At 45.7% G+C, this 576,716-nt stretch overlaps 1 protein-coding gene and 1 pseudogene across 1 annotated transcript; one reads left to right on the top strand and one right to left on the bottom strand.

Moving 5' to 3' along the window:
- The first annotated feature begins 188,566 nt into the window (after positions 1 to 188,566).
- On the top strand, positions 188,567 to 487,150 carry Ephb1 (EPH receptor B1). The gene is made up of 16 exons (XM_042054742.1): positions 188,567 to 188,636; positions 188,706 to 188,770; positions 215,063 to 215,744; positions 343,856 to 344,011; positions 369,890 to 370,225; positions 397,038 to 397,162; positions 405,351 to 405,513; positions 409,987 to 410,095; positions 410,886 to 410,950; positions 421,672 to 421,794; positions 433,795 to 434,042; positions 442,949 to 443,164; positions 473,635 to 473,784; positions 481,145 to 481,338; positions 482,851 to 483,006; positions 487,042 to 487,150. The coding sequence occupies exons 1-16, from the start codon at positions 188,567 to 188,569 to the stop codon at positions 487,148 to 487,150; spliced, it is 2,967 nt and encodes a 988-aa protein (XP_041910676.1).
- A 52,838-nt stretch (positions 487,151 to 539,988) lies between these two features.
- LOC119810405 lies at positions 539,989 to 540,755 on the bottom strand (annotated as a pseudogene).
- Between the last annotated feature and the right edge of the window lie 35,961 nt (positions 540,756 to 576,716).

Genomic DNA, 576,716 nt, shown 5'->3' with positions numbered 1-576,716 from the left:
CTCTTCCTAAGATTTCTGATGTTTCAAAACAAGATTATTTTGGGAGCGCATCTATTTTAATTCAAAAGATTCTTCTGGAAACACGTTTCATGGCTAGAGAGCCTGTCTCCTTGTTCCCCCCTGGCTTTTTCCACGGAAAGGCAGGGCTCTGGTTTCACACACCTCGTGCCGGCCTCGAGCCTTTTAAAACCTTTCCGGGCAGCACCTGGCTGCTGTGCATATTAGCGAAGGCCTAGCTCTGGGTCAGCCTCAGCGTTCTAATCCCCCAGGATCCTCCTTGTTTACCACTTGACAGCTGGTTTCATTTTTGAACAAGGGCGCTCTGTAACCTGCAGTTTGACATAGATGCACACAGGTGCGCGTGTGTGTATGCACGCGTGTGCGGCCAGAATATACCCTGCTATGATGGGGAAGGCTGCCCCTCCTCCCTTTCCTTCTCCCTCTTCCTTCCTCACCCACTAAGGCCAGGATTTACTGAAGCATTGGCAGGGAGTAAAACTTGACCTGAATGCAAATGCTGGTTAATAAAGGACACTGAACTGTGTTTTGGAGAAAGCTTGGGATCGGGGCCACAGCTGGTCCTGGGCCTTAACAAGATGGCATTTCTTCACCCACAAGACCGAGCTTCCCCGTATCCACGGCTCTGCTACCAAGCCAGATGCTGAAGTCAGGCAGGCAGCTCAGATTCCTGCGGCTCCTGTTGCTCTCACTGGGATTAGCACAGAGACCGGCCTGCTGGAGCGGTGGGTTGGAGTGGCCTTCTCCTCTTCCAGCCTGGCTGCAGTTATGTCTTTGCAAGCACTTACTTTTTAAAAACTACTCTTGCTGTCTTGCAGACTTGCCTTGCTCCCCTCTCTCCCTCCCCCCTCTTTCTCTGCTCTGCCTGCCAGCAGTCCACATGTGCAGAGCAGCCTTCTGTCAAGAAATAAAGGCATTGCTACCATCTTGGAGCTCCCCAAGATGAAGCCCACACTGTAAAAGGAGGGGAATAAGGGCCTGCAGCCCCAGGATTGGCAAAGGAATCCTACTGGAGAGAGGAAGAAGAAGAAACCTAGCTTCCACTCTCAACACGAACGACCATGTAATGAAGATGAATTAAGATTTAACCGTGGTAATGGTGAAGATTTAACAGTGTTAATGTTGTTGAATTATGGGTTTGATTAGAGTAGCTGATCAGTTAGCAAACAACAGGCCTGGGAGACTCACTGCTTGCCTCTTGGCAAGTGCAAACTGACTGTTCTTCTCTTGCCTGTGGATCTGGATGATTTTGACAAGGCCTTGGCCATTCAGCGTCCCAGATGCATAGCTATTGACCTAGGGATCGTGTGCAGGTGGGCTGAAAAAAGGACAAAACCACGTTTTTACGTCAAGAAAGATGCAATGGAACGTGAAGGGATGATGAAGGAGCGGGCTCTGAAACGTTGCACACAAACCTGCCGTCATGGTGCCGACACGCGTTTCTCAGGGAAGTGATTAGGAAACATTGTTTCTTGGCTGTCCGCAAGTGCTACAGTGTCCGAGAATTTCCTCAACTGCTATAGCAAAGAGCACAACAAAACCAGACAGACCAAAACCAATGGCATTAGTATCTGCACATGCGTGGTAAGGAAGAAACAGAGAAAACAAGATTAGTGGCGCAGACCTGTAAAAGCGAGAAGTCCAAGGACTTCCTGGGTTATGCAGGGAGTTCAAGGTCAGGCTAGGCAACTAGGCCAGGCTCTGCTTCCTGGTAGAAACTTTCTAAAGGTTTGGGGTTTTAGTGTGCAGGGCTTTGAGAATCCCAGCACCACCACAGTACTGCTACTACCCTCACCCCTGCTCCCACCACAGCAAAGCCACAGCTGGATTTTGAGTTGTTAGAACTGTCAAAGTTGGGCAATAGAGGCTGCTTTCTGTTGCTCCTGTTGGAAAAATTCCACAATATACATTTCCCCCCCCCAACAACTTAAAACAATTCCTCGGAGACAATTAGGGAAATGGTGCGGTGAAAGACAGTCATGAGACTCAAAACAAGACAGTAATTCAAAAGAAAACATGAAATCTGAGGAAACACGAATAAATGACTCTGCTTCTAGTAAAAAGTAAAGTAATTTCTTAAAATTTGAAAACAACTTGAACCTTCTTATAGTAATCAATTTAAGTGAAAGCAATTGGATTCCCCCTCTTTTCCTATAAAAATTGAACTAACCATTTATACATATTTATGGGGTGCCATATGATATTTGATACATGCATACATTGCTGAGTGTTTAAATGAGATTGAACATATGTGTCTCCTCAGATGTCCACCATTTCTTTGTGGTAAACAAACCAACCAATCAACCAACAAACAAAAACATTCAAAATTCTTTTCTCGCCATTCAGTGGTGGCATACACTTTTAAATCCAGCATTCGAGAGGCAGAGGTGGGTGGATCTCTGAGTTTGAGGCCAGCCTGGTCTACACGGTGAGTTCCAGGACAGCCAGAGCTACACAGAGAAACCCTGTCTTGAAAAATAAAAAATAAAATAGAACAACAACAAAAAATTTCTCCTGGTTTTTTTTGAACACCCAGTAAATACTTTCTGTCTATCGTGACTCTATTGTGCCACAGAGCACCAGAACATATATCTCCTGCGAAACTGCAGTTTGCTGCATGTTGACAGACCACTCTCCACTCTTCTCCCTACCCGCTTAGCCTCTGGTCACTACCATTCTCTCAGTCTGAATGAGATCAGCTAGTTTGGGTGGTACACATGCATTGAGATCCATACCACGCTGTTTGTCTTCCTGGGTCTGGTTTATTGGGTCCTGCCATTTTTGCAGTCAAGGAACGAAGACTAGTGCTTCTGTAGGGAAGTTTTGGTACCCCGGTCCTCCAGTCCATTGCTAAGAGTGCAGGCTGGGACAACATTTTGGAAAGCAAATTAGCAATGTGATTTCAACAACTCCAAGGTTTTTTTCCTATCCAGGGAGCCAGCGATTCCACATCTAGGAATTTTGCCTAAGGAAACCAGTGAAGACTGGCTCAGTGATTGGTGATTTATGCAGACGATGACTTTGCTGACACTATTTAGAGGACTGAGCCGCTGGAGATGACCCAAATGCCAACCAAAAGCTCCGGGTTATGTAATGGTCAGATAATTAGTGTGTTCATTCCATAGTTATCTGTCAAGATCCCTCTGTGTGCCAGACACAGGGAACACAGAGATGCATCAGATAATGTCCCTAACCTCAAGGAGTTGGCAGGGTGTGGGGACATGGACAAATAACAGGTGACAAAGGCTATTTTTATGACGGTGTAGAATGCCGAGGTTAAAATCAACATGGCTTTGCATTAAGGTATATACAGAGCAGCACGCTGAACATATTGACTTATATAAACTGCATGTGTAAAAATTTGAATGATTAATACACAAAAATGCAAAATATGCATAGATACCACTGGTTGATGGGCTAGCAGGTAATGATGATCTCTCGAGGGTTTTTCTCTTACTTTGAATTTTTCTCTAATCAAAAGATATAATTTCAAAATTAGAAAAGATAGCCATAAAAAAGAGAACCAAGTTTCATTTAATCAGTGCTTATGGTACATTTCGTGGAGATTTGTTATTAGTGATGCTCATCAGTACATATAGCATACATCTTATGCATGCAAGCTGATTTATCTCACAACAGTTTAAGGAAGACTACAGTTTTAATTTACACACACACACACACACACACACACACACACACACACACACACATTTTAAAATTTTGAGACAGATCACTCTATGGAGAACTTGCTGGCCTGGAACTCACTATGTAGATTAGGCTGACCTTGAACTTACCAAGATCTGCTTGTCCTACCTCTGGAGTGCTGGGATTAAAAGCATGCTCCACCATACCTGGCTTCATATTTACTTTAAAAAATGTCCATCGTTTAATTTTTATTTCTTCAAAGTGGTTCGAAAATCCATACAATCTAAAATGGTGCGTGACTAAAAATCCTGTCCCCACCCCTGTCTGGACCTCTTCCACCATCTTTGTGCATTTGCACATAAGAGTTAGCCTCCATCACGAAATTCCTTGAGAACAGTTTAAGATAAAGAAACAAAATATAATCTCAGTTATTTTTCCTTGTGCCAAAGGCAACGCCTTACACATACTGCTTAATACCTTCCTTTCTCACTGAATTATACTCTGTCCCTGATAGTTGTGTGGATTAACATGTCTTCTCACTTTAATATCTGAATAATATTCAATACAGGTGCCACAATTTAATTCTGTTGCGGATGCAACCTTTTCCTGCAAACTTTTTTCTATTGTATTCTTAAAAGATAAGATCTGCCTCAAGTATGTACCTTGCTATTTTTCCCCTATTAATTCAGATGATTCCTAGTAGAAAAATGTATTGGAAAGAAGCACTTAGACTCATCATGTTTTACAAATAAAGGCAAGAAATCTTAGAAAAATTCTGAGTTGACTAACGGCACGAAGCTTGTAAAGAATGTTCTAGACCTTAAGGTCAAACTTGGCAGGGTCGGGGCCATTCTTTTTCCGTTAGTGTTGTAGTAAAAGATAAGCTTCTCAGATTTAATGAAGCGTGAACCAAGAACTTAGAATTTGCTCAACACGGGGAATTGTTAGCTTGTTGTAATTAATCTGAGATTGAAGAGGAAGCAATGAAGACCTCTGTATAATTGTGAGCAGGAAGACTCATGGCTAAGGATTAGAGGGGGAAATGATAGAAGCCCCAGGGGACCTCGGCAATGATCCGCATCTGTGTGAGTCAGGATTTTGAACGAGTTAGCAGCTTTTTCTTTAGCTCATGGAGTCATGGAGAAGGTGGTGCCTCCCCATGATCTTCCCTTAGGGGTTTTCCTAGTCTGCTCCAAGTCTAACCTGGGGAAAATGTTTGGTAAGTCAGGGATGGGTTGCATTGGAGTTGCATTTGAGGAGATTCTATTAGCCTGCAAACCATACAGCAATAACTTCTGGATTCTCTTCAGTAAATGCTAAGGAGCCCTTGAGGAAGTTAGAGATGCTGAGTGTGTGTCCAGATGAAGCATACATGCTGACACCTCAGATTTGCTGAGAGAGGTCAGGAGCTTAGAAATTCTACCCCTTAACTAACATAATCGGTGTGGGAGGCTGGCCCACCGGACAGTGCTAGCAGATAAAGTACAGATACTCAGTCACACATGAAGCTTACATAACCAACATGTGACTTTAGTATAAGTAAAATGTGTTAATTATAGAAAGAGTGTGTATATATGTGTGTGTATGTTAGATAAACACAGGTGTAAAAATACATTTAATTGCCAGGCGGTGGTGGCGCACGCCTTTAATCCCAGCACTCGGGAGGCAGAGGCAGGCGGATCTCTGTGAGTTCGAGGCCAGCCTGGTCTACAAGAGCTAGTTCCAGGACAGGCTCTAAAAAAGCTGCAGAGAAACCCTGTCTCGAAAAACAAAAAAACAAACAAAAAAAAATACATTTAATTTTACTTGGCTTTCACAGAGAAAATATTGATGTGTAATTGAGGGAGCTATCACACTGCAGATAAATGTTTTTTGTTAAAAATGAGAGAAATCAAATACATTTTTTATATATTTTATTTTATGCACATGAATATTTGTTTGTATGTTTGAGCACCATGTGCATATTGGATATCTACAGAAGTCAGAAGAGGGGGCATCAGATCCCCTGGAGCTGGAGTTATGGGTGATCGTTAGCCACCACATAGGTACTGGGACTCAACTCAGGTTCTCTGTGAGAGCAACAAGTGCTCTTAACCCTTGAACAATCATCTTTCCATCCCTAAGAGATCAATTTCTTTTTTAAAAAATCCAGGTAAGTTCAGAATAAATAAGAAATGCAAAATAGCATAGAAAAAATCCTACATAAATATATCTATGAAGCAATATAAATATATCAAACTCTAGTTAAAATACAGAACTATCAGGAATTGAAAAAAATATACTATTGGGCAACTATGTCTTAACACATTTTTGAGGGCAATCCATACATATAGTGTTTTCAAGAAGCATGCTAAAGCTAAAGGGTATTACAAGACTGAAGATAAAGTGGTAGAAAAAGAAAGGCCAAAGCAAACTAGCCTAGAAATACTATTATCAGTTTTTAACAATGAAGGTCAGAATGCAATGACGAAGTCTTTAATTTACTAGGATGAAGCAGTTGTCATAAACTTCAATACACCTAGTAAGGAGATGTCAAAGTGTATAAAACAAGATGTGGCAGTCAGACAATGGTGTGGGAGAATTGTCTATATTCTGTCAATCATGTTTTAAGTAAAAGCTGATTGGCCAGGCAGGAAGTATAGGTGGGCCAACCAGACAGGAAGTAGAGGCGGGGCAATGAGAACAGGAGTATTCTAGGAAGCAGGAAGCTCCCTCTGCAGTTCTGCCCAGATCACAGAGCTGCTCCTCTGAGAAAGGTACTGAGCCATGTGGCTAACATAGATAAGAATAATGGGTTAATATAAGCTACAAGAGCTAATAAGTAGCCTGAGCTAATGGGCCAATCAGTTTATAATCCTATGGAGACCTCTGTGTGATTTTCTCTGGGACTAAATGGCTGGGGGACCGGGTGGGACAGAAACCCCAACAAGCCCAGACCTCATGTTACAGGACAAGTTGTAAACTGATAAACACACCTCTACCTGGGAGGTTTTAAATACAGTTCTTTCACTAATTAAAATCACAAGAAGACAACACGTTCTGAAGGCCATTTCCATAATATAAGAAAGTAGATCCAGTGTGTCTCTGTGGAGCATCTTGTATCAAGAAATGGACTACACGTTCTTTGTAGACAAATGGATCATGTATGAAAGTGTTTCAATATGGCCCCTGATGAGCTTTCCCTACAGGATCAGTGAGCTAGACCCATCCACATCAGTCATTAAAAAAAATGTTCCCACAGGCTTGCCTACCAGCCAATCTAGTTGAGGCATGTTCTCAATTGAGGTTCAAATTGACAAAATGTCTAACCAGGACAGGAATAAATAATGTCCCTTATAGATGTGGCAGTAGAAGGAAAAATATGCTGATAAGAGAGGAGAAATACTGACCTAGTGTAAGAAAAGGTTTAAGAAGCACCAGTGCTCCTCATCCCTCTTATGACTATCCACAGAGAAAGTGCACGATGCCAAATCTAAGGAAGAAGGTAACCTTCAACCATCATCCCCAGCGCACAGTGTGCAGGATTGGGGAAGGGTGTAAGCAAGCTAAGTCCACAGAACACTGTTAGTCACAACAGTTGCCATCCAACCAACGCTAAAGACAAAGAAACTTACAATGTGATGTTCTGATGTGTGTTAGAAAGCAGTTGGAGATTATAAAAAAACAAACAGACAAACAAAGGAAAACAACTAGACCCAGAAGTCAAAAGACTAAAACCAGAATTGGATACGACGGGAGACCAGATCTAACAAGACAGAGCTGAGCAAACTTGGGAAAAGATGTGAAGACGCAATAGGATTTCAGAAATGAAGAAGTCCTTACAACATGCTGAAGGGGAAATACACTGAAGTGAAATTTTAAACAGAGGGTTGAAGAAATCTAGAAGTCTTGCCCAAAATAAAACAAAACCAGTCAAAATCATGAAAGCAAAATAAGGAAGTGGAATTGTTCCAAAAGAGAATGATTGACATGAAAGATGAGCCAAGAAGGTTCTGCCTACATATGAATAAAAGAAAACACACACACACACACACACACACACACTAAATATTTCTATCTGAGGAAGCCTTCCTTATATATGTGGAAATTAGTGCTATTAAAAGGGATCTAAAAAAGGGGGTCACATGTTGCCGGGCAGTTGTAGTGAGGAGCTGTGGGCTGCATTCCTGCCGCCCTGCTTTCGGCCTCCTGACTAGCTTATGCCCCAAAATAATTACACGAAAACTGTATTCTTTTAAAGACTGCCTGGCCCATTATTTTCAGCCTCTTACTCACGTCTTGACTAACCCATATCTAATAATCTGTGTAGCACCACAAAGTGGTGCCTTACCAGGAAGTTTCTAGCGTACATCCATCTTGGGCTGGAGCTTCATTGCATCTGGCATCTCTCTCAGGAGAGGCACGGTGGTCTGCCTCACTTAGGAGAGGTGTGGCATCTGACTGATCCTTCTACCTCACTTCCTCTTCCTGTTCTGTCTACTCCACCCACCTAAGGGGCGGTCTATCAAATGGGCCAGGCAGTTTCTTTATTAGCCAATGAAATCAACTCAAACAGAAGACTCTCCCACATCATTCAGTGGTGGCACATGCCTTTAATCCAAGCACTCAGGAGGCAGAGGCAGGAGGATGTCTCTGAGTTTGAGGCCAGCCTGGTCTACAGAGTGAGTTTCAGCCAGGACTGTTACACAAGGAAACCCTATTTTGGAAAAGAAAAATGGGGGGCGGTCACGGCACATGTCAAGAGCTGTGATGGGCCTTATGTGGTTTCCTACTTAGAAGGCATTAGAAGTCATCCACTCAGTTCACCACAGTTTTACAGATGGCAGAATAAGATACAAGATTCCTGGGTTATCGAGAACAAAATGAATAGAGCAAAAGCAGTGCCTGAAGTATTGCCATTTTATACTGCTTCTTTGAATCTCAAGAAACACAGGGGGATGTAGGGAGGGGTAGGTGATGTCTATACACAGAACACCACAGAGAACTAACCTGTGCTTAGGGGATTCAGATCTTTTAGAATAGACAGAAAGACACCCTCCTCTCTCTCCATTATCCCGGGCAGCAAGCTCTGGAGGAAGACACTGACTCACTTAGGGAATGATTGATGGAATAGTATTCTCATGCCTCGTTGCGGTATGCAGGGGAACATGAGCACCCCACGGAGGACTACCTCCTTACACATGTACTTGGAAGATTGTTCCAGAATGATTAAATCTCAAATATGAAATCTATATTAATAAAAATGCAGGCATTGCAGACGAAGAAAAACCCTCAGGGCTCCAGGCAAAACTATCAAATTACTTAAATGTTTAAGAAATTAAGCTTTTGTCAATCTCCTGTAGAGAAAGATAGAAAGGAAGGCAGCAGAGGGATGGCTTTATTTCGTGATGGGTCACTGCAGATTTGGTGAGGTGAGGTCATCCTGCAGAAGGCTGAGCCCTTAATCCCATATGACCAGTGCGCTTAGAAGAAAAGATACAGGCGATGTCATAGTTAGCTTCAGTTGTCTCCTTGACATAGCTGGGAAGAAGAACCTCAGTTGAGAAGTTGGGGGCCTCCTGTGCTTGTCTGTGGGGTAGTTTTTTTGATTTATGGTTATATGGGAGGGCCCAGCTTACAGTTTGTGGTGCCACTCCTGGAATGGTAGTTCTGGGTTGGGTAAGACAGCAGGGCAGAGCAAGCCACAGAGAGTAAGCCAGTAAAGTAAGTAGATTTCTCCATGGCCTCGGCTTCAGTTCCATCAGGTGCTTGCCTTGGGCTCCTGTCCTGGCTTCCTCCATGGACTCTAACCTGTAAGTGGAAATGAACCCTTTCCTCCACAAGTTGGTTTTGGTCAGTGTTTTTTTATAGCCACAAAGAGCAAACTAGGGCATGATCAAGGACACCATGCGACAAAGGATCCAGGAACTGAAGAAATGGAGCCGCTGACTAAGCAATGTTAAGGATCACCAGCAAGGCACCCGCAGGCAGGGAGAGACAGTGACTCTCTCCTGAAGGCTGCCAGGGAGGAAGGTTATGCCTGCACCTTGCTCTCCTGCTTCCAGCCTTCAGGAACATCCTGTTTCTTGAAGCCACAGTTGGTGGTGTTTAGGTCAGCCTTAGGAGACTAATTCAGATAAAGAGATCCTCAACATGCTAATACTTGTAAGCCTCAAACCCAAAGGCTAGCCTCTTACTGGATAGGGAAATTTTGGAGGTCTTCCCACCAAGGCAAAGGTGCCACTGTCTTTAATATGACTAAGCATCATTCTTGATGTACTGGCCAATGTAATTAGATATGAATGGACATTTAGAGCCAGAAGAGTTAAGCAGGGGAAAAACACAAGACTTAAGTAACTCTATGGACACTTATCCTAAGACCCAGAAATTCTACACCTGGGCATTTATACCAGAGAAATGTAAACTCATACACAAACCTGCAGTTGGATGTCAATGGCAGCATTGTTTATAATTTGCCAAAGTATACTGGGGCTACGAAGACAAACTTCCATAGCTTAGTGGCTACTCTTTACAACAAAAATAAGCTCTTGGTACATTAAGTTGAATGGACTATAATGGTGTCTCAATGGGGTATTTTGAGTAAGAAAGCCAATTTTGAGAGGTCAGATACCGGAGAATTGATTGTGTGTGTGTGTGTGTGTGTGTGTGTGTGTGTGTGTGTGTGTGTGCATGCTCCTGTGTGTATACTCTAGCTTACCTATTTATTTTTTAGATTTATTTATCTTGTATATAAATGTTCTGACTAAAATCCTTTCAGTATTACATGGGTGCCTTTGGAGCCCAGAAAAAGGCATCAGCTCCTCTGGAACTGGAGTTAAAGCTGGTTGTGAGCTGCCATGTGGGAACTGGGAGCCAAACCTAGGTCTCATGGAAGAGCACCAAGTAGGCTTAACCATTGGTCTATTCCTCCAGCCCCATTTATGATTTTTTTTTTGAGACAAGGTTTCCTTCTCTTGCCCTGGCTTGCCTGGAACTCCTTATGCATCCGGTCTGACCTTAGACTTCTAGTGAGCTCTAGCTGAAAAGGGTTGAACATTTTCCTACCCTGCATGAAATGAAAATTTTCTTTGGCTTTTAGCTCCCTAACATTGCTGTCAGCCATGCCTTTAAAAACCTCACTTATCATCCCAGGACTTTCCAGATTCAGTTTGTTTTTCTGTAAGATCATCTTTTCTGGTAGACGCTCCTCAGTATTGTCTGGAGAAGCCCTCATCTCAGATCAGTGATTTCATGAAGGTACTGAATTATTGATTCGTTAATGTTGAGCTCACAGCCAACTGCAATTATAACTCAGGCTTGAATTTTGTTGATCTGATGGATATGTGTCCTCTAGAAAGCACACGGCAGCTTGGTTATACTCGGGAGCTCTATGTAGCCCTCCAAGAGTATGCTGGGGAGCATTTTAAACAGGAGACTCACTAACAGAAGCTCCCTGCCCCTAGTGTGAAAGATGTGGCACTGGATAAGGTGTAAAAAAAGATCACAGTTCACAATATGACATCAAAGTGAGGAGGTGGAACATTGCAGTGTGTGACATGGGACATGCGTATTGAATGATTTAGATTTTTTTCATCACTGTGTGCATGTCCACACACAACCACACATGAACCCCAGGGATTTGACTTGGGGATTTTATTCTTTTCCTTGAGTAGGCAAATCTGCAGAGATGGAATTCACAAACAACAATGTTCAATTGTAATTGAATCAGTAATTTAGATTCTGTCAACTGAAACACTCTTAAAAAAATCAAAGAGCATAACCAAGCTCTTTTGTATAGTATCAGCTGCACCAGAGACCAGAGGGAGCATACTCTAACACAGTGCTACCAATTCTACAACACTGGTATTTTCTTAATACGAGGAAAGATGAGGATATGCAAGAAAAGAAAATCATACATCAATTCAAAAAATTTAATCGGAACACTAGAGACTTGAATGTAATAGTCAATAGGAAAAAACACAACATGGTCAAATTAACTTTGTCTCAGTACTGCAGAGCCGATTTAGTGGAATAACAGTGAAATATACAGTGGTTTCAGATGGAAGGAAAGCATATGATCACCAGGAATGTGTTTTCAAAACCCACAGAAATCAGAGACTTTGTATGTGTGCTCAGAGCTCCTATTGGAAACGCTATGCAGTTTGGGGAGATGTTTCGAAGTGATGATTTAAAATGAGAAGGAAGGAGAAGCAAGCCTCCCAGCCACCATGAAATTTTTGGCTCACATGGCAAGACCTAGAAAAAGAAAGAAAAGATAAAATAATTAGAAAGGAAGAAATAGTCAAAGGTACCATCTGGAAGTAATTATCGACATAGAAACATTAAAATCAATATGACCAATGGTTGGTTCTAAGATATAAGGTTGATATACATAGGCAAAATGCATTCCTAGTAACCATCAGTGAATACAATTAAATACAATTAAAAATACTATTTGCATTAGCAACAACAAAAATGTAAGGCACAAAAGAATAAATCTAAGACCAAATGCTCATGATCTTTCCAAAGAAAAATTTTAAACTGCATGGAGAGCTGTTAGGAGGGTCCTGAACGAATGGACTGACAGATCACATCCACAGACAGGAAAGCTCAGTACTACACATGAATTTTTCTCGACAGTAATCTGTAAGTCAAATTCTTCATGGGGTTTACTCTGGAGTTTGCCAACCTGATTCTAAGATTTACATGGCAGAATATTTCTCCCAAATAATAAAATAAGACTAAGCTGAAATGGTTAAAGTAATTTTTAAAAAGAGCAGACAGTGGTGACACACGTGATGGGATAACAACGCTTCTGGAAATGTGATAATAATAGAAATAATCCGTCATTAGTACAGGGCTGAGAAAAGGAACTAGTGGAGCCCAGAAGGAGAGCCATACATGTTTATTTATGTACACAATACCTAACTACTATATCTACACAGATATGACAGAGGTGAACTTATTATCAATGGAGAGGGAAAGACTATTCAATTATCATCCTGGACCAACTGTTGTTTACATGGAAACAAAATAAAATTGAATTCTTGCCTGCTAGTATAAGCAAAGACTATTTCAGATGGATTTAAAACAAAAAGGAAAAAGCACAGCATTAAATATTCCAGAAGAAGACAGAGATAAATGTTTGTGGCCTTAGAATAGGGAGGGGTTTCTGAAACAAAACACTAGGAGCAAAAAATCATGAAACAGGAGATATTGGTGAATCCAACTGTATCATAATTAAAATCTTGCAACTCTCATAAGATTATACAAAGTTGAACAGGAAGCCAGAGACGATAAATTGTGATACACTCAAGCAATAATGGATTCATGTCCATACTGTATAAATAACTTGAGTATAACAAAACCAGAAGGACAATCCGATAAAAAAAATAGTAAAAGATGTAAATAAGTTCCCGAAGAGAAAATTGAATAGGCAGTAAGCCTGTGAAGGGACGTTCAACTGTACTAGTAAAGTCATTCAGTCACCTCACTGCCTAATGAACTACATGAAACTTGGTGGCTTCAGAAACAGAAGCTAAAATACTAAACTGTGGTTCGATGTTTAGTAGCCTAGAAAGTGGGGAGGCACCTAGTGAAGACAGCTTATCTCAGGCCCATGTGGTGCCTGCTGGATCTGGAGGTGCAGTATGGCTTCTGCAGTCCCCATGCTAGCCTTTGGCTCTGGTGGTTAGCCGCGGGGTGCCAGCTGGAATGACTTGAGGTTATGCAACTCTTTGGGCTTGACCCCTCAGTTCTTAGGGCCACTCTTTCTCCGCGTGACCTCTCGCTGTCTCTCTGCGCGGTCTGTGTTGCCCTGTAGTGGAAACCGCGCGTGTTGACCTCAGACTCTCACGTACACTGATAGCTTTTGAGTTTCCTGCCCAGCTCTGGCCCTGCTTCACCGCTGCTGCACTCTGTTGGGCAAAGGCAGTTCACAGAGAGAGTCCAGATTCAGAAAGAGGAGTTGATAGACGTGCTGACATGTATGACTCACTGAAGGACGCCGAGTTAACAGCATAACACGGAGAAGAAATGCAACACAACCCTATGATGAAACCCATACCCCTCAGGTTGGCAAAAATGAAAAGGAACACCAGGAATTAGTGAGGGTGGAGACTCGTGGAACTTGAAGCGTGGTTGCTGCGAGTGTGGCTTGCTGTAGACGCGTTGGCAGGCATGTCTGTGTCAGAGTGGTATGCGCTCTGTGATCCCTCTGTTTAAAACACGGAGCCCTCAGCAACGGGAGTGCTGTTGTAGCGGGAGGCTGGGCACGTTCAAAGTAGCAATCCATTGGTAATGGGAATAATTTACGTCTCTTGACTGAAAAAAAAAAAAAAAACGACAAAACCCCGATAAACTAGTTAGGCCTATCAACAGGAATAAGTCTGTAAACACAAGGTTCAGTAAGAAAGCAAATTGCAGCACACAGGTTCAAATCATCCTAGCACTGTTATTATTTGTTGATACAGTTACTATTATCATGCTGCTTGACACAGTGGAGACGGAGCCCAGGACCCCACAGATGCTAAGCAAATACTTTACCCCAGAGCTACATCTCCAGACCCTTTCTTTACTTTTTATTTTAAAAAAGGGTCTCGCTGAGTTGCCCAGGCTGTCTTTGGATTTCTAAGAAGTTGCATGTCTAGGCTTTTGCTGCTGGATGCTGATGCTACTGTTCAGTTCCTTTTCTCCCTTTTATTCAGCTCACAACCCACCCATGAATTGGTATGGCCACATTAGTGGTGAGTCTCATCTTAATTAGCCCAGCCAAGGAGATTCCCCCAGTGGCAAACCCAGGGGCTCTTTTCCTCGGTCTTGTTAAGTGAACTGCCTCCACATCCATAAACTGGTTGCTTTTGAGGGACCCCAATTCCTGTAGTTTGCTGGGGCTTTTTATATCTCTGCTTTTTTGATCTCTTGGGGTACTCAGGATACCACAATTGTCTAAGTGTGGGTGAGATAGGGATCTGGGTTATAGCTCAGGTAGTGGGGCAAAGGGTGAAGGGTGGTGCAGTTGCTGTGGGCAAGGGGTGGGTCTGTTGGGTTTGAGGTATCTGTTATATGCCCATGTGGCTGTGGAGGCTTGACTGTGCTTATTTGCAACCACAGGAAAGGCCTGGGCTAGAGAACAAGTTCAGCCTCAACTACCCCGTCTGTCCCTTACTATCTTAATGTACTGAAGCTGAGTATATCTCAGGCACTGTTTCCAAATATTCCCTTACTGAATCATCCCAATGACTGTATCACACTATAAAAGAAGGTCCCAGGTTTCCTTGGTCCTTCAAGTGTTTCCCAAACATGGAGATCATGAATCGTTATCATCCCTGTGTGTCTGGCTATGCTCCCAGGAGATCTTGCTCCTCATCTTTCCATGAGGGCTCACATGCATGTTCAGTAGACAGCACTACTTTAGGGTGGACAGAGACATTGGACAAAAGCGTCAAGATGCCCAGAGAAGTAAGAGGAAGTCAGAGAATCAAGAGGAAGTCCTCTTAGGGCTGTCATCCTCCCTGTATGTGGACATTCTGGTGAGAGTCTGTGGGGTGGTAGAGGCTGTATCAGATGTGTCCATCACTCCACCAGCCTGTGCCTGAGGGCAGTGTGCAGCACATACAACCTGGATGTATGAGATATGAATGGTTTCCTATCCAGGAGGGGAGCTGGCAAGAGGGCTGATTGGGCTGGGTATCTCTTAGTCTGAGTCCTGCTCCATCCCCTCTCCCTTCCTCCATCCTTGTACCGCAGTGATGGATGGCAGCCATTTCCTCCTGCAGGTGAAAGGCCCAGGGATGTGCGTGATTATCCACAGAGACAGCATATTCATTTATTCCCCTGAGCAAGAATTAATTACATTCGTGTAAAGAGGACAGGAAGATCAGGGACCACCCTCCTCCAACAGAGTGGACAAAACCAGGACCAGAAAGAGGGCACTGGAATTATAGAAGAAAAACACCTTATGCAGGGAGAAAATGACTCGAGGGCTCATTAATACCATTAAGATTCAGGGCTGACAAGTGAAGGCTGCTTGGTAATTGATTCTGGCCGTGCTGGGGATTCAGCCTTTGAAGCAGCCATGTTCCCTCCTCCTGCCTCTGCCTGCTGATGACCTGCTTTACCACTCCCATCCACTCGTGTTCTGCTGCTGCTGGTGCACAGTGTGGGGCAGGTGGCCAGCAGCCTGGTGGAAATGCAGCTGCTTAGAGGGAAGGGCCTCTGCAGAGTTCAGGCATGTCACACGCAGACAGGCACCTCTGTCGGTCCCCTCTTTCCTCTGTCCTCAGCTGCGGGTGTTTCTGGACATGTACAATCAGTCAGGCCCTCTATCCGGGAGATGCTTACTCCCTGCCCCCTGCCTGTCTGTAGGTCTCTGGTTGACTGGCCCTCTCACGGTCTTGCTAAGTTGACTATACAGACCGTCTCTGCACATTCTCTTCCTGCCTGTCACCGCTTGGTTCAGAGTTTTCTTCCTCTATATTTATCCCCGCTCTCTCCCTCTCATTGTGTGATGTGGTCATGTCTGCCTCCACTGGAATCTATCACTGACTCTTGGACCTTCCTGAGCAAGCAGCAGTTGGGCTTGTAGTGCCTAAACTGTCCCTCATCAGTCCACAGGCCTTCATCCCTTGACACACAGTGGGCTGAGGACCCTCGCTTCACATGGAGCCCTGGAATTGGAAAAGTAACCTGAAGACATCAATAGTTGCCAGGGCCTGTCACTGAGGGCATGAGCCAGTGTCTCCTGGTTCCTAGCACCCCTTGCCACCCAGTTAGCTCTTGGGGATCCACTTGCAGCGGTGCTCAAGGGTCAGGCTCAGATCTTGGGCTTTTGTGGGCTTTTCTCAATTCATCCTCATCAAGTGCCCTGGACATGAATGAGCAAATAAAGGCTCATTCAAATAGGGGAGAATAACTTCCTGAGGACACAGGGCTGGATACAATAACATGCTTGGGTTGGCCTTCCTGGGTCTGTTGCAATGCTACCTTAGGGTGCTGCTGTATGGGAGAAAAATATATGCAAATCACACATCGGTGTGTCTGTGCATCTTGTGGGCATCTGTGAGGCTTGTGTGTGTGTGTGTGTGTGTGTGTGTGTGCATGCATGTGCAGGTATGTGTGTTGGTGCAGTGTTTTCAGGTCTGGTTTCCCTTTATAGGGAATCCCTTTAGGTAACATGAAGTGCCTACTGTTAAGTCTTTCTGGAAAATGTGACCAAATGGTGTCCTTGAGCCCAAAGGACCTACAAAGTGTAAAACAAGGCCTAGTAGGGTGCATATCCCCATCTGCCAGGTCTAACACACACACACACACACACACACACACACACACACACACACACACACACAGCAGTGAGGAGCTTCCAATGTTCTGGATCACAGGGACAAGATTAGGTCTTAGTCCCTAAGCTTCCTTTCTTGTTGTCTTGTGCTCTGAGGTTTCTGTCTGTACCCTCCGCCCAGGATAGCAGTGGGGTACATTATCGGATATTCTCGAGTCCTGGCTGTAGTCTCCAGTGTTTTAGAGGGTGGCACATTTTATCTTGTCACACACTGGCCTTGGTGTGAGGAAGGCCTCTCACTTTCTAGCTCGGGCGCTCCTTTCTCCCTGTGTGCTGATGAAGGCAGCCTGGGCTTTGAGATGATCAAGTCTATAGGATGCTGATCCCTACGACTTTCAAATGCTATCTTGGAGATTCTAGTCTGCTCCAGAGGGACCTCCGTTACCGTCCCTGGAGGTGGAGCAGGTGAGAGGGTATGGGCGATTCAGAGGATGCGGGTCTGTTTTCCCTCCCCCGACCAAGGCATCCTGAGTTTCCATGCTCCACACACTGAAGCTGTAAGAGCCCGGTGCCGACACTCTGGCTTTGCTGAGTTATAAATGTCTCATACCGGCTCGTGCATTTGCACACTTGGTCCAGAGCCAGTGACACTGTTTTCTGAGGACGTGGAACTTTGGGGTGTATGGCCTTGCTAGCAGAGAGGATCATTGGTGGTGACATTAAAAGTGAGATTTGCTTCCAGTTCTTGCCAGAGCCTTCTGCTTGACTCACTAAGATATGCAGGTGGCCTACGGTAAGTCTGAATCTACGTGTGCCACACCGCAATGGACTTACAGCCCCCGGGACTGTGAGCCAGAATAAGCTCTTCTTTGAGCAGCTTCCCTCAGATATTTGGTCACAGTGATGAGAAAAGTAAACGAAATGTCTTGCATTTTTGTTAGTGTTCATGGAAAAGGCCTAGCCTTCTGCCACATTGTCATCGTGACCCTTAGATGTAGGACAAGTGACCATCCAGCTCCTGGGAGCGGTGTTCTAGGAGAAGTGAGCAATTCTCAGATGACTTCCAGATCTCAGCTACAATCTCAGATCCCTCTGCATGGGGGTCTTAGTCAGGACAGGGGGTTCCTGGGCAGTGTAGGGTCAGTGGCTTCTGACCCCAGAGGAAGGGTGCTAGGTGAGTCATGTTGTCTCTGAGAGTTGGTTATGGAGGACCCCGTGGGCTCAGGGGTTGAGGGGGTGGGAGAGCACCATCTTCCACTTGCTCAGGTAGTATCCTTGAGTGCTCCCTACCTGACATTTATATAGCTTCCAGAAGGCTGAGCCGTTTCTGTAGCTCCCAGGAGGACTTGCTGAGCTCTGCCCTCTCTCAGAGCTGACCTCTAGTGGAGTGTCTGTGAATGGCACCCCCTCTTCAAGTGGTCTGCAGTTTTCAGTTCAGCTGAAGACAAGTGGTAGCATTGGACTGAGGACAGCCACAGGGCTGCACTCTGGGCAACTGGGCTTCTGAATGGAATTGACTCCTGCTAAGTCTGGGCTTCTCTGGGGCTGCCTGGGGCTGGGGCCTCCCTGCACAGCAGAGGCGTTCCGCAGTCCTACTCTGTGGCCGCAGTAGCTCCAGTTCTTGTGCCTGCTTTCAGCTTGGCTGCTAGGTGGAGAGAAGATCCCAAGGGAAGCCGCAGTTTTACAGCTTCCCAAGCAGGATACCTGCTGCTGGGTAAGCCTGAGTTGATTGCTCAAGGAGTTTTCTGAGCTTCGGCAACAGTCAGAATGCTGGATGATGCCTGAGGGACTTTGCCCTAGTCTGGAGAAAGGTTCCCACCTCTGGGTCTTGGAGGTATTCTGTCCCTCTAGGGTTTAGCTCCTGTTTGGGGGTACTTGAGCCAGTATGGCTGGAGTTATGTGGGCAGAGGAGCTTGGGACAGACACTGACGGCGCACTTTTAGGAACTTGGCTGGCCCTAGTGGGTGGTTCTCTGCTTCACACTTCAATGGAAGTTTTGAGGATTGTGTGTGTGTGTGTGTCTGTGTGTGTCTGTGTGTGTGTGAGATATATATATATATATATATATATATATATATATATATATATATATATAGAGAGAGAGAGAGAGAGAGAGAGAGAGAGAGACCCGTTGTCATTCTCTGTCACCCTTCTTTGTTTTTGGAGAAAGAATCCCTCATTAAGCCTAGAACTCACCAATTCATCACAGGCTGGCCAATGGACTCCAGATGTCTGCCTGTCTCTGCCCTGTTGGGGCAGCTGGCCCAATCCCTGCGTTCAGGGGCGTGGCTGCTCCAGCGGGGTAGCCATGCCCCTTAAATAGGATTGGGGAGCCGGAAGGCGCCCCGTTCGTTTTGCCCCGCGCTCACTCCGCTGGACCCTTGGTTCTGTAAGTTCTCTTATCTCCCTTTGTATTAAAATTGAATAATTATAAAAGGACTATTTTTGGTTATTTCCAATCTTCGCCGCATCACTGCCCCCACCTCTCCCTGGGGCTGAGATGGCAGATGTACAATACTACGACAGCTTCTGCACTCTGAGCTGAGGATCCAGACTCGGGTCTTTGTGCCTCTGAGCTACCCCTGCAGGCCTGAGCTTCCTAACTTGGATATTGCGGCTTCCATGAACTCAGCTTCAGGTCCCAGGAGACCGTGAAAGCATCCCCATGGGGGCCTTCCACAGACAGCCAAGGGATCCTCGATCTAGTGCTAAACCTTGACTGAGGGTCAGAGCAACCCTACAAGTAGGAAGAGTACCTTATCAGAGTATTTGTTGGAGGAGCCAGGTTTTACTGTGTGCGGGGATGGAGGAATGTGTCCATGATGTATTTCAGAGACAAGGTTGGGGACTGGAAACCACTTCTGTCCTGTAGTCTGAAGGTCTAGTCGGGTCCAGGAAAGAGAAGGCCCTGGAAAGAGAGCACACATCTCTCTGAAGGCCTGTCTCATACCTTGACCTTCCAGCTCGGGAGGCGAGGCCAGGGCTGGTGGGAGAAAAGTGCATACAAGTACTGGGTGTTAACTTGGCAGCAGAGAGTCTGTGCAGCACCTCACAGGCCTGGGCTGCATCCGGGTCTCCAAGTCATACAGGAATTCCAACCCAGTGGGCCCCAGGGTCTATCATCTCTGTGCTGAGCAGGGGCCACCCACGCTTTCCTGTCACATCTTCTGCGCTGAGGACGAGCTGGGTACCCAAGGCAGCTAATGTCTCAGGACCGGGAGGACCAGCTGGATGCAACAGTCTCACTTTTAGATAGAACTGGCTATCTAGAAGTAACCGGCTCAGTTGCTTAGGGCAGATACACTCGGGGTTTTGTTAAAAAACAAAATGCAGGACAAGGAATGGTAGGAGCTGGCAGGGTTTGCCACATACAGCTCGCCTATGCCAAAGCCCCACGTGGCAGCTAATCCAAGAGTTCTGTGCTAAGATACTCCAGTGAGCAGTGCTGAGCTGTTAGGCTGGAACTCAGAGGGCTGGACTCTTGGGACCAGGCTTATTTTTCAGATGAGTAGTATTTCGGGAGAATTTGTGAATTGTGCATAGGACCTGATTTCCGTCAGAATACTAGGGGAAGGTAAGAAGGAAAAATCAAGAATTGTTCTGAAGTTTTCAGTCATTAAAGAGAGAGAGAGAGAATATACTTGACTGGTGACTAAGTTTAAGCTGAATGTATGTATATGTGTGTGCATGTATGTATACTCCCTTCCTCTGTACCTCTGTGTGTGTTAGCACATGTACCTCTATATAGGTAAGCGTGTGTGCTTCTGTCTCTGTCTCTGTCTCTATATCTCTCTCTGTATCTCTCTCTGTCTCTCTCTGTCTCTCTCTCTCTCTCTCTCTCTCTCTGTGTGTGTGTGTGTGTGTGTGTGTGTGTGTGTTGTAGATTATGGAAAGACACGCTGGGGATGTGGGGGTAAAAGACCCTGAAGTGCTGTAAGGAGAACTACAGCCTAACACACAAGCATGCACAGAACACAGCCCCAGGGCTCAATAGAGACCGCGATTCTCTCGCCATAGGAGTTATCAGGTCTGTACAGCACAGAGCTGGAGAGAAAGCAGGGCGAGTGCTGAGCCTTCTGGGACCCTCCATGGAGGCAGGGGAGGTAAGTAGCAAGGAAGAAAGATGGGGAATCAGGACAGCTGGATGGGATACTTCCGTGGACAAGTGTGTCAGCAAAGCCCTATGAGTTCCCAGCCAGGCAGAGAGAAAGGCATTGGGATAACCCTAAGCTGTTGTCGCCCTCTTGAGGGGAGGTGACTCCACAGGACTTCACAAGCAGTCTGTGGTGTGTCATGGGAGTGATTGCTGACATGAAGCTGGCTCTGTGACAGTGAATAGGACAGGCATGTGAGGCTTGGGTGCACCTCTGTGTAGGCCTGAGGGAGACTCAACAGAATGGAGGGTGTTTGGGGTGCAGAAGCAGCAGGACAGTGCAAGGCGACGACCCCAGGGACGCTGATGCAACCCCTTCTCCTCTTAGACCCAGTGACTTTAACATTTTCCAGCCTGCCCCACCTGTCTCCTCCCCAGCTTACTTCTCTCTCTGCTTTCTTCCCCCATCTCCTCTTGGTGTCTTATTGAATCTGGGCAGGTTCCCCCTTCCCATGAAGTCATGGCTTCTGATGACATGCATCAAAAATTTCTTCCAAAAAAGGATAGCGTGTTCTAACCAGAAGGATTTCATCGAGTCAATTTTTCTGCAACCACTTCTTATTCATGCCCTGGGTTAGCTTTATTTTAAGCAGCGCTCGAGTTCTGCACTGAACCTGATCGCTTCTGTCACCTTCTCTACCACTCACGGGTGTCTGGGTGACTCTGGGTAGCATGGTCACATGGTCACACAGAAGCGACAGTAATGCTTCTTGTGTAGAGGAAAAGCACTGGACCGGGAGGAGAAGAGGCTCTGCAGTCATTGATGTATTATTGGCCAGCTGTACACGTGTGTGTGTGTGTGTGTGTGTGTGTGTGTGTGTGTGTGTGTTCCTTATGGGCCCTAAATTCCCCATCTTTAAGGTGAGGTTGGTTAGTGAGTACTGAGAGACCGGTTCCATGCTGAAGAGCCTTGATACGGACATCGCGGGTGCTGAACTAGCCTCTAGCCTCGTTAAGCACTCCGCAGAGGACAGCGACAGCACGTATGCAGGTCTCTCCTATTCTGTTCGGCTCTGCCAGGCTAATCCCTTTGTAGACACACCTTTGTTTCATACATAGGTGCCTGCTGCAGGGCATCTTGCCCTTCCAATACGAGTGTCAATATTTTCACTTCGTTCTATGTCTCTCAAGCCATGGGCCTCCCTAATCAAAGGCAGGCATCTCCATTTCCCTGGAGGTACCACTCACACCCAAGACCAGAGATCCCTGGGATACATAGTGTCTGGACCCCCAAGACTTGTTCCTTCTCGGGGGATGCTCAGGTTCAGCTGTAGGACTCAGGAACTCTTGGGCTTTCTAGGCGGCAAGCCTTTTGGGCCTAAGAAGTCAAGGGAATGCCCACTGTATTGACTTGTTTAATCAGCCACTACAAGCCTAATATCTGTTATCTGAACTATCTGGGATCAAGTGTGTTACAGATTCCAGAGTGTTTCATGTTTTGGAAGAATTGCCTAGGTTCTATTGCTGAGGCAATCTGAGGGCTGAAAATCTGCTAAATGTTCCAAAAATTGAAAATTTTGAGCACTATGTCAGCTTTTCAGAATGTTTCAGATTTCAGAGCATTTTGAATTTTGTGTTTTAGAGTTAGGGGTGTTCAGTCTGAATTTCTATAGTGAGTGGGAAAGTGGCCCCATATGTCCAGGTCTTAACCTCTGTTTAACGTTACCTTTTTTGCTACAAAGGTTCCCCCCCCAATAACCACATTAGGGATGCTTATTTATCCTATATATACATATATATGATTGATATATATCATATATATGTGTGTGTGTTTATGTTACGCATGTATGTGAGAGTGTGAATGGGGTGTCTGCGCATATGTATGAAGAGGCTAGAGAACAGTGTTGGATGTTTTTCTCTACCTCTCTCTGCCTTATTTCTCTGAGACAGGGCTTCTCACTGAGCCACCTAGGTCAGCAAGCTTCCAGGAGCCACCTAGGTTTACCTGCCCCCAATTCTAGGGTCATAGACATAGGCAGCCAGGCCTGGATTTTTATCACATGGGCGCTGGCAATCCAAACACATGCTCATACAGCAAGCACTCTTACCTACCGACCCAGCTCCCTAACTGCTCACCTCAAGGATTCTGAGACGAGGTAGAGTCCCAGGAAGGAGAGGAGAAAGCCCCAGGGAGATGGGAGCCCAGCTTGCGGCTGTGTTGCTCCAGGCAGCTGGAAATGGTGAGGAAGTATTCTCTCTCAGAGTGTGGGTCACAAGGTTAGCCCTGTTCACACGATGGGCTTAGACTTCTAGGCGGAAGAACTGGGAGAGGGCACTTTCTTTCACAGCTAAGTTTGTGGTAGTTCATTACGAGAGCTACAAAAGCGAGGAGAGCTCCCTGAGGGCTGCCCTTGTGCTGGTGCTGCCGCCACTGAATCAAGATGTCTCTGCCATGGAGGAGTTCAGAGTTGACAGGTTACTCCAAGACGAGCGATTTCCTCCATGCAATAAAGATTTCCTGGCACTTCTCCTGCATGCTGTGGGGACAGAGGACTGAGCGAGACAGACCAGGTGCCTGGCCTTCTAGTGCTTACAGCGAGCGTTGATGCGGTCATGGTAGTTAGATTAGGGGGTCTACGATCATGGAGTTTACAAGCCTTGTGTCAACTCTGGTGCAAAAGCAACAGAGGCAGATGGCAGGCACGACGACGATCATGCCTGTGCCCTCAGGTGCACTGCCCTGATTTCAGAAGTGGCAGCAGCTGAATTTGGATGAGCGCTTTGGGGTTCACACGGTGCCGTCACTGAGTTCCCCTCACAAGATGGTTCTGAAAACGATGGGAGGTATATGGGGAACGGGAGTCTCCAATTCGCACCCGAGAGACCTGTGATGGCTAATTTCAATTGCCAGATTGACTGGGTTAGGAAGTGGAGGCACATGGTTGGGTGTGTCTGTGAGGGCGTTTCCAGAGATGGTTACCCGACTGATTAGAAACTGGGGGAAAGAGAGCATTCATCTCTCCCGATGTCCTGTCTACCTGGATGTGAGCAGGCAGCCTCCCATACCTGTAACATACCTTCCTTGCTTTGACGGATTGTGTGTGCCAGTCCATACGCCCCAAACAAGTCCCTGCTCCATTAAGTTGATTTCTGTTGGGCATTTTATTAGAGCAATGAGGAAAGCAGCTAATTCAAAAACCAAGTCAGACTCAGGCGGCACACTCAAGGCTACTAGTCAGTTAACTGAATCTGAGTTCAGGGACATTTTCAAAGCCCCATGTATTGGCCCTGATATAAGTAGGCAACATTTCAAAGTGACATCTCAGGATCTCACCTCGGTGTTCACAGATTGTCCTAGGCAATTGTGGATCTCAGAATTATTCTGTGTGGTGGGCTGGATATAATGGCTCCTTTAAGACCTCATGCCCCTATAAACTCGTGAATGTGTTACCTTCCAGTTGGGAGGGACTTCCCAGGTATGGTAATGAGTGATCCTGAGATGGGGAGATTGTACTAGATTATTCCAGTTAGTTCCTTGTGACTACAGGGGTCTCAGGAGAGAAATGTAAGAAAGTCAGATGACTTTGAGAGAGTAAGAAGAGCAAAGCCAAGGTGAATAAGGGGCCCTCAGAAGCTAGAAGCATCAAGGACATAATTCCTTCTTAGAAATTCCTGAGGAGAGTGGACTTGCCTCCATCCTGATGCAAGGCTTCTGTGTTAGTTACTTTTCTGCCGCTAAGGTGAAATACCCGGATAGGAAGAAAGTTAGGGAAGAAAAGATTCAGTCTGCCTCCTGGTCCTGCATGGCATGGCGCGAAGTCAGAGCAGCAGGAGGCCAGCCTGATAGTCAGGACAGACTAATCATATTAATCTGCACAGGGCAGGAGAGAGCAAAGGGGAGTGATCCAGGCTATGAAGCATCAAAGGTCTTCGACAGTGAGGTCTTTCTGCCAGTAAGGCCCCGCCTCTTAAGACTACACAGCCTTCCTAAGCAACACTGCTGTCTCCAGTTCCACATCTCAGTTCATCACCTCAGGAACTCAGGGCAGAAACTAAGGCAGGAACTGATGCAGAGGCCATGTTTGCTGACTTGCTCATCATGACTTGCTCAACCTGCTTTCTTCTAGAATCCTAGACCAGCAGTTGAAGGATAGCACCACCCACAATACCACCCACAATGGCACCACCCAAAGGTCCTTCCTTTCTGAATCACTAATTAAAAAAATGCACAACAGACCAGTCTTACGGAGGAGGCATTTTCTCAATGGAGAATCCACCTTCCCAATGACTCCAGGTTGTATCAAGTTGGCGTAAAACTAAGCAGTACAACCACCAGCTGGGAACTAACTATTCCAATACATCCTATGGGGGATATTTCTCATTCAGATCATGACAGCTTCTGACCTCCCAAGTGAGGAGATGGTGTTTCTGTGTGGTTCTGCTAGCTAAATCTGCAGGGAACTGTTGTCACAACTGTGGGAACTAAATCAAATGACATCTTTGCTTCTGAAGAGTGGCCCTTTAAGACTGGGACTTCTTAGAAAGTTCCCACACACACCAACTCACCGGTACTGTGGCATGAACCAGTCTCTTGCAGGGCACACATCTTTGCCTTTGGTGCCATCACTCACTGGATTCATCACTTTGTGTTACCAAGGAGAGATACTGGAACAAAAAGCTCCCCGGATAGGAAGGAGACAGGCCCGTGGCACCTGGATTGTCATTTGCCTGGCAGACCTGGAGGGAATCGCTGTGCGCACTGCTATTGATAGTAATGACAACAATGCCTTTTCTAATAAAGGAGAACATCAGAAAATACCTGTGCTGTTGACCATCTGCCACACATGCTATCAGTTTGTAGATTCTTTTAAATCTTTTTAAGAGCCAGTAAGGTGTCTGCTTTGCTTATCCCTGTTCTGGAGCACAGGGAGATAAAGAATTGTTTGGAACACAGAATTAGAACCCACGACCAGACAAGGCTCACCTGAGAACGCACTCTTGAATCAACTGTAAGAATTTTGATTTATGTTATTGTTAATCGCAGCAGGGGGAATACTCGCTTCCACTGCTCAGGTGAGGAAGATAAAGTCAAAAGATCCAAGAAAAAGCCAGACATCCCTGTTAAATGCCTGTGCACGATCTAATAACAGGCATGGTCCTAGCCTGGCATTATGGGGGAGCAAATGTGGCCATAGGAGGAATGGCATGTACGGAATAGTGACTATGTGCCCCCAGGGGTGGTGTTAATCCTGATCATTTGCTTGCTTCATAAATCCCCATAGCAATGACGTGAGTGACAGTGGAGAAGCTATGGAGCTTGTTTTGGGTTCCAAAGCTTGTGAGAGTGGGCAACCATGCCAGGGCAAGAGAGGTTCCAACTCTAGGCCCAAGAGGGTCTCAGAGTTTAGTGTAAATGACTTCCTTGTCACCGCCTGCAGAAGTTCATGAGGTGAAGCTGTTCTAAGGCCTCTGGCTTGGAGGGACCCTATACCTAGTGTCCCAGTGTCTGTGGGGCACTTGCTCCACAGCATCTACTGAATTCTCCTGCCAAGACCCTCCTATGCATTGGAAGCTTTAATTTTCTAGAATAAATAAACTAAATTTTCAAAGAGCTGGTGTTACAAAGAAGAAGAAGAAGCATCAGAAGCAGCAGCTGCAGCAGCTGAGGGGACTTTTTGCAGGGAGTGATAGCTTCTGGGGAACGTGCTTCAGCTCTGCATCTGGGAAAGATCTGGAATAGCTTCTGTTGTTGCTAGGTGACTCTTCTGAACACCTATGTTCTCCACTTCTCCATCACACACTTCCCTCCTGGCCCACAAGCCTCCCTTGGCCAGCTACCAAGCTCTGCCCATTGGTTCTCCCAACACGATCCCCTAATTAAATCTTCAGGGCCCTTAATTATCACAAACATGGATTGGAACATGAAGAAGGCTGGAAGAGGACCAGCTGTATGTAGAAGGGACAGTGAGGACTGGGACTTCCTCCAAGGCGAAGGCGTAGCCCTGGGGCCCTTGAAACTCAAGTTCATGGCATTATACAGCTCTTGGGTTGAGCCACTGGGGAGGCTGGTCTGAGAAGGGGTTCACTAGTTGATTTTAAAGTTGAGCTAAGAAAAACCTTATCCAAAAGACCAGGTGAAACCTCTTACTTTGGCTAAGGCAGGCACCATGGGCAGGCAGACTGTCCACTCTGAGCAGTGAGGAATAAGAATGCCCAGGGACTTTGGCACCCATGCCACACTGGCGACCAGCTCCAACGTGCATACATAGAGACTCAGGACAGAACTGGCTCTCCTCCATTTGATCTCCAAGGAGGAGAGCTCCTGTACCTGTCTCCAAGGCAAGGAAGCTGCTGGGAGGGCTCTCTAAAGCCCCAGGTACTTAATCCAGGGCAAGAGGAGCCTGGGAGGTGGGGGTGGGATTTTTCTGCTTTGCCTTTTACTCAAAACATTTGAGTTTTGTTTAACTCCCTCCTGCTGTTTCTCCTTCCCTCAGGAGTAAAGCCTTCCAGCAGTTCCAAGCCTGAGACTAGCAGTTCGGAGATTTTTCACAGCTTGCTGGGCACAGTGAGAGATGAGAAACCTTACCAAAGAGTCTCAGGTTATATATAGTGCCCAGTGTGAAAAAGGACACACCAGTGTGTCACCTTCAGCACAGGGAAGAGGACCTATCTGATCAGTAGTAAGACAGGCCTGCCGGAGGGAGGGTCCAGATCTTCAAAATATTGGCCACTAAATACAAACAGTGTGAGAAAGAAAACATGTATTTCTTTCAAGGGTGCTTCCCAAGGATGAACACCATATGAAAACTGGAAGCTTCTTATGTCCTGTTGGAAATGGGCCATTTTCTAGCAAAGGTGTGCCAAGCAAATACTGCTTTATCACCTCTATTTTGCAAGAATATATGTGTATAAGGTTGAGGGATGTTTGGGGTTGAATTATGCCCACCCTCATAGTTCATATGCTGAAGTCCCTCCTCCCAGCACTCTAGACTATGACCATAGGGTCATTCATATTCTAGATAGGGTCTTTACAATGGTGATCAAGTTAACATGATGTCATTGAAAGAGTCGCTAATTGAAGATGACTCATGTTTGTGTGAGAAGAGGAAGTACGAGGCCAGGGCAATGGCTCAGTCAATAGTGCGCTTGCCTTAAAACCATTGGAACCTGATTTTGATGCCCAGAACCCATGTGAAAATGCTGGCACATAGCTATTATTCTAGCGCTGAGGTGGCCGAGGTAGGAAGATCCTTTCGGTTTATTTGCTAGCCTGCCTAGAGTGTTCTAGGCCAACTAAGAGACCCTGACTCAAAAACCAAGGCCGACAGCAAGAGAGGGATGATATTCAAGGCTGACCTCTGGCCTCCATATGCAGACTTACACATGTGTACCGTATCTGCTCATAAATGAATACACACGCACACGCACACACACACACACACACACACACACACACACACACACACAGAGAGAGAGAGAGAGAGAGAGAGAGAGAGAGAAAGTGGGAAGTGTAGAAATAGACATGGCAGAGGAAAGACTACATGACAGCATAGGGAGAGGCAGACATTGTAAGCCATAGCAAGACCCCTTTCTCACAGACCCAGGAGAAGCCAGCTGGCCCCACTCTGAGATGGCATCCTGGTTAGTATTTTGTCAAGTTAGCACAAGTTAGAGTCACATGAGAAGATGGAAACCCCAATAGAGGAAATGCCCCTTCCAGATTGGCCTCAGAGCAAGCATGTGGTGTATTCTCTCTCTCTCTCTCTCTCTCTCTCTCTCTCTCTCTCTCTCTCTCTCTCTCTCTCTCTCTCTCTCTCTCTCTGTTTTTCGAGACACAGTTGTCTGTAACTTTGGAGTCTGTCCCAGAACTCGCTCTGTAGATCAGGCTGGCCTCGAACTCATAGAGATCCACCTGTCTCTGCCTCCCGAGTGCTGGGATTAAAGGTGTGTGCCACCACCGCCCAGCTTTGATTAATGGTTGATATGGTTGTGCCCATCCCTCTGTGGATGGTGTCACTGCTGGGCATGTATAAGAAAGCAGGCTGTGCAAGCCAGCAGAAATGAGCAAGCCAGTAAGCAGCACTTCTACACAGTTTCTGCTTCAGTTCCTGACTCTAGGTTCCTGCCCTGACTTCCCTGAGTGATGGATTGTAACCGGAAGTGTAAGCTGAAGTAAACCCTTTCCTCCCCAAATTGCTTTTGGTCCTGGTGTTTGATCCCTGCAATAGAAACCCTAACTAACACACATAGTTTGGGACCTCATTCTTGCAATCCTGATAGAGAGGATTTCTTAAGGCAAAATAAAATAATTCCACAAACAACAAGAGTGAAGCAAACCAAACGAAAACAGGAAACAAAATACCAACCCCATTTCCCCAAGCACGCAAAAATGCTGCCAGACAAAATTTCAGGCCTTAGAGAATAAGCAAGACTTTCCAGAAAGCACCACAAAGCTGCATGGGCCCATGCTGGTGACCTTTCCCGTCGACCTTTCTTCGCACGCAGAAAGCAAAGATAGTTTGCCAAACTCAATTAGAAGACAAGAACAGTTTTTTCCCCATTAATTTTTAAAAGCAATCTACAAGGCTCATTAAAAGCAGTGTCACATCTGTAGTTCAGGGGTGTCTTCTGGAGTCCTGTGCCTGCCTTCCTGATGTGAGAAAGATTCAGACAGGATAAGACCGCATAGTCCACAAGGCACGAAAACCCGGTCCCCCTAGCATTCGTCACTTGTCTATGGAAGGATAACTTCTTTTCTTCTAATTCTCCAAATCATTTTCAATCTGTGGATGTTGATGGTGCTTATGCCCTTGTGTATGTGTACTGTACGTACATGTTGGTGTGTATGTACACATGTGTATACATGCATGCGGAGGTGACGGTTGGGTATCTTCCTTGATTTTTCTCCATCCTTATTTTTGGACACACAACACAATTCTCACTGAACCCGTTGCTCACTGACTCAGTTGGGCTGGCCTGCCAGCAAACCCCAGGTATCCTCCTGTCTCTGCTATGGCCTTCTTGTTGGAATTTCAGAAATTTTCAGAAATAAGCCCTCCCCACACAAGTTCAAGTTGAACTTGAGCTTTCTACAAGCCCAAGGGAGTTCTCGCTTTCTCTAACCTGGGCTTTTGTCCTAACAACAGTAAACTCACCCTCGCCCCCTGCCCAAACCCTGCTGCAGGTCCTCCCCCCCCGCCCCGCCCCCGTGTCAGGTCCTCCTATGCAGACCTGAGGTCCCTGCACTGACTTTCTGCTTTCACTCTCAGACCGTATTTGATTTTCCCACAAAGAAGAGTCTAAGGAATCAGGCTGGGGCAGTGCTCTAATGAGCTGGATCAGAGATCAAAATATCCCCCGCAGCTCAAGTCCTCAAACTGACCTTCAACTCACATAGTGCTCACTGCTGCTTTTCAGCCTTCCTTCAAATTATTCACCAACAGAGGAATTGTCTTCTTCTCGACTGTGTTGGCCAGCAGCCACAGCTCCATCCTTCAAGCTATGGCTGTGTATGTATCATAGCTTGGGGAACAAACTTGGCTGAGTGACTCTGAGAGCACAGGTCCCCAGGAAGAACATCACTCCTGAGCACTCGGAGTGTGCACAGACTGTTGCTTCTGCCAACACCAGAGAGCCTGTAGTGTGAAGCGGCGGGGCTGTGTCCCGCCACCCGGCCCCCGGCTAGCTTTACACCCGAAATAATTACACGGAAACTGTATTCTTTTAAATACTGCCTGGCCCATTATCTGTAGCCTCTTATTGGCTATTTCTCATATCTTGTTTTAACCCATATTTAGTAATCTGGGTAGCACCACGAGGTGTGGCTTACCAGGAGAGATCTTAACCTGCGTCCATCTCGGAGAGGAGCAGCATGGAGACTCCCTATGGCGACTGCCTGAAGCGTCTCCCCAACTCTACTTCCTTGTTCCCACAATTCTGTTCTGTCTACTCCACCTACCTAATTTTCTCTTAAAGGGCCAAGGCAGTTTTCTTTATTAATAATGAAAGTAACACATAAACACTCCTCCATCATTTCCCCTTTTTCTGTTTAAACAAAAAAGAAAGGCTTTAACTTTAACATAGTAAAATTACATGTAACAAAACAGTTATCAAGCAAGAATTACAGTTACAATATTTAAATCTATTTTATCTTTTATCATAACTAAGGAAAACTATAACTATTGAACCATTCTTCAACTCCATCAAAGACTCCAGAAGGATATAAGAATACCTAAGTAAACAAGAAATATGCAGCTTTCAAACTCTAGAAATGAGAGACAACTTGCTGCCTGGACAGTCACCCAAAGTTCCTCTGTACCGTTGGGGCATCCATCTTCAGCCTTCAGGCCCATGGTGTCCAGCAGACATTTCCATGATGCAGGAAATTTTAAAGACAGTTCAGTCACTTTTAGCTGTGTCTTGCAGAATGTCTCGCAGACTCTTTCATGAATCAGGAACCCCAAAAGGCCATCTCACCTTTAGGCAAGTTCAGCAGTCCTCTTTCTGTGGGTTCCTGTGTCCAGTTTATGCAACAGTCCAGGCAAGAGCAGTTCCTTGCCCAAATGGCTAACAAACTCCATAAGTAGCCTCTTCGATGCCCATCTTCCTCTTGAAGTAGATTGGTGCTGCCAGGAGCAGACGTGTCTCATTGTCATGAAAAACCCTAAGTTATTAAAACATTAAAGGCAAGAGCAGTTCCTTGCCCAAATGGCTAACAAACTCCATAAGTAGCCTCTTCGATGCCCATCTTCCTCTTGAAGTAGATTGGTGCTGCCAGGAGCAGACGTGTCTCATTGTCATGAAAAACCCTAAGTTATTAAAACATTAAATGCCATATTTTGCAGTCTTTGAAAGATATGAAGAATGCCTAACTGAAATATATCTATGCACATCTAGAAAATCTAACTAACATGACTACAAGCTTGACTATTAATCGATGATTATCCATTAACAACCTATATTTCCTAATTATACATTACATTCTTTAAAATGAACTACAATCACAATAGCTTAATCAAAATCAGAAATACATATAACAAAATTGACCTTAAAATCTATACCAATGCAAATTCATATCTATATCATCTCCCCCTTTAAATGTAAAAGAACATTTATAAGCAATATTTGGGAAAATGGGCGCAGTTTTTTCTCTCCAAACTGCTTTTTGCTGAATGGGGGCGCTGTTATTTAGGTCTTTTATGGTATAACCTGTCTGTTAGGTTCATCCCAGTCGGCAGTTGAGCGAAGTAATTTTTTGAGGGTGTTCACAGCAACCTTTTAGGAGGGCGTGGTCTATCATACCATACTGGGATAGAAGCAATCCACAGAGTCTCGTCCTCTGTGAAAACAAAAGAAGAAACTCTTTTTCAAAGCATCATGTTTTTAGATCCAAATCCTGAAGTCATACCATTAAGATGTCCATTTTGGTCTAGACTGGCAGCCCATATAATGAAATGTTTCTCTGTATTTAGCTCCTTTACAGTCAAAAAAATCAAAGAAAACACAACAAAATACATAATCCAGACTCTCTGTGAATTTTCCATTTTTACGTGGCTTATTTTTACTCTATCACTTTACTTCTTTTAATCTATAACTATCTGTACTCTGTCTCTTTAAAGACTTTAACCTTTTTTTTTAAGGCATTAACTTTATTCTCTATATTTTCTTTTTTTCTCTTTTAAGCCTACGTGAGCCATTTAAAGGCCTTCTATGTCTGAATCTTTTTTATTGTGAATCTGTAATTTTTTACTATCCAGGAGCATTTCTTAAAAGGTTAACCACTTCTTAAAATAATACGGTACTGCCTGTTTATAGCCAAGTCTAAACCTTAACTGCGCTGTTATCATGGTAATTACGATAGTTCCTGCCTGAGGTCAGCACAATTTAGCATGGTGGAGCAGAGCCAGAGCTGCTACTGCCTCAGTCATTTGGTGTCCCTGAGCTGCACACAGTTACAGGTACACAGCAGTCCACATTGGAGCTGCACTCAGCAGTTTAATTTTGATACTGAGCGTGCAGCACAGAAACTCTTTATCCAAGTTACAGTCAAATCTGACGTGCAGAGCACCGCGCAGTCTGAAAACACCTCTCTCTCTATGGCGGCAGGAATCCGCAAATGCTGTCCTGCTCGCCTAAGCCTGATTCCGCCATCTGCCCAGGTGCAGGCAGGGAGCAGTGAGCCATTGGCATGGTCTCAAAGTACTTTCTTTCCGATCCCAAGCGGGCAAGGTTTTTAAGTGGATTTAGCCCCACGTTGGGCGCCAATCTGTAGTGTGAAGCGGCGGGGCTGTGTCCCGCCACCCGGCCCCCGGCTAGCTTTACACCCGAAATAATTACACGGAAACTGTATTCTTTTAAATACTGCCTGGCCCATTATCTGTAGCCTCTTATTGGCTATTTCTCATATCTTGTTTTAACCCATATTTAGTAATCTGGGTAGCACCACGAGGTGTGGCTTACCAGGAGAGATCTTAACCTGCGTCCATCTCGGAGAGGAGCAGCATGGAGACTCCCTATGGCGACTGCCTGAAGCGTCTCCCCAACTCTACTTCCTTGTTCCCACAATTCTGTTCTGTCTACTCCACCTACCTAATTTTCTCTTAAAGGGCCAAGGCAGTTTTCTTTATTAATAATGAAAGTAACACATAAACACTCCTCCATCAAGAGCCCTTGCCACTTCTGGAATATTCTGAGATTTTTTATCCTCCTATGGGGATGCATTGTTTGGCTATGCAGTGATTCTCAAATGTCCAGGGGCAATAGACTCACATGGAAGGTTTATTAAAACTAAGCTACTCTAGAGCTGTGGGTTGTAGTCTTGTTGTCCTTTGCTTTACATCTAGTATCCATTATGCACGAGTGAGTACATACCCATGTTTGTCTTTCTGGGTATGGGTTACCTCATCCAGGATGATATTTTCTAGTTCCATCCATTTGCTTTAAAATTTCACGATGTCATTACTTTTAACAGCTGAGTAATACTCCATTGTGTAAATGTACTGCACTTTCTTTATCTATTCTTTAGTTGGGGGGCATCTAGGTTGTTTCCAGGTTCTGGCTATTAGGAATAATGCTGTTATGAACATAGTTACCCAAGTGTCCTTGTGGTGTGAGTGAGCATAGAGGGACGCATGGATCACCCTGGGAAGGGGAAATAAATGGGATCTTCTGGGTAAACTGGAGGTGGGGGTGGGGCAGTAGAGGGGAGGAGATGGGGGATGAGAACATGAGGGAATGGGATGGTCGAGCTGGGGGAGGGATGGAGGAGGAAATCAGGGAAAGAGATGTCTTATAGAGAGAACCATTATGGGATTAGAGAGAAGTCTGATGTCAGGGAAACTCTCAGGAACCTACAAGGATGACCCCAGCTAAGACCCCTAGCAATAATGAAGAGAGTGCCTGAACTAACACTGCCCTGTAATCAGATTGGTGACTACCCTGTCATCATAGAGCCTTCATCCAATAACTGATGGAAGCAGATACAGAGACCCATAGCCAAGCACTAGGCTGAGCTCCAGGAGTCCAGTCAAAGAGAGGGAGGAGGGATAATATGACCAACAGGAATCAAGATCAAGATGAGAAAATGCAGAGAGACAGTGGACCCAAGCTCATGGGACCTTACAAACTCTAGACTGACAGCTGGGGAGCTTGTATGGGACTGAGCTAGGCCCTCTGCATGTGGGTGACAGTTGTGTAGCTTGGTCTTTTTGAGGGTCCCCTGGCTGTGATGCATGGACTGGCTTTTTGGAGCATATTTCCTACAGTGGGATGCCTTGCTCAACTTTGATGCAGGGGGAGGGGCTTGGTCCTGCCTCAACTGAATGTAGCAGGCTTTGTAGACTCTCCATGGGAGGCCTTACTCTTTTGGAGGAATGGATGGGTGTGAGTCGGGGTGAGGGGAAGCAGGAAGAGGAATGGGAGAGGGAACTGTGGCTGGTATGTAAAGTGAATAATTTTTTTTTTTAAAAAAAAACTGAGCTGTTGGTTTCACTCTTAGAGTTTCTGACTCAATAGTCTTCAGTCAAGTATGAGACCTCGTATTTTTGGGAGCATTGTAGGTGGTGCTGATGCTGCTGGCCCAAGAATCACATTTTTAGAGACACTGTGGCAATGTAAGCATAAAGTATTAAAAGTATGCCTAATTTCAATCTAGGCTGACATCCCATTAAAACTGACAATTAGGTTCACGATGTTCATTCCTTCAACAAATACTCCCCAGTCACTCAGCGAACACCAAGCCTTGGGGGTTTCATCTCATGCTTAGCTTAGACTTGAAGTCAGTTTTGTCAGGTATGAGTATGGCTTGCTTCTAGATTCCACCTGCTTAGAATATGCTTTTCCACCCATTTCTCTTTCAGTTTGCGCCTGTCTTTGCCTGAGAGCTGTGTTTCTTGCAGGCAGCAAACTGTTAGATATTGCGCCTACATCGATTGGCCAGTCTGCACCTTTAAACTAGAGAATTAGGTCATTTATAACCAAGGCCATAACTGAATGACATGAAGTAATTTCTCCATTTTGATGTAAGAATGCTATTTTCTCCCAGATTCTCCTTTGTTCTTCTGTTCTGGTGGGCTCTTTCTCTTGTGTGTTCTCACGGTTTTGCTCACCTTCCTTTTCTGTGTGCAGGATACCTTTATGTAGCATTTGCATTCCTGTCTTAATGGGCAGAAGATCCTCCAGTCTATGCTTTTCTTGGGAGCTCTTTATTTTTCTTTCAGTTCAGACGGATAACCACTGTAATTTAAGTCGGCTGCTGTTTTCTTCCAGGACTGGAGATACATCATTTCATGACCTCCCTGCTTTCAGAGTCTCCACTGAGAAATCTATTATTCTAATGGATTTGCCATTTTAAGTGAGTTGGCACTTCTCTCTGGCAGTTCTCAACAGATTTCTTTGTACTGTCTTCTTGGCATTTTAACTTAATTTAATGTGAATTTCTGGGCATGCCTGTTTGGGATTCTAAACACCTCCTGCACTTGGTTGTCCAACATTGCTTGAAGAATTGGGAACTTTTCTATTGTTATCTCAATGAATAGATTTTCTAGGTCTTTAATTTGGGCTTTGATATCTTCTTCTGTGCCCAAAGTAAATACATTTGTCCCAGAGACTCATCTATTCTGTACACAATTTTTATTTTTTATTGTGTTATGTGTGTTCTAATTAGCGAACCTTATCCTCAAGCCTCAGAATTCCCTTTTCCACATCATCTGTTTGTGATACTTTAAGCCGAGTTCTTTATCTGACTCCTTTTCACTGCCAAGATTTCCGTGGTTCCTTTTCAAAAAGCGGACTTCTTCATTGAACTTCTTGCTTAGACCCTTTATTATTTCTACTCAATTGTTTCTTGTATTCTCTTTTAATTTATATCTCTTAGAAAGCAATCTCTTGAGTTGCTCATTTGGCATCTCATCCACTTCCATATACTTAAGGTTAGGTATTGAGAATCGTGAACTTTTGGGGGAATCACATTCCTTATTCTTCCATGTTTCTTGTGTTTCTGTGTTGATATCTGAGCATCTGCTTGGATTCATAGCGTTTCCACTTTTATGTCTTAGCTGTTTTAGGAAGCAGCAGTCTCTTGTCAATGTGTTCTAGGCTATCCCGTTGTTTGGAAGTGTTGGAAGCATTGGGTTTTGCTGTGAAGTTTTCCAGTTGTTTCATTGATGGCAATTTGTGTGTTTGGACACAGTCGCAGTACAGCCTGTGTTGGAGCCTGGGGGTTTTTCATTCCCTGTGGGTGTTACAAGAGTGGGCTACGTCTAGGCAATCGGGCAGACGTGTAATAAACAGTGGACTATATGGCATATGCCCTGTGCTTACACACCTACCCTTGCTGACAGTGTGCTGTCTTAGAGCACGCGGGAGTGACCACTGTTATGGTGTGATGGCCACAGCAACTTTCTTTGTTTCTCTCTGCTGTGGCTCTGCGGGGACATGTGCAGGAATAGGTCTTCAGCACCACCCTGCCCCTGCTGGTTCTACTTGGATCCTGATTGGTTGACTGTTTTCTAAAAATTTCTTCTGTTCGTTGAGTTCAGGTACTGCTGAAGCTTGAGTAAGGTGGGCTGTGTGTAGTGCATCTAATAATCTTTGTATGGGCAGAGAGGACAGCTCAGAACAGAGCATCCACACAGCATACTCGCAGTTGTAGTTGATCCCCAGCAACAGGTAGAAAGGAGAAAACAGATAACCGTTAGAAAACTAACGCATAGGAGTGAACACACACAGAAAGAAAATAAAAAAAACCAAGCATGAAGCATACAATCCGTAACTCCGATGGTAACAGGAAGGACGGAACACAAACAACAGAGACACAGTGTTTAAAATATAAGCAAAGGAAGAAAAATGCATGCTGCCAAGCATGATGACCTGGCTTCAGCTCTAAGACTCTCTCAGCAGAAGGAGATAACCGACTCCCACAAATTGTCCTCTGACCTCCTCACACAGATAAATGAATATAGGGAAAGAGTTTAGAGGGGAAAAATTTGAAATACCACTCTAAAGGAAAAAAAGATGATTTCAAGAAGTGAAAAGTGGCATGGGACGTGACGGTCATAACACACGCGAACGGTAGAGAGAACAGAAACTAATCCGACAATTTGGCTAAAGGTAAGAGCAGCAGCAACAATATGTATTTAAATAGACAAGAAATAGAAGCTAGACACAGTCAGCAAGCTTTTGAAAAGGGCCATAGGATCTTAGTAGAAAACATCAACAAAACAAAGCAAGTGTTATTTCATCATTCCAAGAGGGGATAGTCACAGCCTCTGCCAATCTGCATGTGTTCCTGTGTCTCCTCAGGCTGTGTGCCTCCCGGAAAAGGCAAGGACTGGGGACAGTCACCGTGTCATTTTTCTGTATTGCTTGCTGGTAGGTCAGCACTAGTGTTTGGACTGTTGATGACTGTGGTAACTGTCTCTCTGCTCTGCAAGACAGCACGGAACCCAAATCCCTCTGACTGGAGGCTCTACCTACCCATGGGACCAGACTGATAGCTGTCTTCTGCTACAAGATAGGGTGCCAGGAAACCCACACAGAGAGTGGTATGGCAACCCGTTCCATGTGGAGGAGGCAGCAGATCCCACGCTATCCCTGTTATGGTTGGAAGCCCCTTCTATCACAGGACTGCTCAGTTACCTGAAGCTATTTTCTTTCCTGGCTACTGGAGCTGCCATTCCTTAAAGGGAAAGCAAGCAAGCTCCCTCAGTCTATTCTGTGTCACCCACCCTAAACCCACCGTGCAGATTTTTTTCAGCAATTTTTCTTCAGAGGAGCCACATCAGAGCCACTCTGGGTTACAAGGAATGAGGCTGGCTGGGACAGCATGGGAATACTCGTTACGGATTCCAGGGGAAAGGAAAATGTAGGTACTTAGGTTTTCTAAGGCAGCAAGCCCAGGCTCGACCTTCTCAGGGAGGCTTCCTGTCACAGCTCCCGGTTTCTGCATTGAGACATGCACGGCCCCGCTTCAAGCACAGACAGGCCGTGTGGTTCTGTGGCTCCCAGGTCACCTAAGCTAATACCTTTGTTCTTCGTATTTCAATGCCAAGTTCCCCAGATATGCCTCTCCCTCTTTCCCTGTAAGCCCACCCCTCTGCTGCACCATGAAGCTGGTGTTGGCAGGATACCCTTTCTCTGCCTTCTGTTCCAATAACCTGCATCTTTCTGGGTCTCTCCATCTCTGTCTGTCCAATATCGAACTTCTGTATATTTCTTCAGCCTTGGGCTTTGCTGAGAACTGGCTTCTTGATGTTTTGATTGAGAGCCACAGATAAGCCAGAATGCACCGCTTGCTTCTACTCATGGCTGTTCCTGGCCAGTCTAATTTCTTGCCAAAGGGTTTGTGGTTATTCATGAGTAAATGTTTCTGAGTGTCCATGCTGTGAGTTCAGAAAGTCCTTTGATGAGGGCAGAGAGACTGGCACAGAACCCATTCCTCCACACTTAGGGGGTGCCTCCTCCGGCTTAACTGTGGGGAAGAGCTTTCCGGAAGGAGCACCCGAATGGAATGTTGAATAATGGCAGATTAGTGGAGTGAAGAAGACTGGAGAAAGTATTCTAGGTAGAGGACAGCTAGAGTTGAGAACTGAGGTCACAGAGTGTCACCACGTGTTCAGGGAGCAGGAGGCACTTGGGGAGGATGTATGAGACCAGAGTGACTGGAGATAAGGCTGGAGGGACTGTGGATCTGGACCATAAATTCTTTACATATTCAAAAGAAGTAGAATCTTAGACATTATGGTAGTTAATCTTGAGATATATATATTTATATATTATATATATTTAAATTTAGGATTATGTAGGAGATACACCTCTGGCTATGTCTATGAGGGTGTTTCCCCAAAGGTCTAACTGAGGCAAGAGCCAATCGAACTTGGATGGCACTTGGACTGAAATCCTGGACTACATAAAAAGGAGACAGTGAGTTGAACACTAACATTTATTTCTTTCAGCTAACTAACTGCCGGAGCCATGTGACCAGCTGTCGCATGCCCCTGCAGCCGTACCTTTCCATCCTGGTGCATTGCACCCTTTTTTTAATGATGAAGCAAAGTAACCCTTCCCTTCCTTAGCTTGGTTTTCTCAGGCATCTGTCATAGCACACAGGGAAATGCAATGAATATTCACATCCCACAGGAGCTACCGAAGCCTCAGAAATGGGGCTATCGTGAGGTTTGCATTTTCCTCTGGTGGTGGCTCTAGGCAGCGAATCAGGGACAAGTGTCTGCATGATACTTGTAGCAGCACCCATTCATCCCATTGTTAAGTATCACCTTTAGCTGAGGATTAGAAATCACCTGCAACAGTGAAAGATTCTGCAGACCTCTCTTGCTGATTTGGATTTCTCCAGCCCTGCTTTGGAAGGCAACCACAGGCCTGTTAGTCTCCTGAAGTTATTTTATTGACTGGCCGCCTGAGCCGCCATACCTTAAAGGAAAAGCCAAGCAAACTCCTCCACTCTATTCTGTGTTTCCCACCCTAAACCCCTGCAAGGATTTTTCAGTGAGTTTGTTTTGGTGTAGTCAGGTCAGGGCTACTCTGGGCCACAAGGCAGCTGCTCTAATGAAGGCTAATTCCTGGAGCTGTAATTAAGACAACAAAAAGCTTTAACAGTGACCAGAGGCACCTTTTTTTCTCTAGGTCCACAGGACCAGAAGACCCTAAGAACCTTTCTCTAGAACTTCTAGTCAGCATTGGTGCCCCTTCCTAACTCTTAGCCGGCTCAAGTGTGGGAAGCCCCGTGATTGCGATGTCTCGGTGCCTGGGGATGGCATAAGATAGGATATCTTCTCCAAATTTGTGCTTGTTGGAAAGTGCTGCTACCCAGGAAGAGTGCTGTGTTAGGTGGATGCTAACAATGTCCCTCAGAGCTCTGTCTGAAGAGTATGGTGTTAGGTAGGTAGCTAGAGATGTCCCTCAGAATTCTGTCCCCACTTATTCAACCAAAGGCTAACCAAGGCACTGCCATGAGGGCACTCTGAAGATGCAATTAAAGTTGCTAATTAGCTGGCTTCTACACAGGGAGATGAGCCCAGGTTGTCCAGGTGGGCCAAATGGAAGGGCCTGAGGAAGAAGAGATTGCAAGCAGGAAGGTTTGATGTGCTTTTACCTGCCACAAACGAGGACCAGAAAGAAGTTTCTGGAAGTGACGAGCACCCCAGCTCTTAGTAAGAAGACGGAAACCTCAGCTGTACGACCTCAGGCCAACAGCCTGAATAATGGTAGTCAGGACCAACAATGACATCTCTCAAAAGTCTGCACACTGGCTGGGAAGATAGCCAGGTGTTTAGGGGTAACAGTGTTACTGCGGCTGCATGTGGGCACAACAATGTTTTCTCATTTGTTTTTGCAAATTTTTTTCTCATTGATGTGGGTAGTTTTCCTGGATGTGAGCTCTACAAATCCGTTTCTCCTTCCTAAGAATTGGAACGTGAATAGTCACACTTGGCTTTTTACATGGGTGTTCAGATCTGAGCTTAGGCCCCGACGCCTGCCTGGCAAACCCCTTACCACCCAGGCTATCTCCCCAGCCAATGTGCAGACTTTTGAGAGGTGTCATTGTTGGTCCTGGCTACAATTCTTTCTCCAACTACTTGAAAACAAAAACAAACAAACAAGCCAAAAAACCCTCTAGTCTGGCCTAGTTATGTTTATTGGAAAAGGTCAGAGATGAAATACAAGAATAGGAATGTATATTCATAATAACAGTTCCAAGTCTATCTTACATCTGTGATTTCAGTCTTGACTTGTGGAAAGGGAAGAGTATCCTTTCTGAGATGTGGGAATTACATCAGCCAGGTCCTTTTTCACACTACAGAACTTTGTCCATATCATTCTAAGGCTGGAATGATAACTCATCTATTTAGGCTACTTTTCTTGTCTTTAGGGATGCTTTCTGCTTTCAGGTAAGCTGACAGCCACCATGTGACAGGTCCTCACTTTTTAAAATGAAAAGGATAACACAGAGACACCTTAGATCACAAACCTTCAGCTGCTCCACCCCCAAGTCAGGCCATGTCCCTTCCCCCAGTCTCTCACTTAAAGAACTGACAGGTCCCTGCAGAGGCTTGTTAGAACACACAGGTCTCAGTGGAAAGAGGAAGCCAGCGAGCCTGGTGCCTCCTCCTTGCAGCTTGAAGAAAGGTTTATGCTCTGTGCTCCTGGCACGTGGACAAGGTCAGACTAAGTCACGTGGTGTGGAACTTGCCACCACCCTATGAAACCTATGTGAGTAAGGGACTTCCTTCTTTTCCCAAGAACTGATGGGCCTGCTCTACTTTCGGGATCCATGTCATGCTGCACTTGGTGGCTATCTCTTCTGGTGGTCTCCACTCACATCAGTCATAAAACAACTCTGCTTGTGGTTTGAAAAGTAGGGGGTTCTCCCTGCACCCCTCTCTTTTGTTCCCTCTCTCCTCCTTCAAGACCCCTGCTGCTAGACAGGATGGAATGATATTGTGTTGGCTAGCTCTACATCAATTTGACACATGGACCATTAGCCGACTGCACCCAGGTTCGCGAGGAGTGATGTATTGCAAACCAATCCCCCTTATTCATGATGTTTTCAATTTCCTGTTTTAGGCCCATCCCATTCTCGAGTAGTGAAGGAACACTATAAACAATCAATGTGACGTCACAGGCCCATTTCCAAGTCTTCCTCTCGTGCCTGTTTTGCTTGACTCACCGGTCCATATGCTAACTAGTTTCAAAGTCTCTCAAAGTTACAGCTTGTGTTGATGCTAATTTGGAAAACAATGATCAGATTTACACACCAAATACTCCCTCCAATCCCCTTAGCAACCATCTCTAAATTTGATCCCACATTTCAGTCCATGTTGGCCAGAAGGTAAATTTGAAGACTCTGAACAGATGCAAACGAGACCAGGCAGCATCCTCTCTTCTGTTCCTGGCACCGAGCTGCTCTCTGGGGTACAGTCCTCAGGGCAGGACAACCCAGCCTTCTGCTTCCGCTCCATCAACTAAGAACCTTTTCTGTCCCTTCTCCAGTGAGGAGGACCAGACAGAGGACCAGAAAAACAAAAAGCATTTATGTCCCTCTCTACCTGAAGAAAGCACTAACTCCATCAGGAGATTTCCAATTGCAGGTTATTGATTCTTGAGACTTACTAGAACATTCTAAATAGAAATTATAACACTTCACTCATCTGGACCATGGACTTAGAGGGCGCGTTTCCTGGTGTGATGTTACCCGCCAATGTGCTTGTATGTATGTTTAAGCTGCAGGCAGACCTTCGTACTGTATAGCTTATCCAGCCTTGTAGGGTGGAGGGGGTTAAAACTGACACACGTGCCCTAAGCCGGATTATCCCAGCTAGGCATGCCTAAAACAACAGCCTTGACTGCCCCACCACCCTTGGTACCAAGAGAGGTGGTGGATGGGAGGAACTGGACCTTTAATGCCAGATACCAGATGCAATGATGTAGGGCTCCATCTTCCTGCCAGACTCGACTGGCCTCGCACTCTGTTCACAGAGACACTGAGAAGACGAATGCCTCTTAGCTGGCCCTGACGGGAGGACTAGAATGGCTACAAGGGACCCTTGGCTTGTGGACACCCTGTGTCCTTGTGTGGGTGACAGTTGATGGGACAAGGTGCAGACAAAGTTCCATGCTTCACTCTTTTGTCCCCCTTTTCATCTCTAGTTTTGCCCTTTCTATTCTCTATGGCCTCTCTTTAGTCTAGCATGCTGTGTGGGCAGACTCCCGGCTGTGGATGCAGGAGACTTTCCCAGGATGCTCTCTGCTGACTCTGTCGGTGGCACACAGGAGCTGGGCCTCTGCAACACCATGGGGGTGGGGGTGGGGCTTCCAATATTTCTCTAATTACTTCCCAAAATGATTTACAGAAAGGCATAGAGTTTCCTTATAGAGTTTGTCTACTTCCAAGAGAAAGCAAAGAACTTGGCTAACTTAGGGATGGAAGTGTGACTCCCAAAAGCTTGGTTTAACTGTGATGCTATTTATACTTTTGTAGCCTCTCTGGGTAAGGGGTAGGGAACTTGGCTTCCAGGAGGTAGAGCAGGCCCCTAGGCTTGTGTGACAAGGCACATTGTCAGTTAATCCCTCCTGGGAGGTTCCCATTAAACTCCTACAACTCCGCTGGCCAGCCCCAGCCCCGCATCAGCTGCCTGTGGACTCGCAGAGGCAGCAGTGAGAGAAGGCTTCTCCAACTGATTGGGCAAAGAACAATTACAGCTGCTTCCTGGCTCTCCTACCTCATCAGAGGCTCCAAGATCCTGCTTCTGTTCGTTAGCATGAACCTGGAACTGGAGCTCACTTACAAGTGTGCACTCTGTGGGCTCCCACCCCGGAGAAGTAATCCCTCTTGGAGAAGGCTAAACTCAGTTTCAAAGCATTCCTGGGAAGGGCCTTAGACAGTCACTGAAGCCAGTCAGTCCCATGGTGCAAAATAGTACCCAGAGAGATCAAAACTCTTTGGACTATTAAATTCCAGGCAATGCTGTTGCCTGACCATAGGGGAAGGATCAATTGCACATTGCCTTGTTAGGCCCCGAGGGCAGACAGTCTCCATGAACACGGTACTTGAATCAGAACTCAGATTAGAGAGAATTTCTCGTGGCTGAGCCCTGCCATTTCTCCAAGCTCATATCCTTTCCCTTCACTTAGTCTTTCATCTCCACTGTTCTCCTCCCACTTCAAACACTTATTTCTACAACTCCCAACAGAATGCTAACTGCTCCAAGTGGGTAATGTCATGTCCCACTTCCTCAACTGCCACCCTTGTCTCGCAGTCTTGCTTGGTATGGTCTGAAATGCTCTAACTGTGTGTGCTTGCTCCGTTTTCACAGGGAGAGGCTGTCTCTTCCACTAGAATTTAACACCGCAAGAACAGAAAGTCCTGTCTGTTTAGCTTGACACTCTTTCCCCAGTGTCCAGCATGCGACAGATACTCAATAAACAGATGCCGAAGAAATCCACGTCTAGTGGCGGGGACAGCCTTGACTCACCTGCAGATGTTTTGCTAAGGATGATAAGCAGGTCTTTCTCCGTGAAAGAGAAGGAAACAGTTCCTATTGATGCCTTTAGGGCATCATTTAGTTGACCCCCATCCTTGAGGGGGATGCTGTCATTTGGCTCTTGTTCCCTTTCACAGCATCCTTCTGAGTTCTGATAGTGCCGCTCATGTTTGTCCCTTGTATGAAGTCACATCGCCAAGAATCAATGTGCTCTTCAGGGCAGCACACAGGCGTACGACCTGAGTCTCAAGGCAGATGCTTGCAGTCGTGTAGGATAGTCATTCGTCTCCTCCTCGCTGGGGAGGCCTCGTGCCATCCCTCATCCGTGTGGGGGCCATGACACATGCCTGGTTCTTGCTACTCCCTGCTCTCAGAGAACCAGATGCCATTTTCCCCACTTTCCCCATAGCTGATTCCTGTGGTTGTTCTTGTTCAATAGAAATATAACGCAAAGCATATTAGTAACCACACTGAAGTGGTGAAGGTAGGGGATGGAATTCATTTTCACAATACAGTTTAACTCTGTATATTGCAATTGTCATTATTTTAACATGTAGTCAACATAAAAATTACCAGTAACATATTGCAAAACAATGTTTTGATAGAAGAGTAATAGTATATATGATGGTGGTCTCGTAAGATTATCTTTTCTGATGACGTCATGGCCATCTTAGTTTGTGTAAGTGCACTCTCATTTTCTGAGATGGTGAAATAAGCTAACTTTATCTCCATTTTGCTAATGCTTGATTGTATTTATGGTTTTGGCATTATATCCTTTGAAGCTGGTTGTTCATGGTACATGCTGTGTTAACTGACTGCATGCTCTGGATAGCAGCCATGTGCAGTTGGTGGCTACCATACCAGGCAGTTCTAGAATCTCTGCTAGTAAACCTGGTTTTGTTGCAATGGCTTGACCATGAGGTCCAGGTTTTGTGAGGAACCAAGTAGATCCAAGAGCTCCTGCCATTCTTGGTGGGGTGGGGCCGTTGGGTTGGGCCTGAGAACAAAGTTTTCTGATGAAGCTGAAGGGTAAAGATGGGTAGGGATGTCGGAAGCCACGAGGCCCTGACTGAAGAGCATTTTCAATATCTTTGAAACCATCTTTGATACTGGCAGAGATTCGAGAGGATGGACGAGCTGTTTGACCCAGGCTGGTGTTCCCTGGGGACCCAGACCCTTTCTATGATAGCCAGTGGTAGCCATCTGTGGCTTGCTTCTTAATGATTAGAGAAGTTAATTATTTTTAGCTCCAACTTTTAGGCATGAAGATTTCAAAAATTAAGACACGATAAACACAATTTCTGCTGTGTGCTTCTTCCAGAGTTACTGAGCCCTCAGCAACAGTGTGAAGAAAGACACACGTTTCCCAGCGACCTCTGTGAAGAGGACTTGTGGATTTTATGTCGTGTTCCCCTTTGCTTCGCATGCTCTAATTAGTTATGTGATCACCTCACAGTGTTTTGATCTGGACTGTATTTTTGGTTTCAATGACAAGCATTTTGTACCTTAGACTCTTGGTGAAAAGTAAGATAAATTACCTCTGTTTCTTCCCGTTGATCAGCTACACACAGGCTCTGCAAACAAAACGATCGGAGTATTTACCTACAGATGCCAGTACCTGGCTTTTGTACAAAATGCCATCATCACCCACTTTCTTCTCTGATGGGGAAACCAAGGACTTGGACAATTACTGGACTTCTCCAGTTGACTCACTAAAAAAAAAAAAAAAAAAAAAGGAAAACAAAGATGGGGATTCTTTTTTTCTAATAAACATATATTCTTCAATTGAGTACTGTGGTTGCTAAAACTCATTTGTGATTATATTAAGTTTATGAGATGAGCAAATTTTGTAAGGAAGGGACTTGGCTTTTAAGTCAACTGCATTCTATATCCCGAAATGTTATAAGTACTTGTGTTCTGATTTTCATTGCTATGACAAAATACTTGATATTAATGACATAAAAGGGAAAAATTATTTATTTTGGCTAAGTGTTTCAGAGGGTTTGGTCCATAGTCCTGGGTTCTGATGCTTCTGGGCCTAGAGTAAAGCAGAGTATCAAAGTGGCAGTGTGTGACCAGGGCTGCTCATCTTCATGACGTTAGGAAACAGAGAAAGAGGGGAGAGAGAGAGAGAGAGAGAGAGAGAGAGAGAGAGAGAGAGAGAGAGAGAGAGAGAGAGAGAGAGAGAGAGAGAGAGAGAGACAGAGAGAGAGACAGAGAGAGAGACAGAGAGAATGCTGCTCATGTTCACTTTTTCCCTTTCCTGCTTCTAATTCTATCTTGGTCCACAGCCCTTGGGATGGTGCTGCCACATTTAGGGCCTGTCTTTCTCCCCTTAGCGAATCTTTGCAGAGCTCCTCACAGACTCACCCACAAATGCGCTTCCTTCTCAATCCAAGCCGATTAATAATAAAAAGTAATTATAGTAGCACCCAAGAACCACCACCATTGTTGGTGATAACTGTTATCCATTTCCCACACTGGGGACCAATCCTAGGGCCTCACACGCACTAGGCAAGCACTCACTCTGCTTCTGAGTGACATCCCCAGACCTAGAACTATTGAGTGAATGGGTGAGTTGTATCATCTTATCATTTAATTTTATTTGGATGTGAAATTACTTTTGGGGGGTTAAAATATTTTTAAGTTTAATATTTAAAAATAATTTCTCACATTAGGTATTTTAAGACAATAAGCTATTTTGGAGAAAATTCAGAACAAATGCAAATCTCTCTCTCTCTCTCTCTCTCTCTCTCACACACACACACACACACACACACACACACACACACGTACGCACATGCCTACTGCCATTTTCTCTGTAAGTTCCGGAGAGCTACTCAGGCACACATAATCCTCATCCCCCTTTTGTCCTCTTACGTCCTGGCTGGTGACAAGGCTGTGTCATGACGGAGCTGGCCAGTGCCTTCATGGCATCTAGACTCAGCTGGTCTGAGATGTGCGGTAAGGAGTGCCTCTGCCTGCTGCCTTGGAACTTCATCTCTGTTTCTCAAGTTAGATGTGGAGCAGGGAATGTGCAGCTCATAGAAATGTCCAATTTGAGTTAACACTTTGTGAAGTAAAGCCACAATTTACACTTCCCTACCCGTCTGCCCATATCCTTGCCCACGTCGAATATTAATGAACATTTGGTCTTATCAGCCTATTGGGTGAAAATTATAATTATTTTATTTTGGAGAGGTAAACATAATAAATTATTATTGTAAATATATGCAAAATAATGAATATTATACACATATATACACATAATTTGAATACAAATTATAAAACAATGCCCAAGTCCCTAATACCCATTTGCATATTAATATTCTTTTAGAAACATTGTCTGTGGCCTTTCCCAACTGTGTTCCAATAGCTCATTCATTTTGACTCCAGTAAATAGGTATGCCATGATTTATTTTTCTTGACTTTTCTTTTCTTTTTTTTTTGTAATTTTATTATTGCCACAGTGATGAGCATCTGGGTGGTTCTTTCTCTTTCATAATTTGATGATGTGCCCATGATCTTTCTTGTGAATGTGTCCTGGTGCCCAGGCATGGGAGAGTTGCAAGGTATATGAAGCCTTGGGAAGAACTGCATCTCCCCCCAAAAAAGCTGTGAGATCAGAATTACCCAAGTAAGCCAAACTGCTAGCACCAGAAGCGAGATGTGTGAAAAAATAAACTTCTTTACCTCAAAGCCATGTTCTGTTCTTATTCTTGCTATGGCAGCCAGTGCTTCACTGTAATTAAGGCAACGGGAAGCACGTGTTTCCAGAGCCGCCGGGAGTGATGGCCTCCTACCTTCCAGAACAGTTGAACTGACTAACACTCCAGCCCGCGCCTTGTGACAGCTCCCATTGCTGTGGGTCTTACCAGCTCCCGTTATTCCTGAGTTGATTATTTCTGCCTAGCAGCGGGTGAGAAGTATCATCGTGGTGGTGTTGCTTTTATTTACAGACATCTTTCCAGACATTTGTATTTTATCTGAAGTGTCTATCTGAATCTCCTGCTCCCCTTTTAATAGCTTCTTTTTATTGTGGTCACACCTTATAATCGTACGGAATTTGAATGGAAGCCGTTCTGAGTGTAAAATTCAGCACCATTAATTACAGGCGCCGTGTTCCGCAGGCATCACCTCCATCTATTTCTAAAACTCCTTTGTCACCCTGCATAGACACTGTGTAGTCACTAAGCTGTACCTCCCGATCAACGCCGCCCTCCCAAGTCCCTGGCAGTCGGCTCACAGGGGCTCTGAGTTTGCCAACTCGAAATAGCTCGTATCTGTGGAGTCATGCAATATTTGTTCTTTTGGATGTGACTTAAAAATATGGAAGGTGCCACACATGTGCATGATATCTTCGCATGGGAACCTTTCTAGTCTCTACATGGTTTGAATTTTAGTGGGTGGGCTGCCAAGCGAACTGATAGTTCTTATTGGTTCATAGAAATTCTTTATATATTAGAGATGATAACACTTTCTTTCTTTTTTTTTTTTTTTTTTAAAAAAGTAGGGTCTAAATCTTTTCTCCCGCTGTGGGACTGTTTCTGCTGCCTTTCCACCACGTTTCCTTCCCCTAGCTAAGCGGCACTGTACTTTCCTTCACAGCCTGGGCTCGGGGTCGCTGGGAAATCCCCATCCACATCCTTGGCTCATCGGTGTATTCTAGAATATTTTCTTCAAAAGTATTTTAACATGTCACATTTTAAACACACTTATTTTCAATATGCCTGAAGTTGATTATGTTTGCCGTGGGAGAGAAACTCAAGCACAGTTTCTAAATGCTCTCTGCAACATTTATTGGTGGCTTATCTGGCCTTGTTATTTGTAATGCTTTCCTTGAGGGCGAGCTTTCTACGTGTGCATCGGTGGTAAACTGCCCGTGAATTCTGTAGTTTTTAATTATGGGCAATGTAGGTTTTGAAAAACTGGCAGAAGTCTCCCATTCCTGCTTATTTCAGTTTGGTCTGCTGAGTTCTATATTTTGCCTTTGAACTTTATGATTAAATTGCCAAATTCCTCAGAAAAAAATGCAATGAGTATATTCTACACTTGAACTAAATTTCCAGGTAAAATTGGGGAAAGCGGCTATGAGTTCTCTCCCTTTTGAGCCTGGTTCTGCTCCTTGGTTATTTTAAATATATTAACTTTTTTTTTTATCATGGGTCCACATAGGGTCTTGAAGCTTTCTAAAGAAAGCATTCATCTAAAGATGCTTTAGGTTTGTTTCAAAAAAATGTCTGAGCTTTGCAAATTGACATTAAAATACTATATTTTTCAAATAATTTGGTTTTGATGCTGAATAAAATAAAAAGCCAGCAGCTTTGCTGATGTCTTGTGTGGTCTGATGATTTGTCTGTCCAGTCATGTGGGTTTTCTAAGTATCACCTCACTGTCACCGAGGTGGACCCTTTCCTATGTCATCCACTTCTTTTCCATCGTGCCGAGTGGCTAGCAGGTGTCTGCAGTAGAGCGCTGAGTCCTGGTCAAGAGGGGAAACAGCATTCTTTCCACCTGTGGAGGGGACACAGGTGATTCCCGCTGCAATAGGACATTTGATCTGGAGTTTTGTGTGTGTTCTATCCCAAGAAAGCTGCCGTTCAGTCATTTATTGCGATGCTACGAATTGAACCCAGGACTTCATACATGCTAGGCAAGCACCCTACCCTTGAGTATATATTGCCAACATTTTTATTCAATATTTTTAAAGTTCATTCTGAATTTTTATCAAAGTTTGGCCCCAGGCTCTTGAGATGATCCTATGTGTTTTGTCTTTTAGTCAGTCAATGAAGTGAATATAATTTCTCTAAAATTAGACCATTCTTTCTGTCCTGGGACAAACCCAATGACACCACATCTCAATCTCCTGACAAGGTTTGGGAGTCAGACTGTTCAGTGTTCAGAGGGAAACTCACTAGCAAAACATTTAGACTTAATGCTCTTTCCTTTTTCAGAGCCTGGTAGATTTAAATTGCTGATTCAGATTCTTCCATGGTCATCACTCTACCCAACTATTTTCTTTCTTTCTTTCTTTCTTTCTTTCTTTCTTTCTTTCTTTCTTTCTTTCTTTCTATCCTTTTTGTATGTGAATCAGATTTGATATGCTGTATTTTATTCTCAAGGAACATCACTATATCATTCAAGTGGCTGATAGTATTTCAAAGTTTGCTCTGCATGCATATGTTCTTTTTATCTCTAATCCTTATTTTTCTTGTGTCCCGTTAGATACCTGTCCCTGGCAAACCAGCTTAATCCTGTTAGAAAAGTACTGTCCCAAAAATATAATAAAGGGTGTTGGCAGTGAGAAACAGAGTTTTGCCGTGAAGCCCAGTATGGCCTGGAACCCCAAATCTTCCATCCTCTACCCTGAGTGCTGGGATTGAAGTTACAGAGTAGTACGCAGCAGCCCACAGTTTGGAGATTAAAAAAAAAAGTCTTCTCTTCCTTAGCTTGAACTTGGAAACATAAGGCTCTCGTTAGTGATTCATTTCCTAGTCCTGTAATCTTGTGTATTTGTCTTCCCGTTGTTGTTTCCACTCAGCTAATCGCAGCCCTCTTGCCTTTTCTGGGCTCCCCACTGAGCTCTGAGCCTTCCGTTCGCTTTTTCGGATGGTCCAGTGCACACCCAGCGCACACCATGAAATTTTCCTGTCATCACCTCACGCCACCTTTTCAGCTCCCATCACGACTCCTTTGTAGTTTCTTCTGTTATTGATTTCTCATTGGACGGCTTTGAGGTCAAGTGATGCTAACGGGGTGGCAAGTTATTTGGTCTTTATTGCACTTTGTGGCCTCATAGGCAGCCAGTCTTCACAATGTATCAATAACAAAAGGAGGCATGGTAAAATTACTCTCTCTATTAGCAGATCTATCAGCTCCTCCTTGAAAATCTGCTTGTTTGGAAGCCATACCTTAGCTACATAAAAATTCAGGTTCGTGTGTCTTTCTCAAACAATTAGCTCTTTATTATTATGTAGAGATCGTCTTTATTATTCATGACGCCTTTTCCATAGTATTTGTTCTGTTTGGTATTAATCTAGTGGTACCAGCCTTTTAAAAATAATATTTGCCTATTGTATTTTTCTCTTATCCATTTACTTTGAATACATGTGAGTCATTAGGGTGTTGGATCTGTTTTCCTTTCAACGGTGCATAATGGATTTCTTCGTAGCCCGTCTGATGTTCGTCCTTTAGGATGATGAGCTTAGCGTCCTGTATTTGCTCTCATTGCTAGTGTGTTTGGACTTAATTCCACTATCCACTCTCACGCTTTATGTCTACTTTACCTGCCCCCACTTTCCTCCTTTACATGGTATTGATTAACTTTCTCTTTGCTCACACTGTTTATTTGGAAGTGGACACTATTAATCCTTTAGGCATGGCTGGTGAATAGCATAAAATTATTCAAAATTTCTGGATTGTCTCAGAATGGTTCTACTGTTTACAAAATTCTAACTCTTTAACTCTCATATCAAACTGTTCTTTTTAGTGACATCTTACTGTTTACAATTGCAACCCTTTACCCTCTCAATGGATCCTTTGCTCATGTTTCTTTCCTCTGACTTAGCTATTCTTCATTTATTTTATTTTTAAAAATCATGATTTTTTTTAATTTATGTGTGTGGATGTTTTGCCTGCATGTGTGTTTGTGTGTCACATGCGTGCAGTGCTTACAGAGACCAGAAGAAGGCACTGGATCCCTCCATTAGAACTGGAGTTTTGGATGTTGTGAGCCACCATGTGGGTGCTGGGAACTGAACAGGGGTCCTCCGGAAGAGCAGCCAGTGCTCTTGACTGCTGAGCCCTTATCTCTCCAGCCCTTCATTTGTTTTCTCCTTCCTTGAATAGTTGATTGCTGGATCTTGTGCAGACAGGAACTTGGTGGTAAATTTCTTCAGTCTTGTTTGAAAAATCTTCTTATCACTCTTAGTTGGAAATCAAAATTCAAACGGATCTAGGATTTTAGGGCATGCATATTAAAGTGTAAAATTATATATATAATTTTATTTTCTTTCTGCATTTACATTTTGCTGCCGGAAGCCTGTCATTTCTGCATATCTTTTAGTCAAGATTCGATTCATTCACATTTGTTGCTGGAAGTATTTCTGAATCTCTTATAAAATTTCATTGCTCCAATGGAAACTTTCTCTTGGTTTATTTATACTTTTGTTCAGTTCTTCTTTTAACATAAGGGTGACATTTTGCTTTTATTGTCTCCAATATTTCTCTACGGTGTATTTGTAGAGACCTTTTGAAAACCACGTTTAGATTTTAAATAATGTTTACCTTTTTAGACAACTTTGGTGTTTGCCAGATGCTCAAGTGGAAACATTTTTGAGTCCTCCCTGAGTGTGGCAGGACCTCAGATTGCTTGACCAGCGCCTCCTTCTTTTTCTCTCTGGTCTCGAGTTCATGAAATCTGAATACACAGAATTAAGTTTCAGTAATTAGAATTTTAGGAATATATATGTACTTTTTTGCTTTGAGACATTTTATTTCAGTTTAAGAGGACACAAAATCAACACAACAATCAGTTGGTCTTTCTTCACGTCAATAACAACTAGCCTGGAAAATAAATCAAGAAAAGACTCCCATTAACAATTCTAAGAAGAATAAAACACTTGGGAATAAATTTCAACTCTAGAGATGAAAGATCTATGCACTAAAGACTATAAGATGCTAATAAAAGAAACCGAAGAAGACACAAATATGTGGGGAAATAGCCTATATTCACAGATTGAAAGAATGAATAATGCTGCAATATACATAATTCCCAAAGTAATATATAGCTCAGCATTTGCTCTGTCAAGATTCCACCCCAAATTCATCATGGGAAACGGAGGGAAAAAAAGATCTTTAAATGTATATGGAACCACAAGAGGACCCCAGATATCTGAAGCAATCTTTTGTGAAACAGAAGGAAGTCGGAAGCACCATGCTTACTGGTGTCAAACTACCTGACAATGTATAGTGCTGGAAACAGGATGGCTTCGGACTGGCTTGTGATTTAGTGTATTGATACACGCACAGAGACCGACAGAACAGAACAGGAGGAGATCCAGACACAAGCCCATGTGAGTATGGGCTACGCGATGCTGACGGATACACTAAACAAGCACGTGTTTGATTTCTTTAGTAAGTGTTAAGTGATGCCGAGAAAATGGGTTCTGCACATGCAAGAATTTGAATCTGGAACCTTCTTTTACACCACATAAAATTCAGCTTGAAATGAATTACCATCCCAAATGTAGACCTGGAACTCTAAAGAAAACAGGGTTTTTAAAAAAACCCAAACCTCCTTGGCAGTGATGATCTTGGCAATGAATCCCTCAGTCAACTGAAGCAAAAACAAATATCTGGAAAGAGAGCAAACGAAAGAATTTTGCACAGAAAAGGAAACAACAAAAGGCAGCCCAGGGTCTGGAAGAAAAGATTCACAAACTGAGTGTTAATAAAATGGCTACTATTCATGCTATGCAAGGGGCTCCCCCAACTCAGCGGCAAACACACAGGACAAAAAGAAACACCTCAACTACACAAGGGGGCATGCTTTGAGCAATCATTTTCTTCAAAGAAGACGTGAGAATGGCCAGTGAGGACCAGACAGATGGTTCAGTTGGTGAAATGCTTGTTATAAAAGCTTGTTATAAAAGCATTTGATCCACAGGAACCTACATGAAACAAAGAAAGAAACAAACAAAACCCAAAGCAATCAAACCAAACCAACAACAACAACAAAACAGGTCCAGGTGTATGTACCTGTAATGCCAGTCCTGGGAAGGCAGAGAGAAGAGGATCCTTGGAGCTTGGTGGTCAATCCATAAAGATTGTGTGCTCCAGGTTCAATGAGGAACCCTGTGTCTTTCAGAGACACCAAAGGAAACGGTGAAGATTGCCTCTACACAGTTGCACATGTACCCACATAAACATGCTTACTTTCCCTCTTTCCCCATCCCAATTGGCCAGCAAGCATCTGAAAGGATCCTCAAGTTACTAGTAAGGAGATGAGAATCAATCCTTGATGAGATGAGGAGGTATCGGCTCACACAGGAATGGGTGCCATCTAAAAGGAGGACAAGAGACAGCAAGCGATGGCAGGAGCCACAGAAAGGAGATTCCTCAGATGTCTAAAAATAAAGCCACCACATCAGCCAGAATCCCTCTTCCGGTTTATACTCAGGGGAAATGAAAGCTGCACCTTCCAGAGATGTCAGCACTCTGATGTTCACACAGCATTATTCATAATAGGAAAGATATAAAACTACTCGTGTCCATCAACTGATAATAATGAAATTATGTTTATGTGTAATGAATTCTTGCTCAGCCTTGAAAAAGGAGATTTTGCCATTTTTTACAGAATAAATAAACCAAGAGGATATTAAGTGAAAAAAAATTCTATGTGGTAGGGGGAGAATATTGCATGCTCTTGCTTGTATATGGAATAGAAACTTTAAAAACTATATAGAACAGTTAAAATGATGGGGCAAGAAAGACTTAGGTAAAAGAGTATACCACTGAAGTTCTATAGGATAAATGAAAAACTAAAATTAGTGTCAAACAGATTTCTAATGATTTTAATGTACATCAGCAAACTTCATGTCTTTATTAACTGAAATAAATCTTCAGGTGTTACACATTTTCTGACACCTAAAACATAAGTAAAAAGTGTTTTCAGTTGCTTTCAGCTGGGCACACTCTTTCTGTAACACCAATTTTCACGCCTAAAGCTCTACACTAAAACAAATCAACATAGCCCTAATCACCCAAATGCTCTCTTTTCTTTGAATTTAATGCTCTGAAACTATTATTTATGCTACTGTAAGTAATGGACATGCTTTCCTCATTTTCTAAACAATCTGTCTGACTGTGATTGTGTGTGTGCGTGTATGCGTGTGTGTGTGTGTATGTGTGTTCTTGGGTAGGTATAAGATTTCTTTATATCTATATGGAATCTGGGATGCTGGTTCGGAGAGTAAAGGCACTGGCCCTCAAGCTTGACAACCTGAGATCTGTCCCAAGGACATACATGGTGGAAGGAGAGAACTGTCCAAGGCAAGTTGTTCTCTGATCTCCATGTACATGCTGTGACATGTGTTCTCTCCCATAAACAAACAAACAAACAAACAAACAAATAAATAAATAAATGTAGTGAAAATTTTTATCAAGTACTTATGTGGTTCAAAACCATCTGGATGTGACTACCGAATTGTTACTCAGCAAAGGAGAGTTCTATTCTTTTATACCTGGGTCACTTTTCTTTGCTTCGGCATGGGTGAGTGTCTCTTTTAGGAACTTCTAACTGTTCTGGGAATTGCTCCAGCACCCTTGAAGCTCTCCACCTTTTGCAAGCAGCTACTTCAATTGTACATATGTTGGTTCTACATATTTCTGTTCCCGGAGTGTATTTCTCTCCTGATGTTGCCTTTTTCTATCCTCTTTGTGAGCATTCTTAGAAAGGCTTTTCTGTATCACTTAATCAACGCTCAGCGGCAACCCATCTGCTCTTCCTTAGACATCCAAATGGAAATGAGTCTTATCAGTTAAATTCTGTTTCCTTAATACCTTCCTCTATCTCTTGGTCTACCTCTTGGCCAAGGGAAGAGCTTCCTCGCTGGCTAGGTTGTCTTTTCCTGTTTACCTCATTCTCTTGCCTTCGGAGTTTATGTCTTCTGAGTGTCAAGAAGTTCCCTGGAATTTTCCCAAAGAATTTACAGAGCATCTACTTCAGTGGGTGCTCCTACTCGGGTTTTAAGGCACTCTCTTGTGCTCTCATCCTTCCATGGACCGTCCTCACCCCTCTTTCCCTTCTCAAGGAGCAAATCATTACTTTGGAGTAGATTTTGTGAGGCAGGATGAGTGGGTTGACCTCCACTCTTCAGTCTGCCTACTAGCTTGATATAGGCCTATGTAATTGGAGGACCAGCAGTGTTGGCCTATCAGCTCCTTCACAGAGGGGAGTGTGCTATATTGAGCTTCCTCCACCCTCCATCCTACCTCTCTGGTACACTGACCGAACGAACGTGTCTCGCAGGATAAAGCCAGTTAATAATATGGACAATCATTGCTACTGTGTCCACACCAGTCTGTTTTCTGATTCTGAAATGAGCCATGTCTTCCTGAGCTAGTCCACCTGCCCGGCTGTCTCTCTCATTTTAAAGCTTTTTCTTAGAATAAGAAGATACTGAGTATTTTCTATGGATATAACAGTGAGTTATTAGGAGTAAGTTTAAATACTAAGTTCATTTAGCAAATAATTGTAACAAGTTCTTTCCTAGGGCTTATGACCTGTCTAGCTCTAGGTTCTTTGTTGAATAATGGCACCAGTAATATAGGTTTCATCATGTGGAGTGGGACTTAAATCCAAGCAGAAGCAGAGAGTTGTTAGTTACACCCATGATGGTTGTACCACTACTACACCAGTGGTGGGTGACTATAAGAGAACAGTGGCACAGCAAGGTAGCTGCACACACGAACTCACAGCAGTTATTACAGCATTCTCAAAGCCCATGCAAGCCAAAGCTGGACCAAATCCTAGTATAGAAAAGAAAGGTGGGCACAAGGTCTCACCCTTAGCTGTAGGCAGAGACTTCTTGTTCGTTTTCCAGATGCCCAGACCTGAAATAACCACACAACAACTATATTCATTGCAATACTGCTTGGTGTATTAGCTTAGGATTCTTATTAACTAATTATTACATTTAACCCATTTCTATTATTCTATGTATTAACACAAGACTTGTGGTTTACTGGCATCTGTCTCCTTCAGCAGCTACATGGCATCTCTCTGACTCTGCCTTCTTTTCTCCTCTGTCTCTGCTTGGAATTCTCACCTTGCTCTATTCTGCACTGCCATAGGCCCAAAGCAGATTCTTTATTAACCAATGGTAATAAAACATATTCACAGAATACAGAGGGGAATCCCACATCACTTAACAGAAGAACTATTGATAATTTTAACAGCTGCTGAGAGAGAGAGAGAGAGAGAGAGAGAGAGAGAGCCAGCTTACTCTTTTAAGAGTATAGCCCTTAGTAAGTTGACCTTGCTTTAGTTGAAGGTCACATACACAAGACTGTATGGAGAGCATAAACTTGGTTTGATGGTTAATAAAAAACAAATAAATAAATAGACATACAGAGTTGGTGGGTGGGGAAGTCGGGAGCAGGTCTGGAAAGAATTAAGGGAAAGAGGACAAACATGATCAAAATACATTGTATGAAATTCTCAAAAGAACACATACACAACCTTTAAAGCAGCCTGTTTTTTTTTAAAAAGAGAATTTGGCATATGGCATACATGTGCTTGATCATTTTTTTCTCAGTCCCACTTCATCTACCTTGAAAGTGTTGTCAGCTCCTTCCACATCCTGGCGATGCAGTCGCCTGTCAGTGTTTGTTACCTTGTTATGTAAATCCTTCCATGCATCTGGATCTGCGGGAAAATGCCCTGAGACAGAGGAAGCAGATGGTTGAAAGCCCCTATCCAGAGGACATTGTGGCTCAGAAGTCTCAGGGCACACTTTGGTCCATTACCTCTCTTCCCAGGAAGACGGAGGACCCGAGGGATCCTAAAGAAAGAGACTGGGTTCCAGACACCACTGGGTCTCCCCGGCAGTCTACAAGAACCCGGGGTGGAACTGCTGCTGAGCGAATGTAGAAGGAACAAAGGGGGCAGAGGAAATTTTCCTTTATTTGTCTATCATCCACTCAAATGAATCTTAAAGAGTCCGCATGCCTCTCAGAAAAGAATTAATGAAGAATGTGTCTTGCAGCTTAAGAATCTAATTAAAGGTAGCTCGGGTCACAGAGTATGTAATAAAAACACTAATTTATGAGAAGACTGTATTTTAAGAGGAAAAAGACAGGATGTAGGAGAAACAGTGCCTTCTCACATAAAAGCACACAGATGGTCTTCTTCAGGTAGTTAGCTTTGCCCTTCTCTAAGCTAATAGGTAGAATGAAGACAGGGTTGAATGTATTAGGAAAAGGGCATAAATTGGGGCAGATCAGGAACTTTCTAAGCAGGTAGCTTTGTAATGGAGATTATACAATTGCTCTCACCAGAAACACTTTTCCACCATGAAACCCCAAACTGTTTTTAAGCAGTGGACCGGTTGGCTTCCTCCAAGCCTTCTAGCTAGAAGGGCCCCCTGAGTCTCATTGAAAGGCTTCAGTCCCTTCTTGGGTACCCGAAAGCCCTGAGCTCCTGGCCTTGGTAGTACAGATCTGTCACTCTGAAGGAGTGATTCAGTGACATCAAATAGCCCAGTGATTAATCAAGAGAACAAGTGAGCATGTGACATCTGAGAAGGAAAAAAAGAAACAGCCAAGATGCCACAGTGGGATAAAACATGTCCCCCGACTTGGAGTCTCATGCCAGCCAGGCTGTTTGGGGTATAAGTCATTGCAAGAGAAAGAGCAATGCACTCTACAGGAAAATAAACAACAACAAAGAATTATAAAAAAATAAAACGACAATAACAAACAACCCACCAACAGTGATTAACGTGTTCAGGAAATGTCAGTTTCTTGAATTATAAGGAAATTAACAGGCAGCCACAAATGGAGGTTCTAGAAGTCCCAAAAGCTATGCCCACAGTCCTCTGCATTGATACTGTCACCCCTAACAATCCAACCCTCTCATATTACCTGCCCTCACCTTCCTCCTTCCAGCTATAGAATGTTTCCTTCCAATAGGAAGGAGTTTCCAACGCAGGCACCACATATAACAAAACAAAAGGGACGCACATGGAAGCCCTGCCCCTGGGGTACTCTGGTGTATCACCTCCAACCTTTCCCTAGAGAAGGCTCCCGCACAATGTGACACACCTGGGCCAAGCTCCAGTGAGTGGAGGGCAGCAGGGCTATGCGATCATGCTGGAGAGTGTGTTGATCCTCCGTTTCCCCCGCAACTTTAAACTCCACAGCTGGTGTGTGTGTGTGTGGGGGGGTTTGAGGTGGAAGACCAGTGCTTTCTGTGAGCTCAGCTGCTGATTCCGGGACAAAGACCTAGCAGGGTTCTTTTCGGAGGCCTGTACTTGGCCTGCTCCAAGAAGACCTCTGAAGTGTGGCATTTCCCAGGTGGCTAATGCCCAGTTCTATCTGTGGCCAGATCAGGGAGAGGTCCTGTGTACACACGGAGATACAGTTGGGAGATGTGGATGAGAGGGATCACAGAAAAGGCTTCTTGACAGGTAGGGCTTGAGTAGAAAGAGAAAGCTGGAGATTCAACTCAGTTCATTTAGGTTTTGTAAATAAACATCCTACATGGTGCTCAACAAAACCCCGCGCTGTTTCCATCCTGATGGCCCCATAGCAGTTTCCCTGTTGTGCTAATCCTCAAGGCCTCTGGCAGCCCGGCATGCCATTGCCTATTCCTTTATTGTCATCCTCTACTGTTTAATAAGTTCCCTGTCCATCACGTCCCCAGTCTGCTCCAGGGTATGCCTGGTGCATCACAAATACTCAGTAAATATTTCCTGAGTTAGGTGAGCAAATGCGTGACTAGCTGAGGCCCGCTATGGAGGCAATGAAGAATCAAGCATTGCAGGCCCTGGGGGGCCGAGCAGAAACTGGAAGGACAATGCCGGTCTAGGGATCTTGTACTGAGATCTGGAGGCCATGCCAGAGTGGCCCATCTTTCTTCAGGACGCAGTGGGGGGGGGGGCACAGGGTTGATATGTCATGAAAAGATAAGAAAGATCGAGATTAGCTTAGGGAAGAGAAAGATGGCAGCAGCGCTTGCAGGGTTACAGGGGAGAGAAGCCTGGTGGCCTTTCAGAGATTCTTCAGTTGTCCAGAGGAAGGTGGTGTGATTTGGAGCTGAGACAGACGTATGGACTTGAGACAAACATATAAGGAAGAGGAAGTAGGAAAGGGGGGTTTGCTGGGTGTGTTTTGAGGAGTGAAGGGGAGGAGAGAGCCTGAAATTACTCATCCATGCATTCATCATCCACCTGCTGTCATCTACCTACCCATCTACCCACCCATCCATCCACCCATCCATCATCCACCCATCCATCATCCATCCACCCATCATCCATCCACCCATCCACCCATTCACCCACCCATTCATCCATCCATCCATCCATCCATCCACCCATTCACCAACCCACCCATCCATCCATCCATCCATCCATTTATCCATCCATCCATCCACCCATTTATCCATCCACCCATCCATCCACCCACCCATCCACCATCCATCCATCCATCTATCCATCCACCCATCCACCATCCATCCATCCATCTATCCATCCACCATTTATCCATCCATCCATCCGTCCATCCACCCATTCACCCACCCACCCATTTATCCATCTACCCACCCACCCATTTATTCATCCATCCATTCATCCATCTATCCATCCATGATCCATCCATCCATTTGTGATCCATTCATTACCCATCCATAACGATGGCTGCAGGTGGAAGAGCAGGAGAAGCTGTTAAGGAGTTGGTCATGGGTGCAAAGAGGGGAGGCTTCAAGGAAAGAGCGTTAGAGATCCCACTCTTAGGAGCTGAAGAGATGAAGAAGAAAGAGCAAGAAGAAACAGTAAGACAGACAGGCAGTGAAACTGGACTGTGGAAAGTGTTGCAAAGCTGAAGATGACTCAGGAGTCACCCATGCCAGAGGGAGCATCCCATGCTTCTGAGACTTTGAGATGCAACTAGTCCTGTGGAGGGAAAGAGGGCAGCTGAGGTAGCATTAGAGAGATTGAAGAAGTCGGGGTCATTGACATTAAGGTTCTGAGGCTGGGTGGGTGGAGGGGAGGGGAGGACACAGGCAGCCTGGGAAACAAAGACCTGTCAGAATCCGGGGATATGAGTGTGGCTGAGGTTGAGGGGGAGGGGAAGCAGTCCCAGGCTAAATACACAGGGTGGTGAATTGATGTCCCCAAAAGGTCCCCAAAAGAGAGTTGCCAAATGGTTAACCTCTTAACAATTCCTGAAAAAGGTTTGGGGAGAGATCTGAAGTCCCTCCCAGCTGAATCACCCAGGGGCATTCCTAACCCTGTAGGAAGTCTGAGGGTGAGGGAGAAGGCAAGTGTGGGCCCTCAAGAAGTCTATCAACAGACAGCAAAACGGAGCATTGTCATGTGAGCTATCCGTGGGAGAATCACTATTTCCAGAACCCTGTCCTGTGGCTGGAGAACCCAGTCCGTCCCACCCACTTCCAGGCCTGGTCCACAAGATGTCCTTCTCTGGCTTGATACCCTAGGATCCCCATGTTGTCAGACTGCCTGCTGCTGCTTCTTTGTAACTCAAGGTCTTCCCACCAAGACTGTCCTGGGAGGGTGTGCCCTACGCACGCTGCTCAGATACCCACCTGGGAAGAGATTTCTGGAGACATGCAGATAGGGATATAATAGGAAGCCTACCAGGCATCCTGGTTACCCCGGAACGGCTGCCACAAGGGCTCGAAAACCCCTTCGCTCACTCCACAGAAGCATGCCAAGAGTGAACTGTTACGGCAGGAATTCTGAGTAAACAAAACCAGACCGAGAAGAGGCACGCTGCATAGGAGTAGTCAGGAGTGTAGCTCTGGGGTGTCTGTGAAAGTAAGGGACCTCAATTGACTTCTTGGCTGAGCCCCTCCTTTCCAGCCTGGGGAGCTAGAATGCGAGGCTGTAGTTCTCCAATATCACCACAAGGGGGAGCGCGGTCCTCTCCTAGAGCCTTCCCAACCCTCCCGCACAGCATTGCAAGCAAAAGTTTTTCTTAAACTAACAATGCCAGTGTGAGGAGGTGCTCGCGCCTGATTGGATGAGAGAATTTTGCAGGTTTGATTCCTTGATTGGACAGGAGGTGTTAGGGGTGGAGAGAGAGCTGATGGTGGGGGATCCCGCTCCCTCCCCCGTCAGTCTGGCCCGCTCTGTCCTCCCGTAGGCTCCGCTGTAGCTCGCAATGTGACACCAGGACGCACACGCTCTCGCGCGCTCTCCCAGGCTCGCTCTCCCTCATCCTCTCTCACACACGCACGCACACACCCACCTCTCCCATAAACACACACACACACATGCACACCCACATCCACGCGCGCCCGCACCGCCCCACGCGCGCACACTCCCGCCCACGCCCACGCCGCGCTCCGGGGAGTCCGGTCCCGGCCAGAGCGAGAAAGGACACGGAGAAGCCACCCGCCGGGAGCGCAGCGGCGCCCCGGGACGCGGCGCGTCTCGGCTCGGGCTCCGTCTGGGGGACGCTGGCCGGCGATGGCCCTGGATTGCCTGCTGCTGCTCCTCCTGGCATCCGCAGTGGCCGCGATGGAAGGTAACGTACCCTTCGTGGCGCAACTTGGCGGCTGCCAGCTGCCAGTTTTCGGGTGCTGCACGCTTCTCGGAGCTGCTTTGGCTGCTGAGTGTAGCCAGGCACCCTGGTGCCTGAGGGCAAGGATGTCCCAGAGCCTGGGAGGAGACGGGGCACCAAGCTGGGGCGGTACCCACAGGTATGCCCCGGGTCGACTCTGAGCACCCGCCGCTGGTTCGCAGAGTCTCCATGCTCCGCGCCCCGGTGCTCCCAGACAGCACGATCCCCGGACATCTCCGGCTCGGAGAGCCTGGATCCCGCTGCATTGCGGTGCAAGCTCCTTAGCTCCGGGAGAAGCTTGTCTGGGAAAGGATACCTCGGGCCACCGGGCTCCCAGAGTCGGCACCTTGGGTTCTTTCATTCCCAGGCCTGGGTGCGCTGGCGAGCTGTGGCGCGCCTTCTCCCTTTCCCAGCTTGCTCGCAGACTGAGGCTTAGGGACTCTGGGCTCGGCAGGCAAGAGCTGCTTGCTGGGGATCAGAGAAGCTCCAAGCCGGTACCGGGCAAGTGGCTGGCAAACAGGGGGCCAAGTCCACTGACCGCACCCTGGGGGTGGGGGGGATCAGTCTGAGAACCTGCCGGGCTACAATCTTCCAGGGACAGCAAGAGCAAGGTGGACACCTTTTCTGCCTTTTGAGCTTTGTAGTAGGGGTGGTCTGGGGTGAGTGCTGGTCCTGCCTAAACTCATCTGGGGGAGAAGAGACTGCGTGGCTGCGAGCTCCCTTAGCGACACCATCCCTGCTGGCTCAGCGTGGTTGTGCCTCCGGCTGGTGCCAGCCAAACCAGCTAAGCGGACCTCTTGCTCGGCGCACCCGGGAGCCAGGCGCTCAAGGCTCCCGCGAATCCCCGTGGGAAATCCCTGCTTGCCTGCCCGCCTCCCGCCCCCTTCCCCGCCCCCAATCTTCCCAGCGGAACTGCGGTGCTCGCCACCTTCTGGGGGGCATTTTAGGAGGGGAGCAGAGTTAGAGTTAGCTCGAAGGGAGCAACTCTGGGGTGAGATTCTGCCACCTCTGCTCGAAACCCTACTCCACATGGATGTTGCTTGCCAGGCGGATTCCACCCGGACACTCCGGTTGGAAGAGTGGCAGCTCTCAGTTTCCCCTCCTATGTTCCCATCTGAGAGCCGACTCTGCCGCCGGGTTGCGGGTTCCAGGCAAACTGACTCTCTTAGTTGAAACTCCATACCAACATTGGTCCAGTGTGCCTGACCCTTCCTGAAAGCACTGCCCCTTTCCAAGAAAAACGGGCATACCTCACGCCCCACCCTGTCACAGCAACGAAGATAAGACTTAGCCTTGGCAAAGACTATCTTTGCTCTGCCCCGTACCTGTGGTTATAATGAAGAGAGGAGCAGCGACTAATACATAGAAAGCTCCGGTCTTGCTTTTCCCAGCGTGGCTTTTTGTTTGCCCTCGGCCTCCTGCTGCCCTGCCAGGCTGTTGGTCTTCATGGAGTGTGTGTGTGTGTGTGCGTGTGCGTGTGCGTGTGTGTGTGTGTGTGTGTGTGTGTGACTTTTGGAATGTGCAATGTTTAGACTGGCGTGGAGTGTGGTCAGCACCCCAGCGTAGGCTTGAGGTTGACTCATCGGGAGACACGTGCCGAAGCAGTTGAAATAGAAAGCGATAGATACCAACCCGGCAACAAAGCAGGGTGAGAGCAGTTGAATGGTGGGGTAACCTGCAAGAATGTGTGGGCTGGGGTGGTGACTCGTCAGGTCTGTCGCTTTTAGTGCCTCTGCAGGGTCAATGATTAGGTGTCAGAGAGCAGGTAGATGTCCACTTTAGGACGTCTGCTTTTGGTTTTGAGTCTCAAAGGATGAAGGAGGGGACACACACACACACACACACACACACGCATATATATGTGAAATAGTTTGCAAAGCAATGTGTGGGAACAAATCAGGCGCCAGGACACATTCTTCCCTCCGTACTTTTCTTTTTCTCTGACTAGCCCCTTTGCCGTCGCCATGGAGCTGCTCATGGGTACCATTGTGTACATTCAGCCCGGTGTACAGGGCCCTGCCACCCAGGCATGCTGCAAGGGTCCACTTCAGAGCTGAGGCCCTCCTCTCGGTGTAGGGGGTGGGAGAGCTTTACCAGTTCCTTGGCAGGAAAGCCTCATTCTGTGGACTGAAAATCTCTGTAAGGGTTAAAAGAAATACCACATTCAGCAGAATATTAAAGTGGCGCCTTGTCCCTGCTAAACGCATAGGGGTAGCACACACCATTCGCTCCCTCCTTTTCTCAGATAACAACAGGCAGGTTCGTTTTCTCCTCTCCGCACACAGAGCCACCTTCCCACCTGCCTGGCTGTGTTGGGGCCAGCCTCATTTGGTTTGTGATGAGTACGGAATAATTCTCAGAGGAGTGGATCAATGAGCTGCCTACACAGGCAGCAGGGCCCTCCCCAAACTCTGCCTCTGGGGAGGCAGCCTTCTTGGTGATTTCAGCCACTTGTGTGTCTCTCTTCTTCCTGGGAGCTCTGGGGTGGATTTCAGGCAGGTTCTCAGTTTAAGCTGGGGCAGGCACAAAAGGGCTGTGTGTGTCATGTGTGGTCCAGATGGGGAGATGTGGGCCAAGGAAGGCAAGTCCTTATGTGACCTCTGCCTGGGTGATGGAAGGAAGGTAAGAGAGAAAGAAGGGAGAGGGGTGGGTGGGGGCGGAGGGATTCTAAGTCACATGCTACCAGGCAGGAAGCTGGTTGCCCCTTGTGTGGGAAAACCATATCGAAAAAGAGCAGTTATTCCCTCTCCCTCCTGCCTGTCTCCCTTTGTAGCCAGTGGGAGGAGGGTACAGCAGCTCAGGGCAAAGGCTTGCTGGGCTTCTTGAATTGACTTTTAGAGGGGAGGAGGTCGATGGGGAAAGGGAGGTAAATGGGGAAAGCCAGATAGTTGCTGACACCCTCTGTGTTTCTGAACCCTGCCAAACACCCACTTCTCCAAGCCTTTGCCAGGGCATGGCCTCTGGCTTTTTGTCTCTAACTCTGTCACTTGGAAACTATCACCCAGACCACCTGGTCTCAGTGCCTTGCACTATCCAGTGGATTTCGGGCCTGCCGGTTCCTACCTTATGTTCTGAGAACATATTCTGTACTAAAGAGAGATTAGGAAGACACTTGTATATTAAGTTGGAAAAACCATTGATAGCTAGTCTGAAAGAGTTCTCTGTGGCATGAAGACTCAAGAACATCATGTTATTCTAGCATGGGAAAATGTGAGAGACAATTTTTTGGAACTCCAAAGAAGGACAGCCATTGCGAGCAGGGGTTCTAAGGTGTCTGGATGCCTGTGCATGCCTGGGCAACTCGCGGAACTCTCTTGGCTCCGAGTTCAGCAGGTCTGGAAGGGTCTGGACGTTTGCACTTGTGCGGGTTTCCTAGAAGATCCTGGTGCAGTTGCCTCCTGGAAATGCAGGTCCACTTCAGACTGCAGTCTGAAATTTGGGTATTGAGTCTACCCTGACCGAGCTGGAGTGGCCAGGACAGCTGCAGTTTTAGCAAGATGCTTCATGACTGAGAGACAGGCAGCCTGATGCCTACAGTTGGTTTTGAAACCTCTGGTGGGAAGAATTCTGATATCCCTCACCCCTCACTCCGTGTTTACAACACCCTACCAAACAGACCTTATTTTTATCATCAAACCCTGTTCCATTTTATAGATGAGAAGCCTGAGACACAAACAGTTTGATAAAGAATCCCTGCCTGGTAAGTGTTGGAGCCAGGCAGTCAGGTGGTGGTTCGGCTTCTTAGCCGCACTGCCTCCCTCCACCTCGAAGTGTAGGGTGTGCATGCAGGAGGTTCAGCCTGCGTTCATGGGTGGGACGAGCTTGGTGCCAGCCCAGCCAGGGACTGTTGGATTCTTCCCTGACCAGTGGGGATTCCAGGTTTCCGTGGCCTTGGAGAAGTGACCAGTAAGATGATACTGAAGATAAAGAGTTAGTTCCCACAAAGCTCCCCCGTGTCTCTCCTCTTGGAGACCAGTGTCTCCAAGGAGATGGCCCAGGCCCTGACCTGTCACCACATGGCCATCTGGACCATACCCGTCACCCGGATCCTTGGAGAAGCTCCCTGTATTTCTTCCTCGTCTGTCCTAGCCATTTAAGGAACCTGAATATTTCTATTAAATTTGCCTGTCTCCAAAGATGGTGGAGAAACAGAGCATTGGATGTCTGCCCTTCTGAGGAAATTACTATAATAATAAAGTAATGCCTTGGGAGAGATTTCATATTTAAAAGAAAAATTTTGCATGCGAAATGCCTCCCTCTGTCTGCAGATTCCATTTCGGTTGCCGTCGTAGGTGGGTCTTTGGGTTAGAGTTTTCAGCTGCACTGAAAGGGGCTGCTGCCTGAGTGGCTGGCTCACGGACATCCACACCATCGAAAACCCCTGATGATTTAGGGCCATCTTGCTGGTTTGTTGGTCACATCTCTGAGGGTTAGGCACATCTTCCAGGGAGGCCTGGAGAACGGTGAATGGGTCCTTTGTGTATGGGAGTTTTACTTTCCATGGAAGCCATGATCAGGGAGCAGTTGGATGCATCACCATACTCCCCTTTCCCATGCCTCAGTTTCTTCAATGTTGAGTCAAACTGGGAGGGAGGATAGCAGGAATACAGAGCTGGCATACTCTAGGGCCAAAGCAGCAGCTAAAACAGTGCTGGGCAGATTAATAATTGCTAACAAAGTCCTATGAGTGGTAAAGTGACCCCTGTCCCCCGGGAACTGAGGCTAGTGCATGGGTCCTCACAGGCACTTGAGGTGTGGTCATCTCAGGCATTCAATGTCCAGACCTCCTAGACTAATAAGGGAGAGGAACGTGGTCAGTGTTGAGAAGGGCCTTGGCCCAGCACCCCTATGGGGTAGACTGTGCTCAAGGAACCTCCATGGGCCAGCAGCAAGTACAGGCAGTGCAGGCAGTATGGTGGCATGGTCCCCACGGGCACCATGGAGCATTTTCTGCCAGGTGCCTCTCAGTTACATTAGGCGTCTTTGTCTCTTTTTTTGAGTTTTCATCTCCATCCCAGCCCTCAGGTCGGTACCCTCAGCCTATAGTGCCACCTGCATTCATGGTGGGTGTTTCCCCCATGAGTTAATATTCTCTGGAGAAACAAGCGCACACCCCTGTCTCGTCAATCCCTTAGCAAGTCTAATCAAGTTGGCCATGCATTCACCCTCACAGGCACACCCCCATCCTGCTGTCGTGGTCCACTCCCAAAGCATCTGCTTAGCCTGCTCTCTTACCTTCTAGCAAGTGTGGATGGGAGTGTTAGGGCAAGATGCCCTCAGATGGTGATCAGGGGACCTTCACTATACTCTAATGACCCTGCCAGCGACAAGAGCAAGAGGATGGCCGACTCGCTAAAGGGCACAAAAGGGATGGAGGAGCAGGCCCTGCACAGATGTTTCCCCTGGTCAGGCGAAGTCTCTGCAGCTGCCGACAACACCATTAACAACTGTTTAAGGAGGTGGCTGGTAGACGGCTCCCCCAGAGTTCTCCGTGGCAGAACTGGGCCAATGTGAAAACATCTAGATTTCCTGAGAATCACCAGGTCTCATTTCTGCCCACAGACTGCACCTGAGGCCTCTAGTGCCTCATCTCTCCCCTCCTGCTTTCTGGCAGCAAGTGACAAAATGACTGATTTGAATTTAACCTCTTTGCTCTGCTTCTCTGTCCCCTCGTGGGGGTGATAATGAGCAGAGAAACGGGCAGAGGTGGGTGGTTAGGAGGAAAGTGGGCAAGCGAGGGGAGCGGGGGCCTTAACTGTTTTCCAGGGTCTCCGCACTGGAAAGACAGACACACTCCATCGTCTGCTTAAGAGGCTGCTGGAGCTCAAGGGAGCATGCGTAGGTACATCTCCGTTGCAGCCTCAACAGGATGGAAAGAGAACAGGAGACAAGATTTAGGAGGGGGTAGACTGTCTCGGAAGCCCCCAGCCTGGTAGTTCCTGGCTAGAGCCGGAACTGAACTGTGCTCCCCCACCCACCCACTCACGGAGCATGTGGCCCGTGTGAGGATGTGCGTGCCCTCAGCGTCTGGGTGCGGGCGAAGGAGCTGACGCCTCACAGGTTCACTGCCCTCAGCTAAGAGCCAGACTGGTTTGTCAAACTCTCAACTCAGCACTTTTTCTACGTATCATTGCTTCTGTGTGGATTAAATTCGGGAACTTTAACTTCTAAACCATGAACCTTTTAGCCCTTGTCCTGCCCGATGCCGTTTAAGGCGCCAGATGGCCACTCTTTCTGTGTCTGATTTTGGGTCTCTTCTCACCGCGGAGAGCAGCCTCGTCTGTTCTGTAAGCTTAAGGGCAACCTCAAGGTTTGTGTCTCCCATTGCACACTCCTTCCGAGAACCCCACCCTATCTCTGGGGTCACCGATTGGTTGCTTTTGCTACATAGCCTCCAGGTCTTGCCTTTGTTGAGCTCAGGAGCTCAAATGCGGAGTGGAAACTGTACCCATTCCGAGGAGGTAGTCAGGGGCAGTGTGTGTGCACTAGTGGGCATGGGGAAGAGTACTGTTCAGGTCTCCTAGGGCTCCGTCCATAGTCTCCCCTGCCACAAGTAGGGCTTGAGGCAGGCGAGTGCCCCGTTTCTTCCCTAGTGCCCTGCCCATCTCAGCCTGGGCCCTGTGGTTGGTTCCATGACTGTCCAATAACTCAAATGAAGACTCTAGACTGAACCTCAGCGTTGGATGTGGGAAATCCCTCAGCATCTCGCTCTCTGGACAGTGGCTTGCTTTCTGAGGACCATGGCCAGGGACAGGACCAGCAGGGAGATGGGCAGTGGTGACAGAGAACTTGCCTGTCTGAGAGCCACAGCTGGGCGCTGCAGTTGGTTGTTCTCTGCTTTCCCTGTGTGGTGTTGCCAGCACATCTGCTTAAGGCCTTTGCCCTTGTCCCTCTTGCTGATGCCGAGAGAGGCTGGATCCAGGAGGTGAGCTGGGGAAAGAGGGAAGGAGCCTCGTTCTGGGTACCCTCGGACTGTTTCTGCTCCTGAACTCTGCTGCTGCTCCCGGCTCTCTGCTGTTCTCTTCACAGGACTGCAAGCCCCTCCAGGGTTTTCTCCATCTCTGAAGATGAGGGCATTACAGAAATAGGGGTAAGCAGTAAGCTTGGAGGAAAAGACCGGGGTGTCAGGATCACCAGGAAATTCATTAGGTTTGGAGGAAGTACCAAGAGGTCACTGCTGAGAACATACTTCGGATGTCAGACCATGACTTGGTAATCGGGGTCGTCGTGTTCATAGCACATGTGTGACTCCCTTGCTGATTCCCTGGTACTTTCAGGACCAAAGGAAGACCCTTCACCATGCAGACTCTTCCTTTCCTTACTGCCTGCCGTTCCCAGTACTGCCCTCCCCAGCTCCATAAGGGCATACATGGATACACGTGTATTACAGGCTTTGAACGTCTACTGCTCTTTTCCCCGAGAGATCATCTGACCCTGAGCTGTGGCGTGCCTCTGGGGCTTCAGATGCGCTTGTTGAGTTCTTTATGGATTTTTTTCAGGCTGAACCTAAGTTATTCTTCATGATTCACCCCAGTGGACCCCTTTCCTTGAAAGTATGCCTTGGCCCCAGGGTCTTGTTGCAGCCTCCTCTGCCTCCCTCTGCCCATCCCACATGCTTTGTAATTGTGTGTTTGTTTTGCTGTGTGAAGCCTTGATGGTCAAGGCACTAACTCTCAGCTATCTTGATAGCTATAGCATAGGCCACATAGGTGGCTAAATAATGTGAATTAGCTTCATGAAAGAAAGACAAGGCCAACGGAATGTTTAAAACTGAGTCATGAATATTGTATCCATCTGCTGTGGTCATAAAAGATTATAAAGAGCTCCCCCCTCTCTCACACACACCTCATCTGCATGTTTTAAGGATACCTAGGTGTCAGGGAGAAGTCACAGGGATGTCCTAGGCACACCCCTGGCTCAGGTTCCTGCTCATGACCAGCATCAGACGCTGGATATGAATGAGTCTTCAGATGGCTGTCACTCCATCTTTTGAGCCACCACTGGTTTCCTTGAGTGGCCAGGGGGCAGACCTTCTTCATGAGTTTTATATGGACTTCAGGCTCAGGAACAAAGTGAGTGTCACCATTGCTAACAAACGCGGAATTGGATTGACTTATGTGATAACTGGCAACTGGAATTTCTTAGAAGCCCTAGAAGAACAAAAGAGAAATGGTAGAGAAAATAGGAGAGAGAGAGAAAGAGAGAGAGAAGAGAGAGAAGAGAGAAGAGAAGGCTGGGATGGTGGAGAAGATACTGTGTTTCATTCATCCAACATTTAACAAAAATCTGCTCACCTCCCACGGTGTGCCTGGCATTGTGCAGAATGAGGGTGTTCCATGTTCAGGCTACTGGGGCACAGTTGGTCACCAGAAAGATGAATAGCACAAGGTTTAATTCCAGGACAGATATGAAGGGGACAGACAGGATGTGACTGTGAGTGCTGAGAGCAGGCGCTGGCAACTCAATGTTGGAGACAGGAGGCCGTCTTTCTTTCTCTTTGAAGGGCGACATAGCAAGCAGACATGCCGTGCATGGGAGATAAGCATTGATTTGACTGGAATTCTGTCTGGTCCAGCTGAACCAATGTGGCAGAGGCTGCTTTACATGGCAGGTGAAGCGTCTTGTCCTCTGAGTGTCACATAAGGGCTGAACCACTCCCGGATCGGAGAGTCCAGGTTCTGTAAGGGGCAGCATGGAGGGTGAGCTGCAGGGCGAGCGCTTGCCCAGCCATTGCCAGTCTCATCAGTGTTCGCCCGGAACGCATCTGTTGAGTGTCTGTGTGAGAAACGCTACACGGGGAACCCAAACCACCGAGATCAAGAACACAGCCTTTCCTTCCAGGAGCTCACTAGACAGCGGACTGGTGGGGGAGACACAGGCTCGGAAACTACAGGCTGCTTCCAAGAGGACGCTGGAGGGATGCAGGTGGATGTGTGCGTAGTTCCACACCTGTCTCTGGGAGATGAGGGGAGGGTCAGGCCTCAAACCAGGACGGGTTGAAGGAGGAGCGTGTGTGTGTGTGTGTGTGTGTGCATGTAGAGAGAGAGAGTATAAAAGGTATAGACAATATAGGTGTGTATGAGGTAGAAAAGCTGAGAGCACGTGTGAGAAAGATACAGTGTGTGAGAGAGAACATGTGAGCATGAGATAAGAGAAGCAGAGTCTCTGAGAGAGACTGCGTGTGAGAGAGAGTTGTGTGTGAGAGACAGATTGTATTTGTGCGCATGTGTGTGTGAGAGAGAGAGAGGGAGAGGTTGTATGTGTGTTTGAGAGAGAGAAGTTGGGAAAGCCTGCATATGTATGAGATAGAATAGAGACAGGCCAAGTGTGTTGGGGGAGTAAGTTTTCTTGGAAGAAGGGCAGGGTGCTGTCAGAGGTGGGGGTGGGGTGGGTAGAATGAGCGGTCCAGGCTTTTCCAACTCTTTCTCATGAAGGTAGACACCCAGAGTTTCCCACCAAAGGCTTTAGGCTTTACCTACCAGTCGTATGTTCTGCTCAACTCTGGCTGCAGAGAAACAGAACAGTAACACTTGCTATTGCTAGGTTCATTTGAGACTGGAGTCATGACTGTTCTCAGGGACAACATACTGTCTCTGGACTCAGGCTGTTCTTATTCCTCGGTCCTTGTCTGTATAAGCCAGGATCCTGACAGAAAACAGGCAGTAGTGTCGAAGGGTCAGCCTAGGAAACCCTTTCCAGAGATGTGCAGAAAGTTAAGGGACCCGGTGAGGATGGGGTGGAGCCGGGTCAAAGCACACCAGGTCATTGTGTCCCCAGGACTATCGGAATCTGACCAGAGTGTTCCATGGAGGGACTCCTGAGAACATCCAGACACAGATAAGAATGTAGCTCTTGCCCAGACTGTGCAGGATAGGGTTGGAGGCTGGCTGTTTTCTCTCCATTCCTTCTCTACCCCGTCTCTACCAGCTCCTCATTCTGATCAACTGGCAAGAAGCCAGGTGCAGTATGTAAAGTAAAGTGCTCGCTGTCCAAGCGCAGGGGCCTGAGTGTGGATACCCGGCACTGTGTTAAAGACAGGTGCAGTGGCACATATCTGTACGCCAGAGCTGGAGAGGTGGAGAGTCCTGGCCTTCAGCTGCTCTTCCCTCCTAGAACCTTCTAATTGAAGTTACTAAAAGCTGTGCCTCGCTTAGAGGATCAGAGAATGGGATTTTCACCTGTTGGCCATTGACTGCAGTGTATTTAAGCCTACATGGTGCTAATAAAGAAGGGCTTTGGTATTAGTGTTTAAAGGTCTGCGAGTCGGTCTGTCTCTGCTTGTGTTTTCTCAACTTCCAGGCCCTTGCCCGAAACTCGCGAACTGGGGTCTAGCGCATAGAGCGCAGACCGGGGCCGCGGTGCGTGGCAAGTATAGCCAGTCAGTGAGCTAGCCCCAGGTTCAGTGACTTTGTCTCAAAGATTAAAGAGGAGAGCAGATTAGTAAGACACCTAATGTTCCCTGCCTTATACATGCACGCGCGCATACACACGCGCTTGCACGCATTCTCACACGCACACTAAGGCGGAGGATATTGGAGTCCAGTTGATTTAGTTCATGGAGGTTGATCTTTTAAGATATAGACAAGTGTAGAGTGGAGCCAGTGGAGAGAAACTGCAGCCTTTGTGTTGACTCCATCCTCTGGTTACTGTCCTACGTAGTGGTCATGTGGCTATTGGCAGTCTCGAACTCATGGCCTCTTGAGCTATCAATGGCCATATAAATTCCTGCCCTCTGAAGGTCTGTCAAATGCCCCAACTTTTGTCCCATTGGCCTCCATGAGGGCCTGAGCCTTTCAGTGTGAACCAGGCTTTGCCACAGAAGGATGAAATACCATCACTGGTCAGGTTTAGATCACATGACCTAGAACTAGTCAGGGCGGGGCGGTTAGCTCCGGATTCACCTCAGCTGCCTGGCTTGAGGTGTGAAAGGGCAGGTTCCTCACAAAAATGTCAGCATACAGTTGCTGGTAGCAGAAATGGGCATAAGGCTGGCAGCCATGTGCCACACTCGTTCTGTGTTCTGAGTGACTGGATAATGGAGCAGGTGCACAGTAAGGAGAAGGGTATTGCTGTGGAGTCCAGAGAGTGCTGGCTAGGGCTGAGGCAGCCTGCTTGGAGACGAGAGGTGATGAGGGATGAGACAGCCAGGAATGGAAGGCTGGAGGCAGCTGGGCAGCTCCTGTCTTGGTGAGGATGCATTCTCTAGATGCTCTCTCTATAACTGGACACTGATCACACCCAGTGGTGAGGAGGTGGAGCACGTTGGCACTGGGCTAAAGGCAAAGCAGTGTGAAGACTCTGTTGACTCCCTTGGCCCTCAAGGATGAGTGTCCTTACAGTGGAGCTAGGTGTAAAAAAGTGGCCATGGCTTCTTCCTCCTGCAGCACCCGGGTCCCAGAGCAGACACAGGCGCACCTAAACAACCTCACAGGGAAGTTGAATGCTCAGTGGTCGGCAAGAATGGAGGAAAGACACACGTATAGATGGCTGAGATGGTCATTTCTCCTCTGTCCAGCCATTGCCAGTCATGGCTTAGCTACACCCAAGCTTTCTATTTCCCACCAGCAGAGTACTGAGTCACAGTTTTCAACACTCATTTTTGACTCTTATTCCTTCTGGGTTTTGAAATGTGTGCAATATGGCAGGGCCTTAGTGTGCACACGCACATGTGGTGGTGGCCGTGTGCACCTCTTTGAGCACAGAGGCCAGGTGAGGATATTGGGTGTCTTCTTGCTCTATTATGGTCCACCTTCTTACATTGAGACAGGATCCCCATCTGATCCTGGATCAGTGCTGGTGGCTGGCAAGCTTCAGCCATTCTCCTGTCTTTATACACATAGCTAATCCCTTTAAAAAACGTGGGTGCTGGGGATTTGAGCTCAGGTCCTCATGCTTGCACAGAAAAGTGCTCACACGCGCAGTTTAGACCACTTCTTTCATATCTTTAATGACACATTCTTAATGCAAAGAAAAGTATTTAAAGTCTGCCTAGAGCTCATCAGGGGAGAATCTTTGTACTTTCCAGGTTTTAACTTTCCTCTACTCCCAGCCAAGTAGAAAATTTTTTTCTTTCTTTTCTTTTTGGAAACACAGTAACACAATTCTGATGCTTCTCATGAAAACCTGTGGTTTTCCTTTTCCAATCAGGAGAAAGTACATTTCCTTCCACCCACCTGACTAGTCAGAGCATCCCCTCTCCTCCCTGTTCTGGGATCTTGCTGCAGTATTTACCAATTTATTTCCATCTCAATGGTTCCTTAGCAACTACGATGCCCTAGGGATCAGTTACAAAGCTGCTCTCTGACACATCATGCCAGGACACTATTGCTCTCTTTTGTGGTACCCAAGTTCCTTAAACTGAGCCATGCCCAGACTCCAGGTGCATTTCCTCAGAGCATCTCAGGCTTCATTCCCAGCCTTATCTGAACATGCAGAGTCCTGTATCGCATCGAGATGCGCCCAGATAATCCACTGGTTCCAGAAATCTCTTCTCTAAGGTATATCTGCAGTAAGAGAATCTTGTCAATGGGTAGACAGGAATTGTGTCCATTATAGAGATCCATCAACTGAGGCTCAAGAGGTGTGTGTACCTGGAACATGCCTGAGGAACTCTTCTTGAACTTTGGATGATGCTACCAAGTTCTCACTCACAGATGGTGAGCCTCCACTGCCAAGTGTGGAGAATGAATTCAGAATAGTGTGTGTGTTTGTGGTAGTGTGTGTGTGTGTGTGTGTGTGTGCGTATCTGTATTTGTGAGGTACAGTGAACCTGTGCATGCATGGAGGAGGTACATGCATGAAAGATGATGTTGGGTATTCTGCTCTATCCATCTCCACCTTATTCCCCGGAGACAGGGATCTGTCACTGACCCTGAAGCTAGGCAGGTGGCTAGCCTACACCAACAATTCTGTTTCCGTCCCCTACCCCCAAGCACTGAGGCTAAAGTTGCACAAGCGGCCATGCTAGGATTTTTACATGGGTGCTGGGGGATTTAAAGTCAAGTCCTCATGCTTGCACAGCAAGCCCTTATGCCCACTAGTTCATCACCCCAATCTCCAAGTCAGGTTTTAGCCTAGGTTTGAGATGCTCTTCACTGAAAGTCCTAGGATTTCTTTATCACCTACCAGACAGGAGTGTTTTGTTGTCTCAGGAATGAGACAGATGTGTCGGTTACCTGGTTCCTGTGGACTTGAAAGTTGCTATTATTTCATTCCTGGATTTGGAGTGGGTTGCTTGGGAGGGGAGAGAGAGAGAATAATTGTGCCTGTCCATATATACATGTTTCTGTGCATGTGTGTACTTATGTGCACGTGTTCACATGCTTGCCCATGTATGTGCTTATGCAGATGATGTGGCTAGACAGTGGTACAAGACCATTCAGCAGATTAGAACATCCTGCCCTGAGTAGGTGGTGCAGCTTCTTTTAAACAGTACCAGGCCCGGCTTCAGAGGCTCCTGGGCATGGAGCAGCCTGGCAAATGGAAGCCACTATTCAGAAAAGGACAATAAGAACAGCGCTCGTTCTACAGCGCGGCTGACCTCTGTGACTCCCACTTCATGTTGTTATGAAATATCGGAGAAAGACTGAAAGAACAATTACGGCTTTGTCATAATGTATCAGGCACAAAGCAAGCGTTCCAAGAAGGCGCTGGCTCGACTGAGCTTGACAAAGCGGGGACTCAGCTCCAGCGCTTAATTTCTTCTCATTTGGAAGTTGTCTTCATTACTTAACAGCCGCTGGAAACAACGAACGGATATGCTGTGTGTGCCTCTGCCGCCACAGGCTCCAGACAAGGACAGAGAGGTCCAGTAGTGGGGAGGGGACAGCCTGGACTTCCTTCAGTCCTTCTGTGGACACCAGTGTGCTGGCCCAGTCAAAGCCTTCATTCATGTGTAGTCCTCGCTTGGTAAAGGTGTGGACGCCCCGGCCTCTCACCTACATTTCTATTGTAAGGAATACTCTTCTTACAAAACACCCTCCTTACAAAAGCAATCTTAGGAAGAAATGGTTTATGTTAGCTCAGAGTTCAAGATACACCCCAACATGGTGGAATTCATTGTGGCAGAAGCCTGAAACATCTGGTCACGTTATGACCTCGGTTAGAAGTCATACACACAGTGTCTCAACTTATTTTCTTTATTTTAATATGGTCTAGCATCCCAACCAGGATGGTCCCACCCACTGTGGATACATCTTCCCACCCCAATGAATGTAGTCCAGATAGCTCCCCCTTGGGCACCCCAAGAGGTCCATCCCTTAGGATTCTGGATCCTGTCAAGTTGATGACACTAACCATGAGACCAGATAAAGTCTTGTCCCTGCTTATCTAAGGGAGAGAGAGGAACTGACTTTCTCTGGAGGGGTACCCTGTGAGGGAGGACCTTGGGATCCGGTGTGGCTGTATTTCTTTTACACCACACCGAGCTTCCTGTCCATTTTACCACATGGGCGGTGGTGACCCACTGCCTGAGTGGATGCCCATGTGAGAAAGCCTACCATCTGCGCTGGGACTATACACCGCTTTCTTGTTAAGTGAGTTTTGCACATAAACCAGTGTTTCTCATCCTTGTTGTAACTGATTTTTCCAACCTTCTGATCCCTCAAAGGTCTGTTTTTCTTAGGTCCCACGGTGTGAAATGCTAACGTCACAGGTAGCCAGGACACCAGTTTCCACACGGAGGCCTCTGGCAGGCCAAGAATCATTATAAACTTCAAGCCGTCTTTCCTTTCCTTCCCAGTGGAGAATCAGGCTCCTTCTCCATGGAGAATGTGCTGTCTAATGAAGTGGGCCTGGGGGTAGCTTAGCCTGTCTTCCACTGAGTTAGAGTGGGCTATAAACTATTTCTTTTCCTATCACTTGGTGTGGAGCCAAGTCTAACTGGCTCACAAGGTTTCTGTTGAACAGATATTAGCCCGTTAGCTATAAGAGATGTACCAGGGCCCAGAGAAGAAGGGGGACATGGAGCTAACTCAGAGGCTCAAGCAGTAGGAACTGATAGTCAGGTGCAAGTGGCCCTGTGCTGTAACACACTTAATCATGTGCATGCTGAGTGTCAGTCCCAATACTAAGGATGCGAGAATACTTTCTTAAGTCCAGGTCTAGTCTTCGAAAATAGGAGCTTTCTTGAGGTGTAACTCCCAGACAATGAAGTCTTCACTGTGGCGTTCCATGGCTGGCATGTCACCAGCATGTAAACACTACTATTTAGGACAGGCCCACGGCCACTCTTTATCATCATTTTCCATTCTTCATCATGGGCCTCTGGCAACCACTGGTCTGGTTTCTCACTCTGTTGTTTTGCCTTTCCCGGAGCTCATATAACCTGGCACTCTTTCTGTTCTGTTTGGCGTTTTTCACTTAGCAGATACAGCTGGGATTCTTTTATGTTGTGGTATCAATGCCCTTTGTTGCTGAGTACTCTTCCATTGCAGAGATGCATCAAACCCGCCTCATGTGCTTGTCAGGGGGTAGACATTTGTTTCTAGTTTCTAGTGTTCAGCTGTTTATCAGTAAAGCTACTGTGAACAGGGACATGCCTGTGAGATACAGAATGGAAACTGTGTTCATTTCTCTTGGAGAAATACTGAAAAGTAGAAATGTTGAATACTATGGCAAATGTATGTTTAACTTGGTAAGAGACTGTCAATCTGTGCCCCACAGTGACTGTGTCATTGTGCACACACCAGCTGTGTGTGAGACTCCAGTGGCTCCTCATCCCCTCAAACAATTGCTATTGTCAGTCTTTTGAAATGTCGTCATTCTGGTGGGGGTGTGGTGGTGTGACATTGTTGGTTTCCAGGCCCATTTGCCCAGTGACTGGTGATAAGGTTTATGTGTGTTTATCACTATTCATAGACATTCTTTGGTGAGACAGATGTTCAGATCTTTAGTTAGTGCTCCTTAGTTCAGAGGTCCGTTATGGGTACCTTTTCCACATGGGTGACTATTGGAGGCATCAGAATGACTCCACCCACCCACTGCTGGACAAGTAGCATTGCTCAATGGACTTCGGAGACTATCAGTTGTCTCTCTGTAAGACTGTATACTATGCCTTCTGGGCTTCATTCCTAGGAGTAAGTTGGGGATGGGTTGTCAGTTGTTGGGGAAGATATTCATACCTGGGTCGAGGAGGACAGTCAAGACTTGGAGTGGGCTTCTGTCATGGAAGTGTGATCCTCAGCAGAGTCCATAGTGCAGATTACCTGGGATTGTGTTTCTATGGTTATGCCTGTGTCATTTATCACCCCAAGTACCAACCTTTTCTCTACTATAAGCCTGGGCATGTGAGACAGGGGCACACTGCATGGTAGCCTCACTTGCCTGATGGTAGGATCAGGAGGAGGCTGGAGAGGTCTGAAGATGTCTTCATCAGGGTCTTATTCTTTCAGCTATTTTTGATTTATGGCTTGTTCTCCTTCCTTCCTTCCTTCCTTCCTTCCTCCCTCCCTTCCTCCCTCCTTCTCTCCCTTCCTCCCTACTTCCCTCCCTCTCTTCCTTCCTTCTTTCCTTCCTTTCATCTGCAGTGTATGTGTGAGTGTCTTTGTGTGTGTATGAGTATGTGTATGTAGCGCATGTGTGTATTGTGCAGGTAGTTGTGTGTGCAGTTGTATGGTGTGTGTAAGTATGTGTGTGTGCAGTGTGTGTGCATACAGGTGTGTGTTCATGTGTGAAGATATGTGTGTGTGCTGGTGTACGTGAAGTTGTGTGAAGGTATGTGTGTGTATGTGTAGGTGTGCATGCAGGTGTGTGAAGGTATGTGTGGAAGCTGGATGATGACATGGGGAATCTCTTGCTATGACTCCCCACTTTATATTTTTTGAGACAGGATCGCTCACTAAACCCAGAGTTCACCAAATGCCAAGAGCCCCATGAATCTGATCCCCACCCCTAGTGCAAGAGTTAAAGACATGTGTGACCACTCCATACATTGATGTCAAGGATCTAGACTCAGCTGTTTATGCTTATGCTAAGGACACTTTATTGACTGAACCATGGTCCCTGCCCCTCGAGGTTTCTTTTTAATGGAGAAAAGGTATGAGTCCTCTTCACAGGGTGTCTTGTAAAGGGAGCTCACCAGAAGCACCCCCAGGCATACCCCCAGACTCTCCCACCATTGGGCCCATTTGACAGGCTGTTGAATGTTCCAGGATACTCACCACCTTTCTCTTGGCCGCTTGGACTTTGGGGCTCTTGCAGCCATCCTGGCTTGTCATACATTAGGGTCATGGTTTCACTTTTGGTTTGCACCTGAGCTTTACACGGTGGACTCAGGGTTCCACACTTGCCAAAGGTGGAGTGGCTTCACCTGTGTCTGCTGTTACATGATGTTTGGTGATCATGGCAATTGTAGAGGAGGGGACACATTAACAGCGATGTGGAAGTCTTGTGCGTTAATCAGAGTCTGAATGCTTACCTGGGCCCTTTGTCCCCACTTACAAAGATGTGGCTGAGTCTGTGTCACTCCTGACTCAGAGCCTTACAGACACCTCTGCTGTCTGAAATTTATGTATTTATTTTCTTGTTTTTTCTTGTGTCTTACATTCATGTGTGTGTTGTAGGGAAGCAGGGTGTGGTGGTCTGGAACTGATTCTAGAATCTTGCTTGTTTTCCACTTTATTCACTGAGAACAGGGCATCTTAGTTGAACGCACATCTTGCTGGTAGTGCTTCATCTCACTAGGTAGCTTGTTCCAGGAATCCATTCCCCATCCTCCATTCTTCAAGACTGGAGCATGCAGGCTAGCTGCCATGCCCACCTGGAATTCACACCGGTTCTGGGTATCTGAACTCTGGTTCTCTTGTTTACTTGGCACGACTTTAACTGCGGAGCCATCTGCCTAGTCCCCGGTGTCTGATTTTCCTTGAGTCCCCCCAAATCAAGCCTGGGACTTGGCGTAGGCTGGTGTCTGGTAAAACATGGGTGGGTAAATTGCATCTCTGTCACACTGCCCAGGATCACACAGGGGAAGGCTGATGCTAGTGTTTCTATGGTGATAGAACAGGGGACTCAGCTATCAAAATCAGGGGCAGCAAGGGACCTTGGAGAACTAGTTATGGAGATGAGGCCGGCAGTCGTGTAACTGAGTGTGCAAGACCTGGAGAGGGAGCAGATCAGGGACCTAGCACTGAAGGGACCTCTTGTGAGGGGGAGCCTATGGGTGAGCGGAGTGAGGAAGAACAGGGACAGTGGCACAGGGAAAGGGGCAGCTGCCTGGGATAGCAGTGGGTCAAGTGAGCTCCTGGTGGCGAGGCCTGGTGCATAGTCATGCCAGATGTTTGAGAGCATCATCAGAGGGGCAAGGGTAACCAGATGGCTTCTTGGAGGAGACAGTGGGTTTGTGCTATTATCATAGAAGCTTCCTTCTTTAAGGGCATTGCTGTCTCTGGGAGGCAGGGTCAGCCAAGAAGCCCATTTCAGTGACAACTCTCCCTCTGGCTTAGACTCCCTCTGGCTGCCGAGAGTCTGAGGGGTGTCCCTGTGACATATGGCTCACCATGCTTGCTGCACCCTGACTTCCAGATGCCATGGCCTACAGGCTTCATCCAAAGGAAAACAAGATGCCTCTTGCAAGGGTCTAGGTCAGATTTGCACAAAGTCCTTCCTTGGCTACCCCATAAGTGTGTACTGGGAAAACAGGGTGTGCCATTCCCTTGGGAATGTTTTAGAAATTCAGATTCAGGCTCTTCCCACATCATAACTACAGACATTCCAGGTGCCTGGCTCAGGGGTTCCAGGGAAAAGACCAGAGAAATGCTTTTAGCAATTTATCGAACTCAGGCCAAGCTTTAAGGACACTGTTATTGTTATTATTATTGTTACTATTTAAAGAAATGGCCCCAGATTAAAGAAGACCAACGAGATATGACAAGTGACTGTAATGCATTATAAATATGTAATCTTGAGCTAGGAAAAATTTATTCTAGTGCACACTTGGATAGTTGACACATTTGGAATCTGAGCTTCTAAAATTAAAATAGAGTATCTAATTAGATAAAATAAGTGTAACAAAAATATTCAATTCCCCAAATTTGATAATAGCATTGTGGTCAAATGGGAGATATCCTTTTTCTTAAGAAAACAATATTCAGGGCCAGGTGGTGGTGGTGATGCATGCCTTTAATCCCAGCACTTGGGAGGCAGAGGCAGGTGGATCTCTGTGAGTTCAAGGCCAGCCTGATTTACAAAGGGAGTTCCAGGACAGCCAGGACTGACTGTTACACAGAGAAACCCTGTCTCAAAAAACAAACAAACAAAAAACCTAAACAGAAAAAAAAAACAGGGAAAAAAGAAAGAAAGCAATATTGAAGAACTAATCAGCAAAAGACCATGATATACTCAACCAGCTCTCGAAGGAATCATCCAGGAAAGCAAATGTGTGTGTAATATACACTATACATAATGCAAAAGCCATATATGTTATGATATATTTTATTTGTTAAAGTATGTGGAGGGAGGAAGAACGGGCGAACAGATGTGAAAAATAATGTTGGAAATTGGTGGAATCAGGGGAGGAAGGTATTTGGGAGATTGAGTCTTGTAACTTTCCTGTGTGATCAATATCATTTTAAAATAGAAAGTTTAAGGAAAAACTTGGCTTGTTTAAAAGTCTGATGGATGTTGCCAGCTGCCCTCCAAAAAGGCTAAACCAATTTATATTCCCCTGACACGATGAGAAGGTTGGCACAGCTGTTTGATGTAGCTATTTTTATTCTGCTATTTTGATGCCAGGGACTTTTTCTTTTCTTTTCTTTTTTTGATGGGGTCATATATCAGCTTTGACCTCAGGACTTTTTGCTGTTTCCCAATTTATTATGAATATTTCCCAAAGTAAAAAAAAGTCAGCAGTGTAGTACAAAGAACGGCATTCCTACCACTCTGGTCCCCTGGTTCTGTGTCACGTCCATTCATCAGCACACCGGGGGCTGGAAATTGAGTCACAGGAAGGTCATGTAAGTGTCAGAGGTAAGTGATGGAGCCGCAGCCTGTGTTCCTGGCTCTGTGTCCTGCTTCCTCAGCAGGTAGAACAGGATGTCTCTTCTTACACTCTTTGGCAGAGTGAGGGAGACAGACAGACCTGAGTTTGGGTCCCCTGTGGACTGTATGCATCAGCTTATATGGCTGATGACTACTGTGACTGTCAGTCCTTCTGTGTATTGCTTCCCATGTTGGAGAGAATGCTAGTTGCCTCCTCTAGGAAGGCTGGTCCCAGGTCTTTCCCTTGTCTGTGGATAGGAAACCTTGGGTGATCTGTACTCTGTAGTTTGTGTACAATTTCTCTTGTGGGATTAATTAGTATTTCCTTTATTAATTAATTTAGTGCACACATATGTGAAACACCTATATCCCTTTCTCCTTCCCTCCCTCCCTCCCTCCCTTTCTCCCACCCTTTCTCTCTTCCTTCCTTTTATTCCTTACCTTCCAACATTTTAGGACTGTCCTTTTGGACCAGAAGCAAAAAATAGGGCAGGGTATGCTTAGAGGTTACAGTTCAGGGATGGAGGCTGGGCCATTAATCGCAGGCAAAATATATCCAGATTATTCCGTGCAAAGTCAGGCAGCCAGAAAATCTAGTACCCAAGTGACTCTTTACCAGCAAGTTCTTGACTGCCAGGGTTTATTTATTGATGTTTGTCAGAGATGTATGTCCCCATCATCCTCAGCTGCTTCCTCTTTTCCTGGAATCTTCCGCGCTTCCTCCTGACTCAGAGTATTTACACCGCCATTCCCACTTATGAATAAGAACAACAGCAGAACTCAGATGAGCTCTATTGAAGAGGGGAGATTTGTGTTGGGTGGGTCGCTCTGGAGCGACTGTGGGGTTATCCGTCTGTGTGTTAGACAGTTTGCTGTGATGCATAGATGCATGGAACGGCAGAGGCAAGAGGAGGCTCGAGGTCCTCAGTGTGGATTGTAGCACTGGAAACTCGGGAAGACTGAAGTGCAGTCCAGGCTGCTTCCGAAGGCCAGGGAACCCCGGGCTGGAAGTTCAGCTGTGTGCGTTGTCCTCATTCAGTGGGTTGCAGACCTGGAGAGAATATGGAAGTGGATCTTCTCCTGTGCGAGGAGGCGTACTTCTGTGCTGCAGGATGGAAGTCTGCTTTTGATGCTGCAAAGTTCCCAGGCTAATGTCAGTGTGCCTGGGAGCAGTGATACTAGGAGTCTGAGGCAGCTGTGTGCCACAAACCTGCACCCTGTCTTTTTCAACTATTCTTTTTCTAACCCGAGTTTGGTACAAAAGCAAGTGGGGAAGTCAGTGCCTGGGCCTACACACCAAGTGGGTCCCAACAGAGAGACTGTTCCTAGACCGTTGTGTCCCCAGCGTTGGCTAAATATGGAAAGTAGATGGCAGTGTTGAAATAGGGGATGATGGGAGTGAGGTAGAGGGACCCCCTTAGATCCTCTCTGCCTTCTTGAGGATTTGTCTTGGGTACAAAGTGTACCTCGGGAAGCGAACACCCCACTTCTGATTTCACCCTCCTAAATGGTAGCCAGCCTTCCTGGCCTGTGGCTCCTGTCCTCATCTACTATGTTACCACACTGTCGGCTTCAGGTCGCCTCTGTGTTGCTATGAGTGAGTGGTAACTCAGCATGAGTTCCCATAAGCCATATCGCTGCACCGTAGGCTCCAGGATACTCTCTGGGTTGCTATGCTTGAGGAATAACTCAGCACAGGAGGTACGATCAGGCATAGGGCGGACACCCCACACTCAGGACACGGCTGCTGTCAGTGCGGTGAGCTGAGCACTTGATGGGGTGTGTGGAGAGGTGGTGGACACTAGGCAATATATGCACGCTCTTCTTCCATTTCCTTTGCCGAGGAGTTTACTCCCTACGGCCAGGAAGTTGCCTGCATACTTTCCAGGAACGCCTGCGATTTTATTCAATGTGACATTTAGAGTGGCAGAGTATAATCTTTCGCCATTTGTGAGCTGGACGACTCCAGCCTCCCCTTGGAGAGCCTGCTCTCACCAGAGTGCTTTCTGTTTCCATCTTGCCTCGTTCAGCGGAGACACACATCTAAGTTACATCGGAGGCCTTTCAATTTTAAAATAGCCTGCTCCTGCTCTTAAGAAATTTATGGCCAGTTACCTCGGAGGAGGAGGTTTGCGTCCTTCTCTCTCAGAAGAGCTAGGGTGGTTCGTGGGGTCTGAGTAGAAGGTTGTTGCTGTAGATAGACAGAAGCAAGAGTCCTGGGGAGGTCATACCCTTGGTGATTTCCCATCAACACCTGCACCCTTGCCTCGGATCCAGGCTCTAGGGAAGCAGCCACAGTCAACCAAACGAGGACCGCTCACCTTCTTCATTCTTTCCCCAGGCGCTGAGGTTATACTGCCCCCCATTTCCCCTGCACTGAGGTTTGACTGCCCCCCATTTCCCCTGCACCTGTAGCTGCTCCGACAATTGTTTTGAAATAAAAGTTGTTCTGAAGAATGTTTGGATTAGAACAAAGATGTACTTGTCTCTTCATGGCAAGGAGTCAGTTCAGAGAGATGCCCTCCCCAGGCAACGCTGCCTGGCAGGTCCCAGAAGTGGATGATGATGACAGAGAAAGATGGGGAGAGAAGAGGACATCAGTGTGTGGCACACAATCTCTTTAGGTTCTGGAAGTGCAGTAGGAAGGAAGCCTGCCTGTTGAGCACGGGTCTTGTCTCAGGCTCCACAACAGAGGAAATACTTGTGCGCCCCTCACGAGAGCATTAAAAGCTAAACATTATCATCTCCATTTTACAGTGGGGAAACAAAGGCCAAGGTCATATCTGAGTTCTTCTGGGCCCCAGTCAGGATTCTTTCTATTATTCCCACGAGACAGTTTATGATAGAGAACTCAGTAGCTGTCCAGGAAACTAGAATGACTTTCCTTGAGCTTCATATACATGAGGATCTGTGCTGATGTCCTTAATACAAAGACCATTTCCTGCCCAAAGCCGGTATCTGTGGTAGCATCCAGGTCCATGTGAAAGGCTGTGGCATTATAAAGAGATGCCTGAAGTGACAGTGACAAGGAGAAGAGGCATGGGGAACCAAGGAAGGGGGCTTTCAACTGTGATTTACCTATTAGATGCAGAAGGGCTCCCATTCGCTTCTCCCTGCCCACTTTCTGCAAGCCTCGGAGGAAAGCACTGCCATCTGGAGCAGCGGGCTTTGTGAGCGACTGCTTTTTGCAGACTTCCCGAGATAGTAAAAACAAATACGATTTCCCTGGGAGTTTTCTTTGAATGTTTACAGAAGGGTTCACACTTCTAGCTGTTTGAATCCTGGTGTTTACAAGTGCCTAAGTGCTGGGAGGCTTCCTGTGTGTCCAATAAGGTGAGGCTGTTATTTCCAGTTGATGTGAAGGCCAGAATGGAGACGAGAAAGGAGCAGGGCTAGGTGAGAGTCAAGCGTGGGAAGATGCGGAAGTGAGTGCCAGGAAAGAGAGTGTAGGGGGGAGAAAGTAGATGGAGAAATGGTGGTATTTGGTGTACAAAGAGTTTAAAAGACCTAGGCCCAGAGTTCCGGGAAGGAACATGCTGCAGGGCACACTGAAGGATGGTGGTGTTCTTTCTTGGCAGTTCGAATCTTTCTCGTCTTTGTTCCACAATATGGAGTCTGTCAGGTCCTTTGAAGATATTAAAGCAGTGTTCCCATGCAGCCTGCTCTCTGCAGTTCAACCTAGCCAGTGTGGAGTCCCGTTCCCTTGCCTTTGCAACCGAACCGTCCCGATGACTGACAAAGACACTTGATGTTCTGGGAATTTTGAAATTAGAACATGTTCCCCATCTGGCTCGCACTTCCGTCTGTGGAGAGTCTTGCTTTGAGCATGATCTGGAGACCTGGTTACCTTCTGTAAGTTGTCCATGCCCCATGGGGGTGACTATCGTAGATGCTTCAGGTGACAGCCCCGGGTGAGATCCTAGCTGGAAGTCCAGTCATTGCCGGCCACATGAGTGAGCCATGTTGGCAGTGAGCTTAGTGGAAGCTTCATAGAGCCACAGGCCCTGCCAACGTCTGACTGGCACCTTCTGAGTTGCCCAAGTGAGAACTGCCCAGCTGAGTCCATCCAACCTGCAGAATTTTCAGAGATAATAAAACATTATTGCCTCAAACCACTAAATTCTGAGGGCAATTTGTTACTCTCACTAAGCAGAGGTTATACAAACAATCAATTGAATTTGTCATATAGGACAAGACTAGACAGGTGCAGTGTTGGCGGCCACAGTTCTGGCATGTGACTGAGGGTCACCATAACCAGGAAGAGATGGCCAGGACAGGTCTTCCTGTTGGGACTCTATCGCCAATGAAGGCAGGCTGGCGACACTGGGATGGTGTTTCCATCATGCCCAGATGCTTGGCTGCGGGTGTGCAGTCTGGCAGTATCGTTGCCAGTCGACAGATCTACCATAGCTCTGATGGGATGGCTTTGAACCTAAGCGTGCAAAACTGTTCATTTCAGCTGGTTGGTTTTGGCCAAGCAGCCTAGAAGTTGAGATTGAATAAGCATCGCTTTCATGGTTTTATTTAAGCCTTGATAAAGATGCCAAAGAAGGCAGAGCCTGTGATATCCCATGGGAGATGCTGCTTCTGGTGGCCCCTCTTTGGGTACCACAATTCTGCCAGCTATGAATCCATCAATTTGTTCTTGTCCTGGCCCACAGATCTCCATCTGGTCTATCATCCCATCAAGTGTTTCTCTGCGCTCCAGATGCAACATGATCTAGAGACCTGGGTTTTTCCCCAAGAAGCGGAGGGACTGGGTTTGGCAAGGCTCCTCCTCCACTCACAGGTCTTCGGATCTGTTTCCTCTGCACAGTAATACGCTCCAATCTCCAGCTCCTGCTGTAGCTTGGCTCATGGTAGGGAGCGTTTGCTGTATTAATATACTTTTCTTTCTGAAAGATCATGCTCGCCCCTTAGTCATCCTCTTCCATTTCTGAAGATGCGTTTTTTTTTTCAACTACCTGTGTTGAAGAAGGTACATAAACAGGAAATCAGCTTTTAGATGCGCTAAGAGCCAATACATGTTCAAATAGTGCTTTCTGTCGCTCACCACGTGTCCAGTCTACGTCAGCCTAGCTGCAATGTCATTTGTCCCATTAGTTAAAGAAATGCTTTCTTAGCATATAATAATTACATGTAACAATAGATTTCATTATCTGCACGCACGCATGTGCACACACACACACACACACACACACACAGTGTATTTTCATCTTAGTCACCCCGTTACCCTCCTATTCTTACTGATTTCTTTTCTTTTCCCAACTAATCCCATTTCCACTTTATGTCTTCTTTAAGAAGTGAAACAATGAGTTTAATTAGGGTCACTTAACGGGAGCACCGAGAACTTAACAGAGCTACACCACTGAAGAAAACGTTCCTCCCAGTGGCCCATCCCACTTCTCCCCCCCACCCCCACCCCAATTGTATGGATGAAGGCTGCCCCCCTTCTGCAGCAGTGCTCTGCATGTAATGGATGGCTCTTGCTGTGTCCTTCATCTGCCTTCTCTGGTTGTAGATAAATAACTCCAGTCTCCTGCTTGTCTCTTCACCATGCCTGGTTTTCCAAGTCCGCATCTGTTTTATGCCATTCACACTATAAATGATGTTAAAGCTCCTTGGAAATAGAAAGGTTGTCTAAATAATAAATCATCATTTTGGCAAATGATACTGAGGCATTTAGAGAGATAAAATTAATCACCTCCTTATAGCAATATAGCTGCTTTTCCCCCTGGGAGTGCAAAGTAGCTCACAGAACCCAGAGTTAATTCCCCTCCCAATTCCAGGAGGGAGAAGGTGGGGTCATTCATTTGCGTAGCAGGCCCAAAGGCCATGAGGTATAAGTGTCTCCATTTTCACTCCTCTCTCTGTGAGCCCAGCAGTCTCTGGTGTGAATGTCTTCAGTCTCTACTCTTCTGATGCCGGGCCCTGAAATGTGCCACCTCTTTTTCAGCTGGCGAACACACTGCAGTGAATCCCCAGGGCAGGGGTCTATGCCCTGTCCAGTGTGTAAGGCCTGGACTAGAAAATCTGGACCACGTTTTCTTTGGTGTGAATTCTCTGCTTGGGATGCTGCAGTTTCCCACTGCATCCGGTACCATGCAGCAGATCCCTCCAGAATTGAAAGAGCCTGGACACCCTGAACCCTTCAGCTCATGAATTCTTACGTACATTTCATGGTGAGGAAATGGAAGCTTGTGGAAGACAAGTGGCTTCTTCAAGCTCACATAATGGTTCTGTGGGTGAGCCAGAAGCTGAGGCTGTCTCGTTGGATGCTTTTCTTCTCTAGTCTGAACTGTCTGTTATCACTATTGATTTTGAGTGATGATAAACAAAATTGACACACATGTGTGAACACATATCCATGAGAACACATCCATGTGGTTTTGGCCTGTGAGGCTTGGAATGTAGCGTGATGCTGATTCCATACATGGCTGGCATCGGGATGCTATTAGGATTCGGGTCCTCGAGCTTTCATCCTTTTGAGTAGCATCTTGCCCGCATTGCTTCAGCAGGCCCTTTGATCTGACTACAACAGAAACTAGGACATTCATTTACCTGTAGTTGCCAGCAATCCTGAAGGCCATTCCTATTGGTCCCTAGCCCACTTGAGCTCATCACCATGCTCAGAGGCTCACTGATTGTTCTAGGTTTCTTCTTGGGGAGCTCGGATTGGATATCTCGAAAGACAGAGACCGAGAGTGGGAAAAGGTGGATGCAATATGAAAGACGCCTCTCGAGGACAGTTTGGGTAGTGAGGCTGAATGGGTACCGACTGGAAGAAAACAACCATTTTCACAGCCCTTCTCCTGTACCCTGCCCGGCATCCTCTCTCATACTGACTGTCCCTTCTGTCCTCGCATCTCTATGACTGTATTTCTTCCCCCCGAACTTTCTGGTCACACCTTCCGTCTGCATCCTCTCTCATACCCTCTAGCCTCCGTCAAAACCCTGGGGATCAAGAAGAAAGCCTCAAGATCTTCTTCAACATTCCATGAAATGGATTCCTGTTTTGCCTTCTGTGGCTCCCCCGTTGAGAAAAGGCATGTGTTTGGCTCACAGGACAACTTCCAGGAAAAGAGCGTGTGTTCAAGTTGGAATAAATGTGAAAATCTCATGTTGGAGGCATTGTAGGGTTTTGGTTTCTGGTGAAGGGTCAGTGGAAATCATTGTGGCAAAGGCGATAAAACCAGCTGCAAATGAGAGGGAATGAGAAAGATCCCGGGCTCCTAATAGACCCGTGATGAGTCAACCCTGAATACAGTGCCATAAAGAGAGGCCAATGGACCCTCACGTTGCCCAAGTGGGATTGAAACAAATGAAGCCTTTCAGGCTGAAATGTCATCTGGTTCTGTCCCTGGTTTGCAAGAACCTTTCTGGATCATCCTGGTTTCTGGTTTGGGTTGCTGTACTTTAAAATCTGTGTTGATTTACCGTGTCTGGCTCAATTTGGTCACTTTACAACTCAGGAGTGAGAGAGCCTAAGAGGTTGATCGCTTCCTGCAGGAATGTGTATGGTTAGAGGTGTGGCCAGTGGCAGGCATGACCTGGCTTCCTGTTCACTACAGTTTCCCCTTCCTGTGGTTGTCCAAGAGGTCCAGACTTGATAGACAATTTCTCCATAAAAGATGTAAGGGATAAGGTGATGTCTCTAGCCCAAAGGAGGCTGAGGGCTACCGAAGAGGTCTGGCACCCACACTCCTGTGTTCTCAGGGTCCTACCCTAGAGTCTTGGGAGAGGTTAGAGCTGTGTGACACCAGGGCAGGTAGGGCTTCTTCCTGCCCTCTTTGTGTGTGGGGGGGCATCTGCTCACCCCCATGGCCCATTCTTCCTGTAAGTGGAAAAACTGCTGTTGAAACACACACTTTCTCAGACATTATTTCAATAAAAGGAAACTCTCATATGGAGTATGCTATTTTTAAGAGATACTAGTTAAGAAATAAAATTCTGCGAAACACACAATTATTTAGCTGTCTTTGTTTAGCAACATTCTACTAATTAACTACCGCGTGCATCTATTGGGATGCTGGGCAAGCACGGTCGGCTACAAGCTTGTCTCAGAAGGGGAATATTCATATTCTCAAGCAAGGTCACGAGCATCTTCCCTCCAAGGGAAGTCTCTCAGAAGTAGTGCCATTGGGCTGGAGGCTCTGTACTGGAGACAGGAGCACAGATTGGACTGGGGTCTTTGTGCTGATGACATGAGCACTTGAGGAAAAACCACCTCTCTCAGGTATCTACCAAAAGATGCTTGCTGGTGGATCTCTAGACCTCTAGGAGGGGCTCCCCCTCTCAACAATGCCCCCTTTCCCTGGCACACCCTTCCCTCAGTCCTTCCTGGACCTTCATATTATTATCCTAAAAAAATAAACTTCTTAAATTTGAAATAATTTTAGGCTTCCATGACAAGTCTCTAGCAGGAGTCTCTTAAATCTTCCTAAGAGCTGACTAGGGTGGCTGGAGGTCATCTGGATCCGGATCCCACTTTTATAGACCAGCTCCTTGACCCCATAACTGAGTGGGCGTGGAGCTTATACCTCCTACACGTTCCCATTCCCACTTTCTCCAGCTTCCTTTCCCCAAGATCACAACTTGCTCAAGTTCTTTGTTACCCGTTTGACTGAGAAAATATGAGCATCTGAAGCTGGCCTTGTCCCTGATGCCTCTGTCTTTTCATGAGCCGCCTCAAAGTTGGATCTCGGGATCTGCCTGCCCATACTTCCTTAAAGACGTTTTTCACCATTGTGTTGGCTCTTGAGCCTCTTGTTTTCCCAAGTGTCACTTGGAAAACACCAACTTCCTTTGCCACCAGGGCATTGTGTGGCCTGGACCTTTCCCTGACTTCATGTTGTTCATCCTTGATGTCAGACAGATGCTTCTGACATTTTTCTGATTTCCCAAAGAAGAGATTCTGTATTCTTTCTTGGTCCAGCCTATGGAGGGAGAATTGACTTGCTCAAAGGCTACTATGATATGCCCTGGAGAATTTGGGGCTATAAATCTGAAAATATATCAGCTGAGGTTTTTAGAAATTATCTGAATATTCTAATATCTTATGAAAGCAGCATTGATAAGAGTCATGGCATGGTAGAGTGGCGAGATAAAACTTAGGTTACCTAATTAAACCTGAGTTCCAGAGAAGAAGCAATTCTTAAATAGTCCAAAATGCTGCACAGGGCATGCACTGATAAACTGCATGTGATGTTCAGCACAGACTTATACTGCAAGCATTGTGTGTTGTTTATCAGGAATTCAAATGTAACTGGGTGTGTTCGTTGCTTTGCTGAACCTTACAATTCAACAGCAATGTGTGAGATAAGGTTGGGTTTGTTGCTGAGACTTTCATCAGAGCTCAACCAGGGCGAAAGTGAGACCAACTAAATGTTCAAGGGGCCAAAGCTTGGCTCAAGGTAGAACCAAGAAGAAAACTGGAATAGTTCTTGAAACAATGCAACCCCTAAGCTTTCATCTCTCATCATGACACTCCACTAAGGCTTGCTTAAAAGGGACCCTCTTCTGTGTTTCAGTTCCAGCCATAGGAGACTCATTGCTGTGATTTGCTGTTTAGCCACATGGCAACTCTGGTTCTACATACAATGCATGCCTAGCCTGCTCTCCAGCCCTGAGGCTTGAACCCCAGTCTTATGGCTCATCCTTAGCCGAATCCCATAAGCCATCTTGTGGTCTTATGGAACTATCATCCCCCACACCCGTGTATGAACACAGAGGTAAATCTACCTGGCTCCCCTTTCTCGAATTTCCAGGGCCCATACACTGACCTGTGACCCTACAGGTCTTTCACTTCAGTGAGAAAGCCTGCCTATATGACAACATGTTAGATGAATGTCACTATGACAGTGACCCAGGTGAGCTGTCTTTCCAATAGGCTAGGAAGAACTTGGAACACGTTTTCCCCCAAGGAAATGGTGCACTAAAGGATGGTTAGATTTTTATGGCATGATTGGTTCAGGGCAGTAAACTTTCATTGAGCACCTAATATGTCCAAAGATTGTGCTGGGACAAAGAGATGCACAAAGCACTATTTCAGGCTAAACCAAGTTCATTCTCATGGGAGAGGTGGGCAGAGAAGGCGAGATTGCACAGCGCCTGCTTCATGTAAAAGGACGAAAGGAAGCTGAATGGTGTGGGCTCTAGCTAAGGGGCCCAGGATCTCTTGAGCAACTGCGTAGGAAGCTGAGTGTTGAAATATGAGGAGAGATTTAACAAGAGAAAAGGGAGGGTCTGGAACAGTGGTTCTCAACCTTCCCAATGCTTCGGCCCTTTAGTATAGGTCCTCATGTCCCCCAACTATGAAATTAGTTTTGCTTCTACTTCGTATCTGTAATTTTGTTATTGTTATGAATTGTGTTTTCTGATGGTCTTAGATGATTCCTATGAAAGAGTTCTTTGACCCCCGAGGAGGTTGTGATTTACAGGTTGAGGACCATTGGTATAGAACCTAAGATTCTTGACTAACAATAGTGTGGAAGCTTGGCTCTTGATGCTTGCTGAAGTTCTGTTGACTAGTCTCTTGCTAAGGCGCCATGTGCTCTAAAGGGAACGGGGCTGGTGGGTCATGGAGGGGAACGCGCTATAAAAAGTCTCAACTTTCAGCTGGTGTCCATTGAAGGGTTTTGGTCTTATTTAAGGAACTTGTTGTGGGGCTAGGGAGACGGTCCAGTGACTGAAGTTCTGGTCACACAAGTGTGAGGACTTGTGTCCAAATCCTCAGGACCTGGATAAAATCTGGGTGTGACGGAGTCCCTCTGTAACCCTGGTGCTAGGAAGGGACAGGTAGATCTTTGAAGTTCATTGGCCAGCCTAGCTGAATCAGTGAACTTCAGGCTCGGTGAGAATCCCTGTCTCAAAAATAAAGGTGGAGAGTGACTGAGGAACAACACTTGACATTGACATCTGTCCTCCACACACATGTGAGCACGTGTGCATGTGTTCTTGGATGCATCCGTGGACACTACACATGCAGTCTAACAGCCACCACCATCAACAACAAAAATAAAGCTTCGTTGGCACTTTGTGGGTGGTGGCCAGAAGGCTACTGTCCTCAGACTGTTGTTCTTTTCTGCTACTTTATTGAGGTTGGGAAATTTGCACAGATGCTTGTGTAGCTCATAGGTTTGAAGCTCCGGGAGCGTGATGTTGATACCCGCTTTGCCTGAGGATCTCGCCATAGAAGCACAGTGTGAACATCTGGCAGGGAGAGGGAACCAAAGAGCCAATTCTCTTTATAACAGCCCAATCTTGTGATAATTAACTCAGTTTCATGGGGACTACATTAGATGCTTTATGATGGAGGGACTCCCATGGCCCGATTGCCTCCTGAAATTCTCTTCTCTCAGTAATGCTGCATCGGATTAAGTTTCAACAGGAGTTTCGACAGAGACAAACCACATCCACATCTTCACAGCCACCGGAATGGAGAAGATTTGAGTAACAGACTGCTGGATTGTTCCAGAGGCAGAGAATGGGAGACCTAGACCAGAGGCATTGCCGATCTCCCTAGAATACAAGTCCAATAGCAGCAGTGCCCATCCTTTGCTTTGTTCTGACACAACTCAGATGCCTCAGATAGACCTTGGTAAGGGGTGCAGTCTTTTACTGCATAAGAGGGCAGATGGGGGGGTGGAGTCAAATCTTGTAGAGATGGAATGCATATTTGCTTTTTCAGTCTGTCCCCTCTAGTAAATCTCAAGAGCAAATAACCACGCCCCCCCCCCCCCCCCCTTTGCCATAGGAAACAAGCTCTTGACTCCCAGTGGCCTTCTGGAATGTGACTCTTGGTTGTTTGGACCTGGAGTGTCATCCCTGGGGTCACTCTCAGGTCTTCTCTGGAATCTCATGTTGGCCACCTCAACTTCTTCTCACTTGGCCCTTCACAAAGACACGATGGTGTGTTGCCTTTTGCTGGTATTCAGAGCACATCCCTTCTCATAAATGCTTCTCAGGAGTGACCTGCGAGCCTTGTCAGCCCGGAAGTACCAGGTGGTCATCTCAGACCTTCAGTGGAGATTGCCTTGTGATGTGTGAGTTGAGGACACCCAGGCATACCCATCAGAGCATCACCGACTGTCCCCGGTAGAGGAGCATGTGCAACTATCCCATCAACGTCTGTGATTAATAGACATAATCTCCACCAGAGCATTAATTTTGGGCATAATCAAAGTGTGCTGAATTATGTCAGTGTCAGGCCTTGACAGAGAAGTCAGCCTGGGATTAGCATTTTGATTTAAAGTTCAACGGGTGGTATTTATCTTTATTTCTGTCACATACGAGTGATTGACTGTCTGTCCTGGAAAATAAAAACAAATGCTACTTCCCCAGCAAGGTGAACAGGGGGTAATTTAGAGGCACGCTATTCACGGTTGGCTGCCCAGTGGCACCATGGCTTGCAGTGTCTCTTTCTTGGTTTCCCACGGGGTGTCGAGGACTTGGGTTCCCGGTGCTGTCAGCAGCCAGGTGGGAGAAGCAGTGTTAACAATGGAGCAGGTGTGCCGCTCCTGAAGGAATTGCTTAAGTGGAGTGGTGGCCTGGGGTGAGAGCGGCTGCCTTGCAGTGCTGGAGATGGTGGGTGCCCTAGAGAAATGAGGTCCATCCTAGTATAGCTGGGGTCGAAACTTGGAAGACTTCTACCCCCTCTTCGGTGGGACTCATTTAGTGGTGGTGAATTCTGGATTCCAGCCTGTGTATGAGCTACTTTTCAGACCTATAGGGGGTTTGGAATTGAGTAATACACTAATACCCAAGAGATCACAACCTTTATTGGTGCTCATATTTCAGTCAATCACTGTGTTAGGATCTTTTCCTGCTCAGTCTGCAATCATGACCACAAGTCCACTCACCACCACACAGATCAAGACTCTGAAGCCCAGAGAGGCCAGATGAACTTCCTAAGGTCAGTGGAAATGGCAGAAGTCAAGGTTGGGCCACATCAACCAGGAATCAAAGCCTGTGTTCTTTTTGCTCCAGTATCTGACTCATTAGGCCAGGTGGGACAGATGTGGGTGGCTGTGAGGTGACTAACCTGTTCTGTGCTTTGGGGGAACCTCTGTGAAAGAAAGGGCCTGACTAAGGAAGGAGGGTTTGAGGAAAGGGGAAGCATGAAGTGGGAATCAAGATTTCCTGGGTTCTCCAGAGCCTCACAACATCACCCCATGCTGGAGCTCAGAGACACACATTTATCTCCCCTTCTGGATTCTTTTGGCCACAGACTATAGGTTCCAGGCTTGTGTGCTGCTTTGGCCCAAAGGCAGATGGGATATGAGCTCGACCAATAGACAGCGAGGCTCTTCATAATGAGATCCTTGGAAAAGAATGTTTCCACCAGTAGCTTGAACCTTTCATGGACACTTGGTTTGAAGATAGGTGTCAGCAAAGGACATCTGGATGTGGAAGGGGCTGGGCCTTGGGGAACTGTCCCTGGGTACCTGTTGGGCACAAGCTTCCAATTCCCTGTGCTCCAGGGGATACACGGAGTGGCTATCTAAGACACAGTTAGAGTCCTTTCCTCTCAGACTGATTTGACACAAGAGTGGATGCAAGGTATGATTTAAACACCCATTATGCTCGGCTTTCTCAATTAAAAAGTAAATTTTAATAATGGTTTTTATCACCTTGTTTTTCATAAATCAAATACGCATTAGGTTTTAAAAAGTGCATTTAGAAGAATTACCTCATTTATCTTGTTTTAATTTTACATCTAAAAAATAACAGCCCTTTAGGAACTTCAGTTATTAATACAAATTGAAGTAGATACTTGGAAATTAAGAGGTAAGCCATCTCCTGTCTAACAGATATGTGATAGATAATTTGGCAGAAGTTTAAAAAACTGTTCTGTTAGGCGAATAAAGTGCCACAGAAACAGACATCCAGACTATTTTCAGCAAAAGCACATATGTATATATCACAAGTCTTTACATTCAAGAGATGGCGTTTAAGCGAGAGCATGTTCATGCCCCTTTAGTATTGATGCGTGGCTTTAAAAACCAACAAAAATAAATCAGCACGACTATCATCAAGGCAAGAAACGTGAGGTCTTTCAGGGTGGAGCCTCATATTTACTCCCTTCTTTAGTTAATTCGTTGGCCAGAGACAAACTAGAAGCTCTGCAGCTCTTCCGGCTCTCGGGTGATTAATTCAGCATGACTTGGTCTAGAGAAAGGAGATAGTGTTTTCTCCACCCACAGCAAAGGCCACTATCATTAGAAGCCTGGTCGATCATTTTACCATTCTGATAAGTTTGAATAAGTGACTTTAATTGGCTTGGATGATATATTGAAAATTACATGTCAGCAAATACCTGTCTCGAATGTGTTCACCCAAAGCGTTGACAAGCAGAACTGATACTGAAAAAAGATGATGGCTAGATATTAGTGTGGCTGGTTCTGAAGTGTCTGCCTTCTGCAGCGAAAGACAGGCCCCCCCGGCCTAGCTCTGGAGAACAGTGGAAACAGTGCCTTCACTCAGACACCCCATGGCCAGGAGGGATGCATTCTAGGATCTTGCCTTTGACCTTTAGTTCATATTTGGTTAAAAAAAAACCCAAAGCAATATTTTAAAGGTGGAGTTAATTAAAAACTATATTACCTTTTGTTTACATCTATTTATCTATTGTTTATTTGTGTATGTGTGGGTTCTTCTGCCATGGTGCGTATGCGGAGGTCAGAGGAAAACTTGTGGGTATCAATTTTCTCCTTCTACCAAGTGGGTCCTGGGGATCAAACTCAGGTTTTCAGGCTTGGAGGCAAGTGCCTTTTCCTGCTGAGCCATCTTCATGACCTTAAAAACTCAGTCCTCCCCGAGATTACAATATAATTATATCATTTCGTTCCTCCCTTTTCTTTCCTTCAAACCCTTCCATTTATCCCTCCTTGCTCTCTTTCAAATTCATAACTTCTTTATTCTGAATTGGCATTACATGCATATATGTATGTGTATGTGTGTATAATACTGTATGTAATAGCAAGTCATGAATACACACACACACATGTATGTATATATACATAAACATTGCCTGCTCAGTGTGTATAATGTTGCTCATATACATGTTTTCAGAACTGACCATCTATCTCCTTGGCTGTTGTTGCTCTTGATTCACATGAACATGGACACTGTTTATGAAACTTCTAGGATGATAATCTGATGGTTCCCACAGAGACCAAGATGTTTTGTGTACTGACCCTGTTTGTCCCCAGAAATGGAAAGAGGGACAACTACACCAAGATGCAGCAGGGGAGGGTATGGCTGGTAAAATGGGTTGCCTGCAGCACTGGATGTGACCTCAGAGGAGAAAGCCATGCTTTACCAGGGACTTCTTGAGGCTTTGGTAGCTGGCACATATATATATATATATATATATATATATATATATATATATATATATATATATATACACATATACATATATATATATATATATATATAGGCACAGTCTGTCAGGGGAACTGAGTCTCAAAGAAAGTTCTACTTCTGCCCCCAGAGGTTGGGAATTTAGGCAAAGTGTTTGGACTGTTTGGTGAAATTTTCAACAGTTGCCATGCAAAGAAAATTTAAAAATAAAGCGAGGAACATGATAGTCTCATTCTTGCAAATTCTTTTTTGAAGATGTATGCTATACTAGCTAACAGCTGTATCTTGTGTCCTTGGCCCCGTTTCATAGCTGCATAAAGAGAAAAAATTGTACATGGATGGGCTTGAAGCCTGGATGAAGGCTGGAGTATGGAGATCAGGGACAGCGGCATTCCTCAGATGATTTTGGCTTCAAGATTTTTTGGGGGGCTTTAGGGGATCTTTGCTTCCACCCTCCAGTGCCCTTTTGCTCTATAGTCAGTACTTTTTTTGTAGTATGGGGATGGCATAGGTCTTTTGAGATGCTGGTCTAGGCTCCACACAGAAGCTAGGATCAAGGAGATGCAGCAGAAAAACTGTGAAGATTGATGGTGGCCAGATTCCTACAGGGTAAGAATTTACCCTGTAAAGGGGGTATTTTAGCCCCTCCTCCCCTTTAGAGATGCTATATCTGGGGTCCTGGAAAGTATACTGATCTAGCTAGAGTCTTCTGTTGTCTCAGACGTAACATCAAGAAGGAACCCTGGCTTCCTAATTGCCTGCTCTTCCCAAGCCTGTTGACTCTCGGGGACATCTCCCAGGTGTTCTCTCTACAGCATCTTAGCAGTACCAAAGCTTTGCAGCTTGTTTGTGAATTGGCCCTTCCTAGAATCTGTCAGCTGTGATGCACAAATTGAAACCCTCAGCCCCTCGTGCCATGTTCAGAAGTCACAGAGAGTAATTGCTCAGCACCCTCCTCTCAAAGATCCTTCACTTAATAGAACTATAAAATCAATCACACGGAGCCTTTCTTACTCTCTGAAAATTAATATCTGGAAAATTCATGGTTGTGGCTGGATCTAAGACAAATCATGCCTCCCAGTTTGATGATGAGCCCAAAGCAGCCACAGCCATGCGGAGACAGCTTAATGACAGATGCGTGGAAAGAGCTAGAAACAAAGGTGTACTTTCTGTTCCTACGAAAATTTGAATAGGATCACCAGGAGCAAAACATACAGGGGTGGTTCAGGACCTGCCTAAGCAAATGATTTCTTTTCTACGATAGGTCGATACATATGTATTTATCAATTAATAACAGTCAGGTGGAAGAGCATTAATATTTTTGTAGTGCCTACCATGTGCCAAGCATTGTGTATTAAGTCTTTTGTGTTATTTCATTGGACTCTCAGTGTATAACCCAACAATATTGCTCCTATATATAGATGCAGGGAGGCTAACAGGCCAATCTGAAGCTAGGATATGACAATGACTTGACTCTCTTGGCACATTTCTTCCTGTTTCTGGTCATGGTACCAATGCTCTGAAAACATAACCCTGGCTTTACCATGCTTGTCATTGAATAGTGCCTAGTTCTATAAAGCTCACACTGTAGAATCTGAACATCGCCTGGTTTTCTGACTGGTTCCTTTGGTGTCTTTGACTCTGACTGTGTAACTGGTAGGAAGAGAGTGAATACATGGTAAAAGCACAAGTGGTCGGCCAGTTCTCTGGGTTAGGAGGCCTGTCTGTAACTGCCTCTGGTCTTGGGCATCCAGAAGATCACATTATGCCATGACTCATTCTAAGGCCCAGAGAATCCAACCTGGTCCCTGTTTTCTACACGGCTGTTTCTGAGTAGGAAGAGAGAATGGCAGCTTTATGGGAGAGGGGCTGGCACAGGGCAGTGATGTGGGATTCCCCTTTGTATGCTGTGAATGCCATTGGCTAATAAAGAAGCTGCTCTGGGCCTATTGTAGTACAGAGTAGGGCAAGGTAGGAGTTCCAAGCAGATAGAGGAGGAGAGAGTAGGCAGTCAATGAGAAGCCATGTAGCCGCCACAGGAGACAGACGCACCAGAACCTTGCTGGTAAACCATGAGTCTTGTGGTAAAATATAAAATAATAGAAATGGGTTAATTTAATATATAAGAGCTAGATAGAAATACATTTTAGCTATTGGCCAAACAATATTGCAAATAGTATAGTTTCTGTGTGATTATTTTGGGTCTGGGTGGCTGAGAACAAAGGAGCAGCCTCCGCCAACAGGGCAGAGATGGAGAGCAGTGGGAACAGACCCAGAGTCACATCTGTTGACTATATTTCAAGTTCCATCTCCTGAAACTCTCTACAAAATGAGTCTTAACTCCACAGATGGTGTTACCTATTGTGTGTGTGTGTGTGTGTGTGTATGTGTGTGTGTGTGTAGTGGAAACCACTTTATGTGATTCTGCTGTAAATTTTGGGGATGTAACAAGTTAATAGTTCAATGTGCACAGGATGGACAAGGATGGGACCCCCTGGGGTATTCCACTATCTGATTCAGGAGGGGCAGGAACAGAGAGGTGGCATTTTGTTGTCGGACTATATCTGTCCCCTACCTCTTTGCAAGAAATATCTTTCTTCACATTCTACTAATCACCCTTTTTAGTGGCTAAATTGCAGCCTTTGATTTTCCCAGGAAGCGTGTGCCACTGAGATGCAGGCATCAGACCTCACCTACCCTCTCATGGGGCTCAGTTCATAGTGTCATCTGTAGCAGGCTGTGTCCTTATTTGTGGTTGATCTAAAACAGGTGTCATAGACTTATTTATCTACATGGGCATTGCCTAGTGTGGATTTTCCCTGCATAAAACCCACCAATTTAAAATATTGACAAAACTGGCATCTCAGATAGCTTGCATATGCCCCATTCTTCCAGAAGTTTCTCAGAGGAGCTGAAGAGATGGCTAGATTAGTAGGAATTTTCAGAGGACCTGAGTTTGATGTCCAGCACCCAAGTAAAAAGTCTGGGTGTGCTGGTGTGCTTGTAATCCCAGTGCCAAGGAGGCAGACAGGTGAGGACTCCCTGGCCAGCCAGCCTGATCTTGTAGAGCTGCAAGCCAATGAGAGAACCTGTCTTGAGGGTAAGACTGATGGTGTAAGTCATGCTGTGGCTTCCATGCACAGCCATATACACATGTGTACCTATGAGTGCACACACACATGCACACACATGCATGCACATGCACACACACATGCACATACCATGTGAATAGTGTCTTCATGCTCACCCTTAGTTAAATAGTCCTTAGCAATAGCAATAGAGCTCCTGGCTTTCTAAGGAGTGGATAAATATGAGCACCCACTTCATAGGAGGGAAAATTTTATGAAGTTGTTTGAGTCAGAACCATAACAATATCAATAAAATGTATTTTATGAAGTTGGTGAGGACGCTGCAATCTGGGTGCCGTTTTACGGTGTGCGGCCGTGGTGCATGCCATAAATGCAAGGTCCCTGACTGCTGCTCGGCCTGTTCCTAAGTGACAGATGTGGCAGACCTTCCCTTTAAGGGTCCCCTGTGCAGTTTGTAGCACAGGGTAAGATTTAGTGACCCTGGCTGGGAATTGCCAACTGCTTGCTTCCAGAATGGCTTGCTATTCTTGTGGCAATCAGTTACCCATTGTTTCTCGTTCTCTCAATACAAATGTTCATTTGTTTCTTTGAGGCAGGTCTCCATATGTCGTATAGGCTGGCCCTGAACTCACCATCCTCATGCCTCTGCCTCTCAGGTCACAGGGATCCCAGTCAGACCTGTGCCCCCACACTGCCATTAATGCGCATGGTCTTCAAAAGGATAGCTTTTGCACTGAGAGGTCCCGCCCCATTTGGAGGCTTCTTCGAAACCATGTACTCATTCCAGATCCCACCACCCTCAAAATGCTTCCTTTTCTGGCTTCATCTCCCTGCACCCTCTACCTTTAAGAAGCCTGGAGCTGACTGTGTAGCTATGTGGCTGGTAGCTTGTGTCCTTACCTGTCAGGGTTTTTCATGGTTTTTAGAAGGGCTCTGCTGTGGGCGGCAGGCTGTGGCTGAGACATTTTCACATTAGATACTCTGCCTGCTCACCTCTAGAGGAGCAGGGCTTTGGGTACTGGGAGCCTGTTCCACCTGCCCCAACATTTGTCCCCGAGGTGTGTGACCGCAGCAACACAGGAGGTGCAGAGACTGGTCACCACTGAGGAGAACTGGGTAGAGGTATTTTACTCTAGGGAATCTTCCTGGAACAGTGAGATGGCAGTTCTTGACAGAAGGTGGGGTGGGCTAGAACTTCAGGCGTCCTCTGCTCATTTTCTTGTTGTGTTGATGTCACCTCCTGCTCTAAAGGGGACACCCTCATACCCAGACTGCTAACTGGAGTTGTGATAGGAGTCGGGATGTAGAATCCACCTGAGAGCTTGGAAGCCTTGCTGTACACTCTTTGCACTCAAGCTTAAGTTGAGGGGAGCTTGGCATACAGGCACATCAGAGGAGCTGGTGTGGGCTGGGTTAATTTAAATTACCTTATTTCTCTATCTCTGAGTTTTCTGCTACTTATGGTCTTCCTTGTTGCTGTCTGGTTCACTCATAGAGACTTTGAGATCTGCACAGAAAATAAGATATCTTTATGGACATCAGTACATGGCATTACAGTCATACTATGATATTACTGTTAGTGGCCCACCAGAGTTAATAAATTGATATCTTAACAACCAAAAAGAGATGATATTAGTAGGTGGGACCTCTGATAGGTGTCTTTGCTGGGGGGGGGGTGGGGCGGGGGACAACGCCTTGTAAAAGACGCTCCAGAGAGCTTCTTGCCTTATCCATCATGTGAGGATGTAGAGAGAAGATACCATCTGAGTCCACCATGTTTGAGGATGCAGTGAGAAGGTATCATCTAAGAACCAGAAGGCAAGTGTTAACCAGACGCTGAATCTGTTGGAACCTTGATCTTAAAGACTTCAGGACGATGAGAGAAAAATACATTATTCGTAGGCCCAGTTCTGTTGCCTAAATGCCCTGGTATTTTCTCTTTGCTTGGGCAGAAAGTGGTCCTATCTGCTCAGGTCAGTTTTCTGTGAGCTTCTTCTGTTGCCTCCAGCTGACTTTTCCAACCCTAAGCCCAGGTCCTCACCTCTCACCCCTGCTTTTCCACAAGCATGCATTTCCTACGTCTACACTTTCAGCTGTTCTTTCTCTCTGCCCGGAGTGCCTTTCTCACGATGACCTGTTAAATGGCTTCTCTTCTGTGAGGTGTGCCTGGCCCCCTCCTCTGTGCTCCGTGCCACAAACACAGCCACACAGTGTTGTTGTTTATTTTTAAGTCTTCTAATGCAGTCAAGAGGAAATGTTAATTCTCATGTATAATCCCTATATTTACCATTTCTGACTCTTTAATTTCTTTCTTAGTTGCCTTCTGGTGCCGTTTATTTTTATTCTAAATGCCATTTTCAAAGTATTTTTATATTATAAGCAGGTTTGTTAGCAATAGTCTCTTGGTCTTGTTATCCAGGAACATCTTTATTTTGCCCTCATTTTTTATAGAATACTTTGCTGGATGTAGAGTTCTTGGCTGATAGACTTCCTTTTTCTATTTTAAGTTGAGTATTATTCTCTTGCCTTTGGGTCTCCCTTGCCTCAGAAGCCAGGTATACGCCCCCTCCATGTTCCTCTGTATGTGCTGATTGCTTCTCTTGCCTCCTCCCAATGTTCCGGCTTGCCTGTGGTATGCACACGTATGGTGGCTCTTCGTAGGTTGATCTCACAGTGGTTTTGAGCTTCTAAGAGTATACAGACGAAAGTTGAACCTTGATTTTTAAAAAGGTTTTCTCTGTCCCTTTTCTTTTCTCCTTTAGTAATTGTTGTCTCATTTATTTGACACTGTTTGACGTCAGCCAGGATTTCTGTGCTTCTGTCTCTCTTTAACCCTGTTCTGGAGACTTGGTAAGTCCTGTTGCTCCATCTTCGAGTTAACTGGCTCTCCCTTCTTTTCCTGTGGCAAATCCTCTGCTGAGCTCCTCCAGTCGGTCTTCCATTTCAGTCGTTGTATATTTTTCAGCTCTAGAACTTCAGTTTTTGAGAAAGACCTGACTTCCAGCTCCGTAAAGAAGTTTGGTTTCTTCGTTGTTGTTGTATGTTCCTTGATTATTTCCACATGGTTTCCAGTAAATTTTTAATATGTTCACAGTGCCTCTTTGAAGAATGCTAAATTCAGAGTCTCAAAGGTTGTTTCTACTGACTGTTCTCTTTCCTGAGCATGGGTGTACTTTTCTGTTTCTTTGCCTGTATTAGATTTTTGTTGTTGTCATTGAAAATGGAATACATCAGATCATACACAAACACTGTATCTCCTCTGGAGTCTCCTTTCTTTGTGTGTGTGCGTGTGCATGTGTGTGTGTGCATGCGTGTGCATGTATACAAGTGTGCTGGTGGACGCCAGAGATTGCTTCTGTATGTCTTCCTTCATCACACCTACCACCACCTTTGTTTTTAAGACAGGGTCTCTAACCGGACCTGGTTCTCACTGATTTGGTATGGCTGGCATCCAGCAAGCCCCAGAATCATTCTATTCACTGAGACCCGAGCTCATTGGTTAGCTAAGCTAGATGGCTGGATCCACTGGTCTCTTCCACGCCAGTGCTGGGGTTGCCCTTACGTGCTGCGGCCACACTTAGCTTTTACGTGGTTGCTGGGGATACAGACTTGTGGAGCAAGCACTCACCTACTGAACCACCTCCCCGGTTGCCAGAGGTCCTTATTTTCCCATCCCCAGAGGATTTCTCTACTCTTTTGTAATGTAGCTCATCAGGCTAATCAGTGATACGCAGCTGCCCGGCTGTATGTGGGCACCGTTGTTCTCATCTCTGTTTGTCCTTTCAACTCTTGACATTATCGTGAGTATTTGTTAGAATGCCAGCATGTTCACTTAACTTATAAAGAAAAATGGCATTTTCTGGGGGGGGGGGGCTCACAGTTTTGGAGGTTTCAGCCAATGATTGGTTAGCTCTATTGCTTTATAGACCTACAGTGTGGGGTAGCATATTATGGTAGGAGTTCATGGCATGACAAAAATGCTCACCTCATGGATGGGACAGAGAGAGAGAGAGAGAGAGAGAGAGGGGGGGGGGGAGGGAGGGAGGGAGGGAGGGGGGGAGGGGGAGGGGGAGGGGGAGGGGGAGGGGGAGAGGGAAAGGGAGAGGGAGAGAGAGAGGCTTCCAGATGTCCTCTTCAAAGTCATCTCCAGTGACTGGAAGATCTTCCACTAGGCTATCTCTTAATGGTTCATCACCTTCCGATACGACCATGCTGACTGTCATTAACACATGGACTGATGGATGGGGCATTCTTTGTGTGCAGTACAGCACATAGCAACCTGTGTGTGTAGGCTGGAGGTTTCCCTGTCTCAAGCCACTTATTCTTGTCTTCTTCCTTTCTCAATGGAGGGTTTTTATGGGGGGGGGGCTTGATAGGTAGATGAACATCCAAAGATCAGGCCCCTTTGGGACTGACTATGCTTTGGATTTCCAGCAGGACCTTGAAGATCTCTTATGAGGAAGCACACCTAAAAGCTGTGAGGATGAGGCGGGCATCTTGGTCCTCTCTGGCCTTCTTGTGTTATGCATCTAGCCACAGATGAGAAGGTGCTCTCTCCAATCATGCCACAGTCTCCTCTGATGAGTTTGCCCGTGTCTGCTGCAGATGCTGGCACAAGCATCCCAGTCATTCCACATCCAGTGAGTCACGTTTGGTGTCACAGCTCTCATGACCTCATGTTCTTTGCTCTCCCCTGTTAGCAGAGTGGGGTGGTTCAGGCCTAGGCAAGAATGCCACAGATGCTCAGTGTTTTCAATGCAAAGTTCAGTCTTTGAAGCACACATGCTTCTCAAACTGTTGATTTTCTTTGGTCTGCTCCCAGGATGCTGAGATGGGATTCTGTTACTTTGGTACAGCTCTATGGTTGTTGCTGTTTTAAAAAGAGGGTCATCTGTCTATTTCCTTCCTCTGTGCTCACCATAATCTCTTCCAGCTTGCCTGTGTTTTGATGTGATTGTCTTTCTCTTGTATGTGGTCACTGGAGAACTTGTGTTCCTCTGCTAGTGAAAAAGTGTGCCATCTGATGTTGCTATAGGTTTACCTTTAGATTTTTAGTGTGTGCCCAGCAAGTACCCAGCAAACATTTGCTGTACCCATTACCAAAAGATGGTCACTGTAAGAATACGGCATGTTGAGTCCTCCATAGACCTGACTTTGGGGTGCAAACAGAGGACTTTCCCTTTTGTTAAATACCCAAATAAGATTCCTTGAAATAACCATGTAAGTTAAATAGAGTGTAGATAGATCTAGAACAATATCCAGTGTGGAGCAACCCTTGGTGACTTTTAATTTCATCTCTTCCATAAGATGTGTTGTTGATCAAGATAATATGCTTCGAGTAATTCAGCCCATTCATCCATCCATCCATCCATCCATCCATCCATCCATCCATCCATCCATCCAGTCTGCCAGCCATCTTGCTAAAGAAGCTAAGATAAGTGAGACAGGCTGGATGCTCTGGAGAAATGCTTAGTGGGAAAGACAAAGCCATAAAGAATAGTTTACAAAGTTATAGACAAGAACACAAATGGAGAGGTTCAGGTACAGAAAGAGGTTGGAGGGTGTGGCCAACTGATATCCACGAATCTCTGCTGTAGCCTTGGGACTCTTTAGTCAGGGGTATGGGAACATAAGCCACAGAGTCACTTACTCTCCTCCTTCAGGCTGGACTTCTTGTCTGAGAATATGCAGTTGACCTCAGATAACGGCGGTCACACTCTCTTCCTGGGAGGCATGACTTAATTGTTCCTATCAAGACCCGGATCTCCTTTTATCCACTTTTGCCCAGAAGTGCTCATAGGTCATTGTTTTCCAGTGCCATCTGGGGTTACCTCGCAAGGTCCCAACACTCTGTCCTCTGGTGGGTAACTAGAACTACTCTCTCTATGCCCACCTCCCGCTGGCCCCGACATGCTGGTGGTAGAAAAATTTGTGTCCAGGCCAAAGAGAAGAGGTCCTTCTGTGGTTATTTCTTCTCTGCAAAGGGTGTCTTAATGTGTGCCACTCTTTTGAGAAAATAGGGTGTCACCCTTTCAAGGTGATGCCTTTTTAATCCATCTGAGTAGTGTGCCAGGTTTTGGCCATTGCCCACCTCAGAGGCCAAGAGGCAGAAGAGCAAGGGGCAGCCCATGATTTTCCTGGTCTAATTCACCATGTGCCAGGCTCTGGTTGGGTGTGAAGCCAGAAGCAATTTTTCTTTGCAAATCCAGACCCATTTCAGAAGTTGAGTGCTCTGTGGTGGCTGAGCAGAAGCCCATTATGAAGTGGTTCATTGCTTCACATTGCCATCTGCCAGGGCAGGGCTCCGAGGCCCCATTTGGGAGAGCGTTAGTGCAGCCCAGTGGAACTCAGGTTGCCCATAATGCCGCCATCGCCATACCTCCCAAGGCCTGCATTGCTCCCTCCATGAACGTCAACTGGAGCGTGGCCCCGGTGCTCCTCTGCCAGCCCTGAGAACTTTATAGCTCGTGTTTACTATTCATTATTGTTTCCAGAGCACATCTTGTGTGACATCTCGTCAGTGGTAAAATGGCTTCTCCCCCACTCTTCTCCAGAGTTACCACAAAATTTCTTCGCTGGGGGTGGAGAGGGGCTCTTTTTACGAAAGTCTTTGAAGAGAGAGTGAGAGAGCAGGGGAGCCCACTCATCTTTGCAGGAGGTGTTTTAGGGAGGAGCGATGAAGAAGAGTGGAGAGTGGTAGGTGCTGATGAGTCCCACCCCAAACCCCAGCCAGTTTCCCAGGTTGAAACTGAAACCTCTGTGTATTTATCCCACAAAGTCACCTGAGTGAGGAAGGAGGGTCATGTGATGGGAACCCAGGGAAAAACAAAAGAATCCATTTATTATCCTGGCAGGAAATTTGTTCTTTGGGTTCTGTAGCTGCAGACATAATGATTTCATTTCCTTTGGTGGCATGAGATGAATGGCCCTCACCCCTGGGCCTGTGTGCTGAACTGCTTCCTCCATTTCCCCAAGTGTGGTCAGCTTCAATGCCAGTTCCTTCCATTGAGGTCAGAGGGTGGGCACTCCTTCACACTGACTAACAGAATGTGATCTTCCCAATGGAGGCTCTGGGATCCCTGGATATGCTCCAGATTGAAACACACATCGTGGAAAAAAAACCAGCCCCCACAGACAGACTGACATGGGGTCTCTGGGGCACGCAGCAGCAGCAGAGAGGTCTGGCTGGATTCCTGTTTCAGAAGGAGGACCTTGCCTGTGGCCTGAGCCTGTATTGGTGTAGAAGGCAGCTGGTATTAGGGCTGCCGCCAGCCTGTGGTCCTTGTGACTTACTTGGGGTCCTTAATTACACCAAACTTCAGTTTCCCAGTCTGTAATTCCAAGAGTCTGCCCAATTCACGAGGTTCAATACCAAAGAGCTTTAAGCCAAGCTTTCTGTAGGAGTGGTGGCAGTCCCATGGCCTGTCCAGACTCCTGATAGTTATAGGAAGGACAATTTCTGGTCCCTAGTCAGCCTTTGTTTTTGTGTGCCATGCATACACCTACATGTGAATATGTATATGCGCTCTTATGTGTATGAATGCATGTGTCCGTGTTTGGGTATACATGCACATGTATAAATGTGCTTGTGACGGCTAGCAGCAACCTTGGGTATTGTCCCTCAGCCACGGTCTATCATTTTTGAGATAAGATCTCTCACTAGATTGGAACTTAAGAGACTAGGCTAGTGACTCCAGGTATCTAACTGTCCCCATGTCCCCGCACAGGCATGTGCATGACATCACTTCTGACTTTTTTTAAGGTGGGTTATTGGAAGTGAGTTCAGGTCCTCATGCTGATAAGCAAGTCCTTTACTAACAGAACTATTTCCATCATTCTATCAGTCTTGTTCTAAGGATACAGCCAGGTGGCCATGGAGTTGACGATAAGTTAAAATTCCCATTCCATGCTGGAGACGTTAAGTTCAAGAAGGAGGATAGAAACAGAAACTACATGATCTTAGGATGCTTCCCTGGGACTTGTGAGGGACCTTTCCACGTGGGTCCAGGCTTCCATACTTCCTGGACAGACAGCCCATAAGGGGAGTCAGATTCCACGTTTGTATAAGGGTCAGTGTTCAGACTTAGACAGTGTTCTCACTGTGGCTCAAAGCATACATCTGCTGTCCCAACTGGAGTCAGCTTCTGTGGGTGTGGAGGGGTGGTGTCTGCCCCAAGCCTGGTGTAGACCAGGCTCATCACAGCTGCTCATGAACCACCTTTCCTGTTCCAGAGAGTTGTGAATGTGCCTCCTGTGGAGATTTTTTGGTGTTCTCCTATGCCTCAGTTTCCCGGCCTTGTCTTTTCTACCCCAGCCACTCATTAATAATGGGGAAAGGACTCTTCTAGGCTCAAAGATATTTTTAGCTGAGTGAAAAGCAATTAAGCAGGCTTAAGTTGACAGAACATTCGAACACGTGATCAGGACCAGAGTTGTCTGCTTCCAGGGACTTTGGGGACAGGATGAGGATCCCAGCAGGGAGAGGATGATTCATTTGAGAATGAGCAAGACTTTTTGGAGGCCTGGGTGTGACTTAATGAAGCACCACGTCGCTGAAAAAGAAGTTAAATACCGATAACAGAGTAATTTTAATAAACATTTTACTTTTAATATGTTTATAGTGCTGTTAATTATCTCTCTAAGTGGGGAAAATAGAAATCGTAGTACATTGAACAAAGATTGCTGATTAGGATAATAAAATGGAAATTTTAATCAGGACGGTAACTTTAAGTCAGAGGGAATTTTCTCCTAGGCTGCTGGAGCCTTCATCTTTATTCAACACCCCGTTTATCATCACCATTCCATTCATCGCAGGCATTAGATTAATATTGACAATTTAAACTAGAACTAACGTATGCTATTGTGGTGCTGGTACAATAATGGATCCGGAGGAAGCCGTTGAGCCAGCATGCTTGTGGCTGCTGTGGTGGGCCCAGTCCTCCAGATACCCACTCAGGGGATTTTGTTAGGGGGCTTCCCTGTGACACCTCATTCAATAATACGGTCTTCCATTTTCTTTGCGTGCATGTGCATATCTGTGTATGGTGTATGTGTTCATGTGTGTGTGGACACATATATGCAGGTATGTGTACACGTATGCACAGAGTGGCCAGGGGTTGATACCAGATGTTTTCCTAGATTTCTTTTCCACTTTATTTTTTGAGACACAGTCTCTCACTGAACTGAACGGAAGCTCAGTGGTTTGCCTAGACTGGCTAGCCAGGAAGCCCCAGTGATCCATCTGTCTTTACTTCCCCAGCACTGGGTTTATAAGAAAACACTGACATATCCAGCTTTTCATGTATGTGCTGGGGATCCAAACACAGTTACTCATGCTTGAACAGCAAACACTTACTAAGTCATCTTTTCAGCCCTTATGCGAAAGACCTTTGTTGGCTCGCAGCTGTTTCTTCAATGACAGAAGAGTGCTCAGTCTATGTGCCTCACTTCAAGGCTATCGACTGAATTTCTACAAGGTATGTGGATGCTGATAAGGTGGGATCCAAGTGTGCTGTGGAAACCATACTTGTGCACAGTGGGGAACCACAGTATGCTAGAAGTTTGGGGTACGATCCTCAGAGTGTCATGCCCAGACCCACAGTACCAGCATATGTGTAGGTGGTTGACAGTCTTATCCTTATCAAGTGATTCTCAGACATCAGCCTCAGAACCACCCAGTGGGCCAGAGACACGGACTGCTGGGCTGTAGCTCTGGGTGGAACCTAAAGGGCAGCCTTTCGAGCAAGTTCCCAGATCCATCTGCCGCTGTGCAGAGACTCCATTGTGAGTGCCAAGAACATGGGGTCTGGGGGTGGGTGGGGCCAGGGTGAGAAAAGGGGGTGTGCCTGGCTGTGGGTAGAGAGGTGTTTAGCTTGAGAGTAGTCGGCCAGCATCAGTAGCCAGGAGTTGGATGTGCGGCCCTCAGCCCTGTCTCTGGGGAGAGTTGCTGGCTCAGGGAGGGCTGCTGCTAGACCGAGAATCTTGAGTAGTAGTGTAGCTATGGGGCCTTGGGTCAGGTGTTCATGCCAGCAGGAACCTGGCTCATAGGGGCTGCCTTCTGAGATTCAGCTCAGCCTAGACACTATAAAGACCCATTCGAAGGGGCCCATCTTTCCATCCTTGTTGCTTTTGCTGGGGAGAGGAGGGGAGGGGAGGGTGGTAAGCCATGGCAGGGGAGGAGGGGTCGGACATGGATATATGTCTTCTGGGTCTTGTTCAAGAAGCCTTTATAATGGGAGAAAGGGCCATCACCCGCCTCTTGTTACTTCTGTTGGGCCCAGTTTGGGGTCACTTAGCAGCAGAGCTCCGGTGTCTGGTGGCTGTGCTGGGAAGCCGCTTCTGTGGTCCGCACTCTGGGACTCTGGGGAGAGGCAAGGTTGCAGACTCCAGCCTGGAGCTGCCTCCTCTTTGTTACGGCTTCCCTCTTCATTCTTTCTTCCTCCTCTTTGGAGCCTCTTCCCCAATCCTCTGGGGCTCCATAAATGTGCGACATGGTTTCTTAAAAAGGCCTCTTTCTTCTCTGTGATCATAAAATTGCCAAAGAACAATGGCTGTCATTTAAAACAGCAGCTCGAAAGCTCCTTCCCCACCACTCTCTGCCATTGTCATCTGTGTTCAACATCAAAACAGCTGGGAGCTCCCAGGAGGAGCCTGCCTCAGTTCTTCCCTGCACTGCATTGTAAGCTAGCCCGAGGGCACTGCTGCAAGCCAACACCTTGGGGGATCTGAAGGTGACCACCAGCTTTGCCCCTGGGAAGATGGGGCTCCATCTTAACTGGAGGCTGAGAGGGCTCAGGGATGGGGCTAGTCTCCACAACTCTGTCCACTGAACTAGTGGGGGTAGGGGAGTGTGGACAGGAAGAGGCCAGTGTCCCTGGCTTATGGGGAGAGGGGCCATAGGTGGCTAGGGAATGCTTTAGAAACCCTGGCAGCGATCCAGTTTTCCTGAACTGTTCCCCCCGAAACCCTAGAGAGCTTTGGGGTTCTGAAGGAATGAGGAACAGTGACCGTGCTGCTCTTGCAGTGGCTGTGGTTGTTGATTCCTTGACATAACCCACTCTGTTCTTATTCCTTAGAAACCCAGTGGCTACTCAGAGGCACGAGGGGAGTGCAGACAGGGTCTCCACAGAGCAAAATCGGCCGCTGCCACAGATCCTCTGCCTGTTGGGGTAGAGCCAGGAGGGGGTTTATCTGCTCGAACTTGGGGCCAGCACCACAGAGGCAGCTGGAAGGGAAACAACATCACAATGGGAGGATGGGACTTGGCCACCAGCCTGGTCCAGGAGCAGCCTCCCTGCCATTAGGCCGTTGCCTTTCTTCCTTCAGGCTTGACATCTGAGTGTGTTTGGGGAGCATGGAATACAGATTCTGGGTTCCTCTAGTGTCTGAGTCCACTACAGAGAGAAAGGAGGCTTAGGGTCCCCAAGGCCTGTAGACCATGTTTGGAGAAAAGAATGAATTTTGGCTTCAGGGAGACAGAGAAAATCAGGGTGCCTGTGTTTATTTCTTGTGATAGTCCTTGGGGACAAATGTCCCAGGTGGTTAGGTCTCATTCTGTCAGTTTCCTCTGGGGTTTTCTCCACCGACAAGTCCTCCCACGCTTTTCTTCCCACGGTCCCAGGCCCCTTTATTCTGCCCTCCTATCCCCACTCTTCTCTGATCTCCCCGTGGCTTCTCTCTATTGCCCTTTAGCGTCTCCTCTTCCTGTTCCCTCCTCTGTCCCTGGCTTCCCCTGCCTGTTCCCTCCTGTGACTCTGCTTTTGTATGCAGTGTCCCTGACACACTTGGATTTGCTTTCATGGCAGGCGCATGTGTCTGTCTGGGCCCCTACAGGCTTAGTTCACCTGGGGCTTCTGCTAATTTACCACGCGGCAATGCTTTGCACATCCCAACTTCTCCCTGTGTAGTGAAGAAGAGGCATTTCTTACTTTTCATATGCCAAGTCTTTTAAAGAAGGCATTAATAGCAAATCCCCTTTGTCATACAATTACATGGACCGAAAATAATAAAAGAAATTGCAAAATCTTGATGGTCTGGGAAACATATTGTAATATGTTTAATATGTTTACCTTCCTGTATCTCTGTCCGCGATCCACTGTACTGTGGTCATTTGCTAGCCTTTAGAGGTCTGGCATGCTTCCCTGGACCTGCAGATGAGCTCTGGATCTTTAAGCATCTTTTGCTCTAGGTCTGTCTTGAATCTCTGCCCAAAAGTGGATTAGCAGCAGGACCCTAGGGCTACAGAGTCTGTCCAAGTTCAGATTGCATGCCCCGCCTCCCTCTTGATAGTCACTGTGCTCTTGACCCACCTTGGGAGTTTGTTCCTACATGTTTTAAGTGGTCACCACAGGAAAGCCAATGCTATTGTGGTGCTGTTTGCTGGCTGCTCTTCACGCCTCTGTCCACCTCAATGCCACCCTCTTTTCTACTTGTCTACCTTCTGGCACTGTGCCTTGACCCTCAATCTGTAGCCACAGAGTACCCCACCACTCCCACCCTGGCAAGCTGTGTTTTCACAGATGGTTCTGTTAAATCTGGACGGGCTCCGAAGATGTTATTGGATTTCTGCAGCCCTCTTATGCCAAGACCATATGGGGCTGCAGGAGAGGAGGGCAGAGGGTCAGCCATTCCCTCCTGCCTACTCCTGTTTCCTTTGGGATCTTCTGAGTGGCATTTTGGTAAGTCCATTGTAGTGAGGTGATGGGGCTGTGAAGAGGAATTTTGTAGGTGTATTCAGGTAGGGCAGGGACATCAGTCTCACCAGGATGAGACCTGGAGCCCCAGAAGAAACACTGGGAGAGAGTGAAGTCCTATGGCCAAATGCTCTCAACACTTCCTGTTTTCTATTCCAGCCTCACCCATGCTTCCAGGCCCCGTGTTCCTCTCTCTATAGGTGAGGGTTTCCTCCTGGAAGCACTAGGAGCCTCTTCTTGAGAAACCCTGCTTGCTCTGAGGTACCTAGGGCAGGGGACAGTGTGTGTGATAGTTTGTGTGTATGTGGTGGGGGGAGGAGGAGAAAAAACAGTGGGGGAGGAGAAAGAGAGCGAAGGGAAGGAGTGATAGAAACAAAGAACTAGGAAGCTCTAGAAAGACACAGAATTATAGAAGTAGAAGGAGAGAGAGAGACAGAGAGGACACACACACACACACACACAGAGAGAGAGAGAGAGAGAGAGAGAGAGAGAGAGAGAGAGAGAGAGAACACACATACACACACAGAGAACACACACACACACACACAAAGAAAAAGAGAGAGAGAGTTTTATCTAGTCAGATGCATACCCAGCTACTCAAATTATTTATTGGTATTGCACAAACAATGACTATCTTTTATTTTAGCTAACAGAGGGCCACTGTCATAAGGGTCATGGGACTAAGAAAAGTAGAGAAACAGAATTATGAGTGGAAGAAGATTCTGGTCTTGTACATGGGCCCAAGGCCTGATCCCGCTGTCAGCTGTTCTGAGTTGCTTTAGTTCTAAGTGCTGGTCACAAGCCCCTCCTGCATGGTCAGAGAGCAGGTGAGGTCACTGTCAACACTGAATGTCTGTCTATCTGAGGAATAAGAAAGTGGAACTGGGCTAGAGAGGAGGGGAGGGAGGAAGACAGGGAGGGAAGAAGAGATGAGAGATGATAGATAGATAGATAGATAGATAGATAGATGATAGATAGATAGATAGATAGATAGATAGGGCTAGAAACAAGCCAAAGAACTAAAGAGAAGTTGCTGTTTGCTTTATGTCAATTTGATACAAACTAGAGTCACCTGGGAAACCTCAGTTGAGAAAAACACCCCCATTAGACCGGCATGTAGGCAAGTCTGTCATGCATTTGCTTGATTAATGGTTGATATGGAAGGGCCCAGCCCTCTATGGATGGTGTCACCCCTGGGCAAATGGTCCTGAGTTGTATAAGAAAGCAAACTGAGAAAGCCATGAGGAGCAAACCAGTAAGAAGTGTTCCACTGTGATCTCAGCTCCAGTTCCTGCCTCTAGGTTCCTGCCTTAAGTTCCCACCCTGACTTCCCTCAGTGGTAGAGTAGAGAGTGTAAGCTGAGACTCACCCCTTCCTCCCCTCGGTTACCCCTTGATAACGGTGTTTGTGACAGCAATAGAGAGCAAACTAGAACAGTGGGCGGAAACAGAGTAGAAATGAAAACATCAGCGAGGAAGGAAAGGAGAACGGGGGTTGACAGGAATGCCAAAGCTTTCCTGGGGAATGCCGATATCAGAGCAAGGTAAAGGAGGTGCTGGTGTTCCAGCGTGAGCTGTGACTTCCAGCCTACCCTTGGGCTAGCCAGATAAATTGAGAGGCGGTCACAGTGCCTATGAAACTGTCCAGAGCATGACAAGGTATGCTTCCCGTTATGGACCTGAGAAATGGAGGAAAATGGCAGACATGTTTTCGTGATATAGTCAACAGATCTTGGTAATGAGTTGAGCAGGGGAAGAGAAGGAGATTGCCTCCAGATTTCTAGCATTTGTGGGTGATGAGATGGGGCAGTTTGTAACCACCTTGTGCCATGTCTAATGCTGATTGTCTGCTCGATTGGATCTAGAATTCCCTGAGAGACAAGCTTCCAGAATGTCTGTGAGGGATGAACTAGTTTAGGTAAATTGAGGTGGTAAGACCCACATTAATTTGGGGTGCCACTATTTTATGGGCTGGGGTCCTGGACTGAGTGAACAAGTGAAGCACACTGAGCACTGGCCTTGTCACGGCTTCCTGATGGTGGGTGCAGAGCCGGCAGCTCTTACTGGCTGTGATTCTTTCTCCACGATTGGCTAAATCCTAGAACTATGAGCCCGATAAACCCCTTTCCTTTAAGTTGCTTTTGCCAGCCATTTTGTCTTAGAAACAGAAAAAGTTGCTAATGTACCATGTTTGGGACTTTACTGTGTTAACTCAGAAACCCATGAGCCTTCCAAGTGGTTGTTGGTAGGAGACTTGCAAAGTGTGCGGTCTGAAGTCATATGGAAAGCTGGCGTAGTACCCAAAACATCTTGGCCCAGTTTCCATACAGGAAGGGCATCACATTTCCTCTTCAGCCAGAGACCATCCATCGTAGGGTCCTCACTGTGAACCCATTCTCAGCCTTAGCATCCTTCACTCCAGATGCCTACTGCTAACGGTAAGCCTTGGTACGTGACAAGGTTCACCCATTCCTCTCCTACCCTGGGAATTAGCCAGGCTGCCATGTAGAGAAAATGGTGTTGGATTTTTTTATGAGCCCTGGGATGATGGTGGTGGGATGGTGCTAGTGGAGCTGTTTGGGATGTCTAAATGTATGGGTGTCATTGTATGAAAGGGGTACAGCGTGCCTGGTGTGTGTGTGTGTGCATGTGCGTGTTGTGCGTGTGTGCGTGTGTGTGTGTGTATGTGTGTGAATATGTGTGAGATAAGTGAGTAACTGAGGAGGTGTCTGTAGTCTCTTAGGGGCTTAGGATCTTGCTTAATAACTTGGGGGACTAGAGGCTCAGAGTGGTGCGGGAGGAGGTTCCCCGCAGGGAAACCTATGTCCCTGTCTTGATGGTCTGACGTCTGTCTGTGGGTTAAGTTGATGGTAAACCCGGCCATGTGGTTTCCAGTCCATGACAAATTGTTTTTCATTGCACTGCTCCTGAGCGAGATGCTCTTGCCCCATGCTGAAGAGCTTCAGGAAGCAGCCGCCCCACAATGCTCCTGGTGATGTTGACTGTGAGGGTGTAGCTGGCAATGTTCACTGCATTACACAGTGAGCTCTCAGTGGGGACCCAGGGGAGGCGTTGCATTAGGCTTTGATACTAGGAACAGCCAGGCTTTTGTGAGCAATCATTCTGTTTATGTCCTGTGCACCCCGTGACCCGTGTAACTGATCAGATTTTCTTTATCTATTGACTGCTAGAAAATCGAGCTCCAAACGTGTGGTTTGGCCATGGAAAATGAGTTGTTTTAGCTTCACCAGGGGCTTACAATTTATGGCTTTACTCTTGGTTGAGCTTTTTTCTGTCCCAACTCTTTTTCCTTAGAGATATTTTCATTGCTTTTTTTCTTATTATAAAACATATATAGATACTCTATAAAAAGTTTAGAAAATATAGAAAATGTAAAGAAAAAATGAAGTCAGTTATAATTCCCCACCTGTTTCTTGTGACAACCTGTTAAATTTTGTACAACTTGTCTCTCCTATAATACACGAATGTTCAACACACGCCCATGGGCACACAAGTGTACATATGAAAATACACATATTCAGAGAAATTTAACACATTATACATAGTGGTCAATGACTATTTTTCAAATTTAACAATATTCAATGTTACTATTTATTTAATATAGCTTATAGTATCTTTCATAAATCTTATAAACCAGCTTAGACCTTTTAGAATTGAATTGATTATAAATAAAATGTGAGATTTACAACAGAGGCTTCCAGGCAGCACTGGGGATGCAGATTGAGGCAACATTTAGCAGAGATGCCAAAGCTCTGGAATGAAGTAATGGAACATCCCTTAAGATGGCTTCTCTCAGGTCTGTGATGAGATTTCAGACACACTGGAAGGTCAAAGGTGCCCATTGATTTTCTCAGCTAGACTGGAAGAGACTTGCCCACTGAGCCTGTAGAAGAATGGATGAGGAACTATAAGGTGACAAGGTTGCAGGGCGATACATCTAGTGAATTATCACCACTCATCTGAGCAGAGATAGCAGAAGTCACCTCCATGCAACCAGATGGGCAACAGATGTGGCTGCAGCTTGAGTGAGCACACTAAGGATGGTGGGGGTATCTTAGAGACCCCCCCACATCCTCCTGTGTGCTGGTTTCCTTCCCTGTGGCCCTCCCAGTGGTGTCACAGAAGGAGAGATGGCACATACTGAAGAATGGGAACAACAAAAACAAGGAATTAGAGAGGTGTCTGTTTCTCCAAAGAATTTCTATTCCAGAGCCCCAGGTTAGTACCAAGTGCCCCCAGAATAACCTTATGGGATGGGAATGTTAGTATGCCCATTTCCCAGATGATGAAAAGCCAAGTGAGTTAGCCAGGTCATATAGCTACTAATGGCTAAAAATAAGGCTGCCAAGACACTGGCTGTAAACAGCTCCCTAATCTCAAGAGGCATCAGGACCCCCATGGGAGCATGGATATGGGAGCTCTTCTGGTTCCTGGAAGATGGCCAAATGCAGGAAGGGCAGGCGAGGGAAGGACAATGACTGACTCACCGTGACAGCTTCAGAAGAGTGGTGTATGAATCAAGGTCCAAGGTGCTCACCCTTTTCCTACGCTCCACCTCCCTGTCTGAGTTGCTGAGGCTTTGCACGTTCCCATGGTAGCTTCCCCTCCTCTTGGGGGTGTCTGCTTCTCTCTGCGACTTGTCCGGGATCTGTGTTGCTTTCTCCTCACAACCCAGGTACCCACTAATTTCTTTACACTCTGAGGGAATGGTTTCTACTCTTGATATAGGCATTCTGGTTATGATTTGCTCCCTTAGACAAGGGGGATGCGGTGAGCTCGAGACGTTGGACAGGCAGCAAATGTGGGCACTTGGGGAGCACAGGTGCGGGCAGGGACTGATCTGGAGTGGACTGTATCAGGGATGGGGATGGTACAGGATCCGAATGGCCTCCTAGCCTGGACCAGAGGATGCTCCTTGGGTGAGCCCTGCACCATGTGGGTTAGGGTAAGAACAGACAGCACTACTTGTGATCCCACGAGCAGATGGCTAGACTTTCTGGCACCCTGGCTACACCTCAAGGCTGGGGACTGGGGCAAATGAGTCTGAGTAAATCTGCAAAAAGCTTCCTGTAAACTGGAAGAAATGAAATTGCCTTTAACCTCACAGGTTGTTTTTGTCTGCTATCAATGGAGTCGGAGACGGATGAGAGCGAGATCTAATTTGCGGCCTGCTTTATTGAGTAGTGCAGCCTCCCGCCACAGTTTGGTCATCCAGCACTTGAAACGGCAAGCACCGCTGATGATTTAATATGGGAAAAGAATATCCCATCAACTTGATATTCACCACATATTTAAGCTGTGATATTTTAGACATACTGTGATAAAGAAAATAAATCATTTAAATTATTTTCAGCTTAAAAAAATCATAAGTCACTAGGCATGGCGGTATATACCTTTAGTCTCAGTGCTCTGGAGCCAGAGGGGAATGAACTTCTATGACTTTGAGGTCAGCCTCGTCGACATAGAGAGTTCCAGGCCAGCCAGGTTTACAGAGTGAGGTCCTATCTCAAAACACAAACAGAAACAAAATGAAATCCAAACCTGTAATAATGGAGTGGCTAAAGACTTTAATTACCCAAGGGCCTTCCTGCTGCTTCTCTGGGACAGGGCTGTTTTTTTATGAACAAGAGGGTTATGAAGACTGGGAAGGAAGGCTGTGCTTATCTGTACTCATTAAACTTAGAGAATTTCTATAAACCGCATGCGGAGAAGGAACATATCCTCTGGAGGTGTCTGTTATTCAGGCAGCTTCTTGTCATCTTGGGGGTGAAGACCCTCTGGCATGACTAGGAAGCTGTGGTAAGGATAGCAGGTAGCCAGGCACATCTGAAGGAGTCATCTCTAGAAGGCAGAGGTCATCTCTGCCAGGGTGGGTTTGGGCGCAGGGCAGGCCCCACAGCCCGCGTCACCACAGAGCTCCCGTGTCCATCTTCATGTCTGCTCCTCCAGGTTTCTCTCTCAATGTCTCTTGCCTCAGTAGCTTTTTCTTCCCTTCTGGTTCTTCTCAGTGTGTCTCAGTTCTTTTCCAGAGTCTTCCTACTGCCTAGGCTCTTGCTAGTGGCCACATACTCCCAGGGACTGGTTCGTACCCCTGGTGCAGGGTGCAGGTATTTTTGTTGATGTGGTTCACCTTCTCATCCCAGGTCGCACATGAACCACTGATGGCTTAAGGTTGTCGGCCCAGGGTGAGTGTCTACCCATTGGCTATCTTGTGAAGTTTCCCATTTGGTGTGTGCCTCTCTGTACGGGTTCCAGTCAGGATTGGGGTTGCCTGGCCCTGAGGCAGAAGCAAAGGCTTGCAATATCTCTACTCCAGCACCACACAGGGAGCCACTGTCTGTTCACACACCTGCCTGAAACTGAAAGCTGTTACTACCCCAGGAGAGAGGTTATACCAGAGTTCAAGAAAGCCTTATGCTACTGAGTATTGGGATTCCACTATTGCCTTTGTACCCACTAGATAATGGGAGACTGTGTGCAGCTGGTCTGCTAGGATGGGGAGCGTGCCCACAATCCAGCATAGGTATTATATTGTTGGCAAAGTGTTTTATACATCACTCTTTCTGAGGACTGTAAATGTACACCAAATTGTGGGTCTGACCTTGCCCTAAAGTGACTTCATGAAAGACACGGCACTTTTGCTGGAAGTTCTGTCAAGCCTTGTGACCTTAACAGTATTACCAGGCAGGTGGCTGTCACCTTCAGGATGACCCTATTTCAGAAACCCACGCTAGTGAGGTTCTCAGTGTGTCTCTGTTTCCTTGTCTGGGGAGAGTGCACTGTGGTCCTCTGTGTGTGTCCGTTTGAGAGCTGGAGGTGGCACGTGGGAAGGTGGTGAGGCTGCCATCACTGAGTAATTAAACTTGGAAAAAAATGTCTGATGTCCAGGTAATTACTGCCGAACATCTGCTAAATATGGCCTTCCACCGATGGCGGGTGTTGTTAGGCACGGGAGTGATGGTGTGTTTGCACTCGACATGGTAAGGGGTGATTAAAATCTGTTCCTATCAGCAGCCCACAGCAAGGCTCTCAAGCAGATGAAAGAGCCTGGAGCAGATGTAGCAGGAACCAAAAGCCACTTCCAGGAAGAGACAGAGGAGAGCCTGTCTGCTCTAGAATAACAGCATGGGGTGAGAGTCTGGCAAGAGACAGGAGCTCCAAACAACCAGTCTGATTCATTCACTTGCTGCTGAGGAAACTGACGCATGACTGGGAGAGGCAGTGACCACAGAGTGGAGGCAGGGTCAGTGGGACAGTCTCTAACATCCATTCTCGAAGCTCAGATTCCTCTGTCAGCATCCTCTGGGAAGTCCCCTCGGCTTGGGTAACAGGAGTCCCTATGGTGGGGTTGAGTCTGCCCCACAGTCGGTTCTGAGAGACCTGCTCAGACAATGGTCTCATTCCCCACAGGGTGACTGCTCTGACCTGAAAGAGAGGGGTAAATGGCAAGAGGTATTAGTGATGTCTTCTCTGGTGTGGATGGCCTTTCGCTTGTCCTACCGCCTTGGAAGGGTGGAGAAACCCCGACCTTCTCCCCTGTTCCTCATGCCCATCTTCTCACCAACAGTTGGCAGTTGCTAGTAACTAACGGCATTGGACTTTGACCTTGGGTTCTGTGGTACAGTGTCTTCTCTTCTCCCTCTTTCTCGCTTCCTGGTAAATCTCCATTTGTGACAGTCACCAACAAAGAGAGTTCTTCTTTAACACAGCCTCGGGGTGGTGCTAACTAGATGGCTTCAGGGAACTCATCTTGGGAGGGGTGGCATCTTCTTAGCCTGACTATTGTGTAGCAATCGGGACCCTAACCCAAGTCCAGCGGATCTAGACTTGGACCCCCTAGAGGGTCTACCCTAGAGTCCTTCTTTACAGAGCCTGGCATTCCAGGCTCTGGCTGAGACTCACTGAGTTGTCTGTTGGGGCCTGCCATGGCCAGTCGGGGGGGGGGGTGACATAAATAGCATCTTCTGTTGGAGCCTGGAGACCTTTCCTTCTGTCCCGATGATCCTGCCAGCTGCACCACTAGGACTTAGAACTCCTCCTGCCTCAGAGCAATCATTCACCCAACTAGCAAGCATTTATTTTCTAATTCCTTTTCTTTTTAAAATAATGATTTTGGGTAATGCAACCACTAAATTCACATTTTTTTAGTTCCCCTCCATAAATTGTATAAATTCCCCCATGCCTACAGCTTTTCAGATCTGCATTCATAGTTTGGTGTCTTGTTTTTTCCCTCTTCATCGTTTTACTGTTAATATTTCCGTGCTTTACATAATCTCTATAATTTCCCCTTTTGATGGCTTTGTAATAGTCCATCAAGTGGCCATATAATATTTACCCATTTTGTGAAGCTGAAAATAAGGATATTATCTAGTTAGCTTTTTAAAAAGCATATTTCATTGTTTTCTTTGGTAAACTCAGAAGACTTTTTAAAATGGTCATATTTACGTGACCAGAATTCTCTACCAATGCGTACACACACACACACACACACGCACGCACGCACGCACGCACGCACGCACATATACAGAGAATTCTCTACCAACACACACACACACATACACACGCACACACACACACTGGGAAAGGGGTACAGAAACCCCTCAGCCTGTCTTTTTCACTGCCTCCCTTATTCCAGGAGTCTTTCACCACACCTCGTGTGCGCCACACTGGTGTTAAAGTTGTATGGTTTTGTATTCTCTGGCACCTCCGCATTCACCAACTGCTTCATTGGTCCCAAGCCAAAGAAAGAGGCCATCTGTTCCTGGCTGGTCAGACACATGGGAGGGTGACGTGTTGGTCTTCAGCATGGTCCCTTCCTCAGGATTTCAAGTGACATTTTGACTATGTGAATCTTCAAACTTTGTCAGGAGACATAGCCCACAACCCCTCTTTATGCTTTCCAAAAGGGTTGCTTGGCGTCATTGTTCTTGCCTGTTATTGCTCCTCCTGGACACCCAGGCTCAACCCCAGATTTCATAGGTGGAAGGTGGCATCTGAAGGCTCACTGTTTAATTTGAATGCACTTGATGTTCAGCTTCCATGGCCATTTGTGTTTCCCTGTGAAGCCTTTGATAATTGCCTGGTGATGGAAGATCCCGTGATCTTCCTTCTGTGAAGGGATGCTCAGAGAAGGAAGGGTGGATGGCGAAGTCGGGGGCACTAGAAGACCAGAGAGAGGGGTGGTGAAAGGGCGGGGCACAACTACCAAAACAGGGATGCAAAGAGAGAGAGCCCACGCTCCTTGAACTTCTCTCTTGAGTCTAACCTGGCTCTTCGTTTTGGAAGGGGAACACATGAACTGAGCAGCCTCCAGGCAGGCCTGGGTCTGGCTTCTGCTTTGCAAGAACGCCTAGCTTCACCTCACTGTGTCCCTGTACTCCATCACATTTTAGATTCTCCCTCCTGGGCCATAACTGGGAACAGAGGGACTGTGTATCTCACAACCACAGAACCTGGCCTTGGTTTTCCCTTCTCCCGGGGAGCATATGGCCCAGCACTAAGGATGGCGGGAGGTCCATGTATGAAACGCTGGGCCTCCAGCCCTGGATAAGAGCATGGAGAAGCCCACCTTGGTTTCATGGGAGCAGGAGCAATGCTGCAGCGCTGGAGCCCCAGGAGGGTCCATTTGACTTGTGCCAGAGGAGGCCAGAGGTTGTCGAGTGCTGTCCTTAGTCTTCAGGAGGCCCTGGATTCGATTTCACTTTGTTTCAACCATGGTTTTTCTCCCTACCCCTGGGAATTCTGGTCCGTTTGGTCATAGATTTATTTTTGGACAAGCTATTATTCTTCTGTTTCTTCAGACCTTGTAAGGAAAAAAACCCCCACTCAATTAGAATAAAACTTTAATTAAATCGAAACACCAATTAAAATATATCATCAATTAAAATAAAGCACTAATTAAAGTGCTTCCGACAAGCTGCAGCCAATATGGCCCAGGGGCTAGAGGCACCAGCCTTGGTCATGGGGTGGCTTGGAGTGCTCATGGGATATACTGCTTTGTCTGTGAGGGTTGGAGGATCGAGGCTGGAGGCTGGCTTTCAGCCCCGGGAACAGGACACCCCTCTTGCTGTGTCCTCTAGCCTCATGGTGCAGTTGAGGTTCACAATTCTGGAGTTAAAAGTAGCCTAAAGCAGCAGGACTGACAGGGCCTGCTCTGGTGGGAGCTATTGGGAGCACTGTAGTAGATCCCACATGGGTCTTCTTGACAGAGTCCCCTTGACCCAAAGCCACATAAATGCTTGTGTTTTCTTTCTCCTTGGCCCAATTGAACTTGGGCTATTATTGGTGATATGTCTTATCTGAGGACCATTCCAGGAGCGGCTTTGCTCCAGGGGACCCTGGAATGGAACCTTAGATCCTCTGTCCTAGTATTCAAAACCTCATGCCACCTGAGCTGCACACCTATCTTCCTATCTCCCAGCCTGCCTTTGTGTGTGCCACCCCCTATTCCTTCACATCTGTCTCACAGCTTACTTACTTAAATTGCCAGAAGGATAAAGATGTTCCCTTCAAGCTGACTCTTGCCATTCCTCTACCCAAGGCCCTGTTAGGCAAGTTTCCTGTCTCCTCTCTCCAGTCTGTCTGCTGCCTTCAGCTGACCCGCTTCAAAACAAAATGTGTCAACTTACACACCTACACAGCCGCCCGAGTGTCTGTGGACAGAGGAGGGTTTCAGTTAATCAGCAGGACCGATTTCCAGCTGTTTCTCTTTGTAAACGTCCTCCTTTTCAAGGGTAGCAATTGACCTTTCCTTCTTCTTACAACTACCTCAAAACATTTTCAAAACTAACCATCAACTCATCAACTTTAAAATGATATACTTCGCTCCTCTAGGGATGAATTCTGTCTCGACAGGGAGAAGGGTCAGTGCACGGAAGAGCCCCTGTGGTGGTCCATTAACACTTCCCCACCCAGGGAGACTGAGACCAGGGCTTAGCCTACCTGGTCTGAGCTTCCTGTACACACTGAATTCTTGGGAGAGAATCACTGGATTCTGTGCATCTTTGTCTTTTAAACTCGGCATTCCTAAGTGGCTGCTTAGAAATAGGAATAAAGGGAAGAAGAACTACAGAAAAATCGTCCTGCTGCAGCAGCTTCTGGGCAGCTATAGCAGGTGGCTGCTGGAGCAAACCTCTGCAGAGGCCCTTTCTTCTTCTTTCCCTCCCTCCTTTGTTCCCTCTTCTCTTTCTTCCTACTTTTCTGTCTCTCCTCCTCTTTTTCTCTGATCTCTCTGTCTCTTTCCTGCCCTCTTTCCTCCTTTCTCTCTCCTACTCCCTCCTCACTCATTCAGTTTCATTTCTCAGCTAAGTCACAGACTTACAGAGAAAAAAAGAGATCAATGAACTAGAAGGAGGGGATTCTTTTCTCTCCATAAACCTTCCCCTGTCCTCTCACCAGCAGAAGAGCAGCATCAGCAGGAGGGGCCTGACTTCCAGGGCTGCAGAAAGTGGCAGGTGATACGTCAGGGACAAACGTGACCTGCTTCTCTGTCTGCCACCATTGATGTCTTTTGTACATAGACTCTCTGCTAGTTTCTCGGTCACGAGGGCTGGAAATGAGCCCACAGATTTGTCCCCCAGTGGCTTACACCATGGCTCAGCATTCACCCCAAACCAGGACCATCTGGATGGGTCTCCGGAAGACCAGAGAACTGAAATGTGACTGAACTCTGTTGGGTTTCCACAGATTTTCTTAGGTTCTTGAAGGGGCTTAAGAGCTAAGACCGTTGTTCAAAATTCTTTGATCATGACTTTTGATACACCTTGCCTAGCAAGCTAAAGTACCTGAGTTCGATCATTGGAGCCCATATAAAATGCTGGGCATGGTACATGCTTATAATCCCAGACTGGTCAGCCGGGAAGCCTAGACTAGTAATTGGAAGTCCTAGTGAGAGACTCTATCTCAAAAATCAAGGAGATCACGTCTGAAGACTAATGCCTATACATGTATACACACGAATGCACATGCTTCCACATACAAATCATTGACAGCCACCTTATAGTAAAACACTAAATGCTCCTTCACGTACACTGGGCTGTGCCTCAGAAAGCCCGTGGAAGCTTGTAGATACTGATAAAAGCACATTTAACCCTGGGCATGGGCACACCTGTCATCTCAGGATGCAGGAGGCTGACGCAGGAGGATAGGAATCCTTAGCCTCGAATCCATAATGAGTTTGAATCCAGCTTGAACTCTGTCAAACAAACAATCCAACAAATGTACCAGCCAGGAAACACCTGCCTTCAATATACCTGATCCACTAAATATCATTGTTTAGTCCAGGCTACCTTTGGTGATCTTAAAACACGTTAGCTACACTGGCCAAATCAATGCACTCAAAGGTCATTTTATAATAAATGAATATTTCATACAATGTAATGAATACTGTACTTGTGTATGTGTATGAGAGAGAGACAGAAAGAGTGAGTGAGAGAGAGAGAGAGGAAAGAGAGATTTCTGAATATCAAACTTCCAAACAAGAGATCTCCAAATAATACTTATACTTTTATATGCAAATCAGAGTGACGTTTGAATTTTTTTCTACTTTATTCTTGTTTAAGTTTTCATATTTCATTAAAAATACTAACTGTAACTTGCAACTTTGATTTCATGGCCAGCCATGAGTCACTACTTTGGAAAGTGTGGATCTGGAGGAACGTGTACCAGCCAACATCCAGAAGTTCTCATCTGTTACCAGCGGGGTGTAAATTAGCCCAGCTCTTAATTAGAAGTTTTTGGGGAAAAAAACCGACCAAATTTTCAAAAACATCTGCCCATTGACCCCTGATGTTCCATTCATAGGAATTTATCTTACAAATATCCTAATACCTATGAAAATGATGTCCAAGATAGTTCTTCCCATCATTGTTTATGATGGTAAAAGATTGGCAAGAGCCCAAATGTCTATCCTTAAGAAACTGGCTCAGTAGCCAATGGAATATTCATACAATGGAAGAATACTCTAGGGCTGTTAAAAAAAAATTAAAGGGTGGCCTCAGTGACCTGATTTGGAAAGGTTGCCAAGATGTAGCAAGTCCACAAGTAAGATACAAAGTGGATCTTAACTATGCTCCCTTTTGGATACTAAAGGGAAGTAATTAGACTCGGGGCTCATTATTTTCTTGTTTTGGGTTTACCCAAAGAAAGTTGCTCTTTTTAAACATCAGAACGGTTGACTATTGGCAATCCCACTGCTGAGAAGGTTTCTTAGCTGCTTTCCTCATTGCTGGGGTGAAGTGACTGACATAATATAGAAACAAGGGGCTTAATTTGGCTCACAGTTTCAGAGATGTCAGTCCATCATGGTGTGGACCAGATGGTGATATAGACTACCTCCCATCATAGCAGCCACGAATCAGGAAACGGACACTACAGGCGTGGGCCAAAGAAAGAAATAGCTCCCTGGAGACATGCCTGCAGTAACCAGTTCATCCCACAAGGCCCCATTACTTTTTAAAGCTTTTACCACCTCCCCCATAATGCTATCTGATTAGGAATCCATCTAGGAATTAATCCATGCATCAGGCTAACACCCTTAAAACACAATCCTCTTTGAAAATTCCATCACAGACACACCTGGGCATCTTTCAATTAAATCATGGTAATTAGATGAGCAAGGTTATCTGAAAAAGGGACCTGTCTCTGAGCAGTAGCTTATGGGAGAGAAGTGGGTTTCATCCCTGAGTTACAGAAGACCCAAGGACAGCCTCAAGTCAGCATGAAGGCTAAGCAGAGGATATGTGCTTATGTCTTAAAACCCAAGTTCCAGGGGACACCAGCCTCTGACAATGGCTAAGAGACTGGACTAGACGGAGCAGCAGCAAGAATCTGCCTCTGTCGCTTTTGCCTGTCTCTTTGCTAGACGTGGTTTGTCAACCCGACAGTGAGTACTCATATAACTATTAAGAACATCTGGGTTTTATCTGCATTGCTTATGACAAACAAATTTAGCATTACTTGGGTGGGGGGGCTGTTGACTGCTGGAGCTGCTCTAGGTGGGACTATGTGGCTCAGGTCTCTTCCAGGAATACATGGCTCAGGAATGCTGTCCACATCCAGGGCCTACTTGTTTCTTGCTTAGTGCCTGTGGTCTGCTGCCCATGTCTGATGGTCAAAATCTGTGCAGTTCTTAGGGTTCTAGATCCTCTGAGAAAGTCTAGAAGTTAGGCAAAGGTGGAGTTAGGCATAGAGGTGATGGCTGGTCACTCCACAGTAATGCATGTGCTATTTTTTTCTTAGCTTCCTAATGACAGCGTATTTTCTAAACAGCTGGCAGGGAGCTCTTTAAGTCCTCACAGGATTGCATTACCTGGGCATTTTACCAGTGTTAGTGGTCCAACCTAGGAGACTTATATACGTCAGTGTGTAGAGGATAGACTTGCATGTTGCAGAATATCTGTTTAACCATGCAAAGATGTGTTGCATTTGTTTAACTTTGTTTATATAATGATGTGTTTATAATGAATTTTGTTTAAGCTGTATTTGTTCAACTGTGTAATGATGTATTGCTGTTTTACCTTGCCTGCTTAAGGTACCTGATTGGTCTAATAAAAAGCTGAATGGCCAATAGTGAGGGAGGAGTTATAGGCAGAACTTTTGGGTAAGGAAAGTAAGTAGGAGGAGGAATTCAGGCTGAAGAAAGAAAGAAAAAGAGATGCCAAGAAGACAACAGGGTCCAGCCAGCCAGACATGAAGGAAGCAGGAAAGCATGACATACAGAATGAAAGAAATATAAAAAGTCCCAAGGCAAAACGTAGATAAATAGAAACAGGTTAAATTAAGTTAAAAGAGCTACTGGGACAAGCCTAAGCTAAGGCCAAGCATTGATAATTAATAATAAGTCTCCATGTCTTTATTTTGGAGCTGGTTGGGGGTCCAAAGAAAATTCCAGCTCCACCTGCCTGTTCCTGTAGACAGAAAATCATTGATAGGCTCAGCCATACTTGTTCCTTCATTAGGAGCAGAATGGCCCAAAGCAGCAGGAGCCCATATCCTCTGGCGGCGGCTTCTTTCCTTCAGTCAACCCCTTTAGAATGGAGGGATGGAAATGCCAGCATCAAAAGGCATTTAGCAAACAGGAATCTGAGCACTGGTGTGAACCTGCCTGAACCTACCTCTGTCCCTCACTCACACCCAAGTTATACTCCTGAGTGGTCAGCCTGTGACCGTTGCCCCCAGCTCCACTGTATCACTGGTTTCCCAGACTGACTCTTCCCATGGAGAATGGGGGTGCTTCTTGAATTATAAGCACTGTGGAGAAGGACACAGTCACAGACCTCTGAGCTACTTCTTATTCTTTAGATATGGACCAGATCTTCTGTGGAACACTTTCTTTTATTAGTCTTCTAAACAAATACCCTTTAATTCGTGACCACAGATCTTAATTCCCGTCTCCAAATACACCTTGTTGATTAATGTGTGTTGGCACTGTGCATCTTGTTATTTGAGCAGGAAAATTTGATTCTCTAGTAGGGGGAAATATGATGGAAGGAATCTTGGGGAATCTGACTAATGAGGTCAAGATCACTCATTACTATCTGACTCGTTGGTTGCCACATGATTCTTCTATGTCTCCTTCAGACCCCCCATCCCGTTCCTCCCCTCCCCAAGCAGTGAAACTCGAGCTTTGCTCTGACTTCAATGAAATTCAAACTTAAAATTTCATAGATGAAAAATAGTGACTCACTGGCATGAAGGAATAAGTGGGACCATTCTAGAGCGAGAGCTGAGGATGTTGGTGACTGAAGGTCATATCTTTTGGGAATGTTCACTGCGGGATTGCTCTGGAAAGGGAAATAGGCAAGAACTGGAGCCAGCAGAGAATGTATTCTCCAGACCCCAAGTACAGCCCTGCCTCTGAGAAAGAGTTCAGGGGAATTTAAAGGCAGACTGGGCTGCAGTCAGGGCAGGAGACTGGGGTTAGATGAGTCATTGATGGATGGGTTAAGGTTTAATGAAAAGATACCCAATTGTCCTTAAGTTCTTATCTTTCTTGGCCTTTTGTTATTAAATTATGTATTAGAGTTTTGAATATAGACATGATTAATTCTACTTAGGATTTCAATCTTGGCTGCTTTAACGAAGAATTCTATTTTAACTTAAGAAGCATGAGTGAGGGGGGACTTACCCTACCATCTTTCATCAGTTAATTGCTAGTGCATAGGGCTCAGCTGTTTGGATCCTAAGGCAGGGACAGACATGCCCATCAAATGGACACTGCCCTTGTTATCAGTGGAGTAGCTGGGTAAGTAAGCTGTCTTCTGGTGCTGAAGCTGTCTGCATACAAGGAAGGCTACCAGGGGGAAAGCTGGAGAAAGTGAAATGGGAGGAAGAAGTGCCTCATTTTCCAAACACCTTGGGGAGTGTCTGTGAGAAACTGGGAGGGTTCTGGGAGGCTTGAAGAGTAAAATCCTGAGCATGGGATCTGGCATGAATTTTTCAGCACTGTAGCTATTTATTGAGCATGTACTGTTTGTCAACTTCTGGGACTACAAATGGGAGCTAAAACACATTTCTAGTTTTGTGTTGTTTTCTAAATAGCTCCAAACCTAGGTTGGTAAATGCTTGGATGCCATACACTGGTGGCTTATGTAATAGTCGATGTTTGTACAAGGCACAAATGGGACTTCCTGGTGGGAAAATAATGATTCCATGGAGTGTGCCTTGCTGTTGCGCAGTGCTCACAGGTATCTTGTGCTATTGAGAAGCCTCTCTGTGTACTTGGACTGTGAGTCTGCACGGTGTGATAAACGCTCACCCCAGGGATAAGAAGCTGGGTGCAAATCCTACCCCTGCATCTAATAAATTGGGAAGCTTTAAGCAAGTCATTTAATACTTCTACCTCCATGCCTGGTTCCTGGGTTTTATCACAGTGGAACTTGCTTTGCAGGGTTGTTGATATGGATTAGATAGTTTAGTGCCATAATGATGATGATAATGATGATGATGATGATGGTCATGGTGGTGATGGTGATGAATATGATGGTGATGATGGTCATGGTGGTAATGGTGATGCAGACGATGGTGAGGATGGTGGTGATGATGGTGATGATGGTCATGGTGGTAATGGTGATGCAGATGATGGTGAGGATGGTGAGGATGGTGATAATGGTGATGGTGATGATGGTCATGGTGGTGATGGTGATGAAGACGATGGTGATGATGATGGTCTTGGTGGTGATGGTGATGGTGATGATGGTCATGGTGGTGATGGTGATGAAGACGATGGTGATGATGGTGATGATGATGGTCATGGTGATGGTGATGAAGACGATGGTGATGATGGTGATGATGATGATCTTGGTGGTGATGGTGATGATGATGGTCATGGTGATGGTGATGAAGACGATGGTGATGATGGTGATGATGATGATCTTGGTGGTGATGGTGATGATGATAATGGTGATGATGGTGAGGATGATAATGAAGAAGGGGAATGAAGACTAGGAGAATGAGGAAGAGATGATCATCTAGGAAGCAGGACTAATAGGGAGCTCTTAGAGGTGAAGAAGCCAGGTGGATGTGGAAATCCAGATGCAGCCTGACTTAAACAAACAGAATTATTGATGCTAGACCAGGAAGACTAAACGTGGCCGTGGAGTCTCTTTCCTCCTCTGTTGACCATTCTTTCTGAGCTGATGCTACTCTTCAAAGTCATTCTACACAACCACACCAAGATGGCAGCTTGTGGCTCCTAGAACCACACCTTTCCAATGAAATTCAGTAGAAAATATTGGCAAGTTTTTGTTTCTTCATGCCCAGGGACAACCCTTGAATGTTCTCAGAGAGGGAGAAGTTTAGGACTAACCCTGAACCGCTGCCTGAGGTCAAATGGATGTGTCACCTTGGTTTTCAGAGAGCTTGGAGAGATGCTACTCTCGATATCCAAAACACCCACTGCCACTGCATGTAGTAGAGCGAGACCTTGAAGACTCTAAAGCTTTTGAATGAAAAATATGCTGGATTTTAATGACATTTTGTTTCTGCTCTTTTAGCTTTATCTTACCGTATCAAAAAAAGGGACACCGATTTTGTTTTTAGCAACTTCCAGATATTGTATCATTTTAAAACATTCATCTCATTGTAACAGGAACAATAGTTCTTGCTTTTCCTCATGCATACTTCTCTGGCTTATTAATATTTAACTAAGCATGTCTACTAAACACAGCTGGCAAACAGGTGTGAGCAGAATCACAGCACACTCTGGGTGAGCGTTCTTCCTAACTGACGGGGCGTGAGCGCAAGGGATCCTAGGGCCGATGTGGGGTCTCAGCATTTTATAGATTGCGTTATCAGAATAAAGCATATCTTTCAGCTAAATTCATGCAAGAGAATTCCTGCTGCATTGATTTGCTCTTATGAGGTGGGGCATGGCAATAGCTGTCAGGAGTGAGCTGGGTCTCTATTGGGAGAGAAAAGAGTGATCTCTGGTCTCTCTGGGGAGAAAGAATGCAGAGAGGCGTGGGGCACTTTAGTCCATAGACAGACTAGATGAGCAGAGACTATGGACATCAGGTGTGAGAAAGGAAGACACTCAGGACAGAGTCCACGGGGTCAGGGTAGAGATATGGGAAAGCATGGCTCCTTTCTGCCCATTCATGGTGTGTATTTCATTAAGGCAAAAGTATGAGAGGATGTCACTGCCCAGGATGTTTGCCCAGGTAGTAGTAGGCAAAGGAGGGAATAGCACCCCCAGGGTGGGGTATGAGCCAAGAACTGTTTCAAAAGGTCTTGTCCATCAGAAAGTCCAGAAGGGCGCTGACCCTTTCCTCAGGGATGCAGGAAGACACAGCATTCTAACTCCTTCTGGATCTTGCACTGAGTCTGGCATCGTGAAGGGCTGTCCCATTTGTGGCAATGTACTAGGCCAGTGTACTAGGCCTTAGAAAGCCCTAAGCAAAGGCTGACTAGGACTGAAAAGACTAAGTCAAGCCAGAACAGAGCTATCCAACACACATGAAAGTCTAAGGAATAAATCAAGCACGGAACACGGAGTCCCAGAGGAAGTTCCCAGTATCTGCACCTCTTACCCATGGCTCCTTCATTTTCAGTGATGAAGCAGCTTCCTTTGTTTATCCAGCACCAGAGTAGCAGAGCAGAGACCCCACACTTCCTCCTTTCTCCCTGACTCCAGCTGGAGTCATCACGCCAGACAGGCTTGCTGGCTCCTCTAATAGCTTGGGAACCCTGGGATGGGCAGCCTGTGAGCTCTTCACCGTGGTTTACTACATGGTGAGAAAGTCTCCTGTTTAATAATGTAGCGGAGATTAGAAAAGTGCAGGCCAGAGGGAGGCCATAGAAATACCTAGTAGCTAAAACAATATCAGATAATGACCTTTTAAACCAGCTGCAGCTCAGGGAAGCTGTGTGGAGCTGCGTAGTGATTACAGCTCAGGGCCTAACGAGGAGGGCATCACTTATTTATAACATTGCTGCTGTCTTTCCTTTATTGCACGTGGGCCACTGTGTCTAGGCAGGTGGGTGCCTCCCATAATCCGAGCAATAAATGAGTCAATTGAGCTGATTCTATGGGCTGGAGGCGTGGCTGGGACTAGGTGGGGAGGAGTTGGGCAGGTGTGGTCCCAGATGCTGGCAGTAGAGCTGGGGAACAGGTAGCAAGCTCTGAGGCTTGAAGAACCCTTTGTCAGGGTGGATCCAGATCTGACGCAGATGCTGGCTGCTAGCCTGCCATGTACCGCTATAATGGCGCCATATGTAACGATGACCCATGGTCCTTATGGTTTTTGATGTCTACTAGGAGGATGCACGGTGCCTGTGAGTGTGTGGGTGCACACGTGTGTAGTCCCTGTGCATATGCATGAGTATGTTGGGGCCAGAGGCTGGTTGGCTAGCATTCTTGGTCACTGTCCACTTTATTTACTAGGGTAGTGCCTCTTACCTAACTCAGAGTTTGCCAGATCATATAGCGAGCCAGCTTGCCCTGGAGACCCAGTCTCTACCTCCTGAGCACCGGGATTACAAACAGACTACCATTTCCACCTGGATTTGGTGTGGCGGCTGGCACGTCTCATTAGATATCCTCTCTAGCCAAAGCAGACATGAGATGGATCTGTTTCGTCTTCATTCTTCACATCACCCTGCCTGGGAGTATGCCCTACCCCATTGTCCTAGCCCTGAAACCCAGGTCACCTTTAGACCTTGCTTTCTCTTGGGTCCTCATCTAGCCTGCCTATGATACTTTTCATTCTAGGTGCCTCCTCCTGTACCTGTCCACTCCCTACTGTATCCACCTGGTCCCAGACCCCAGCATCTTTGGCCAAGAGGCAAAACCAATAGGTATCCCATTCGCAGTCCTTCTCACCTAGGCTGGGCTTAAATCAGATCCTCTCTTCATTTCCCATCTTCTTAGTGCCTTCCAAGCATGACAAGAACAAAGCTTAAACTTGGGCTCAATACTCTCAGGTCCCCGTGTTTTTTAGCCCATGCTACCTCTGAAACCTCTGTAGCCTCTGTAACCTTAGCCTCCCCATCCTCTGCTCTCAGGGCTCTTCAGGCCTTGGTGGCTGCTTTACTGGCTGCTTATTATACTTTGTTGTGACAATTATTACTCCTAGGCTTCGAGTTGCTTTTTTGGTTGGGTATTCCTGGGGCAGGGTCCTCACCAGTTAGACCCTGCTAATATCAGATGAATAGAGATGTCGCCATTGTCTTATAGATGGGGTGAGACCCCCTTGCCACTCTCTATCCTTTTGTCTTGCTATATTTTCATAGATCACATTGTGATAAATCCTTTGCCTATCTTTTTTTCTAATCCATAGTCTGTATGCACCCAGGACAAGCTTCACTGGTCTACTATAATTAAGGCCAAGAGCTATACCTGGGATATAGTATGCACCCAGCAAATACTTATTTAGTGAATTTATGGTCACATTTACCCCAGCAATCCCCCAACCCATTTTGATAATAGTTGAACAAGTAGGGAGCCATCTGCCTTTTCATTTAGGACTGAGTTCAGTTTAAAGATCTCAGGATCTTACTTAAGGTCATCCAGTCTTGTGTTCAGCAGAGTTCAAGTTCACTTACTTTTGTCTTGTTCTAAAACTCTTTTTGAGCTGGGTGGTGGTGGCGCATGCCTTTAATCCCAGTACTCGGGAGGCAGAGACAGGTGGATCTCTGTGAGTTCGAGACCAGCCTGGTCTATAAGAGCTAGTTCAGGACTTGCTCCAAAGCAACACAGAGAAACCCTGTCTCAAAAAAACCAAACCAAACCAAAACAAAACTCTTTTTGTCCCTAACTATGCTGCTTTCTCAAGACAGACCCTCTGGGTCCTGCTCCCGAGAGCTGAGTAAGAGGGTCCTTTGGGAAAGTCTACTTTATTGGCTCATGGTCATTATTCCCAGATGTCATTGCATGTAGACCCTGGGGTGTGCAGCAATCATAACGTCATAACCATCTCAGCTGTTGCAGGTGACAGGGCAAGTGTGTGCATGTGGTTGAGGTTGGCAAGTGGGGTTGTGGGTGGCCAAAGAAGGCTGGCCTAGAGTCTATCAGAGACCATGCCCTGTAGGTGTGGCTGTGACTGTGAGCAGCTGACCCACCAAGGGGAGTTCATCCACCAAGGGTTAACACATCCAAGGGCAATGTTTGAGAGCAGGAAAGTCTGGAGACGTTGAAGGCTGTGTCCATGTGGTAACACAGGGGTGGCCAAATTATCTTTCTTGTACCTTGTTAACTGCACCTGTTCTGTGCAGGGGGCTCCTTTTCACATAGTCTGTGACTTTCTGCTCTTATCCCATTTGCTGTTTTTGCTTTGGTCCACTCTGTTCCAAGCCTCCCCATGCTTGTGAGTGAGGGTTGATCTGTCACAACAAATCAACAGGGTCAGGGGTAGGTTCAGTAAAACAGACCTGCCTATCTGCGAGTGAACTAACGATCCCACAGTCAGGGGTCCTCGGGCTGTTTCCATAGTAACTTGGAATGGCTAACTCAGACTTTCCGAAGAACCCCTGAAAGTAAATTACCATGCGAGGGAGAAGCCTTTGACTAACAGTGTCTTAGGCCTTTCTTCCATGGCTGCTTCTATTTCTTATAATTTGGGTCTAGTACAATTAATCAGACTGCACAAGAGTCTGGGAACATTAAGCAGAATTTGCCATTTTCATGCAAAGCTGAAAGACATGGCCATTTCACATGTAGCCATTAGACATTTTTATGGCCAGCCTATCACATTACACACCACAGATTCCCAATAAATAAAGCAAAGCTGGACTGGGTGCTGCCAGTTGAGTGACAATTCGAGTAGCAACATCATGGCCAGAACAGTGCTTTCTTGACATCTAATTTACTCAATTACATGAGTAATCATGTCACTCTCTGCTTAGGCTCCTTCAACACCTTTCCATAAATTAAAATAAAGAGTGAGTGCTTGGTACCTCTCTCACCATTATACCCTGGTCACAAGGCACAGTAAGAGAATATTATTTCTGTACTAGCCCAGGCATCCTGCGAGGCAGGGACCACACCCATCTATCCCTTGTTTGGACCACAGCCATTTAGCACAGGGTCTGTCACCCCAAAGGGTATACAGCAGAAATACAATGAATGATGGCATGATTAATTTAAGACACTGTGGTAAGAGAGGACGAACTGGAGAGAGCTCATGAATTTAATATGGCTCATGTTTTAGTCACAGTTCACCAGTGGACATTTCTAGAAATTTGATACACTATCTGGAATGGACTTCTTAGCATAAACTCTTAAAATAGAGCTGGTCACTAAGTTGCAGTCACGCTAGTTTAATTATCTGCCGTGTAACACTGTTTCTAGGGGAAATGTGAACAAATGTCTGTTCACCCCAGGTAGGGACTGACAACAGACCAAAGTGAGGATATCAGCTGTTATGTCATGGGTGTTATCACTATAAAGACACATCATGACCATGGCGACTCTTTTAAGTAAAATGTTTATTTGAAGCTGGCTTACAGTTTCAGAGGTTTGGTCCATTATCATCATGGCAGGAAGCATGGCAGCACCCAGGCAGACATGATGCTGGAGAAGGAGCCAAGAGTTCTACATACAGATTAGCAGGCATCAAGAAGAGAGAGTGACACTGGGCCTGGCTTGAGCTTCTGAAACCTAAGTTCACCCTTAGGGACACACTTCTTTACCGCAAGGCCACACTTCCAAATAGTGCCAGTTCCTGAGGACTTACGGGGGGCATTTTCATTCAGATCACCACACCACCAAAGTCCAACTTGGTGAGCCAGAGTTTGATTGGGGTCACCTAAGGTATCTAGGTGAGTGGTCACTTACAGGAGATAGCTGCCTCTCCAGAAGCCTACTCCAGCATGGATGATGTCTCATGAGAACCAAAACCTGGAGTTCACTGTACAACCTGCAGGTCATTCAACAGGTTGGAGAGTGTCACTTCTGGGCAGTTCAGTGGCTTTGAGCCTCTTGTAGGCATCTGGGCTGCTCTGTGCTTCTTTCCGGCAGCTTTGTTGATCTGCTGCTCCTGGGAAGTACAACTAGTCCCGGAATGTCTCTCAGCAGTCTGGACTGCTTATGCAAGATGGGGGAAGGGGCAGCCTAGTGCATCTGGTCAGTTTAAGGCACTTCCTGAACCTGTTGTGTTGTTTACTTCCTAGTTTTAACAAGCTTCCCTGTACCTCCTCTTAGAACATCCTGAATCTAAAGGAGCCTCCATCCAAGATGGAATGTTTTGTCTCAGAGGAAACTGCTACACAATACTGACCATGCTGTGATAGAGATTGACAAGTCCATGCACAAAGAATAAGGACGGGGGAGAGGAGAAGAAGGAGAGGAGAGAAAACATAATCAGAGAACGGGCTTCAAATTCTTTTATTGATTCCACTGTGGTTCTCCAAAACCCCAAACCCTTTGTTTTCTGCAAACAATTTAGGATTTGTACTTGAGATGGGCTTTGAAGCTATTTACTTCCTTACCTCACGTAAGAGAAGATTCTTCTAGAATATAATGGACACATTTGAGGTACCCAGAAGGTACCTGAATTGATTTGATTTCTAATACCCAGCAACAATCTTTTAGGGAGTCCACATCTCAGCAATAATAGTGTAGGCTTTTTATTGAGGAAATATGGCTGTGGGGACATGATACATGCTGCCGTCCACTTATGAACTGCTGCTCTGAGCTGTTATGCTCCTCAGAGAAGGTCTTCCCTTTCATTTGATTTATCCCCGAGCCCCAGTTGCTGGCCTTCTGGGGCAACCAGACTTGCACAGTGGTGCAATTAACTGGATGACCCTAGACGTGTTCTGAGTCAGTAGGTGTGTGGGCATGCCTGTGGCTCAGTGACTTTAGGAGCAAATGTGGCCAGGCCATACTCACTCTTTAATATGATCTGGAAATCCTGGCTTTCCTCTGAGAGTCTGAATAAACAATAGATAATTCAAATAATAGTGATGTATTTATTATAAGCATTATACTCTTCTCACACCCAAGACTGTGGGCAGCCTTAGTTAGAATCATGGGTCGCTTGGGTCCAGGAAACATCAGGCTGGTGGGACTGCCCTGAGGAGAGACTCCTGTGTGGATTACTCATGGATACCCTGTTTCTCTACCCTTCATTGGAAGGTGTGGGAGTCTCATTTACTGTTCAGATATGTTCCTCGTTTTTTTCTTATGTGAGAATTTTTGGAAGGAACAATTTTAGGGCAGGGACTAGGTTCATGACAGTAGCTGCCCAATGGCTTACATATGAGGTCTCACAGTTGACCTTCTCCCCTGGTCTCTGTGGAAGGCACTTGCATTGATGCCTGTAGCCTCCTTCCACACCTGGAGTCCCTTGTACAGTCTGCTCATCCCCTTCTTCATGGTTGTTGACGTGGGTAGTCAGTAGGCAAAGCCTTTTCACACTTCTGGGGCACTGCCCAGAGCTGGGCTCCTGGCATCCTTAGGAAGTCATCTCCAGTAGATGCAGTGTTGTTCTGATCTCTTCCCATTTGAATCAGCCAAGAACAGCTGACCTGCCCGCCTGTCTCTCACCAGGGCTTTGTGTTGGCGAGAAGCGGGAGCAGAAGACCAGCTGGGAGGGAGAGCTTGGGCAGATGGAGGCACTGTTGGCAATGGAGACAGGTGCATGTGGGCAGTGTCGGGAAGGGGAAGCCAGGGTCTCGTGCAGAAGGCAAGAACACTTGGAGGAAAAAAAAAAAAAGAACACTTGGAGGATTACAGAGGAAGGGGGAGAGGCTGAAAGCTCTGGAGACTCTCAGAGCTGGGACAGCAAAGGCACTGCCTCTGAGTTAGTGGTCAGTGTCGCAGGCAAGCCACTCAGTGTCTCTAGCTGTAGTTTCCAAGACTATAAAACGTGGATAGTAAGTGCCTCTCAAGGCAGTGATGCCCTAATGCTTACAAGCAGGCTACAAACACCGTAGATCTCTACCTAAGTGAGGCGATTATGTTTACCCATTCTTACTCCACCTCTCAAGCATCTATTTTTCCCTCCATTTTTTTTCAAAAGCCAATGTTTAAAAGATAGACCAAATGGATCAGGCCAGGGAAGCAGTCGCTGGCCCTCCTTTGAACCTCTGATATCCTGTAAATGTACAGGACCTCTGCCCCTAAGGCAGGACTCAGCCTCACTCCTCCAAAGCCTCCCTGCCCACTTCCCCTCTCCCCAACCATTTCTTCACAAAGCCTCCAGAGCGGTTTCCTAAGCTTTACACCTTGCTCATATTCTTGCTTTATAAGCTTGACCCTGACTCAGCTTTTGCTGAGGAGATGAACACTCAATTCTGAGAGATGACTAAGAATGGTGGGTGTAGTCCCATTCTCAGGCATGGTGGCTTTGGCCTCCTGAGCTCTCACAGATACAGAATTTCTTATATCCTGACCTGTCCCTGTCTCGTCTTTCTTTGCCTTCTTTACCTGCACTGCTTCTAGATGGTCAATGGCCTTTCTTCTCCTCCTTTATTTGCCAGCTTAACGTCCAGTCATTATGTTTCAGCCTTCGTGAGCTTGTGAGTGATTTAAAAGACAACTCAAACTACCTCATAGGAAAGAAGAACTGGGCAGGAGATATGATTCCGCAGGTAAGACACTTGCCACCTTGCCTGGCCACCTGAGCTTGATCCCCAGCACCCATGGTGGACACTGAGAACCAAGCTCCATTCTCACGTCGGATGGGGAGAAGTGTTTGGAGCAGGATGGGAAGAATATGAGCCTGGCCCAATGTGAGGTAGTATCTTACCAGAATTGAGTCAACGTGCTCTTACAGGAGAGGAGCCCACAATGCCCAGTTGGAAGGCTTGACGCATTCCAGACCACCATCCCGACTTTTCTACCATCCCAAGGAAGTTACATGCTTCCTGCATGACTTGCTATTTGTAGGGCAATGGAATCAAGTTTTGTCTTCCAGTAGTGTCTAAATCCTCACCTCCTGACCCTTTCCTGTGTCTTATGGAATTCAGGCCTATGAACCCACCAAACACAAGTCCAGCCTCAGCCTCATGGGCAGATGCAACCACCCTGAGCAGAGGCTGGGGCCATGTGGCAGACCTAGGGGTTGTAGTCCCTGTGACAGGCATGTACTGTGACTGGATTTACAAGCCCAGATCTCTATAGATCCTGGGGTCTTCTAAGATCTACTATCTTGGGCTACTCTTTTTGACCCGAGAAGCCAGCCCCATAAACAGTATGTCTGGAAGACTGCAATGTTGTTTGGGACTCATAGCCCAGCAAGGATGGCAATGAATAGTTCAACACTGTCTGGTACTTGCATTATGGGAGAAAAGTGAATTCAGAAGCCAGCCACGTGGTCTTTGTGGCATGGTTATCCCTAAAGCTGTGTTAAACATCTCTCCTTGTCCTCCTGTGACGCTTGGGCTCCACCCTGAGCTAACACCACGCCACCCTTACAGATCTGCCCCACACACATAGGACATCAGACACCCCAAAGTCAGACCGCAGAAACAAAGTTACCATTAGTTGGGAGACTGATCCCAAAAAGATTGCTGTTGCTAGCACAGAACACAGGATGTGGAAAGCTTCCTGTTTTGACAAACAATAAAGTTTCAAAGTTACTCCTTGAAACAATGTCTCCTTTAGTTGCTTACTCCTGCTTTGTTCAATGAGGAAGAAGAAGACGGCTTTAGGTAGCAAGGGGAGAGCAGTGTTGTTAAATGTAGCTTTTCATGTCCGAGGTGCAGTCCCTTGCATGAAAAGGCTGTGTCAGGCCTCTCTATGTGGATCACCTAGGTAGGGTAAGGCAGGGCACGTTATTCTTTTTTTAAATATTTATTTATTTATTTATTTATTTACTTACTTATCTATTCATTCATTCATTTATTTATTCATTTATTTACTTATTTATTTACTTATTTATTTACTTATTTATTTATTTATTTATTTATTTATTGTGTATACAGTGTTCTGTCTGCATTTGTGCCCAGAAGAGGGCAGCAGACCCCATTACAGATGGCTGTGAGCCACCATGTGGTTGCCGGGAATTGAACTCAGGACCTTTGGAAGAGCAGGCAATGCTCTTAACCGCTGAGCCATCTCTCCAGCCCCAGGGCATGTTATTCTTGACCTTCAGCCATAGGCGTCCGTCTGAACCCTCAGTACCAATGGTGCTGTCTGTCTGGCTTCTGGGTAAAGTTGAAGTGAATTTCCTGCAGCCCCAGGAGAGGAGCTGGAATGTAGGGCTGCTTCTGCTCTGCCGGTCTGCCTGGGCTCCCTTTTCCAGACTGCCCTTTGCCGGCCTTGTTGGCAGTGGAAGGTGTTCCATGTACAAGTTCATCCTGGATGGATTCGATGTCAGCTTTGGGTGGCTGGTCTAGAAATCCTAGGAGAATTCTCTGGACTCAGTCTTCACTGAGCTTTCAATACACTATATGTCTATACTGAATCAAGAATTTTTCTGATTATTTAAAAAATAAATGTATTAGTGAAATGGCTCAGTTAAAATGAATTAATCTGAATAATTCACTGCTTGCTTTTCAACTTAATTTACCCCCTCCCTTAGAAGAGGAACCAACTGTGGGGCAGGGAACCAAATGTGGAGGGTATGAGTGAGTGGGGCTCGTGCACAGAAGAGCATGTGAACTGTGCCTGGCGATGGTTAGAGAGACTAGTGGAGTTGAGGACAGGGCTCAGTTATTCCTGAGGGACCGAAATCAAGAAGTCGCTGTCCAACCTGGAAAGCCAACCTTCATTTTAAAGCACAGCTGGAATCGTTTGCCGAAGATTCCTCCAAGAAATCAAGGGGCCGGTGGGAGTGGTTCAACTCTGTATGCCTTAGAAGAGAATTTAGTTTGGCAAAGTTCAGACAGAGTGGGGGTGAATCTGCAGAGTTCCTGTAGAAGGCTCTATAGCTAAATCTAACATGATGTCATCAGAATAGAAACATTAAAAAGAGTGCTGGTTGGACCAGTCTTGAAATTTCTGAGAGCCGGAGAATTGTTATAAATGAAGCCACAAATATAAGCACAGTGCACTCCAGAGGGTGCCCAGGAATAGAAAAGCTAACCATGTGGTGCGCTGGGGCTTCTGGGGGTCTCAATCCCTCAGATCTGTGCTGAGTTCTGCACTTTGAGGACCGCCCCGAACCCACGATTCCCACTTTTTTTTCTTAGCAACTGCCCTTTGCTTAGAGGTTCGGGGTGGGGATAGGACACATCTGGACTAGTCTGAAGTGGCCCACGTGTGACTGGCAATATGTCACCAAAGGGTGGCAAGACAGACGCTGCTCTTTCCTTGAAGTGCCTGCCCACAAGAAAACTGAGGGTTTAGTTCTGACAGGCTAGGGTATTGGGGGGATATTCCATCCCACTGTGAACCCTGAGTTTGCATTTTCATTAATTAATCGAATTAACTTTGGGTCTGGAGTCTGCATTTGTAAGTAATTAACAGCAAGCAATCATAGAGCACCAGAAGGCTTCCAGGAGAGATAGAGAGACACAGGAAGTAGTAGGGCGGGGTTTGAAGTGGCTGCAGCTTTGTGTGGTTTGGCAAAGCAGAAGCATGGGTCTTGGTCTTCCATGGATGCCAGCAAGGAGAGAGGATTAGTTAGTTGCCTTTCAGTCTCTCTGAGCTCACCCCAGCCTTTGAATCTTGATTCTTATTCATAATTAGAACAATAAAGGAGATATGTGATTGATGGGATGGGCGTGAAAATGCGTGTGTGTGAACAGAGGCAGGGGACTAGCAGAAATGAGAATTTACCCAGAAGCTGGAGTCATCCCTAGGGTCGCTTGACATAAAGGTCCCATGAGGCTAAATCTTCACTGTCTTGAGCTGGATTTTCAGTCCCTGAGGGGGTCACACTTTGGGGGTATCGTCAAGGTGTTTATAGAGTTTAACTGAATGTGGTAAATACACCCAGTGGGTTGAAAAGATGAAAGAGGGCGAGGCATACAGCTGAGGAGGTAAGGTGCTTGTGTACAAGTGTGAGGACCTGAGTTAGATCCCCAACACACAGACACACTCATACACACATACACACACCCATACACACTCATACACACTCACACATACACACACTCACACACAGACACACTCATACACACACTCACACAATACATACACACACATACACACATTCATACACACATACACACACTCACACATGTACACATTCATACACACACATACATACATACACACATACTCACACATACACACACTCACACAGACACACACCGATACACACTCACACATGTACACATTCATACACACACATACATACATACACACACACTCACACATACACACACGCTCACACACATACAGACACACTCATACACACACCCACACACACTCATACACACACACTCACACATACATACACACATACACACATTCATACACACATACACACACTCACACATATACACATTCATACACACACATACACACACACATATACACATTCATACACACACATACACACACACATACACATGCTCACACACATACAGACACACTCATACACACATACACACACCCATACACACACACTCACATACATACATACACACATACACACATTCATACACACATACACACACACATATACACATTCATACACACACATACAAACACACATACACATGCTCACACACATACAGACACACTCATACACACATACACACACCCATACACACACACTCACATACATACATACACACATACACACATTCATACACACATACACACACATATACACATTCATACACACACACATACATACATACACACACACATACACACAGAGAGAGCTCATTGTGGCAGAATACACTGTAATCTCTGTGTTGGGAGGCAGACTCAGGACAGTTCCTAGGGTTCACTGGCAAACCACCTTTGTAGCCAAATTGGTGAGCCCCAGGTCTTGGTGAAAGAAAGATCTGTTCCTGAAAGACAAAGTGGATTGCTCCTGATCTCCGACCTTTTATATAGGCATGCATGCATACATGCACCTTTGTGCACACATCCACCCACACATCCGCTCATGCACACACACACACACACACACATACACACACACACACACAAAAAAAAAAACAGGAAAAGAGAAAGCTAGTTACGTGCCAGCACGTCTCTTTCCTTGCTTCCTACTCAGTCCGAGTAAAGTTATGAGCGAACTCCTGCCACCTCTGCCTCAAGCCATTCCTGTCCCTATGCCTTCCCCACCTTGGTGATTATACCTTCAAACTGTGAGCCCCCCCCAAAATCCTTTTTCCTTTAAAATGCTTCCATTAGGAATTTTGTCACAACCATGAGAAAAGTAACTAGTACCAGGATCTAGGCTGATGCCTGCTGGGTGAGCTGAACCTCATTACAGGGGAGTTTTACTGGCACCCCACCTGGTCGCAGGCTGAGTCATGAAGAGCAATGACAAATGCTTCATTATGTGTGGAGCTGGGTCAGGAAGGGCTCTGTTCTGAAGGGACCTTTCTTTATGAAAAGGTGAGAACTGTAGGAGAAACCGTCCTGGCCAAAGAGGTCTTGATTGGCTTGTGTCCTTCAGCAGAGCTGCCCAGCCTGCTCCGACCAACATCCCTACCAGCATGGCAAACAAATGTATTATTGAAAGCAGAAAGTAGCTGCCAAGGCGCAACCGTGGATCTTCCTTTCAGTTCGTCAAATTCTGACTTTGGAGAGAGAGTTCAACTTGGCAGGCAGCAGGAGAAAGTGTGTGAGTGACTGCTGCTACATCTGACCATGGCTTGGCGCCACTTCCATCTAGAGATGGTTGAGCAAATGGAAATAAGGGTTCACGGAGGGTTAATAAAGCTTTATTGCAAAAACCAAACAGAATTCATGGAATGAAATGATAACGGGGAGCTGTCCAACAATATTCTTTGGGATGTATCCAAGACTGTAATCAGTGGCAAGCTAATTCAGCCCTAATTCCAGGGAAAAAGATGGAGAAAAATGGATAATTAGAAAAGAAAATGGAAACACTAGAGGAATCATACAAACATAAATTAGATCCCAAAATACTGACACAGTTAATCACAGCGAGGGGTGAATCAGACCTCATCCGACCAAGAGTTGAGTATTTTAAGAAATACACAAAAGAGGGATGGAACCAGAGGCAATAACCAGCCACAACTAACAGACCACAAACACTTGTCAGAAATTAATACCAAAAATGTAAGATAGAAAAAACATTGTCATTAACCAGTGGGGATGAAAAATAGACTTGGAAAATGTAACAAAATATACACACGGATCTCGAAGCCTGATCGCCTCCTGTTGAAATTACAGCCATAACTTTAAAAAGATTTCTTTATATTTCCCTCTCTCAGGATCAGAATGATTCATTGTATGTAAGAAGAGAAGAGAACATAGGAAATAATTAAAGCTATAAAAAATTCCCAATTATAAAACACTGGAGTTCAGACGGCTATACCACAGATTTGCCATGAAGAATCAACTTGGGACTAGAGGGAATCTCGTCTGAAATGATCGAGACAGAGACGCGTGTGGTAATGACCCCATCTTCCCTTTTCTTTTTAACATGGGAAAGGGCCTTACAAGGTCCCCTACTTCACTTGTCCCAGTGGTTGGCGCTCCACCTCCGTGAGATGAGCCACCATCTGTTCAGAGGAGACACCAGGATAGTGTGCCAGGCACATAGCTGAAGAAATGAAGGTAGGCTGTAGACCTGAGCAGTGGTTCCCAACCTTCCTAATGCTCTGACCCTTTAATACAGTTCCTCATTGTGTGGCAAGCCCCCAACCATAAAATTATTTCATCACTACTTCGTAACTGTACTTTTGTTACTGTTATGGATCATAATACAGAGATCTGTGTTTTCCAATGGTCTTAGGTAACCCCTAATCATAATGTAAATATCTGATATGTAGGGTATCTGATATGCAACTCCTGTGAAAAGGTTGTTCGACCCTAAAAGGATCAGGACCCACAGGTTGAGCACTGCTGTCTTAGAGGCCGGTGTGATCTTCATAAGAAAGAGGGCTCCCAACTGCAGAGTTTATATTGCATCTCACTTTGGGACTCAGGCTATCTGGAAATACAACATCCTACCATTGGTGGCTAGTAGGTGCTCTATCCACAAAGAGGTCATATGGTCTCCTAGAAGAAATGTTGAAGATGATTAAAGCATTTGAAATTCCCCCACTTAATCCTTATATTTTGATAATTTGGAGATTGCAAGCATGATCAAATATAATCCTTTCCAGAAAGAATGAAGTAATGTATTTAATTTTTTTGGAGGAGGAGCTAGCTTTTTTAAAAATTACCCTTCATAGTTTGCACTTCAACAATCAGAATTTAATCAGAGTGTGGGGAGTGTGGGGCTGGCCAAAGGCTCGCTGCCTCTTTTGAGATTAGGCTTTCATATGTAGCCTGTGGTTATTGGGAAGCCCATGGAACAGCTCCGAGTAATGAGAGAGCTGGAGATCAAGTGGCACCCACCTCAGAGGTGAGAGGTGGAGGAATGGTCAGGGGGTGTCCCAAAGGGACCCCCAGGGAGCTTGGCTCAGTACTAAGTGCAGTCCTTGCAATGCTTCATGGCAACTCTATGAATCATGAGCCGTATCTCTGATTTGCAAAGGTGCAGAAATGTAGTCACATTGCTGCACAGGTGGCAGGGGGAAATGTTAGGTGAATGCAGATCCATCCGTGCTAGAGCTGGTGACAGTGCCCTAGGCCACCCTTAGCCCCATATCACTGGCCATCCATCAGACAGACTGTCATGTGGAGATGCTGAAACTCCGGGGCCCAATTCCAGTGTAGGCTGTGTCACCTACCACTTTGCAGTATATCCAGAGAGCAGCCATGTTGTGGACGGAGGTGGGGATTGGCAAGTTCCCTGTTGGGTAACCAAAACTGGAAGGATTCTGAGTCCATGAAAGATCACAATTTCATTACTTCATTAAGCCTCCAAGAAGCCTTTTTATGTTCATATGCTTGTTATACATAAATGAGCTCCAGCTTTCTCCTAACTCTTTGAAAATATCTGCTTGAAGCCACAGCTGCCGTTCCCCGACTGCCATTCCCTGGATGGAGGAGTTCATTTGATCAGAAGGTAGTGTCTTCTTCTTGGAGAGACGCTGGGTTTTAATTAGTCGGGCTTCAAAGACTGAGGAGCATCAGACCCAATTCTGTTAGTTAACAAAATATCAAAAATCAGCAGACACAAGCAACAGAATATGATGTCATAATGCCATGTCCTTTCAAAAGACCTTAATGGTCCAGATCATCTTTCCTTGAGCCAATCTGAATGCTTGCATTTTAAAAGGCTAAGGTTCATGGCACTGTGGGAAAACTATTGGAAATCTCTCTGTTTGCTCCATTGCATGGGTTGAACCTCTTCCTACTCACACCTGGCACATGTGGACACCAGGGAAGCATCCCACCAATAAACTGAATTTGAGCAATTTCCCTAGCTAGACCCAATCTGAACACCTAGGGTCAGCCAAATCAGCAAGCAATTATGGAAGCCTTATGTGAAGGCAGGCATGATGGAGCCATTATCAGCCCCCCAGAGAGGAAACTCCCATGCTTTACTGTGAGTCCTGGGGAGGTGGCACTGCTTGGAGTTCTCGGATAACTGGAACAGAAAGTCTTGGATTCTGACTGTGTCGAGTGATTCCTGTTTTACAAGAGGGTTGAATGCGAACACGTGAAGGGGACACAGCAGACCCACAAACGATATCTAAATAGAACATCTCGAAATGGACACGAGAAATGCCCTACCTCGTCAGGATCAGCAAGGCCACAAAGCAAAGCTGACGGAGATTGAAGACACAGCAAGCAAACCAACTCCAAAAGAAAACAGAGGGGCATATAAGGCGACAGAGTAATGGACAGAGGATCGGCCAGTTGTTGACACTAAGAACAGCAGCAAAACCATCTGAGTGTGATATCAGGAAATTCAAACAGCAGGCGACATGTTGACATTAAAAAATAACAGGAAAGCAGTTGGAGAATAATACCAATGAGAGCATCAGAGGCGTCGGGCTCTTTTCTGGGGCTGTGTTCACATTGCTTCCCCCAGTGGTTTTCCCTGGTGCTACCTTCTGTGTTTTCTTTTAGGCAACTAGTAGCCCCTGCTGTGAGAGGTGGGCAGCCCCATGCTCAGGCAGGGCTCTGGCTGCAGAGGGCACACAGTTTGTTTTTTATAGTTCTTAACTCTGGGGCTCCTAACCTGAGTTTCCTTCCCCAGGAACACAACTGATACTATGAGAAAGAAGGGTCGTATGGCTCAGGAAGTCTTGGAAATCTTGGGGGCAGGGAAACCATGTTATTGATGTCACCTCAGATCTGATTCTGGTGAAGAAAAGTCAAGGAGACTCTCTAAGGGCAGGTGGGTGTCATCCCGGGTGGGTGTCATCCCCCTGCTCCTTCCATGCCCCTATCCCCACAGGCGATCCATTGGGAGATGTTAGCTAAAGTTCCCTGGTCAGGGTGGTAGTGGGAAGCCTGGCCAGGTCTGCTGAGGTGTGTGTGGGGGGTGCTGAGGGAGACCCCTACTTGGGTCACTCTGGGATTCTGTGTGCACCAGCATGGAAGCGCCTGGGGCTTCAGGCATGGTTAAAGAGCTAGTTAATTAAAACTAGAGGATCCCTGGGGGAGGAGGTGACTCAACAGAAGTTAAGAAAAAATGAAACATGAATCACAAAGAAGTAGGATCTACCCCTGGGGTTCAGGAGAAACAGAAAGGCTGGGGGTTTCATCCCCTCAGATGCAGGAGGCACGCTGTCAGAGAGCCTCCTGCTTTATTTCCTGTGTGGTCCTGTTCACGTTCTGAGCAGCAGCACCTGGCCCTGGGGGTAGGACCTTGTTACTAATATTAATTGAACACTCCACAGCACATGGCACTCTGTGTGCTTGAAAGGAATGAACTTATTTTCTTTCCCAAACAATCCCAGAAAATAAGTATACATTTTGTTCTCACATTTCACAGTTGCCAAAAGGGAAGCACAGAGAGTTGAGTCATTTACCTCAGGCCACACAGCCTGTAAGTGGCAGGAATCAGAGTGAAAAAATATTTTATGCCATACCCACTTGCCGTATGTAAAAAATGAGAGAGGGAGGGAGGGAGGGAGGGAGGGAGAGAGAGAGAGAGAGAGAGAGAGAGAGAGAGAGAGAGAGAGAGAGAGAGAGAGAGAGAGAGAGGACGGACCCATGGCAAAGCTGAAGGACCCATTAAAATAGCATTTTTCTTCCTGTAAATAATAACAGATATTTTTTGAACAGATACTTTACAGTCTTAATAACAACTCATATTTCTTAAGCATTTTATATATACTGGGAGATATACAAAACTTTGTGCTTGGGTTTGTGTGTGCGCCCGTGTGTGTCTCTGTATGTGGGTGAACCTGTAAGGATATGTGTTCACGTGGGTGGGGTCAGATGCCAAACTCTTGCCGAGACAGGGTCTGTCTCTGGCCTGCCACTGGCCAGGGGACCTCAGGAGCCCGCCTGCCTCTGCCTCCTCAGCTTTGGCTGTGCAAGTGCATGCAGCTACATGCAGCATTTGTGTGGTGCTGAGGGCTGAACTCAGGTCCTCAGACTTGTAGGGCAAGCACTGTGCTGGCAGAGTCATCTCTCCTGGTGCCACTTTTACACATTTTGGCATAACTTTGCTGGGGTGGGAGTGGGGTTCACTGTGTTGACCTGTGTTTTCAGGTGAGTTGTGTATCCAAAGCTACAGTTAATAGTTGGAAGAACTCTAGCAAAAACTTAATATATGATTTTTCTCACCGCTGTGACAAATTACCCAACTAAAGCAACTTCAGGCAGGAAGGATTTATCCCTTACAAACAGTAAGGTTGCCTGGCTGGGAGGGAATTGGGAATAACATCAACAAAACACTACAGGTGCTGAAATTTGTGGAACAATAAGGGACGTGGCTCCCTGCTGCTGCACAGCAAACCTTCCTCCAATGTGATATCGTTTTTTTGTTTTTTTTTTTTTGGTTTTTCGAGACAGGGTTTCTCTGTGGCTTTAGAGCCTGTCCTGGAACTAGCTCTTGTAGACCAGGCTGGTCTCGAACTCACAGAGCCGCCTGCCTCTGCCTCCCGAGTGCTGGGATTAAAGGCGTGCGCCACCACCGCCCAGCTTCCAATGTGATATCTTAAAGCCAGCCTTAGTGGTGCACACCTTTAACAATCCCAGCAGTCCAGAGGCAGACAGGTGGATCTTTGTGAGTCTGAGGCCAGCCTGGTCTGTGTAGACAGAACTAAGACAGTCAGAGCTACATAGTGAGACCCTGTCTCCAAAACCGCAAAACAAACACAGAGCACTAGTTTGCTGCCCCCCTCGGGGGGTGGTGGCAGGGCAAGTCGTTCCTTTTCTGATTCTGCCTGGGCCATGTATGTGATGCCTTTAGCTGGAAGATTGGAGGCTCTGCACGGACCTGATCCCTATTTGACAGCTGTGTTGGCTGTTGACTGGGGGTCTTGGCTCTCCTCCATGTGCCCTTTCACCTCCTAATGGAAGCCTGGCTGGACTTCTTATCGAGAATTCCCCGAAAATCAGAATGTCGTTCTTCCAGATGGAGAATACGACCTGTCTTCTTTTAAAGGCCCTGGAGTTTCTGTTTGGTGATTACTTTAATATTGATAGCGTTCTCTCCTCTGGAGGAGCTTTAAATACTTCATGAATTTGGGCTCATTAATCTTCAGCTTTTTATGAACTTACAAAATGCATCACCCTGTAGAGCTAAAACCACGAAAGCTGGACTTTCCTTATTGCTGCTCCCCAAAAAAAACTCCTTCCCATTAGGCAAATTTGCAAGAAGTTGCTTTCCTTCACACTCCCCGTTTTCTCCTGTACAGATGACATTCTCTTTCTGGCTGTGCTGCATCCCAAACATAGTAGTAGATAGTTTTCACAGTGGCCCTGGGACTCTGGCCTCCTCTTAGGAATGAGACACTGCCACTGCTTCCCGCTGGACGTGGTATTTGTCTTTTTTTTCTACTTTCTTAAAGTGACACTCATGCCAAGGTCATGACCGGCCAGCATTCTCTGACGATTTCCTGCCTGCCTCCCTCACCACTAGGATTATAGGCAGACCTCCAAGTTTGCTTTCATATGGGTTCTGGAGATCTGAACCCACAGATCTTATGTTTACGCGGCAAGTGCTTTACCCTCTGAGCAATCCCCAACCCATAATATGTGGTAAGACAAGATGTTTCTTTTTCCTTTTTTGCTTTCCTTGCTATTCTTGTTTATTTGAATTTTTGCTAAAATGATTTAACTATATTGTAGACATCTAAAAATATAAATAACAGCATTTGGAAAAGAATGAAAATCAGTTCGAAACATTAATCTCTCAGCACCCCCTATGCTCCCCCAAATATCCCCAATGCCTTCTACCAATGCAGGGGAGCCCCATTAACTCCCCTTAGCCCTGTTCTCCCAAAGGGTTAGTCACGGGGTTTTGTTTTTTGTATTTCCACAGATTTTGTTCCCATCTAAGGCCTATGTATATGGACCAAACAAAGCCAAATGTCTCTAAATGTTTCTGAAGTGGCATCATATTTTGTGTGTTCTTCAGACTTGTGCTTACCCCTCTCTGCATCCCCTACACCCCGCTACCCTTCAATATTATGCTTAAGAGACTCATCCAGGTTGAGATATGCTCCTCTAGTCCATTATTGCCACACCTGTGTGGCATTTGTTGAATAAAAACATTGCAATTTGCTAATTCTCCCGTTGACAAGCATTTAGCTTGTACCTCGTTCCCTACCGTTAGGAAGAACACGTTCATGGGCATTCTTGTGTGTGTCCCCTTGGCGCAGCGCTGTCGGGGGATTACTCTGGTTCTCTTGAACTTGTTCCTAGACACAGAATTACTAGTCCATAGGATATGTGCTGGTACAGACCCCTGACCAGAGCTCAACGATGCTGTGGACTGGGTGCATCTGCTAGCTTTTCTGTTTTTACTTCAGCCTCCTACTTTAAGTGAGCTCAATTTGTAAACTCAGTAAGAATTCCCATGTTTGCGATGCTCACAAATCTTTTCCTAGACTCTGGACCACATCCTTTTCTTTCATGATACACCTCTGTCTCTTGTTGCTGTTATAAATGGCATTTCCCTCTTCCATGTCTTCTAATTGTTTATCGCTTTTGTAATTATAGAAAGCGTTGCTTTCTATGTGTTCCTTTAATAACCTGTCCTTTTACTGTTTAGAGCAGATTGCCAGTTGATTATCTTGGGTTTGCCAGGTGTATGATTATATTAGCTACTAATGCTGACTGTGTTTGTTTCTTCCTTTCCAACCATACGCCTAATTTCTGGGGCTAATTGCTTTGCCTGCTGCCCTCCACAATGTTCAGTAACAGAGGTAAATGGGACAGTTTTACCTTGCTTCTAATTTTTATGGGATACATCCTAGTGCCTTTCTTTCCAATATACACTTTGGAGAGGAAAAGATGTATGTCACCAAGGCAGAATATGTGCAACTATTTTTATTTTATTGTAAATTCTTTTCAAGAAATGGAATTTTTTACATTAGTAGTAGCCTTTTCAAGAAAAATGTCCTTGTGCATGCATGTGTGCGTGTGTGTGTGTGTTGTGTATGTGTGGGCGCACGTGTGCATGCGTATGTGCAAGCATACATCCATGTAAACACGTCACGGGACAGCCTGGTGGAGTTGTCTCTCTCCTTCTGCCTTTATGTGGGCTCCAGGGTTTGAATCCCGCTCTCTAGATGGTCACGGTAAGTGCCTTTACCTGTGAACCATCTGTCTCACTAAGCCCATTAATTGCCTTCCAGTATCTGCCTAGGTATAATAGTTTGCATTTGTTAGTATGAGTGGTTATCAAATATTGAACCATCCTTGCCTTAAAACAAGCCTAATTTTGTATTTCAGGGTATTGTTGGAATTTTTTCCATCAATTATTTAGCACTTTTGTGTTCGTGCTCAAAAAACTTAAGACTGGGTCCCGGACGTGGGCACTTTCCTTGGAGACCTTCCAGCTTCATCATGTACACTGAGCCCCATCTCTTCACAGCCCTGTCACGGAGTAAGAAGCCATCTGGGACAGTCTGTTCAGGGTCCTTGGAAATGAGCGTGGGTACAGCTTCCTGTTGCAGCTCTCACCATTTCCTCTTTAGCCCGGCGTTTGTGCGCGTGATGAGTGAGCCTGGAGGGGCTCTGGTGACGGCCACCGTCCAGCCAGGTCCCCTTCCTACCTTTCCCTGTTTCTTTTGCCACTTTCCTGTTTCTGAGCAGATTCTCTGTCAAGCTTGGTTTTGTAAAGGAGATATCTAGATCTCTGAAGATGCGTCTCTAGACAAAGGGGGACTTCAGTGGTGGCTGAACTGTCCCTTGTCATTGCCTTGAAAGCTAAGTGTGGCTTGGTGTCCTTGTCAGGGCCCTGGATGTGTGGGTTTCCATCACAGCCACCCACCAGCTGTCACAGCTCGAGTTCCTTCCCAGAAACACATCTTGGCTGACCTTGGCTCGGCAAAGGGGCAGCTGTTCCTGGGATCCTTAGGCTGGCTACGCATTTGTACAAGGGGTGCCAATAACAGGTTAACTCTGTGTTAAGAAGAGGTCCCCAAGTCTATTTGCATGAAAAAGGAGAAGCATGGACGTCGGTACAGGAGAAAGTAACTACCCATCAATCACTCCCTGGGTGACCTCTCCAGAGAACAAAGGAAAGTTGGATTTTTAAGTCCAGGGTTTGTGAGTTCCTGGTTTCCAGTACATGGGATCTCTCTTGGTAGTAGGCTTTTCATTTTCTTTTTCTTCCTGATGGACAAATTAAGCTTCTGTTCCCCCTGCCTTCTGGCTCTTGGCATCTCTGTGAGTCTCTGTGCTCTGCTTTTTCTGTCTCCCTTTTTCTCCTCTCTCTCCCCCTCCCACCCTCCATGCTATCTCTTGGTGTGTAATTTGTTTGCAGTCAGGTTGTCTTTTTGATTTACTGGACCTCTTCTCTGCAGAATTATAATAAATGGATTGCTTTGCTGAGCCCTCGCTAGTTCAACACCATTTGCTCAGACTGGGTCAGGCCCCTTGCAAACAGAAGATGCGGGTAGCCTGCACAGAGGCACTTGCTCACGCACACACTATCAGCCTCCTGCATCTTCCAGCCAAATATAATGAAAAATCTCATGTCATCCATCCGAGAACCAATTAAGTTATAAGAACAACACAGGAAGAGCTGGCCCCAAGACAGGCCACATCCCCATCGTGCAGGCCTAGGGGCTGATGGTCTCAGGGCCATAGAGATTATCTTGATTACAGACTTAATTAGTTGTATATGATTAGTGAGTGTCCACCACTAAAACCTTGTTTTGTGTTTGCATCCAGGATACACAGAAAGAGTCTAAGCCTAGATTGCGTTGACTGCATGAACAAGTCTGCTTTCCGTTCCATTCTACCTCAAACATATCTTTGCACAGAGAAGAAAGTAGAAAACCAAGCCAAAATGCCATCAGCCCAAATGAAGAACCATGTAATGTGGCCTAAAAGGCTCTGTATTCTTAGTCTCCCCAGTGCCAGCAAAGGCTGTTCCTACCCTCATCCCTCTCAAGTTCTACCCCCAAAGCATTGCTCTTGCTAGGAAATGTCAGGTCCGTGGGGCCTTATGGATTTTTAGTAGCACATTTTGCTTCTTGTCTTCCCAGTACCACCTCCCTTCCCTACATCAGCCCTTTTCTGTCTCTCTCTCCAGTCTCGGCCTTAGGGCTGTTCTATATTATGGCCCCCCCCGTGTCTCCACTTTGTTCATTTGCTTATGGACTTTTCTGTGACAGCAGGCGAATCTGGCCCTCTCCTGGCAGGCTGTCTGTCTGTCCGTCGCTCCAGATTGTAAGATGAGTGAGGTGTGAACTTCCGCCTACTAAATTCTGCGTTTTATCTGCAGTCCCAACACAGAACCTCACAGGATAGCACACACCGTGGGCTGTGAGGGAGGGGAGGATGGGATGCGGAAAGCAGCATAGTCTTTCTCCAGTGAGACGCAGGGAGGAGTGTTCTTTCCTTTGCTTCCCCTGGTCCATCATCGATGCATGCCTCCCTCATCCCTGTATACACGATCTCTCCGTCCTTTCCTCTGCATTGCTGGTTAAGCAGGACATGGCGGTTTCTTCCCACCCAAGCAGGAGGTGTAATAAGGACCATGTTTCTTTCAGATTGTGATTCCCCTTAGCACAGTGCACATGGGACTTACTGGACATTCAGTGTACCCAGTGGTTGGCTTCATTCTGAAGTGCCTTGACATTCCAAGACCCCTGTCCGGGATCCCTGTGTCTACACTGCTGTGTTCCATAAGACACTGCTTTGGAAAGAGGAGTTGGGCCAGCCCTGAAGCTTTACTATCTTGAGATTGCTATTTTCCTTTTGGGCCTCCCTTTCCTCATCTGAAGCCCCTTGTAATAATACTCTTTGAAGCTGCTGAAACAGAACAAAGCCTGAAACTCCCTAGCTTCGAGACCTTCTGAAAGGTCATCTCCACCTCCCCAGACTCCAGCAGGATCGCTGCTGTGCGCATGTCTCTGACGTTCTCATTCTTTGCATGCATTTTCCCTCTCAAATGGCTGTTATAACACCTGGATATGGTATTGGTTCTTTCCCTGGGTTCTGGCAAACAAAAAGAATGTTCCAGGAGAACAATTGAGAGCTCTGTTTGGAGCATGGGCTCTGGCGTAGAATACCAACCTTTGACTGTTCCCAGGCTCTCCGCAGTAGGCTTTTCAACCCTCATTTCTCAGTCCAGAGTGTTGTAACTACCACAGTGACAGAGAGTGGGGGTCTCCTCTGCATCTCACTGTGGTCACCTCTGATCTGCAGAGGAGCAGTGAAGAGCTGGCTGCTTTTGTTCCTGGAAAATGTCTCCTTCTGATGGTTTCTTCCCCCAGCTGGCATTTCTCTCTTTAGTTTCTCATTTTCTTTTCTTCCCCGGGAAGGAAGAGTGGTGGCTATTACACTTGGACCTCATCTTTTCTTGTCTGAGTTCACGAAATCTTCAGTGTCTGAAGGTGGACGACCGTCTCCAGCTTCCAGCTCCTGCAGGGAGCAGGCTCTTGTGTCTCTGTGCTCAGCATCTTCCCTTTGGATAACCATTCCGAATCTCTTCTGGAGGCTTAGAGTCTAAAGACTGTTGGGGGAGGAGGAGACATTTTCTTAGCTGTATAACCCATGCTCCTGTAAGGAACCCTAATATTGCTCACTGGGTCATGACAAGGAAGAGTGGAAGAAGGACTCACTGGGAGGAAGAAGGGGAGCAGCAGAGGCAGGAGGCAAATAAGAGAGTAACGGGAAGTGAGTAAGATTAAATCCATTATGTGCATATATGAAAATGTCACAGTGAGGCAGGAAGATGGCTCAAAGTAATAAGAGCACTTTGTGTGCAAGCGTAAGGCTCTGAGTTCAAATCCCCGGAATCCTGTAATCCCAGTACTGTAGGGAGTGGAGACAAGAGGATTGCTGGCATCTGCTGGCTGCCAGCCTGGCTCCAGGTTTAGTGAGAGACTCTTATCACAGGAATAAGGTAGACAATGATTAGAGTAACATGGCTGATTTCCCCTTTGGTCTCTGCATGCAACCACAAGTGCATATGTGTTGTGCTCATACATGTGTGCTTATACCACACACACATATACCACACACACAATTAAGTAAACAAAAATGTCATAGTGAAGCCTGTTATGTATAACGAGTACATAAAATGTATTATTTAAATGAAATTAATGCAGAACTGGGTGCGATGGTGCAGAACTTAATTTCAGCACTAGAGAGACTAAATAGGCAAATCTCTGAGTTCAAGGCCCAACTGATCTACATAGAAAGTTCTAGGTCAGCCAGGGCTACACAGTGAGACCCTGTCTCGCTGCTCTCTCACACACAAGAGCAAAATAAGTCTGCCTTAGACAGCACCAGAGAGGCCCCCTACCTCCACCCTCACCCCCACCCTCACCACTTCCTTTCCCTTGCCCCCCGGGAGGTTGATGGCTGCAGGCTCTTCCTACTCCAGCTTACTATGTTTCCTCCCCATTTTCTGGCTGGCTGGATGCCCTGTGAGTGGAGCATCCTGCCCAGACAGAGAGAGCCTTAGGGTCCAGAGGCACACGAGGGTGCTCAGTGCAGAAGAGGGTAGGAAGGAGAGCACGTGCCTGTCCCTCTGGAATCACCAGAGAAAGCCTTGCTCTGAGGACAATAAGCTCCCACTGTTTCCAGTGCAGTTTCTTCCCCCACAAAGAAAATAAGAATGCTCGGGCTTTGAAGTGGAAAATTTCCAGGCTTGTATGGAGCGGAAAGGTAAAATGCGGGGCTGGGACCTTTTGTATGTAGATGCAAGACCTGGAAACATGCACTTTCTCCATTAAATGTGCTCAAAGATCTCTCCAGTACTCATGTAAGCAAGAGTGAGTCCTCCATTCACCTGCTCCGAGGGGAGACACCAAGAATGTTAAGCAGCGCAGCCCAAGTTTCTATTCAAGTTTAAATTGCTGGAGAAGAGAAGGTGGACCCATAAGAGAGAAGCATGCAAGGTGTAAGCACTTCCAAGGATGGGGAATTGGGTCCAATTCTAATCCAAATTGAAAAGAGCATGAGTCCCATCGTAAGACTGCCCTTCCTCCTGGAGTCATAAAATCTTTTCCCCAGGGCTGGGGAGATAGCTCAGTCCTGAGCACATACTGTTTTTGCAAAGGACCTAAGCTCTGTTTCCAGCACCCATGTTAGGTGGCCCATAACCTCCTGGAACTCCAACTCCAGGGCATCCAACACCTTCTCTGGCTTTTGGAAGCACGTGTTCTCATGTACCCACACACATACCTGTACATACAGATATGCACATAATTCTAAAAGGGAAATAAGTTTGAAAAACATATATCCAAACATGTTCTTCCCTTGCCGAGTATCTTTGCAGCTGACAGGAAGCTGGAGCCTGAGGTAGGTTTTGGGGACAGTCAAGGAGCAGGGATATTCTCTGATGTCACCAACATTTTTCTGTGTCTGATAGCAGAGAGTTGTAGCAGGGATCACTGAGGAGATTAGAAGTCACAAGCCTGTCAGTAGAGGATGCCAAGGACCAGGGGACATGCTAAGAGATATCATCAGCATGGCATTCCCCATTTGGGCATATCCACTGGATTCTAAAGTCCCTACTTGTTTTTTTCAGTAACTTTAAGTTTTTAAGTAACTCAAGACCAAGGAGACTCTTGTAGGGACCCTAGGACCTGGGCCTGAAGACTACTGAGCATTCAGAACGCTGCTTCTGACAACATCAAACCTGCAGTCATTTCTAGCAAGTCTGCCCAGGTTGACTTGCTCTATCACCTCAGGAACTGATGAGCAAAGTCTTCGGGGAACAGCAGATAGCAGGGGGGCTTCCGGTCCGTGAAGAGTCAAAGTGAGGACCTAAAGCTCACAGTGGGCTGTCAGGAAACCATTACGTCATGCTGAAAGAAGGCAGATGATCACTGACCCTCCCGTGGAGGTAGAAATGGTGATATTCACAACAACCGTACATGCCCCATCATGAGCTCTACTCTTATTGATGGCACCGTCTGGAGTCACTGTGAAGGGGTCCTCAGTTACCCCCAAAGGAAGGCTCTGTGATTATTCCCCAGGCTTCTCTAGTCTACCAAAAATGGGGACTAGTGAAGAGGCAAACTCAGCAGCCAGGTATAGGCCACTTCCAAGTTCCTCAGCTGACATGTGCAGGGTGCACAGTGGAGCTCAGGGCCTGGAGATCAGGCAGTGTATGGCATCTGTCTTGTCACAGTAGGTCTGTGCCGAGTGGAAGCCGGGGGCTACGCATGGTCGTGGCAGACAGGTGCGGGTCCTTCAGTGAGACAACTGTACCCTGGAGAGTTTTCTTGTTTGGTTTGTTTTGTTTCCTTGAAGCAGGGTCACACAGGACAGATGAGGTGAGCTGGATTTCCAGAGCTGGGAGGGTTTCTCCGAAGCTCATGCAGAGGTTGAAGTGGCATTTCCTGTGAGCAGCCTATCCCTGACCACACTGGCGTAAAGTAGCCAGCCCCATCATTTCTATTGCAGTGTTGATTGATGCCACGAATGAGTGACAGAGGAGTGGTCGTTTCCGCCTCTGGGGCCTTCGTTCCTGTTCACAGACCCTCCTCCATCTTGGCTTGGAAACCCTGGGACTGGCTACAAAGGAAAGATGGCGGTTGATTTTGGGCTCTAGTTCAAATCACTATGTCTGCAGTCCCTCAAGGGGGAAGAACACTTTCCTGCTTGGGCAACTGGAGTTGTCCATTGCATGATCAACGGAGGGTTTTCAGAGCACCTTCCAGTGGAAGTTTCTCTTCTTGTTATCAGCCAAGACAGCCCAAACTGGACACTGCTTCTCAGTAATCACTTGCCCTCCCTTGAGTGTTCGGGGCTTAGGGACTCAGGTGGATCCTGGGAAGGCAAATTGTTGTTTCTCTTCTGCAAGCAGGGATAGGCTGGAGTGGAAGGTTATTACAGCTGGGTGGCTGACTGTGCCTAAGAGGGAGAAGAGTGGCCAGACATGGGTGAAACGATCTGTGAGCCTAGCTCATCAGCCCTGCGCCCAGACATCGAATTCTCAGCATCTCGCCATCCCAGGCACCGTCCTGGAAGTGGGTTTTGTGAACAAGCACATTTTCAAATGAGAAGAATCACTTGATCACAACAAGCACCATGTGCTGATAGCAGCCCTGGGCTGGGCTGGGCATGCTTCCTGCTGGTCTCCGTAGGTCCTCTTCTTACTGACCGTGGCGTCTAACATCTGAGCCCTACCTATGTAATGGCAGGATTCAGCAGCTCTCTGCACTTGGTGGATGGCCAGCCCTGAATACCCTCCCTCCCTGGCAAACAACTATCGAGTCAGCCCATGAGCAGGTGATGTGGGCCTCGGCACGATCTGTAGTCTGGAAGCAAGCTTGTGTTTGCTAGGCACCCATCTGTGAGAGGAGAGAGCGGTCTGTGCGGGCTCCCTTTGCTTATGGAGGAGAACACGGCTGCTCGTGCGGAGATGCCTGCCCTCTCGGGTTTGTTTTCAAGAGGGACAGTTCCAGGGCTTCTGAGGACGTGAAGTTGGCCTTCAGGGGCCCCGAAACACCTTGATGTCCTCCTTTGTTGGGAGGAAGCTGTGGTCCCAGCTGTGGTGCGTAGTTCTAGGGACTAGCGGGCACAGTCCTGGGTGCTCCTGGCACCAGCAGCTTGTGGATAGGGCGTAGGTGGGAGATTCTGTATGGACATCATGGTCTAGACAAGGCTGAGTGCCAAATCTGGAATGTCTAACACTTAAGGAAGACACCCATTTGCCATTGCAGCTTTCTTGATTTCTCCGTGTGCTAGTCTGTAGGAAGAGGAACTGAAGAGGGATCAGAATCTCCTCACACCATCAAAGGGGCTTACAGGGTGTTTCCCAATGTTAGGAGGAGGAATAAATTATCTTAAATTTGTGACACGCAAAGTTTGTCTTTATCTCCCTCAGCCACAGGGGCCCAGGGATCATGGGATGTTTTTACGGTGTACTTTAGGCAGTGTGAGGCTGGTCTAACTGTGGCTAGCTTGCCATGCTCCCCCATCCCTGTTAGTTTTCCTATCCTTCACTGGGCAGTTTGTTCACCAACTCTTGGTGCTTTGGATCATTTGCTGTTACTGTTCCCACTACCCGGGATGCCCTTCCATGTTTATTTGATTGGTATATATATTAAGCCCGAGTTCAACCACCCTATCTCTTCTCTCCTTCCTATAAGGTAGAATAAATATCTTTGAAAAGATGGCACTTGTTAATCCTAAGGGTGATTTCTTTCATCCTCTTTTCAGAATTTTAATTACACACACACACACACATACATACATATATATAAATTTATTTATTATATAATTTATGTATGTATGCATGCACGTGTGTGGGCACATGTGCCATGATGAACATGTGAAAGTCAGAGGACAGCTTGCATCTATCAGCTCTCTCGTTCCACGTTGTGGGTCCTGAGAATCAAACTCAGGCTGTCAGGCTTGGCAGCAAGCCTCTTTGCTAGCTAAGTCAGCTCGCTGGCCCCTTTCCTGCTTTTCACAGCGCAGATCACACTCTCAGACGTAGAACGTTTTGGTGGAAATGGAGTCTCCAGGTGGGAGGCATCGGGGGCTATTTCAGAGTCATGGCTAGGCTTGCTGAGTTTGTGAGGTGATGGGAAGTTAGTTGACGGGGGCTACCGGAGGCAGAGATTTTCCTTGCACATCTTCAGATCTGCCACAGGGTCGAGCCTAGTGCAGGTGCGTACTAGATACTCAGTTCTTCCAAAGAGTTGAATAGGGATGATACCCTGGGATGGCCTTGGGGCCAGGAAGAGGCAGGAAGAGAGGGAGAAGTTCCTGGTGGTGGCACGTGGGTAGGGTGGCATGAAAGGTGGATTTCCTGCCCATTGTGAATTAGACTCAGAGGCCTGAACAGGTTTGGCTTGTTTTTCCCCACCAGTCTCTTACCTCCTAGATTGGCAACCATCAGTGGCCTGCGTGGCGATCACCGTGTATTGGCACTTAAGCTAAAGCCACTCAAGAGGAAGAAAGGGGTATGAGTAAGAAGGGCAAAGGTGGTATCCCAGCTAAAGGGAACCATGCTACAAGCAGAACACTACAGTGAGCTAAGGCTGCTTAGGAAGCAGCGGTAGAGGCGCAGAAGCGCTGTGGGAACTTGGGCAGGGCTCAGAATCGGTGTAAAGGGACACAGCCCCTGTTACTCCTGAAGGAATCAGAGAGTAGAGTGGGTGTGGCACACTTAGCAGTAGCGTCTGTCCAATACTGGTGGAGCAATGGATGTTGGTAATGTTGACACCAGTTCAGATGCAGAGGGGGAGGGAGCGCCCCACTTCTCCCTCCAGACCCACGGGAAGCTTTCAGAAGCCTTTGTGTGAGAGACAGATTTGATGCGATTTTCATCTTAGGAAGCCTGGCATATTTGTAAGATGGAGGCTGCCTTCGGAAGGTACAAGAATGGGGGCGAGGCAGCAGCCAGAGGCTGGGGAAGGAATAGGTCAGGAGAGAGCCTGGAGTCGGCAGAGCACTGATGTCATGAAAGCACAGATAAAGGACAGACTAGGGGGATTCAGAGAAGAATCAGTGAGAAGAGATGGCAGAGAGGCCAATAGAAGGAAGCCTGGAGTCCAGGAGGGTACGGAGGTTTGGGGGGACCAGCATGAGGATGGGGCTACTCACAGAGGTGGGGAGAAATCTCCACTTCCAGGATCCCAAACCAAGCACGAGCTCCGATACCTACATCATTACGTATTTAGTGAACATATGCATGTAAATGTTATAATATATCCTGTGCATTTCCATATGTTCGGTAAAACAAAATTAAAAATCAGATAGAATGAAATAAACAATATTTTTAAATATCTTGCTGTGATTAAAATGGCTTCTTAATCTCATTAGCTGGCATGGCGAGGCAAAATCACACTTAGGGAGCGGCTCCTCATTAACAACAGTGGATGTATACCCATATTTCAAATAGTCTCCTTGATTATTTGATATTTTTTTTGCCAATTTCTGTCAGATATGATTAGGTTCTCCCGGCTTTAGCTCTCTGCAAGGCTGATGAAGAGCTATTACCTAGGGCAGGGCAAGTGTCAGCAGTCCCCGACTTGTGGCTTTTACTGTGGTATTTAAGTCATTCAAGTTGTGCCTCTTTTGTGGGAGTATTGGAAAGTTGTTTATCCCATTAAAGGTGTGTGTGTGTGTGTGTGTGTGTGTGTGTGTGTGTGTGGCTGGCAGCGGTGGTGGTGGGGGGGGGTTGCTGAAGCTTGAATACAGAGATTGTGCATGCCAGGCAGGAGCTCTGCTGAGCTGCATGCATCCCCAGCCCCCTTACTTCCTGTTCTCAGAGCTCACACATGCTGTTTAGTAGATACATGCAGACTTCAGCATGTCACTCTGACAATGAACCTCTTTAGGTCATCCTGTCGACGCTCACCATGGGGCCCTTACAGGCTTCTCTCAGGTGAGAGCACAGGGTCCATTTGTATATCCGGCACTACTAAAGCATATTGTTTTTCTTCCATATTTTTGTTGAAGTAAGAAGATGTAGGGGAGCGAGATGGCTTGCAGCTTTTACTGGTGTTCAGTTGCCATTAACTATGTAGGGTGGCTCACAAACCTCTGTAACTCTAGCTCCAGGGAATCTGATACTCTCTTCTGGCCTCTGTGGACACCTGTCTGTGCATGCATACACCTGTACACATAAATAAAAATTTTAAAAGATATAAATCTTAAGTAAAGGAAGGAGCAATAGGAATGTAGGCATTGCGTGAAAGCTTTGGCCAGAACCAAGCCAGAGCTGACAAAATGCATTGTGCTTGTATGTGTGGATGGGGTGCTAAGTGTAAGGGCAGGGCAAGGGACAGGGAAGAGTTGACACTTTACGTTCATCCTAGAGGACTCTCTGGCACCTTCATATAGAAGACCCAGCTTGCCCCAGTACTTGGGTTGTGATGATATGCACAGCACACATGTGCACATTTAGTTTCTTCCTTAGTCATTAAAGATGAGTTTGCACGGGGTGATGAGGAGGATGGTTCAGTTGGTAAAGTTCTTACACCTGAGTTTGATCCCCAGCACCTATGTAAAAGGCAGGCTATGTTTGTAATCTTAGGCTTGGGGAGTCAGAAGCCCCGGGGCTTGTTGGCTGCTAAGTCTAGTTGAATTGGCAAGTCCAGGTTCACTGAGCGACCCTGTGTTAAAGGTGCATGTATGTATAAAATCAAATTATGCAGTGTGGGATTTTAATACTCCCTGCCACAGGAGCTATACACTATCTACCGAGTACCCTAGTGAAAGTCATGGGAAACCTTCCTTTGAATTGTTGCTCAGGGGTTTCAACAAAGTACCAAAATGACAGGGGTTGTTGGCATTGTGTTGCTTGCCTACCAGCAGACTCTAAGGTAAGACTATCGCTGAAGATACCACACACATCAGACACAAGACTTGGAGGAATGTGCTGAAATTGGCCTGGAAGACGTCTTCCGGAGGACTAATTTTCATAATATCCAGAGGTGCTCTGCAAGCTGCCAAGGGAGGGGAGCAATCCATAGTCCTACCCAGCTGTTAAGCCCACGAACCACGGCAATGGCCAGCTTAGCAGGATATCCCCAAGTGTGCAGGCGTGGCATTTATATCTTGGGTGTAACAGCTTTCTAATTTGACTTCAGGCCCAGGCACTGTGAGGGAACTCATGCCAGGTCCTGTAAACCTAGCTAACCACCCATGGATTGAAAAGTCTTAGACTTTAGAGCAAAGGCAGCTACTACCCTTTTTCCGACTCCGTCTAGGCTTTAACCATATTCCTAACACCTGTTCTTATGCCCACAGGTGTGTATCGCTCACCCTTCATTAAAGAAACTTCTTTCTTCTTTTTGCAGCACATGGGAGCTACTATAGAGATCCACAATTGATCAGAAGGCAGAGAATAAGTGACAGTGGGGGTGTCCAGCCCTAATTACTACATTTACAGCACAACTCCCAAGCCCAAAGCGCTGGAAACATTGAGGAACAAGGGGTAGAAAGATCGGAAGAGACAGAGGACTGGGGTGCCTGTTACCTGAGAGTGTGTGTCTTCAAGACATGACAGGGGTGATGGCTCTGTAAAATCCAGCAATATGGCTGGCTATACAACACCTACATGATGATCACAGCAGCTTACATGCCAGTGTTGGTGGAGGAAAGTTTACAAGGCCCCATCCCTAGATGAAGAACCACAGATAGCCAATGGCTGCTGAGGGAAGGAGAATCACTTTTCTCCAGGGACAATCACGCTGATTAGCGGCTAACCAATGGCAGCCCTAAACACATACATGTACACACAAGCAGCACTAAATGGATTCAGGAGGTTGCAAATATATATGTATATATATATGTATATATATACAATTTTTATTGATTTTATATATATAACCTATATATATATATATAATCAATAAAAATTGCGGAATGAGAGGTTATGAATCTGAGGAGTTGGGGAGAAGGAGGAGTTGAAACGGGAGAGGAAGAGGTGGAGATGATGTAAATACAGTGTACTTACGTATGAGATTCTCAAAAATTATAAAAGGTAAGGAGAAATAGAGGGAAATGCCAGACATTGATCTGTGACTTCCACATGCACACATGTCCATTTGCGCTCGCGCGCGCGCGCGCGCGCGCGCGCACACACACACACACACACACACACACAAATTGGCACGGGGGGGGGGGGTATTCCTGCTCTTTGCAACAAACAACCTGGCCTTAGAGTCCTCTCATCCGGCTGCATTTGTGTTCTGCAATGCTAGGGGACCAAGCACCCCGCAGAGATGGAAATCAATAATAAACGAAGCAGGTAGAGTTGGAAGGAAAGAGGCTTATGGAATGCTTGAAAGTTGCTCAAATGCTTTAATCTGGTTGTTATTCTGTGGCTGCTAAGTCCAGGTCCCAGGGAACTCCTGAGAAACTGATGGGCACTCTCCTAACTCAGGGCTGAGCAGTTTCATGAGACCCCACTGCGGCAGACTATGCCTGGGAAGGGAAAGGCCTAGGAGGCTGGTGGGCCTAGCTGGTTGTAGCTCTATTGGTTTTGACTGAACATGTGGAGGCCATGCAATCCATTGTTCCTGAACACAGTAGTGGTTTTCACAAGAGGCTATGGCCCTGGCCCTTTGCACCATCCAGCCCTGCAAGGATGCTGGTTTTGGGTGGGCATAAAGGCAGTGTTCTTGACACACTGGGAGCCCGTTCAGGCAGCACTTTCCTCCTCGCAGGGATCATTTGCTTTTGGGAACTGGATTCTGCCCTCTGAGCATCGCAACTCAGGGACTGTTTGGTTTTTCTCCGTTTACCGCCCACACTCATTTTGCGCCTGAATGAGTGCAATGAAACCGGTTTAATTTGCTGTTAATTCCCTGTTTAAAATCTTCTCTTCTGTTTAAGGGACACAGCCCCCGTTTCGTCTCCCGGAGGCAGCTTGTGAAAGAAAGCAGCTGCTAGCACAGCGCCTATAGGGGAGGGGGAGGGGTCCTGCTGTGGGTGGGGGTCAGCTGGGGCCAGGGCTGCTGTGGCCCACAGGAGGGAAGGGCGGTGGCAGGTGAACTCCGGGGTGGTAGGAGGAAGATCTGCGGTTACCGAGCCTTTGTGTCTGCTGAGCTAGGGCTGGACCACTCTGAGTGGGGGAAAGTTTATGAGTGAGAGGTAGTCTTTGAGAACGTCGGTGCAGACTTTGCACACGATCAGTGTGTCTTATGACTCAAAGTAAGTGTGAGTGAGGGAGTGAATTCTGCAAATGACCAAGGAGTTTGGGAAGAAATCTGAGCGTGATTTAGGAAAAACCAACTTTTAAGGTTGTTTCCAAACATATAAATAAAGTGTTTATATAATTTGTTCAAGGTCCTCTAGTGAAAAAGGTCTGGTTTGGACAAATGCATTCTTGTTTAGGTCAGTCTTGCCTAGTTTTTTCTCTCCTCTGTTTGAACCCATGGCCCTTGGAGAGGGCGTGTAGTCTTTCCCTAGGTGATACATTGCCAGGTCCCAGGCAGGGCTGCATCTCGAGAGGCCAGTAATCTCTTTGGAAAGAGAATCTGAAAAATAGAAACGTGGCATGTCCCCCGCCCCAGCATAGTGTACCAACCACAGCCTCTCTGGCTCCAAGGAGATGCAGCTAGGTGGGTACTGAACCTTTAGAAGGGCCAACTCCCCTTTGATGGCTGCATTAGTGCCTCCCTCAGTTAGTGTAGGGCTTTTTTTTCCTTATCAGAGTTGCAGGTGGAGGAAGGTTGGCAGCCGTCAGGGGCATCCGTCTTTGTTAACTTTCCTGCTTGAGCTGTAAGGAAGGAGCCCCAGGAGACATCACAGAACCGACACCTCAGGCCCGTGAGTGCACAGGTCCCCAGCTTCCTGGCTGATCATGGATTCTGCCCACTGCCACCACTGCTTGCCTCACTTCCACACTCGGCCCCCGGCCGTATTACTTGATGACAAGATTCATCCATCAGTCAGGCGCGTCCATAGGGAATGCCTGCTGGATAAAGGTGTGCGTATAGGCATGGAGGTTCAGCAGGCCAATGAAATGGGAGGATCAAAGGCAGCAGGTGCCTGAGCGGCTTCGTGGGTGACTGAGTAGCTGTAGCTGGAGAACACATCACACACTTCCTTCTTAGCTGTCTTCTAAGCAACATGAGAACAAGTCAGAATGGTCCAAGGCTGCACCTGAGTTCTACCAGCCCACGGCAGCCTGGCCCTGCTGTGAGCACACTCAGTACTGTCTGCGGCCTGACCCTGTCCTTGGCAGCCAGTGTTTTCCTTCCACCTTTGCCTGGTGGAAGCTCCTGAAGATTGTTCTCATTCCCAGAAACCCTACATTTTAGCTCCCCTATCCCACCTGTCTCTGAAGAGTCGTGCATTAAAGCACTGGTTTACCTGTGTTAATTAGCTCTTAACTAATGAGATCATGCAAATAATATTCCTTTAAACACGTTCTTTTTTCCATTTCTACAGATGGCTGTTTGGGAGGTATGTCTTCAAGACTTCCATTTTCCCCTCCCCGCCAAGTCCTTCGTATAATTTAGGGTATGCCTTAACTTTCTTGCAAGAAGCCTTCTGTGTCCATCCAAGACTTTCTGGTTCTGCTCTTCTCAGCGCGATCCTAGTGGCCTGTATGAGTTAGCTCCAAAGAGTCCTGTGAAGACTAAGGTGGTGAAGGACTTTTCTCAGGGCATATAAACCTTAGGGTTACAATTCCCCCCAAACCTTGACCCTGAAAAGCTGACTTATTTCTCACTGAACTTCCTCAGCCTACTGCTTTAGTGCTCCTACAATCAGGACCTGACTATCCAAGCCAGAAAACACCATAGCCTTCAGAACCGTGGCTTAGATGTCTGCCTGTCTGTCTCTGAGTGCATTGTCACACCCAGAAACCAACTCAGTTGCCTCATCCAACTGTGACTTTCTAGGCCCTGAACAAGAAGTGGATAGTCATGGTTTGCTTAAGGGTGGCAAATACAGTGATTGACCTGTGACCATAGCAAGAGTGTGTTGTTCCCACTGTAAGACCTCTCAAGAAATGCCATTAAAAAATTATCACAGACTTGGGAGCCTAAAAAAAAAAATTGTTGTTTCAATTCTGGAGGCCAACATTACAAAATGGAGGCATTTCCCGAGCGGGCTCTTTTTGGAGGCTCCGAGGATAATCTCTCCCATGCCTTCCCCCCGAGCCTTCCTTGGGAGCTGGCAGTTGTCATTCCTTGGTTTGCAGATGCACAGCTCCAATTCCTGCTGTATTTGTTGTTTTGTTGTTGTTGCTGGTGTTGTAACAAAACATCTGAGAAAAACCATTTTAGAAAGGAAGAATTGGGGGCTGGCGAGATGGCTCAGTGGGTAAGAGCATGGGCTATTTTTCCAGAAGCTGGGTTCAATTCTCAGCATCCACGGGACTGCTCACCACTGTCTGTAAGTCACATCCAAGGGAATCTGATGCCCTCGTATGGTCTCCATGAGCATTACACACAGATGGTGCACAGACATGTGCAGGCAGAACATCCCTACGTAAGAAACAAAATAGATGAGATCTAAAAGATGTGATGTGGTTTTAAAAGAAGGAGGAGGAGGAGTTTGTTTTGAGCACTGCTTGAGAACATCGCCCATCAGGGGAGAGGAACCACAGTGGCAGTTCATCTACAGTCAGGAGGATCATGCAGGTGATCAGTTTGCACTCTTCAGTCTGGTCTCCCATGCCGCTGATGCCGCTGCCCTCATGGGCACACTCAGAGTTGCAGTCCCATGGTAACTCTCAGTACAGCCAGGTTGACAATGGCTATTTAACCACCACCCCTGCCCTTGTCCACCCATGTTTTCCCCTCTGCAACAAAGGTTTCTCTCTGGGTACTGAATGCTGGGTGGGTCCACCTTGAATCTTAAGATGATCTCTCAATCATTGATTATATCTCAAAAACCTATTTTTGAATAAAGCCACACTCATAAGTATGGGAAATGAAGACTTGGAAGGATTCTTTGATAGGGGTGCTTAAGACAGGGTTTTTGTGTAGCCTTGGCTGTCCTGGAACTCACTCTGTAGTCCAGGCTAGCCTCACACTCACAGGGAACAGCCTGTCTCTGCCTCTGGAGTGCTGGGATTAAAGGGGCATCCCTCCTCCCCGCAAGGCCTTGGAACTGTCCTTCTGCAGACACAATTCAACCCATTTCATTGGCTGTTGCTCCCCGTCATTGGCGATGTGGTTGTAGTCTCACTTGGAAGTTCTGAGCACCCACCTCCTAACTGCCTTCGATCTTGGCCATGACCTCAGTGTGTGCTGGTGACTCAGTCTTCTTTGCTGTTTTCACCTCTAGCTGTCTTCCAATCTTTCTATATCCACTAATTCCCACCAGCGGGCTTAGCTTGGGGCTTAGCTCCTGTTTACGGTGACCAGTTTTGCTGTGGTCATTTCTCCTCAGTGACCCTCAGGACTGCACCAGCCAGTCCGAGCCATGCCGCTGCCCTGTGACTCCCAGGCAGTCCTTGACGGGTTTGGACTATCCACTCCTCTGCTACCTGGTTTTGCTATATTGCATTTTCTCTTCCCAGCTCTCCTCCACCATGCCTCTGATTGGTGGTTCCGATCACAGCAGAGCCCAGGGCTCCCAGTCCTTCTGAGCTCTCCCACGGCGATGCATTTCCATTGATGTGTCAAGTCTGCAGACCCCCAGCTGATACCCATACTAATTACACACATTCCTCTGCAAGTTCATTAGTGGCAAATGAGGCTTGTATTTGGCATGTTTCTCTTGTTGTCCTTTATCCCCGTTAGGAAGGACTCAAACTCCTTTTGAACCTAGCTGAAATCAGTTAGCCCAAGAGGGCAACATTATAGGCCCAAATTAGACCAGTCATCTTCTCTGTGCACACTTTGCTCAGAGAACTTGTGAATATGAAATTTATTTAATTCTGTTTTTATTCATTGAGTATCCCTAGGGTCCTGGTTGGGGACTTTCTGGAGGTCACAGAGACTTCTGTGGAAGTTTATAGGTATGATGATAGCTGTGAGGGTATTGGGTTATTGTGCAACAAAATAATGAATTAGTTCATCAAAGATTACAAGAAAAAAAATGTTATCAATCATATTCTTTCAGCACATTTATCCAAGCCAGTGCCACGGGCTGTCCTGTGTACCGGCTGTGACAGCGGTGACAGAGTTCACTTAGTTCCAGGGGAGATGCGATGATTCGCGAAGCCCGAGACACAAAGTTTATCAGCCTCCAGTGTAGACACTATAAGCATGTGGCCTCACTTTACCACACACCCACTCTGTGTGGGGGGGGGGGGGGGGGGGCTGGGTGTTCCTAGCCTGCTGGGCTCCTCCAGGACTAAGCCACTTCAAAACAGCATGGCACTATCACCCTAGCAGCCTAGACAAGTCCCCGTTCCATAAAGAACATCCTGTCCCGTCCGTATTCATATTGTGGGGTCTGCAGCAGTAAGGCCACTAGTTAACCCTCCTAACAGTCACCTGAAGATGTGCTGATGTTTGCACAGACATTGGGAGCTCTAAGAGCGAGACAGCGGCTTCCTCAAAAGAGCACGTCTTAATTTCTATTGGACCACGTAAATATAATAGACAGCATTGGCAAACAGTACAGAGATGGAATGAGATAGACATACTTTCCCTAAGTGTCTCATGCCCTCTTCGCAGCACCTTGAAGAGTATGTATGTTGTATACATGTTCCAGATGAGAAGTCTGGGATTCAGGAAGGTTGCGTGGGCAATGCAGGATCACACAACCGACATGAGAGCTTATGTTTATTGCATCCAGCCGGAGAGCTGTGTCTCCGTTGTACCAAGGCTGGCTAAGCAGGGGTGCTTCTGAAAGAGGCAGGTGTGTGTGTGTGTGTGTGTGTGTTTTCCTCTGCTGGTACATACAGCTTTTTATCATTTTTGTTTCTAAAGGCAGGCCAGGCAGGCAGAAGGTGCTTGGTGAAGCAGAAAGGAAACGTAGCTCAGTTGTCGCTGGCAATTCCGAGATGTAACACCGAGCTTTGTGTGTTGTAGAGTGAAGGTGTGTGTCATTTTGCCGAGGTGTGAACTTAACTCACAAGCACCTGCCATGGCGTGGGATGAAGGGGGACGCACAGTCGCTGGTGTGGGATGGGGGGACACACAGTCGCTGGTGTGGGATGGGGGGAACACACAGTCACTGGTGTGGGATGAGGGGGGACACAAGTCGCTGATGTGGGATGGGGGGACACACAGTCGCTGATGTGGGATGGGGGGACACACAGTCGCTGGTGTGGGATGAGGGGGGACACAAGTCGCTGATGTGGGATGGGGGGACGCACAGTCGCTGATGTGGGATGGGGGGAACACACAGTCGCTGGTGTGGGATGGGGGACACACAGTCGCTGGTGTGGGATGGGGGGGGACACAAGTCGCTGATGTGGGATGGGGGGACACACAGTCGCTGGTGTGGGATGGGGGGGGACACACAGTCGCTGGTGTGGGATGAGGGGGGACACACAGTCGCTGGTGTGGGATGAGGGGGGACACAAGTCGCTGATGTGGGATGGGGGGACACACAGTCGCTGGTGTGGGATGAGGGGGGACGCACAGTCGCTGGTGTGTGATGAGGGGGGACACACAGTCGCTGGTGTGGGATGGGGGGACACACAGTCGCTGGTGTGGGATGAGGGGGGACGCACAGTCGCTGGTGTGTGATGAGGGGGGACACACAGTCGCTGGTGTGGGATGGGGGACACACAGTCGCTGGTGTGGGATGAGGGGGGACACAAGTCGCTGATGTGGGATGGGGGGACACACAGTCGCTGGTGTGGGATGAGGGGGGACACAAGTCGCTGATGTGGGATGGGGGGACACACAGTCGCTGGTGTGGGATGAGGGGGGACGCACAGTCGCTGGTGTGTGATGAGGGGGGACACATAGTCGCTGGTGTGGGATGGGGGACACATAGTCGCTGGTGTGGGATGAGGGGGGACACAAGTCGCTGATGTGGGATGGGGGGACACACAGTCGCTGGTGTGGGATGAGGGGGGACGCACAGTCGCTGGTGTGTGATGAGGGGGGACACACAGTCGCTGGTGTGGGATGGGGGACACACAGTCGCTGGTGTGGGATGAGGGGGGACACAAGTCGCTGATGTGGGATGGGGGGACACACAGTCGCTGGTGTGGGATGAGGGGGGACACACAGTCGCTGATGTGGGATGGGGGGGGACACACAGTCGCTGGTGTGGGATGAGGGGGGACACAAGTCGCTGGTGTGGGATGGGGGGACACACAGTCGCTGGTGTGGGATAGGGGGACACAAGTCGCTGGTGTGGGATGGGGGGAACACACAGTCACTGGTGTGAGATGCGTGAGATGAGGGGGGACGCACAGTCGCTGATGTGGGATGGGGGGGGACACAAGTCGCTGGTGTGGGATGAGGGGGGACACAAGTCGCTGATGTGGGATGGGGGACACACAGTCGCTGGTGTGTGATGAGGGGGGACGCACAGTCGCTGGTGTGAGATGAGGGGGGACACACAGTCGTGTCGCTGTTTTCTGCTCTGTCATGATCGCATGACAGCGCACACAGCAGAGCAACTCTCTGGGAATGTGGGGAAGGAGAGCCCTTCCCTCCCAGGAATGCCCGCTGGTACTTCTGATAGAAATTAGGAAAAAGAAGAGACCAGACATCTTACAAAAAAGGGGAGGGCTTGTTTGTCTTACTTAATTTTAAAATTCATGAGAATCCCAGGACGTGTCTACGGTAGACATCATCTGTTGACTGGACCAGGAGAGTCAGGTCTAATTGAACAAGCCTTTTCCTCGTCTGCATGGTACCCGCCAGACTGTTAGAATGTGGCCTGTCTTCTCTAAGCTTCTGATGTGTTACTACCCTGAAACCCAGGTCTCTTGGTACAGGACTAGTATCCAGAAGCTTTCCAAGTATGTAGTGGGGTGCTAGTGGTTGAGATGCTGTGGCTAGTTTGGGGATCCCCTTCTTTGATCTCTTTGCCTGACCCAGTTCCCCACCAACAGACACTTGTCAGGGTTCAGTGCCCTGCACTAGAAAGCCTGTGCTGCAGCTAACCACATGTCTCACCCTGCTGTCAGCAAACCTGTTCTCTCAGCCCCTTAGTGTGGGGTCTTCTGTATGTGGAGCCATGGTTTGGGCCATGATGGCTTATCTCCAGTGAGTACACAGGATGGGTTTTTCCAAGCCTCTGTTGCACCACTCTACCCCCTCCCCCAAACTCTGGCTGACAGAGGGGTTGCCTCTTTCTGTTGGCTTTCTTGGGCTTGGTGCCCAGGGCCCTAGCCTAGCCGCCCAGAGGCCCCATGGCTCTGTAGGATCCCACGCAGGCAGCCTGACAGGAAGGGGATTTGTTCCCTATGCCTGTCACTCTGAGCTGCTCAGAGGGCAATGGGGCTTTTGTGAGCTCTGAAGTGAACCCACTGGCCCATTGTCTGGCCCAGCCTTCCACAGACCGCCCCCAGTACGGTGAGGATAGGGGTGGGGCTGGGAAAGGCCGGATGTATTCCTGGCCAGGCCTGAAAACGCCATTCATCCCAGAAGCACCCTGTTAAGCAGCAACTGCAGAATAAAGAGAGAAAGGAGTGGGAAACCATGAGGGAGGGGGAGAGAGAGGGGGAGAGAAGCGAGGCAGGGTAAGATAATGAGGACCAACAGAATGGAGAGAGCAGATTTGTGGAGACTTCCAGGTCTTGTGGACCAGTTCTGAGAGTGCATGTTTCACCTAGAGAGACAGAGTGGTACCCATAGTGAGGTTCGCTAGGGAGACACATAGGGGGATAAAGAGCACTCATGCCACAGGGATCCCTTCCTAGTCACTGTGGCCCTGAGATCCATCACCAAAAGCAACAGCAACCCCCCTCCAGCTTCTGGGACCATGAATGCCATGTTAATGCCCAGGGCATCCTGGTTGTGATATAGGATTTGTTCAGCCCCTAGTTGAAAGTCGCCACAGAAGATTTGCAGCTACTGCCCAGCAGGCTCTGGGCTGTGACTTCACTGCACCCTCCCATCCCCCACCAGGGGATGCACCTGGTGTTCCCAGTTCCCACTTAGACTAGAGTGAGAGGGTGAGAGGACTCTCTGGCCTGCCCGTGCCCAGCCTGTGCCCAGCTGTGGAAATCCTTAGGACACCATAAGACCAGTGAGGGTGTTTGGCCTAGACCTTTAAATTCATCTGGGGACATTTTTGTGCAAAGGTGAGAGATTTGTGAGACTCATGGGGAGGACATTTATGGTACTGTGACCATTTGGGAGCTCAGGAAATGCTGGATGCCAGGAGCAAGTCAATGACATCAATCAGGAAACAAATACAAGTCTTCTCGGGCCTTTTTTTTTTTCTCGAGAGATCTTAGTGATAATAGAGAGGCTTTGGGAGTGTGATTGACAGGAAGGACTAGCCATGCTTTCCATGGCAAGGAGGGTTGGCCAAAGGTCCCCTCCCCGCTGCAGATGGGAGCACTATAAACTCAGAAAGGGCAGTTCCAGGGACCCCTGAGAACTATGCTCATGAGCCCCTAGGATCGCACAGCAAGCCAGAAATGTAATCTCATAGCCAAAACTGGACCACACTCAATTGGCTTCTCTCATGGATCTGCTGATAATATCCTATTAATCCCATCGCCACCTCGTGTATCGATGACAGTGGTCATGTGGTTTGACTGTTTAAGAAAAGGCTTAGAACTTAGTTAGGTCATTAAAAGCCATTCATAGCCAACCCCATGCTGAAAGCTGGGAGAAACAGCAGCATGATGGGCACCTGCCCTGCACAGCAAGACTATAGAGAGTTGGAATGGGATGCCTTAGTGGCTCCAGACACATAGAGGCCTCCTTGAAGAATGATGGTCTTCTGAAACCCTGGGACTTTTGAGCCCATTGGGTGAGGTTCCTGCATCAGGGATCTATTGCCAGATACTAGCTATTATTGGATGGTACAGAGCTGTGAGGGTATAGAGGGCCAGTGGGGGACTTACAGACCCTGACATCATTGTCTCTAAGTCCTTCTGCCCAAGGCAGAGATCACACAGAACCCAACACAGGGCACAGCTAAGTCAGAGCTGGAATGGTGTGGGTTACATCTCCAGGGCAGAGAGGGGCAATGTCTGGGCCTCAGAGGGATGCGTTGGGCCAACCTGGGAGTCTGAAGATGGGGGGATGAAGTGGAGGGGAACAGTAAAGCCGGTCACAAGTACTGTCATCACTGAGAGCTGTAGCATGGGGTAAAAGTGGCAGTCTGGCAGTGCTGGTCATGGTAAACACTAAGGGAGTATCGAGGGCCAGTGTTAGCCACCTGGTAGGAGCCACTCTAAGCGATTTTCTCTATTCTGATGGCCCCTGGGATCTCCACAGCTGAGTGCGAGTTGTGTCCCCCCTGTGTTTCTTCTGGCTAAATGTCATCAGCTACCACATCCACAACAGTCCAGTCTGAGGCTCCCTCTGCCATTACTGTTGCTACTAGGTGGCTCTGCATGAATCCCTGAGCCAGTATCATCTGAGAACCACTGAGCCACCATCACTCAGGATTGAGGACTCTGGAGGGCCTGGCAGGGAGAGGCAGACAGCAGCAGTGTGTTGCTGCTGATTAACAAGCCCAGTCCACCATCCATCGCTGGCCTTCATTAGGGCCTCCGAGACTCATTTTGCATGGGCACGTGGACTCTCCTCTCTGCTCTTCTCTGAGGTGATGGATGCTCACTGGGTGACTGCATCCTGTGCGGAGTGGGAGCCCTTCCCTTCCTGCACACAGGAGGGGGCAGGAACAGGAAGCTGATTATGCATGGTCCTTCAGCCCAAACTCATGGTTCTGTCAGGGTGGCTAGGGTAAACAGATTTCATCTCCCTTAAAACTCACGGGCCCGGAAGACTGGAAAATACCATCTCCTACATTTTAATGGCTCTTTGACACTCCTCACAAAACTGTCAGTAGGTAAACAGCAGTGGGCTTTGGGCCAGGTCTGCACAATCAGCTTGTGGGACATTCATCTGAAAGATGTTTCCTGGCCTCAAATCCCTGGGCTTGTTTCCTCTTTCTACCCTTGGTGACTGGATTGGACAGACTGGTTTGACCCAAGGTAACGAGTAAGGGGGCTCTGGCTGTAGATCTGGCTCAATGCACCTGAAGTCTGGGACTGTGTGTGGATGGATACCCAGGCTTCTGAGGCTTGCCGTGCCTGTGCCTATTGACATATTATGGCCAGTTTGGCTTCTGGATGCAGCTATTTGGTGCTCTTAAAGCCTAAAGACCTATTATGGGGTTCTCTGGTTGTAACAGCTTCAGATATTAGAAAGATGCACCTGAACTTGAGAAAGTGGCTTGTCATCTTAGAGAAGAGAATACAGAGAACGAATTGGAAAGGGAGCAGAGATAGAAAAAAGGACCCTAGGACCATGGCCCTTTAGGATATTTATGCTCCCAACAGCTACCTTTCATTTTCTTTTTCTTGACTTTTCTCTGGCATTTGTTGTAGCTGAGAAGCTATCAATTCTTAGATTCACTGGACTGTCTCTCCTCCTTCAGCAAATCTCATGGAGGCGGGAAGTTATGTTGTGGTGGCAGACCACAGGAGGGAGGACCAGGAGATAGCCAGTTCCCACCCTTCACGATGAGCAGGGGTGGGTAGAGCCAGTTCCCACCCTTCACGATGAGCAGGGGTGGGTAGAGCCAGTTCCCACCCTTCACGATGAGCAGGGCTGGAGATAGCCAGTGCCCACCCTTCACAGCGAGCATGGGAGTTAGATATCTAGAATCTGGCCAGGTCTCTCCAGGTGAAGCTGAAGAACTTGGGTCATGAAGAATCTCTGATTCTCATTACAAGCCACACACTCTTAACACAACTGCCTTTTGTAGACCTTATAGAACCTTCCAGAAGCTGCAGGAAGTACTTGCTGAATATTTCACTGACTTCCCTCAATTACCCCGTGAAGCAGACATTGTTATCCTCATTGAGTGGGTGACTGAACAGCAATTTTAAGGGTCTGGACCTCATGCTTGATGTCATACAAGTAGACAGTGTTAGAACTAAAGCTCACACTCAGGTCTGTCTGCTTCAAGTTCAGTATGGTCAGCATGCTGTCATGGTGGCTGTCCTCTTGTGTAGAGAGCTGCAGGACTAGATAGAGAGGGGACCCAAGATATGGGTGCTGCCTAACAGGGCTACCTATTTAAACCCCAGTGGCATCGGGGGCTTGGAAGAAGTAAATGGTACAGTCTAAAGAGGTGACTGAGGGGAGATTAATGATGATGCTGTATATGTATTTCCTCCTCGTTGGGGGTGGTGGTAGAGCAGTGGCCATGCAGCTTATGAGCATCAGAAATGTGACAAAGTTATAACATGGACAAGGCCACTCCCCAGGGTCATAGAAACAGAAACAACTGGTAGGGAGAGAGGGAGAGGAGCCTCCACCCACGCGAGCTGCTTGCAACCTGTGTAGGGAGCTCCAACGGATGCAAATTTCCTGAGTGGTCACCCACATTGGGGTCTGCCTTTCAGTAATATGGCAGAAAGTAACCTCAACAAACTCGCTAGTTCAACCAACTAGACTTGAGTAGAATCATTGCGTGGGTTTATCACTGTTTGTGATCTACCTGGGGTAAAGAGGTATTTGCACATCTCTTTCGCGTGTAAAGTCCCACAATAGACTTTTAGAAGGGGTTGCTCAGAGTTGAAGACAGCAAAGATGGTGTGGATCTTGGAAGTTACCACAGTCCTGGGCTTTCACCACCCGTAGGCTTGTAGCAATATCACCAGATCACAGCTGTTGGAAAGGGTTCACCACCCTCTACATTTAAGGAAGAGGAACTGGGCATGTTCATGTGGCCTGTCAATCTCCACATGCCTCCCGCTCTGCTTGTGAAGGAGTGCCCTGTTGATGCAGCCTGCAGAGTTCTTCCCAGGACAGAACAAGGTGAGAGGGTGTGGAGGCCCAAATGGAGAACAACTATCCTTCACGTGCTGGTATGGGGGACTTTGAAGGAGATACCTGGTCTCATTTACATCCGCGTGAAGCCCAACTATTGTATGGGAGACATCTAAAAAACGGTGTTTCCAAGTGTCTTACCCCTCTTGTTATGAGTTGATTTGTTGTTTCCTGGAAAAAAAGATGTCCAAGTCTTAGCTCCCTTACCCCGTACCTGGCAGTGTGACCTCAGCTAGGAACAGGTTTATTGCAGACATATCAGAGTTGGGTAGCTTCCTCTACAACATGACTGGTGTATTCTTAGAATACGTCCATAGTAAATAAAAGGAGAGAAGCCCAGGCTGAAGGTAGACTGGAGCTGAGTAGCTACAAAACACTAATAACCAAGCAATTACCAGAAAGGGCAAGGAATGCCTCTGCCCTACAGGTTTTAGAGGGAGTACGGCCCTCCTGACAGCCTGCTGCAAGAATTCTGGCCTCCATAATAGGAGACAATACCTTTCTGTTGTTTTTAGTGAAGCTCCCGCAGGACACAAGCCTACACACTCCCACACCACCGTGCGGTCCAGTCATACATGGGGATGAGGACGCAGAAGTCACCCTGGGATAGAGACCCCCTTTAATTGCTTGCTATGTTTCTTATATATCAGAACTAGGAGTCATAGAGACTCTGAGCCAGAAAGGGAGCGGATCCTTATAAGTCACACACCAAGTCCAGGGCTGGGTTGTTCAGAGAACAGAGCCCTTCCAAGGCATTCTGGCACCCCAATGTTGTACCCAATGTATCTGTTTCTCTAGGAGCCTGACTCAGAAGGGCCCCTGGTGGGAGGGGCATTGGAACGCTACCTAGCTTCCCGCTCCTTCCTAAGGTAGGCCCCATATGTGAACCAGTGCTGGACCTGGAGCCTATCCCAACCCCTTGAGGCACTGTGCTGTGACCCATGAAGGCCGTGACTTCTTTTATTTACCATAAGTAATTATACCTTGAAACATAAAAGAGGCAGAAGGAGAAAGGCGTGGTGGGGAGGACTGCACAGATCTGTATGTCCTTTAAAAGAGCAAATTTCACAGTTTGTATTTCCAATTTGAATGCCTGTTCAGACTCATTCAATCAGTCAGTCATTCAACAGATGGGTTGGATTGGCTTATTCAGTTTACTCAAGCTTGTTTCTGTTCCTTGCTGGCCATTACCACCCATCAATCAATGGAGACATGAATAATAATAGCCTTCATTTGCCTAAGAATTATACTTGGCAAAGCTAGTAAATAGGTGTTAGTCACATGAGTGTACTTGATACAGAGTTTCTTTCAGGACCCAGTCCTATTGGCTGAGGGAGGTGCAGAAGGAGAGGCTTGCTGTTAAGAGACAAGACTTTTGACACCTAGCTGTGTAAGTAGAAGTTTTTGTCCCATAAGCCACTCCCAAGTAACCACACAGATGCTTAATATTAATTACAAATGTTTGGCCATTAGCCGAGGCTCGTTATTAACTCTTACATTTTAATTAACCCATTTTTTTTTAAATCTATGCTTTGCCATGTGGCTTAGTACCTTTTCTCAGTACAGCAAGCCCATTTCTCTTCTCCCTGCATCTGCTGGCGACTCCAGACTCCACCCTTCTCCCTCCCAACATTCTCAGTTTGACTCTTTCATCCAATCTCTTCCTTCCCAGCTACAGGCCAGTAAATTCTTTATTAACTCATGATAATAATGCATATTCACACTGTGCAGAAGGATTATTCCAAAGCATAGCTGGACTGTGGTTTATTCACTACTGGGAATTGAACCTGTGTCTTTAGGGTTATTGACTGCTTTGGTGGAGGAAGCAGGCATGCAGGGAAACTCGAAGCCAAAGCCACAGCTCTGTCCCCTCTTGGTGCGCAACACAATAGCTCACAGCAGATGCTGAGGAAGTGAGAGTTACTCAGAGCAAGGCTCTGAGGCTCCATGGGTAGAACTAGGGCAGGCTTTAAGACCTACTATTTCAGTGATGGACAGATGAAGAGGCCATTCCAGGAAGGAGGAACAGGGAGTGGAACAGAGGTTTGCTTTGAGGGATCTGTTTGGAGGAGGTATCTCTGTGCTGCAAATATGTTTTATTACCATTGGTTAATAAACAAGATGCTTTGACTTATGGCAGGGCAGAATATAGGTAGGCAGGAAAACTAAACTGAATACAAGGAGAAAGAAGGCAGAGTCAGGCAGATGCCATATAGCTGCCAAAGGAGAAGGATTCCAGAACCTTACCTATAAGCCACAGTCTTGTGGTGATACACAGATGAATAGAAATGGGTTGATTTCAGATATAAGAGCTAGCTAGGAATATGCCTGAGCCATTGGCCAAACAGTGTTGCAATTAATACAGTATCTGTGTGATTATCCAGGTCTGGATGACCAGGACACTAAAGCACAGTCTCCATCTCCATCTCTGGATTACAAGGGCTTGGCAGGGCAGACATTAGTAACAATCTCCCAGTCAGTAGAGAGTCTGGAAAAATCATAAAGTAGGGAGGGAAGATGTGCTGAAAGAGGAATTTCTAGAAGATAATGTTAAATCTGTGTCTCTGAGTTTTGGTATTATAAGACAATCTAATGACACAGGAAATCTTAATGTTAAAGGGATGTGCCTATCCCTGCAGAGCATGCCTCTTGCTACTCTGTCCCTGCATAAATGTTTCCCGGTTGAAGCATCACTTGAACAGTATCTTTGGGCACACCCAACTGTTTTCCTGATGTATGTTTGGGGGCTCATGTTCTCATGCACACCCTTCCACAACTCTACTTATAAGTGCGTAAGGAGGGGCTACTGTCAGACCCTCAACTGTAGGCAATGCTGTGATGACTGTCATGAAATAGGCCCTTTCCCACCTTTCTTAGGCAATTATTTCCTCTGTACAAACTCTTCTGAGTGACGTCATTCTATGGCTGGAAGGGCTGATGTTGAATAAAGCTTCCTTTCCTGTGGTCATACAGCCTCCCCCAAAGCTGAATGTGCCACACATTCAGCAGCAGATGATGAGGATTCAGCAGCACAGAGAGCGGTTGGGTGGGGCTTCTGGTGACATACCACTTGGGACGTGGGTCCCAGGATGTAGGGATGGAGCCTGGAGACTTGGGGTGCCGGGGATAGGAAAGAAATACACAGAGGAAACAGGGGCCTTGAAGGAAGAAGCAATGGAAGTTGGTGATTGTTTTAATAGAAAACTAAGGAAAAGAAGGAAATCAAAACCAAATACCAGTGGCTGGGGAAATAGTTCAGTTGGTAAAGTATTTGCTCTACAAGCATAAAGAATTGAGTTAAGATCTCTGGCACCCACATAAAAATCCAGACTCTGTAGCAAGAAGGATTTGTAATTGCTACTGGGGAGGCAGAGACAAGTAGATCTCTGAAGCTTGATGGCCAGACAGCCTAGGCAAGTCTTTGAGCTCCTGGCTCAAAAAGAGACCCCGTCCCAGGGAATAAAATGTCAGTCAGTGACCTCTGTATCTCTGACCTCTATCTGCACCTGCATACACATGTGCATGTACAGCCCTGTATGCAAACATATGCATATATATATTACACACATACATATACTGCTGAGATTTTAAAAACAGGTGCTAGGGAAGGGTGGCAGGGAAGTTAGTGTGGAGGAAGAGAAGATGCAGAGAATGAATGCAGAAAGGTTTAGGTGGGGTGGGCCCATGGGCAGAAGTGGAGTATGGAAACCTACTTGGAGTCCATTCTCACTGCAGCCTTCTACAGCTGTTTTGGACCTAGGCTCCAGATCTGCTAGAACACGGCTCTATTAAGAGCCTGGCTGGTGCACTTAAGAGTTAACAGTCAACCAACCCTATCCTCAAACGCAGAGCTGGCTAAACCTCTTCCTGGGTTCATTTCAAGCCAATTCAGTGGAACAGGGACCAAATCCTAGGTGGCTAGTCTGTACTAGTGCAGGAGGCTTGGACTTGCTAGGAAATTTGGCTTCGTCACCTATGGTGTTGAGACCCTGTTGTAGGAGCTGAGGATCTAGAGGGCCACGACACATCTGAAGGACCAGGCAGATGTTATAGATGTCATCCATAGGCTCTAACAAATCTGGCTTGCCCAATGTGCAGGGCTGAGGCTGACTTGCCCAGTAAGGCTGGGTTTTGGGTAGCATGGAGGTCTCTGAGAAAGGCGGAAAACTTGGCTGTGCTCACTCATGGTCTCTAGAAAACCCTGGAGCTTCAGCTGGGGCTGAGGATAGTCACCTTAGGTCTACCAGTAAGGGCTATGTCTTAGGGCTGTGCATGTATGCATGTACGCATGTGCATGTATGAGTTTGTGGTGTGTGAACAGTGGTAAAAGTGTCCCGGTGCTTTCAAGAGCCAAGAACTGGGAAAAGGGGGTAACAAGTGCCGGCTACTTGTCAGGGCTTAGATGTGCTTACCCATGACCCTACTGTAGTCAGACTTTCTTTGGACCACCAGTTCCCAAATAATGACATGGAGACATTTTATGAATTATGAAAGAATGGCATTAGCTTAGGCTTGTTCCCAACTGGCTCTTAAAACTTAAATTAACACATTTTAATTAATCTATGTTCTGTTATGTGCCTCGTTACCTCTACTCTTTACTCGGCATCCCACTTCCTCCATGTCTGGCCGGGGAATTTCCACCTTTCAGATTCTTCCTAGAGTTCCCATCTCTGCCCCGAAGTGCAGCCTATCCTTTCCTACCTAGCTATTGGCAGTTCAGCTCTTTATTAAACCAATCAGAAGGTGCCTTAGGCAGGCAAGGAAGGACAGAGACACATCTTCATACCTTGTGATCAAATATCCTGCAGTACCCTTTTAAAACTCCTTGTTCATTAGTATCCCTGCATGCCACCTTCCTGTCACTCATGGAGGACAGAATTGCAGGTTTATTTGGATGAATATTGGGTTAGTTTCTGTTTCCTGATTGGCTGCAAGCTCCCTAAGAGCTGCCTTGTCTGTCTGCCCTCGTTTTATTTCTGGAGTCTGCACTGTGCCCCACCCCCACATATTCCTCAAAAGCTTTTGTACAAGGATACTCAAACACCTTTTTTGCCACCACTTTACAGTCCCCTCTCATGATTCCTTGCAAAAGAAGGAGTTGGGGCTGCTTAAGCCATGTCTGCCATGGGGCAAGAAGCCTAGCTTCTCGTATCCTGGTTCAGGGAGCACAGCATGCTGTGGCTCCCAGGTTCAGGAGTCTTGGGGACTAATGACAAAGGATCGCATGGTGGCATTGCTCTGTGTTTGGTGGCCTTGTCTTGTCAAGTACACATCAGGCATTGCCTCAGACGCAACTGGAAGCCACTGTTCCTCATTCTTCTGGGCCTGTGTATATTGTTACTGCCGTGGAAGGACTTTGTAAATCAACTGAATGTCTAATCTATGTCTCTCCTAAAAAGAATGGCTGAGCCGAACAAAGAGAGCTTATTTATCTCTCTTTTATCACGACAGGTATCTAATTCCCCCTCAAATATCAATACATCCACAGATGCCAATGGAGACAGAAAGAGAAACTGCCATCAAAGCCAGGCGGCAGCTGCCTCTTTCCCCATAGAGGAAGCCTCGACCAGGACTTACCACCTAGACTCCCAGGCATGGTCCCACCCGTTGCTGGATGGGTCATGAGGTTCCTATGCAGAAGTTGCTAAAGAAAAATGTCCCCTGGGGTAAAGAGTTCTTTCTGCCAGGTTTCTTGTCGCATCTTCCTTTTGCCAGTCAGCCCGACTCTTGCCAGAGACCCCTTCTGTCTCCCCATTTGGACTCCCACTCTATTACCTTCAACCTGCCTTTGCCCTTCCCAGTGTTGATCTGAAGGCCACTCCTTCAACTAGTCAAGGATATCAGCAGGGCCCCTGGAGGCCCACTGATACCCCTATGCAGAGGAGATCAGCAGGGCCCACGGAGGCAGACCCACTGATACCCCTATGCAGAGATCAGCAGGGTCCACGGAGACAAACCCACTGATACCCCTATGCAGAGGAGATCAGCAGGGCTCACAGACACAGACCCACTGATACCTCTATGCAGAGGAGATCAGCAGGGTCCACAGAGGCAGACTCACCGATACCTCTGTGCAAAGGAGATCACAGGGCTCACAGACACAGACTCACTGATACCCCTATGCAGAAAACCCTTGCACATTGCCCTGAGTTCTCTAGTCACCCTCTAATGGGTGCAGTCAGAACAGGAGGCTTTTCAGACTAGGAGGTGAAACTTTACTTCCTGTCCACGAGCTCATTCAGGGCACACATCCATCCTCACCCATCGCTGTGTCCTAGTGTGTATCACTGACTCCCCTTTCAACCCTGCCAGGAAAAGGGAGAGGGGAGTGGGTTGGAAATGTGTCTTTACCTGCCTAGAGACACCTTATGGGGGCATCCAGTGCATTCGATTCTCCCCATAGACCAGGAACATAAGCTAGGAATGACTATAGCAATGATAACACAGCTTTGCCCCCCCCCTCTTCATTGTCTTACCTATGAGACCACATTCTTCAGATGAAGAGGGAAGAGATGGAGGTGGTGAGAACTGGGTCCTGGACCTGCCTTCCCAAACCCAGTGTTTTTTCCATATGCGATCCCAGAGGGGCAGAGCCTAGGAGGCAATGGGCATGCGTCCCAGAGCCCTGTCCCCTACAGGCATCTTTGGATCTGACAGCAACACATGCCCTTCCAGCTGGTCTGGTCCCTGTGCCACCATTTGAGAGCAGAAGTGACGGTAAATATTTAATTGTGCCTCCACCATAACTTTCTGCCAGAGCTCTCAATATGCTTTATAAATGCAAATGAGTGGTCGCTTCCTCTCCAGGGAGATGTAAACCTCCCCAAATCACTTTGATTCAGTCCCCCACCAGAGTGGAAAGCTGTAATCAGGAGCTCCCCATGCCAGAGGAGCAACTAACCTTAATCACAGGGAGTGGATGGTTCACGTGTCTGCTGTCCTCTGTCTCCACGCTGGACAGGATGTAAGGTGATGGATACCTCTTGCTGCAGTTTCTGTCCAATCGATTGCACGGAAAATACTACTCAGAAGCAGATTCAATTACATTCTAATGCAGGCACCTATGACTGTTATGGAGACTGAGGTTGTATTTATGGAATTAACAGAACAAAGGAGTCCCTGGAAGGCTTCGGAATGCAATTGCATTCTGAGTTTAGTTCTGGACTCCATTTACTTTGCCCCCATCATCCCCTTTAGTGAGAGTCTGTGGTTGGTGCCGATTTGCATTCTGGGAACTTTTGTGGCTTCATGGCCCAAACAGAAAGTGTTCCCCTTCCTTTCCTTTCTCCATCCCAGAGCTGCAGGAAGCTTCCAGATCTGCCTGGTAGGACTTGTGTTGTGATTTGAGGCTTTCGATGCCAGGGTGGGAAGCTAGCTGTGTGACTTTTCGGAAAGTTACTCCCCTCTCTGCGCCTTGGTTTCCTGTTCAGTCACATGAGTACTTTCGTTCCTGCTTCAGACCCACCTGGCAGAGATATTTTAATGATCGCCGCGATGAGCTTCTACAGGGGCTCCTGGAGTACCTTCTGAGAAGTGTATTATGTAAATGTGTTATGTCATTATGATTGTTGTTAGTGCTGTGAAGTGGAGATGAGGGGAGACGGGACACTTGCTCTTCCCAAGGACCCCAGCTGTCGGCAATGGGAGGGGAAAAAATACTCGCCATACCAGCTCTGGTATTTTTCATGTGAGAGCACAGATCAACCCTAACCCAAGCCCAAAGAGGGCAAGAAAACGCAGCTTTTCCTTCTCCTAGGCAATTCCCAAATGTACACTCTGTATCTGCTAGGGTAGAGATGCTAGCCATGCTGCAGGCATGGTGCACACTGTCATGGGGCAGGGGAGGCTTCCTGTGGCCATGTTGGTCCTAGTTCTACAGAGATCTATGTGGCATGAATTCCACACGGGCTCCTGGTGTCTTCCTGGCCGTTGTTTATGGTTCATGAAGGTCCTTCTTTGTGGGTCTTTCATTAGACCTGCTCAGGCTCTCATGTGCCCTTCTTTAGTGCCCATTAGCTGGCGAAGTCACTAGATGCTGGGATGGTGGCTGTCCAGGGCCCTGTGTCTGGAACTGACTTCCTTCTTGGGTTCTGGGGTAGGCAGCTTTCTGGAGAAGCACTGACCAATGAATTTATCAGAGACTTCTTTTCATTGTTGAGCATGTGCGCCTGTGTGTGTGTGTGGGGGGGGGGGGGTGTGATGTGTGGTTGGTGTAGTCTGTATGCGTGTTGTGTGTATGGTAGATGTGGATTTCATGTGGGTAGTTGAATATGCACAACTCCTGCTCAGAGATTGGAAGGCTACAATACTTTTGTCAAAATGTCCATCCTAGTCAAAACTATTCACAAACTCAATGTAGTTTCCATCAAAATACCAATGACATTCTCTACAGAGCTAGAAAAGACAATTGCAAAATTCTTATGAAAAGAGACATGATTCAGGATACATAAAGCAGTGTTATGCCAAAAGAATGAAGTGGGATGCATCATAATGTGTGACTTCAAAACATACCACAAAGCTATAGTAATCAAAAGAACATAGTATAAGACAGCTAACCATTGACAAGAGCTTTGAGAACATATATTGGAGAAATGATAGTCTCCTCAATAAATGGATCTGTCAAAGCTGGATATACATGTGCAGAAGAATGAAACTAGATCCCCACTTCTCAGACCAGCAAGAGAACAAGGGAGATTTGTGATGTCAAACTTTGGATTCCACACACATATACATACATATGTACCCATGCACATGTGGAGACTCATACAAATGTGTGCTCAGTACAAACATACACCAAACTATGATTACTACATTGTTCAGTAATTCCAGGTCTGAATACATATCTAAAAAGGAATGGAATCATTGTATTAAAGAGAAACTTCATGCCTGTGTTTATTACAGCATTATTTATAAGAGCCAAAATGTGGGATCAACCAACATAGCCATTGGAGTTGAGAATGTGGTGTATATGTATGTATATATATATATGTATGTATATATATGTATATATATGCATGCTAGAATACTATTGAACCATGAAGAAGGCTCAGTATGCGATGTTGGTGATGATTTGGAAGGACTCCTACGCGATAGTCCCAATCTGGAAAAGAATGAATATGTGAACAAATTGAGATGCATTCATAAAATGAGATTCTACTTAGCATAAAGAAACGATGCAGCCGAGTGTGGTGATACACGATTGTTCTCCCAGCATTCATGAATTGGAGTGGGGAGAATTTGGAGTTCAAGGTCAACTTGGACCTCATCACAAGACCCTAGCTCAAAACAGCTCCCCCAACCCCAATACCAACAAAATAACAACAAAGTAAAAATAATTGCATTTTCAAAGTATGATTTTATCTTAAAACTGTTATGATGGCGTAAATCACAAACAATCCCACACTAGTTTGGAATTATGATTAATAGAATGGTTATTTATTTAAAGGGGAAAAACTTACAGATCACCGTCCCAGACAACAGCCCTCTGCGCAATCAGGAAGGGAGCCTAGTCGTCAGAAGCGAAGCCGGAAGCCAGAGAGCAAGCGGAGGGAAGTGGCCGCATTTTTAAAAAGAGAGACCATGCCCCAATGGGCTGGTATCTCAGCAGCTATTGGCTGAAGGAGCAGAAGGAGCTCCCGCAACACTGTTATCCTGAAAGCAGCCAGATAAAAGCAGTACATAGTATGTAATTCAATTTCTGAGAATGTAAAGACAATGCCTTTTGCTTTATAATGACAATGGATCAACCATTGCCTAGGGGCAGGAACAGAATGGGTTATGAGCCAGAGGTTAAGAAGGTCAACAGGGAATAAAGAAATGTTCACCTGCACTTGTCCTAGGGTTAAAACATAGTTCATTCCTGCTTTGGACCTGCCCTTTGTCAAATTTCCTAAGCCCTTGTCAGGTTATTGGGGAAGAGAGGGTGGGCATATGTCTGTCCCAGGGCCAAAGAGACTTGAGGGAAGGTAGAGATTTAGGGGAGCAATTGGTGTCTGGGAATTGCCATCCAAAGGCAACACCAGGGAGGAGGCAGGGGGATTTGCGGGTTGAGAAGAGAGGCTGGAGAAGCAGTCAGGTATGGAGGAGGATACACAGAGGACCCAGCAAGGCTAGAGAAAGGCGTAGAGTTTGGCTCCTGATTCAGCACTGCCCTGAGAAAGCCCCTGGGTAGAGTGGTGTGATGTGGGTAGATGCTGGATGTGGGGAACAAAGATGTGAGTGCAAAGGTGGGTCCTGGCACACAGTTAACTGAGGCGTCCTGGAGCGAACATGAGGTCTGCGGTGGATTTCAGCAAACTCTGTCCCCTCACTGTGTCTTGGTTGTCACCAAAGAGCCTAAGTGTGAAGATACCCAAGGATATATACGATCACACATAGCTTCATGCACTGCTCTTTTTCTGATTTGCAGAAACGCTGATGGACACAAGGACAGCCACTGCAGAGTTGGGATGGACGGCCAATCCTGCTTCTGGGGTGAGTATCAGACCAGCATCCTTCAGTCATGCAGGGAGATCCTGAGTCCATAGGGTGGCTGGGAAGTGAAGGGCTTTCCTAAAGCCATACATGTGGGGAGCAGTGCACAGAGGGAATGCTGGGCGTACTACCTATCCAGAGGCAGCACCTAGGGGGTCTCAGATCTGTTCCCCTGTGTGTGGTGCAGAGCATCTTGTGACCCAGTCTTTTCAGACAGCAAGCTTCTGGGCAATGCAGACTATAGAATGGGGACATTAACACTAATGCCATTGTAACACACTGGAGCTGGTGGTCAGAAGTTCTGAGGCTGACTTGCACCTGGAGCTTGCTTTAGAGACACAACCTTAATTGATTTGGTCAGTGTACATGTACCTGGCCAGACCCTAGAGCTATGATGATTAGCTCTATGATGCTCATGGTCTCCTGGGAAAGCCAACTATGTTCATGGATGAGTTAGGGTGCATCTCTTCTGTGGGACACTGGAGAGATAAGTGGACGTACATGACACAGAGCTGGGAATGAGGAACCCAGGGGTGGGGGAGTGAGAACCTCTTCGCAAAGAAAAGGTTTGTGTGAGCTGGATTGGGGCAGGGTGTAGTTTAACAGGTGGGGCAGGAAGTGCTGGGGAAGATGTTCTAGGTAGGAGGGACAACTAGTCAAATGGTGGGTGATGAAAAGACACACAGAGGTGGCACAAGTCTGTGTGTGGACCACAGCAGGGGATGGGGAGTGTCAGGATGAGGTGGGGCAGAATAGAACACAGCACAGTCAGAAGGTCCTTGGGTTTTTAATCTTCCAGGAGATGGAGAGATCTGGGCAACAGAGTAAAAGGGCCACACTGTTGATGGGGCGCGGAGAACTGCTGGAAGGAAGTCATGGGGTGGCTCCTTTAGGTGCCTTGGGTGCATCAGAAGAATCAGATTTAAATGCTCCACCCACAGAGCCCTTTGAGAAGACTGAAGGAGCGGGGGTCAGCAATGATGGACCACAGTGAGATAGAAGAGATAGAGAAGATGCCCGCATGTCCTACTCAGTGATTGGCTGGCTCTGGGGCTTAATGATAAAGGGAGAGTGCAGGGGGATGAGGAGGATCTTCTTCCCATGCAAGAAGTGAAGTCAAGTAGAGCAGGGTGGCCCTAGGCTTCCTCACCTGCCCCTGGCTTTCTGTGTTCCTGTGTTTCATAACATGCATGTTTCATAGCAGATCTTCAGCACCACAGATACTCACCTTATGCTAAGACCTCCTCAGGTGGTGGTCAGTGGTGCTCCCCAGGGCTCTCACTTCTACCCCTGACCCCAACCCCTGCATTTGCAGGTTGCATTACCAGGCATAAGTACAATGTCTTGGGTCAGGATGAAGATAGTAATCCCCAAAAGAATGAGATAGGACCTAGAAAAGGATCCAGCTGGACAGAAATACTGCTAGAGATACTGTGGCCAACCAGAGGACACCAGTCAGCTCCAATTGTACTTCACACAAAGCTGATGAGATGACCAATCTAAGACGCCTGGATAGCCCAAGCTTGTTCCCTCACAGATCTCATGACTCTTGGCTGGCTTGCATGTGCTTATAAAGACCATACATGATTTGTAAATGTCCCTCCCTTGATTTGTTTTTTCTTTCCCTTTCCTCTTGCACACAACATCTGTCTTCTTAAACATTCCATCTTTTTCCGAGGAAGATGTTCCTTGAGGGAGACGTTCAAAGTCAAGTGATGCCCTTTCGAGATGGCAGCTGTCTAGCTGCTCACGGTCTGCCCCTCCCACTTGTTCCTAACGTGGCACGAATTTTCTTATAGGTATTCTACAACCAGATAAGTAGTCAACTGATGCTCCAACACCTGCTGAGCTTGTCTGGCTTAGCACAACCGGTGGGATGCTCAGGCTGGTCCTTGGTCTCGGTTGAGAGGGCTATCTTAAAGACTATTCTTCCATCTTGTGGTCTTTTCTCTCTGTTGTCATCCTGAGTAGAGGCTGCTAGTGCTAGTAACTCACCCATGGTTCCCATATCCAACTTCGCACCTTGCCTTGGGTTCTCAGAGACTGTCTGTCTCAACACAGCATAAGCAGAACTTACCGCCTTCTCTGCCACATCCATAGGGTTACAACCACCTTAGTACAGAGCAAAGGCATGAGATCAAGAGCAATCCTCCACTCTCCCATCACATGGCTCTGTTCATTTGGCCCATGCTTAAGGACACCTTCTCTGTATCCCAGCTCTGTTGGACCCTTTCCTGCTCCATCGCAGATCTTCTAGGTGTCAGGAAGGTTTTCACAGTGGCATCCATCACCACTGTAGCGTTTACGTCTCTCTATGTTACCATAGAGGAAGCAGTGATTAAACAGTCTAAGTCAGGAGGAAGTAAAGTGAGGGGGAATGTGGCAATAGAGGGGAGGGGATGAAGACCATGTGGGACATGGAAGACCAGAGATACTGGGGACATGGGGACACATTTACCTTTTGAGGAAGCAATTCCTATTCTGTTGAAATCCAAAGACAGAGATCAAAAGGTATCTGGAGAGGTCCGTGTGCTCTAGGTTGGTGGAGGAAGCTATGGAATGGAATCTATTCTAACTTCCTGCCTGCTGCCTGAGACTGGGATTGAGGTGTCTGACAATGAAGTTGTTTAGTCTTGAGTATGAAATTTTGGGAGGTGGAGAGCATTTACATGAACTGCTACTGACTGTTGGAGGGAGGAGAGGTAAGCTCAACAGGAATGTGGCTAAGGCTAGGGCCACGCTGTGAGTGAAGACCAGCAATGCATATGTGTTGGGCCAGTCTACAGGGTCTCTGTCACTTGCCTGACTCTACCTGGAGAGATGGCAGTGGATGTACCCAGAGTTACATTGTGCAGGTATAAGGGTGAGATTGAAGGACAGAGGAGCTGAGCCCAGCGAGAGGCTGTTGGCATCTTATGGACTGACTGTGCTGACCAGAGGAGTCCTGGTAAGACTGTAGAGCAGGTGTGTAGACACATGCGAGACCATGATGGCTTACTAAATTAGCTCTTACTCTAGCCATCAGTTAATCAAGCTGGGGAAGGGAACTGGGTGGTGTCGTTAGGTGAGCCTGGAGAAAACTTTGAGTTAGGTTTGCTCTGTCTTAAGAAGGAACCGCTCCGTGCTTCCCAAGAAGGGAGGCAGCTGGCACTGTGACAGTGGCACCATGACAGGTGCTGTCCCCAGCACATGGCCAGCTTGTTGGGTTCCACAGAGAGAGCCTAAGTGTCTACTCTTCAGTTTGTGTGGCTGTCCATAAACCTCTGTGGCTGTATTTGAGTACAGCCTGATCTAGGCTTGGCTAACCACCCATACCTAGCCCACAAGCCATTTTCAGTTTGTTGTTAGAAAGCTGATTGTAATATTATATGTCAAAATCAGAACATATTTATGCCCAAATTCAAAATACTGCTTGGTAATTAAACACTCGCCTTTAATGTAAGCCTCTTGGTTTAATCAAAATCACATGCTACCCAGTGAATAGAGGGAAAAGGTAAAAATCACATTACAAATGGACTGTAGGTGCTGAGGGCACCTACATGTGAGGGCATTCCAGTGAGGTTCTCCAGGAACCCCCTTCCTAGACTGGGTCCATCCTTGTCCTGCCAGCCCTCCACAGTGTAGGACCCCTGGGCAGTGGTGAGTTCAGAGAGTCTGGGGTGATCACTGCACTGTAAATGGTGGCCTTTATGGACCCATGCTCCCCAATAGTCCTGTTTTAAGGTGCTGCCTGGCACTTCCCATTCTTGCCTTCCTCCCTGACCCTGGGCTTCATTATCCATGTTTTCAAGGCCCAGAGGATGAGTCTGCTCTACTTCCACGTCCCTGGTGCCAGCCTAGCAGGGCACAGGCACCAGGAATGTCTGTCAGCCGAACAAGGGATACCTCTTTGCATCTGTAACCCAGGGCTCTAAACGAAGAGATGCCCAGGGCAGGTTCATTATAACTCTGACAGAGTTAGTCCCAGGCCTTGCAATATTAACTGCCATTAAAGAGCTAGTTAGCAATGCAAATAGCACTACCTCGGAGATGATCCCATGAAGGAGAATGGATACCTAGAAGGTGTCTGTCTTTTCAAACTCCCACTGGAATGTGTTAGAGCCAAGTCTGGGTTCCTCTGAGAGCCAGGCATATTCAGTTTCCTTGTTGGAAATCCAACCCCAAAGTTCCTTTACTCTCAAAGGGCTCACACCAAGCTCACCTACTATTGCACCTGAGCCATGGATGGCCTTCCTTTGTGTCAGTTCCTGTGTCTGTGATGTGAGTCTCTCAGAGCGGACATCTATGAAGTTCTCATCTTCAAAGACGGCTTTGTATGCTTCCAGACTCCATATGTATCCATGCTGCCTCTCGGAATCACCTTCACAGCCAGTGGCATGTGGAGTTGACTATTTTAATACTAGCCTTTCTTCACCAAGGCTTGCTAGAGGAGAATTGCAAAGGGGATCCAGAATCAAGCCTGGCAAACCCACAGTTTGAGTGAACGGGCTTCTGTGTGCTCTCTGTGTATAGTTAGCATATATATGCATATGAATATATACATACACACACATATATATTTTATGTGTGTGTATTTGAATATATGTGTGTATATATGCACCTATATGTGCCTGTGTTTGTGCATATAATTTCTATGTATGCATGTATATGTTTATGTTTGTATATATTTGTATGTCTTGGTATATATCTGTGTATATGTGTATATTTATGTTTATATGTATATACATTTGTATGCCTTTACATTTCTATACGTGTATCATTATATGTGTGTATCTGAATATACATGTATATTTATGTGTGTATCTATATGTCTGTGTAGATATACATGCTTGTGTAGTATAGGTGTCTTAAGTATGGACAGATGAAGTTAAGTGAGTTTTACCCAGGCCTCTCTAGGCAATTCTGTGGTGTGCTGGGAGGGTTATTGAACTGATAAGTGCTAAACTTCTGGGGCCAGCTGCTGAGACAGGGAAGAGTCCTGCCTGAAAGTCTCTATCTGGCCATTAACTCTCTGCACGAGCTGCAGGCAGTTGTGAGGCTTTTCCGGTTGTCCAGGTGTGGACTGTCTGGGTCACTTGGCAGCCCCGGCTACGTCCTCCATCCTCAGATCTTGAAGGCGCCCTTGACAGCTGCCTCTCCTGGGAGTGAGGAAAGTACACTCCGGAGAGAAAGCTACTCCAGTAACTGCGCGTCTCTTCTAAGGCCAAAGAAAATCAATTCTGATTTTCCTGGGCTGGTGAGTGACAGCCCAGTGGAGCAGCAGCCTAGGCCCCGGGGCCATGACATCAGATCTCTGCTCACATCCCCACCTGGCTGGTCCCTGCCCATGTGACCAGGGCCTGCCCTTTAGACTCCCTCCTCTCCTCTGCTCTGTGGAGTAAGAAGAGCATCACACAGGATACAGAGAAGGTTCTCATTGGCAACTTCTTAGGAAGCACTAGCTGGTTCTCAGCCCTCTGGAGGGCTCAATCTATTCTCCTCTTCCTTTGATGACTCAATCCTGCTAATTAGGATAGAAACGCCCCGAGCTGAGTTAGGGGTAGATCCAAGTGAGATTTAACTGGGAGAGAACAGGGTTTTGTGAATGGAACTTCCCCTGTTTGACTTTGGAGTCATGCCAGGAGCAGGAGGGCAGAGGATGCGGCCGGCTGTGCTTTCTCATACTGTATGCCGGTCTGAGCACTTGTAGCCTGGTGACTGGATCCTGGTGGCTACCCACAACATGTACTCCGCCTTCGTCAGGACTTTTGGTGGTCACTGACAGAAAAGCACAAATCAGCCTTGGAGGAAGCAGCCTGGCTCATGGCTACAGGTTGGGCCAGTCTAGATCCTAGGGGGTAAGCTGACTCCCCTCAACACCCCACCCCCACCTGTCTCTTCTATTCTTCTTTTTCTATCTCCCCAGCTCTTTCTCCTGCTTAGTCTCCCACAGTATTGGGTATTGGTGATGCAGCTCCTCTTTCTCACAGTATTGGGTCCACAGAAGCTCCTGCCTTTTCCCTGTCACCCATCTTTATGCCAGGAAAGAGGAAACACCTGCTGCTGGACACTCAAGCCCTTGCATTAAGTTCTACTTGGGCCCGACTGACTGGGCTTGGATTCTGTACCCACCCTCAGAGTCCTCGTTGCTCACATACAGCCTGTGTCTGCTCTGTGTGGACCTAGGCCCAGCAGAAGGCCAGGGACTGAAGGGAATGAGGAATTAGCTCTCCGGGGGGAATCAGGGTATAAATTCCAGACAGGCTATTAGATGGCAAATAAAAATGGAAAACAAACAAACAAGCAGAAGAGGCCTGCACGAACTAACCTCTGGGCTTTCCCAGGCTCCATCTTACTGGTAAGGAAACTAAAATGAGGAGCAGCTGATAAATTACCTCAGATCACATGGCTAAAAGGTGTCCTGGTTGCCCTTTGACCTCTGGTGGACTGATCCCCCATGGTACAACTAATGAGATGCCTGCTTAGAACAAGCCGCAGATGTGAAGTGTGGAAGGCTCAAGCCGAGTCGCCCATGAAGTCCAGGAATTCAGGCACGGTGCGGGAAAGGTTTTATTTCTCTCACAGCATGAGCCATGAATGGAACTCTTTCCTTAGCTGTTACCCAGGAATTAGTGTGGCTTTCTCAGCCAAGAGAGGCCAGCCCCCCTGCTGGTGGCCTCTGACCCCCTGATCTCTCCTTCCTCCTCCCTCCTCCCCTTTCCTCTTCAGGTAAACCACTGAGCTAAGTCAGAGCTCCCCACCCTAGGTCTCCCACCCACTCTTTATCTTTTTCTCTCTCTACCAAAAGGCCTGTAATTAGGAAACATTAGCAGGCTCAAAACAGCTTTCATACCTGAAACATCCTCCCTAATTGCTCTCAGCCGAGCTCTTCCCTGGCTATTAATGTCACTTTTATGAAGCAATGAGGAGCAAAACACCCGAGGCACTTAAAACATTTTTTTATATAATATGCGTCTTTTAGGGATGGAAGTTTAAAATCACCTGCCTGACAGAGAAGTGACAGACAAAGGCATGGAGGGCTCAGGACTAGAGCCAGGAGGTGGAGCCTCCTGCAGGAGATGGACGGTGTTCTAGGACATTCAGAATCTCTCTCAGAAGGAAGAGGCCCAAAGGCCTGGTGAGGCAGGAAGGTTGGTGGGCACTAGATGGAGCTTCGGGGGAGGAGAGTTGGGTTGACTTGTGTGTGTGTGTGTGTGTGTGTGTGTGAGTGATGTGTGGGGGGAGCGAGGGGGTCGGGGGTTGAGAAAACCTTATTTCTAGTTTACTGGATTAAGGGACCTTGGGAGTTGTGGCTTTCCAGAGTCTTGATGTCACACCAAGTTCCTTTCTTTACCTTAGAAGTGACTCACGGATGCATCCAAATGCCTATTATATTAGGTCTGTCCAAAACCTCCAGAGGTCACTCAGACCCACCTCTCCCTTTTCGGAGAAGACATGCCCCAGAAAAAAAAAGCAATTGCCTGAGTGGCTCACCCATGACAGTCAGGTTCCATCTCAGGTTGGAGCACACAGGCAGGTGGGCCTGTGTGTCTTTCCCCCAAGCCAGATCCAGCTCGTTTGTGCCCTAATAGGCATACCCCATGTTGACTGGAACAGATGGGTGTCTTTTGTCTTCTCTCAACCCCTCCATGGGAAAATTGTTCCAACCCTGAAACTCTTCTGAAAATGGCATTGACAGCTCTTCGGATAGTGAAAGAAAGGAGGGCTTCCTGAACCTTGGCACCCAAACGGAGTAGAGTCCACCAGCTCTTTCACCAGGACTCATAGTACTCAGCTAGGAAGTCTGAGTGAAGGGCGGAGCATCAGAAGCAAGGTGAGGCTGACTTAGGATGTCAGAGAAGGGTTCAGGGTGATGGCTCAGTTGGCAAAGTTCTTGATGCACATGCATGAAGGTATGAGTTTGGATCTGTAACACCCATGTAAAAAGTCGGACTACTATCCCAGTGCTGAGGAGGTGGAGACAGGGATACCCACATGGCTTTCTGGCCCATTGGTCCAGTCAAATCAGTGAGCTCCAGATTGTGAGAGGGCTCTTGTCTCAATAGTTAAGGTGTAAACAATTGAGGAAGGCACTCGGTATCAACCTTTGGCCTCTACGTATATGCACATGTGCATACACTTACATATGCACCTGTACACACAAACATGAATACATACGTAAACTGCATACACAAACACATGTACTTGTGCGTGCACACACAGACACACACCGACACACAGACACACATGCACAGAGACACACACAGACACACTCTACACACATACACACACATACACACACACACACACACACACACACACACACACACGCACACATGGTGCTTGTGCATGTCCAGAGAAGATGCTCAGAAGAAAAGAAACAAAGGGAATGTCAAGGTCATCAGAAGAAAGTGAAGACTCTGTGCCCACGCCTAGGGAGGATGGATCTCTGCAGAAATGGGGCAGCTCCCTGATGAAGCATTCCTTTCATTAACACCTACCATATTTATAAAGGGGCAAACCCAGGATTTGGAAGCTGATGTTCTGGGAGTATTTCCATTTTCTGCTAAGGTCCTTAACTTCTCTGGGCCCATATTCTACATTTATAACATAAGCGATTTAAGAGTTTATTTACAGAGTGACAGGGAGGATTTAATTTTGTTTACCTTTTTTTTTTTTTTTTTTTTTTTTGTAAACTACAAAGCCGAGGGCAATACTGGTTGCTTTGACTAGTGCCAGTGGCGGCACTGACTCTCTTTAGAGGGCCTTAGCTTGGGTGGGATTAGGGTGGGAACAAGATAAATGTTTTGGCATTTCTATTAGGCCATTTCTTCTATTGGAATGCCAGAGAACACACCCTACTATTGATAGCAGGATTTCAATGAACTTCTCCCACTACTGGTTACCCTGAGTTAAACACTGGCCTGGTGTACCAGGTTCCAGGATGACAAGTATCATCTCACTGACTCTTACCAGGGCCCTGAAAGTACATGTCATTTCTTCTATTTTTTCAGTGGTGTCATTAAATCTCAGAGCCATTACTCAAAGTCACAGCACTGAGACTGAGCCCGTGACTGTCTGACCACAGAGCTCACTCTTGTTCCACTACAGAGAGGGGACCATAGATGATTAAGGAACCAGAGGGCAGGTAGGCAATGAGCAGAGGCCAGTGTTTCTAATACTCTACACAGGGAGACAGGAGGCTGCAGCCACAGCCCAGAAAGTGAGTGCCTAATGACTCCGTCCGTCTTTCTTTCTTTCTTTCTTTCTTTCTTTCTTTCTTTCTTTCTTTCTTTCTTTCTTTCTTCCTTCCTTCCTTCCTTCCTTCCTTCCTTCCTTCCTTCATTCCTTCCTTTCTCCCTCCCCCCCTCCCTCCCTTCCTCCCTTCCTGTCTCTCTCTTTTAAACAAACTTGACAGGGACCGCTAGAGCAGGTAGTTTGTGATATGAAAGTTTAGGGGCAGAAGACAGTAAGTCTAGGTGGAGCATGAAGTAGGGAGCCCTGGTCAGAAATCCAAGAAGATGCTGGTGGTATCTAGAGATGGGAGGACCTAGGCAATGATGCAGGGCCTTTCATGGGTCCCTTTCCATCCCCTAAACCTTGGTAATTATTCAGAAGTGAGGACTCTCTGAAAGGGAGGGGTGTGAGGGGACCTTTGTGAGCACTTTGTTCTATTTGGTGGTTTTGGTGTTGGTTCTGTTGAATGAATTCCTCCTGCATTTGAGCTGTGTGTGTGTGTGTGTGTGTGTGTGTGTGTGTGTGTGGTGCATCTTATCTCCATGTACTTGGCCCTGACTCATCATGATGGACAAGGAAATCTCAGCCATGTCCTGGTGTCACAAAGGACAAAGCAGTCAATGTGATGTTAGATAGAGTAAGAATTCAGACTTGTCTTGCTGGCTGAGAGCTCTGCTTTGACTCCTACCTGACCAATGATAATGCATTGTGTTTGCGTTTAGATACAGACAATTAATTCATTGTGCAACAGTGATCCAGGGGTGACACACTGGGCAATCTTAAAGTTCCTGGGACCTGTTTGTGGTTAGTCACATGGAGCTGCAGGTGGAGGAAAAGTTCAGGCTGATCTTAAATATTTCAAGTGGGCTAAGTACATGCCATGGGTGATACTAGTGTGCTACCATGCACTGCGTGGTACCAGCCTGGGCTCAGCCTGGGACCTGAATTTTAAAAGGGACACTAGAATAGGTAGGAAGTGTCCAGTGGTTACTAATGAGTGATCTTGTCATTCGAGGAATGTTAGTGGATGCAGGCACCTAAGTCTAGATCCAAATCTGAGTCCAGGGAGCAAAGGAATGAGGTCATTTTTCTCAGTAGGCATCCGAGTCCTCCACAGGCATTCTGGCACCAAGCTCCAGCCGCCACAGGAAAAAGAGTCCCCCAAAGCAGGTTATAGGAGGTGGCCACATTCCCATCCCCTTGGGGAGTGGGCAGCGGACTAGAAGGAAGGCACCCTTCTTCCCAGGCCAGCTGTACTTCACTTGTGCTCCGAGAAAGGGAATGAAGCCAGGAGCCACTCCTTCCTTCCACAGCTGGCGCTCTTGTCTCCAGGATGGTTCCAGCTGGTTAAAGCCAGCATGGCCCATGTGCTGTGAGCTAACAGAATGAGGAGCCCATTTTCTCAGCCTATGGCCCAATGTGATGGAACAGCTTCAGGTTGGCCTCTGCTAGGCATTCTGAGCAGTGATCCCCTCCCCATGCTGAAGGGAAATGCCACTAGTCTCTCCAGGGCTAACTCTGTGCCCTCCATCAGTGGCACCAGGGGCTGAGCCAAGCTCTATTAGGCAGCTGGGGCCTGGGGCCTGCAGCTCCCGCCCCTGCCTTGTCGAACAAGGCCGTGTTGGGCAGCAGTGCGAGCCACATTCAATAGACAGCTTAAGATAATCACATGTGTGAGGTACTGGGATAATAGTAGCTGAATACCCTGCCACCGTTGCCATAGTGACCAGCCAAGCACTGGCTCCCCTCCCTTTTTTTTCTTTCTTTCTTGTTTTCTGGACCTTCTTGTTACAGGGCTGGCTGGTGGGGTGGGGGATGAGTTTGGGAAATGGGAAAGAGGAGGAAATGGGGGAGGGTAGACCCTAGAGGGCCAGGCCATTATATTCTCTTTAAATCCCCCAGTTGGAGGTATTTTAAATCTCAACAGAGACAGAGAGAAACAGTGTCTTAATCCCCAGCTCCCCGTGAATTATTTAAAAGGATCCTGTCAGAAGGATGAATTTGTCACTGTTGCGGTGTCAACAGCAGCAGCAGCTGTCATAATGGCTAGGGACCCCACTCCAGGCAGGGTCTGGTACACCGTGCTGCTGCCTGGTGGAGCTTCCAGTGGCCTGGGGCTGTGTGGACCAGATGCCTCCTCCCTCCCTAGGCACAGGCCTACAGTGTCAGTGCTGTCCCTGATGTGCTGGCGGATCGTGGGGCCTGAAATGTGCCGGGCTACATAAAGATGCCTGTCATTCAGCTGGACCTGGAGCCTCCTGGGAATGTGGTGGCTCCCATAGCAGGGGTCTCTGAGCAGCGAGGAAGCTCCCTCTAATCCAGAGTAGGGAAAAGGAGCGAGCCCTCACTTGCCCTCAGTGAGGGAGGGCCAAAAACAGCCCTCGCAACTGTACGGTTTGTAAGCGTACACACACGTGTGCACACACATATGATGGTAAAGATCGTGGAAGCACAAGGATAGACAACCAGGCAGACAGGAGAAAGCTGCAGATCACACACTGCCTAGGGCCACCAAGCCCACCATGCAGGTCTCGCCTCGCCATAGGGCTGGCCTCCATACTGACCAACTCCGGAAGACTGTGGCTTGGGTTTTAAGCACATCATCTGTAAATCCTGTTTAATCCTCAGGGTCACCTCACAGACTAGGCACTTTCCACTTATCGGTGCTACGAAAGAGGAACCTGCTTTGGAGAGGTTTAAAGACTTGCCTCTGGTCAACCAGATGGGTCTGGCTGAGGCCAGAGCTGGTGGACTTCCCCCACCTCCATGTGCTAACTGTCTGGTTCTGGGCTGAACAGGACGGCAGAGGCAGGTCTCACTAGGTCTCACTCGGCCACCCTCCCAGCCCCATCTCCTAGTTTTCCTGATTCTTTGCTCTTGGAGCCATGCTGGTTTTTCTGGGCAAACACTAGTTACTTGCTGTGGGGAATTTGCCATGGTTTTCCTGTTGGTCAGGGCCTCAGTGCCTTTCTGTATCAGGGGTACTCCCTTGGGACCTTCTCTCTCACCTCCTCATTTCTACACCATCCAGCAGTGGGGTGACGGATACTTTTGAGACATCCGTGTTCCTTTAACCGTTCCTTCACTCATGCTTCTGGAAGTAGTCCCGTCAACTCATTGGTTCACCAGCTGGACTCGGGCAGAATCATTTCTTTGATGCGTTGTAAAGAGACATTTGTGAATATCACCCTCTGGAAGAGTCTTATGACAAAGTCATCTATCATTAAGAGCTATTAGAGAGGACATGAAGAGACAGAGGCAGAGAGGCAGCTGTGAGTGGAGGTGGACCAGCTGTTTCAAAAGGATCTCATGGAATCTTGCTCTTAGACTAAAAATTAGAGAATGTATTGGGTAGCATCACACATATGTTCTCCACAGTCTAATTTTGCCCCGTTACTCCTTTGAAAGTCTTGTGCCCTCCAGAGAGTGGGGTTTTGAGAGTTCTGTTTTGTGCCATACAATGGGCAATGTGAAGTTCTTTCAAGATGTCGGCCGTAAAGCAACAGGGTTCTGTGAGCCACCCTTCTTTTCTGTACACTACATGGGTTGTAGTGATGTGGGGTGGGGGGGAGGGACCATTCATCTCCTTGCAGCCTGGCACATCTGGGAGGTAAATTAAGCATATTGGGAGGTGAGCTGGTGCTCAGGCCCGCAGGGGAGCCGTTGGGGAGATGTTGCCTTGGTTGGTTGGTGTGCTAAGTGATAGGTCCCTCTGGGCGTGTAGGACTTTATGCCCCAAGGACCGCATTTTACATTTTCATTAGCCCTCCAGCTTGTCTAATCTCCTAGCTCTTTCAGGCTTAACCTCTTTTCCACGCTGGAGCTTCTTTTTTGGAGTCCACACCAATTGGTGAGAAGCTCGACGGCCGGGTCTCCGTCCCATCTGCTGCCCTGATGAATCCGTGCACTCCTCTGTGCTTGATGAAGTTGAACCCTGCTGGAGGCATGTGCAGAGAGGCCGCCATCTCCCCTGATTGGGCAAGGCCATCACATTTCCATTATTGTCCCACCGGGCACAGTGGCAACAATTTCTAGTGACATAGCAGCTTCCCCTAACAGCAGGTGATGTCCAATTACAGACTGTGGAGAGGACCCGAAGCCTCTGAGCTGTGTTCCGTTTTATCTTCTGTGATCTGAGCTGGAGGATGATGGGACCCACTGAAGGCCTGATTGAAAGAAGAAGGTCACCACTGAAGGGGGGCTCGGAGGAAGCCTGAGAAACTGTCGGAGAAGAGAAGGGCTGTTGGTTGTCTCCCTGGGTCTGTGTGGAGACGGAGTGTGGACCTTTAGTCCTTACAGCTTGCTGAGCACAGGGCCTGCAGGATAACTTATCTAGGATCAAGATGGCTTCCACACCCGGTTGACTAAACTAGAGGCAGGTCTTGAGGTTAACGCAGTAATGATGGCTGTCCTACTAGGAACAGTAATTACTGGGAGGCGGTGAGTGGCGGTTGCTGAAGAAGCCTCTACGGGAGTTACTTCCGTGACCTGTGAGGCCTCACCACACCCTGCAAGGAAAATAGTATTTTGCAGGTGAAGAAACTGAAAGTCAGGAAGTTGTCTGTGGTCACAAGACTACAGTTAGCAGAGGTGAGGTCACCTGCCCCTGGCCACTTCCCAGCCTATCTCCTTCCAGTTTTCCTGACACTGTTGTCCTGGTTGGTTTGTTTATTATTTACTTAATTATTTATTTTTATTTTTTAGTATGTACCAGGCTTGTCCTGGGCATTTGTTCTTATGTCTGGAATGAACCCCCAGTCTGGCTAGTAGGTTTCATTCAGATTTCAGAAGCCCTTCCCAGGGGCTCCACTACTCACTGGCTGCCACTGCTTATTTTCCCGCGAGCTCTCTAGGCACCTGTAACATTGTGTGACTCTGTTGCGTAGCTTCCCAATGAAAGATAGGGAAAAAAATCTATTCGCCTCGGATAGGACACCAGTGACAGGCTCCCCCCAAGATGAACAAAACCAACGGCTCCCCCAAAACAGTTTGACTCACTCAGTTCCAGCGTGGTGAACGAATAAATTTATTGAGATTACTTATAAGAAGATGACTGCGGAGTGAGTGGTTCCATAGCAGCTGTGTCATTAAAAGCCCCAGTCCCCAGGGGTGACGACACACCGAAGCTGTGCCTCCGGAGCTCCACACAGCTCGCAGGCAGCTCCATCCAGGGTTCTCTCCAGCTCTCTTCTCTGCTCATCTAACACCGCGAAGGGGCCTCGGGAGTCTCCGAGCTTCCTGAGTTCTAAACCTGCTCCCTTCACGTCCTGGTCTAATGAACCTTTCTCCTCCCTCCAGGAAGGAGTGTTTCAATTTCGAGAAAGTAGCTGCACAGTTGACTTCCTATTTGTCTTGTTTGTTCACTCTCTGGTTCGCTGTGTTACAATATAAGGTCCACAGGGGCCACACATTTGTCTGTTTTCTGCGGTGTCACCAATACTTCAAACATTGGGGAATGAGCAGGTTCTTCAGCTTTTTCCATGCTTGATTTTAGAAATGAGCTCATTGAGCTGGGCACAATGTAGGTTAGGATAGCTGGGATTTTATCAGACTAACAGAGGCAGAAAAGTTGATTTTAATAATTCTGTGTGTGTGTGTGTGCATCTCTCTGTGTGTGTAAGTGATCATGTGAATGTATGTGTATGCATATAAGTTCCCAAGTATGTGTGTGTGCACAGATGTGTGGAAGCCAGTAGCCAATATCAAGTGTCTTCCTCAATGCTGAGCCACCTTATGTTTTAAGACAATGTCTCTTATTGGATTCAGGAACTCATCAATTCAGCTAGACTGGCCAGCCAGTGAAATCCAGGGATCTACCCACTTCTGCCTCCATAGCTTTGGGTTGCTGGTGTGTAAAGGTATCCTTGGCTTTTTTATGGTTGCTGGGGATCCAGACTCAGGTACTTAAGCTATGCAGCAAGCATTTTAACAACTGAGCCATCTCTCCAGACCAAATTTCAATAGTTTTTGTCCCTATCTTAAGTAAAAGTGTCCAGAGGCAGTGCACCTTCCTAGCAAGCCTTGTAAACAGTTTGTGGGGGTTAATGAGGTGGTGATGTTCTCATCATCCGTGAGAACTCTGGGGCTGAGGGAGGGTGTTATAATACTCCAGACAAAGGCTAGTATCAAGCCCTTTGAGAACTCAGGCGTTTAGGCTGTGATTTTCATCAGAGGCTGTGTAGAAATGGTCCAGATCTCTTAACTTCACTGGATGCTTCATTTTTGACCAATAAATAATTGCTTAGTTTGGTCATCTACCTTATTTATCAAAACTGATTACAAGTGACCTTTGCATGCTTCTAACCCGAAGCCTCCCTTGTAGATAAAGAATGCATCAGTGTCCGGAGGCGAGGCTGTTCCAAAAGGCAATGTAGATAGCCTGGTGGGAAGAGATCGTGATGGTGGTCTCGAAAGGGGAGAGGTTCGTACACATATGTATGATGTCATGTACCACACACAATCATAAACACAACATAATCACGGTCACACACGCACACAGAGGCACACACAGTCACACAATCAGTCTGACAGCAAGTAGTCAATGTTCACTGTTTAGACACTTGGGAGCCCCCCCCCCCCCCAGCAACAGACCAGTTCTGACTTCCAATAAGTAGGTCTAGCAAACCTGAAGCTCGGAGGCACCTAAAGGTGTCATTCCCATTCATCAAAGTCGCAGTCTGAAAGCCTGAGCAAGTATTTTCTAATGGGTGTCATTGTTTTCTTTATTATGCTTATCTCAAGGACGGATGGGCTATTTGCATCAATAATAGTGCCCTTTGAAAGGTTGTTGCTATTCTGTGTGACGCAAGGTGGTTTGCTTCTTCTCCTTCTGTAGCATCAAAGTGAGTCCCAGTGAAGGACCAGTGGTCAAGGATGCAGAACACAGTAGAGCTTCACTCATTGCCTCTGGTTTCCAGCATCTTTTTAAATGATTCTTGTATTGTTTGAGATTGTTATTACGTCATTCCCTCCAAACCGTTCACTGGATTTAGCCTCTTGCTCTCTTTCAAATTCCTAGCCTCTTTTTCTTATCATTGATCTGCTCAGTCCACATAATGTTACTTGTATGGACATGTTTTTTCAGGACTGACCATTTGGTGTTGGATAACCAATTGGCATGCTCTTCCATGGGGAAGAAGACAATTTCTCCTGCTCTCTGCATTTCTTAGTTGCCCGTGGTCCTTTGTCGAGGGCTGAGGCTTTTTGAGCTTTCCCCCTTCCACATTAGTGTGACTGTTGGTGTCTTCCTTGTTCAAGTCATGTTTAGGCAGACACGATGGTGAGACTTACTGGCGTGATTTCTGACATTTCTAAGAGAGATGGTATCAAGCAAGGTTCTTGTTCTTCTGACTCTCACAGTCTTTCTGCCTCCCCTTCCACAGTGATCACTGAGTTTCGAGTTGGGTTGTAAATATGCTGGTTAGGACTGGGCCTCACAACTCTGAAATTTGATGGATTGTGGTTTTTTGTAATGGTCTCCCTCTGTTGTAAGTTTCCTTAATGAGGGGTGAGGACTACATTTATCTGTGGGCATAAAGATAAATATTTAGAATGTAGTTAGGGATTATACTGGTTTAGTAAAGTAGTAGTTGTAGGCTCTCCTCCAAGATCTATGATTTCATTTGCCCTGGGTAGTTGGCTATGTTTCCAGCACCGGGCTGATTTCCCTCTTGCTGAAAAGGGCCTTTAGTTCAATGAGAAAGCTGTTGATTATTGCCCAGGTATGGATGCTACCACCGAACCCTGAGAGTTTTCATGATGTTGGTTATTGCTGTGGTTCACAGGTTTTATGTGTAGGACTGTTGGCTGCCTCTTTTAGTAGCTTCCATTGTATCTTCTGGTGTTATGAAATCTAGTTTTTGTTTGTTTTGAGGGCTGGACACCATGGAGTACAATGAGGCCCTTAACACCGTTCTATCCCTTTATAGGGATGGCCATGGAGGAGGAGGATTTGTGCTTTAGCAGACTGTAGTGGGGAGCTGCGGGCCGTGTTCCTGCCACCCGGCTCCGGGCCACCTGGCTCCTGCACGGCTAGCTTTATGCCCGAAATAACATCACACAAATTGTATTCTTTTAAATACTGCCTGGCCCATTATTTTCAGCCTCTTACTCACATCTTGCCTTAACCCATTTCTAATAATCTGTGTAGCACCACGAAGTAGTGTCCTACCGGAAAGATTCTAGCATACGTCCATCTTGGGCTGGAGCTTCATCGCGTCTGGCATCTCTCTGAGGAGAGGCACGGCAGTCTGACTAACTTAGGAGAGGCGTGGCATCTGACTGAGCCATCTACCTCACTTCCTTCTTCCTGTTCTGTCTACTCCACCCACCTAAGGGCTGGCCAACGCAGTTTCTTTATTAAAACAGAAGACCCTCCCACATCATTCAATGGGTAAGAAGAATTAAAAAGAGTGACCGGGAAAGCCATTGTGAGGGGAGAGAAGAGTCAGTGGTAGAAAGGGTAAAGGAAGAGGATACTGGGTAGAGGCACCAAAGAGGAGAGAATAGAAGATTTGATAGTTAGTCCCCTGTGAGGACCAGAAATGGCACCAGTGCAGAAGGAAGAGTGCAGTTATTCCTAGGCACTTGGCACTGTGTGGACATGGTGTTGTGTGGACATGGTGTTGTGTGGACATGGTGTTGTGTGGACATGTGGTTGCAGAGAGCAAGGAGAATCCCAGATATCTGCAGGTAATGTCCAGCAGGCAGGTGAACACCGGGGAGCAGTGAAACTGGTGATGTTCTCCATGGCAGCTGCATCCTTGCATGTGGATGAGATCATCTAGGATAAAAATTGAGATGGTACCAAGAAGACCCGTGTATTTCATTGGTCCTCCATATTCCTGGATAAAACCCGGCTGCATGGCGCTAGTGGTGTAAAGCTCCATGCACAGAATGATGTTGCTTGTTGACATGAACTAATAAATTAGTCAAAACACAATTCCCTGTCCTCAAGGAGCTCACAGCTCAGCAGCAGAAACCAAAGTCACATACACAAAGCAATTAAAGAGAAGTTGGAAAGAGTGTATTACCAAATGTTAAATTGTGTGGAATAAACTCACTCATGCTTGAAGCGTCCTGAAAACTAATCTCCATCCAGATTTAAATTGGCACCATCACGGGGGAAGTGAGGCCCGAGAATCCTTAAAGGAAGGACTGGAGAGAACTCAGTCCTGCCGTGTGTCTGCCACCTGACTTGTGTGCAGCTGTCACAGAATGTCCCCAGTCTGTCTGCTTGTTAACAGCTCTTGTCTCGCTTGAATAGTGTCCAGTCAGGTCTGCCATTCTTTGGCTTCGTGTAGTAGAGATCAGATGGTTTTGTGGCAGCAGGTCAGGTGAAGGTGTTAGGGTCTGTCGGAACTTCAGCAAACAATACTCAGAAGTGGGCGTGGCTTCTGGGCCTGCATGTGAGAGCAGGGGCTCTTGACTTAAGTCCTTGGCATCTCTAGCCTTACTCTGGCAAAACAACAGCAAGGACAACAACCACAAAAGCATACAGAAACAAGACAGGTCATGTAAGCCCCATCCGCGGTACAGTGGTTTTGGAAATATAAGCGAGAGGCCAGTTAGGAGAAATAGGATTCTGCAAAAATGGCCAATTGTGCTTGGACATGCTGAACATGGTTGGCCTGCTGACTGTCTGATGGGCCTCCAGTGTGGGAAATCCCATCTTGGCATGGGATTCTGAAACCAAGAGTCTCACCCTGCTATTGGGACACTTTTAGGTACTACTCAGGTCTCTAGTCCCAGTGACAGGGATGTCTCCTTGGCTACTTCTCGATGCTGTCTTTATGTAGCATCATTTATTCATCTAGAAACAAGACAGACTGAAGGAATATTTGGCAGTTGGTTTAGAATTGGGTTACTTAGACTTCTTCCCTGAACGCCATTTGTCCCAGAGAGTTTATGCACACCTGGGTACATAAGCCTGTAAATTAGGTTTGCAAAGCAGACTTTTATTAATAGTGAATCACAAAGACATTTATATTAAAAACATCTCTTTGTCAGTTATATAATCTTAGCATTTATTAAAGACAGATGCAAATTTGCCCACTGATGACATGGGTGTGCTTGTATGTTTTATAGATGAAGAATTAACTCTTGGCTAAATAGTTGATACTGTAGGAATACAGCATCTTCAACATTTCAAGGTTGATCAATATTTTGCATTTATGGTCATCAGTGCTGAGAAAATTGGTTTATATTAATCCAGAATACCAAATGTCAGAAGTATGTTTAGGGCCATTTCCAAAGTTGTTGGAAATTCTACCTCAATTCCAAACCCAAGTTAACTCTAACTCAATAATTTTTTTTTTAAAAAAATGAAACTCAAGTCAGCAACTCAAAAAGCAGTTTTAAAAAATTAGACATCCTAATAAAATAGAACCTAAAGATGTGCTGATTTGATGGATGCCGAGGAGTGATGGTAGGAACGTATTGATTTTGTTTTCTATCATTAAACCATCCTGGTTTTGTTAATGTATTGTAGAACATGCTTACATACAGAAAAAAAAACCCACTGTTTAGAGCATTTGATTGGCTCCAATCTGAGCTAAGGTCTTTGAGTTTGCCGGCTTTGAATGGTATGACGTGTGCAGAATGAAGTGTGCATATTGTGTGTGCAGCATGAGAGCAGCAGTGAAGCTGTGTGTCACAGGATGTTCAGCATTGTCAGAGATATCTGCATGTATTGCATGTTGATGTTGCATTAATCATTGGTCTTTCCATTCTCAGAAACCTTTTGCTACTGTTAATTTGTGTGTGAATGGGTGTGTGCACACTTGTGCCTCTGTGTGTGTGACCACCACATGCATTTGTGTCATCAAATACAGGGTAGTGACCCACTATTTAAGAAGCTGAAGTGTAGCGGGATAAAGGAGTGAGAAGGGCATTCTGGGTAAGGAGATAGTGTGAGCAGAGGTGTGGGCTGTTGTGGGCATGGTATTTGTGGATGACGCAGGCCAAGTCTGTGTTGTTGAGGAGTTGGGGTATCAACTGCCCAAAAGACTAAAGTTTGTGTTTAGCTATAGTGATGTATTTATTTATATTTTGTAGATATACTTATTTTAGGCATACAATTAAATTACTTTACTAAATTTGCTGTGCTTGTGATCATCAAAGTCCCATCTTAGAACATTCCCATCAACCCACAAAAGAAAATTCTTACCCACTTGTACCCCTTTGCAGTCATTCCCCAGTCGACTTCCCAGGCCCAGGAAAAACTACTTTTCTGTTTGTTTCTTCTGACTCCATGTGTGTCATCATATAATGCATCGCCATTCGGGGAACATAGCATCCTTCACTTGACATCATGTTTTTGGGATTCACCCCTGTTTTTAATATGTGTCAGTAATTTACTCCCTTTCTGTTGCAAACAATATTCCACTGTACAGAAACATTATATTTTGTTTATACATTTGCCACTTAATGGACATTAACAGAGCTCTTCAGTCACATTAAAGAATTAAATTGAGAAATCCAAGAAGAGTGGTGGTTGTAGAGAGACTGATGTGTGGCACAGTAGGAAACATGCTTCACAGATAGGATTTATAATAATGGTTGGTGAGAAATTCGATCTCAGTGAATAGTTCTTCCCTCCATCATGGCTGTGCAAAGCTCCCTGAAGTAGATCCTGAGAAGGCTGGCTGAATGTGACCCTAAGAGGCACGGCTACCTCTGGAGATAATCACGTCTTGTGTGAATAACTATGCACATATCTGAATTTATATGTGAAAATTTATCTGAGGAATGATCCTCCAAGTAAAATGGCTGAGTCAATGGCTGTAATTTTTGATTGGCATGGTACAAATTTGCCTTCCATCCAGCTATGTATCAGAATTCTTTTATAAAGATTAATTTTTAATTGATGTGTATGAGTGTTTGCCCACATGTGTGTATGCACACCACATGTGTGTATGCACACCACATGTGTGTCAGTGCACAAGGAAGCCAGAAGAGGGCATCAGATCCTTTGGAACTGAAATTTTGGATGGTTGTGAGCTGCCGTATTGGCTCTGGAACTTGAATCTTGGTTTTCTGAAGGGGAGTAAGGGCTCTTAACTGTTGAGCCATTTTTTTCCTACCTGTGAATCATAATTCTTGTCCCCAATATACTTTTAAATATAATGGTCTCCAACTTTCATTCTTTAACTACCACCAACAAAAAGTCAAAATATGGCTTAGACCATTTTTGCAATGCTGACTGACATGTCCCATTCTGTCATATGACTGAGAGGTACGTCTGCCTCTCAGTGATGTTTGTTGATATTCTTTGCCTGTATGTCTATTTTATTATTGATATATAAGCTTTCAATATATTAGGGGAAACTAAATGTGTTATTCATGGTACATTATAAATGGTTTTGAGGGTTTTCAATCATCAACTTTCCTCTCTTTACTTTCTCTTTGCTTACAATGGTTTCCATCATGCCCATTTAAAAAGTGAAAAAATTGGTGAAGCTAATTTATCAAACTATGGCCTCTTGAGTTTTGTGTCATGATTAGATATTGTCCCTGTGGTTTCTTTTGGTATTTCTATGATTTTGTTTTATGGTTTTGATTTATTGGAAATGTATTCTGGAGTAATCGATGGTGATTAGGTGAGCTAGTTTTTTCCAGAGAGTTACTCAGTTATCCAAAATTTGGGAAAAAGATTGATTTACCCTTTCCCACTGATTTGAGTTTAGGTAAACACTTTCAATGTTAAGAGAAGCAACTGCGTCAAATTAAAGACCAACTAACAAACAAAAACTATGTTATCTATTTTCACTTCCTGGTGTCTTCTCAGTCACTTCCTTACGGAAACTTGGCACTTTATCTCTTTAATGTTTTGCCAGTCTGGTAAGACAGTCATGGTACTTTGCTGTTGTTGAGTGGCAGCAGGAAAAAACACGGAGGGGGGGGGCGGGCTCAGAACTGGAGACTGGGAAGTGGCCACTGAACAGAGAACTTTTGTACATCTTCCCTTGGGTGGTACTGGTTAATGGTGCCAAAAATTGGTCCCGAAAAGAAAAGTGAGTATCTCTTCAGTCAGACTATCCAAGGTATATAGAAACTTGGACTTTTTAAAGGAAAGCCACAGGGAAACCAGCATTTAAGATCCAAGATGCACAAAGATTGTGTGAAAAGATATTTACGGAGCACATGGACCCTTGGGTCTGGTCTGTTCACTGTCAGTGAGAGTCCCCCCAACTCTCTCTCCCATCTCCACAGGTCTCCTTGCCCTACCGTCCAGCATCCTTCATAGCTGAATGGCAGTGATCACCAATTGTTCAACACGCACTTAGTCCTTGCTCCAGCCTAGTTTCTAGTTTGAAATATCTTCTAAACATCGAACTTTGGACATCTGTGTGCCTCCTCTCTAGAACTCATCTGTTTGCTATACTCAGGTGGAAATCCAAGGTTCTCATTGTGCCCTGGCGGCCCCTCGGTTTTATTCCTCCCATGCCTGCGACCTCCAGCTTCGTAAGAATCTGTCATGTGAGCGCCATCCCTGAATGACACCAGCTTGCTTTTTCCCGCCACAGGGCTTTTGCATTTGTGTGCCTCTGGGGACAGGTGCTCTGTCCACTTCTGCCCCTAGAATATACACACTTCTCCAAGACAACCCCTCCTCATCCAGCACTTGAAGACTTTTGGGAAATTTTCTTGCATGTACATCCCCTTTCTTGGCACACCATAGCCTCCCATTAATTAACACAATTGTAATTATTTAGTTATTTTGATAAGTTTCTAGCTTCTGTTCCTGCCCCTCAATCCGAAGCCTCACACTGCCTTATCCCCGGTGGCTAATGGAATGCCTGGCATAAAGCTGGTGTCTAGAAAACATTTACCCTGATGAATGAGTGAGGTTTTGCCATAAAGCAATGAGACGGATGCCGTGTATCATCAACAAATAACAATGTTTGTCCCTCCCTGCTGGGAATGCCAGCCCATCCTAGTCTGTCTCCGTGAACTGAAATCTTCTTTCTTTAAGGCCCTCCCTATCATAATTGCTGCTTATCCTGAAAGGCATTTGTCTCTCCTCCAGCCCTGTCTTCGCTCTTCCTCCTCCCACCCCACAGCACCAGCTGACAGGAGAAGAATGGAAGCCAGAGAGAAATTAATGCACGATGCTGTCGTTGTAGCCTCCTTTCCCCCCAAACCACAGGGAGCTATTCTCCTTCCTCTCCATCTCTTTCTCCTCTTTCCCTATGAATATCCGGCTCCACCCCCTCCAGCTCCACCCCTTCCAGCTCCACCCCCTCTGATTTGATTTGATTGCTCCTGGAGGAGCTGTCACGGAATCAATTAGATCTGTAGAGTTTTACATCTCGGGGTCACCCAGTATGATTCCTCATTTTACAGATGAGAAAACTGAGGCCCAGAGAGGTTAATGTCTGAAACGATTACCTCTGGTGGGGCTTACAACGCTAATCAGTGTCGTTTTTCAAAGAAGAATGTTCTCAATATCCCAGCTCTTCTGAGTGAAATGCTCATTCTGTTTATCTCAGGACATTCAGTGTGCTGGCCTTGGCGCCCAGGTGAGCCTGGTAGGTAGGACTTCCTTTCCCCTGCAAAGCTGCATTAGTGTTGGGTGGCCAGAGGCTCTGGCTGTGTCTAGACCTCTGCCTTGAATGGGGTCATATGTTTCACCTGTTGCGGCATCAACCAAAGGGCCCCAACATTTATGCTGAGACCCTGCTAGAATAATGGTTCATGAGACCTGCTGGGTTTAAACAATTCTAGAACACTGAGAGAAAGCTGCCTGCCCTTTCTTCCAAAGTCATGTCGGGTCAGCAGGGAAAATGTCTTGAAATGGGAAGGGAGGCTTGAAAGCCATCTGCATGCTGTCAGCAACTTCTCCCTCATCTCTTTGCTTTCTGGTTTCCAAAATCTGGTCAAGCAGAACAAAACTTCCACAAACACATTTAAATAGAACACAACACAGCCTTTAAGAAAGGAAAAAAAAAACAACATGGCTCCTCTACATCCAGAGATCAATAAGAAATTAAGCAAAGCCCAGGTGAGGATTGACAGCGTGGATTTATACTCCACATGAGCTATGGAGTAAAGCTTTTGCTCAGCTGGTGGCCCTGCTACTGGGCATGGGAACAGACATATCCTCGTGTGTGCATGATATCTATTCTGGTTCTGGGTCCAGATGCTCAATGTCCCTTACCTGCTGTGATACTTTAGGGACTCAGCAACCACTGGTAGGGTGGGATGCTTCAATGTCAGTGCATCTGTATTCTTATGGATGGAGAAATGGTAGAGCAAGTACCCCGATGCAGTATGCTATCCAGCCTGGGTAGTGTGAGCTGGAAGCTGGGAGGTTTTCCAGAGTTGCAGTTACTCCAGCAAAGACCAGAAAGGCATCCCAGGTCAAACATATAAAGATGGAACTTGCAACATTAAAGTCTTGGTGTTGCAAGTTGAGTAAGGAGAGGTGCTGGGTGCCAGAAGAGTGATTGTAGGGAGCCTGGGATGTAGTTCAGTTAGCAGAGTGCTGGCCTAGCATGCACAAAGTCCAGAGTTCAACCTCCAGTACTGTATACACAGCTGTTGTGATAGCTGCCTGCAATACCTCTGGGGAGGGAGCAGCAGGAGTAGCAAGTTCAAGATCAGCCTATGCTATGAACACACACACACACACACACACACACACACACACACACACACACACAACGGGGGGGGGCGCAAATCGAATGACAGATGGGTTGCTTTATGGGAGAGAGGATGCTACATCTAGGCAGAAAATCAGGAGGGATCTTTAGTCTCCAAGGGTTTCTGGAAGGAACTGAACAGATACTCTGGCTGGAACAGGAACTGGTACTCTAGGAGGGCTGAGAGAGCCCGACAAGCCTAGATATGTAGGTCAGATCTCTAGATGTCCTTCTATTTTCCCTTCCACCCTTGACACTATGTGTCTTCCTTTGTAACACCAGAGATAAAGATTTCTTCAGTTATCATCTTCCTCCCATCTTCCTCCCATTACCTGTTGCAGAAATTCCCCTCTAGAAGTTTTTAGGCTGTTCAAAGTACCATCCCTCCTATACAACTTATCTATAGCCATGTGCCATGGAGGAGTTACTTGATGTCTTATTAGCCCTGAACTGGAGATAACTGAACAGTTGCGGGACCCTTGAAGGTTGGGAAGTAAATGTGCTGTCCCCCACTCTTCCTCTGCTACATAAAGATTCTGAAATATGAGTTTGGTTTTCCAATATGAATCATGGTTGTCGCTCCCGGGCTAAGCGATGGTCCTTCCTCTCTAAGTACTGTCCTCCCACATTGCTGCTCCATCGTATCTCAGCTTGAAAATTTCACACAGGAGCTTAATTAACTTCATTAACAGTATCTCTCAGCAGCCCCATCGTTTTACAGTCTAGCTCTCTCGAACGGATTGCTCTTCCAAAAGAAACGGTTCTGAGAATCTAAGTTTGTTGAGAAACAAAAACAAGTAAAAAGTTTCTCTTCACGTGCCTTACAGAGGTTTATAAAGGAGTTTTGCCACAATATTAGGTTCACAGGTGGGGACGTCCATTGTGGAATTCTTCTATACCTGGATCTCTAATTCATAGCGTAGAGGCTGTCGGCAGAGAAGAGTATGGTACCTGTTCTCGATGATGGACAATAAAGGATACGCACAGCATGAGATTTCCAAGTTTGATGAGGGAATGCATTTTGCTCTTTGTCTGCTTTTTGTTGTTTGGTTGGTTTTGGTTTTGGTTTTCGAGGCAGGGTTTCTGTGTTGCAGCTCTGGCAGTCCTGGAACTCGCTCTGTAGACCAGGCTGGCCTCGAACTCATAGAGATCTGCCTGCCTCTGCCTCCGGAGTGCTGGGAAGTAAGGTGTGCCATCACCAACGCCTGGCTGAGGGAATGCTTTCCCTAGTTAAATCTGTTTTGTTTTGGGGTGGGTTGTAGAGCACCACATCTTTAGAACACAGGCATTGCTAGGTGAGCTCATTTGCTGGGTGGAGCAGTGGGACGGGTGGGCTGGTGAAGCCCTGCAGAGCTCCGGGATTCTCTCCTTGATCTTCTCACTCTCGCCTTTCTGATTTTGCATGTGTGCACCTGTGGCCTGCCGGGGACAGTGGGAAGAAGTCAGTGGCTACGATGAGAACCTGAACACCATCCGTACTTACCAAGTGTGCAACGTCTTTGAACCCAACCAGAACAACTGGCTACTCACCACCTTTATCAACAGACGGGGCGCCCATCGCATCTACACGGAGATGCGCTTCACTGTGAGAGACTGCAGCAGCCTCCCAAATGTCCCAGGCTCCTGCAAGGAGACCTTCAACCTGTACTACTATGAGACTGACTCTGTCATCGCCACCAAGAAGTCAGCCTTCTGGTCCGAAGCCCCCTACCTCAAAGTTGACACCATTGCTGCAGATGAGAGCTTCTCCCAGGTGGATTTTGGGGGAAGGCTGATGAAAGTCAACACAGAAGTCAGGAGCTTTGGGCCTCTTACTCGGAATGGTTTTTACCTCGCTTTCCAGGATTATGGAGCCTGTATGTCTCTCCTTTCTGTCCGTGTTTTCTTCAAAAAGTGTCCCAGCATTGTACAAAATTTCGCAGTGTTCCCCGAAACCATGACTGGAGCAGAGAGCACGTCTCTGGTGATTGCTCGGGGCACATGCATCCCCAATGCAGAGGAAGTGGACGTGCCCATAAAACTCTACTGCAATGGGGATGGAGAATGGATGGTGCCCATTGGACGCTGTACCTGTAAGCCTGGCTATGAGCCCGAAAACAGTGTGGTCTGCAAGGGTAAGTCTGGGCTCCTGGAGTTGAGTGTCCGTTTCCCTCCCACCTGGGGAGGTCCAAGTTCATTACTTTTCTTGCTCCTCGTTCAGGGTCATTCGGGAAAAGAAAGAGCCTAGTGTCTTATTATAAATCTCAGAAGAACCTCTGTCCCCAGGGCTATGCCTGATGGTTTTCCAGTTGTAGACCAACTATCTGTATGTACGTGTGAAAGAAGGGAAGGGAAAGAAAGTTCTGAACAGTAGAAAATTATTCAATAATTATTTATTTAGTTTGGGAACACATTCTCTCTCTCTCTTTCTCTCTCTCTCTCTCTCTCTCTCTCTCTCTCTCTCACACACACACACACACACACTACTCTAAGCATCTTTCATCAGCCTCAAGCTCTGGGGGACCTGGGATATTTGTGTTGTCATGGACAGTTCACTCAAGGGTAATTGAGAAGTGACTGAATTTGGAAAATATTTTCGTTCATTTCAGTCCAGCTCCCACAGTATTGAACTTGGTCCTGAAGCCATGTAGCTCATTAACTCAAAGCCCTCCGGCTTGACTGTCTTTCTCCAGGGGGCTCAGTGCCAGGCCCTGGAAGGAGATGAAGCTGCTGGCCCAGGAGTGGGGGATGGGAATGTTCCATGTGTGGAGGTACCTTTGCTTCTGAGTGGGGCAGACTGATGCATACTTTGCAGACTGGAACTTTAAGGTATTACATGCTCGCACTAGATCTCTGAACCCTATATTTGCTTTTGTTCAATATATGCCAATAAGTATGCTGAAGTGGCTCCAGTTAGTTCCAGATTGAATGGAAGGGTCTAGAAGCTCTATCACTTATCCTGTCTACGTCATTGGAGCTGAACATAGGGTGATAAAGGGCTGGGAGGAGAAGGTGAATCCTGTTATTAAATCTTGCTTATGATCTTCAGAAATTTGGATTGTTTTAAAAGGCCTGGAAATGATCATTTTCATTGTAACATAACTCAAGGTATGCCCTCTCTCATTCGCAGTTTGGGAGTGAAATTAGCTCTTTCCCCATCACAGGTCTCCTGAAAGCACACTTGGGTCCCCTGGTGCTGCCCAAGCAGGCAGCCAGCCCTAGTCTGTTTGCTTCCTCCTTCCCCAAACACCTGCCTGTGAAATGCCTGGCAAAGGATTTTGAAAGACCATCAGCACGCGATCCCATGGATTCAGCTAATTGCCTGGGCTGGGGCCTTCGCACAGCCTTTCTGGGGCCTGCTGGGAACACAGAGCTGCGCCTTTGTGTCTTTATTGGATTTCTTGGTTCTGGGGCCCATGATGGATGGCGTGGAAAAAGGGGAGAGAGCGCCAGATCCAGTGATGAATCAAGGCAGACAGTTTTAAGACCAGCCGGGTCTGGTCCCACAGAGCGCTTCTGTGTCCCACAGTTGGGGGTGGGGCGAGGGCACCCTCTTTCGCATTCTTCCGGGTCTGAGTGGGGACCAGGACAGCAGGCTGTCTTAAAGGCACAGGTGCAGCAGCTCCTGGGCATGCTTGCAATCCATGCTGGGGTGCATTTCTCAGGCTTCAAAGGGATGCCACACGGAAGTTGCTGGCGGGGGCCCTCTCATTTTTCTCATTATTTCCTGAACAGAATGGCAGGGATGGGAGCAAGCATTGATTGGTTCTGATTTAATTGGGACTCTGGGAAACAGGCTCTCATTTCTTTGGACTAATTGGAACGTTACTCTTTTGGGGGGCTCTGCTGTCCACACTGCTTGTCAGTCACCTCTCATGGTTGTCCTGGGAGGCCTGTGGGGACAAATATGTAAATGCAAGTTGTTTCTCTTCATTCTTCCTTCTTGGCCCAAACCGCTATTGTGGGTTTGCTTGGATGTGGCTCATCTCTGACTGTTGTGAACATGGCTGGACTTTACATGTAATCACTTACTGTAAACTCACTGGAGGGTGGAGGAAAGGTGGGGGCAGGGCATCCTCGCTACACAGGCAGGTACGTTCTGGCGGCAAGTCTGAGAATATAGAGTAATGAGTTGGAGAGTAGCTTGGTTTCTTTGGCTCCTCGTCCTGGCTAAGCCCATTTTCCTTGGGGACCCGAAGCCCTTCACCCATGTCTCAGAAGCTGGACATTTGCATCTTCTCAGATGGCTGAACCAGATCCCTCTGGTGAGGATTCACAGAGCACTGCCTGGGAAATGAGGGGACCCCACCCCTTTGTAGATGGAGACTTTGGAAGACTTTGCACCCTTGGTATAGACAGTATGTGTAGAGATCTGAGGTTGGTCCCCATGCTGTGTTTTCAAAGGGAGGCCTCCAGCTACCATGTCTGAGCGTGCTGCGTTACCAGGTAGGCATTGGGATCCGTCCTATCAATTCTGGGGTGGCCACCTGATGATAACAGGATCGGGGAGAACCGTGAATGCCAGACTGCGGCTGAGGAGGAATGGAGGTCCAGCGGCTGCTTTGTCCTGACATGGCCTGGGAATTCTTGCTCGAATCTCACTGTGGGGAGCCTGATCGTGTGGTTCTCACCATGTGCCAATCCCCCCCACCCCCTGGGATGTTTGCATCTGAGACTTTGCATATGTAGCATCTACAGAGTTGCTGTAGAAACAGTGTCCTTTCGTCTTCGTGCTTCCTTTTTCTTCTTCTTTTTCTGTTTTCTGAGTGACTGCTCTGATGGGTAAGGAACCATGCGTTCTATTTCTTTCACTTTCCATCTGCTAAACCCGCATACCTGTCAAATTCATGGTGACCCTCACTGGGTTGTGCAGAGGCACCTGGAGACCAATTAGGTAGCCCAGGCCGTCAAGAGCAGCCCTGGCCTGGAGCGGTTCCTGTTGTGGACAGAGAGAGAGAGAGAGAGAGAGAGAGAGAGAGAGAGAGGGAGGGAGGGAGGGAGGGAGGGAGGGAGGTAGTGGTATTTAGGGGAGGGGGAGGTTGAGGGAGGGGGAGGGAGGGGAGGGAGGGAGGGAGGGGGGCTGTGTGGAGAGGACAATGAGGACAGCAGGCAGAAGGTGGTGGTAGAGCTTCTGTGTTAACATGTGGCTCACACACTTCCTGGCGGGTTCTGTGGCTGAGGCCTCTGACTCATCCTTTCTGTAACACACACACACACACACACACACAAACTGGGTTCATCAGGCAGAAGTGCACGGGCATGTTGATCCTAGCACCAACTCTGACCTCATCAGGTGTCAGTCAATACGAAATTGTTAATTACTTGGGAGATGGCTCATCTATTTCGGCTTCGGGTCATGTGCTCATAGCTCAGGGGATTAACAAGAAAACACAGCTTTCTCTCTCTCTCTCTGTCTTTGTGCCACATTCCTCCAGCTAACGTGGGTGGTGAACTGACTCTTTGTGTGGGCCCCAGGCAGCCTAGCTCTCTGTGTGCCAGGCAGGTCATGAGCTAGTGCTGGGGAAGCCTTAAGATGTCCCGACTAAGGTTAGCCTGAAGGGAAGATGGTGGGGCTATGGCTTGGTTAAGGTTTCTGGTGCTGCGATAAAACACCCTGACCAATTACGGTCCTTCTCTGGAGGGAAGTCCGGACAGGAACTCAAGCAGGGCAGAAATGTGGAGGCAGGTGCTGATGCAGAGGCCATGAAAGAACGCTGCTTATTAACTTCCTCCCCATGGCTTGCTCAGCTTGCTTCTTATAGACCAGGACCACCTGTTCTGGGTGGCACAGCTCTGAGGGAGCTGGGTCCTTCTACATCAATCATTAATCAAGAAAATGCCCATACAGACTTGCCTGTAGGCCAATCTGATGGAACTGGTTCCTCCACTGAGATTCTGCCTTCTCAAAGGTGTTCAGGTTTGTGTCAAGTTGACAGAAACTACCTAGCACAGGGCTGGAATGGACACTCTTCCATGCCTACTAGGAGTAGGCTCCGTATTTTTCTGTCAAAAGCATTAGACTATGATATACCTTCTGGGTGTCCATGGCTTCCAGAGCAGGTCCTAGCTGGGGGTTATGTTCCACCCTTGAGTATTCTCCAAAGGGCTGACTTTGCAAACACTCCTTAAAACTTTCAGAAGGATCTATTTCATGAGCTTCTGTCCAGTCTTTGGGCATTAGGTGGAGGTGGTGGGCTACAGCTCAGGGAATAATTGGGTATACAGTTCTGTCTATCATCCCTTTTGCCCACGTTCCGGCCTGTCCTGGGTGCCTTGACCTCTGGCCGAAGGTAGTAATCTATGGTGTCCAGAGAAGAGCCTCTAACCTCAGTAGATGGGACTACAGGCCAGAGGCTAATTGGCTTGGTGCTGTTGCTGATCAGGAACCCCAGAGGAGTTCTGAGTAGGTGAGAGAGGGGCGGGAAGCTGACTGCCCAGAAGTTACAGAAAAGAATAGCCAATTCCTGCAGAGGGCCAGCACTAGCTTCTTGTACCAGAACCCTCAAGAGTACTAGGAGTGGCACCACCCCCGGCGGCGGCAGACAGGGCCGCATCTTTAAACCCCCCATTTCCAGCTCGGGCTTGACATCAGTGGTAGAGTTGAGCACACCTGGGAAACCTTGTAGCCTTTCCAGAGAATTCTCAAGTTCAGCCATCAGCAGTCCAACCATGGACGCTGGCATGCTGTCAGGGCCTTTGAATGTCCTGGAGAACAGAAAAATTCTCTGTTCTGAATTGTTCCATGCCTCTCCAGCTCCCTCCCTCCCCGTAGACTCTGTGTGTTGGGGTTGGCAACCCTACCCGTGCAGGCTCTAACCCTGATATCACCCAAAGGGTCCCCTTTCCTAGAATGGCTGCATCTTTACCCCCACCACACACACCAAGTGGGGCCCTTTTTCTTTGGTAATTTTCTACCTACATGTAAATTCCTTCATGCCTGGAAACCCAAGGGACGCTCTGAACCTTTCAACAATTCTGACGCCTTTTGTCAACTCGAACAGTTGAGATGAGCCACTTTGTAAACCTAGGGGAGTTGAGATGAAAAATCCCAGAGATTTGAAGGTGAAGAAAAATATGTCTAATTTAGCTCAAAAGAGGTTTCTAGGGCCTAGTCCCCTCCCCCTTAGGGTTGGTGGCCTCAGCTTTGGTCTCCTTGATAGTTCCTGTTGATGTTCTGCAGGAGAAAGGGGAGGCCCCGGGAAACAGTGTTCAAGTGCCTATGTGTTCCCACGAGTGCGCACATGAACCAGGCCACTCTGCTTGCTGCCACATACAAGGGCATTGAGGAGCACTACCACGCCCCTGGCCCACCCGCAGTCAGCTGGTGAGAGAAAGTCCACAGCCCAGATGGCTTCCTCTCAAGCCCCAGGGAGACCAGATCTTCTCAGGGCCAAGGAAGGCCAAGGTCATTAACACTGCAGTCCTGTAAGATGAGCGTGGTAATCGGATTTCCCAATAGGCTACTTCATTTAGAAACCACCCAGGGCCTCCTCTGCTTCCTGCCGTGGCCCGGCCCAGTGCCCTCCAGAGCGGAGTCATATGTAATTGGCTGGGTGTAATGGCCTGTGACCCCATGAACAACAATGAGTGGAGCTGGAGGGATGCCCCTTTGCTGCACAGTCACCAACATGTTGGGCTCTAAAGGCAGCGGAGGATGTAGGTGACGGGGTCCAAATCCCTTTAGGTTCAGTACTTCCCCTTCTGCTCCCCCCAGAAGACCCACACCCCACTGCTGTTGACCAAACAGTCTTGACTATCTCAGGGCAGGCCCCCAACCACTGAGAGATAACACCCTTCAGGCAGGAGAGCTGTCTGGGAGGAAGTCTGCATTTTGCATTAAGCCTGGCCATCCGTGACTTAATAAATATGCATTATGATGTGAGTAGTGGAAATACCTCTGGGCTGGGAGTTCAGCAGGGGCCTGAAGGCGGCCATTGACTGCACTGTCATCTGCTCATGAAAACCTATGAGGTCTGAAACTGAGTGAGTGAGTGGCATGGGTGGGATTTGTCCATAGAGAGGACTAGCCAATTACTGTCAGTCCTGGGATTAGAACTCAAGTCTTGAGATACTACCATCTGCCTCCGGTTCTGAGACTAGACAAGGCTGAAGTTAACCATCCTTAAAAATACGTTTTCAGGAATATTGAGCCTCTCACTGACCTTGGTTTTGCTTGTGGTTCCTGGATGTCCTTACGCAATTCTGCACCATGCATCTGCCCATCTTCTGTCGGGATTCAGCCCATCTTTCCAGAGAGTGTAAGAATGCTTTACAAAACATCTAGATAGTGTACCAGTTCTGGAGGGTGACCCCAGCTTCCTGACCTAAGGCTTTGTGTCAGAAAAACAGGGGAGAGAACATGGTGGGGTCCAGATGTGACTTTCTAATCGTCATTAAAGAGTCCTCAAGGGCTGTGTTCCACACTAAGCATCCCAGTCTGTGGGTGCTGTCAGAACGGAATGCCACAGATAGGACGCTTTAGTATGGGCTGATATCTACTTCCTACAGTTTGGCGCTAAGGAAGTCTAAGTCTTTGGCAGGTTCAGCTCTACAGTGAGGATTGTGTCTTCTGGAGAGGAGGGCCACCGTGTCCTACATGGCAGAGAGGTGGAGGAGCTGCCCTAGTGTGGTGAGGATGTTTTGGCGAGTGCTTTAATCCCATTCAGGATAGGGGACCTCATAATTTAATCACCTTTTTAAGGACTCACCTCTTAATACTGTTGATTTGCAACACTTGGAGTTAGGAAAGCCATTTTTCAAATTTCCATCCCATTGCTCCCTGGTGCTGGGAAGTCCCTCTCTGTGGGTTCTGAGCACACACTTTATTGAGCAGAAGGGAAGTGACTCACTGAGAAGAAGCCCACTCTGGATCCTAGTATGCCTATGTCTTTTGGTTCTGGGCCCCCGGAGCTCAGTTAGTCTGTTTTGTTTTACTTCCTGTTGCCATTGACAACAGTGTTGGCAGAGCCCTGATGATCCTGATGCTTCCTCAATGCAATGGGATGGAGACAACTGTAAAGCCATAGTGGGGCTGTGGCAAAGGACACTGGCGAGCCACCCAGAGCAAGCCTTGCATTGATGTCAGGACTTTGAAAGGAGCATTGAGAGAAGTAACCTTCACCTTTCCCTAGAGACCACTCTTGGCCTTCAGGTGACCTGTGTATAGTCAGTCTCCTTGCTGGCTAAACTAACAGCCAGGGTATCAGCTAGCTAATAAAAGCAGTTGAACCTTCCTTTTATTTTAACAGCCATGTGGTAATACAGGGCATACAGTTCCTTCTGAGATGCAATTTAATACAGAAGAATATGGCAGGGTTTGTGTTGGGTTCTGGAAGCCATCCAGGTGTCGGAGAGCATTTTGCCTCTTAGGTATTTACTCAGCCTGCTGAAGGCTGTGTCCATTAACCTGTAAATAGACTAGCCTTGTCTCTGCATGCAGGTCAGGGGAGGATGGGAGGAAATCAGGTCACCTGTAGGAGGTTCCACAGACCACCTCAGGAAGCTTCTCGGAATGACATTCAGGACCCAGTGCAGTCTTGAGATTTTCATTAGAAGGTAGATAGGAAGTCAGCCTTCTGGTTTCCGGTTGATCCTGATTTGTTAGGGTAGCTCACTGACCCAGGGCTTCCAGCAGCAGCATGTGTTCCTGGTCACAGCAGATTCCCTTCTCTTCAAGGGTGTGTCTTATTTCTGTCATCTGCAGGCCTCCATGTTTCTGGTTTTCCTGGTCCTCACTGGAGTTTTGAAGTCAAGTATTATTTTCAGAAACCCATAGAGCACTGGTGGCTGCTGAACCTCCCATGCATATATTTCCATTATATTCTCAGATCTAGCAGGTTTAATTCCAAGCCTTTGTTGTACTCCTCTTGGAAAGAGCCCCATAGCCAGAGGATGTTGGAGCCACAGGTGGCGTGTTGGTCTGGAGAACTCTATAGGACAGAATCCTCTTGGCTAGATCAGGGCCCCCAGGTTAACGACCCCCCACCCATGCCATCTTGTTTCCTCCAGGGACAGAGCTCTCACAGTACTGCAGGACAGCCTGACTCATCTTTCAGTCTTTTTTTCTTGGCATAGAACTTTTATGCAGATCCCTATGTTTCCAGTTTACTTGTTTATTATTAGTACTATTAGAAGACACTCCAGATGCTTAAGTTTCCTTTTATGCTGGACCCATGCAATCTTTCTTACTATTAAAGTTTAAACTTTCTCTTGCAGAGGAGACCTGTGATTTGCTCACTCAGGATACAAATAAACCCTTGACCCACCCCCACGGGGACTTGACAGGGACCCTGCACCTGGTCCCCAGCTCACTTCCTACTTCACAATAAAGGTTAAAAGTGGTTTTGCTGGTTGTTGTTATTTTTCTGCATTTTATTTATTTATTTTACTGGTTTTCCATTTATATGCATTTAGTTTTCTCTTTAATTCTTGTATTTCTGAGCAACACTGGGATAGATACCCGTGTGTACTAATCTTTGAACTAATATGTGACTACATCGGCAAGATAAATTCATTAATTAATTTACTCAATGAATATTTATTGAGGGCTTTCTTTGCACCAAGCACTTTTCTAGGAGCTAAGAATGCAGCAAATTCTCTGAAGTAAAATTGCTGAGTCAAAGCATATACATTTTTAATTTTGATAGATAGTTCCAAACTGTATTTCCTCTAAAAGGCATATTCTACCAAAAAACTTTTTTTGCACCCACCAGCAGTGTACAAGCTCTTGTTCTCCATACCTCTGCCAAGATCATAAAATATCAATCATTTTTATCATTACCAATCTGCCAGGTGAAAAATGGCATCCCGTTCCAGTTTCAATCTGCATTTGTCCTGCTGTTGAAGCTTGGGAAGTTCTGGAAGTTGCTGAGGCCCTGGCTTGCTAGAACGCAGCATGGAGTTGGATGTGCTTGGATGATACACGGTCTGGAGTCTGCTCTCTCCAGTCTCCATTGCATTCCTCTGGTCCTGCCCCTCCTGCTGTGCATGACCTCCTGCATGTGCTCTCTGTCTGTCTCTTACGTTCCCTGCATTTTACACATGCTCTGCACACACCTATTCAGGCATTCTCCAGACAGTGAATGTCTGCAGAGGATACAGGGAGGTACAGGTGCCTGATGCTGGAAGGCTGTGTCGTTCTTGTGGTCTAGTTTCAGGAAAGCGGATACCCAGCCTGGTGGGAACACACTTTATTTTTCCTTTCTTCCCCTCCTGCCTCTGAACTGGCTCTGGGATTCTCTACCCTTTTCTTCAGGTCTTCTAGCTCTGACCCTCTTGGCTCAGCCACTCCACTCCCTTTAACCATCTGAAGTTACCTCAGGGTGCTTCCAGTTCTGCTCACCCTGTGACACACCCTACTGAAATCACCTTCGGCCCTCACCTCCTCCAGGTTCCCTCCCATTTCTCCAACCCATCCTTTCTAGGCCTGTCATCCCCTTCCCTTCCCTGGCAGCTTCAAATCGGACTCACCTCCACCTCTGAGCGTGTTATAGGCTTGACATTCCTCTTCCCACTGTGCTGAAGCCTGGTCCTGCCTCTGTCTCAGTCTGGGATGCTGCTCACTGCTGCCTCGAGCATCTTTTGGTTTTCTCCTCCCGCTCTCTCTGTGGTATTGATTTCTTTCTGGACCATGGACTTTCCAGCCTCTCTTACTTGCCTCTGTCTCCCTTTCTCCCCTGCCTTCCCTTCCTTATTTCTCACTTCTGTTGTTCCTCCCTCCCTTTCTCCCTCCTTTCTTTCTCAGCATATTTTTTAAAAAGTAAATGTATTCATTGTTTTTAATGTATTTTTGTTTTAAAGAAAATCTATATGAAAATAATAAGCCAAAGCTCCAGCATGAGGCCAGTAATACCCATATGGCTCAGCAGGCAAGAACCCTCACTGAAGATCCTGAGTTCAGTCCTCTAGTCCCATTGTAGACCGAGAGAAACAGACCCCGGGAACTTTTGTCCCCTGACCTTCACACATGAACCCCTAACCCTATGGCATACACACTCCGGCACTTGCGCTCAATGAAAATGAGTAAAATAAAGGTTAATGCATTAATGGTGGATGCTTGAAAGAACGTAGGGGGTGCTTATATGAAGTTTAGTATTGTCTTCCATTTCATTGCCAGATTCTGGTGGCTCTGACTTCAGCATGCTTTTCTGGGTTGTCTTGTGCTGAAATGCTACCATAGCACAACTGTGCTGTGCACCCAGTATGGTAAGCTAGGGACTTTGCCAAATTCTCTTTTAACTTCGTCTCTTCGCTGTGAGAGGCATGCAGTATGTAACCTTATGTTTCACCCAAGACCCCCAAGCCCAGAGATGCTCAGTAGCTTTCCCAAGGTCACATATAGCACAGGAATGGAGGCACTGCTGTCTCATGGCTGGTTACTCCTCCTAGCTAGAGAAGAGCTGAGAGTCTCTTCCGTTGGGTATGGGATGTGGCTTCAGATAGAAACCTCCACGGAGGCACCCAGAATTTGACCTGCACCTGGGGATTTTATGGGTAATGCTCTTTCCCCGTGGGCCAGACACAGACCAGGAGGGTCCACCCAGTGGCCACAGTCACTGCTCAGAGTGAACTACCATTTACCTATGCCCTCCTCACAGATTCCTCCCCTCCTCTAAAGCTCTAACAGGCAATGGCCATAACTCCGTGCCATCTGTCATGTGAAAACAAAACAAAACACATCCAATGCAAGATGTGTAAAGAGAAGGCTTGAGCTGAAGAGGGGGAGGGTGCGCAAGCGGAAGAGGAGGCGGGGCTCTTCACGGAGAGGATGCCTAAGAAAGCATCCTAGCCTGCGCAGTGGGGACTCTGAAGAACCAGGCAGGCACTTTTGGAGCCAAAGATGGCAGAACCAGATGGAGACAGTTACCAGCGATGGCAGAGGCCTTGTCTGTCTGTTGTCCAATATGACGACACGTTTTGCACAAACACGCAGAACAAACCCAACAGAACGACCGCAAAGCCCATCCGTTCTGCAATCCTTTTCCTAGAAACTGGTGATAACATATCAGCTTGACAGAGGACATAAGGTCAGTGCAACGTGTGTATTTCAAGTGGAAAATGACAATCTGCTCTCTGCGCAAGACGGGTGGAGCGGCTCGTGGAAGTTGTAGGGAATATTCAAGGACTCTGCCAAATCATGAGCTTGGCAAAATTTGCCTGTTCTTGGAGCTAGGTGATTTGGGGGCTTGCATTTGGTTTCCGGGTCTGTCACACACATGCTGACACTACTCCCAGTGTGCAGGCCCCTGTGACTTGGAGAACTTCTCTCCTGATTGGCTGTTTGCCTTGGTCCTCACTGTCTTGAGCCAAATTTGTTTGCCCTGTTTTCTTTTCATTTCCTTCGTTTGTTCTGTTCTCTCGCCTTCTTTCTAGATTGATTCCAAAAAGAGAAAAGAAAGAGTTGCTCACTGGTAGAGTTTTAATAAGCCAATTTCTGTCTCTGTTCCTTGTTTTAAGTGCCCCCCCCCCTTGCCGGAAACTGTGTAGCTTTGAATTTCCATTTACAAAATTAATTTCTTACATAGTAAAATATAGGAAATCAATGTCTATCATCGAAATCAATGGCAAATATTGCAAGAGTGATTTTGTCATCAAAATAATTAATATAGAACCATACATGTTCATAATAATATCATTAATTAAATTATTTTAACTTTGAAATCATCTTTGTAGAATTCCCTGTTGCTGTCTCATTTATTCTTCTGCCTCACGCATCGTTTCTTTTGGCTTCTCTAACCCCATCTTTGATTTGCCTTCACTGATAGGAATTCTTTAAATCTCTCTCTTCTTCTTGCTTCTTTCAAATCTTTCATTCCAGCCACAAGAACCAGTAGCCCATCTGTAGGTTATTGAATATGGCACACGTGGTTGATAGTCAATGATCTACCTTGCAGGTTGATGGTGTCCTTCTCCCATGGATGTCTGTGTACCAACCCAGCCTATCTGCTTGCCTAAGAGTTCTCTCCAATGAAAACAGTTATGTGGGAGTGTTTTATTTTTGGTGATTGGCCTTCTCAGTTTTCTCCACATTTTTTTCTCATCAAGATATGCTGATTTTCTTCTGATCCTTTCTCTTTTTATCACAAGAGAAGGTCTCCTGTGTAGCCCAGGGTAACTGACCTTTTGACTCTCCTGCCTCAGCCTCCTGAGTGCTGGGGTAACTGATAAGAGTGAACCCCTCCCGTCAGAATGCTCCTCCTTGTCCATCATAATACATTCAGAGGCACTACTCCTGCCTCTGAATTGCTGGCCTGGAGGTGGCAGATCTGCCACACAGAGGGCTGATGGCAGCTGTGCCCAGGACAGGAACACTGACTTGGGTATTCCTACACCCACTTTCTCCTGGCCTGGGAGAGGGAGATGAAGGTGACTGTCTCCAAGTGTGTATTTCCTGTGTCAGGTCTCCTCAAACCTTCTTTTCCCGGTCTCCGTTCCTGCCTGTAACTGTAGGCTGGTCCCTCCTTCTGGGCCACAAAAGGCTCTATAGACAGACATTGTGTGCTGTTTGCCAACATGGGCGCCTGGGCACACAGAGGGGCGAGGGAGAGGCCGCCTGCTCTCCCCTTTCACATAGACCTCTGCTTTCTCCTTTCATTCTCTTGGTCTTTGAACACACATACAAAAATTAAAGAAAAGCAGTTGCTAATTAGAGCCAGAGAATGTGAGCCTGGAAGAGAGGCCAGTACCCCGTGCAAATCGGCCCCGTTCTTTACAGCCAGTATAGAAAGGGGCAGGGGGAGGGCCCCTGAAGGGGCTGGGAAGGGATATTTTGACAAAATAAACAGCAAAGCTTCTTCAAAATGCCAAAGAGGGCTTTGTCTTACTTCCCCCTCCTGAGGTGGGAGAAAAATCAGAACTGACACTTTTTGTGGCTCTCCCCTGCAGCCCCCACTTACCCCAGATCTCCTTGTCCTTTTGACTCCCACAATCTCCCTGTTAACAAGAGTCTCCCATGGGTGGATGTCTAAGTGTATCATTTTATTGAGAACCTTTGTTCTGGCTGCTGAAGAGTGAGCAGTCAGAGACTTGTCTTCCCAGGCAGGGCCAGCTGCACCTCCCACAGAAGCAGCCAGGGCACCGGGAAGATTCGGCTTGGGAAATGGCTCTGGAAAAATCAAGATGTTCTTTCATACAATCTCCCTGACTGGTCCTACCCATCTCGTCATTGACTCTAGGCGGGCCTCCCCTTTTGTGTTGTGCCACCAAGTTTACCCAGAGCAACCGCATTGGAGCTCTGGCTAGTGTGTGACCTGGGAAGCAGCAGCCAGTATCAGGACAGCCTTGGCTCTCGGCCATTCATCTAGCAGCAAGCGAGACTGAATGCTTGCTTTCCCAGTGCTCCAGCCAGCTGGGCTAGCTCTGCAGGCCAGGAGATGGCCAGAATGGCTAACTTTACAGAGCCCTCTAGAGAAAGGGTAGGGAAGTTGATCCCCTGGGACTAGGCCTCTATGAGAGGCATTTTCTGTGAGAATAAAGTAAATGGAGGAGAGCGGGGCACAAGTGTCTAAAAATTTTATAGTAAGAGCCTTATGTGTTGAAGAGAATGAAACAGACTGGAAAGGGGGCTCAGAGGGTAAAGCTTTCTGCTCCCGAGGCTGATGAGCTGAATTTGATTCCTCGGGACCCACATGGTGGAAGGAAAGGATCGATTCCTGCAAGATGTCCTCTGACCTCTGCGGCACACACACACATGATCTCGTCGCATATTCTTTTTTTGAGACAAGGTTTCTCTGTAGCTTTAGAGCCTGTCCTGGAACTCGCTTTTGTAAACCAGGCTGGCCCTCGAACTCACAGAGATCCGCCTGTCTCTGCCTCCCGGATGCTGGGAATAAAGGTGTGCGCCACCACCGCCCGGCTCAGAGCATATTCTCAAATGAAATAATTTTCTAATTTCTTGTGAAATGAAAATGGGGGTCATGGAAGCTTTACTACAATGCAGATTGGACCCAGCTAGTCAGGAAGACCGGAAATAGGATGTGGGAAGGGAAGAGAATAATTGGTTCATTCTTTGCACGTGGGCCTTTAAGGCAGTGGCTACCGCAAAGAAGAAATCTGTTTGGAAAATTGAGTTAGATAGGAGAACTCACAGGGACACTGGCTTCTTTCTAATACACAAACATATCTCCCCGGACCCTTGGGCATTATAGAAGACAAGGACATAGGTGCGTGTACCATGCAATGAACTGTGGGAAATCACTGCTGACAAACAAAGCCACAGATGGCCAGGTGTTTTGAGCTCCGGTAGTAGCACGTGGCAAGGACACACGCGTGTATACATGCATGGTGTGTGTGCGTGTGAGTGTATGCGTACGCACACTCATGTAGGGAGGGGCTTTGCTTGTTAACTGACGTTCCCTGAATGATCAGTAAATATTTGGAGAGCAAAGAGGGGATCCCCTCGGCCTCCCGGCTGCAGCCAGAGAAGGCCCAGTAACAGCGGGTGGAGTTCTGAGGCTTGCAACAGATATCAGATGTGAGTCTGGCCTCCTGCCTCACAAGCTCATCAGGCAAAACAGGTTTGTGGAAGCTAAATGCACCCCCAGCTTTTTTCTCACCCACCCGCCCACCATATTGTTGGAGGCTAATAAGAACTTAAGCAATTAAACCATTTTCCCTTTTAGTCCTAAAAGTATTTGCTCCTTGAAATTTAAGCTTTATCCCTCTCTGGCTCTCATGCCTCTTGAAAGAAAGTGCTGTAATGCCCTGGGAAAATTATCTCCAATTCTAATCAACCCTCTATCCTGGGTGTTAGCAGGACTTGGAGATGAGGTTGTGGGCAGGGCAGAAGCAAGGCCAAGGGGGACAGCTGCTCAGGAGGCAAAGCCAGCGAGAATGGAAGCTTTCAATGGGTCCAATAGTGCTTTGGTGCCAGGGAGAAGGCTTAACTTATCAGGGGTGAGGCCCAGGCAATCTGAGAAGCAAACTGAAAAGAGGCAGGGAGAAAAGAGGACCGATTAAGCAAACTGGAGTGGGGACTTAGCTGCTTCCTGTTCCTTGTTCTGTGGAGCGGGTTGGTGAGGGGGGCTTCTCTGCACTCCGATCCTTCCCTCGCTTTGCACCTTACCTTTTTCATAGGTGACATCACTCTGCCCAAGGCCTTTTCAGTAGCAGGTGGAGCAGATGCCTGCCACTGGTCGTCCCTGTCTGCCCGTGCCCCCCTCCTGCCCCCCTCTGGAATTTGAGTAGAGGATCAGGGGCATTTGTCTGTTTGCATGGGTGGGGATGGGCCTGGCAGGCCACTAGCAGGGTGTTTGCACAGCAAGCCCCAGGTTCTTAGATAGGTTCACAGAGAGGGCAGGAGATGGAGCAGGAGTACTATTGCCCTGTCTAAGAGGCCCCCGATGGGAAGAAGTCAGCAGCAGCCCTTCTCCCTATTGAGAGCTTCTCTCAGTTCTCACCCAAAGACTGCTTTATAAATCTAATGTGTTCCCACGAACTGCCCTTTGCTTGCCCACCTCCAAAGTGTCAATCAAGGCTCCTGCGCTGCTTCTCCCCATAAAAGCAAACCTCATCGTAGCCCACGTCTGTCTTTTCTCCACCATTGTATGGACCAAGTCAGCTAATTTTCTTTTTTGATGACTGTGTTTCAGTTCAGTGGGAGGAGCCGCAGAGACCCATGGAGATGAGGCAGATTCAACTCTGTAGCATTTCTTACATTATACGTCTGTGGACTTTATTTATGAGTGCTTGAAATAATACTACCCCTCCCCCCCCAAAAAAAAAGAAAGAAAAGAAATGCAAGCTAAGCTGTTATAATGTCTTCCTCTACTGGTTGCTAAAAAGTGTGACTTGCTTGAACAGAGGCCTTTTAAATACACATCACAAACAGGGATTTGTAGTCTGAGCATGGCCTTGCCCTGGTGTGGACCAGAAGGAAGCAGAGCTCTGCCTGAGGGGAGCTTCCTCTTCTCACCTGCCTGGTCCTCCCTCTTCTCTCTCCTTGTCTTTTGGAGCATCCTTGCACTGCTCCAGCCCCACGTGCAGACTTCCTGGCTGAACAGAGAGGGTCTGGTCATTGTCTTTAGGTCTCCCGCTGTGACTCTGCCTAGGGATTTTAAGAGAGACTATCAAAGTGAGGTCACAGAAATTACAACATGATTTAAAGGTTTGCATTCGGCCAATATATGCCTTTAACATAATAATTTGCAGTATTTTATATTATGTTACGAGAGGAGGCTTGGGGGACTTACTAAATGTTTTTGTTAGATAGGTGGATAATGAGACATAGGGTCGTGTTGTCATTTCGGTCTGTGAGGGCATCCTCTTGGGTGTGACTCTGCTCTGCGGTCTTGCCTGGGTGGGAAGGGATGAAATGCCGGTCCTTACACTGTGATAGCCTTGCGTGGCCTTTGAGTCTGACTGATGTTGGCCCTGCTGCACCTGCACAGCACTGTGCTATTGACAAACAATCGATAAATCTCATATTCATTGAGCTGAGTGTTGGCAGTCATTTTCTGCTTTGGGTTGGGCAAGTATCCTATCAGAGCCCCTCCAAGCCTTAGTAGTCCTGTAGTCTAAGGGGACCTATGGGTGACCAGACACCCTCCCTTGCCTTCCTGGGAGTGAGAAGCAGGAGGCCCTTGATGATAAAGGGAACAATCTAAAGTAGACTCTGGGATCATCCTGGGAAAGAAACTCCTTACTAACAGGTGGGATGTGGCAGGGCTCTTGCCAAAGCTGGCTCAGTCCCCAGCACTTTCAAAGATTTTTCAAAGACTCTTTGCTTCTGTATGATTGAGGAGTCAACTGTAGGTTTGGAAGTGGGAGGACAAAGGAGCAGAAGCTTTCCTTGTCTGTATTCTGCTCTTTCAAAAAAATCATCTGAGCAGAATTAAAATGCCCAGGGGTGGCAGGGGCAGGATCAACTGGGGGTTTTCAAAGAGCCTGGATAGAAAAAAAATGTAGCGACTATTCAAACCCGGGGCTAACTGCAGCTCTAGGCTTGGAGGCCCTTGGCTGGGACAGCACTTTTTCACTTCAGAGAGACACTGAGAAGTCTGCTCTGACCTGCCATAACGAGGGGGAACATGTCTTAGGGAGGGATGACCCAGAGGTCAGAGGAGCCAATGACTGCTGGAGGGGCAGCCTTCAGAGAGTGCTATGTGGTGGTTTAGATCTGCCAGTCCCAGGGATATATGTCATCCTGCTGCCAGTTGTAGTGGCCTCTAACCAAACCCTTGTCCATTTGTATCCAGATTTATTGTCCCAAGCCCCAGAATAAGCCAATCACCCTCTATGAACAAATCTTTCCAAATTCCTCTCCGCCTCTGTCTAAGATGAGGCACATTTTCAGACAAGCATTCAAGAGTGTGCCTGTGCGCACATGCATGCATGCAAACACACACACACACACACACACACACACACACACACACACACAGAGGAATGCACATGCCTATCACAGGCACAAAGCCCAGTGTGATTGAGAGTGTGAACTCAGGGTCCAGAGCCATCCCTTTCCAGCTGCATGACCCCAGCAGGTTACAGCCAATATCTGTGCCTTGTTTTCTCTAACTATAAAATGCGTATAATAGTCGTCCACTTCTCAGGATAGTGCTTTGTGCACTGCTGGCCCCCAGAGACTTTCCCCCATGCATCCCCAGCTCGGATTGACAGGTTTTATGCAGGGCATGCTACCTTTCCATCCTAAATCCCCTTCCTGCTCCTGCAGCAACAAGTCCAAATTTTAAACATCAACCCCTCAGGGCCTACCTTAGACATCTTTTATGAGGAGGGTTTAAGGGTGTGGAGATAGAAGGACCAGGAGTGCAAGGTCATTCCCTGCTACACAGAGATTTAGAAGCCAGGCTAAGGACACATGAAGCCCTGTTATCCCCTCACCCCCAAGAATTTTGTTTTAAAAAAATGACTCGTTTTTTTTCCAGTACCAGCTGGACATAATAATTGAGTTTTCTTTAGAGCTTGCATCCTGGTATAGTGCCTTATCTGTCTTCCTGTGTCCTCTCTGTCCTTCTGTCCCCAAATTCCTAAGGCTGGGGGATGGCTTCTGAAGGGGAGTGAGCAGTCCCAAGGCTTCATTCTTGTATCCACTCAGTTTGTCCCCCTCTCCTGGGTGGCGCCCTTCTCCAATGGTCGCCAGCCCTGTGCTCAGCTCCTGGCCTCTTGGCCCTCCTGCCTCCTCTGCCTCCCTTCTCATCTCTTCCCCTGGCCACCACAGTTCTCGCTCTGCTTCTGTTTCCTCCCCTCTCTCCACCTCTTCCCTTTTGATTCTCCTTGTGTCTTTGACCTCCCCCACCTCTCTCTTAATGAGAACTTTCACACTTCATATTGATTGGGAGTTTTAAAAAAGCCAGCATTGATTTTTCTGGGGGACTTTTCATGATCTTATTTTTAAATGTAGGAAGAAAGCTGTTTCAAAAGCTGTTGACTTTGTTCTATTGAGTTAGGGAGTCGATGCTGGAAACTCTTTTCTGGATACTTGGAGAGCTCAGGGACCTCAGATGCCACGTCTAATGAGCTGTGGGTCAGGATAGTCCTCCATTTTGCGGTCCTGAGTCTGGTAGCAGAGCATCCTTGGCAGGAGGAAGGCTTATCCTGCAGGCCTGAACTTGAGGACAGGGCTCATGAGAACATGTACAGAGAGTGAGCACAAGCTTCATAGGAGTGAGGGGTGGGCTTAGGCAGGAGAATGGCTGGGAATGTCGCTTACCAGCCCAATACCTGCCTTGTATTCCTGGTCTGTGCTGACTCTTTTGTCTGTGTGATCTCATTTAATTGTCCCAATAACCCCAGGAGGCAGATCGTTGTGGGTGAAGACTCTACAGAGATAAAGTTAGTAAGGCACTCTTCTAAAAGGACTATTGGTAAAGAGAAAATACTGGAAATACCAAATTGGACAAGGTGAACAAAAGACATTTTGCCTAGTGATAGGTATGCATGTGTTTCTGCACGCAACCCACATTAAGTCTTCTGAGTCAGGGAATGCACAAATGATCCAAAAGATCATGTGACTAGATGGGGATATTGGAAGAAGGGAGAAACAAGACGATGTATGACAGAAAGTGCTGATGTCATGGTTAGAGATGACCTCTGTGGGCCAGGTGACTGTCAACAAGTCTGGTCTGCTCTGAAATCCCCATCCATGGGTACTACAGCCGCAAACTGGGACCAACTCCTTCTTTCCAGGAGTTCAAAGGTCTAGAGGGTCAGGTAGGGGAACAGCAACCATAGTGTTTCTCTGATTCTAGCTACTGGGCAAGGGCAGAGCGGAGGAGCTAAGAGATTCCCCGGGTCACTGCAGCCTGGCAGTCTGCAGCTTTGTGGAAGATCAGCTCCTCTCCTGGCCCAATAAAGGAAGCTCTGGGCTGGGCCCACGTGTCAGAAAGGTGAAAGGCCATCAAGCCTACATGAGATGACAGGGAGCTTTGACCAGCTTGCCAGCTGTCTAACATGCTCAGCCCTTTCTATGATGCCCCTCTAGAAGAACAGTGCAGGGGGCGGGTGGAGGCAAGGCTTGTCACAACACCTGCCTGATTTTGTAGCCAGAGCCCAAGAGCAACAAGATCCCAATGCAAATGGCAGCCGAGATGGAAGAAGCTCTTCTTACCATTTACCTACACTCCTGGTAAGTCTTGTGGCTTTGACTCCCGTGTGCTGCCTTCTCCCCAGAAACGTGGACCCAAAGGTCATTTATTTCTAGTGGAGATTTGTTTTAGCAAAATTCACAATATGACCATTTAAACTTGTCTGCTCTGTTGACTGCGGTAGAGCCGGGGCGAGGCTTCTGAAGCTTCCCTGTGAGTGCTCTGCTGCTGGGAGCGGAGTCGTTTTAGCTTCTGCGTCTGCATCTCCACCTTTGTAGCTCATCAGAGTGGAAGAGCAGAAGTCCTCGAAGCTGCTAGCCCAGCTACAATTTACACTGGAGGAGGCCCTTGGGCAGAATTTCAGCTTGTGTTTCACGCGTAATCAGCCCTGGTGGCTGTTGCTGAAGCAGCCCGTGGGCCCAGATGTAGCAGCAAAGGGTGCTTCAGAGAATCCCAGCTCCTCGCCTGGCTCTTCCTGCAAATGGTGGGTGCTAAGGAAAGTCGGGCTTGTGTGGGAAACAGCTTCCACCCTGGCGTGGACTCACATTCCGCAGGCCTGGGCATTCCCTTCCTGGCCTCCTCTTCAGCAAAGTTCTGAGTACCCATTCCCGCATTATCTCGTCTCTTGAACTGATAAAATCCAGAGCATTGCTTGACGAGCATCCCTAGTGACAGAAAAAGAGGCCGCTTTTGTTCCTTCCCCTCCACTTTATCTCCCCATCTTCCTTCCATCTTAAAGCATTTCAGTCCTTTCTTGCCAGAGTCATGGTCCATCCTGGAGACACCAGTTTATTCCCAGAGGAGAAATGACCTGGTTTGGGATTTCTTTAGAGTGTGGTGGCAGGTTCATTCTCTATGCTTTCCCTAGGTGTTTTCCTCTCTGCCTTCTTTCTACACTCAACATCTTAAGGATAAACTTTTCTCTTTCCCTACTATGCCGATTGAGCCCCACCCCAGTTGTCCAGAGATCCACACATAAGAATAGAGGCTGGGGGCTGGTGAGAGACTCGCTCAGTTGGTGAAGCACATGCCTCGTTAGCACAAATGTGCGTGCTCGATTCCCAGAACCCATGTGAAAAACAAACAAAACATTCATGGTCGGTGAATATTTGTAATCCCAGCTCTGGGGAGGCAGATCCCTAGCTTACTTGGTGAGTTCTAGGCCAATGAGAGACCCTCCCCAAAACAAGATAACAGATCTAAGGAACAGCCGAGATTGTCCCTTGGCCTTTATACATGTCCATGTGCACCTTTCCACATGAACACACACACACACACGACCAGAACCCACTGAACACTGGAAATGACCCCATTCCTTCTCAGAAACAGAGACAGTCTCCCATTAGTGTGGCCCCGCCTCTCCCTGTGAAGACCACTTCCACCCAGAGCCTCTCTTGTCTTGTCCCCTTTCCCTCATGTCCAGGCACATTTGAAAGGGTCCAGGGGACAGCATCCACACTGAAGGCACCTGGCATTTTCCAACAAGCTCCCCTGCCTCACAAAGGGAGGCAGGCACTACTTGTGGAGCTTCAGAACTGGGAGTGGCGTTGGTTACAAGGCTTCCTTTAGAGGACCTACCCCTCCTCCCAATCCATCAACGTGACAAGTCTGTTACTGCCACTGTGGAGGAACCCCGGAGCCTTCACCCTCTCTTCCTTGCTTGCTTTAGGATGGTGTGGTGAGGCCGTCTCTGGTCTCATTGGCTCCTGTCCTGGTCCCAGGATGCTTCCCACCACTGTTCCAGGGATGCCCCACCCAAGCACATCTGGCCCTGTCCATCTGTGTGAGAGTCACACTCATGATCGTGTCTGAACACCTACCTTATTGCTACACAGTGCTAAAGGAATCTCAGAGCTGAGTCTGGCTTCTCATACCTCCATACCTAATAGGTACCAACTCCGGCTTTTCCTCCATCTTTTCCTTCAACTGGTACCACCTCAGGTGTACCATGTCAGAATGGCATTAGATAGCTCCTGGGCCAGGTACTGTTGGAGGTATTACCAACCACAAAAAAACAGATGTGTTAAATGAAGGAGAGAGGAAAGGATCAATGTGGGCAATTCCAAATAAGGAGCCAAGAGGCCACACTGCTGCTCTCTGGCCTCAGAAGAGTAAAATAGAACCTGTTCTCCCCCGTGTTCTTCCACAGTTTCCTCACAGAGGGTGGCACCGTGGCTTTGGTCGCGGTGTCTAGAAGCCAGTGATTGCTTCCCATGCTGGGTGGGGAAAATAAATTTAAAAAATCATTATCTCGGAGTATTTTTCTTTGAGGAAAGATATATCCTTAACTTATATTTAGAATGGTATACGATGTCTTCTACCCTGTGATTTGACTGACAGGAGAAGTATATTTAAGCTATTTTTAACCTAGAAATCTTAAGAAAAAATCTAGTGATTAGATCTTTTGGAAGCTATTGTGTGCAATTTTATAACTTTGGTAAAAGAGTGTGTTTAAAAAGAGAAAAGGAAAAAAAAAGCCACCAGACTGATATGTTTCAGTTCTTGCAACTTTAGACTTTTGTTCCAGATGAATCCTTTGTCTTCGGAAAGAGGTAACTGTATGTGCATGTGCATGCGTGTGTGCATACATATGTGTGTGTGTATGTGTCACTCCATTCTCCATAAATAGCTCATGTTCTTCATGAAAGCATCAGAAGGGGCTGTTTTCACTGTACTGACAGTACCAATGAGCATTTGTACAGAGCTTAGCAAGCCATACATTTCTATTTTCCCCACAATAATCATTTGAAGGAATTCTTGCTGTGGACATTTGTGTCCTTGCTCTTTGGAAGGAAAAATGGAAACATGTAGAGTGACCTATGCAAGACCCTCCAGCGACCAGGTGGCAGCTGAACCTTCAGTTATTCATTGACCTCTTGAGGCCCCAGGGCGAGTGGTTTGTGTTACTGCCATGTTGCCCTGCTGTAGACCTTACCTGTAGGGCTGGACTTTGGTTACCTGCTGTGTGCACAGGAACAGCCTCTGGTTGCAGAAGACAGCAGCCACCTTTCTTATGCACAAGTTTCTCTGCATCAGGATCCCGGAAAAGAGTAACCAGGCATTGTTTCTGCTTCCTTGACTGAGACTTTAGCTTTGAGCTTAGACCATCTTCTAGATGTTTCTTATATGGGATGATCAGAAAGCAATACTTAGCAGAACCAATGGGCTATAATTCTTACCCCAGTCCAGGTGGCTTGGGTTTCTGTGTAACTTCCTGGAAGGTGAATTCTTTTGTAGCATGCCAGGGTTCCACAAGAGAATGTTTTAGTGACAAAAGGCAGAAGTTTATATATCTCTTATGGTTTGTATGGTTTGAGGATTCTCTGCCTGATACTTATAAGGCACAGCACCATAGGATCATTGGATGTGATCCTAGAAAACTGAGCGCCCCTAGAGGATGAGCCAGTGGGCCTGTTTCCTGGGGGTTCGAATCTCTTTCTTCACAAGCTCTAAGAGTTCCCCTCTGTGAAGGCTACACCAGGAAGAAGAGCAGAGCACAGTGCATCAGACTGTAGGTCTTCCTCCTTGCACCATGCTATTGCTGACGTGCTGGGATCTCCTGAAATGTATGTGGGCAGTGGCTTCCTGCTTGACCAACAAGTGACTCCACTAACTGACCTTTTCTAATTCATTTCCCACATAGTAATTCTCTCACCACAACTCCAGTCCCTGCTAGGTTTTTTAATTAGTTCTTAAAAGCTATTGTACTTGTATCAGTCAGCATAGATGAGGATTTGCTGCAGTAACAACGTTCTTCCAAATTGTAGTGCCTTAAAACAACAGTTTTGTTCCCCCTTATTTTGTGACTTCAGAGTCAGTTCCCTGATATTGCTGGTCCTCAGGCAGAGGGGGAGGGAGCTCCTGGTGGGTGTTGCATTCGCAATTAGAGGCACTTGTTTCAAGTGATACATATTTCTTCTGTTATATCTGTATCAGTCAACCTGTGGTATCTGTGACAAAACCCCCAAGGTACTCTAAAAGAAGAAAAAGTTTGTTCTAGTTCACAGTTTCAAAGTATCAGTCCGTGACTGGTTGGTCACAGTGTTCTGGGTCTTGAAGGAGTATGTTACAGTGAGGGTATATATATAGTGGAACAAAGTTGCTTATCTCATCTGTGGCTAGGAAGCAAGAACAGAGAGGGGGCAAGACCAGGATTTTAATATCCCCTTTGAGTGCATGCCCTTAACAATCTGTCTTCAATTAAGTCCCACCTCTTAAAGGTTCTACCACCTCTCTACAGTGTCACAATGTGGGGACCAAAGTTGTGCCCTGTAGGGGACATTTAAAGACCCAAACTATAGGAGATGAGGCCATGACTTGACTGGTAAAGTATTTGCCTTGCAAGCATGAAAACATAAATTTCCTCCCTAGGGCCCACTTTCTAAGATCAAAGGAGAGGCATGGTGCATTCTCAGCACTGGGGAAGCAGGTTCCTGGTGTTCACAGGCTAGGCACCCTACAGAGTTCCAGGCCAGTGAGCTACCCTGCCTCAAAGCGATGCTGGACAATGCTGGAGGAATGGTACTGGCTGCTGTCCTCCAACTTCTACAAGCACATACTCATAACACACATAAACACAGCCACATAAACTTGTGCACACGTAAACACAGCCACACACAAATAAACAGCTACCTAATTAAATAAATAAATAAAATCCCAGCCATGACCACGTCTCACTGGCTAGAAATGTATGGCCGCATTCAGCTGTGCTTCAGCTGGATCAGTGTCACTGGCCTCGCTGGGAGTTTTTCTCTTCTGTCTCCACAGTTCCCTTCATGCACACCCGCCACCATACCACCCTCCCCTGCTGGGTGTTCAGTGAGCATCTGCCCTGTAGCCAGATGTGGTTCTCACTGTCAAGAATGATGGCTATGCAGAAGCTTTTGGGAGGTCACGGTGCTACTAGAGCTGTCCAGACTCTAGTCAACGTTTTTTTTTTTTTTTTTTCAGGCTTTAGACCCACCAGGAAGATAGACAGTGTTCATGACTTTGTCAATGATATATCACCGATGGTTCTATGTAATAATAACTATCATTTAATTATTATTGTCCTTATGACAATCTAGACACTTGGCTAAGAATGGTAAACTGTGTGATGCTACTCATGACTGAGTAGGTTTAGTCTTAGGGGTCAAGTTACTTATCCAAGGTCACACAGCTACCAAGCAACTGAGCGAAAGTTGAAATTTGGTTGGAGTTTATCTTCATTCCTTAAAGGCACTGTGATGTTGTGTTTAGGCCAGGCTGGCCTCAAACTCCTGATCCTCCTGCCCCTACTTCCTGGGTGCTGGGATTACAGGTATGAGCCACCAGGCCCAGCAATTTCCCCCCAACCCATAGACCCTGAAACAATAAACAGACCAAGATGATTTCTCTGCAGTACCCCAGGTGCTTCGCAAACAGGGGCAACATAGAGAATTCTCCATGTATGATTCTTTTTAATGAATGAAGGGGGGAGATGGAAAAGGAGGGAGGAACATGGAGAGGAAAGAAAGACCAGAAGAGAATGCAGAGTTGGGGGGGTGTCCGCTACCTTGAAAGTATCGCAGCTTGCTGGTGTGGTTCCTAAGAGGAGGCAGGCAAGCTCACCTCCTAAGTAGGTGTCTGTAGAGCCCCGGATTGCTCTAACCACTCACCGGTCCTTCCTCAGTCTCGCAGTGTGTGCCTCAACAGGTCTCATTACCGCCGAAGAGGCTCTTCAGTCTACCACATTGGAAACGATTACAATTAAACACGCAGATGGATTCTTCCTCACTCGGCTGCTGCAAAGGCAATATTTTTGAAAACCATGACAACTCAGTATCACAGCTCAAAGGAGCCGGGAGAAGGAAGGAAGGCCCACAAAGGAGGAGCTGGGGAGAATTCTTAAAGGTCACTCTCTGATTTTGTGTGTGACTTTCCAAAGTGATGTTTGAGATTAAAAAATAAACTGTGAATATAACAATTACGGCGAGCCTCTGTCCTGTGCTGCTGAATGGTAGTTTACAACAGGATTAACAACAGGCAGCCAGGCCTGAAAGCAGGGACCTTTTCTGCAGCCTGGCCTTGCATGCCCAAGGCCAATTTGTTTTCTGCTATTGCTCAGTCTTTATCAAAAGGACAATCTGCAATCTTGTGCTGTTCTTATCTGTGCTGGAGCCTCAGAAGTTGCCCTATATATCGACATAAAGCTTACTGTAACCTGGAGTTTTATAATGCGGCATCTCGGTTTTAACAAAGAGCTCCCCTACTGCCTCTGTAGCTTCAGTCTGTAACCTTGGGGGTCAGGTGGTTTTGTTCTGGGTTTGCTGCCTCGTCAGTACTTACTTGTATGTTCCCTGTGTGCCTGCGTGAATGCACGTGCGCATGGCCATGTGTTCCCTGGCGACTCCTGGGTTGGCAACTTTGGTCCTGGAGATCACATGTAAGTACCTAATTGCATTTGCTATTTAGTAATTAACCACTTGCAGGTGCAACTGGTTGGGAGCATGGTTCTGCATGTGTGACTAATTGCAGGTGTAAAATAGTCACCTCTTCAGTTCCCTTCATGGCTCGGTGGGGCTCAATGCTAATTCTCCTGCACCATCTGTGGTTAGACTCATGGCTGCCCAGAGTGGCTTCTCAGGAGAGCAAGCACGAGGTGGGTGGGGCGAGGGCAGAGATCCACTCTTTCAGAGCAAAGGGAGAACCGGAGGTGAAGGAGAGCAGGCCTTTGTTCCAGAGAGTTTGCAGGAAGCCAGGAGCTTAGCTGGGAGGTTCTTCCTCACCACGCTGCCACTCAAGACAGAGAACTAGCTGGGTCTTTGAGATGTGCAACCTCCTACCAGGGTCTGAGGGTCTGACATCTCACGGGAAGTCTCTGATGGGGCCCTTTCTTGCTGAAAATCTGCAATAGGCCCATGCACTAGGAATTCTTCAGTAGTGACCCCAAAATCTCATAGGCAAAGCTGCTTGACGAAAGCATGGGTAAGTATTCAGGAAGCTTCGATTCCCTCTGCAGTGTTGTCATCACGCGGGTGACACAGCCACACCCATGTGAATTCTGTACCTCTGATTTCAGCATATTATCTGCAGAGTGTATGTTGGGTGTGTGTGGGGGGGTACACCCTCCCCACCTCTCTCACTCGGTTTCCCTGAGGACTAGGTAGATGTGACTTCTGTCTGGAGAAGGTCAAACAAATGCCATGTCCTGCAAGTGAGCCGAGTGACTCTTGGGTGACTGAAGAGAGTGTCTTCTCATTCTCTCAGCACACAAATTACCAAGGAAATCCAAAGGTTGGAAGACAATCAAGAGAGTGACTCTTGACACTGATCCTTGCTTCTCCGACCTGAGCTTTTCCCCATGTTAGTGTCAGGTAAAGGCCTGTGAGCACCCTGGGGTGACCCTCTTCTGCAGGTGGATAGCCTTCTAGGTGGCCGGTGGTCCCGGGAGGTCATCTCTCTTCTAGTCTGGTTCTCTTTTTCCTCCTACCAAGCCACCACATCCTGGTAAACCGTGTGAACAGTGGCCCTAACAGGAGCTTTCTGGGAGCCTTATCCACAGCTGTGCTGTAATGGGATGGGCCTCAGGGAAGGGAAGACTAGAGGTAGGATAGGATCCAAAGGAAGAATGAAGGCCAGTGTGTACGGTTTGGACAACGTATGGTGTTGAGCAGGCAATGAAGTAGGATATTATATGTTCCATGAAGCCTGCTCAGGAGAGCCAAGTCCCAGAGAGGGAAGGGACCTCACCCACCCACAGTGCTCAGAGCTCTCGGCTTGCAGTAGCCGCACTGAAAATGAGTGTGGACCCAAGCAGGTACTTCTAGGAACTGGAATATGGAAGACAAGTAGGGTGGGGAGCAAACTTGACAAGAGACAGCTTCGTGTACTGAGTGGGAGGGGCAGGAACAAGGGAAAAGGGCTGCAATTGGCCACGGAGGAAATGAACTTGGGGCCTTGGAGGTGAAGAGAGTGGTGATTTAGTTGAGCTAGCTTAGGTTACACTTGGCCTCAGGGTTAGAGCTAGTGTGTGGCATTAGTGGGAGCCTAGCTCTCCTCAACAGGGACGTGTGGATGGGCAGAAGTTGAGTCGAAGGAAACCACCACACCAGAAGAACATTTTTGGTCAATCCAGTCTTATTACAACATTGTACCTGGCTTCCTTGGTTTTAACTTTTGAGCTCCTTCTCTGGGCCCCTTTTGATAGCCCATCCTATACTATTTGACTTGTCTCCTCGGCCCTGGGTCTGTTCTTTGATTTTTTTTTTTTTCTTTTCGGTTAGCATCAAGGTGAGCTGGTCTTTATGCTTTATTCACCGTAGATTCCTTGTGAAGAGAAAGAGGCTGTTTCTCTATCTGCTCCATCTCTGGCCACTCATGCCTCAGATCTCTCATCTAGAATCCCGTTCCATGGGCTGTAGCGAGGACAGATACGAGTGCAACCTCTCATGCGTCAGCTGAGACAGAGCGAAGCCTCAGTAGGCATTTCCTTGAGAGACTCATCGTATTTTTATCATGGATTAAGTTTTCGAAACAGGGTCTTTCAATGTGGCCCGGGCTGGTCTAGAACTTACCCTCAGTCTCCACAGAACTGTGATTGCAGGCCTACCCCCACCATGTCTGACTTTGTCTTGTTTTTTCCTAATTTCTAGCTTACTGAAGTACGTTTCTCCCACAAGCACCTGTCTCCTGCCCAGGCTGGCTTGCTCAGTGTTGGGAGTGACCTGTAGTGTTGGTCTATAAGGACACCATAATGCTCAGATGAAGGTGGTGTGAGCCTGAGCCACTGGCTTGTTCATGACAGCAAATGGGTTCGAGGTTTTTGAGGAAGTCCCTGCTCGGGAGTCACACAGGATCCCAACCTGGCACAAATCATGTTTGAGAATGGCCGTCAGATACACATGCAAATGCTAACCATTAAGGGATGAAATACATGAGGTCTGCGTGTCATCCATTGTCTTAAGGTATGAATTCAGGGTTAACACGGCAGTTCAGGGTGTGATAATTCACTGCCATCTCATCCGTCTTATTCAAGGAGGGACTGTCCTCCAGACTCTCAGAGAATCTGAGTGCTAGCAGGGTCTCTCATGAGTATCTAACAAAACCATTCTCCTCCAGACTCTCAGAGAATCTGAGTGTAGCAGGGTCTCTCATGAGTATCTAACAAAACCATTCTTTGACTTGGGAAGCATAAGAGTATATTCAGTAAATTTGCCCACAGTGGACCAGTTCTGTGTTTTTTCTTTGAGATGGTGCCTAAGTCATCCCTGTCCAATGGAATGCAGCCCAAATGAGGCCGCCTTAATTGCCCATCCTCTCAAGCAAGCATCAATGTATGTTATCTGTGTATGTGACAGTGAGCACCCCAGTATTGTGGAGGAGAAGGTTCCTGATGTTAGTCTGAGGGCAGATCATGTTCCACAACAGCCAGTGCACTTGGAGATACCAGTGGAGGGCCAGTAGAAAACTCAAATTTTCCAAATTCTTTTAGAGTTCAGTTCAGTCCAAAAGCTCCAGGCTTTTAGACTCAAATTGGTCCCTATACCACTGTGGTATTGTAAGTTTCCACTTAAGAATAGTAACACACATGCACATGTGCACACGCATACAAACACACACACATTCATGCATGGACACACACAAGAGATATACTTTCTTTCATGGATGCACCATTTCTTAAAGGAAGATCAGTTTAACATGCGCATGTTCATATGCACACACACAATATACACACACACAAAGAAATAAAACAGTCTAATCTTAGAATGCAAACATTTCAGAATTCAATCCTCATGGGACTCTTTGAGAGTTTAATTGCTCTGGAGATCCTGCCGCATTACCTTTAACTCCTGTGTGCACATGGCCTTTTCACCTCAGTAGGTCTATTTGTGGACCTGACCTTAGGATGAAGGGCCTTCCTGTCCTTCGCTAGAATCTCACTGAGATGCTTATTCCTGCACTTCATGGACGAGGTACTCACTAATCTCTAGTGCTAGCTTGTCTGAACTGGGTGAGTGTGGCCATAGCAGTAAGCACAACTGATAACATTTATTGGACATGCAATAAACAGACACTGTCTTAAGGACACTCTATGCATTAATTTATCTAATCGTGACAGATGTCATGGGCTGACTTATGTTCCCACAAAAGTTCTTTGTTGAGGTCCTAATCCTCAATGTGATGCTATTTGGAGATAGGTTCTTGAAGGAGATAAAGATTAAATTAGGCCAAATGGGTCAGACCCTCAGCCGATGGGTTGATGTCTTCTTACAAAGGGATGCCAGAGCTTGCACTCTGAAGTTACATAGACAAAAGATGTTGTGATGTTAGAGCAAGAGGGTGGCACCTAGAAGCCATGAGAGTAGCCTCCCCAGCCACTGGCCCCACTGTTACCTTGATCTAGGATTACAACTTCCGTCACCAGGAGAGAATAAGCTTCTGTTGGTTTAACTGTGTATGTATGGCATTTTGTTAAAGCAGCCCGTGCAAACTAATACAACTTAATAGAGTATGTAGACTCATCAGCTCTGTTTTGCCAGGAGGACGTTGAATCACAGAGTTGCAACTAGTTTGTCTAAGGTCGGGTGGAAATTGCAGAGCTTAGCTGTGTTCCATAGTCTCAGTGCTCCTCAACACTGAGAGGAAAAGGATATGTAAGACCTTCAGTTAAACCAGTAGCTCCATTTCTCTGAGCCACTGCACATGGCTGTGTCTTGTGAGATTCCTACCAGTCCACTTGTGTGTTAGGATGGACCGAGAGCTGGGCATGGGCCAGAAGGGAGCTGGAGAGATGCAAATGAAATCGGCTGAACAAATTAATGCGTGGTATTGGCTTTGGCATCGCTGTTTCCATCCTCTGTCGTCATGGTACACGCGAACTTATTTTTTCAAAGATGAGCACTCAGGCTAATCAAATGAGTAAACTTAGGCAGGACTAATCTTTGTTCTGCTCTATAAATTGTGTCTTGAAGTATTAACCACTCTAATAAGAGCATTCGCAGTAAATGATGTGCCATTAGATTGAAGCAGGGCCACCAGTACCAGAAGATACCCATCCTTTTTCTTCCCTGTTGGTTATAGCAGGATAACCATGGTAATACATGATACAAGTCGTTGGGTACCATATCAGTGTGGCTTTTATTCTGTCACTCTCTCTGATTTGTGGTACAGTACCCCCTCCCAGCCAGATTCTTTTTTTTAAACGAAATTCTGAGGTCCTTGGATTTATTTCTGCATGCTTGGGGAATTTCTGTCTCAAGACATTCAGGTTTGGAGTCACTGCTTTAGGGAATGATTTGGAAACAGAGAAACTAATGGGTACTAGGAGCAAGAAGAGGTGTGGAAGGCAGATGTGTCATAAGCAGACTTGGAAGAAGACCCAGGAGTGCCTTCCTATGCCTGTGTCTATTGTAGAAAGGGGACTGAGAGGTGTATGGTCTGCCACCCAAGTCCAGAAGCAGGCTCTGTTGTGTTTTAAGGGGACTGAGGACTCAGACACCCACATAACTCTTCTAAGATAGCTTAACAATCCTAGCAAGGCTTCAAGGGTCCAGGTGATGATGTGTCCCTGGCATGAAGCATGGTGGAAGGAAGTAGAGAGGCATAGTCTAGTGTGGGCGATGTCAGAAAAGCTATGAAGATTTGATTGGCAGACAAGATGACTTTGTGTGGCCATTGACTGCACCAGAGAAAAATTTTAAATGCCTACCGAACTCATTGAGAGGGAGATTCTGAAGACATGCTAGCAAAGAGAGGTGAACTGGTGGAAATCGCTAACATGGACACCCTAATTATAATATTAACATTCAAAATACTATTGATACTCTTCATATGTGCCATTCCTATTTTAGAATAACTTTTGTTTTTATTTATTTTTTTTTTTTTGGTTTTTCGAGACAGGGTTTCTCTGTGGCTTTGGAGCCTGTCCTGGAACTAGCTCTTGTAGACCAGGCTGGTCTCGAACTCACAGAGATCCGCTTGCCTCTGCCTCCCGAGTGCTGGGATTAAAGACGTGCGCCACCACCGCATTTTTTTTTATTGAAGTTAGACACTTTTACCAACATTTTAGAAATGGAAATATGTGTGTATATCATGTGTTTAAAATAGGAAAGCTTAAAAAAAGATGCAAGAGAATGTAGAAATTTGCCAGTGTTGAACTGAAGTCAACATCAATTTAAATATCTATCTATACCTGTGAGTATTATAGTTAGAAAAATAGAAAGTTATAACTAACTTTAGAATGTGATAGCTTTCTGTGTATGTTTACACATGTGTGTGTATATGTTTGGCACATGTGTACACATGTTTGAGTGTGTGCGTACTCACTCAAATCATCACATTAAATACAATGTGATGATTTTTTTTTTTCATTTTGCAACGGTGTCACTCAGGGAGCCCAGATTAGCCTCAAACTCATAATCCTTCTGTCTTCTTGTGTCTGCTGCCTAAATGCTGGGAATTCAAGTGTGCACCTTTATAATACCCTACTTTAAGGAAGTTCTAAAACTATTGAGACTGTTATTTTGTAATAGCTTTCACCCTTCCCTCCCTCCCTCCTTCCCTCCCTTCTCCTTGTCTCTTTCTTTTCCTGCCTCCTCAAGGTCTTTCTAAATACCTCAAGTGGGTTTTGAACTTCAGCTCTTCCTTCTTCAATCTTTGGAGAGCTGAGGTGACATGCCTGGGTCATCATGTTTTGCCTAATCTTCATATTTAAATATTTAATAATACCAATTAAATCCTAGCTAGAAAAGTTGAGAAACCCTGTGTACTTCTATTTCTTTGCTTCTCCTTCCCAGTCCTTGATATTTTAAAGAAATACATACACACACACACACACACACACACACACACACACACACACACACACATATATATAAAATGTGTGTGTATTTATAGTTTCTACCAACTTTGATGTGTTTAGTTTTATTTCTGAGATTTAAATAATGTGATTACTTCCTGTTGCTTTACCAAATATTCTCTATAGGAGATTCATTAGTTTGACTTTCTCTTAGTTGAATAAATTTCATCCTTTAATAATCCCCCTCACTTCCATGTGTTTTAAAATAAACAATAAACAATCCAACAACCCCAAACACTTGGTTACCTGAGGTCCTTACAGCATTCACACAGGAGGACCTGCCTGGGAATTTGGCTAAAGGGAGACCCAAGGCTAGGCTGTGTGTTTCCAAAAAGGTGACTCTTGCCCTCTTTGATAGCTGAATAATTCGTCATAATGAAGGTTCGACTGTTGACCAGGCTTTGCCTTGGACCCTAACTCTTCCCTCTTTCTTGTTCTCTTCATTTCTCTCCCTCCCTCCCTCCCTCCCTCCCTCCCTTTCTTTTTTCTTTCTTTCCTGTGTATGATTGTGGAGGTCAGAGATTGACATAGACATCAGGCATCCTCAGTTCCTCTCCACCTTAGTTTTTGAAACAGGGTACCCCTGCCCCCCGCCAATCTGGACGTCCTGAAGGCTCCTCTTGTCATTTCCTCATCAGAGCTGGGATTACAGGAACATACTCACGCCTGGCTTTCTTCGTGGGTTCTGGGGGATGTGACTCACACTTGTGTGGAAGGCCCTTTACCAGCTGAGTCTCTCCAACCCATCTCCTTTGAGCTTGCTCTGGCCGGGCCTCTCTAGGGACCGCAGTTGGCTCCACACACTATTTCCTTTGCTGGTGACTCACTTTTCACCTATTTCTTCTGTGTCAATAATTCAGTTCTATAGTCATTTCTACCTTATTAGTTTTATAATATTGCCATTTTGATCTATAATTTGTTTCCTTAACTCTGAAATCTCTCTTTTAAATTTTATTCTGTTGTTTTATTGTCTAGTTTTTGAGCTTTTGTATTATTGAATTCTGAAAATAAGCCCTTATGGATAATTTTTTTCTATTTTGGGTGCTATATTTTCTTCTAGCCTGCGGTCGTTTTCTGTCTCTTTCGTGCTACATTTTCATATTTCTCTCTTGCTTTTATGCACCCGATAATGAGCTGACCTCATTGCCCTGTCATTTTTCCCCACTGTGCACACTTAACAAGGCTAGTACTGTGCAGACTCCTCTGGGCTCTGCTGTGGAGCAGATCTGGTCTCTTTAACTCTCCACCCACGTTACCCAGGGCCCGAGTATCTTCACACCTCAGCCACGGTTCTATTACCCAGGCGCACAACTTTCTCTACCTGGGAATGGGGTCCAGGAAGCTAAGCCAGTGTGCACAGTCTTTGATGCTAAGGGGCTTCATCCCTCTCTTCCCACTTCTCTCTCTCTCTCTCCATTTCCAGGGTTGTCTGCCTCAGTGATTCTCTCTCTCTGTCTCTCTCTCTCTGTGTCTCTCTCTCTGTCTCTCTCTCTCTCTGTCTCTCTCTCTCTCTCTCTCTCTGTCTCTCTCTCTCTCTGACTCCACCTCCATCTTTTATAGCTGCATTTTTAGAAACTTTAATCTCAGGCCACCTGTGAGGACAAACTGGCTTTCCGATTCTACTTTTCTAAAGGTCACTCTGTAAATGAGTTCCATGTTGAAATCTAACAAGTAGCATAGGACCATAGAAGTGATGCCATATGGTCCCCAGGGGACATTGCTCAAATGTGGGAGGAGGGTGCTCAGGGCTGCTGTGGGTGCAGGGGAGGCTGAAATCTGTTTTTAGGGCCTGCCTTTTCCAGGCTGTCACTTATCCAGCTGTCTACGGTGGAAACATGCAGTTGTTCTAGTTCTCGCTAGGCAAAGAGTGGATGCTGAGTTTCCAGACAGTGTTGCCAAGCCTCCAGTCAGGGTGGGGAAAGAACGTTTGTTTGTGCTCTTATTTCATAAGAAAACAGGTTAAAACAAGACGTGATTCCATAGCTATCCAGAGAGTAACTTATACATGCCAGGGGCTGCCCCGGGCATCCAAACATCACAAAATGATCCCTGTACTGTGGAAGGATTATGTCCCAGGGCTTTGCACTCAGGTTCCCTGGGCCTGCTGCTATGACAGCAGCTTCCTTAGGGAAACTGAGTCAGAGTGTGGTTCAGAAGGACAAGCACAGTGACACAAGCTTTAGGGACAAAACTCAGATCTCTGTTCTTTAAGTCTGTTCCCCAGGAATACTTTAATGTCTTTATGACCCAGTCTACGCTGGGTCTGCCACGGTGGTCCCCAGGCGTGTGATAAAGGAGTGTATTTCTAGCTCTTTCTACATTTCCAGCTGTGCTTAGAGCTAACTGGTAGACTCCACACTCCTTCCTATGGTCCTAGGTGATCTTGAGTGGGAGAGCTATCTGATGGGGTTGTTCCTCACCATGCTGAGTGATGTCCTACCAGACTGAAGAGGTCCTTCCCCCACCCCATCCCCCTTCTGCTGCAGCAGCACAGACTCAGCTCTGGAAGCCTTGAGCCTTATCCAGATGCTGCCTGGGCTAGTGAGGTCTAGGGAAACAGATCTCTGGTGCCTTTGAGGGGACAGCTAAATCGGCAGGCAGCCCGCTGATGGGGGCTGCGGGCTTCACGGGTACCTGTATGTTATAAACACCTGGCATGGGAGAGCCTCCTAAGTCATGCGGAGGACAACTTTATGGTCCAGAAAGTAAAGAACTGGAACCAGATCAGCTTGCGACAGGGAGCAAATTGATTGGGGATGGGCGAGAGTTTGGTCCCAGAGCTCAGAACTCCATAAACCATCGCAGCTCTGTGCCCAGGGACTGGTTACCATTGAAGCTGAGGAAATGTAAGGGTTTGGGAGCTGTGCAGCCTTGGCCTAGAGTACAGTGGAGTAGGACTTCCTGTGCCTCCCAGTTCATAGCCCTCACTACTCTCCCTGTGACTGCAGCTTTTGAGGTCTTTCCTTGCAGGGTGGTTTTGGTGACTCACCTAACCTGTTACCTATCAGAGGTGCCTGAGTTCCTTAGCACCATGCTCAGGGCTTGGGGGATCCTAAGTTAACATCACACTCACACATACCTGACTCATTTTCTGACTCCAAAGCTCAACTGTGTTAAAGTCCTGGGATTTTAGGACGCAATGTCATTCTTGCCTCTGGCTTCTTGGTAAGCTCTTGATTCCTATCGCCTTGAAGCCTCTTCCTGGTTGGAGTAGGAAGGTTAGCCCTTTATCCCGTTATCCTGAGGGCTGTGCTGCAGTGTTTCTTGTCCAATAGAAGAGGGAATAAATAAATAAATGATGAGATAAATAAATGACACTGTTGGGGGTGGGGGTGGGGGGGAAAGCCAGGCCTTCCCACTGTATCAATTCTCATCCGTTCTGAGCTTGATGCGTCTGGGGCTCCAGAGCTCCCATCTCAGGGTCTCAGATTGCACCCCTTATCTCCTGTCCTTATGCACCTGTTCCTCAAGTAGGAAGCCCTACTCAATCCCTGGAGGGGCAAGTACTGACCATATGTTCTCTGTCCTCAAATGTGCAGACAGCTGTATCTCAGCATTTCCCTCGGTGCCTGTTTGCTGTATTTCTACGTCCTCTTGCATTTTAAAACTTCATTTTGGGGTTAAGTATAGCTACGGAGTAAGAGGTATATAGAATAGAGATGGATAAAAACCCAGAGGCAAAAGGTAGATGGGGTAATTTAAGAAAAGCTGGCTAGAAACAATCCAAGATAAGGCTAGGCCAGGCATTTATTAGTAAGAATAAGTCTCCATGTAATTAATGGGGAGCTGTGTGGTGGGCCCCAAAGAGCAAAGAGTAAAGAGTAATAAACAACCTAACTACCTGTTCCATCGCTCCTAACTTTTAAAACCAGATCCTGAGACTTGAACTCAGGTCCTATACTTGTAGAACACATGACCTGTCTCCTAATTTCCCAGTCAGTGTTACCTAAAAATTCTAAACTTTCATTATTTTATTATGTGTGGGGTGTGTGCATGTGACGTAGTGGTGGGGGGAGGTGTGTGTTCCCATTGTGAACTGTGGAGGTCAGTGGATAATCATATAGGTCTCAGGGATAAACTAGGGTCCTCACCCTTGTTAGCAAGTGCTTGCAACAGTGAGCCTTCTCAGCTCCCAAAAAACTTAGGAAAACTGGACTAAAAAAGTTTTCATGAGTTTCTTCTATTGTGAATGCCTGTTTGTATTTGTTATATTCTTAGATGTATATATTTTTTACATGTTTTGCTATTGATTTTAATGTTTTCTAGTTCGAAGCATCTAGAGTAACATTTAACATTGCTGTGTATTCTAATCTTCTGGTTTATTTCAATCTCTGTGCTCCCCCCCCCCCCCCCACGGGTCCTTCCCTTTAAGATTCTTTATTTTCTAAAGCTACATAAATCCTTTGTCGGTGTCTATCATCCACAGCACAGTCTTTCACAGCAGGGTCTTCATTTGGACATTTAGTGCAGAATAAGGGTCGTGCTGGCTCTTCAGGAGCTACGTTGAGTCTCTGCCTCCTCTCTGGGGTGGTCCTGTCTTCAGTACTGGCCTTGCTTCCTCAGTGCTCAGCTGACTTTATCCCCGAGACATGTGAGCCACCTTTCCTCACTTCCAAGCAGCCCCCCTCTCTCTCCTCCCTCTCTTTCTCCTTTCCCCCCCTTTCTAACATTATCGCTCTTATTTCCTAGTGTCCGCCTTGTCTTGGGTCTCCTCTGCCCGACTGCCCGGTGAGTCCATCTGTCTGCACACTGAGTCCCCATCTTCAGCTCAGTACTGTTTTATTAACGTTCCACCTTCCATTTCTCTTCTGCTTCACTTGTGGCTGATATTTTAGGGACTCTCATTATCTCCGTGTGGCTCTCCACCCTCTAGTTTCCCGATCTCCCACCTTCTGCCTCATAGCCTCTGCTTCCACGTTTGTTTTCTGCATTGCCGACTTGCTGTTCTGAACTTCGGGTCAGTTCCTTCCTGCCAGTGAAGCGGCTTTGTTTCTGTGTTAGTACCGAGTTTCCTTGCAACCCATCCGTTTTCAATCTGTCTTCCCTCTCATCTCAGCCTCTTGAGCTCCCTTTCTTCTTACTCTTTTGCTTCTCTGACTCGGAGGTCGTGATGTTTCGATAGACTTCTAAACTAGTAAACAGCTTTTTGTATTTTGTTTTCCCCCTTAATTCTACAGCATCTCATTTTTAGACATGACCCCATTCCTGTTATAGGTGGCATCTTCCCCTTTGCTCTGAGCAGGGTAGGCTTTGCTGAGACTCACTGAGGTGAGAAGCTTGCCCTAGGACTCTATTTCTGCCCACTCCTAGGGCACTTTAATTCCTTCACTGTTTTCTTTCTTTTTTTTTTTTTTGTCATCCGTGGAGATGGATGTGTTCAGGTGCCAGGCCAATTTCTCATATCTGGATGGTTTTTCACTGATGTATCTATGTTCTGCTCAGGTCACGCCTCCCTCTGACCTACAGCATCTGCTTCTTGTGAGGTGTGAAAAATGTAGCACCTGGCGTGAGCCACGTTTTCGGTGCTGCTCTCTTTACTCCCACAGTGATGGTCCCTGGAGACTAAAGGCTCTCAGAATGCACCCCTCCCCTCCCCATCAAGTGGTGTCTGTGAAAGGCAGGTGAGGATAAGGGTGACCTGGATGCTTTCTGAACTCACCACATGGCCAAGTTCCCAGGTCTCCGGGGACAGGGACACGATAGCAGTGCATGGGCATTTGTTGTCCTTCTCTCTCCCTTTCAGTCAGTTTCTGTTGCTGGCATAGAATCATAGGGGTGCATGTGTCTTACCACCTCGCTAGGTTTGCTCAACTCATCTCTGATGCGAGTCACCCAGCCCCGCCCTGTCACTGGGTGACTTGTCAGGATTGGCTGAAAGGGAGAAGGCTGTAAAGGCTTAATATTTTTCCTGCATCTTATTTTGAGTTTGAAAAATTGTGAGCACTTTGGGCCTTATGATCCCTATTACTGGACCCAAATTTTCTCCACATATTATTGTATTAAATCCTGCATCTGTCTCTCTCCTTCCCCATTTATCTTTGAGCTTTTGGAAAGAACTGATATTAACCATTGCACAAAACAACATCTAACACACTATCCTATGTTATTGTCAAGAGGGAGGAGGGGGGAAGAAAAGAGGGAGGGAGGGAAAAGGGAAAGAGGAGGGAGGGAGAGAGAGAGAGAGAGAGAGAGAGAGAGAGAGAGAGAGAGAGAGAGAGGGAGAGAAAGAGAGAGAGAGAGAGAGCATCTCTTGGGCTCTGAGGGACAGGGCAACAACAGTAGGAATGTGAGCCAGTGAGGGAGAAAAAGGGCAGGAGACCAGAGCAGAAAGTTTGAGGCAGACAGAGCTTGTAGATGAAGTAGGCAGATAGAGCTGGTGGATGCAGTAGGCAGACAGAGCTGGTGTATGCAGTAGGCAGATAGACAGAGCTTGTAGATGAAGTAGGCTGGCCCCACAAGGTGAGATCTGGATGAGAAGGGCGAAGAGCCAACTGAATCTGATCCCAGAGCCATCTCTGGTGACCTTTTGTTTTAGATGCACAGTTGAGAAAATCCCCTCATGAGTGGGCAGGCTGAGCAGGATGAAGAAGAGCAAAAGGGAGGTTGAGGATTCAAGAAGGAAGGGAGAGAGGTGGATGGGCATCAGTCAGATGCTGGAGAGAAAGCATTGTGCTGGGCGCGGGGAGGAAGCAGGATGCTGGGGGCGGGAAGCTGCTTAGTATCTAGAGATGTTGAGATGTGCTGGTCTCTGGGCCTGGGGCTTAGTTGAAGTGGAGGACCCAGATGAGGTGAGACAATGGCAAAATATGGCCCAAGTCTGAAGGAGAAAAGGCGGGATGAAGGGAGGATCCTGGCACCCTCAAAACCAGCCTAGGGTATAAGACATTTCTAGACATGGCATGCGGCAGCTCCACCAAAGCACTTTGCTTCATGTGGCCTGCAACCTACTCTAGCACAGTGAGTGACTTTCCCCAGGACGAGGAGAGAGTGACCCTGGGCTGGGGCGATGCCTCAGCAGATGAGAGCTTACTGTACAGACACAAAGACCCGAATACAAATGCCAAGAACAGATGTAAAAAAGGCAGACGTAGCCTGGGCAGTGGTGGCACACACCTTTAATATCAGCACTTGGGAGGCAGAGGCAGGGGGATCTCTGTGAGTTCGAGACCAGCTTGGTCTACATAGTAAGTGCCAGGACTGTTGCACAAAGAAACCCTGTCTTGAAAAGCAAAACAAAACAAAATAAAACGAAGGGCAAACATGGTCAAATGCATGTATGACCTAAATGCTGGGTGGGGAGTGGGGTAGTGGCCACAGGAGAATCCCTGATGCTTGCTGGTCTCCAACCTTGCTCCAGGTTCAGTAAGAGACCCTGTCTCAAGGGAAAAAGGTGGTGCATGATAGGACAGGACACCTGATATTCTTCTGTGTCTTCAAGGCACACACAGATGTGGGTACCTGCATACACACACACATGCATACACATACACGCCTACATGCACACACATACACATACATGCATATACATACACACCCACATGAATATGCACACATGTATACACACATGTACACACTACTACTACTACTACTACTACACACATACAAACTACATAAATATTTTTCCCAAATGGCCCCAATGAAGCCCCAAGTGAAATTCTCCCACAGACCAGAGCCACTCTTCCTTACCTTTCTAGTGAGGGGTTCCTCCATCCTTCTTTTTCGAGATGTCAAGTATCCAGGCTGCTGATGCACAATAAACTGTGAAAATGGCCCTTGTCCTGGATCCCTAGTCTCCAGATGGGCACTCTCCAGGAACTGCACAGTGGCTCTCCCTGCCATTGGGACTACACCTACCTCTCACTGGAATCTGGGGACCCACCTGAACCCTCCTATGGAGCTGACAACTGGGAATTGGCGAGAGAGCTGATGTGGGTGCTCCAGCTTCTACTTATGATGTGTCTCTCATGCTTGAGAACGAGGCCCCACTTAATTAACAAATTCATCAATGGATCGATGGGCGACACCTCTCGTGAGCCTCCGAGGTGTCAGATATTGACACTGTTGGGGTGATGGCATCATTGTGGCTGATGAGAAGTGTATGTGTTGATCAATGAGGAGCTCACATGAAGTCCTTTAAGGAGGAAAAGTTTTATTCCAGAGGCTACCAGTCCATTAAAACGAGAGGCAGAGGGATAGATTAAGTGACCTCTGGAACCCTGTCCTGGGCAAGTACTTTCATTGGAAAGCAAGACCTACGCATTGCCTTTTCTTTTCAGGATTCTTTATTGCCTTTTCACACAAATAATTAACCATGCAAAATTAATGCAGCATATTCTAGAACTCAATTCCTATTACTCCTCTCTAGAGCACTTGAACCGTGCCCTGGGGTTGGCATTGTTACAAGAAGCTTTTGACGAGAATAATGGCAGATACTGTGCAATTGTGTGAGCTGGCCCTCCTTGCATGGCTCTGTGTATGCACATCAATTACACACACTCGGTATAATTTGTCTCTTTAAAATCACACCTTCTATTTCACCCCAAGAAGATAAATGGATCCTGCTTTGGTCCCAGCTCCATTGATTTTTTTGTGGTCCTATGGTGAAGCTATTATCAACACTAATCTCCAACCCTGCTAGGAGCCAAGAAGGCCTTGGAATAGCGAGCAACTATTTCAGCAGCTCGCACCTTCATTCTCTTTCCTCTGGCTTTTATTGTGTCTCCCCTCGTCAGCTCATTTTCACATATGATTCGATTATCATCCTGTGATGTCTGTCCACTTGGCTCTAGCAGACACCTTTTGGACATATCCAACCCAGAAAAGGACAGCAAAGACTGTTCCAGATGTTCAGGCCAGGGCATCTCTGTAACTTTGAAGCCCCACTCAATGGCTTTCCTTTCCAGCAGGCTAGGTACCAACAGTCCTGGTTCCCACACCCCATTCACCTTCCAGATCTCACATGACTTTTCAAGTTACCAGAAGAAGAAGGGATTGAGGTTGGAAACTTGGTGGCATTGAGGAGGCTGTTGACAGTGAGCTGTACTTGAAGATGCCACTGGTCATATTTTAGGACTTCTAGCAACAAATACTATCATACATCTCTACCTTCTGCTGAACTTGTGTTGCATTATCAGTCTGTGTGTATGTACACATGTATGTACATGTGTGTGTTTGCTTCCATCTGCAGGTACATGTGTTGTACATGTGAGTGTAGAGGCTAGCGGTCAGCCTTTGCTGTTAGTTCTAGGAGCTGTCCACCGTGAGTGTGTGTGTGTGTGTGTGTGTATTTACTTGCTTATTGAGACAGGCTTTCTCAGTGGGACCTGTGGTTCCCTGCCTCCCCATCATCAGCGTTAAGCATACACCACCATACAGTGCTTTTATAGTGGGTGATAAGGATTGAACTTAGGTGTTCACGCTTGTGTGGCAAGCACTTCACCAAGTTTGATATCTCCCTCAACTCCACACTCAGGATCTTGAGAGATCATCCACCACTATAAAGTATTTATTGATTGTAAGAGGGCAAAGCATTCAGTTCATTTGACTATTTCCATCAGCACAAAAGGCGTATAACAAAGCTTCCATCACTGCTGAACCCATACCCAGTGACCTCCTCGGGTACCATATTCGGTGGCTCTGGTGGAACCTTCCACAGATGGTGAGTGCATTAGACATGGATGCACTTCTTCCCCGCACTGCAGCTGTTACTACCTTTGCTCTTCTTCGTACTCCTTTCACGATACTATGACTTAGAAATGACCCCATACCAGGACTCCAAGAGCAGCTCCTTCTAAAGGGAGATGTGCTATTCTAATGTGTGGGTACTCTGACGTATTTAACTAGTTACTTACTGATGGTTAGCGTGGTTGTACGTAATCTTTTGCCACCAAAAGAGTTCTGTACCCGAGAGTTGACAACAGAGGTTCAGATACTGGTATTGGTCATCAAAGCAGCATTATTTACAATAGCCAAAAGGACCCTGCCAAGTGCCCATCAAGAGAGGAGCACATAAACAAAAGGTGGTATGCAAATCCAATGGAAAACCATTCAGCCATAAAAAGGAATGAACTATTGCTGTATTCTGCAACAGAGCCCTTGAAAGTACAATGTTAAGTAAAAGAAGCCAATCATGGAAGGAAAAATACTGTGTGATCTGACTTTCATGAGATATCTAAAACAGGCAAATTCAAACACTTGCTACCAAGGGTAAAGGAGGGGAGAGGCATGGGGAGTTATTGTTAATAGGTATGGATTTTTTTTGTATTGGGGATGATAAGAGTGTTCAAGTATATAGATAATGGTGATCATTGTGTCATGGTGTGAATAGATTTTATGACACTGAATTGCACACTTACAAGTAGTTAAAATGAGAAATATTATGTTATGTACATTTTACTATCACAAAATGACAATAAAAGACAGGAATATACTGCCAAAACACAAAGTAAAATGCATGGTGCAGTTCAATAAAACATCCTGCAGGAATGCAAGTTTATCTGGATAAGGCATTTTCAGAAATGGGGATCTGTGGTTGGAGAGGGTGTGCACTGTATCTTTTAATGGAGTCACTGAAATCCCCCCTCCCCAAAGATTGTGCTACATAATGCTGTGATCCATGAAGATGTATCAAGTGTGTATGTGTGTGTGTGTGTGTGTGTGTGTGTGCTTGTGTACATGTTCATGTCGGGTGTGTATGTGCACACCTCGGTGTACAGATCCTGGGGAGACATCTTTGTCTTCTTCACTGGCTTCTCCACCTTATTATTTGAGCTGTGGTTTCTCATTGACCCTGGACCATTTTACAAGGCTGGCCATGAGCTTCAGGGATCTGCCCGTGTCACTGCCTTGTTTGTTCAGTGGGCACTTTACAGACCCAGGCATTGTCCCAGACCCCAAATGCTGATGTTTACCATCTTGAAGACTAGAACATGAGATGCTTATAGGTTCAGTCTCCAATTCTTTATGTGCTGTGCTATGTGCATTTGTGCTGAGACCCTATAGACCAGAGTTACTTTGGTACCAAGTCAAGACCGGAACGAGTAAGAAGCAGTGTGGAGGCAAAAGGGAGGCTGGTTGGCTGGGGATTGAAAGGATCCCTACCTGTTGCCCCAGCTCATTATGGGCAGCCTAGAATGACAGACTGCTGCTGGAAAGAGGTCCTCGGGTCCAGCTGCTGAGTACCATAGTAATATCCTACACACATTTTAGCCTGAGCTAGGGACAGGAGCCCACCCCTTCCTGCTTCCTTGCACAGGGGGTGCTCTATTAATTTACCCTCAGTGTATTCTAGTCCCTCACTTTAAACATTCTGAATAACCGGAGAAAATGGAGTCCTTCTCTCAGCAGTTCTTAGGCCAGCTGCATGCAAAGATAATACTTGAAATCAATGGTAAGTGGGTCCATGAACCAACGAATGAGCTCAAGCCCTGTGAACACTAATTCCTGACATTCTTATTACCCAGAGGAGGTTCTTTTCGAAGGTTAAGAGATGGAGGATGGAGGATGCTCAGAAATGGCTTCTAGATGGGAGGCAAACTTTGCACTCACAAACTCAAAACAGCTGTGGTTACCTGCAGAAGACGGGGGCCTTCAACACCCCATCATGAATGGGGGGAAACACCTGAGGCCCCACCCCTCCTTAAAGAGCTTTGACAGTTAGGGCGTGCTGGGAGAGGGGAGTCATTTTCTTTAAATGATGTGGCCATTGGTAAACTGGTCATGTTCCTGTAAATAACCCCTCACATATCGTTAGGTCTCAAACACCAGGATGGAGGACTAAATTAGGTGCCCGTGTAACAGGCCTGGTCTTCAGGTTCCCCCAGTATCTCTCAGTCCCTATCTGTTACAGGGTGTGGCTGGCATATTTGGGCCCTTACCCTAAACTTCTCCAGCCCGGGGACTGGGCTGTCCATTCCTCAGCTGTCCTTCCCTATATAATCTAGCCGTTTTGGCTGGCTGGTACCTTTTGTCTATTTTTTACTCCCCTAGATGCCTGGCTCTGCTGTCTCTTCTCCACCCTCTCCCCACATGGCCCAGCTGAGTGTCACGTTCATGCTGGACTCTCCCAGATGTCTCAGCCTCTGGCTGTGCTCTCCCTCCTAATCTCCTCCATGGTACCTGGGAGCAGTCATATCCTTCTTTGTTATTTTTTCATTCATGTGTACTCATACAAACAACCCTAATGAAACTCAGTGTCTGACAAACTAAAAGCAGAGCAAACAAAAGGTCTGAAAATAGGGAGGGACTTGTTGGAAAGAAAGGGTTCAACAGGAGTGAGAGGGGGATGAGGGGATAAAAATGACCAAAATATATGAATTTGTGAAACTGCCCAAGAATAATAATACTTTTAAAAAGAATCCAAATTCTGTAGAAGGGGTTCCTTCTAAATTCAGAGGACAGTGCGTGGGTTCTTCTGGGATGCACCCCACTATGGATGAGTTCAGGAAGCTTAAGGTCACCTTCATGCCTCACTCCCTCCTTGTAGTAAGCTGCAAAGCCAGGGCTGCCTCCCACGTTGGAAATTTATGCCTGTCTTGTATAAAGAACACCTTCTCTTGGCCTCAGTCCAGAATCCCAGTCCCCAGAGATCAGATCATGTGAACTCATTCACTGGCATTTTGATCATTTCTTCCAGCTTTCTGTCACATCCAGATTTGATATACATCCCATTAAGCATTTCACCTCCATTTTATGGATTAAAAAGTTGATCGGGTCAGGACTAAGGGCAGTGCCAGGTGATGGCACCCCATTTCTCAAGGCGACAGCATAGTTATTTAACAGAATTATTACTAATGGGATGGCCGGGGCTTCAGCCAGCCCTCATATCCATGACAAAATCATCAGGGATTCGGAGGCTCTGCTGAGACAGGGGGTGACAGGCACCTTGGGTGAGCTGGAGGTCAAAACAAGGAAGCAAGGGCTAGTCTGCGTGCCACCAACAAGGAAGACCTGGGTGGCAGACTGACCATAGGAAGTGTGTGGGACGAAGTATGACCTAAGGATCTGGAACTGGAAGAGGGAGAGAAGCTAGATGCCTTCAGACAGGTGCTAACATGTGAGAATATCAACAGCTGTGGTCTCGCTGTTAGATACTGCCCTTGTCCTCTGCACTCCTGCAGCAGAAAGTCTTTAGGTCTCATCATTACATCGAGGAGCCAGGATGAGAGAAAGGCTAAGTAATCTCCCTTGAATTGTAGCCCCCGAGCAATTTCCTCTCAGCAGTGTGGGGGAGGCGGAAGTCACCGCTACAAGAAGTTGTTGAAGAATTCACCTGAAAAAAGTGTCTTGGGCTGTTCCGAATGGTGTGACATTTCCTATGAACACGGGAATGGCACAGGGGCTGGCCGAGGAAGTCAGGTCTAGGAAGGTATAGGCCATTACCTGGCCTAGTGTTTTGTCTGTGAAAACAGGACTGGTTTGGCTTAAAAGCAGCGTGAGTGGAGCTATTTTCCTTGAAAAGTTCCGTGTCCCTTGAGATGGGTGTGTCTCAGTGACAGCATGGTAAATGCACCCCGGGCCTGTGGGCCATTTCCTGGAGAGTGTGTGGCCGTGGCTTGCTTGTCCCATCTTATTCTGCTGCAGTGTCTTGGGGCATGGATTTCCTTCAGGGAGAGGGACAGCAAAGCCATAGCCTTTCTTGACTCAAGAGCTTGGTCCCAGAAGCAGGTAGGAAGAGGAGGAGCCTGTGGCCTTGTAGCCTTGATTAGCATCACCTGGTCCTCTGACACCTGGTTCAAGTCAAGAGTCTGATTCAGTTCCCTCTAGCCGCTAAAGAGTAGCCACCCTCCCAGAGCCTCGAAGGTGCTCAGAGCCTGGGCTCTCATTACTTATCAACCTTCCCAGAGGTAAAGTCTGGAAACCAGCAGTTTGAGCTGGTGGTGTGGAGTGTGGCTCTGAGGGTCATTTGTTAATGGGCCTGGGTGCTTTGTTGTGTAGTGAAGGTAATGAAATTTGAGGGTGTTTCTGCATGGGCTATTTGAGGTGATGAAAACTGCATAGACAGGTCTCGGTGGCTCCAGGAAAGACTGAGGATTGCCACAGCTAGGGCCACAGGCAGTGAGCTTGGGAGCCTTTGCTCTGGAGATATAAGGGTTTGCAACTGCAGAGAAACTTTTGATTTTATTTTCAATGTGTGTGTGTGTGTGTGTGTGTGTGTGTGTGTGTGTACACATGTACATGTGTATGCACACCACATGCCTATATGCGTACACATGGGGAAGCCAGAAGACAAACTCAGGTCTCATCTTCAGAAACACCATCCTTTGGGACAAGGTTTCTCATTGCTTTGAAGCAAGCCCAGGGAGCTGCCTGTCTCTGCCTCCCAAGTGCTGGGACTGGAAGTGCAAGCAGCCATGCTGAGTATTAATACATGGCTTCGGAGGCCTGAATTCGGGTCATCACGCATGCGTAGCAAGCACTTTGCAGATTGAGCCATCCCCACTCCCCGAAGAAGCTTCTAATGGAAAGCTGAAACATTGCTGGACCCACCTCACATCCTGATGGAAAAAGTGGTTAGTGGTGAGAATTATTACATTTTTGTTTCCAGTTTATCACTTAATTTGGTTTAACTTCATTTAAATAGTATTTTGTGAGATTTATGGGCTATAAGTACTGTTTAGAGCATTATTTAAACCTGTTATTAGAAATGGGCCTTTCTGATTATGCATTTAAGATTTTTTTGTGAAAATAACATATGCTATTATTTGTTTTTTAAAAAATTAAGCAATAGACAAGAGTACACACACACACCCACAAAAGACAAAATTACTTCCAACTATCTAAAAGAAATCATTAACACTTGGTCCATAGCCCTCTGATAGAATGATAGCTAATTATATCAATTCAGTCTTGCAAAAAATAGAATCATACTATATACATTTTAAATTGAAAGTAATGTGTTTAGTTTGATTAGAATTTAATAGACAAGAATTAAAACAATGCTGCAAAAATTGCTGAATTCCAGAAATGTCTACCATGATTAGATACTCCCCCATTTCCCCCCCCCCCAAATCCTGACAAGTTTCTTCTTTAAAGGGCAGAAGCTCAAACTCACTCCCATTTAAAAATTCCTCAACTTCCTGAGCCCTGTTGCTCCCCAACCACCACCCCATGTTCCAGTTTGGGTTTAACTGGTGGGTGCTGTTATCGTCCATTTCCTGCCCCAATGTCCAGGAGCCTTTGCTGTATCCACTGGGTAACCATCGGCTGTTTTTCCTTGGTGCTTTATCTATTCCAGAGAGTCATTCCGTTCAGAGTTTAAAACGTGTGTGCAATGACTGCCTGTCTCCTTGACGTGAGGATTCGGGTGCATTGGGTCTGAAATGGAGACCAAGGGTCTGAAGTACTAGAAAGACCCCTGTGATGTCAGTGCCTCTGCTCTTGGATGGAGAATTGCTAACAGGTTGTGTTTCCTGGACCCAGTTAATCAGGTTCCATCTGTCTTTGTCCTGGTTAGTTTTTTGTCAGCTTGGCAAATGCTAAAGTCATCTGTGAGGAGGAATCTCAGTTGAAGGAATGTTTCTGTCGGATTGCCTGTAAGCAAGTTTGTAGGGCCATTTTCTTGCTGAATGATTGATGTGGGAGGGCCCATGGCCCACCCAGCTGCAGTCAGTGTCACCCCTGAGTAGGTGGTCCTCCTGAGTGGTTTAAGAAAATGGGATGTGCAAGCCACGGAGAGCAAGCCAGGAAGCAGCTTCTCTCCACGGCCTCTGCTTCCTTCAGTTCCTGCCTCGAGTTTCCATTCTGACATCTCGGGATGATGGATGATAAACTCTAAGCTGAAAGAAACTCTTACTCCCCAAGTTGATTTTGGTTGTAGTCTTTATCACACCAATAGGAAGCAAGCCAGGCCAGTCATTCTTTGTCCCTCATCTTTACCATCCCACAGCTCACTGCACGGAGTCTCTGACATTTCAGTTCTTGGATTTCCTTCCCCATTAGTATACATGGTGAGGTGGAAGTCTGCCTGGGTAAATGTAGCGCGTGCGCGCACACACACACATACACACACACACACACACACACACACACATCACGTGGTACCTATACATACAGGTCACACCCATGCCTTTTCTCAGAATCTGTGGAAATGGCTTTGGTGGCGCTGAGAACAGGTCATCAATTATTGCTGTGGTTGCAGAAAGTTTTGCTTTTACTTCTTTTAAGTCATTTTTCTTTTTTCTATCTGGATGTCCCAGGGACTCCTTTTCTCTTGATGTTTAGTAATTTCTTCGGGATGTCTGGAGATGTAGTTTGACTTTTCTACGGGGCATTTTCAAGCCCTGACATGTAGAAGGAGCGGCGGGCTGTGTCCAGCCACCCGGCTAGCTTTACCCAAAATAATTACACGGAAACTGTATTCTTTTAAAACACTGCCTGGCCCATAGTTTCAGCCTCTTATTGGTTAATTCTCATATCTTGCTTTAACCCACATTTAGTAATCTGTGTAGCACCACGAGGTGGATTGTTTACCAGGAGAGATCTTAACCTGCGTCCATCTCGGAGAGGAGAAGCATGGAGACCACTTATGGCGACTGCCTGAAGCGTCTCCCCACTCCTGCTACCCAGCATTCTGTTCTCTCTACTCTGCCTACCTAATTTTCTGTTCTCTTAAAGGGCCAAGGCAGTTAGTTTTCTTTATTAATTAACCAATGAAAGTAACATAGACAGATAACTCTCCTCCATCACTGACATCAGGAAATAATTCTTTCATTTGTCGCTGAAGGCTCTTGTAGGTTTGGGGCAGTCTCTTCTCTACATACTAATGACATCGTGTCATGCTCTGGAGTCTGTCTTAGGTTGACTATTCTGTGAACTGTCACCCACTAAGACCTTTACATCTCTTCTTGAATTTTCATTGAGTTTTGAGGGAACGAGGGACAGAAACAGAACTGACAGTTCCCTCTGACTGTCCTACAGATTCTAGCATTTCCTCTACACTTGTAGGAGGCTACATTCATCTCTATAGGAAATCCAGAACACAAGAAATTCAGCCTTGTGCAGAGTCTGAGGAGGTTTATGGCAGCATCCGGTGCTCCTCCATAGTCCACTACATTTCTGCTCTGGGGTTTGTAGCGACTGCCATTTTTGCACTCTGACAGTGGCTTGCAAATATTTTCAAGTGGATAAAGCAATATGAACTACGCTTGATTTGAATATTCTTCTTCTCCCATTATTCCTTGTGAGGAAGCCATTAGGGTCTTCTGTGCACCTTATGGGAACAATCTCTACCTGGTGGCCATTTCAACGGGGTGTTCCTTAACCAGAACAATCAGTGATGAAGGGGTAACACTGCGTTCAACCCAGGACCTCACGGGAAGACTGTACATCAGGGATCATAACTTCTCCGAGGTGTAGCCCTTGGCTTAAGCCAAAGGAAGCCCCTTCTCCTGAGGCGTCATTACATAGTTTGATATTGGTGTGAATTTCCTGGTTTTGCCTGCCTGCTGCCAAGAGTGTGAGCAGTCGGCCATGCTACCTTCCTCAAAGGCTGACTCCAACAATGTAGTACGAAACGGCATACATTGAAGTGGCTTTTAGCCATGGCTGGCTTGTATGTGGGTCCTTGGGACTTTCTCCACTGACTGCTTTGTTCTAGAAAGTTAATAGATATGTGTCTCTTAGTAAAATGAGAAACAAAGCGTGTTTTCTGTGCATGTTTAGCCACACCTGTGTGGGAGGAGGCAGCGAGCTGAGGAAGAACTTATTTTCCTCCACCTTCCTGTCTTGGCTGCAACCACTGTGTGGTTCGGTCTTTTCCTATTTCTTCCATATCCCTAGATAACATGGGGCATATGCCAACAGGCACCTCTGTCCGCATTACCCTGGCTCTTACAGGTGGAGTGGGTCAGTCTTGTGAGCATGTTCAGAGGAGGGATAGCCACCTGCCTAAGCTTTTCAGCTTGTTTCCTTGCTCAGGTGGTTTAATGGGCTGCTGATGACCTGGAAAGAAAGTCTGACCCCAATAACTGCATGCCCTCCTCTGGAGGAAAAGGGCCACATTACCCGTAATGCCATGGGCTATGTTTTCATGTTCATATTTTACTACAAGTAGATGTTGTGATGGTTAATCTCTCACGTAACCTTGATGAAATCTAGAGTCACCTGGGAGATGGACCTCTTGGCGTGTAGGGGCGGGGATTATCTTGATTATGTTAACTGATGTGAGAAGGCCTGTTTTTTTTTTTTTTTTTGGTTTTTCGAGACAGGGTTTCTCTGCAGCTTTTTTAGAGCCTGTCCTGGAACTAGATCTTGTAGACCAGGCTGGCCTTGAACTCACAGACATCCGCCTGCCTCTGCCTCCCGAGTGCTGGGATTAAAGGCGTGCGCCACCACCGCCTGGCTGAGAAGGCCTGTTTTGACTCTAGGTGGAACCAAACCCTGGGGTAGCGCATCCTGGACTGTCTAAATGGAAAAAGTGAGCAGAGCCCTAGCGTGCATGAATTCACTGTTGCCTCTCTGATCGTGGAGTCAGTGTGAACAGCTGTTTCACACTCCCGCCATCTTGACTTCCCGGCTGTGATGGATGCTGCCCCTGAACTGAGGACTAGAATAAACCCCTTCTCCTGTGAGTTGCATTTGTCAGTGTATTTTACCACAGCATCAGGGAAGGAAATGATGGCAGGTGCCATGGGCCGTAAATATTTCAAAGTGACTGAAATTTCCCTTCTCAAATACACTTTCAAACCGTGCTGCCATGATAGATGCGGCACTTGTCCACTCGAGTAGGGAAAGTTTTCCATAGCAGGTCCTCCCAAACAGTTCTAACTTCTGCCCCATTTATGTTTGGGTCAAACATTAAATGTGTGTGCGCACATGTGTGTGCCTGCTCGGGTCACCTCTGTTGATAAGCTGGATGCATGGAGCATAACCATTGCTCACCTTGCTTAACTCCCAAACAAGAATGACGGCTTCGGTGGCTTCGGCCTTTGAGGAGTAGCAAGGGTTGACGCGAGGGGCAGAGGGTGGTCATTATGCAGGGTCATGTGTGGCCTGCACCGACAGTGCTTCTGTTACGATGGCTGATGGTGTTCACGAGTCCATAAGGACAGTGTGGAATCAGCACGCCCACTGGAGGATGGAATATGAGCAGGACCGTGGCCGCTCTGCCACTGCATCCCTGTTGCATGACCCAGAGTCTTTATGTTGCAGAACATAGCTGGGAGGGCCAGGATATTTTGACAGACATTCTAAGAAGAGACGGGATTAGGAAGAGAAATCCTTGAGAATCCCAGGGCCAAGCTGTGCTAGAAAAAGGGCCTCTTTGCCTGGCCCCCACCCTCTGCCTCTATAGCCGTTACCCTTCCCCCAAATTAGCCACATGGCTCGTATTCATCTAGTTTGGGAAGGGTGTTTATCTTATTTCCAAACATCTCCCTCCCCCTAGAAACTGCCTCCAGCTTCCCTGGTAACCAGGAGCTAAACTTATGTTGGCAGCAACATTTCTTCTTGGGTGTGGATTTAGCATATTGTAAACACTAGAATTTAACACTGACTCAACAGCATATCAAGCAAGAGAGCTTATTTCTGCCCTCGTGTGTGTGTGTGTGTGTGTGTGTGTGTGTGTGTGTATGCACACACCTGTGAATCTGCACAAAGGCCAGAGGAGGATTTTGAGTTTCCCTTTCTGTCACTCTCAGCCTTACTCCTCTGAAACAGCATCTCTCACTGAACCTGGAGTGAGGCTGGTGGCCAGCAAAACCCAGAGATCCTCGTACAATCACCGTCCCCAGTATTTGGATTATAGGCGCACATGTGGCCATGCCTGGCTTTTTATACAGTGCTGGGGACTTGAACTCTCGTTCCTCATGCTTCACAGCGAGTGCTCTTACCCACTGAGCTCTCCTCCAGCTATGTTTTAGTGGTCTGATGAATAAAACCATTCTGGGAGTTGACGATGGGATGCTATGTTTCAGGGACAAATATCCAGTGGGTCGGAGGGGGTTATCCAGAACCTGGGTACCCTTTCCTGCTTGAGGATGGAGGTCAGAGAGGGAGATCGAGGTAGGGTGAAGGAGTGGATCCTTACTCTTGGGGAGAATTGGGAAGATGTGGAGATATTTCCCTCTCTCCTGTAGAGATTGGGTCTGGCCTCCGACCTCTGTTCCACTACCTGGAGGCACCTGTTAACCCTCAATTGAGTTGCCTGAAGGTTTCAAGAGGGGAGAGCCACTATGGCAGCGTGAGTCACAACAGATGTATCTGTGTCCAGTGATAAAGGGGCAGCTGCAAAGGGGCCACTGGGGATGGATAGCAGGGTTCACACGGCCTTAGGCTATAGCCTAGGATCTGTGGTCCAGCCTGCTTGTGTTTAGAGAGCTTTGAGGCCTCGCAGAAGGCAGCCTTCCTGTTCAGTCTTTACTGCAGCCGGTGAAGCTGACAGATACAGGGTGCTGCTGAGATTTTAGTTGGCCCAATATTTCTAAGGGAAAAGCTGCCTCTGGCAGGAAGGCCTCATGCCCTGGGTGAGCTGAGAAATGCCCACTCATCATTTAGAACATTGGCGAGAGAATAGCAGGCACTGGGAGAGGAGACACGCCTGTCCGGCTTCCGGCTCTTCAGATGCTCGGCATTTTGAAGCCTGCCTGCCTCGTGGGAATATGTGCTGCTCACAAAGCAGGAGCCCACAGGACTTTTTGGGATGCCACCTGAAGCGAAGTCCTGGCACACAGCACAGTGAGTGACAGCCCACCTAGGGCCTGGCTTTCACAGAGGTATAAATCACCCACTCTTTTATGGGTTGTTATAACTATTTCTTCCAGGTTTTGCTTTCTGGTTTTATTTTCCTTTCTTTTTTATTTAATAGACCTCAAGAGGGAGAGAACTGCTTGGCACAGCCAATCACAGGTTTCCACCTCTGTCTTCAGGGGCCAAAGGGCCTGGGCTGCTGCGGGTATGTGTGGGAGTGGGTATGGAGCATGCTAGGAGTTCTCCACTCCAACCCCATGCAGTTTGGACATGCTCATCCATGCCTGCCCCTTTGCATTTCTCTATGGAAGCCCAGTGGGTCCTGTGTCCTTCTGTGGGTGGACAGCAGCTCTGGCTTTCAGCTTCCTTGCTAAGCTTCATGTGTTTAGGTGCCTGCACTGTCTTTTCATGTCTCTGAGCATCTTGGTCACTGGGAGCCCCCAGACTCCCTAGGGCTCCCTACTGACCCAGTGGCTTTTGACGTCTATCCTAAAAGGCAGACGGTAAACTTGTTTCCAAAGTTGCGTTCTTTCAGCCTGAGTGAACTTGGGAATAGCCTGGAGCCTTTATATTTTATTAGTATATATTGATTTTTTTTCTAAGAGTCTGGCTTCATAATGACATTTTCATACACATAAGAGCATATACTTTGATCATACTCACCCCCCCCAACCCTTGCCTTTTCCTTCCTACCCCTTCCTCATAAAGAATGATAGCAAAGAGAATGCTGTGGACCAGAAGTGCTTTAGATAATAACCAGGGAAGGACTTTCTGAAGAGGTGACACCTGACCTGGTCACTTTGAAATGCTCTTGGCTAAGAATCCATTTTCAATAAAATGCAGATGTGTAGAATAAAAGCAAGGACTCAGGATAGGGCAGTGGGTGTGTCGGGCCCAGACTTTCTCCTTCATTAGGCCTTACAAATTAAACAGGCTTTGTTGAAAACACAGCTTGGGCTGAGGTTTACTCATGATTCAGGGCATCAGTGGCTCATGCGAAGTAATGACACACATGATAACACCCATTCCTGCGCTGACCAGTGTGTACTAAGCACAGGTGATGATGGATTCATCTGGGAGGGGCCAAGGCTGAGAAGAGCCAGCATTTTTCCTGTGATACCCAGGGCCTGTGAGAAGCAGGATCAAGCCAGCAGCAGGTTGCTTTGCCCATGGCCCAAACCAGCCCTGTCAGACAGGTGCATTGTCATGGCTACTGAGGCCCAGGCCTCACAGCCTCCCACTTCTAAAGAAAATTATATTTCTCCTCCTTCAAGATCAAAATATAACTTTCACTGCCCCTCAGCAAGGCTTCCATGTACTGGTTGGACACTTCCTTATAGATGCCCCACAGATCCATTCCTTAGGATTCGGGCAAGGAGGTTTCTCTTCCCTCTTGTGGAAGAGATTTCCATACTTTCCTCTCAACTGGCCTTGCTTTGGTCCCTCCCTAGCCCCCAAACAACATCCCAACCTCCTCTCTGTCTCCAAGCATCAGCTAGAACTTAGCAGGAGAGGAGGAGGCAGGATTGGCAATCTTGTTCCTCAGGCAGAATGGGAAAGATTGTTTAAATTTAGGCCTCACCCTCCTAGAATGAAAACAAGCTATTTTTATGCGAGTCAGTATTTGTTATTGAATTAAATGTAAGTACAGGACACTTCTCCTAATTTATAACACAGTGTGGGTGCGGAGGGCCTGCGTCATCATGCCCGCCTGCGCTGGCCAGGCAGCTTCTCTGCTTCCTCTCTCTGCTCATCTGTCTTGGTTGTCTTTTCCCAGCTTTGTCAAATGTGACGTGAAAGAAAGGGAAATTAAAGGAAAACAAAAGAGATTTTTCCAAGAGGCAAAAATCAGATTTATACTAAGGTAATTAAAAGTGTAAGGAACCAAGAACAAAAGATTGCAAATAGTGTGTGTGTGTGTGTGTGTGTGTGTGTGAGAGAGAGAGAGAGAGAGAGAGAGAGAGAGAGAGAGAGAGAGAGAGAGAGAGCATGTGTGTAGTGAGAGAGAATAAATCATTATTTCCTAGGCAGCCAGAGCTGGATCTTAAATTCAGGTGCCCATGAGGCAGAGTAGGCAGGGGAACCAAATGGAGCTTTGTTTGGCTGGGTTTGCTGACTCTGGTGCTCTCAACATAGCACCTGTTTTGAAGGCTCAACACTTAAGTGCTGGGGATTGGGGCAGAGGGGAGACCAGTAGCTGATGTGACTGGTAGAATCCATATCCTTTTCTGTGTGCTCCCTCCTTCCTCCACAACACCTTGTCTCAGGGCCTTGGCAAAGCCCCTGCCACCTGGACACTAGTCTTTTTTTCCTTTTCTGTCCATCGATTAGACGCTGAATACACTGGGGCCAAGGACGTTTCCAAATGTTTGCCGCAGAGTCTTGTCTACTGTGTCACTTAATCAGTGTTTATTAGATGAGATGATAGAGGGGAGGAAGAAGGGGCGATGGAGGGAGGGGTGCAGTCAGGACCCTTGTACATCCATATGCACCAAGGTACTTCTACTGGGCTCTGCCACTGACATTGATGGTAATGTCAAGGACACAGGTCCATGGACTGTGCCTGGGCTTTAAGGAGAGTATCTTGAGAGAACGTGGGAGAGCATGAGAAGCAGTGAGGTGGGAGGGAGGGCTTAGTCTGAGCCCTGAAGGTGGGCAGTTCCTTGATATAGGGGTGACTGCCCACCTCCTAAGCAGGTTCCAAGGGCTTAGTTTCCAGGGCAGGTGACTGTCACCCCAGCCTCCCACACTGGCTCACATAGACTCGCAGAGGAGCCGCTATGGAGGTAAGTTCTGCCGAGTGCCCCCTGAGGTCTTTGATTGCTGTAGTGGGGAAATTGGACAAGGGCTGACCTCTAGGGGTGTTTCCTGGACAGAATGCCTAGGGCGACATACCCGATGCTCCTGCTCTGGGACCTTGATGCTACAAAACTTCCTTCAGTTGTGGCCTTTTCCCCATCTCTGCCCTCTTTCAAGAGCAAACGCTCCTGTTACCTTCCTCCTCCTCTGGGCCCACTGCAATTCCAACCTCCTTTGCTCTTTTGTTGTTTGTGTTTGGAGACAGGGTCTCCTCTGTATCATCAGCTGACCTATAGCTTACCATATAGACTAAGCTAGCCTTCTAAGTGTGGTGATGCTTCTGTCTCTGTCTCTTGAATGCTGGAATTGCAAAGCCCACACCATCCCCAGCTCCACTCCTTTAAGGACCCCTGACTCCCACGGTATGTTCCCAGCTTCACAAACACTTAGACTACTCGGGACATATTCAACAGACTCTGACCTCTTTTATACTAGTGGCTGTAACCCCATGCTGAGGTTATTTTTCATATACCCTCTCCAGTCCACACACATCACGGGATATGCCTGGCATCTGATTCCCTTGATGACATGCAGCCTGGCATTGGAGCTATTGAATGGATACATGTAACATGGGGCTCTACTTGTTGGGGTTTCTGTCCTGCTCAATTCCCACAGCTGGTAAGCCCCAAATAAAATCACATATAAGCCCCAAAGAAAATCACACATAGGGTCTACATTAGATATAAACTGATTAGCCCATTAGCTCAGGCTTCTTATTAGCTCTTATAACTTATATTAACCCATTATTCTTATCTATGTTAGACACATGACTCGGTACCTTTTTCAGCTGGGCAGATCACATCCTGCTTCTTCGGTGGTCTGGGCAGGACTGTGAGAAATGGGCTTCCTCCTTCCTAGAATACTCCTGTTCTCATCGCCCCACCTCTGCTTCCTGTCTGGTTTTCCCACCTATACTTCTTGCCTGGCTAGCAGCCAATCAGTGTTTGTTTAAAATATAATTAACAGAATACAGACAATTCTCCTGCACCAGATACAGGGATCGTCTCCCCTGCAAACCAATTTACTAATGTGACACAACTGACCACAACCTGTGTGTGATGGTCTCATCTGGTCCTTGTGGCTGGGTGGGAATGAGCCCTGACAAGGTAATGGGGATACAGGGATAGGAATTACAGACTGAAGAGAGGCTGCAGGCAGAAGGCATGGAAGGATGGAAACCGCAGTGGGAGGTCTGTATGCAAACGGTGTGTGTTCACAGTGACTTCCCTGCCAGTGGCTTTACCATCACAGCCATTAAGCAGACTCCATGTGTTACCTCCCTCCAGCATAAGAGGTATCCCACGTAGTGGGCAGGTAGGCTGGGCGTGGTCTCTAGAGACATAAAGTCACACCAAGCTTTTTCTCCCCCTTGGCTTCAAGTCAGCTTATAGAATAGATTGTTAGGTTTATAGTTTCAGAGGGTGTGGTGGGGAGCATGGCATCAGGTCGACAGTCTTTAGTCTTCAAGGTGTTCCTTGCTGATATAGTCACCAAATGGTATAAAAAGACTTTCAACTCTTCTATCTTATCAACCTTAGACTTTGAGGGACTCAACATTCTATGCACAAGAAGCACTAAATAAGCTGTAGCATTTAGGCAGCTTTGGTTGAGTGAGGATGGCCCCCAAAGGCTCATATATTTGAATATTCACCCCCAGGGTGGAACGGTTTGGGTAGGATTAAGAGGAGTGGCCTTGTTGGAGGAGGTGTGTCACTTAGAGGTTTCAGAAGCCCATGCTAGGCCCTGGTCTCTGACTCTGTCTCTCTGTTGACACAAAACATAAACTCCCAGTTATTGCTCCAGCACCGTACCTGTCTTACCTGCCGGCGTGATTCCCACCTATGATAGTCATGGACTCACCCTCTAAAACTGTAAGCCCAGTAAACTCTTACTTCTAGAAGCTGCCTTGATCGTGGACGGTATCTTGGCATAACCATAGAAAAGGCTGACTGAGGTCCTCTGTAGGGCTTGTAACCAGAGAGAGGTTCCCACAGGAGTTGGGGGCCTTTGAAAATGCCTCCTACAAGGACATAGGGCAAGGCAGATACCAGCCTTCCAAGGACCTGCTTTGTAGCTATTCATCATTTCTGGCCAAAGGCTTCTCTGTAGATAGATTGTTTCAAGAAAATACTATTTTTTCTAATACAGAAATAAAGAAAGCCTGTTGTAAGAACCATGGAAGACTTGGGAAATATAAAGAAGGAAAACTCCAGAAGTACCACTGTCTGAATAATGTCCACTAGCCCTTTGGTATATTTCCTCTCAGCACTGTGTGTGGGTGGGATCATATTGTAAACAGTTTTATAGCCCTCATTTGCTAAACATTACATTGTGACCATTCTCCCTGTCATTAAATTGATTTGAAAACATCATTTTTAATGGATGCATAATATTCAGCCTTGTGGCTGATCCATAATTTATTTAGTCATTTCTCCCATTTTGAACATTTCATTTTTTTCTAATTTGTGGGTATTGCAAATACCTGTAAATAATGATGCTATGAACATCCTCATAGGGCTATGGACACTTTCGTTCTCACTTTATAGGCCTCTGAGTCCTAGAAGTGAATTGGAAGGAAAGTATCTGAGGACAGGCTCCATGCCCACTGCCAAATTGCCCTCCAGGTTGCACAAATGAAGGCTTTGTTGCTACAGGAGGTGAGGGTGTCTCTGTCTCCACACCTATATTGCGAATACTGTGCTTAAATCTCTGCTACCACAATTGAATGAACCCTGCTAGCCAGCTTGTTGGTCATTTATTGTCTGTTCGTTGATTTTTTGCCTGAATGTCCAATGAGGTATCAGTATTTCTCCCAGGTGGTCATTTGCCATTAAAATTTTTATAACAACTTTATTGAGAAATAATTCTTATAACATATAATTCACACATCAAAGTGTACAATTCAGTGCCGTTTAATATATTCATAGGGTTGTACAGCCATCATTACATTCTACTTTAAAGCCGTTTCATCCTACCCAGATTGAACCCATACCCATTAATAATCACTCCCCATTTCGCTTGAACCCCACCCCCATTCCCAAGCAACTTCCAATCCTCATTTCTGTCTTTATGGATTTGCCTACTCTAGGCATTTCATATAAGTGAAATCAGGCAATTTAGGGGCTTTTGTAACTGGTTTATTCTTTTTACCGGGCATTTCCAAGCCATCCCATATCTCAGAGCATTAATCTTTTCTATGGTATGTGTGTATGTGTTTGGGTATGTGTGTGTGTGTTTGTGTATGTGTGTGTGCGCGCATGTGTGTGTGCGCGTATGCACGTATGTATGAATTTGGCCAAGTGTATGCCATTATGGGCCTGTGGAAGTCAGAAGATACCATGGGGTACTAGGTATCATTCCTTGCCTTCCACCTTCTTTGAGGCACAATTGTTCTGTGACTGCTGCAGAACTGGCCCCGAAGCTTCCAGGATTCTCCTGTCTCCTCAGACTACAGACACGTGCAGTACTTCATACAGCTTTTGGGTGGGTTCTGGAGATTTGAACTCAGGATGTTAGGGCTGCAAGACAAGTGCTTTACCCACTGAGCCATCTCACAGTCCCTGCTGTGATTATTAATAGCAGAAGTTATGACTTTTTCGGTGCTGGATGCTTTGAGCCTTCCCTTTGTAATCTATCCCCTCCCTGGGATTTTAGTGCTTAGTGTGTCCTTTGGTTAAATTTACAACTCTATTTTCTGCTGTGCTATAAAAGAAAAGCCTAATGCTTTGTTAAAACATAAGAATAATTAAGTCACAAAGCCATGCGTGGCTGTAGTCCTATTTCAAATGGCTTTAGCTTTTGCGTCAACTCCTCTGCCCACCTGGCATGTGCTGTAGTAAACAGTAGTAGGGTGAGAACCTAATTCTATTTATTCCCCAGAGTCAATTGTCCTAGTGCACTTGCTTCTCCTGCCTTCTTTGTAATTTATTAAGTTCTTAACTGTGTCTGGGTCCGTTTGGAGACTTCTGTTACAGTACTTGGTTATCAGCAATCCGCACAGGGATTTGAACTGTGACAGCTGTAAGGTAGGAAAGCCGAGCTTGGTTGAGAAGCGTCCTCCCCTTCTTCCTTTCCAACCTTTTTAGTTCCCTTGACCATTCTTTTTTAACCTTTTCCCTTCTCTCCCTTTTTGCTTTTCTTTTGTTTTTTTAAGAAACACCTTTCCTTTAGCACCAAGTAGCTGATAGTAATTTCACTGTGTGCTTTGAAATTGTATGCTCATTTGAGAGGTGATTTCATTCAGTCTTCCGGTAAACATGTGTCTCATTTTGCCAAACCTCATTTTCCATGTTTTATTATGTTCTTGGCTTTTTTCATTTCTGTGCCACCATGTGGGATGACATTCATGCCTTTGATTGCTCCTGATGTCTTTTAGTGCTATTGTGAGTGGATTTTTTAAAACTAATTATTTCTGGCCTTATAGAAAGTCTCCTCTCCCTTATAATGGTTCACTTTTCTGAACTCTGTTTTCTAATTATAAGATATTTTCGGACTGCTTCCTTGCAGTTGCTGGGTCTCTAAAATCATGCCACCACTGAAGCTATGGCCCTTCCTTCCTTCCTTCCTTCCTTCCTTCCTTCCTTCCTTCCTTCCTTCCTTCCTTCCTTCCTTCCTTCCTAATGGTTTTCTCTCTCATTTCTGTTTTTATTTGGATCTCCTTGGCCCAATCTTCCCAAAGAGGGAAAGACATCAGTGAGAAGCAAGAAGCTCATTTTCTCCCTGATTTTAATGAAATTGCCTTTTGTTGTCTCTCCGTTAATAATGGTATATTTTTAAAAAAGAAAATTGTAGGAAATATATATGTATATATATGCATCTATACACATATATACATTACTTGAACAAATTCTGAAGAAGATCATATTATGTATGTTTTAAGGTAAACACATTGCTTTCTTTTTGACCAATTGACATGTATATAAGTTTTTATATTTGTGGAACTATTACTTCAAGTTTAGCTCATTAGATTCGATCATTTTGTGCATTGTGTTTGACCCACTGAGCTTGTATTTAGATGCACACGTATATTCTCATATATAAACATTTCTCCTTTTTATTCATGGTGATTTATTTTCATATAAGATTATGTACTAACTAGGAAATAAACTAGATAAAAATTTATATTCTTTAATGTAGTCAACAGTTAATATAGTATGGAGTTATCTGTTTCTTAAATGTTTGAAAAATCTACCTGTGCAGCTAGTCAGCCTTGGGCTGGTTCTCTGCTATATATGGCTCGGTAAGTCTTGTTTTGCCTTTGTAAATGACCTCTTCATAAATGTCACACTTCGACATTTTTATTTATCCAGAAAACTGTTAAACTGTTGAACTGGTTGAAGTTTTCCCATTATTAGCACAAGCTATGCAGAGATAGCCTTACACCCCAGAGGAAAATTCTTTGTTTCTAATCACCTCCTCTTTCTTGTTAGCTATTCATTTCTTCCCATGTTTATAGTAATAATGTAGAAAACGCTGCATTGACACGGGTCCTATAGATCTGCACGCAGACCCTGAGACTCCTCTAACAAGTTCTGTGCCTGCTGAGCCATCTTCCTAGCCCCCCTCTTTTTACTTTTTCCTCTTATCTAGATAATATACACTGAGTTTTAAGTTCTAAAAATAAACCAATATCACAGTGTACAAACTCAGTGTATTAAATTTTGTCTCCCCACCTCCTTCTCTCACGTGTGTGCATGTGTGTGTGTGTGTGTTTCAGAAAGAAAGACCTTAGTATATTTGATTATGCAATTTGATAAAGAAACACATTCTTATTGTCTAAACTAGAAGCTCGGTGCTGTACAGAAGAGTGATTTTCTCATCCTCAGCACTCCTGAGTTTGGGTCTGGAGAAGTCTGTTGGAGATCCTGCCTGTACACCCTAAGGTCTTTAATGGTGTTTCAACCTCCCCCCACCAGATGACATTAACACTTATGTCCTCAGGTGAGCCCAAATCCTCTCCAGACATCCTTTGTCAGGTGTTTCCAGGGTGGGGTGGGGTAGAGACGTGGTACCCACATCGCCCACATCATCCCTTTGTGAAACCTGACAATGGAAATGAGGAAGCCTTGCATAGATAGAGCCGAGACACGACCGCCAAAGCTTTCCCCTGTTTTAGTTTATATTTTGAGCTAAGGAAAAAAGTAAGAAAGAAAATAGAGAAATGAGAAGAGGCAGAGGAAGAAGAAACTCTGGAAGCAGTTGTGTGCAAGCCTCTGTTTCCGGGTTCTACTCCTTTGGCTTTATAATTGTCAAAAACCCCTCAAAGTTTCGATGTGTGTCAAGCTACAGCCTTTGAGTTTTTACTTCTAGTTTTTACTGATGGGAATCTGGGGGACAGTGTCGGGCATTACTGTACAGCCACCATTTCCTATCATTCTCCTTTGTCTTTCATGTTCTCGCCTTGTGGACTTTTATACTTAGTCTTTAAACGACAATTCCCATTTCTCTGGGGAGCTATTTTTTTTTTAATGTTGGTGTTTGTAGTGATACAGGCTCAGGTTGTAACTCAGAAAATGGCCAATAAAGTGATTTACTGTGGGCTGCCCTGCGAAGACCCCTCTGCAGCCTTAAGTTCACATGGTCAGCGCTTCTGGTTGCCAGGTTATTTCAGACACATGCTCTCAGCATGCGTGAAGGTGAGCTGAGCCATTTGGTTCTCATCTGTACCTAGTCTGTTCCAGAACCTTCCCGGAAATCCTCTGTAAATGGAAAATGTGAAATAGATTCTGTCGGGGTGGCGCTATGGGAAGACCCTTTGGCTGCAATGATCACTCTGTCCAGATTCTTCTGAGAGGCTTGGGGAAAACACCAAAATGTTGCCTTTCCAAGGCTGTGTATTTTATAAAAGGGGGCCCTTGCATGACTGTGGCTGTGCCACCTTTTACTTCTGTTTTGCCCCCAAAGAGATATTCTAACTAATGCATCGAAACTGCCGTCTCCAATACCTTTTTGGCTCTATTCTTTAGAAAAAGAAGCAGCCAGTCATTGCCTCTGTGCAGGCCAGGCATTGGTGCCCAGCCAGAGTGAAGCAGGTGTTTGGGGCTCCCTTTGAGCCTTCACCTCATGCCAAGGGGTTGTCTAGCACTCTCTCCTTTCATGGTTCAGTGGACCTGCTTATAGCAATAAGAGCTTTTTATTGGTTAAATTTTTATTTTTGTCCAGGTAATGAATTAAAATAATTCAGTGAGATCATTTTTAGTGAAAAAAAGCTCCTTGCCACCTTTCCCATTCCATCCTGTTCCCTAACTCTCAAAATCTGCTTCTTATGTGTTTCAACTTTTAAATTGTCTACACATAATTGGCATCAGTTTAAGTATTAATGACTCTTGACTTCCGTTATGGTGGCTGAGGAGGATTTGACTCTCTTATTTATCACCTCTATATTTTTTCCCTTCTCTTATCATCTATCCCTGTATCTGTTATTTTTGTTTGTTCTGTTATCTACAATATTTTGAGTTTTAAATATGAATTTTTGACACTTATGTATATGTAATACAGAATGTATATTCATTTTGTCAATTGAATATAAATATATATTACTAGATACACGTAAGTAACTTTGTGATTAAATCCATGATTATCTTCAGATTATCATATTTGTGCAACTATTCATTACTGAGCCATGTAGAGTTACATGGTTATTTGTCTCTTTATATATATACTTCCATAAAAATTGGGTTGATGATTTTCTCCTTTTTTGAAAAAATTCATTTATTCTTCTACCTATTATAATGATTCATTTGTTTATTTATTTTTACAAACTTAACCAAGTCTGTTCGGAGACAACCAATGACATCTTTCGAACATGTGGGTGGTTCAGAAGATCCACCCCATCCCAGAGGACCCAACCCTGCCTCAGAGGACCCACCTCCAACCCAGAGTATACCTCCCCAGAGGACCGACCCCCCCCACCCCAGAGGACACTTTGTCACCCAAGAGGACCCTCCCCCACCCATGTCACTCTTCTGCTTATACCTCATTTCCTGTCTTGCTGCGGATCATAATGTGGGCTAGGATTTGGAGGGCGTACACTATCATAACTGCTTTCCCTTGTCTCCCGAGTCTGTCTTCGTCTTTATTGGCCCGTTTCTCTTTTCGCTTGAGTGCATCCTTCAGAGATTTTTTATTGCTAAGTGTGCTTGGGAGGTACAGTCTGTATGTTCACCTGTCTGAAGAGACCATTACATTGCTCTGGTACTCCAACTGTCTGGCGATGAATTCTCAGCTGGAAATCTCGTCCCTCTGAAGACTTGAAGGCATTGCTGTGGCCTCATCCACAAGCCAGGGCTGCGGCTGGGATGTCAGTAATCATCCGGTTTTCCTGATTTTGTTGTCAGCTGGCCTTGACTTTCTTCCTCGGAAGTTTCTAGTTCTCTTTTGTCTATGAGAATGTACCTGGGTGCTCCTTGGGTATTTTGGCTGGTATCTAGTGTCCTTGACTGTGATAAAAATTTGTTGTAGCACTTTTGGGGAAACTTGATCCATTTTATCAGTTCTTTCTTTTATTTCCTTAAGCAGGTATGGAAATACTTTGGATAGACTAATTTAAAAAAATCAATCTCTGTTCTTTCAATTTATTATTATTATTATTATTATTATTATTATTATTATTATTATTATTGATTTTGAGACGGGACCTTCTATAACCCAGACTTTGAACTTACTATGTAGTCAGCTCAGAATTCCTGTGAACTCCTAATTCTCTCGTATGTATCTCAGAGAATATAGATGTGCATTGCCCCACACAGCCCCGCTGTGATTTATAGGCTGTTTGCCCATAACGCCTCCACCATACAGTTACTGGACTGCTATGCTTTGAACTGGCTATTGTCTATCTGTCTATGTTTCTTTTCATAGAACTTTGGCTTTTCTTTTTCATGAGTGTAATATTTCCCTTCCTTTCAGGGGATAGTTATCTTAATTTCAGGGGTTTCCTTCAGTTCTCTGCTTTGTTACCTTTTCATCTCGATTCCCTTCACACTTTCAGAGTTGCCTATGTCTGATGGCAGCCTTGGAAACAGCTGAGCAGACAGGCTGCTGATTGCAGCATGAGGGACTACAAGGCGATCAAAGGTCAATGGAGGACTAGAGCCTATTGACGGATGCCATTGCCACTGCTGGACGGTGTGGCAACAAGATGGCCCATTCACTGGGTCGGTTAGAGCATTTAGAGATCTTGCCTCAGATGTTGGCCACTTCTCTGATTTTTCCAGTCCTGACAATTCTGTGTGTGGTGCTGCAGAGGTGCCACACCCCAAGTCCCCCAGTAGCATACCCCAAGTCCCCCAGTAGCACACCCAGGTCCCTCAGTAGCACACCCAGATCCCCCAGTAGCACACCCAGGTCCCCCAGTAGCACACCCAGGTCCCCCAGTAGCACACCCAGGCCCCCAAGTAGCACACCCCAAGTCCCCGAGTAGCACAGCACATGGCACTGGTGCCGTTTCTTAAAGGCAGTGTCTACGTCCTTCTTCATGTGCAGAGTTCCCTGCTCCTTTTTGCCTAGGGAGAATTTAAACCTTTTCAACTCTACGCTGTCATTTTTGTAAGGATCCAGCAGCAAGGAGTGTGTTTGGATCAGAGTTTTGGATGTAGATGACACTAATGGCAATTTTTCATCTTCTTTAGGACTGAGACTCACATAGTAAGGCAGAGAAGGGGACCCTTCCCTAACTACACAGAAAGGATTAAGAATTTACAAGCTTGGGATAAGGTGTCTTTTCCGCTAACGGGACAGTCAGGGTTTGACTTAAAGGCAGAGGGGCAGACTATGAACTCAAAGTCAAGGTCACCCCAAAGACAGGATAGCATATGCCCCTGACAAAGGTCACCTTTCCTTGGGAGCATGTCTTCCATAATTACTGGAGCCCCCAAATGGTCTGTCAGTGCAACCCTGCAGGAGTCATGCGAGGCAGCTGTTCGGGTTCATGTGTTCATCCGCCTGACTCTGTGGACAAGGTTTCCAGCCTCCTGGGACAAGACTGTGAAAAGCAATGAGCATGAGCTTTGGGGGGGCTCTCAGAAAGGAACCTACTATACACCAAGCATTGGGCATGCCGCCCAAGTCCATCCTTCACTGCGGGCTTTAATATCCTCCTCGGAAGACGGGGGCAGTGAGCCATCCTTGAGGGTGCCTAAGGAAACATATTTGAGAAAAATGAGAAATGGTTGTTTCTGAATACACTATTTGCAAAAGGACTGAGAGGAGGAACCAGGAAATGAAGACCGATAAATCAGTGATTTCCTGTGGCATCCAGAAGACTCCGTCCAAGTCCAGTGCTTGTCTGCCCCAGCTCCCCAAACACTCAATGATGTGTTACTGATTCGGGGAGTGTTGTTGCCGGAAGGGGCCTGAGAAAATCTGGCTCAACGCCTTCCCCTGCACATCCTGCTGCAGAGGCGCTACTGTGCTGAACATATTCCTTCCCTCACACCATTAGTGTCAAACCTTCGTCAATATTTAAACATTCATTATTCAGAACTTCATTTTTCTTCTCTCTCTCTCTCTCTCTCTCTCTCTCTCTCTCTCTCTCTCTCTCTCTCTCTCTCTCCCTCTCTCTCTCTCTCTCTCTCTTTTTCTGGTTTTTAACCAGAGAAATGAAAACAGGGTTAGCAACTATATCCTGTATTCCTGGATTTCTGCCGGAAAGAAATGAGCCACTTCAAAGCTGAGCTGATTTACTGGATAAATATATATTTAGGCATTTGGGGACTTTAAATGTATATGATTTACCAGAGAAATAGGGGGCATCTCTCAGAATCCACTATGCAAAGAAATATTGACACAATTTCAGCTGTATGTTCATATCTCTGATAAATCACCCTGCATCCTTCAGACCTTCATGCTCCACTGGACATAAAATATGCACCTCTCGTCTGGGGAGAGCAAGGGCCAGCGGGCTTAGAAGTCTAGCCAGGTCTACCAAGAGGCTCTCAGAGGGGAGGCACCTATGTGCCACTGAGGCTGGATGAGGCTGCTGTGTGAGCCTGCAGCCCCTAGACTGTGTGTCTATATAAACAGTTTTTGGATGCTGGAGAGACATGTGCTGTCAGCTGGGAGGTGTGGGGAGACTGGAGGTAGAAAACCCATGCATTAACCTGAGCAAATGGATCCTGGGGGAATTGATAGTCAAGTCATTTTGTGCTTTACTGACTGGACAAGATCTCAAGTTGTAGTAGCCACAGGGACCCTGGAAAGAGGCTCTGCCAAGGCAGCTGTCGTAACTCGGGGCAGCAGGTGCTTTCTGAGGTTCCAAGATGGGGGTTGTGCATATGGTCTCAGATGGGGGCCACCAGCCCCTATAGCTGACTTTCTAGTATGATAGCGTGTCACCTGGGAGCTTTTTGGAATCTCTTGGGCGAGGCTCCTGACTGTAGGGCTTGAGTAGGACTTTTGGCTGGAAGGAAGAAAGGAAGACAGCTGATAGGTCACTGAGCACAGATTGAATGATACAGTTTCTCTGAGACATCCCAGTGCTCAGCAGTGACTTGCCCTGGAGTGATTCCCCTCTGTGTGTACCCTACTCCTGCTGCTGGCTAACCCCATCCATTCTCAGAGCCAGCTCTGGGCCTCAATTCTCCACTTCTGCATTCTGAGTTCATTCTTCTCACCCCATTATGGTTTCAAGTCACATGACTTTGTCCTGGGGGTTCTGCAGTCCACCTGGAGCAGGAACAGGTTGCTCCAAACAAACAATTGCTCTGCCCTCTGTATTTTTCTCTCCCCAGAGAGGTTGTGGCAACCCGCCATCATCCCTGCTTTGGGCTCTAGGGTGTCCTTTGTCCACAGGGCTTTGTCTGTTGTCCCTTTCCGCTGAGAGGAACTGGCTTTTCACCTGCAGTGCTGGGATTTCTGTGCTTAGTGCCACAGAAAGGGAAGCCAGGCTTGTACAGGAAAAGAAGAAAATGCTCCTTATTCTTAGCCAGTATTTACAATAATTACATATGATGGTAAATGGAATTGGGAAAAGTGAATTACCTTTAATCAGGGGGTCCTTTATTCTTAAAGTACACCCTGGGGAGCACGTCCTTGGCTAATTAGGGAAGGAAGCTGAAATCTAGTGTGCTGTATGCTCAGGCCTGAAACTCCAGTAGAATTCTGTTCACCAGTACAGCCCCTCTCCTGGCAGGGATATGGACCCTCCTACTGAGAAAGGTCAGCAGCTGGAGACATGCTGTCCACTGACCTGTATTTCCTGCCACCACAGATGTCCTTCCATAATGGTTAGTCATCAGCCATTCCAAGCCTCTGAACCTATGCAGGGGCCAGGCCCAGCCCATGGGGGCCTCTGCATGTAAGAGACTCACACTCTGCTTGTCCACCAAGAGGAGAAACCTGGCAGCAGAGGAAGTTGTCCCATGTGACTTGCCAAAGTGTCTAGTCTGGTAAGATTGTCAACTCTGAGGATGGGGGTATATCCAGGTGCACAAGTCCTGTGTGTGCTAATAGTATATTTACATCTCTATCATAATCCTCCCTCTCTCCTTCCAGCCCTTCCTCCAATCTTTTCATCCATTCCATAGACATCTAATTCCATAGACATCTACCAAGTTCTTCCGAATGGCCACTTGACTTTAGATTAAAGACTCATCACATAGCTGAGAAGCTACCCTTCACCCCCAAGGAGAAGATCCTTGGGTGAAGAAAGCAGTGGAGGTCATTGGCACAGGTGGCATGGTGAAGCTGACGGAGCACTCTCTTAGGAGAACAGGAGCCTCCCATTTATACTGTAGCTAATGGGTAGTGAATGACGTCACAGAGAGCAGGCAGTGTCGCCAGGCTGCTGAGAAGAGTTGGAGAAGGACACAGCGAATTGCTGTGACATTGCAGGCTGAGAAGCGGTCTTAGGGCATTTATCTATCATTCAAATGAGCTGAACTTGACGTAGGGCTACTTGATCAAGGAAATAAAGGAACTTGTATACACTTGTCCAATTCGGTCAGGGTCAAGAGCAGTTCTTGCTGGCCTGTGTGGCTATTTTTGCTGTTTGGCATTATCTTTAGCAGTTTGTGGGTATTCTGCAGCTTGCAGGTTACTGTACTCTGAGATGGAGCTAGATGAGTATCCTCAGGCTTGCATAGTTCACCTGCTGATGTCCCCTACATTAGACTTGGTCATCACACATGTAGAAGGTTCTCCTGACTCAGCTCATACAACAGTTGATATCCTCCTTGTCTCTCTTCCCCAGAATTGCTGCATAGACTTTGGCTAGATTCCCTAATCTCTCTGGTCAGTAGATTCTGTGCTTACTTAGGAAACCTATAGAATTGCAGGCTGAGCTGGCATAGGGCAGCTAGATTGAGATACCAAACTGTGAAGCCAGAGGTAGGATGTAAGGGATACGGGATTGTGAAAGAGTCTAGTGGGGCTTGAATGTGCAGTCACAACAAGAATATTAGGAAAAGTTTGTTTCCCTGACTGATCCATTCAGACTGTTGAATCCAGGGCAACTGGGAAGGAATAGAGCTGAGGGGTTGGTATCTAGACCATGGATAAGACGATGGTTTGATACTCTGTAATCAGACCTTCTCAAGATGGGGAGAACAGGGGATGGGGGCATCCTGTCATGGGATGTGGCCACCCTCAGGCCAGGCTCAGCAATAAGAAATTCAGCACATTAAGCAGGGTTAGAGCCAGAGCCCAGACCTGGAAGCAAAACAGAGGTTTTCAGCAGGGTGGATTTCTCTGAGACTCAATCTCCTTCCTCCAGATGCACAGGGAAATGAGACATCTACACTGTGTTTCAAGTCTCCATGAGGCAGAGGGAAGCTGGGATCGGACTGTAGCCCCTGGGGAGGATTTGATTCAATTCTCCATGGTCTTGGCCTCAAAACTTGGGAAAGGTTCCAACCAGCAGGGAGCTGTCCCTCAGGGACAGATGTTTTGTGGGGAAAGGGGGGCACTCTCATCAGGTATGTAAGGGAAAAAAAATGACTGCTTTTGCATGAATTTGGCTTTTAAAGGTCATTGTTGTTGCTTTCCAGGATAAAAATGTTAGAAGAGATTTAGAAGTCGTGTAGACCCAGACTATTTACTAATGGGGAAACTGAGGTCAGACAATACAGATGATCAGTCCTCATCCACTCTTTTACTATCTAGATTTTTCTGTTTGGTTGGGTTTTCTGCAAACTTGATGGAAAAGGGGTGGTTGAACAATCCGAATGCGGTATTGTGTCTGTGGTACACTTGGGCTAACAGCATCATTATTGAATAAGCAAAGAGGTACACACTTAATATATGGATTTCATACTGCCTCTGTGTGTGTGTGTGCACGCGCGTGTGTGCGCGTGTGTGTGTGTGTGTGTGTGTATGTGTGTGTATGCATGTGTTTGTATGTGTTCCTATGTGTGCACACTTGCATTTGTAGAGGCGAGAGGTCAATTTTTGCTGTCTTCTTCAGCCATTCTTCGCTTCATTTTCTGAGACAAGGCTTCTCACTAAACTTCGGGCTCACTTAGCCAGATGATCAGCAATCTGCAGGGTCCTCCTGTCTCTATGCCCCAAGTACTTGGATGACAGATATGTTTGGTTGTCCCCAGATTTTATGCACGCACTGGGGATCTAAACTCAGGCCCTCATACTTGGACAGCAAGCACTTTACTGTCTGAAATGCCTCCCTAGCTTGAGTCTCAGGAGTTCTGAAGTTAGGGTTAGTATAAAATTTCATGTTCTCCTAGTCAGGCCTCACCAGCTTTTAGGCCACGGCCATTGTCTGGTGTTATCCCCTCCTACAGCCCTGCCCCTTTTATAATCTTCCCTGAAATAGGGTCTGAGGGCTGAGTTAGTCTTTATAATTTTAGTGACTAGTCTCCACTCTGGCGGCAGAGCCTGGCCACGTCATGGTGATGAGGAGTCCTGCGGCAGAGCTGTAAGGGTTCAGAGAATAAGTATCACTGCGCTAACAGGTCACCGCTCTGCCTGGCCGGAAGATAATGCAAGAAGAGCTCTTCCTCGACCGCAAGGCACTCTATATTCGAAAGGCATTCCTCTTAGTAGCGTGACGAGGAGAAATCCGCCTGAATCCTCATGATAACAATTTTACATCTATAATTCCTTCCTCTTCCTACAGCGTCGGAATTTGATGGGGATTAGTGGTGGCCAGCTGCAGAATGCCCAGAGCCCCCAAGGAAAGGCTCAGCCAGGACTTTACTTAATGAATACCTTCAGAGGGGATTTTCTTTTGTGACAAAAAAAAAAAACCCGCTGCTGGTTAGGGAGGATGGTTCCATAGCTTGAGACTTGAGGCCCCCTTCCTGGGGATCCTGAAAACCAAGAAGGGAGGGATGCAGTCACTCCTTGGAGCATACTAGTTAGTATGGTTGATATGGCCAGTGGAAAAGTGAGTCGAGGTGCTGGGTTTCCTGGCCTTCACTTAGCTTTTGGGGCTCCTAAGATGCAGACATCTCCTGTGACTCTTTTATAGAGTACCTCATGGTGTTACCCTCCCCTGCTAGCCCTGAGCAGGCTATCTTATGAAGAGGAAGCAGAAGGTCCAGACTGTCAAGTTCTGCAGGCAGCAAGCCAAAGACACGGAGTATTAGATTTGAAATGCTGGTAGAGGTTTTCAGATAAAACCAAGGATGCCTTGTCACAGTGACATTTCAGAGTGTGTCTGTCCCTGTCTCAGCCTGCTTCGCGCTGCCCCAACAGAAGAGCAGAGGCTGGGTTGCCATAATGGGTACCACCTCGCAGATCTAGAAGCTGGGACATCTTGAATAGAGGGGCTTTCTACATCTGGCCAGGACCGTCTTGCTGTGTTTAGTGACTTAAGGGAAGGGAGGGAGGAGGAGACAGGGAGGCAGGGAGAGGGATGTATGTCAATGGTTCCTTTTAAAAGACTAACTCCCACAGCAGCACCATAAATCTGATCCTGAGGACAGAGTCCCTGCGGGCCTATTGACCTCCTGTGAAACTCCTCCAGACACTGGCATTAGGATTAATTTCTCAACACAGGATTTGGGGGTGCAGTCAAACCATGGAAGCACCAAGTAGATTTCTCACAAGGAATAAATTTTTGGTGCATGTCCCATGTAATATTTGGAGCACATACACACTAAAAAGGCTCTCTGTGGATTGTCTGAAATTTCCATTGGGCTAGATGTCCTGTAGTTTTTTTTTATTAAAAATTTCCATCTCCTCCCCTCCTCCTCACCTTTCCCTCCCCTCCCCTCCACCCATACCCTACTCCCTCCCTCTCCAGGCCAAGGAGCCATCAGGGTTCCCTACTCTATGTTAAGTCCAAGGTCTTCCCAACTCCCCCCAGGTCCAGGAAGGTGATCAACCAAGCTGACAAGGCCCACACAGAGCCCGTCCACGCCGTAGAATCCAAGCCCATCGCTGTTGTCCTTGGCTTCTCAGTCAGCCTCCACCGTCGGCCACATTCAGAGAGTCTGGTTTGGTCGCATGTTCCATCGGTCCCATTCCAACTGGAGTTGGTGATCTCCCGTTAGTTCTGTCCCACCATCTCCATGGGTGAACGCACCCCTCACAGTCCTGACTTTCTTTCTCATGTTCTCCCTCCTTCTGCCCCACATTGGAGCACCGGACTGAGCTCCCAAGGTCCTGATGAGGAGCAGAAGGAGGAAGAAGATGCCCTGTAGTTTTATTTGGTATATCCCACATCCCTGGTGAGGAGGTCTTTCCTTCTGCAGTGGTAGGGCAGGGTGTTGCTCACTGAACTGGGTTAACTGAGTTTACAAGGTAGACATCCCTGGGGTGCAATTCATTTGTACTGAGGTGGGCAAGGTGCCCTCTTGTTTTGTGGTTCACCCAGACAGCAATTGCATCCTCCATACGATGGAGAGAAGCCTTCTGACCCCCTCTTAAAGTTTCTTTTTGAATAATTTGGACAACCTCCCACATCAAGCAAATGCTAGATGTCTACGTTACTTTTGTGAGATCCCACGGTCCACATGCAGGATTTTTATCCTCTGGCTTATGTCCCGTATTTATACCAAAAGGCGTAGAGGATATTTGAACCCCTAATTAGAGTTTGATAATTTCCTCTCTTGTCTTTTAAAAGTTAGCCATGAAGAGTAAGCCAAGGCTAGAATGGGGCTCTCCACAGTGCCACCGCCTCTTTTAGAGTCACAAGTCCCCTCCAGGATGCACAATGACTTCAGAGACTGAGGAGTCACTGAAGGTTCACCAGCTTCAGCTCCCCTGCCCCCCAGCCTCCCAGGTTCTTACATACCATCTCCTGATTGGCCATGTTATAGAGGACCTCCCTGATCACCTGTCTGGAAAGTCACCTGTCTCTGTGTCTGGTGTGTGGATAGCCTGAAAACTTTTTGTTCCAGCTGCCCCTTCCTTCCCCCAGAGAAGATCCTGTTCCGGCTTCATGCTACCTAGGCATTCTCTGCACAGCTTCTTTTGATGGAAGTCTTTTGTATCCATAGAACTTTATCTTCCTCTGGCTGGATCATGTCTTCATTCTAGTTAGACTACTGTGCCTTAGACTGCTCACCTAGTCCTTTCTTGACTTAGTGCATGGGGATGAAGAAGCAGGAAGAGGCTGCCGTGTCTGTTCCCCAGTGCTTGATGTAAGTAGCCAATACAGTAGAGGCTCCAGGTCAGGCCGTGCTGGCTTACGGTGATTCCCACCCTCACCTGCTCATGGGGTCACCAGTGTTCTTCACTCGTCCATGGTTTAACCAGCAAGGCTGGGCTCATGAGAGCAAGTAGGATAGTAACTGATTGACAGGTAGAGTTTGTATAATGCATGTCCAAGCAGTGAATTAATCGAGAAATTGATTCTAATTAAAAGGGAATTTGGTTCACTTTCAAATGACTAGAGGAAGGGGGAGAGAGGGAGGAAGGGAGAGAAGGAGATAGAGAGAGAGAGAGAGAGAGAGAGAGAGAGAGAGAGAGAGTGAGAAAGAGAGAGAGAGGTCCACCAATGTTTACTGTAGCTCACCAGGATGTCAAAGAGCAAAAATTTCTGTTTTCTGTATATGTCACAAGCAGGATGGTTTGTGGGGTGTCTGTTGTTACCATTGCCACTGTAGCAAATGTCTCCTGAATGGTATGCAGGTGTGACCAAGCTGTGCTTTCCTGGAAATGAGCAGTTCTCCTAGCATCCACTAGACTGTGTGGATAATGACAGTATCTAGCCCCAGCACACCGAGCTATCTCAGCATGAACTGTGGGGTGAGCAAGACTCAGTGTGCAGCAGAGCGGAGTTAAGAACATAGCTTCAGGGCTACTGAGAGTGTCGGTTGGTAAAGTGCTTGCACTGGCATCTGAATTCAATTAATAGAGCCTACCCCAAAACATTCCTTCATAGTGCTGGGCATGTAATCCCGAAGAGGGAAGGTAGAGACAGAACGATCGCTAAGGCTTGCTGGCCAGCCAGCCTAGCCATCTTTGGAGTCCAAGCCTCAAAAAGGAAATATGAATGACAGTGTGCTGGTTAGCTTTTTGTCAGCTTGACACAAGCTGGAGTCATCCGTGAAGAAGTCATCAAAGCCTCAGTTAAGAAAATGCCTCTATCAGATTGGCCTATAAGCAAGCCTGTAGTCCATTTTATTAGTTAATGATTGAAGTAGAAGCGACCTGCCCACTATGGAAAGTGCTGTTCTCTGGGCAGGTGGTCCAGGGGTACATAAGAAAGCAAATTGAGCAAGCCAGGAGGAGCAAACCCGTAGACAACATCTCTCTATAGCCTCCACTTCAGTTCCTACCTCCAGGTTTCTGCCTGGATTTGCTGCCCAGATTTTCATTCATAATGGGCTACAACTGTAACCTGAAATAAACCATTTCTTCTTCAAGTTGCTTTTGGTCATGGTGTCTTATCCCAGCAATAGAAACCAAACTGAAAATGCGTTTACTTTTCTATTGCTGTGAAGAGACACCATGGCTGAAACAACTTATAAGAAAAAAAACTTAACTGGGCACCTGTTTGTAGTTTCAGGCGCTGAGTCCATGACTAGCATGGTGGGAGGCATGACAGCAGGTAGGTGGGCAGGCATAACCAAGGCAACTTATAAAGGAAAACATTTAGTCTGGGGCTCACAATTCTAGAGCATAGTAGAGCCCATGATCACCATGGCGGGGAGCAAGGAGACAGCCAGGCAGATGTGACTCTGGAGCAGTCCCTGAGAGCTTATATCTGATCAATAAGCACAAGGCAGTGAGAGAGAGGGGGAGGGAACTAATTGGAACTGGTATTCTCTTTTTACATCTCAAAGCCAGTTCCCACAAGGCCACACCTCCTAATCCTCCCTAAACAGTTCCACAAGCGACAAAACAGGCATTCAAATATGTGAGCCTATGGGCGGCATTCTCATTCGAAGCAGTGCAGCTGGTGAACGGAACCACAGGTTTTCCTCTGGCCTCAACACATAAGCACATATGTGTGCACACGTACAAATGGGTGTGCACACTTAAGTGGGTGCACACGCATACACACACGTGCACACACATACACATATAAATGCAGACACACACACACACACAAACACACAGACTTCCAAGCCAGGTAGAACCAAGGTTTCAGTCCCAGACTTCCTTTTGTATCACTCCTGATTAGTGTGGGGCCCTTTTCCTCGCTCCCCCACCCCTGAGTTGGAAATTCAGGTAATTGTGCTTGTTTCCCAGGGTTGTTGAAAAGATCAAACAAGATAATGTAGGCAAAGGTCTTCTGCACAATGCCTAGCCCTCCGTGAGTGTTTGATAAATGGTACTGATTATTACTAGAAAACATATTAATTAGGTCTGTAATGTCTGAACACATTTGGCTGTTTTTAAAGTGATGCCATTTAAGCTAAATTAAGTCCCTGCGTAATTCGCCTGTATTCTTAGCTCATGCATTACAGTATAGAAATGGGTTTTCCCTAAATGTATTCTTTTTCCCCCACTTTGACCTTTGTGCTTTTAATATTTTGAGGCATTAAACAAGCTAAGTGGTTGTCCAGGGGATGCCCGAGGAATGCAGAGAGATTTAATGCTTCTAAAGCATAGTGGTTGTGAGAGGGAGCTCCGCAGAAGCCCCAGAGAGCCTTCAGGAGGTCCTAAGGGCACTTGGAGATGCCCCTTGCTGATCCCACGGTGTTCATATTCGTGTGGGTGGTACAGAAAGTACCAGCGAGAAAGCTTGCTGCTGGCTGACTAGGATCCAGTCTCTAGTGACACCGAAATGTCCTGGCGGTCATCATGTCCTCTGCCTCCTATCCCTCAGACAAAATAAGATAAAATAAAAGGCGCTATCGTGCAAGAATTTCTTTAACAAACTGGCCAAAGTTGGTGGTTTTATGAAATCCTCACCCTGGAGCTCTTAATATTCTGTACAATTAAATGCTGAGTGCTGATAAAGGGTCTGCGCTGCATAGTGGGGTGTCCTGGACGCCTCAAGCAGACCATGTGAACTGCAAGCTGAACCAGTCTCTCTGTCTCTCTGCCTTTCTCTATCTTTGTCTCTCTATGTCTCAGTCTCTGTCTCTGTCTCTGTCTCTCTCTCTCTCTCTCTCTTCCTCTCTGTGTGTGTGCATGTGTGTGCCCATCTCTGCACATGCATGGGTGGTGGCCAGAGGAGGATGTCCGGTGTCTAGCTTTATCATTCTCTAACTTGTTCCTTTGAGGCCACTGAATCTGTAGCTGTGCTGATGCCAGCAAGCCCCAGTGAACCTCCTGTCTCTGCCCCTATAGCTCTGGGATTGTATGCAGGCAGGTGGCTACAGCTGCCCTTTTCATGGGTCCCGGGGTCTTCCTGTTAGTACAACAGCTCTTACCTATGGACCTGCTTCCCTAGTCCTGGAGTACTACTTTTCTTTGAAGGAATGATAAAACACAAACTCTCCTGATTTGCAAATCTTTCCTTAGAATTAAGAGAAACGGCTTCTCCCTGTGAGAGCTGCTGCTGATTGAATTTGAGATTTAAAATAAAAGTTTGTGTTTCAGTAAACCTAACAAGTATCTGTTGCTTAATGGATTATTCTGACAAATACAATTTTGTTTTTGTGACAGGATCTTATGTAGCCCATACTGGCCTTGATACACTCAAGCATGACCTTGAATTTCTGATTTCCTTGGTCCTAGACCCAAAACGCTGGGATTAGAGGTGTGATCCCCTGTGCTGAGACTCAAACCTGCAACCTGGTGTGTGCTAGGCAGGCACTTTACCAACTGCGTCCCAGCTCCAGCCCTAAAAGTTTTATGATTTCATGTATCAGCATTCAGAAGATCTGCATAACTCACTTCTGGTATTTATGAAATGACCGAGAACTGAATTATGCAGAAAAATTCCATCAAAGTTCAAAATGGATGGATGGTGTTAAAAATGTAACAATGCAAATATTTCATCGGTTAAGTTTAAGATCCCGTATTTCAACTTAGCTCATCAAGTTTTGTGACAATGTCACTAGACATCTGCATGATAACTTTTCTCCATTTAGTTAAATCAAGGTAACATATCATCAGGTTGAGTGCAGAAGCAATGGAGTCCAAGCTGCCTTCGGTTGACACAGGCATAACATGATACCTGCTGTTTTTGAAGACAAAATTATGCTCATTAAGACTTTTTTGTGGCCGGGCGGCAGTGGCGCACACCTTTAATCCCAGCATTCGGGAGGCAAAGGCAGGCGGATCTCTGTGAGTTCGAGACCAGCCTGGTCTACAAGAGCTAGTTCCAGGACAGGCTCCAAAGCTACAGAGAAACCCTGTCTCGAAAAAAAAAAAAAAAAAAAAAAAAACTTAAAAAAAAAAGACTTTTTTGTGTGTGTTACTCTGTGGCAAATCAATTATTAGCATCCTCAGAAATTTTCAAGAGTCAAAAGTAGCCATGAAACCAGAAAGAATGTAAGGACTATTAGCCTGCTTCTCAGAGAACAGGCCACTGTCCTACCTAAACTGTGGGTCTTCTGGCTCGTCTTTGTCAATATATATCACAATATTGTAGGTGCTTCATCTGTAGCTGGACATACATGCTCCTGAAAGATGGCGTCTCAGTTTGGTTGGTGTTCTCACAAGCAAGGTTGTGACTGGGAAGGTGGGCCATGCTTGACAAATATTTAATGAGTGAGATATTAGATTGTCTCTCTCTGTCTATAAGAATTGAGGTCTCCTGGCTTACAGGCTTATCTAAAACGCTATGTTAAGACCCTAGGTGTGTAGTTTCTGTCCAGGTCTGCTTCTTGGCATCAATCTGGTGGTGAACTGCTTGCTTTTTATTTTAAGGTACTAATAATCTGGGTGAGAAGTGTTGATTTCCTGACACCAGGCTAGACCTCCTAAGTCTGAAACTTCAAGGCAGACCCACCAATCTGTGTCTTGACAAGGCCACCAGAAGACTGAGTCCCCAAAGTTCAAGAACTTTGAAGGTTTTTATGTTTGTTTGTTTGTTTTTGACATAAGGTTTCTCCGTGTATCCCTGGATGTCCTGAAACTTGCTCTATAGCTCAGGCTGACCTCGAACTAACTGAGATCAGCCTGCCTCTGCCTCCCAAGTACTGGGATTAAAGGCGTGCGCCACCACTACCCATCTTTGAAGTAATTGTTTATTCTCCTCTTTCATGGAGACTGCCATGGGCTGCTGACAGTCCTGTAAGGCTGCCTTCCAGTGCTTAGCAGTGAGGCCTAAACACATTGGAAAGCATGCATCCCTTATTTTAAAGGGAGGATGATTAGGCTGTGTTACGTCTGCCTGTCTTTCCCAACTCTCTCCTTGCCCACAGGTGTAACTGTAGCCCATATTCTGTGGCTTTAAGCTCGGGGTAGTGAATGTGACTGAGTCAGAGGAAGCAGAAAGTCACACAAAGCTGTGGAAGGGCAGTGTACATTCAGGTTTTCAAGGCTCCCCTTTTCCTCTCCCCTTCCTTGTGAAAGTCTGCTGACCTACCCTAGTGGGGAGCAGTACACAACAGGCCAGCGAACTCAAAGGGGAAAAAAAGAGAAAACCTTGATAGGGTTGGAGTAGGAAGAAGAGAAATGACAGTTTGGAGAAGGGTCAAGAGAGGGGGATGCCAGGCAAATTAGAGCAAGTGACCTTTGCAGATGGCAGCTGGGGAGACAGAAGGTGAGATCCTGTCATTCCAAATCGAGACTTTGACAAAGAGCCCGAATCTGAGCCTTGGCAGACAGGTGCTTGAGTTTTCTGATGTCACCCCTGCAGGTCTGGCTTATCAGCGGACCCATTCCTGTGACCCTATTCAAGGTCCACTGGCATCGGCAAGTCGTTTCGCAATTGGAAAAGCATCAAACTGCAGAGCCAGCAAGAGCCATTGAGGGCTTTTGTGGGACCAGCTGACCCATTAACTGCTTCTCCCAGCATTAAGCACCCAGAACTCAGGGGCAGGGTGTGTGTCTCCAGTGCTATCATTCATTCACCTATCCACTTATCCACTCGTCTTTTCATCTGCCCCTTAACAAACATTTACTTTTGGAAATATTTTGATGTTCAAAACTGGAAGGTCAGAGGTTGGGAAATAAACAGCTTAACCAGTAAATTGCCTGTCGCACAAGCATCAGGGCCTGAGTTTGATTTCCAGTTTCCATGTCAGAAGGCTGGGTATGGTAGCCCGTGTCTGTAATCCCAGGCCTGAAAAGGTAGAGACAAGAGGAGGAGCCTTGGGGCTGACTGCTTTTCTAGATGAATCGGTGAGCTTTGGGTTCAGAAAGAGACCCTGTCTCAAGAAACGAGGTGTGAAGCACTATTAATAAAACCTCAGGGTCAGAAATTGGGGTTCAACCTGGAGATCTGAAAAGCAAAACAGCCAGCCACTGGCTCTTACCTTGACCTCAGTCTGAAATGGTGATCCTGCCTCCAGGATTGTCTGAGAGCTGTCCTCCCCCATTTTATATGGCTCTCTAGGGAGGGGATCAAAGGCGTGCACCACCCAATTTCTACAACAACTAATGTGGCTACTGGGATTAAAGGTGCGTGTTACCATAACCTCGTCTGTGAGGCTGACCAGTGGAGCTGTTTTACTCTCAGATCTTCAGGCAGTCTTTATTTATTAAAAAACATTTGAAACGCCACCACACAGGTGGCGAGTGATTGGGGAAGACAATGTTCACCTGTGATCTCCACACATATGCATGCCCACACAAACACACACACATATGACGAGAGGGCATATTGAGTAATCATGGAAAAATACAATATTGTTCATCACTCCACAAAGCAAGGCCATACCCCCACCACCCAAAACAAGGCATTCAGCCAAATGTCCACAGTGGCTGGCTTGATAATTCCTTGGAGCAGGCACTGTGGAGTGTAAGGGGCGGGATGGCCAGCTTGTCACTACATTCCCCATTCCGTTCCAATAGTGGGGATTCAGTCCTGTATGGCATGAAGTGTCATAATGTCATGGGTTCCAGAGGCTTCTGCTACTTCTGGCTTTGTGCCTTGTCATCAGCATGTATGTCACAGGAACAGCTCGTCTGCCCAGCCACCACTTGGCTCGTGTTTACTGCCCTTCTCTGTAAGCCTTATTACCAAGCACATGTTCCTAGCAGCTATGGAGACCCGTAGAGTTCAGCATTGTAGCCCTCTGCCTCCTTGGGGACTCTGAAGCCAGCTATCTACTATGACTCTACAGAAGGCACTTCTGATCACCATGTCCCTGGGATCTTTGGGGTCTAAATGGAGTAGTACCCTGTTTGTAATCACCGTCTGTGCTTCCTCTTGCCTGCCAGTAGACAGCTCCCAGATTCAGCAGCCAAATTACATGGAGGTCTAATCAGGTTTTATTTTTGCTGTTATGGAAAGCATTGCCTTGTCTAAATCTTGGATTCCTATGAGAGCTTTAGATCGATTATGAGACACAGGCCTTAGAACAACAGTACTATGCCACGATTCTTCATCGTTCCTCTGGGAGTTTGCCGGACTCAGCTCAGCACATCCCATTCACTATCCCTTGGATAACTGCATTCAGATGATAAATGGGGTAACCATGAGTGTGTGTCTTCCCTCACAGGTCTGAAGGTGTTGCTGGCTGTTAGCTCAGAGGCTAACTGGGGCTATGTTTTATTTATTTTTTATTTATTTTTTATTTTTGGTTTTTCGAGACAGGGTTTCCCTGTAGTTTCTAGAGCCTGTCCTGGAACTAGCTCTTGTAGATCAGGCTGGCCTCGAACTCAGAGATCCGCCTGCCTCTGCCTCCCAAGTTCTGGGATTAAAGGCGTGCGCCACCACCGCCCGGCTTGGGGCTATGTTTTAGAATTCCCTTTCCCTCTATATCATGGTGCCTGGATCTCAAGAGACAGAAATTGAAAGCAGACAGTTTCTGAAGGCCTTGGCCCAGTAAGCAGCATAATACAGAGGCTATCATATAAAATTGTTCCAACACTCTTGGTGTCTAAATGCTTGGTAAGACTTGGAGCCCATTTCTTCATCAGAGGAACATCAGGTACTTGGGGAGTCATGATTTAGAACCCCTATACCCTAAGGTATGTTCATAAAGGTGTGATTATCTGTCTGTCTGTCCATTAGATTGTCCTGAGCACTGACTTTAACTTGGGTTTTACTCGAGTACAGAACTGACGAAGCCAAGCTCCTGCCCATGAGGAAATCATGGCTCATGAACTCACTTCTGAGTCTTTGAATTCTGTGTTCTGGGTGCTCTTTCTGCTTGACAAAGGGCAAAGTCTGGCTTATCCCATGTCCTTGGCATGACTTTCCTGTGAATTCCAGTGTAACTGCCTGGATAAGGACCCTGAGGAGTCTCTCCCAGAGAGTGAAGCCTGCCTGCACCCTACCTTTGGCCTGGCCTGTGTAATCAGGGCATTCCCTTTGGAGTTTAAGTTCATGGGCAGTTGGGTTTCCATTGCTTATATCAGCTTTGGTATGAATCGTTGCCAGATAGCAAATTAGAAGAGAGAATACGTAAGTAAATGCAAACCATCATGGATGCATGGTAGAGCGCCTACCATATGTGCTATTGTTTTATTTACTGATTTGAGAGCCTAACCTTGGGATAGTGTGACTCATTCGTGCAGGTAGTGAAAATATCGAGACTGTTTATAGCCATGTCATTTTGTGACTAAATTTCCCTAACTTGACCTCCAGATGTCAGAGATGTAATGAACAAAGGACAATTTTTAAAGTTAAAATCAATTCATATTTATTAAAACTGTATTACATTTTTAGTATTTTCATCTCTGTATATATGTGTGCAATGTATGTGTGCGTTTTTAACATTTGTAGCTGAAGGACAACCTCAGATGTTGTTTTTCAGAGTCTGTATTTGAGACAGGGTCTCTTGCTGTTGGCTGCAATGCACATACACCAGGATAGCTGGCCTGTGATTTCGTGGTTCTGTGTCAGTCTCCCATTTCATGGGAGAGGCACTGGGACCACAGGCGTGCACTACTGGCTCTGGCCTTCTGTGGAGTCTCAGAATCTGAACTCAGGTCCTCACACTTGTGTAGCCAACCCTACACCTACTGAGCCACCTCCAAGGGCCCACATTTTTCATGTTCTGATAGAATAATTCAGATTTCTGTCCTTCAGTCCTATCTAAGAATCTATCTATCCCTGATTTTTTAGGACTCTGCCATCTTCATTTTGAGAATGGCTGAAAAGAAAAGAAACAAGAAACCCAACAAGCTCTACTGGCAGGGACATTTCAGTCCAGCTTAGGCTTACCCTCAGAGTTGGGGTCCTAATCACTTTCCAAAGAAATTTTTTAATAAATTCAAACCAACACAAAGGACCCAGAGATGCTGTTTCCTAATGATATATTTCCATCCTTCCTCCTATGATTCTCTTAATGACTTAGTGCCTGGAAGGTTTCCTACCTGAATTTAGGAATGGCTCAGGTGAGCTGTCTTCCTTCCAAATCGCTTCCGATCATAGCTTCAAGATTGATTAGCACCTCTTCTCCCATTTCTTTTCACCTAAAGGCATCTTTGAGAGTGGCTTGCTGAAAAGATGACAACAGGAGGGACCTACGGAATTCGTAAATGGCTTTGACTGTGTGGGCTTTGATGAGGCAGTATGGAAAATGATTGCATTAAGCATTGCTATTTATTTACTTGACTTTGTACAGGACAATCAATTTTCCCCACGTTCTGGGCCTCCTGTCAGGAAGTTAAACGGCAGAGAAGGCAGCCTGGATGCATCATCTCGTTGCTCTAAGAGACGCTGTCACTTCTCAAATCACTTCTGAATGTTTATAATAAGGCCATCTTTCATTCCCATCCACCAAGAGAGAGAGGAAATCCTCTCTGCTGGAGGATAGAACGCTGGGAAAGTGAGGTCTGACCAGGAAGAGACGATCATTTTTTCTTTAACCATGTGAATAAGCTTTTTCTAAAGGTTATATACTAATGGCTTCATATGGGCCAACCTTGGGGCTGAGCATGTACCATTTACCAGGACGGTGTTAATCGGTATCTGAAAGGCAAACATGGATTCTGTTTAGGTATCTAGAACGAAAACTTCAGACCCTGTAGACAGAGCTAAACAATAGTCAGATCCACTCACAAAGGAAATCATAATGTAGCAATGTGATAGGTCACAGTATGAAGTAGGTCCACTGAGTTAGTGTTTTGGGGCAATGCTTGCCTCCTTGGTGTGTGTTGAAAGAGGATTTTTAGAAATGCTTCCGAGTTGATCATCATGATGGATGTCTTTTTCAGGATGGTCTCTGAGTTGAGCTATGCTCTGGAAACCTCTGGAGCAGAGCAAAAGGCCAGTCAGAGAAATAGAAATCAGCAACAGCATTTGCGTGCTTCTGATTAAAGGGAGAAGAGGGAAAAGAAGATGGCATTCACTCACAGGGTTGGAATTTGAGTGTAGGTTTTGCCAGCTCTAGGCCAAAGCAAGGTATTGGCAAAGCCTATCTTTCCATCTCATAGAAATATGATACTGAGGTGGTGGCTAACTTCATGTGTCAACGTGGCAAGTTAAGTGTATTTGTAGATATTTGGCCAAACACTCTTGTTAGATGTTTCCATGAAAGTGTATTTTGTGTGTGATTGACATGTTAAACAGTCGACTTTGACTGAAGCAAACGACCTTCATAATGTGGGTGGGGACTTAATCAGTAGAAAGTGTTAATTTTACAAAAGCAAAAGCCTGGAATGAGGAGATAACTCAGTGGTAAGGTGATCACCATGTAAGTATGAGGACTTGAGCGCCACACCTACCCCCCAAAAAAACTGGTCATGGTGGTACATGGGGAGGACAGAGATGGGTCACTACAGTCTGGGGTCACCATAGCCAGCCAGCCTTGCTGAACTGGCAGATTCCAGGCCAGTGATGGATACCCTGTTTCAGAAAGCAAGGTTCAAAAATCAGCATCCCAAGGAATGACATCTGAGGTTGTTCTCTGACCTCAACAGGCATGTTTAATCACATGTATATGCACACACACACACACACACACACACACACACACACCACACACACACACACCACACACACACACACACACGACTGCTCATAAAGACAAAAGGATTTTTCCAGGAATGACTTCCTTGAACATACTCTCTAAGTCTTTGGCCTGCAGGTCCACCTCATAGCCTTTGAAATAGCCATTAACCACACTATGTGGGGGGACCGGAGGGGGAGGGAAGAAGAGTAAGGAGAGGGGAAAGGGGGGGTGTTCTGTTTTTCTCTAACTCTGCTTTGAGCAATTCAGTTCTATAAAATAATTTTACAGTCATCCTACTCATCATTCAAGACACAGGGCTTCTACGCTGGCTATGACCAGACACATGGTTCCTTAAGCGCAAGGAGGCAACTCTCACCGCTGGGTCCCAGGTCCCTGAACAAGGAGCAGTGTGCAATTTGTTCCTTTTCAGTGACCATTTCTTTTCTTGTTTGAGCCCTAATCCTGGGGCTTAATTCTGGATTCGTCGTGGAGGAATGGGGCTTGACATGGAACTGAAGCAGAACAGGATGGAACAAAAGATCAGATGCAGCCTCCCAGAGAGCTGGAAAGCCAGGCACAGAGAGAAGAAATTGAGAGTGCTCTGCTGCGTGCCAAGAAGGGGTGCTGCGTGCTGAGTCCCCCACGTCCCTATGCCTGCCAGGCCTTCAAAAGACATTGCGCCCCAGTGGAGGAGGAAGGGCAGCGGCTTCAAGCACAGGCGCCGCCCCTTCATTGCTGGATGGTCCAGCTCACCTGGAGATAGCCCAGAGCGACCCCTTGGTGTGAGCTTTGCATGGCTGTTAGCTCAGAAGATCGTCACAGATTTATTATGAAATTTACATCGTATACATATTTATCATGCTTTTTCTCCAGACACAACACAATTTTCACCAACACTGCATATTCATTCCTCATAAACTCAGATTTATCATAGGACCCGATTTTCCTCTCTGCATGGGCTTCATCCCATCCGTGTGTTTCCTCATGGTGGAGGTGCATCTTCCAAAGGCTGGCGTTTGTCTTTTTGCCTCGCTCTCCCCTCCACCTCCTTCTGCTTTTATTTCAGTTTAAATAAACTGTTAGTCTGAAATTAACAGATGTCTACTGTCCAAAATTTGAGAAGTTAAATATAATAAAGAAGTGGGCAACAGAGCGCACACAATTCCGATGGTATTTTGGTGTGTTTGCTTTCCCTGGTAGACTCTTTATCTAGTTGATGATATTTTGGATGTAATGTTCTCTTCTAAGCACGTTGATATGAAAAACAATCCAGAACCTTCTTTTTAATGGCTGCCCATTTGGCTGTCTACCTTTGGGTATTATTATACCATTTGCTGAGCAATTTCTCTAACGTTGGACATTTGGTTTGTATCTGTTTTTCCAAAAATGATCGTCAGCACTTCAAAGAACATATTGGACCTGAATCTCTGCCTGCCTTTGAGTTATCTATTTGGGGATCCTCTCAACCACAGCGCTGGCTCACGTCTATCCAGTACTCTCCAGGGGCTCAGTCTTTTCCCTGCATTTGCATGTTCCTTTCCGGTGGTAACCTCATGAAGTTGGTCCCATTGCCCCCAGATTAGTGCCCTGTCTGCTAAAGCCACCCTGTGAGTGACGAGCTCACCTTGAGTAGAACCTATCTATTCCCAGCATCATCATTTACTCTGCTGGCAGAAAGCCTGGGTATCTTCTATGGCTTCTCATATAGACTGTCAAGTTGCTTTAAGCAGTCCTGACAATTTCCTGCCCTGAGCAAGCCTCAGTGTGTCCTTGTTTGTCCGCAGGGACATTAGATGAATAGGGTTGTGTATGTAAAGGTCCAGCACAAGCCTGTCCTACCCGCAGAGGATGTTTGCCCTCACATTGGTGCAGACAGACATCTACCGTTCAGGTTGTTGTCTTGGGGTCCATGTGTGAGGCTCCTCTGCACGGGTCTGAAGAAGGGTGGATGGTGCAGGGATCCACTGCAGGCGAGCAGAGGAGGGGTCAGTCTTTTATCCTGCATCTAGAAGGTTCTTTCCTTCTCTCTCTACTTAGACTTTTTTCTGAAGCCCAGAGTGGGAGAGTGGGTAACATCACAGTGTTTCTCTGGGTCTCTCTTGTTCTAGGGTTTCCGACCCAATTCTCTGGTCTAGTTTGAGATTTTCCATACTGGCAGCCCACCAATCATACAGCTTACCCTCGGGAAGTGTTCCAGGCTGCTAGTTGTTAAGTGGCCATTGGACCAATAAACTTAAACATCAGAGGAGCTTTGAGTTCCTCTCAGCAGATTCAGTGGTCCAAAGGGCTAGCTCTATCTATTAGGCATGAAGAAGGTAGGGCTTCCTCTGTGGCAGGGGACCTAGTCACCCTCCTCAGTGGGTTTTTGAATTCCAGGAGAACCAATTACAGGCAGAGTGGATAAAATGCTTTCCACTTTACTCCCAAAGCTAGGTTTGCCTACCCCCTCCCCTCCACCAAAGAGACAGAGCTGGCATGAAGGTGAACTCAGGTCTTCTGACTTTCATCTAGGGCGCTTCTGAACACAAAGAACCCCACCCACTCCCAGGCTCCCTAGAGCAGCATCAAAGCCAGCACTACGAGAAAGAAGTTGAATTTGTCTTTTTTTTTTCTCCCCTATTCTGGTCTCATTAGATTTCCAATAGACTTCATGCTTTCTAATGCATTTTCCACACAAAGATGCTTGGGGTTTCTTGGAGCCCTCACAGACACAGATGAGACAGGCGGGCAGTGAGGGAGTGGATGGAAGGCAGGAGGCTGGGTTCTGCAAGCAGGGATAATTGCTAGCAGGGAGCCTTGGGTGTAGAGGAGGCAAGGTAGGGTGCAAGCCACAATGGCTGTTGCTCTGGCAGAAGACTCCTGGAAAATGTCTGATATTCGGGGATACCTGCCCCTTCCCCTCTCTGCTCTGTGCAGACTGAAGGATGAACGTCTGCTTTCTGGAGCAGAGGGATTGGAAGGCCCCTTTAGGTTGCTCTGTGACCCTGGTAAAGCAGTGCCTGTGCTCAGACCCTCAATCCTTCTTTCTGGCTGCCACACCAGGAGTCTCCCAACACCAGGAGTCAATGAGACCTGGGCAGAGGAGGGAGCTAGGGCAGAGGACATGGCTGGTGCAGGCTCCTAGACATGGGCATAGATGAGCTCTCGGTGCCATGTTCTGCTCAGGATAACTTCGGGGAGTGTCCATCCCAGCAGAAGACATTGCTTGAGGACTGTTAAAAGGAAAGAGACGAAAGGAAGGAGAACAGAAGTCAGAGGCCAAGTGAAAGCTATGGAGGAGCCTCCATGGGAGGGAGAGGGTAACCTGGAGCCTCCAAACTCTAGCACTGAGGCCCTCCTTGTTCAGGGCACACCCCACCTGACACCACTTCTCCTTTGTCCTTCCCCTCTTCCCTCTCTAGCCTCTTTCCCTTTGAGGAGTTTCTGGTACACCTCAACAGTTAGTTCCAGTTATCTAGTCCTTAGGTCCCTAGTGCCTTAACTCCTAGTTCACATGCTCCTTAGAAGCCAGGTGACCCAGTGAAAGGGCCACACCAGGTCTGTGTCACTGACTTGTTCTGTCTCCTATTTTCTTGTGCCCCTCTCCCTTTGTCTCTTTCTCTGTCTCGTGTGTGTGTGTGTGTGTGTGTGTGTGTGTGTGTGTGTGTGTGAGAGAGAGAGAGAGAGAGAGAGAGAGAGAGAGGTTGGGGGGTTCTGGGGAAGAGAGAGATATTCAGAAATCTACCTGTCTCTGCCTCCTCAATGCTGGGATTATAGTTGCATGCCCCATGCCCTGCTTATTTTTAACCTGAGTTCTAGGAATCGAGCTAGGTCTTCACGCCTGAGCAATAAATACTTCACCGACATAGCAACCTCCCAGTGCCTCTGTCCTCTGCTCTTTAATTTAATCCCCCATCTTGTCTCTTCTCATCTTCTCCACTCTGGGGAAGTCTAATTCCCTCCTCTCTGGTCTCCTTCCCTCCTCAAAGGACAAGGCCATCTTAGAGCCTGGCTCCCCTGCCCATCTATTCAGAGGGGTCCATTCTGTTATCTTTCCAGGACTTTGGCCGCTCTTCCTCGCAGGTTCTCTGAGTGTGGTAACCACATTGCACAATGTCACAGCCAGGCTCCCTGGCATGTGTGCACTCTGTCATGCTTATATATGTCTACACAAATGTAGAAGAGGTATAGAGAAGCATGCCCTTTTGCAGGACAGTCCAGAAAATGGAGCCCCCACATGCTCAGGCCACGGTGGGAATCCTTTGTCTTTTAGGTTAGCGGCTTCCATTTAACTCCATTCTTTTAGTGAGTTTATTTTTCTCTCTCAACTGGAAAATCACATTTGATCAGCTGTAGAGAGCAATCACATACTGAAATATTGGATTTTGCCCACAATATGCCCCCTCCAAAGCCAGTGGTTCTGTGGAGGTGAGAGTAGACCTATAGGGTGGATAAGGGTATAGGCCAAATGAAAAATGTTTGCTGGACCACACACAGACAGATTGGGAGACAGAGGAATGGATCTGGAAGAAGCCAGGCAGTGCTGAACACGGGAGCCCTGAGCTTCTGGGTTGGGACTGGTGCATTCTGTCTGTGCCAACGATCTTCCAGTCCTCGGCTCTTAAGTCACTTGATGGACGTGGCAGAAGGTGAATGAAGTACCCTTGTCCCAACACCGGTGTCTAATCCTCTACTGACTGCTGCGCTGTGAATGCAAATGCTGGCCTTCCTGGCAGACATTGGGTTCTGCCCACCGTCTCTCCCTTGCTGTCACCAAGTTTCTCCATTTCCTGAACAGGAGGGCCAGGCCCCGCTAGGGGCTCTGTTGCTCGTTTACCTTTATTTCCTTTACTATCATAGCAGATCTTGAGGAAAATCTTGGCTCCTCCTCCCACAGGGTATTAATGCTGTCTGGAAGGTGTCTCTTGGCCTTTAACCATATTACCCTCTTGAGGTAGACATCATTCTACCTCCCTGGAGCTTTCTCCATCTCTTCCTTCCATCTCACCATCCTGGGTGAAGCCATGGACTCTGAAAACATTTCCCCTGGGACTGCTCACTGGTCCCTAGTCTCAGAAGCTAAGCATGCTTCTTCAGCCTTGGCTGTCACTGCCTTATTCAGTCTGCCTGCCTCTTACAGGGCCAGGACACAGCATCCCAAGCTCCACGAAGCTTGGGTTGCTAGTTGGTGTGTGGGTTTTTCAAGGACAAGACTGATGGAAGATGCCCGGTGTGTACCTCCTGTAGGACGCCTCAGAGCTTATATAGTCCAGTGTGTTCTTCACCTTCCCATAGTTTAGTGAGGAGACATTGGTGGCAGTGGCCAGGAGATCTGGCTTTCAGTACAGTTCAGTGTGACATTTTCTCTGGCTTTGTTTGATGGCAGGAAACTTTTCTTTAGGAATACCCAGTGAGACCTGAGCAGAATGCCGTGGAAGGAAGGAGTTCACGAAAGGTAGTCATCCTCCCCATTCAGGTTCGTGAAAATCAAACCATATGGGTCCTACCACGCCAGCTGCATCGGTCAGCATTTCTCATGTACCTTGTGCGTGGTGTCCGTCACACTGGTCCCCTGTGTCCAGGGACCTCTTCTTTCCTAATTCTATTCCAGAAGAAACCAGGAAACTTAGGTCCAGCTTCTCTAGCAGATATGCATCAGAGGGAGAAAAAATATCATGACTGAAGGAGTCGCCTCTGAGTGTAACACAATCATTTACTGCTCCGTGGCTGCTAAGCCAGCATTTAGAATTCAGGTGTCACTAAGAGTGCCCGAGTACCACATTCTCAGGGATATTGTGACATGGGTCAATTTTCTCCTGCAGGACTGCTCCCTGGCAGCTCACACTATTACAAGCAGGTCTTCCAGTTAGCCGTTACCCGAGGAGTGAACTCCGTCTGCTTGAAACAAATCAAAACACAGAGTGGAGAAAGCAGGAGGGAGAAGAGGGAGAGGTTCGTGGTGATGGCAGCAGGAGAGAAGAGAGTGATGCAGGCAGCGCCTTACTCCTGCTGAGACTTGGGAAGTGACTGCTGCATAGCTTGTCAGAGCATATCCAGTGTTGGGGGTGCAGCGCTTCACCTTCTATGGGTGGGGCAGATACACACGCAGTAATAGGTTCGATGAGGGTGGTGACGGTATAGTAATAAAACAGCATCCTGGGGTCTTCAGTGACCAGAGGAGCTAGACAAGCCTCTCAACACTCTGAAATATGTAGATTGAGACTCTGTGCATGTGTCTGTCACCATGTGACTTCGATCATGTCCCTGTGGCACTAGTGTGCCCGTGGATGAGATGGGAGTCGGTCTGTCCGCTGGTTCTCAGATATAGTGGCCCTAGGCTCCTAGATGGCATTGTGTATTAGTGAAGAGAGCCAGAGGTGAGCCACTGGGGTGGGAGAGTGGGAGTGCCAGAGTGCTCGTCACACCCTCTCACAAGCCTTCTGTGGCGATTTGGGTCACATGTAAGGAAAAAAAAAACCCTTCAAGTGTTTTCATCAACTCATGCAGCCATATCCACAATTTTATTTGAAAACCTTTCATTACCCCGAAAAGCAGCCCATGCACATTCACCTGCCACTCATTGTTTCCAGCACCCATCAGCCCCGGAAGCTGATAGATGGCCCGTCTCTGTGGATTTGCCCACTCTGGACATTTCTATCAGCGGAGTTGCATATGCACAGCCTCTTGTTACTGGCTTTGCTCACTTCACACGTTTCAAACTTATCCAGGGGTTAGCTTGTGACAGCAGAAAGGGACTTCATTCCTCTCCACAACTGAATTACATCCCAGTATGTGTGTGTGTGTGTGTGTGTGTGTGTGTGTGTGTGTGTATATATATACCCTACATCTTGTTTATCTCTTTATCAGTGGATGAATATCTAATTTATTTCTATATTCTTGACTACTACAAATAATGCTGATGTTGACACTGTGTGCACGTTTTTGTGAGGACTTAACTTTTCCATTTCTTTGGGTCTGTATCTGGGATCGGAATCTGGGTCACACACTAAGTCTATGCTCAGCTCCCAGAACTGATAGACTCCTTTCCAGTGCCACTGCATCCCCACCAACAATGTCCTCGCTGCTTTTGTAGTCTGTCTTTCTTATTATAGCCATCTTCCTGAATGCAAAGTAGTATCTCATTGAGGCCTTGATTTGCATTTCTGTAATGATGTTGAATGTCTTTTCATGTGTTTATTGGAACCATTGGGGTATCTTCAGAGATGATTATTCTATACTTTTGCCCATTTTTAAATTGGGCTATTTGTCTTTTTATTGTTGAGTTGTAAGAGTTCTTTACATACCGCGATTGGTACTGTCTTATCAGATATATAATTTACAAATATTTCCCCCATTCTATGGCTTGTCTTTTCACTTCCTTGATAGTGTCCTCTGAAGCATGAAAGTTTTTGATTTCGATGAAATCCAATTTACCTATTATTTCTTTTCGTTGCCGTGCTTTGGTGTTGTAGCTGAGAAACTCATTACCCCATCCAAGGACATGAAGATTTATGCCTATGTTTTTCTTCAAAGAATTTTTGCAGTTTTAGCTTTTTAAATTTGAGTCTTTCATCCTTTCTGAATCAATCTTTGTAGTGCACTCTCAAATGGTAATCAATTCAATTAAAACCAGAAAAAGGCCTCAAGATTCGGGCCAAGGCAAATCCTTCTTTGGGTCACTCGTTTTGTGAGCTCCGAGTGAGGGTCCCCGTTACCATTTTTGCAGACTGCTGGCCTTGCCAGAGTGAGGGTCCCTCAGAGCCAAGGAAAAGGAGTTTTGGAAAAAGTGTTCTGCAAAGTGGTGACCAATAGGCGCTATCCCAGGGCGGGGCATATGCCTGTTTTTTCCAGCCTGGAAGCTTTCGGGGGGGGGGGGAGGGATGAGTAGAGCACCCTTGAATGTCATCCCCTCAAGCGCCAAGGAGACCACTTGACCAGCCTTCCTTTGCTGGTGTAACTTAGCTTTACATGGTCGTGGCTTTGACATGATCTCCAACAGTTCCAAAGGCTTGTCGGCAGAGCCGTAAGGGAGCCCTGGCTCTGCGTGTTTCATTTCCTTCAACTGAATACGACGAGGCCAGCTTCATCTGCAGTGTGTCCGGGTGAATAGGTTCAGGGAGCCACAGCATTAGCTGAAGGGCCATAGACCGTGAAGCTGAGATACAGATTCCGGAGCCCAGAGAAGGGGGAAAGACAAAGTGGCTCTTGAAGAAGATAAGATTTGAGTATGCTGAGTGGGAGAAAGAATGTATGAGCTTCTTTCCGGCCGTCACAAAGGGAAGCTCCAGTCCCCGAGTGAGATGTGGTGATGGTCTTGAGTGTAAGGAGTCCCTGCTCTGGGTTTTGGGGTTTGTAAAGGGAAAGCAGTTTGACACCTCCTTCTGTTCCAAAACCATTTCCTTGAAGGTTCTGGGGGCCTCCTCTTAGTGCTTTAATTTGGAAATAAGTGGAAAAGCTTATAGCTCTAAATGCCATCTATATGCTAATGTCTCCACAATTTACATCTCCAGCCCAGCCCAGGGTCATATATTCACCTGTGGACATGACAGCCCCCCACCTCGTACCCCCATGGCTGATTGGCATCTCACACACAGTGTGGGCCACACAGAACTCTGGGCTTTTCCCTCCACAGCTCGATTCTTAATTGATATGCATCTCAGTGCATGGCACTACCGCACGTCCAGTTCGGAATGTAGGCAAAGTTAGGTCATTTTTGATTCCATTCCTCAACAGCTTCCTCACTCTGCTTCCAATCCAGCTGCAAATCCTAAGGGTCTATCTCCAGAGCAATAGCCAGTCTGCACCAGGCTCTATCTCTTGCTTCTGTCCTTGCCTCTGCTAAGGTCCACTGCTCACAGCCATCAGATGCAGACCTAAGAGAACCAATGAAATCAACCACTCTGACCTTTAAAATGGCCCACTTTTATAATAAGACCAAATGCCTCCCCCACCTTCTGTTTTCTGGCTGACTACTTCTATGCCTAGCCCCCTAACCTACTGACACCCCCACCTCCCTGCTCTCCTGGAACATCAATAGTCACCCCACCACAGGACCTTTGCACTTGGCAGAGCTTCTACCAGGCAGGTCCTCTGTGTGTGTGTGTGTGTGTGTGTGTGTGTGTGTGTGTGTGTGTACACATACATGCATGAAAGCCGGAGGAAGACACTGGGTGCCCTGCTCTTCCCCTTTCTCTCTTATTTCTTTGAGACAAAGCCGCTCATTAAACCTGGAGCTAGGTTGGGGATCAGCAGGCTCCAACAATCCTCCTGTCTCCCTCCCCAACAGTGCTGGGCTTATAGGCTCAGGAACCAGGCCTAGAATTCTATGTAGGTTCTAGAGATTTGAGCCAGCCCCTCAGTCCTCAGCAGGCACCTTTGTGTGACTGCTTCTGACTTGCCCTGACTTTATAGTCCTGGCCATCTTTCTCAGTGAGCCTTGTTTTCTTTCTTTAAAAATGTTTTTATTGTATTTATTTTTGTCTATGGTGTATGTGGGGTGTATGTGCACACTTGCCTGTCATGCATGTTTTGAGGTCACAGAAAAGCTAGTGGGTCACAAGGATTCAACTCAGGTTATTGCTAAGCGACAAGCACCTTTGCCCACTGAGTCATCTCCAGCCCTGCTCTGTCTTATTTCCAACGGAGCAAACCAGTATATGACGCTTGCTTACTGAGGTGGTGGCTATCTCTTTCTTCTTCCCCTTCACAGCAATGGAAGCTCCATTAAGATGGCTAGTCCTTCCTCTCCCATTGCCAGTTTTGTATGACATCCTCTATACTTTTCATCCAGAGTAGTTCAGATAACTTCTAAATATAGTCATAATGGGAAATTTAAAACATGCACAAAAGGAGAGAATGTCCTTCCCTCCCATCATCCAGCCTCAACAATTATTAACCCAAGGGCAATCCATTTCTATGTTGCCCTTATGTTGAAGCAAATCCAATATATCGTATCATTTTATCAGTAAATATTTCAGAGTGTATCTCTAAAGGATAAGGGCTTTTTAGAGAAAACCACCACAAGGCCATTATCATATCTAAGAAAATTTATAACTATCCCTGATTGCCATCGGATATGTAGGGAGCCTTCAGAATTCCCCAAGTGTCTTGTTTTTCATTTTCTTTTGTTTGCATCTGGTGCCTAAAAAGGTCCTTAAATTGAAATTGGCTTGTTGTACCTTTTGAGTATCTTTTAATCTATATTTTCTCTGTGAGTCTATTGAATTTTCTTAAAGCCTGTCCCTTAAAGAAACCAGGCTGTCTGTCCCACAAAGCAGGTCCTGGTCTGGGTTACCAAGCCACAGTGCTGTCTAGCTCGCTTCCTGGGCCTCCTCGCTCCAGTATAGAGGAAGTTGGAGGCTCCATGGGATCCAGGTTGTTTCTTTGGAAACAATACTTCGACCTCATTTTCTTGCATGGAGCCACAGGTCACTTCATTTGTCTGTCTGAAACTCTGAGGACAGGATTGTTATGGCCCAGAATCCGGAATTCCCTCAGTGTTTGCAGAGTGGGAACATTCCATTGCCACCCTTCCTTTTTTATGTAGTAATGAGACTATCTTCATTGTTTTAACTTATTCATAGATTTAATGTGCACGTACATAATTGTGCGTGTATACACATGCACATGCGCATGTGTGTGTGGCGGTCAGAGGTCAGCCTCAGATATCCTTTTAATCACTAATTTTGGAGACAAAGTCTCATTGAACTTGGATCTTCCCAGATTGTCTAAACTAACTGGTCAGTAAAGCCTGGGGATCCCCCCATCTCTACTTCTCCAAAGCCAGGGTTGCAGAAACGTGCTCCTGTGCCCAGCTTCTTACATGTGCACCCGAGAGCCCAAGTCAGGTCTTGTTACTTGTGTTAGCAGACTTTCTCCACAACCATTAACTGGAATATCTTTTAAGAAGAAATGTGCCTTCATGGAGGGGGTCATGTACAAAGGAAATGCAGATACATGCCTGATTATTTCTCATGATCCCTATTCAAAACGATGAGTCGGTCCCTCCATCCTCGGGATCTGTGAGAACACTAGTTTCAAGTGTTACTGGGACCGTTCAGATTGAAGCATGTACTATGCACGTCAGTGAGTGGGGGGGGGGCGTGTTGCTTGAATGGCTAAGTGAACACATGTAACTTGAGAACTCCCGGCAGATTGCTAGTCTTTTCTTCCTCCAGATTTTATATGCAAAACCAAAACCTCGCATGATTTTGTTTTAGGGTTAATACTATTCCTTAAATATTTCCTTAGTACTCTGGAGTTTTATTGAGTAAATAGAACCCAGTCCCTGCTGTTAGGAATCCTTTTACCCATCTGCTACTGAACACAACCGTTGCAATTAGATTTCGACTTATTTCATTATTGAAAGTAACTGAAGTGTTTCTCTTCTGGGTAGACACTGGTCACCAGTCCACAGTCACCTACATGCCTGGGAATCCTCTGTTGTGGCCTTGTTTCTTATGACTTCTTTGTGTGTGTGTGTGTGTGTGTGTGTCTGTGTGTGCGCATGCGTGTACATGTATATGTATATGTACTTGTATGTATACTTGTGAATGTACATGTACTTGTGTGTGTGTGTATGTATGCACGCCTGTGTGTATGTATGTGTGATGCTCCCAGTGTTGGTATATCATGTACATGTCATATATGGGAGTCCAAAGGTAAACAATGGCTGTCTCCCTTGACCAGGCTCCATTTCACTTTCTGAGACAAGGTTTCTCACTCAAGCCAGGAGCTCACTGATTTGATTTGGCTAGACAGGCTGACCAAGAAGCCCCAGGGATAGTCTTGTCTTGGCCTCTTCTAGTGCTGGGTTACAGATGTGTGCCTAGCTCTTGGCTTTTATGTGGTGCTGGGAATCTAAATTTATGTCCTCAAGCATGTGTGGCAGGCATTTTACCAACTAAACCATTCTCCAAATCCTGCTTTGTTGCTTTTTTTGAGATAGAGTCTCATACTGTAGCCAAGACTGGTTGGAACTTACTGTGTGCCCAGGCTGGCCTTCAAGTTCATGCATCTGCCCTAGCGTCCTTCCAAGTACTAGGATTATAAATAGGAGCTCAATGCCAGGCTTACGCTGTGGCTGTAGGCTACTCTCCTCCTGTCTGAGGCTCAGTTTCTCTACCTGCATGGGAAGAGATGGCATTAGCCCATATCAGGTCCTTTCCAAACTTCACAAGTTGGAGTGTCTCCTTCCTTCCTACATGTTACCTGTGAAGGTCACAGGAGCAACATTAAAGGGTTCAAGCAAGACAAATGCAAGGTATACACGAGGAGGGTGAAATCGTAACCCACTTCATGTAGTCCAGACAGCTACCCAAAAGGAGCCATGGTGAAAATGCTTGCAATTCTCTATGGGGTTTCCTTAGTATATTCCCGGGCTTGGGGGAAACTCCAGTGGCCCACTAGATTAGGAAAGATTAATAGGGGTATCTGATGGCTTCTGAAAGAGCAAAGTCTAGGAACTGGGTACAGGAAGTTGTTTGGAAGTCTGGACTCACAGCTACATCACCCTGCATAGACCCAGGGATTCCTCTTGGGACTGTGATATCTTTAGTCAACCCCACCTCCCACCTGCCACCACGGCCTTCCCTGGAGGCTGGGGCCACTTTGCGAGTGCCGGGGCAGCACCAGCGTCTGGGAATTCAGACAGCTAGACTGCCAGAATCTGCTGTCTTTTGTCTGCCAGGGTTAGATTGCTTGGGAATCGATAGCAGCACTCTGTGAGCTTCCTGATGAGCAGGCTTGCCACTGCGCTGTTGTCTCTGCTCTGCCCTCTAGTTCCATAGCCCTGATTTCCCCATTTCTGTCAGCGTGTGGCTCCAGTCCCTGGGGAGAAAATCCGTTTATCTGATGCTTGCATGAACCTGATGAGGTTCCGAGAGGGGGGAGTGGCCTTCTCCACTACAGCATCTCTCCTTCCAGTGGCTGAGCCAAGGGAGTCTGTGCTCTCTGGGACAGGGACTTGATTAACAGTGGGGTGTGGTGGCTTATAGAACATCCACCCCTCCTCAGAGACCTGAGGTTGGAAGAGAAATGCAGCTGGCAGGAAGCTACCATCCTAATTCTTCCCCCACCACCCCCCCATTCTCACAGTCAACTATTAACTCTTGTTGAATATGAATGTTGGTGGGTAGGCCACACTGAGGAGGGTGGAGACGGGGATGGAGGGAGCATTATGTTCTGCACCTGCAAGGCCCTCACATGATGGGAAGCCCTCTGATTGTTCTCCTTGGGACCTGTGGGTGCTGTAACCGTCTCTCCTGTTTGAGGCAGCTGGGGATGGCTAAGCAATCAGTCATGTACATAGTTGGACATCATCCTGAGAGGCAGGCCCCTTGTGCTAGAAGCGAGAATTTGGCATCAAGTGGTTAAACATGTGTAAGAAAAACAACCCGAGACCCTTACTTCATACTACACACAAATATTCCTACATAAAGGACCAAAGCAAAACAGAAACAGGGAAGCAGAAAGCTTTGATGAGGGCCACTGAGGAGACTCCGCAGGCAAAGCAGTTACAGTGCAAGCCTGACAGCAGCAGTTTGGTTCCTAGATCACACATGAAGTCGGAAAGGGACAACAAAGTCCACACAGTGGTACTCTGACCCATGTAAGCATGCTGCAGCACACACACATGCGCATACCCCCCTCACACACACACGCATGCGCGCGCATACACACACACACACACACACACACACAACAATAATAATAAAAAAATTTGAGCTGTTTGTTTATATTCTATGTATGTGTGTTTGTGAGCATATGTATATGCACCATTTGTATGCAGGAGCCCAAGAAGGACAGAAGAGGGTGTCAGATCCTGTAGAACTGGAATTGCAGGAGGTTGTAAGCCACTATGTGGGTGCTGCATATTGAGGCTGGGTCTTCTACAAGAGGAATAAATGTTCTTAACTGGTGGGCCATTTCTCCATCCCCAACAACAACAACAACAATAAAACATTTAAAAGTTCTATTGAAAAAATTGTAACTCCTTAGCTATGAATCCAAAGCACAGCACATAAAGAAAGCCTGATGAATTAGATTTCATAAAATGAAAATTTGGGTTTTTCAGGAAATACCATTAAGAAAATCATAAGACAATGCCCAGACATGATGGAATCTATTTGCACAGTCTATGTCTGATAAGAAACTTGTGGTTAAAATAGATGAAAACACTTAAAATGCAAGAACAAGAAGTCGAATAACCCAATTTAAAATGAGCAAAATAGACATTTCTGCAAAAAGAAATGATTAATATATCCATGGGAAAATGTTCAACATCATTAGCTTGCAGGAAAATGCAGATCAAGACCACAACAACACACTGCTTCACTAGGATGCACAGAATTTCTGAATTCCCAAACACCAAAGTCTTGCACAATCCTGGTGTGAATGTAAGACCACACAGCACTTTGGGAAAGTAGTTTGATAGTCCCTTAAATTAAACATAAATTTACCACGTAGCCCAGCAATTCTACCGCCTCTTGCTACTCAAGAGATTGAAACAGTTGTCCAAGAAATGATTTGCAGCATTATTTATAACAGGAAAAAGTAGAATTTACACAGCTGTTCACCAAGTAATGAGTGGACAAGGGAATTATGGTATCTCCATTCAATGGAATATCATGCAACAGAAAAAAGGAACTGTGGCATGGTATGGATAAACCTTAACTATATGAGGTGTGAGAGAAACAGCAATAAAGAGCAATACAGAGAATATATATACTATCCAGAAAAGGTAAATCTCTGGAAACCGGAAGTAGTTCATGGTTATCTGAAGTGGGAGGTGGGGACTCAGGTTTCACATGGGCACAAGTGACTCCTTGGGGTGATTGAAATGTTCCAAAATGTTATTACAGTGGTTGTACAACTCCAAAAAAATTATCAAAACCCATCAAACTATACATTTACATTAAATTTTATATGTTAATTATACCTCCACAAAGCTGTGTAAGAATGATAGGAGATAGAGAAAAGGAGAGAATAGTTCCAGAACCTCTTAGAGCAAGTCTTAGCCTCCTGGAAACACTGATGGCCCCCTCTCAAGTGTGGAGCCTCAGAGCTGAGTGCTTGGGACCTCTCATCCAGTCTCTACAGGAATGGTAGCCAGGGCAGCTCCCAGTCTCAGCTGTGGCTCACAGCATCCTGCCTGGGCTTCTGTCTCTGTTGCTCACATAGCAGAGGTGTCACCTTTGCTGTTCCTTTCAGCCACGTTGAACCCACTACTGTCCCAGGAGTCATGTCCTCCCCCCGTTCTCTCTCTCTCTGTCTGCCTCTCTCTCCTCTAATGTCAGCCCTGTCCTCCATTGTTCAAGAAGCTGGTTCCAGATGGCTGTGCTACTTTCTAGTATATACACCACTGGGCCTTGTGATGGTGGAGCTGAGAATGGTTAGGAAATAGCTTCCGAGGGAGAGAAAGGGGAGGTGAGTTAGGAGAAGCTGACCAGCAGATTAAGTGTGATGAAGGAAAAATATGAAGGATGTGACATGGGTCAGCTGTAAAGACTTTGGCAGTGACCTGGGACCCTAGAAGAGGTGCTGTGGGACAGTGGTCTTGTATTAAGTTTAATGAAACGCTGATTGACCAGTAGCCAGGCAGGAAGTATAGGTGGGTGACCAGAACAGAAGAATTCTGGGAAGAGGAAAGGCTCAGTTTGCAATAGTTATCCAGATGCAGAGGACACAAGATAAGAATGCCTTACTGATAAAAGGTACCAAGCCACATGGCTAACACAGACAAGAATTGTGGGTTAATGTAAAATATAAGAGTTAATTAGTAAGAAGCCTGAGCTAATAGGCCAACCAGTTTATAATTAATATAGGCCTCTCTGTGTTTCTTTGGGACTGAACATCTGTGGGACCAGGCGTGACAGAAACCTCTGTCAATAAAGAGGGACTATAGAACACTGTGGAAGCCCATCGGAGGGCTGTACCCAACAGCTAGTGGAAGCGGCTTGGGAGCAGAGGAGGCCTTTTGCACTTGCCTTCGTGGATTTTGTGAATATAGTCATGGCTGCATTCATCCGAGGGCTGCTCCTTTCTGTCTGTTCAGTCATTTGCTTCTGAGTATTGACCAGTCCCTCAGAATTCCGAGACCAAATTTAGAGGCCTTTCATGTGGTAGGCTCTATAGAAAGCACACTGTGGTGACAATTCTTTTAATCCTTACAAAGTCTTTGAAGTAGGCACTATTATTTTCTCTCCATTTTGCAGACGCTGGAACTGAGACCCGGAGGGTAAAGTCAGATATCCAGGGCCCAAAAAGCAATTAGTTCAGAGCCTGGATTAAAGCCCAAGCACTCACTGTTTCCAGGTTTCTTCTGAGAATTCATTTCAATGGCTTAGTGTGAGAAGGTTGGAGTCTTCAAAACAAGCTCAGCCATTGTGCCCAACTAGGGGAGGAAGATGGAAAAAGTGAGAGCCACTGCCATGCTGTATGGCAGCTGTGTTTCAAGAGTCCCAAGCTGCCCGTCTGTCTTCTAGAAGGATGGAACCAGGCTGGCCTCGACATCCCTGACCCATGCAGCAAGGACCAACCACACACCAATCTCATATGATGTGTAGTGGTAAACAGTGGGGGTCAGCAGCCAGGCTCAACACTAGGGCCCCTCTGTCCCAAGCCCTGCCAAGCTAATACCTGCCTCCACCATAGCCATCAAGGGCAGGATTTTGAAAGGGTCTCTTTAAGGCCAGGGTGATGATGGACATGTGGACAAAGGAAGGTTTACCAGCACCCGTGTGAGAGAGACAGAGCCAGGTGGGAGCTGGTGTGGACTGTCCTCCAGGAAGAGCTGACCATACATCCAAAGTGCGTGCAGTTACAAGAACTGGCCTGAGAAGGTCCAGGGAAGGAAGGATCTTGAAAAGCAGGGGACATTTACCTTTTTAGTGTGGCTTTAAGGGTAGTGCACATCAATAATTCCAGTACTCGGGAGACAGAAGCATGGGGATTGCTGAGAGTTCAAGACCTGCCTGGTCTATGCAACTAGTTAAGGAATAGTCAGAGCTGGATAGTTTGACCAAACAAATAAAACGCCAGTTTGGCTTAACTCAGACTCCTTGTTTGACCTTGTATGGAGGCTTTCTTGTAGAATTTTGTGAGCTCCCTTCCTTCTCTAAATTTACTCCCCTTTCTCGAGTTCTGGCAGCCACTGATAAAGTCCTTGTGGGAAGGAGTCTTGTAATCAGACATCACATTGCTCCAAAATATAGCACTTAATACTGACCCATAGATAGTGCCAGGACTCAGAATGAGACTTGAATAAAAGCAAATGAGAATTTTGGTGAGCTGCCTGCCATAGTCTCTTTAGAGAATTGATGATGCCTAGATGGCCAGGCATTAAGTTGACTGTAGACCTCTGAGCCTGCAGAACCATTTTGTCTTCTGGACCTGAGCCTCCTCTTGAATGGGTGTATTCAAAGGAAGACTCCTGCCTCCATCCAAATGGAACTAGTGACCACTATCATATAAAACCCAATCCTCCGTCTAAAAGGACCATGTTTATTTTCAATGAAGAGCCCATATCACTGCCCATGAGACTATGTCTTCATGGAATTGGGTTGCATGTAGCCTTTTACATGTTTCTGCTGCCACTGGGTCCCTCTGCCTATTAGAATAGGACCTCTGAGAGACTCTGCTCAGAAGCCCCGCATGAGAGGAGAGCTCACTCAGTGCTCTGCCACCTATAGCCCAGCTGTTCTTTTCCGTGTGGTCCTGGAGAGCTGGGCCTGGGAGCCAGCAGCACAGACCTGAGTTCCCTCAGGGAGGGCCCTGCTTTTTTCCTCTCCCTCAGCTTGATCATTATTCCAAAGGCCTCGTTATGAAAATTACAAAATAATGGTTCTGCAATTTGTGGATGTGTGGCTATGTATACGCTAATTACCATTCCTGTGTGCCTGCTCTGAGACACTGCAGTGGGACCTGGAGACGTGCCCCACTTGTCATTGCAGACTTGCTGCTTGTCCTAGTGCCTGTCACCCCAGATATGTCCTTTCTCTCAGTTATGGGAACAGTCCATGGTGCCTGAGTAGAAATAGCCATTCCAAGTTTACTCCCTATGTAGTTCACAAAAGGGAGATGGAGAAGGCCCTAGATGGAGAAGTCAGTACAACACAGCATCTCTGAAGGAAGGACAGTGTTGGAACTGAGATCCTGTCCCCTGGGAGTGGTTTCAAATTGTTTCTGCAATGATGAGTGGTGGGCTAAGGTCACATCCTGTCCTGTGGGTGTCCCCAAAATGACAACTCCATCTGCCTAGCTTGAACACTTCTTTAGATCTAGGGAATTCCATGTAAAGTTCGGAAGGGGAGGAATAGAAAGAGAGGAGTTCCTGGGGTGGAGGTGTGGGCAGAGGTATGTGTCAGCAAAGTCTGCTGGAGCTGTGATGAAGTCTTGGTCTCAGAGAGAGCCTTCAAGAGGAGGCAGAGTGGCCACAAGCCAGGAGTCAGAAGAGGAGAAGAGGTCAAGGAGAAGGTGGAGGAGACAGGAGGATAAAAGGACAAGCTCCTCTTGTCCTGATCAAAACCAAATTCCTGCAGCTCACTGCAAGGTTAGTGTATGAGGTTAAACGCTTCCCAGGGCAAGCTAAGCTGACTTGATTATCAAGGATGAGTTGCTTCCGTCACCTCTGGGAGTAGGTGTGGTGGGACAGAGGCAGGGGGTGCTGGGGCTCCTGTCTGGACAGTCTCAGGAGAGTGAGGTTCTGAGCATGGGGAGAACTAGGATGTGAGATGGCCCTAGAGAACAGGCAGCTGGTGGCAGACAACTCGGCATCTAGGATTTAAACACCAGTGACAGGGTAAAGGTCATGGTTGGAAGCTTCAGAGACACTTTCCTGGCACTGAAAGCCAGACATGGGGTATTTAATCCTCTCTGTACATTGATTTCCATATCTGTCATAGAGTGTTTGGACAGCACCTGCCTCAAAGGCTGATAGGAGACTCACATACAACAGTGTGGCTGGTCCTGAGCACAGTCCTCACCCGAGTCCTGGCCCCTAACAGTACTTTGCTGTCTTACTGGGGGAGGTCAGTGTGTCGTCGGTGGAACCGAGTGATGTGCTCTCTACACAGCGCCTCTCATATCATCTCTGTGTATTTGGTACCCACTGTTACTTTATCCAGCCTCTTCCAGTTCAGACATGTATCTTTTGTTTCAAATCTCCAGCCTTCATCACCCGGGGACCGAGGAGTGGAACCTGTGAAAGAGGGGAGGGAGAGATGGGGTTCCTCATTCCCCCTCTTCTAGTCTCACCAGAACAATGGAGTCTGCAACATTTCACAATCTTGCTTCTTCCAAACTTTCAGAAAATGAGACATAAGTCTGGGGAAAATTTGAAAGATCTATTTTTAGAAGCAAACCTGTTTGTTGACGTCTCTGGGTCTGGGGGAGAGAGAGCACAGGGAATTTTTTTGTGAGCATATTCCATGTTATTTTGAGTTGAATTGGATTTTTGTGTAAGAATTGAAATGCTCGCAAAAGTTCTAGTGCCTGGGATTTAACCCAGGGAGTTCAAAAATGCTAGCGGAGGGGCTAGAGAGAGGGTCGAGATATGGCTCAGCAGTTTAAGCGTATTGGCTGCTCTTCCAGAGGAGTTGGGTTCTATTCCCACATGGTGGTTCACAACCATAAGAATATAAGTCTAGTTCCGGGGGATCCAGTGCCCTCTTCTGGCATCTGTAGGCACCTGGCACACCCTGAAAAGTACAGATTACATGCAGACTATATACTCACACATATAAAATAAAAATAACTAATTAAAAATACCCTACATGATGCAGTGTTGCTCACCATTGAGCTATATATATACTTAGCCCCTTTGTAATAATCTAAAATCAGGGAGTCAGAGCTCAGGCTAATTTAGTAGGTAGTCTAAGGTTAGCCACTAATTTTCAAGGCTCACTAACCAAAAACCACTGCCAGTGACAGTCATGAATACCTCTAGTACTGAAAAGTCAATGGCACATAAAAACCTGGTACTCACTTTCTACTTTCCAGATACCTCACTCCACCCCTTATGTCTTGCAGGATCTTTTTCATTTGTGGACTCTACTCCACATCTTTCAGCCTGGCATTCTGGGAAGTGTAGTTCTCAGCTTTTAGGCAGTAAACCTGAGAAGGGGCTTAGGGAGTAATGGGGAGCAGTTTTCCAACAGATACTGTAGGTGAGGGTGTAAATCTTCTCAGACTCACACGGCAATGGCTATGTATGTGCAATCAAGGCGGGACCAGAAGGCAGGAGACACAGAAGAATGGAGGACTGCTTGCGAGCTCAGAGTTGCACAGCTCCGGGTGGAGCAAGACAGAGGAAGCAGAGGAGGTTTGTGCAGGCCTCTTTGTGAGGCAGATGGAGCAGCAGCAGGAGTGGGGAGATCCTAGCAGAAGGCCCAGACTGTGGAGGAGCAAGCCATGCAGGCTCTCCTTAGCATGGGTGATTAGCTGAGGAGGAGGGACTCAGAGGCTCAAAGAAAGTCCTTCATTACCTCAGAAGACCCCTGAAGAGAATGGAAAAGAGGAAGCCAGGAGCAACGCAGAAGAATCATTGTAGCTTCAGTAGGGTTGTGGCCAGTCATAAGGACCAAAGATAAAGGACAGTTCAACAGTTAACAAGGACTCAAGAACCTAACAAGGACCTGAATTAGGTGTCACCTTGAGCACCTAAAGTTAGGTGTAACTCATGGGAGTTCAGTGAGAAACACTAAAACGGTGATGATGAGGATGGGATAATGGTGATGATGATGATGACTGTGATGATGAAATTAGAGTGTGTGTAAATACAAATCACCTGAATCACTACGGTTCGTCTTCAACAACCATATGAAGCTGCTTGGCACTGCTATTATTTGAAATTTATAGGTGGGAAACCCGAGGCTTCCAAAGGTTGAGGACCTACTACCCATAGGCGTTTCCTATTCCCTCCAACTCCACACCCTACATGGCTCTGAGGGAGCATTCTGGAGGTTTCTCGTCAGCTGGGAGATGGGGATGTATTCACAGAAAGGGTGCGATTTGGAAGGACGCTATCGTGAGGAGGATACGTTCCAGGGTTATGGGTAGTAGTGAAGGCACTGGATGGTGGGCTGTGTGTGACAAAATATCTTAGATCTTGAGAGTCACATAGCAGGGAAAATTAAAAACAAAACAAAAAGTCAATACTTAAAATTTTGTGTGTATCCCGTTGTTTTTTTATTTTTGTAGGAGTCTACAAACACTACTTAGGGAACTGACAGGCCAAGATGCACATGGTATTCTTGGCAGTTTGGTGGAGGGAGGGGGAACTGGTGGGTAAAAAGGCAGTGATACCCATACCTACTGGCACGGAGCAGAATGGGTTTCAAGGAAGAAGGCCCTGAGCATTTTCAGTTCCTTGGGCAACCTGATGTGTGGGCAGAGGAAGCAGAAAGCCTTGTCCAGGCACGTTCCCAGGGATTCATTCCCCTTCCTGGGAAGGGGAAACAGATGAGATCTCCTGAGAAAATTAGGAGAGGAAGGAGAAGGGAGGGTGGAAGAAGAGGCAGAGGAGAGGAGGAGAACATGAGGGAACGGGATGCTCAAGAAGGGGGAAGGACAGTGAGGGAAAGGAAAGAGATATCTTGATTGAAGAAGCCATTAAAGGGCTATTGAGAAACATAGCACTAGGGAAACTCCCAGGAATCCACAAGGATGATCCCAGCTAAGACTCTAACCAACAGTGGAGAGGACGCCTAAACTGGCCTTCCCTGTAATCAGATTGATGACTATCACAATTGTCATTCTGGAACCTTCAACCAGCAGCTGATGGAAGCAGATACAGAGATCTACAGTGAAGCTCTGGGCCGAGCTACCTGAGACTAGCCCAAGACAGGGAGGAGGAATAACATGAGCAGAGGGGTCAAGACCATGATGGTGATACCCAGAGAAAAAGCTGACCTGAGCCTACTGAGAGCTTTCTGACTCTGGACTGATAGTGGGGGGAGGGGATCCTGCATAGGACCAAATTAGTAGGCCCACTGAATGTTGTGAGGCTTGAGCAGTCTGTGGGGTCACTAGCTGTGGGACCAGGATTTACCCCTAGTGCTTGAACTGGAATCTAGGAGCACATTCTTTTTGGAGGATACCTTGCTCAGCCTAGATATAGAGGGGAAGTCTTTGATCAGGCCTGGAAGTGGAGTGTCAGACTTTGTTTACTCCCCGTGGGAAGCCTTACCCTTTCTGAGGAGTGAATGGGGGAGTGGAGTGTGGGGAAGGTGGAGGAAGCAGTAGAAAGTGAGGGGGTGGGAATGGGGATAGCTAAGCAAAATGAGAAAAGATTGTATTAAAAAATGTTAATAAAAATAAACTGGGGAAAAAAAGGAAAAAAAATAAACTGGGAAAAAAAGAATAAGAGAAAAGGTGTTTAGACAGGAGAGGACCATAGTGTGGGATCTCTCTGGCAGGCGAAGATGGCTAAGCTACAGCTGGGAAAAGTAGAGAGCTTATGAAAAAAGGAATTTCTGACCAAGACTGGGGTATGAAGCGGGGGAATTGAACTGTAGCCCAGAAGGTAAGAGGGCAGAATGTGAGTAATGATAGCTAGATTGCGAGAACTTTAGGGAGGCTGCAGGCTTTGGGGCAGGTGTTGTGAGCCATCCAGAGGACAGAGGTTGAAAACACAGAGACCGTGGTGTGGTGCTGAATGCCTGCAGTCCCAGCGTGTAGTAGGTGGCACCAGGAGAGTCAGGAGTTTAAGGTTATGCTTGACTACAGAGGGAGTCAGAAGTCAGTCTGGGTTACTTGAGACCCTGTTTAAAAAAATCAGGAAAAGAAAGGAGAGGAGAAGGAAAGAAAGAAAAGCAAAGATAAGATAAGAAGGAAGTTGAAACCATCAGGATAATAAGAAGGAAGCTGAAACCATCGGGACAGTAAAAAGGAAGATGGAAGAAGGAAGTTGAAACCATCGGGACCGAACACTGGGCAATGGGGAAGAGAGTCAGTCCCATCAGGAAAAGCACTTCTGCCTTGGCTGGGGAGGACAGGTAGAGGCATTGGTGCTCCCACATGCTCCTCTCACACATCTCCAACTAGGAATTTGATTAGGGGCATAGTAGGCAAGAGTTAGTGTCAAGTTAATTAATAGCCTACACATTAAAAACAATAATAATACAAGGAAATGAATCCCTTGAGTGTGGAGCCTCTCCTGCTCCATCAGCTGGTGCACAGAGAGCCCACGGCTCATCTGTCCTGGGACCGGCCTGCCTTCCCCAGAGCAGGTGCCGAGGCACACCATGGGTGTGCTTGTGGTGGCAGCATCCTAGACACGCTGCTCTCACTGCGTGCTATGTTTCTCCCTCTGCCTGATCTTTTTTTATTTCTTTTTAAAGGAAGCATTTTTCTTTCAGCTCAGAGATATGCCAAGAAAATGAAATAAATGTAAAGAGAGAGAAAGCAAAGTGTCTTTAATTTGAATGGCTTTTCCCATGTGAAAAAGCGGCCATTCATTGCAAAATATTTATCTTCATTATGCTTGGTCTCATTATTGATGGAGAAGCCCTGCAGACTAATGGGAAAATCTCTCTGGGAGGCCTGACTTTGGATGATGAGCTGAGTCTCCACTTCACCTTTCCTGTGCAGGGTTGGTCCTACCTTCGGCTTCCTGGGTACCTGAGCTTACCTAGCCTGGAGAAGATGGTTGGCACATCTCAATTAGAGTCACATTGGTAGGAACTACGTTAGCTGTCCTCTGTAGCATTAACTGCAGGATAGCTGATTGACAGAAATCAAGCATATGTTCGAGCAGCGTCAGATCTATGAGTCTAGTCTCAGTAATCGCCTCACCTTAGAACAGGTGTAGCCCAGGGAGGGCAAATCACATTGGATCCTGCAATGCCCCCCTGGGGTACTGCTCTGTCATATCCAGGAACTTCTCTGTGCTTCTACCTGCCCAGTCTGACCCCTTTCTTGAGAGGTGTTACAGAGCATAATTAAGAATGTGCATTCAGGCTATTTACAGGAAAACCTTGAAAAAAATCCTGTCATCTTTCCCATGATGGATGTTGGGAGGGTTTGCACAGGCAGCCTTGCGAGCTGTAATTAACATCAGCATCACGCTTTGTACCGGCTTACCGGTACACAGCAAGCTGGGAAGCTGTTCTCGCCCTCCTTCGCCCCATTTCCTGGACAAGCCCAAGGTTCAGATTGGCTGCATCCAAGTCTCCCTGATTGCAAGGACTTAGGAACAGCCTCACCAACACAGCAGGTATTCAGAGGTGACACTGAAGGGGAATTCATGGATTCAGTGTTACCTCCTGTGACAATCTGAGACTTCCTGCCTTCACATGACCTGCCTTTACCTGTGCAGACACAGGCAGGCTTGGTCCTGGCTTCTCTGTGCTCTCGCCTGCCTGGCAGAGTCCGTTGATGCTGACGTACTGAGAGCAGCACCGGCATTGAGGAATTCCTGGAGGGAGGCTGAGCTCGTCTTTTCGAGCTCATTACTGGTCTTGGAACTTTATAACCACACCTCATAAATTGGGATGGTGTGACATTCGGCTGTGCGCTGAGGAGATGCCAGGAGTGATTTAGGACTCCTGCATGTGAATTTCCGGTCTGTGTCAACACGTGGAAAGCTACCAGTTAGGAGGGTACCTTTCTGAATGCTCTCCTTTCCCCTCACTGAAATCTCCCACATTCAGGCCTGGGGTTGACTGCTCTGAGATACAGAGATGCTGGGGCAGGGGAATGAGCTGCTTGCTCACTGGTCCCACCTCTGATGGAATCTGCCAGCCTAGGCAAAGATAGCATCAGGAAGGTCGGATGTGGCTAGCTCCTCTAAGATCCAGTGTGTCAGCATTGTCAGGTGTGGCAGGGCACACACACTGCCTGCAGCCTCCAGCATCCAGCCCATCCTCCCTGCCTCTGTCTTCTTCCCAGGTGACTGGCGTCTCTTGCTACGCGTCCATCACAGTGTATTATTAACACCTCCCTCTGTCTCGAACCACTTCCCTTCCCCCAGGGAGTGCTGTGGGTTGGAAATGATGGTCTTTAATCATTTCTTAAGTGACCAGCCCTGAAATCATTTCTTAGAGCCATACACACAAATTAAATCATAAATCCACAGTGGGCCCCATGAAGGTCTGAAGTGTAGCCCTGATTGAGAGCAGAGAGCACCTCTCTCCAGGAAGAGGCGTCTCCTGAGCAGAGAGAAGGCCAGCCTCGGAGAGAATGGACTTCCTTGGCCCTCTTAGCAAAAGAGAGGTGGTACCTGAAGGTCGGGCCCCTTGCATTTGTCTTCTGCTCTGGACTCAGGAGGTGCAGAGGCTGCAGAAGCGAAGGGTGAGGCCCCACCTGAGGGCTAGGAAGGCTGGGATACCCCAGCCAGGCCTGAGCCTCCATTGCTTCTATAGCCAAATGGCCCCACAGGGTGTTTGAATGATGTCTGTGCAGTAGGAAACAGGCAAGTAGAAAGGGTTATGTTGCACCAGGGAGCTGGTGTGTGTGGGGTGCCAGACAGCCAGGAGTTGGCGTGAGAGTGTCCGACATTCCTGGCTCTTGCTCATCTCCAGCTCTGTGCAGCAATCTTCCTGTTTAAGACTTTCCTGCCTCTTTGGGACACCAGGTGTCAGTCCGCATGACAGCAGCAGCATCTTTACAAGGTTGATAACGGGGCATCACCAAGAGCACTTGCCCACTGACAGATGTCTATGAGCCATGTTACCACCTTTGCACATTGCCGTGACATTTCCTCTGCCTGGAATGTACTTACTTATTTTATTTGCCAGGTTCATGCTTCACAACCCACATGACCTGTCGCCTCCTCCAGGAAGCCCTCCTCTCCCAGCTAATTGCCCGTTCACCTCTCACCTCTATGGATGTTTCCTGCAGCTGGTAACCACATCATAGAGTTTCCATCAGCTTCCAGTTGGTTCTTCTGCTAGACCCTAAAGGACCCGAGTTGACCTTGAGCTTCCCATCCTCCTGTCTCTGCCTCTGAGTCCTGGGGGGGGGGGCAGTGCTTTCATTATTTCAGAACCTGCAAAGAGGCTCAGAGCTGGGTGGGAAAGGGATGTGTCAGAACGCTTTGTCTCCTTGAGAAATCCCATGGAAAGTCAAAGAGTGTTGGTATTGCAATTACGGCCCGATTCCCAACTGGTGAGCGACTGCTCAGAAACGTGCTCGGCTTGATGAACCGATGCATTTCAAGCCCCCACTGATGAATTCGGGAGTTGAATAGCTGTCATTATGAAATAATTGACATGTCTTGGTGAGTCGCCTTTGTTCCCCCGATGAAATTCTGGATTCGTATTGAGAGCGGAGATTCAGCCCTGTTACACGGGAGCAATATTGTTTCATGGCCCTTTATCCTGGTCATTAACAAATGAGGGTTGTATGCGGAAATGGGGGGAGGGGTTGCAGTCACGGCACTTCATAGAGTTAGAATGATCACTAGCCTGGCTATGGTGACGTCTGTGTTCAGAGGCACACGGCTCACTTGGTGTTCTCTGTTCTGCACCCTCACAAGGAGAGACAGCAGGGTGGCTGCTTCCGTACCTGCTGACCTATCCTGAAGTTATCTGGGAAGCAGGCCTAAGCTGAGACATAGTTCGCCTGGGTACCTGGACCAGCGTTTCTGAGAATGTCAACTGTGGGTGTCCTATGTTACATAGACAGCTGATGTCTCGCTGTCTTGGAGCCTCAACTGGCACTCGTTTGAGGTGGGCACAGCGACTTCTGTGAACATCCTGGCCCCCTCGCTGCCTGGCTATGCAAGCATCCACTGAAAGATGCAGCTTGTTCATACATTACTGGTGCTTCCTTCTTCCTTTGCCCCAGAAGCCACTGGAAAAAAAAATGAATTTCCATTCCAGAACATGCCTTTGAAGATTTCCTGGAGACCACATCCATACATCATGATTTCATGCCTGGTCAGGAATCCAGGCCAACAGGCCTCAGAGGGGAGCAGGAGCAACATATGACATAGGCCATGGCGGCTGTGTGTGTGTGTGTGTGTGTGTGTGTGATTTTTTTTTCTCGTGAAGGCAGAGAAAGTAGGGCAAGATGCCCTTGGTGATCAGAAAGAGATGTATTTGTGTCCAAGCCTCTCATCTGGACTCAGATGTATTTGAAGCTGGGCATTTTCCAGTTTTTATCCACATATACATGAAGAAAGAAAGCTCACAGGCTGTACAAACAACATTCCACAGAAAATAGCTGGAAAGGCCGTGAGTTTGCATGCCTGGCAGAGCTGGCACTGGCTTTGAATTCTGATTCTCTGATGGAAAATTTTGTCATTTTACTAGCTTGAGAGTCAGTCACCTAGGAGACTAATCTCTGGACATGCTGTGGGGGTATCTCTAGGAATGTATGCCTAAGGTGGGAAGACAGGCCCTGGATGTGGACGGTACCATCCCATAGACTAGGGAACCAGACTAGACAGGAGAGAGGAGGGGAAGCAAGCAGAGCACCGGCCTCCAACCATTCCCCTCCCCATCCCCTGATTGGGGATACATGTGATCAACCACCTCACACTCCCACCATGCTGGACTGTATCCCACAGACTGAGAGCCCAAGTAACACCACCCTCCCCTAGGTTACTTCTTATCAGGCATTTGGTCATAACAACTAGAAAAGTAACCAACATCAGCTGGGAACACTGAGCAATTTTAACCCCACTGAGACTCATTGTCACTGTTAGCAAAATGAGACTGCTGGTCTCTTTCTTATAAAGCCTAGCTGAAAAGAGGGGGTATAGTGGTTTTATTTGCCTATGAGAAGCAGAATGAAATAGTGCAAGATGATTGTGCTTTTAGGAATAATGGTGGCCAAAGATGCAGTTCAGCAACAAACTTGCCTAACACACGCAAGGCACAGGGTAGATCTCTAGCAATAAATTACCTAATCTTGGGTTAGGACGTCTTATAGGTTTGGTCTCCAGCAAAACACACACACACACACACACACACACACACACTCGCAAAACACACATTCACACATACACATACATACCAGCAAAACACACATTCACACACACACACCTAAAAATGAGGGAGCATAAGGCTTGGACAAGCTAACTATTATGATGGGGCCATGAGGTCATTCTGAGCAAGTGACCTGTCCATGGTGAAAGCTGGTCATAGATCATTGTCACTATTGGCTGTTATTGTATGAGACAGGGTCTCATGTAGTCTAGGCTGGCCTCCAAAGCCCCACGCAACTGTTGGACAACTTTAAACTTCTGATCTGTCTGCCTCCATCTCTTAAGTTTTGGGGCTACTGGTGTGTGCCACCATGTCTGGCTTGCTATTTCATTTGTCTGTTGCGGATGTGGGATTTATACTTGTTCGTGTGAGTGCACACATGGAGGTAGAGGCCCAAGGTGTGGGGTGTCTTTCCTCGAGCATTCTCCACTTTTATTTCCTCCCTCCCTCCCTCCTCCCCACATGTTCATGCATGTAAGGTGTGAGTGTGGTCATACATGTGTCACAGTGTGCGTGTCATTGGACAGCCTTAGAAGCTGGTCCTCACCTTCTATTTTCTTTGAGGCAGGGTCTCCTGTTTTTCACCACTGAGTCCTGCAGGCCAGCACCTCAAGCTCCCAGGGATCACCTCTTCTTTGCTTTACATCTTGCTGTAGAAGCTCTGAGACAAGTGACATAGGCTATGGCGTCTGACTTCTTTGTGGATTCTTGGAATCCAGACACAAGTCCTCCTGCTTTTGTAGAATGCACTTACCCATTGAGCCATCTTCCCCGCCTCCCATCTTTAATATTTAGGATTTCTGCTGAACCAAAAGCTCATTGGTTCAGGCTGGCTGGTTCCTGAACTTCAGGGTATCTACCTCTGCTTGTCCCCTGCCTCCCCAGCACTGGGGTTCCAAGCATGCTCTACCATGCCTGGCTTCTTATGTGACTTCTAAGGTTCTGAACTTGGGCCATCATGTAGGCACCTTACCAACAGGACTGTCTCCCCAGCCTTGCTGCTACAATGAATAAGACAACGTTTTACTAACATCAGGCTATCTTAGAGATGATCTTGACTGGTGGTGACTGGCTTGGTACAGATCTTGCACCCAAGCACCGCACCCTGTTCCATGCCTGTAGAAGATGCCAGTCTTTCATATTTTTAAGAGGCCTTAGATAACCTGGCTCCAAAATCTGCCCAACGGAAAACAGGCTTCTTCCTCAGCAGTGAAGGGACCAGTTTCACATCCATCTCTCTAGCTGGATACCAGTCACTCTTTTAGCCCTGGTCTCATGACCCCTGTTTGCTTCAGGTAAGTCCTTTCTGACTTCATAACTACTCAGAGCCTGCTCCCCATTTCCCACTTCTGCAGGGCGGGTGCTCAGTCTGTCCTTCTGCTCCTTCTCCGCCTCCCTATGCAAGCCCTGTGGAGTTGCATGGCTTTTGCTCCCTAAGTACACACTCAGACCTAAGCTTTTAAGTGCACCCTTACCCCCTCTAATCTTTGCCTCCCTTAATAACACTTAACTGGTACTCCCGAAAGCAGTAGGTGGTAACAAGTCAGTCCAGGAGGCTGCAGACAGGGAGGACATGGGCTCTCCGGAGAACATAGCTACCCAGCCTTTCCTATCTTTCTCTGCCTACTCAGGCTGCCAGTGTGAGATCCCCATCATTCCTTTCCCAGTCCTAGGGCTAAGTAAGAGTTACCCTCACAGCACTGCTCAGAATGGGGTGCCTTCCCCATCCACCACCTGCAAGCACATTTCGTTAGCTCACAGATGCCTTTGGGGATGGCAAGATCTAGAGTAAAACTCGTGGATCAGGAAAACAGCATCGGCCAAATCCCCCACCTTCAGCCTCTGTACAGAACCCGGGCAAACATGAGTTGTTCTCTGCAGTTGAACTTGGATGCTATTATACTTGGGTGCATATTATAATCTTATTATCCCAGCACCGATCATGGCTCATGGGTCATTCTACTTTCTTCTTAGGAGTCTCCTTGAGACCTCTAGTGACGCCATTCATCATCCCTGTGTTGGAGGATCTAAGACATTGTCAAATAGGTACCTTTCTGAGGTGTTTGACGTGAGCCAGCTGGACTTGACTTCAGTGCCTGCCCACTCTTGCCTGCTTGCTTTGCCTTGCTCTTCTTCTCCTGATAAGTGGGTGCACAGCCATGCCTGTTCTGCCACACAGGCAAGGTCAGCACTGCACAGGCAGGCAGATCTCTCACCCCTTATCAGTCCAGACACCTTTGAAGATGCAACACGAGTGTTTCAGCCCCAAAGCTTTGCTCCACCATTACCACAAAGTAAAAGTCATTTATTTGGTCTGCCCATCCCCCACGCATGCTGTATAATATCGTTGGCAGATTTATGTGTTTGCAGCTTGGTGACCTGGGGGAAAGCTGCAGACTCCACGGTGCCCATTTTTACTCCTGGGTTTCTGTAAAGGTCACAGCAAAATTATTTTATCAAGTACACCACGGAAGGAGGGAATCTTAATCTTACATTTTACTTATGCAGCACTCGACCTTCTCCAGAGATACGCCCCTCCCTTAGCACGCTCACTTCTACATCATTCCGTTCTCACCAACGCACACGGAGCGCATAATTAGGCACCTGCCTTCCCAGTTGGCAAGGAGGCTGTGTGACTGGATGACCTCTAAGGGGAGAGAGAAAGAGTAGAGGGGAGTGGGGTGGAGGCAAAGGCGAGCCTCTGGGAGCTGTGTTAGACCCATCCTAATGCCAGGGCCCTGTAAGCAGGTAGAACAGGCCTGGACACTGGCATGTTCTGATGTTCCCTGTCTACCTACCTCAGGCCAACCCACTGCCTTTTCCTCATTCCAGGTCTGGGATGTGCAGTTGTCTTTGAGTTACAGTGGCTGCCTCAATGCTGTGTTAAAGATCCACAGCTTGGCCAGCATGGTGATCGATGCCTTTGATCCCGGCAACTCTGTGGGTTCAAGGCCAGCCTAGTCTACATAGCGAGAACCTACCTCACAAATCAATAAAATAAATAAATAAATAAATAAATAAATAAATAAATAAATAAATAATAAAAAAGAAGATCAAGAGTTCTAGTGTACACTAGTCAGGAATGAGTGTAATGATTGATTAGTGATGTCTGCCACAGCAGTCAGGAGCAGAGGCACTGTCCTGCGTGTTTGCTGTCCTGATCTAGGGTATTTTGTTTCAGAGGACTTTTCTCATGCTCTCTGCCTATGATGTGTGAGCTCACCAAAATCACGGAGGGAGGAACCTGGAAAAGGAAGGCCCACAACAACCTTCCTAAAAGAAAGCTCTATTTGCCTTAGGGGACTCTCTGGAGGGGGAATGAGATTTGTACCATACACCCACACTTACTTGCTTTTCTCTTTTCTCTTTCTTTCCTCATTTCTTTTCTCTTGGCGCATGCTACCATACACAGCTCTGGTGTGCATACCTGTGTGCGTGTATGTGTGTGCATGCAGGTGTATGTGCCTCTGTGTGTGTGCTTGCGCGTGTGCGCATGTTCTGAATTTGCTTTGGAGTTCACTCCAAGAAAGCAAAGGAGGAGGGAAATGTGGTGTCATTCTAGGGAAGACTTACCACAGGCTACCCTGCTTGTGCCCAAGTTCTGGGCAGGAGCAAGCAGCCATGTCCAAGCCTTAGAGACCCAGTGAGCACTCACCTTCATTTATCTGAAGAACTTGTTTGGAGTTATTTGAATCCATCAAGGTGTTTGTTGGGGAAGTGCTTAGAAACAAGGCTTTTCTCTGAGGGTAAACACAGCAGTTTGAAAACATAGAAAGCTGCCTGATGGCCAGCATATGTCCTGCTTGTCCACGGTGGGCACACAGCCACCAGACTGATGGCATTTTTAGAACATTGACAGCTGGGCTCTGCTGGGGAGGGGCTGGGGGTACACAGGGCTGAGGAGGGGATGGCCAGGGATTCCCCCGCCCTTGCTGATACAATGGGAGCCTAGGATGACTTGCTGAGCGTCCCTGTGCAGACAGACAACCTGGGGCTCATTAGGGTACCCGAACTGATGTGGTCCCCATCTTTCTCTGTATTGGATACTAGGTAGCTGAAAGGGAAGTGGAGAGGATGCTACTTCCTTGAAGGAGGCTCTGTCCGTAGAGCATCTGTTCCTCCATGCCCCAGCCTGGATCGTCCTCTTTATCCCCTTCATTTTGTGCTCGCTGCCTGGCTGCAGCTTCACCTTCTCAAGGACTCACCACCGTGTGTGTGTGTGTGTGTGTGTGTGTGTGTGTGTGTTTGTTTGTGTGTGTGTGTGTGTATTCTCTTGTGTCTGTGCATACACACTTGCCAAAGTGGGCCCTCACCTTCCACCTCATCTTAACAACAAAGTCTCTTGCTTGTCACACACTGCCATATCCAAATTGTCGTGGGCTCTAGGGACCTGACCTCTGGCTCTCTTGCTTTGATGGTAAATGCTTCTTACCTACTGAGCCATCTCCACAGTTGTGAAAGAGGCCATGCTTGAGAGTTAAACTTCTGACTAAATCTCCACCGGGCGTCTCCCACACCAGGTTTGCTGTGCGCAGCAACTTCTTAGCCAGTGTGAAGGTGACGGCAGATAAGAAAAGGCCTCAGATTTGCACCAAATAAATGTCAGTGACTTGGGGGACACTGACTGAAGAGGTAGAGTTGAAGACATGGAGATGCAGGGGTACACAGGAGAACTAAGTTAAGTGAGAGTGTTTGGTGTCAACCTTTAGGCCACTCAAACCCCACTTCCCCTCATACCCCAGTACTCCTCAACCCCACTCCCCCTCATTCCCCACTTCCCCCTTATGACTTTCTTCTCACTTCATACCCTGTAAGCATTATGGCTCAGATGGAAAGGTACCCTGGTAGCCAGGAGCTAAGAAATACCACAAAGTCATACTGCACAACAAACCTCACACAAGAGATTTATTAGGAGAAACAAACAAACAAACAAACAAACAAGCAGGAGGGTGGCTGCCTCTGCTCCACTGAGAAACAGCAGCAAACTGAACAGGACACAGGGCTTATATAGAGCATCTTGGGAAGGGAGTGGAACTTTTTAGGGTGGAGATTTGTGGGGTTTCATGTACAGAGATTGAGTTTGTAATTCTGTAGGATGGAGGCAGAGTCCAGCAGCTGAGGCAGTTAGAATATTCTGTGGGTGAAACCTGGCAGTTAGAGGTCAGAAACCTGACAGGGGATGGGCTTGGCCACTCGTGTGGTTCGAGGGGCTTGCATACCTCACTTCCAAATCTGCCTTGTCCTTCCCACACTGCCCATGACCAGAGTGACTCTCCGACATTCTTCTGTTTGGAGAAAATATTTGTCAATATAAAAAAAGAAATTTAAGTTTATTGCATAAAATGGGAAAATATAAATCAGAAAATATGGGAAACTTACCCCCATCTCATTACTGTATATTTAAAATGTATAAAATCATTATTATAGGTACTGGAGGATATTGTCTGTTCCTATTATATGTGGGGTTTTTTTATTCAGTCACTAATAAATAATACTTGTACAGGTCACTAAGCCTCCTAATAGAAAGTAAGTTAAATTGTGTACAGTGTTCCCATTAATGGTTTTTACGTTGTCCCTTTTCCTTGTTATAGTCATGAAAACCCCAGAGTTCTGTTCTGAATCATATGTGGTTATCTCTGTAGGACGAATTCTGTAGAAAGAGCACCATAAACACTTTTTAGACTATATGCCTCTCTGGATCCCATCTTCCTACACTGATGAGCCCTTCAAGGCCCTGGGAGTGAGCAGGGCACCCGACTCAAGGCCTGGCTAGTGCCTTGCCAGGACCCTGCTCTGTCGTTTTTCATCTCCTGCCAACATCTTTAGGATTGTGAGGACCAAGGAGGATGCAGGACCAGGCTCGGTGTCTGCCCAGTGCTTGCCTGGTTGCCACTCCTGTGTTGACTGTTATTGTCCCCTGCCCTGTGCATGGGTACCTAGGTCCTGTGTGTAGACTCTGGGATGTCTCCACACGAAGCAATTGGGATGCTTATGCTGCTTCTCTGAGGTCTAAGGGCACATGAAGGGCCTGACAGCTGTCCCTCAGTAATACCTGCCACATCATCCACCTTTCCCTTCCATCCAGAGGCAGCCTGGGGGCAATGAATAATTTCAGTGAAACCCCATTCACTGGCTAGCCTGAGAGAGGTCTCAGATCCCCTCAACCAAAGAATGTTCAGCTCTTCCCAGCTCAGCCCTCCCCATTTCCTTGTCCTCTCCTTTCCATACCGTATTTGCTCCCTCATCTCCCTCCAGCCCCATCCCTCCTGGGCTATGCTGGGATAAAGTCAGTCTGTCCCTTGAGAGGTTGTCGGGAAGGTCTGCTGGGTATAAATGCTGCATGGGCAAGGACAGAGTTCTTTTCCCTGTGACATCCCAGAGTCCTGAAGGTCTCCCTACCACTCTGAGGGTGTGTGAGTCTAAAGACTGGTCCTTCTAGTTCTGTCTTCTAGGTAGGGGACAGGTCTGGGATGAAGACACAGTCATACCCAAGAGGATCCAGTTCAGTCCTGGTCTCCAAGTGAGTCCTGCCCTAACTTTTCTGTTCTGGGACCTTTCCTACCTTGACCTCTGTCCCTGTCAAAATCCCAAGGAGTCTATTACTAGTAACATTCCATAGATTATTAGTGGCCCAGAGAAACAGCTCTGGTCTCATGCACTAATGTCTCCCTGTCCATTTCCGAGTTTGTGACAAGCGGTCAGTAAGTGTTTCAAATAACCAACCAGTGAAAGCCTTCGTACTGGCTTCTTGCAGAGAGTAGGGCAATACTATGTTCTAGGGATTTTTAAAAAATCACACAAGTCTCTACACTAACTTGAGAGGGAATGAGTCTGTGTCCTTTATTACAGATAAAGTTTCCAGAGTTTGGTGGTTTGAAGTGGTTTGCATCCATTCACACTCCAACAACCAACAGCTTCTTAGACCCACTTTTCAGACCCACACACTATTTCAGCATGGGCTGTAGGACTTGGCACGATCCCCTGAAATAGCTGGTCTGGATCAGAGCCCAAGGTCCTTTGTGTCTGCCATCTCAGGTGCTGGCGAGTCTCATCTTGGCCAGCTCTTCTCTACTGCACATTGCACACAGTGAGCTGCTTGAGCACCAGCCGTCTATTTCTCCCTGTTCTGGAAGCTGGGCGGTCCAAGATCGAGTTGCCTGTGTGCAGCATCTGGTGGGGCTCGCTTCCTGCTTTGCAGATGGCGCTGAAATCAGAGAGAAAAGGGCTGTCTTCCCCCTCTTCTTGTAAGAGCACTAAGAGGCTTTTCCCCCCACCCCAGGATCTAATCACTTCCAAGGACTCCAGCTCTAAACCCAGCTGATTTTAGGGAACACAAGCATGCAATCTGCTGCATTAGTATAGACCATTAGAAAACACCCCTTTGACCTTGGCTCAGGGTTTCAGGTCAACTTTGTGCTAGATTCTGAGAGAGTTTAATGTGCCTGGCTACCTGCTGATGTCCCTCCACCTTAGGAACTTATTCTTCTGTTAGGACTTTTGATTCTGTCTTGTGGTTTCTCCATTGTATTGAGGCAAAGCTTTCCACCCCCATCTCATATCAAACTCACCTCTTCAGCATCTTCCATGCTAATGAGTTCCTGACTTGCTACCACTGCTGCTGTGTTAGTAGCTTAATGGCACTGTGACTTACAGTCTGTGTCAAGATGTCTGCAGAGCGCATCAATTTCAGCAAGTGTCATCATGAGTGATACGAGCGTATGACACAACTAAGTGTCCCAACTGCACAGTCCATTACAGCTGGCACTGGGCCCAGGGAGGAAAGACCGGAAGACCTGTTTGGCTTCGCATGCCCTGGCTGATGTAGAATGGAATGCCCCCTGGCCCATTTCCTCCACAGCCCCCATCGCTATTCCGTGGTCCTGGCCACTTCTGTAGCTGCTCCAAGCTTTCCAAGGCAAGTGGGGTCCTCTTTGTGAATCCTGGTGCACGCTTTCCCCTCTGCCCCACTCTCTCATCTCTGCATCTACTTTAACAGCTCTGCTGAGGGCCTGTGCAGGTGCTGACTCCTCTGGGCAACCTCCTCTACCCCCATTTGGTTCCCACTTCCTCTCAAGAGAACAAGGTACCACTGCCTCTTCTGTAGAGCTTTTCCCGGCTCACAGTCCTCCTTATTCTGCCTTACCTGGCTCTCTTTTTTTTTTCCCAGTTCCCAGTCCACGTCATCCTGCCTTACCCAGCTCTCCTCGGGATCAGAACCTGCATCCAAACATCAGTATCTGCTGCAAAAACATTTAAAATATAGTGAATATATGTTCTTTGATTACCAAACTGTGTGTGTATATCACAAAATATTGATAAATATCCAAAGTAATAATTATTAACAATTCAGACTTCTACTTTTCATTTTAGTTAGTATGATATGAATACTATATTTAATGAGACTCCTAGTCTTTATATAGTTTCAGAATTCATTTCTAAATTAGTTTTCTAAGATACAATGTTAATGATTATATTATATTCCACTATATGAATGTTCCATATTTACTTAGTCAATATTCTCTTATTAGACTTTTAAGTTCCTCCTCCTTTCTTCCCTCCATTCCTTCTCTCCTTCCATCTTTTCCTCCCTATCTCCTTTCCTTTCTTCCACCTTAGAATTAACACTGTGACAGATGTCCATGAACAAATCTCTCTCCACATTTGCCTGCTTTTTCTTTGGAAGTCTTAACCTTTGAATAAGGGCTTTGAATATGTTGAGATCTTCATCAAACAACTCTCCAGAAAAATCTGAAAGAATACTCACTGTATAGGCCGGCCCTCAGTTCCTACCCTCTAATACAGGATCTTTTGTTGCAGTTGCCATTGTCACTACTTTGATTTTTGGGGCATTAACCCAGAAGACTTTCAGTGTGCATCCAGTTTATCCAGCCATAACACATGGAAGGCTTGTGCTGTGCACAGGAGAGGGGAAAATACAAACATAAAAATACCTAGAGTCAGACTTCAGAGAGCATCCAGACTACTGCAGTGGATGGATGGGTGGGTAGATGCATGGATGGATTCTTAGATGGATGGATGGGAGAATGGGTAGATGAGTGGTTGTTTGGGTATATAGGTTGGTGGATGGTTGGGGGAGTGAATGGCGGGTGGTGGATGAATTGCTAGGTGGATAGGTCGATGGATGAATGGGTGGGTAGATGGATGGATGAATGGATAAATGGAGGATGGATGGATGGGTAAGTGAGGAGATGGATGGATGAATGGATGGGTGGATATGGATGGGTAGACAAGAGATAGATGAGTGGATGGGTAGCTAGACTGACTGATTGATGGGGAGGGAAGTGGATGGGTGGATAGATGGGTAGAAGGATTGATGTATGTGTGGGTGAGTAGAGTAGATGAATGGGTGGGTAGGTGGTGGGTAGGTGGATGGTTAGAGTCAGTACTCATGGGGTAAGACCCCCTCGAGGACTCTAGCCCCAAGAACTAAGGAAGGAGCCATACAGAACCCTGCTCATGGTCCCTCACTACCACAAGTAACTTGCAGTTCTGAGCAACTGCAAAGAGACATGTCTGCAGAGTGGGAGCAACCCATCAAGGTAATGGGGGTGGGGTGGGACTGTGCTCTGTGAACCTCTCTCTTCCCAATCATGAATGTGCTCAGCCCCTTCACTGTCAGCCCACGAGGCAGGCAGACCTCCCTGAACCAGCTGCTCAGTTACACCTGCCTCGAGAAAGAGGCCCCAGATCTTAAGCAGGGGATGAATATTCATGGGCATGAACCTTTGCAAACTCATTTGGGGAAAAAAATTAGATCAAGAGAAGTAATCAGATTATTAAAAAGAGAGTGCAAGGACAGAAGGCAGTGGCAGAGAGAAAACCCACATTTAAAATGCAAAGAGAGAGCCTCTTCCTGCGGAGCAGCGCTGACCTCCTGGACTATGCACCAAGAATAGTTAAGCTCTCCTCCATTTCTGCTGCATAAAAATGTTTCCTGAGTCCTCCACTGAGAAGGGAGGCGAGAGAGGCAGGGGGCACCCTCAACCTCTGAAAAATTATCAAATAATATTTTGAGGTTTCCGTCTTATCTTCCTTAGATATCAGGAAAAATTGCGAGAGCTAAAGAGGCTCTGGTGAGTGCTGAGTGACAGGTTAAAGGGCTCCAATAAAGATTAGATGGTCCACTATCTCCTGAGGAAATTGCATAAAAGTGGTTATTCCCTCTTGCTTCTATTAATTTCCTCTTCCTGGCTGCTTGGAGAAGCTTCATAACCTGATGCTGCAGACGGGGACGGGAGACGCTTTCCATTATCTCAATCACTGCACTGTTTATGAGACACTTAATCTGTTTCTTTATAAAGTAATAGTACTGTAGGTGATGGATTCCGTGTCACTGCAAGGCTTCGTGCGGGGACGAGAGGAGAGGGGCGTTCTCAAGAGCATTGTAAGCAGCAGGCAATTTGTTACAGCTTTGAGGCACTGAGAAGTTGTGGGGGGTGGCATTCCAAGGTGACCTTCAGCTAGAGCTGACACGTGCCAACCTCCTTGTGTTGCTCAAAGGGAGAGGGAAATGTGTGTTTTGCTTGGATGATGGGAAGCATGTACACGTGCTCCGGGGTAGAGCACTCAGGCCCCATCCTCTCCTGCTGAAGCCAGGAACGGGGAGAGAGGCTGGAGAGTGTATGCCTGCCCCCACCTCTGCTCTTCCAGATTAGCCTCTGTCTGAACCTGGTCACTTACAATGAAGGGGAGTATCCTCCTCCTTTTTAAAGAAATGAGACAATTGTGGTCCCTCTCCCTTTGTGTCAGAAATATAGCCCTGTGTGATGGTGTCTTGCTACCTTTCAGGAATACACAGGGAAGTGCAAGTGGCTCTTGACTGCCCACATACCCTTATAATCATGACCAAATGCTTCTTGCCCAGGTCCTCTTTGACCTCCCCAATGATTCCACGTCTTTCTTTCTTGCTTTGTCATTATTCCCCCTTCTGAATCTTTTATTGTTGGACTGTCCCTGAACTAGCTATACAGCTGAGGATGAGTTTGGACTTCTGATCCTCCAGGCTTCACATCCCAAGTGTTGAGACTGCAGGCATGTACCACCCTTTCTAGTTTACAAAGGGCTGGAGATCAAGTCAACAGCTTTATGGATGTTAGGCAAGTACCTTAGCAACTGAGTTTTACCACTAGTCCTCCCTTCCCAAATCTTGCCTCCTAGGAAGCTGTTTCACGTGCTCCCCATCGTATAAGGCTGGATTCCCAAAATGTGTGTGTCCTGCATGACTGATCTCTAATGTACACACAAGTGTAGTTCTGCTTTAGAAGCAGTGTTCTGTTGTCTGCTTCAGCCCATCAGAAAGGGAGCCCCCAAGTCCAATACTCCATTTGTATGCACAGCTCTGTACCTCTAACATATCCTGGCTTCCAACAGGTCCTCAGCAAACAGTGGCTGAATGGTGGCGCTCATCATCATAGTGATGATTAGATCATGATTCTCTATAGAGGAAGAAAACTAGATTTTGCAATATCAAGTCAAAGAGCTGTTATTTACCTCAAAAGTGTTCACACACAACTAAGAATATTTCATTGTTATTATTTTTTTTATAAATTAATCATCTCTTTTTTCATTCCCTTTCTTCCTTTGTGTGTGTGTGTGTGTGCGTGCGCACACAAGTGCACACAGGTCCTCACATGTGTGCACACACACACATGTTCGTGTGGTAGGCATTGCATGCTATGGTGCTCGAGAGGAAGTCAGAGGTTAGGAAGGTATCATGGAGTGTTAGTCCTCAGCTTCTGCTTTGTCTGAGGCAGAGTTTCTTACTATTTCCCCCTGTGTGTGGCAAGCTAGCTGGCCTATGAGATCCTGGGAATTCTCTCAGCCTCTCAGCCCACTATAGGAGCCCTGGGATTGTGTTCTGGGATCCAAACTCAGGTCCTAACACTTGCACAGTGAGCATGTGCCCACTGAGTTATGCTTGCTCGGACTGGCAGGCCTTTCACATTCATATCTTTGGTCTATATGTCTGCATAGTCTTTGCCAGAACTGACTCAAACACTCCGCTTATCACTTCTGATTAAAGCTGCCTTTTCTCAAGAGAAGCCTGCTCTTCTTACTTATTTTTCTTAGTAAAAACCAATGGTGTCAACATCTCTTTCTGATTAGTGGCATCTGATACAAGATGAGCTTAAAAGGTTTTGTGGACTAGCCTGACACTTTAACTGTTATTTAAGGCGTAAACAATATGAGAAAATATTGTGCCAGCAGGATTACATATCACAATCCCAAAGTTAAGTACGTACATTTAGAAAGACTATCCTTACAAGTCAGAGACTGCCTGTTCACAGATTTTGTTAAACTGCTAAACACATGAAATGAGAATATTTTGGAATTATAGATAAAATATATCTTATAAATATAATAATTCACTAACCACTCAGGTAGAAACAGTCTAGGTGGGAACACTAAGGCTTTAACGCCTTCGTTGGGGCGCCACATGTCTATTCTGACTTTGACTTGTAAAGTTATTTCAAAGAAAACTTGTCTTTCTAAAGGGTTTGTGTGAACCGGGCTGAGGGGAGCTATCCTGGTGGGGGACATGTGAGTGTCAGCTGTGCCACATATTCGCATTTGTTCAGTTTTGCTGACCTGTGTGTTGTGAGCAGAACAAATAGATCCCTTCTATAGATGATCAAATCGAGGCTCTGAGGGCTGCTGTCACTCACAGATGCTCACCTTGGTAAAATCAGCACACCTAGACGGCAGAGCTAAGATGCTGCAGCCATGGCCCAGTTCTCAGTTCCTTGGGGACTATAGACTCAGATCTTTCTAAGCTCTCTGTCCTCCAACTGTTTCCAAGACCTCTCTCTATGGTCCAGTTTGTGATGTTTGTGGGAGATATCTTAGTAAGAAAAGGGCTTGCTGTGTAAGCACAAGGACCCGAGTTAACATCCCTGGAACCTGCGTAATAAAAAACAGGGTACAGTGGTACATGTCTGTAACCTCAGTGACAGAGGCAGGGTTAGAGGCAGGAGAAACTCTGGAATGCACAGGCTGGCTAGCTTAGCAGAATTGGTCAGCTCTACGTTCAGCAAGAGACCCTGTGTCAAAAAAATAAGGTGGACAATGATTGAGGAATACACCTAATTTTGACACCTTATCTCCATAGGTACATGTGTACATATTAATGTACAAATACTGCACTTGCACCTGCATACATACCGAGAGAGAGAGAGAGAGAGAGAGAGAGACCTTACACAGTAAACAGTAAATAGATAAGTAGTACCCTCTCCCCTCTAGTTCCTCTCCTTGAGACATCCTTTAAATTCAGAAACCCAGTACCCTAGAACAGAGGCCTCCCATTCCTTCATCAGAAATCTCAGAGAAAGGCATTTTCAAATCCCCCTTCCACTTGTGGATATCAGGATGACTGTTTATGCTGTTAACTTATTAAATGTAACGCAAGGTGGCTTTTAAGTGCTGAGAAGAAAGTGAAAACACTTTGTTCTTCTTGGACCAGTACATTAGGAAAATTACAGTGTGGCAGAGACTGAATACGAATGCATGAGTAGTCACCAGCTCCCCTCCCCTTTCCAGGAAGGCGTCCCACCACATGGAAGCAGCTGAGGCTTCAGAACCCAGCAGGGCAGGAACACTAGAGACTCAGTGCAAAGGGATGCACACTTATCCGGGAGAGGAGAAAGATACAGAGAGAGAGAGAAAGGCAAGGCGGAGGGGGAGAGAGACCAGTGAGTAGGCTCAGAAAAGTGACTAGCCAGAGTTTTAGACTGCCCCAAGTATGGTAGTTGATTTTTTTTTTCTTGGGGTTTTATTGATCGATTCTTTTGTTTGGAAATTCAAATGTACTCTTTTTATTGCTACAGAGGTTTTCTTTTGAATGTGCTAACATGGGTCTGTGAATGACCTATCTCTGATGTGGGTTACAGTAGCAACTGTTGTTTGCCCGTCATTTGTGAAACAGCCGTGTATCCACTGTGTCCCAGGGAATGCGCTGCAGAGGAGACCTTCTTGGTAAAGACAAAAAGAAATCTAGCAGTGGAGAGCTCACTTTCGGAAGTTCTGAGGCATTCTGTAGCAACTGATTAACTTTATTCTTTATTCTTAGGTTCATATTTTCTGTACGTAATAGGCATTGAAAACTCAAGGAACTTGTATTCCATGGAATGCAATTGACTTACACCATTCGATAATGTTCCATTTCACAGAGGCTTCCTCTCTTCTGCAATGGGCTCCCCATCCAGGGCATATCTAGTGTAACTGGAGACCGTTTCCTCTCTTCAAATGAGCAGCTGATGGAGGAATCCCCACATAGGAGACTATTCTTTCTTCTTGTCTTGGCAGGAAAGTGGTAGATGTTTTGGAACTAGCTTACATGTGAACCATCACCATCATTTCTCCCGCTGAGTGATCCTGTGTATGTTTTTAACCTCTGCATGTCCCAATTTTCTCATTAGCAAAATGGAGATAATAATAGCCACCCCATAGAGTAATGTACGTAAAACACTTAACGAGGCGAGCTAGCAGATGGTGGCTACTGCTATTATTAAAAAATCCTCCTCACTTTTCAGGAGGGAATAATATATTTGAGAAGATGAGCTTTATATAAGTGGAACCTTTACAACAGCCCTGTTCAGGCAACAATCACATCATACTATAATGGTATCCTGGCTAGTTTTATGTCAATTTGACACAAGCTAGAGTCATCAGAGAGGAGGGAGTCTCAATTGAAAAAATGTCTCCATAAGAGGGGACCATAGACAAGCCCCTGGGTGTTTTCTTAGTGACGTTGTGGGTGGTGCTATCCCGGGGCTGGTGGTCCTGGGTTCCATAAGAAAACAGGCTAAGGAAGCTATGGAGAACAAGCCAGTAAGCAGCACTCCTCTGGGCTTCTGCCTCCGCTCCTGCCTCCAGGTTCCTGCCCTGTGTGAGTTTCTGCTCTCACTGCTTTTGATGGTGAACTGTTACATAGAACTGCAAGTGAAATGGACCCTTTCCTCCACAAGTTGATTTGGGTCATGGTATTTCATCACAGCAATAATAGCCCTACCTAAGACAAATAATGTGGCCACAGTGGATCCAAAATTCCTAGAAGACAACTTGTGGCCCCTGCAGCAGGGTCTCAGATGGTGTACAGTCAATACTTGTTGTTGGGAATCCAAACAAGTTGACTTGGGCAGTCAGTTTTAGCCGATCTCAAGGAAGGATTAATCACAGCTGGCTTTAGGGATACAGGGAGAAGTGGGGAATGAAGTGGTAAAGACAGTCCTTGGGGAAATAGGGACAATGGGATTATAATTTGGGGGGATCAGCAAGCACGAGACAACGTGTCCCAGGTCTCAGTGGATGAGATGTGGCCACAGCTTGTGGGGCAGTGTGGGGACAAGCATTGCATGGCATGACTCTTAACAGCCTGGCTCTCCAAGAAACTCAGAGAGGTACCCATCAATGAGGACAGCCTGAGTAAGCACCTAGCTGTGTCCTTTGTCCCTAAACTTTCCTATTGCTGCATGTATGAAAGGTGACTCCAAGCACACGACGCAAGCTGCCTTCGAGACCCCTCTTTTACTCCCTCTGTCCTAGAAGCATATGAAGAAGCAATTATGGTAGAATGATGCTGTTCAGGTAGTGACCTTGAAAGCACCTTAATTTTTCTTAAAAAAAATTGCTTGTGAATTCTAGTCCTTTAAACATCATTCATAGCAAATGCTAATGAATACATCCCAGTGGCCCTTGTGTTTGTTGCAATATGACATTTAAGAGTCAGAAGTCTGGTCATTGCCAACAAATACCCCCTTTTTTATCTGCGACTATGAGGTTACATTTCAAGTGCTTGGGAGAGGCCCTGACTTTTAAGGACTAGACATTTGTGTACCGGATACCCAGCTACGCATTAGACTCATCTTACTAATGAAATCTGTTGACATACCTGAGAGAGGAAAAGCACTGACAAGGGCCATTGTCAAGATGTTTGGAGAACTAAAATATTAAGCAGGGTTTTCTCCATCTGAGATGCTCACTTGGTGTGAGGAGGTAATTCATTGTTTTGTTTCAGGATGACAAAACCTTCATTTTTATTTTCAGGGAAGGGTATCTGGATGCCATTCCTCCATTAACTCTTATATAATCTTTGTATTTTAGCCTGCCCTGCGGGGACCTTCAAGGCCAGCCAGGAAGCTGAAGGCTGCTCCCACTGCCCCTCCAACAGCCGCTCCCCTTCAGAGGCATCTCCCATCTGCACCTGCCGGACCGGCTATTACCGAGCAGACTTTGATCCCCCAGAAGTGGCGTGTACTAGTAAGTGTCTGGTAAGGGCTGTGGACTGGGGCATCCGACTCCTGGACTGTACAAATGGTGGACCTTGAGCCAAGGAGAGAGCCAGTCACACTTCTAAGGAAATGCTAAGTGGGGTGCTGGCCGAGGTGCTGAAGCAGAGGGCTCCTCTTTCATCTCAGCAGGGTACCTGTGGTTAAGATTGCATTCTTCCCTGATTCTCTTTGCAGATGTGAGGGCTTTCTTCTCACAAGCCCCTAGGACAGCTTCTTCCTTCCCACAGAAAATTTTTAAAATGGCCTATCTAGAGTTCTTTGTGTGCAAAATCAAAATCTACTCGTATATTGCAATAACTTGTAACTTGCAGTTGCCTCCTCCAAGATGCCCCTCCCTCCCGGTCCTGCAGTTGAAAACTGTACTTTTCAGTGCCTGATTCCCTGGTAGTTCTCAGAGTTTTGCTAATTGTCCATTTACTTAGTAATTGCCTTAGATACTACTGGAAAGTCCTTGAGTATCAGGTCTAAATATTCATCCCCTTTGTCCCTTGTAGTGTCCCACATCTGTGCTCTGGCCAGATGACAAGACCAGAAACCTGACTACAGTGTCCCTCTCAGTGCAGTAAATTCTAGAAACTAGGAGTTAATGCATCAGCACTGTCCGCTCTCCCATTATCTGCTGTGGAAAGAAAAAGCAGCCCTTCTTCTAAAAGCAGAGGAATGGCTGTATTCTCTGGCAGGAAGAGGATAATTTCCCCCTGGTCTCCTCTTCCTTAAGCATGGGAGGCAGGGAGCACGGTCCTCCCTGAGCACCACTTTACACAACGTTTTCCTCTCTAAGTGTTAAAGCCCCAAAGCCGGGATGATCTCACTTCGCAGTATTCCCATTGCATTCTGGGATCAATATTGCAGGTTAGCCTGTAATCAGACTAGAACTTTCTTTGGCAGTAGATGCTTTGGTGTAGCTTACTGTGAGCAGGCACCTCCCCTTACACCCTTCAGACTGGTTCCCTCTCAGCCCAGTGAAGAGGTCCATGTTGGTATATTTCATACACATTTATAGTTTGATGGACAGAAAAAAAAATTAACTGGACTGGGTAGAAGAATTTCTAAGTCCTGGCCTTGTAGCATATGTAACCTTTTCTGGGTGTAGAGGAGAAATGAAAGCAGCTTCTAGATCAAGGTCCCGAGCTCAATCGATGCTTATAGATTTGAGCTGAGGAAAAGCTCATCATCTTGTAAACTGATTTTCCCTGCCTTTCTTCTCAGGTGGGTGGAGATGAACAGAAGTGATTCCTCTCCTGCTACCCACGGTCCCCATCTTTCTCTAATGGTGTCTCCCCCTTTGATTTCTAAGAGTCCCTATCCTGGATGGCAGTCTTCCATGGGCCTAAAAAACAACGTTTAATATACTTCTTTAGATTCCTTTAAGGATGTTAAATCATGCCACTGCCCAGGTAGCCAGACCAAACACCAGTCTATACAACAGCCAGAGCATCCACCCAGCCTCTGGCAGTTTCTCTACGGGAAACACTGCCCTGTGTTTCTGCTCACAGAACTTCCCTTTGGCCAGGTTTCCTCTGCAGGGCAGCTCATCCTTATAGGCCTCTTGTTTCCCACTTTAGGAGACAAACTATCAACTCACCCAACCCATGATGAGGTCATCTGGAAGAAGTCAGGTCAATGGCCAGGGACTGAGAATGTCAGTGTGCTTCCGTTTTCTCCCACTTGTTTATCAAGCCTTATTTCCAGTCCCCCTTCCTGATGGGTATGAATATATTGAATCAGTTTTGGGGAAAATATGAACATTTCAATGCCTCTAATTTGACCTTGGAAGTTCCTCATTCCATACTACCCATATCCCAAGACCATCTCTAAGTTAGATACGCAGGCTTTTCCCTCCTGCCAGCTCTGGAATATTCACCAGTGGGGTTCCACTATACTCTCCCCTCCTTATTTAGATAGGGAGGGAGCATGCCACCCTGGAAATTGCGCCATTACATACTCCCTTTTATTGTGCCTCCAGACATAGAGGGAAGACTCAGATTAGAAACGGTTAAAGCACACACAGCTATGGCAGGTAGGGCCAAGCACAGCTCCTGGACACGTTGTCCCTCATTCTGGAGGGGCAAGCACTTGGTGAGGAGACTCAGGAGACAGGACATGGGTGCGATACAATGCTAGGCAAAACATGTATAAATAAAGCTACAATTTCCCCGAGCCTCATTATATATTTGATTTATTGTGTGCCAGGGAAGTACTGTATGAAAAAGTCAATTTGTTGGCTTTTATATTCTCATTAGGGTTTCCTTTAAAAGCATTCTAATTGGAGGTGCCATCTGTTCTCTTGAAAAGGCACAGCGCATCACCACAGTAAATAATTTTTCAGATACAAGGAGAACCTATAGAGTTGTTGAAGAAAGGCACAGCCCTATACCGTGGCCTTAGGGCTCCTAGCTAGCCCAGCAGGTCTAGTGAGACAAGTGTGCAGGTGCCTGAGCCCAGCCAGAGAGTCTGGTGGAGGCTTGGGGCTGCGAGATGCTGGCTCACTTAGTAAAACAGAGTCTTCATCTGTCCTAGCAGGAAGCAACCAGAGGCTGCCCAGGCACTAAAGATAAAGGAGGTCTGTCTTTATAAATGGATGGTGATGGTGGGCACCTGTTGTGCCTTGGTGCCATGAACCAGAGCAGACAGACATAGTCCAAGAACTGGCCAAGGCCTCCAGTGTTGAAAGACCTCAGGTCTAGCTTGCAGCTACTGTCTTCAAGTGAGATTACATCAGCAGTCCACTCCTTCCTATCAAACATTTTATGAATATATTTATGAAAATGTATAAATGTATATGCCTTGCAAGGTTATAACACCTATGCTACACTAAGAATTATTACTATATTTTCCATACTGAGGACTGAACCTATGGAGTCCTTCTTGCTAGACAAACACACTACCTCTGAGTAATAATTTTATCCTGCTCCCTGAACTACCTTTTTTTTTTTCTCATGGTTTATTTTTTTTTATATTTAAAAATTTCCATCTCCTTCCCTCCTCCTCCCCCCTCCCTCCCCTCCTTCTCCCCTTTCTCTCCCCTCCTTCTCCCCCTTCCCTCCCCTCCCCTCCACCCATACCTCCCCTCCCTCCCTCTCAAGGCCAAGGAGCCATCAGGGTTCCCCACTCTATGCTAAGACCAAGGTCCTCCCAACTCCCCCCAGGTCCAGGAAGGTGATCGACCAAGCTGAGAAGGCTCCCACAGAGCCCGTCCATGAAGAACAATCAGAGCCCAGAGCCATTGTCCTTTGCTTCTCAGTCAGCCCCCGCTGTTGGCCACACTCAGAGAGACGGGTTTGGTCGCATGATCCATCAGTCCCATTCCAACTGGAGTTGGTGATCTCCCATTAGTTCTGTCCCACCGTCTCCATGAGTGAACGCACCCCTCTCGTTCCTGACTTTCTCCCTCATGTTCTCGCTCCTTCTGCTCCTCATCGGGACCTTGGGAGCTCAGTCCAGTGCTCCAATGTGGGGCTCAGTCACCTTCCCCATCTGTCGCCAGCTGGAGGTTCCCTCACGGTCCTGACTTTCTTTCTCATGTTCTCTCTCCTTCTGCTCCTCATCAGGACCTTGGGAGCTCAGTCCGGTGCTCCAAGGTGGGGCTCTGTCATTTTCTTCATCTATCGTCAGGTGGAGGTTCTATGGTGATATGCAAGAAATTCATCAGTATGGCTATAGGAACTGGCCTTTTCAGGCTCCCTCTCCTCAGCTGCCCAAGGAACTAACTGGGGGCGTCTCCCTGGAAACCTGGGAACCCCTCTAGGGTCAAGTCTCTTGACAACCCTCAGGTAGCTCCTTAAATTCAGATATATGCTTCCCTGCTCTCATTAAGACACAAAGGCAGCCTACTGACTGGGAAAAGATCTTCAACCCTGCAACTGACAAAGGTCTGAACTACCTTTTTAAAAAATTGTTTTAGAACTTGGGTCTCATTAAGCTGCCAAAGCAAGCCTGTGGTAATGCTTCCTGCCTCAGCCTCCTCTGTAGCCGGTGCCATTGGGCTTGGCGCTACATATATATCATATATATATATGATGTGTATATCAGATATGATATATATACACATATATATATATGATATACAGGATATGCATACATAGTGAAGCCTGTTAATCATTTGTGGCATCACATACATACTATGTTTTTGTGATATTCAAATGTTCCTGTAGGGCTGAAGTAAGAGCTCAGTTGTTAAAACACTGATGGCCTGAGTTTATTCCTAGAATTTACAAAATAAAACTGGGTGTTGTTCTGCATGCTCATAATCCCAGTGCTGGGAGGAGAGGAAGAAGCAGAGCCAGGGCTCAATGGCCAGCCAGCCTAGCCTGCTTGGTGAGTTTTTGGCCTACATACACACACACACACACACACACACACACACACACACACACCCCTACACACACATGAACATATGCACATAAAATTTTCATTTATCTGCTCTAAAAATTAACAGTGGAAAATTCTGAAGCCTTGTCTGGGTATTTCTGTGTTTTCTTTTTAATGTACTAGGAGAGATAAGAAATTCTCTTGATGTCTGAGAGGCCCTGGCCTTGCCTGTCTAGCCTGTCTTTGAGCCTCATCAGTGAAGTCTGAGGGGTGGGGAGGGGCATGTGAATTCCAAGGAAGCATTAAAGGGGCAGTGTGCTCTCTAGTGACCTCAGGGACACAGGCAGAGTAAGCTGGTCATTCCCACAGAGTCTGAATTCACATGATTGCTGCTGGTCTGTAGACTCCAAATTCTTCCCTCCCTCCCTCCTTTCCTTCCTCCCTCTCTCCCTCCTTCCCTTTTTCCCTCCTTCTCTCCCTCTCTCCATCCCTCCCTCCCTTCTTCCCCCTCCCTCCTTCCCTCCTTCTGTCCCTCTGTCCCTTTCTTCCTTCCTCATCCCTCTTCTTCCTCTTCTGCCCAGAGCTACACAGCTCTATCCCTGGCATTAGATTGCCTGACTGAAGGCTCATTGCTCAGCCCTGACCCAATACTTTACCATACTTTCCCAGGTGACTTCATCCTCCCAAATTAATCCATGCATGGGATGAACTGGGAACACGGGGAAAAGTTAAAGGTGGGCTTCAACTGACCTCTTTCTTCTCCCTCCCAGTGAAACCCCAAAGGAAGTCTGGTGATGAACACGGTGCTACACCATCAGTGAGGAGGTTCGAAAGGGTCACTTCTAGTAGGGGCCTGAGATAGAAGGAGCAGAGCAAGGAGGGGGGCAGGGATAATACTGTCCTAACAGCAAGGAGGAGGGAAGTCTAGGAAGGTTATGGGAGCTGTTTCTGAGCTTTGAGCTTGCTGTGCTTCAGTAAATATGGTTTCTTCCTTTCCCCATTTTGAATCTAGGAGATGGCAACTGTATGTTTTTTTTCTGCCTCTACAACACAGTCAGCACAACCCCTAAAGGTTGTGCTGGGGATCTCTCCTCTTCAGCAAGCAATCCTGCTCCAGTGGGCACCAGCTACTTATTCCTTAATTTATCTTGGGTCTCACTCCATCTACCCATCTATGTAAAGCAAGTGTCTGATCCTACAGGTTGAGAGACTGGTCCCCAAGGCTGTTCCTCAGCTTTGCATACTCATCAGCAGTGGTTGAACCTATGGCCCAGACCAGTCAACTATAAGTTGAGGTTCGTGAAAGCCACATCTTAAACTTGACTAATGTACCTGAGCAGTTCACAAGTCTCTGGGAAACATGGGGTTTCCAGTTCATTGTAAAGAGTATCACAGAGAGGAGGGCACATGAATGCACAGGGGTACCCTGGAGGTGCCACACCCCAGGAGTACACTGAGCTGCCTAGAAGCTTTTTGAACCCAGTGTTTTGGCAGATTTTGTGCAGCTTTGTTATATAGCCCTGATTGCTTACTTCCTTGGCCATAGTGATCAACTTAATCTTCATCCCCCTTCTCTCCAAGACTGGGGCCTTGGACAACCCTAACCTCCTAATCGTGCCTCGTGACCAGTCCCCATTCTGAAATTTCTTGCATTTAGTTGTCTGATTACCATAGAGATGCTAAGGCCTTCAAGGGATGTATACTAGGAAAAAGGTAGAGAAGAAAGACAAAATACCTCTCCACAGCATCCCAGTTTCCTCCTGGTGCCCACATGGTGCACTGCCTAGAGACCCCAGAATCCTGGGAGTTATGAAGATTCCCTGATCTTGAGATGTCCTGAGGAAGCACACAGACTCAGCATTTGCACACAGTGGTTGGATGATGGGCTTGGTACTTCCTTTACATTTTGACTCTCTCTTGCCTTCCCTGTGACCCTGTCCTCATTTCCTCGCTTTCCTCCATCCCCCTTTCATTCCCACACACTCATACTGTTGTATGCCTTTCAGAGGTGTTACGAGGATTAAGCAAAATCGTATTCCAGCATCTTTTGGCCCGGTGCCTGGTTCATAGTAAAGTCTCAATCGATGTTAGAACTTGCTTTGGTTATATCCCTGGAAAGTGTGAAGTGTGTAGAAGATAGTGAGGCTTCCAGCAGGAGAGGATGTCGGAGATCTGAACGTACAAGTGATGTGTTCAGAGTGGGAGTAACAAGTTTTGCTTCAGCCCTGAGCAAAACCCATTGGCTGCCCGTAAACCACACAGTCACCCATGGTCTGAAGACGCCTGGTGAAGACAAGTGAACGGTTGACCTCCTGTGCTTAGGTGTGCTGCAGGAGAGAGGAAACGGTTTAGGCGAAGCACGGGAGAGCCTGCCCAGCTTTGTCTCCTGGGACGATTGTAGCCAAAAGCTCAGAAGCTTGGAGCAATGGCCTGAAAAACTGGACTTTAGTTCCTTCCTAAGGTTGGGGTCTTGGGTTATCTAGGCTGGCCTCGAACTCCCTATGTTGCTAAGGATGACCTTGAATTCCCCATCCTATTGCTGCTGCTCCCAATTACTGAGATTGCGGATGTGTGCCACCTCATATGACTCAGCCTTCAGTTCTGAGGGAGCAGGACTCCCTGTCTCCTTCCAATGACGGGAGAAGGTCAGATGGTAAGGGGACCGTGGCAGGGGCAGCCAAAGAGAACAGGCAGGATGACAAGAGGAAGTGTGCAGCCGAAGGAGACCAAGCATTGAGCTGCACGGCTTCATTTTAAATAATTTCTAGTTTACTGGGGATGAAATGGAAAGGAGGAATTTATGAAGCAAACGGAAATAGATAATTATGCCTTATAAAATTGCTGTCTGTGAAAAACCATGCAAAAGGACTGGTGTGAAAATAATTACCTTGTTACATTTCTGACCACAAAACCCCTTTTTTTCTGTCACCCACATGGGAGAAATTTTGATGGATCACAGAGGCAAGCTGGAGCTTGTCCTGTTTCTTTTATCCCTTCCTCAAATGCATTGAGGTGTCCCTGGGCAGCTTCGGATGGAGAAGCAGAATGAATGAGGGGCTCCAAGGTGACTCAGAAGAGAAGATACAATGGCGGCCAACCCTCCCTGGAGGATGTCCCGAATCTACCTGCTGACCCATAGGGAGGAGGGGAAGCTGAGTGACAGGAGTTGGGGCTATAAGCCTGGTGCTAGAGCTATGACCGGGGATAGTTTCTGTAGCCTTTCAGGTCATGATGCTTCCTCACTGGACAAAATGGTGAAGATGGAACGCACACCACAGGCTGAAAACTCAGGCCTCACTTAGCCAATGCCACCCTCTCAAGGAGAGCTGGGGGGAGCCTCTGAGAACAGTGCTGGGGAAGCCCATGGACAGCCTGCTGCTGTCCTCCCACCTGAAGGGTCGAGAGCCCTCTCTGTCTTTTCTTTGAGTTAGAGTTTTGTCTCTTGAGGGGCTAGTCTTTGTGTGTGCATGTCTGAATGTGATCACATGGGTGTTTGCCTGCAGATACGTGAGTACACGTATGTTTCTGTGTATGTACTTTTCATGTGCTTGTGAGTACTTGTGAGTATGCACACATGTATCTATTTGTGTGAGTACACACATGTCGGTGTGCTTATGTGAACGTGCCTGATTATGTAATGGATATGCATGTGCAAGTGATTCTTAACCTGTGTGAGCATGCGTGATATGTGTACCCATGTGAGCATACCTATGTGACTCTGTGGAAACACATTGTGTGTGCACCTATGGATAAGTGTGCATGAAAGTATACCTGTGTGTATTTGTGTATGAGTGTGCCTGTGTGTGAGTATGTGAATGTATATGTGTGTGCTTGTGGATGAGTGTGAATGAAAGTATGCTTGTGTGTACTTATGCATGAGTGTGCCTGTGTGAATATATATGTGTGTGCATGCCCAAAAGTATATTTGTGTGTACTTGACTCTATGTGAGTTTGGTTGTGTGACTGTGCTTATGTGAATGTGTGAGTGTGCACGAGACCCCTGTGTGTGTCTGTGAGTGTGTGTCTTTGCCTGTGCATATGCTGCATCTACGTGTGGATGTGTGTAAGGGTAGTTGTGTGAGCATGCAGGAGGGGCTGTGAGGACATGTGCCTACGTCAGAGTGTGATGTGTCTGGGACAATGTGAGCGTGCCTGTATGAATGTGTGTATACGTACTATGTGAAAGTGGAGCTGTGTGAGTGTGTGTGGGAGTAGACTGGTGTGAGAGTGTTTGAGTGTACCTATGTGTAGGCATGAGTATCTGTGTGTGAGTGGGCTTGAATGAGAGTATGAGTGGGTGTGTGAATGGGTCTGTGTGCTGGGGTGGCCCCAGGGAGGGTCCCCCTGGTCCTCAGAATAACCAGACCTGCTTTGGCATGGCTTTTTGTGCCGTTATTACTCAGATGGTCAGAGCAGTGTGCAGACCCATGATGTGTGTGTGGTATTAGCCAGGGCTGAGAGTGAGCTGGGGCAGAGAACAGACTGGAAAGCCAGGAGAGCAGAGAGCTCTGGAAGATCCAGAGGGTGGGTAGGTGATCGGACTCACCCCTCAGCCCCCAGCCTGCTGAGGTTGCTTATAGGGAGGCTCTGTTGGAGAAGATAGGGCAGGGAAACCCCTATGGCATCAGACTCTTCCCCTAGGGCAGGAAGCCAGTGTTATCAAATGGAAAATGCCTGTTTGTTTGGAGACTGTGTGTTCAAGATGCTTTTAAATACTTTTCAAAAGTCAATTTTTTCTTAATCACTTGTCTGTTAAGCTAGGGTTGACAGCATACTCAGAGGAAGCTGTTCTCCTCAAAATTATTTCTGACCGGGCCTTTAGTGACAGATGCTCTGTGTGTCCCACTCTATAGCAAGAGAGAAACTTGACATCACACTGGTGCGTGCATCTGTCTTGCACATTCAAAGATCATTTGGTTTTCAGTTTAACATTTTTGTAAGTGTGCTTTGGTGTATATACATATGTGTGCATGCTCACTGGAGGCTAGTGGTCAACATCAGCATCTTTCACCTTAGTGTTTGAGACATTGTCTCTTACAAAACCTGGAACATCTCAATTCTACCAGACTGCCTGGATAAGGATCTAGCGAGACTCCACTTACCAGTGCTGATAGTACAGGTGTCTACCGCTGTGCCTGATTTTACATGCATGCTGGGGAATTGAACTCAGCTCCTTTTGCTTGTAAAGCAAACTACCTCCTGAGCCATCTCTCTAAGCACCCAATTTTGTTTTTGTGTGGGAGATATTCTGCCTTTTTTTTTTTTTTGAGGAATATCCAAGCAAAAGTCATAAGCCAATAAGAACCAGGGAGAGATGCTTTCTGAACCCTGCAGCAGTCTGGGTCCATACCCTGGGCCAGCCAAGTAGATGGCTTGTCCATGTGAATGCAGAGTGAGGGAGCGTGGCTGCAAGCCGCAAGCTATTTATAACTGTCACTCCTGTTTGGAGAAGGGTCAGCACTGCCTGTGTGAATGTGCTTTTATACTTCTGTAATCTGAAATTTCTTTTCATGGTTTTTTTGACCCAAGTGGGTCTAACCTTTATGAGGCCTTGTCTAGCTTGAACTCTGAAGCTAATATAGCCAAGCACATTCGGTGAGTATGCTTCAGTGTTTTGTGGTAAGAGCTTGTGGGACAGCAGGCTGCTAACATCTGGGACAGCACCAAGAGGGTCTGCCTCCCAAACTTCCCTGCACCCGCTTTCTGTCTCTGGCAATCCGAGAAAGCATTCTCTCTCTTTTATTTTATTTTTTTTTAATATTTGTGCTGATGGATGGTTCAGATGTGGTGTTAGATGGCCCTTTTCTCTTTCAAGCCCCCATCACCCATTGTTGAACGAGAGCCCTTCTAGGCCTTACGTTGGGACCGTAGCTCACACTTTGGCACTGTGTTGAACTTTGGTTGGATGATTGAGGATCATAGTTCCGTGGATCCCATGTTTAAAGAAAACGGCTTTATCTTTCCATCACTATTCAGCAGCGACTTCTTTTCTTGTTTTTGTCTCTGTGTGTACAGGTTCAGTCACTATTGCGTGCTGTGTGGAGGTCAGAGGACAACTTCAGGCTTCTGTTACTTCCCACTCGTGTGTGTATGTTTGTGTTGTGTATGTACATGAGTTTGCGAGTGTGAATGTCTCTGCATAGACAAGAACACCAGGTGTCATACTCCGTCACTCTCTGCTTTATTGCCTTGATATAGGGAGCATTCAGCCTTTCAGCTGGGCTCTCTAGCTAGTGAAGTATTAGGATCCACTTGTCTCTGCCCTGGCTCCTAAATGCTTGCTTGTAGGCATGCGCAGCCAGGCTTGGCTTTTTATGTGGGTGCTGGTGATTCAAGTTCAGGTGGTCATGGTTACTTAACAAGCAGTCTTATTGCTAGGCTAACTTCTCAGCCTCTCCACCTTACTTTTGAGACAAGGCCTGAAGCAGTGGACTCAGCACTGCACCCTATTCAGGACATGCATGTTTGTGTCCCTTTTCTAGTTACCTGTGTGAAAATCTATGCAGTCATTATGACCCTTTTTTATAGGCAACTCTACTTTTAGCATGAGAAGTAGTGCTGGACAAATTGACTTATACTTTTCTGCCTGTTCTTACTCTTTCGTTGAGACTCAGGCACTGATTCAAGTGTGAAGTTCCAGAGATAGGAAGGAATAGATGCAAAATTATCTCTTCAATTTCCTCTTTTCCCTGTTTTAAAGATCAACCTTTAGGCAGTCCTTCCTACGATTTGTGGGCCCTTTCTTGGCATGAACACTCCTCTGCCGTCTTGGGTAGTGGCCCTGATGACACAGGGCCAGGTTCTGGGCCCTGGAAAGAGGGATAGATGAGGGATGAGTACTGAGAATTAATGGCAGCTGATGGCAAAGGTTCTCAGATCGCTGCTTCATTTCACCTCAGAAGGGAGGACAGTCAGTCAAGAGTGCATCTCTGCATCTGTCCTCTGCCAGACTCTACATCCTCAGAGAGGAGGATGCTTAGCTTCTCACATGGAATATTCTGTACCAGTTGCACAACACATTCTTGCTTTTCCACTGGACTAGAAATACGTGATGCACAGATCTCATTTTCTTCTCCTCTGAATCTGGTACAGTAAGTGCCCACCGCAGTTTAGTGGTAAGAGGCCTGCTGTTGGAGTGATGTAGACCATGGTTGTCTCCTGATTCTACCTCCCTTCTTGAATGGTCTTGGAGAGGTTACCTGACTTCTCCATACTTTTGTTCCTTTTCTAAAAATAATGAGCATTTTTTTTTCAATCATGCCCACTGCAAAATGCATGCAAAACATGCCTTTAGTGTTGGACATAGAACAAGTGCACAGTCAACTCTCTTTGTTTCTGATAAAAACAAGAAGCAAGTCTTGGATCTCTACATTTTGGGACATAAAACAAGACAAAAATAAATGAATGGAAGGTGCTGGGCATTTTAGATCAAATGATTCAGGAGATCCCTTCTAGTTTGACAAACATTAATGTCATCTTGTCCTTCTGAATCTACCTAGACCATCTTGATCCCAGCTCCTTAAGTGGGTTCCAATTGACTTCCTGGCTCCTTATCCAGGTTGGCTCAATTTAAGATTCTGGTCCAAGCCAGCCAAACATCAAACCCAAATTTAGGAGTATGATGTAAGACTGAGCTACCCCTGGGCCTCAGGCTAATATCTACTGCTAGGAATTTTTCTGGGTCATCTGGCAGTCAGACTGGTGTTGACTCACTGTACCCCCCATTGGTGACCATTGACCCTGCCAAGAATCCAGGTTCAGTATCTACCCTTAACTCCATTAGGTTAGTTAGGGCTGTGTCTCCATCTCAAACTGTCATTAACAATTTTCTCAGAGTCTGTCCTGACATGTGAACTTATAGCCTTACCATTGCTATAATCAATGTACCCAATTCCATCATTCCCTTGTGAGTGGGCAAAGGTTCATCCCAAAGTTTTGGTAATATAAACAATAATCCTACTATACAGCACATTCGTGCCTTGGGGAACACATGTTCACCTCGATGTAGAATTGCTGAATTATATACTTAGCAAGTCAGTGGATACTCCCAGAATGCTTTCCCAAAGGACCTGGCCAACTTAGAGCCAGTTAGTATGCATCTCATTTCCCATGTGGCCCAGGGTGTTAGTGAGACTTTTAATCTGTGTCAATTTAACTGACCTCCTACTTGTTTTGATTGTTACTTCCCTGCGTCCTTGAGAGTGGTTATTGTTTAACATGTTTGTTGGCCAGTGTGTTCAGTCTTCAGGGACTTGCCTTTGAAGAACCCTTGCCTTTTCTGTTTTAAGATGACTTTCAGAAATACATTAATTACCTGTGGTATCCTGCCCACTAGTCTCCCCATTATCTGGACCACTATTGTGGGTACATTTTCTGTCATAGCTAATTATTTAATTTTTGAACTCGAATCTGACCATCTATTTCTTTCTAGCATTGGTATTTTGTGTGCTGACTTTTTCTCTGGGTCTCATGCTTGCCATTCTCAGGAGAGTATAAAAATACATTCTTGTGTTTTTACTCTCTGGCAAAGTGTTTGTGTTTAACTAGTTAATGTATCTGGAATTTATCCTGGTATAGAATGCAATATTGACATTTCTATTCATAGTATTAAAATACAGCATGCCATCCACTCCACCCAAACTATATACGTCTTAGTGAGGTAATTCTTCATTATAGACTGAACACCTGCACCTAGCTGTCTGTATTCTTTGCCTTTGATTGTCTGGTCCACTCTGATACTAGTTTTAAAAATGGTAGCCTTATGATATGTATCAATATATCAATAGCTGATGGACCAAGCCTTTGGATAGCATTTATTTCTCAAAATTATCTTGCCACTTACTGAAAACCTGTTTCTTTGAAGACGGTCCTTAGAGCTAGCTGAGCACATTTTATTAAGCAATCCTATTTAATGGGGATTGGATGGCATGGGGTGTATGGATTATTTTGGAGGTTTCTGTCTTCTCTATGATATTGAGGCTTGTTATCTGAGGACATTGCATCCAAGTTTTCTTTTATGCCCTTCAGTAAGGCGTTACAGTTTTCTTCATACACATGTTACAAAGGCTTTGCGAGCTTTGATCTTAGGCATTTTGCTGGTTTTGTGACTTATCGTGAATACTTTTTTCCCTATTATCTTTTAAAGCAGGCTATCATGAGTGATAGATGATTTGGTAACCAGAAAAGTAGTGAGCCTCTCTCCATTGGCATAAGCCAACAAAAGTTGACCACTGGAGTGGGACAGCAGAGGGGCATTTGCCACTCGGAACATACTGACGTTCAAGATTACTTTCCACTCTAAGAGCTAGCATATGTAGGAAGTGTCAGAATCGGGATTTGACCTTGAGTGATCTATAGCTCCCTGAAAGGACTCTCTACTCTTCTCAGCTTCTTCTTCATTTTTTTGTTCTATGACTTTAAATTATCTTTGGAAACTGGTATTTCCTGTGATCCAGTAGAGAAGCAGCCTGTACATCTCTTAAAACTTCATGAAATCATTTAGAAGAGTCTTCTGTGTCTTCTCAGGGAAAAAAATAATGCCTCATTCATGGCTAGTTAGCCCTAACCCCTTTCCAGCTACTGCGGAATGCATAGTCATTTAGCAAAAGATGAGGAGCAATTAGAGAAGCACCTGTTGTCCCTGGGTGAGGCTCTTGGCTAATTTCTGATGAACTATGAAGATGTGGGACTCTTCCCTGGGTACTGCATTCTCTGAGGATGGCAAGATGAACTCCTGACCATACGGCTGTCCTGAGGCCTAATTTCTACCTACTGCAAACTGTTCTTATTTATGCAGCAGAGGCTTATCCAGTCTGACCCAGATGGTTATCTAGCTTTCTTCCCTGCTCTCTCTCTGTTCTCTGTCTCTCTGTCTCTGTCTCTCTCTTTGTGTGTGTGTGTGTGTGTGTGTGTGTGTGCATATGTGTGAATGATTTTGTGTGCATGTGGAGGCCAAAGATCGACTATGTTGGATGTTTTATTTTTGGGAAGTAGTCTCTCACTAAACAGGATCTCACTGGTTTGCCCAGAACAGCTGGATGCTGAACTGGAAAGATGCTCTCGGTGTCTTTCTGTCTCTGATTTCCCAGCACTGGCATTAAGGATGGATTCTACCACACTTGATGTTTTAGTGGGTGCTGAGGATCCAAACCCAGGTCCTCATGCTTTGCAACAAGCACTTTACCTATGGGAAGATATCCTTAGCCCTGACTATTTTCTTTCAGAAGATGCTCTGGAAGGTGAGGATATAGCTCAGTTAGGAGAATACTTATCTAGCATGTACAGAATCCTGGGTTTGATCCCTAACATTGAATAAAATAAGCTGCTGTGGTCCAAGCCTGTCATCTCAGTGCTTGGGAGGTGGAGGGTCAGAAGTTCAGATCATCCTCATCTATGTAGTGAGTCTGAGTTCAGCCTGAACTACATGAGACCTTGTCTTAAAAAATAGAATAGAATGAAATAGGATAGGATAGGATAAAATAGAATAGAACCGAACATATACTTTGATTAGTCTATATTCTTCCTTAATTGATGCTCCCATTCCAGAGAGTTCACAGTTTGCTGGCTTCTAGGAGGGCCCTGATAGGTTCTGCACACCTACAAAGTGATTCCAGAGGAGCCAAGTGCCATTCCTCAATTTGTGATCTCTGTCCCTGTCATGTCTTGGTGCAGAACTGTTGAGTTTTGAGATTCACAGTATTGTTGACCTAGTGTCCTCGTCAGATTTGGTCTTCACATTTGTACCTGCACAGTGACAATCACTGAGCTCAGGAAGGTGTCAGTGTGTTTTAAACCAGTTGAGTAATTCCAGGTGGTTCAGGCCCCAAGCACATCAGTTAGGAATGAAAGGCCAGAAGGAGGAGCTCCATGGAGACCTTATACAAAAATGCCTCATATAGTGCTTTATATATAATGTTTATTAAGAGAAAATTCTGAGTTCAATACAGAACTCTTTTAAATGTTGACCAACCCCATCTCTTTGTTCTTTTAATCATTCACTGTAGAAATCTACTGTAGGGAACAAAGAATATTAGTTTTCTGACAAATCAGAGCCAGGGCAAGGAGTAACTAGTGGACAAAGGGTTCTTTTGGCCACCAAGTATCCACTCACTGGGAAGAAAGAGGTGCAAGGTGAACACAACCATGTAGTGGACCCCCCCCCCCCGACCTCGACACATCTTTGATCACAAACAAGTCATTTTGTCTCTCTGAACCTCAAGGTTTTTCATCATAAAAGTGGCGATAGTAAAGACTAGGTTGTAGAGTAACATGGTGATAATGTCTATAGAATATTTAAATATTTAAAATATTTAAAAACAATCTGAGGCTCTTCCTTTGTTTGTTCTTTATCCTGACACAAGCCACTGTTGTCCCTCATCAGAATGGTTACTGTGGCCTCCTGGCTGGTCTGTCTGCTTCTACTTTTATCCCCCTTTAACTTGCTTTCACAACAGCCAGAGTAGTACTTAGAAAGTCCGACTATGGGGCTGGAGAGATGGCTCAGGGGATAAGAGAACCTACTATGCAGGCATGAGGACCTGAGTTCAGATTCCAGGACCCATGTTAAAAAGCCAGAATGGCTGCACATACCTGAAATCCCAGCACTTGAGAGGAGAGACACAGCAGAATTACTAATGCCTCCTGGCAACCAGCTTAGTTCCAAGATATCAGTGAGATAACTGGTATCAAACCAAAAAACTTGGAAAGTATTCCAGCATACACCAGGCTTACTCCTCTGGCCTCCTTGTGTGTATGTATGTGTGTGTGAACACACACATACATGCACACACTCTCTCATACACACACATACACACACACACTTGTACATGCACACACATATGTGTACATATACACATAGAGTCTGAGTATGTCCTTTCTCAGAGCCTTCCCTAGTGTAAAATATCACTGAAAATAAAATCCCTGCAAGCTATTCCCAGGATTTACATAATCTGATAATCTACCTTTATTGGTACCTTAATCTCTCCATCCTTTCCCCCATCTCTCTCACTCAGTGATTTTCTTTTACCTACACATACACCCCCAATTTTCCTTAAGCAGCCAATCACACTTCTGCCTCAAAATTATTGAAGGTGCTGGCTATGGCCTGAGCAACTTCCCTCTATAGTCTAGTTAGTGGCTCCTGGCACACCACAATGTGGTGTCTGTCCAAACAACCTCATCTGGGAGAAGGCTCACTTGACCACCCAGGCATACTGACTCCCTTCCTCCTGTTCTTTATTACCAGAGCCTTGCTACCAATTATATCACGTTTATCTATCCTTTAAAGGGTAGACACCATTTATATGACTCCTCCAGTAGAATATAAACTCCATGAGACCAGAGTTTTGATTGTGCTGTTGCATTTGAAGTAATCATTACAACTCAATGAATAAAATGGATAGCTGTCATTACAGAAGCTCTGTTAGCTTGGCAGCCCAATACAAACTAGAGTCATCTGGGAAGAGGGAAGCAGTATTGAGAAAATGTCTTCATCAGATTGACCTGTAGGCAAACGTGTGGGGCACTTTCCTGATTAATGATTGGTGTGAGAGGGTCCAGCCTACTGTGGGTCGTGCTGCCTCTGGGTAGGTGGTCCTGGGGTATATAAAAAAGGAAACTGAGATCTTAGTAAAGTGGGAGCATGGGGAGCTTGGGGGAGAGTTGAAGGGGGGAGGGAAGAGACAGGGAAGGGAGCAGAGAAAAATGTAGAGCTCAATAAAAAAATTTTAAAAAAAGGTAACTGAACACGAAGAGCAAACTGTGAGCTGTGTTCCTCCACACAAGAAGTCTCTGCTTCAGTTCCTTTCTCCAAGTTCCTGCCCTACTTGAGTTCCTGTCTTGGCTTCTGCTATGCCCTGCTGTATAAACCAAATAAGCCCTTTTATCTCTGAGTTGCCTTTGGTCATGGTCTCTGTCCCAACAATAGAAAGCAAAGCAGGAAAGAAGCTAGTGTAGCTGGTAGGTGACATTCTACCCATCACTTACTGAAGTCCTGTATAATTCTTTTGAACAGTTACAGTCTTTTGGTTTTACTTGCAAATGTTCAGGATTCAACTCATCCTAATCTAAAGAATCCAGACTTTCCATTGCTAGTGAGTTAGTCCAGGGCTTCATTTGAAGCTGACTCCTAAGGACATGCAATTGTCCCTGTAAGGTTGTGACCACACGACTATTAGCATCCTATATGTTATTCCCAGGTTTCAATGCCCTCTCTTCCTTACCCCAGGGCTCCAACCAACATACTGAGGAGAAGATCCTCAAAAGACGGCCAGCATTGCAAAAGAATAGACTCTAGTTGTTCTGTGATGCAGATTTTGGTACAACTCCACTACTGGAAGGTCACCCCAAGAACCTCCTTCTTCTCTACACTGGCAGAGTACTATGCCTGGTTCTCATCACCCACAGATTGCAGACATCTTTGGTCTATTTTTTTTCCCAGTGACCCTGAGATCTTCCCAGTTTCTGTTGTTGACCGGAAGATATCTGGCATAACGACTCCTTGTTTTCTGTTTTGTGTTACGTCTTTTCACCACATACTCAATAGCTTGTTCTCAACTTCCCCATGGCTTCAACAGTCTGCCTTACCCTTTAACAAAATCTCATAACCTCTGCTGTCAACGACCCCTGCTATCATGGTGCCCCATGCAGAGGGCCCAATGCAGACTCATCAAAAGCAAAAGAGCTTCCCATCCTCCACTTCACACTTTTCTCTCCCCATCCCCCCATCCCACCCCACCCCCATGTTCCCATTTTTTGTCCGGCAATCTTGTCTACTTCCAATATCCAGGAGGATAACTATATGTTTTTCTTTGGGTTCACCTTCTTATATAGCTTCTCTAGGATTTTTTACGAATTATAGGCTCTGATGGCTCTTTGTCTTTGGAGAGGGGTGGAGTGGGAGTATGGATGGAAGGGAGGGGAGGGAAGGGGGAGGAGGAGGGGAGGAGATGGAAATCTTTAATAAAAAATGAGAAATAAATAAATAAATAAAATAAATAAAGATAATTTGAACAAAAAAAGAAAAAAAGCAAAAGGGCACAATTCCCTCTCCAAGGTCCTGAAGCTACTCATCAGCCTCTCCTGTAAGTCACTGGTGCTTCCTATTCAGCCTCTTGATGGGAGATGAATCTGAGTCATCTTTGTGAGTAGAGCAAGGAGAGAAGGAGAGCTGAACTCAGGTTGGAAAGTGTCATAGCTACCCATGGCAGCTAGAAGGGATGAAGAAAGTGTTTGTTTTGTTTTGTTTTGTTTTGTTTTGACTTTGCTCTCAAATAATCAGTTACCAAAGAAGAGAAGGCAAGGGAGTGTGAAACATGTTCATGTTTATTTGGTTACTGTCATACATCTCTGACAGTTGGGAGCAAATCCTCTGCCAGGTTATATCACCTTCTAGCCAAGCTTGCTTTCGTCTCTGTGTGCTGTATTTAATGCAAGGCATAACAATAAAACGGATTAAATTTTCTACATACTTTGCACCCATAGCAAACCTCGACATCCAATATTTCCCCATATGCCCCTGACTCCTGGATCTTATCTATCTCTATAGATTCTCAAGGACTTCTCCAGCTTCTCCGGGAAGCCTTCCAACACTCAGTTCCAGCTCCTTTAATTAGCTCTGCCACGGTGAGCAATGAGGAAAGAGCTACCCTGACAGATCCTCATTTTGGAGAACTAATGTTGGGTCTCCACTGAGCACACCACCCAGTGTGTTCCTGAGCACTTACACTTCCATCTTTTCCATCATCCTTACCCTGGTATCATTTTCTCATTCTCCTAGCTACCGCTTCCAAGCCTTTAACCTATATTTAAGCATGCAGTAATCTTATTCAAACTACAATCTTCAATCTTGACTCCTTTCAGTCATGAGAACATTATGGTTTGGATTTTCTTGATTGAAAATACTCAAGGGTCTTGAGCATTAAAGGTCCTGTTGGCTCATTCCCAAACCTTACCTCAACTCTTTCTTCTTAAGACAGACAAAAGAGAGGACATAACTTTTGGTAGGAACAGAGACGGACATCTTTGCCTGCATGTCAAGAAAGCCTAAATACTACCTTTTATGATACCAGAAAACACAGGGACAAGTATATGCAGAGGTCACAAGATAGAAGGTATCAAGATCTAGACTTTTCTGGATATACAGTCCCATGTTTAAGGGTAGTCCTTCTTGGGTGTACTTTCTGGAGCTAAATAGCCTGGAATATACAGAATTGTGCAGAAACAATCTCCAAAATGTTTCTCCCAAGAGTAGATCCAAGCTTGAGGGAACTAACTTGTCATCTGCAATACTTTTCATCCCATTTTCTTTACTTTTAAATATATAGACTTGCAATGCCCAGATGTTGGATTTTGCACCCGAGTTCCCCAACATCACTCCATATCTTCCTGTCTTGTACTGTGCTCAGCATAATACTGTGCCCATAAAGAGAGTGACTGTATGAGGAGAGTCTTAATTAGATGAGTGGATAAGGGTCTCTGATAATTCAACAATGACAATAATGACAGTTATAGCCACTGACATACTCAGCTCTTCCATGGACCAGCCACTGTGCCACAGTCTCATTTTTATTTAGATGAAAAAAATCGAGGCTTGCTTACAAATTCATTTTCTCATAGCTGTCCAAGATGCCTGGTATAAATATTCAGGGGTTCATGGTTGGCTTAAGACGATGGTGAGCCCACTCACTGTGTGAACAGTCATGCATTGAGCACATGTTCACTTTTCTGCAGAAAAACCTGGATGCTTTAAAAGATTCGCTTGGGAGGTATGCACAGAGTACGAGGGACCCTTTCTGGCCTAATGCAGGGCATACCATGCCAGGTTGCATGTGGTATCTCTAGGTTAGCATCTTTTCACTGCTGACATCCTTAGGACCCCCACAAACGCACCCAGAGAGATGGTTAAGGATTCAGACTTGGTTACAACAGTGCAGATTAGCAAGATATGGCTTCCCTGTTCCTTGTATGGGCCTGGAACTCATTTAGAGGTTCTGAGACCAGGAGGTTGACCTTATTAAGATTCCTGATAAAGGCACTAGCTTTCAGAGCTTACCTGTCTTCAACACATTTTGTCTTTGATGACTTAAGTGAACTCTTATTTCCAGCTTGATGGCTACAAATAAACTCACTGGCTTTCTGCCACCCACCTTGTCTTTCCACTCTTAAACACAGTCACCTGACCAAAATCACATTAAGAAGCAGGGAGATCCAATCTAAAGATTAGAACACTTGGGCTGGCCCCATGGCTCTAGAGGGATCAAGTTTAATACCTTGAGGCCCCCATGACACCCATGTTACATGTGACTGAGCCAGTCCCTTGGGCACATACTTCAAGACATTGGAGACCCATCTTCATTACCCCAGACTCACCATGATCCCTCCTCAGCCCAGAAGAAAAATCACAGCTCAACACTTTTCTATTTCTTTCAAAGGACTGAATTTCTCTAGTCTTTTAAACAGAATATGTTCATCAGTAGTAACCGTGGCAACAGATCAGACAGGCTTCTGAAAGCCTGTCTGTATGTAATTAAGAAAAACGAGGGAGCAGCCATGAGAGTGGGGAGCCCAGACAAGGAGACCGTGTTGCTGAGCCTAGCCAGGCAGTTGAGGGGGACTTGTGTTGATTAGGGCAGCAGATTTTCTTCCTATCTTTTGACCTCCCTCTCTGCTCCCCTTTACAAAATTTAGGTCTCCTTCCTGGGGATATTGCTGGAAGCTAACATTCTGAATGAATAGTCCTGGCAAATTGTTGGGCACCCAAACCAGGAGAAACACGTAAATGGTTAGAAAGTGGTCCTAGTACCTTCCTCTAGTGAGATTTATGTGTGGGTCTAGACCTGCTCGGGCTGATCTCTTCATCCAGGCATGAGAGCCTGGGCAGCCTGTCTTCAGGAATGTGCCTGTCTCATTAAGATGCTGGAGCTGAAACACCTGGGACCATCTTCATTTTTACCACCAAACCCTGAAGCACTCGCTTGTCTGACCCAGAGCAGACCTCATGGGAATAAGGGACAGAGCTCAACATTGTCCCTGGGATCTGAGCCCAGGGCTGTTTTATCTCATACACTTATTCTTATCTGAAACCATCCCATTTATCCCCAGGTTTACTTCTGCTCTGTCAGATTTCCATCTCTGGAGATAAATACCAGTTCCGTCAGAGGAAAGTCTGCCTGCTTTGTTTCTTACTCCCCTTCGCCTCCTAAGTGGCTGGAAAAGTCCAGAGACTTTTTGTTATGGTAGTGAAAGAATGAATGAGTAAATGAATAATAAATGGACTCCCAGTCACTCTTATGGCCCGAACTTGAGCCGTTTTCATGAGAAGGCCCTGATTCCCAATCTGTGAAGTAAACAAGACATATCTCACCAGTGAGGAGGCTGGGGGAGGATTTATATAAGGCATGCCTCCTTCTCTTAGACCTCTCTGCTCCATTCTCAGGAAAGGCACTGGGTATCTGGGAAAGCTTACTTAGAAGAAAATGTTAAGATTTATTCACCCCCGGCTCAACAACCATGTCCTCCTCCTGCCCTGCACAGCCTTACGGGGATGACCACTGTGAAAAGCACATGTGGATCAGAATGGAGCAACCATATTTCATGTGAAAATTGTTCCTAAATATATAAAAGGAAAAGTCCCTTCTTGCTGACATTCTTTCTGGGCACTTGGATCAATGGGAAGTAGCATCCACCAAGGCAAGATGGGTCTACCAAGCTGCCCTAGATTGCAGATGAAGAAGGATGGTTAGAACCAACTCTTCATTCCCCACATTATCTCATGAAAGCCTCTGCTAATTATGGTCTCTTTAGGGTGTCTTGACTGCTTTTGAGGTCAAAATCTATTTGAGGTACTTTCACCTGCCCACAGAAAGCCATCCCATCTTGCAACTGGAGGTTTCTCCCCTGCCCTCCAGTTACTGAATAACCACTCTGAGGCTTAATATTAATTACAAACTGTTTGGCCTATTAGCTCAAGCTTATTATTAACTAGCTCTTGCCATATACATTAACCCATTTCTATTATTCTATATTTTACCACAAGGCTCGTGGCTTGTTACCTCACATCTTGCTTCTCTGGTAGCTGCTGGTGTCCCCCTGACTCCACCCCTTTTCTCCCAGGATCTCTGTTTGTATTTCCCACCTGGCTCTATTCCACCTGACTATTGGCCAGATCAGCTTCTTTATTTAACCAATGATAATAAAACATATTCCCAACATACAGAGAGATATCCCACATTACTGTCTCACTAGAGGGAATGGACATATGAGACTTCAGATGTACACACGGAAAGCCAGGTGAGAAGAGCATGCTTGATCACTGGATACTGGCAAAGGACAGGCAAAGTGCTGTGTGGTCTTAGCTCGTTCAGACGAGCCAGGTACCTCCTCATCAGGAGACCACAGTACAGTGACAATGACCCAGAGAGACCTTCACTATGCAATGGGTACCATGAAAAATGAATCTATGGGAGACCAATAAGGGACTGCTTGACTGACAGACATTGGGGATAGTTCCTCGAGTCTCTAAGGATGAGCTGGAGTTCCTGAACTAGGTAGAAGGTGAAAGAATTCCAGGGAGAACATCATGTTTGGTCATGGGAGGGCCAAGAGAGTTTAGGGAAAACAGGAAGTCATAGGAACATTATATTCCAAAAGGCTACACTGTGAGAAGCAAGGGTAAAAGGTCTGAGGAGATCGGCTCCCCAGAAGAAGACCCCAGGAAAGTGACTATATCACATGGAAAGCAGAGTGGCCATTCTGGGTAAGTGAAGGCGCAGCGCTTTGAGCAGAGGAACATGATGGCCCTGTGTGTATTTTAGAATTTCCACTCTGGTAGGAGAGAATGGATGAGAGAGGGGCAGGAGACTTGAGACACCCTTCAAGGAGGCAGGAGGATTGCTGAGGCCTGGGGCTATTCTGAAGCTGTGGGGAGACAGAGAGAAGGAAATGAGGAAATGGGCCTGCAGGCCACAATGAGGACCTGTGTGTTGGAGGATATGGATGTGATGCCTAGGGCCTGGCTAGGGACTAAACTGGATGTCAGGAACACAGGGACTGGGTTGTGTGGGAGTCTGAGTTGTAGCCCCTGAATTTGACAAGTAAAAGAGAAAGGGAGCACAGTCACAGGAGGAGGAGGGAAGTCGCTGGGGGGCAGGTGGCTGAGCGCAGAGAAAGGAGGGACAGTTACTCCGGAAAAGCTCAGCTAGTGCAGTGTGGAGCGATGCCAGGGGTAGTGTTTGGTTTGCAAAAATGAAGACTTCTGCAAGTTGACACTTGGAACCTGGAGTCAGAGGACGGCATGAAGTTGAAGTTCAGACTTCTTTAGAGGATACAGGCTCTGAAAAGTGTGAGGGCTAGGCTGTTACTCGCTTGATCAAGCCTCAGCCTTTTACCAGAGGCTGTTTCTGAAAGGTAGCCTCGGAACCCCGGGGATGCTCCGATGCAACATCTTTTTGAGAGATTTAATCCACACCTAGCACAGAGCACCCACTCGGAGGATGTGTTTCTTGAGGCTGCAACAAGAGGGCCTTACAGCTGAGGCAAGCCCATCTGCTATAAAAGTGGGGCGAGCGATAATAGCATTGATCAGTGGGAGCTTGTGGGCTGAGTCCCCCCAGCCTGGAGCAAGCAAAGATGTTCAAGACATACATGGGCCAAAATGGGCCTTCACCGGCTGTACAGCACAGCAAGGCTGTCCTGGCTTGGTAAGAGCACATCCCAGACAGGGCTAGTTTCTCCCTGTGCTAGTTCTGTGCTGACTTGAAGTGAAGAGATGTGTATCTCTGGAGAGATGGGTGGAGAATTCTTGAACATTAGCAAAGCTTCAGTAAAAAAGGCTTCATGAATTCAGCCCTGTCACAAGTGTGCACGAATGCCATGCTTTAGCTCAGGCCTAATGGGCTTTATATAGTACAGTACTGATTTTCTTTCATGTTTTAATAGAATCTGGTTTAATATTTGCTTTCTGCTCTCGCTGCTTGCTGTTGACTGATTCAACACAGAATCCTTCCCTGGTGCCCTCCGACCTTGTTGTGATTCCCTCATTTTGTGTGTTGGCAATTGATTCCTGTCTCCGGCATGAACCACTTTACACATGTCTTGGTTCAGCTGGTGATGGTCACGTGTGTGGATTCTGAATGCATTACTACCGGGAACGGCTGCTCTAGCCGACCTGCTGTCCAGAAGGGGGGCTTCCGGGCAGGATTCATTTCCATCCGTTAAACACTGACAATATGCAAGGTTCAGGCTTAAAAACTTAAGGCTATGATCAATCCTGTCTGGTAGGAAGGAGGTTCTCCAGCATAATCTGAAAATGTCGACACAGTGGTCATTAATTCAGCAGCGTTTTGCTTTCCTCCAGTGCACACGGCCCAGAGTTATGTAGCAAGGCATTTTCACCCTTTGAATCATGAGTAGCCATGAGCATCCCAGCGAGGCTGCTTGGTTCGGGGGGAAGCAGGTGCTAAGAGCAGGGCCCTGCTTAGGGATATGAACTTTGGAAATAGTCTGGGCATCCATTCTGACTTTGGTTCCTATAGACCACGTGACCGATGAATAACTAGATTCCTATGTTAGCTTTAGTCTCTCTAACCATTTGAGATGGTTGCTGCATCTTCCTGGTAGGATTCCTTGGAGGGAGGGGCAGGTAAATAATCCGTGCATATAAAGCAGATAGCTGGCTACTCCAAAACGTACACTTTTGCTTTCTTGTGTCATTCAGTCAAAGATGGTGGCTATATGAACTTCCTCCCCCCCTCCCCCCATTGCTGCCTTTTGTCTAGTTATCAGTCTGGCACAGTGTGGCTACTCATCTCTGCAGCTGCTCTGACAGCCTTTCCTATAGAGACACAGCCCTGAGCCGTACATATGAATACTAAATTGTATGGAATTTTGTCTATGATTCTAGGGTCTGTAGAGGTTTGGGGAAGGGCTGCTCATATATTATTGAGCTCTATTCCAAAGAAGAAAAAGTAATAAATTCAGTAACTGTCTTAGATACATATATAGTAACTCTAAACATTCATGGATGATGGGGCTTGGTCCTAAAAACAAAAATACTTGAACTTGCCAGGTGGTGGTGGTGCATGCCTTTAATACCAGCACTCGGGAGGCACAGGCAGGCGAACCTCTGTGAGTTCAAGGCCAGCCTGAGCTACAGAGTGAGTTTCAGGACAGCTAGGGCTGTTACACAGAGAAACCCTGTATCCAAAAAAAAAAAAAAAACCAAAAACAAACAAGCAAGCAAACAAATAAATAAAAAGACTTGAACTCCCATCTCTAGACGTTTCTCTCCTTTGGCACACCTGATCAAAAGAAAGCAAGTCAGAGTAGGAAAAATGGAAAAGAGAATTGGGGACAGATTGTCATCTTTGTCTATCTCATTTTACCTTCTATGACGGTTTTGAGCATGAAGCTTTGGGGCTGAGGAATAGAGAGTGTATGATGAGGCTGAGGTTGGGCGGGCACTCAAGGCAGTCTCGAGAGTTGCTGAGCAAGTAGCTGTCTTCTCAGCCTCACGGGACCTTTCTTTGTCTCCCTGCAGGTGTTCCATCAGGTCCCCGAAATGTCATCTCCATAGTCAATGAGACATCTATCATCCTGGAGTGGCACCCTCCAAGAGAGACCGGTGGGCGGGACGATGTGACCTACAACATCATCTGCAAGAAGTGCCGAGCAGACCGCCGGAGCTGCTCCCGCTGTGATGACAATGTGGAGTTTGTACCCAGGCAGTTGGGCCTGACTGAGTGTCGTGTCTCCATCAGTAGCCTCTGGGCCCACACCCCCTACACCTTTGATATCCAGGCCATCAATGGAGTCTCTAGCAAGAGTCCCTTTCCCCCACAACACGTCTCCGTCAACATCACCACAAACCAGGCTGGTGAGTCTGGAGGTTTTTGTGTGTATGTCTGTCTGTGTGGCTGCCTTTTCATCCATCTCTATGTACGGTCATAGCCAAAGCCACATCCATCCCACCAACCTGCCTTCAGGCCTCCTTATAGGACTAAAGAAGTCAGATGACAGATGCTTATGACTGTGGAAGAAACTGATGTCATCTTTCAACCTCAAAAGTGAGCTGGAAACTAGGGGATTTTCTTGTGCCCAGCATCAAAGCAAATATGTGTATCTAAGCTGGAGAGGGGGTCTGGTACTCTGCATCCAGTCAGGCCTTAGTAAGGGCTACTGGGCAAATGGATTGGAGGGATGATGGTTAGATGGTGTATGGATACATGGATGGCAAGAGAATGGATGGATGAGAGAACGGATGGGTGATCGATGCCTGTACAGACAGAAAGATGGGTGGCTGGGTAGATAGAGGAATGAGTGGTGGGGGCATTGCTCATCTTTGGGAGCTGGAACACCGGTGGTGCTTTCATAGAAAAGCCAATAAAACGAACTTCATTTTCTAGTACACTCTTGTTTCTCCGTAGTGCAGCCTTCCCGGGTGCAGGTTACAGTGCTACAGAGACCTCGGATAGACAATAATGGCAGACGCATAGGACCCTGAGTAGCTCTGCAGCGTGCGTAGATCAGAACACATCTTTCTGTCTCTGTTTATTTCTTACTCTCCCCATCCTTCCCCATTATTGCTTTCTACACCTTGTAGAGCCACCGTTTCCTTTTATATCTGCTTAGCCAGTCCATTCATGCACTAGCTCGTTTATTTACTCATTCATTATTAAGAGAGAGTTATTTAGCACCCACTTTATACCATGCTGTGGATTCGGATGCCGTGAGAGACACAGCGATACTGAGACACAGTTGTTCATCCCATGGAGCTCATTAATGGAATAATTTACAAGGCACTGACCTAAAGCGCAGAGTTGTAAGGTGTGGTGTTCTGAGCATAACGTGCTATACACTGGCAGTAAAAAGGAAAAGAAATGCTTATCCCATGTATGGGGGAAGAAGATTCAGAGGGCAAGTGAATATCACATCTATAGGTGACAGGGGTCATCAACTGAACGATTATCTTATTTGTAATTATATAGTTTTAATAAAATGTTCTATAAGGATAACTCGTTAACAGAATAGCAGAAACTAAGTACCTTTCTTTGCTTTCTTTTTTGTTCCGTATCCCATTTCTTGATTTCCTTTTTTTCCCGCCATCCTGTCCTACCCTTAAATATCCCATCCTCAAACTTGTTCCACCCCTTTTAATATCAGGCATTTTTGATGGCAGATGATTCTTGGGTTAATGCTGTCAGAACTGAGAAGAAAAGAAAGTGTTATGGGAAAACATGGCTGTCCAGATGGCTGTGCTGGTGTGTGTGTGTGTGTGTGTGTGTGTGCCTGCGTGCGCGCGCGCACATGTGGGGGCGTGTGTGTGTTCATGTGGTGTGTTTGTATGTATGTGTATGATCACGTGTTTGTATGCAGAAGGGTATAGTGAGAAAATAAGAATGGAAGTGTAGAAACCTCCAGCTGGTGACCGTAGCCCAGTGCCATGGAGACAAAGGTTGGGCCAGTCTGTCTTTCCCAGAAAAATGGAATGGCATTTTCTACATTATTGCTGAGCATGTAACATGGGCAGTCTTTGTTAGCAAGTATTTCCCTTGGAGAGTTAAGGCAGGAAACTGGCTGAAATATTTTTGTGTCCCAGCTTCTGGGAATAACGATCCTGCCAGGCTGTCATGTTACTCTGGGCTTGGCTGTCTTTTCTCTCTCTCTAAGCATGTGCGAATAAACCTGCCACTTATATCAGTTTGCTTTTATTTCTTCCCCTCCCTTCCCTTCCCCTGCTATTCCAGAACCTGCCCATCTGCTTGTCTTGCCATCTGCACCTTCCCGGGCTTCAGTGGAGCAGAGGGACCAGGGCTCCTAAAAGGGGCCCTGCATTACCAACATTCAAAATATTTATTTTTATCCCCACTCATTTACGCCTGTGCAAACACATTTCTCATGCTCTTTATTCTAACAGATCCTTTATTCCTAACCTTCCCCTATTTTTTACTTCATTATAACCTTCCAATATAGAATTCTTCTTTGATAATTCTGGAACTTTGAAAGTTTATAATTGGCAAGAGGATGATGCAATAGCTTCTCGGTAGCATGTGGTTCATCTAAAGCAGTATCAGATTGACTAGTGGCTCCTAGTCTGTGTGCTGTGTAGCATTAAGGAATAGTGTCTATTTGGTGACTTTGTACATGAGTGCAAGTCATCTTCAACCAGTGGCATTTTTTTTTAAAGGTAGGAATGACCAAAATTGATGGAGGAACAGATTAAGATCTCTCCTGGTAAGCAACCACCTCATGGTGCTACACGGATTACGGATTACTAAATATGGGTTAAAAATGTGAAAATTAACCAATAAGAGGCTAAAACTAATGGGCCAGACAATGTTTAAAAGAATACAGATTCTGTGTAATTATTTCGGGTGCAAAGCTAACCGGGTGGCGGGACGCAGCCCCGCCGCTCCATCTACACAAAATGAATACTCGACCCCATGTCTTTGCAAGAACAATTTAGAAATGTGAGCGGCTTACCATGTGTGCATCTTACCATAGTTAGGAGACTAATAGTAGGCATCCTGAAACCTCAATGTGGGGAATGAAGTGGGTGTACCCGTGTGTAACCACAAGTCATAACGTGACTAACCTTCTCGGGACACCATTAAGTACATCTAGTGTTGGAGATGGTAGTAGCCTTTCCCCACTGCCCCACTCCCCCGGCCTTACAGTATGATCCATGCTAGTGTCTGTGGCTGCCACTCTCCTGAAAGTAGAAGGCAGACCAAAAATCTGACCAAGAGAAGTCCTTAAATCAATCATTAAGTTAACCTGTGAGTATTACCTGAGCCAGGAACTGCTTGAACTGTGGACTGATTGGGCACTATTGGGTGGGTCCACATGGATAAATAGAGTAAAGGTTACCATGGATACCTCTTATGTGTATTCTTTTATATTCACAAAGAACTATGAGTAGCCTCATTTAATCCTCATAATTACACGATCATTACCCATCTTTCTGATAATGAAGTAGAGGTTTGTGGGGATTTGGAGAATCCAAGATGGAAGGGAATGGAGAGAGTGACCATGATCTCACATCTTGGATTCAGCCTTCCTATATCGTGTCCTAAAAGTAGATGGTTTCTCTAAGTTTCTCATTTAGTAGTTCATGACAGGAGACTTTTCTGGTCCCCCAGGGATGGAATTCTGTAGTTCTCTAGCATACCATTGGACAAGGGGCCTATAGTTCTTCACTCAGACTCAAGCTGTGATGAGATGCCACCTGTGATTCAGAGTCTCTGTCCTCCATCACAGTCCTAATCATGACATTCTAGGACCTTGGTTCCCTTGATTACTATCATGAGAGGACTGTCACCCAGGATACAGTCAGGGCAAAGGCATTTTGCTACTTCTGAGCACCTCCGGTGTGTCCACCCCTAGCAAGCTCTTTGCAGAGCTGTAACTCAGATGAAGAAACCAGGTTGGAGTGTTTTAGAAGTTTCCCATCATCTAAAGCACCAGAGAATAAATAGTGTTCCCAAATCTCAGACTTAGGTTTGTGATCATTTTATCTTCAAACCTATCAAAAATCACATTATGGGGGGACATATAACCTATAAACTCTCTCTAAGCTAGTGCCATGTAGCTGGACCACTTTAGCTGTCAAAAAAATGTTCATCATCTTTGGTCAGGGCTGGTCATGAATTATGCAATTCAGATTTATGTGAGGGCTGGAGGGATGTCTCCTCGCACTGAATGCAACTGCTGTGAGTTTAAAATAGGCTGGGTCAGGTAAAACTCTCCCTGTTCCTGTGGCCAAACCATCTGCAGGGAGGCTGTCATCATCACGAGCACCCACAGTCATTCTCTGGCACCTGGCCTCAGATTACTCTGATGGCCAGATCATCCGACCATCAGAGAGAAATAAGTGAATGAATGACAAGCGTCACGTCTCTCTCTGCTGGCTAGCCCCAAAGTATCAGAGTCAGGGAAAGGAGCCCCTGAGAGCTTGGGAGTGGGGAGATGAATCATACCAAGGCCTGGTTTGAGGTTATTCAGGCCAAAGGGAACAAACTCAAAGGCCAGAAGGCCAGACAATAATGGAAGGAAACCAGTTGGGCTAGGGGGGACTGATGGAGAGTACAGAGAATGGCAGGACATATGGGCAGTCATCACCCTGTTCCAGCAAGTGTGCACTGCCTGATTTGCTAAGCCAGCAATATGGATTTCAAATGTTGACAACTGACTAGAAAATTTTAAGTACTTGAGAGCCAAACAAATCCAATTCTGGATTTGGCCTGCTGGCTATGGTTGGTAGCCTCTTATTCCAAGGGCAAATCTGATTTACCCAAGCTTTAACATGAGCTACTGCACTGTTGAGCCGCATTTTGCCTGGGGCAGGCATCTTCCTCACCTCCTGGGTTCACATAGGATGTCCTAGGTTGGATACCCTCTCTGCTCCTCACATGATTCTCAAAAATTCGTTTAACTGTCAACATCTCTCATTTCTCACCTGTGAAATGAAAACCATGATAACCTGCCTCCTGGTACTATAGCAACAAGTAAATGGGACAGAAGATGGAGAAATCACTCTACGTCCTGCCAGGGGCTGGGAGATTAGCATCATTTCTGGGGATATGTCCTGAGCAAATTGCTTGACTTTCCTTCCTCAGATGTTTCCTGCTAAGGCCTCTGAGTCTCGTTGTTTGGGATTGATGTTATCTGTATCCATCTGCCCATGTCGTGTTGATTGGAACAGGCATCAGAAAGGAGGATACCAAGTCTGCATCAATGAGATAATGATGAAGGTGTGACGCAGGGGTGCCCAGTATCTCACTCAGGGAGGTCCTGCCTCTCAGAGATGCCCTCTGCCTCTTTTACTTTTAAACCGTGTGTGTATGTGTGTGTGTGTGTATGAGAGAGAGAGAGAGAGAGAGAGAGAGAGAGAGAGAGAGAGAGAGAGAGAGAGAGAGAGAGAGAGAGAATAGAAGCACCACTGCCTCCCTTACTCAGATGATTCTATCAGCTGGAGTTATAGGTGACATTTCTATTGCATACAGTTCATGTATGGTCTGCTGGGCCCCTGCATGTGCAATTCCATCCATCATGACCACAACACAGACACAATCTATTACTTAGTGTTGTCTAAAATAACTACGCTGTTTCTGTTGATAGTCAAAAGCTCCTACAGTTTGTCCATTTTCAAGGCATTTTTGAAGTTCTTAGGCAATTAAAATCACTTAGAAGCACCGCTTTTCCTACAAAAGAATTACCTAGAACATCAATGCCTCTGAATCCATCACCTAATTTGCATTATTCCTTGGTTAAATATAGTATTTGCATGCATAAAGAATAATCTTTGAATATGAAAAGGAATTTACGATATTGCAATATATCGAGCTCTTTGGAGGAAAGATATTATGTAAATCTCAAAATTAAATATTAAAACAATATTACACGCTGCCTGTAAAAATGTAGAGCTTTAAGATCCCATATGCTGGAACCAGTTCATTTTTAAAGCCTGGTCTCATTGGAAAAGAGTGGGTGAGAATTGCTCTGAAGCAGGGAAAAGATTGAGTCAGGGCTTAAAAAGACTGGAATGACTTTAAAGAAAACCTTGAAAGAAGTAAATAAAGAAAAGTTTTTTTTTAAAAAAAAAACCTTAAGGAAATGAAATTTTCACTGTTCTTAATTCAATTTCATAGTTCATTTCATTGCTGTTCTCTTATTGCTAACTCCAGGCAGGTTCTGGTTGTTTCTTAAGTCTTGCCATTGAGAAGAAACTTGCAAGTGGCCTTAGAAAGGCCTTGACTTTAGAAAGGCCATGGGCAGGCACTGGAGTATTATCGGTAGGACTGAGGTCAGCATGTTCAACTATGGCACTGCTCATGCCCAGGGTTGTGGGTATCAGCCCTCTGCAGCTTTGGGGTTTTGTTTTCCCCTGCATGGAGAGCTCTGGGGAAAATGTAGGCTCTCTCATCTACCACCATCTTCCTTGAAAGAGCTACAGAGTGCCAGGCGCAGTGAGCCTTTCAAATATGTGTTGGAGAGCTTTATTCCCCACAGATAGCAATTGATACATGTGTCTGGTTGGAGCTAGGCAACTAGAAGGTGTCTTGGAAGTCTACAGGTAACATATTAGGACCTCTTCCAGATCAGCCAGATGACCAGATAGCTTCCTCCACTGTGGCTCCTAAAAGAACTTAGAGAACTAATGCTTACGATGATGCTTATGATGAGCCACTCAGAGGAGCAGAAAGAGATTCAGCTACCCTTACAAGGAGACTGGTCCATCTCTTTGAACACTTGGATTTTGGAAATACAATCATTTAATGTAACCTTTGTGACGCTAAGCAGGTGCTGGCTCAAGTCCTACACATTTTCCATCTACTTTCTTAACAAATTTTATGCACTGACATCCTCTGTTAATCATATTTTGTTCAGACACTGTGGACATAGCAGGGAAGAAACCAGGTAAAAATCCATGTCTTCAGGAAGCTTATGTTAGTTCACAGCACCCACTGAGGCCAGGCTGAGAGGCCCAGGACAGCCTTAAGTGGATTGGTGATTGTGCTGTAACTTGAAGGTCTGAACCCTACTCCTTGCTTGAGACTTAGGGGATAAACCCATGCAAATTCCAGAGAGTACTTCAGTTTCTGGTGTCAGTTTCTCTACAGCAACTGTGTTGGATGGGATAGTTTATTGCTAGCTTACTGGACTAGCTTGATCTTTCTGTGGGTAGGCCACACAAAGATTGGGTTTCAGAATTCTTTATTACTGGTACTGCCTTACAGCTAGTGATGCTGAGAGCTGAGAATGGCTCTCCCCTACAACACTGCTAAAATAACCAGAGTCACCAGGAACCCGGGGACTTGTTTGTTCCGCTTACACCATCTTGGATCAAGTACTATGAGTATATGGCATATGAGATGACAGTGGGGCCGCTGACAAGGAGATGGCAGGGAGCTCCCAATCCATGCAAAGTCCACATGAGACATAAGCTAGGTTATGAAGTATCTATCATTGGCACTGTGGTCTTGGCAAAGAGAGTAGAAGGTTGGAGAGGGTTCCTGATTGTTGTGCACTTCTGACTTACTTTTCTGTTGCTGTGAAGGGATACCATGACCAAGGTGACTTATAGAAGAGTTTATTGGAGGCTTAGAGCTCCAGAAGGTTGGAGTTCATGACCTTCAAGGCAGGGATCATGGCAGCAGGCAGGCAGGAATGGTGCTAGAGCAGTAGCCGAGAGCTTGCATCCTGATCTGCAAGCACGAGGCAGAGAGAACTAACTGGGGATGGTGTGGGCTTTTGAAATCTCAAAGCCCAGTCCCAGTGATATACCTCTTTCAACTAGGCCATACCTCATAATCCTTCTCAACAGTTTCACCAACCAGGAACCAAACATTCAAATATATGGGCCTATGGGGACATTCTCATTCAAACCACCACAACATTCCAGTGGTAAGCACCCTCCACGAGCGAGCCAACTTCCAGAAGACCACTCCCTGAAACTATGGTATTGACTCCGGAAGCCTGTGTCTAGCTAGATGCTTAAAACATAGAAAACCTTCCACAAATATTAACCAATAAATTAATAATGAATGCCTCAGTCTTCTGAAATCAATTTCCAGCGTCAACAGATGATTTAGCTTCAGCTCTCACCATGGTTTCTCCGTCAGGCATTTCATTCTGGGACTAGATTGGAATTAAGCCCGTAACCCCTCCAGGTACTGATGAGGTGTGGCACCTCTTATGTATTGTATCCCCTTAAGGTGGCCCTGTGGGAACCACTGTACGATGACCTGGCCTACTCTCCTTAGTCCCCACTGGCAGGGAAGGACTGGTAGGCAGGCACAGTGGTGGCTAGCTGGGATGGCATTCCAGTGCTGTTGTCTGTCCACCTGCATCCCAGCTCCCTGCCTGTCATTTTCACAGCGCCATCCATGTTAAACAGGCAGGAGCATGAGGGGTTTTTGAATGCAGCAATTAACAAAACAGTAATCAAGCTAAGTGTTTAATTTCAGAAAATTAACATCTTCTCAGAGCGGATGTGAAAGACGGGGGAAAAGGCACAGCAAATGTTCTGGGTAAATAAAGGCAGTGCTGGACCACAAATATTTTGTAGGGGAAAGGGGACTCTGCCAGCAAGCACCCTAGGCCGTGGAATCAGTGTCTGCTTAACTATAGAATGGTAGCTATAGCATCAAACCCTAAGATTTTAAAACATCATTTCCTTCTTTTCTTTTTTGTTCTTCTTTCTTTTCTTCCAGTACGTAAGGACAGAACAAGGGACCAGTCATGTTCCCTGTGATGTATCTGCCCCATAGAAATATCCTAGTGTGGCTTTGTCCTTCCTTAAACATTGCTAGCCACATGGATGACATAGTGATTCCTGGGTGGGCAATAAAGGGTATGGTGTGTGTGTGTGTGTGTGTGTGTGTGTGTGTGTAGGAGAGAGAGAGAGAGAGAGAGAGAGAGAGAGAGAGAGAGAGAGAGAGAGAGAGAGAGAGAGAGAGAGAGAGAACATGTGCTCACACACACATTATAATCATGTTTCTCCTCCTGGTGAGTCCAGCAGGAAGAGGATGAGATCTCATGCCTCCAGGCGATTCCTGTACCTCAGCACCGTGTCTTCTGCTATAGTCTCCCGTGTGCCTCAGATCATATCCACAGAATCCACAGACACTGCCTCGTAAAACGATGGCATTGTCCTCTGCAGGGTGAGGGATGCTTTTAAAGAAGCAGGTGTGCAGGAAGCTAGGTAGAGATGGGGCAGTAAGGTTTCCTTGGTGTCTGTTTCCTCCTTGGGGATGAGTGTTGAGATTGAAGATGGGGACAGCAAGGTAAGTGTCTCTGTGTGGAGGATGTTGTAAGGTCTGAGGCAGGCTTGAGGCTTTGTGATGAGGTGCCACAATTAATAGGGAGAGGAAGGGAGCTCTCGGTTACAGTGAGCTCAGTGTTGCCTAAAGAAGCCCCGGAAACGGTGTATTCACAGGGCTGCAGGTCCTCAAGAGGAGAATGTAATCTGACTTAATGAGCAGCTTTCCTTGAGGGGTCTTGCAGGCAGCTGACATTGAGAACAAAGAAAGCGAAGCAGGAGAATGAGACAATGGCTAGCAACCACCCAGGAGATATCCCAGGGGCTTCCGGAAGCCTTTGGAGACAGCATCTAGAAGACAGGTGTGGGCCTACCCATGGCGAATTGTGGAGGATTTGAGTGCCTGTTCCAAGTGTTGTTTATGCAGCTGGATATCAGGCTTCAGTTTTCTCTGTGAAGTGGGAAATAAGTTTGCTCGCCAAGAGCGAAGGGGATCGTATTGGAGCTAAAGAGTTGAGGGGAGTGGAATAAATCTTAATGAACAGTTACAGAGGATGGGAGGTGGAATTGCCAGAGAAACCTGGGTCTCTAGAACATGTTGAGAGCTCATTTGAAGCTGATAATCATGTGTTTACAAAGACACCCCCACCTCCTGCATGCCTTACCCTTTTGTGTGGCCTTTCCGGCAGTCAGGGTGCCTCCTGGAGAGCAGACCCTACAGAGGGACCAGCGGTCTATCTTTGGGTTGAGTTTTGACAATAGTACGATGTGGAAAGAGGAAGACGCCCACGCCTGAGGGCATGAGTACCTCAGATTACATCACTGGAAAGACAGAACCTGAGCGGGACAATGAGCACTCAGAAGGGGGCTGGCTACTCGTGGGTGGAAATGGGGCCACCAAGGGCAGGTGAAGCCAGGAGGAATTACAATGTGTCATCAAAGATGGTGCTGGGGAAGTACAACACTTGGTGTATAATTGAAAGTGGAGTAACTTTGGGTGAGGTACAGTCCAAGCACACACCATGGGCTAAGCAGACAAGGGAGAGGTGTAGAGTTGAAAGAAGGAAAGGTTAGTTACTCAGGGAGAGGACATGGGAATCATTCTCTAGAGAGTAAGGCTGGTGGTGGAAGGAAAGATAAATGCAGCCATGCATGGGGAGGCGACAGAGGGAAGGGAAGACATGCATGGTTGTCTCAGGGCCTGGGCAGTGGTAGTCCAGATGTGTGGCACTTCTGCATAGGTTTCAGGAGATGCTGAGAGATAATGTGAGAGAAGTAATGAGAGACGGGAAGGACACACCCCACTTCCGGCCTCTGAGGGGCAGCTGGAGTACAGTGGCAAAGTACCAACACTGAAGAGAGCTGCAGGGCAGAGGCGCCTCTGAGGAGAGCTTTTCCTCACATGGTTATAGAGAGAATGCTGGCAGAGGAGGTAGTGGGAACTGGTTTCTGAGCGGCCGTTTTGGTAGGTCCAATAGGAATGTGCTCCTTGAAGGGATGGTAAAGCCAAGGTAGAGGGAAGAGAGATACAGTGGGGATGGTGGAACACAAGGAGGAACTTACAGTGTGTGTTGCAGGAGGGTGACTGGCTGCCAGGGAGCCACTCTGATGAGAAAAGGGCCTGGGTCATCAGACAAAGGGGCTTGGAGCTCCAGGCCCAGGGGAGGACAGTGCAGTGCCAGCCTTAGGGTGACGACAGAGGAGTTCCAGCCGCTGTGGGGACTCTGCTGAACACGTCTAGCTGAGAGATATGGAGGAGGGACCAGGACATACAACCCACTGTGATGTATCTTTTGTTGCTTCCAGAGCCTGCCAGCCCCACCAGGGTGGTGGACTTCCTAGTGAGATATTCTGTGATCAGATATCAGCCCAAAGGGGCTGGCACTCATCTTATACCAGGAAAGGCAGTTAAACCCACAGGAGGCAGCTGAACAGAGCATGTCAGATAACCTAGAGGTCCTCAGGACCTTATGTGCCACAGCCGTGATCCTGGCTGACACCCGAGGACAGCCTCTCCTGATGAGTAATGCCCTACCCCAACCCCGACACATATAGCTCCACAGGGCCCCACAACTCCGATCTGCTGTCATTTCTACAGTAAATTATCGTTTTCTGAGTTATCTTTCTGGTCCCCTTACAAGGGAGAAGGAGCTGTGGGGACAGGCCAAGCTGGAGTACCAGGAGCAGAATTGCATGGCAGGGCTATTGACTGGAGTAATGTTGTCCACTCTTGCATGAGAGGGGTTGCAGGGAGCTCCCGATCTCTCTGGGAATGTAAGGATCCCTGAAGACAGTGAGTGACATGAGCTAACTGCCTCCCACTCTGGTGCAAGGCATCCTCCAGGGACAGTGGAATTGCTGAGTTCCTGAGCGTAAGGACAGCATAGATGGCCAGCTAGCATCAGTCCTGGAAAGGAGGCCAGGCTATTTCTGGCTGTGCATTAACTTGCTGGGGACTTAAGGAAGTTACTTTCCCTCTCTTGCCTTCAGCGCTCTAATCTGGAAATTCGACGAGTTGACAGAAAATTGAGTGACCGGGATGTCCTCTCAGAGCTTAACATTTCGGATTTCCAGATTTGTAGATAAGCAGTTTCCAACCCTGAGCACGCACCAGATGCCTGTGAAAGTCTGGAAGCATCCTTAAGCCCAGATTACTGGGTCCACCTCTCCCAGGTCTGGGTTTAGCCAGGAGTGGGAATAGACATCTGCATTATTGCCAGGTCCCTGGTGATGCTGATCTGGGACCCCATTCTGAGAATTGACATAGTGGGGTGGATGGTCTCAGTGAAGAGTATCTCCCGCATACATGCGATATAATAGAAGAAAGGAGGTTCCTGCATTAAACCCATATTTTTTCAGAAAAGATGTCATCCACAGATTCCAGGTGTATGTGCATCACACACACACACACACACACACACACACACACACACACACACACCCCTTTGGCTTGGAACCAAACCCTTAATGGAAGGAAGAGCTTATGATTCTGCCTGTGGCCATGAAGCTCTGTCAGCTCACCCAGCTCAGCCCTCATTTTCTGTCATGGAGCCCACCCTGTGACTCAACCAGTATCCCGTGACAGCAATACCTCCTGCATTCCCAGGATGTCCTCTGACCTCAGGTAATTCCAGGTTAGGGAGGGACTGGAAAGGAAGTGCCAGAGTTAACTCCCAGAATAAAACATGAAGCCAGTGTTCACAATAGGAGAAAACAATAAGAGAAATAATTAATTCTGCTTTTGTATTCATATCCAGGCTTGCAACTAATTGCTTATTTGTTTAATCTACTTTGACCAGAAGTGTTACTGCACCAAAAGTATTTAATGAGTCAGGCTTCCTAATGTAAAATTCAAGCGTATTTGTGCAGTGGGATGAGCCAGTTCTCAAGGCAGGGTCTTCTTAGCCCAGTTTCTTTCTAGAATGGAAATGTCACCAGAAACTCAAGTCATCAGGGTGCAAGTCATTCTTTGCCACCAGTACCTGTGGGCCTGGACTCTTTAATTGACATTTCTACACAGGTTTGCCCCCTCCCTGCCCCATGGATGTGTTTTCTGTGAGAGAAAAGACAACCAGCCACTCCCAAAGGGCCTCTCCTAATTCTGTCGTCCTTACCTTTCTAGGAACTCACACAATGTAACCCCGAGGCCCCAGGGGGACCTTCAGAGGTTTCCAGCAGCTTAGTGTCCTCCAGAGATGAGGATTGACTCAGGACTCAGCATCCTGGATTTCATCATCTATGCAGATACAGAAGTTCTGTCGCTGCTTCCTTGGAACTCCATACTTATCTTTGTTCCCTGTCCCCCTTCCCAGGATTCACAGCTCCGCTTCCCTTCTCCCACCCTCTTCTAAATACTAATACCCAAGTCTGGTAGAACTAAGCCATTTTCCACTCCTCCCTCTTTCCTCTGAGGACTTTGAAGGAGTTCCCCAACCTTTGTGGTAAAAGGAAAGTTTTGTCAGGCATCTATCATGGTTAATGATACTGGTTTTATGTGAAATGGCTAAAACCATGCCTCCTGCCCCGAAGACCTTACTCCAGTGGTGGAGAACAGAGTGTCTGGAAAGTTAGATTATAGCATGCTGATTCACATGTCGAGCACATTCCCCAATGACCCTATCAACAGCGAGAGCCTGAGATGGGCAAAGTCACACACGGCAGTGCTTTTAAAGGCTCACAGTGTCATGAAGGCGGGTCACAGTTAAACATGAGAAGCAGGTTCCTGAGCCTGCCGCGATTAATGCCTGCCACACCTGTAAATGTTAAGGAGAGAGTTAGGACTTTTCCCGATGGGGAGCCACTAAAGGTTTTGGGGTGTCAGGGTAACATGGATAATGTCAAGCTTCGGGAAGGCTGGTCTAGCAGTTTGAAGTGAAGAGGTCCGTAGGTGGGATATGTGTTCTGAGACAGTAGGATGAGGCTCATGGAGATAACAAGAAGTGTGAAGAGGCTGTGGTAGAGCCGCAGGCACACTCAGGTCATGGCACTGGGTGTCTAGGGGATGGCTCCCTCCCTCCCCAGAGTCAGAGGTGGCCTTATTCTTGGGAACTAGGCAGGCACTTCTTTCTTCCTAAATTGCTTTCTGGAGAAAACAGGCAGACTCCAGGCTTCATATTTCACAGGGAAGTCATTTCTCTTCTGGAAAGTGGCTCTTCCACCTCTAGCCCCGTTTGGTTTGCCTTCCCTGTCTCCATCCTGCTCCTGCCTAGCACCTCCACCTTGACTTGGTTGACATGTCTATTTATTGCCTTGAAAGTATTTATAAAATAAATATCCAAGGCCACCACTGGATTGGATTGTGCTTCTCACATTTATCTTGGGGAGCTATGCCCAGGGATTGATTTGCATGTGTGAGCGGCGCTAGTCCCAGAAGGAGAGTTGCAGGTGGATGCCAAATACCCATCCTGACAGGAGTGCTAGACCACACATGGCACAGAATATTTGGAAATTTCATAATGTGAGGATTACCATTCCTGTTGCATGGATGAAAAATACAAGCTTCAAAGATGTTAAGGCTTTGGGTTAACTCAAGATCACAGAGTAATCAGAAGGCCACGCTAGGATAGGAACCTGTCTCTCAGCAGCATTGTAGGAACCCTGAATATAGCCCTCCTTCATTTCTAATAATTCCTACTGCTCTGGGCTGCTTATTATTCCTTATCCACCTTTCTTCACAGCTGTGGTCTATATTAGAGAAGGCAAGTTATGAGTCCAGGGACGATTGGGCTGGGAAATGATATTCTAGACAGAGAACACGAGGCTGGTATTTCCATATGCTCCAGCAATTCAATCCTAGGTTTACCCTCAAGAGAGATGCTAGCATATGCCACACAGAAACTGGTCTATGAATGCTCACAGAAGCATTATTTTGTGTGTGTGTGTGTGTGTGTGTGTGTGTGTTGATATGTGTACAGGTACCTATGGGATGTGTAGGTGCATGTGGAGGTCAGAAGATAACCTCAGGTGTCATTCCTCAGGATTTTTCCTCCTTGTAATTTTGAGACGGAGTCTCTCGTTGTAATGGAGCTAGTCAGATAGGCCAGGTTGGCGACATAGCAAGTCCCAGGTACTCACCTGTCTCTGCTCTCCCAGCACTGGAATTGCCAATGTCCACCAGCATACCTGCCTTTTGGCTGGGGAGGTGACTAGTAAGTAAACACTTTATTGATGGAGCCATTTTCCCCCGACCCTAGATTATTCTTCTTTATGATTTTTAAAAACTTTCAAATATGTATAGGATATATTATGATCATATTTATGCCCCACTACTCTCTGTTCACTACTACTCTCCTGTTAACTTCCTCCTCCTTCTTTCCAGTGAATCCCTTTTACACCCCCATATCGTGTGTGTGTGTGTGTGTGTGTGTGTGTGTGTGTGTGTGTGTAGGTCTTTTGAGGGTTGCTATACTTTCTGCATATTCTGTATCTGTGGCCATTGCACATCCGAATGACAGCATTCCATAGCAGTTTTCTTCACCCTTGAGCTCTTAGAATTTTCCCGACCCTCCTCTATGTGTTCCCTGGGTCTTGGAGGGTGGTGGTATATTCCCACTTAGAGCTGAGAATACAACAGTCACTTTTTCAGTATTTTGATCAGTTATGAGTCTCTGTCACCCTGTACAACAAAGAGGCTTGCATGACCCAGGCTGAGAGCAGGAGTAGTCTATGGGTATAAACATAAACACGTAGAAGTCAGTGTGACTACACAAAGCATCAGTAGTACATCCTCCCGGGGATCTGTGGCTTCCCTATATGTAGGCTTGTGACCCACTTTACGGTAACAGACATGTGTTCACCTCTCAAATGAGCCCCATATTCAATTGGAAAATGGTTGGTTGCCCACCAAATATTCTTGCCACTGTTGTACCAGTGTGTGCATCTTGCCTACCTAGTCAGAACTATAGTACAAAGGATCCATAGCCAAGAAAGACAGTTGGTGACCTCTTTCTCCTTGCAGCCTACATAACTTGCATAAAACCTTCTGGCACCATGAACTCTGGCTGTCGGGAAGGATGCTGACAGCTCCGGGCCAGCATTATCTTAACAGCCCCAACGTGGAAGCAACTCAAAATGGGATACTTATGGTAAAAGTGGCTATTTACCTCGTTCAGGCTGAGACAGCAGTACCTCAATGGGGAGAAATGGTCACAGTAAGGACCATCTCCTATGAAAATGCCAAGGAAAATGACCCTACCATGCCCACCATGGGTTATAGTGAGACTAGGACCCTCTTTTTGTGAGTCATCTGAGAAAACACAGATATGAACTCCTTCGGACTGAACAGGCCATCCACCCTTCAGAAAACTTTGAAGAGTGTCCTCTTAAGCAGAGTAAGTTAGAGGAAACTCAGCAGCATTCTGATCTGGGAGAGATGGCCTGGAAACTTGTAGAGAGGAGTTGAGCAGGTCTGCTTTTCATCCCCCCCATCCCACACGGCTAGCTTTACACCCGAAATAACAACACACAAACTGTATTCATTTAAACACTGCCTGGCCCATTAGTTTCAGCCTCTTATTAGTTAATTCTCACATCTTGCTTTAACCCATATTTAGTAATCTGTGTAGCACCACGAGGTGGTGGCTTACCAGGAAAGATTCAGAATGTCTGACTTGGCAGCTGGCTCCATTGCGTCTGTCTCAGAGAGGAGAGGCATGTCGATTGCCTGAGCCATCTGCCTCACTTCCTTCTTCCCAGAATTCTGTTCTGTCTACTCCACTCACCTATGTTCTGACCTATCAGGCCAAGCAGTTTCTTTATTAATTAACCAATGAAATCATCAGATAGATAGAAGACACACCTACAGAAACTGACCCTCCCTGGTAGGACACCCAGCCATGAGCAACACTGTTCCTTTGTAGAAAAGGTTTGATGACCTTCAAAAAGTCCAAATGTCTTATTTTCATAACTTCTTCAATCATTATACTTCAACAAAACAACTTAATTTTGAGTGGATTTGCAGTTTGCTGTGAATGTTCTTTAAAATTGCATGTAAATATTTTCAGTGTCTGAAAAGTGTATTAACATAGTAAACTTGTATCATTTGTTAGATCCCAAAGTGGATTATGGATAAACCTCTTGATGGAATTATTTTGACCCAAAAATCAATTAAGAGATTATGAAGTAATTTCTAATAAGCAAAGATAATGCATCAAAACTTAGTAATTATCATAGAAGAGAAGCACATTTATTCTTATATTTTGGAATTGGAAATGATTATCTGTCAAGGGAAAATATTTCTATTGAATAAGGGAAATAAAATGGGTAAGAAGCGACCCTTGAATGTGGTCAAATCAGTTGCTAAACTAGGGGGTCAGGCGCAGATCATCCAGGTGGCACGATGATGGTTTCCATGCATCTGGACCTAGGGTCCATACATGGAGTGATGAACTTTTGAGATAGATTAACAGCATCTCAGACGCCATAGGGTCATAAGCCTCACTGCCCCCTTTGGAACCTTTTGTAAAAATGGAAGCCTGATAATTGCTTGTCTTGACACCCATCTCTAGTACTGTTGGCGGTGACAAGTGACCAGTATTGGCTGGCACTTGTCCTGTGTCGTGACTGTGACACTTTCCAACTTGCCTTAGGGCCATCTTATCTGCAACTTTTCCGTATCCCACTTGTCAGAACAAGTAAGAACATTCCGTGTCTTTGATGTATTACATACAATACCCTCTCTTGGATCTGTCTGCTACTAAAGCAATTGGGGAGTACAATCTCCCAGAAGTCTTCAGTGGCAAAAACAGAGACAAAGGACTTCAGTCCCTTGACCTGCTCCTGTTTCCTCACCATCCCTGAGCCACTTGATAACCACTTTTAAGTTCTTCACTGATTCTTACTTCCTTAAAGACACTCTGGATACTGACAGTAGTGGGTACTCTTGGATCTAACTTGTTTTGAACCCTGGTAAATTTTTTATCGGGGACAGAAGAGACCTTCCTTACTTCTTGTTCTCTTTATGATCCTGTAGAACAACCTTCTGTATTTCTTCTAAAAGGGACTGCAGGGTAGTTTTGTTTCTGTTTAGATTTTTCTGAGCACCTCCCTTTAAGGCCAGACATCTTTACCGAGACTTCAGGATCTTCTTTCCAAATAGCCTCCAAACTAATTCTTTCTTCTTACCTTTTCTGACAAAAGGCTCTTTTTTTCCTCTAAATTTGAATAATCTTGTGAACTCTTCATTTTCATTATTTCTGTCTCTTGATAGAATGTTTAATTTACTCAAAAGCTTTGTGCGCCCTTGCAAAACAGATTCTTTCAAGCATTCAGTAACACCATCCCTTCCTCTGAGGATTATGTAGAAAAGACTGCCCTGAATTGACTGTTGAAATCAATGTTTTGGGGTGGGAGGGTCACAGGGGTCGCCTGCTGGAATTAATCTTCTCATCTGCCTTAGTTTTTCTAGAAGATGTTGTTTGGATGAATGAATACCTAAGCTTATTTTTATTTTTACTTAACTGATGCTTTCATCACACATAAAAGACCAGATTTAGGGGTGATGTTTGCCCTTCGACAAGGAAAACCAAATCTACAGTGTAGGTACTGCTGATAGCAGGGCCTGGCTGTAAGTTGCCCTAACTTTCATGCAGAGAGATCAGGAAATGCTCTGTCAATTTCTCCCATGTGCCAAGCCCTATCACAAAGCATAAGACATTTAAAGGTCCCTGTATGGGACACAGTTTCCGAAGGACTTGTGACCATCGGGTCATCACTATCTATCCAAGAAATGTTGACCAGGATGGCTACAACCCCTTCTCCTGGATCTGTGAGCTGCTAGGTGGCAACTGGTGTGGCCAATGCCATCTTTAGAAACAAGGGCATTCATGCTTTGGGATGCTGATTGTTTCTCTCTGCCGTGCCCTGTGGTTCTTTACATTCTGACCCCTGCCCCCACTGAACTCCATGAACCCTGAGAACAAGGTTGTGATCTCTTTTCTCTGACCCCAATGATCAGAGCAGGCATGCCATAGTGTTTGATAAGTATATGGAGTTTTGAATGAAGCCTTTCTGAAGATTAGAGGCATAGAGAAGAATCAAGCCCAGGGTTAGCCTTAGACTATCGGGGTTAATCCTTCAAAACGTCATTACACAGAATTATACAAAATAATGGCATTTATTGTTACATATTTGTGCATGTATATAAGATACTTTGATCACATTTATTTCCCATTATCCATCTTGTATTCTCCTTTCTTTTTCCACTGGGCCTGTTCTTCTCCCATAGTTCTTCACTTCTGTTTTCTTGCATGACCCTGATCTCAGCATCACATACGAGATTCTTCTGTGAATCTTGTCTTTCTAGATTGGGCCTGATTCTCTTAGCATGTTGATTACTAGCTCAATCGATTTTCCTGCAAATGATATGATTCTTGTTTTTTGGTTTTTTGATTTTTTTTTGTGACTGAGTAGTGTTCCCTTGTGCATTAGTGTGTGTGTTTATGTGTATGTGTGTGTGTGTGTGTGTGTGCGCGCGCGCATTATCTACTGACTTTGATTCCTTCAGATATATACTCAGGAGTGGTGATCTGGACTGCATAGTTTTGATTTTAGTTTTTTGAGAAATTTAAAAAAATAGCTGCATAAATGCACATTCCCACCAACAGTGTGTAATCCTTCTCCACCTCATCCTTGCTAGCTTTTGTTGCTTTTGTTGCACACTCTAGTCAATCTGACCAGGATGAATGGTGATCTCAACATGCATTTGATTTGCATTTGCCCCATAGCCAAGGGTGTCACAGGGGTTTCATGTATTTATCCACCATCTGTGTGTTGTCTTTTGGAAAGCATCTGTTGAGTCTAGTTGCCCATCTATTGACTGGATTGTTTGTTCCTTTGGCTCAAACTTTTTGAGTGCTCTATATACTCGGTATCACCCATCAGGTGAATGGCTGGCAAAGATTCTCTGCTGTTGTGTGGGTTGCCTCTGCACTCTATTGTTGTCTCTGTTGATTACAGAAGCATTTTGATTGAGGAACTCCATTTGTCAACCCTTTTTATCCTCTTTTAGCCATGGAAGTCCTATTCTGGAAGCCACTGGCTATGCCTGTATGTTGAAGGTTTCTGCATTTTCCTCTAGAAGTTTCAAATTTTGGGTCTTAAATTCATACAGTTTCAAGATGAATTTTGTGTAGAGTGAGAGGAAGGTGGGGCTCAAAATTCAGTCATCTACGTGTGGCTGTGCCATTGTCCCATCACTGTTTGCTAGAGATGCTGCCTTTTCCTTAACATTTATATGTTTTCCATCTTCGTCAAAATCTGTTTCTGTAGCTATGTGAGTTTATTTCTGGCCATTTCTTCTATCTCATTGTTTTACAGGCTGATTGTTGTACCCATTCCATGCTTTTTTTTTTTATTACTATGGCTCTGTAGTGTAATATGAAATGGAGTGTTTCCGTGCTTCCAGTGTTTCTTGCTCAGAATGGGATCTTTTCTACTTCCTTAAGAACTTTAGGGGTTTTGTTTGTTTGTTTTCCTAGTTCTATGAAGAGTATCATTGGAACTTTGGTAAGGATTTTACTGAATCTTGAAACCCTTTCAGCAACATGGTTGCTTTCTATCATCAGTTCTGTGGATTTATGGGCACTTAGGGGTCTTTCTATCCTCTGACATTTTCTTCATTTTTTTTTTTTTTTTTTGGTTTGGGGTTTCAGAGTTTTCGTTACAAAAGTCTCCTGGGTTAGGTTTATTTCTAGATTTTTGTTGAGGTTATTATTAATGCAATTGTTTTCCTGATTTCCTTTTCACTGAGTTCATTACCAGTGTTTAGAGAATCTACTGATTTTCATATGCCAATTTTGTATTCTGTTGCTCTATTAAATTTTTAAAGAAAATTTATGCTCTTATTGTAGAGTCTTGCAGATATTTTGACTTCTTCTTTCCCAATTTCTCCCCCGATTTCTACAGTGGCTTACTGGTGTTTCAGAAGTATGTTTTTCAGTGCCTGTGTACTTGCAAATTATCTGCAGTTTCTCCTACCAGTTATTTCCAGTTTTTCCCCATTGAGGACTGGTATGATCCAAACAGATACTTCAGTATTTTTGTGTTTGTTTCAATTGCCATGGATCTTTAAAATAACCCTTTTGGGGGAAGTTCCACAAGCCACCGAGAAGAGTGTGTTTTGCATCTGCATAATATTCTGTAGATGGATGCTGATTCCATTTGAGCTACAGTGCAGTTAACCGCTCATGTTTCTTCACTGATTTTTTTGCTTTGGATAGCCTATCTATTGGGGAGAATAGAATGCCAATGTCAATCGGTGTGTCAGCCAGCCTTTTTGCCACTGCAAGAATGTCTTAGAAAGACCACTTAGAGAAGGAAAGGCTTATTCCTATGCATGCTTGCCAGGGTTCAATCCATGTTTTGTTTGCTTCCCTGCTGTGAGCCTGTGTTGAAGCAGGATGGCATGGCAACAGGAAGGCATGGTAGAACCAAGCTGCTCACTTCATGATGCCTAAGAAGCAGAGAGACAGAAAAGGGCCATGGACAACGTATTTCCTTCCAAGATCTACCTTTGTGATCTTCTCGGACCAGGCCCACCTCCTAGTGTCCATCACATGTCGGTAATGCCATCAGCCTATAACTCCGTCAATGTGCTAACCTGTTGATTAGGTTGTTGATTAGGTTTGTTGATTAGGTTTGTTGATTAGCCTTGCTGGTTTGCTTACATCTCAGTAGCACCACCAGCTAGGGGCGAAGTTCAAATGCATGGGTCATCAAGGGAAATTTAATAGACAAACCACAGCATCCATTATTAGTATATTGATTCTATGTGTATCTTTATGGACACTAGCACTTCTATTTTGAATTAGAGTATACTGATATCAACGTGTGTATATTTACAACCATTAGATCTTCTTAGTATAATGTTTCTTTTATCAATATATATGACATATGTCTCTTTTAGTTTTAGAATGAAACTTAGCTCCTGGAAACAGTGACCTGAAGGCACAGGCTCACCTCAGTGCCTGTACTCTCCCTTGCGAACTGATGGTCTCAGCTGGCCTGAACCTTTGCTCCCTTCTGTTTGTCTCAGCTTGGTGTGACTTTCCACTCATGGAACTCTTTCTTCATCGTTATTGTTGTTGTTGTTATTTAATTAAATTATCATCATCATCATTAAATTTCTGAAAGTTTTACTGTCCTGGCTGATCTGATACTCACTATGTAGGTCTAAGCTGGCCTAGAACTTGCAGCAATTCTCCTGCGTCAGTCTCTTGAGGTTTGGGATTTCAGGTTCGAGTCATCACACTTGGTGCTTTGGTGTCAGAGTCTTCATTGGTTGCCAGACTGAGTCTCTGGCCAGCATTTGTTCATGACCTTGCTCTCAGACACAAGAAAATGAAGGAATCATTGATTTCCCCAGCAGTGAGCCCAGGCTAGACCGTATCTAGATGACTTCCCAACAACTGTACATGGTGACACTGAGAAAGCTCCCTGTGTGCCTTTTTTCTGTGTGGGTTCTGATTCCCTTGCCTACTCAACTGAACCCATGCATGGTGCCTAGGCCTGTGCTATTGTGTTTTCTGTGTTTCCTCCTCTTCTTTCACCTCTGCCCTCTGCTCCCTCCCTGTGCACAGCTAATGAGCTTGGTGCCAAGATGTTCTTTCTCAACCTCTGTTCTGCTTTCCAAAGCCTCTAAGATTTTTAAAGTTTACTTACAGATAAACTTTAGTTGCTTTTTGTCGCCGCCACCTCAAGAAATAGCTGTTCTCCTGCATTTGGTCCTATTCCCAGAGAAGATGGCCATCACTGCATGTTTCTAACCTGCCATCTTGGAGTCTTCCTTTTTTTTTTTTTTAAATTTGTTACCTTCTTTTCAGAGACAGAGTCTCATGAGGCTTAAGTGGGTTTTGAACTCACTAAATAGCTGAGGATGACCTTGAACTATTTCTGATTCTTTTGCCTCTACCTTCTAAAACCTGGCATTACAGACACATGCCATCATGCTTGCTTTTCTTTGGTGCTAGGGACTGACCCCAGAGGTTGGTGCATGCTCAGTGAGTACTCTACATTCCCAGCTCTAAGTTTTCCAGTTTTAATAGATGACATCTTATCTCTGAGACAGAGGGAGCCTGGAGACCTGCGTGGTACTTCTAAAAGCAGCATCGTGTAGGCTGGGCTTCCCCATGGCCTACAAGGGTCATCTGAAAGGCAAGATGTGGTAGGAAAGAAGCCCTTCAGTCATCCCCATCTTGGGTCACACTGGGACCCCCAAAACATGTAGCAACTCTGAGAGACTGTGGCACTTTCTGAGCTACCTTGACTTCCTCACATAGTCCTGCCAAGGTGTGCAGGATCTTGAGCAAGGTGAATGCGTGCCCTCCGAATGATTAGCCACAGAGGCTGTGGTTAAATCAGGGGTTTGGTTCTCATTTTACCTGACTTAGCAGTGAGATTTCACATATTCGGTCCCCCAAGTACCCTTCCTTCTGCTTGGTTTCCAGGCAATCACACTTGCAGGTTTTCCTTCTACTCTATTGGCCTGGCTTTCACAGGGCCCTTTGCTGTTTTCTCCTCATTCCCTACATCTTAAAACGTCCACCCCACTAACTATCTTCATGATCTGTCAGTTCTACTCCTTTCTGATTTATTGAAATACTAATAGCTCCAACTTTACGCACACGTCCCCCTACCCAGTGTCTACACAGGATATCTTAGACACCTGAAATGTAATGTGTTCAAAATGGAACAGCTGGTCTGCCTCCCAGATGGCTTCCGTTGATGTCTCTCATCTCAGTTGATGGCAGCCTTGTCCTCTGGTTCTTCCAAACAAAAACTTTGCAGTCGCTTTTAATTCTTTTTCTTCTATATCTCACATCTATGGAGACATTCCCAATGCCTGTGTTCCTCGACTTGTGAGGGGAGCTACATCCCCACGACACTGTCACGGAGTTGGAAATAAAATAAGCCAAATCCAGGAGAGACAGATATCTGATCACCCTAGATAGGCTACCCATGACAGACCAACGGAGTTACCCACTCAAGGCCAGTTGAGTATATCAGTGACTTCCCTGGGATGCCAGCAGGAGCGCGGGTGACTCAAAGGCGGCTGCACCACTGAAAAGCCTACCCCGGCATGCGTGACAACTCACGAAAGCTGCAATCCCTGGAGCTCCCTGAACAATTCGCCAGCAGCTCCACCAGAGAGAGTCTTGTCTCCCAGAAATTGTTATTGCTTGTATAAACTTGGGGAAGGGCCTTGTGAATCTTGTCATTTCCTGAACTTCCTGGGGCTTCTGTGCTTTATGAGCTTTGAGTCTTATGAGGCTCCCTCCTCTCTCCAGGAAGGAACGGTTTTCATGGGAGGAAATGACGATGCCACATCACACACTGCACCCAACACCAAGTTTAGACCAACCTAACTGAAATGTGCTCCAAGCAGTAGCCTACAGTCGGGAAGGATTATCTAATGTAGAGCCTAGTTTATGACAATATAACAAGCATCTCATGTAGCTTAATAAATTTTAACAAATTTATTAAATAGCTCCATCCCAAACCAAACAAAATGTGCGCGCACACACACCACACACACACACACACACACACACACACACACTAGCCCTCCCCTTGACTATGATGCCATCAGGTCAGACACTCAATGCTGCCCCTCTCTCCTTTAGCTTACACTCCTACATCTGCTACTCAGGGAGCCCTTTGTTGACCACAGGCCTGCCTCGTACTTCCTACCCTGTCGTTCCACCTCTTTTTTCCCTACTTGATTTCCCCACTTTACTATTTCTTATATATCTTGCTATTTATTGATCATGTCTATATTATGAATCCCTCTAGTAGATAATAGGTTTTGAGAGGGTAAGAAACTTTACTTATGAATATATGTCTAGAGCCTGAAAGAGCAACTACCTGGCAGATACAATTAAATAGTAACTGTTTAATTAATCAACACAGCTGGGTTATAATACCAAGGTAGGAGAGAAAAAAATGCATTAGACAGTTGAGATGAGGGTTAAAAGTTCTTTGAATTTGTTAGATTAGTAGATTAAATATAATACCATCAAAAGCAAAGAGGGATTAAGCATCTCCACAACAGAAATCCAGCTCTACATTCATGGTGAGAGAGAATATACCTCGGGGAAATCTAGAGTTTATATGCGACTTTGACTTCAAGATCGAATATTAAAGACATGCTTTTGATCCAAAGGCTAATAGTCAAATTAATAGAATACACAAAACATAGTAGATACTAGGTTTACACTTAACTTGTAGTACAAGCCCTGGAGGAGCATTGGGCTGATGCCTCTATCCCATGACTACAGAGTTCTTGATAACACAGGCCCATTGAGAAAGAGATACTGTAGGTAGCAGCATGTCTCACTGTGGCAGAAATAATTGTAGCAGCTAACCATTCTTTATAGCAGGGAAAACTCAAGTATAGTCCGACTGGTTTCATTAGGTCTTTGACAAGCTCTTATGTGCAACAAGGACTGTTCTAGATTGCTTTAGTTGGGAGAGGTGAGACCAAGGGGAAGAAGACAAATCTGAGGTATGAATAAGGAAGATCCATGAGGAGTGAGAGTTACAGAAGCACAGAGCAGGCTGTCCCACATGTAGCAGGAACTTGGCAGCAAGTGTTGAGTTGGGACATTTTAGGGGGAGCCATCAGACCACAGTAGTTATCCTATTCCAGTGAAAGTGAGAGGGAAGGAAGGAAGGAAGGAAGGGATGAAGGAAGGAAGGAAGAAAGGAAGGAAGGAAGGAAGGAAGGAAGGAAGGAAGGAAAGAGGAATCGGTATAGAAGTTTAGTATACCTGTATTATTATCATGAAGCCTTGGAAAGATCATTGTAGAATCTTTGATTAGGAGTGCCTACTGGGGGAACCCATGCTTTGCATAGATAGGTGGGCTACTCAGTGCTTAGCTGGAACGCTAAAGGAGGCAAGTCTCTTTGTAAATACAGGGCACGGCATCTGAGGCCCTTTGTCGGTTCCACCCTTAGGAGTAGGCGCTCAGAAAGGCGCGCTGTCATGGCCAACACATGGTGTGTAGTAGGCTTTATGCAAACTAACCTCCGAAGTCCCAGAGTACACTCTGATGCTAAGGTGTCCTGGTAGCATTTCCCACACTTCTCACCCTGTGTGGCTCACACAACTAGGAGCATCTTTAGAATGTCTGCTTTTCCTTCCCAGGCACAGACTGACTTTAGTAGATGCTCGAATCCGGTGAACTGTGGGCAAGGCCATGCCTTCCCCTTGTATGATCTGCTAGCTGTGCTCTGTAATTCCAGGTCTTGGAGGGAATCCATTAACTTAAGTTGAGGATAGTAAATGTCACTCAGCCATGGTCCCCAGAGAAACCCTTGTAAAGCGGAGTTCGAGTGAGGAAATGACCTTCATCACTGCAGAAGTGGCAAGACTAAACACAACAGCCCCCGAGCAGAGCGCAGACGGAGCCTCATCCATTACCCTCCTCTTCCCTTAGGAAGACAGCCCTCATTTATTATTTCCAGACTGTTTTCATTTTACTTACGCCGTGTGAAAAATGTTGAATTGGGGAGATAAATATTATTTCCTAACAGAAATTTCATAATCATCTTTGCTGATCTTGGAATTATTATCCTGTTTCCAAACGTTTGCTTTATGTATCATTTCTTCGTTTGCATTTGTGAGTTCTTCATTGCAAACGCTCTCACTCAGAGAGTACTGACAGGGGCTCAGTTGCAGCTCTGTGTTCCTGTCTTCGTGAGGGATGCTACCTCCTTTCTTTTGGAAGTGTATTAAAATCCTACACACAGAACCGGAAAGAAATATTTGCTGGGATGTCCCTTTCTGTTATACAATTACTTTGCACTAATCCGTTCTACTCTTGATGTTCCTCCTTTGCCCAGGTTTTCTGCCCTGCAGTAGCTCAGCCCATTACTGCATCATTGAGGGTCCTCCAGCACCTTGTACTTCAAAAGGCTTCTCATTGTTCCCATCTCTTCCTCCTATTTTTCCAGTTCTTTCTTATTTTGGACTGATTTTTTTTTAAGTGTGTGTGTTGACGCATATGCCAAAGTACACATATGAAGGTCAAAGGTCACGTCCGTGGAGTGAGTTCTCTCATTCCACTTTTGTTCCGGTTTGGGGACTTGAACTCAGGTTGCGAGGTTTTCACAACAAACACCTTTACCCGCTGAACCACATCACTAGCCCTTGTGTAAGTTTTTCCTTCTGTGCCATAAATACACCAATTCACCCCAGCCGTGACTACATATGTCTTCCTCTACGATATTTTCACCTTCTCTCTCCTCTGTCATCTCATTCCATTCAGTCCACAAACCCCACAGGGAGTTCTGCAGACCCAGTTCAGCTAATAAGAAAGCACAGAACTCAAACCCAATCACCTCTTTCTCTCTGTTCATCTCCAAAAGATAACACTTCTCCTATATTGAGTATCTTTTCGACGACCTTGTCTCTTCCTCTCTCCACAGCCCCCTCCACTGTCCCCATCATGCACCAGGTCAGTGCTACCATGAGGAGCATCACCTTGTCATGGCCTCAGCCGGAGCAACCCAATGGCATCATCCTGGACTATGAGATCCGGTACTACGAGAAGGTGAGCCACCTTTGACCCCAGGCTTCTAAGGCCAAGTCAACAATGTTCAGTGGGTGTGGCCGTTGGAGATCAAGAGGAGATAGGCTGGAGGACCCATAGAGAGGAAGAATTGGGTGCTGGAAGGCAGAGAATCCCTGGGGAGAAAGCTGGGTCTGCCTTGCCCAGGTTCTTTTCGTTGACCTGGGAGAGGAGAATCTTCAGATTCATCATCTGATAGTCTGGATACTACACTGGGCTGTGGAAACCACTACCCTTCCTACAGCCATGGATTTTCTCTCGCAAGGAGGATGTGATGAAAGCCACCTGGTTTTATCCACCTTCAGAGGATTTTGGAGTCTTGTAAATGGTTGTTTTCCAAGTTGTTGATCCCACGCCTGCAACTCAAGCTTATTTATTTATAAATGATATGCATGTGTCGTGACACTAATGTGGCGGGTAAAGGACATGCAGCTGGACGTTTGAAAGGGTGAGATAAAGAAATGAATTGACATAGTGATTTGTGTGCTGCATTCCCTGACTGCTTGTCAGCAGCTGCTACTGAGGGCTACCCAGGGCCTGGATTGCCAGGAGAAGGGAAACGGTGCCCTGTAGGGTTGGCCCCTGGCCTGTTCATCATCCATGGAAACAGGACATTCTCCACGGGGCTAAACTGCAGCATTTGCAAAAATCCTGGGAAAATACATTTCTTCCTGAACTAACCCAACACACTGTTTAGAAAAACACCAGATGCATTTGTTTATTTGTTGAAGAGTTTGATCTCGATACTATTTGGGAAGTCCTATTCTCGGAGATGTTAGTGAACAAAAGAGTTCTGCTATCAGGAATCTGGCTTCCCAAAAGAGGGAGACAGACTGAACAGTGAACATACAAAATATGGAAATGATTAGCATGTGAAAAATAGTAGCATAAAAATATAGAGGATCTGGCAGGACCCTCAGAGGGTAAAGGTATTTTGTGAGCAAGCCTGATATCCTGGATTTGATATCTAGAAGCCAAATAAAAATTGAAAGAGACAGCCAACTCCTGCAAATTGTCCTCTGACCTCTACACATATACAGTGGTACATGTACACCCCACATCATATAGACACATAGAGACACACACAAAAATAATAAACTTTTAAAAATTAAATAAAAAAAGAAGCAGAGAAAATGAATGGCCTTGTAAAGGCCAGGCAAGGATAAGCTACAGACTTAAATAAAATGGTCCTAGCCTCTTGGAGAGGATGAGACCTCTTTCAGTATCTGAAGAAAGTTAAGTTATGAAGTAGTTATCTCGGCAAGGGGAGAGTGGCGGACTCTGAGATGCCGTCACAGCTGTGACTCCAGGAGTAGGGAGCAGACGAGAACACCTGGAATGATAGGAGCTGTAGGGGTCTAGAAGGTGTGTGCGAGAGCTTGATACCAGGGGACGTCAACATGTTGAGCGATAATGAATCAAGCTTTACTACCCAGTAAGTCAGGGAACCACCGCAGGTTTCAGAGCAGAAGAGGGACAGGATGTGACTTATATTCTGACCACCGTTCAGGCTGTAAATAGGCCTGCTAGATCCATAATCATCTGTCAGGAAGATAGATATTTGAATTGGAGCATCAACCATGAGCTGTTGAAATTAGCTGGCTTCTAGATATACAGTATACAATACAGGCAGGGCTAACTTGATTTCTACGTTAGATGGCGTGTGGATGAATGTCCAGAGACCTTCTAGGATGATGTAGGCAACATCAACCGAGAAAACCTCCCTGGGCAATGAATACTGGACAGAAGGAAGAGCAGAAGTGCAGCTTTGTGGCTGAAATGCCTGTAGAAAAGCCAGGTAGAGATGTGGAATAGAAAATGGTGACCTCAGCCAGAAGATAACTTTTAATTTAGAGTTAGCAAAGGGGATAGGCTGAAGATGCCCATGTGTGAGCTGTTGGGATGTACATGGTATGAAAATCCTTGGTCTAAGTGAGGTAGGTCATCCACTGGGTAGATGGATGTAGAGAGAATCAGGAATGAAGACCCCACAGCCCTGCAAAGAGGTCAGATGAATGGCCGAATAGCATTGCATTAGAAGCAGAACCCTGATTTCCAGCGCTCTGACAAGCTGCTGTGGTCCTGTGACTTAACCATTGCAGGGCCCAGCTTGCACGTGTATGAAATGGTAGCAGTTTTACATCCCTGAAAGTGGAGGTACAGACCAGTCTAGGTCACCAGTCTTGCCTGTGGAGTGCTATGCTCCTCAACATTATGGGAGCACCCGCCAGTGAGGCTAATGAGACAGCATTCAGTGAACACTGGCCTTCAGAGACAGTGATTCAGAACGTTCAATGAACTGGCTGTAATTTTAGCCTATTTGTCTTAGTTATGGTAACCATTGCTGGATCCTGAGACACCATGACCAAATGCAAGTTGGGGAGGAAAGGGTTTATTTGGCTTGCACTTCAACATCGTAGTCCATCACTGAAGGAAGTCAGGACAGGAACTCAAACAGGCCAGAAACCTGAAGGCGGGGCTGATGCAGAGGTCATGGCGGGGCTGATGCAGAGGTCATGGAGGAGTGCTGCTTACTGGTTTCCTCCTCATGACTTACTCACCCTGCCTTCTTAGAGAACCCAGGACCACCAGCCCAGGGGTGTCCCTACCCCCAATGGGCTGGGTCCTCCTCCATCAATCTAATTGAGAAAATGCCCTATAGTTGTATCTTACGGGGCACATCCTCAGTTGAGGGTCCCTCCTCTCAGATGACTCTAGCTTGTGTCAAGTTGACATAAAATGAGCCAGTTCACCATTATGACCAGTTCACTCCAAAGTTAGAGATCTATTTGTACAAAAACATTTTAGGGAGATATAATAAGGTTAGAATTCACCCCCTAAGCTGTTTGGACCCATTGATTCCATCGTGTATCAAAGCTGACAAAGAAGTCCCACCAAGCTACAGTTATCAGTTTGCTGTGCAGTATACTGGGTCGTTGACCAGGGTCTACTCAGTCCTTTTTACCAGACATGTGATCTTTCAGGCCTGTTGAAATCATACTTCGTCTAGAAGAAGGGTTTTCCTAAGATGTGCCTATTGGATAAGATTTGCACTTCCTTTCATATTCCAGTGTACTCAGGATTGTTTTAGCTGCTTTGGACAAAGAAACATATAAAGAGGATAAAAATAAACAGAAATACTTGCATAGGTCAGTCAAACAGCTAGGATGTGAGACCTGCTCTTTTACCCTGCAGCAGGTGGCAGTGTTGGCAAGGGGCTGGTGCCAACTGCTCTGCCTCTACCTCACCGGCTGTGGACGAGGCAGATACTTCAGTGGGCAGCTGTGATGAGGTCAAGTGCTCTACATAACCTGGGACCACAGCCATGTGGCTCATGCCTCTGAGCCTTGGCTTCCTATTCCCCCAGCCCAGCTCAGCTTCTGCTACGGTCTACATTTCCATTCAAACCTCCTCCCTTGAAGCACTGTAATTAACCTCAGCTTCTTAGGCTATGAAGGACATTAGTCTCTCCTTTTGGGCCATCCCCTTGCTTCTCATTAATTCATACTAATTATTAATACACACATACACATAGCACTCAGTGCCTGAGGCAGCTTGCACACCTCAGTGAAGCATATTATTGTCCTTCCTCCAGAGGATGGGATGCTTTCCTTGGGAACACATAGGATTCTTTGCCTAGGCATTGACCACCCTTGAGCATATGAAAATGGACCTCTCTGCTTACAAAGTGCTCCGCTGTGAAATCCATTACTTTGCCTTGACCATTTCCAATATGACTAAAGAAAAAGACATTAGCCTGTGAGGGCATTTTGAAATAATAACCAAAATGGTAATTCATCATATATTGAGTACCTATTATGTTCCAAATATACACAGATATATTAGTTCTGATCCTTGAAAGAAATACACTCATAAGCCACTTATAATCAGTTATAGATGATGGAACTAAATCACATAAAGGCTAAATGACAGACATGACCACACAGGTCACATATAGGGAGTCAAAGAACCAAATTACAGACATTTTTATTATATTTCAATGCAGGAAATTTCTAGGATTGTATGAAATCATCATCTCTGCTCAGGATTTCTGTATCAGAGTGACTCCTGGAATAAGATACTGGGTTTTAATATTAAACCCAAAGACATGTGAGCGAAATGAATGACCACCATGTCTGCTTCACCAACACAAATAGAATCCTACCCACTAGATGTCTTGGATCTAGCCCATGAAACAAAATTCCCTATTCCCCCATCCTGCACCACCTCTTCTCCCTGTGAATGTCCCATTCCCTTCATCTGAACCAAGAGTCATTATAGAAGGAAAGCAGCCAGGTAGCACAGCAGGAGGCGGCTGTGGCCCTGTGCAATAGCACGTTATTTATAAAGCGAGTGGCTGGCCCATTGGTGGTAGTTTTTGCAACCTCCACCAGCCCCCCGTGGGTCTCCTGCCCAACAAGCCTCACCGTCTGTGCTGGAGATACTTTTCAACTTTAGTTTTGGGACTAAAATCAGTGGGGCTCCGCCTTCCCCAGCAGTTCATCAATTGAGAGCTCAGATCAGAGGACTAAGGATACTCCCTGTGCCTGTCCATGTTCATCTCTTTCCCCATCTCAGTGGAGTTCCATTCATCATTCTCTCTTGTTTACTGTCTTGTAGCATTTCCACTCCTGCTGTCAGTGCATGTAGGCAAACCATGTGGGGGGAGGGAGCATCTACGTCTGCCCTCAGCTGTCTTTATGATTAAGTGTCTAGATCTCTCCAGCTCTTCATAACAACGGCCTAAGATAGGGCCGGCTGGTTTAGGTTGGGGGGATTTCTGCTCTTCAGATTTCAAAATCTCACAGAAACTCTTCTGGACCTTAGCAATACCTTATGCTCAGCTGATGTTAAGTGTGCCCTTGGCTCATTCCCTTAGCACTGAGCTGTGGCGAGCCCAGGCAGTGAGGGGTTGGGATGCTGCCGGGGGGTGCAGAGATAATGGAGACATAACCACTGCCCTCAGCAGCTGTGTCCTCTGTCTTCATAGCCTGATGATCGAACCAGTCATAAGCAACCTTGCTTATCGCTCTCACTCATTTGTCTGGAGTTGATTAATAACTTGGCAGAGAACAAGAACTGATGCCCATTTTAATCACTGGACCACTTCGGGAGTGTGTAGACTGGAAAGTGATCGTGGGTTAACATTTGGTCCTCACCATCCAAATGCCAATATATCAAAACGCTTTCCCCGCAGTTGGCGCCACCCAGTGAGCCTTTCACCCCTCTCAAGCAGGGCGTGATTCCATCTGATTCCAGCTAAACCAGAGCAGTCAGGCAGCTGCCTGCATTTCGTAGCAATGGTGCGTTCTTCTTCTTCACGACCCGATGGGGTGATGCTCGTAGTTGCTCATCTCTTGTCTTCGGGGTGTCAAAATAGTAATTAGCAAGTTCTAGATGGCATCCCTTCAACAGTGAACAGCCTTCCATCTGCTCAGTCCCTCAATGGAGTGGAGAGGAGCCCAGGGGAATCCCCTCCAGCCCCAGCTGTTCACGTAGATGCACAGGACAGTGAGAAGTTCCTGTCCAGACAACAACCTCCAGAGCTCGGTGGGAAACCCCCGCCAGTAGGGCCATTTTTATAAGTTTCCATTGTCGATTGAAGCTAGCCTTGAACCCATGATTTCTTAAGCCAAAGCTTTTCATTACTTCCCCTGTGCCACCTGCACTTCAGATATGCAAATTCTTTGTGTCTTAGTCAGGGTTTCTATTGCTATGATGAAATACCATGACCAAAAAGTCAGTTGGGGAGGAAAGGCTTTGTTTGGCTTATACTTCATGTTCATCATCAGAGGAAGTTGGGGCAAAATCTCAAACAAGTCAGGAACCTGGAAGCAGGAGCTAATGGAGAGGACATGGAGGAGTTCTGCTTACTGACTTGCTCCTTATGGCTTGCTCAGTTCATATAGAACTTAGGACCCCAAGCCTAGGAGGGGGGGGCCCACCCACAATGGTCTGAGCCCTCCCCCTTAATCATTAATTAAGAAAATGCTCTACAGGCTTGCCTTCTGACCCCGACCTTATGGGAGAGTTTTTCCTTAATTGAGTCTCCCTCCTCTCAGATGACTTTAGCTTATGTCAAGTTGACACACAACTATCCAATACACTTTGTATGCTCCTCGGCCCTTTCGTGCCTTCTTTTAGTGTGTTTTATTCTGTTTCTGCTCTCCAGTTACCAGTGCAATGTGGTTGATTTCTTTCATCTGTATGATGGTTCTTATGCTTCGCTTTCCTGATTCTGTCTGAATAGCTCTCTCCCCAAACCTGGGCTTGTTTCCCTTTGATACATCCACACAACCCCTTTCCTCCTACCACAGTCCCTCTGCCTCATCACACAATCAACATTCCTATCTTGTGTGTCTTCCAGTCCATTCCACAAGGTGTTGTCTCCCCGGAAGTGACCAATCACACTTTGGAGCCACAGCGCATACACACCCATATATACAATAACCTGGTTGACGGACCAGATGAGAGAATCCAGTGGGCTTTGCTTTTGCAGAGTACAGTTCTACATACTTTCGGAAAATGAGAATTTCTCTTTTGTGCTAGTTCACTTCCACATGTTTTCTCCCTGGGATTTGGCTGAGTGTGTAGGTTGTAGCACCTCCGTGTGCCCCTTTCTCTCAATTGTCTCCATGTCTCTTGAACCTAGAGCACCTAATGCCTAGAGCACCTAATGGTTTCCCAAATCTGCACAGAAAGTCGGGGATTGACCTGTTTTTCGTGGCCCAGCCTCTTCCTCTTCAATGCAGTCCTCACACGCCAGCATTGGCTGTGCGTACAGAGGCAGGCCCAGACTCTCAGCTGTGTTCTTGCACACTTAGCAGGAGCCCAGAGCCCTTACAGAGAGAAGATATGCTTGCATGGAACAGAGACCAGGCTGATGTATAGGGTGCTAAGCAAGAGTGAGCTGTAAACAGCAAAGACAGTAAGGAAGAGCCTATGTGTCAGGGAAGTAAAATAGGACTCTCTTGGGAGGAGGCACTGGGAGGATGAGAGCTTAAATAACCTGGAGGGAGCGGCATCATTTTGGAGAGGGAAACAGCCTTGAGCAATGCGGGCGGCTTGGGTGTGGTCCCAGAGGAATAGTAAAACCACAGCTTTAAGGGAATGTGAGAGATTAGAACTGATTCCATCCTGAAGGGTATGGTTGTCTAGCTTGAGAAGTTTGGTTTCCATCTGATTATAGTTAAAGCAGGGGCCTATTAAGATAAGAACCTTGACACTGAACACACATCATATGTGGGGGGGGGGAGAAAAATCAGAAGGGATGGGGGTTCAGACACAATCTGTTATTAAACAAGATCAGCAGCAAGAAGACGAATGCTTTAAAAGTACTTATGGTAAGAAGAGCCAGGGAGAAGCACAATTAATATACACAAGTCAACGCACACCAGAGATATGGGATAGACAGATGAGACCGTAGAGAACAAGGCATTGGGTATTAGAGAGAGGCAGACAGGAAGATGGACTGATTCCTGGACTTGATGGGAGAGATGAGGTCCCAGGGAGAAGAGACATGCTGTCTCGGGAGCTGATGGTGGGGAGTTGGAATGTGGATACCCAGATAAGGCCAGGAGAAGGCAGAAGCAGGTGTGAGAGGCAGTCTAGAATCACCTCTGCCACTTCATCAGACTGGATCCAAAGCCCTTTCCTGAACACTCGGAGGAACTTCAGGAGTCATCCAGAACAGTAATCAGACAGCACGGCTAGCAGATCTCGAGCAGGGAGAGAATGCACTGCACCTCAGCAGAGGCAAACAGAGGTAGACGAGCTGCCCGTGGAGGCCACAAAGCTTGCCGTTGTTGAGGTCAGAGATGTGATGGATTCTACAAAGCTGACAGGAGCTGTTATTTTATTTGTGAACCCTGAGGGAGGGCTGGCGCATGGTCGGAAAACATCTAGGAACATCCAGCCAGGCGGTAGGAGCTCAACTCTTTCCTCAGGTTCCTTTCTTCAGGGTGCAGCCACCCATGGCCCAAAGCTGACTCTTCATTCCTTTGGTCTAGGCAGGCTGTCCTCATTCAGGGATGGACAACTTCTACCAGGGGTGTAAGACCAAGAACTGATGGGACTGAGTACCCTCACAGAGCTGCCTAGGGTCACTCCTGCCGGTGCTCAGGAGCCGTCTGATGACCCCTTTCCCTTCCTTTGTCTCTCTCTTCTTTAGGAGCACAATGAGTTCAACTCTTCCATGGCCAGGAGCCAGACCAACACGGCCCGTATTGATGGGCTACGGCCCGGCATGGTGTATGTGGTCCAAGTGCGTGCCCGGACTGTGGCTGGCTACGGCAAATTCAGTGGCAAGATGTGCTTCCAGACGCTGACAGATGGTAAGGCAGGTGAAGGGGAATGAGGGTTAGGGGTCGGGGAGACGACGCAGGCACAGGGCAGGCAATGGTGAAAGCAAACAATTCTGTAGAACTCTCCACGATACCCAGTCCTGCTAGACTAGGGATGTTCCTGAGTAGGGCTTGTCTCCAAGCAGGGCCATGTGGACTGTTTCGGTACATGCCAGCACTCTGAAGTCTGGTCTGTGTCTCTTACCATTTGACTGAACGCCTTGGAAGGGTACCCCTTGTGGCTCTGTACTCTATGTGTTTCTGCATCGGGGTAGTGAGATCCTTTATGTCTCACAGGTGCCTCCTTGTCTCTTTAAGAGGGTTTAGAGGCCTGGGCTGCCTCCTTCTCCCCTCCATCTCACTCCTCTATGCTCGAACTTACGAATGGAACTCACTCCGTCTAGGAGAAGAGGGGAAAAAAAGAGGAGACAATGTTTGGGCCATGTGCCCAGGATCTCAGAATATTGCAGACACTTCACCCATGACCTGCTCAGGTGTTTTAAGAGAGAGAAACATCCTTCTGAATACCTTTTCTCACGGCGACAAAACACCTGGCAGAAATAATGGAAGGAAAGAGGTGTTCATCATCCTGGCCCACAGAGCGGGGGCATATGGTGGGAAGTCATGGATGCAGGAACCTGAGCAGACATCCACATCGTTTCCACAGTCAGGAAACAGGAAGAGGTGGATGGTGGCACCAAGCCCCTTTCTCCTCTTTGTCCAATCCAGGACTCCTGTGTCACTTATATTTAGGGTATGTCTTCCCATTTCAATTAACCCAGGCTAGAAACTGTCTCATAGATATGCCAAGAGGTTTGTCTCCCGGAACATTCTAGATCCTTCCAGGTTGCCCGTTCTATGAACTATTGCATACATACATTTAAATACTTTCCTTTGGGAGCTTCTTTGTCCCCTGCCTTCACTTTGCTTCCTAATCCTCTGAGACCACCCCCATCATTAGCTCAGTGGACAATCTGCTGCAGCTTTGGCATTGTGCATGGCTACGGCTGCCTCACTACCCACCTCTTTCCCTTAGCTCGCCCCCTGCCCCAGTTTGTGCCCTCCTGTATTTTTCTGCCTATCTATCCGCCTATATCGACTCATTCATGAGCCATTTCCATCGAACTTCTACATGTCAATCTATTCTTCAACCCATCCGCTGGAAGCCCTTCATGTTTTCCTCACTAGTTAATGCACATGTGAAATGTTTTTTACCCACAAAGTTTTCTATTTTAGACTGGCGCTCTTAGGCTGGGTGCTTGATAAGACCTGAGGTTTTATCTTGACACGTATATTTGAAAGCAGTTTCTACACTAATTAGAATATTTTTTAAAAAAAAACCAAATTGTTTAATAAATTTCTTGTGAAAAAAAGTTATGGAAGGCAGGGCTGGGTTTTCTGGTATGAGGAGAGAGATTAAGGAGAACCACAGTTACCCCAGATGGTGCCCCCCACTTCAAAGCAACACAGCTGGATGGTTTGCATGAGCAGCCTGGCCCCTCTGAGACTAGAGTGTGTAGCCCGTTGAGTCTATGCCAGGTGAGTTTTCTCTCACATTTCGAGGCTGGTGAGCTGGAGTAGAAAGGTGAGCCGTTCATTGAGATTAATAACACTTCTGGGATGGGAAGAACGCAGGCCATCTGCTTCTCCCTGAAGGACTCTGCTCCCCCATTTTGCACCTCACTTACCATCCAGATTTATAGGCACTTTGGCATCAGGAGGTACACAGGATTAAAAGCCCCAAACTCCAAATGCTCTGAGCACTGGTCTCTTGGCAATTCTGCTAGACAAATCAAGAAGTAACAAATCTCCCCCAAGAAGGCTATTCTTTCTACATTTGGCAGTTAAGTTTTGCAGACCCAAGAGAGGGAAGATGTAAGAGAGTTCTGGTAAGTGGCCAAATTTGAGAGAATTTATCTTAATGACGGCGCTTGTTTATTGGTGATGATGCTCACAGAAGCTGCAGACGGGTCTGCAGCAGAGAAGGAGTTTGAAGATTGATCAGTGGGAGGGCCATCAAGGCAGGAGGACCTGTGGGATCCTCCTAGGTCAGTGGCTATACTGGGCAGGTGACTGCCACATGTTGCCCTGGCCACTCTTAGCTACTGTGTGCTAACCTTTGACTTAGTTCCCCCCCATTAGTATTAATTATTATCGCCATCATCATCATCATTATTTCCTTTGGGTTTTATATCGTCCTATGAAGACTTGATTTATGAAGACTTTGTCAAAGACTCATCATTGTGGCTCCCAGGTGGTGCTGAAGAGATGGTCCAGTTCTTAAGAATGTGTACTGACTTCCAAAGTTCAGTTCCAAACATTCACTTCAGGAGTGGACTTAGAACTACCTGTAACTCCAGCTCCAGAGGAGCCAATGCCCTCTGATGTCCACGGGCACCTGCACTCAGATTGCATAAAGCCATACTTTGACACACACAGATACACAAAATGCAAATTCACAAACAACACTCCAGCTGGGGAACCCAAAATCCCACCTCCAGTCTTCTTAGCTACTTTCTATAGTCTATAGAATGAGGTGTTTTAAGAGCCAACAACAGTTTGTGTAGATAGCCTCGTCGCAATATGCTTGTCACATAAGCATGAAGATACAAGAATCAACATCATAACCCATGTTAAAAACAAAAAGAAAGAAACCTTGGCAGGGTTGCACACGTTTGTAATCCCAGTGCCAGGGAGGTAGAAATATGTGCATCCCTGAGGCTAGGTGGCCAGCCAGTTTAGCTTAATTGGTAAGCTCTTGGTTTCAGTGAGAGATCTTATCTCAAAAGACAAAGTGGATGCTATCAGTAAAGTGTTTGCTGTCCATATGTGAGGATCTGAGTTTGGATCCCTAGCATCTACATAAAAAGCCAGGTAGAGCAGTTTGTGTCTGTAATCCCGGGGTTGGGGAAACAGAGGGATCTTAGGGTTTGATGGCCAGCCAGTCCATGTGGATTACTAACCTTCAAGTTCTGTGATGACTATGTATTTTTTAAAAATGATGATATTATTGCAGAGTATATCTGTATGACTGTGTGACCTCTGACCTCCATACATCTACACAGCGCATGCACAATCTCTCTCTCTCTCTCTCTCTCTCTCTCTCTCTCTCTCTCTCTCTCTCACACACACACACACACACACACACACACACACACACAGACACACACACCAAACTAAGGAGGATAGCTCCTGAGAAATATACAAAGTTGTCTTCTGGTCTCAACACCCATGTGTTTGCACACACATACACACTAAGAGCCAACAGCCTTGTCTATAGAAGTTACTTTTTTGCCCAAATATATGAAAGATGGCTCACAAATACTAGAAAGCATAAGACCTTGCTGATGCATTGGTGAAACATGCATTCTCCCTGATCTGCACCAGGAGGTTTGAGGAACGGCTCAGAAATAGTGGGGTTTAACAGCTGTGCTCACAGTCTATAGGGACCCTTATTGTAGTGAGCTTTGTCATTGAGGTTTCCAGATAAAATATAGAGATCAGTTTAATTTGAATTCCAGATCAATAATGTTTAAGGATGAAAATCACACATGCATTATTTGGTGCACATTTATACTAAAATATCTTACATTACTTATCTGAAGTGCAAGTTGTGCTTTTTGTTTGCTGTATCTAACAACTCTAATTATAATACAATAGCAACAGTTTGGCCTTCCATGCCTGGGTCTAAAGCTGTACATAATGGCTTGTTAGCAGTGTCCGATGACAACCGCTACCACCATAATAAGGATAACAAGCTGACTTGGGTGGCTGGTGTGGATTCAATAAGAGAGAAGTAGAATTTGGGTTCATTTGTGATGTAGGTCAGATACTAGATGTGGTTTGACCTTTTATCAACTGTCAAGAGGCCTGAGAATCATGGAGGTAAAACAATTTCTTCCAAGACCACAAAGAGTACACAGACAACACCAGGGTTTGGAGCATCTCCGTCCACTTGTGTGACCCCAAGCTGTTCCCCTCTACCAGTAATGCAGCATTGTATTAGCACTTGGCTGAAACCTCAATCCTTTCCTTGTCGAGTGGGAACTCAGAGTGCCGGGCAATTTCTCTGGCATCTCTTCATCCTCCACAGCTCCTGCTGCAGCGCTGGCTGACTGCAGATAAACTGTAAAAATCTGCTCAGTGAATCTGTGGACGAGCTGCATTTCAACAGCATAAGCTGCTTCAGCAACGGCTTTCCATTCCCCTCCATTGGTCTTACTCTTAAAGCGGCCAACGGGACTTGGAGACACCTTCGGAGCCAGGCCGTGAAGGCTGGGAGTCACCTTCTCTTGGGAGACAATTGTCATCAGCCCCGAGTTACCTGCTGTTTCACACTGGGAAGCATGAGAAACTGGGGCCCCCACATACCCATATATCTGGTGTCTTTGGTGTCATGCATGGAGTCCGGCTCTGTACATGGGGCATATGGGGAAGAATCTAATTCCTTTCTTTCTCGCCTAGATGATTACAAGTCCGAGCTGAGAGAGCAGCTACCCCTGATTGCTGGCTCCGCAGCAGCTGGGGTCGTATTTGTTGTGTCTCTGGTGGCCATCTCGATCGTCTGCAGCAGGTAGGTCCCCCCCCGAACCCAGGAAGCCCCTCTCTGTATCCCCTTCTCTCACGTTGGCCTTTCCTCAAGCTGGGCTGCCTGGGTGAGTTCTTCCACCAGCAGCCTAGAAATCTCAAGGTGATTTATTTTCTTTGTGCCCCGGATAAAAACCTGCTATGGGAACTGGGCAAGACTATAAGTAAACAGCATCCATCCTCCAACCTCATTTTAGCCAAGACTTTTTAGCCCCTCATGCACAAGGACTTTTCAGAGTGACAGTTACAAAATTGCATTTGACCCACTGGAGCATCTCAGCTCTGCACCGACAGTCTTCTGCCTGGAGAGCTCAGACCCTGGGCAGCAGGCAGAAGGCAAGCAGGCAGAAGAGGGAGTAAGGAAGAGACGGTGTGAGTGGAGCTCTGCTGAGCTTGGCCTGAAGGCCTTGTGAATTTTTAATACTGTTTGCAACTGCCTTGGGTGGTTATCCAAGGTATTGCCTGCAAAGTCCTGTAGCAGATTCTCACCAAGCAGCTCTGCAGTTCACTGGTATTGATGGGCGCCCTCATCACCAATGCCCTCTTGGCAGGTGCCCACAGCCTTTCCTGGGACCTGCAGGTCTTTGGCTTGAAAGATGAAGCCTCTGCCTAAGGGAATGTGTGTTAGCCAACCAGAATGTAAGTCAAGGCAGAAGCAAAACCTTCCAGTGAGGAGTCCCCAGTTCCGGATTCCAGGAGGCACCTAGGCTGAGTTCTGTTTCTGAGCATGAGGCCTGGGTGTGACCCTGCTAAGAAAGCCCCTCTTCTGTCTGCAGGAAACGAGCTTACAGCAAAGAGGCCGTGTACAGCGATAAACTCCAGCATTACAGCACAGGGCGAGGTGAGTAGGAGCACACTCCTCTGAGGGCCCCGGGAATCAAGCCAGTCTGTGTGTACAGCAGTCCTCAGAGCCAGTCTAGCTATGATCAGGTATAACAGCAAATGTCTGACAAGCCCTCTGCGCTTAAGTGGCCCCTCTCTGTAAGTCCCTGGAGACCCCAGGCTGTCCACTGCACGCCCTTTTTAGACAGTCACTGGATTCCTAGTGGGAGATTACTTTCTGCACTGATAAGCCATATTCGAGACAGGGGAAGATGGGGGTTTAGCAAGTCAATGAATCCTGAAATCACACTCAGTGGGGGAAAGATGGAGGGTTCTCTATTAACATCTTCTCCCTTATCTTATCCAGTTGAGCGGCTGGGGAATGTGTTAACCAAATTCACAGATAAGCCATAGAACATGAATGCAGGGAATTAAAAAGATAACAGAGCCCAGGAGGCTGAAGTGTTGGGGTATCTCCCAAGCGTTTTTTTCTTTTAAACAGTACCTTTAAAACTTTCTCCCATTCATTATCTTACCCCTGCCTCTCTCTCTTCTAAGCCTATGTTTTAAAAAAAAATCTTTTTGAAACTCAAATTTCTCTCACCAACATACATATAATTCTATATCAAAATTGCTGCTCCTTCCTCTGAATGATTCCAGCACTGCAGTCTCAAATAGTTCCCGGGAGGATAGGTGGACCACCTCCCTGCTTCCAGCAGTGGGTATTTAGATCCTTAAAGAAGACAGTGTTTCTAAATGGCTCTTTCGGAAGTCCACACACGTCCCAAGAAATCTTCCCCAGCACACCAGGCTCTTCCCCGTAAACCACATCCCACTCCCATTCTCCTCTTGTGCTCTGAACCATTCTCGTTCTGAGCATTCAGCAGTGAGCAGATCCCATAGACACGTATAACTTGAAGCATGGGTTCAGGTTCACTGGGTTGCTTCTTTTGTTAGTAAATGTGGCTTCCAAGAATAAAACTCTCCTGGACCAGAAGGCTTTTCTTTTCCAAGGTCACTTGAGATGAGGAGGAATACAGTGTCCACAGCTGCAACTATGTTATGAAGGAGCGTGTGTTCTAGTGTAGAGGGTATGAGTTTGGGCTGCTAAAAAGGCCCTCTGTGGATACGGTTTTTCAATCAAGACCCAGCTGAAGGTTTATATAAGTTCAAATCTTTAATAACTAGGGTGTGTACAGGGTAGGCATTGCAAAGAGAAGCCACCGTAAGGTACCAGGACTCCCCAGGCCAGCTCTTGAAGTCAGACTTTGATATCTGACTCTCAGAATATATGTTCCACTTTGGTGCCTCAGAATTGTCCCAAAGCTTACTCTCTGCATCCCTTCTCTCGCTCCGGCTTCTGACATTAGCTCTCTGTCGGCTTTGGACCAGCTCCTTGCTGTGGTAAGCCACTAAATGTCCTTTTCAGATCTGGCTCCTGGTCTCTTTGGATAAAGCATTTATAGATGGTCCTATTAGCCTGAAAGCAGCCAGGACCACCAGAGTACATGACTGGGTTCAAAAGATGCCATCTCATTTTGAAGTCTAGAAACTTCAAACAAGTGCTCAAAAGTGATTCAGCCAAGAACTCGCTTTCTAAAGATACGGCGTCTTTCCGATGAATCCCCAGGCATCCAGGGCAGTGATGATGCTCTTCGGACAACTTCATCCTGGCATTTGACTGTTCTTCTCTTGAAGTGTGTCTCTGTTAGGCTACTGGGTGTACAAAGATGTGTTTCTAAAATGCTCATGGCTCCCTGTGTGGGAGATTGATGGGTTCATCACCTTGAGAGCCACAGAGGGAGGTATCTCTGTTCGAGCCTCTGTAGAAGAGCTAATCCCCAGTCTTCAGCTATAGGGTCCTTGCTACGTACCACCCATGAGCATGGCATGGAGTGTGGAGTCTTTGGAGCTCTGAACGCTCCCTGGTCTGGGAATGACAGAACATCTGCAGCAAATGCTCACCTCTGTTCTCCATCACCTGGGGACCCCAAGTTCCCTGGCTTCTCTGGGGGTGCCATGAAGGAGCTGGTGGTTCTTGTCTTCCAGACTCTTCCTTTTAAAGTGGCACAGAGCTTGAAAGAATCAGAAAAGAAGTGTTTGCTGCATTCTCATCTTCCCTGACTAGTCAAGGCTTGGTAGATCTGGTTACTGGAAAACATGATGTTATATTCAGGAACTGGCTCATATCTCACCCCTGACCCTAAAACAGTGGTTCTCAACCTTTCTAATGCTACAACCCTTTTATACAGTTGGGTGACCCCCCAACCATAAAATTATCTTTGTTGCTACTTCATAACTGTTATTTTTCTACTGTTATGAATTAGAATATAAATATCTGATATACAGGGTATCTGATATGCAACCCCTGTGGGGGTTGTGAACCACAGGTTGAGAACTGCTGCCCTAGATTTTGGTGAACAGGATGTAAAGGGGAATTTGAATTGGTGGAAAGACATTCCATGGAGGGTGGGCCAGTTGGTCTGATAAATAGTTATTGAGCCAGGGGTTCATGTCCAAGAATGGATGGAAAGAGTCATGGGCTTCTCATGCTCAGGAATGGATAGATAATCTGTCGCCATGGTTTCTTGGCCCAGTTCTCGTAACTTGTTTGCTAACAACAGAAGACCTGGACAGGATGATCCTGGTAGGGCAGGGAGGCTTAGGAACGAAACTTCAGGAAGTTATGGTTTGTGGTTCTTTCTGTTTGGGGGAAATACAAACAGGTGTCCAGAGAACTTAGGCCATTCCCGGTTTCTGAGCTGGGTGGGTTGCATGAGGTTGGAGATAAAGGGATTGGGGTTTGTGGAAGGGCTAAGGGCTTTAAGAGATCAGTCCTAAGAAAACTGCCTCTGAATAGAAGATACAAATTACAATGTTTTGATAAAAAAACATAAATGAGGTATGGACCTGTGTTCATCAGGATTCTCTAGAGGACCAAAAGGGATAAATAAACACACACACACACACACACACACACACACACACACACAAACCACAAAAAACCACACCTGGAAGCTGAGAACTGAGAACTACTCTTCCTTGAAGCTGGGCCCTTAGCTGCCTCAATCTGGCACCAGAAACTCTAAAGGTTCCTGGAGAACTGCTGGTCCCTCGTGTCAAAGAAAGCTGGGCCAAGAAGCTTGGGCATGCTGGTTTTGGTATTAGTATAGGAATCAGTGGCAATGGGACAGATTAGCTCAATGGCAAAAGGAAGATCAGGCAGGCAAGAGATAATTTTTCTTTTATCACGCCCTTTTTATCTACACTGATACCAAAAGGCACCACCACAATCCGAGTGACTCTTCTCATATCAACCAAAGAAATCGGTATGCTTTTCCAGGTGATACTCCCCAGTCAGGTGATTCTGATGTGTGGCAAATAGACATAAAATTCAACCATAATACTTGATATCGGGAAACACAGTAAGCTTCAGACAAAGCAAAGGAGCAAAGGGAGGACACAGTTGTGAGTCTAGGCCCAGACAAATGCCCCAAGCTACTGTGAAGCACATGGGTATGGGAATATGAACTGGAGTTCTGTCATCATTAGGAATAGACAAGAGGTGATTAAGAAAAAAATATGGGACCTTGCCTCTTCTAATTAGACCATATATTTAGTAAATTCAAAAATTATGGGTTGCAAATGATTATTTTGGCAAAAACATCATATAATGGAAGGTATTGTTAAATAGATACAGACTTTGTCTTCACATGGAGGGAAGTGAATTAGTGACTGTCACTCAGGGGAAAGGTCCCTGGCGCTATTCTTGTTCTTGTCCTATTCAATCCGTGTTTGTTTGATTGCTTTTTTAACTTCACAAGTCAGATGCAAGCGTGGGGATGCTGATCGAGTTTGTAGGTAACAGTTGGGAAGCAGAACTAACACCATAAAAGACGGAATCAAAATTCAGAGCTACCCAACAGCTTTGAATGCTAATTTGAAATCTGCAAGACAAAATGTTAGCAGGCTAAATCTGGAACCTAGTGTTTAGGTTAAAACAAAACTGAAGCAGTACAAATAGGGAGCGATCCCACTTACTATTTATTTGTGTGGGGAAAAAAAAAAAAACCCAGCTGATCACATGGTTACTCTCAGTGTCACTGCTGATGAAGAATTACTAGTAAGGCCACTTGCTGTATTAACCGTTTACATCCTCTCTTTGGTGCTGTTAAGAACCCACTCAGGGTCATGGACTCTGTCCTAGAGACCCGATTTCAAGGAGGACACATTCTACAAAACACCTATCCAGAGGAGAGCAGCCTGCCTGCCTGTGTCGGGTGCGGCAAGTGTCTGACTCTTTGGCAGTATATTATCAGATGCACGGGGCCTGTCCATCAAAGAGCTTCCTCTACAGTAAGGCTAGGGCTTGAGAACTTCTAGTAATGGATGCTATTGAAAAGATTCCTGCCCTAGGGGGGAGATGGGATGAAGTCACACCCAGAAGCATGTCTGAATTACTGCCTTCTGGGTGGTTGATACATTCTGAACTTCAGAGGTAGTACTTGGCCCTCAAGGAATAACCTGAGACCTGGTTTGCAGGACAGGAGGACCTTGGAAGGAAAAGACTGACTGGGACATTAAGAGTAGATCATATGTAAGTGAAGGCCTGCAGACATACAAGGAAAGGCTACTTGGTATAAAAGCAGGTTGCGTTTGCAGTCAGTGTTTATTAAATGTCAAATAAATGGAAAGATCTAGATTCATCCATGTGTGTGCTCTTGGCTCCTAGCCAGAGCCTCTGCAGTGTTTCCTCGAGGAGTTCCAAGATCATTATCTATTGCCCTCGGGTCCCCAGTAGGACTTGAGCAGCCCAGCACCAGAGATCCTTGCCTGGAAGGACTTGTCTGTCCTGGTCAGGAAGCGGGAAGGTGTTAAGCAATTCTCCAGGAGTGTTTGCTCTAGCCTCTTCTCTTGTTCTCCTCCCAGCACTTTGACTGCAAATGCTGCCATCTTACACCTTAAGTAATTACCGAGGCCACTTCACAACCATTTCCCCAGCCTACAGTCCCTTCCTCAGCAAAACAAGCTCTCTAGTGTCCTGGTCTCAGAATCCCCCTCCACTGCCAATAAAACAGTTACCAGCCCTGTATGCCCAGTGGTGTCAGCTGTGAGGCCTGTGCTTGGTAATTGAGACCCCCATGCTTGTCTATCAACACTGCTGCCTCTGCTTTGAGCTGGTTCCCCTCTTCCTCTACACCTGGTACCAAGACTCTCTCTGAACATCCCAAACTTCTTTGTAGTAACAGGTACTGTTTCCTTCTGCATTTGCTCCAGTTCTGGAGCTTCTAGGAGTCTGACCTTGAAGAGTAGCATCTATGCCTTCTGCCTTCTCTAGTCTCTGTAGTGTTTACAACCCATTTCTGGTGTGGTTTCCTGACTCCACACTGCCCAGCCCTGTGCCCTTTCATGTCTCAGTCACTAGAAGGGCCCCGGGAGCTTTGCTTTCCTATGGATGCCACAGTGCTGGCTGGATGTCTAGCCATATTGAGGAAAAGGAGGTAGGCTTGTCACCTGACGCAGAATATCAGAGAACTTCCCTTAAGGACTGCACATGTTTCTAATTAGCTCCCCTCTCGCGCTCAAATATCCGGACAAAACTGCATGGGCCACAAGGTGACAAAGTCTCTCTTGGATTCAGAATGAGGTACAAGCAGGCACACTTCCACATGCCCTTATGACTCCATCAAAACCTGCTGGGATACAAGAATATTAACGGCTGGAAACAACCCAACTCATTCTCTGACACGACCCTGTGGGTTCTAGCAATCCTCCATCAGCTAGGGGCCCACTGGCTTTTGCTGGAACTTCTGACGCCCTAGGATCGGTTGTCAAAACTGGCCTACTGATGTCCTTGCTACTATTTCTACACTCAGAGTGCGCACCAGGCTTGCACAAGGGCACCGGGTCATCTCCCATAGCTGAGTCCGCGCATGTCTGCTGTTTACAGTAGTGAGCGCTCTGTTTTTCCCTGCACCCTTGGCACTTTTAAACGTCTCCACAACCTTTCAAATTCCCCACAGAGACGTCTAGCAGCCTCGGAGCCCATCTCAGCCACTTCCGTTGATCTCCTGGTGCAGGGCCTCTGACCATAGAAAAGAATTTCTTCTGCTTCCAGAACTATTTGGTGCCATGCAAGAAGGTACCAGACAGCAGTGAAGTCATGCTCCCCATGAACATATTTACAAACTCAATCTTTATTGGAGATTTGTAGACTAGGAGGCGGGAAAGCTGGGGTGTGCTTCCTAACAAATCCCTAACTATCAAGATACTAACAGTCAGAAGGTGAAGTTCGCACAAGCCCCCTTTATGGCGAAGATACGCAATCTATGACAAAAACATGGAAACTTAGACACGGCTAAGAGTATTTAATCGTATTTTTATTACTAACAATGGTGTGGAGGCCACGTCCATCACTATAAAATGCCGTGTACTATAGGGGTCTGTTGCCTCTGATATTGTCACCATCTCCTCTAACAGCAAGAGAACATCTTTTGCGCCCAGGCTTCTAGTATCTGTGCCTCACTCTGTTGCTGACTTAATTCCTGTTCACTGTCTGGTGATTCATTGCACTAAATACCGTTTTCCTGATAATTAAAAACCGCTCACTGGCAAGTGGGAGCAGGAACAGGCTGATGCGGGATTTATGCAGAAACACAAAATGAGCCGAAAGACAAATGACCTGTTCTGCCTAGCGAAAGGCATTTTTTCCCTTCCTCATCTTCTGGGATTTGAGAAAGGCTGGCTAGAGCTTGGGAGCTTGGTTTAGGGAGCTGTGTCATCAGAGGAAGAGGTGTTTGCAAGGGGCTCCGTTGTATTCATATGCTTAGCCAAATCCCTCTATTAATGTGGAATACAAAGACCCCTGCCTTCAGCCCAGGACCTGGACCAGGGCCGTCTTTTCCTCCTGCTGTATTGGACTCACACAGGCTGTGGCTAGAGAGAAGGCACTAATTTTGAGCCATTTCTTAGACCTTGATTGAACTTCCTAGTTTCCTTCCTCCATATAATAATACTTTTACTCAATGTCAAGGAAAATGGGTAGTGATTCTGAGTGATCCATTAGATGCAGGATTTAGGGCATTCATTTTGGTTGGACATTTCACAGATCATAGCCCTGGGCTTTAAGCAGCCTTCTTGGCTTCTGAGGAAGTGCCTCCATGACAGCCAAAGCCCTGAGACACAGCGTAGCCGCTACGATGTTACATGCATGTACACGTGAGTGCAAATGCATGCACATATGTATTCACACTTTCCAAGTCCTCAGATGTCTCCTGGGGAGTGAAATGCATGCTTCGTCACAGGGTAGACATTTTCCCATCTGCGTGCACTTTGTGGCACGCTGCCGGCCTAAGGAATGGAGGCTCCATCAGGAGATGAGCTGTCTCCCTTCTGGGGATAGATTATTCCCCAAACTGGCCGGGGCCAATATCTGTAAAGCTCATTAGCGCAGAATCCTTCCTCCATTCATCCTCATATACGTCTTTACTTGCAACCCATTCATTACAGCCCATTCTAGATTGTTTAATTAGTTTCCATGGAAGAACTCCTTCAGGACAGCTTAGCATACATCTTTAAAAGCCCTTGATCTGAAATAACAAGGTAGTTATTTTGAAAGTAACGAATGTAACCCTAAGTGGCTTACATCCCCCCCCACTGCCCACCAGGCCTTACTTCCTTTTCTACCTCCCCATACACTTCTGAGAAAGAAAAAGATTGTTGATAACAGTAATGAGTCAATTAGTCAGGGAGTCTTCCCAGTACCTGGGGCGCTGTGCTGGGCCTGCCACTTGTCATAGGGTCTTGATTCTCACAGGCAAGCTGGAAGGGAAGTCTCATTTCCCCTCTTGTTGGAGAAGCTGTCGTGAGAGATAAGTCTGAACTTGCTGTATTATGCAGGATTAATAAAGTACTTTGGAGGTCTAATGTTACCTACAGATCTCAGCATCGGGGATGCACAGAATTAGGAGGGAAAGATCACAGCTTACTGACACTACCCTGGTGTCCCTTTTTACCCCTCTTTTCTTCTTTGCATTTTGAGTGTTTTTGTATTGTCTTGTCTGCCTCCTTCATCCTTCTGCGTAAGCTGGCTGCCCTCCACTGTCAGCATCTCTGTTTCTTTGCCTGACTGTGTTCTCTGGCTCTACAGTCTCCCTGTTGCCTGTGTCTACATTTTGACTATGGCAATCACTATGGAAATACCTCGGCTCTTTTAACCCTAGGGAGGGCCCATTCTGAAGCTTGTGGTTACTTATTCAAGTTCACAGAGTGCCCTCGAGGAGATAAAGCCAGTTATAGTAACCTACAATAGTCAGTGGCTTACGAACACACTTTATATCTGCCGCATTTTGCTTCCTGTTTGATTTCCTTTTTCCCTTCCTCTACTTCTTGGCATTCCCCAGATAAGCCATTTGCTTTCATAGCTTGGCCGTTAGGGCAGTTCTTGGGGAACCCTAAGCAGGGCTGGGGCAACCTGGAGATACTGCCTGGGCTTCTCACAAGCTTGAAGTCTGGCCAGTTGCCTTTGCACTTCACCTGTTCTGCACCGCAGATGGGAAGTCAATGATGCTCATTTCTGGCTGCCCTTGGTCCATCGCTACCGAAGAGCTTTCTCTCTTGTGCACATGTGCCCACATACTGCTGTCCTCCAGGGTGTAGAGTGTTTCAGGTGTGCAACAAGCCTCCTGCTGCCAAGAGTCTCTCTGAATGTGGCCCCAGACAAAAAACATAAACTTACTTAAATCATTATGAGATTTTTTTTTTTGCCATTTTATTTTTAGCTCTATTGCTTGGTTTTTGAGCATCAAGTTTGTTGATAGTGTTTTACGGTGTCAACAGACTGGACATAGACAGAGGTGAGGATCTCTGTTTGCTTTGTCCAAAGTCAAAGACATCACCAGGTTTTGTAGAGTTTTCCATGTATGTATGGGTGTGTGGGGGGGAGGGGTGCAAGCACAGGTTCATTAGCATATGCGTGCACACTTGTTGGATGGACAGTGGTCAAGGTCTACCTTGTTTGTTGTTCCTCATGTGTTGTCCAGTTTTTTTTTGTTTTTTTTTTTTTTGAGACAAGATCTCTCTTTGGAACGTTGCCATTTCAGGCCAGGCTGGTTGGTAGCGGACCCTGGGGAGTCACCTGTCTCTGCCTCCCCAGCACTGGGGTTACAATTTGATGCCACTTCATCTAGAATTTTCCGCAGATGTTTTAGCATCACACTCAGGGCCTCCTGCTTGCAGGATAAGCACTTTCCTGACCGAGCTGTGTCCCTAACGTCTCAATCCTACCCCCAGAGGATTTCTAGAACATGTTGACTACTTTCAAACAAGCAGTTCAGATTACTAGGAGCAGCATTTGCTTAAGGACAAAAGAACATACCTTTCAGGAATATCTGTTACTTATGTCAGGGCGTTTGGCTTCCTTTGACCAGAAAAAATAACTCTCCCCTGTCTTTGGTGTATCTTCCTTTCTTCGCTGGATTGTGTCCTAGGATTTTAATCCTTTCCTGAGTAAGGAGGTGATCAAGTCATTCAGAGAGGCATCGGGTGTTTTTCTGATGGGAAATGACAGAACCGGAGCATGGACGGAAAGAAGCAATGGGGAATAGGGTGTGGGTGAGGTACACAGACAAGGCCTTAGGAAGCTGAAGCCCAGCCTCAGCTTTGATCCCCATCACCGCACAGAGACCCACCTGCCCTGCCCTTGCTGATCTGTCTCCTCCAGGAGGACACCGCAGCAGGCCTCAGGGATGTGGCAGTCGACCAGACAGCTTGTCTTTTGGAGGCCCCACCTTTCACCATCCCAGCCCCGTGGAAACAATCTCTACACTTCACTTAATGACACATCAAACAAGTTGAAAAATTACATTTCCAATGAATCCATTTGTTTTTTTGTGTTCCACTTGCTTTCTTAGTCCCCTGTCCTCTACTTTTTGAAAGTACTTTTTCTGCAGTGACAATTCTCTATTTTGTCCTCAAGCACACCTATCTATCTTGCCACTGTATACATCAGTGACAAGGCCTATATTCCTTTATGTATTTCGCATCTACCATTTTATTCGTTTTTCATACTTCAGTGTGTCTGAAGGCATGGGGGGGTTCAATTACCATTTTTCTTTCATCCCACCCCATTTTTCCTATGTAGACATTTCTCTTTGCTGCATTTGTATTTTCTAAGCTTTCCCCTTACATTTTCTCTTCTGGTGTACAGTGTTGGCACTTCTGTCTTGAGGGTTTTCTAATAGCGACTCCCTCCTGCTTTAAAAAAAAAATCCGTCCTCATCCCTCTTGTGGCCACGGACCACAGCCGTCAGTTATACCCTGAACGGTGGTCTCCACTCAGGAGTGTTGTCAAGTTGATAAATATTGATATCTACCCTACCATTTTACCACTGCTTTTCTGCTAATGCATTTGGTTGGCATCAATCAGCTTCTTTGCCTTCTGTGAGTGCCTGGTGTGGGAACTGGTCCCGATCTGTCACTTATAAGTAATCTGTTCCACATTTCATCCAGAGCATAGAAAGAGAAAAAAATATGGAGGAGAAGTAGAGGGCAGAGAACCAGAGTGGTTCAGGGAAAGGAGAGATGGGGAGACCCTGGAAGAAGAGATTGCACAGAGGAAGTTTACAGCAGCCTGATTCAGAGAAGGGCTCCTCCCAGGAATACCCTTGGTGCTGCGGACATTGGAAATAGCAGTGAACCGTATCCCATCTGGATGTTAACCTGTTTATCTCATCCCATAAGGCTCCCCAGGGATGAAGATCTACATTGATCCCTTCACTTATGAGGACCCCAATGAAGCTGTTCGGGAGTTTGCCAAGGAGATTGATGTGTCTTTTGTGAAAATCGAAGAGGTCATCGGAGCAGGTATGGCTCTCCTCTCCCCTCGACTCTGTCTTCTTGTTGTCCAAACATTGTCTTCCTAACATTCTAGATGTCTTTCATACTTTTCAGAAGATAAATCTGGACCACTGGAACATGCAAGAATGTTGTTCAGAGTCTTTGGGGACCTTGGTCACAGTGGTTAGCTTGCTTGCGCACTTAAAGTCAGCTCTAGTTTTCAAAGATTCAGGAGTAGCTCTGGAAACAGACCAGGAAAACAAGAAGAAGAGAGAGATGTAGGGTCCTTAGTTATGAGGATGGGAATAAAGAATTTAAAAAGCTGATCTAGGACCCCACTCACTGAAAGTGGCATCTCGATGACTTTGGGCCAAGGCTTCTCTCCGTACTTTGAATTCTCTTTTTCCTGTGCCCACACACTGGCATCCAGATCAGGCAACGGATAGCATCCCAGCCTGGATTGGAACTAGAGGTGCTCCAGAAAAAGCTCACCGAAAGACTGGCCTAGAGCCCATCTGTCTACAGACCCAGCCTGATTAATGTAGGGTGGATGAGTTGTCTTAGTGCCAGATAAAAACATTCCTGATATCACTGTGGAAGGCCCTGGAACTCTCCCTGTCACCACAGACTGCCACCTGCCACCAAGCCCTCAGCAGTTCCAGCTGGCCAACTAGAATCTTATCCACCGGGGTCTCTCCATCTATCGACTATCATTAAATATTTTACTGAAGCATGATTTTCACTTCTATGTCGATAATTTTCCCTTCCTCTTTAGACACTGACATATTTAAGGATCGTGCATTGGAAGGTTGGGTACCAGATAAATTGGATTGCTCTTATAGGCTCTGGTTTCTCCAGGAAACTTAAGAATGTTGAGGAGGCGTGCCTGCTGTCTTGCACTCTGTTTGCCCGCGTTATTAATTGTTGTTATGGCTCGCGGTAATGGCGCTAGTGATTTTAATGTTGTTATTTATGTCATGTGCTTAGAGTGATGTGTTCTGGACTGCATTTCATCCCAGACAGCACACATCAACACCACTCCTGCCTTTGTCAGGGGACGAGTAAAGAGCCTTTTCGCTTTATGATCCTGCCAAGGAGCTACAATTTGGGGTGAGCTCACCAACTGCCGGATGCCCATAAAGGGACAACTGATGGCCCCGCTCTATCCTTCACCTTCCGTCGTTTGCCAGTGCTGATGTGTTTGTGCATTCAGCTCAGAGGAGAGTCAGTGTTTTTGGTGCGGCTTGCATGGTATTACGAGAGATTCATTTAACAAATTACATGATGTTCAGCAGCATCCCATTAAGAATTGTGTCTGTCCCTGCTGACCAGCCTCTACCAAGTCCCATCTCCTTGTGATTCAAAGCCATCCCAGAACTGATCCCTGTGGGTATTAACTCACATTTAGCAACTGGATACAATTTCAACACAAGATACTCTACATTCCCTTCTCCCATACCCTGCCTCACTGAGACTGGCTTTCCCTTTTGCTAATAAAGTGCCTGGTTGCCAAACAAAATGCAAAAGGTAACAATTACACAATATAATTGACAATGTTTCTCTTAGCCACCCAGAAGAATTGGTGCAGGAAGAGAAAACTGGTTTGCAATATGGAAAAAAATACCAAGAACAAAAGCAAGAGCCACAAAGGAAAAATCAATAGTCATCCAATCTTCCCTTCTCCCCCCTCCTTCCCTCCTCCCTTCTTTCTTTCTTCCTTCCTCTCCTCCTTTCTTCCCTCCCTTCTCTTCTTTGTCTTCTTCCGTCAAAAGCTTTCAATGGATACTTTTTGTACTCTGAAGTGGATTTCCTAAGAGGAATAATGGCCCCTCTGTTCTGAAGGCTGACAGACTTAGATGGAAGTCAGGGAAGTGGTCACAGTTAGCTCTTTCCGACCATCATAGTGCAGGCACAGAGGAACCACTGGGAGCCCTTGCAGGATGTGTGTAGTTCTGTGGGCTGAGGGTCCTGAGGGATCAGGAGGGCTCCTGTATGCCCTGCTTTTCTTCTTGTGACCAGATACTTGACAAGAAGCCCTTAAGAACAGAAGGGTTTATTTTGGCTTATGGTTTAAGAAGGGATACAGTGCATCATGGAGGAATGGCAGCAGGAGCTGAAGCACCTGGTCAGGATGCGAAGAGTAGCTGGGAAGCAAACTTTACTGCTTGTCCCTAGACCTAGAGAGCCACTCCTCCAGCAAGGCCACAACCCTTTTTCCCCATTTTAAAATGTATTACTCCTAGGATGCATGTGAGTATTTTGCCTGAATGTATGGGGACCATGGACATGCTTAGTGCCCACAGAAGTCAGAAGAGGGCATCAGATTCCCTGGAAGTAGACCTGTGGATGACTATGAGCCACCATGTGGGTGCTGGGACTTGAACCTGAGTCCTCTGTAAGTGCTATTAACCATTAAGACCTCTCTGCAGCCCTTCACCCCTAACTTCTTAAAGCAGCAGCCAGCTGGTACCAAGTATTCAAGTAAATTAACATATGGGGGCAGTTTATATTTAAACCACAACAACTCTACGAAAGAAATAACCTTCAAGGGTGAAAAGTAGTTGAAAAAAAATAAGATTTTCAGATATGCATTAGGGCAGTGTTTCTCAACCTGTGGGTCTCGACCCTCTTAGGGTCAGGAGTCACATAAGACCACACTAAAACACAGAGATTTGCATTATGATTTATAACAGTAGCAAGATTGCAGTTATAAAGTAGCAACAAAAATAATTGTGTGGTTGGGGTCAACACAACATGAGGAATTGTATTAAAGGGCCGCAGCATTAGGAAGGTTGAGAGAGAGGCAGTGGCAGAAAAGGAATACCACATGATCCAAGGAGGAAAATGAACATTATGTTCCAGTTCAGGCATGCTGGAATAAACCTGCACTAGCTCACACTGGCCAACTTGTGTACCTCTTCCCAGCCATGTGCACTACCATTGGTATTCATCATTGATTCTTAGAGGTATATTTACACCATGGGAATTGGCGAACACTGTGAGCCATGAACTGTTTCTCCCTGGTTCTTGATTTTTGAGAGAGCTAGTAGTTGCACACTATGGTAGTTTGAATGTAGTTGGCTGCCATAGTCTCATAGGGAGTGGCTCTATTAGGAGGTGTGGTTTTGTTGGAGTTGGTATGGGTCTTGTTGGAGGAAGTGTGCCACTGTGGGGGTGGACTTGGGGGTTTTCTATGCTTGGAATACTGCCTAGAGAGTTGATTGACTTCCTGTGGCCTGCAAGACATAGCACTCTCAGCCACGGCACCACATCCGCCTCTATGCCACCATGCTCCCGGTCATGATGTAATGGACTGAACCTCTGAATCTGTAAGCCAGCCCCAACTAAATGTTTTTTTATAATAGTTGCCATAGTCATGGTGTCTCTTCACAACAATAGAAACCCTGACGAAGACACACACGTACCACCCTGCATCTCTAGAGTGTACAAGGAACGCCACCTCATAGATGGTACAAGGCTATTTTAAAGAGGTTACTGATGCCTTTGCCTACCAAATATGGAACCAGAGAAGGCTGTGCTTGTTGCAGGAGAGGTTAGTTTTAGTGTTCAGAAGAAAACATTCATTATTAAACTGTAGTAGATGCTGGGAAGTGTACTCAATGTTTAACAATCTCTGCCACGGGAAAATATTGGTTAGCACAAAACAGAGTGCCACGCTCCAATGCAAGGAAAAATGAGATTGAGAAATGAGGGGAGGACCATAGGGAGGATACAGCCTTGGAGACAGGAGGAGAGTCTTGCTGTCAGGGAGGACTCAGGGAAGAGAGACCTGAATGACCACTGAGGACAAATCCAGTTAGATGGAGGAAGATCAGAGAAGGACAAAGCCGCTGGGAAGCATTCTTGTGGGTTAGTTTGGAGAGTCAGACTGACCTAGCGAAGAAAGAACTGTAGTACAGGTTTTCCCCAAGGGAAAACCGGGATCCTGAGCAGGTTGAGCGATAGGTTGGCGTTCAGAGAGTGGTCCTGTGGTAACCGCTGTAGGTCTGATGGGAAGGAGATTATGGGAAAGAGTGGGTCAGTCTCCTGAAGCCAGGAGACGAGTTAGCTGACTTTGACCAGATGTGGGAAGAGGATCTGGGAGACCGATTCTGGGATGATGGGTGAGATGGGAGATGGCATTGACATAATAGATACCCAAGCTAGAGTATAGAATAGCAAATGGCTCTACAATGAGGTTTAGCGATGGAGCTGATGGGAGCAATTGGCATGGAGGCGGGATCCAGAAATGAGGACCATCAGGTTAAGTACCAAGAAGGCAGAGTAGGGCTGCCTAGCACCTAGGGTGTGGGAGTATTGGGTATGTGTAGAGTGAAGGTCAGCGGAGTAAAATCTGGAAACTATGAGACAGACAAATTGTATTAACTTGGAAGTATCATCTAAAGTTGTTTAGGATGTTGAACAAAAGAATGAAAAATAATCATTGAAGAGCCTGGCATGACACTGCTCAAGAAGATTAATATGTAACTAATACGTAGTTACTTGCTTTAAGTTCACCTTTCCTCATGGAAATTAGAGGGCAGGGCTCATGTGCTTTTATCAATCTGGTTCCTGACCTAGTTATGTGGAACTTTGTTCTTCAACTAAATGTTTGTCAGATGTGCTGATGACAGTGGGTACTTGGAGGAAAACATGTGGCAGGGGTAAAAATTTTAAGAGCTAGACAGAGTTTGAGGGAATGAAGAGAGAGACTAGAGAGATGGAATAAGGGCAGGGAGTATTTGGCACTCTGAAGGTGGCTCACTGGAGCGAGGGAAAGCCAATCCATCCCCTTCCTCATGTGGGCAGTGGGATCAACTGAGGTCTCTGTCGAGAAGGCAGCACACCACTATGGTCTTGATGGAGACTGTTGGACACTATAAGCTCATGGTTACCATGGGCATGACTAATGGCAGTCATCTCATTGGTCGCTTTCAGCTCTTTGTTTAGTTTTGATCAGCTGGATTTCCCAAGAGAATCAGTCAGGGCTACCATATATGTTATTACAGAATGAAAAGCACTCCGGTGTTGAGTTTGCACCCTATGCAACTGTGCAGTAGCCTGAGCATATGGCTGTTAAGTGCATGAAATTGTAGGTAAGGATGTCATTAGAGGTGTTATCCAGGGGAGAGCATGCTGACTGTATTTTAGTGAATAAATGCCCATCTCTAGTAGCTACTAATCCAGTCCTTCCACCATAGATGGTTATGTACAAGAAGGCTGTTTGCCAGAAGGGAGTGGGTAAGGAAATGGATGCTGTATACAGATGGATGTGTGCTCACTATGTGGTTGTTATCTTTGGATGAATTTCTGCAGAGAAAGGCTCCTTGCTAACTCGACACTCTTGGCATCATTTAGAGTGAAGATGGGCAACATGAGGGTAGCAGGAAGGGTTCTAGAAGAGGAGCCCAAGGTGATGTCTCTAGGAAACATAATTAAAGTGTGCAGTACATTCTAACATGTGCCGTGTGCCTGGCACTACCCTGTGTATTTCACAAGTACTGTGCATTTAATCCTTGTAATAGCCTGTGAGTCAGAGTTGACGTTTACGTGTGTATGGGTCTTTTAGGCTGGCGAGGAAATCAACATGCAGGGGATAGCTTGCTCCAGGCTGTGCTGCCCTTGAGTTAATGATGCAGCTACAATTTAAGCCCAGATGCAGCCGACCCAGAGCTGGTAAATGAAACCCCTACACTCGCTGCCACTTTCGTTGCCGTGGAAAAGAACAGCTAAATACACAGCCATTGCTTCTGCTGGTACACTCTGCCTAGCAGTTGCAGTACTGAGGCCTTTTTGCTGGGAATCACAATACTGCCTTCCAATTCATTATCCCAGTGTGGTAATACTGTAAAGACTGTTGTGTGGTCACTGGGAAAAGAACACACTTCATAGAACACACTCCACACTCATCTTGTCTCTGTTCTCATTCTAAGTGTGTCCTAAGGAAAGGTCAATGAGGCCCCAAACATTTTTAAATTTATACTTATATATGTTTAATTATGAAAATAAGACCACTATACATATACATATGTAATCTCATGCATGTACACATATATTAAACCCATGCGATACAGAAGCATGCTGTCGGCTAACAACCGCAAAGAGTTGTAGAAAAGGAGAAGTTCATTTTGCTCTCAGCTTTCTGTAAACACTGTGACCATGAAGCCAGTTCATCTCATTACTTACTAGAGCAGTCTAGGTAATGGATAACAGAGGAACTCTGCCAAAAGGATAACGATGAGTGTGCTCAATTAGTAATGTCTGTCCTCTGTGCGTGGCCAGGAGGTGGGGAGATGCATGCCATAGCCCTCATCACTCTTGCGTTACCTGCTTATCTTGCCCAGGCTATTGTATTGAAACCATTCTTTTGAACCTAGCTTAAATTCATTCTTTAAAAGTTCCATATCGAGGGTATGCCTGAATTAATAACTAGAATTTCTGCTTTCCATTTTCCCCCCGAGGCAGATTGAGACTTCAGAATGCTGCTAAAAAAGGGGGAGTGTGCAATTGTGGGTGTAGATTCCTGCTGCATACAGCCAATCGCCGCTGCTTGAAATACCTGCTGGCAGGTTGAATGTTTCATTTCCAAAAAATTGGAAATTCTTCCCTTCTGATATGATATATAATAGTTGAGGTATTTAATAGTGCCAAAACACCGTTTCTCTCATCCTCAGTTTGTCGAGAAAGGCAGGAAAGAGGCATTGGCAAGGCCACAGCTTGTAAGGAATAGTTCCCAGAGCTGTCAGGTGGGACTCTCAGAGGAGGCAGCGAGAAGGCATGCACCGACAGCCCTGAGGAAAGTGCCTCTCAGAGGAGAGTCAGGCACCAGAATCACGTGGAAATGAGCCAGCGTCCAGTTTCCAGGTCTCACCCACCATGCCTCTGATCTGGTGGATCTGTTGGGACTCTGGGAATCCATATTTCCTAACAAGTTCCAGATGCAGATGCTAGACAAGACGCACTGATTGCCCTTGGTCTCCATACTGGCCGAATGTTGGAGCTGAGCCCCAAGTAAATAAATAAGAGGCTACGGGAGAGAACCAAGGTCAGCTGCAGAGATGCATGCTGATCAAAGCCTACTCAGACCAATATGAGGCTGCCTGTACCTATAGTAGGTAAGAATCTTCACCAAATAACCAACTGTCAACACTCTCTGGTTGAGCCCATTCTTATTTGCACCTTGGTGTGTTGAGATGTTTTATTAAGAAATGAAAAAAAAAAAGTGTGATTCCGATGAGGGACACATACAACAGGGAGGTCCTTAAGATTTCAGATCTTCACACAACAAGACACCATCGAGTTCTGTTCTAATTGCAGGAAATCATCAGAGAGTGGAAGTAAGGATGAGTGCTATCTGTCGCTTGCTTTGCTTGCTCACTTGCTCGTTTTTTGACTGAGTCTCACTGTGCGGTCCAGTCTGTTCACAGCCTGTGTTCACCCGTCATTTGCATACTATGACTCTCAGGCAAGGGCAGTTTGTGAAGTTGGTACCCAAACTAAAGACATTAGAGAAGTTAAAGAATACACATGAATAGCACCTCCTTAGATCACAAACAACACAGGTCCTGCGTTTTCCTTGTCATTCCTAATGGCAGCATGGCAATGGGCTCCTAATTCCCTGTGAAGCTGTAGAAATGCTGAATGGCCAGAGACCCTAGATTTGACCATGCTAGACTTGGCTGGGAATATCCTCCATGCCAGCTTCCTGGCAAAGACACCTACAGCACCCGTAAGTCCTGCAAGGCCATAAAGACTTATGCCTCCTCCCCTTTGTTATACAAAAATGACCTCTCTCTCAAGTACCAGGTAGGAAGGGAAGGCAGCCTTCTGGGCCTCGCTGTTATGTAGTGATGTAGTGATGAGTAAGGGCCAAGCCAAAGTCCATTGACCAGCTTGCAGGCTGGAGTAGACATGAAGCTTCCTCCTTGACCTGCCCCCTTGCACTGAGGTGTCACTTAATCTCTGAGGGACGCCTTGATACTCAGTAACTTGCTTTGCAGTTGTGCTTTGAAAGCCTCCTGACTCAGAAACTATTAGACATCTCTAATTTTCCCAAATGTCCACACTTTACACCACTGCAGAAGAGATTTCTGAGCACTAAGGTCACCAAAAACTACACCCACCTCACCCTACCCAATGAGAGCCCACTTTTATTTTCTAACTTTAAAAGAAGGAGATGAGACTTCGCAGAAGATATAATCTGAGGCTCCAGTCTTAGAAGCACCGACTTGAAGACAACGTAGCCATAAAGATCAAATGGTGAAGTAACGTTTGTCAGTCAGAGGAGTAATCTCATCTATGATGTCCTGAGGGAGACAACGTCTCAACAGCATGCTGTCCTGTTTTTTTTTTTAACCACCCCCCTTCTTCTTCCTTTCCTCTCACATCAGTAAAGCCTACGCTATGTTCCTGGCCATGTGCAGTGTGAGGCAGCTGGCATTATAAGCTCAGCGGAGTCAAAAGACATCTCAGAGTCCTGGGCTTTGGGCAGTCCTCTAATCTGTTTACAGGATGCTGGGGGTGAAAGCACAGTTCTCAGCCTTGGCCACACCTGTACCCCAGGAACAGGAGCAAGGACAGCAAGGAATGTGGACGGTGCAGGTAGGCGTGGACCCACGATCAGAAAGGTCTCCATTTCAGTTGTATGCTCTCCTGTCTCCATCTTGAAATCCTTCAGAATTTGGGGGCAACGAGTCCTACATTTCATTTTCTGCCAGGAGCCTCCAATCCCATAGTCAGCTTTTAAATGCATAAATTTCAGGCTGCACCCAGGTCGGCTTCTCACAATCTCCAGACGTTACCCAAGTCTTTGTGCTCTAATTACACAGAACAGAGTTTCTCAGCTGGGGTGTTTATGTGTATGGTTGGGGACACATCATATTAATCTAGTGCATTTTCCCAAACTACACACACAGACTGATCAATATTATGGTTCTGCCGAAGTCCCAGGCAAGAGTCTTGGGTGCATGGCATCCACTTCTGGAATCATTCTGAATTGGGCGATAGCATATGTCTGTAATACCAGAACTCAGGAGGCCAAGGCAGGGGGATTGCTGCCAGTTTAAGGATGGCATGGACTACAGACCATGTCTCAGAAAGGAAGAAAGTGAGGGGAGGTCAGAAGGAGAAAGGAAAGGAGACAAAGAAGAAACCTCTGCTTTTCATCCAGTGGCAAATGGTAACAAATGGAGTGGGTGTGGCCAGGCGCCTGACTGACTTTTAGCTGTCTGCTTTGGGAACAGACTTTGGGTGTCTCCTTGCTAATTTGCTCATTAGTAAAGTGGACATTTTGTTTTCAGGAATTCCATGGTGATTGGATGGAATGAAGTATGCCATAGCAGCTGGCCAATAAATAAATATTTGTGGGCTATCTTCACCCAGAGGGAATGGTAGCATACCCTCTCCCTAAACTCTCAGCTATATCTTTCTCCTAAAGGAAACTGAACTCATTATGGCAGCAAGAAGAAATACTAACTAATAGTATTCAATTAGCTTATTTATCAAACATACTATTTATATACATAGTTGCTAAATATTAGGTTACCAGAAGGCTGATTTCTACTATATATGCACGTTATATATGTACACACATATATGCAGACACATATATAGAGACACATATATGTGACAGGTCCCTGTTTAGTATTCGAATTTAAATTTTTTTGCATTTTAACTAAAGTTATGCTTATTATAGCAACTCAACATAAAATTAGCTAAACCAGGTTTACTAATCTCTACTCCCATGTCCTATCTCCAGCCTTCTCTTATAACCATTTTTTAAAAATAATCTGATGTTAAAAATACATTCGATATGTACTTTTCATAATTTTCCTTTTATACTGGTGGGACGCGTCCCACGTGGGCACACACAGCAAATGATGTTCTGTCGCTCACTTCCCTCCTCTCCTTCACTTAACATCATGTGAGCATTTCTCAGAGTCAACGGATATCACTCACCTATGACTTTCAGTATTTCTAGGCATTCCCTGGGATGGGTGTGGTGGTTTCCAACCATTCCTTGACACGGGCATTCACTATTCATCAACTGCTGTTGCAAGCTTTCTTACGTGTGGGTAGAGGCGGGTGAGCACACATGTATGTGTGTTGGTGTGTTTATTCACCTGTGTGTGTGCACGTGGAGATCAGAGGTAGGTGCTGGATAGCTTGCTTCATCGCTGTCCCTTACATTTTGAGGCGGTGAACCTGGACCTCACCAGTTCATCAGGAAGAGCTGGCCAGTACGTCCTAGGAAATCCTCCCGTCTCCACCTCCCCAGCACTCCTACATGCATGTGCCATCATGCTTCTTTATCTAAGTGCAGGTGATCTGAGCTGAGATTCTTCTCCTTGAGCCGTAGGCACTTCACCACCTGAGCTGTCCTTGCCTCTACAAGCGTGTCTTTACGTACAGTGTTAAGCACCACTGCTTAGGTTTCTTTGGGATGAAGCAGTGATAAAATCCCAGTAGCTGACGGTCAGCGTGTGGACGAGGCAAAGGCCAAGCAAATAACAATGCATACGACACACCGACTTTCGTTGGCATGCCAGGCACGCGCCAGGTGCTCCAGCGGGTGTGCAAACTCCAAATGTGAGAGAGTTTCAGTCCGACCTCAAGCAATTCACCAAAGCCGCAATGATTCAATGTCAAAGCCAAATGCTCCAAATGATAGCTATCTCAGTATTAGGTCTGGGATGAAATCTTCCTAATAGTGCTTACGCCGGCTTCTCCCGGAGCCCCAAATTGTGTCCTGTCCAGGAGAATTCAGGGCAGTTTTGCATAAAAAGTCCCTTCGTATAGCTTTCTTCCAGTGCTTTCTGTCGCAGGAAGCAAAAGGAGCGCCGGACTAAAGCGCAGGAACCTGTTAATGCATCTTTTCAATGTGGCCGGGAGTTTATCTGATTGTTCACAGTTTGCTCTATCATTTTTCTTTCAGAAGCTTAAAGTAAAAAAAAAAAAGAAAGTTTGCCCAACAGAAGCCTCTGTTTCCCCTGACAGGCCTTTGACATGCATTTCACTGAAGCCCTTGCAAGGAGACACTTAACTACTCTCCAGGAAAGAAGTAGAAGTCACAAAACCAAGTGAAACCATCAAATAACTTTTGAAAGCGCATTAGGCAAGATTCAACAGACCTTCTTCTTTCAGACAGCTATGAAATGGTGTCATCAAAATTGTTTTTACTCTTAGCGATTTTACTGGAAGAAAAAAAAAAAAACGTTGAAATCCTACGGCACACCCAAAGAGGTGTTCAGCCTGTGCTTACGTGAGGAAATATCTCACTGTTCAGCTGCCAGACTTCAGACTGCAGTACTGCCTGGGTCTGCCCCTGCTTTCCTCTAGAGACTAGCTCCTCTAAGCAGCCCCCAGCCAGGGAGCCTGGCGGGGAGACTGGGGTGACGAATGTGTCGTTTTGGCTGGCTGAGCCTTTTTCAGGTCTGCTCAGGGTATGGTTTGCTATGATCTGAGGCTCTCGCTGCCCAGTCCTACTTCCTTCCCCTTTTGTCTTTCATGGATAAAGCTGCTTGTTTCCTAACTTTTCAGGGCCTGCTTTGCGGAGGACACAGTAGCCACCCATGTGTTCAATGTGTTCAATGTAGGAACATCAACCACAGTGCTCACACATCCTCCACCGTCCAGACATTTGTGCACTGACTCTGCTGAAAATGGACCACAATTCTGCCAAAGCAAAACTGACCATTTCATCTGAGATACACACACACACACACACACACACACACACACAAAGTGTGGAACAAAATCCAAACTTGGATATGTTGTAAAATTCCACTTCAGCTACTCAAACTATTTCAAAGAACTGGCACAAGGGGTGTACTTTAGTATTCCTTCCGTATTCCCTGTGAACTGATTATAGCCTAGACATCACATTGAATAGAAACGAATCCAATTTCCATTTCTCCGCTCTAATCACAATCCTACCTTGAGCACCATTGTTCTTGGTAAGATGCCTCCCCTTGTGGTTCCACAGGATTGAGAAGGATGAGGAGCCTAATTGCACGCTTGCTGTTTCAGGGGAGTTCGGAGAGGTGTACAAGGGTCGTTTGAAACTGCCAGGCAAGAGGGAAATCTATGTGGCCATCAAGACCCTGAAGGCTGGGTACTCAGAGAAACAGCGTCGGGACTTTCTGAGCGAAGCGAGCATCATGGGCCAGTTTGACCATCCCAACATCATTCGCCTGGAGGGTGTCGTCACCAAGAGTAGGCCTGTCATGATCATTACGGAGTTCATGGAGAACGGTGCTTTGGATTCTTTCCTCAGGGTAAGAGCCACGGAGGGGCATGGGTGATGTTAATACTGTCAGATGCAGAGCACAGGTCCTGGGGAGAAGTATCCGTTAAGGTAGTCTGCCTTCAGGACTGGCTGGTCACGTGTAGGCAGCTGTTGACCTTGGCAAGGTTAGCAGAGATTTGTTTTGGAAAGGGAAGAATAACTTTGTACAGTGTAACCAACCAGGGACTCATACCTGGGAGAGGCTAATCTGCCCTCACTCAGCAGCCATTAGTAGTCTGTAGTTCTTGGTGTAGGAACGGGACTCCCCCACAATGAGATTTTCCCTCTCTCTCATTAGCAGGTCTCTGGACGCTGTTGTTTGGGTCTTGTTTATGCCACCACATTTCTAATGGGCAGGCTCAGAGCAGACTTCCTGACATTCTGGCTCATACAGTCTTTCTGTCCATCCGTTCTTCCATGATGTTCCCTGAACCGTGGATGCAGGAGCTAGAGGGAGAAAAAGGAATGGGCCGAGTGATGTAATTATATTCTAATTACGTGTATTTAAGGTCAAAAATATATTTTTAAAGAAGAGAGAGCAAAGCAGAATCTGAGGTCTTCTTAGAGAAAGGGTGCTGGTGGGGCCGGGCCTCAGCAAACGTTTATAGGTAGAGTAAAATGGTGGAAGTAAAGAGAGTAAAGAGAGGTCACTGGTATCTTCATGAAGTACTGAGTCTAAAGAGACCCTCAGAGACGTCATGGCCTAGCGTGGCTCATGCAGATGCCAGTGGCTACTGTTGGCCTTTCGCCAGCATCGCCAGCCTCCTAGCCAGTTCTCTTCAGGTGGCTAGTCAGAAAAAAAAGTGGGTTCCCATCTTCTAGAAAAATCCCTGAGCCTCCCGCTGTCCAAAGAGGCATCTGAAGGGCTACCACAGGCAGCCAGAAGTCTTTCCTGGCATCTATACAGAATGGTGTGACCCCAGACCAAATGCGGCAGAAGTGCAGGTACCTGAATGCCTTCTGGTGGAGAAATCCACGAAGGATCCGTGTCAGGACATGTGCTTGTGAGGCTGTGTTCACATTGGAGCCACTTTCTTGCAGGAGAGCACAGAGGCATGTGGAGAGTGGATGGTAGCCAAACCTAGACCAGGAATCAGGCCTGACCAAGAGGCTCAGGGGGAACATCTAGTGAGTCTGTGTTGTACAGGGCCACTTGTTTGTTCCCAGCTGCTCAGCCCCAAAATAACCACATAGAGACTGTATTAATTAAACCACTGCTTTGCATGTTAGCTCTAGCTTCTTATTGACTAGTCCTTACATCTTAAATTAACCCATTTCTATTATATTTACCAAGAGGCTCGTGGCCTAACAGCCAGTGAGTCTGTCTCTGGTAGTGGCTATATGATGTCTCTCTGACTCTGCCTTCTTTCTCCCAGCATTCAGTTTAGTCTTCCCTGCCTACCTCTATTCTGCTCTGCACAGGCCCAAGACAGTGTCTTTATTAACCAATGGTATTCACAACATAGAGAGGGGAGTCCTACATCAAGTCTTGTAGCAGAGAGTCTGGGAGCAAAATCAAAGACTGGCCAGAGCCTTCTGAGTGAGAACTTTGTGTGAACAGACTATGTGTTTCCCCATACTCAGTCAGCAGCTGTGGTTGATCAAAGGACCAATTCTCACACTGAAACATTGATTGGTTGAGTGCTCTGGCCACGCCCACTGTGAAGACCGGGCCTGTGCAATAGAAGAATACAGCTCTAACGCCTTATAACTCTTCACCCAAGACCCAAATGACAACACAGCAACACGGTCTATGATACGCATGAGCCTGCAACTGAGGCACGGGTGTGGGACGCCACATCTGCTTTGTTGTGGAGTCATGCGAAACAGCTCATGGCTCAGCTTGAAACTGTCTGAAGTTTCCTTCACTCTTGTGTTAACGCAAAGGTTAAATGTGGTATCAGCCATACCTTTTCCCCCGGTGGCTTGCTTGAATATCTTTGGAACAGGCTGGGTCCAAAGACAGGCATCCTTCAAGGAGAAAGCGAAGGCTGCACCATTTGTGTGTCTTGGAAATCCTATAGTGTCACTTTTACCACAGCGACAGGCCCATCCAAATCCAAGGAAAGTGAACAGTCCCCATGTTCAGGGGTGACAATGACCCAGTATTTTCTACTTTAGTCTCAGCTGGCTAGGGATATAGCTGAGTTTGTAAAAAGCATGCTTGCGTAAGAATGAAGACCCACGTTCAGATCCCCAGTACCCACGTGAACAGATGCATTGGCACATATCTGTAACAGCAGTACTAGGCTTTGGTTGGGGAAAGGAGATGTGTACCCTAAGGATCTCTGGCTGGCTGGCTGGCTGGCTAGTTTAGCTGAAACTCTGAGCTCATCAAGAAACCTTGTCTTTAAAAAAAAGTGGAAAAAGGTGGGAGGTAGCCAGTGTTGACTTCTGGTCCCCACAGGTACACATACACACACACAGAGAGAGAGAGAGAGAGAGAGAGAGAGAGAGAGAGAGAGAGAGAGAGAGAGAGAGAGAGAGAGAGAGAGAGAGAGAGAGAGATCTTGCTTTACCCATCTTACACAATACAGCCCACCACAGCTGCATTCCCTGCCTCGAACCTGCATGTTCAAAGAAGCTGCCGCTTGTTACCTGCCCATGTAACACTTTGTTTCTTTGAGTGAGGGCTAAGATGTTACAGGGTCGAACAATGAATCTTCCTGGGGATGTATCTTCAGGGGAGCTATCAAGGAGAGCGAGAACTCTCTGAGACTAGAGCATGGGGGGCCTGGCAGACCAGTGGGGAAGCGAATGGTGAGCTGTGGGACAGCTTGGTACGTATAGATAGAGGTTAAAGTAAGCACAGGCTATCTCACAATCTACATGGCTGCACGTTTGCTCCCAGTCCCAGGAGCAGCTTGGGCGTGGCAGTGGGGCTCAATCAGAAGCTGCATTTTCACAGTACGGAAGCTGGCTTTTCAGGGCAGTACATGCTCCTTGCCTAAGCCAGGTAGCTGGAGAAGCTGAAGAAGTGGGATTGGAGTAAGGGCTGTAAATTGGGGCTTCAAACACATGCCTCCTTGAGGGAATGGTTGCGTCTCCGTTCTGAAACTCTAGTGCCTGGCACAGTGAGCCCATGGTAAATGTCGGCTGAGTGAAAACCATGCACAATTATTTCTAGAGAGTGGAAGAGAGTTCTAGAAATGCTGTGTGTCCATGGCATCTCATTCTCTGTCCTTGTTGACACATGAGAGCAAGACACGCTCTGTGTTTTGCCTAGGGCAATCGTTCATGGTCAGATCTTGCGGAGACGGTCAAATAAACAAGAATAGAAAGGAAAGGATTTTCTGGACCAGCCTCAAGACCCTCTCGAGAGTCATGCATTTCTTTGGTGTCACTTAATTCTACCTTTAGAAAAAGTCACCACATGGGTGAAAGAATCAGAGTCCCTCCCAAGGTCGCTTATAAGACAGGGAGAATCATCTTTTAGGAGCCTATGGGAATCAAAGCCATACCTTGCTACTCCTCCGAGACAGAGAATTTTCCACCTCGAGCCCAGGACACACAGGTTTGTTAAGCACTGGGGGTTCTCGTGATAGTGAAGCTGTATGTGCAGGGGGAGTAAACCTTGGCGCAAGAGAGGAACACAGAAAACCAGAGGTGAGGGGCAGCAAGAACAGGCAGTGCCAAGAGCAGCAGGGAAACGGAGCGTGTCTGACTGTTCACACCTCGTGGAGGCAGGTAATCTATAAATCTAATTTCAGCCTTACTACTGAACCCTGGAGCATAGCAACATTAATTGATGTATCTGCTACTTGATAAAATTGAAAAAATAGGTCATCAGTTCAGTTCTACAGGGTCCACCTTCTGGGAAGGAGGATAATTTTAGGACCACCATTCAAAGAAGAGAGAAAAGGGGTTAGTCCTTGTGTTGCCCAGCTGTTTCCTTTCCTCCAGTCCTGGGCTTAGCAGCTTTGAGAGGGCCGCCACCCTGGCCTTGGGTCAGAGCCTCAGATATCCACACCTCATCTTTATCCATTCTCCATCCTTGTCTTGGCAGAACTTGGAATTCCCATTTTCTAGAAGGATTGGGAACGCCCAAGAGGTTGTTCTGCATTGCTAATTGCTTTAAATGAAAGAGTTCCTTCTTGGTACCAAAAAATCTAATGTCACCCACCTGATGGCTCTTCCCTAATCTTTAGAACCAACCCTGAAGCTCAAATCCATGTCTGGTCAAAAGCTCCAAAGTAGAGCCTCGTGATCCCTGTTGGTTCATTCAGAGATGGCCACATCTGGAAGACTTGGTAGTCACTGGTGTCAAATGGGATGCTTTTCCTCAGATAAGCTCACTCATAGGCTGAAGCTAGAAAGAAGCAACTAGAGAAAGAATATCAGATTAGAAGCCCCAGACCAAGGCCCTGCCTCGGCTTCTGCTATGAGTCACCCTGTGGCCTGGAGCAGGTCCGTTAACTCAATTTTCCAATCTATAAACTAAAGGCATTGAGCTGGATGAGCTGGAAAGTTCTCGTCTAGTTAAAAAAAGAATCTATGATTCATTCTCTTCAAACAAATCAAATAAGGGTTTCATTTCCTGAAGTGGATTTGTCAATGAAAGTGGAAATACCTAAATCCTCCCTGTCTGCTACAAGGGCTGGCAAGTGACTCCATGCATTTGCAGGAAAGCAATTTCGGTAGAAAGCCCTTCAGAATGAGAAGGAAGTTTAAACCACTCCACCCAGGCCCGCCCACGTCTCCTTCCATGTTTGTTCCCATCAGCTCAGCATGGAGCCCCGCTGCTTCCCCAAGTCGCCCAGAAACCAGGTGGTGGTTGTTCTGCCTTGCTTATTTTCGATGCTGGTGTTCTTATCTCTGCAATTACAAAGCCTGTGGCCAACCACGCTCTATAATTTAAGGGATAATACTTGTCGCTCAAAACAATTTCCCAGGGCCCCCGAGATGGCTCAGCAGGTAAAGGAGCTTGCCACCGGCTTAACCACCTGAGTTCAAGCCCCAGAAGCTACGTAGTAGAGAGAACCAAGTTGTCCTTTGACCTCCACACAAGTACCATTCCAATAAATCAAGTAAAACACATCAGGGAAAAAATAGTGTGTTTGTACCCTTAGGTTTCACCAAGATAGTAAATTCAATAGTCAGGACCCTTCCTATAGAGATATGTTTACCCCGCAGCGCCTAAGAAAAATATGTTGCAGAATCAGCATATTCCAGGGGACCAGGCATTCTACAGGAATTCAGAGATCAGATAACAGCAGCAGAATCAGTCACAGGGGGCTTTTCTCCCCTGGAAGCCTCCGCAGCCCTTCCCTCCATACCACAGAAGGCAGCCATTACCAGGGGATCAGAGATGGACTGTCAGCACAGAAGTAATTTGCCACTCCGGATTTAGACTTCTGTTACAACTCAAACCCTCCCAGAGTGATTTAAGTCTGCTCACGTAGATCCTCTGGACTTCCTTTATCTTCTCTATGAAAACAATACAATATTGCCTGCCTTTTCTTCTGCCCAGGGCCAGTTTGAAGGCTCTGATCATATTCTGGGAAGTATGATTTGCCATTTCTAAGTCAAGTAATGGAAGAAACTGGTATTTGCAAATTGATTTGGATTTTAAGCGTGGGTCATTAAGTCTCCATCAACCACTGTTACCACTGGGTATGCATCAGGGAACTGTTACCAGTATTGACCCTTTGTATGCCCAGCTCAGACCATTGGGCTGTGCGTCCCGGGAGTGAGGACCCTAGAGTGTCTCTCAGACACTCAGGAAAACATGAGGAACCTTGGACTGGACCCAGGTCTCCCTCAGTAGGAACGCTTGAGGCCCATGGAGGAGGTGACTAGGAGAAAAGGATGGCCTGGCTCCTGGGTGCAGTGATCACTGCTATCATCAGAGCATCACAGGGTCCCAAATGAAAGCTCTGACCTGTGATCTCATTTAACCCCCACAGAGTCCAGGAAGAGATAACTCTGTGCTCTTCAAGGTGTGTGGTCACCTCTCCAGAGGCTAAATCACTTGCTCAGGGTCCAAACTGTATCTCTCCGGACACCCAACTTTTAACCACTTCCATCCTCTCTTCTCCATGGAAACTATACTGATGCCTGGTCTAAATTTTAAACACAAACCCAGGAGAGCTGCAATGAAATTAAGCAAAAGTATAGACACCTCACCTTATATGCTTGCCAGCAGCCTTCTCGCTGTGTGTGAGCACCGCTGCCCTTCCCCAGAATGGAATCTTTAGTGAGATACCAATTTTTCACTAGCATGTCACCTACAGTTAAGAAGAAGAAATGAAAAATGGAATTTAAAGAAAAATCCAGCCCATGTGACTTTGAAGCTGGGAAGCATTTTTATAATTTACAGAAGTTGCACGGGGACTTTCTGAGGAGGCAGATCTCTCAGAGATACGCTCAGGGAAAATGCGGGTGCTCCCAAAAGACCAGCTGGCTTCTGGAGAAGGTGCTGATGGGAGTTCACTAGGGAGGAGGATTTGAACTATCCCTGGTACGTCCATCCCTCTCAGATGAGCAAATCCGTCAGTCTTTCCATAAAACAATGCTGTACTTTTATTTTAGGTCCTTAGAAGAAAATGTCACAGAAAAAGCATTCTGGGCAGGTTGGGAGGTGGTTAGCAGTTAGTCAGCAGCAGCCTGGCCCGTGGGGTGTGTCCTAGTTTGCTTGTCTATAAGGTCATGGTCCTTCATGGTTAGAATCCAGGCAGGAATTCAGGCAGGTGCAGAAGCAGGAACCGTAGAGGAAAATTGCTTGCTGCCTTGCTCCCCACGGTTTGCTCAGTCTTCTTCCTTATACAACCCAGGAACACCTGTCCAGTGGTGACACAATCCATAGTGGGACAGGCCGTCCCACGTTAATCATTAATCAAGAAAATGTTTGCCCACAGTCACGCCCACAGGCCAATCTGATGGAAGCAATTCCCTCTGATGTCTCGTTTTGTACCAAGTTGATGAAACCAACCAGTACACCAGTACACCTTCCCCAGGGAATCATTGGCTACTGACAGATTCTGAAAAAGTAACTCTCATTGTAGTAGGTGCAAAAATGGCATTCCCACCCATGCCGCAATGAGATAATAGATGTGGATGTATCGTATACTCTGTCCAGTAGATGTTCCATCCAAAGGGGCTCCTCACACTTTATGCTTGTGTACTTCACATGTGGACTTCTGAGGCAGAGAGAGTGGCTTACCCAGTACCTGTGTTCAACAATAACTAGGCTAGACCTTAGGTGCCCTGCCTCCTCCCACCTCTCCTCCAGTGTTTAGTGTGTGCTCTAATTGATATAGGATACAACTTACTACCCTTTGGAGAGAAACTGAGGCTGAACTAAGTAGGAAGGGAAGTTCCTGGCAGCATGGCTCAGGACCCACTGATTCAACCACTGTCTGCAGAGGCAAGACCCAGGAGTTTCTATGTGGCTAGTGGAAGACACACATTCTATTTGCTGGAAAAATCTCTCTAATGGGAAGGGCATTTGTCCTTGAAACTGTGAGTCCACCAGTGACGAGAGACAGCACCTGGAATGTTGGGGGGCACTAGCATGGTTCCAGGTACCAGACACCATGTGTGAACTGCAGCCCCCACTGACCCCTGTGAGGTGAAGTTAGTTATGCAAAGTAAAGTGTGCCGGCTCAGAAAATTCAAAGAATGTGCCTGAGACTTTGAGTTTGGAAAACAGAGAGTGATGCTGGTCAGTCAACTACTCATGCTTTGTAGGGTGTTGGGACTCCTTCTTCTTCTTCTTCTTCTTCTTCTTCTTCTTCTTCTGCTTTTTCTTCTTTTCTTCTTCTTCTGTCTTCTCCTTCTCGGTTGGGACTCATTCCTTCTTCTTCTTCTTCTTCTTCTTCTTCTTCTTGCTCTTTTCCTCGTCTTCTTTTCTTCTCCTTCTCATCTCATCATCCCATCCTCCTCTTCCTTCTCCTACTCTTCCTCCTTCTCATTCTCTTCTTCCTCCACCTCTTCCTCCTCATCTTCCTCCTCATTCTTCTTCTCTTTCTCTTCCTCTTTTTCCTCTTTCTCCTCCTTTTCCTCTTCCTTCTTCTAATTTCTGTTAAAGTTTTCAGTACTGAAAATACTATAGGGACCTCAAGAGATAGAAGTTCTTGTGCTCAAAGAGTTAAAGTCAAACATCAAAGACAGAAGGTCACACACACACATCCACCAAGTTCAGACTTGTAAAATATAAGGCAATACAGTAACACATCTGAAAATAGTATTCCGAGAGTGCTAATTACATTTTGGGAAGGGGGAATCATAAGGATGTCATCTTTGAGGAAGGAGCAGTTAAGCAGAAAGCAGAGGGCACATAGGGATTGGCTTGGAGAGAAAGAAACAGAATAAATGGTACTTTGAAGCTCCAGGGCAAGTCAGACTTGACCTGAAAAGAACCTGGAATTCTCCAGTCCCTGTGGTTTCATGCAACATGAGTGTGTGAGCCTAAGGCCTAAGGCGAGGTAGTAGCTGGTCCCTAGGGTCTCCTAAGCTGTACTGAGTAGTTGGGAGATTTCCCTTAATGCAATGGGAAGCTATTAGAGAGTTTAAGCCAGGGAGTGACAAAGCCTGATTTATGTCTTGAAAAGATGGCCCTGGCTGCCATGGAGAGAATGGATTGTAGGGGGGCAGGTGCAGGAGGCTGTTACAGGTGATGGATGGCGATGACTTGTTTGGAATGGTGGCAGTGGAAAGGGAGAGGAGTGGACGGTTTGAGATGTAATTTGGAGATGAAATCGACAGGGCTTGGTAAGAAGAGAGCAGAGCATTCAAAGAAAGAGATGAGGAGGAGGGAGGAGCAGGAGGAAGCAATGGAGAGCTGACTGCTGGATGCTGACAGAGGGCTGACAAGCCGTCGGCCATGCTGTCTAGGCTCCTGTTTAGCCACTGAAGCCTGTCTTGATCCTGATCTTCTTTTTTGTCTTATCACAGCAAAATGATGGACAGTTCACCGTGATCCAGCTTGTTGGGATGTTGAGGGGCATCGCTGCTGGCATGAAGTACCTATCTGAGATGAATTATGTGCACAGGGACCTGGCTGCTAGGAACATTCTGGTCAACAGCAACCTGGTATGCAAAGTGTCCGACTTTGGCCTCTCTCGCTACCTCCAGGATGACACCTCAGATCCCACCTACACCAGCTCCTTGGTGAGTCATTAGTCCACTCAGAGAAAGTATGATATGAGCCAGTGACAGCTGACGGTATCTCAGGACCTGTGTTTGAGTTTTTTCCCACTTAGGGAGACAGATGCTGGACAGCCATCCATCTAGTAGAAATAACAGCAGCCAGTGTCTGGGCAAAGATTTGACCACCACAGCTTTGCAGAAAGAGCTGGTATCTACTTGGAAGCCTCCAGTGTTCCGTAGCCAGCGGCAAAAGCAATTTGGAACAGATGAATTTAGAGAATCTAGATAAGGGAGAGTGGCGTCAGAGACATCTTTCGACAGGAAGCAACTCTTAGCAGAGTTGGAGCTGCTGGTTCCCAGTTGAGCTGGGCATTGCATCATCAGAATCTGGTTCCGTTTCCTATCTTCCATCCAGCGGGCTTTAAGTACCAGCTTTATACTGAGTGCTGAAATCTGATCTCTCAGCCTCCCCCTCCACATCCTGAGTAGCTTAATCTCTATCCCATTGCCTCCTTCACACAATTCCTCTTGGAACCATGATAGAGATTCAAAATAGAGTTCTGGCTTTACTCTCCAGTGTAACCTTCCTCTGGCTCCATCTCCATAGCTGGCACTATTTAACTAGAGACTGAAACTGAAGAGTCACCATTGCTTTCTCCCCATGCCTCAATATTCCAACCTGATCCTCTGTTCCTCCTAGGAAACTTCTCCACACTCTTCCCTCCACTGCCCACTGACCTTATAAGGCTCCTCTATCTTTGACCCAAACTGCTACAGTGGGTGTCTAGCTAGTGTCTTCATTTTCTGCCTACATTCATGACCCACAAGTATCTTTTCCTGCTTCCCTGTCTATCTGCTTTAAACCTCAAAAACGAAATGTAGAAATTAAAATAATACAGAGAGGCAAGTGCAAATATTAATTAATGAATGATGACTCCCCCATGATAGGAGTCCATAAACTTCATCTTCAAAAGCCACCTGGCTAGTATTCTAGGCTTTGTTGGCCAACAGGCACAGTGGAGAATTATGTAAAGAATTATGTAACCATTTGCAGTGTGATGCTTTGAAAAATGATGAGCATCATACTGAGCTATAGACACGAGAGTAGCCAAATTTGACTCTCAGGCCACAGTGTTCCAACCTCTTCCTGGAGGCATCATTTCTAAGTTATATGTGTCTTCTTTCACATTTTTCTATGACCACACTGTACTCATTTCTCTGAATTCTTGTGCACCCCATGGGATTTTTTTTTTTTTACTTTCAGACTGATTTTTCTAAAACTTAGTGAATATTCATACTCTCCTGGGAGTGTGTCTATCACCTAACAGCCTGAGCGACACTAGAGGTTAGCAATCTTTGAAATTATGCTAATTTGATAGCAAAATATGGGCGCCTCATTTTGCTTTAATTTGCATTTTTATACAATTGCCATAACTCATTTTTCTCTCTTCTGTTGTGTCTTTATCTAACTTTTTTCACTGGGTTGCTTGCTGGTGTTTGTGTTGGGAATGTTACCCCTTGATGGTATATGACACAGTTAGATGCCCACCCGCTGTTTCCTAATTGCGTGTGGCACCATCCAGTCTGCAAAGCCACTGAGACTCAATAAGTCAAAAATAGCCATCACTTCTTCTCTGTCTTCCTATGGCTCTGGTTTGCTCTTAAGGTTCTCATTGTAAAAAATTACACAATGTTTCTCAGAGTTTTCAGTACAATTGTGTTGTTGATGTTTGTGCCATATGTAACTAGCATACCTGAAACTATTTTACCACGTGTTTATTTCAGAAAAATTTCAGACATACATAGAACTTTAAAGAATTTGACCAAAAATATTCATATAGACCTCTTGTAGATCCCAGACAGAGTATCTTGCTGTATGTTCTTCACCGTCTAACTCTGGCCTGTTACCTCTGTCTGGGTGTCATTTTTGTCTATGCTTACCTTTCGTTTCTGTACACAATGGTGTGCACATGTTAAGTACAAATTTGGGATTTCAACAAATGTATAGCGATGTATCAAACTTCTAGCAAGACAAAGAATCTAGTCATTCCCCAGGAGGCTCTTCCACATGCCACCCACCTCTGGTCAATCCCCACGTGCCAAACACAAGCAGACACAACTATTGCTCTGGAATTTTCATTTGCTTATATGTATGTACATGCATGTATATTACAGAACTTCATAGTCAATCTAGATTGCCCTAGAAATGGAACCACATAGGGCATGCTTTTGGATGTCTGATTGTTTCCCTTTTATATTGTGTTTGAGAGAGTCACTCTTCTTGCTATGTGCAGTAGGAGCTTATTCCTGTTGCATTTAGTGTTTATTTTTCCATTGTCTTGTTTTCAGATACCAGGAATATTCTGGAACATATTTTTAAATATGGATTGGAAAGTCACATTTTACTTAGCTTTGTCGAGGTGAACAATTATGCCACTGCATTCAATATATACTTTATTTCCAAAATATTATTGTTTTGAACTCATCCTTGACAATAAGTTCTTACTGTCCACTGTTTGATTCTGTTGATCTGTTTATCCAGTGTTTCTTGCTATTGGTATGGTCATAATAACTTGAGAAAACTTCATATAACAAAATTTTAATGAAAGTTTTACTATGTGGAAGAAGTAAATTATCTTCCATCCTTCTCTTAAAAACAATTTTTGGACTATTCTTAAGTTTATTTTTTAAGTGACATTTAAGATGCCCTTGTCTAGCCTCCCCCCCCCCACACACACATGTGTTTGTATTCACAGCTGGTCTCTGAGTGAAGTTCCATCTACCTTTGGAAGAACCAACACTTAAATGCTCCTGGGTCACTTAAAAAGTGATGGAGTCAAATACAGTCAAATACCTTACAGGGTATCTTACAGCGAAAGTTTCTTAGGCAAGACTCCCTACACTCTTTTACTGTACACATTGCTTAGATTGTCCATAATTTTCTCATAAATGCTTCTTCTATATGACAAGGTCTGTTAACTCCGGACCTCAGAGTTCTCAGGTGCTGGTCATATGTCAGCTTGACTTATTATATTTCCCATGGCATTTCTTCTGTTTGCCTTTCCCTAGAAATAGAAACAATGAACATATTTGTCAATTAAATAAGATAATGCTTCGAAAATACTAATTCATTCAAGAGCTGAGCATTTATTGAACATCTTTTATGTGTCAGTACTCTATCACATAAGCATATGATCAGGGTCAGAAGACATACTGCTGCTTCCCAATATCTTGAGTTTAGTGTTGACAAGGGCATTCATTAAACACATGCTCGATGACAGCCCAGCTATCTTCTGCAAGAGCATAAAGAAAACAGTGAACAATACACTGTCCTGACAGTGGCTAGGGGTTAGGGAGGACTTCCAGAGGAGGAAATGATGGTATTCTAACAGATCTTAAGGATACGTTAACTTTAGCCAACTTGGGCTGCTGAAATGAAGTGGCGCTGGCTAGATAGCTTAAGCAGCAAACATATTTTCCTCTTGGTTCTGAAAGCTGGAGTGTCTGGAGTCAAGATAACAGTCTGCTCAGGCTCTGGGTAGGGACCCTCTCCTTGAATACCTTGGTGTGTTTATTAGAGAGATAGAGAGTGCTCACACCTCTCCTCAGTTTACGAGGAGATTAATCTATTATGTGGTCTACATCTTTACAGTCCAATTCTAACCATATTTATCTCTGAAAGGCCTGCCTCCAAATATCATTCCACTGGGGATTGGGACTTCAACATATTACTCTGGATGCGCAAAAATAGAGTATAGCATTTTTCTTCCTCAAAGAAACATGGCAGGTTAGGGCGCACAGGCAGAGAAGCTGAGCCTCCAAAGGTCCTGTGGCAAGAGGGACAATTAAGTATGTTGGAGTAGAGACCACCATTCCTGGGAACTGGAGAATGAGAAAATGCCTAAGAGGTCAACAGCAGTAGGCTTTCTCAGACTCCTGTGATAGAATTCATAGTCTTGGGATGGTAGAAAACAACTCAGAGGGTAGAGGTGTGTGTGTGTGTGTGTGTGTGTGTGTGTGTGTGAGAGAGAGAGAGAGAGAGAGACAGAGACAGAGACAGAGACAGAGACAGACAGAGAGACAGAAAGAGAGAAAGACAGAGAGAGGAGAGACAGAGAGAGACAGAGAGAGGAGCGAGGAGAGAGAGAGAGACACACACACACAGAGGCTGTACATGATGTGCATATAGGTCTGTACATATGGTCTAAAGGTGATAGATTTGCCTTTGAGAAAAATAACTTGGCTTCCTTCCCCAACTTCCTTTTCCTTTGAATTTCTTCCATCCCTCTGTTTTCATATATTAAAAAAAAAATCCTGACTCCCTTGGTTTTCTCTATACTTTCTTTCACCAAAACACTCCTTGCCAGGGCCAACAAAAGTAGCTATCATAAGCTCCTGGAGACTGACACCCGTGTGTGAGGGCACCACCACTCCTGTGACTGATTAAGAAGTAAGCTGGGCGTAAGGACTCCCGGAAGAGTGCTGACACATGGAAAACATGAAAGGCAGAAAGGATTGTGCAGTGTTAAGCTTGAGCAGATGCATTTGTTGAACTGTGAGACAGGCAATAAATAGGGCTGGGGATGCCTGGAAGCAGTGACATCCATGCAGCAAGAGTACACCTGGCTCTCAGATCTTGATTATTTGTATCTACCCCACTTCAAGCAACCAGGACTCCTTAGAGACATGGCCCCTTCCAGAGCCTCAGCAGGGAAAATGAGATGAGTCGCCAGCACACCGAATGTGTATGTGTTTCCCCCAAATTCAAAATATCCAGCTTGAAGCATGTCTAAACTGAGATAATTTGAACCTTAAAATATAAAATGCAAGGTAACAGTAACAGATTATAATTCAGGTAATAAGATAAACAGTATAAGGCTATACTGATAGGGCAAGAGAGTGCTACCATATAGTAGAAAACCATTATTAGAATATTATTAGAAAACTACTAATTGGCAGCTATCAATCAATGGTTATTTCTGATAAAAAAAAAAATAAGTGAGTACTGAAACCCGAGGAGAACCTGAAGAGAGGAGTGTAGTTTTTTGCATAGCTTCAAATGGTCTCTTTCCAAATGCTGATTTAGAGGCCGGGAAGATGGCTCAGTTGGTACAGGACTTGCTGTCCAGGCAGAAGGACTCGGGTTTACTCACCGGCATTCTTGTGAATGCTGGGTGTGGCTGCATACACTCACCCCAGTGCTGGCAAGGAATGACAGACAGATCCCTGGGGCTTTCTGACCAGCCAGGCTAGCAGAATCAGAGGTCCTCGTCAGATAAAAACAAGGTAGAGAATGACTGAAGAAGACACTGGCAGTCAGTCTCTGACCTCACATGTGCATACATGTGTGCACACACGTGTGCACACATACACCGTACTCATTTAATAAAAAGCAACAAAGTAACTTTGCAAAGAACATTGGGAATCATGTAACTGATGTTTGTAGATAAGATGTATGCCATGACTTACATCAGGAAGAGACAGATGTAGTAGGTTTTATTTTATTTTATAAAGTGGGTAGCTGATCTGTGATCTTCTGAGATTCTGTGTGTGTGTGTGTGTGTGTGTGTGTGTGTGTCTGTCTGTCTGTCTGTCTCTCTCTCTCTCTCTCTCTCTCTCTCACACACACACACACACCCCGCACCCCACTCTATTATATAATGTTTTTCTTTGGTTGTGTTGAAGTCCTCTTCTCAGTATTTGGTTTCTTTACCCTCACTAAGATGCACCTAGGAATGGATCCTCCCTCCAAAATTTATCCCAATTAAGGTTTTATAGGTTTCTTAAATCTGTATTTTTGTGATGATTCACATATTCAGGAAGTTTTCACCCATATTTACACATTTTTTAACTCTTTATCTCCTCCTAAGACTGGACTTTTCCAGATCTGTAAACCTCACTTCTGTAGTGTCTAATTTCTTTCTGTGCTTTGTAATTCTTGGTTAAAGTGGTTCACTCTTTCTGGCATTCAAGGAATTTTCCATTACGTCACTGAACATGGCTGCAACAGTTACTCTGGAGTCTTTTTTCCCCTCAACTGTCCTTGGATCGGCACCTTTTCACTGTCTTTTCCCATGGAAGTGAGCCACATGTCCCTGATTCTCCCACCCAGGAAATTGGTGAGGTGTCCCCTGCTGGTCTTGTATGAGCAGACTGCACGAACTCAGGCTGCCTATAGGCAAAAACTGCAGAAGGTATAGCTTTGTGCTGTTCAGTTTCGAGAAAGTTTGGGATTTCTTCCCTTCCTTCTCTCTTCTCCCCTCTTCCCCTTCCCTTTCTGTCTTCAATTATACTCATTATTTTGCCTTGGAGGCTTTGTTTATAAGAAGCATATTCACCCCCATATCAAAAGTGAGCTTACAGCTTTATGCCCTTAGTTCTACGAGACAGCCTTCTCTACCTTAATTCTCTTTGACGCAGCTCTTTCAAGGCCCCGTTAGCATCATCATCTTCTAATTCACCTGGTGTTGCTTTGTAAGTAAGGACCTCATTAATAGCTATTAGAGTTTTCTAGTCTTTCCTCCTAGGCCCTCATCCTTCATCTGGCACTCTGACGTCCGTCTCCACCCTCGTCCTTTTCTCTGGGTGTTTGTTCTCCACTTTAAATTGCTATTTCTAGCCCCAGGAGCCTTCCCTTCCCAACAGGCTCCCACAATAATGAACAGATAAAATTTGTTCCTTGGTGCTTTCTTACGATTGCAATAAATTCACTAACCTAGGAAAGAGTTCCGAGCGGCTACTAATATTCCTGCCTGTTATGACGAACAGAAAAACGAGATGCACTGGGCTCTGAATGCCTGTGCCACCTACAGATGTTATTTCTTGGCAGATGTATGTCTGCGTTCTGCAGTGTGTGTCTCAACAAACTGTAGTGATGGGCTGCGGGCTGCTTCCCGCCCGGCTCCTGGCCACCCGGCTAGCTTTACCCGAAATAACAACACACAAATTGTATTCTTTTAAACACTGCCTGGCTCATTAGTTTCAGCCTCTTACTCACATCTTGATTAACCCATATCTAATAATCTGTGTAGCACCACGAAGTGGTGCCTTACCGTTTAGTTTCTAGCATATGTCCATCTTGGGCTGGAGCTTCATCGCATCTGGCTGTAGAGGCAGGGCAATTGTCTGAGCCGTCTACCTCACTTCCTTTTTCCTGTTCTGTCTAGTCCACCCACCTAAGGGCCGGTCTATCAAACGGGCCAGGCAGTTTCTTTATTAATTAAATCATCAGATAGATAGAAGACACACCTACATCAACAAACACTCCTCTGCACTGCTCAGTCCTCAAGGTTTGACTCGCAGACCTTATTTTCCTGTTACTTGGTTCTGGATAATGTTACCGGCTTAGAACACAGCCCACGCAGCCCAGGGAAAGTGCCACACCTGTGACAAATGTTTTGCATTTCAAGTCTCACACACTTTCCCAAATCTGATCTCCACCCTTTAGCCTTTGACATTGGTGTGCAGAACTCCAGCAGGATCCCAGAGACTTCTGGATGGAGGCTTTACGCTCAGGAAACAAAAAGTTCTGTCCCATCCAGCAGTGTTTCTTCTCTTTCGATGCATGGGAAGAGGCCCTGCCTGTCCCATAGCGACCACAATCTTCCTCCTTAGTATTCAGATGGGTTTCTTCTGCTAAACTAGTGTCAGTGTTCCTGTCCTGTAGGATCCCTCCTGGGCTGCCTCTCTAAGAAGTCTCCAGCTATGCTTCTCCTTTCCCCAGGTCCTGCTCCCTCAAGGCTTTCCTGTTTCATCATGAATCGTACAAACTCCTCAGAGCTCCTCCAAGCTTCCTCTGCCCTTCCCCTTTGCTCCCCTTCCTCTGGACTCTAGCAGCTGCTCCTCCCACACTCCATGTCTCTTCCACATCTAAAGCTCACCTCCTTCCAAGGCTGTCCTTCTTCCCCTTCTCCTTGACTTCTATGTCAGCTGATGTCTGCCCTGCCTTGGTCCCCATCTGTGAATGTCAGGAGGAGCAATTCCCGGGGCATCTGTTTCTCTGAGTAAAAGACAGAAGCTGTCTTCTGAGCTGTCTTCCCTCTGCGATCCTTGTTCCTTTTCTGTGCTTTCTCGGGTACTACCTTGCCCTGTTTTTTCTCGGGTACTACCTGCCCCTCTTTTTCTACACTGACTGCCTGGACAGCGTGCATGTTATATCTGCTCCAGAGTAGGCCCATCTGCATCAGAATCATCCCCTGCACTGGCTGGGCATGGAACAGAAGAGTCCATATTCCCCATGGAACCAGGGTTTTCTTGTCCCCTGTGATAAATTGCTCATCCAATTACAGCAGCATCTCCCCATTGCCTCTGCACTATCTATTGAGCCTGTGAATTATTGTCTTAGCTGCAGCCTTCATTCTTACAACCCTGTTAATTGTTATATCAAAATAACGGAGATACTGCCTGGCAAGATGGCTCAATGAGTAATCATCTAAGACCTGAATTCAGTCCTTAGAGCCCACATGGTTGAAAGAAAGAACCAGCTTCCACAAGTTCTGTTCTGATTTCTGCCTTCACACACACACACACACACACACACACACACACACACACCCCACACGACACTAAATAAATAATTGAATGAGTATAATAAAAGTTAAAGATGAGACAATTAACTTCTAAAGTGGAAAGCTTTGTTTGGCTGATAGATTCAGGGACGCCAGTTCATGGTCTCTTGGTCACATCACCATGGGTCTGGGATTAGGCCAGATATTACTGGGGATAAAACCAACCACTTACCTCATGGCATCAGGGAAACAAAGAGGAAACGAGAATATTTGCATAACAAAACCCTTCCACCAGAACCCATTAAGCTATGAATCTATAATAAATTTGTCTATTAATAAAATCAGAGCTCTTGTCATCTAGTCACTTCCCAGCCCTGGTCTCGAACACGGCGTGGAAGAAACGACATTTATGATCCAGTCTGTAACAACTGCATTTTTAGGGAATCACCCATGCCAGCCACAACTGATTCCACACTAGATCTAGATTTCTTCATTTCACAAAAACGTGTCTTTTTATCTCATGATATTGCCCTGCCTAGATGACTTCTGTATGGACTGGGGGTAAAGAATTTTTTCTAAAGCTACCTCTCCCACTCTAGTTGAAGAAATAATTGAGGCAATAGAAAAGATGCCAGACTTGGACTATGCTAATTCTGGAACCTGGCTTGCATCTCCACACTTCCAGAATTTGCAGGATTTTGTGAGATTTCTAAGAAGTCATGTGATAATCTGGTAATAACCTCTCAGATCTGCTGTGGTCATGGCTTATACTGTTGCTAGGAAAACCACCATGAGTGTTTTCTCATCCCTCCCTTCCCCACCCATGGCCAGACACATATTCACAGGGAAAAGTTGAAGGCCCCTGTGATGGGATCATTAGGGAGACTTTTGAAGGGAGCAGGAGTAAGGTGACCACATTTGTGTCAGTAGACACTAATGGTTCTCACAACTTGAGGTGTACTGCAACCCCCAAGAGGTTTCTCAGACACAGATTTCTGTGTCTCCATCTCAGAGAGGTCTTGCTTTCATGTCTATGGGGGAGGCAGACTTTGCACAACTGATCCCTTGTCAACTTGACACACAATCACATAACTTTTCAGTTAGAATTTTCCCTTTCATATTTATCCCAAAGATGACACATTAATTATGTTTTATGTTGTGATATTAATATTAATAAATATCCCAATAAAAACAAATTCAAATATGTTAAAACTCCAGTCTCTTTAAAATATTCAATCTCTTATTTTTAAGTTCCAAAATCTCCTTTAAAAGTTCAAAGTTTTTCAGCTGTGGGCTCATATAAAAATCAAAATTAAATGAAATACTTTCTCACTTCAAGTGGGAAGAACCAGGGTGTAGTCATAATCTGAACAAAGCAAAACACTCCAGCAATGAAGTAACTCATTGACCCCTGTCTGGGATTCACTCCCCATCTTCTGGGATGCTTCAGAGGGGCTTGGGTCACTTCTCCAGCTCTGCCCTGCACGACACACGCAGCTTGTCTTCTAAACTTGGGCAACCTCCTCTCTGCCACTACCGCTGTTCTTGGTGGTCATCTCTAAGATGTTGTATTCTGCTGCTGCAACTGGACTACCCTTCCACCAACAGCTTCTCCTAGACTCTCATGGTGCCAAGCCTCAGCTTCTCCAAATGACCCCTTCCATCCTGGGTCTTCAGCTTCTACTGAAGCTTCACCTCCACTCTCACAGTGCCAAATCTCAGCTGCTTTCCATGATCCCTTTGTGCCTTCAAAACCAGTACCACTCGAGTGACTTTTACACAGGAAATTTGGCTGCCAGTGTGCGGTACAACCTTGGCCACCTCTGGAACACAGCTTCTGTGTGCTGACTCTCAGGAAACATTTCCAGAAGATTTCGCCTCACGGATGCTGCTCTCTTATTAATCACCTTGCTCAGCCCCAGAATACCAGCATCAATTGTCCCAGTAAAGCAAAGATTTTTGCTTTAAGTGGTTCTGGTCTCTTGTTAATCATGGTTGATTCTTCAGCTGACTAGACACTACACAGTCTTCATACACATGGTTCCGGTAGAGTCTTTGATTCCCTCTGAAATTTCACAAAAGTCAGGCCTTCATTGTCTGTATTTCTCCCAACACACTTATCTTCTGACTTCTCATAGAAGAGCTCACCAAGCTTTGAATACACAATATATTTTCTAGGCCAAAGTTATAAAGTCCTTCCTCAACCCTCCCGAAATATGCTCATGTCTGTCACATCAATACCCCACTCCTGGTACCAACTTGTCTTAATTAGGGCTGCTCTCGATGTGATGAAACACAATGACCAAAGCAACTTGGGGGAAGAAAGAGTTGATTTCCTTCGCAGTTCCTCCTGACAGTTCATTATCAAAAGCAGTGAGGGCAGGAACTCAAGCAGGGTAGGAACCTAGAGGAAGGAGCTGACACAGAGGCCGTGGAGGAGTACTGCTTCATGGTTTGCTCCCCCTGATTTTCTCAGTCTGCTTTCTTATAGAACCCAGGACCACCAATCCATTGATAATAGTACCCCCAATGGACTGGCCCCTCTCCCATCAATCACTGATCTAGAAAATGCTCTACAGGCTTGCCTGGAGCTCAATCTTATGGAAGTATTTTCTCCATAGAGGACCCGTTCTCTCAGAGGAGTCAAGCTTGTGTCAAGTTGACATAAACTAGTCAACACACCTTATTTTTTAAAAATCAAAGTACATATTGTACGAAGTTTTTACTAGGGAAAGGCAATGCGATTTCAGCCATCTTTGTACTGTGGTGCCTCACGCCCAGGGAATTATGAAGGCCGGCGTGTTACTTGGGACTCCTGTGTCTTTTTAGAGTTAGGAGCATTTGTGTCTATGGCACAACCTTCCCACCAGCCACCAGTTCTCACTGCTATCTGAGGAGACAGTAAAGCTACATCACAGAACCCTAAGTTAATATCAACCTCAATCTTGGAAATTTATTCTTATCCTGTAACATTTTCCCACCCAATATCTGAATCCCTGCCCCAACCGAAAGCCCTTTGGAAAAACACAAAAGCAGCACTCATTAAATCAGGCCTGAGTTCACGGAGATGTATAGTAAGGAATCAGAAACAGACCAATACCAGTTACTTTCAGTCTTGATAGCAGTCTATATTATAGCATCAAAAGTAGATAAATTACTAATGTTGCCATTATTTTCATTGTCATGCATCCATCAGAAAAAAATGCACCCTCATCTCCCCAATCCATCAGAACTGCACCGAAGGAGTTCCCTTGTATGGCATTTAGTTGGCCTCATCATTGTGTTAGTCAATCTTTAAGGGAAGAATATAGCTGTTAGGACTTGGCTGTTAAATGTCCCCCAAAGCTTCTGTGTTAAAGGATTGGTCCCTAGATACTGAAGCTGTTTGGGGTTGGTAGAAATTTTAGGAGATAGGACCCAGTAGAAGGGCATTGTGTCATTGAGTATGCCCTTGAAGAAGGATGTTGGAACCCTGGCCCCCTTCTCTCTTGCCTTTACTTCTGGGCTAGTGTGTACTCTCTCCTATGGTGTTTGACCTTACTACAGCCACGAAGCAATAGGTCCAAATGATCATGGACTGAAACCATGAGCCCAAACAAACCTTTCCCTCTCTGAAGTTGTTTATCTCTGGTATTTTGTCACAGTCAGAGAAAATTGGCTAACACGGTAACTCAGGACACCTGTCTATGACAGAAAGTTCTTCTCTGTGCACAGAAATTGATTAGGTGTGTTTAAGAGAAGGGACTCAAAAGAGAGGAAGTCAAGGGGTGCCAAAGCCTTAGCCTCAGGGACATTTGTCTTTCTCTTGTCAGATGGGTCTAAACTGCCATTACCATTCACTGGAAACAGCAGGGGCAGTGTTGGGAACAGGGCTTTCCTGGTCCAGGCAGCCAAGACTTTGGTGTTTCTCTGGGGGCCAGTAAGGCTTTGCATAGTTCTGGGGCAAAAAGGGATTAGGATATAAAGGTCTGTGAACTTTCTCCAAAATCTGGGCTGAATGTCTACCCATCAGTACTATACACATATGTATATACATATGCATACAAACATACACATGCACACTACATGCTTCCACTGAAGAACCGTATGATGCCCAGGTTTTCACTCAATACAGAGGTACACATAAGGAAATACTAACATGTACCCAGGGCTGCCCAGAAACATGCACCTCCATCACCACCCACATACCCCAAGTAGCTCTTAGCAAAAAGCTAAAAAGTCATGTGACAGTCTGGTAATAACTTCTTTTCATTACATCTAAAAAGTGAGTTTGCTTGTTCTAGTAATTGGTTTCTGAAGGTTCCCCCCCCCCTATAATATATTTAATACTTAAAAGATACAGAGAAAGCAGAAAATTATCTCAAAGGCAATCCTCCCTGCAAGCTTTCCAGGAGAAATCCCCATCCACCTGTATTGTGTTGTAGCTCTTAAAGAAGTTGCTTCTAGCCCAGCATGGTGGTATATACTTTTAATTCCAACACACTGGAGACAGAGAAGAGACTGAAGCAAGCAGAGCATGGGTTCAAGGTCAACCTGGATTATGGAAGGAAATCATAGAACTCTGGCCATGACCTGCTTTTTTCAGAAAGAGCAATGTCTGTGGCTTTGTCCAGGGGCCCTGGCCCAGCTTTTTCTCCTCGTCTCTGTTCCTGGCAATTTTACATCTAAATCATTACTTCTCCCTTTCTGATGTGGCTTCCCCCGTGAGGCCACTTTCAGAGTGATTTCTAGCTCTTCTTTCAGTCTCTTGGCTTGGGAATCAGCCCCGTCTCCTGGGTAGGTGGGAAAATGGAAAGGAATGAAGACAAGCAAAGAAAAGATGGGGAGACCCTTTAATTGCAGGCAGAATCAACCAGAGCCCCGGTTCCCTGGACATTCTTCTCTGGCATTAATTAATTGGAGGGAAGAATAATTCAAATGTCACTCTGCCCCGTGCTCTGTCACTCAAATAATTCTTTCCTGGGCGGTTCTTGCCTCCTCCTCCTCCCTCTGATCCCTCCCTGGGTCACTCTGCCGGCAGATGCACATATAGGGACAGCAGGATCTAACTGGAGTGCCCTTTTGAAAAAGGCTCAGCGTAATTATTCTTAGCAAGCCCTGTATATTATTAGCTGGGGTGGGATCAGTATGGAATTTCAGAGCCTGAGCCAGTCAGTACCCAGGGCGGGTCAGGTTTCTCATCCAGTGCCCCTCTCTGCTCTAGGCCGGTGGGTATATAGTGCACACAAGCTGGTATGCAGAGCCAGGACCCCAAATGTGTGTGATCACATGGGAGTTCAGCCTCTCCTAGTCTCTCCGCAGCTAGCACAGGGGCATCACCTAACAATTGCAAAGCCTCATAGGTACAGTTCTGACACAGGTCCTCAAGTTCCATTCCAAGTCAAAGGAGGGGCAGAAAGGGGTGTGCTCAGGCAGAGAGTGCTTGTCTCACGAATATAAGGACCCAAGTTCGATCCCCAGAGCACATGTAAAAAGGCAACACGTGCTGGCACATACCTCCATCCCAGTGCTGGGGAGGAAGAGGCAGGAGAATCTTTAGGTCTCAATTTCCAGCCATTCTGGCCTAATTGGTGTCAAAATAGATGAATGATGTTCCTGACAATGACACTCAAGGTCATTCTATGACCTACATACACACACAGGCAGGCACATACACCAGTACATGTGAACCAACACAAATGCATACATACATTTATATATACTCACATGCATATAAAAATAAACATTAAATGACGATATAATTCATTGTGTAAGTATGTAATTCATTGTGTTTGGTATGCTCATGGAGACTATCAAGCATGTATCAGTGAATCATGAGCGGAATCCCTTGACTGAGACCCAGAGATGAGAAGGAGTTGACTAGGGTACCGTCTAGAAGTAGACATGCATCTTGTTCAGCAAGTGCAAAGTATGTGGAAGTGAGGATAGGCAGAGCCTCTGTGCAAGTACCAATGAGAAGAAACAGCTGTCCTGCAGAAAGAGCCAAAGGGAACCCTGGGAGAAATGAATGCAGAGATGAATCAATATGGATGTGGGAACATTGTGGGAACACTCCAAAGTGGGTCATAATGGTTTAACCCCAGCCATTAGACCCTGGAGTCAGGCTAAGATGTGAAAAACTAGACATGGGATTCAAGAGGCTAGAATGAAGAGACTGCCCTGGGTGTGTGCAGATACATAGAGGATGAACTGTGTAACTCCCACATGGAGGGGCATGGTTTCATCTCAGCTGAAGTCCCACAGAGTCTGTCAGTAAATCCATGAAGCAGTTAATCAAGGGTTTCTTGCAAGAAGTGAGGACCTTTACTAGAGAAGATATTTAGATATTATATTTAACATGTTGATTGGAAATAGTAGTATCCTATCTTTTCCCTGTTGGATATTTAGTATAAGTTTGGAGCCCCGAATATAGGAAGCACGACATTCAGCTGTGAAAAGAGAGTTATGAAGTAGACCCTAGAGTAGAAATGAACACACAATAGATATTTTTCAGATGCTGGCGTGGCTGGATGGAAATATGGACAAGCTGAAAATGGTTCAGGGACCAAAGGTTTTGTAAAAAGGGAAGATGGTCTGGTCAGAAAAAGATAGAAAGCATCTGTGTGTTCCCTGGGTGCCTGGCTAGTTCAGCTAAAGTTGGGGAATATGAGTGAAGAGGTTCGCCCTCTCAGCTAGAGGACCCCCTTATCAGAACTGTGCCCCTTCCAAAAGAAGTCGGGGAGTTCTTGCCCCCACACTCATGCATATACTTAAAATGCATTCTTATTTAGAAATTGGATCTTAGTGAATATGGATCAAGTGATGGTGAAATCAAATTGGGAAAGCGGCCTTTGCACTGATAGGAAAGAAGACACTTAGAGACCCAGGGAAATGATGGCTGCCAGACAGAGGAGCAGACAGAGAGGAATGACATGTGCGTAAGCCAAGGAGTGTCAAGCATTGTCAGTATATTATGCAATGCAATCATTGTAAAGATCAGAGGAGAAGCAGGTTTGCGTGCTTTCCTGATGCCTAAAGTCCTGTAGCATGTTTTAAGAAATTATTATAAAAGCTGATGAAACAGGATCATTAGTAAAAGATTTCTGATCTCAGTTAAAAACGTGGACCTGGCCGGGCGGTGGTGGCGCACGCCTTTAATCCCAGCACTTGGGAGGCAGAGGCAGGCGGATCTCTGTGAGTTCGAGGCCAGCCTGGGTTACACAGAGAAACCCCGTCTTGAGGGAAAAAAGAACCCATTTATTACTGTGAAAAGCACATGGATATGTATGTGAAATGTGGATAGTACGCATCAAATATGTAAAGCTCGCAGCAGAGAAGTTGATGCATGGTAGATGCTGGATCTCTGTCCATCAGCAGTCACCTCCTCCAGCGGGCCTTACTCGAGGAATGGAAATACACACAGCCTGTTCTCCGGTGCCTGTCTTCAGTGCAGATTTACTCATCAGGGATTAGCAAATGAGGACAGGGCACCAGGACAGTGTCAGGTTTACATGTCGTCTTTTTCAGTGTTTGTTTCTAAAGCACGCAGATCCAAGCTTTCTTACTATCAAAGAATAAGCTTTCGCATAATGAGAAGACCTAGAGAAAAGAGCAGGACACCGATAGAAAGGCCTTTATTTAGGGCTAAGAGAGGCAAGGGTAGTGGATTCCAGACTCACCTCACTAACCATTCTGATATTCCGTGAAGCAGAGGACACGGGACACATGTTTGTTTGTGTTACTTAAAGAACCTATAACCTGAGTTGGAATTTACTTTGGACCAAACTGATGCCTATGGGATGTTCATACCCTCAGGACCTAGATTTCCAAGGAGAGGCAAAAAAAAAAAAAAAAAAAAAAAACCCAAGGTGCTTAAGGCTACAGAGACTCCCCAGACTGGCAGACTCTCCAGGTGCACAGGTAGCCTGGGCTGTTGCTATTAGATCGTGAGTCTTCATTAGACCTGAATGTTCTCTCCCAAATGTACTTTCTCCCCATAGCTTCCGTTATTTCGCTGTACATTTTCACAGAAAATGAGGTTTGTGTGAAATGTGTGTATGACCGTCTAGCAGAAATGCCCATGATAGAAAATGAGAGTCTGATCAGGCGCCTTCAGTAAGCTTGCACTCTGTCTCAGCATATTATAGCTGCACCATCAATATGGCCATCGGAAGCAGGAAAAACAGCTTTCAGGAAGATTGAAACTAAGTGATCATGTTCAAACATCTTCCCGAGTAAAGACTACGGGAAATGTGAGTCTGTCCACCTGTGAGACGGGGCCAGTGTTCTCCCCGTGTGATAGCATTTAACAGACTGGGGCTGGCCGTGCTGGTGGTGTCAAGATCTACCCAGGACCCAGACCCCTAACATGAGTAACAGCAACCCCAACCCACCTACTATAGGACCCAGACCCTAACCTGAGTAACAGCAACCCCGACACACACGTGCTGTTGATAGCATGTCTTCACTGAAGGTATCTTCCCCCAAAGGCTTTTGCTGCTGTAGCGAGTCAGATTCTGAGGTTAATATTTCTGTCCCCTGTGGTACTTTCACTGGGCTTCGAAGAGACTCCACATACTATGTTCACTGTCAGTGAGTTTTAATCTGATTCCCGGGACATTTTCCCCCGTACGTTTAGGAGCGTCAAAGGAGATGCTCTATTACCTTTTATTTATTGTCTACATGTGAAGCCATAGAATTGTCTTGGGAATCCCCTCCTTGGTGTCTTTACAAACACAACTCAAAAGGAAATGTCAGTGCTTGGTAAAATAATTCCTTAAGATGCATCTTCAGTTGGCAAGGGAGTTTTAGAAAACTTGTTGTTCAGATCAATTTTTTTTTAGTGACTAAGTAGTCTGCATCATGCCAAGGTTTTTAATTTTGTTGGGACCACCCTTTACTACTAGTAAATAGTCTCTAAATCTGCTGTCTAACAGGGGTTACTTTTAATTTTTATGTCTCTTTAGCCTCTTCTAATCTGGAATATTTTCTCTGTGTTTCTTTGTCTTTTAAGACATTGTGGCATTGACTTTGTTTTTTTGAGACAAGGTTTCTCTGTAGCTTTGGTGCTTGTCCTAGTTCCAGGACACTGACATTTTTAAAGCACAATGTTGACTGAGGTTTCTGTCCTGCCCAGTTCCTGCAGTCGTTAAGTCCCAAAGAAATTACACAGAGGTCTATATTAATTATAAACTGATTGGCCTAGTATCTCAGGCTTCTTATTAACTCTTATAACTTATATTAGCCCATAATTCTTTTCTATGTTAGCCATGTGGCTTGGTACCTTTTTTGGTGAGGCAGTTACATCTTGCTTGCTCTGTGTCTGGCTTCCTCTGTGTCTGGGTGATGACTGCAGACTGGATCTTTCTTGTTCCCAGGATTCTGCTTTTCTCATTGCCCCATCTCTACTTCCTGCCTGGTCGCCCCTCCTTTACTTCCTGCCTGGTCACCCCGCCTTTACTTCCTGCCTGGCTACTGGCCAATCAGCATTTTATTAAAATACAATTGTCAGGGTACAGACCATTGTCCCACAGCAGCACACACTTGCTTTTTAAAATAAAACACTTGTCCTTTGGGATTTTTCTGACATCTCTCATGGTTCCATTTTCTATGTTCTTGGCCATGATTCTATTCCAGCAATGTTGTATCCTCCCTCTTTTATTGTATCTGGAGACATGTGATATCTGTTTGTCCTTCATTGGTGTTACTAATTTTGATCACCTGTTCAAGGTTCTGTCTAATTCAACAATGCTTAGTTACATACTGTTCATGTTTTATTTTTCCCTGTCAGAAGATATTATTAGGTCACATTCATATCCTGCTTCTCCTCAAAAAATTCCCTCCATGTTTAGCATCTATTGATAAATCTCATTAGACTCAATTTTTAATATTGACTCAACATTATCTTTTTAAAAACCACTATATAACTAGTCAGTACTTGTAAGAAAATATTTGGATAGTTCAGTATATCAAACAAATGCTCCCCTTTATTCCTTTGGAAATTCAACCTAACAATATTCTGATGGCCATTATCTTGATTTCTTGCTTGGGAATTCTTGGAAAGACCTTTGGTCAACACCTTGATTATTCTCATGTGTTCTCATGCTTCTGATCCTTGCTCTGAACTATGATTCTTAAGACTTGAGCTTATCCCATTCTTTACATTCTACTCTCACCTCCTGTGTAAATATGTCTATCAGTTACTGACATATCTGGGGATGGAAATGACAAGATGAGGTGACAACCAGACATGCTTCTCTTTGCCTTACATACTGTTGGGTCCTCTCTTCCTGCTTCTCTGCTTTCAAGCTACTCTATCCAAGGTTGGGATACCCAGGCCCCCTCTATCCTTGTATCACTCAGCCTTTGCAACAACCAGTATAATATAGCCCTTGAAGACCCATAAAGGTGAAAATGTGGGTCTTGAATGACTCTGGAATGTTCTGATAAGATACAAAGAAACTCCAGGGTGAACAAAGCCATTAAGAATTGTCTTCTGGTTCCTGGGTCCCTGAAATACAGTGAGTATGAGTCCTCACATTCACATCTTCCTCTGGAGGAGATGTTTGAGTTCTCACAGAAAGCGTTGCTGCTGCACACAGCCTCAGAAGACCTCTCAACAGGTCTCCTGTTGAAGTCTCCATGTCTGATGAGCCACCAGGAGCACCCTGTAAAGAGCAAAGCCAGGGCTGGAAGAACAGAAGACAAAGAGTCTCTTCTTCCCACTGTGAAAATTCCAGATGCCTTTGGGTCAGCTGTGTGTGAACCCATCCAGGGGTTCATCTGTGGTCCACAGAGGACGTGTAATTGTAGTTTTGTGTGGTTCTTTCCTAACTGCCATGTGTGAGAATATGTGCAAATATTTATTTGTATATTTATGATCTCTAAAATGGTTTTACATTATATACATTGGCCAGTTCATTGGAAGTTTTTGTTATTAACATGTTATTAATCATGTATCTAGAACACAACCATTCTCTGACTGCTTCTGTTAATGATGGAAGCAATCTGGAGCTTAGTTTCTTAAGAAATAGGAAGAAGATCCTAAGGGGGATCATAAAGTTGAGACCAATCAGTGGGGATGTTTAAGTAGTATTATCAATGTCAGTATTGCTGGGAGGATCAACATAATGAGACAGCCTTCAAAACCCAGCCCTGCCTCCCCTGTGCCCTCAGAACTACACTTATAATCTGATGCCCTTCCCCAACCTATCCAGGAGCTCAAAAAAGAAATCCTGCTACATAGATGCCTCTATACATATGCATGTCAACCATTCTGTGGAATAATCTAAGCAAATTTGCTGGTCTAATCATTTTTGCACATTTACCAGAGAATAAGAAGTCTAGTGAAATGCTGTCTTCTTGACATGACATTGCTCTCACACTCATGAACTCATGGTACTGGTGGTTATCTGGATAAGATCAAGCCCATCAACATTCCAACATGGATGGGAGAGGGGCGCATGAAGTCCCACCCTCCTCTGAAGAGCTCTTGGCAGATAATGGTGCTGAGAGCTGAGGAGTCATTTTTCTTCATGGGTATAAGCACTGGTGAGTTGCTGTGATCCAGTTAATAGCTTCAAACCCATATACAGGCAAGTAACACTAATTAAACCTATTGGATTATTAAAAAATAAACAAGAAGGATACACATTAGGAAAGGGGGTTTTAGAGGTAGTTGAAGGGAGTTAGAGAGGAATAGGATATATAGATGTATGAAAATGTCAAAAATATAAGTAAACCTTATTTTAAAACTTTTGGCACATTTAAAATTTAAGGATTCAAATGTAAGAATGTTTACAAGAGAAATACAAACACCTATATAAGCTTTGGTCCATTTCTCTTTGTCGTGTATGTGTGTGTGTGCTTGTGCGCGTGTGTGTGTGCTTTTGCGCGTTTGTGTGTTTTGCGCATGTGTGCTTGTGTGTGTGTGCATGTGTGCGTGTGTGTGCATGCGTGCATGTGCATGTGAGTGTGTGTTGCTGAGACCCTCAGACCTCACACAATACGTGATGCCAACTAGATACTCTTCACTGAGCTATATCCCAGGCACACTCCCCTATCAGGTCTTTTATTTGCTTGCTTGTTTGTTTGTTTTAAAATGGGTCACTAAGTTCCCCAGACTAGTCTTGAACTTGGGATATTCCTGCTTCATCCTCCTGAAGAACTAAGGATCGCAGGCCTGTGCCCTTAGTCCCAGCTCCCTCGTTTTATTATTTTCACTCCCATTCTAATTTTGTGAAATACTCCCCCCCCCCACGACCACGCATTCTTTATTTTTTTCAGTACTGGGGATGGAACCCAGAGTCTCTGACATTCAATACGTATTATCCTAGGCAAATGCTGTTCCTTGATCTATATCCTAACCCTTTTCTGAACTCTTAGTCAGTGTATTACATATATTATAACTCTTTACTCTTGGACATTTCCCTATGTATTATTTCCATATTAAGGATAAGGATATATTCAAATATTCCTCTGGCATTCTTCCTACTTAATAATTTAACACGGATAAAATACTCTTATCTAATCTGTCATCCGTATTTTCATTTAACTTACTCCACCAGTGTCTTCCTATGCATTTCTTTTCCCCCTTGTTCTGGGATTAGATATGTCCTTAGTTCATATTGACTTCTTCTCCAATCAGGAATGCTTTCATGATGTTGTTTTTTAATGCTACTCATGTTTTAAAAAGTATTTTAAAGAATATTATTCATGTACTTCATCTATTTATTACTGTGTGTATGTGCCTGTGCATGAATGCCCTGGTATATGTGTGGCGGTCAGAGGACAATTTTAGGGAATCTGTTCACTCCCAGGACTGAACTGACTCCTTGGGTTTGGCAGTGAAGTGCCTTTACCCTCTGAGCCATCCTCTGGGCCCTCATTTGTATATTTTTAATGGGATCTCCTTGGTTCAGGTTTGCCTTATAGCTTCTCATGATGCGATTTAGGTTATTCATTATATAGTATGCAGATGAAGTGTGTCTCTCCCAGGGTGTCGCATCTGTACCTAGTAGCCATCCTACAGATTTGCAGATTTTAAATCTAGCTAGAAGTTCATTTTCCAAATCCTTTTGCCATGGTTGAGATAAGCCCGTTTCCAATTCCCCTTCCTCACCCAGGACATCATTGATCCCCTTCACTTATTCTCAAGCCGCACATCGAGCGTGTTAATTCTTTATTGGGGGGGTAGGGAGGGAGGGTGAGAAGGGACGATTTTTGGAGACAGTCGGGGCTCTGCAGTCTGAGAATGTAATGCAGAACCCATTCTGTTTCTTCCCTTGCATGAGTCAAAAACTACTACACTCCCTCCACACATAGGAACACATGTCTGCATTTATCTTCCCTTCCTTCCCATTATCCAAACACAGTGTGGGAGGGGAGGTTTCAGTGCCCCCACCACCTTTCATCAGGTATGTACCCTTGGTGGCTCCATTTCCAGGGTCTATAAATCAAGATTCAGAATATCTGATTCAGTTCACAGCACTGGCGTGGAAGGCATCCAGGAAGAAGCTGGCCTCGCTAGGTGGCCTTGGGCATGACTCCACCCCATTCTCCCCAGCCATTGCTCACTGCCTATAAATGAAGACAGGAGACTCAGGGAACAGGGGTCCTGCTGGGAGGCAGGTGGAGCAGCCTCAGTAGCACACTTGCTGGCTCCTCTGCCAGCACCAGCTAACAGCTCCTCGTGCACCCCTCAGAGATAATTAAGCATTATTATCCCCATTGGCAGGTGGAGACAGTAAGATGGAGCGGTTAAGTGACTTGGTTATAACTGCTGGTTTGTTTGAAGGAGAAGCCATGCCAAGAAGGGGCTGCTGCTCAGGAGGCCAGAATAAGCTGTCTAGTGTGAACGATTGGTTCCCATCAGCTTTTGGGGTAGAAATAAAAAAGGAGATCCGAGGTGTGGTTCGTGGATGTTGGTAAGGCGTCAGAAAATGCAGTGCGGATAAAAATAGACCTACGTTTCCTGTCACACCTCAGTTGCTTATATTCCATGAATAGGAGGGAAAATACTAGAGGCCATAGTAACCTTGGTAAGGCCAGCAGATCAAACTCTACAGTTTTCTGCAAGGCTGGGTAGAAGTCTCTACGATGCAGAGCATAGGCTGGTCTGTATCTTAGATCCCTTGTTTTATCGAGAGCAGTGGTTCTCAATCTTCCTAATGCTGCGACCCTTTAATATATAGTTCCTTATGTTGTGGTGACCCCCCCCAACCATAAAATTATTTTGTTGCTACTTTATAACTGTAATTTTAGAATTATAATGTAAATATCTGATGAGACCCCCTGGGGGTCTTAACCACACAGGTTGAAAACTGCTAATCTAGAGGCAGAGAAGCTTCCAGCTCTTCTGCTCACTATCAGAAAGAAGCCCTGCCAAGTGCAGGGCTATAGGAGGGGCACTCCAGTGATAGACAGCAGAAAGACCCAGTGCCCTCCATGTGCAAAAGTAGAAATGGAATAGAATGGGAAGGGGTGACGGGTGTTGTGGGGGAAACACAGATCTGGAGGTAGGAGGATGTAGCAAGAGCTCCCAAGGAGCTGTGGACAAGTTGGGGTTTGGAGATACAGCAAATGGTCTGTCTGCAGATGATGAGGGGATGCGACTACTTTGAGGGTGCTGGAGCTGGGGAGAGCAGCAGGGAGCAAATGGGTTAGATGAGCTTCAGGAGGAAGCTCAGTCCCTGCAGGTTCTGAGAAGCGGCGGGCAATGAGAGTGGCTATGACTTCCGGGTGAACTGAAAGCCTCTTTTCAACCTTGCCTGGTCCCTGCTCCCTGATCCTCCGTGCCCACCTGACATCTAAAGGGTCTAGAGGACCCTGACCACTAAATGAGGGTGTTTGGTTTCCATAGCAAGGGAGTCCAGACCTGCTTACTAGAACCCTGATGCCTGTCTAGATCCCTCCCTGGGTTATCAGTAAACAGTCTATCTGTGAAGGCAAACCCAGAGACTCTAGATCCCTTTCATCCCATTGACCCAAGAAGGCCCTTCAGAATCACTGACAGCAGGACCCAGGTTTAGGGTCCCATGCAGAAGAGCACCTGCCTACATCACCATCCCTGAGCCCTTACTGCTGGCTTCCTTACTCAGTGCCCTCTTCAGGGCAGAAGCCACGTTTCTTCCTTCTGTCCTACTGATCCAGGCTAGCAGGAAGGCTACTACCTATGTGTTTGTCAAATGAATGGCGGCAGCTTTGGACCCGTTTACCCCTCATCTCTCCATTCTTTATTTTTAATTGTAAACTCAGGAAGTGCTGAATGATGGGAGATAATAATGATCAAGCAGCGGGGGCTGTTTTGGGGGTGGGTAATAAAAGCCAGCTGTTTTCCTGTCACTGGGCTGCAGAGAAATGACTTCTGTTTCATCTGTTTCGTTCGGAACTGGGATTTTTTTTCCCCAGTCGGAAACGTCACCAAGTGGCCTTTCTGTTCTTCACACATGAAATACACACTATCACTCGCATATTTTTAGTTAATTTATGTCCAAATAGGCCTTTCTCTAGCTGCTGGGAAATGATGTTTGGGCTGCAATTACCTTTTGCTGCATCTTGCAGAAGGGCTTCGGCACGCACAAAGCTCAGGGGAGAGGCAGCCGGGAGCCCACCAACTGTAAATCTTTTCATTTGTAGTTATTCAAATCACATATTTTATTACTTGTATGAAATACATTGTGTCATTCATTTTGCAGGCGCAGCTAATGCTTCAAGAAAAGCTTTGAAAAACATTCTGTTTAGAAACAATTTCTTCTGCAGTCACCAAGGCCGGGTGTCTTTTTCTGGATTGTCTTTTCTCCCAGCCTTCTCTTTGGCTGCTTGTGTGTGTTATTTGCAAGACAAATGAGAACACCCTCCCCAGAAGCTCGCCTGTCCCAGCACCCAGCCCACAGCTCATTGAGTCCTTCTTCTCTGTATGTTGCATTATAATCCTTAGCAGGGAAATAAACTACAGCGTTTCTAACAAGAGCCTGACTTCTAGAATGAAGGTGGCGGCAGGGGGCCAGATGAACTCCCTCCAAAGGTGGAGAGACCTTTTCCCTGCAAATTCTGACCATCCTAGGGAAGCTCCTCTTTGTTACTTAGGTTCAGTTGCAATTCAACAGCCAGGAGGCGCTGTTTCCACTGGCTGTTAGGAGCTGGGAGGGAACAGAGGCCTTTAAGCAGAAACTTCCTGTCCTCCACTAATTCTTGTCTTATCTAGGGAAAAAAAATACCTCTTGACTTGTTAGGCTGAGGAAAATGGATTGGCGTGCTTGCCAGCACCTTTGAAGCCGGCGATTCATTCTGAAATATTCTTCTTATTTAGCCCATAGGCTCTCTTCAGATCTTTTGGGCCAGAGTAGCAGACTCAGGAACAGAAGGGGGGTGTGCCATGTAGATGTGATCTGGAGACAAGGCCCATCTGGGCCCCGATTTGTCGACACAGGTCTGCACAGAGCTGTGTTCATGGGTGGCTGCCTCGTCCAGGCTGGTCATCTCCAGTCAGGATGGTCACTTCCCCAAGGGGTGTGTTCAGTCTGCCCACTCTAGAGTGACTCTCGACATGCAAGGCAAGTTTGCCCTCTGTCCCTTTTTCAGCATCTTAAGACCTTGTGAGAGTTAGTGCAGTACTAGCAAATGCATGCCATGCATGCATAGCTACCTGTTCCCACGCCCACTGCAGACATTGCTAACCAAGGCTGACACCCCCTTCTGTGGTCTCAGAGGCAACTCATGTCTACATAGTAGAACCACCTACTGGTGATTCTATTCTAATTCAGATTCCTGTTAAACCTACCGATCTCTGGACTTCACTCCCAGAAATTCTACCCTGTCCCAGCTTATAAAGACAATAAAGACTTCCCCTGAGTGGTTACAATGGGCAGACAGACTTGAGAACTACTGGGCTAGGCCACCTGGGCATGGAGAGGAGTGTTGGCTTTGCCTTCAATGTTGGGTATATCTAGCATGGCCCTCTTGGCTGAACTTGCCACTAGGTTCGGGGACTCTTCTGCATGCTATCGAAGAGCCCTCCATGGTATGGACCATGGCTGGGTCTGATAAGCATCTGTGAGTAAATATTGCAGGGGCCTGAGATTAATTAAGAGGCTTTAGTATGAAGTATCGGCAGAACCCTCCCTCATCCCCAAGTCCAACTGCTCTCTAATGGCAGTATCTTGTCAGAGCTTGCCACCTGCGAGATCAGAGCAGTGACTCACAACAGTTGTGTGTAGTTGACTCAGGTGCTCTCTGCAGTGGCTGTAAGAAAGGAGAATTTTAATAAGTAGGCCTTAAATAACAGGAATTCAGTGTCTCAGTTGTGCAGGCTGCAAGGCCAAGGTTCCCTTTTAGTCAAGGCTGTGCTCCATCTGAAGGCCCCAGAGAGGAATCTCCTCCGTTCTCATTCCTAGACACTTCCTGCTATCCATATCTCGGCCTCCGTCTTCACAGGGTGACCACCCCTTTGTGCTGCCATACATGAGCATGACCTTCCTATAATGAAGCCAGCTTTGCATTTAGGGACAGTTCCAATGCAGGTGACCTCTTCTTAACTTGGTTATATCCCCCAAAGCCCTAATGTCACAATGACTGGTTAGAAGATGGACATGTGGTATGACATAACTCTTAATAGGTCCTTGTTTAATGATAACAATAACATTCCTGGGTTATACACCTGGCCCCTTAAAATTCACACGTATTTTCTATGCTATAAACCATCTGGGGCCGTGGGCTTATGAAATTCAGATTCACTGTGTGACATTCTTGTCATATACCTATTACTCCCAAACCTTAAGAACAGTCTGCGCTCCGATTCCAGTACTCTGTGAACAAGCCTATGACCACCATGGTCGATATTCGTTAGTGCCTGGATTCCTGCACAGTCCCAAAGAGACTGTGTTTCACAGAAGATGGTGGAGAGAGATATCCTGACTGTGCCAGTCACCCAGAAACTTCTCTAGGATGAGGATTCATCGGAGGATGAGCCTTGAGACCAGAGTGGGGCCTAGGGAACTTCCTAATAGTATAGATTAGAGGACAAAGGGTGTATACTGTACTTATTCTCATTGTGACAAGACCGTGTACTGACTGGGTGGCCACACGGATAAGCTTTGCTTCTTGAGGTAGAAGTTGAGTCTCATCACTACCTCGTCCCCAGGGTAGGACATGGGACAGAGTGGGTACTGTATAAATGCCTGTCTTGTGGGACCTGATTGGAGGAAGTTGGCCACTGGTAGTTGTTCCTTAGCCTGGTCCCTTCCTGTGTGCCTCCTGCTCTGTTTCCTGCCTGCCATGAAGTGGCTGTTCTCTTGGCTTCTCCTCACCATCAGAGATCAACAGCTCTATAGCTCTGAGCCAGAATAAACAATCCCTCTGGGAACTGGTTTCTCTCGGGTATTTGGTCACAGCAAAGATGAACAGGACTATTATATCCTTGTCTGCAGAGCACAGACCTGCACTCTCAGCATCCCTGGGGAAGCGAGTCGGGGTACTGTGCAAAGCCTGGTCCAGAGTCAAGTGTCTCTTTAGTCTTTCTCTGTCCACAGGATGCTGATTTCTTTCTAGTGAACCTATCCATTCTTCAGCACAAGAAGAATTCTTTTGTGTTACCCACCATCCAATAGAGGAAGTTACCGTTCATCTGTGCCCCTTTCTGAATGCCTACAATGGAGAGTGAGGGACTCTGGCAACACTTTGCAGACATGTGGATGCACTGGCCTTGGCTTCTGGTCCAGATTTCCTCTTCTAGCAGTAAGACCTTCCTGGCTTGTGCACACCCCGCCTGCTGCAGTGCTGTCCACCTCCCTTTCTCTTTGGTCCCCTCATGGGGCTGGTCAGCATCCTCTAACCTAATAGATTTCCTGTCACATAATTGAAGACAAGTTAAGTAATCATAACCATCACTGTAATTACCGATGAGCATCAGAAATCAATGTCACCTGTGCGGTGTTTTAAAAAATAGAAGGGAAATGTAAGATCTTCAGGAGGGCAGGCACCCACCACATGCTTCCCTAACTTCATGTTTCCCTTTGTTTTGCCTCAGAGGTCAGTGTGTCCCTGGTTTTTCAGCCAAGGAGAAGCACTAGCTATGACAAGCTGCCACTTCCTTGTCCAGAGTGGCTCTTCTGGAAGGCCCAGGCACCTGCTGAGAAGGAGGGAGTCGTGGTGACAGGCCAAACTCCATGTTCAGTGAAGCCCAACAGTGCAAGGTGGCAGGAGGGCTCGAGGCTCCCCGCCAGTGGGCCTTGGCACTGCCACTTTACATGCAAGAAAGAGCAACTCAACAGCTGTCGGTGACGGCCCCTGGGGTCTGCTCCAGATTTGGCAGAGGAGGACACTTCCAGACTCCCAAACCATCTCTTTGAAATTCAGAACAACTCTTTCATCCCTCACTCCTCCCCAACAAACACACACAAAAGATAAGCCCCTCCCCCGTGGACAAGATAAGCAAGCCCCAAGTCCCGTTTACTTATGGACTCTATCTACCTAGTCTTTCTCTCAGTCTCTCTCTCTCTCTCTCTCTCTCTCTCTCTCTCTCTCTCTCTCACACACACACACACACACACACACACACACACACACACACACTTCCCGCTCTCTCTTACCACACTTAACTCAGGTGTTGTCTACAGTATATTTTGAGGCAGGGTCTGTAATTGGCCTAGAGCTCACCAAGTAGGCTAGACTGGCCAGCCATGAGCCCCAGGCATATGCCAGTCTCCAGTACTGGTTTTACAAGCACCCACTACCACATCTGGCCTTCTTTATATTGGTTCTGGGGAATCAAACTTGAGGTTGTAAGAGAAACACTTTACTGCCCCACGTATTGCCCTGGCCCAACCCGAGTATTTTGAAAAAGCAAGCCCACTTTTTCTTTGGAGAAGCCCAGGCTATCTCGTGATGTTTCAATGGACCCTCCCTCATGGGCAACATAGAACAAGGGTCTCTGAGCTACCACCTGCTGATGTTTTTATGTTTGGCAGTTAGTGGTTCATCTGATGAATTCTCTACCTCTCTTCCCAGTCGTGGGTACCATATTGCTAAAGCCAGTAAATGCATTCATGTTCAGGGGATGGTGAGGACAGAGCATCCTTTACAGGACAGCCTAAACCCATCCTCAAGACATTTATCATGTTTCTAGCATTTGAGCTAAGGACATCTCCCACCACAAAAGCCTGCCAGAATCCCCAGGGGAAATCAGGACTGTCTTCCTTGCAGAGCATGGGCCATGTGCTTGGGGAGGTCCAGGCCAGGCAGCCTTTATTCCTCCCAGCCCTGGAGAGGAAACCAGACAAAAATGCATTTTGCTGTCCACTGTTGCTCTCCCCCTAGCCTGTAGATTAACCATTTACACACGTTTGAGGCATTTCTGCTAAACTCCACCATAGATTTTGGTGATTCAAATGGATTGTAAGAGTGCCCAGTATAAAAGTTAGCCTCCTACAGCTGAAGCATGAGTCCTGGGAGGAAAGAAAGTGGGGTCTGTTGTTCCTTGGTGTAGCCTCCCTTGCCTGATTCCCTTAGTTTCAGGGACTATGGAGCCATTCACTGCCCAGGCGCAGAACAGTGCTGTGGGGTGCGATGCTGATGCTTGGGATGATGAGTAGAGAACGAGGATCACATTGTCCTAGGAAAGGATGTGTTTGGGTGACAGCTTGACATAGCTCACATTAACACAAAGTCAGTTGATGTGTGTGCAGGACAAGCCATACTTAGCACTTTCTATCCCACCCCCACGGCCCTCTGCTTCCTTCTGAGGAATCTCTGGCCTTGGCTAGACTAGACTGCTTGAGCAGTTAACACACAGACAGTAAATGCGGCATCAGACCTATAGGAAAAGGAGCTGCTTATGACACATGATGACCAAATGCTACAGGTGCTCATGACTAGGTGCCCAAAGAGGTTGAGTATTTGGTCTGGTCATATAGCCAGAAAAAGCCAGTACTGGTGTCCAAACAGGTATCCCAATTTTCAGAACCCCTACAGCTAACCTCCATCCTTTCCCTCCTTTTTCAATTGCATTAAATACATTTTGAGTTTCTGGTCTGCCTCCCCACTATCTGTGCACCATGATAAAGTTTGTATCCTCTCGGAGCAACTCCTCTCTGAGACCCCAGGTCATCCTCGAATAGGGCCCCTAAAGAGCAGGTACTATTTGTGGATTTGCTGGCCAAGCAATGTTTGGCAAAGATGGGTTTCAGCTCTTAGGTTAGCAGTGCTGACCAGGTCTAGAGGCGAGCTAAGGGCTAAATAGAAAACCGAGTTATACACATCCAGCGTGGTTCTCAGGACAAGAAAGAGGTAACACAAACAAACAGATCAGCCCTTTGGGAACAGGATCTCCTGTTTCCCAGATCCCGACCTCTTCTGAAAAACTGCTGGGGTGACCAGCAAACAGACCAGGGCCCCCTCACACCCAGTGCAGCTCAGGGCTGTAAGCAGGACGTGGAGCTAGGAAAACCTTCCCTCAGGGATCGAGCACAATGTGAATAGGGACAGAGGTACAGCTGGGGTGACTTTTCTGTAGGAGGGTCCCCAGAGCTTATGCCCCAGCTTTCCTTTAGTTTCATTGTGTTTCCTCTTGAACCAAGTCTGTGGTGTTTACGTTGACATGAGACAATGACAGCCGTTGGGTAGCCAATCTGATGTGGTTCTAGTAAGTTTAGAACAGTTGTACCTTCTCCTCCCACCACCTTACCCAGCCCTAATGGTAGAGTCAGTGCAGGGTATCAGGGTGGGGTGATGGAATCTCATCGTTGCCATCCCTTTCATGTGCAGAGTGCCCATGGGGCTTGTACAGGCCTTGTTTGTCCCCTGAAGCTCCCCAGAGGACTAGTAAAGGCCCCACTAGTCCCCTGAAGCTCCTCTAAGCAGACCTCCCTCAATGTTTCTTGCTTATCAGTCACGGAGTTTCTTGGCTGTCCCGATTCACAGGCTGAAGCAAAGCAGGGTATGGTATGGAGTAAGATGTGTACCTTTTCTCATTTCACTTATTTGGACCAACTTTGGTTTCTCCTTCTTTAGGGAGGAAAGATCCCCGTGAGATGGACAGCTCCAGAGGCTATCGCCTACCGCAAGTTTACGTCAGCCAGCGATGTCTGGAGCTATGGGATTGTCATGTGGGAAGTCATGTCATTTGGAGAGAGACCCTACTGGGATATGTCCAATCAAGATGTAAGTATCAGCCACTCTAACTCTTGTAAACACTCATCCAATTAGACCTCATGCTGTGAGTGCCAAGGTTTCCATGCTTCTGCAACTTTTACCTTCGGCTTAAAGTGAGGCAGTATAAGGAGCCCTTCTTCCCTGAGAACCCAGTCTTGTTGGGCCTGTGCTAATATCAGCAAGGAAGATGCTGAGAAAGCATCCCAAGGTGGTCAACTTCAGGCAGGCTGTCGACATAGGACCCCAGTCTATGGGGAGGCCATCAACCTCCCTCTAGGCTACATTCCACAGAGAGGATGAGAATGGAAAGAAGAAACCACTAAATATGCTCTAAGTAGGGACCCAAAGGTGATGTTTTTTTCAAATGGGAAATTTGCTTCCTAGAAAAGAACAACGGAAGTTTTGAAGGTACAGGTACTCGGGTCTGATAAGATTCCAATCAAAAGTCTTGCCTGGATTTTTAAAAAATATTTATTTATTTATTTACTATGGATACAATATGTCTGTGGGCCAGAAGAGGGCACCAGACCTCACAACAGATGGCTGTGAGCCACCATGTGGTTGCCAGGAATTGAACTCAGGACCTTTGGAAGAGCAGGCAATAACGGCTGAGCTATCTCTCCAGCCCTGAATTTTAATGCCACCTTTGACCTGAGCTATTTCCTCCCAGATCAATCCTTCTATGTGTTTCAAATGCCCACTCTCTGCTTGGTTTCCAGAAACTTGCAAAACCTGCATGTGTGTCTCCTGTTTCCCGTTCCTCACTTCATGGGGACAGTTCTTTTCTTTCCAAGGTTCTAGACTGGAGGGGACGGGGCTGTCCCAGTATAGATCCAATTCATTCCGCTTCTACAGTCACACTGTAAGCATGTCAATGCCTGGGGGGCCTCTGAGGCACTCTTCAGCTTGTGAAAGCTGCCCCCAGTCTTTATGGGTTTTCTCAAAAACAGAGAAAGGTGGTATTTTCCCAGCAAAATTATAAGAAAAGGACCTAGGGTGATTGTGGAATGGTATTTGGTGCTGGTGTGTGCAGAGTCCTTCAGTTTAGAGCCAACAAAATGACCACGTCCTTAACCAGGTCCTGATGCTAACCGTGTGGCATCTAGGTCCTCTATTATCTGTGATTAGCCACGCCTTGCCTCTGTTCCTGTAGTGTGTCCAATCAGTAAGTGCCGGAGCTGACAGTCACTAGGCTGCTTTTATGAAACCGGCTGCACACGGCTTCCATCTATACTGTCTAAGTGAAAAATGCTCGCCAGACAAAGCAGACCCATCTTGTACCCACCCAGAGACCTTAATCCGATAAAGAACAATTCAGCTCACATAGAATGGATTACAAAACCAACAAGTGAGATTTGACACTTGAGATATTCTCAGGCAATGCATTCACCTGTGCCGAAAATAAATGGAGGTTTCTGACATTGGGTTTCGAGAATTCCCCAATCATTCATTCAACACAGTCAGCTCATGCTAATGGCGACCAAAGCAACACACTTGCTGATCCTCCTCTTGAAGGTTTTACAGTCCAGTGGCATATACAGAGGGTTTGGGGAGCCTTTAGAAGGAGGGAGGAAGCTTTCTGGATATTTGATGTTTGAGTAGAGACTCAGAGGGAATATGAACATCTGCAAAATAGTCAATAATTCTCATTTTGCTGTATTTTTCCAAAATAAAGCCTCTAAGCCTTGTCCCAAGTGCAATTCTGCTCCTAATGGGAACAGGAGGTGACATCATGCTCATTCAGAAAGCCCCTGGGACCTGGCCTGGGGGAGAGTCAGGAGGGGCTCCCCGAGGCTGGGCTACAGTCATACTCATCAGAAAGCAGGGAGGTGGTGGCGGTGAAGGATTTTACAGATGACAATTGAAAAGGCTTGAAGGAAGAGAATTGCAGAGGCAAGTCGGAGTGCTGGTAATTGGGCTTCTGGAGCCCAGGAAGGTCTTTGAACATGTACAGAGAGTTTGTCAGCCAGAGAGAGCAGCTTGGAACTTCTGCTGCTTGGATCTGATTGACAGAGATAATGAGAGTGGCATTGTCTGTGGAGAGGAGCTGCAGTTTCACCGAAACATCAGAGCTCAACTTAACCCACTCTGCCCTGGTTCCTGCGCTGCACTCCGCTCCTCCACTTCACTCTTCCCAGTTCAGGGTCGAGTAGGTACCGCCTGCCTCCAGCTCGCTGACAGGAAATAGGAATTCGGGCACAGCTAAGAACTCAAGCCAAAATTTGAGAAAAGGACTTTGCTCACTTTCCAAAGAGGCTACAGTCCCCTCATATAACACCAGGAAGCACTCGGGACTTCCCACAGGCTCTTGGGTCCAACCAACCACACACCCACCATCTCTGGGCTCATGTGCACACAGCGAGTCCTTCTCCGAGCTCAACATTTTGGTTAGGCCCTAGGGTGTTTAATCATGCTGGACTGCATGCAGACTGTGTAGTGAACGCAGACTAAATTGCCTAGACTGCTTCTCACATCCACTCCAATACCTCCCTCTGTCTTCCCTCTTGAAGTGCTGTCTGATCTTGCTCTAATATCCACTCTTTTGAGACAGGGTTTCTCTGTATAACCCTAGCTGTCTTGGAACTCGCTCTGTAGACCAGTCTGACCTTGAACTCCACTCTTTTTAATATTCATAGACCTCACCCTGCTATGAGCCAAGGAAGGGACTTAGAAGTCCTCCCAATAGATCTCCATTCCCATTAGGTAAGATATCCTGGGCCCTGGCCTTCGGCCAAGTGTTCCCATACAATCCAAATGGCCTCTTGTATTTGTCACAGTCAGACATGTAGGCTAAGTGTTTCTCCACACTACTCTCCATATCTGTAAGTGAGGCGGGTTGGCAGAGAATCATCCCCAAGTCCTAATAGAGGTCTAGCAAAGTCTTTGATCTAATGGTACTGTAATAATAATCATGAGTTATATGCACTTCACAAATTTATAGAAGCTCTAAATCCTTAAAAAGAGAATAAAAATCTCCCCCAGGAAAATCACCTCAAAGATGAGGCCCAGCAGGCGAATGCTCCCCAAACACCAGTGGAGGACCAAGGCATCTTTTTCCTCGAAGGTGGGAGTCGTGTTAGTCAGCTCTCGATTCTTGTAACAAAATACCCGAGAGAAATGATTTTACAAAAGAAAGGGGTTATTTTATTGTTATTTTAGGCATGTCACTCACAGCTGGTTGACTTCATGGCTTTGAGGACTTTGTGAGATGGAACATTAGGGCGGTGTAGCATGTAGCAGAGGAAGATGGTCATCAGCTACCAGAGTCAGGAAGCAAAAGAAAGGGGAAGAGAAGGCAGGCTGTCAATATCCCATTTGAGGGCCTGTCTTCAGTGATGTATGCTTTCTCTAGCTAGGTAACACTTCCTGAAGTAATGTTATGCTGTCTCCCTCCAGCACCATAGGCTACTGAACAAGCCTTGAACACATGGCCTTTGCAGACATATCTAAATCATAAGAAGGATATTGCCGTCTGGATGTGAAATGTCTTTCAGAGGTTCATGTGTTTTCACACTTGGTTTCCAGCTGGTGGCTCTATTTTTGGAGAGTATTGATCCTTTAGGAGCTGAGGCCTAGATAAAGGAAGTAGCTCTCTAGGAAACAGGCCTTGAAGGTCATAGACAACTTTCCTTCTGGCCCAAACTCTCTGCTTCCTGCTTGGTACTATGTTGCAAGCAGGTACCAAGCAACAGCTGACCTTGCTCTCTGTCCTGGCTTCCTTGCCACAGTGGACCCTAACTGCAAGAACCTGTGAGCCACAGTGGTTCCTCTCTGCCTTAAGTTGCTTCTGTCCACTTTCAGCCATGAGAAATGTAGCTCGTACAAAGTATAAAGACTTTAGAAGCATCAGTGCTTGAGTATCAACTTGGGTAATAGCAACAGAATAATCTAGAAGAAATAACTGATGAAATCCCACTTTGTAAGCATGAATATGGGAAGAGAGTTCCCATGGGAAAAGGCGATAAATGGGATATGGCCCCAGTGTGTCCATACTATGTGATTGATGATATCAAACACTACCTTCCTAGACTTCCCACTTGGCCACCAGTGGCTCCCTATTTGCTGAGAAATTGTCCACTGAGAAAGGGGTGGTGGTATTAACACCCTCCACAGGATGAGGACGTTTCTGTCAGTCATCTGTGCAGAGTTCAGCCTGTGCCCCCGCAGTCTCATCTCGCCTCTCAAGCATCCTACTGTGCAGTTTCCCGTCCAGGGAAATAATAAGAAGTAGAACTTGCACCCAAGATTCACTGGCCAACACCTCCAATCCCATGTAGTACTCATACCAACGTAGCCATTCTGCTCCTGACTGACCCTTCTGAGGGGCAGGAGCACCAGGTGGTTTGCTAGTCTCTTCAAAAGCAGGTGAGCATGCCAAACACATGGAGGAAATGACAAACAAAAGCAAAACCAGCCAAACGAACAAAAATCACCAGGGCAATTATCAATATGGCTACACTGCTTCCGTCTAAAGCTCACGGGCAGAAGATTGGGCACATCGGTGGATCCCATCCTCTTGATGCCCTGTGTGGAGTACTTGGGTCCACAGTGCAGCACAGTGAAGTGCTCCTCAAGCAGTGCTCCTCAGCGCTGTGCCTCTGAGACAGAGAGAGGGGTTGACTTGCTTGTGGGGGAAATTGGTTCATACGGTAGTGCCAGGAGGAACATGAATGCCTTCTGCCACCTTGCAGAGAAGACTTTGGAGCCCCCCGAAACCCCATGACACTGGGGACCTGGGTTCTAGCCCCTCCTGCTGGCCTCACCTAGTTTGGCCTTTGGTGACCTAAAGAAAGCAACTCTGAATGTTCATGTTCAGTGGACAATTCCACCTGTCTCCACAGTGAATGGAGATACCATGTCCTTCAGTCCAGTTGCTCGGAAGACTTTAGAAATAGCACATGTCAATGAGCCAGCTTAATAGGAACAATGCCCAGTCACTGGCTCTCGTGGATCCCTTAGCTTAGCTCCACCATATTTCAGCCTATGGATACCTCAGAGGCTCCAGCTGAGTGCTGTAGCCCCAGGGATAGGTGACAGACACCTTAAAGCCGGGTATCCTGTGTGTGTTAGCTGCCGCCTTTTATACACCTATGTCTCAGGCACATTGCTTCATTGCCTGTTTCCCCATTTTCTCAATGGGGTCATAATGTCCTCCAAAGCGGATGGAAAGAAATTTGACTGAAAACAGCTTGGAGGAGCTAAAAGTTAGTCTTCAAAAGACAGTGTTCCCGGGCTCTCATCATTTTATATTGCAGTGACACCAATGTGCAGTGGGTGCTCATTTTTCCCCATATTAAATGGAAAAATAATACACTGATTACCTCTAATAACCTCAGGTAACATCATCTCGCACTGCGTGTACCGTCCATGCAAACTGTAAAAATATAAGCTGATTGAGGATGTTCACTTTTTGACCAGTTTACAAGGTCAGAAAGAAAAGAACAATAAGTTGAAATTAATCTGATTTTTTTTTCAATGGAGGTAAAAATACCAGAAAATCACCAAACTCCAAATAATTTCCTTTGTTGTTTAAGGTGCTTCACCTGTTTAATATAAAATCAATGTACAATTATTATAGGCAATAAAATACAAACAAGCAAGATGGAAAACAGAGAGAGCATCCTGTTCCTCCTGCCCTGAAGTGACTGCAATTCACCCCACCGTGGATACTCGACCCGGGTTGCTGTGCAGTTGCCGGGCTCTGTTTCGCTATGACTTTTAGTCTGTTTGTTTGTTCATGAAAGTAAGACTGCGCTGTGCAGTTAGACATCCCACCCTTTGGCCTTATATGGTAGTGTGAGCTTATTTCCATTTCAACGGCTGCGTCCCTGTAAAGGCTGGTGTTCGATTGCGGACTTTGTGTGGTATTCTTGTAAATGTGCCCTCACAGGATCATACAGCTAGAACTTGGGTCATTTATGATTTTTTTCTAATATAAAAAGTGCATAGGAGGCAAAATTGACTTTTGAGAATTAAGACGCACAGTGTGAAAACACGCACATCTGAGAAATGAGCTGCTGAAAGGTCCCGAAAGTTTTGCACAGTTTTCATTTTTTTTTTCACCAGAGGGAGTGAAAACCACCCACACTGGATTAGAGGTTTGCAGTCACTTTGTGAGCCCATCTTCCTTTGGGGACTGTTGTCACCGCACTGAAGAGTGTGTTTGCCATGACCTCCCATCCTTTCCATGCTGCTGCCTCAGGAGGTTCAGGGCAGCCTTGCACAGGGAGCATCTGCCGGGTCCGGGCATGGAGTGGGACCGGCACTGCTGCTTCGTCTCCCTCCCTTTTCCTTCAGGACTGAAAGAATGAGGTCATCTCAGGCTTTGGGAGCATGTCTATAAATAACAGTTCGCCAAGTTTCCACATCACATCTGTCACTGCTGTTTACCACCTGCTTTCAGGAAGGCAGAGTTGAGCCCGCACCTTCTGTTTTCTTTGTTTTGTAGATAAAGTCTTCTTATATAGCCCAGGCTAGCCCAGAACTCAGAACAGAATCCTCCTACTTTAAATTGCTGGAATTACAACTGTGCACCACTATCCCTAGCTCCTATGCTCTCGCTCTCTCTCTCTCTCTCTCTCTCTCTCTCTCTCTCTCTCTCTCTCTCTTTCTCTCTCTCTCTCTCTGTCTCTCTCTGTGTGAGTGTGTGTGTGTGTCTGTGTGCATGCACGTGCATATGTGTGTGTGTGCGTGTCCATATGTTCACACACATGTGCACACACAGCAGTGCTGGTGCCCTCAGAGACCAGAAACATTGAATCTCTCTGGAGCTGGAATTCTAGAGCCAGAGGCCCTTGTGAGCCGCACAGTGTGGGTGCTGAGAATCAAACCCACTCCTCTGCAAAAACTGTCCACACTCTATCACCGGAGCCATCTCTCTGGTACCACTTTCTATTCTTAAATTTTGCATTTGTATTTGTGTATGTTTGTCTGTCTGTACGCACACCATGGGTAGGCAGTAACTGAAGAGTCTAGAAAAGGGCATCAGATCCCATGGAAGTGGAATCCCAAATGGTCGTGAGCTGCCTGGTATGGGCACTGGCAACCAAACCTGGGTCTCCTGAAGACCAGCAAATGCTCTTAACCAATGAACCACCTCTCCAGTCCACTGACCTTCTTATTCTTAAACAAACATTCACAGAGACTCAGTTGTACCAGGCCCTGTAACAGGTACAGGGGACACAAAGGGACAAGACCTGGTCCCTACTTCCTAGGTAGGGAAACCAAGATCAGAGCAAATCACATAGTAAGAGATGAGTGGTAACCAGCAAGGGCAACTGTGCCAACCTGGCAGGAGGAGACTCCGTCTTTGCTAATGTCTAGCTGGTAACACCTTTCTTAGTCACATGATTCTTGTTTGCCACAACAGGTCATCAATGCCATCGAGCAGGACTACCGACTGCCCCCTCCTATGGACTGCCCAGCTGCCCTGCACCAACTCATGCTGGACTGTTGGCAGAAGGACCGCAATAGTCGGCCCCGCTTTGCCGAGATCGTCAACACCCTGGACAAGATGATCCGGAACCCAGCTAGTCTCAAGACTGTGGCAACCATCACCGCTGTGTGAGTCTAGTGAAGCAGGGTGGTTGTTCTCATGGCCAAGGGCATGGTTGGCAGCCTTTGCTCTGTCGGGAGCAAAGTCGGATTGGCACAGACTGTCCACTAATGGAAGACATTCCTAGATTTTTGCCTTCTTTTTATCCTTCCTCCCTCTAAAATATATTTCATGCGATACTCCAGGACCTGGTCAGGTTTCTACCATGTGTTGGCAGCCAGTGGGCTCGGCACTGGGCTCTGTATTAGTAGATTGTATCTGATATGACCGGTGACGCATCGTTTCTAAATAATCTTACATCTGGGAGGCACCTCTTTGTTAACTGCACTGATTGTCTAGGCCAGTGTAGCTGTCAGCTTGAAGTTTTTGCCAAAACTTAAATAGGTAAAGGCTCCAATTACTGTGGGACAAAAAAAAAAAATACAAGGCAGATTCTTTTGATATGAATGGATGCACAAAGCAGTTGTCAGCTCTAGTGTCTGTGGTACTTCACTTAGATACATTTGCATGTAGGTGGCTACAGGCCAGTCTTTGTACCCAGCGCTGGTTCCATACAACAAGTAGGATGTAGTTCTTGCCATTGTGAAGGTTAAAATAATGTAGGGCCAGCAGACATTGATCCGATGATCATAAAAAAAATTGTAAAATTGAGCACTTAATGGCAGACATGGCAGAGTCCTGTGCAGAGCTCCCAGAGATCATGCTCCCAATTGCAGCGGGAGATATCTGGTGGATGCTCTTGCAGATGCCACCTGAAGGGCCGGAGCGCATGGACTGGATGGGAGCTAAGGGCAAGTGCTTAGCCTGTGAGGAGAGTTGGAAGCTCAGGGCCAGTTGCTAAGCATGAAGTTGACAAAGCTGATGAGGTGGGGCAAAATTAGGGCACTCGGCATCCTTGGGGTGTGCTGAGCATTATCTTCATTTTTAGGACAGTGAGCAGCTATCGAAGTGTTTGGCATATGTTACAGCCAAGGAAAGAGCTTTTATGGGATCATTTCTGCATCTTGCAAAGTGTATCTGACTGTTGTTAAGAGGAGCTCAAAAGAGCACTCTCATGAGGGCAATGCCATGCAGACATGGGAAGCAAACTCTTGTGGCCTAGAGAGAAGTTGGATGTGAAACTGAAGTGACTGACAATATGGCTGACATCAAGATGGCTGACCTCAAAATGGCTGACCTCAAGATGGCTGGTTCTGTTCCCAGCATATCTACCTTGGGGCTGTTTAGAGAAGGGCAGTCCTTGCTTGGCTGTTCCATGCCATGCTTTTCAGATAGCAGGAAAAAGAAAACTGTTGCCTGCAGATTTGGCGAGGCTGTGCACATCTTTGGATGGGGAGTCATTCCTCCTCCCTTCAACTGAATACTGTACCAAGCTGTTTGTGTTGTTGTCTGACCTGTGACGATTCTTAGAAGTAGAGGACCGCCCCCCCGCGTCAGAGGTGGTACCAGGAAGGAAGGGTCAGTCAGGAGTGCCACCTCTCTTTAGCTGTGAGCTCACCTGTCCCTCTCTGTCTCGCCAGGCCTTCCCAACCCCTGCTTGACCGCTCTATCCCAGACTTCACGGCCTTTACCACCGTGGACGACTGGCTGAGTGCCATCAAAATGGTCCAGTACAGGGACAGCTTCCTTACCGCTGGCTTCACCTCCCTCCAGCTGGTCACCCAGATGACATCAGAGTAAGTGAAGAAAGCCTCCGTTGTCCAGCCCAGAGCTAGGTGTTCGGGCCCCTTCACTGCTGCTGAAGAGAGTGTGGGTCAAAGCCCCTTCGCTGTGTAGAACCAGCCTCGTGAGGCTGTAAGATGGAGGTTGGAGATAGAGGGATACTGAAGGTGCAGGTAGAGATCTGTTCCGGGCCTGGCATGAGAGTTATTCATAGTCGCATTTGTCTAATCATCAATTACTTCTCTTCCCCATTCAAATTTATAAATTTGGACCAGCAAAGAAAGCGTCTGGGTGGAAGGGACGAACACAGCAGCCAGCACTCTGGACAGAGTCACAGGCAGTGACAGCCCTGAATCAACAACCACTGAACTGTGTGGTGCAGGGTGCCATCCTCACACTTGTACAGCCCTTGTAAACACACACACATTTCCATTTCACGCTCATTACTTACTAGTCTGCTGCTCCCACAAGAGTGTGGAGGAATACACAAAATAAAATTATTCAAATAAGAGGAGGGTGAGACAGGTTCTTAAAGATCCATGTGGCCCATCGCTTCCCCCAGAATGTTGCGAGCAGCACCAGTTGTGGGAAATGTTAATAGGTTCTCCTTGGAAAAAAGGTCCCACGGTCAAATAAATTTGGGAAACGCTGCACACTTTATCATCCTCGTGGAGATTCACTGCTCATATTAGCATTATAAAGGCCGTGAGAAACCCTGAAATAAAGAAGCCCATTCCAAATTATTAAATACCATAGAACCATAGTTTTGAGGGACAGGTTTTTATGGAAGTGCAGTTTGGGAAATATTTATCTAGTGCCAGTCTTTCCATCCAGCAGATTCTGAAATAGTGCAACACATGAGGCAAGATGGGACACAAGGCTGCTTTTCCAGCTGCTTTTCCGGCTGCTGGTTCAATATGCATCTAACCTTCCTCCCCCTGACACCCACTTTTCCCCTCTAAGGACCAAAAGAGGTCTCAGCTTTTGCTGCCCACTGGAATAGTCTGGGAATCTTTAAGAAGTTCAGAAGGCTATGCCTGGGGATGAGACTCAGCCAGCAAGGTGCTCACCTAACATACCTGAAGCCCTGGGTTCAACCTCCAGCACTGTGTAAACTGGGGGTGGTCGCACATGTCTGTAATCCCAGCACTTGGGAGGTAGAGACAAGGGAGCCAGAAATTCAAGGTTATCTTCACTTACCATATCAAGTTCAAGGCCAGCCTGGGCTACAAAAGACCAAAGTACTGATGCCACCTGCAGCCTTTTGATTAATTGCTATGTGGTGAGAGCAGAACGCAGGGCTCAGGGGATTTCAATGTTCCCCAGGTGAATTCTGATGTGCGACAAAGGTTGGGAAGAAACACAGGAAGGACCAAGCTCAGATTTTGATTTTGCCTTCTGTATTCAATGAAGTTCAAATGATCTAAGCCAGAAAATCAATTCTTTCTTATATACACACACACATGCACGCATGCATATACACATACACATGCATGCACACACACAAACCCTGAGCCCCAGTGTGTACTGATGCATCAGAGTGAATTCTGGAGGCCTGTGATACACATCTCCTATGGCAGAGGCCCCATCAGTCCAGCAGACAGCTGACAGATGTTAACTGGTCACCTGTCATATCTTAGGCACAGTGCTGGATGCTGGGGTTTTCTTATGACCAGGCCAGTTGCTGCACCTGGGAGAGGAGATTGGAGACCCATTCCTAGCTTTACTTCAGTGCAGATGGACCCTGACTACGTGCAACCCATGTCTGGAGTCAGGTTTTATCACTTCAAGGTTTATTCTTCTCATGAATGATGGAGTCAGGGTTTTCTCCAGGGGGTGGATTGAAGGTGCATCTCCATTAGAATCCATTAAATAGCAGCGTGTGCTTGATAAAGGTCCATTTCCTGGTGACCCTTAAAATAAAATAAATAAATAAAAGTAAAAATAATTAAAAAGGACAGCCCTACACATTTTGAATGATTGAGCACAAAACTCAAAGAAATAAAGTTAAAAAGAATGAGCCTTCCCATCCTGCAGTGCTCAGAGGGATGCTCCTGGATGATCGGAGGAACAAGGTGTGGGCATCCGTGGAGTCAGGCTCATTCTACTTTGCTCCCTCTCAGCTGGCTACAATTTTCTTTTTTGACATATTTTCCCCTCCTCCCCTCCATAATAGAATGAGTCAAATAAAGCTGTTCCTTCAGTCTGGGGAAAGTCGCCAAAAAAAAAAAAAAAAAAAAAAAAAAAAAGGAACAAGGAGAGGATTAAAAGGAAAGTCAAACTGAAAATTAAGGGATTTAGTTCAAAGTAAAACACAGCCACACAGTACTGGAGCAATTCAGTTTATTTCTTGAGAGATGAAAGATGGGGGAAGAAGAAAAAAAAAGAAAATGAGCAACTCGATAAAATAGATGGTGGGGCAATTTGTGAATTCAAAATTCAAGCATGCTTCCCCAAAGTACTCGCTGTAAAAGACACGGGCAATTTGCCTATCTCCAGCAGCTACAGCCTTAGAGAGATGGACTACAGCTCACACGGTTGTGGGGGGAGGCATAAGTGCCAAGACATTATGGTTACAGACCCAGCCCAGGCTCTGCCGGAGTGTGAAGTATACAAAAAAGCCTGCCTGTGCCAGGGTCAGGAAGCTTGGAAGAAGTAAGCAGTAGCATAGGGGAGTTTGAAAGTCCTGCAGGGAGGCCAGGAAGCAGGCGCTGCTGTATTTGAATTCTGCTTCTCTCACTGCTTACCTGCTACGTGATATTTAGTGCTTTACTTCTTTGGATGACACTTGTCTTGTCTGTAAATGCACATGTAAGAATAGTGCCCATGTCACTGGTTTTCAGAGAGACAAATGGAATAGCATGCACTAACAAGCATGCATTTGGCCCATCGCCTGCTCAGAAAATCTGGTTGCTGTTTAACTTACCTATCTGTGAATGCAGTTTCTCACCCACTGAGAACTGCATCCCTGCAGGTTTAGATAAGATGGTATATAGCACATAGTGTGCACTTGGGCAGCTAAGGAAAGATGTGTGGGTCTCCATGAAATCAGACTTAAGCCATGAACTTTTCCATATGACTTCTCCCAGCTCACAGATGAACCCAATCTGAGCTTCTATCCCAGACATATTCTTTGGATTCCTACTTGGGCAGATATTCTAAAGTTATTTTAAGATCACCCTTCTTAAAAATGCATGGCATTAAAATTCAAACAGAGTGAGAGATTGGAAGCTCAGGGGGAAACATCAGAAGACCAGGCAAGCCCCATAGCTTTTCAGTCACAGTGGGTGTTCACTAATTTAGGCAGGAAGCTCCACGAAATAACCAAAGTCCCATAGAGTGTGCGCTTGGAGAGTCAGCCACAGAGTAGAGGAAAATTCCAGTCCACCTGAGGGTCATGGCCACTAAGAAAGGGATGCTTCTGGATCCATGAGTGAGGAATAAGGCATAGCTCATGCAGACTGTGTGGGGAGGGGGCAGGAGGGATGCACAGAGAACATGAATTTGAGCGGGATAGTATTATAACTGGGTGCTGGGGTCGGATAGCTCAGTCAGTAGTGTGATCACGAGAACATGAGTTTGGTCTCCAGCATCACTGTAGGAGAAGCTGGGAGAGGTGGCAGTCACTTGCAATCCTAGGACTGGGGAGGTGAGGCAGGAAGATCTCTTAGGCTCCCTGGCCAGCCATGCTGTCGTAATTGGCATGCCCCAAATCAGTCAGTGAGAGACAAGCTCGTAAAAACAAACACACAAAACAAGGTGGATGACAACCAAGAATAACATTTAAGGCTGGCCTCTGGCCTCCATATACATGTACATATATGTGCGCACACCCCCCACTAGAGACTCAAACACATTCACACATATACAAAGTAAAAGAACATATGTAGTCATGTTCCTGCTAAGTACTTGGGCTTATTTCACTTAAGATTCTGGGATGGTTAGCACATTTTTCTGGCCACTCTATTGTTAGGAGCATACCTTTGGTGATAAGTTGGAGCTATGAAAAGGCTGCCCTAACTCTAACACTGACTTTCTTGCCCTTCTAGAGACCTCCTGAGAATAGGGGTCACCTTGGCAGGCCATCAGAAGAAGATTCTGAGCAGCATCCATTCAATGAGGGTCCAGATGAGCCAGTCACCATCGGTAATGGCATGAGAACACTTGCATTCATAGGGGAGGAGAGGAAGGAAAAGGACCAGGGTCAAAGGGAAACCAGAGGTTGACCACTGTGGAATGTGCAAGGAAGATCAGCTTCTTGGCTGGGAAACAACTTTCCATCTGTGAAGAATGAACTGGACCCATTGCTCACGGGCCATCGTCGTTTCTCCGCAACAGAAGCACGTAGATGCCGTGGGAAACCAAACACGTAATAATAAAGATAGAAAGGTGATGTTTAACAGAAGTGAAGCCGAAACCATATGCATTGGGAACCAAGGTGAACTCAGTTCCTATCCAAGGGGGACTGGAGTTACTTGTCTTCGGGAAGAAGGGAAGGAGGTGGAGGGATGAGAAGCAAGCCTCGGCTGTTCCATCTTCTCCCTCACCAATGATGTTCTTTTCTTTTCTCCTTTTGTGCTCCTCCCTGAGAGTCCTCCCCCACATCCATTTCCCTTTGCTCATGACTCTTGTAGGGAAGCTTCTTCAAATAAAACCCAGCTCCTGAGTCTCCAGATGTCGTCTGTCAGTTGCCAAAGGACTTTGCTGACCACTACTGCATGGGGATCCAACCAATTCAATTAATGTCTTCATATTGAAGAAGAGATGTACCTTCAATTGAAAACCTTGTTTTTCTTTTGTTTGCATTTTCTGCAAAAAGGAAAAAAAGAAACCACAAATTGGAAAAAATAATAGAAAAACCTGTTTCCGTGTGCAAGCGCACACGTCTGTGTGTCTGCGTTATAAAACGACTGTGCTTGTTCGTGACAGATGCAAACAAGAAAAAAAGAATTGGGAAAGTTTTGGCCCTGGGAGGCCTCAGAGGGCTGGAACAAGCTGTTGGCCTGGCTTTCTGCTTGGCTCACTGGCCGCTTGGCTCAATGAGAAGAGAAAAGAGGGGGGCGGGGAACTCAAATGAAAGGAAAATTTTAAAAAAAGTAGTCTCTGAAGAGTTTGCAAATTAAGACAGGAAACAGGTGAGTGGTTTGAATTGGATGCAGTGTGGGCCATTCTGGAATGATGCTGACTGAAAAGTTATTATTGATAAGACCTGAAGAAGAGGAGAAGGCAAGGATTTCTGGAGAATGTTCTTCCACAGCCCTGGAACCAGCGCTTTTAGGGACGGCAAGGGAGAGTTCTTTCTTGCCTGGCCTGTGGACTGGCTGAAGCCGTGTGACATCCGAGGAATGTCTCTGTCATGTCTCTGTTTCTCTTTACATTCCTTCTTGTACCTCATTGTTCATTGTTTGATTCACTTTTGTAAATTCCACCTAACATTTGAATATTTTTAATTTCTCCTTTTACCTTAATCTCCTTCCTAATTTTATCTGTCTAATTAAAAAGAGCAGAAGCATGTCTGGGTTTATGTAAGATGTTGTCAGAGTGTGTGTCCCTGGACCCTGACTTAGCTCCCACACTAAACTAAAAAGCTGATGTCCAAACTTTAGACTGCTTGCTATTGCTATGCCTGCAAACACACAGCTAGGGAAGGTGTGGACTTAGCAGGAGTCTTGGCTTCAAATTTAATACATATTTAAGGCGGCACGAGCCTTTTCCTCGAGGCTTAGGTAACTGATCTGGGAGTTTCTGTTGCTGTGATAAAATACCACGGTGAAAAGCAGCCCAAGGGGAAAAAGTTTATTTGATTCACAATTCCGGGTGATAATTCATTATTGCAGGTAAGTCAAAGTATCAGGAACCTGAAGCAGGTGGTCACGCTACATCACATCCACAGGTGAGAGCAGAGAGGAAATAAATGAACGCATACTCACTTGTGCTCAGCACCCTTTCTGCTTTTTACAGTCCGGGATATTCTCTGGTGAATGGTGCTGCCCACTGTGGGCTGAGTCTTCCCACATCAATTAACATAATCAAGGCAATTCCCCTTGGACACACCCACAAACCAACCTGACCTAAGCAAACCTTATTGAGACTCCCATCCCTGGAGATGCTAGGTTGTTCCAAGTTCACAATTAAAACAGTCACAGGGGCATTCTGGCCTTGAGTTACAGGCTCCGGACCAGCAGGAAGCTCCCTCAAAGTTTCTCATAGCTTGAAGATGCAGCTACAACCCAGGCAAGCTTACCTTAAAGTGTGGCTGTAAAGTTGAGCCCAGGAGGATGGGAGAAGCTGGGGAGAGGGAGAACCTGTCCACAGAATTCCATGTGATCTTCTGAGGGCTCCAGTTCAGCCAGGAAGGTGGAAGACAAAATCTCCCCTGGTTAGTTGATTAGCAATTACATGCCCAGTTTAGTAATTAGCCCCAAAGACTCAGTCCATGAGTGTCTTCCAAGCCTAAACCACATGACGGATCTGTTCTTGGTTTTCACAGGAGTGGGTTTAAATTTGCCACCACTCTCTTCAGCAGCATCTCTTACCAGAGTCTCTTCTCTAGCACTGCCATTGCCAGCCTCCCTTCTTGCTGGGGTCAAGGCAGGGTTCACATAAAGATCGTGTTAAACTCTTCATTTGCTGTTAGTGTAAGTTCCCAAAAAGGACAAAGAGAACACGGAGCACACAGACCAGAAACAGGAGGGATCCACAGAGACCAGGAAGGAGGCACAGTTCTCAGCCACACTGACATGAACAAGCACTCCACAATGTCAGCCTGCCCTGCAGATGCCCTCCTTGTGTTCAAGTCAAAGCTGCCCAGCGTCACCCCCAGACCAACAGAGAGCAAGAAGTAGGAAGGTAACTGAGGAGTGTCATTAGCCAGCAGTCAAGAAAGGCACCTTTTTGCCTTTAACATATTTTGCTTTACATACTGAGTTCTCTTCCTCAGTATAAATGTGTGACGTCCCAGCAGGTCCTGCCCTGTTCCCACTTCCAGACTCAGAACCTCAGGAACAAAAACAACGGAGTCAGCATTTTAACTTGGACATATGACCCCTTACTCCTCACCTTTGCCCCAGTGGGATGTCACACCGAAGTGTGGCTTGACATCACCTGTGGGGGTGTAATCACAGGTCACAGAGCCCCCATGTGGTAGGCATGGAGTGAGACCTAGAACTTGAACATCTTACAAGTGGTGCTGATGCTGCTGGCCCAGGGACCACACTGTGGAAGCCTCGGCACGACCTTAACCTTCCTCCCTGGGAATTAATTCACGGTGTTCTGTGTGCAGACACTGGCTCAGGAAGTGATAGTTGGCTGGGGTTCCTGAGGCTCCCTGAAAAAGAGGCATGAGCCTCACTCTCTCGGGTATAACGTGATAGGAGAGACGGATAGGCAGAGCCTTCTGCAGAGAGGTGTCTCCCGTACACTGAGTTCGGGGGACTTCCTTCTCAACTCTCAAAGCAAACCTTTGGGAGGATGCTTACTGCAGCGAGAGCCCATCTTTCTGGATTGCCTGTGCTGCCTCCCCATCATCCTACCAAGACATTTTTGTGAGGGGGATTGCTGGTAATGGAACCGAGGACAAACTATCAACTGAGCCACATTCTTGGCTCAAGAGCTCTACCTTTTAAATAGTATGTTTTAATTTATTATTTGAGAATTGCACACACACATATATATATATATATATAATATTTTGTGAGTCTATTTATCTATCCCTCACTTTCTCCAATTCCTACTTGGAACTCCAACATCCTCCTCCCAATTTTTTTTGTTCTCTATTTTTATAGCCACGGGTCTAAGTAGTGCTGCTTATAAGCACATAGATATAGAGCCACCCACTGGTCCTTAGGCAACCACTGGTAAGTGGTCACATCCTTGAAGAAAAACGATTTTCTCCCAGTAGCCATCAAATGATAATAGCGCCTGAGATTTAGGTGGGGTCTTAAGAACTGCTCCCTCAGCCATGCTGGGATGTTGGCTGACTTGATCTTGTGTACACAGCCATAGCTGCTGAGTTCATGAGTACATCCTGTGACATGCTCAGAACTTAAAATGTATGCAGTGATTTGTGAGTTACAAAGCCAGGCTGACAGTATGCAATCTGCAATCTTGCCAGGTAGCCCAGGGTGTGGTTCAAATACAGGAGACCACCAAGGGTGAGCAGGTGTGGTCCACCAATGGCAGGTGGGTGGGCCAGGGCTTACAAAAATGGAGATGGCTTGCTGGTGATGCCTTAGAGACACTCACCTCTTCCTGCTCTCTCTCCCTCCCCATCTCTCTGCTACTCTAATACTCAGAGGGAGGAATAGAGACTGATAAAGAGACAGACAGAGCAGCATCTATGGAGATGCAGGGTTCTAGGGATACTGCTGTGAGGGTCAGGGAGGCAGAGCACAAAAGGGAAAAACTACACCCTTCAGTAAGAAATGCAAGCTCCTGGTAGCTGTCTGTTCTAAGAGGCTCGTTGTTGGTAACCTAAGGGTTTCATCATTCTTTAAAAATAATGACTCTGTCACCAACTGGCTAAGGACACAGTACGTCCCTTGCAAATGAAGTAAAGGGAAGGCTGCAACAATACCAGCAGCACAAAGGCACCATTCAGAATTCTCAAAGGACCCAATACCCAAAGAGATTGAAAAGTTCACAGAAGACTGAGCTCTGCGGTCACTGTGCCATACCCTACACATAGAAGCCATGGGGTCATTTCCAAAATCAGACATGTCTGTGTCTTCCCAGATGCCAGTGAAGCTGCAGGCAGTGCCAGAGTGGAATCCTCGGGGTCACAGAAAGGTGACCAAATGGTGAAGAGGGTGTGGGGGGCCATGCTTTAAAATTATGCAAAGTTTGAGACCAATGGCATCTATGTTCACCACTGTCAAGTCTTGAGAGACCAGCAAGAGATCTGAGGACAAACCTGGGCTCTGGTAGATCTCAGGCCTCGGAGCAAGGGTGACAGGATGATCAGTGATGGATGGGCCTCCTCTGAACACCTGTGGAAGAGATCCCGTGATACCCTGCATCCCTCTGGGCTTGCCTTGTTAGCAAGGGCCCTGGATGGTTCCAAGCAATTGAGAGTCACAACTTAGTACATCATTATTCCTGGCAATTCCCAAGTGAAAGAGGACGCAGCATAGGTTGTCCTTGCCTTGCGACTCTCTGTTAGTAAGTCACCTGGCTTGTAGAAGTTACAGAATTTTTGGTGCCTGAAATAAGTTCAAACTGAACAAGTCTGGTAAGTCATGACTTCACCTCTAGACATCCATGACCTTAGACAGCATGCTTTAAAATAAGTTAATCCCCAGGTATTTCACGGGAATCTTCCTCAATTACTCTTAACTGCCATCAGCCCCAGCCTACATTATTTTAGTCTCTTGATGTTTCAAGCACTCCCTTTCAACCCCGTCTGACTCCTTAGCAAGGTGTCAGAGGCGTCCCCAGATCTCCAGCTGGGGACACAGCAGTTTCTTCGTCTGAGTGTTAGTCACTGCCCAAAGGCACTAAAAGGCAGAAACTAACTTGTTTCATTCCTGGTATGACAAAAGCAAATCCAAAGTGCAGGGGAGGCAGGGGCAGAATGCAGCCTACCCTGAGGAGCCCAGACTGTGGCCTGAACCCCTGAACCTGGGGACTACGTACTGCCAAGGTAACTTGTGCTTAGGTCGTGGGGACTGGCAGGGCTCCTCTGACTAAGGGAACATGACTGGTACTCTTTATTTTCTCTTTGTGGAGCTAGAGGCAGAGCTTTGTATAGCCCAGGCTGGCCTCCACTTGGCTATAAGCCTAGGATACCTTGATCTCATGATCCCCTTGCCTCTACCTCCCAAGAATTAGGGTTACAGATGTCTACCACCATATGTATGGCTTATATCTTCTTGAGAATCAAACTCAGGACCTCGTGCACGCAAGACAAGCCCTCTTTCAACTGAGCCACAACACCAGACCTACATCAGTATTTTAACAGCCCTTCTACACTAACGATTTCTTCCTTCCAAGATTTCTTTAATCTCCCAGAAGACACCCTCACTCAGAATGCTGCAGCCTCCTGCTCACCAGAAGGAATAAAAATTAAAACACTCAAACAAAACAAATGTATAAGCAAACAAGCTTCCGCTAAGCTCCTGAGCCCATGCCATTCTGTTCTCCTGGAAGAGAAGCTGCCATCTCCTCAAGAATATTTAAGTCCCCTCTTCTGGTCTTACAGAAGTCATAGTTGCCTGCATGTGAGCAACTGCTGTAGCGCTAGAATTGGCCTTCTGCCACAGATGCAATGACAAGTTCCAAGTATTGGCTTCACGGCAAAATGCAACTGTGTAAGCGACTTGATGGGAAAAGGGGCAGAGTCATGGGAGAGCCACCACGTCCTGAGCAGTCAAAGACAGTGATCCCACAGGCTCTGCTCACCTGGAACTGGAATGGAGGGAGTGACCAAGTTGGAGTCTGGGTGAGCAGTAGAGGGAAGAGTTCATGTTAGTTTAAGTTTCAGAAGTCAAACGTTGTGTTTGTGGGATCCCAGGTTGTTCTTTGAGGCTGAGGAATAAAGGGTTGACTGTGAGTAGCTGGAGGGGTGGGCAGAGCTTGCACCATGAACGGCCTTATATGAGAAACTAAGGGACCTGGATATTACTCTGAAGTCAGGCCTGGAAAGTGGATTAAAGCAAGAAACCTCCATTTTATATAAGCCAATGGCCAGCAGATGGAAAATGGAAAAACAAGTTTTGAACCCAATTTGGAGAGGTTAATCTGGAGGCTGATGATCAAGGCAGAAGATCCCAGTGGTCTTGGGGTGTATGCGTAGAAGTGGCAGGAGGAGTGAAGAAAACATATCCACCAAAGAAGCACAAAGCAGGCAAGGTCATCCGGGGAGGAGGTGGATTGCCTCCTCCTGCCAGGAGTTAGTGAGGGAAGGACTAAGATGTCAGCCCTCGTAACTTGTTTAGGTGCCTGGGTGGGTTTCGATATATCAGCTGAGGTAGAGAACGTGCAGGAAGGAAGGCACAGTATCTGAGCTGCCCATAAGCATAGGGTACAAGGGTCTGTAATCCAGCTAAGAAATCCTCGCTGGTAATCTGCCTCTTAAAGGCACGCTTTGCCCAGATAGAAAGTCAAATCATGGAAGCAGAAGAGTTTATGGCGTTGGGAGGTGACAGTGGAAAGAGAAGGGAGCTTGCATGCAGCTTGGATCCACAGCCTGTTTCATAGCCATCCTGACAAATGAAGGTTCACAGAAGAGTGGGAACAGAATCTCCATGGGCTCAAGGGGAAATCAGGAGCTTGTGGGGACCATGAAGCCAATGGAACACATTTTAGAGAAGGAAACGCCAACCCAAGGCTCAGTGCTTCCAAGACAGTCAATGCAAGGTGAGTTTTGCAAAAGACCCAGCAGAGACAGGCATGTTGGCGCGCACCCAGAGCTTGGGAGGTAGAGACAGGAGGTCATCCTTAGTTCAGGGTTATCCTTAGCTAGATAGCAAACTTTGGATCAGCCTGAACTATGTGAGATCATGCTCCCAAACAAATAGTTGACATTCAGGGAAACAGCTGTAGTCTCACATGTCTGGAGTTCTAGCATGTAGAAAGCTGAGGCAGGAGGTTTGATATGAGTTCTCTGCCACCTTGGGCCTATATAGGGATCCTGTCCAAGAGAGAGGCAAATGGAACGCCCATGGGTTTATCCACAGGAAAGGATGGCTGGCCTTATTCAGGGCAAGTTCACCAGAGAGATGGTAAGCAGAAGATGATGGCTGAGCTGAGGGAAACGAACACCAAAAGCTTTCAAGTAGACTGATTGTGAATGGTGAAGATACACAGATACAGTTGGAGGAGGCGCCTTTTGCTTGTTGCCATGTTGCTACTTCTTAATGGGAAGGACTTGGGCATATTGAAAAGCTAATGAAAGAGATGGGTGTGGAGAGCAGCAGAAAAGGAAGCTAACTGAGAGGGTCAGGCCCCAAGAAGGCAGGGAGTGCAGGTGGAAGGACGCGTGGCTCCAAGTGAAGCGATTCCGATTTGGTCTGGAAGATGAATGAAATAAGGACCGACGCGAGCTCCTAACAGAACTCCAGCTCACAGACCAATTTCCTCACAATCTAATCACTTAGCTCCTGCAGCCTCCTGCATGGAAGTGCCATGACTGAACGCGCAGGCTTTGCTGCGGCCCTGCTGCAATGACAAGGCAGGCCCCCTGCTTCTGACGAGGTAGGTAAGTGGACAGAAGAGAAAGAGTCGTCAAGGGGAAGGTGAGACAGCATCACGGACCCCTGTCCTGCTCAGAATCCCCACAATGGCTGCACATCACTGGTGGGACGATGCCCAAATTCTTTACCATGCCATGGAGGTCTGAGGCCACCTCTCCCACCAGGTTTTCAACAAGGCAAGCCTGCTGTCTGTCCATGGTCCTTTCTGTCCCCGTCGCTGCTGTCTCAAGATATTTCCTACAACTAGAGTCCTCCATTCCCCAGGCTAAGAAAGCATATTGCTGCTGGGCAGTGGTGGCGCACATCTTTAATCCCGGCACTCAGGGAGGCAGAAACAGGTAGATCTCTGTGAGTTTGAGGCCAGCCTGATCTACAAAATGAGTTCCAGGACATACATAGAGAAACCTTGTCTCGAGAAACCCCACACCCCACAAAAAGAAGGCATAGGGACAACTCAGTTGGCTCACTTAGCTAGTGAGCTCATGGAGAGCAAGGATAGGACCATATTCACTCTTTTAAAAGTTTTGCACCCAGCACAGAAATGTTTATGGGAGGGATGACATAGTCAGGTTGAGAAAGAGTCAACCCCAAAGGACAGAATGACCTAGAATATTTAGAGTCTTCTGGAACTGGGACCAGAGAGACCCCAGGATATGTCCAATGGCAGGTGTACTCAGAGGGGCAGTAAAGATATCAGTGAGTGGCCTCTGTGTGGACCTGCAAGTGCTAGATATTAAAAGGGACATTTAGAGACATTGTAATGGCAACAAGAGCCTGACAATAGGAGCAACTAGGAGGGCCTGTAGGATTGGGGGGCATCTATTTATCAGAATTAGGGTCTTAGTCTTCATCTAGAACCTAGCCTCAGCCCCTAGAGCCCCGGAAAGTTGGGTAGGGTGATAGAAACTTGAACCTGGTAAGAGCAAATCAAGGCATCAACTCCTTGAAGGGCCAACATTCACAGGGCTGCTTCTGAGCTCCAAGGGTTTTGTAGGGTGGATGCCAGCTAGAAACAGACCATAAAGGCATAGCATTAACTCAGCTTTGTCCCCCTAGTAAAGTCACAGACTGGCAGAGCGAGCTGAAGCCTTCTTGGAGATCAAATCTTCAACTGTGGGATGGAGAGCCAGCCAGCAGGCCTCTGGCTGTGATATGCCAAAGAGAAAAAGGGCAAGGAGGCAGCATGACCCATTAATAGATAGCTCAGGAAAACAGAAGTTGTATTTTTTGGGCAAGTGTGATGTGTGATTGGTTACCGGCTTCCTTGAAACTGTCTTCCCAACACTCAGAGAAGAAAGAGCTAATCCTGATGTAGTGGGGACATTGGAATGTTTGCCCAGGTGTGTGCCACAGACTGTTCAGCTATTATGAAATCTGCTGGATGTACGGATTCATATGAATAGGTACATGAAACTCAGATTGGGACTTAACCTGCCCATATCATTTGCCTCGGCAGGAAAGGAAGGCCTTAGACACTGTCCAGAGTCTAACTGGACAGGCAGACAGGACTCTTGAGAATTTAGAAGGGGGTTCACCTATTGCTGAATTACTGAAGTCTTGTGTTGACTTCCCAAGATGGTGTGCCCACCCCTATGATCAAGAAGTTGCTTTTCTCTGTATGGGATAAGTCTGGATACAGGAAGCTGAACATGCAAGCACCAGGCTCTGAAGCCCAGGAGGGTTTCCAAGCCAACTGGGATTTCCCTACTTGAGGACAAAGATCTCAGGGATCTCTGACCACCAGGCAAGAGATATTTGGAGAATAAGCTGATTAAGATTCCCATAGCAGGCTTAGGTGTGAGAGCATCAGCAGTGAGTGTTCTACACTTAGAATTTAAAGTAAGTCTTTCCAGCAGCTAATTAGGGAAGGTGCTCCTGGGGTGGGGACTGAAATTACAACCACTTGAGAAGTTCTCAAAAATAATAATCACAAATTCAATAATAGGCTTGATGACAGCAATTGTAAATTTTTTTGTATGCTTGCTACAAAGTCAAGCAAACTGATTATTCCTAGGCTTGTATTGTGATGCCCATTTAGGGAATGAATTTGCTAAATGATTCAGAGATGCTCAGGCAGTTTGTTCAAATCTGAACCATACTGAAGAGCTGGACTTGAACTCAAGATTATTTGTCTGAAGTATGGTCTTTAAGTCATTGAGTAATTCCATTACCCAAGTTTGATAACTTCTAAGAATCCCCTACACACTGTGTGTGTCTATCATGAAGTACAAGTGATTAATGCACACCGTGAAGTAATATGTCTATAAATGGGGATTGCATTATCTGCCAAGGTAAAATGAGGGGCCACATATAAACCACATAAGGTCACATAACTCAGTTCTTGGTTTTTGAAGCATATTCACAACCTGACACCATTGTGAGTTAATTTATTCTATGTCTAAGGATTTGGGAATATGGCCAAAAAATAGAAGAAGAATCGGGTCTGGGGTTTGTTGTAAATGTCTCCCCACCTTCTGGAAAAGGTCAGTCTTTAATCTCCGCAGACTTGGGGGTTTTGTGAACTTTGGTTGCATGTTTGTGTCCTCTGAATCATTTCTGCTCCTCATGTTACATGTGTGCCAAGATGGACTCAAGCTTCCTCTTGCTCCTGGGTGGATCCCCAGGCTGCCTGTCAGATGGACCAATGGCTGAATTTGAGACATTTGCCTTCAGTGTGTTGCAACAGCACTTGGCTTGCTCATTCAAATAGGCCAGTGCCCTTTCTTCCTGGTACTAAATGAAATCTTTTGATTAAAGTCCAATTTCTGGAGCTGTCAGTCAACAAGAAGAGTTTTCTCTGGCTAAATAACTGTCCACAGATTTTCTCTGACTGCAAAGCCATCCTCAGGGGTCAACCTGCTGGGCTTCCATAATGTGTTGAGTGAACCGTCAAATGGCAGAATATTTTTTAGGATGTAAGTGTCCAAAGTCTTTAAAATTGTTATATGTTTATTGTGAGGTATACTTAAGAAAAATACATCTAATATAGAAACTATGCACTATCTAGCAGAAATTGTGAAGCATTCTTTTGAAATAAGTTACTTTTGAAAGAAGTAAAAACTGTCCTGTCTTCTCTTTGGCCATCTTCAGACTCTTAGCTCCGCCCAAAGGAATCCCAGAATCTCTACTTAATTTAATAATTTAATCTAGGTTCCTTTGCCATCATTCTTCACCCACCTAAGGAACAAAGGACCACTCCTACCCACTGATTACAGTTATTCTTTTTCTTTTTACTACTTTGCGGTGCATGCTAGGCAAGCACTCTCCTATAGAGTTACACCCCCAGTCCCCTGATTCTGGGCAAAGTCACTTTTCTCAGGCTGAAGACTGAGCCATGCTTACTACAGCTCTCTGGGCCTTCGTGTATGCCAGCTTGCTCACATGGATTCATCTGTGCTCTCTATAGACGAAAGTGCTGCAGTGGAACACGCACCTGGTAGTGAGTCTCCCCGAAGGACATGGCAGATGGCACCAGCTCTGTATTCACTTTTCCCAGTGGGAGCAGGCCCCTCTGCCTCACTGTGACCTCCGGTCTTATTCACAATCTGATGCTTCCCAAACGTGGTGTCTACTGCAGCTTTGAAGGATATTCTCTCTGACATCCAATTTAACAATTAACAAGTTTGTGTTTTCTTCTTTTTATTGTTTTTATCCCCACCATGGGGTTTAGCTCCTGCTGGGATGTTTCATAGGCAGGGGCAGTTTGCCAAGCATTAACTTGTCCAGCCCAGAGGGCATTACTGCACAGCTGATTTCATTTGAGTGAACATCATTCCTTTGGTCTTATTTGTAAACTGTCATATGGTGCTGAGAGCTAGTTAACCATTTGTGGTTCTGAGCAGCAAACTCAGCATGGAAAAGAGCAACCAAATTGAGCCTCTCTTGTAGATTTAATGCAGCAGGGGATGGCAAATTATTTTTTTCTGTAAAAAAGCAGATGGTAAATATTTTAGATTATGTGATCCCTGTTGGAACAATTCAGCTCTTCCCATTGTACTGTGAAGATATTCACGGACAGTATTTGGATTAATGGGTATGGTTATGTTTCAATAAAACTTTATTTACAAAAACAGGCGGAGGGTTGCTTATGTTATATGGGTAGTGTTTTCTGAGTCTCGGTAGTGGTAAGAGGTCTTGCTCTGGAAGGTCAGCTTGGACATTATCTACATATGGTGGCCTAAAGGGACCATGCTTGGGGTCAGAGAAGTGGTGAAAATAGAGGTGAAAACATTGGCAAAAAATCTCACCAAGTAAATCCGGATCCTGGTTCTAACTATTGTTGTCACGTAATTCTTTCTCACTTGAAAATGTGTTGTAGATACTTGCGCTGTGCTCTAACACAGCTTATTCTCATAGAGAGGTAGAAATGAAGGAAGCCCGTAGCATTGTCCCTTGAGTGCTGGAAAAATAGCAAGGCTGTGGTCAGCGTTAAAAGGACAGTGGCTCTGGACTAGGCACCAGGAAAAGAAACAGCGGGCACCATGGACTCCATCTCTGTGAAAATGGCACCGCCTCTCTGGAGGACCAGGGAGAGCTGGGGAAGTTGGGGAGCCTGTCAAAAGCTTGAGGAGAAGTCTCCAGGAAGGCCAAGCGTTCATTCCTCTCTTCTTGCACTCAATTGCCATATGTGACTGCAAAGCCCTGTGACCTCCCAGACGTCTTTCTCTAACAGAGTTCACAATCTAAGAGAGAGCAACATTGAGCCTGGCTTGAGCTTCTGAAACCTCAAAGTTCACCCCCAGAGACACCCTTCCCCCAACAAGGCCCCGCCTCCTAATTCTGCCACTCCCTGTGGGCCTATGGGGTCATTGTTATTCAAGCTACCACAGCAGGAAAACAATAAGTTCGAAATGGAGATGACAAGTGTAAAGAGGTTGTCTATAATCCTAGTACATGAGAAGGAGACCCCGGGAAGATCAGGAAATTAAGGACATCCTCAGCTACATAGTCTGAGGCCAGCCTGAGCTATATACCATCTTGTCTCAACATCACCCCCACAAATGGTGTGAGAAGGGCCACTGAAAGAGGCCCAGGGTTGGGTTATAAAGCTTGGGTCCCCTCCCTGACTAGGAAGCTGGCAGGCAGTCATGTGTCATTTTCAGACAGCACCCATTTCTACAACATGGGGGAATGTTGGTTTTGACCAGGAAGAAATTAGCTCAAACGGCTTGACCTCATGCTGCTAACACCCTGACTCACCATCACCTCTCTGTCGGTCTTCATGGGATTGTTACCACCCTGTCTCACTGGGCTGTCCGTCCACCTCTGTAGCCTCTGAGCCCCCAGAGGTTTCGTCTGGGCTGGGCTGAGAACCGCTATACTCCACTCGCAATGGGGAAATTACCCCTCTTCCAGTCCAAGCTAAGAAGCAGGTGTAATGGGAAGGTGTACACGTGTTTAGAATAAGCAAAAACAGCAAGAGTAGCTGGCTAAGAAAGTCCCAAATGACTTTTTAATGTATATGTGTGTGTATTTTAATAATTATATATATATATATGTATGTGTATATTTTTAAAATGAAGAAATATATCTCAGAGAATACACTGCATCCCCTTTTCTGCCCAGCTCAATTTTCCAAGGGACTAAGGACACCTCACAGCACAGGGTTCTCCCCACCTCCAGGCCAGAAAGCTGGTGACCCATGACTTGGGGTGGAGTGACTCCCCAGGCCCTGGTGCACTTCTGTAGACTTTATGATTTCTCTCAGTTAGATTGTTTACCCAGTCTTGCCCCTACTCATAGAATCCAAAACCCTGGTCCAGGGCAAGTAGGTCCACACCCCCCCCCCCCCGCCCCCAAATGTTCTCAGTGTGACTGCCCACATTGCACTCACATAGGCTCACCCCTACCCAGTCCCCTTTCCTTCTCCTCTTCTTTGCTCCCTGAGATGCTTTTCAGCTGTCAGTCCCATTTCTAGATTTCTATGGCAACCGCAACCCCCAGCCTCACCGCCTTTTCCCTATCCTTCTTTATCCTTTCGCAAGAAGGATTTGCAAGAAGGCTGCTGACAGGCTGGGCTTCTGGTAATTTCCCTCATGAAACCAACAGCTGAAAGGAGGCAGTTAAGGCCATGCAGAGGGCCAGGCTGAGAGGGAAGCCACCGGGGGACAGAGACTTAAGTAAGAGCAGTTTTGTGCACACATGAAGAATAGGCCCTACGGTGCAGCTGTTGGCAGCCCTGCACAGCCAAATCCCCAGGGCATGCGGAGATGATGGAGGTGTGGAAAGACAAAGAGAGGACCAGCTGTGAGAATCCACTAGTGGCCAACACAGTGACACAGCAGGGTATTTGCAAGGGGTGGGAGCAAGGCAAGCCCCAGGGAGAGGTGTGCCCACAAGCCTGCCGAGACACAGACCTAACAGTCGAGGACACCAGCTGCAGTCACAGGGAAATTTCCCCAAATATCCTCATGATCAAGGCTTAACTGCCGGAAGTGCCCTTTCCCAGGAAGGTGGGACCATTTCACCAAATCTAATGACCATGTACATCATCACGTCAGTGCGAGTCAGAGGCTCCTCTGGGTACCACAGACTGCCAGGCAGGTGTCAGGTAGAGGGCAGGTGCAGGGAACTGAAGGCCAAGAGGAGGGCACACTGTTGGGGCCAAGGTGAGGCAGGCGGCTTTACCCTGGAGGGAAGAGCCGTGGGATGAGGGTAAATTTGAATAGCCTTACTACGTGCAGTTTTTATAAATAAAAGAAATATGTTTGGGGCTGCTAATGACCTTCAAATTAGCAGCTTTTCCAGCGAACACTTATGTATTTTTAATTCCAAACGCTAGTGAGTGTCAGTGGCAGAAGCTATGAAAAGCGGCAGGGCAGCTGGCTGGTTTTAAATAAGAGGCAACCCAGATCATTATTTTTGAAACTGTCAGCTTATACGCCCCTTAATGGATTCACTTTCTACCACCTCTCCCCCTACCTTCGTGGTCTTTGAAGATTTGCAGGCATTCTCTGCGGGGAAGAGCAGAGGCCCAGCCTGTCCTGTGGAGGAACCGGGGGCTCCAGTTCCCACTTTGTCTGTAAGCGCATCACACTCGGCAGCAGGGAGGCGGCACAAAGAGCGTCAGCATTGGAGAGAAGAGAATTTCTGCCTGGGATACAGTATACCAGCTGATGGGACCTGGGGCTTCCTTCTCTGATCTGCTCTGATTCCAGGTTACACTAAAAGAGAAATTACTGACCTCACAATAGTGGAAGACAGAATGCATGCATACACACACACACACACATACACACACATACACACACATACACACACATACACACATATATATACTTCCTTTATATATACTTATAAAATATATGTGAAGACATGTGTATATGTGTATGTACATGTGTGCATATATCATTTGTGTGTGTATAGTGGGTATAGAAGGGTGGGGCAATGAACGAGAAGGATCACAGAGAATCAGGTAGAGAAATACAGTAAGAATTGGACTAGGGAGAATGAACAGTCTATCGAGAAGTGGATCTAGTGCCGCAGCAGCAGCAGCAGCAGCACCTAAGAATGCTAGAAAGGAATCCTCTCACCAGGCATGATTGTACACACATGCCATCCTGTGGTGTAGGAGTTTTTCTATCTATCTGCTGTTTCATTGGTTAATTAATAAAGAAACTGCTTAGAACATAGGTGGGTGGAGTAGACAGAACAGGATGCTGGGAGTGAGGCAGATGCCTCGGGCAATTGCCCTGCATCTCCTCCCTGGGACAGTTGCCATGAAGCCAGCCACCAGGTCAGACATGCTGAATCTTTCCCGGTAAGACACCACTTCGTGGTGCTACACAGATTATTAGAAATGGGTTAATCAAGATGTGATAATTAGACAATAAGAGGCTGGAACTAATGGGCCAGGCAGTGTTTAAATGAATACAGTTTGTGTGTTGTTATTTTGGGTGTAAAGCTAGCTGTGTGGGATCCGGGCAGGATGAAAAGCAGGCCTGCTTGCCTCCTCACTACAATCCTGACACTGGATAGGCTGAAGCAGGAGGATCACAAGTTGTAGGCTACATGGGAGACAGAGTTAGACCTTGTCTCGATGACAAGAAAACAAGGTTATCATAAAAAAGAAAACAGGAATGGGCACTCTCTGGTCCCATCCCATTGCATTGGACCAACTTCTCAGGGAGGATCCAATGCCTGTGTTTCATAAGCTTTGTTGCTAGCACAGATGCTCACAAAAGTGTGGGGACCATTGGCATCCAAAAGCAGCGGAATCAATAACAGTGGAATCAATGCATAGAAAAGGAGAGGATGACAGAAAAGAAGAAGGAGAAGGAGACGGAAAAGAAGGATGGCCAAGGAGGGGAGGGGGACAAGGGAGAAGAGAAGTGTGGAAGTGAATCTTGGGATTAGACGCCTGTCCCTCCACACATGCCCCTGTGCGCCTTTCAGATAATCAGCTCTCGGGTACCTCTTCCATGGAACTATATGCACTAGCCTCTTCTTAGTAACAGATAGGTTTCTGTGAAGATCTGATCTCTGCATCACCAACTCATCTCAGCATCTTCCAGAACTTTCCAGTTTATTATAGTGTCTAAAAAATAACTGTCCTAGTGAGGAATTTTTTATTGCAGCAATGAAACACCATGACCAAAGCAACTTGGAGAGGATGTATGAGTTTATTTGGCTTACACATCCTAAATCACGGTCCACTTGGGAAAGTCAAGGCAAGAACTCAAGCAGGGCAGGAACCTGGAGGCAGGAGCTGATGCAGAGGCCATGGAAGGGTGCTGTTTACCGGGTTATCGTGGCTTGCTCAGACTGCTTTCTTATAAAACCCAGTGCTACCAGTCCAGGAGTGGCTTGGGACTTTAATTAAAGGGAAAGTAGGATAGAAACAGAGAAGGGACTAGCTGACCAAGATGGAGGACTTTTAGCAAAATCCACTGGGCCTCTCTGGATTTGTATATCTGATAAAATGCCCCAATGTATTTACAGATCAGGAATATACTTTCTCCACACCATCTCATTTAAGCCTCAGCAGTAGGCATCAATGTTAGCATTGCCCAAGCATGGAAGCTAGGGTTTAAGAATGTGGGTTGTAAAATTATATTTCCAATCTTGATGAAATTGATTTTAAAATACATCATTTTCTGAAGCCTATCTTGCTTCTCAGTGTGAAGAATCCGTGTAATTTAGATTTTACTATAGTGATAGGGCTCTCCATTTTCACTATACTTCTTAATTTCTTTTTAATAATTGCTCGACTTTCTGAGAAGTGTTACAGCTAAATAGTATTTGATGTAAAGATGATGATCTAGTCTCCAGAGAGACAAGGGAGATGTCACTGTCAGTATGTACCAGGCTACACACAAAGTGGACCCTATCAGCTATGCAGTTCTAGCCCCAGATGAGGTGTGGGGTGTGTATTTCTGCCAAGGGGGAAGAACTCATCCTGGAAGAGGCAAAACTCATGGTTAAGAAAGGATGTAAGTTCCAGACAATAACAGAAGAATCAGAAGGAAGAAGGCAACTCACATATTTAAAATCTCCAGGCCCAAAGGATGTCTGATAGAAAACTGGGACATTGCTGGGCACAGGGGAGCAATAGGCAAAATGTGGTGTATGTGCGCCAAAGAGTGTTATGTGCTCCAGATAAAACATAACTACATTTCCATGTGGAAACTTTCAAGGATTTTCATATCAAAGGATTGAATGAGCAACGAAAGAGAAGGGGGATGTAGAATATGACCTTTTTATAAGACCACATATAAGCAAGATGTTCACGTTGAACACAACAGAATGATGTTTATGATTGGAGAGGATGTGGGTAACTTACCTATTCACCATGTAACTTCATTTGCTACCTTTAAAGCATTCATATGTGTGTGTGTGTGTGTGTGTGTGTGTGTGTGTGTGTGTGTTTGTGGACATCAGAGCGGCTTCATTAGTCTGCCAGCTCTCATTCCAAGGCAGCACTATCTTAATTATTGCAGCCTCATTGCACATTTTAATAGGTGGACCACAAGTCATCCATCCTTATTCACTTTCATAATTCTCATAACGATTTTCACCTGTGTATTTTTCCAGGCGTGGGATGGGATACATTTGTGAAATTTCCAAATTCAGGTGTGCTTATTGGTAAAGCTATAAGCATTGAATTTGTGTGATAGAAAATGGACATCTAAAGCAGATCCAACTTCTAGTTAGAAACAAAATGTTTCTCTCTGATTCGAGTAGTTTTTCTGTAGTCTTCTGCACACTGTTATACCTTTATTGCAGATTCCATTTATTTCTTGCTAAATCTCCCTGCAATTTATATTTTGTTATAATTACCGGACTCTTCTTCCTTGCTATTAAAAAAGTATTTACATTTTTATTTTAAATTAATTGTGTATATGTGTCATGGGGGTGTATGCATGTGAATATAGGTGATTGTGGATGTCAGAGGTGTCAGATCTCAAGAACTGGTGTTACCCTTGGTTGTGAGCCACCACATGTACATGTTGGGAAACGAACGCAGGTCCTCTGCTGAGTCATCTCTCCAACTATCTTCTTCTTTGGTATTCTTTTGAATTGCTTTTAAATATATGTTTTATAATTATTCAACTTGTTGAAAAGTAGTATTATTACTAAAGAGTTCTTTAATGAGCTTATTATTTTATATTTTAGGCATATAGTACAGCTTACTTTAACATAGATTATTGCTTCATCATCATCATCATTATCATCATCATCATCAATTAAACCATTATTATTGAGACAGTTTCATTATGTATCCCTGGTAGACCAGGCTGGCCTTGAACTCACTACTTCTGCCTCCTGAGTGTTGGGAATAAAGATGTGCACCATTATGCCAATCCTAACAGGTATTATTAATTTCAAGTTATTAATTTTTATTTAATTTTCCTTCTTTATTATGTTTTCTAGAACTTCTTGAAAATATTCAATAATAGTGTTTTCATACACTTATAATTTTAATGTAAATGTATCTTTATTGCTTGACAATAAACAATAATATTGCCTGCTGCTATATTGTTGGTTTTAGATAAAGGGAGTGTCTGTCTTTTTTTTTTACCAAGAATTATAAATGTAAATGGATTCTTTACTTTTTTTAGACTTTCATAGAAAGGATAATCCATGAAATCAAATTTGAATTCCAGAAATCATGGCATGTTTGGCTTTTGATTTAGTAAGGAGTCTAATATGTTGAAATTGACATGGGATTCATACCTCTTTACCACCCAGGGCTAGCGTATAGCTTTCCTGTTTGTGGATCTCTCCTAGTCTCCATCAAATTTTATTAGTGACAGCTCTAATTTTTTCATAGTACTTTTGATTAAAGTATAATAGATACAGGGAAATTTATCCAAATGCTACTTCGACAGCTTGATGAATTTTCATAAAGCAAAGTCACACACACAGCTGCCACCAGATTAGGAAGTCAGAAAGCCACTGGCATCAAGCCTTCTCCCCATCTCTGTGCCCCCAGATTGTTTTGAATTCTTTTGAATTTCAGTTCAATGGAATAATACAGTACACATTATTCTGTGATTGATTTTTTTGCTCAAATCATATTTCTGAAATCCATTGATATTCTTATAACAGTAATCTACTCATTTAATAACATATAATACTCCTTCACACAAATACGCTGCAATTTGTTTATTTTCTCTATTCTTAGGGTACGTTTCTGCTATTCCCACTTTTTGATTACAGTGAGTAATTGCAAAATGAATATTCCTACCTATGTCACTTGATGTACATGTATTATTTTTGTGCATGCACGTATGCATTTCGACTTCTACCTAAAGGTGAAATTGCTGAACCAAGGCACATTTGTGGCACTGCTTTAACAGGTACTTCACGACACTCTCCCTAAGCGGTGGTGTGATGGGCAAACTCTCTCCCGAAGGGAGAATAACAGCCAATTATACATCTACATGCAATAGGCTGTTGGAGCCAACCCGGCTGAGTCTTTAAATAATGGCATTTTCATCTGACAATTGATGCTTGTTGACCGCTTTCCAACATGTCAGTGCTGTGTCTAAGCTGACTCCCTACAAAATGAGGTCATAAGCCCTAGGCAGTAACAAGGCTTCTCAGATCAGGCACTCACTATGGACAAGTGCAGGCTTGGTATTGTTTAAGAGGAATCCACTTGAGCACCAAGAATCTGCTCACAAAGCCCAGTGAAGTCTTCCTTAGAAGAAGAGGGATTGAGTTTCATCATGGTTTACCGAACGCCCTCTGCTTATAGTAGTGAGACCACACTATAGCCAGAGCCACTGGGATGCAGCCTTCTAACTTCATCTGCAATATATAAAAGGCTTTGGACATCAAGAAGATGAGAGGCTCATATCAAAATCTGGCTCACATGAAAGACATACTACTCTAAGGCTATGTTAACTAATGCAGAAACCAGTGACATGGAGTAGAAATCCCAGTTTAAGGAATCCAAATGCTTAGAGCCAACTGATTTAGTTTAGAAGTCACAAAATCATTCACTGGCAAAGAGTCTTCTCCTTAAATGATCCTGAAGAGACTGAAAATTCTTATGTAGAAGATTGGAACTTGACCACTGTCTCTCAATCTATGCAAATTTAATGCAAAAATGTTTTAAAGACTTCAAATATAAGACCATCACTAGAAAACTACCAAAAGAAAACATGAGAGAAATACGTTATGAAATGATATTGTCATCAAACTTGGAGACCACAGACTGTGCGCAAGTCAGGTCTGACCACCCATCCTAAATAAGTCAGTGAAAAGAGCCACAATAAATATGAAAAGCTGAGAAAGGAGATTTACTCTCTATGACCACATTGGTAAAAGGGACAACAAAGATTCAGCAAACCCCTCAAGTTCTCCTTAGGGTCCTGGAGTAAGATCAAAGTTAAAACAAAACAAAAAAGGCCAAGGATGTGCAGAGCTAAGCTGTCCTGGACAAGTGTGGGCACACCCACCAATGACCCGTCATTATCCAGGTTTCAGTTCCATCCTGTAAGAGGGTCTGACACATTGTTGAACTGTGTGGAATCTCTTTCCAAAAGACAGGCTCCCCTCTGGTTGGAGCCCTTGCCTCTCTCAGCATGAGATTTCAAGGGAAACTACATTTCTTTCGGGTTCATCATTGCAATAGTCTGATGTTGAGATGGAGAGACACAAGGGTCTCTTTAGAATATCTTCATTTCTACCCAGAAGATTACAGTAGTGACAGTGTTTCTTTTGAATGAGACCCCAAAATAGAAGCAATATAGGCAAAAGTAGGTAAGTCAGATTATAACAAGCTGAAAAGTTTCTGTTCAGCAAAGTAAACAATTAGATCAAAGAGAAAACTTATGACATGAGAGAACACAATTATACATGATTCATCTGACAAATGTTTATCCTTCAGAATATATAAGGGACTAAAGAAACTTCAAGATGAGCAAAAGATCTTAACATATATGCTTTTAAAGAAGAAATTCAAATTACCAGCAAATATCATACGTATGCATGTTAGGAAGTGTCGGATATAGTATTCATCTCTGTTCATGACCACAAAATGTCCACATCCCTCATTAAATGAGGAGTGCTTCTGTTTCTTTTACACATTCAGCAGCGAAAGCCACAACAGAACATTTGAATGACCTAAAATATCCTATTCCAAGATTATCTCCCACACCATTCTTAACCTTCCTCAGGCTCTAGAGGCTGAACCCAGGCAATGTGTAGGATGGGGAGTTGGACACCCACTCCCAGCACTGCCTTCTCTAGCATGCTCAGACAGGTGGCCATTGGTGTTCATTAGATATGAGGTAGCCATTGAGCCCATCCCAAATCATATTTAAAGTAGCCAAGATTGGGAAGTGGGAGTGGAAGAATAAGGGGATTAGAGAAAGTTGCCCCACACCGGTAGATGAGGTACACAACGTTTTCCATGGTGGGCAGTACAACTATTGCACTCAGCACAGGCAAATGAACTCAAATTGCTTCCAGCCAACCTGACATGATATTGAGTTGAAACTCAGTGACTCCACAGCCACAATCACACTGGTGTTCAGCCAGGACCCTGGTGTCTGTGGCCTTTGGTTGGCTTAGGCTTGATGTGCTAGCCTCCTTGGAGGAGTCTGCATTGATATGAAGAATCTTTCCTCATTTAAGACCATGATACTTCCTACGTCTTCATTCGACATGCACATTTTCCAAGGTGGCAGAGCTGGCAGCTAGCATTTGTCTAGATTTCTGTGGGCCCATTTTTCATTCTGCAGTGGGTCATGTTCATCATTATTGTAAATACAATGCAAGGCTGTATAACCCGAGTCCTAATCAATGATTCATTTATGGTGATCCAAGGGAGTTTTTCTGGCTTAGGGAAACATATCTTATACCAGTGAGTCCCTACTCTAAACAACAGGCAAAACCTAAATGGAACTGTAACCCATTACAGTCCCCCCAAAGGGACAACAGGAAGGCTCACCAGTAAGAAACAGCTCTTCCAGCTCTTGTTAAACTGGATTTAGATAACCCAGTTCTCCAGGTCCCCAGTCAACCAGCTAAAGGTCTGTCAATCCTCTTGATTTCTGTACATTTTGATCACAAACTTCCATGCTAAGTGGAGATGTGGGTTTTAGTGAAAGTTATTTGGTAAGAAAGTTCCCTTAGACTTATGCTTCCAGGAAAATATCTTTATTTTATACCACAATGGGGTGAGCTTGAAGCTAACCAGGATATCAGTAATGAAATCACCACAGCTAAGGAGTCATAACAGCCTAAGATTTTATTGTAGAAGTAGCTGTCTTTGAACCCATTTCCCAGCATGTGACCTGTAACCGTCCTCCCAGCACTTTCTCACTGATGGGCAGCAAGATGGAGGCCGGTTTATTGCCTAGTTAGAACATACATTTTGGTCGGCATGTTTGCTTTCTTTGGATCACATTAATCAGCTGACTAGGTGGTCATCCTTTTCTTCCAGAAAAATCCCATCTTTGTCAGCATCTGTTGTCATTGCTGAAAGTGTACAAACTAAATGTTCAAAAAGCTCTTTAGAGTTGGGGATAGTTGAACATATATGGTACCAATGGGGAAAGGGATGGAAGTTTATGTGAGAAGAAGGAAGGATGGGAAGGTAGGGCAGAGGTCAGGTTGGGGGAGAAAGGTATCTAACACTAAGGATGTTTGAAAATGCCATATGGAAAATTCTCACCCTCCCTCTCTCTCTCTCCCTCTCTCCCTCTCTCCCTCTCTTCCCCTCTCCCTCCCTCCCTCCCCCCCTCTCTCTCTCTCTCTCTCTCTCTCTCTCTCTCTCTCTCTCTCTCTCTCTCTCTCTCTCTCTCTGTGTGTGTGTGTGTGTGTGAGTGAGTGCGTGTGTTGCTCTTCCCAGGTGCTATAGGTTGTTGGTTGCCAAATAAAAAGCTCAGTACCAGGTGTAGACTATCTTCCCTGGAGTTATTGGTCAAGGACATCTGAGACTAAGAAAGTACAGGGCATGTCTATATTCCCCTTGGTTGCCCACAAGAACTTGATAAGAAGACTCTATACACTTTGGTCATGAAATATGATAAATCAAGTTGATACTGACCAGATAAGGGAGGAAGGTCATCAACAATCTTTCCCTGCTTTGAACCCTGCGAACAACAATGATGGCCAACAGCTTGGGTGACAAGATATGACCAGTGGAGTAACCAACCATTTTATGATTGGATTTAAAGTCATTCCATAGGAGCATTATACTAATTGCTATCATAGTAATAGAAAATTATCACAAAGGGAAATCAATAAAACAATTCAACTTTTAGTAACATTAATTTAGGAATAAGTTTAATCAAGGACATAAAAGATCTCAATACTCAAAACTTTAAGACACCACTGGAACGAATAGAGGAACATATAAATGAAGTAGAAACTATATACTCATGGGCTGGAGGAATTAATGCCTTTAAGATGTCCATATTATTTTAAGCAATATAAACATTTGGCATAATCTCCCAAAATTCTTCTATTTAAAAAAGCAGAAATACTAATTGTAATATTTATATAGAGTCACAAAAGACCAGGGGTTACCAAAATAATCTTCAGAAAAACAAACTAAACTGGAAATGTATACATTCTGATTTCAAATCATGTTACAAACCAATAGTAACCAAAACAGTATGGTATTAAAGAGAGACATATAGACCAAAGGAGTGCATTGCCTACCAACCACCTTTTTACAAAAAGAATGGACTCATATCATACACCAAAATCAATCTAATTATATGAAAGACCTAAGCTCAAGACTTGAAACAATAAATGCCTTAGTAAGCTTTTTTATTTTCTCACTTAAGTCAGAGGCATCGAAACCAAGCAGGCAAACCTAAGGCTTCCAAGAGCAAAGATAGATTCTTAGGCATTCTGGATACATGTCTTCCCTCTGTTGTTCTTGGTAGATGTTCATCTGCGATGGGTTCCCTTTTTATTTTCTTAAGACTCAGAGGTGAAAAGTTTTTATTTTGATTAAATTTAACTTATCTCTAAAAATTTTTGTCTCTTATCTTCTCTAAAAATACCATTTCTTAAACATGGGTAAAATTACCTCTTTACGTTTAGTCCTGTAAATCCCATTATTTTTCACATATAATATATATAGTATACGTTGATAAATAATAACAAAAATCCTTATATATCTTACAATTTAGTGGCTGGTACTTGCTTATTTATTTGTTATTAGTTTGTTTGCTTTTCATGTGGATATCAATAGTTCCTAAGAAGTCTATCCTTTATCTAGTAAATTGCATGGATCTGCCACTGAAATGGGATTGATCATAAATGTTGGATCTTTTCCTGCTATTTCTATTGTGTTCTATTCATCAGTATTTTTAAATCATACATAAATATTACATTGTTTTAACTGGTGTAGTTTTAGGGCCTCAAAATAAGAGATCAATTGCCCTTTATGTGCTTGTAGAAATGTCCAGGCTATACTAACTCTTTTACTTTTCCATATAGATTTTATAATCAGCTTTCTAACCTCTAAAAAAGGGCTTGCTGGTATTTTCAGTAGGGTTACATTGAATTTACAGATATGTAGGCATATCTCCACATTTATTTAGGGTTTTCTTGATAGCTTTCATTAATGTTTTATTATTGTAGCATACAAATCTTGGGAAACGTTTTCTTAGCATGTCATGTTTATGAAGCTGTAGTAAGTGGAGCTCTTTAATTTATATTTCCAAGTGTTCATGTATAGTAGGTAGAAATACCATTTTTAAGTTAATTTTCTAAGTTCATTTATATATGTCTAGTAGCTTTTCTGTGTAACCTTTGGGATTTCTACAAGGGCACTTGTGTGCTAACTCACAGTTTTCTTCTCTCTTTTCTACTCTGGGTATCTATTCTCTGCCCCCTCTCTTTCTCTCCTTCTGCCTCTTCCTCTCTCTTCCCCTCCATATCTCCTCTCCTCTTCTCTCCACTTGTCTCACCAGCATTTCTCTGATCTCCAGTGAAAAGTGATCAAGAAATGTTGAGAATATGTGTGCCTTTCCCTCCTTGCCACTGATCCTAATGGAAAAAGAATTAAGATCCCTTCCCTCTACTAGGGAAATCTTTCTGTAGACTTCCTTCTTTAAATGTTTGGGGGAATTCCTTATGGATGCCAAGAGGCCTTTGTGGTTCTTCTGTAGTTTATGGTGATGTGCAAGTCTTTTGCATCTTTAATAACTTTCTATCAATTTGTTCTGCCAATTGTTAGGAAGGGAGATGTGAAATTGCCAGCACAGGTAGGCATGGATTCACTTGCATCTTTTTATAATCCTATCCAGGTTTTCAATGCTGCTCCTGTATAATAAATATAGGGACTATGTTCTCCTGATGTGTTAATATCTTAATCACATGGAACTCTCTCTTCACCTTGACCAATGAACATATCTTGCATTGTTTCTCACACTTATATTCTTAATATATTTATGTCTTTATGTTTAAAGTGAATTTCCTGTTGGCAGAAAATTGAGGCTTTAGTTTTTATCCAGGCTGACAATTCAGCTTTGTGATGGGTATGATTAGATCATTTTCATTTAATATACTTACTGAACAGCATTATTGTGAAAATAACTTTAAAGTACTATTGGGAGACCCAAATTAAGTTTTTAATAATGCACAGGCTATTGTATTATTGGACTGGAAAATTCAATATTATATGGAAGACAGTTATTCTTAGTTTAATATCTAATTTGGTCCACAGGAAGAAAACATTATTTTTGAAATAGATAAATCAGAGTGGGCTTTTTCATTTTAAGTATATATGTTGATATGGAAAGGTAATATGATATGGAAAATAATCACTTTGAAATAGCTAACAAAATTTGAAAAGTAAGAATACTAAGGAGAAAGTAGTCTAATAAATATGAAGACATACTACAAATGCATAGTAATTTAAAGAGTGTGCTGTTGATGGATATCTAACAGGGAAACATATCAGTGGAGGGAGAGAGATAATGTTGGCATGGATCCAATCTTCACCCACACTGTATCTATGAGAAGGGTGGCATTTGGCATCAGTGCAGAAGTGTTGGAGTTTGAGACACACCATGTCCAGGCTACTCTGAAACTCTTAGACTAAAGCTCATTGAATATTTTCTTTACATTCAATACTGAAGCAATCAAATTAAGATAAAATTGTGTGTGTGTGTGTGTGTGTGTGTGTGTGTGTGTGTGTAATTCCAAGCAAAGATACAATTTAAATAACCTTGAAAACTTTAGGCTTTTATATACGGAACACAAAACCAAAAGTTTTAAGCAGAATCGACAGATTGGGAGACATGAAAAGAATAGACCATAGTTTTAGTCAACTGATCTTTAAAATGGTAGAAAAGCATTAGGCACTTGATGAAGAATAGACAGTGTTCACACCATATGAGGCAGGAAAATTATACCTCCACACGCCAAAAAGGAACACCCTCTCCCTTCATAAAAAATAGCTCAAAAATGGACCATAGGATAAGTATAAAATGTGAAACCATGAAACTTCTCAAAAAGACAAAACCTATATGGTGTACATTTTCTGATGAATATATAAAAAGCATGATCCTCAATAATATTGGTATATTAGGGTTCATTAAAATTTAAAAAGTATTTCTGCCTAAAGACTTGATTTAGGTGAATGAAATGAAGTCATATACTAGCAGAAAATATTTACAAAAACATACTTGGTGAAGGACATGAATTCAAAGCATGTGAGGGGCTCTTAAGATTCAGACAGGGAAACATTCACAGCACAATCAGATAATGAGCCAAGATCCAAACTTTACTAAAGGAGATAAGAGTTGGAATGTAAGCAACAGGAAAGATACTCTCTATCACTCACCAGAGGGAGATGGAGAGACAGTGATGAGCTTGTTGGGATGACCTAACCCAAAACAGCTGATGACAACAGCTCCTGGTATGTGCCTCCACTAGGTTCTCCAGGTCAAATGGAGCCGCTGAAGTTTGCATTTATATTTTTGGGAGTTTTAAATCTTCAACTTTTGAGAATTTTAATACATACATACTGTAGCATGAATTCTAGTTGGTCTTAATTGATCAAAACCCAGAGTCAGTTATAGGGGTTATGACTGAAGATCAGAGAAGCAGAGCAGTAAGCCACTAGAGAGACCTTCTACCTCTACCAATGCTCAAACCGAAGGGGCGGTCCTCAGACTGCCTAGACTGCACTGTGTCTCCACTAAACCTCAAACTCCACACTTCAGTGAGTTCCTGTCTCTTCCCCTTTATATTCCTCTCTCCATCCAGTCATATCGCTCCTGTCTCCACCTCTCTAGGGCTGAGATTAAAGGTGTATGATTCCCAAACACATGGAAAAGAGGGCAAATTGGAGAAATAATTGAACTTAGAACTGGGGTAAGATAGGTAGAAGATATAAGCCTGGAGCATCATACTATAGTAAAAAATGGAGAAATGCTTATAAAACTAGCAAACTTGCACTGTCAAGGATATACAAAAAGGACATAGAACCAACTGAAAGAGTTTCCAAAGTCCCAGTATATACAACCATAATAAAATCCTCCTCTAGTAGAGAGTTTTATTAGCTAGAACAATGAAATAAGTACATAGTATTAAATTATAGACAAAAGTATAACATAAATATTCAAGTGTCCACACTGACATGAACAAATAATTGAATAAACAAGCATTTGCATAAATGGGGAGAATAGACAAGTTGAGTATGTAGGACAATTCCCAATAATTTACAAGAATTCTCTGAGTATGTAGGAGGTTTCTCAATAATTCACAAAGATCCTCTCTATCCAAGCAGAGGTGCTAAAATCAAATGCCTAATGGTTTCCTTCAAATAGTCAACGAAGGGGAAGCAGAGTCATTGTTTGTTGGAAGAGCCTGAACACATCTACTAGATACCCAAGGTCAATAACAGCAATAACTCACATTTACAGTGAGTCTGCTTCATATAGCATCAAGAAAATGGACTTAACCTCTGTGGTATTTGAAGTCTAACAAAGTCAAGCCTTTGTTTGCAGGATATTGTATGATGTATCTGACCTTTTTCCCTGAAGCTGTCAAGGTCATTAAAGAAGGAAGTCTAGGAATATGTCACATCAAGAGTAGGCTATGGAGACATGACTGAATGTAATGTGCAGGAATCATGGAACAGAGCAGTTATTAGGTAGAAATCAAGGAAAGCTAAATAGGCTATAGTTATTTATGATAGCTAACAACCTAGTCATCAACAGAGCCAAAGTAGAGGAAGATATTAATAGTAGGTAAAACTGTTGTGGGAAGAGGTAGGGACTTGGTGATCTATTCACTTTTCCTTGAAATTTAGAACTATTTCAATTTGAAAAGTCTATTGAGAATTTAGGATGGTAAATTTCATAAATAGTGAAAATAGATGCTTTTAAATTGCCAAAAAGCGAGTCTTAATTTTCTTTAACACTAAAAAAATCCTATAAAAATACGAATAAGTTGACAGAAATGGAGTTCAGGAGTATCTAGTTAACATACATGTAAATTGCAAAGAACTTTTGAATATACAAAATTTTTATTAATATTACTCATAATAAGAAAAATATAAGTTGGGCTGCCTTGTGACACCATTTCTCACTGATCGTGCATCAAACATCAGTCTACATGGATGCTTATAGGCTAGTCTAGAGAAAATTTGCCCACTAGAGTGGCCTGTAGGCAGCCATGTGGTGAGTTTTCTTGACTGATGTTTGATGCAGGAGGACCCAGATCACAGTAGGCAATGCTACCCCTGGGCTGGTTGTCCAGGGTTCTGTATAAGCTGAGCAGCCATGAGGATCAAGCCAGTCAGTAGTACTTTTTTTGTGAACTTTGCTTCAGATTTCTGCCTTAAGTTCCTGCCCTGACTTGCCTGGATGATGAAATAAATTCTTTCTACCAAAGTTGTTTTTCGACCATGAGGTTTAATCCCAACAAGAGAAACCCTAATTAAGACACCATTAAACTAGCAATCAGTATATCTGAAAATATAGTCTATTGAAATACTAATGTAGCATACAAAGATACCCATACAGGGAGAATTACTGTGGTATTATTCATATAATATCCAATTATTCTTAAAATCGAGCTATCTGTTATGCAGGGGATTGTTAAAAATAGCATGTATGTGAAATAGAAAGCAAAATACAATATAACTATTACAAGTAATTAGGATGATCCCAGGGTTCTGATACAACAATTGTCAAGACATGGTGTCAAGAAAAAAAAATGAGCAAAAGACAAGTTCAGAATATTGTGTACCTAATAATAATAATTCTTAGTACACACAGAAATTGAATGGGAAATTGTATCCATAGAAGAACTGGATAATTTAGAAAGCATAATCAGAAAACAAAAGGTGTTCTTAGTAATCAAATACAATTGCAGAAATACAAAACAGAATTGTATTTTGGATAATAAGAACATGGCTGAAGCCAGAGTTGGCCTTTGATAATGTTATATTTCTGAATATAAAGCAAAATTAAAACTGTAATTCAAATTTAAAGATTCAAAAGGAAGTTGCAGTGGGTCTGACATCTATATACAAGAGAGTTAAAAAGAAAACTGGAAAAGACAAATGGAGAGAGAATAGTAAGCCACAAAGGAAATGAGAAGAACCTGCCCAGCACTGAAGTGTTGACGGACAGACCCTACTGAAGGTTATCAGAGATTGAGGGCAAAGTTCTCACTGAGAGGAGGCTTAGTAAAGGTTCTGAAGCCCAAGGAGGAAGAGAAAGTCCTAAACTTCCCAAAGAAAAAGGACACCATGCATCAAATGGGCCCAGACATCCCAAGTTTACCAATAGATTCTCCAAAGAAAAAGGGAAAATGCTAGATTATTTTGATATGGAAAGTCTCTGCTGACTGAAAGCAACAGTCAGTGTTAGAAAACTACCAAGACAACCCAGAAAATGAACATTACACTAGACATGCTTGAGGATGTGTCCCCGAAACCCTTGTCTCCCCAGAAAGAAATAAGGAAGAAAACAGTCTCTCAAAAAAAGGGAACTGCTGTAAAGTCACAGTAGAGCAGAGTCACAGAAAACAGGACAGCACATTCCCACACAGCTCTCCACAGAGAACGCGGTTTTCATTCAGTCAACAGCCTGAGCAGGAGACTTAATGATTGTCTATTAGTCAGATGAAAAAGGAGCTGAGGGTATCTCAGAAACACTGCCTAAGAAAAACATGGTCCTATCATTAAAAGCAAATTAGAAATGAGGCATGTGATGACTTGGAGGAGGTGAGCTGAAGGGAGCACTGGAGATAAGGCATGGGTATCTTTTTTCCTGAGCAGTCTTTCTGAATGACAAAGGAGAGGGTAGATTTTGGAGGTAAAAAAAAATGACAGTATTGGTATCAAATTTTCAATATTTACATGTTCATAATATATTGAATGATAGTCACTTATTTTTAATCAACACATGAATAATTGCTAACAGAAATAAATTATAGGTACAGGATAAAAATAAATATTACACAATTTGACTGTGAAAATACAAGAAAGAAATACATGCTCATTTCTTCTATCCATATTAATGTGAGTAGTTAATGTCTGCAGTTAAGAATAATAAGATAGAACGTTCAATTATGTTATTAAGGACAATATTTTTAGACTAAAATGACAATCTTCTGATGTGGGATGTCCTTTTGTATATGTGTTGCTTTATTGGTTGATAAATAATGCTACTTTAGCCTATGGCAGGGCAGAATAAAGCCAGGTGAGATATCTGAACAGAGATATAAGGAGAGAGTAGAGAGAGTAGACAGAGACGGGGGAAGCCATGTAACAGCAGAAGAAGAAAGATACCAGCCACAAACCAGAGCCTTGGTGGTGATTCACAGATTATTAGAAATGTGCTAATTTAAGATGTAAGAGTTAGCTAGAAATATGCATAAGCTATTATCCAAACATTCTTATAATTAATATAGTTTCTTTGTGATTATTGGCATCCAGGAGGCTGGGAAATTAACGAGCAGCCCCTGTTTACAAAATGGCACGCCAACGTGAGGAAGCTACATCCACATAAAACCTGAGAGAGCTTGGGAAGACACAAAAGAACAGAGTTAAACCCAGCTTTTTGGTAACAGCGTTTTCTCAGGTGGGCTCTGTTTCTAAGAGGGAAGTGCATTTCATTTAAGAGAGGCTTCTTGACTCAGCTTTAGCTGCAAAAACCTTGCAACATTTTAAAGAGGCCCTGCTACCAAACACTTAAATGGTGTTTATGAATAGCTGACAGCATGCTTCTTAGTGGTGGCAGGGACCTTGAAACTCCATAGAATTGTGGCAATAAACATGGTTTCCACCAATACCTCTGCAATGAAGGTAGACTCTCAGAAAGCTAAGGAATGGGGTGGATCCAGTTGTCAAAGCCATGGCTTTAATCCTAGCTATATTGCTTAGCAAATTAAAGACTTGTGGTCAGAAAAAGAGAGATATACAGTAAGGATAGATTCAGATGAAAAGAAACCTCTAAATGGTTTGCAGTGTGTTTAAAAATATATGTAGGCTTGAAAGAGAAAAGAAAAAAGATAAAATCCTTTACAAAATAAAGAAAGAAAGTAGTTGGGTGTGATGGTACAGACCTTTAATCCCAGCACTTGGGAGGCAGAGGCAAGTGGATCTCTGTGAGTTCTAGGAAAGCCTGGTCTACAGAGTGAATTCCAGGACAGCTAAAAATACACAGAAAACCCTGTCTCAAAAATAAAAACAAACAAAAATTAAAAATAAAAATAAAAGAAATAGAGTTTAAAATAAAGTCACATAATGATGGAAAATACACAGAGAATATGGATACTGTGTTATTGTGTTGTCTTTGAATTGTTTGGTGGTTGAGGGAGGAGTAACAGCTGCTAAAAGGCATTTTAGAAATGCTGCTGGATTAATCCTACATTTATCTATCTATCTATCTATTTATCTATCTATCTCTGTATCTGTATCTATTGAAAATGCCTTGACTTCAAAATTTAAGACAAAAGATAAGTTACCTTGGAGAAGAGCTTTTACTTTTGTTTACATAGGAAATGAGAGGCTGTGAATTCGTTTTGGTTTAAGAAAAATTAGGTTTGATCAAGGAAGATCCCCTGAAAAATCTTTGATAGGGAGGATGGCCCAGATGGTCCAACATTTCAGAAGACATCTGTTGGAGTTTCCTCTGAGTTCTACATCCAGAACAGCTTTAAGACTGCTGACTGAGATGATCAAGCCTTACAGAATATTCCAGTCAGGACTTGATCATAATCCTAAATTTTCTTTAGATCCCCATAAGACTATCTGTACCCCCAATCAGCAGGAAGTAGCCTAGAAAACTATGCCTACATTCCCAAAAAAATGGATTCTGGATGTTTGTCTCTAGAGTGTTTTGGTTTCAGGATAATAGGAAAAAAGGCTAAACAAAGGAGATTAGATTTAGAGTTCTTGTTTAGAAAAGAAAAAAAAGGAAAGTACTGTGGGACAATGGTTCTATACCCTGTAAAGATTTATCACTTGTATTGGTTTAATAAAGCACTGATTGGCTAGTAGCTAGGCAGGAAGTTATAGGCGGAGCAACCAGAATTCGGGGGAAGAGAAAAGGCTCAGTCTGTAGTTGTCACCCAGACACAGAGGAAGCAAGAGGAATGCCTTGCTGATAAAAGGTACCAAACCACATGGTGCTGTAGGAAGTATTATAGCTAGTGATTACCTGCCATACTGGGGCATGGCCTGTTATACTATATATGCTGATGTAGAGTCTGCATCTAGCCTCTTTTCTGGCCTCTGTTCTGGTTGTGGATTTTGGTTTCTGATCTCTGTTCAAGCAGAGTTTACTGATTTGTGAGTCTACCCCTAAATAAATAACCATCTATTTCTCAATTCTGAGCTAGTGTGGGATTTCTTTTAAGTGTCTTTCTTCAATGTGGCTAATACAGAAAAGAATTATGGGTTAATTTAAGAAGTAAGAGTTAACTAAAATTATGTCTAAGCTATTGGCCAAACAGTGGTGTAATTGATATAGTTTTTGTGTTATATTTTGTGTCTGGAGAGCCAGGAAATGAATGAACAGTCTCCACTTACAACCATCCAATTGGGACATAAAAATATAAAAGTGTCTGACATTGTGGTACCATTAGGAATCCTAAACGCAAGAGAGCTATGAATGGGTTAATCCAATTCAGATGCCACCCTCTGTAGTGTCTCTACTGTAAGAGAGCTGTGAATGGGTTAACATAGTTCAGATGCCACCCTCTGTAGCGTCTCTACTGTAAGAGAGCTGTGAATGGATTAACATAGTTCAGATGCCACCCTCTGTAGTGTCTCTACTGTAAGAGAGCTGTGAATGGGTTAACCCAGTTCAGATGCCACCCTCTGTAGTGTCTCTACTGTAAGAGAGTTATGAGTAGATTAACCCAAAGCAGATGTTGCCCTCTGGAGTGCCTCTACTGTACAATATGAAATTTCCTAACAATGTGTGTTTTATGCAATAACACAAAAGACAATGGTAAATGAGTTGGGAATGATTACAAAGTGAAGCTGTGATTAGATAAGCTATAGTCTTTATAAACGCCCAGCAACCCCTACACCTAGAGAAATAGGGTCAATATGGTCCAGAACTGAAGGTGAAAACCTGGACTCTGATCTTGGTTTTGACAACAACTTCCTTTGGCCAAGACCTTTCCTCTCTGACCTCATGTAAAAGTAAGAGGGAGTCCTAAGCTGGGCCATGTGCTTTGTTTTGTTTTGAGATAGGTCTGGCTTTGAATTCCCTGTGTAGCCCAGTATGACCTTTGACTCTGATCTGCTGCCTCCACCTCCCGAGTGCTGTGAATCACCCCACCCAGTTTTATCTGGTACTGGGGGCTCAAATCTAGGGTTGGGTACATGTTTGACTAGCACTCTACCACTGAACTACATTCCTAGGCAGAGCTAGGTAACCTAAGACGGTTTCCGCTCCATCTTTCAAATATACTGATTTGAATTTCTTTTATTTCATATTTTGACGAAATTTCTATCCAGGTAAGTGAACTGTGCCCCATAGGCTTCTATGTGGTGACCTATTTGTGTTGTGAAGGCATTTGCACATGGTTGACATTTCATGATTACCTGTGGGTCAAGACAAGGCTCAGGATGCTGGAAGAAAACTCCAGGTGAACGCTCCTATCTGAGGGATAAGGAGTGAACTGAGGTATAACGGAAGACAGTGCAGCATGCCACTCCCACTACCAACGCACAGAGTACTTAGGACTCACACGGGAAGTCAGTCACAAGAAGTACAATGGAAAGCAGTATGGCTGACATAAGCAGAGGTGGATGCAATAACTCTCTGGAGAGCCCTTCCTTCTCTGCAGAACCCGGTCTTCTGAAGGAAAAAGTATTAGGACTAGTCAGAAAGCAGGGCTTCCACCTTATGACCCGCTCTCTAGGAAATGGCACAAGGAAGGTGACTGGAAGGCGGAAGCGGACAAGCACAGCTGAAGTAGCTAATGGCAGGGTCCAGAGCAAAGAGGCAGGGTTCCAATCAACTGGAGGAAGGGAGGCGACTGCTGTTGGACGCACCAGCCCACTGGAGAGCTGACTCTCCTTCCTCCTTAGTTATGAGCATATCAATGCCATATAAAGGGTTCTGTCTGTTCATTCTAAAATGAACCTTACTGTAATCTGACTAAGGTTACATGTACTCTGAGGGCTCTCAATGCTGGACCACATACTGCTTAGGGTTCACATTTCAAATGGCTAATGGTCAGCTGGAGAAGCCTTGTGATCAAGACAAAGCCCAGCAAGCTGAAACATCTGCTCTGCTCACATCTCAAAGCTAGCTCTTCATGGGCCTGAGCAGATCATGCCACAGAAGTTCACAAGAGATGATCCAGCCGTGCAGAAACAGGAATGGATGGGTAGAGCCTTGTCCAGGAGTAAAGAGAAACAATGTTGAGTCTGCAAAATTCCAATTTTACTTTTTCTTTTTTAAGTAACAGAATTAACTCATGCTCATTATCAAATATGTGGAGATAAAGAGAAACAAAATGAGAAAATAAATCCCCTGGATCTTGAGACGGCTCACGTTCTGGTTGTTCTTTTACTTCACTTACACTGACCCCCAAAAAGCCCACCCTAAAGTTAAGTTTTTTCCATCAAGCCAGGAAACCCAAGGTATGTTTATTAGACTCGAGAAAGCAGGATTTCTGTGCTTTTTGAATCAGAAGTTAAAAATAAAAAAGATTCAATTCAATGGAATGCAAGAACACAACCAGCTACATGAAACTCAATATGAAAGACATAAAATATCCTACATTTAGGTGAGAAAAAAACTGCACAAGATGGAGAGATGAAAACTTAATAACACTTCATGTGAGAAAATCTGGGTGTTGCAACTGATCATAAATAAAACAGAAGCCAATCACAAGACCGCTTTCACAGATATATCCAAGCTAAGCCTGTAATGTGAATTATATTATATTATATATGTACCTCTGTGTGTGTTCTTTATTTTAAATGCAGAACATATTTTTGGAGAGATGTGCAAGAAGCTGCTAACAGTGGTTACATCAATGTGGAAAGTGGGGGTAGGGAGGTAGTCTCTACTTTTCATTATGTCTTTGTATATATTTGATTTTTTTTTACCATGAGTCTGTATTATTTTTGTATTATAAACAGTGTTTAAATTGAAAGAAAATATAGAAGCAGTGCTGTAGCTGGATCAAACTGTCATCAGTTTGGGTGTGCTGTTTTATTATTTTTATTACAATAACACAATATGACAACGTAACAGAATGTTCAAGATGCGTCTTCAGAGCTGAAGTCACAGCATAGGACACAGTTCTGTGACTGGCTTTATCTTTTGACTAAAGCGGCACTTGGACTCATAGGCTCTGAAATTAAATTATTTAGGCTCTAGCTCTGTGATCACATGAAATTATTCTCCATCAGCCGGGCGGTGGTGGCGCACGCCTTTAATCCCAGCACTCGGGAGGCAGAGGCAGGCGGATCTCTGTGAGTTCGAGACCAGCCTGGTCTACAAGAGCTAGTTCCAGGACAGGCTCCAAAGCCACAGAGAAACCCTGTCTCGAAAAAACAAAAACAAAAACAAAACAAATTATTCTCCATCCCTTAGCCCGATTCACCACTGTTGAAACTACAGTGCTTCCACTTTGTGGGGCTACCGTGGTGACTCGAAGGGGGAATCATGATGGGGCCTTGAGTGGAGTCCAGGGTGCAGTTAGTGCTCTCTGTAAATGCTAGTTATTAGCAAACTAGCATTCAGGTTGTTACTATCACATCCCCAGGCATCCATGTAGAGTATCATTCCTGTGATGATGCATTAGATCTCATAGTATTAATCTATCAAAATTTAATAAATGATTCTCCTGTTGTTTGGCATAAAGGTTATCTACTCTGTCTCTCTGTATCTGTCTCTGTCCATCTCTCTCTCTACCTCTCTCTCTCTCTCTCTCTCTCTCTCTCTCTCTCTCTCTGTGTGTGTGTGTGTGTGTGTGTGTGTGTGTGTGATAGTTACTTTCCTAATGTGTGAGATAAAACATAATTTAGAGCTTACTTTATCTGACGGTTTCAGAAATTCCAGCCCATGGTTAAATTGGCCCCAATGTTTCCAGATGTACTTTTAACACAGACCACCATGACAGTGGAGGCTGTTCACCCACACCGCTCACAGGAAGGAGGGTGGAGGAAGAGATTAGAGACCAGGTATATGCTAGGAAATATGCCCCTGTCCTGTGTTGTGCTTCATTCACCTAGTCACCTCCCAAAGTATCCACTGCCTCCCCCAATAGTGCCACCAGCTGGGGGATATGCATCTACCACACAGACCTGTGAGGAGCACTGGATACTAACCAGTGTGTGTGTGAATTACCAGACAGTGGGCTTAAAATACTGCTTCCTGGGAGTTAATGTGTGAAGTCTAACAGGGGTCCTATTAGAATGAGGGTTCCGATTCAGGAGGTCTGGAGTGGCATCTAAGACGTTGCACCTAGAAGTCCCCAGATGATGCTATGCCACACATCAAAGAATGAGTTATATGCATCTACTGAAAAAAGGACTGAGAGAAACTTAGAAACACTCATGGTGGGGGGACACCCATCAAAGAATCAGGGCAATTTCCTGAGATAAGAGGAGATATTGGATCTCTTAATAGTCTCAGACTGTTGGAATGTTGACACATAAAGCCTGATTCCAGAGAACTTCAAAATTCAGACTAATAAATAGAGACTTGGGAAAGCAGAATTTCTCTCCATATAAAGAAAAATTTCTCACAAGTCCTGTTTTTAGCTACCACCCTGTGAGCTAGCACCAGCTTGGTCAGTCGCCACAGCCCAGAGTTAGTCCCCTTTAGCAAAGTAAAAGGAGTGCGCAATTAAAAGTCCCCAAAATGCAGTAGTGGCCTGAAGAAGATTTTTCTAAGAAGTACATCAAGAGGAAACAGACTTCTGAATGTTGTCAAGAAGCCCTTGTGCTCTCGTGGTATTCTTCCTGCCCAGCTTGAATCTTATTGGGTGTTCTTCACTTAGAAGGTATGAGGAGCTGCTGTCTGGTGCCTGCCCCTGCTGCCCGTGAGTTTTTTGCGGTGCCAGACTCTCGCAGTCTGCCTGCAGCCACGCTGTTTCCTAACTCCCGCTCCTTGGCTCTTGGTCTCTCTATGAGCTTGCCGCACATTGACTGCCAAGACAGCAGACTTCACTGACAGATTTTGCTCACCACGTGGCCAGGAAAGATCTGGGCATGTCCTTCAATGGGATGTAGACATCCCGTCCCCCTGCTGGCAGAAAGCAGTGGCACCTAAGCTGGTTCCTCTCCTGAAGTGGCGGGCCTGGCTCTCCACCCGTGGAGCAGGAGCAGCTGTGGATCTGTGGGATAGGAAGAGTGCCGATTTCCTGTCCCAGTTTTGCTTGGAAACTGAGTGGTACCAGGGTCCTTAAGTGGCTGCTGAAGGGCAAAGCAAAGAAGGAAGGCACACGAGGGGACACAGGCAGGCTTCTGGGGCAACACTGACTCGCATGGGCCAGTGCTTGTGAAAGCAGCTGAGGAGGAGATATTACCAGCACTGAAGTGTCCGGCCTGGGCCATAGGAGTGAGCTGCTGGCCGATGATGCCTGCAGTAAGACCAATCTTGTCCTGAGAGACAATTCTTACACCAACTCCAGAACCATCTCTCTGGTTCTACCCAAGACAAAACCTACCAGGCACAGCTTTCTCGAGTGTTTTTTATTTGTTGTCTTGCTATAAAAGAAAGTACAAGATTGAACTGATGCCATTCACAACAGTAGGCACTGAGAATATCACAGAGTCTGGTCTCCATTGGAGGGCCCGATTTGACTGCCTTTTAATTCATTCCCTTCCTCCTCCTACTTACCCAAAGTTGGCACAGATTGCACAGATGAAGGACTTGGTCTTACAAACCCATCTCACATCCAAAGCCAGTTGCCGAGCCCAGATTAGCACCTACACTTCTGGCTATAAATGTTGAGAGTCCAGACTTCCTATACAGTTTCAGGGGGTTCCTGGAATGATTTCAGGCATACGCTCTCTTACCTCAGGAATGGCCAGGTAAGAGACGTGTTGAGGGCAAGGAGTGGGAGATGGCGTGGAGCTTTCGTCCCTTTTGTAGAGACATCATCTTCCTAACACCTTAGTGTGTTCACTAACATGACAGATCTCCAAAAAAAACCATTGTTCAGGAGGGTTTAAGGTCACTGGATTATTAAAGCCTTGGCCACTGGTCATCCAGTCAAACTCCAACCCCTCCTTGGTCTCTCTGGCAATTAGGCCCATTATAGAACTGTCTAGGGTCTTCCAGCCCCAGGCATCTCAAAATGTAAAAGACATTTAATATAAAAGAGATTGCAAGGTTTTTAGGAGCTGAATATCAGGAAATAGAACAGACATCTACTATTTATTTGTGGTTGTATCAACAAAAACCATTGAGATTTTTCAGAATTAGAACTTTTGACTCAGGTCTTTCTGTGGGCTGTCTAAGGGACTAAGTGAAAAGACAGACAGTACCAGAGGAGTGTGCACAGGCCACACTAACTGGTCCATAGACACTCCTGTGCCGGACAGGAAAAAGCAAGAAGACAGGGTGAGCTCTACACCATCCTGCCACGGAGGGCTTCAGTGGTCTCTCTGTCACATGATGCTTACTTGGCAGCATGGGTCTCTGGGAAGATGGCCTCCCATCTGTCTTGTATCCCCAGGCAGTGGTGACATACACTTTTAATCCCAGCACTCGGGAGGCAAGGGCAGATCATCTCTGTGAGTTCAACACCACCCTGGGCTACTTGAGACTGATCCAGTCTAAAAGAGAAACAGTCAGATGGTGATGGCCTACACCTTTAATCCCAGCACTAGGAAGGTGAAGACAGGAAAGGATCTGACTGGGCCGAGAGAGGAATATGAAGTGGGAGGAGACAGAAGCTCGGCACCTTAGTCTGAGGAGTTGTAGAGACGGGATACCCCTTCGGTCTGAGGATTTTGTAGAGGTAAGAACTGGCGGCTGGTTGCTCCATTTCTCTGATCTTTCAGCTTTCACCCTCTAATATCTGACTCTATGTTTTTATTATTAAGACCAATTAGAAATCATGTTGCAATTATGATTATCTTTCCTCTGTGGTATCAAAGCTGAAGGCAGCATGCAAAGACAAACACAAAGCAAATCATTGGAAGGGATTTCTTGATCACACACTGTCTTCTTCCAGCTATGCTGAGATGGTCGATAGTTTTATAACCCTAAGGTCAAAGCCACAGTGGGGGATGAAAACTGTTTAATGAATGAATGAGAAATGTGGAAGAACTGTGAGGATAACGTGTTTTCTCTTCTTCCATTTATCTGTACCAGGAGAAGGAGAAAGATGCAATGGAAAAAAAGATGAAGGACAATGATCCCCAACTGACATCTAATTACCCAGCCTGGCAGGATGCTGAGCTTAGCTCGCATGCCGAGCATGGTGCCTGCTGGCAGGTGGAACTCTAGCCTGAGTCTTAGTGGTGGTGATACATGGGTCACTGATGGTAGGGTAAGCAGAGGGCATGCTGGCATCTCATTTCGTATCCCCTCTCTTGGATGCTTCATCCCTCCTTCTGCTCCACCTGCTCCCCCTTTGATGATCTTACAAACACTCTTATTAGATGACTGGATTCTTAACTTGGATTAAAAAAGAGAGAGGACGTGAAGTGATGGTTCATGGGAATGTCTAATAGTAGTGGGTGGGATGGAGTGCATTGCATCAAGTCCTGCCCTGTTACATAAAGAGAATAGAGCGAATATTCCATGCTGAACCCTGAGTTCATACGTGTTGGCCTAATCCCTCCTCCCTCTGTTTAGAACTGTGTTTGAATGTCTTGACCCCCCCCCATACACACAGGCTCACTCCATATTCCTATTTTCCTTGACAGTAAAGGTTGCACAACCTTCTAGTTCACTTGATTCTACAGAAAACTTAAATGCACTATCAAATATCCTTCAGGAAGACAGATCATGGAAGTGTACTCTCAATATATCTGAGTGTAAAAAACAGAAGGACACAACCAGCCTAATCTAGTTTAGGGCGCACATTCAGTAAGACTAGACTGTGTCCTCTAGTAAACTTTTAGGGAGGATCCCCTATGTATCATCTTGTGCCCACGCATAATGGGTGTGCATGTGATTAAAACCAGACGCACTGTGGGAAAAGATATATAGCAGGATAAATAAATACATGGCTTAATCAACCAATTAAAATGAGAAGCAACTGAATACACCCCTTAGTGATCAGTTTCTCTTTCTTTCAAATCCCATCAAAGGAATTCCCAAACAATTATCAGGGAACTTGTGTATTTTCCTTCTTGTGGCCACAGTCAATCTTGACATTGTATCCCTCTCAGACCCCACACCAGGAACAAGCCCCTGCTCATAACCACCCTATCATAAGAAGCCTCCTAGGAAGCATGGAAGTTGAAGCACAGAGAAATAATGGACCACGTCCATTCAGATTCCCCGCAAGGCTCTGTCTCTGTCAGGAACTCAGTAATGGCCCTGCCACCTCTGCTTGGTGGCTGTATGTGACCCAGCTTCCCCTGAGAAGCCCAGACAGAATCCACAAATGTAGCTCTTGTGTCTATAACCAGGCGCAGGGAAGGAACAGACTTTATTCACCACTCAGGATCCTATCCCGCCCTTCTCTACAGTTACAATTGCCTTGTTTGTTTTTAATTCTGTGGGTGCCTTACAATGTTTCTAATGTGATACTAGGTACTCCATTGCAAATCAGAGTCAACATCTGAGACTCATTGTCTCAGCCCTTCCAATTGGCTAATCGGAACCCTCTGCCAATTTCCTCTCAAAGTACCCCTTATAACCCAGAAGCTTGTGATAGGTCAATCCTGTTCTCTTTGGATGTAAACCTTGCTCAACCTAGATATAGTAGAGAGGGCCTTGGACTTTCCACAGGGCAGGATGCCTTGCCCTCTCTTAGGATTGGAGGGGGTGGAGGGAGGGTGTGTAGAGGTAGTGGGAGGAGGGAAGGGAGTAGGAATTTGGATTGGTATTTTTTAAGTAATAAAAAAAATAATAATTAAAAAAGAAAATATGGTTCCGATCCTCCAGACAGGCAAATGACCCCTCTCTTTCTGGCGTATATAAAATTGACACCTGGGTGACTGCCAGAGGACACAGCCTTCCTCTTCATGGGAGACAGGCCCAACATCCAGCACAAGGCCCTTTAGATCACCAAGTTGGTATAGGCAACAAGATGTGGAAGGAGTTTTTGACAATTTCTCTTGGCAGGAGGACGTGAGGAGATAGCAATGACTCCAGATCTGGAGGGCAGGGGAGAACACTGCATGCCCAGTGGGTATGGCATGCCAAGATGTAGACAGACCGACATCAATAGTGAGGTTGTGGCATGGGGCTTCCTGTCTGAAGCAGAGGGGACTCTGGCAGCTGATACTGCTTTGGGAGTAACTAAGGTTGAGTCCGGGGATGGGGTAGATCATGCAATTGCAGGTAAGCAGGGAGGAGGGAACAAAACCTGAGATCAAGATAAAAATATGAGCAGTGTCAGGACCCCAGACAGAGACAGGAGCAGGAGAAACATCAGAAGGACTTGATGAAAGACAGGCCTGCCATAGCTGGGAAACATATAGAACTTAGGGTTATAACATGGGGTGAGGGAAACGGCCAAGGGCCAAATGATGAATAGAGAACCATGAACCGCAAAAGCCTTAGTTGTTCGATTCAGGACACTTGAGATGGAGCTATGCTGAAGTGGTTAACTCTAGGCCCAGAAACCACAGATCCCATCTCCTTACAGAGCCGCTGCTTAGAACTAGCTGTGTTCCCGAGGCTGGTCAGGATGTGTCTGTGAGCCCATCTACCGGGAAAGGCCAAGAGATCCAGGATCCAAGCAGGCAGCCCACTTTGCCACTGTTTTTCTGTTTGGTATGATAACAACTGAAGATCAGCCATCTGTGGGAATCCAATAGACATACAACACAGGCATGTCAAGTAAATCAATCTCCAATTGACCAGGACCAGCCGTCTCTCCTTCCTGCCTGAGTGGGTGCCACTCAGGAGCTGTCTGACAACACACACCACAATGTCATGACATTTCTAGCCTTCAGCCTGGGATTCCACACTCTTTGTGACAGATTCTTTCCCCCTGAACTGGAGCAGGCTTGAGGTGGTATGCATGACCTTGCAGCAACGGAGTGCCCCCACAGAACCTCTAGGCCATAGGCCAACCCAAGCCCTATCAATATCCTTACCAGGGTTAGGAATGCTTGGCCAACTGCCAAAAGCAAACAGCCTAGGATTTGATCCTCAGGGTCTGACAAGGGTCTAGAAATACTGTCCTTCTTCAAGGGCCTCTCATAACTCCCCAGACCCTTATCAAGAAGCTAGAAACCTACACCATCAACACTGGTCTTTAGGCTGCCATTTCTCTGCCTGACTTTGGGCTAATTGCAACCCAGTCAGCCAAGAAACTATAAACTCCTAAGGGTCATAGTCTATGGGCTTGGATTGATCATGCCCCATTCCCATAAATCCCTCCCTCAAGAACTGGCCCTGGCTGCCACAATCCAACGAGTGTGGCTCTGAAGGGCAAGACCTACCTCATGGCCACCCAAGCAGAGTGGGAGTTTAGTGCTGAGGGAGAGGACTCGGTCATGGAGGGAGAGATGAGTAAATGAAGAAATAAATGAAGAAAAGAAGCCACCAAAATGGGGATCCTCTCCCTCCCATTGGTAAGAGGATGGGATGTGTCCAGAAAGAGGTTTTGAATCTTTGCTGCCATCACACAGGCTTTTATTGAATATGGGTGTGTCCTGAAGGCATAACAGTTGGTATTTTTTTATAAACCATTGTCACCAAACCATTGTGATGATCATTGTCCTTCCTGTGAACCTCTCCCCTAACTGACTTTTAGTTAAAATTTAAAAAAAGTGTCAACTGAGTGGGATTTAAATCCTTGTTATTTCAGAGGCCAATGAGACCACTGGAGTCGTAATGCAGTATGAGCTCTGTTGGGCAACACAGAGGTCGAGGTGGTCATGATGTATGGAAGGAATGTGACTGATTAACCCTAGCTAACGGTGGCCACAAAGAGAGAACTGGCTCCCACACTCAGTTACTAACTATCAGGAGATCCAAGGTGGCTTGCTTCAAGATGTGCCCTGTCTATGTCAGCCCTGCATTCCCTCATCCCCAAGGAGAGTGTGACCTATTTTCACTCAGCATCATCTACAATGCTCTTGGCCCAGTGGGGGCTGCCAGGGGAGCATTTTCTTTCCTCTCCTCGAGGCGGTGGAAATAGGAATCTTTCTGAGACTTTTCAGTAGAAATAGCAAGAATATGGGCCTTTGAAATTTTTCCTGATTTCTTAAGCACCTTATAGCTATCTGCTGTCATATAGCATGGGCCAGTTCAGCAGAAATTCCTATTAATGCAAGTGGCAGATTGTTGGGATCTAGCTTCAGGTCCACATAGGTGCTCTGTCCGAATAACTCTGACTCCTTTGAGGTTATATTTTGCCCTCATTATTTCTCGAAATGTATGTCCCCTGCATTTCCCCAGAAAATGGTCTTGCAATTATTTCCAGGGCAGTTTCACATCTGTACCCTGACTGTTCATTTTACTCCCCCAGGCTATGTAGAGTTCAAATCCGCCTTATTTTGGAAACAGCAATGAAATGGGGACAGAGTCGCCATCACTTCTGTAGGACACAGAGATGAGGGGAGCATTTCAGAAGGGTTTGGAGAGGCACCAGGGTTCACAGATCTCCTAGCTCAGGGTCACAAATCTTGCCCACTCAGGTCTAAAGTGGATAAAGCTGTAAATTAACTACCACTGCCCCTCCCAAGCAATGAAAGTTACGTCACGGGGAGGTTTTTGTTGGTCATTTGATGCAGGCTATCAGAGGCCTCCTCCTTTTAACCTTCCCCCTTCGCCGTACATGGCTGCAGTTTCAGGGCTGTCCCCTCACGGAGTTAGTGTCATCTCAGGTAAACGCGACAAGGAACTGCTGTGTCTGCTTTGCATCCCTGTGCTTACACATTCCATTTGGGCCATGACCAGTTCCACATACCCTGAGGGCCTGCTGCCTACAACTGATTTCTGGAACCAATTTCTATATCAGCTGAGATTCTGCTGCAACAACAGAAGCCATTTCCGGCTGCCTTTAAGCAGGGAGAGAAATACCAAATCCCCAAGGAGAGGGAGTCTGTATGTAATTAATCAGAGGCTCCTGAGGGAGCTCACAGAATTGAGGCCTGAGAGGCTTGCCTTGGAACTCTTAGTGATGAGACTGTTGGATTCACGCCAGCTGTGTCGCCTTCTCAGATGACACATGTCAATCTTGCCTGTCTCTTTGACCAGTTTGACAGTTCTCAGGCTAGCATATGTGATGGGTCTAGCATGGACCATGTGTCCAGTTCTGAGAGGAGTCTGAGTCCGTTACCAGGAGCAGAAGCAGAAGAAACAGGTGTCTGGACGTAAAGCCCAACACCACTCCACCTAACCCAACTTCTCTTTCTCCTGAGACTTCTTCATACTGCGTCCATGATAGGGGAGATTGGGGAACATGCCTGCCCAGCAACAAGTAAACCCTGGGTTTGGAGGGCGAGTTTGCAGCTCTGAGGCTGTAGTCACAGGGCCTCTTGGGCTAGGAGAGGCCATGGCCAGCAGGAATGTCTCCACACCACTCTTTGTCAGCCTTCCACAGCCAGAGTTCTCAGGCACTGTCAGAGCCAGAAATCGGGGACAAGAACCTTCCCCCCAGAAGTGTGGCAGAGGCTCAGCACCTCTGCTTTCCACTCACACTGGGAGATGTTTGGAAGGAGCCATTCCATTCTCTGTTTTCCACTGGGTAGAATGAACCCAGCCCTGGATAAACACTTGGCAAGAGGGAGGCTTCACCCAGGGAGCCCTTTCAGCACTTTGCCTATGGAACCTCCCTAGGGAGGACTGAACCAGTTCTGAGTCCTCTGATGGTATCACATTTCCTCTTAGCTGGAAGTGTAAGCACTCACTGCACTGACAATGTGCAGCCCCGCAGACACAGCTCAGGAAGAACTGGTCCCCGAGGAGCACTATACTTTGGAGGACAGATACTCACAAGGCTCCCAATGCTCAGCTTGCAGGAGTTTTAGAAAAGCCATCCGACAGCCCGAGGAAGCCGTCTGTGCCTAGAAGACCTGGGTTTCCAGAGGTCTCCGGGGTCTTGGAGGGGCATCAGTATTCATTGTGCCCAATGTTCATCTGATCAAAAAGCAAGGTTGGCTCCCCACACCAACCAAGCCTCTTTCCAGGGCTTCCAGTAACTCGTGGAAATAGTACTATCTAGCATTAATTAGGAGCTCTGTCTTCACGCAGAGGGTGGGGGTCACTCATCTCATCTCTAGCATCCAGTGTCCTTGTTCCTTTGTACCTGATGCCCATTCCTTCTACTGTTTATGTCTTTAAAAGCATCCTCCTTAGAGCCCTTTTACCCTGTCCTCAGCCCCTGTCCCCAAGAGGACTCTCCACATTTTCGTGCCTCGTCTGTCCCATATTTCTGTCAAGGTGCCTTAGTAACTATTTGTTTAGCCAACTGCCTTCTCCAGTAGATTAAAGATCCTCCAGGGAGGATGCCACATTGTTCACCCCTCTGCATCCTGAGGGCCTGGCATCTTGATGTGAAAATCATTTGGAACACTTACTGGACAAATGACTGTCTCTGTGTGCTCAGGACAGCATCTCATCAACACTGGGTACAGAAAACCTCAGGAGCATGGACTCGCCCCTCCATAAAGCTCGATCCACGTCACCTGCTTTATAGAGCCTCATCTGGTTTGTCCCCTGATGTTACTTTATAGATTTTCTAATAGTCTCAAAGCTTTAGCTGCTGCTGAGAAGTGTCACCAAGTCTCCTCACACTGCCTCTGGCGCTCAAGAGGAGCAAACTGGGGAAAGAGCGTCGCTGTATCGCTTTACCTTTAATAAAGTCCCCATTTGTCTAAGCCAGGCATTGGAATAAGTCGGGAAGCACTATTGCATGTAAAAAAAAAAAAAAAAAAAAAAACAAGCAGCGTGGTTTGGGGCTCAGGACTGGCACTGCAAGGTCATTTTCTGACCGCAAGTTTTACCCACTCTGTATGTATGAGGCAATCCTTCTCCCAGCCCTGTAAGAACTTAAATTGAGAAAAATAGGTGAAAGAGATAACAGTGTCGAGAACATAGTAGGACTCTGGCTCTATCGAATACAAGCAGCTAAAGGAATTGGCTAAAAAGAATTTCCAGGATGCATTAGAACTAGAAGTAAGAACCAGGTAGGAAGATAAACAACATAGACTAGCGAGGAGGCCCTTAGGATGCCATGAATGCTTTCAACTTTTAACCAGACCTCTTCTTCCCTAGCAAATGTCAGAGCTCCAGACACTTCTAGAGGATGACCTAACTCCAAGTTTCCTAGAGACAGCAGTTTCTTATTCTGAGTAAGAGATGGCAATGTATAATGTTCGAGTTTGCTTCCTACGGCTGAGGTTAAAAAAAAAATCACAGTCAAGAGCAACTTGGGGAGGAAAGGGTTAAGTTCAATTAGCAGTTTATAGTCCTTTACTGAGAGGCATGAAGGTAAAGCAGAAATGTGGAGGCAGGGGCCAAAGCAGGGGCCATGGAGGAACGCTGCTTACTGGCCTGTTTTCCATGCCCGGGGTGGCACCATACGCTGTTGACTAGCACTCCCACGTCAAATATTAATCAAGAAAATTCCCCACAGACTTGCCTACAGGCAATCTGATGGAGGCATTTTCCCAGCTGAGGTTTCTCTTTCCTGATAGCTCTAGCTTGTGTCAATTTGACAAAAAATTCAGTAGGACAGCATATATGCGCACACACATACACAACAATTCAATAGAAACATACCCAACCTCTACCAAAATCATGGGTAAGAAAAGACTTCAACAAAATAACTAGACACCCTGAACACAGTAGAAGAGAAAATGGGGAACAGACTTAAACATATTGGAGCACGGGACAGTTGTCTGAACAGAACACTAATGGTGTAGGCACTAAGATCAACAATTAATAAATGGGACCTCGTGGAACTAAAAAGCTTCTGTAAACAAAAGACACTGTCAAGCAGATAGTGGGAATGGGAAAAGTTTTTTTTCCAACTCCACATCTGATAGAGGTGTGATATTCTGTTCTGTGATATTTTGTTTGTGCTCTGACAAATAAAGCTTGCCTGGAGATCAGAGGGCAGAGCTAGCCACTAGTTAACCATAGAAGCTGGGCGGTGGTGGCACATGCCTTTAATTCCAGCATTCCTGGCTCACACCTTTAATTCCAGCCCTGGGGAGGCGGAGATAGGAAGTGATAAGGTGGGGTGTAGATGTGTTCTTAGGCCTTTTGGATGCAGGAAGGAGATAGGTAGGAAGCAACTGGCAGCTGTTCCTGGTTCTCTGACCTTCCAGTTTCTACCCCAATATCTGACTCCTGGTTTTTATTGATTAAGATTAATTAGAATAATGCTTTAATATCCAAAATATACAAAGAACTTAAGAAATTAGAAATCAAAAAGCCAAAAAATTCAATTTAAAAATGGGGTACAGAGAATCTCAATAGAGAAATTGCACATGGCTCCAAAATACTATGTTCAACATCCTTAGCCATTGAAATACGAATCAAAACAGCTTTGAGATTCCATCCTACTCCTGGCAGAATGGCTAAGATCAATAGCACAAGTGACAGTGCATGTTGGCAAGGATGTGGAGCAAGGAGAACACTCCTCCATTGCTGGTGGGAGTGCAAATTTGCACAGCCACTATGGAAATTCTTATGGCAGTTCCTCAGAAAATTGAGAGTTAATCGACCCCAAGATGCAGCTACTTGTGGTGGTTTGAATAGGAATGGCCCCCATAGGCTCAAATGCTTGGCTCATAAGGAGTGGCACTATTAGGAGGTGGCATTGTTGGAAGAAGTGTGTCTCAGTTCACTTCCTGCTGCCCGAGGATCAAGATGTAGAACTCACAGCTCCTTCTCCAGTGCCACATCTTGATGATAATGGACTAAACCTCTGAAACTGTAAGACACCCCTAGTTAAACATTTTTTAAATCTGAGTTTCCATGGTCATGGTGTCTCAATCCAATAGAAACCCTAATTAAGACACCACTCTTAGGCATATATCCAAAAGACACTCCAAGCTACCACAAGAACACTTGCTCAATTATGTTCATTGTGGCTTTATTCATAATAGCCAAAAACTAGAAATAACCCAAATGTCACCCAACTGAAGAATGGATAAATAAAATGGGGTACATTTACACAATAAAGTATCATTCAGCTGTTAAGAAAAAATACATCATTAAATTTCAGGCGAACGGATGCAACAACAACAAAAAATTATCCTGAGTGAGGCAACTCAAATCCAGAAAGGCAAATATGCTATGCATTCACTTATAAGTGGATATTAGCTGTTAAGTAAATGATAATCAAACTACGATCCATAGACTCAGAGAGCTTAGGAAAAGAAGAGGGCTCTATGGGCGATGTATGGACCTCTCTGGGAAGGGGGAATGGAATAAATTTGCCAGTGGACTAGGGGCAAATAGGGATGGGAGCAGGAAGGATCATGTGGGGGAGAGATAGAGGAAGAGATGGCAGGGAGAGACAGCTGGAATCGGGGAGCATGGGGGCTAGAACTCCCCCACTCATGCAGTTTAACTGTGCAGTGAAAGCTTCCTGGAATCTATGGGGGTGACCCTAGAGAAGACTTCTAGCAATGGAGGATGCAGAGTCTGAACTGCCATGTTTTGTAGCCAGTCAGGTCTTCCATTGGCAGGAAAGGGTTGCAGTTGGTTGAGTTGCTGGCCAAGGGCGGGGTCCCATGGAGTTTCCTAAACAACCTAGACTGATGCTAGGACAGAAGGCAGCTCTCTGAAAACTGATGCCCAATGATAGTCTGCTATGCTCATAGATCAGTGCCTTGTTCAGTCATTATCAGAGAGACTTCCTTCCGCAGCAGACGGGAACAGATGCAGAGACCCAAAGCCAGACATTATACAGAGAGAGTCTAAATTTGAGGTCTCCATGGAGTCCCTCTCTTTAGAGATGAGGGATCCCTGAAGAAGATGGGGAGGAAAGAGGATAGGAGTTCGAGGGAATGGACACCAGAAGAACATGGCCTACCAAATCAAAGAACCAGGACTCACATTGGCTCATAGAGACTGAAGCAGCAAGCATTGGGTCTTTATGAGCCATACCAAGTCCTTGTGTATATGTTATCACTGTTAGCCTGGTGTTTTTGTGGGACTCCTAACAGTGGGAACGGATGTGCTTCTTGCTCTTTTGCCTACTCTTGGGACTCTTTTTCTGCTATTGGGATGCCTTGTGCCACCTCAATATGAGAGCTTTTGCCTTGTCTTATTGTATCTTATTTTGTTCTGTTTGACTGTCCTTTCTTAGAGGCCTACTCTTCTCTGAAGAGGAAACGGGGGGGGGGGGAGCAGATAGGTGGGGAGAGCAAGGAGGAGTAGAGGGAGGGGAAACTGGATCAGGATGTATTGTATGAGAGAAGAATCTATTTTCATAAAATTTAAAAAAAGAAAAAAAGTATTCATAGTGATGCTGTGTGTGATGTCCTGGAATTGACAATACTCAGATGACCATGACAGAAGAAGGAATAGAGTAACCATGATGTATTCATACAGTGGGATATTGTACATCAATGAGAATAATAGCTACACTATATGCTATACATGGACGAATCCCATCGCTACAGTACAGGGTGAAAGAAGCCAAGCACAAAGGCTGCATGCTCTGTAGTTCCATTCATATGAATTCGACAGCAAGTAAGTTACGGATACTCTGTTAAAAATCAGGATAATGGTCACCCTGGAGGGAAGAGTGTTGACAGGGAATGTGGAGGGTGGCATCTACGGTCCCACTAATATTCTGTGTTTTATTATGGCAGAGGTGACATCCGTGTGTCTAAATCATGAGGCATTTGTGATTTGTTCCCTGCTACATGCGGATTTTAGGTTTCAATTTTAAAACTTCTACTAAAATATTGCCACAAATACATACCAAGGGTGGTTTATGGCAAGCCCTCCAAACCGTGGTAATTTAGGATGCCTGAGTGAGTCTTGGAAATCCAATACCATTCCATGACAGATTGAAGACAGTGCCGATTCCAACCCCCACCCAGTGACACCGCATCTCATTGCCTAAAGCCAACAGAGGCTTTTGAGACGGACTCCAGCTCTTGCATTTCTTTGAACAAGCATTTGGTTACAAGCTCAGGTCCTTGCAAAATATCTTTCCTGTGTAATTAAAGACAAGTGTGCCCTCTACCCCAGTATATCTCATGAACTTTAGAAGTTAATCTCTTTCTTCCCAAATTGTAAACCCATCATCCCACTGAATTAAACTTTATAGTTGATGCCAACTCAGTTTTTGGTACGCATCAGGCTTAGGCACCTCAATCTAAACAAGCACCGTATGAATTCCATCACCCCTAATTGAAAAAAAATGCAAGGAAAGATAAGCCAAGACACAGACATGGACGCACGTATTGATCTTGTCATCAACTACTTATGCCAAAGTCAGAAATCAAACCTGGTCCAAATAGTACAACCCCAGTATTGACTCAACTCTCTTTCAAAGACTTTTAAATGCGAAAACTGAACTGCAAAGAAGGAATGCCTTTCTTACTCACAAAACCACCACACACAAAAGAGTATCTATGCCTTAGACCTCTCCTAATAGTTTTAGATGATGTGAATCTGTATTTGTTGGCTGGAGCAGAAAAGGATGGCCAGCATCTACTGTCTGATGATGATATAGTATGCCCACAAGGCAATTTCTGTCACCAAGAACTGAGAATTACTAGCTATGTCTGTGTCGGATATTGCTGGTGGAGATCACAACAGCCATCTCACCCCTCTCTCTCTCTCTCTCTCTCTCTCTCTCTCTCTCTCTCTCTCTCTCTCCCTCCTTTTAATTACAGAAGAAGAGAAATTAATGGTTTCTCATCTTCCATTACAGCTAGATTGTTAATCTACACTTATAGCCAGGGGGTTTAAGCAGAAGTTTTCTGGACATCTGTTTTGTGATTGATAGGAATGCTGGCCGTCATTTTCTTTATCCTCTCTTCTTGCATTGACTGTGGATAATGTCCTAATGTTCTGCAACTGCTTTGCAATTATGTAATATAGGTGAGCCAACTAATGAAGGTGGGGGGTGGGGACTAAAAGAAAAAAAGCTGGCCCACTTTCAGACATGAAAGGCCATTGCAGAGACAAGATCTAAAATACCTGACAAACAGTGATAAACTTCTAAGACAGCAAAATTATAGCAGTCTACTTCCTGTGGGTGTTGACATAATTTTCTTCTGTAGGTACAGAACCTTATGACTTCAATGGTCCCCACATTCTGAGTCATGGTGGGCATCTCAAATCAGGTGTCACTTTTATAGTACCTGGAACAAAAAAAGCAAGAGAAAAGCTCTTTAGAAGTGAAGCAAGTTTCCTTCCAGAATCCTAGGTCTTCCCCTGTGACTCTTTCTGGAAGACACACAAGCTTTCAGAAAGTCTTGAATAATGCTGGACCCTTAGGTCATAGGAAGCAGATCTTGAGGAGCTTGGCCAGGAACTGCGAAGCCAGCCAGGGCGCTCTCTCTCTCTCTCTCTCTCTCTCTCTCTCTCTCTCTCTCTCTCTCTCTCTCTCTCTCTCTCTCTCTCTCCCTCTCCCATTTATACCACTCTCTACATAGTACAAGCTAGTTCCTGAATTTAAGGCAGGTCTGGAAATATCTCATTCTCTTAGTGGGAGATGGCATTTCACTTTGAAGAACATATCCCATATGATCTCCTATTTCATACACTATATGATCTAGGTCATGACATTTTTAAAAGCCAAAGGACATACTTTATTAACTCCTGAGTTCTAATTCTCCTTCTCCTGTTCAGTTTTGGTTCCACATGGCCGCCCAGTCAGGCAGGCAGCAATGAGACCCACCTTGTGCCCAGCAGGGGACCTCTTCAGATAGTGAATGGTTTATCAAAGTGCTGGTGGTTACCACTTCCAAAGGAATGCTCTACAGGATTCATGGCCATACTCATACACATGGCCAGCAGTTCCTATTTGTCTTGTACTTGTGGTAGAAGTGCAAGCCAACTTTTAAGACAAGTTTGTCAATTCTGCCCACACCAGCCACAACACCGACAACAGCTCTGTTAGCTGAGAAAGTGACCTCCTTGGACCCTGAAGGCAGCTTTATTCACATCTTCTTGGTCTCCAGATTGTGGGAGATGACCATGGCATAGTTACCAGAGGCTCGTGCCAGCTTGCCTCTGTTTTCAGGCTTCTCCTCCAGATAACATAAGATAGAACCTTCAGGCAAGGTGCCCACAGGCAAAACAATGCTGAGATTCAGTTGGGCCTTCCTGCCACATCACACAAACTGCCCAGTGTGGATACTGCTGCAATGAACACCAGTGTCTGCTTCTTAAATGGGTAAGGATCATGAAAGACCACTTTTGCCAGTGGAGCGCCGCGACCAGGGTCATGAATGATATCATTTACAATTCCATTAATATACTTTACCCTTAATATAGCCATGCTGCTCAGAGAAATCCGCCTTTACAGTGTTTCATGTGCGCACGGAACACAGAACTGGCGCCTTTCCTCTGTCCTTGGATCACACAGCCCATGACCATGAGTCTTTCAGCAAGCACCACCGAAAGATGAATCAGGTCATGACTTTTTAAACTGTTTTCTCTTACAGTCTGATTCCATCCAAGAAAAATTTACATGACCCCAGATATATAGACATACAACATAGGTATACAAGTCAAACGTCTACTAGCAATGAATCATAAAGGCACTTATTTTAAAACACCTCTTTCACACACACACACACACACACACACACACACACACACACATACACACACACACACAATTTTACCAGTTCTGAAGGTGAAATCTGCATATTAATGAGATGAACGAGCATTTTTACTTCTACATAAAGAATTAAATCTTGTCTAAATATGTGCTAGCACAGGACATAGACCACACTCAACATTTCACAGATCTGATGGGTATTTTGATTTTATAACTGTCAATGTGAGGAACACAGCTGCACATAAATACATGGTACAAAATGGCTGAAGTATGTCTAGGGTCATTTCAGAAATTGTTGGAAATTCTGTCCCAGTCTCTGGTCAAACGTTTTTGAATGGCATCTTTAGGAAACTTGAGTCAACAACTCAGCAGTACTTTTAAATTTAAACTTCTTAATCTGATTCAATCCAGAGATTTGCCAGTCTTGTTTTCCACACTCAAACTGCCGTGTTTCTGTAATAGAAAAAAAAAAATTGACATGCACAACAAAGGGCACAAGATTTCATCCCATACAACAGTTTCAAATTTGAGTTGAGTGTGTCAGTCAGAATCCACTGGTCTGACAGGCACAGGGCAATTGCCCATGTGAGCAAGCCTGCAGTGAAGTCCTGTGGCACCACATGGATGATGGATGAGCACTTCTAGAAACACCACAGATTCATTGTGTGTTGATTTTGAATTGTTTTGTTTGCTGAGCACTCATCATTTTGTTTTTACTTCTGCCAAAGTTCTAATACCTGCTCTCTCCACCCCTCATTTAGTTATATGACTCCACAGGGTCTCAGCCCTCAGTTTAAGAAGCTGGACTCTAGATCATAGGCATCCTAGAGATGCTACAGAGGCAACAAGTTTCCAAATGTTACAGGATGCATCTCCAATCCTCAGGCACTAAAATATCTTTCAAAAACTTCTAAGGCACCTGGCACTCTAAGAACAGCCATTGGTGACTGGTGCATTGTTTGCTGGAATTGATAGCTCTGCAAAGGGCAGGCGTCGATGAAGGTGCACCGTAGACCCCGCCAGGTGAAAGGGAACTGCTTCTTACTGTCCTTAGCTTGTGACAAAGTCTTACACAATAGCTATGTAACAATTTCCATGGGTGATGCCGATTTTCATCTTATGAAATTTCATTACTGAAACACCTGTAATGGGTGTGAGCATCTGATTATGTTTATGGAATTTTACAGTCCTTCTCCAAGATCTGTCCATTTACTGTCTCTACAAACCAATGAATAATTTTAAATGGGATGTGGGCAGACTACCAACCCTGAACAGTTCAAGTCTTTAATCTCTGCAATTTCTTCTAAGATATCGTCTTGCTTTTAGATTATTAGTTCGTGAAGGAGAATAAGTTCTAGAAGCTTCTATTAAGGCTTTCTGCCTCTAAACCCTTAATGCTTAGCTACAGGAGCAAATGTGGTGGTTCTATTAGTTGCTGAGGAGTCTGTTCTAATTATGCACTGAAGAACTTGCAAATAAGCATAATGAGGATCAATAAACCCAGTGGGATTACTGTGTGCTGCTCTGGGCCTAATTTATCTTCAAATCTTCATAAGCATTCCCTTTGCCAGTAGACTACTATGGTATTTGGAGCTGAAATGAATAATGTAGACTCAGGGTCAGTGGTTAGCAATTCTTGAACACTCTGGGTATCACTGTCTCCTGAGTACAGTCACCCTTGTCCACAGCTTCAGAGCCTTTTGAAAAAGATTCAGAGCAATAGGTGGTGATATTTCTGATCTCCAGGACTGATCTCAGCAGAACCTAAGAGCCCTGGGCCTGTGAGCTGGCATTTTCCTCAAAGCTATGTCTTTTCTATCATCAACGAGTCATTGCCAAAGATTAACCAAAGATGAGCACTTTATTTTTGTTGCTCAGTGCGGTAGTAATGGTCACCTTTTCCTAGCAGTGAGTTCCTGTTGCTTGTCCTCAGCCACTTCAGAATTCTGTCAACTCCATCCAAACTCAAAACACTCCTAGTGGGAACATCTCCAGGCCCCTGGGTGGTTACAACAGATCCCTTTACAATTCCTGGTGCTCCCCTCACTAAAGCTCTTCTCAGAGCAGGGAGTGCAGCTATAGCTCTCTCAGTGGCTTGGTGAGACCCAGCGTGGAATTTGTACATGATAAACCTGTCAGAACATTGTTATTTTCCTGAGCATTTTTACCCTTTCTCCTAGACTATACCCGTGATGTTTGAGTACGTCAATATCGCTGAGCTTAGGTTTCAGTCAGCTAACTAAGCAACCATGTCAATAAATTCAGTCTGATCCACTGATGTAGCCTGTCCTCTCTCTGGTTTGCCTTCCCAAGACTATTTTCTGGGTTTGTGATTATGTAAATTGGCCTACTTCTGCCATTCTTCTGGAGGAACCGTTTCCCTCTGAGAGAGAGACTTTGCACCTGCCCTCCGGAATGCGGGTAGTCTAACTCGAGCTATGCCTACAACTAATGAATATGTAGAATTGGAGGCAGAAATAGTGCCGAGAAGGACAGAAGGAGCTGGAAGCAGATGCAAACCATCCATTGTTATTGGGAAAAAAAAATGATAGAACATACAAAAGTAAAACTGCCCTGCTTCCTTTTTCTCTAGTCTTCCCAGTGCGTCTCGGTGGCAGAATTTAATAGAAAGCCATCTCACAAGGGAAGTACAGTTGTCGTCAGAGGGAAGAGTCTGAAAGCCAGCTTTTGAAGGCCGGGACTGATCCTGGCCCGGCCCCAGCACTCCTTTACTTATTCATTTTCCACACAGCCTCCACTCATCGTCTCCTGGGAAAAATGTCATGAAGTTTTAAACCACCCCTTTGCCATGCTCAGTCCATTCGAGTGGAGCAAAATGACCCGTCCCTAATTCTAAAGGTGAGCCTGGGATGGTTTTAGCTAGACAGAATATCAAATCACACCAGTTACAATGAAGAAGGAATAAAGAGGAAGTATATAACGTAATTCGATTAAAATGAATGAGATGCGCAAAGGCTTTCTTACACATTCTCAGACAAGGGCAGAAAGAAGCTGGAGGCTGATCCTGAACACCTGTAGGCCCGAGCTACACACATCTTACTGGAACTAGGCATAAAGCTAGTCCACAGAAGAGAATGGAGGTGAGATTAAAAAAAACGATCGGGGTCTAGGTGATACTGATTAAAAATCAGCGCTGTTCCAAAACATTTGCATTTTATCAATCATATACTCCCTTTTCTATGAGCCTGCTTGCCCCCGCTGCTTTTGGTACTTACTCAATGTATTGTTTCAGGCAACTCTCCCTCCCTCCCTCCCTCCCTGCCCCCTCTCTACTAGGGCTAGTTCCAAGACAGATAGCGCTTCCTGTCAGAGACCATCCACGGTTTCTCCCGCCCCATCACTATCTTTACAGCTAATATTAAATTTTATACATACGATAGAAGACTAGAACAGAAACCAACTCTCCATAGTTGTGTCAAGTTCTGTAGCTGTATCCCCCTAGCACAATGATAAAAACCAAATAAAATTATTAAGTGAGCCTATCGTGAACTTCTGTGATTCGAATGAATATCTGAAGTGTTCATCTACTCAGGAGACAGAATCAAGAAGAGTGCAAATTCCAGGATATTCTGAGCAATAGGAAGACCCTATCTCAAGCAACAGCAATAACACACACACACACGAGAGAGAGAGAGAGAGAGAAAGAGAGAGAGAGAGAGAGAGAGATAAAGAGAGAAAGAGAGAGAGGGGGGGGGGGGAAGAGAGACACATACAAAATAGAAAGCAGGCACCCAGTGAGCAAGAGTCCAGTCCTAGGTATTTGCAGACTCCTGCTAAGCTTTGAACTAGCTCTGGGTTTCCCAATAGTTAAAAAGAAAAAAAAAATTAAATTTGCATAATCCTCACACTCTGATGAATGAAGTCTGCAGATTTGGTAGGAGAAAGGTTATTCCATATTTTTCCGCTCTATCCTGGTAGAGGAAGAATTAGTTTTAGTTTCCAAAATTTACTGACAAGAAGTAAAGTTCATTCATATGAGAGTGACCTGCTACTGTCCTCTATACTAGAAGAGCAATGCAAAGTTGACTGAAATGAAACATTTTGCCCACAGTCCCAGGGCTAGAGAGTTGGACAGCCAGGACATAAGCTCATATTTACCTATTTCCAAGTTCACTACCCCCTTGTATTAATTAGTCAGTTTCTCTTTATCATAACAAAACACCAGAAACAATTAACATCTTAAAAGGAAAGCTTTACTTAGCTATTGGCCCTAGGGGTTCCAATCCAAATTCTGGTATTACATCACTTTGGGCATCTTGCAAGGCATACTGCAGCAGAAAAACATATTTATATCATGAACCCAGAAGCAGGAAGAGACTGGGATGCACCCCACCCCCAGCGTACTAAGTCCATCGGATAAGTCTTACCTCTCGAAGGTTCCCTCACCTCACAGTGGGACCACAATGGGTTCAAAGTCTTTATCAACTGGACTTTTGGGGACATTCAACACCCCATCATCTACTTATGTGTAGGTCACTGTTTACTTAGTGCCTTAGAGGATCCAGGCCCCTCCCCTGTCTGATCACCCTATACCTTCCCAACAAACCTCACTTTGCCTATAGGAAAAACCACAGACTATTTTTCTTGGTACTAAGTAAAGCAGAGTTCCATTTTGAGAAACATCTTGAATAAAAGATATTGGATACTTGCTGGACAATATATTTAATTTTGAGTTGACAAAAACAGAGTATTTTTTTCCAGATGGATGCTCCTTATAGAAATGAAATGTCCTCAGACCTTAGCTCTACAATGGCATGATTGTTGCAGGGGAAAAAGACATTTCGGGCTGAGAACTGAGGATTCTGATGACCCTGCTAAATAAGAGGACAGAGCTTAGAGAGTCCAAGAAACTGGGGGACACTTGTGCTGATCTGTTTCTCAGGTCACCTGTGTCTAGAGCAGGCCTGCGACTCATGCTGGCTGGCTCTCTCTGCCTATTTGTGCTGGATTCTCCAGACTGCATCTCGGATGATGATCTTTCCAAAATGCAAATTTGAGCCTGACATTCTCCTACTTGAAAACCCTTATTAAAGGCTGCACATTGCCTTCGGGAAAAAGTCCAAGATTTTAAAATTCATTCCTTTATGACTAAGCCCTCATGGCATGGCCTCATCTATTAGGCCTTCTTTTCTCCCCAAACTCTATGTTCTAGTCACAGTGAGCTACTTTTAGTCCCCCCCCCCATGAATCCCCTCCCACTTCCTGGCTTTTTTCCATGCTGCTTCTCCTCTGAGCATACTCTCTCTCCCTGTTCCCTCTCCCTACCCCTCCACACCATCTTTGCCTGGCTAACACCTACTCATGGCTCAGGCAACAGACTGGGTCTTTCTTTCCTTGGAAACCTCTCTGACCGACCCCCAAGTCTGGAGAGAGAAATGTCAGTACTTGAGGTCACCCATCCTGGCACCCCTCACCACGGAATGTCAGATTCATTCAGTTCTCTGCCGAGGTCTCAGGAGAACTTGCCATATGTAAGATATATGAGGTTGAGGAAGCACTAAACTGTGGACAAAGTTAACATCCTGGACTGACTTCAAAATCAACAGAACATACCATTAGCGTTAACACATCAACAGAAAATACCAGCATGCCGAGCTGGAAGAGTAGCCTCTGAGCCAGGGGCCTAGGCCTGCGCTTCTGTTAAGCACTGAGGTGAGGAGGGATAGAATCACAGCTGTTGGCATTTCTGGAGTGTGCAGGGTGAAGGGACACATTCCACCCATGCTGGGTTTTGAGAGCTGAAGGGACACAGTCCGCCAATGCTGAGCTTTGCTGTGGTACTTTGTTTTCCTTCATGTATTGTCTTAGGAGTGAACACCTAGCTTGATCTCAATGGCTCAGAGTGCACACACACCTTACACACTGGACTTAGCCAAGCTCCAAGATGCCACCTATTCAGACTCCTCAGTCCCTAATTCCCCAGAGACCAGAGGAAGCAAGAAGGTGTGGTTTGTCAGGAAGATTCTCCAGGAAGCCACTGAAGGCTAAGCACTGATCTAAGCCACCCACCTCCATTCCTGGGGGGTCCTGTCACTCGGAGACAAACTTCCACCTCTGAGTGCTCCAGTTTCTGATCTGTGAAATGGGGAGAGATGTCTTCCCCGCCTACTTCAGGGAATGAGGATCAAATAAGATAATGGCTAGGAAAGAGCTCCGAACACTGTAGAGTGCCATGGAAATTTTGCGAGTGTGCTCAGGAGACAGCCACTGCCCCCACACTCACTTCAAAGGGGAGAGGCAGGGTGGAGACAGCTGACAGGCTCTGCTTTTGAAGTGCACAAGAGCAGCTCTCAGCAGAGGAAAAACAACGTTGCTGCTTAAAAGGCAACTTTCAAAACAACCATTTTCCCTCTGAAGGGAGAATATAGTTGGGAGTACTTCAAAGGCTAGGGGAAATTTCCCGGAAAAAAAAAAAATGACGTTCTCAATCCAACTTTTAGTCAAGTCACAGTTATTTGAAAAAAAAAAAAAAACCCTTCAGAACTCTTCATTTATTTTAAAGGAATTTTAATGACTTTAAAAAATTAAAAACTGTTAAGACGGGTGCCATGCTTTTCTCCTGGCCCTTGGCCCCGGTTGCAGCTGCAGACAGGATGTAATGAGTCAGATTTACCTGTGTCCTCTGATTAAACATCCTCCCTGTCCTGATAAATGTCTTACTGCGAACAAGTCACCAGAAATAACATGGTCTCCTATCCATCTCTGACACCCAGATATCACACACAGTCAAGTTATTTATTATTTTTTCTTCCTTTTACTTTAAATATGGCAGCCTGTTAAGGATCAGTTTCAAGGGGCCAAGGCAGAAATACAATATCTTACCTAACACTCTCAAGTGAAGGGAGACTTATTAGTAATGATAATGTCTTGTGTGTATGTGTGTGTGTGTGTGTGTGTGTGTGTGTGTGCATGCGTGCATACTTGCGTGTGTGCTTACAGGTATGCATGCATGTGTGTGCACTAGTGTTTGGAGACTGGAGGACAGCTGTGGCTGTCATCCCTCAGGCACTTTTTGTTTTGCTTTGTTGAGACAAGGTCAGTTGCTGGCCCATAACTCGAGAAGTGGGTCCCAGGAATCCCCTGGTCTCAGTACTCTGTTTTCCAGTATGCGACACTGTGTCCAACATTTCTTAGGCAGGTCCTAGGAATCAAATGGACTCAGATCCTGAACCTTTGTACCCCCAGTTCATTTTCTCAGTCATTGATTATTTGTTATTATTATTGAAATAATCTCGTTATGTAACACCGGCTGGCCTGGAATGCACTGTGTAGACCAGGTTGGCCTCAAACTCACCACAATCCTCCTACTTCAATCATCCCAGGGAATGCTCAAATCATAGGCAGGGTGTCACTTTTACTGGTAAGACCCTTTTATATAAAACAACGAAATTCAGAGGCTAATAAAGCTCAGGGCGCAGAGAGGGGACTGTGATGCAGGAGTGTCAGGGCCATGACCCCTAGGAGCTCAGCCCACTGAAACTTGAACAAACCTATTGGGAAATATGACTATGTCTTTCCCCCAGCATCCTGCAGAGAAAATCTTGGGGGACTTCAGACCCCATAGCTCTGGAGATACCAAGTTTGCCTCATCTTCAGGCTTCTCTGGTCATCACACAACGAGGCTTCTGAGAGATGTGTCTTGTTTTTCTCATAGCTTGTGTCTATGCCTATAGACTGTGATCAAATTGGATGCTTCTTAGCTCAAGTCCAAAGCTCAGGAGAGTGTTCACATTTTCTGCTCTTAGAAAATGCACACATCAGACAGCAGTGAGAGGTTGGGCGGAGAGGGTCAGATAGAATGTGAAAGAGATGACCCACAGAGAAGGCGCTCTTTCCTCCCCGCACCTCCCACCCGCTCTGCCCTCAGAGTGTATTTCTGCAAAGGGCTTTGAAGGCACAAGTGAAAGAAATCTCAGTGGTCGGAAGCCAGAGGAAGGCAACTGCCAAGGGGAGATTAGTCCTGGGAACAGAGAAAGAGCGCCCGCGAGCAGGGTGACGTCACACGAAAGAAGGGTCGTCTGAGTCCCGGCTCTTCTGCCACAGTTTTAAGCAACCCATTTAATTAAAGTTGTGTCTCTTGCTGGCACGGGAGCAATGGAAGTGTCAGTTTGCTTGTCAGGAGCTCCTTTGCCCGGAGCATAGATCAGAGCGCCGGTGGCTGTGTGCCAGGCTTCTCTCCAGCACAGATGGGAAGGCCAGGGGTAATTACCCTGCCCTGGCCACTTGCCTTCCTGTGTGAAATTACAGAAAAGTAGGAGGCAGTGTCTCCATCTGATTCTTATTCTCCGTCATTTCCGAGGAAGGAATAAAGACAAGCACACGCAGTGTTCTGATGCCGGCAGGAAGGGTGCATGGAGACTATCCTCTCTAAGGACAACTTAGTAAGAGAGGAAGCCTGCTGTGGAGGTAAGCCATGGATTGCCCCCGCTATGGAGATTGTCTGGCCCCTGGATCCCCAAGTATGACTAGCTGACGGAGCTTTCTAAGCTCTGCGGGGCACGCACAAAGAGTTCATCCGTCTCTGCCCTCCCTCAGCTGTGCCCAACCCTATCTCCCCTTCCCACTCATCAAGCGTGGCCCTGGACTATCCTGGGCTGCCTGCTCACTGCCAGTTAATAATGTCACTGGAGATTTCTGCTTCCTCACTAGGAACCAGTGTTTTTGAGGAGAGGGTGTGGCTTGTCCTCTTGACTGTCCCTATATTTCACACCCGGTATTGAGGAGAGATGTGGGCTGCCTTTGGGGTGTATTAACCCGAAGTCAGTGTGCCTGAAGACCCCCTTAACTTGTTGGTCTCCACCCTGGTGTCCTATCTAGTCATAAAGCTGGAGCTCCTGATTTAGTATCTCCCTACTTCCGTGATCTGAGACTACTCCTATACCCGATGCTTCCTCCCTGAGGTCCTTGAAAAGCCCCTTTTCCCATCTTGGAAAGAAGCTCTGAGCTACCTTCTCTTCTTGGCTCCTAGCCACCAGGCTGTAGATCAGGGCACTTTGTTTCAGCAAAGAAGCCCAGGATGCTTGGTGCCCTACTGAAAGCTTACAGGAGGTGGGCATTAGCATGCTTGCTGAGCATGTTCTACATGAGGTTGGTACTACCAGATAGGAAAAGTCATCATGTGAAATTGGAAATGCGGCCCCTATGTCAAGAGATTGTTCAGGTCCAGCCTATGGATGGTAGGGAGTGAGTGTGACCTCAGTCTCACATGGATTTGGGCAATAATGATGACAATAATGACAAAGACTTAGTGAGCTCTGTGCACTAGACACCTCTCATCCTCTTTCTGACATCTTCGTCACTAACTCTGGCTCCGGTTTTGCTGTGAGAACCCCTGTGATGGAAGCAGGACCCGGTGGTACCTCCTTCCGGATGAATGTGGAAGTCACTCACCTCAGGAAACAGTGAATGTTGTGTAAACCAGCGTTGGAGCTTGGGACTAGAAGCAGGCTTACCCAAGAAATGGACAAGAAGTCTAGTGAGTCCATTGCTCACCGTTTTGGGGTGCTTTGAGGGCCAGCTGGCTGGAAGGCTTTCTACTATTATCTGGGAGACCAGGACTGCATTCCACCCACGGATCCAAGAGTCAGGATGATTATCACGGCAGCTGGGGAAGAAGTCTCCTGAAATGGTTTTCTGTCAGACTGGCACTTAGCATCAAGTGAGAATAGGGCCCTACATTCTTCCTCTGCTTTCCCTCACCACAGTGCAAATACTGACTGCCCTTACACCAGCTGCTCCTCCTGCCTCTTGCTGCCTCTCCTTCTTGCCTGTGCTGGTCTCTGCTGCAGCCCCCATTCCCCTACGTTTTATAGAGCTCTTCTTTCTTGTCCTCCAGGGCTCAGTCAAATGTCCCCGTTGAACACAGGATTTTCTTGACCTCTGATGCAAGCAGTCCCTAGGTCCATCTACCTTCAGCTCCGTTTCCCATGAGCTCTGGTGTTTTCTGCCTTGGAGCACCGGGTGACAAAGGAGGCCAGTGACTACTTTCCCCATCCTTTGTCCACTGGCCTTGCAGTTCTCAGGCAGGAGACTGGAGCAGGATGGGAGGGAGAGGCTGTAGATCCCCTCTCTCTGCCTCAGGTAAGAACTCCAGCAGCAGTCAAAGCAATTGTAAAGCTTTGAAGGGTGTTAAGCAGAAGGAGGCATCATCCAGTATACTTTCTGAAAACATCACTGTGATTGCTCTGTGCAAAATGTATTGGATTTGGGGAAAGGATTTAGGAGGCAGTCCCAGTGAGAAATGATAATGGCTTGGACCAGAGTGATTGCAACTCAGAGGGAGAGAAGTGGGCAGATTAAAGCTGTCTTTGAAGGAAGGATTAACAGAACTTGGTGATTGTTTGGATGGGATGCTTGAGGGAGAAGTTGGGTTAGAAATGAGTTCCCGGCTTCTGGTTTGGGCAACTGTGTAGACAGAAATGTCATTTATCATGGTGATAAAAATAAGTCAGATGAAACAGACACAGTTCTGTTCAGGGGGAAAGTTCATATGTGTTTCTGTGGTCATTTTTTCTCTGATCCTGTAGTATCTTTTATCTATTCAATCTATTGCCTACCACCTATGGATCTTGTTATCTATTTATATTCTATCTACTATGTCTTGAAGTTTGAACTGAGTTGCACATGCTGTGTGATTAGCTTATATTCCAGTTGTTTGTTATGTGTAGATATAGTGTTTGATGCTGTTTGGTATTTTTGATGCCATTGGTATATTTGATGACATTCGCTATGCTGGCCTTGCATTATGTACCTTGCAAAGTTTGTAACTTAGATTCTGAAGGAGTGTTTCTTTTTGGTGTGTGAATTCCTTAAGATTTTCCATGTAAGAAATTACACTGCTTGTGACTAATCACAGTGTTTCTTTCTTATTCATAATCCGTGTGGCTAGACTTTTATAGCTTCCAAAAGCTAGAACTTCAGATCTGTGAGACTTTTCCTTGGAAAACATGAACAAACCACTACTCACCCCAGACAGAGAAACAATAACATGCCCACGTGAGAGTCTACTGAAGCCCATCTTGACAGACCAATAGGTTTATTAGGGTTCCTTGTAGGCATATGAATGAAGGGTTACTTAGTGGTGGGGACACCACAACAGAAGTCATATTACTAAATGGGCTACCCCAAGATGTGTGATGATTCATGGAAGCTGCCACCCTGGAGTTCCCTGCAGGGCTTGGAGGTTGCGCAGTAGGTCAGAGTCCATCATGCATCCACACATCAGAGACAGCCTTGGATACGGGTCTTAGGACTCTTGCTAGTTTCAGGAACTTCCTGGGACCTATGAGTTCTTTCTGTTCCAAGTCCCACGAAACTCCTACTTCCTACTTGGAAAGAATTTGTTCCCAGAAACCTTCCATGCCAAACTTGGTAGAAGTTTCAAGAGAAAATAGACTGACGCTGTTAGAGAAGAGGCACTCAGAGCTTTGTCATCAAACGTGATATTAGCCAGAGGATTGGGAGGGGGCAGAATGTTTAAAAATTAGATTGATGTGATTCTCTTTTATTAATTTGGAGAGGCTTTAAAATCATCAGTAAGTACTGGATTTTGTCATTTTCCCATATTTATTGAAATAATTACTTTTTTCTTTATATTCTTTTTTTTAAAATTGCTACCCTATTGGCACATAATTGACGCTAAACAATTTATACATTGAATCTGGAGAGATGGATCAGTGGTTAAGAATACTTACTACTCTTCCAGAGGACCAGAGTTCAATTCCCAGCTCCTGCATCAGGTAACTCATCCTCACATATAACTCCAGGTCGAAGGGATCTGACACCCTCTTCCGTCCTCTGCTGGTACCTATACACACATGGTTCCACTCACATGGAACAAAGAATGCACACAATATCGCAAAGTGAAGTCCCTGGTCCTCTGGCTCTTACTATCTTTCTGCCCTCTCTTCTGCAGTATTCCTTAAGCTTAGGTGTAGCCTGCATGAGGAAAAGTGTATGAGGCCTTGATACTACAGAAAGAACTACAGGCAACTGAATCAAGCTGGGAGCATGGTCCTCTCCAAAGAGGAGTACACCAACTGGTTGACCAGTTCCAGAATGTCAGCCCTGAAAACATATGTACAGGTAACACTTATGGACTCAACAGGTTATATTTAGGGATATTTATGTGTATACAATTACATGTATGCATTGATAACAATTGATGCAAAAGAAGGCCATAAATTTGAAGGAGAGTAGGGAGGGGTAAAGGGGAGGGCATTTAGGGAGGCAAGGGAAGGGAGAACTGGTACAATTAAAATACAGTTTCCCTAAAATATATATACAAATACAATATTTTTATAAAAGCTGTACACATTGAATGTGTACAACTCGAGTCTAAGGACATGCATGCACCCGTGAAACCATTGCGCTGGTGATAGATGCATCCATTCTTTACAAAAGTTTCCTCATATACCCCTTTCATACATTATTTCGTCATGAGAACATGTAACGTGAGATCAGTCAGTGAATGTCAGTGAATGAATGGTCTATGAATGCTTTATATAAGGCAGTAAGTGCTCAATGCTCTCCAGCAAACCCCTGGGCTTTGTACTCTTCACCTAACACTTACCCGCTTCCCTCCCTGAGACCAGGGCAACTACTATCCTGCTCTCCCTGCTTCTATGCGTTTGTTTTAGCTTCGTCATGTAAACCATATCATGTGGTATTTCTGCTTCTAAATATGGCTTTTCTCACTGACCCCAATGTCCTCCAAATCCATCTTTGGTGTAGAAATGGGAAGATGTCCATCTTTTTCAAGGTTATTAACAGGTAAATATTTTATCCTCTGTGCTACGTTTCAAATACATTTATCTGTCAGCGGACATTGCCTGCACACCTTGGGTAATTGGATAATGATGCAATGAGCATGAAGGTGCAGAGATCTCTATAAAGTGCTGATTTCAATTTTGTGTTCTTGGAATAAATCTCATTCAGGTAGTGTTTTTTCTTAATGGTTGGATTCAATTTGTTAAGTATTTTATGTCTACTTTGAGGCGTTTTTTTCTTATAAAGAATGTGATCTTTGTAGCTGAGATATAGCCTTTTAGGGAGAGGGCTTGAATATCCCCACATCTCAACAGGGAGTTCTCATTCTGATAGATGCAGACTCTAGCGTCTCCCTTTCTACAGTATCTGTTCACTGCTGGGCTTTCGAGGTGCACACATAATAATCACTCCAGGATGCTCAGCTGCTGCAAATTTCTGGGCCTGCTTCCTCAGGTTCTTGAGACTTTGCTTCTGTTGGAACTCACCTATTTATACCATGGTAGGAAAGCATCCTCAGACAGAAAGCCAGAGGAACATGGAGCCATTCCTTGATTGACCCACTTGCAAGGGAGGATAGGCAGTTTAGCTTTGCCTATTTTCCAACAGTTGTGAATAACCACACACATTTATTTAATGTTTTACACCATGATAATAATTTGATGGTGGTGATATATATGGCCCTAACTTTTTCCTGAGCACTCAGTTGGCTTAACTGTCTTCTTCCAAATTATCTTTTGGGAGTGCCTATCACTTTGATTTTAAATCTTTAGGTTATCCCCAAATGATCTACGATTTCCCTTTGAGTCTGCATCTATTTTTTTTAATTCTTCTATTTTCTAAATGCTTCTGTCAATTTCATCTTCTAATCTTTCCAGTAATTTATTCTATTTTGTAGTTCCTATTTTTAGTATTTAAGGTTACGTTTTTGCTCTCTGAAAGCAAATCTTGGTAACTGCTTTTCCTATGGATATAGGAAATTGGAAGTATGGCCGAGTGCTGTACAGGTAGCAGGACTTCCCCCTCGTGAATATTGGAGTAGCCCAGGGTATGGGCTGACAACATGGACTGCTGGCTGACTTGTTTCTTGGGGAATTCCCAACTCCACTACCTTCACCTACCCTTCTAGATTTGTCAGATGCCCTAGACAAAAATCTTCTTGTCATCCTGGGAAGTCAAATCTGGCTGCTAGAGTGCTGGTGGCAGAAAACGAAAGGGGCTAGTGGCCCTGATGTTATTTATATAATCTTGCTTAAACTTCCTTCTTCTGTGATGGTACCCTTAAACTTGCATGGGCTTTTGTGTATAACTCAATAAAAATCAATTTTAAAAAGAAAAAAAAATAAAAATAGTTTTGTTTCTTTAAGGATAGCTCGTATGGGCCTGTTCCCCAGAAACAGGTCCTCTTTTCTTCTCCCTGCAATCTTACAGAATAGAGCTGAGGCAACAGCAATTGCTGCTTTACTGGGGGGAGGGGTGCACATTGACAATCCCTAGCACCCTAATGTCATGCCAGTTTTATTCCGTTTCCAGCAAATCAAGGCTAGTAATTTCTGAATATTTAGAAAAATTAAGATTGGAAACTAATTTGCTCTCCTGCTGCAGCCTTTAGATATCTGCTTTCTTTACATGAAGTCAAACTGTGTAAGCTGTACACAGCGCTGCATTCCTATAATCCCAGCTACTCAGGAGGCTGAGGTAGAAGAATCACAATTTTGATGCTTGCCAGTCTATCTCAGAAGCCAGTGCCAGCCTATAAAACATAGCAAGATCCTGTCTCAAAATGAAAATAATAAAAGGGATAGAGATGCAGCTCAGTGGTAAAGAACTTGCTTAATTTTTTAGCTGACAGAAGCTTAGGATCTGTCTTCAGTATGTATAAGAAGGCTAAGAGTCTAGACATTTATTTTTCTAATGCCATTTTTATAGACTTTTGGAGAAGACTCCTCTCTCTTTTTTTTTCAGATTAAGAGCCTGATGTATTGCAGAACACAGAGTCACCAAGGAGAAACAAGCTTGGAGGTAGATGTCAAGTTTTCCTAAAATTCCAGAGTACTGGGGTGAATGTCAACCTTGTCTACAAACTGCACAGCAGAAGACTAAGAATGGAGCCTTGGACTCAACAACATAAAAGGAAGGACCTGGGAAACTCATGGTGGTGAGGCTTATGAGCAGCTATTGGTATCAACCCAGATGTTTTCCCAGCCATTCAGGAAAACCTTGGGAAGCAGAGAAATGGTTGATAATGTTGAGCAAGTTTTAGGGTCCCAAGAATTTCATCTCCCTACCCTGCAGTCTTTTGGCTCTTGCCCCCATCCCAGTTCTAAACTCCATGCATCAGAGACTTTGGTCCAGAGTGGGCTCAACTTAAATCTACTTCTTTTCCCATCATTATGGTTGGGATGGAGGCCGCCCTGGTGTAGCTTGATTTGAGGCTCTGTTTCTCAGTCAGGTTCCTCAAATGGTTCACTCCTAAGAGCTAATAGCCCTAGTTATCAGCTATTTCCAGAAAGTTTGAGAAGAATTGTTACTCTAAGGCAGTGGTTCTCAACCTTCCTAATGCTACAGCCCTTTAATACAGTTCCTCATGATGTGGTGACCACGTGACTCCCAACCATAAAATTATTCCCCTGCTACGTCACCACTCTTTTTGCTACTGTTATGAATTGTAATGTAAATCTCTGATATGCAGAATATCTTAAATGCAAGCCCAAAGAGCTTGCAACCCACAGGTTGAGAACCACTGCTTTAAGTCTTTCTTAAATAAGATCAAAAAGTGCTTCAGTAGAAACGGATCACCTTATCAAGTGCAGGTGCATTCTAATTAGGAAAGTAGGTTCTTTAATGCTGGGTTCTGGACACTTCTGTGCCATTCCAGTGTCACCAGATTCCCTGGGACCATCTACTCAGGGACATACGAAGGAAAACTGCTCACTTCCTGATGCTCCAGGCCTTTAGAAATCACTAGACCTGGACAGATCACCTCCACCATCTTGCTCTTTTCCGTTCGTCTCCTGGGAACACCAATCAATATAGAAAGGACTGGAAAGAGGGAATTATCAGGGGGGAATTTCTTCTTTGTGTTGAGAAGTTTTGCTTTGATCTTGCCTTGGGCATGGCATCATGGTACAGAAATATCACAATCACCTTCCCGTCACGGGAGGAATTATTTTCACTGGCATCTTTCATTTCTGATTCCCCTCATCCTCATGTGTCTGTGCTGACAAGCCAGAGCTGTCAGAGCCACCTGTCACTGCAGAAGGAAAAAAATACCTATTTGACAACTGTATCATCCTCTAGGATATTCTGTGCCTGATGTCTACGTTCCAACCCATGTTTGTGACACTCTGTTATTTCAAAGGGCCTCATGAAATTCTTCAAAAAGGAATCTCAAACTCGTTAATTTAAATCCATCCTCATTTTGAATGTGCTACCTGACATATTTAAGAGGGAGTGTGAGTGTCATAAAACCATGCAATAGGAGCATCTTCTTATAAAAAAAAAAAACAGCTTCTCTCATTAAAAACAAATATAGTAGCCTCCAAGGATTGCGGGAAACAAGGACGCTCAAAGGTAACTCTCACTGTGGTTGGAGTTGGTGTGGATGGAAAATGCTTTGCTCTGATGAAGCGTTAACCATATGTTAGTGGGGGATATTTACCTTCCAGGGGCTTGAGATATGACTCAGAGGATATAGTACTTGCTATACAAGCAGGAGGACCCCAGTTGAATTCCCAACATCCATATACAAAGCTGAACATGGCAATATCAACCTATAGTTCCAGAGCTGGAACCCTGGCCAGTCTAGCCAGTTGGTGAATTCTAGGATCAGTGAGAGACACTGTCTCAAGAACGATGAGTGATAGAGCTGTATAGGAAGACCACAGGCATATGCATGGGTACATGCCCCCGTACCCACATATGCACACGCATGCAGATGCACCTCCCCCCCCCCTCTCTCTCTCTCTCTCTCTCTCACACACACACACACACACACACACACACAAACATGTACATACACATATAGGCACACACACACATAATATAATAACATCACATATTACTACATGCCTTGAGACAACATTACCCAGTGCTAATAACAGTTTGCTTTTCCCACCACATCTTGAATTATCCCTTAACAGCATGCCACAGCCATGTGTGGGCTACAGGACTCCCGACTGTCTTACAAAACCTAAGCTTGCGTATTCTATCCTCTGATTTCCTATTCAAGCTGTTTCTGTTTGTTTGGGGTTTTGTATTACTAAATAGCAGTCAAACTAAACAGAAAACATTGTGTACAAAGGGGCCTCAGTCAGTATTGAAGTGCTCATTTTCAAAGGTCAGCGGTCATCTTCTTTGGTTTTAGATTTGGGGTGGTGGTCTACTCCTTTCAGTGCCCTTTCCACCCACAGGTCCTCACAAGAAGTGTCAATCACTTCTGGGGGAAAAAAAAAGGAATACATTTTTGGCAGCACTTAATATAATACAAAGAGTCATCAAGGAAACAAGAAGTGATACAAAATTTATGAACGATAGAATACATATATGATGGAATTTTTGAAACTCAAAACCAGTCAAGGAGAAGGCTCTCATATCATAAAAACAATGCTTCCCATGGGAAGCCCAGAACATCTCCCGGCTTGTGTTTGGCCATGAGAGACAATCAGCATCATTAGTTGCAACTGTCTGTGCCACTGGTTTAAAATTGTAGTGAGATTTTTTAAAATCATATTTACAATTTATGTAAATTTATTTATAATTTATATAAATATATTACGCTCATTAGCAAATATATCAACATGCATAAATTGTGAGGCTAATCATCAATGATCAGGAAAATGCGTATTCCGAAGGCTCTCCATGACAGTTGTGAGCTGCAGGCGGCAAATCTCCATCAGCTCCTAAGACATCATCATTATTCATGTCACGTGGTGTGACAAGTAAAGGTTAGAAGTGTCTACTTGCCTTGTGCCAGTGTTTACTAGCACTGGTATTTAAGTCTTTGATTAATATTTTCTATGCCAGAATTCTTAATCACTTAACCATTTTGCAAGGATTAGACTTTTTTAATGGAATGTATTATCCATAAATCCCCTTAAAGAATAAGAGATAAACACTGCTTCACCACAAGACAAGTAAGCAAATAAGCAGACTGTGGAACCTGTACTCCTACCTCAGGAATGATCATTCATATATTATAACCACACAAGCTTAATGTCCTTCATATTTTAGAGAAAATATATTTAGACAGTTGTTCTAAGATGTTTTGGGGTGGGATCTACTTGAGTAGCCCTCAGGGAGGGTACCTTCAATGATGGTCCTAGGATGAGGGCTCGCTGGTACTGGACTCCTGGCAGAAGCATCCAATTCCAGCCATAGCTATTAAGGAAAATGGAGAGAAACAAGGAGGTTATTGCCCATCTTTCTCAGCACAACACACACACACACACACACACACACACACACAAACACAAACAAAAACTAGTGTCACTCAAAAATAAAAATAAACGCAGAAGCCAAGAGTTATGCCCAAGTAATTCAGACACTAATGGGACACCCTTCCCTCAAAGCCTTACACAGAATATCAAGAGTTACTACCATCCCCAACAAATAGCCTTGGCCTTTGGTCATAAATGGGGAAGTCATCCAGATCACCTGACTTTGAAGACAAATGAATAGTATAAAAGAAGGAGAGAAAAAATGAAGCAGAGCAATACAATAAATTAAAGAGACCGAAGAATTCAAGTAAAGAAGAGAAGGCAACTTAAAAACTGCACTTCATCTTACGTTTTTAGAGTCATTCAAGAAAAAAAATAAAAAGGAGCAATCAGAGATGGAAAAGTGATCAAATATTTGGAATCAGAAAACTAATGTTATAAGTAACAGGGTAGAAAAATAAACATAAATAAAAACCAAACTAGTATGTGAAGAAAGATAAGAAATGTTCTACATCATAGAAAAAATAGAAATGGGAAATAAAAGAGAAAACATTTTTAAAAGTAAAGAAGAAAAGTTTTCAAAATTTGCTTAATAAAAATTTTAGTGGGACCGACCACAGTGAGCAAAGATGAAGACACGTTCATCAAAAATAGTGGCATCTTGTCAGACAAATGGCATGAGCCTGCTTTTCCTTTCTTATCTCTACTGAACACATCTACACCTATAAGCTCTAGAAATGGAGCAAGAAATGACCAGAGAACTCCAAACGATGATGAGAAAAAGGTGTCCATCTATTTGTGTTTCAAGACTAGACAAGCAGCAGAGACAAGGTGCCTTGCACCCTGTGTTGATCTAGTAGAGACAGATTACTAAAGCCAGCACTCCCGACCCCAGCCTCAAGGCAACCCAGAGACACTCATTTGGAATCAACAGAAGTGCCTCTACCAAGACCAGGTTGACCCAATACAATCAACACTCAGCGGAACTGCTCAGGACTCTCCTACTAGGAATAGGAAGACAAGGAATCACTTTCCAGCAGACATGACAGACTCTCAACCTATGGGGTGAGCTAGAGAAGCAGGCAGGCAAAGCCTTCAGGACATATTCAGTCACAGCAGGCTCTCTGATGTGGGAAACCACAGTGCTGGGGAGTAAGTCTCCTATTCAGAGACACTGGCCAGGAGGGTCAGAGACACAGCTACATGGAGAAACTTGCTTCCAGAAGCTTCTCCACCCTCTGGACTCTAGACTCTTCACCTCTACCCAAAACTCTAAAAATTTATGTGAGGAAATAAGTGTCACACTCTTGGGGGATTTACTTCCTCATTGAAGAATATCTGATGGTCACAACTGAGGAAGAATCAGGGAAAACTCAAGGAGTGTCCATTAAACTAAAGAGACCAAAACACTATCACAAAGACTTTGAAAGTTAGTCTGCCAATGAAACAAGAACCCACAAGTATAGGCAGTATCTATCTACCAAACCTGAGGAATTACAGTCCAAATGTGGAGGAGAAGGAGTGGAATGAAATGGTATTTGTAGAAATAATTCTTTAAAGCAAAAACTTCCAAAATTTGGTTAAAAATTACAGATCAAAGAAGCTAAGAAAGAATCTTCAAAAGATAAGCCTAGAGAAATCTGTGTCATAATACATTATAATTAAATTTATGTAAACTAAAAAATGAAGATACAAATATTGAAAACAGACAGGCAATAACTTTCCTTTGTAGGAACATCAACTAGAAATAATGAGCTTCTTATCTGGAGCCATAAGGGACAGGGGGCAGAAAGAAATGGCTCAATAGTTTTAATGTACTGAGAGAAAGGAATTGTAAACAGCAAATTCTATACCCAGTGCAACTATCTTTTAAGGATAAAGGAAAAATAAGAACATCCTCTGTCATGAGACAATTAAGTAACACATCACTAATAGGTACATCTTTTAAAAATGGCAAAGGATAATGCTTTAAACAAAAGCAAAGTGGAAAACAAGCAAATCTTTGTGTTTAAAGATAGAATAGAAAGAATATAGGGTATATGCCACAAAGAAACCTTTTCCTCATGTGTTTTATGAGTCATAGAGACTGAAACAAATTATAACATCATGAGATATCCAAGACAATGGTATTTTAAAATGTCAAAAACAATGACATCTAAATGGAAGTAAATTTTCATAGTTCAATAGGTTTTGTGAAGTCATTTTCTTCCTAATCAGCATACTCCCTTCTAATGGAGGAGGAAGGTTCATGCGACTCAGGGATGCACAACAACTTTTTAAGCCCCAGAGAACTGAAAGTTCCATGACCCACAAGGCTCCTTCCCAAGGTTATAGAAACAATACTCAGCTGTTTGGGGAGGAGACTGACTAGATGAGCTGCCTGAAAGAGGCCCGCCAATCTGTTGGGCAGCCTGGAGCCTTGCAGAGAGCTCTAAGGTAGCTTCCATGAGCCATTGCCCAGTCTTGAATGGGTTTTTCAGTGATGTAACTTTCTTTAAGTTGTCCCTGTACTTAGAAATAAACCCTTGCCCACGATCCAATAAGTAATCCCAATAAACTCACTGATTTGACAGTTTGGAGTTTGGTATTACTGATACTTTGTTTGTTCTGTTGTTTCTCTCTTTGACCCAAGTAGACATTTGCTCATTTATCCCCAGGAAGGTTTCACACAACACTATGGAAAAGGCACAATGTTGATACCAATTCTAGTGGGTCAAACAATGACCCTCCAAAGACGTGTGTTATTTAAATGATAAAGGAGGTTTTGTGGCTGTGATTGAGAATCCTGAAGTGAGGTCACTTATGCTGGATTATTTGAGTAGCTGCCATGAGGGATCACAGAGGAGGAAGAGGGGAGAGGAATGTGAGGTCTGAGAGAAAAAGCCTGGCTTTGCAACAGAGTCCCTGGGGCCAGTTCTCCTCATTGAAATAAACACTGGTCAAGAAAAGCTGCTTGGGCAAAGGGTGTACTGTGTGACCCACTGAGACTCACCACAGATTCCATGCAAGAATTCTTTGGGGGTGGGTGATTTCCAAGCGTGGAGGATGGATAGAGAAGGACTGGGAAATGATTGGGATTGGTGTACATGATGCGAAATTCACAAAGAATCAATAAAATATTTAAAGCCTTGGTTTTCTTTAAGGGGATGGCTACTGGAAGTTTGATCATGGTCCAGTGAGTATATAAGCAACACATATTGGACTTGTGGTTTTCATTTTTTTTCTTTTGGGCATGGGGTCACAAGGATGGGGACAGACCTTGGACCACTGGGAAATGAGTGTGATGGGAATGCATGATGTGAAATTTCCAAATAATCAATGAAAATATTGTGTTAGAAGAAAATCCCTCTAACTTCATGGTAAGTTGTTACAGCCACAGTAGGCTGTTAAGTAGTTTCTTGTAGCTCACTCTTCAATAAGATTTCAGTGAAAACCATTATCGAGAGCAAAAAACTTAAAAACACAATAAACACATCAATGTAATTAGCCATATTAATAAGGTCAATAAATCATACATTAATTGCAACTGAGAAAGAAAAAATCTAACATCTCTTTAAGATTTAAAAATTAGATGGGAATGTCTTCAACCTGACAAAGGGCATTTATGAAAAACTCACAGGAAATTATTAGAGTTGTTTCCACACAATTAACAACAACGCAAAATGCTCCCTTTTATTAGTTCTATCTACACCATGAGGAAAGCTCATCCAGGGAACTTAAGCAAGGCAAAGGAATAAAAAGTACCTAAATTGAGAAAGGATTGAATTTATCTCTGTCAGGAGCTAACACATCCACATGAACACACACACACACACACACACACACACACACACACCCTGAAGGGATCCACATAAAATGTATATGTGTTTGTGTCTATCTACATCTATTTAGATACTCTTTTTTAAAAGCTATAAGCAAATTCAGTGGATCTGTAAGCCAACAAAATCAATTATATTTCTGCATACTACCAATGCACAATCCAAACAGAAAACAAAGGAGGCAACAGCACTTGCAATGCTATCAAAAAGAACAGTATACTTCAGAATAAATTTAACCAACTTTAAGAACCATGCAAGAGCTGCACTCTGAACACTGTAAAACATTTCTGAAAGAAATCTAATAAAACCCAATAAATGAAAAGGCATCCGTATTCATAAATTGGAAGGCTAAATATTGTTAAAGTCACCAAACTCCCCAAAGCTATCTACTGATGCAGCGCATCATGTCAAAATCCCAATGGCACTTTTTTTTTTTGCAGAAATTGAAAAATGGATCCTAATATTCATATGGAATTGCACAACACCCTGAATTAGCCAGAACAGTCTTCTTTAAAAAAGAAGAAAGTTACAGTAGTTGCATCTTCCAATTTTGAACTTTATTACAAAGCTACCAGTATTGCAAACATCATCGTACTGGCATGAGACAGGGGTAGAAGTGACAGCCACAGATTAGTCTACGCATCTATTGTCAGTTCATTTTAAACACGGGTGCCAAGATCATCCAATGGTGGAAGAACAGAAAGTCTTTCAATCCTAGAAAAGTTCGGTTTCCACAAGCAAAAAATTAAGTTACAAACCGACCCAACTGTATATTAATAAAAATTAAGTTAAAATGGGCTGAGAAAGCTAAATATAAAAAGCTTAAAAATAATTTATAGAACAAACTGCCAGAGCAAATCCCCATGACTCTGGCAAAGGATTCTTGGATGTGATGCCCAAAAGGCAGAAGAAGAAAACAGACGTATGGGAATTTGCCAAAATAAAAAGTTTAGCGTTTCAAAGGCATGGAGGGAGAAATAGAATAACAATGGGAAAGGCCTGAGAAGTGTCTGGTTCCTGGAATACACAAAGAACTCTTATGGTAATAATAATAAAAAAACAAACCAGTTAAGGAATGAGCAGGACCCTTGAGTGATATCTTCCCACAAGGAAACACTGATGGCTGACACAGCCCTGAGAAGGCTGACCAGCAATTACTACAAAGCCTCAGCGAGAAGCCACTCTATGGCTATTCAATTATGTGCGCTACCAAATGGAAAATGGCAAGTATTGGCGAAAATGTGGAGGAGCATTGGTGATGATCACACCTTGCTGGTGAGAATGTGAAATGGTACAGCAATCTTCGAAAAAAGTGTGGCACCTTCTCGGAAAATGTGAAAATCACCATCTGATCCAATCCTGGAATTCCACTCTGAGATACATGTTTTAAAGAGCTGAAAACGGTTGCCACGCAGAAGCGTAGCCTGACTGCTCAGAGTAGAATTACTCACACTAACTGGGGAATACCAGCAACAAGAATGTCAATGAATGGTACACAAATAAACAAAAATGGGTATATCAGTATAACGGATATAGTATTCAGTCCTAAATAGGAATAACTTACTGGTATATGACACAACATGAGTAAAAATCAGACAGTTATGTAAGGGAAAGAATACCAAATGAATGATGACATACTGTGAATCTTTCTATGTGAAATATCCAGGATTGCTGCAGGAGCACATTCTGCTCCTTCAGCCAATAGCCTTTAAGATACCAGCCCACTGGGGTGTGGTCTCTTATACTTTGAAAAGCAGCAGGAACAGACTTTGGGTGATTGCTCAGGTAGCTAATTGTCTCCATCATATATTGCTCTCTTTGGAAGCTACTTGATTGTACTTCCTCCCTGCTCAAGTAATATTATCTCCCTTCTCAGGCCTTTGATGGGGTTAAAGATTAGATAGTCGTAGTTACTGTAATCTTATGATCTAGCCAAGTCATTTCCCGTACAAGACTTAGACTCCATAGGATAGAATGTTTATTAAAGCATTTAGCATATGTTCCTTGCTTAATATTGTTTATGCTGGATGTAATTCTAATTATACTTGATATCTGTTCTGTAACTTTTTCCCCTCAAATAAATAACCTTTTTATTATCCATAATTCTTAACTGGTATGGGATTATTTTGTGGCGTCACAGGACAACTGAATTCACAGAGACGCACAGCAGAGTAGTGACTGCCATAGACTGTGGGGCTGGAACAGCAACTCAATGGATAGAGTTTCTTCCTTTATAGTAATAAAGGGGTTCTGATGTAATCAATGTTATGGCGACAAATTGAAAAGGTACTAAATGTTACTGAATGGTGCATTTTTTAAATGGTTAATATTTAACCATGGCATAAATGCTATCTTTTATGGTATAAAATTCTATCTTAAAAAAATTAAACTCCAATTGTATATACTGTACAATTCCAATTATGTAACCTCTCTTAAATAAGTGTGTGTGTGTGTGTGTGTGTGTGTGTGTGTGTGTGTGTCCTTAGATGTCTCTGGTAGTTTGAAAGAGAGTGGCCCCCATAGGTTTATAGAGAATGGCAATTATTAGGAAGTGTAGCCTTGCTGGAGTAGTAGGTATGGTATTGTTGGAGGAAGTGTGTCACTGAGGTCTCAGATGCTCAAGTCAGGCCCAGTGTGGCACTCTCTTGTTGCTGTCTGCCAATCTAGATGTAGAAGTCTCAGCCACCTCTCTAGCACTGTATCTGCCTGTATAATGCCTTGCTTCTTCCCATGATGACAATGAACTAAGCCTCTGAAGTATAAGCCATCCCAGATCAATGGTTTCCTTTATAACAGTTGTTGTGGTCTAACTAAGACAAGGTCAGAAGAGGACATCAGATCCCCAGGAGCTGGACTTACAGGAAGTTGCAAGCCATCTGATATAGATAATAGGAACTGAGTTCTGGTCTCTACAAGAGCAGCAAGCACTCATACCCACTGAACCATCTCTCTAGGCCCTGAAAATACAGTTTTTAAATGGAGCACAGATGAGGTTGTAGAATGCCAAGGCAAGGTCTATCATCAAAGTCATGCAGAAGAGGCTCTGGTGGTGTTGTAGTCATTTAGTGTTTGATTGTGACATTGGGTAAAAGCTTTTATTGGAGCCTGAGTTCACACAGATACATACTCCCTTGCACACAGATGCCTCAGTGCAGAAAAATGTGAGAAATGGTGGTGACTTTATCAATAGCAATGTCTTGGCAGTGATGCTACAGTCTTGCTACCAGTTGGAGAAACAGGCACACCTCCTCAGGATTATAATGAATGCACTATTACTTCGGTTAAACAAAAATATGGTAGCATTTGATAATGAATACAAGTTCATTAAGATAACATCTTAATAGGAGTCATGCTTAAGACAAAGACAAAGGTTGAAAATGGAACGAAAGAAAATCGCCTACCAATATTAACTAACATGTTTTGGGCTATCTTGTGTGGAGGTCATAGTTTCAGACATGGAGATGTGTTTCTAAACAGAGAAACAACAACACATAGGATGTTTTGTCTGTGTGGAGAGCATTCTAAAGGCAATGGAATAAAGACGGCAAACAATATCAATATAAAATATCACAGTCAGAAATGGGGAATGCGGAGCAATAGAGAACATAATTCTACGGGGAGGACGGTAAAGACATTTGCTGAGAAAACAGTCTACAGCATTTAATCAGATTTAAACAAAAGAATTCCATTGTAACAATATTCATTTCACTCATGATGTTACGTATGACAGCACAGAATCATAAAGAATAGTTGCACAAATGATGAAATGAATGTTCTAGAAATAAAGTACAGCAGTCATGAACTGGCAGTGAGATTCCATATGGAACTTGGATGATTAAGAACATGGAATCCCTTAATGATTAAATAAAGGGCCCCCCTGTCCTGCCCTAGTGAGGGCAAGAAATTCTGTGCAAAGAAGTGGCCAGTTTCAAGACCACTGCCTCCTCCCTTCCTTGAGCTGTGGTTTATAATCCTTGCCAGCAGAAGCTATGTCTGCAGGGCTCCAGCGGTGAGCCAACAGGATGAGGTACCAAAGAATTTAGGATGTTTTGTGGAGATTAACTGAGGCCAAATTAATCTCCACATTATTCATCCTTCTGAGTGGTTGTTTAACATGTAGTAGGCATTTTTGTTTTCCAGGAGAGTGTCAGCGACACAGTAGTAACAAAATCCGGGGCCCCAGGTTCCTGGTCAGAGAAGGCTTGCTTAGCACGCATACAAACTATAGTGCAGGTCGTGTAGCCCTCCTCCGTCTAAGAAACGTGGTATTTGTGACCAAGTTCAACATAGCCAAGAAACATTTTATAAAACCATTTCTAATTCCCAGCCTGGAAACAGCTCACCATTGGTTAGAACCCTGTCACATGGTTCTAGACTGCCAAAAGGAGGCTGGGAGATGTGGTCTTCTTTTGATTTGCAAGGATAAGCAGATCGCAGAGGTTCCACAACATGGAATAAACGGAAACTCGGCTATCCTGCTGCTGTTTCTACTTTTAGCCGCTATGACTTCCAATGCCGTGACAATGCAGAGCAGCCTAACCCTTGTTCTGCCGCCTACCAGCCCATTAGGCCTTTGCACAATCTTAGCCTGTGTAACAGCCCCACAAGTAAGTTCATTGCTTCTTACCATCAATCAAGACTCGGAGTGGCTGGGATTGCCTGAAGTCGCAGCCAGCAATCATCTGTCTTATTACCAGCGTTCTTCTACTTAAAAGAGAGATAGCTTTCTCTAGCAGGTCCAGCTACTCCGGCCCGGTCTCTTTGGCAGACTCGTGCCCTTCTCTTTTTAAAAGATGCCTGCCTGGCACAGAACCACGGGCACATCTGTAAAGAGCTCCCCATCTGCAGTGATTTTTTTTTCTTTGATTTACTGGTTGTGTTAAAAATTGTTGTTCTATAATGGTCACATCTACAGAATGTTGCACTTAAAGGGGAAATTGCCCTTAATAAAAACGAATGATGCTAAGATCCCCATGTCCCAATGAAATGATTCTCCTGTACTTTTGGTCTGTGTGTGAGCATACCAAAGAAAAAGCTTCTTTGGTCTATTATTTCCCAATTACCTCCTCTGGTGTTAGCTGAGAGCAGAGATGGAAGATGGGATCATGAGGCTCATAACATTTGATCTTTTCCAGGCTTCAGCAAACCTGTGAATCACTTTCATAAACTAAATCAATATCAAGTGTCACCTGGTGGCAGGTAAGGGCAATTCGATGACTTTTCTAATACCTTCCAGGCATTGATTTTTCCACATATCAGGATAAAGGACATAAGAGATAGGGGATTCAGGAGCATGCAAAACCAAAGTGATGACATAGCCCTGAAGGTCAGTTCAGGAGACATCAGGACCCTCATATATCCCGACTGTCCTGATTTCCACCTGTCTCAGCCACACCTACCTACCCCAGGATAGTCCCTAGCCCAGGAGTCAGGAGGACACTGCTCAGAACCACGAATCCAAACAGGGCACCTTATCTGATGTCTCTGTTCTCAAGACTGTATGGCTGGAAACTGGGCTGTATAAGGAAGTACAAGGTGGAAAACACAGTCCTCCCTGAATGGTCCTAGACCAGCAGCATCAACATCATCTAGGAGCTTGTACCATCTCAGACCTACTGAATCAGATTCCCTGGAACGGGCTCATCCATCTGTATGGATGGTACTAGTTTGGTGCTCTCCCTGTGTTGAAAGCACCCAGAGAGAGAGCATCAGTCCAAGCTTCCCATTTCACAGAAATGAAAACCAAGGCCCAGGAGAATGAAGAGCTGGAATTCAGTTTTCTAGACTCAAGTCCTTTTTTTTTCATTTAGCTCTTTAAGCTCATCTCTTTGTGTCTTCCTCTGGGAAGCCGACCAGGCATAGCGTGCAGGGCAAGCTGCCAGACTGAAGAGTGGCAGCTGTGCCGCAGCGCTGCAGGGCAGAGCAGCAGGGCAGTGCAAGGGCCATTCCCCAGGGACGCTATCTTAGACGATCACTCTTTTAGGATGAAAGAACCCCTTGCAGATCACCTACCAAGTCCCTTACCTCTGTTTGGGGCTGAAGGAGACTTCTGGACTCTGTTTTACATCAATCTGTCAATACCCCTAAGTCAGCATGAAGTAGATGCAGGCACTTGTGGGTAGTCCAGCAGTGGATGCCAAAGACCCATCTGTTCAACAACGCACTGTCAGCGGGCAGAACGAGAGGCTTCCTAGGCTGGACGGAGACTCAGCTTGGAGTATTTACACAGAGAGACCAATTTAAATATGCTATGTGCCACTTAAAATGAAAGTTGCCATGCCTCCTTGCTTTTCTCTAAATTTAACCCCATTACTTTTACTATCTTGGTAATAAAACAGATTGAAGTGTGTGTGGGGGAGAGGTTTGAAATAAGGAGCTTGCTTTATTTCTTATTTGCTTTCATTTTTGTTTATACCCTGCCTTGGTTAAAAAAAAAATGAAGCACTTAAGAATCGCTGTGTGTCCTTATGGGCTCTCCAGTGGAAGCCATGATCAGCTGGTTCTTTGAGGTTTCGATGGCATTTGCTTTAAACAGGGAATCTTCAACACCAGGTCGGTCAGAAGTAGAAATGGGATCGTGTCACTCTGAGCTTGTTTTGGGACCTTAGAATGTCAGAGGATGACAAATAAAAGAGTCTACTAGACTGTTAGGCAAGATACCAGGAAGTCACAGCCATTCTTGGGAATTCATTCACCTTCAGATGGGATGTCTGAGTGTACCGTGGGCACCTCAACGCAGCCTGCGTGAGTTCAGTGTCAGCCTATGAAGGACAAGATGTTCCTTGATGACCCTGCACAGCAAGGCTGTCATGTGTGCCAGGAGACTTTGTTTTTTGTTATATTTGTTTGTTTTGTGTTTTTTAAGGTAGCACCCAATGCAGCCCATTTTAGCCTGTCCTTTGAGTTGTCATGAGTCACCTTCTCTGTCTCTCCTTGCTGCATAGTCAAGATGTTCCTCTCTTGTCTAAAATGGTCTGAGGGCCTCCTGGCTAATTACTCTGCTTTCAGAACTAGAGAGATACGTTCCTGAAATGGGCAGACATTAACTATCCTCCCTGGTTGGTTTTCCCTCTACCTATTCCCAGTCTTCTTTCTAGGAAGTCCTCTTGGTTTCAGCTCAGAGTAGCCCTGCGGGAAGCCCTGTGGGAAGAAAGCTTGGATAGCTCTCATCACTAGTAGATTAGTCAGAATAGGTTGGCTCGGACTGCACGAACAAAAGCTTCAAGATCTCCATGGTCAAACCAAGCCCATCCCAGGCTCCCTGGGCTCTGTTATGAATTGACCCTCAAGGGTTCAGTGACAGAGGTTATTCTTGGTATCTGCTTCCATGACTACCATAGCAAAAGGAAGGAGTCTTTCCCCTGGAAGGGGCATATTTCTTGTCTGCTTATGTTTCATGGGCCAAAGTATCTCTCACATTCCTGTAGAATTAAAAGAGACAGAAGCATATTCCAATGGTGTGCACAAAATAGGTAACCCCAAAACTAGTGAGGCAACAACTGCTACCAGAATCTGAGGGACCCAAGCAAGATTCTTTCCCCAATGCAGTGAGCTCATTAACCCCTCTCATCAGGTACTTCTCAGAACCATAGTGACACCTCCAGAAATAAACCCAGTCTGCTCAGAGATTGTGTGCATCTCCCCTCTGTCCTAAGTGAGTTTGGGGTGAAGAAAATGACCCTCATATCTCTTTCACAGACTCTCGGTACCTTTATCAGAGAGACAGCAAATGTCTGCATTACCCTACCCTCTTGTATCATTGGACCCATTCTTTGAAAGAAAATTATTGAAAGAAGAGAAACTACCATGCCTTTCCTCATCTTTCCTACTATTATTAAGTAATTATGTCTTTCTATGTCTCCTTTCCTGACTGTCTAAAGCATCTGGAAATCAAAATATTAAAGAACAAAACAAAACAGAAAGCCACTAGCCAACATGAACTGGTGGCATAAGATAGGGCATGGGTGTAGGAGGGTGAGTAAAATAGATCTCCCCAACCCATGTCTGCCTCCCAGAAAGACTCTGCAAGAGACGCACACAGTTGGGCTGCTATGATATAATTAGAGCAATATTGCCCAGTTGCAAAAGCATGTGCCTGTGTTCATGAGACGGAAGCATCTGCTGAAACTATTTGAGGGTCCCATCACTAATTAAAAGCGCTTTCATTTATAGAGGATGCACCATATGGAAGTTGTTGATTCTTGGGTGGCTAGATGTGAATGAGTACTGGGGGAGTTGCTGGGGCAGGTGCATGATGAAGAATATCCGGCAAAATATAGCTCAGCCTTCCAAAAATTCTCCTTGCAAGGAGGCGTGTGTGTGGGTGGGGCAGGGCTGCTGAACTTGTTTTAGTGAGAGGTGGCAAACACAACAGTTCATCCTGGGCTGCACATGCTCTGCTATGTTCACTTGTAAACAGTTTCCCGGGAGGCTGCGATGCCCACTTTACTATTGTGTATCTTCAAGGAGTTTTCCAGGCCAAGCAGGATAAGCTATAGTATTTGTGGGGCCTCTGTACAAAATGAAAATGCAAGGCCCCTTAGGGAAAGTTCGTAAGCATTTCAAGGTGACAACAGCATGTCAGAGTTATCACGAGCCCTTCTGAATACAGGTCTTTGTGCAATGGCTAAAGCCAGTCCTTGCAGATAGAAGATAGGATCTGCTGGAGAAATAAAGACCAAGAATAGGGATGTTAAAGCAGGGAATTGTGGCAGGCAATAGCCACCTGTATAGGTGTTAGCCTATATGGGACTTTTACACCCACTATCTTCACTGAGGACCCCATGGCTCACTCTCTTGGCAGGGCAGACTGAGAGAGAGAGAGAGAGAGAGAGAGAGAGAGAGAGAGAGAGAGAGAGAGAGAGAGAGAGAGAGAGAGAGAGAGAGAGAGAGGAGAAATAAACTTACAAACATGTAACCTTATTGTGGCAGAGCTGTGCCAGCCAGCACCCAGAGGCTGACTTTTAGCCCTCGTGCTACCTTGTGACTTCTAAGAGCCCTACTCAGCATCCTCCCCTTCCAGCACATCCATACTTCATGAGACACTGTGGATCCCATTTAGCACAAGGAAGGAATTCTTTGTTTATATGGAATAAACAATTCTAATCGATTCAAAATCACTAGAAGAAGACTGTCAAAGTTGTTAAGGCATGGGTTTCCAGCCAAGTTGGGCTTGAGCAATTACAGAGAGGAAATCAGCATAGCAGAAAGCTAGTTTATTTTTTAAAATCTCAACAAAAGTGATCAACTCTAACTAAACAGATCAAGCAAAGCAGAGAAAGACATATATGCCACCAATATTTAACATGGAACAGGTTTTCCACCACTGAGCCTCTGTATATTAAAAGGATAAGAAAATACTATAAACATATATGTTAACCAATTTAACAATTTATATGAAACATAAACCATTTTTAAATCAATGCACCAAAATTGACATAAGGAAAAACAGAAAAATTAAGTAGCACTATGTCCATAAATGACAACAAGAATTCTTGATTGAAATGGTGTAATAGGCACACACTTTTCCAAAGATTCCCACAAGCTAATTCCTAAAATTTTAATAAATTTGGAAAAATGTTTGTCAAAATAAACATAAATTCTTGGTGTGAATATGCGAAACACATATTCCATTTAAGAATGGAAAAGAAGTGTTTCAAGTTGAGTATCAATACATAATAAAGTAAAACAAAATATAACTAAGACCCTGTTTGGTGTAAAAGACTGAAATGAATGCTTTGCCTCCTAATAGGAATGTTCCAAGAATGCCCACTTTCACCACACAGAAGTTGTGTTTTTCTAGAAGTTTTGATGATTACATTAAGATAGGGGAAAACCACAAATGAGAAAGAAAAATGCAAAACTCCTTTCAGTTGTAGTTGATGTGATTATTTATGTAGACAATCCTACAGAATCAATAAAGTGATTACTAGAATTAATGAAAATAAATAAACTTAGCAAGATCATAGCATAGACTATTTTGAAAAAGTAAATTTTATTAACATGTGCCAAGGACAACCTAGTGGAAAGTGAAATTTAGAATGTCCACATGGATCAGAGTCAAAACTACACTTTGTAGAAATAATCTAACAAAGAGGCCAAAGACTGTTCTGCTGGGATAATAAAACATTACTAAGAAAAATAAAGAGAAATCAACATAAATGCACAAATAGATGATTTTCCTCATGGATTAGAAGGTTTTATTATTAGATAGCATTTTTCTCTATATCCATTACAATTTCAATCAAAACTTTAGTAGGAATTAAGAAGATAAAAATTATATGGAGAGTCTTAATTCTGATTATATATTCTGAACATTATATAAAACTTCAAAGCAGCTAAACTAACCCAAGCAATTTTTATTTAGATAGTGTTATGGAACTTACATAGTTAGTAAACATGACCATTTGATATTGATGAAAAGATACATATATCAGAGAAACAGAAATCAAGAATTCAGAAATTCCAAACCAGACTCATGGCTCACACATTTAATCCCAGAACTCAGAGGCAAAGGCAGGAAGATCTCTGAGTTAAAAGCCAACCTGGTCTATAAAGCAAGTTCTGAGATAGCCAGGGCTACACAGAGAAACCATGCCTTGAAAATATAATAAATAAATAAGTGAGTAAGTAAATAAATCCACAATACATATTTGTAGTTGATTTTTCGACAAAGATACTAAGGCAACTCACTAGAAAGGAAAAGTCTTTAAAAAAATGAGGGCCAGGGGTCTATGTGGTTAAACAAAAAGTTAATGAGCATTGTACTTTCTCTCACACTATACAAAAACAATGGACTCAAATCATCTGGGATAAAAAAAAATATCTCCATCCTTAAAGGGTTTGCCTTGTGACCCTAGAACCTGAGTTCAACCCTGAGGCTCTCTCTGTCTTTCCTCCAGATTTTCCTCTTCCACTTTTCTAAAAGTCCTCATTTTACTTCTGCGTCTTTTATCCCACTAGATCTCACATTTGAGAGATGATGCACAACGTGTGATATTTGTTTATCTGAATCTGGCTTAATTCACTTTGTTTCCATCTATCTACTTTCCTATAAAGCACACAATTTTATTCTTCTCTATCACTGAGTGTGTGTGTGTGTGTGTGTGTGTGTGTGTGTATCAATTTTCCTTCATCCATCCATGAATGTTTAGGGCAATTCTGTAACTTGACTATTCTGAATAGTGAAATAGTAAACATGGATGCAGGTATCATCATAGTAACCTGTCTTAGTCACTATTCTATTGCTATGAAGAGACACAGTGACTAAGGCAACTCTTATAAAAGAAAGCACTCAATTGGGGGCTTTTTTTAAAGTTTCAAAGCCTTAGGCCCTGATCATCATGGCAAGGAACATGGGAGCAGGTAAGCGGGATGAGTAACACTGGGACTGAGTGGGCTTTTCTCAAAGCTCACTCCCAGTAACATACCTAATCCAACAAGGTCACACCTCCTAATTCCAAACAGTTCCACTAACTTGGGACCAAACATTTGAATATATGAGTTTAGAAGGGTACTCTCACTCAAAGTACCCCATAATCCTACTTAATTTGTAGTAAGAGGAACAGCGACATTCCCGCCACCCCTGACTAGCTTAACCCCCGAAATAACCACACACAAGTTGTATTCATTTAAACACTGCCTGGCCCATTGTCTCCAGCCCCTTATTGGCTAACTCTCACATATTAATTTAACCCATCTCCATTAATGTGTATCACCACTTGACTGTGGCTTACTGGCATGAGTCTAACCAGCATCCATCTCAGAGATGAGAGCCATGGCATCTGCCTGACTCTGCTTTCTTCCTCCCAGAATTCAGTTCTATATTCTCTGCCCATCTAAGGGCCGCCCTATCAAAGGCCAAGGCAGTTTTCTTTATTCAACCAGTAAAAGCAACCCATAGAAAGAAGACCCTCCTACATCATTCCCCCTTTTTCTGTTTAAACAAAAAAGAAAGGCTTTCATTTTAGGTATATATCTAGCAGTGGCATAGCAATGTCATGTGGAAGTTCTATTTTTCACCTTTTAAGAGCATACATATTCTGCTGTCTAAAAGGGCATCATCAAGAAAATGAGACAATAACAAAAAATGACCACACCTACTAGGAGGAAATATTAGCCAATATACGTCAGAGAAAACTGTCTGAATGAAGACATTCAATATTCAATAACAAGACAAGCCTATGAAATGAGGTAAAAAACTTGTGAACGAAAGAACGTATTCAAATAGCCAATGGACACATAGAAAGATGTATGACATCACTAGTCACCAGGAAAATGTGAATTAAGACCACACTGAAAGACCACTAGCCAACCACAACCATGTTGGAGAGCACACTAAGGGCCTGAAACCCTCCTGTACTGCTAGCGGGAGCCAAAGTTAGACAGTTTGTCCGAAAGTTGAACATACACTGGCCTTGACCCAGTCATTCTACTCCTAGGTACAAATGCAAATGCCCAAAGAGACATGCATATGCATAGCTGCTGCTTTTGACACAATAATCAAACATAAAAACAGAAAAATGGAAACCACATAAGCTCTATTTACAGATGAATGGCTAAACAAGCGCCGGGTGCTCGCTCACTGGAATTCTACTCAGCAATAAAAATTGGTGACCGGTTTGTGCACACAGCATGTGTGCAGCTCAGAGTAACTGTGCTTTGTTAAAATAGGCCTTATGTAAATATACAAGCATGGATCTGCTTATGAAAAACTGAGAAACTGCAAAATAATCTATAATGGCATAATATAAATTACCCTTTGCGCAGGCATGAGACTCTGGGGATGTGTGGACTACAGAGAGGCAGAAGGTGACTTCCCAAGCTGATGAAGAGTTTGTTAACTATTGTGGTGGCTTAAAAAGGAAGGTGGCTGGACCTCAGAGAAGTGTGTGTTTGGAGAGAGCTCCCGAAACAGGTCTAAGCGTAGGATAGCTATCTTATGACCCCCCTTTGCTGTCCCAAGTGTTTCTGATAAATCCATGTATGAGGTAATCCTCTAGATAAACACAAACATATAGAAGGCATTTGTGAAGCTTGTTAAAGAGATATTGGCAACAGCCACCAGTTTCTGAATATTGTCAGGTTGAACCCCAGATGCTCTTTCCAAGGCCCTTCTACATTTTTTTTTTAAATTTTGGTGTTCTCTATTCTCAGGAGCATCTTTTTTTTTTTTTTTTTTTTTGTGGTCTGATGCCATGAAAAGGCACTTAAAAATATCATTCAGAAGGTGAATGAAGAATCAGGATTCTGACATAGGCAACCTGATCTCAGGGCTTAGCTTCTGAGTTTCTATCTGCCATCATTTCTCTGACCTTGTAGGCCTTCCACCCTTGAACCCAGTCTTGTCTCCTTGGCCCCTATCCAGATTACAGAAGTTGGTTGGGTGTTGCACACCTTTAATCCTAGCACTTGGGAGGCAGAGGAAGGTGGATCTCTGTGAGTTCGAGTTCAGCCTTGGCCTACAAAGTGAGTTCCGGGACAGACTCCAAAGCTACACAGAGAAACTCTCTCTCGAAAAACCAAGCAAGCAAGCAAGCAAGCAAACAAACAAACAAACAGTTTACCAAAGCTGGTTTTGTGGAAGTGATGGGCGTGTGGACTCCCATTCTCAGTCATTTATTTATACCCAGCCTGCAATAATAGAGTTGCTACAAAATATCCACCTAGGTCTTTAGCCATAGCCATAAAATGTACACCACCAGCCCCCTGGATTGCCTTCCTCACA

This window comes from Arvicola amphibius, chromosome 3 (assembly GCF_903992535.2).
Source record: "Arvicola amphibius chromosome 3, mArvAmp1.2, whole genome shotgun sequence".
Taxonomy (NCBI): Eukaryota; Metazoa; Chordata; class Mammalia; order Rodentia; family Cricetidae; genus Arvicola; species Arvicola amphibius.
Note: the sequence above shows the minus strand (reverse complement) of the source record. Positions and strands in the feature narration are given on the sequence as shown.

Coding starts and splice junctions, on each gene's coding strand:
- Ephb1 (XM_042054742.1), top strand. CDS start 188,567: ATGAGGTCTGCGGTGGATTTCAGCAAACTCTGTCCCCTCACTGTGTCT. Junction 443,165..473,634: donor CCACCTACACCAGCTCCTTG/GTGAGTCATTAG, acceptor CTCCTTCTTTAG/GGAGGAAAGATCCCCGTGAG. Junction 473,785..481,144: donor GGGATATGTCCAATCAAGAT/GTAAGTATCAGC, acceptor TTGCCACAACAG/GTCATCAATGCCATCGAGCA.